Source organism: Tenrec ecaudatus, chromosome X (genome assembly GCF_050624435.1).
Source record: "Tenrec ecaudatus isolate mTenEca1 chromosome X, mTenEca1.hap1, whole genome shotgun sequence".
In the NCBI taxonomy this organism is placed as follows: Eukaryota; Metazoa; Chordata; class Mammalia; order Afrosoricida; family Tenrecidae; genus Tenrec; species Tenrec ecaudatus.
Window position 1 is genome coordinate 147773567 of NC_134548.1, and position 576716 is coordinate 148350282.

The 576716-nt window shown below is 45.3% G+C and overlaps 2 protein-coding genes and 1 pseudogene across 3 annotated transcripts; 1 reads left to right on the forward strand and 2 right to left on the reverse strand.

Annotated features, from left to right (window-relative positions):
• Nucleotides 1–7583: 7583 nt before the first annotated feature.
• Nucleotides 7584–365609, reverse strand: HS6ST2 (heparan sulfate 6-O-sulfotransferase 2). Of its 2 annotated transcripts, XM_075539185.1 has the most exons (5): nt 365182–365609; nt 363909–364427; nt 103480–103512; nt 57178–57258; nt 7584–10593 (listed from the first exon to the last, which is right to left on the reverse strand). In XM_075539185.1, the coding sequence occupies exons 1-5, from the start codon at nt 365607–365609 to the stop codon at nt 9729–9731; spliced, it is 1926 nt and encodes a 641-aa protein (XP_075395300.1). In that variant the 3' UTR covers nt 7584–9728. The 2 variants fall into 2 exon arrangements, with proteins under 2 accessions (XP_075395300.1, XP_075395301.1); XM_075539186.1 differs by lacking the exons at nt 57178–57258; nt 103480–103512.
• Nucleotides 365610–463235: 97626 nt separating this feature from the next.
• Nucleotides 463236–465863, reverse strand: USP26 (ubiquitin specific peptidase 26). Its single transcript, XM_075538473.1, has one exon. The coding sequence runs from the start codon at nt 465861–465863 to the stop codon at nt 463236–463238; it is 2628 nt and encodes an 875-aa protein (XP_075394588.1).
• A 69706-nt stretch (nt 465864–535569) lies between these two features.
• On the forward strand, nt 535570–536218 carry LOC142433779 (general transcription factor 3C polypeptide 6 pseudogene; annotated as a pseudogene).
• Nucleotides 536219–576716: the final 40498 nt, after the last annotated feature.

A 576716-nucleotide genomic window follows, 5' to 3' on the forward strand; every position in this document is an offset into this window, starting at 1 on the left:
GTTGCATGGCCCTGAAGAGGAGGTACTGTGTGACCCGAGCTAGGCGTTAAGACTGCAGTTTCCACGTTTCCAATGTAGACTCTTTCTAGCTTTTGGTGTCAGGTGCCACGTTGGCACTGACTTAGACTGACCCTGTAAGACAGAGTTGAAGTGCCCCATAGGATTTCCAAGGCTGTAACTTTTAGGGAAGCGAATTGAGATGTTTTTTCTCCCATGGATCTGAAGGTGGGTTCAAACCGCTGATCTTCTTGAGCAACTGAAGGCTTACCCATAACTGTTGTGCCGCCACTGGTGACATTGTGCTTATGCATTGGGCTGTGATCAAAAATTATTTCGAAACCACTAGCTATTCCTTGGAAGAAAGATGGACTTTCTACTCCCATAAAGAGTTGACAATGTTGGAAACCCCTAGTGACAGTTCTACCCTGTCCTACAGGGTCCTTCGGAGTCGCCATCAACTTGATGGCAACGAATTTGTGTTATATTGATATTGTTGGTTGTGCCCCAGGATGCCTAACGATACCACCCCCTCTTTCAAGAGTGGGCAGTTCCTCTCAGATCCTCAGAAGTCACGTGAAACCAAATTGAGCCTTTGGAAGTCACAAAAACCGCTGACTTTTTTTTAAGCACCCCGTTAGGTATCATTAAATCTTGCAGGGATTAGTGGAGCCACAACATTTAACCAGGCGTAATATAATAGTATTTATACAGCTTAATGAGGTTTGATTCGGATTATTGAACCTTATCCTGCCCTTAAGGCAATGAGATCGCAATTGAGAAAATTCCAACAAGCTATAAGCCAAACTTTCTGTTTCTGTTTTCATAAATGGAATTTCCCAGTGCTCTCTCTCCCCTTCCCCAGGGGCCCTCCGTGACGGCTAATCTGATAAACGGTGTATTCTCACCATTAATGGGTTTCTCTCCCTCCTCGTTCCGAGGTGGGATATATGTGGTCAAGCTGTTCTCAGGCAAAGACAGAGAGTGTGGGAATTCCAGGCGCCATGCCAGCCCCTTCAGGGAGGCAGCTGGCCTTTGGAGCCCTCTGGGCTCTTTTCTGCACACAGGCTGTGATGATGGAGGCGACGCAGTAGGGACAGGGAGGCGTCTGAGAGTGAGTCATCCCTTCAAAGCATGATCAAGTAGGTCCCAAATCAACCAGGGGCATCAGATTATGCGTTTCAGTGGACTGAAAGAGGATCTGTGACTCATGTGGCATTTTGCAGATGAAATCTCTCCAACTACTCTTGTCACTGGTGATATTTGAAGCTCAGAAATAAACATCCGGAGAGGTGTGATACATTTCCTCAGGGGACATTTGAGATTGACCAAGGGGCTATAAAAAAAAACAAAAGAAAAGAAAAATGCGTGTGGAGGGCAAATGTTATTAGATTCCCAGTCCTTTTTTTTTTTTCATGCGTTTTTTTAAGTTTCCTTGTAGATAAGAATTTGCTGTGATTACTAGAAGTTGGACCCAAGCACTGCCTGCTCCTGCACCATCCTCATCATTGTTGTTGTTTATGCTTATTTTGTTGTTTAAATCATTTTATTGGGGTTTGCACAGTTCTTATCACAATCCATCCATCCATCCATCCATCCATCCATCATCCATCCATTGTATCAAGCACATTTGTACATATGTTGCCATCATCCTTTTTTAGTAATTAACTCATTTTGGGGGGCCATTAAATCCTTTAGAGGAATTTTATTCAAATTATCCACAATAGAATATATACATTGGGGGGGGGGGTTCTTATTTCCTTGCCAGTATGTTCCATTCTTGATCTTACAGACAGTCCTCAGCTGCTGAAGACATGGGCATTCAGTAGTCATTTTGCCTTTGTTCAATGATAACAGTAATGATAAGATTGGTTAACCCATGTAAGGGTTATTCTGTCCCAGGCACTATTCTAAAGGCCATTTACATATTAGCCATTTCATGTTCAGAAACTCCCCACTGAGGTGGGCAGCAGTATTCTCTTTTTTTCTGGTGAGGAAATGGAGGCACAGAGAGGTTCAGTGATTTTCCCAAGGTCACTCAGCTGGCAAGTAGGGAAGCTGGAATTCAAACCCATGGTGTGGATTCAGAATTTGCACTATCAATCTGGAATGGAAGAAGCAGCATTTAAAGAGCTATAGGTAAGTCATCCACTCGCTTCTTATTTTAGCAGGAAAATTACAATACCCTAAAAACTCTAAACACTGCCATTGAGTCAATTCTGACTCACAGTCACCTACAGGACAGGGTAGTACTGCCCCCGTGAGTTTCTGAAATGGTGACTCTTCACAGGATTAGAGAGACTCACACAGAGAGGCTGGTGGTTTTGAACTGCCACCCTTGCAGATCACAGCCCAACACCAAACCCACTACACCACAATACACTGGGGAACTACAGAAGGGTAAAGAAAGGGTCATGGGGAGGAGCTATGCCAGTCAGGAGCAGTGTAGCAACGATGAAACATACAGCTTTCCTCTAGTTCTTAAATGCTCCCACCCCCCACTATCATGATCCCAATTCTACCTTGCAAATCGGGTTAGACCAGAGGATGTACACTGGTACAGATAGGACCAGGGAATACAGGGAATCCAGTGCAGATGATCCCTTCAGGACCAGTGGTGTGAGTGGCAATACTGGGAGGGTAGAGGGAGGGTGGGATGGAAAGGGGGAACCGATCACAAGGATCTACATGTAACCTCCTCCCTGGGGTATGGACAACGGAAAAGTGGGTTAAGAGAGACATTGGACAGTTTAAGATATGACAAAATAATAATTTCTAAATTATCAAGGGTTTATGAGGGAGGGGGAAGCGGGGAGGGAGGGGAGGAAATGAGGAGCTGATACCAAGGGTTCAAGTAGAAAGCAAATGTTTTGAGAATGATGAGGGAAAGAAATGTACAAATGTGCATGACACCGTGGATGTATGTATGGATGGATTGTGATAAGAATTGTATGAGCCCCCAAAAAATGATTTAAAAAAGAATTATCTGCCAATAAAACTGTAAAAAAAAGAAGAGTAGAAAATGACATAACAATCAGAATGCTACTGTTTCAGTTTTGTCATAAAGATTCTATAAGCATGTGTGAAGGGTGTGTGTGTGTGTGTGTGTGTGTTTGCGTGCGTGCATGCTCGCGCGCACTGGAGCACACGAGAAAAGGGAGGATGTTTCAATGTGAATAGGTCAAGAAAGGCTGAAATAAATCCCTTGATTCCAGCCCTTTTTCTTGGGAAATGGGTGCTGTGTCCATATCTTGTTTTGTTTGATATACTTCAATATTGTTTTCATTTTTCACAGATAGATGATTACACACACACACGCCCAGAAATTGACATTGTCTCTAAGATGTCTGAATTGCTCATTGAGATTTTAGCTCCATTTGTTGCCCCTGATTTTGACTCTGATTTCCCCGTTCCCCATGAAAACCCACCCGACTCTTTTGGGCCTCCAGCAGAGGTTCAGTAGGCGTTCTTTTGGGTTATTGGGAAATGGGTTGTTTCAGGAGCAGTTCTAGCTTCGCGCAGATTCCAAGTTATCACTCTTTCGGAAATGTTGGTTAGCTTTCTAGCTCGTAAGTTTACCAACTTTCTCTCTAAAGGGACTTTGGAGACCATCTGGTCTCTGTCACAACTCCTCAGCTCTGCTGCCGTAGTGGGAAAGCAACCGGAGAAAACATGCAGACAAATGGCCATGGCCGTTTGCCAATAAAACTTTATTTATAAAAACAGGCAGCAGACTGGATTTGGCCCGGGTCTGTAGTCTGTCGTCTATGTGTTTCATGTTTGTGGATGAGGTGGGCGTGTTGGGGCGGGCCAGGGGGGGGGGTTTGCATTAAGGAACAGATGATATGCTTTGTTTCCAAGATCTTGTTCTCCTGGTGTCCTGAGGGCTTTACACATTTCACAAAGGCCAGAGTGCTCAGTGCTGTGTGATAAGTTTACTATGGAAAAGTTGGGGTGTCCATCCAATTTCTGGGAGAGTCGCAAGTGCTGGGTCCCATCATTCTTGGACATTTGCCACTGTTGTTCGGTGCTGTGAAGTCGATTTGGACACAGAGTGAGTGCGTGTGGCTGAGCAGGGCGGCCTCTTCCCGTTTTTGAAGCTCTAATCTTTATGGGAAGAGATTGCCAGGCTTTTCAGGGAATAGCTAGCTGGGGTCTGACTAACAACCTTTTAGTTGGCAGCCAAGTGGTCAACTGGTGTACCACCCAAACAAATCCCAACTCATTGCTGCTGAGGTGATTCCAACTCATGGGGACCCTATAGAAATGAAAAGAACTGCCCCCCCCTAGATTTCGGGGACTGTCAATCTTCATGGGGCAGAAAAATCTCGTCTCTTTTCCCCCTATAGATAAATTGGTGGAATTGAACTGCTGACCGTGTGGTTAACAGTCCAACCTGTAACCCCCTATGCCACCAAGGCTCCTTGTTCATAATTAACGAGGCTTGTCTTATTCTATAATCCTAAGAGATTTAGAAGCTCTCATCAGCCTTCTGAACAAGGCATCCAGTTTTTCCTTGCTTGTTTAATTTCATCCCCAGTGAAGGCAAGGGACAAGGAATTCCCAGCCCACTGGGAGTGTTCGTTCAGTTCCATTCCAAAGTCCATCTTCTCAACCTGCATGTGCCCCCAGCAATGTCTTTAGGACAGTGCAAGGGACCCGTGGGCTGCACAGGGTCCACCTTGCTATGTTTTCCTTGTTGACTGTATGCCTTACCCATAACCTGGTATCTCAATGAACTTACAACTGGTCCTAAACCGGCCGTGGTTCTTGAATGCTACTTTTCACTCATTCCCCATCAGGAAGGAAACCTTCCCACCTAATATGCCAGCTTTTTAAGACGCCTACCCTCAGAGGTACCCCTGCTTCTCGACTTGGTTATAGTTCCTACTGAGAATATTACACGACGTTTGGAACTTCTTCTTCACAGCTCATCTCTGGACTACCTCAATCATCCATGTCCTTAGCAGCCAACGCTGACATTGTGTCCTGAAGTTCTGCCTTTCTCTTACTTCCAGGGGTGTGCCCTATGGTCTAAAGCCAAGGAACAGGGTGAAAGGAGTGTTTGTGACACAAAGGTTAACTGCTTGGCTGAGAACCAAAAGATTGGTGGTTGGAACCCAGGGCAAAAAGAGCTGGTGATTTGCTTCTCTAAAATGACAGCCAAGGAAACTCAATGGGGGTAATTCTACTCTATAAGCCATGCACTAGAGTCAGCATCAACTTGGGTGGATTCATGGAGAAGGGAATGTCCCTGGGTGGTGCCAATGGTCAATGTGCTTGGTGGCTAACCAAAAGGTTGGTGGCTCAAGCCCATCCAGAGGTGCCTGGGAAGAAGAAAGGTCTGATCATCTATTTCTGGAAAATTAGCCATTGGAAGTCCCATGATGCAGCCCGTGTTAGCTGAAAATTGTAAATAATAAAACCTAAATCTGAAGGAGGGAATGACATCAGAGCTTACATTGTGAACTCCTGGTTTTCAGACGACTGTGAATGACAGTGGAAGCCCCAAGTCCATTTGCAGGGTCAGCACATGGAAGAAAACTCTCGTGGATCCCCCAGGACCATAGTCGACGGACGTGAACAGCCTTGCTGTCAGGTAGAGAGCATTCTAAAATCGACTATGTGACAGACGTAGTAAGGTCCACATGTAATATCTTATCATTTCATCTTCCTTTTGGCCTATTTTAAAGTTATTCTAGTTGTTAATTTTTTTTTGTTTTGATTGAGGTTTTCTTGTTTTACTTTGTTGCTGTCAGGCTCCCCCCACCCCACTCCCAGTTTTTCTGTCTATGAAATTCAGGAGAGGTAAATCTAGAGAGACAGTAACTGGATTCATGGTTCCTTGAGGGGTCTGGCAGGGGAGATTGGGGGGAAACAAGAGAGCTCATAATGATGAATACAAGAATGAAGAAAATGTTCTGAAACTGATTGTGGTGATGATTGTACAACTCTTCTTAATGTGATTGAACTATTGAATTAGATAACAGGTGAAGTATATGCCTTTAAAAGTGTTCAAAATAGAAAATCCTATGATGCACACTCCTACTCTGCCCCTTTTGGCACTGCTATGAGCAGGAACAAGCTCCACAGCAACTGGTTTTGAAGGCGAGGAAATGCGAACTTTATTTGATAGATACCGTACATACTCGAGTACAAGCCAACCAGAATATCCTGAGGCATGTGATTTTACCACCAAAACTGCATTAAAAATGTACTGAAACAGTCGGCTTATACTCAAGTATATACGGTATTTCAAACGACTCTGAGAACAAATGTGTGCCTGAGTCAAGCCTTGCTATTTTCCTTTGCTTCATAGGCATGTGAAAGTGGGGACTTTGCATAAGGAAGACCAGAGAAGAATGGATGCACTTGCATTGTGGTGCTGGTGATGAATATTGAAAGTACCATGGACTGCTAAAAGGACAAACACATCTGTCTTGGAAGAAGTATGGCCAGAATGCTCCTTAGAGGCAAGGACGGCAAGACTGCCTCTCCTGTACACTGGACATGTGATCAGGAGAGACCACTCCCCGGGGAAAGGTGTCCTCTCCAGGCAACAAACAACAAGCAAACAGGAAGGCCCTCAACAAGATGCACTGGCTGCAACCGTGGGCTCAGGCATAGCAATAATTGTGAGGACGTCTCAGTGTTCCGTCCATTGTGCCTACAGACTCTATGGTCAAAACCAACTCAATGGCACCTGACAACATTTCAAATTCTTGGCCCCTTATTATTTTTCCCAGTTTCTCCTGCTCAGTAACCTGTTGATGGGAAAACTCTCATATGTACAAACAACTCACAGGCCCAGGAGGGAGATTGAATCCCCACTCCCACTGTGATTTCCCTCTCGCTGATCCCTTGGAAAGATAGAAAATGCATGGTGGAGTGTCCTTAAAACTCTGCCTGTCGCATAACGTTAGAGAAAGTTGTGTCGATGAGTTTAAAGCCAGCGCTTGAATGCTTATCTTTACCCTTGATCCAGTGAGTAAGAGGAGATGGATAAGAAAGAACATGGCTTTGTCTTTGTACACGATCCTAGTATCGAATCCATTTTCACTAAAACACACACGTGCATTCACAAAGCAAACTGTGTCTTCCAGGGATAACCTGGTGGTTTGTTTGTTTCCAAAAGAAACAACCTAGACTCCCAGAAGGAAATACCTCAAACTAAGGCCATCCGAAGAACCTTGATGACAGTGATTAAGCTCGAGGCTGCTAGTCAGTAGGTGGCTTCAGGGGAGAGGTCAGCTCCCATGAGTGCCTAGGAAACCTATGGAGAAGTTCTCCAATGCGCTGTAGGCTCAGAGTGAAGCAGCATGCCCTCTCAGGCATGCAACCACCGCCGGGCCATTGTAGTGCGGAGGGTTAGAAGGGCTATCCCACTTCCATGCCTGGAAGCCTTGAGAAAAGAGAAGTGTGTGCTTGTTTGGAGGGTCACAGTGTCTAGTGGCTGTAAATCTTGGACTCATGAAATTACACAGAGCCTGTAATTTAAACTTTATTCCATATCTAGTGTTAAATTACACAAAATTCAGTGAAGGATTTGTAAAGTTACACCATTGGACAGATGTTTACAGTTGAAACCATGATGGTGACAAAAGGTATATTTATAACATCCCTTATATACAATAATCAGTATAGACAGAGAGAATGCACTTAATCTCTGCAAAACCATGCACACCACAGCAATAACACAAAATGCTTTTTGTTGTTTCTGTTTCCTGGAACAAGCGTTTGCACTGGCTCGGGCTTTGTCCTGTTCTCTAATGGTCTCCATCCATTTAAGAACATTTTCACTCGAAACTAAACAAAATTGATATACCATAAGGATATACAGAATCTTTATTTTTTAGAAACACACTGTACACAAAAGATTTCACTCAAAAACACTTGAACTTCAAGGTGTGATTTAAAACAATGATAATTTTAAAAACTTTCTCTTTTAGAATTTCCTTGTAGCTTTTCAACTCTCCAAATTCCCAGGACTGCCGCGCTGTCAGAATCGACATAATTGAGCTAGACTGCTAGCAGCCCCGAGTCCGGGGCGGGGCAGCCCCTTTGCCATCGCCCTGTTCAGTTTCTGGTCTAACTGGTGGCCATCTTCATACAGATGAAACTAGATCATGCGAATGAGCAGACTGTACCATATGTGACTTCATGGTCATACCTCAAAGCATGTGTCTCCTGAGAGCAGAGGTGCTGCTTCCAGCCACCTTGTTTGATTGACCGCTGAGGGGTTGGGGCATCAGTGTAAGTCCTTAACAAAGTGTAGCCAACTCTCCCAAATGGAAATTCCCCAATGCTAGATAGCACAATAATCTACTTTTATTTGATCTTTCTCAAGTCAGAGTTGAGAACATCAAAGCATCTTTCTGCATTGACTTACACTAGCAATCACTCTCCATTCATCTGCTCTTGCTGTGTAACCTCACTCTAGAACATTCTTTCCTTTTGTCCCTCCGGCACACAAAATCTGTTCGAAGGCCTAACACAAAATACTGACATCCAGCTTTTGGTGTTACTGAAGAAGTCCTGGCTGTCCTAATGCATATTCTACCGTTTTGCTCTTGTAATTGTCTACACGAAAAAGATCTATGGGGCTCGAAATAGCCGGCCCAACTGCAAGTCTTACAATAAAGATGTACAAAAGAGAAAAGAACAGGTCCCGTTCAGAGTTAATCAGAATAAACTGAGCAATCCTTTGACACGGTTTCCTGTTCCAGAGTGGCTTGACAAGGACCTCACTACACCAACACTGATAAGACAATTCTATAGAAAGCAAATCCTGACTTTAATCCAGGACTATATACCACCAGAAATTCAGCAACACACCAGTCAGATGATGAAGGACAGGGTCTAGAAATGGGTTAATTTGGAATGAGCACAAATTGGAGAAGCCTTAAAATGAATGAGAAGCAGTGCCCAAAAGATAGCAGAATTGTTTAAATCTACAGTGCCCTGAAAGTGTCCGGAAATTAGATCTAATATTGGTTATTCCAATTGGGGGTGGGGTGGGATAGGTACTTTGTTGAATATGAGATACACCCAGTTTAAAACCTTTGACTAGTAAAGGTTGAAAAAGTTGAAAATGTCAAACATCTCACAATGAACAAGATAGGAGTCCTGTTCTATTGGAAAAGCCAATAAATTTCACATACAGCCACCCGGAAGAGGGAGCGAACTTGTTTTGGGTTTAGTAAAAGTTGCCATCGGCTGTTATCCTGCTTCAATAGATTCCGAGTTTTAAAAACCTCGGAAGCCAAGGAATGCTTTGGCATTCCCTTTCCTGGCTCGCATGCTCCTTTGCTTCCAAGACTGCGTTGGAACAGCATATCCTGAAGCCTTTGCAGTCTAAGCGTCAGTCATCAGTGAAACGGTCACATTTTAAGTTTTACATTTTGTCTCAGAAACTCATTTCAGAGTTGTCTAAAATCGCTAAACAGCAATTTCTGGCAAGTCTGGTTTAGCTTTGAGATTTCCTAAACAGTCCCCGAAACTAAGAGAGTAAAAGGAAAAAAGACAATTTCACTACATACTGAGATTTGTTTTACCCTCGCACAGTATAACATTTAATAGAAAGGCAACTGTAAAGGCAATATCCTAACTTTTTTTTTGGTCACTTCCGAAATGAAGGAAGCAGGATGTGTTTTGGACACTCTCATCTTTTAAGACTTGCCATCTTGTTAGCGGCGCTTTGGGAGCAGTGGAGAGACACCTTGCGGGGCCACTTAACGCCATTTCTCTACACTGCCTAGGTAATCATGGGTGCCGTTGCTGGCGTTGCCCTCGCTGGGCTCAGGGCCCGTGCGCTCCTTCTGGTTCTCCTTCTGACTCGAGTTCTGAGTCAGATTCTGAATCAGATTCTGAGTCAGGTTCTGCTTGGGATGCGGATTGGGGTTCGGATTGGGATTCTGACTCTGATTCTGATTCTGACCCTGACCCTGACGCTGGTAATGGGTCTGCAGGAACCTTCCCTTCAGAAATTTCCGTTGTTCCTGACGCTTCCGCCTGGCCTCCTGATGCTCTTTCTGCCTCATAAATTGATACCTTTGCAGAAAGAGGTCTTTCGCATAGCTGTATAATTCCATATCCAGAAAATTCAGTCCCTCGATACGCTTTTGGATTTCCTCATTGATCTCCACACTTGAGGCCCTTGTGGTGTTATACTGGGTGAAGGGTGAAATGAAGTTCATGTTGAAGGTCTTCTCAAACAGATACTGGGTCTTCCGCTGAAACTCAGTGAGGCCGAAGAACGCCATGTGCTTCAGATTGGATTTGGCGCTTTCCAGCAGGACCTTGTTTCTTTGCTTTTCGGGCATGACAGAGAGGTTGTAGCAGCCAACGAGGGTCAGGTCAGAGAGCATGCGCACCTGACGGTTGTTGGCTAGGTTATAGGGGCAGTCCATGAACTCTTTGAGGGGGCAGCCGGACCAGTCATCGCCAGTGTAGCAGCTGGGAAGCTCCTCCGAGGTCGGGGGCCTTCCATCGCAGACGTGCAGGGAGGCTTTCCACGTCGCCCCTCTCTGGACATGCCTCCACTCACTCAGGTAGCGGGACACGGGGTCTCGGAGGATGGTGATGTAGTGGAAGTTCCTACGGATGAAGCACAAAGACCAACAGTCAGGGATGTGGGGGACCGAGGTGCGATCAGGGAGGTCCACGGCAGATGTGATGGTCACTGGCCACTAGGGGATGAGGGACATCTGTTGAGATGTGTCCCCTCTCTCTGTCCCGATAGGTAGGTGAGACAGCTACTTCATTCACCCCAGGTGCTGATATACAGCTACCACAGGCATGAAAGAGTTAGGCTTTGGGCACAGAGGCCCTGTAGTTCTCCACATCCCCCTGCCTCCACCTTGACCCCCTTCTTCTCCCTTTCCAATCAATGGCAAAATCTTCCCAATGACCTGCCTGGGAACCCAGGCCGCCATTTAATTTCACCCTCCCCGCTTGTGAACTCCTATTGACTGATTACGAAACAGAGACTCAGTGAAAGCAAGTGGTTTACAGCGGTGAGCTGAAGCCTAATGTTTCCTATTAAACATATAAAAGCATTCCCCCCCCAATGTCCATTCGAAATGAGATCATTTATGGAAACAAAGAACAAAACGAAAGATTGGATGAAAGCGCGCCTGCTATGAAGCTATTGATGCTGGCTGCCGGTATAACAACAAAGCTCCTGTGTTATGGCAGTGGAATGTCGGCCTCCAGAAATACACACTGCGCTCAGGAACCGACCGAAATAGACATACGTGGTAGCTGCCAGGGGCATATTTGTAACGTACGACATGGGTTTTCAGCCTCACGGGAGAAGAATCCCAGCACAGGAAAGTTAACTCTGTCGGGTCCACACTGCACCTTTTCTTTGCCACGGAAAGGACAGGTGTTGTTGGCAAAAGGGGCGGCCCGGCTGGGCAGCTCTCTTTCTTTGGAGCTGCAAAGTGCTAAACTGCTGCGTGCCCAACAGCACACTAGCGCACTTCACAACTATGCGCACGCGCACCCGGAAACATTGGGACTGACCGTGTCGTCAGGCACATTCAAGGGGAGCAACAAGTCTGGGGTTGTGTCTTTAAGAAAAATGCATCTCCATAATCACCACCTTTCACTTCCTCTGCAGATGACACTGGAGGCTTTTCGGAACTGTATCCATTGCCATTGTGGCCCCATCACTCAGCCCGAGAGCGGTGCGGAAGTCCTGACCGCTGGTGCTTGTGAATATGAGCTTGCTTGGAAACAGGGTCTTGGAGGACGTTCAGTTAAGTTCATGTGTGGGTACTAAGCCTATATAGTGTCATTATCAAAGAGGAGAACGGCCAGAGAGACAGGGTAAGGACGCTATGTAAACCGTAGCTGTAAGCCAAAGCAAAGTGGGGAGCCACCAAAGCTCTCAGGGGGCGTGGACAGATCTCCATCGGAGCCTCAGAAGGAATCAACGTGGCCAACATATTGATGTCAGACCTGTAGCCCCAGATCTACGAGGCAACAATTTCTGCTCCTTAAAGTCACCCGCTTTGTGGAATTTTGTTTCTGCAGCCCCAGACACCGAAGCCACTATCTGAAGGGGGACAGGCCACTATCTGAAGGGGGACAGGGGGCACTCTAGTTGGCCCCCGAACTGAGATTGGTGGTTGTCTTCTGAAGAAACATTTCTCCCAAGTCTTGGGCTTCCAGGAACCCCAGCATGCTGGGACACACATGCCTCTAGTCTATGCTGACGCTTCCTCGGCCTGGCATGGCCTTCCCTCTTCTTGGACACAGTTTACTCCTCATTCAAATTCTGCTTCAAGTACCACCTTTGTTTTAAGCAGTTTGCCTACGTCATCACTTCTTCCTTCATGTCGCCCCAGCACTGGCACAGTTTCGATATTGAATTGCAATCATTTGTTTGTATTTTCTCTTAAAACTCTAGAGCAGTGGTTCTCAACCTTCCTAATGTCGCAACATTTTAATACCGTTCCTCATGTTGTGGTGATCCCCAACCATTAAATAATTTTTGTTGCTACTTCATCACTGTAATGGGTCATTTGACCCCCAAAGGGGTTGCGACCCACAGGTTGAGAACCGCTGCTCTAGAGCCTCTAACACGGCTCTGTCCATTTCTTCTAGCACTCTCATCCTGACCATTTCACCTTTACACCTGACATAGAGGGCAACCTCGCGCTCTCCTTTAACTGCTTCTTTCATGAACCATCCTGGGTAACTGGGAAAAGGGAGTTGGGGACTAGGAAGGCCATTCCCCATTACATAAAGCTACTTACTCTTACAAATACTTTGAAAAAGAAAAATCACACAAAGTTTCATTGTTGTTATTATTATGGCCTCATACATTTTTTGTGGAATAAACAAGCATTGGGAAAACGAAAAGGATCAGGAAGGAAGGAAGGAAGGAAGCTGTTCCAAGGCTACTTTCCCTTATCTCATCCTTTTCTAGGATTTGACCTTGCTGATTTCACTAGCTTCCATCTCTGTAAAAACCCTTTGTCCAAAGGGAGCAACATTTCTTCCCTGATAGGCTTTAGCAACAAAGATAACTATTAGGCCAATGGACTCCCTCCTTCCACTCCTTGTTTTGGTATTCATTCATTACATATTGATTATGCTTTATACTAGGCCCGAGGCAATACTTTAGAGGCAATTAGTCTGATTATTTAGGAAGAAAAAGTTATTAAGTCTCTAGTGCCACATTGGGATTAATCTTGCAACCAGGGTTCCCAGGCATGCAACATAATGGGGGCTACTGGACCGTTTAAATCACCTTCGCGCAAAACCTAGGGGCCTCACCTAATGCCTCCTCCTGGATTGAGCCAACAGTGACATCTTCTGGTAACAGAGTGCACCAGAGTATACTAAGTCTAAGGCATTTCTTCTAAGAAACCCATCCCTGTCTTTCAGATCAGACAGATCCCAGCGAGCCTGACCAGGGTCAAAGTCTGTGTTTTATAAGCACCACTTTTATAAGGGGGGGAGAGAGAGAGAGAGAGAGAGAGAGAGAGAGAGAGAGAGAGAGAGAGAGAGAGAGAGAGAGAGAGAGAGAGAGAGAGAGAGAGAGAGAAGAGAGAAGAGGACCATCATAGAGTCTCCAGGTTCTAGGATGCATGGATTAGCACACCTTCAACCTTCAACCTGCAGGGCTCCGAAGGCTCCCATCAGGAGGGTGGGCAGCCTCAGACTCTGCACTGTAGGAATTATCAGTGCAACCAAGAAATCGAAGGGGCTTGCACACACATACTCCTGAGTGACACAAATAATCTGCAGTTGATTAAGGGTTGAAGGATCAAGTTAACTTAGTGTTGCCCCTGAGGAAAGGCCTTGTGATCTGCTCCCATAAAGATGACAGAAACAGCAACAACAAAAACAACAACAACAAAGAAAAACAAACACTCTAGGGCACAATTCTACTCTCACACATGGGTTTGCTGAAAGTTGTGTGCACACATGTCCTCACATACATGTGTGTGCACACACATGTCCCGTACACTCACAACCATAATTGCCCTAGATATTAAGACAACAGTTGCTCTGAGGGCTCAGTAATGACCTTCTTCTCCAAGGGAATAGAGACTTAGGGCGCCTCACCATCTTCAAAAGCGTGAGAACAAATGATCCCTTGGATCCAATGGGTCAAGCCCAGAAAGGTTCAGGGAGGCAGAGGGATGGAAATGGGAAGCAGTGGGAGGGAGTGGGAAACAAGGGGAGAGACAGATACAGTGAGAGAATTGGAATCAAGGAGATAAAACAAAATCTGTATTTCTGAATGGGAACCTGACAATCTACCCTGTATCCCTTTCTGTGGCCCGCAGTACAGATGCTGTAAAAAGAAAGGAAGAAAAGATCTCATGAGAGAAAAGGTAGAGCTGGTCGAGGAGCAGACTCTGGAAGTGCCCAGTAACCTCTGCACCTGCGCTGGGCCTCGGCGGCGGGAGGACAAAGAATCTAAGATGTCCATCATTCTGAGGGGACAGTTGGGAGGTATATATCAGAGACACTGTCTTCCCACCCAAGACAACTGAGGCTGTGAAAGCCCACCCTGATGGGAATGTGCCTGGTGGTCCTCTGCCACAGGTGGTCAGTGACTTCAATTCCATGGCCATGGCAGTGTGGCAGTGTAGTGGGTCAGCAATTTGAACCCACCAGCCGTTGTGCAGGAGAAAGACGAGGCTCTCCACCCCCATAGAGATTTACAGCCTTGGAAACCCAAGGGAATGGTTCTCCTCCATCTAAGGCTGGAATTGAGTCAACAGCAGTGGGGCTGTGATCTGATTCTTCGCCTGAAGATACGGGTAGGGGTCCTGGGGCTCTATCTTGAAAAATAAATATTAGACAAGGGGACAGGAAAGGAGTCTGAGGGAGGAGGATGAGCATGAGCATGGGCACATGGGGACAACTACTGGCCTGTGTGGAGGTGGGGAGGCAGGTAGCACACCGCCAAAGTCTGGCTGAGGGGGAGCAGAGCAGTGGCAGGGTTTGAGGGGGTTGGGGAGAGAGGCACGCAGAGTCTGGTCATAGAAGGAGCTCTCTGCTCTATAGAAGAATGCAGTTGATTCCCTAGGCAATGGGGGGTGGGAGCAGGGAGGGGCATGATGTGATCCGCGTCCTGGAAAGATCACTGTATGGCATGGGGAGCTGCCGTGAGGGAGAGAGGTCCAAGGCTACTGAAGCAGGTGAGATGGGAGAAGAGGACGGGTAGGGAAGAGAAATGTTTTTTCAGGAACTTGTCATTGAGTCCATGCGAACTCCTGACGATTCCTGTCTGTCAGAGTCGAATTTGGGTTCCGAGGGCTAGCTTGCTTTTCTTTTCTTTTGTTGTTGAACTTGTAGTTAGGAAATCTACCATCGCCTCAGCAGTTGTGACTTGGACAATGCAGTGTCATTCTTTGAGTTGACATTCGCAGCCTCCTTTTCCCATGAACATTGCTTCCCTGTGCCCGGCTCTTGTCACTTTGATCTCTCCTATAGGTCATTCTTAAAGGAGCATCTTGCTCCGGGCAGTCTTACACACACACACACACACACACACACACACACACACACACACACACACACACACACACACACACACCAACTAGTTAAGTTAAACTACATATTGTTGGCTTGTTAAGATAACCTTGGAAGATCTTTTTGGTTTAAATCTTCAAGATTATCTCAGAGCAAGAATTGTTTTTGTGGTTCCTCCACCCTCCATGGCGCCCCCAAGTCTGGAGTCCGTGACAATCAGAAATTCAGCTGAACCTGCTCTCCAGGTGAATCAGGATCCTTGTCAGAATGCTCAGTCAAGGTAGCTAAGCACCACCAGTCCTCCTGGGCCCCTGGCATGAAGGAAGCAACTAGCCACACATTTCATGTTCTCCTACACCTCTCCTCTGGACTCTCCATAGGGTAAGCAAGGGCTGATTTTTTTTCAAAAGGAGATTACCAGGTCTTTCTTTCAAGATGTTTGTGGGTGGATTCGAACCTGCAATCTTTTGGTTAGCAGCTGAGTGGTTAACGGTTTGCACTGTCCTGAGGTTCCAGAGAAGTATTTAGGAAATAGAAATCACCAAGAAGGAATGCAGCTGGGGAGGAAGGAGAAGGAGCTAAGTATGCCTCCCAGGTTTTGGGAGGAAGGTTTGAGGAGCCCATAGGACATCCCAGTGGAGATGGGCAGATTGAGAATGCAGAGAACCATCTGGCCTTTAGCTAAAGAGGCAGGCGCTGTCAGCAGGAAGTGTAGTTCAAGGCTGTGCAAAGGACGATGGGGTGTATTGTCCCTTCCACGTGCTTCTCACACTTCAGATACAGGCTTCCCCCACTCTCCGAGAGCAGAGAATCACCATGAAACCTCTTGTATGTCAAAATGGCATCAAGCTAAGATGCAACTACCATCCATTTATATGAGGGATGATTCCAGCAGTCCTAGTACTGCCTTCTGCCCCAAGAAAGAACCGACCAAATCTTACCATTTAACACATGCCACCTAAACCACCACCAATGCGCAGGAAAGGCAGGGATGCTTCGGTAACTCTGCGGCCTTTGTAAAGTAGGAACACTGGACATGCAGTGTAGTTTTCAGAACAAGAGCGTGGCCAGCCCACTCTCACTGTTCTCTGGGGCCTGGCTTGGAAACAAACATTGGATGCTGGTGTGGGGGCAGCGAATTATTTATACTGTGGCTCTTGTAAGCCGCAGAAGACTCTACCCCCCCACCAAAAGACCTCTCCCTGCATGTCTGGTGAGAAGGTAGGGGAAGATATTGACAGGATGCACCTGGAATTAATTGCGGACAGGATTCCCTGGAGTGCCATCCTGCTGTGTAGAAAATGAGTCCTCTGGGGAACAGGCGGCAGGAGGAGGGAGCTCCTTACCAGCGAGACTCAGGACTTGAGATCTGGCACAGTAAACCTCCTACATCCAGAAGACAACTATCACCGTCAGAGGAGCAGCGTGAGGGCCAGAGTCAGAGCACAGCACAGAGGGGTGGATTTCTCCCAACCCACGAAGCAAGTTGTGTGCTTTTGTGCTGGAGACTGGCTTGCGGAGTGGGGTGCCTCTGGACACCTAATTGGGAAAATTGGACTTGCTGACCGATGGAAGTAATGCTGAGGGCCTTTGGACTGAGGTTTACTGGCTCCGGGTGCCTCTGGGCACTAGATTCAGGGAGACAGATTTGGTGACCCACAAAGCTTGAGGTAAATGCCTTTGGGTGAAGGTTCATAGCAGAGTGGCATGCACCTATTAGGCATTTATGAGCAGATCTGAAATGTCGTCACATGTCCTAGTCAACAATCACCAGGAGTATTTCTCACTGATATGACAACTTTTTAGTTTCCTTAATAAACCCTTTAATCATGACTTTTGTCTGCCACCTCTGTGTGGCCATGACAATGGATATTTGAACACAGAGATCAAGTAGAATAATCTGTGACAGAACATTCATTAAGGCAGCACAACTGGTTTCACTTACACCTTTTGTTTGGAAAATGGAAATCCTCTGGCTACCTGTCCTGCTACCGCTGCAGGTAGCAGCCCTGATGGTGCTGTGGCAGAAAGTGTTGGACTGCTAACTGCATGGCAAGACTGCTAATGGGGAGGGCAATGATTCAAACCCACCAGCTGCTCTGTGGGCAAAATATCAGGCAGTCTATCCCTTATAGTTAAAGTCTCAGAGAGTCTACAGGGTCACTCTGAGTTGGAAATGACTCAATAGTAATGATAAATTGAGGGGGGGTGTTGGGGTTGCTATGGCCAGGATGCATTTACAGGTACAATAATACCATGCATGGTTTGCTGCCTTCTGCAGTCTAAGCCAATCATTTTCTTGTCGTTCATACGCACTTGTGGAAACAACCACCCCAAGGACAGAATTGCATGTGCAAGAAACTCAAGACCCTAAGGACGGAATTGTACCTGCAAGAAATTCAAGAGTCATCCGACTTCTCTCTCTGTCTCCATGGACATCTACACAGGGCCCAAGTCCTGCTGAGGTGAGCTCTTCTCAGCTCTCCATCCTTTCGACCACTGCCTGAGCCCAGGCCATTGGTCCTTGTATACCTCATCATTGTAGCAGGTCCTCCAGGTTCATGGCCCTTCCACCTTCTCCGTTTAGCACACATCTCACCTGTATTTCTCTAGTAAAGACCTCTTGATGGTTCCCTATCAATTTGGACGCAAAGGTCAAGCATCTCCACCAATGAATACAGCTTTGTGGGGCATGGTACCCACCTTCCTCTCTCCAGCCTCATCTCCACCAGAGGACATGTGGCATTCTTGGGAGATACTTTTGATGGTCACAAGGTGCTACTGGCATCTAATGGGTCCAAGCCAGTATTGCTGTGAAACATCCGACAATCTACAGGGCTGCCCTGGCCAACAAAGGATTTAACCAGTTCCAAATGCCAACAGTGGCAAGAGCGTGACGCCATGCTCTACCGTCTGGGCTCCAGATATTCAAAAGTCCTGTTCCAAATTGGTCCCAAGGTCCCTACCTTTGCAGATGGAATGTTCCCTATTTAGAATGGCTTCTACCTGCCCTTTGCAGGTCACCAGGCAAACTCCTTTACAACTCAACTCAAAGATTGCTTTCTCCATGAACGCTGCCTTGACCTCCCTGGCAGAGTTTAGCACTGCTTTTCTGCTCCCGGTGGAGTGTCCATTGGACTGTTAGCTCTGGGAAGGCCGACTGCTTATTGCTATGAGCCACCCAGGGCATGCAATGGTAGCTGGCAAAGCGAAAACGAGTCATACAAGATTGCTGGGTAAGTATCTACAGTAGACGCAGCTGAGCTTTGGATAAGTTAACAGGAAAACACCTAACAGTCTTCGAGCAAGAAAAGCCACTAGATGTCAGTGTTAGATAACAGATAAACCATCTAATACCTAAAGTGACCCCCTGAAAGGCCATCTAGCTATGCAACGCAATTGTCTGGTTTCCTGTGCCCAGTATTAAAGAGAGCTGGGGTGTATACAGTCATTGAAATAAGTAAATGGCTAAAACACAAGGGCCACACTCTAATCCCCCGTACCTCTCTTTTCCCTTTTTGACTTCAATCCCATACCCGGGGTCATCCAGACAATTCTGACTCATGGTGACCCTATAGGACAAATTACAACTGCCCAAAAAGATTTTTCAAAGCTGTGAGTCTTTACTGGTGGTGTAGCGGTTATGTGTTGGGCTGCTAACTACCATGATGAAACTTTCTACCCCCGGAAAGAATATAGAGGCTTGGAAATTCACAGAGGGCAGTTCTACCCTGTCCTATAGGGTGGCTGGGAGTCAACATTGACTTGATGGCAGGGAGCGATCAAGCGAGTGTGTGAAATCTTTGCAGAAGCAGATTGCCTCTTCTCCCTTGTGCTGCAGTATTTCAGGCCACACCCCAGAGACCGCAGGTGTTTTGGGTTAGCAGCCAAGCACTTTAGCCACTGTGCTTCCAAGGCTCCTTTTGAGTTCAGCAGGCTCTCCTGAAATAAGTGCACTGAGAGCAACATCAAAGACGCCTGGGCCTGTCAGAGCAAGAAGAAACTTTGGAGAGAGCAACTCATCTAGTTCACAGAAGGGGAGACAGAGAGGCTCAGAGAACCAAGGTTGTGTCCACAAGTCCCATCTTGCCAGTGACCCTCAGAAATCAGTCCAAGTGTGGGGAGTGTTGTTGGGCTGCTGGCCATGACTTTCAGGAGACCCTTTGCATTCGGTCACCAGCCCGGGAAGGAGACATGCTCATGCCTGTCCTGAGGATGAAGAGACAGTGGTTCAGAGAGCTGGGACTTAATTCAAGGGTTATGTAGTAAGTAAAGAGGGGTGCTCAGAATTTAATCTGGTTCTTTCTGGTTCCAGAACATAGATTCTTCCCATCCTACTGCTGGGACAGAAGCCTTGACCATTTGGTTCTGTGAACAAACTAAAGTGGCTCTTGAAGTGTGGTCCCTGGAACGAGTACCATCAGCATCACTTAGGATGGCGATTTCCCTGGCCCACTGACTATGGATACCACCGAGAAGAGCAGGAAGTCCAGACCACTTCCTTGTGCTTATGTGAAACTTATACACGGATCATGAGGCAGTTGTGCCAGCAGAACCAGGGGAGACTGCATGGTTCAAAACCAGGACGAGTGTGCTTCAGGGCTGCGTCCTCTCACCGTACCCATTCAACCTGCGTGTGGAGCAACTCATCCGAGAAGCCAGACGCTATGAAGAAGAGTGTGACATCAGGAAGAGAGGAAGATCCGTTAACAACCTGTGATGTGCAGATGACGCCACAACCTTGCTTGCTGAAAGTTGAGGACGTGAAGCACTTGCTGATGAAGATCAAGGACTGCAGCCTTCAGTATAGATTACCACTCAATGTAAAAAAGACAAAACCCCTCACAAGTATACTAATAGGTAACATGATAAATGGAGAAAAGGTTGAAGTTGTCAAGGATTTTGTCTTGCTTGGATCCACAAATCAATGCTCATGGTAGCAGTCGTCAGGAGATCAAATGACGCATTGGGTTGGAAAACTCTGACACAAGACCTCTTTAGAATATTGCAAAGCAAGAAGTTTACTTTGAGGATTACGGTGCGTCTGGCCCGAGCCATACTATCCGGACGCTGACTAAGGAAGAACAAAAAAGAATCTACAAGAATCAAAGAATCTCATATGCATCTGAATGATGGTGCTGGGGAAGGATAGTGACAGCACCATGGACCGCCTAAAGAACCAACACACCTTTCTTGGAAGAAGGACAGCTACAAGGTTCCTTCAAAGCAGAGTTGGCAAGAATTCGTCTTAGGAGCGACCAGTCCCTGGAGAAGGGCATTTGATTTGGTAAAGTCCAGGGACAGCAAAAAAGAGGAGGACCCTCAGCAAGGTGCATGGACACGGCAGCTGCAAGAGTGGGTTCCAAATATGACAATGATGAGGATCATGTGAGACCCAGCTGTATTTCATTCTGCTGTACATAGGGTCTAGCTGAGTCAACAGCACTTAACAACAACATCAATGGAGCCAGAAACTCACAGGTTGGCGTTGGCAGTAAGTGTTGAAAGAAGCCCTTCAAGGAGTTCTGACGTCTGTGAGGTGCTCAAGTTTGAGGACTACTATTCTAAGCAGGTGGTCTCAGAAATCAGAATTTGTCCTGAGAACCCAGGAGGTGTTCAGAGTGTCTGGGCAAGCCACATCATCACTCAGGAGCGGGCCGAGTTCCTCTCTGGGCCCCAGGGAGAAGCTTTGGGGATGCCCACTGCTGTCCAGGGAGCTTTACCTAAACCGAGGTATGAGGTGCATGCGATAAATGTGTACTTTCTTTTGAGGTCACTGGCTCACGAAAGGTCACAAGACGGTTTTTTCTACATTACTCAAAAAAAAAAAAAAAGGAATAAATATCAAAGCCGCTTTTTTTTTCTTTTAAAGAAGGTCAGCTACACTGCACAAGTTAAGGTCATAGCTGTGATCAATAAAAAGTTAATTTAAGAAAGGAAACAAAATCTTAGTCCAGATCAATAGAAGTGAACACTTTATTGCACCTGTAGTTTGGTTTTGGCTTCTTTGCCGTTAAAAATTATTTTTTAAGTTCAGCCTCTGCACATTTTGTTCTTGGAGTCAGGGTAGGGGCTGGAACAATAAAAACTGGGGGTGGGGGTCCTCAGTAAAGCCAGCAATCCATGGTGGTTGGCTGTGACATTGAGTCATGGATGCCGAAGTTCAAGTATCCTTCCTCAATTGCACTTCACACACAAATTGCATGCCAATGATCCAGTCACTGCAGGAAGGAGTGCTTTCAGATCAAACAACATCAATACGTGTGCACAGCAAAAGAGGACTAATTGAATCAAAGGTGGATATGCCCCCAAGGGGATTGGATCACTCAAGTCCTGAAATTGGCATTTTAAATGATTTTGTTGGATGATGCCTCTCCTGGCGGTCCTCAAAGAGGAGTTTCAGAAACACTGTGATCACCAATAGCAGCAGTCTCAGAAAAGAAGTCTGGGGGACACGCATTTAGATGGATTGTGCGACATGACAAGCTGGTGACTTCTCATTTCCCGTGGCCGTGTGCCCTTGAGTGGACTCCCAGCGCACAGGGATCCAACAGAGCAGACGGGAAGCACCCCACAGGGTTTCCAAAGCTGGGTGCCACCTTTCTGGAGGCAGATCACCAGGGCTTTCTCACACAGAGCTGAAGGGTGGGTTCCAAACCCAGTCTCTCCGTTAGCAGACACGGGCTTCATCATTGAGCAACCAAGGCTCCCTGGGCCTTATCGAGGGAAAAGGATGCCTCATCTCATTCCCATTGAGCAGGTTTCAAAGGGCTTCACGGGCTTCACTGGGTGAATCCAGTTAATGCTTTGACTGGGATGACATAAGGATTTATAGGATTGGGTCTACCATGCTGGATGATCCAGTTGGTCCTGTGAGCTAGGCCTCGGCCAGGCTCTCTTGGGCAAACCACAAGAGATGGGGAGTAGGGACAACCCTTGGGAATCGACTGATCAGTAAGACAACCTGTTCCTCACCCCTCACTGAAGGCCTGGTTCTGTGTATGTAAAGTAACATTTTCATTAATACCTTAATTCATTGCTTTTTCATTTCTGGTTAACCAAAACTTAACCTACCTATTTGGTCCAACCACAGAGGCTACTTTAATAGCCCATCCTCCTTATTCCTTTATAAGGCAGGAAATGCTCCCCGCCCTTAGTTGAAAAGGATGAAAAGAAGATTTCCCGATATCTGTAGATTCAGCCCCAGGTGGAATGCTCCACACAGCAAGTTTTGGTGATATTTATGTCCTCTCTCTCTGCTCCCCACTTTTAAAAAAAGAAATCCTACTTTTCTTTCTTCCCGAAGTCCAGTACGTTCCAAAGCACATAAATCTTCGACCTTTTCTTAAACAATGAAAAGTTGAGTTCTAAAGACGAAGCAAAACCCCAGCTTTATGACCAATAGTCGTCATCTTTTCCCCAGAACTCCAACTCACTGCCATCGAGTCAATTCCAGAGGAACAAGAGGAAATTTCACCAAGCCTCCCCTGGGGAGATCATGCTCTTCAGGAGGCCATCGCTAATACTCCTTCTCCTGGGCCTCCAGGGTGCCACTTCTTCAGCCCTTTCTGGGCCGGCCCCTTTACCACCAAGCACTGCAAGCTCAGTTGGAACCAGGATGTAAGAAAACCAGACGTTTTTTAGGAAGTGACTTCAGGAACATGGAAACGCAAGGAGGCGAAGTGTCCTTTCGGCTTTGGAGGCAAACGTGTGCGGCTGCCCCCTTTTATTGCTGTTCGATAGTGGCAACGGTTGTGTGCCTAGTTTTTGTGGTTGGTAAGAAGATCCAGCTAAATGGTGCAATTTAACCTTCCTGCAATCCCAGAAGCACTCACTGTTGGTCACGTCTGTGAGTCCTAGGCTTAGATGTCCCCGCGGCCCAGGAAAATGTCCTGTTCAGTCCCATGTCTGTCTTAACCACCGAGCGTGGTGTCTGCCGCTCGGCCGTGCTGGACTGGACATCCTCTCTCAGGCTTGAGCACAGCCTCAGGACCTGCCAGCCAGGAGCAACGGTGGCCTAACTGGAGTGGCAGGTTTCCAGGGGGAAGCAGTTGGGGCCCAATTCAGAAGCTCAAGGACAAGACCTGAGTAAGTCAGAGCTGGGGGGTGGGGATGCCGCTGCCGACCACTGTGTCAAGTCTAAGTCTCCTGTTCCACAGGTGAGGAGACCTCATAGCCTCACAGCTTCTTCTCTCCAGATGTTGAGATAGCCAGAGACATGGGGAGTCCTTCCTTTCTGTAGGAACCTAGACTGGGCCAAGGAATCAAGTAATGACATTTTCCACCTGGGAGGTACCGACTAAATATGGCTTCTGGCTCATTTAGAGGTCATTGGCAGGTCATCGCCTTGCTTTGAAGGCATCGATAGAGGAAACCCCATCAGAACTCCCTCTTCTCAACAGAGGGACCTTCCTCCCTCTGGAGCCGGGCTCCAGCTCAAAGAGCTCTTATCGATTGTTTGAAGGTTCTGAGAGAGCTGAGGTGACAACTGTGGCTTTTGCAGGGGAGGCAGACCTGGTGAACCCTTCAGAATCTGGAGGGATGGCCTGGTCCTAAGGAGGCCTGGTGGCATAATAGTTATGCATTGGGCTGCTAACAACAAGGTCTGTAGTTCAAAACCACCAGCCACGCCTTCGGAGAAACACGAGGCTTTCTACTCCCAGAAAGAGTTACCATCTCACAAAGCCACACAGGAGCACATCGGTCTGAACCTGTAGGATTACTTTGAGTCAGAATCATCTCTTTGGCAGTGAGGTTGGTTGTGGTTGCTTGGGTGGGGCCATCCCTTCTTTCTCCTGGCAAGATGCTTCTTCAAGTGTTCGGGTGGTAAAAGGCACAATGAGTCACTCCCAGGGCTGTGATGCTGGCGTGTGTAAATATCCGCACCAACGGCCACAGCCTTCTGACTGTCTAATGATCAGCTGGGGAAGGACAAAAATACAGCCATCTCCTACCCCATGGGGCACAGTTCTATTCTGCCACAGAAGGGATTCATCAGTAGGCTCTGGAGCCGACGTGATGGCCTTGAAAAACAGAGTCTGACATCACTCCAAAATGAGGACAGGGAGGGGCACTGAAAGCATAAAGATCCAGCTTAATGTCTTTTTTGGACCCAAAGATTTAGTTCGGCGTTTATGCTTGTGTTGAAGCTTACACAGGTGCTATAAATTCTCTGAATCATCGCTTTCTTGTTCACGTGCTTGAGAAGAGACTGGCCACTCGTGTTTCACCTTTAAGGCAAACGGATGGTCTGCCCTAGAGTCAGAGCGGGAGCGCAGGGGAGCCAGGGAGACAAGTGCCCTCACCGGGGAACATGCCACTGTGATGCTCCCAGTCCCAGAGAAAAGACACTGGCAGCCATCCAACATGTGACAGCATGGGCAAACATATGGTATGTGAAATCAGCGATGTGTGTGTGGGGTGGTGGGGGGATAGAAGTCATGGTTCTATTTGGTTTGGTGGAAACAGAAATAGCCCACACATTTTTTTTAAAGTTTTGGACAGGGGAGAGATTTTTTAAAGTTTTTTTTTTAAAAGGCCATTTACAAGCACCACTGTGTGGAAAACAGGGGTCCTTCTTTGATTGAAAAGGAGCCATGGTGGGTTATAATGTGTCAGGCTGCTAACTGCAAAGCTGGTGTTCAAATCCACCCGAGTCTCCATGGGAGCAAGATGAGACTGTTTGCTCCTGTAAAGACTGACAGTCTCAGACCTCAGACACCCAAAGGGGCAGTTCTACTCTGTTAGTATCTCTGTGGCAGTGGTAGGGCTGGTGATTTGCCCGAAAGGGGGGAGTCCATCTTCTAAGTCCCAGAGGGAAGTGGTTTACTGATGGGGTTTCTGAGAGGGTAGTGTGGTAGGTACATAATCTGGTATCAATTTGAGAGGATTAAGAGGGAAGGGGTGGAATTTAGCCTGTCAATCAGGTCCCAGCTTGATGACCTCATTTGGAGGCGCTAAGGAGTAAAAGCTTGCTGGAGATGAGACACACACTCACTCCCTGTAAGACATTCCTGTGGACAAGACACATGGAGCTACACTAGAGCCCTGGAGCTGAAGGAGCCATGTTGGAGACCCCTGCCAGTGCAGAGATGCCTCTACCGCCGCTGGATTCACAAGACCTTCCACCCACTGGTCTGTGATCATGCTGCATTCAGCGTCATTGCATGTGTTGCGTGAGTCTGAAGAGGAATTTATAGATTGGTATCAGACATATGAGTTAATATTGGACTTATGGACTTGATCTGGGCTGGGCTGGGATGTTTCCTCCATATTTAATTGCCCTTGTTTATAAAGCTCTTTCTTATACACATGAGTGTCCATGAATTTCTTTTTCTAGTCTACCCGGACTCACATAGGCTGCCTACTGCACTCCAGGAATAGACCAAGTTCTCAGCTGCTCTCTCAGTGGGTCAGAGCCATGGCCCATCTGTGGAACCAAACCACCTATTGCAAGGCAAGGCTTCTGTGGAAAGGACTAATGGGGGCCACCTATAGGCTGCGGAAAGTAGACCAAGAAGAGTAGGGCTGGCATGTCCCTCAGAGGTCACCTGGTTCATCTCTGTACCCACACCACCACCAAGGCCTGGCGATGAAGGGTAGAGGCTTGAGGAGGGTCGTAAGGCCAGTTTGTGGCAGAGTCAGATTGGAAATAAAGTCTCTGCTCCATCCACCACCACCCCCCACCCTCAGTTTTCCTTATACGTTCCAGGTGACCCCACCACCTGGAATTAGAGTCAGGAGAAGAGGCTCGGTCTTTGGGAGAAGCTCATTTATTCTCCACTACTCAATTGGGAGCCCATAAGGAAGAACCAAACATCAATACTCTGACTGAGAGAAATGGCTGAGGATGCCTTTCCCACCTGGGGCACATGCGGTGGGGGGAAGGGAGCACCATCCATTAACCACTCACTCTGAAGACAGGCAATGGAAGGTCGGTGTCCCTGGTACACTGAGTCACCGACACAGCCTTTCCTCTGGCTTACCTTACCCCATAGCACTCAAGTTAAGTCTCAGAGCGAATGACTCCCTCAGCGAGTTGGATGTACGGTCACAGGCGGTAACTTGAAATGACATCTGCCTTCTCACAATGGCCGTCTGAAGAGCCACTGCTATTAGGAAAGAAGGAAGGTAGGATGGAAAGCGTAAGGGCGGATTGATCACAATCAGGGACATGAGAGGGGTGCAAATAGTTAATACACTCCACTGCTAACCCAAAGGTTGGTGGTTCAAGTCCATCTGGATGAAAACACTGGGTGTTTCCACTGGGAAAAATTCAGCCTTCTCAAACCTCATGGAGCACAGTGCATCTCGGACACACATGAGGTTGCCGACTTGTGACAACTGTGAGAACGAGACATTTCAAAGGGATTTCACCATCTGTAGGTATTTAGTTCCTCACAGAATTCCATGGGGTAGACTGGACAAGAAACATAATTCTCATTGACAGACACACTGAGCCTTAAAGAAAGAATATGATGACTTGCTCAAGAATACACCGCTAGTCTATTGTGGGTCTAGGACCAGAATCGAGGTTTCCTAACTTTTCTTTTGGGGAGGTTCCTCCCTACGCTGTGGTACACTAAATCCACAATGGGTATCTGAGAAGTCCATTTCTCTTGTCTTGCCACCTAAGCTATAGGCTCCTTGAAGATCAAAACAACTTGGCATCTCTCCGACCAGGGCCCAGCACCTCACTGGAACTCAGACTGATGAGTCAAATATGGACCATCTACTGTGAGGCATTGGAATTACCCAAATGCTTCCTCTTACTGCCAGAATGACCAATCTCTGAACTGTTAAAGCTCCTTGCACCCAAAGGTTGGCATTTCCACAGTCAAGAGAGACTGGTACCCTCAAATTTTAGGCCAGAACACACTTCTCCGCTGAGGCCTGAAATCCCACTCTGGTTCTATCTTTTGTCCTTGATGGTGGACAGATGATCTTGATGGTAGTGCAGTGGTTAAAGGAGTCCTGGCAGTGCTGTTGGATTAGTGTTAGACTGCTAAACCCTAAGGTTGGCAGTTCAAACCCATCAGCTGCCCCAAGGGACAAATTGAGGCTGTCTGCTTCCATAAAGATTTACATCAAAGAACTGTCATAGAAGTAACTTTGAGTCCGCATCGAGTCAATGGCAGTGGGTTGGCTGGGTGGTGGTGATAAATGCATTGCTGCTAACTGCAAGGTTAAAGGTTCACAACTCCACTAGACGCTCCACGGGATAAAGATGTGGCAGTCTGCTACTTCAAAAGGACAACTACCAAAATGTTATGGTAGAATCAATTCCAACTCACAGAGACCTGGTAGGACGGGGCAGAAAGATCCCATAGGGTGGCCAAAGGTGTAACTATTCCTAGACACCGTTGGCCCCACTGTTCTTCCACAGAGTGGCTCTACAATTGAAACCAAACTCACTGCCATCAGGTTGATACTGACTCATAGCGACCTGATAGGATGGGGTAGAACGGCCCCTGTGGGGTTTCCCAGACCTTAACTCTTTATAAAAGTAGAAAGCTTCAGCTTTCTTTCAAGGAGAGGCTGGTGGTTTAGAACTGCTAACCTCACAGATCACAGGCCAATGTTTAAGGACGACACCACCAGGGCTCCCTTGTGGTAGATTAGAAGTGATCCTTTAGAAACCCAGGACTGATGAGTCTCTACAGTGTGTAGAATAAGGGTTTCAGGGGGAGGGGCGTACAGGAGAGAGGGGGAGATGATGGCAAAGAGTCGTGTAGAAAAAGAATATCTATAAAACTGAGGGTGGAAGCAATTGTACAATTCACTTTGACACGACTGAACTATGGAATGATAAGATCAATGTATTTAGAACAAAGTGGAGAGTTCTTTAGGGGAAATAAACAATATAAAGTAGATACAGAATTGCAAAGCAAAAAACAAACAAACAAACAAACGCTCAGTGCCCCATGGGCAGCGAATCCTAAATGCCCCAGTTGACTTTGGAAGGCACAGTGCTCCTACAGGTGGGTTCCAATGGCTGCCTCTCTTTCCAGTAGCACCCGATGACTGGAACCACCGCACCACTAGGTGTCTTACAACAATGGGAAGCCTGTGGGGCAGTTGCACTCTTCTTTCCAGTTGCTATGAATAGGAATGGACTGAAGACAATGGGTTGTCCGGTGACCAGCTAGACTTTGTCTTCTGACCTTCCCCAGGGGTCCTACAGCTGCTCTGATGCACAGCCCTGCCCCACGGCGCTTTCCTGGCTTCGGCTGCTCCAAGTCTCCGCTCTGGGAAGGAAGTCTTCGCAAAGCTCATTTCACCACGGAGTCTGACTGAGCACTACCAGAGGGCCTTGCCTAGAGGCATCTCCTTTTCACTTCTTGGCCACGGTGGGGTAGGAGATGTTGCTCACGCCCGGAAGCCAAGACGCGCAGGTCCCAGGCGGCTGTGCCCAGGGGAAAGGCCATTTCAGGGAAGCCACTTCTTTTTGCTCACACAAAACACAAGCATTTCAAGGGAGGCCGTTTGGGGATCCCTGCAATCAAACATTCCCCCTGGATCAGTCATGGACACACCAAGTGAAAATAAGACTGGATTTCCCCCAGGGGGTAGTGCAGAATGCCTGTTCTTCCCCGACCCCACACAGTCGTGACTCAAGGCGTTACTAGACAGGCATGTGAAGAGCACACGGGCCATCGCCTCCTCAGCAGCTGAGAGACGGTGTGGAAATGTGGGGGAGCACTTGGAGAAGAGGCAAGGCGGGCGGGGAGGAAGGGAGGTTGCTAGGTTTCTGTGTACCAATCTCGGTGGTTTGGGTGACAAGGGGGTCACCTTGGAGGGCTGTCCATCACAAGAAAGAGTTCTGTTTCTCAGTCCATCCCCAGGGTTTAAAGCTCTGTTTCTCAAAGTGGGCGACACCACCCAGGGTGGTGTAGGAACCATGCAGGAGGGTTGAAAAAGGAGATGCCCACACTTGATCTTGGATTGGGGGTCATAATACAAATGGATTTCATTGTTAGGAGAGAGCCGAGTCATGTGCTTTTCACTCCCCTGAAAAGGGGGAGGAAGGCCAAATCCGTTTCAGAATGAACCACTGGTTTAAAGAGCCAAGCTGCCAAACCTCTTTGAAGTTGTAACACCGACCCCACGCTTGCGTCTCTCCTTCAAGAAAGTTCTTCTCTATGGCAAGCAGGTTTTGAGTACACATGTGCCATCTCGTTCTCTCGTCCGGACTGCTCAGAGATGCAAGTAGTAATGCCCAGGGAGAGGAGAGGCAGCACAGCAATCCAGTCCTACCTTCCACCCACTTCTAGGCTCTTCTTGCTACCATGGCTATGCTGCACTTTTCCTGTTACGAAGTAATTGTTGCCTGAAGCACTAGGGAGCTTCACTGCAACACGCTAAATGGGCCAGCGGAAGGGTGGGCAGGGACTAAATGACTTCTAAGATCCTATGTCAGGCAGTGAATTTGGGGCAGGAACCAAAGGGGAAGAGAAGGGAAACTGGGGACATCAAAGGTAACCCTTGGCCACAGCAGAATGCTGCTGGGGCTCAGGGCGTCCGTGTCAAGGAGGCCTGGGGATGCTCAGCTGCTAATGGAAAGGCCAGCATCAGAAAACCACAAGTGATGCCACAGAAGAAACATCCTTGTGACCTGCTCCTGTACACCTAACAGCCCTGGAAGTCCTCTTGGAGCAGTCCTATTGGGTACTCCAGGACCACCGGGAACTGGAATCAACGGGATGGCACACAGCGACACAACCACCAAAGGGCTTGTCAGGACAGACTTTGGGGGCACAAATGGTTTGTTGCTTGGCTCCTAGTCAATGGGTCAGCAATGTGAATCCACTCAGAGGTGCCTCAGCAGAAAGGTCTGGCAATCCACACCCCCAAACCCCTGCTGTTGAAGGCTCTATGGAGTACGGGTCTTTATTTGCTACCAAGGAAGGTGTTTGTAAACACCTGTTGGCCATCTCTGGGTGAAAAGCAAACCCTGGTGCCAACAATATAGAGGAATATAGCAATTTATGAAGATTTTGAAGATATAAAGCACCAGGCTTTGTGGAGAAAAATCAGCAGACGAGTTTGAGGTTGCACAATGCCCCTTTTATCACTAAGTCATTGCTCCCCGCATCGCCTGCATCCTCTCACCACTCCCTACATGGTGACCAAACAAGTTCCTCTCAGGGTCTCACACTATGGCCTCTGCCTGCCCTTATGCTAGGTCCTCCAGTCACAACCTTGCCTCCCCTCTAGAGCTGCCAGCCTACGCCCAGCACTGTCTGCTCAAGGTCTTCTCTCCCCTTTGTGCATCTATAAATGAGTCGTCTAGGCGTCCCTTGAAGCAGTCGTTAGGTGCTCTTGAGTCAACTCTTAACTCATTGTAACCCTAATATGGTAAACAGAAATGCCTCATAATTTTTTTCTGAGGAGCTCTGGTGGTGATGCCTTGGGCTACTAACTGCCAGGTTAGCAGTTTGAAACCACCAGCTGCTTCGCAGGAGAAAGACGAGGCTTTCTACTCCTGTAAACCGTTACCTTGTCGGAGGCTTTCTACTCCTATAAACCATTACCGTGTCAGGAACACTCAGGACACTTGATGACAGTGAGTTTGATAACCTTTATGGGAACAATCAGTAGGCCTATCTCCCATGGAGTTGCTGGGTGGGTTTGAATGGCCCAACGTTTAGGTTACTGACTGTTTAGTCTTTGTGCTACCAAGGTTCCAGAACTTCCTTTAACAGCACCCCCCCCCCACCTCAAACACTTTGTGGTGTCAACTCCAACGCATAATGACAGAGTATAAATGTCCTGCAGGATTCCCCAGGCTGTAATTTGTCACTAAAGAAGACTGCCTCATTTTTCTCCCATGGTGTGGCTGGTGGATTTGAACTGGCAACCTTTCCATTAGCTGCCCAACACTTAACCCACTGTGCCACCCGCATTCCTTGGACTTTCCTCAGAGGACTCTGAATATCCAACTTCTTTGATTTGGGTATTCACATATCAGCTTTTTCTTCCCTTTAAAGCGGCAAGCATCCTCAGATCTTCACTTTCCTCTTCGCATGGCCCTCACTAACCCAGACCCCTGAGAAATAACCACCCCCAAATCAAACTCACTATCTTTCTGACTCATGGAGACCCTACAAGACAGAGTAGAATTACCCTTGTGGGTTTCCAAGACTGTCACTGTGTATCAGAGTGGAAAGCTTCATTTCACCTTTCTCACTCTAACTGCTGTCATCACCGTGCCACCAGGGCGAATACATGCTTTGTAGTCAAGAGCTCACTCCCTGGAGTGAGAAACGTCTGGAAGCCAGCCCTAGTTCTGCCACATCCCAGTAGTGTGCCCTTGGGCAAGTGACTAGACCTCTGCCACTTCTGGTTTCTTCCTCGGTGAGCAGCCACTGCCCAGCAGTGCCCTGTGAGTCTTCCATGAGAGGGCGCCTGCCACGCGCATCCTTTCTGGACTCACTCCTCCCATGGCCTTTTCTCCTAAAGAATTGGGCAGGCCTCTCATGCTCCCTTTATCAATAAACCCCCAAGAGCCATTATCCCAGAAGCAAAGGCAGTTGAGTTAGGAGGCTCTTGGACCAGAGTTTGCTAAAAGCCCAGCCTCACCCCGCATTTATAGTGCTGGTTAACTGGTCAAAATGCCAGCAAAGACGGAAACTGGTTCCACTCGAGTCTGCCATCTCTGTGGCCCCTGTGCTGCCTGCTGCCCAAGCCCCGGCCCACCCCACCCCTCCCCAAGCAGTGGTATGTCAAGATGGAATAGCGGCCGTTTTTCATTTTCCGGAGTCCACTCACCCTTCCCAGAACCTCAATGCCTCATTGATTCATAATACAGTGCATAAAGATTTCATTTTTCCTGCCCACAGTGATACATTATGGAGGCAATCTGTTTTGCCACTGAAAAGTTTGCTTAGTAGAAAAATTTGGAGTTTTGACATTCCGGAAATTACAGTCATCTGTAAAGCACGATTGATATGCCAAAGCTAACATTTTCCCGGCGCTCGAGGAGGCCGCATCACGGTGATAAAATATGTGTTACCCCCCACACAGTTCGGGATCTTTGAAGGGAGCAGCTTGGAGCACCCCCTCCCAGGGCCCCAGGGCTGGAACAGCCACTCGCCTGGCGTGGTTGCCGTTCACAAGGGCACCTCCTCAGGTCAGACTCGCCTCGGCTTTGAAAACAAAGCAATGGCCCATCACTTCTCAAACTAGGTGAAAGTCCTGACAGCGAATGCAGAAAAATGAGTTGGGAGAATTGCACCCCCTTGTGGAAGGGTAGTGGGGAGACGTTCGGCAGGACTGGAAGCTGCTGACTTAGGAAAGGAATTATTTAGGAAAGCACTATTCTGGAGCTGCTGACGAATGTAACCTGTTGTGTGTATTCCGATCCCCCGAGCATGTATTGGTCTCTTTCTGGGTGCTGTTTTCAGAAAGACAGTGGCTGCAGGTACCCAGCCGCTTGACCTTGGACTTCTGGATGAAAAGGAGAGGAATTTAGCTGGGCATGGCGGCTGATGAGCACGGCCAGGCCGCTCGAGCCATGCCCGCAAGGTCTACCTTGGCCAAACCACGGGCGGTTTTCAGGTGGTCTTTATATACTGGGACTGCTGGGGAATCCACGTGTATGTCTGTGTGGTTCCTGGGGTCCCATGGCCCCCATGGAGACACGTGAGTTCGACTGGAGAGGAATGAGTGTGACCCCCACTGGACCCGGGGTCAGCTTCTTCCGGTTCTGAGGAAAACATTCTACACAAACCGTGTGGGGAAGGCTGACTCACATGACTCCGGGGTTTTACAGGTCTCGGAGAAGTCCTACATAGGCACCCAAACTCAAATCCCACATGGCATGAGCTCACTGCCATGTACATGTGTGGTGGCCCCATGGGATTGGCACGGATGAACTCATTCACTGACGTTAACTTACCTTATTTACAAATGCCCAGGGAGACAGGGGCCAGTGTTATCATCCTCACTTTACAGGTGAAGCTGGGGCCCAGAGAGGGCTGGCCAGTGTCCCAAAGTCACACAGCGAATTGGAGATAAACGTAAGGTTCAAACCCCCAACAGAGTCGGGGCTGCAAATCTCATGCTCTTAACGTCTATGCTTCTGCTCTTGACGTCACTGCCTTTCAAACAATTTAGATCCTCTCTTGCCCAACACGCTACCTCAAGTGTCCCTTTCCCATAGGAGGAAGGCGTGCTTTTCTCCACAGTCTCTTGGCAAAAGCTCACTCTCTTTCTGGCTCATGGTACTCTCGTCGCTGAAGTCACTGCCTAACATTGGTCAAGCAGATGCCAGAAGGGCAAGGTGGGAGCTAAAGACCAGGCCCATCCAGACGCGTTCAGGACCTCCAATAGGACAACCAGAAGATAAGTGACTTCTCAAGGGGGTGATGAGACTCCATTTGCTTGCCCCCTCGACCCCGCCCATTCAGCTTTGGGGATATGCCAAGGATTCCATAGCTCTGCTGTGGCCCTTATTTGACACTTAACTGAAGGAAACCAAGAGGCAGAAGCGCCCCCTCTCCCCAAAACAACCAACCTCTCACTACCATGGAATCAATGCAGACTCATAGCAACTCTATCAGACAGGGTAGAAATGGCCCTGTGACTTTCCAAGAGTGTAATTCGGTAGAGGGCGTCAAAAGAGGGTGAAGGTAGTGAGGAAAGAAAAGAGGGGGTGAAGGAAGAATTGCGAAAAGAATAGGGAGAAAGGAGACGGCACAGACAAAAGAACAAGTGTCATCCCAGTGGCCTAAGGTCGGGCTGTGCTGAAGGACGAGGGAGGCAGATGTTCCCTCCCCTCCTTCTGTCCCCAGGGCCTTTCACCCCCTTGGCCTTGACACACCTGCCTCCCGAAGGCCGTGTCTCCTTCTCTGAGCCTCAGGTACACTTCAGTCAGTAGCAGTCTCCTTTTGCTGTGTCCTTCTCGTGTGTGTGTGTGTGTGTGTGTGTGTGTGTGTAAAACTATGGTCTACATTTCTGGGGGCTACTGGTGGACTCCTGCTGCACTGTCCTACCAGGAAATCGTATGAGCATTAGGCAGAGTGACATATTAAGCTACTTTTAATTACCACCCAAATCAAATCAAGCAAAATGCATTGCCATCAAGGCTATGGCAACTGAGAGCGACCCTGTATGTAGTTTCCAAGGTGGTACAAGAGTATCATCTTTCTCCCATGGAGTGGCTGGTGGGTTTGAATCGTCAACCTGGCAGTTAGCAGTCCACTGCTTACCCCACAGTGGCACTCTAATTCAGGCATCCTCAAACTAAGGCCTGCGGGCCACATGCGGCCCTCCGAGGACATTTATCTGGCCCGCCCGGTGTTTTTACCCCATTTGTTTTTTTACTTCAAAATAAGATATGTGCAGTGTGCATTGGAATTTGTTCATAGTTTTTTTTTTTTTAAATTGTAGTCTGGCCCTCCAACAGGTGTAAGGGACAGGGAACTGGCCCCTGTTTAAAAAGTTTGAGGACCCCTGCTCTAATTCACAGGGATTGGTGCTGACTGCGTTCCTTCGCGAATCAGCCAAGCTCCTCGTCGCCGGTGTGGGATCCCTGGGCAGGTAAGCGGTGCTGGGGAGCCAAAGCGCTGCCTTAAGAATACCAAGTCCAGAAATAACCCCCAAGGAAAGGCTGGAGTAAGTGCCCCCAATCCTTCCCTGACTTGCCAACTCCCCCGGAGCGTATCTGTTGTATAATGCTGGAGATCCTGGATAGATTCATGTGGTTACATAAGCACTCTTTCGCTATTTATATGCTACACATGGACTCAACATGGAGAACTCGTTCTTAAATATTCTTAGGCATGAGTAAGAATGCCCTTTTGGAAGTCACCTCAAATCCTTTTTGGAAGTAGGCGTGATATATAGAAAGAAAAAAAAATTCAAGCGAGGCAGAAATAGAAAGCCTTCCCCCTTTGTTTACCTTCAAGATGTCTTACAAATGGCTTTGCAGGGCTTTATTACTCTGTGAGTCACACATTTGGCTTTAGCAAGCTTTGAAATCCCGAATCCATTAAAAGAACCTGACATATTGTGAGACCATTCCAGGGGCCCTCGTGCCTCGCTGCTCCCCAAAGGGCCTGACTGCCTTCTCCTGTCACCCAGGGAACTGAGGGAGCTACTGAGATGCAGGAACTAGCACCATGAGCCTTCTCCAGGACCCTCATCCTCCACAGGGAGGCAGTGACTGTCACCCCCAAGGGACTGATTTCAGGTCAGAATCTTACAACCTCTGTGGGTCTCCAAGTGGGGGAAGGAATGGGGAGTGTGCATACCCTAAGGTGACAGGTCCATGGTCCTTATTGTTGCTATTAGTCCCTATTATCAAAACCCAAACTCAACTGCCATTGAGTCAATTCTGACAAATAGCTACCTATAGGACTGGGTAGAACTGTCTTTGTGAGTTTCCAGGACTGTAACTTGTTACGGGAGTGGAAAGCCCTGTTTTACACCCACAGAGCTGCTGACCGCTTCAAACTGCTGACCTTTCTGTCAACAGCCCAAAGCATAATCACTAGGCCAGTTGCTGTTAAGACGGCCATTAACTCATGCGAGACCCCACATGTGTCGGGATAGAGCTGCTCCATTGAGTTTCCAATGGCTGGGATCTTTCTGAAGCAGATTGCCAGGCTTTTCTTCCAAGGTTCCTGGATGACTTTGAACCACCAACTCTTGGATTACTAGTGCAGCACCTACCTGTTTGTGCCACTCAGGGAAACCCACCCTGAGGCTGCCTAAGTTAAGTCTGGCTTTTGCCAGTCCCTCCTTCCCCAAACCTACACCTACACTGGATCCATTTCATTTAGTAGCTAGCACTCAAGCCCTGCAGAAAGCCAAGCCATTGGGTGGGGCTCTGCAGGTGTCCACCCAGGAACAGAGCTCGGACACAGCTGGCACTCCCAGTAGCATACTGGCTGCTTTTTTTTCATCCCAACCTCCTCCACAAAGGCCTCCAGTTCCATCCCTTCAAACATTACCCACTTAGCAAGTTTCCTCATTTCTGTCTCTAGACAGTTTTTCCCCCACCTCTCCCTATTATTTGGTTCCCTCCATCTCTAGGGTGATCAATGACCCCACAGGCATTTACATTTACAAAGCACTTGCATTTACACAAGCTCCCTCTTATCTACAGCCCAAAGAGGCACAACTATAATACATCCATAACAGAGCGAGGACTTATTCATCACCCACATTCAACACGCCTTTGGTCCAGATAGCCTGTTCTAGGAATCAGTCTGTGATAGGAGAGAGCCCAGTGAAATGCATCACTAAAGGTAACCGATGAGTTCCCCCAGCTCGATGCAGGTGAAAATACAACTCAAAGTGGGGGGGGGGGCATATTTATTGCCGAAACCTTGCGGAATTCCATTTCAGCTATCACCAATGTCATGGGATACAAAGATGATATCATCCGGAGGGTCACAACAATGAAAAATCCCAAGTCTAGTCTTCACCCATCAGGGCGTTTTGGTAATCTCTAGTAATGGCAGGAGATTCTCATTTAATTGAATTGGAAATGCAACATATATTAGCTACAGAAACTTAATCAGTGCGATCAAATTAAGAAGAGTCACTCAGACATCCTGCCCTGATTAAGGCACTTGCAAACACTCCCCAATTATCAGAGATTTGTGGTGTTAATGATTTAGACCCAGGTTTCTTCTCTGGGGATTCAGAGCTTCTTCCTCTTCTCCTTTTTAACCAGACAATTAGAAAACTCTATCCTTCATTTTGAAAGAATGTTGCAACAATATTACTGACACGAATTCTCAGAGAATGCAGTAAATAGCATTGTGCTGGCGAGGTTTTTTTTTTATTATCTTCTTGTCCTTCCTTCTTTTCCTTTGAACAGTTTCTGCCTTCTCCTTGGGATGAGGATCATTAATCTCCAAGCTTTAGCTCTTGGGAGTGGTAATGACATTTGGCAATGGTGAAGTGACCGTTTTTAACTGTAGTAGGGGACAAGACCACTCTTTTGTGTTCTATGAAGCAGTTCTGGGTTCCAGGGAAAGAGGTTCGCTTATGGGCCTAGTGGACTGCACTGGCCTGCTGTCCTGGGTGGAGGACTACAAAATTAGATCATTTATTTTCGATGGGTTCTTAATAGACCATTAGAAACACTAGCTTGGGAGATGGGGTTTCCTTTTTTTCTCCTCTTTTACAACTCCTCTGCCCAGCTTGCCACCCTGACAGTGCGGCAGTAGTAAATTACCTGGAAAGGCTCGCTCGGATTTTTGAGCTCCATTCTTTTTGTGGAGAGTGGGGATGGGGGTTGTCTAGCTGTGGGGGTCCATTTCATCACACATCGAGCCCCCTCATTTAATAGCAGCATCAGCAGAGAGAGAGGTTCAGAGACGCTGGGGGTGTTCTCAAGGTGGCAGAGTGAGCTAGGAGCAGGTCTGGAACTACAAGCCCTGTCTTTTGACTCCCCAGGGGTGGCTTTTGCCCCCACTGGAGACTGACGACCCACCTAGTCACAATGAGGACAAAATCCAAGGCATTAGAATCTGCCTTAGAGGGACAGTCCACTCTTGAATAAACGACTAGGTCCTTTTTGAGTTACAGCTGGTTGGGAGAGAGAGCTCCCTCCCGCTCCTCCATCTTGCTGCCCCCATGTGCTATAGCGCAATCAGTGAGCTTTCTTGGCATTAACCTTCACAGAAACAGATTCCCCGGCCTTTCTTCCATGACGCCACTGGGCAGGTGTGAACTGTGAGGTTAACAGCAGATCATAAAACCACCCAAGGGCTTCTTCCCAAATCACGAACTTGATTCTTTCTTAGCCAGCCCTCTCTAGGGTTTCTGAGACGGTGAATCCTTGTTTCTGGGAAGCTGGAATTGCTAGTGCCTGTGATGGATGCCAGAACCTTCCTGGCTGGGCTCCAGCCCTAGCAGGTTACTGCAGAGCCTTTGGGGAGTCAAACATTGTACCCCATCTCTCACACAAACCTCTCCACCTAGTCATCTGCCCCTCACCCCGTCCCATCTTCCACTGTGCCCATCATTTCCAAGGTGCTGATGGAAGTAAAGGACCACATGAATGAAAGTGCTAAATGGATGTTGATCCAGGGCTCCATCAATGGGATATGAACCCATGCCTAGTGCCTTCGTTATCTAGTGCTCCTGGACCAGGAAAACCACTGGTGTGGGGGTTTAACACCACAATTTATTCTCTTGCACTTGAGGAGGCTAGCAGTCCACATGCAGAGTGCTGGTTCTAGGGCCAGGCTTTCTCTGACTGTCGCCTCTGGGGAAAGGTCTCCTTTCAACATCTGTGGGCTGTGTCCCTTGGAGATCTTCCTGTGTTTTGGAATCAATCTTCCCCTGCGTCTAGGAGGCTCACAGCACAGGGACCCTGCATCCAAAAGATGAAATTCTCTCTCCGCTCTTTACTTCTTACTGGTGGTAGGTCTCTTCTCTGCTCACTGCTTCCTTCTTTTGTGTCTTGCAAGATAACAGATATTTCAGGCCACACCCCAGGGAATCCTCCTTTTAATCAGATCACAGATTTGATGTGCTTAAGGGTGTGACTCCCCACCCTTAATTCCATTATTGGTTTATCATCTCAGATCACATCAGGGGGAATCCTCCTATAACTGCCACATTACATCATTCCATAACTTCCAATACATGGCTAAGCCAAGGGGGCACATATTTGGAGGTGGTGGTGGTGGTGGTGAACAGGCACAATTCAATCAACATCTGTCAAATTCAAAAGTCTGGGCTCTTTCCAAGCAACCTGAATATAGACAGAAACACATAAGGTCACCCTGAGCTAGAATCATGTCAATGGCAACTGACTGGGTTTTGGTGTCATTGAAGGATGGATGTCACTAAAAATAGACCCAAAGGTATGAAACAAAGGACATTTGGAAGACAAGGAGGCCCAGTACAACCCAAGAGGAGAGTAGGGGCTGACAGGGATGCTATATTGTGAGTGAGCAGACTGAATCCATGGGCACACTGTTAAGGATTGAGAGAGCTTGAAGGATGTATCCAAATCATTGGTAGCATTATAGAAAATACCCACAATGAATAAATATTAGAAAGACCCACAGGCCTTCGAATGTTGGCATTTAAATGAACAATGCCAACTTGGATCTAAACACCCACCTGACTATTTTCCAGGAAAGGATAGCTTAAGCCATGAAAATCATCCTCTCCCTGAGCTAATGATCTTTTCTGCCCCTACAGGTTTCATTCCAGCCTAGCACAGAGGCCAGTGGAAGGAAATGGAGTGGAAAAAGTGTGTGCTCATTGAGTCTGTAGAGAAGTCAGTTGGGGAGCATTACTCAAAAGCCATAGCACTGTTTACCCCTTCTCTTCAAGTGTTTCAGGTTCAACTTGGGTGTAGGCTGCTCATGGAAGGGAAGAGTCACCTGTGAGTCTTCTACCTGGCCGTTGCCCCAAGGTGATTTAGCCATATGAAAGGCAGCTCTTCTTGCTTCCCCTCTCTAATTCTATGCACATCTCCCCCCTGAGAGAGCTTGCAGACACGGACAAAAGAGACTGCAAGATGGTCCAAGACCCAGGGTTGTTCTCCCTTGTCAGTGGGATGTGAGGTGGTCTTCACACACAATACACCCAGAGTCTCCTCAGGCTGAGTCTCACACCGGGAAAAACAACAAACAACAACAACAAAACCCTACTGCCATTCAGTTGATTCTACCTCCCAGTGACCCTCTACGACTGAGTAGAACAGCCTATGTAGGTTTCCAAGGCTATCAATGTTTCTGGGAGCACAAAGTGAGTTTGAACCACTGACCTTGGAGTTAGCAGCCCAACTCTCCAGCCCCAAGGACTCCTTCCTTCTGAGCAGTGGCTTCCGAACGAGAGAACGGATGAAAATGGAGCCACTCACCCTTTGGGACGGATGTGAACATGCAGGCATTGGACAGAAGTGGTGGTTATGCAACAGCATGAAGGTCCTTTGTGCCACTGACTTGTACACTGTACAGTGGTTGCATTGGGAAACCGGATGCGACTTTGTAGTACCACTACCCTACTCCAAAATGGAGTTGTTTAGGAAGAGGTGAGACAAGGGCCTAGAACACTGGTTCCCAAGCGGATGTAGCCTACCATCACCTTTTCAGGGAAAAAGGTAAACAAAACTCATAATAATAATTTATAATTTATCAAGGGGTCATGAAAGTGGGAAGGAGGGACAAAAGAGGAGCTGATACGAAGGGCTCAAATAGAAAGTAAATGTTTAGAAAATAATGATGGCAACATATGTACCAATATGCTCAATACAATCGATGTTATAAGAGCTGTAAGAGGCCCCAATAAAATGATCTTATAATTTAAAAAAAAAACAAAGAGCCTCAGTGGCCCCTCCTGGCGGTGAGAAACATTTGTCCTATAGGCCACCATCCAGGCTAACACGTAGGCCTCTGCTATTGCAGCCACCCCTACCCCGGATCATCCCTGTGAGTCCTCTTCTCGCCCCTCCTCCATGTCACTCCCCATCCACAGCCAGGAAGGCGTATCACCCACTTTGGGAAACACTGGCTTAGAACCTCATCCACATGCCACTTTAGGTATCCCATGTTACCCACCTATGGCAGGCCCTGAGGTACTGTCAGAAGTCCCTGGGTGATGCACTTGACAGTTAAGCACTTGATGCTTAACTAAAAGGTTAGCGGTTCAAACCCACCCAGAGGTGCTTGTGTTTGTGACCCTAGAGAACCTGCTTGTACCCTTACAGGGTGAAGGTCTACTGAGTGCTCTTGCCACGCCTCACAACCCAAGGGCTGTACAGAACACAGAGTGTAAACAGCTTGTCTCCTCACGGAATGAACCAGCAGATCTATAGAAGGGATGGGGCACAGTTCTGCTTGCTCATACGAGGTTGCTATGCACACCTGACTCAGTGACATTCAACAACGACCACCTACAGTCTGGCAGGAAGAATATGCGTCTGTGGCCGCCATGATCTGCAAGGCGTAAGAGGATGGGAGGATCTATGAAACAAGTTTCATGACATCTGCGGTCCCACACAGAATAACAAACATTATGTGTCTCCGCATTTCAGAGTTGGAAGAACATCGTCTAATCCATTATCTCATTTACCTTTACTGACAGTCTTATGAGGCAAGAACTATAGCTCTAATTTACACACGAGGAAACTGAGGCTGTAAGAGAAGACACATCTTTCCCAAAGTCACACAGACAGTAAGTAACGGAGCCAGTGCTGAAACCAGAACTCTTTTGACTCAAAATCCCCAATGACTTCCCTACTCCAATAGGCCCAAGAATAGTCCACTTTCAAAAAAGAATCAAATAATATTAGATTACTTGACCAAATCCCCTCTGACCTCCCCAAATCCAGACATGATATACACCAGGTAGGGGTTTTATAGAACTAATTTCCATGAAGGTAGTGGTGATTAAAAAAAAACCCCAAACCGAACTCACTGCCGTCGAGTCAATGCTGACTCTTAGCGACCCCTGGGGGGTTTCCAAGACTGTAAAGAGTTACGGGAGTGGCAAGCCCAGTCTCTCTCCCCAGAAGCTGTTAGCAGTTTTGAACTGCCGACTGTGTGGATCACAGCCCAACTTGTAACCACTACACGAACCAGGGCTCTGGCATGGTGGTTTTTAGGTGCCATCAAACCAGTTCTGACTCATTGTAACTAAATATACAACAGAAAATAAAGATCCGCGGGGCATAGTGGTTATACGCTTCAAGGCCTGCAGTTGGAAACCACCAGCCACTCTGTGGGAGACAGATGGGGCTTTCTATGCCCGTAAAGAGTTTCAGTGTCAGAAACCCACAGGGGCCATTATGCCCTGTATTATAGGGTCGCTATAGGTTGGCATTGACTCAATGGCAGTAAGTTGGGTTTGGGTTCGGTGGTCCTGTGCCATCCTCACAATCCTTGTTCTGTTCTGTTTGAGCCCATGGTTGCAGGTATCCACCCACCTCCTCCAGGGTTTCCACCCTCAGGCTACCAAATAGGAATATCAGAGATTTGAAGATAACCAGAAGTAATATTTGTTATCCATTGCTTATCACGAAACACTATCTGTTCGAAGTGCTTTAAGTGCAACATCTCCTTGATCTAGAAAAGGACTCCTTGGCTTGGGTTCAAGAGTACATAGGCCCGGTCCAGATGCCATGGTCAAAGTTCCCAGCAGGTAGATTTTCATGGGCCTTCAGCAGAGACAGGCAGTTAGTGGGGCGCAGGTCATGGCGCTGAGCCAGGAAGCTGAGCAGTTCCAAGCCTTGGAGTCGAAAGAGTTTGGCTTTTTGACATAGAAGATCACACACGGCAGACCAAAGCACATTGGGCTTTTGTCCCAGTGGCCCTCAAAGGGGCTCCCCTTTCGCATCACGCTTGGCATTGTGTGTTCCTGGGGCTTTAATGAGGGGCTCTTGCCTCAGCCTCTGCGTGTGTACCTCCCTTTCTCCCATGTGCGCCTGTGGAATCGTCCAGGGCGAGGAAGCTATTCTGTGCATACAAAGAGGGCCCCGGGCACCTGATTTGATTCTATCAGAAAATACCATGCTGCCACTCACCCCTTCGCTGCCCTGGACGCCATTCCAGTGTCTGGAGACCCGGCAGCACAGTGTAGAACAGAGCAGCACCTGCGAGTTTCCAAGACTGTCACTCTTGATGGGAGTTGCTCACAAACCAAAAGTCTTTCTCCTTCGGAGCTGGCTGGTGGTTTCAAACTGCTAACCTTTAGGTAGCAGCCCCCAGTGTCACCACTATGCCACCGGGGCTCTCCCCAGCCCCATTTCTCTCCTAGGACTATCCCCCTTTCCTTGTGTGAAATGCAGATAATCATTCTTGCCATTCTGCCTGGCATCACCTGGAGGGCGTGAAAACAAGCAATGTGATGGCTCTAAATACCTTGCAAAACACAAACAAACTAGTCATGTGTGTACCTCTTCAAGGCGTTTTCAGGAACTTGGGGGAACCGTGCATGCGTCTCCATCTGAGTGGACTTGAAAATCTTGACTTTTGCCCTTGCCATCCGCATGCAGACTGGGCTGACTCAGGTTGTCTCTGTTCTCCCACAGGTAATCAGGTCTTTGCCCAGCCATGAGCCTGAGGCTTCGCAAAACATTCATTTCTCCACGGCCTTTCCATAGAAGTCCAGTGGTAGCAGTCTGACCTTCCATGAAAGAGGCCCAGCTTCAGTTCCCAGTTATCATAGCTCCTGCAGAACCACCTCCCCTCCTGCATTTCTGTGATGCTGAACACATTCCAGCAGAGGTTCCAGACTACAGAAACACCAGGAAGAAAGGCCTGATGCTCTACTTCCAAGCCTCAACCAACGGAAACCCTCTGGATTGCAATGGCCTCATCCTGGAGTGCATGAGGTCAGCCTAAGTGGGAGGGGAGGGGGCAGCAGTACCTCAGAACCAAAAAATGAGTGGGATATACACAACTGGGTCCTGGTACACACAGACATCTGGGTGGTTGATTTTATACCTCTGAGTATCTGGGTCTTTATTACCTACTTGGTAGCAAGGAAGTGACAAATGGGCTTTCATTTCCTTCTTTCTGCGTTTGGGACTTCATCTTCCCATTGGTCACGTGATGCCTACAGTGAGCAAGGCCTCTTGTGCTAGGCAGTAGAGATGCCCAGAGGAAAAGTTAATCTACCCTTCTTCCTCCCCTCTGGCTCTGCAAAAACTTCCTGATGGGAATTCTGTGCCAAACATCACTCTCCATTTCCACAGTGGCTTCTAGCAGAAGAGAGACTGAATGAGGTCTAAATCTCACTTCTCAGCCTTTGGGTTAAGATCAAGTGCAAGAGAGGTCTACCGAGCCATGTGGCACGCCCTTCCTCCATGTGGTTGTCCCAGACCCAATCAATCCTCACGCATAGCGACCCTATGCGGTGCTTGTTGTTGGGTATCATGCAGCCAGGTTTGACGCCTACTGACCCTAAACAGGATGCCCCAGTTTGTAGCAGGGTAAGCATTGGGCTGTGAAACCACCAGCCACTGGGAGAAAGATGAGGCTGTCTGTTCCCACAAAAACGCCCCAGCTCAGAAACCCTACCTGCAGGGTCAGCGGTAGTCAGGGTAATCTTTACTGGAGGAGATCACCAGGTCTTGCTCCTGTGTCGCTGCAGGTGGGTTCTAAGCATCTGTCGACATTTTAGTTAGCAGCAAAACACTGAGCCACCTGGGTTCCTTGTCAAACTGCACAGGGTGAGCCAATTGATCATTGTCATTAAATCACCCACTCAATTCAAGCAAGCAATTTTCTCAGTTGTCCCTGTCTCCAACGTAAGCGACCCAAAATATTGGCTCCTGTGACATATAAATCCAGAACTCCCACTGCAGTTGAACTGCTGCCAACTCTTATTGGCACTATAGGGCAGCATAGGGTTTCCAAGGCTGTAGATCTTAATGGAAGAAGGCTGCCTCCTCTTTCTCTTGTGGAGCCTCCATGGGTTCAAACTGTCAACCTTTCAGTTAGCTACTTACTGTGTTACCAGGGCTCATAGCAACACATCCTTCAAATAGCATGATGCTCTTTTCCAACCATCTTCACTGACCACAATCTTTCCAGGCACGCTGGCCACCGTGCACTGATGATTTGTGCTTCAAATGCATGTGACATCTTAATTATCCAGTACAAATGCTACTTCAAGCAAGCACTAACAGATGGTGGCCTGAATTTTATAGCATCGCCAGCGTTTTCTAGGCAAAATTTATAGCGCTCTCATCAGTGAGCTGGGTCCTGCCTCATTTTTCTTCGCTGTCTAAACTTTAGCAAGCAACTATCCGGAAAAGCCAAAGCATCTTTTGTAAGGAAGTAACAGCCAATGACCAATCATACAGCTCTCTTTTGGCCTTCTCCACTCCCCCATCCTCAGATGGCTGGCGTGCCAACGCAACAGAGAGGAACAGAAGCGCTGGTGGTGGGGCTCCAGGAAGACTACCCTTAAGCTCTGATTGACATACTAAAGAGCAGGTGAGACTTCCTGGAGGTCCAGTGGGTATGTGCTTGGCTGAGCACCCAAAGGTCCATGGTTTGAAACCACCAGCTGTTCTGAGGGAGAATGCTGTGGCAGTCTGCTTCAGTTCAACTGACAGCGGTGGACATCCTATGCGGCCTCTCTCTTCTGTTCCGCAGGGTCAATATAACTCGGAATTAACTCCAACACAGTGGTTTTGTTTTTTTTCAAAATATTTTCTTTCCACTTGAGCCCTTGGTATCCGTTCATTTTCCCCCTCCATCACCTTGCTTCGCTCATGAAACCTTGAAAATTTATAAATCATTATTTTTTTTCATGTCTTACACGGATCAATGTCTTCCTTCACCCATGGTTCCTCCGTTTCTCCGTCCCCCCTACCACCTTCCCTTTCCCCTGCTGGTATCGCTACTCTCATTATTGGTCCTGAGGATTTCTTTGTCTTGGATTCTCTGTGTTGCTAGCTCTTATCTGTACCAGTGTACATGCTCTGGTCTAGCCAGATTTGTAAGGTATAATTGGGGGTCATGATAGTGGTGGTGGGGAAGCATTGAAGAACTGGAGGAAAGTTGTATATACCATTGGTGCTATACTGAACCCTGATTGGCTTGTATTTTCCTTGTGACTCTTCTGTAAGGGGATGTTCAATTCTCTACAGATGGGCTTTGGGTCTTCACTCTGTACTCCCCTTCATTCATAATGATATGATATTTTTTTCTGGATCTTTGATGCCTGATACTTGATCCCATTGACACCTCATGATCACACAGGCTGGTGTGCTTCTTCCACGTGGGCTTTATTGCTTCTCAGCTAGATTATCTTTAAGCCTTTAAGTCCCCAGATGCTGTATCTTTTGATAGCCGGGCACCCTCAGCTTTCTTTACCACATTTGCTTATGGACACATTTTGTCTTCAGCAATCATGTTGGGAAGGTGAACATCAAAGAAAGCCAGGTTATTAGAACAAAGTGTTCTTGCATTGAGGGAATACTTTAGTACAGGTCCCATGTACCCTAATACTTAACATACAAATATATGTATATAGATCTATTTTCCTATTGTTATATATTAATGTATTTACATATGTACACGCCTATATTTAGACCTCTAGAAATGTCCTTTACCTCCTAGTTCCTTCCCCTCTTTCCTTTTACTTTCCTCTTGTCTCACTGTCATGTTCAGCCTTCATTCTGGTTTCAGTAATTCCTCTCAATTCCACTGCCTTGGATCAAGTCCAATCGGGCATCCTATACCCTCCTCACCATCTACTTCAGAACACTTGTTGTTCCCTTGTCCCTGGGTTGGTTGACACCTCCCTCCCCCGCACCACTTCCCCCTCTCTCCCTGTCCCCTACCAGAACCATTGGTCCTGCCATTCTCTCCTCTGGATTGTTTATCCCCACTATCTTATCGAGATAGGCATTGAGAGACAATAATAAGCATAAAAACAAGACAGAGCAAAGCAACAAAAGAAAACAGACAAAACAACAACAAAAAGCCAAGGACAGAAAGAGAAAAGCCTGTAAAACGTTCCAGGTAAGTTTGTTGACCTTTAGGAGTGTTTTCCTGTTTAGTCTGATAGGGTGCCACACCCTGCCCTCAACGTCTATTTTTGTTATTCCCTGGTACTTCATTGCTTTGCTTTGCTCCCCATCCTGCTCTGTTGCACACCCTTAATGTTTTGACCCAGTGTAGTGGGGTCAGATTTCACCACCCCCAAATCCCTCTGCAGAACATTCTACTCTTCAATACTATTCCCCTGACTAAGACTTATAAAAGCAGGCTCAGGATCTAATTTTAGATCTCATCACACCAAACCCACTGCCATCGAGTCAATTCTGACTCATAGTGACCCCTTGTGGGTTCCGAAGACTGTAACTGTTTATGGGAGAGGAAAGCCCAGTCTGTATCCCAAGGAGTAACTGGTGGTTGTGAACTGCTGACCATGTGTATCACAACCTAACGTGTACCCACTACACCACCAGGGCTCCTGTTCAATTGCTTTGTCATTACTGGTCAGTGCATGAATGTGAGTAAGAGTCATATTAATTGGCCTTCCTTGTAGGCATGCTACTACACCCCAAGGGGCCCTCAAGATGTCTCCTGAAAGAATGGATGACTAAGTGAATGAACTGAGCCTCAAGAGACAAGGCCTAGGTGGTTGGAGTCACTAAGTGACCTTGAACAAGTTCCATTAGATTCCTGGTCAGTAATAAGGGCTAATCATAATCTTTGCTTTATACTCAAAACGAACCTCACTGTCATCGAGTCAATGTCGGCTCATAGTGACCTTATAAGAAAATGAACTTGTGGCCGCAGAGTCAATGCTGACTCATAGCAACCCCATGGTGGGTTTCTGAGACTGTAAATCTTTATAGGAGTAAACATCCTCCTCTTTCTCCCAAAGAGTGGCTGGTAGTTTTGAACTGGCAACTTTGTGGTTAGCTGCCCAACTCATAACCACGAAGCCACCAGGGCTCCTTGGCAGGCCTATGGTAATGTGTTAAAACAAAAATAGTATGTAATAAGACCTTTTGCTTTAGGACATTGAAAATATCCAATAAGTAGTAGTTCATGAAAGGATTTATTATATATTTGCTGAATGTGAGGGTGCATTCTAGTTGCTTAACATGTATTAATTAACTCATTGAGATATATCAAATAACTCCCTAAATGTGGCTTTTCAATGAAGTCTTCCATATGCACAGCATTGACATTTGAAAAACTCCTGCTCCCCTATATTCCTCTTTCCCCTCTGAATATCACCTCTTGGCATGTTGTTGTTGAAAATATGTACTCTATATTTTTTATTCATTTAATGACTGCCTTCCCCACTAGAATGGGCATAAAGGGCAGGAGATTTTGTCTGTGGAGTTCCCTGCTGTATCTTCAGCGCCTAAAACAGTACCTCAAATAAACCAAACTCACTGCTATAGAATCAATGCCAACTCATAGGGACCCTATAGGACAGCATAGAACTGCCCTGTGAGTGTCCAACAATGTTAACTCTTTTTTTTTGCCCCTACTATAACTCTTGACTGGAGTAGAAAACCCGGTCTTTCTTCTGAGGGGCAGCTGGTGGTTTTGAACTGACAACCTTGAGGCTAGCATCCCAAGACATAAATTCTACACTACCGGGGCTCCTAAAACAGTACTTAGTTCCCTCAAAATAAGTCAATAAAAACTGTGGAATACATGAAGAATTCAATCCTGAAAGTAACCCTACAAAGTAAATAGTTGCTACTCTCTTGATATAGTGAAGGGACTGATAAAGAGGAAGAATAAAGTACCTTTGCTGTGGCGGCCCTGGGATTCTGCAATAGCAATTGTGCTCCGGCGGTACCTTTTTCGAAGCGGGTGGGAGGTGAGATTTATGATTTGGGAGGAGAGAGGGGAATGAAGAGTCCTCTCTGTGTGTTCAGCATCTTTCCTTCGTGTACTCAAATAGGCATTCTTGAGTGGGCAGGCCAGGGTAGCCATTCACCCGGGAGCTGGACAGAACCTTGAGCTGGGCGAGGGCAGTGCCATGCATATGAGATTTGTCAACGTCGTACATCATGGAGGGAAAAAGGAGACGCAGAGGACCCTGGTTCTAGAGAAAAGATCGATGCCTCCATGCCCTTGTGTCACTGATGATAAAGGAGAAACGCCTCCTACTCGCCAGGGCCCCATGATTCTTCACGAAGGCAGGGAGCCTGAGTCACCAGCATCGACAGGTCTGTTTGAGGGCATCTGAGACCTGGCTCCAAGTCTCCTTATGGCAGGCGAGGTAAGCGGAACGATCTTCCTGTCTGGGAGAAGACCTTCACACTCTAGTGGAAAGTGGGCAAGATATGAGAAGGGTATGAGTCTGGACTGATCTCCGGCCCATCAGACCCGTCACAGAGATGGATGTATACGTGCTAGGAGGATGTTTCCATGTCTGGACTGTCTCTTCCCGCATCTGCCACAAGCTTCTTGTTTCATCCAAGTCGTGGGCATTATTCATGGAGTGCCAGTGCTTTTGAAGCTTTTGCTTCCCCATTTCAGGGGCTGGCAAAGCAGAGAGCTGGGCAAGCTGAAGTACCCAGAGCTCTCATTTGGTCAGAGTCATGCTGGCCCAGCCACACTGTCCCCAGCTGCAATATGTCATTGGCTGACATTCAGTGAGCACCTGCCATGTGCCAGACACAATATGAGCTTTCCTTGGATGAGGCCCTTGAATCCATACAACAGCCCAATGAGGGAGGCACAAAGTTGGTTACGTGACAGAGGCAGGCTTCAAATCCAGGTCGAGCTGACTCCAAAGTGGACGGTCTTTCAAATAGACACAAGGCTGCATGATTAAATTATTGAAAGAGATCTTTGAAGAGCCCCGTGCTGCAGCTGGGGAGCACTAGGCTAAACCCAAAAGTATATCAAGCCTGTATTATTTACCCTTTGTGATTGAAAGCCCTTTCCAAATATCCTGGGCTACTTTCCTGCCTTATTCATGAAGGCTCTTGCCTGGGTATATTTGATCATTTGGTTTTGTGTTGTCATGACCCAAGATCGCAGCCCACCTTGGATGGAGAACATGGAAGGAAAAGGCAAGTAGGCCACAAGTGAACAGATTCCAGGCACGTTCTCTTAAGTCGTTTTCGGGAATACACTTTGACATTACTTGCCGTCCTTAGAATGTTGTTTTCCCCCCATAGAAGTGATTGCACATGCCACCCCTACGCCTCCCACTCAGAGCAATGCTTTCATGTATCCCAAGTCTTTATGATGTTGCTGGTGTCATCGTCTGCTCTCTAATTTATGCAATGATAGTCACAAGAGAAGTCCTACTGTGCAGCGCTACACCATCCTGTGACCAGTTGAAGCTAGGACCCCTGTAATCGACAGGCTTATTTTTCATTCAACTTTTCATGGTGATTTGGGTGAAGGCTTATAGAGTAGACCATCTAGTCTACATCTGACAATTCATATACATTTTGTTTGAGCTCCTACATTGCCATCTTCTCAACATATTATCGCCTACCCAACTTCCTCCCTGTGCTTCCTGTTTCCATTCCTGTTTTCTAAGATTTCTCAACTTGGCCTTGGGGAAATGTGGTCCTTTTGATCTGAAATGATGGAGCTGAAGATCCAACTAAACCCAAACCAAATGCACTGCTATTGAGTCAAAGCTAACTCATCACAACCCTATAACAGGGTAGAATTGCCCCATGAGTTTCTAAGACCGTATTGGTTTACAGGAGTAGAATGCCTCATCTTTCCTCCACAGAGCCACTGGTGGTATGGAACTTACCTCCTAATGGAAGTAGAAAACCCTATCTTTCACCTGCCGAGCAGTTGGGGGTTTTGAACTGCTGACCCTGCAGTTTGAAGTGCAATGCATGTAACCACTATGCCAGGAGGGCTCCTTAATTCAGAGGTTGTAATCCATAGGTATTCCTTAGATGGATTCTGGCAGGAGGTCGAAAGGACTTTCTTTCTAGTCTGACTCAATTTGCGAGATCTGCTGAAACGTGTTTAGCATCGGAACAGCATGCCAACCTCCACTGAACAATGTTGGGGGCTACGCTTGAGATGCACTGGCTGGAAATCCAGCCACATAGCCACCAATGTCCGCTGATGACATCAGGACTCGGTAAGACCCTATGGACACCATGCGCACATACAACTCTTGCAACTATTAGAAAATTCAAGTGTTACCTCCCCTTTTGTTGACTGCGATCTTCATGAACAATCCTTTTGAAATGAAAGCACACTCACAGAGGCAACACTGCGGGGTGGGGTGGGGAGGGGAGAGGGAGCTCAGTGATAGTTGCAGCCTATGATCTTAGAAGAATTACCTGGCTCTAAGTTAGAGGAAACAACCCCATCATGGTATCCTAATAGGCAAGCCCTGACTCCAGTGAAGACTATATAAGCAGCGGAATGTGAGTTTCAAACTGGACCATGCCAAGCCGAGACACAAGCCTGGCCTGAAGTCATGTTTGTTTTCTAAAGCAGGAAAGCTTTTCATTTGGTTTTGGCCAACCTTAAGCAAGGGGCTACTGGTGGGTTGAGTTTACTGTGGAGGCCAGGGGCTCCTGATGGTCCCCATCAAGGGACCACTGAACAGATCTGCATGCCTGTTCATGAGGAGGCAACGTTGACAAGGGTGGGCTGGAGCTACCTGGGTGAGCTCCAAGGAGATGGAGACAGCCAGCGAAGTCTGACCTTCTCATTTCACACCCCACTCAGAACTTCCCCTTCTTAGAGACTCCTCCTCCTCCGGCCTGACTTCATTTAAGCCAACACTCATGGTATTGTTTATCAGGCACTGGGCTTGGATGGAGGAGGCCCCGGTGTGTGTGGGGGGAAGTTGTGGTTACACTTTGGACTGTACCCTGTCCTATGGGATCGCTATGTGTTGGCATCGACTCAATGACAGTGAGTTTGGTTTGGGGTTTGGTGTTTGGTTGTCCAGGAGCCCTGAGAGTGTAGAGGGTTAAGTGTAGGAATGCTAACCACAAGACCAGCAGTTTGAAACCACTAGCTGCTCTGCAGGAGAAAGATGAGGCTTTCTATTCCCATGAAGAGTTATAGTCTTAGAAACCCACAGGATCTGGTCTACCCTATCTCCTAGGGTTGCTATGAGTTGGATTCATTTGACGATAGGTTTTGGAGCTTGGGTGTAAGGAATCCTGGTGGCACAGTGATTACAGCACATGGATGCTAACCAAAAGGTTAATAGTTCAAACCCTCCAGCCACTCTTTGGGAGAAAGATGTGGCAGTCTGTTTCCAAAAGGATTTCAGCCTCCTCAACCCCATGGACACTATGGGGTTGCTATGGGTCAGAATCTAATAAGTGGCAATGGGTTTGGTTTTCTTGGTTCTTAGATGTTCTGCTCTAGACCAGTAACATTCATGGCCTTTTCTAGCCCCCCACCCCAGATCCCCTAATTTAGCTTGGTCCTTCTCATTCCTCAGGCGGAACCCATGGGAAGAACACTTTAGGCTGAGAGGAGTGATTGATTTCCAGCATCAACTATAACTGACTGCCATCTAATGTTGAAATGGATGCCCTTTCAGGATGTGTGTGTGTGTGCGTGGTGTATGCATATGTGACTGGCCATGCTGGCTGGCTGGTTGGAAGGAGAATGGCTTCTATGATCTATGACCCATGGTTTCTCTGTATTGCTTCTTTGAGGAAGAGCTGTGTTAGAGAAGAAGCTATGCAATAAGGTTCTGAAAGAGCGACTGCCCGAGCAATGCCAGGGTCAGGTGAGCTGATAGACAGAGCACTCAGCTTGAAATGTATAGGGGTCTTCCTTTCACAACCACCACCGCTACATTGATCTGCCTTCTTCAGAAATGGAAAGATGCACAGTTCTCCAAAGTCCCCCCACCTCCCCTTCTTGCAGGGACTGACAGAAACCAGGCCACAAGTAGCATGGGATGTGGAAGGCAGGGCAACTGGCTGGCCCTCTTGAGACCTCCTGAGGACTTCGATGTCTGGGGAAAGAACTGCAGCTGACAGACACTCTGGAGTCCTGTTTCCCAAAGCAGTTGCTATCACCCCCTAGGGGTCGGAGTACTGAACTATCCGGGGGGGGGGGGGTCTGTAAAAGCAGATGGCTACACTTTGTCCTACATTATGGACCAGAGTACATAAGGTGTAAGTGCCAAGGGGGTACTTAGTCTCTCTCTCTCTCTCTCTCTCTCTCTCTCTCTCTCTCTCTCTCTCTCTCTCCTTCCTTCCTTCCTTCCTTCCTTCCTTCCTTCCTTCCTTCCTTCCTTCCTTCCTTCCTTCCATGTCTGAATCTGTTTGGGATCCTAAGCTGTAAAGCAGGGGTGGGGAACATCCAGCCCTCGGGCCATATACTGTCCACAGGCTGATCCAGAGCAGCGACCATCACATGCCTCACCAAATAGAAGCAGTCCCAGCTATCACATTAGGGGCGAGTTCATGAAACATCTGACCAAATAGAACAGGTTGATTTAAGTTGGCCATTTTGTATGGCCCATGAATGATCTTATAAATATCCTAATGGCTCTTGGCAGCAAAACGGTTCACCACCCCTGGATTAGAGGAAAGGGCAGCTGACAAGGCCAAAGAAGGCAGGGCTGTCAGGTCGACCCGACTGCTACTCACTCACTGTACTGCCTGTGCTTGGGAAAGGGACTTCTCTGCCAAGTCTGAGTGTCCCTATCTGCTAAGCAAAAGACTTGGTGTCATGGAAAGGGTGCATCCAGAGCTGATACCCAACTGAAAACTTAGACTCCTTGTGGCTGGCTATGACGCATGCCCAGTCTGGACAGTTTCCCTGCTTTCCAGGGCCGATCTGATGAGTCTGCAAATGACCTAACTGCAGCCCACTGTGTTGGCCAGAAGAGCAGCAACGCACCACCAAAGGGAATCATACGTGAGGGGCCATGTGATGGCCGACCTTAGTTGGTCAGTGGATCTCAGTGGTATGTCTCAGCACCGATGACTGTTTGTTTGTCCCCTCCCCTCCCACTTCTCCTTTCTGTATTGTCCAATTGCCTCACTGCTGGCATCGAACCTACTGCTCGCTCCTCCCGGCCAGATGTTGCCAGGGCGGTCTGGCTCTGCTGCTCAGACATATCCCACTCCATCTGTTCCTCCCTTAAACCCGAGGGCTGCTCCACTTCAGAGTCAGCCGATGAACAAGAGGAAGCAGAAGGGACTCTAGTCCCCAGCTGCAGGTCCCTAAATGACTAGGCATGCCACACTGCATTTTCGCCGCTTCCCAAATGCACTCAGAGTGGGCAGAGGTGGAAGGCTCCAGCCGATTGTAGCTTTGACTTTATCCAAACTTCCAAGTGTCTCTGACCAAAACAGAGGGGAGTCTGCTCACCCTGCGCTTCCCTCCTCTGACGGCGGGCTCCCCAGCTGGGACGGGCAGTTCCTCAGAGGCAGTTATTACACCTTGAACTTGGGTCAATGGCCCAATGTCGAGCACAATCGATGCTCAAGATCGTCACCTATTATCATTGGTGCTGGTGGCAATGGTGCTCATGTAAGAAGTACAGGCAGAGATCTCCTTAGAGGCAAGGGTGGCAAGGCTTCTGCTCACAGAGTTTGGGCATGTTACCAGAGAGACCAGTCCCTGGAGAAGGACATCGTGTTTGGTAACGTGGAGGGGCAGCGAAAATGAGGAAGACCCTTGAGATGGATCGACTCAGTGGCTGCGACCATGTGCTCAAACTGAAGACCAGTGGTGGGGATGGTGCAAGACAGCACGGTGCTTCATTCTGTTCCTAGGAAGGTTGCTCTCAGTGGGAACCGACACGGTTCACTTGGAAACCCCAAGGAGGCACATGACATCCAAGTGGATCCTCGGGTTCCTCTTGTTTAAAATGGTACAAACTCCGGAGCCAAGCTCACAACTCTGGGCTGGGCAGGGAGTGATGCGACCAAGTGCCTCCTGAGCTCACTCCACACCGCCTGCTGGTTCTCATAGCTAATCCTGAAGTACACTTGAGCAGTTTGCCTTTCATTTTGTTAACAACTCAATTTCTTTTTAGGAGAAAACAAAACGAAAACAGCACTCAGTTTCCAGCCTGTATCCGAGAGGGAAAAGAAAGCAAAAAGCACTGTTCATTCGCAGCCCCTAAGTGACCTGAGCAAAACATCAATTCTCTAGGAGGCCCCTGCCTCCCGTCAGATGACATTAGAAGTAGCAGAATAGCATACATACCCTGCTGGACATATGGAAAGTTCATCGTGGGGGGCAAGTCCTTGAAGGACCACCTACCCAACCACCGCTGCCTCTCCACTCACTCCAAGGAAACAGGTGAGTCCGCAGGAGCTAGCAAGAACGGCGCTTCCCTGAAAGCTCACATGCACTCTCAACACTGGTCAGCAATCGAACGCACCCTTGCGGGCAGGGGTGCCACGCGGATGGACAGACACATCCTGCACAGGATAAAACATGCAGAAAATGAAAGCATCCCCCTGAAAACTGAGGGGGGTGGGACAGGGTTCAGAGGAGCAACCCCATGGAAGGGGACCTGGCACATCCATCCATAAAGTTGATATTTAGAGACCATTATTTCCCCATGAAGAAGCAACAACAACAATTAGAAAGAACTAGCTCAATTTGCCAATCACTATGCATGGCAAAGAAAACAGAGTCCGCGTAGAAAGTGCACGCAGTGGGGAGGCCCTCACTATGGCAGAAGCTGGAGATGCGTCCAAATATAGGAAGTGTGATGCGTGCTCAGGTTGGGCTACTTGAGAATGCATTTATTCCGGCCTCCTACGGTTTCCAACCTGGGTAGAGTATTAGGTATGCATTCTCTCTGCTCTCTTACCACAGAGTTTACCAACCGCTTCTTTTGTGGCTTCACAATTAGAGTCGTCACTCAAGAGGGAAAAGACTGGACTCCTGCTAAGCCTGAGAACCCCAAACAGCCCCCCTTTGAAGAGATGACAGGAAATCACAGCTAGCCACAAGTACACACGTCAGGCTGGGGTCAACAGCGAGTGGGCGCTGCTGTTGGCAGTCCATGCTATTTCTGCATGCAGGGACTTACGTGGGATTGCCCACGCTGGCTTGATCACTTGGAAGTGTGCTCTGATGGTGAATCAGGGCTCATTCTGCTGCTTGGCGTTGTGGGCACCCACCCCTTTGCTTCGTAATTTAGACGGACTTTTTGTGTGTGTGTGTGGTACTCGACAATAAATAACCGAAAGTACTACCAACTTCTCAGGGATTTAGTCTGATATCCTCAACACTGCTTTTTTTATTCTTCAAGATAGCCCACATTCAACTTTTATATGCAAACCTGAAATGGAATTCCAGAGGAGGAACAAGGAGAAGGAAAGGCTGATAGAAAGATAGAGGGCGGGGGGGAAAGCAGCCAATAGATCTTTCACTTGGGGAATTGAATCCCAGATTGTATTCAAAGTGCAGCATGTATGATCCCATGCTGAATCCATAAAATACAGGACCATTACAAAATCACTTTGCATTGCAAAGCCAACGCTCTGGTAGTGACATATCTGATGGGGAGATGAGCGCTATTAACATGAAGAAGACCTTTGTCATCTGCTACAGGTAGGCCAGGAACTCTTGGTGGGCTGTATTGCAGCCTGTCCCCAGACCCCACACCCCCCGTGAAATAGCATACAGGGACCTTAGTCCATCAGCCAAGGGGCTGTAACCATTTGAAGATGAAGTGTCTGCCTCGGGTGGCCATGCTTTGCTGAATCCAAAGGAAGACGTTAGTCAGTGTTGACATCTGGAATAAGCCCAAAGAGGTCAAACTAATATCACAAAGAGTCAGCTAATACAGGTTTGGGTCAATATCATACACGTGTGCTTCCCAGAGGACATGGCGCATGCTACTGCTGAGGAAACGAATACACAGATTGTGGTTTAACCAGGAAAGGAAGTCCAGGGAATAGCTTTCCAGGGTCTTCACACTCAACTTCCAACCCTTAATGTATGGTTTGATGGCAGATGTACATGGGTTGTTGCCAATCGAAAGATGGGTAGCGAGCTCCGCCGCTGCTGCTGCTTCTGCTCAACTCGTTGAAGCCCTTAGTCCCAATCTTGAATTGTCATGTGACACTGGCCTTCTTGAGACAAGGCCACCCCAGTCCTTAGTCCGCCCCCCCCCACGCCATGTAACTGATATATGCCTTACTCCTTTCCAACACCCATGTACAAGCCCAGTGGGAGACACACACAAGGTAACTGGCAAATCAGACTGGAATGATTTGTGAATAAACAAATGAATAACACAAATGAGACGAGAACACTTTGCACTTACTTCCCACTCCTAGATGGGTTCCGGGCCTTTGATGGTGAGTTGACGTCTGGGTTAGTGTTTGGAGAACCCCGTCTATCGTTACTGTACCCACAAAGAGAATCGAAAAACGTACAGCAATAACCACAGAGACAAAAATCAATTAGTCACATCATTGAAACAACTTCAAGGGTTCTCGCTCTCTCTCTCTCTCTCTCTCTCTCTCTCTCTCTCTCTCTCTCTCTCTCTCTCTCTCTCTCTTTCTCTCCCTCCCTTTTCTTCTCCCTCTCCCTCATTTGCCAGTCAAAATGAAGCATGACCTTACTTGTGGTACCCACTAAAGGTGAAGGGACCATTGGCCAGTCACTCCGGATGGCACCACAGTCCAGGCCTTCAGGGATCCTCCAGGGAAAATACATCTTATAAAAACAACTAATCTTTCACATGCAATCTTTTCTTCCCAACCACAAGTTCAGTTCTGAAGCTGCTGACTTTCGGTCAAGTGTGCCAAATGACTTTTAGAAGTCTTTGTCGGATAATATCAGATGAGTTAATAATTTTCACTCATAATGTTAATATGGAAAGACCATGAATTCAGATATTCTTTCCGGAGAAGCACCACCTGCTTCATGAGTAATTGAATTTAAATCTCCACCTTCAATAACTCCACAGCTTATGTCAAACCTTGGAAACAATTACAATATAAATCACAAGGAAGGGTCTGCTTAATTTCATCAGGTTAATAAACGTGGACAAATTAATCACTTGAAGGTAAACAAAACCAAAAAGAGAGAATAATTGATTGGAGCCTTCTTGATTACTTTGTTCTATTTCCTTTATCAAACTATTTTACCATTATCATCAATGCAGCTGCTCTGCCTTGAAATTATTACTTTACTTCATCTTCTGATTTCCATGGAAACAAACGCAAAGTTTTCCTGTCACTTGATGATGTGTGGAATTATTTATCCCGATTTCATCACAGAGAATTTTTTTGGGGGGTGGGAGGTTGGTAAAAACTATGTCAGCATAACCTTTCATGATGAACGAAGGTAGAAGAGAGGAAGAAATGCAGAGTTTGGCTTTTACGGTCTATACAAGAGCCTTTGGGGTGACCAGAATATTGTCTTTGGAAAATTTGAAGTACCTCAGAAATAGGTATTTGCAAGTAGCTGTTCTTTGGGGGTATCGATGGGATAGCAAAAGATATTGTGCCCTGGACCCATCAGCTTCAAATGGCTACAGATATGGGGGCAGAAGTGCATCACGGGTCCTTGTGGATGGTAAAGGTAATGCAGCTGTGTGTGGTCACAGTCAAGGGCTTGTCAGGAAAAGCCAGTCTGGTAGCCTAAATCCTACCAGGTAGGATTCAGTGGGAGCCAGCCACCAAGCTAAGGTAGAGGCTACTTGCCACGTGGGTGGATCTGGACAGAGTGGGCACACACACTATCCTGGAGGTGCCAGATGCCCACTGGAGAAAATCACTAAGACAAGTCTGCATAGACCCACGAGAATGTGGTAAACGGAATAAATGGAGACTCAGGAACTCACCCAGGCGGCCTGTCAAGAACTCCTTAGCCAGACCTGAGGCCATCAAAGCTCTCTTCCTATAACAGAACCGGGCTCTGAAGCTAGGTGGCAACATGAATTCGGAAGAATTCAAACTCTTTAGCTTCTAGAAAGTTAGCACAGCAATCTTGGGGTGTCAGAAGATCCCAGGGGGTCCCTGGGTAACAATGTGGGCTGCTAACCAAAAGGCTAGACAGGTGAGTCCATCCAGATTTGCCTGCAAGGAAAGTCTGGCAACTTATTTTTGAATAAAAGACTTTTCATTCCCACGGCCAAATTCCCATCTCAATGCCCTGGGCCCAAGCGTACTTGTGATGTGCACTATTAGATACAGGACATAAGGCAGCACTTACAGCCAAGAAAGGGGTTCTACTCTCGAACACGGGGCATGGCCACAAGCCAGGATGGAGCCAGCAATAGTTATGGATGGTTTTGGTTGAAGAGAAAGGTTTGTTGAACCTGCCTGAGGAGGTACAGAGTCATGGTTCTCCCTGCCCAAAGATCCGGATTAGTCTGGACAAGATCTCATTCGGGAATCTTGAGAGAGGAACTAGAAAGCAGGGTATCAAAGGGGTCACATGCCCGCGCCATATAAAGAGAACATACTGCCACTGCCGCGGTTAAGAAGACGCAGGTTGGGAGGCCCAAAGATTAAGCCGCTGCCAAGGGCCCCTAACATACTGAGTAATCCCAGGGATGTAAAAAATCAAACTGTACTGGTTCCTTAAATACATCGATAATAATTTGACATACATCAGATTGGAGGGAGAGCTGCCTTAGAGACAGCTCCACGCCTACATATCTGAAATAAGCCTACCCCAGTACAGATCCGGTTGTCATTATTTTGATGTATTTACAGGTCACAGTGTCTGGGTGGTAATAGTGGTTTGGGCTCGACTACTAACCTAAAGGTTCGTGAAGTGACCTCATCTAGCAGCCCTGTGGATGCCAGATTTGTGGTCTGCTTGTGTGAAGCAAAGCCCGGGCGCAATTCTACTCTGCAACCTGTGAAGTCACCATGAGTCAGAATGGACCAGATGGCAATGATTGTTTCTTTTTACTCCTCGAGTTGAAATCCTAAGGCTGTGGCATGAGATCGCATACTTAGGCTTTCTCTATCCCACCAAAGTCTACTCTTCTGAGCAGCTCTCCCTTTCTGCTGAGAGGAGATTCTTTGCTCCCTCCTGTGCCTCCCACTGAGCCAGGTCAAGGCCTGTGAAGACAAGCAGCCATCTAAGTGAGGTAACAGCTAGGTCTACACAGAAGAAGTCCACCAGCCTATGTGATCCAAGAATCATAAATAAGAAAATCCAACACCAGAGGAGGGAACTGTATTAGATTTTAAATTCTGAGCACTGGGTTTGCAGAGGCTATGGATGACTGTGAAAGTCCAAAATTGATTTGCAGGGTCCCTGCATGGATTAACACTCTGGTCACAGTGCAAGGATGGGAATAATCTTGCTATCAAACAAAAAACACTGCGAATTCAATTACGGCTCCTCTAGTTAAGTTAAAGTGTAACGACTTGTCATTTGCTCTCCTTTGGGACTAATTTGAAAGTAGTTTAATTTATTAGTATTTTCTGCTTTATTTTTGATTGAGGTTCTTCTCTGTTTTATTTTTTATTGTTGTTGGATTTGGCAGTGAGGTGAGCTGGGGTATGTCTTGCTTTATATGAAATCCAAGATGGGTAACCCTATAGAGACAGTAACTGGATGAATAGTTTCTTAGGGTTATGGCAGGGTACATTCGTAGGAAATGGGGAGCTAATAATGAGCACAAGAATGTTCTAAAATTGTGTGCAGTTTTTAATATATGTAAGCCCTTGAATTGCATGATAGGTGAATTATATGTACAATAAAACTGTAAAAATAAAAAGTAAAGCCCTGCAGTATTATACAGGTTGTATCCAAGGGGTAAAATGACGACTGACCTGACTCTACAACATGTTTCCAGGGTCTCAGATTGAACATTTGATGCTGAAGCGGCATCTAGTGTCCTTAAACCAAGATGACAATCAGATCTACCCCTACCTGGATTTTTCTCTTAGATCAGAGAGGTACTTGAAGGAGAAGAACTTAGTGCTTTAACATACTCAACCAATTCACTTGGCAAACCGAAACCCCTGTGGCAAACCGAAACCCCTGTCCTTCCTAACCTACTTTTCACAAGTAAGTCATGGCCAATGACAGCTTTATTCCTTGATCTAATTTAGAATCAGTTGGATAGTACTGAGTTTGGATGGGTGGGTATCTATAACACTGAAATTTTAAAATTAATTTTTCTAAGATGCAGCAATTTTTCTCTTCTGATCTAGAGTAAGGAAGAATAATGGAAACCAAAGACTGAAAGAGCTAGATGGTGCCCCGCTACCACTATCAACTGTTCTGATCAGGGACAAAATAGAAGGTCCCAGTCACAATGGGAGAGAACTATAGAGAAAACTCAAATTCACAAAAAAGACCAGACATACTGAACTAGAGAAAGCCCTGAGACTATCAGCTCAAGATATCCTTTATCCTAGAATAGACCAAATAATAAATAATAATAACCTAAACCCAAAACCTCATGGCATCGAGTTTATTTGAACTCACAGTGACCCTTCAAGACAGAAAAGAATGGTCTCTGTAGATTTTCAAGGCTGAAAACCTAGCTAACTTTCCCAACAGGTGACTGAGTGTCCTCTATAACTGCACCAGGTTGTGTGTTGCTGTGATGTTAAAGGCTGTATCATTGGTATTTCAAATACCAGCAGGGTCACTCAAAGTGAATATGTTTCAGCAGAGCTTTCAGACTAAGAACAGAATACGAAGAAGGAACAATGGGCTGTTCACTTCGGGGGAATTAGCCATTTAAAATGCTATAGATAGCATCGAAACATTGTCAGTTGCAGAAAACCTAATGACTAGCAGACCAGTGTCAGAAATAGTGCTGGAAGGTGAGTCCCTCAGGTCTGAAGACACCCAAACTATGATTGAGGAAGGCCTGCCTTCTCAAAGTAGCATCCAGCACACTAATGCGGATGCAGTAAGACCTGTAGGAGTAAAGCCTTCAGGAACTTCATTTGCTGATGGGGCATGCTCAAGATGAAATGAAACAGCTACAACTACCCGTTAATAACTGTAACTTCGAACGTACAAAGTATGAATCTAGGAAAGTTGGGAGTCATTACAATGAAAAAGCACACATAAATATCGATAATCTAGGTATAAGTGAGCTGAAATGGACTATTATTGGCTATTTTGATTTAGAAAATCTTGTGAAAAATCTATGCCGGGAATGACACAATCAAGAGGACTGGTATTACATTGATCACCAAAAAAGACATTTGAGGAGCTGTCTTGAAGTACAATACTGCCCATGATAGGATAATGTCAACGCACATTCAAAGAAATGCAGTTAATACAGTTGTTATTCAAATGCATGTACCAAACACTAACTCTAGATTCAGAAATTGAAGAATGTTACCAACATCTTCAATCTGAAATTGATCAAACTAGATCAAGATGCATTGATAATTACTGGTGATTGGAATGCAAAACTTGTTAACAATGAAAAAGGAACAGTAATTGGAAGATATAGTCTTGGTGACAGAAATGAAGATGGAGATCCCATGATAGAATTCTATAGGACCAACAACTTTTTCATTGCAAATGCCCTTATTCCACAATACATATGACAAATATACACATATATTTCTCCAGATGGACTACACAGAAATAAAATTGAATACATCGGTGGGAAGAGACAATGGAGAAGCTCAATACCAGTAGCTAAAATCAAGTCAGGGACCACCGAATATGGGACAGACCACCACTTGCTCACATGTAAATTCAATGTAAAGCTGAGGAAAATTAACACAAGCTCATGCGAGTACATTCCACTAGAATGTTGAGAAAAAAGAATAGATAAATGAAACACTAATGACAAAAGACCTGATGAGCTGAGGGATGACATCAAGAAACGTATTCTTAATCATACAGTAGCTAAAGCAAATTGAAGAAATGATGAAGTCAAAGAGAAGAACAGAAAATTTCAAAGGGCAACTTGAGAAGACAAAATAAAATATTATAAGGAAATGTGCACGGAACAAGAAAACCAAAAAAGGAAGACCACACTCAGTATGTCTGAAACGGAAAGAACTCAAGAAAAAAAAAATCAACTGCAAGTTATAATATTGAAAGATTCTATGAGCAAATTGTTGAATGAGGCAGCAAGCATCCAAATAAGATGCAAAGAATACACAGAGTCACTGTACCCCAAAGAATCTGTTGACATGGCACCATTTCAAGAGGTACTGAAGGCAGAAAACCTAACTGCGCTGAAAAATGCTCAAAACTCACTGTCAATGGAGTTGATGCTGATTCCTAGTGACCCTGGAGAACAGAGTAGAACTGCCCCAGTGGGTTTCTTAGCCTAACTCTTTACAGGAGTAGAAAGTCACACTTTTCTCACTCAGAGCACCTGCTAACATTCCAGCATTTCAGGAGGTACCATATAAGCAAGGTCCATTGGTTCTGAAGGAAAAAGCCCAAGCAGCACTGAAAGCATTAGCCAAAAACAAGGTTCCAGGAATTGAAACATTTCAATAAGGTGGAAAGAGTCACTCTTTTATGCCATGAAATTTGGAAGACACCTACTTGGCCAACTGACTGAATGAGAGCCATGTTTGTTTGTACCCATTCCAAAGGAAGGGGACCCAACAGAATACTCAAACTATAGAACAATATCCTTGATATCGCATGCCAGTAAAATTTTGCTGAAGATTAATCCAACAACAGTTGAAGAAGTACGTTGACAGGACCAGATTCAAGAAAGGACCTGGAATAAGGACGATCATTGATGCTGTTAGATGGTTCCTGGCTGAAAGCAGAAAATACCAGAAAGATGTTTACTTTTGTTTCATAGACTGTGCAAAGGTATTGAATAATGTGGGTGATAACAAACTATGGGTAGCCTTGAGAAGAATGAGAATTACAGAGCAATTCATTGGCAGTTCTATTGAGAATAGAACAGGGAATACTGTGTGGTTTAAAACCAGGAAAGGTAGATGACAGGGCTGTTTCCTATCACCATACTTGTTCAATCTCTATGGTGAGCAAATCATCAGAGAAGATGGATTATACGAAGAAGAAGGAGGCATCATGATTGGAGGGAGGCTTATTAACAACCTGGGATATGCAGATGACAGAATCTTGCTTGCTGCAAGTGAAGAAGCACTCGCTGATGAAGACCAAGGATCCCAGCCTTCTGTATGGGTTACAACACAATGTAAAGAAAACAAAAGTCCTCAGACCGAGAGGGAGCATCATGATAAATGGAGAAAGATTGGAATTATCAACTAGTTAGTCTTGCTTAGGAGCAGCTGTCAAGAGACCATTGGCTAAACCTGCTGCATAAAATCTCTTTAAAGTGTTGAAAAGAAAGGGTATTACTCTGAGGACTACAAAATGCCTGACCCAAGCCAGAGTATTTTCAATCATCTCAGATGCATGTGACAGTTGGACATTGAATCGGGAAGCCTGAAGAAGAATGAAGGCATTGGAATTGTGGTGAGGGAGAAAATTATTGAAAGCACCATGGACTGCCAAAAGGACATACTGACCTGTCTTGGAAGAAGTACAGCCAGGATGCTTCTTAGCGCCCCAAATTGGAAGATACATTTCACATACTTTGGACATGCTATCAGGGGAGACCGGTCCCCAGAAAAGGACATCATGTTTGGTAAAGTGGAAGGACAGTGAAAAAGCAAGGGAGCCTGGACAAGATGGAAGGACACAGTGGCTGCCACAATGGGCTCAGGCATAGGAAAATTGTGAGGTTGGCTCAGGACCAGATGCTATTTTGTTCTATTGTTCAAAGGGTCACTACAGGTCACAACCTACTGGAAGACACCTAACAAAAACAACAAGTGGTCATCTTGGCAAAGTTTTTTTTTTTTTTAAGTTTGATGGTTCCCCCATGAAGCTAACTATTCTGAAAGCTTTTTGCCTCCCTTCTTTTTAAAAATTTAAAAATTATTATTATTTTAATTGTTTAATTAGGGGCTAATACAACTCTTACCGCAATTCACACATACATCAATTGTTTAAAGCAAATGCCTACATTCGCTCTCCACCTAAGCCCCTGGCAACAGGTCCTCATTTTTCCCCTCCCTCCCCCCTCCTCCCTCCCTCATGAACCCTTGATAATTTATAAATTATTATTTTGTCACATCTTGCCCTGTCTGACGTCTCCCTTCACCCACTTTTCTGTTGTCCATCCCCCAGGGAGGAGGTCACATGTAGATCCTTGTAATTGGTTCCCCCTTTCCAATCCACCCTCCCTCTACGTTCCCAGTATCGCCACTCACACCACTGGTCCTGAAGGGATCATCCTCCCTGGATTCCCTGTGTTTCCAGTTCCTATCGGAACCAGCATACATCCTCTGGTCTAGCCAGACTTGCAAGGTAGAATTGGGATTATGCTAGTGGGGGAGGAGGAAGCATTTAGGAACTAGAGGAAAGTTGTATGTTTCATCTTTGCTACATCCCACCCTGACTGGCTCATCTCCTCCCTGAGACCCTTCTGTAAGGTGATGTACAGTGGCCTACAAATGGGCTTTGGGTCTCCACTCCGTACTGCCTCCCTCATTCATTATGATATGATTTTTGGTTCTGATGATGCCTGCTACCTGATCCCTTCGACACCTCATGATCGCACAGGCTTGTGTGTTTCTTCCATGTGGGCTTTGTTGCTTCTGAGCTAGATGGCCGCTTATTTACCTTCAAGCCTTTAAGACCCCAAACACTATATCTTTTGATAGCCAGGCACCATCAGCTTTCTTTGCCACATTTGCTTATGCACCCATTTGTCTTCAGCTATCGTATCAGAGAGGTGAGCACACAATGGTAGGATTTTTTCTCCTTTGATGCCTAATAAGTGATCCCTTCGGCACCTCGTGATCATGTGTTTCTTTCATGTGGGCTTTGTTGCTTCTGAGCTAGATGGCCGCTTGTTTACCTTCAAGCTTTTAAGACCCCAGACACTATATTTTTTTATAGCCAGACACCATCAGCTTTCTTCACCACATTTATTTATTCAGCTGCTTTGTCTTCAGCGGTTGTGTCGGTAAGGTAAGTATCATAGAATGTCAATCTAATAGAAGAAAGTATTCTTTCATTGAGGGATTACTTGAGTGGAGGCCCAATGTCCATCTGCTACCTTAATACTAAACCTATAAGTATATGCACATAGATCTATTTTCCGATTCTCATATAAATATATTTGCATATGTACATGCCTTTATTTAAACTTCTATAAATGCCCTTTGCCTCTTAGTTTGTATCTCTATTTCCTTTGACATTCCTCTTGTCCCACTATCATGCTCAGGCTTCAATTGGGTTTTAGTAATTCCTCTTGGTTACATTACCCTTGATCACACCCTACCAGGCCTCCTACACCCTCCTCACCACCTACTTGGATCACTGTTTTCCCTTGTCCCTGGGTTTGTGAACACCACTACCTTTCCCCCTACCTTCCCCTCTCCCATGCCCCACCGGAACTGTCGGTCCCATTGTTTTCTTCTCCAGATTGTTCATCCGGCCTATCTTATTTAGACAGTTCTACGGAGATAATAACATGCACAAAAATAAGACACAGCAAAACCAAACAACAATATAAAAAAAACAAACCAATGACCAAAAAATCCCCAACACAAAACACAATAATAAAGCTTGTAGTTAGTTCAAGGACTGATTGCTGGGCTTTAAGAGTGTTTTCCAGTCCAGTCTGTTGGGGCACCATGCCCTGACCCCACAGTTCCCCTCAGCATTCCCTGGGAACCTATCACTGTATTCCTTTGCTGTTCTGTTGCACCCCCTTAGTGTTTTGCCTCGGTGTGGCAGGATCCGATCGGGTGCAATTCCCTCACTGTGTCTCCAGTGTTGTCCCCTGCAAGGCTATGGGTCAGTGAGGAACGTCGTGTCTCATAGTGGGGCTGGCCATGTGGTCCTCTCTGTGGACTAGCTGCTCTAATTGGGAACATTGTCCTCATGGCCTGGTGGGCCAGGTTGGGCTCCACTTTCTTCTCCTCCCCCTTCATCTGCTCCAGTGTGCTCCAATCAGAAAAGTCCCTCTCCCGGAGATGCAGATTCAATGCTGTCTTTTGAAATAAATTCTTCTGGGGTGAGGTTGCCTCCCTTCTATACTGATGTCCTTGCATTTAAGCAGAGGAAGCTTCGTGGTGCCATTTTTGTATCAAACCAGTTTTTGCATGTCCTCAGCCATTTTCTTTTTTTGTCCCCAACTCGTTTCCCTTTCTTATCCCGTGAAGTGTGTTCGTGAGAGTCCATGTTCCTTTATCTGTATTTCCGTTAATTTGCTAGCAAAGAAAGGTCAGATAGTCAATATGTGCTTTCTTTGAGCTCCGCTCCCTGCATTACTTTGGCTCCACTATGGCGAACGACTAAGGTTTGTTTCAGTTAAAGAGTCTGTTAAAGTTGAAGGCCCATCTTCTCAGTGAACATGAAGCCCACTGGAACTACGATCTCTCAGTACTGACCCTGTAATCCAATGCATTTGCTCACATATCCCAAGTTCTCATCCTGGCAGCCAGCAAAGCCTTTACCTTTGTGTCCTCTTCAGATCCTCTTCTGTGAAGCAGGGGGGATGAAAGTGATCAGGTCTACCATTCACTGATAAGCCCCCAGTGGCTTGGTAATTGCGCAGCTCTTAGAAAAGGCAGCCGGGGCACACTTGAGTTAGTTTGCCCTCTCCCCTTCCATTAACTTTTCGCTCCAACAGCTCACCACAGGGCATCCGGGAGTAGAGCAATATGCTCATTGATTCTTGTTGCTATTTTCTTCTCTTAACCTCTTGGTACATGCTGCTTCTGCCCAGGGAGTGGCGGTCACATCCTTGGATGCCTCATTGGAATCAAAGAAGCAAAATGAGTTCGTTCCTCAATTGTCCTATTTTCTCATGTTAGCTGGTTATTCACTTATGACCTGCCTAAGAGCTTGGCCCCAGATGACAAACTAGCAAAGGCCACCAGTGAATGAAATGGTATTTTACACTGATGAATGTGGTTTGGAGCATTTTCAGTTGGGGTGTTGATGGACAGGGTCCAGCAGGTAATTAGAGAGATGGCCCTGGAACTCAAGAAGAAGGGCAGGGTCACATGCACAGTGATGTGTCGAAGGGATACTCAAAGCTATGAGATTAGCAGTGAGGCCTGATGGGACAGCTATCTATTGTGATTAATGAGCATACATTTCAGGGCAGCCAATGCCAGAAACAGGTTTACTTCCATCCAATTTGATGAGAATTTACAATTGTTTTATGGAGTTTTCTATGCCAGAGTTACACAGCAGAAGAGCTAACTAACTCAGTTGTCCAGAGGTCTGTGTTAGGGTGGAAATCAGTGAAAGTATAACGAGTTCCTCGTTTGGGCTGCTCATTACAAGGTAAACAGTTCTCGATATGATCGCTATAGACAAAGCAGGTGCATAAGCAAATGTGGTGAAGAAAGTTGATGGTGCCCGGCTATAAAATGATATAGCATCTGGGGTCTTAAAGGCTTGAACTCAAACAAACAGCCATCTAGCTGAGAATTAACAAAGCCCATGAGGAAGAAGCACACCAGTCTGTCTGATCATGAGGTATCAATATGATCAGGTATCAGGTATCAAAGACCCAGAACCAAAAATCATATTATTGTGAATGACAGGGAGTGTGGAGTAGAGACCCCAAGCCCATCTATAGGCAACTGGACATTCCCTTACAAAAGGGTCACGGGGAGGAGACGAGCCAGTCAGGGTGCAGTATAGTACCGATGATACACACAACTTTCTTCTAGTTCTGTAATGCTGTCTCCCACTACCCCCCACTATCAGGATTCCAATTCTATGATACAAATCTGGCCAGACCAGAGGATCTATACACTGGTTCAGATAAGAATTGGAACCGCAGGCCATCCAGGACAGATAAACACGTCAGGACCAATAGTGAGAGTAGGATACCAGGAGGGGAAGGGGAAGGTGGGGGAGAAAGGGAGAACCAATCACAATGATCTATATACAACCCCCTCTCTGGGGGATGGACAACAGAAAAGTGGGTGAAGGGAGACATCAGTCACTGTAAGACATGACAAAATAATGATAATTTATAAATTATCAAGGGTTCGTGAGGGAGAGAGGATAGGGGAGGGAGGGAAAATGAGGAGCTGATATCAAGGGCTCAAGTAGAAAGAAAATGTTTTGAGAATGATGATGGCAACAAATGTACAAATGTGCTTGACATAATGGATGGATAGATGGATTGTGATAAGAATTATATGAGCCCCCAATAAAATGATTTTTTTAAAAAGAAAATCAATATCTAGAAAATAATGGTGGCACATATGTACAAATGTTCTTGATACAATTCCTGTATGGATTGGTACAAGAACTGTAAGAGCCCTCAAAAATATGGTGAATAAAAGGAAGAAGAAAGAATCCACCAGACATTCTGCAGAAGCCAGATGAAGTTTTCTACTCCTGAAAAGAGTTACAGTCTCTGAACCCCCTAGAGAACTCACAGAAACCCTGTCCGGAGGGTCGCTCTGAGTCGGAATCCACTAACCCTCCAATCCACTCCAGTATTGTCCATACAATTCCCAACCCTTTTCCTGTTCTCAGCCTCTCGTATGTGCTGTACACTAACTCTCCTGTTATGTTGCGGGAGTACAAGGAGGTCCTGGCTAATAACCACCGGCGTGAAGGTAGAGGGCAGACCGTCTGGGAGGAAAGCAAGGGTTTTGTCCTCGAACAGCCAAAGCATCCCATTTCACATCTCTGGGTCTCACGTTCCACACCTGTCATTCTACTCCTTAAGGCCAATATATTTCATTCAAGACACATGCGCACCGGGAGGAAGTAAGATGAGTGAGGTCACATTGAGAGGAGTTCCATGAGTGTATAGAATTGTTGAGTGGAAAACCGACCATCTGCTCCATAAAGCTTCACCCCACGCACAATAAAAATTTATTGAAAATCAAAACAACACGGGCACTGTGGGTTCTTCATGGGCCTTGGGAATACAACGAGGAATGCGATCAGGTTCTTGCCCTCGAGGGACCCCATGTCTAGTGCAGGAGGCTAGTGTGTTCTCTGATGGATACACAGCAGCAGCAGGAGATGAAACAACTGTGAAAAGGGATGAGGGAAATAAAAGCTGGACTCAATGGCAAAGTAAAGCCAAGTTGGGAGGTCGCTTCCGATCCACCATGACCCCGTGTAGACGAGAATGCGACACTGCTCGCTCCCGCGTCATCCTCACAATTGTTCTTATGCTTGTGCCCCCAAACGGTTTATATTGAGGGGACCAGTTCAAGGCTGAAAATGTTTTCATTTCGAACTGCACAGGTAGCACTTAGTTAGGCTTCACGCATTTGTTGGAATGTATGTTACCTCTAAACAAGGTCTCTTTGGCAACTGTTGTCTGATCTATGAGCTAGGTACACTGGCTCCTTTGAATTTTCTTTCTGGAGTGTAATTCGGTGGTCAGCTTTTCTCTTGTGTGTTACAATTAGGGGGAAATGAGCATTACAGTAGTGTGCACTTTCCTGGAGGATTACAATCCTGAGTGAGACACCATGGACGGGATCCAAGCACAAAACACATCGTGTTCCTAGCACTCACTAACCACTGCTCAATGCTAGGATGTGGGTAACTCATAACAACATCCTTTTCCCCGCTTACACGAGTTTTTTAATAACAGTCTAGTCATGTCCAAGACACTTAACTGAGTCAAAGATTGAGGATCGTTACTGCATCTACGCCACCATAGCTAGGGAAAGACTCATGAAAACATGGAGACGGGAGGTCACCTAGAGATAGGACAGTGAGGCACAGAAAAGAGAAAGAATAAGAGCAAGGGGTGTCTCCAAGGATGTACTGTCAAGTTCATGAGAACACTTGACAACTCACTGCCACAGAGTTGATGCCAACTCAGAGCCACCCTACAGGGCAGGGTAGAACTGCCCTCTGTGAACATGCTTCTTTCTCCCGAGGAGCAGATACTGGTTTTGAACTGCTGGTCTTGCTGATTACAGTCAAACAGTGCTGTACATCATCACTATGCCATGAGGACTCCTTCATTGTGTGACTGGCACCCAACAAATTGTATCAGAGTTTCATGGGGTGCAGAGCACAGCAGGGATATGGGAACCAAAGATAAGTCAGTAGCAACACACAGTGGGAGCTTGTGTTAGAGAAAGCAGTAGAAGCAGGATGACCCCCTTTAGGGGGTAGAGGCTGGTGGTTGAAAGGAAATGACAGGCTCAGTGTGGAGTGACCACTGGTCCTGTGGATGCAGATCTTAGCTAGACCTCGAGCTTTCTGTTGAATAATGGCCTCCGGCAGTCTGTGCATCTTCAGTCTCCTGATGGTGGTTGCAAGCCCGAGAGCAGAGATTACCCTAGGAGCCTGTGGAGGATAATAAGAAAATGAAGGACTCACCAAGAGCCAAGAGGAGACAAGGGTGCCACACCAGCCAAACTGGATCCGAGGGCAGGCATATTCCAATCAGAAGATAATCATCGGTTGAATCCAAGACAGTTTAGTGTCGAGGGTCTCCAGCCACTACGAGTTGTTCTCCTTACTGCATTCTTCTGATTAGTTATGGTATGTCATCAGTCATGCGGTCTTTCATAATGCCAAGAACATTCGAGAGAAAAGCAGTCTTCATGATCACATGCAACCTGTTCTCATCAATTCCTGGCCAGAATGCTGTGAAATATGGTGGAGGAAGCATTTTGTGCCAAAGAAATTCATGATTAAAAGCTTGAGATGTATATATATATATATATATATATATATATATTTTTCCCAGCCTGGTCTTATTTATTGCAAGAGAAGCCAATAAAAGCAAGCACTATGTTTTAGTCCCTCAACTAGATACAGCAAGTATACTAAGGGTTATGCAAATATGGTTACAATTTCCCAAAGAAGCAACTCATCTGCTTTTGATTAAGGATCCTGCTGTTTGCTTCCTCTACTGTGTGCAAAAGCAGAACGGGGCCCTACTGCTCTCCCCTTGACTTCAAAACTCCACAAACATCTTGGCTCTGGAATCATTAGAACTCGAGTCAGGCTTATGTCAGGACCCATTAGTTTTGCACTTGGGAAGGTCTAGGCTGCCAGAGAGTCATGATTTCATCTCTGTCACCTCTTTGGCTATTGATTTTGTGCTTTGAAACAACAGCCCTGTGGGTCTTCCTAACCACCAAACGATCAACTTCCTATTTAATAAACACTTCAAAATCTGTAAGAGACCTGGCGGGCGTCCATTTTTCTATGGCAAAAACTGAGATCACAATGCATGATCGCCCTATCTGGGGCAGTTCTGGATCTAGGGGCGCTAGGGAAATGGAGAGGTAGAAAAGCAAAGTGGGTAAAATTGGGGCAATGAGACGTGAAGTGCTTTCTTGCCAAGGTTTAAATGAAGTAAACAACATTGTTCTATGGGAGAAAGTTCTCATTACTGGCCGGGAGCAAATTTTACCGTATACACTCATGTATAAGCTGAGTCTTTCAACGCATTTTTAATGCAGTTTTGTGGTAAAATTAGGTGCCTTGGCTGATATCGGGGCGGCTTATACTCGAGTATATACGGATGCTGGAAAAGGCTTGCCTCATCTTTTGGATGGTCAGCCCTCACCCTTTGTGAGAAAACAGCAGTCTTAGTTTTATGATTGACATTGTCCGTTAAGGGATACCATAAACCATATTAAACCATTACCAGACCCCTCTCAATGGGCAGCTGATGGGGAGCACATGGGTCAAGGCATTTCTGTCATGAGTTATAAACACCAAGTCTATGCACAAGAGGCAAATGACTTTGACTGTAAAGCACTAGCACTTTCACAGAGGCTCAAGAAGTCCATCAGTCAGTCACCGGGCTCTTGGGAATTAGAACAGTGTCAACTCTACTCTAGTTAGAATCTGCTGTGCTACTACATCCTATATCTCAAGTTATATATCACAGTATATTCACAGTGCATTAAGGAACTCAATGGAAATTAGATGTTCTTTATCCCCAGGGAACCCAGCCTTGGAGTCGAGGCATCCAGATAGCTGTCCAAAAGGAATAGAAACAATTCTTTATAATTTGAGGGCAAAGGAAAAGTGATTTTAAAAGCTATCCAGTACTTCACCTGGGATTCTTAGAAGAAAGGATCATGTTACCTCGTCTACACTATGCTAATCATGTTTTTCCACTCACGATTTTTTTCAAAATGGTGTATTAAAATTATTTTTTTTATATTCTCAGCTCATCCAGGTCTTGTGGAGGGTAGTTTAACATCAAGCTTTCAACAACTCAAAATTCAAAACCAGACTCACTGCCAACTCTCAGTGACCCTTGTGGGCTTCTGAGACTGTAATTTTCTTTCTTTTTAAATGGAGAAATTTTTTATTTGACAAAATCAATAAATTAAGTTCCTGTTAAACTCTCCATTCCCCTTACCCACACCCCGTCCCATCCCTTCCCTCTCACTTTTCCCCTCCCCTCCCCATGGCCATCGATGTTTTGTCGGTTGGTGACTAAACTATATTTCTTCTCTTGTGTTTTTATTTAAAACGATGGTGGTATCAAATATGTGTCTTTGTCAGAGTGACTAGTTTACCCAGCATCATGTTCTTTAGTTTTGTCTGTGTCTTGTGGTGTTTCAGAGAGTTGTCATTGGTTTGCCTTGATGGATACAATTCCATGGGATGAATGTACGAGGGCTTATTTATCCATTCCTCTGTAGTTGGGGATTTGGGTGGTTTCCATGTGTTTGCGATCATAGAAATGGCTGCAGTAAACATAGGTGTACGTATGTCTGTTGGTGTTGTGTTCTTAATTTCTTTAGGGCATACACCCGGTCGAGAGATGGCTGAATCGTACGGAATTTGTATTTGCATTTATTCAAGGAAGCACCACACCAATTTCCATTGTGGTTGAACTTCAGTTCCACTGATAATGTAAAAGCACTCCCATCTCTCCACATCCTTTCCAGCATTTATTATTTTCTATGTATTGAATTTTCCCCAAACTGTCATTATGAAGTGGCATCTCATGTAGAAGTCTTCATCTTGCCCCTCCTAGAGGTTTGGAACTTCTGACCTGTGCTTCGCAATCCAACACGTAACCACTATGCCAAGGAGATGATATTTCACGAGGAAATATGGTCCTCTTACACCTAGAAAGTTTGTTGTTATTGTCTCTTTTTAGAAAAACTCCTCTGAGTAGCTCTTGCTCTACTCATCCGCTGAGAGGCCTGGCAGACATTTTATTCATATTAAGGGATCACAATCTTTACTGCCTGCTTGTTAGGATGTCAAATCTCAGCCAGACTTGGTCAAGGCCTATTATCCAACTATCCATGAGTCTAGAGCAGCGGTTCTCAACCTGTGCATCGCAACCCCTTTGGGGGCCGAATGACCCTTTCACAGGGGTCACCTGACACATAACAGTAGCAAAATGACAGTGATGAAGTAGCAACAAAAATAATGTTATGGCTGGGGGGGGGGGTCACCACAACATGAGGAAATGTATGAAAGGGCCACGGCATTAGGAAGGTTGAGAACCACTGGTCTAGAGAAATGTTTTCCAGGGTCTCAGGCAACCAACAGCTCATAGGGCTTGGCCTTGACTCTTCCCATTGGGGATTCTGAGAATAGTACAGAGCCTACAGCTTCCTGGAGAACAACTCTTCCGCAACAGTTTGGCCCCTTCCAAAAATGAGCAGATAGAACAGAGTACATTTTTAAGTCTGTAAAGAAATGGCTACAAGCTGAAAGTAGCAACTCAAACAGTACAACGACCTGTCAAAGCAGCCCTGGTGGCACTGTGGATGAGGCATTGGGCCGTTAACCACAAAGGAGGCTGTCTGCTCCCCAAAAGATATAGGGTTGTTATGAATTGAGAGGAACTCAATGCAGGGGTGGAGGTGGGGTCAGATTTAGGATCAGTGATTAACACAGGTCAGAAATCCTCAAGGTGGAGGGTTCTGGGTTAATGGGAAATGTCGTGTTGGTCAGCATTTTATACAACTGATTCCAGAAATAAGGAAAACCAACCAACAGGCAGGTGAGTCGTGCTCCATGCTCCCACTCCTCCACCCCGGGAAGCTTGTCCTGGCATTAGGAAGCCTCGAAGAAATTATGATTCAAGATGTTTTTAGGAGATAAAAATCCGAAATCTAATCTGAAATTAAAGACTGTATTAACAGAAACTGCATTCAGTCATTCACTCAGTCATTCATTCAGAGGAGCATCAAGTCAGAGCAAATAGGTTGCACTGAGAAAACTCAGGCTGACTGTAGATCGTCCCAAGCTGGACCACAGCAATATGAGGGACTGCACATCACATGTATGGGAAAAAGAGACCGTAACAATAATGGATTTTCCCTCCGAACTTTCTGAAGTCTCCTTGGATATTCACCATTGACACCTCCACATTTGCGGCAACTTAGCTTGAACCTATAGCTTCAGAAATCCCAAGGGGCTGTGGTAGTCTGCCCTGTAAGGTTGCCTTGAGTCAGAACGGGCACGACTACAGTGAATGAATTAGTGTAAAAGCAAACTCCTTAAATGACCCTAAGGGAAAAATAAGTTCAAGAGAAGCATGTTAAGGTGGCAGAGAGACATCTTCAAAATCTTGGGACAGTGACTTCCTGAAAATTGAGTGCGAGGGTCTACTCCAAATCTATTAGCAGCCAAGGCCATAAGGGAAACATGCTGAGCAGCACGCTCCACTCCGGCTCAACAGGAAGGCTACACTTTTGTCAGGAGAGTCAAAGTTGCTGCTTTGCTTTTTGGTAGTGGAGTCTAAGAAGCACAGATTTTGAAGGCAATGTAGGCCCGTTCTCCACCCGACAGTGTCTTCCACCCGACAGTGTCTTCCACCCGACAGTGTCTTCCACCCGACAGTGCCTTTGGGAGTCTTTTTTTTGAAAATCAAGTTGATGGGGGTATAATTTCCATACAATATAATTCACCCTTGTTTCACTTTTAATCACAGCGGAGGCAGCCATAGGAGAAGGGAAGGCAGGGGCAGAATTCTGTAGGCAGCACAGTTCACGTGTGCAGGCACAGACCTGGGCCAGCTCTCACCCGATTCTGGGGAAAGAGGAAAACCCTAGAGGTATGAGCATGAACATGGAGCCTTAGAACAGCGGCTCCCGCAGCATCCACGTACTGGGCACCAGGAGAGATGTTGCCTATGGAGTCGCCAGGGACCGGCAAATGGCAGCTCTCTGAGGCTCCTTAAGGGTAGGAAAGTGTGCCTCCACAGTACAAGTGAAAACCTCTAAAGGAGATTCTTCAGATAGTGGTGATTTCATTTGTTTCTGAAAATATATATATTTAGAGTTCTTTAATAATTATCAAATTGTTGTGAGGGACAGGATTGGCTCTTCTGTCTCAAGAGTTTGCCGATTCCTGTTATAAAGAGATGTTTGTTTGTTTGTTTGTTTTTCCCCTGGCTGGTTCTCTCTCTTGCACAGCGTATTTGATTGGATCCTGCCCAAGTACCTCATCTGGATCTGATGTCTACAGCCTGTGGGAGCTGTAGAGAAGCACCTCTCCCTGGTTCCATTGGCCTCTCTCTAATTCTTTGTTCAGAATGCCCGGGGCTTTGGTGTCTCAGCCAACAGGAACCCCTGTTCTCTTTGTCCCTCATTTCTCCCACTACCTGCAATTCTCCTTTGATGCCTCCCAGTGATTCCTTAGGAAAGTATTCCACCACTGGGACTGCAAAGCCAATGATCCGCTGCTCTCTGAAGACCCTCAGTCCGCTTTGTCTTGCCCACAGGTTACCAAGGAAGAGCATGAGGAAATAGATAACTTTCCCTAGCAGGCACCCTATTGCCATTGAGTCGATTCTGACTCACCGCGACCCTATAGGACAGCAGAGAACTTCCCCTGTGGGTTTCTGAGACTGCAGTGCTGCTTTACAGAGCAGAAAGCCTCACCTTTCTCCCACAGAGTAGCTGGTGGTTTCAAACTGCTGACCTTGGTTGGGTCAGCAGTCCAATGTGTAACCGCTATGCCACCAGGGATTCTCTACCTGTCATCAAAGAGGCCATTGAAAAAGGTACCCAGCCACAAAAAGAGGCTCCCTCTTTCAAGATCCTTGTGGTTTACAACCCAGATTCATGCCCACTTTGGCCCTTGGATTCATTATGAGTTTAGTATGTTGGGGTGATTTTGCATTCCTACCCAGGGTGTCCCCAGTTCAGCAATTCGCTTAGGAATTATTACATCACATCTTTAGCCCCACTTGTCTACAGATTCCAAAAGAGTAACTCCTGACCAAGTGAAAGCTATGAATGAAACTTTCACCAGTGTCCACTCGTGAGAGATGCTCCTTCCATCCAGATTGCTGGAAGGAGGTCCATGTTCAAAGCAACTTAGCAAATGAATAGTCAAGGTAGGAGCGGTGACAGAGTCAGGAAATAAATCAGTAGCCAGCCTATGAGGGCCTAGATGACATGCTGGCCCCCTTAAAAGTGTCACCTGGGGAGGATTTATACAGGTTCTTAGGGTGCTTCCAGTGCCCACATATCCAGAGCTCTTGTCTGGCTACTTCCTTCTCCAAGGGTGATGAGACACATGAGAAATATCACTCATGTCTGTGCAGTCACACCTCGCTTGGGGCTCCAACTGTAACACCCAGTTTGATCAGCCAATTACTTAAGCTCATCACAATTGTCTCCGGATGATATTAAACTGATCCCAGTACTCCAATCCACCGAGTCAAGAGAACCCTCAACAGCTGCCGAATGGCATAACCAAAACAGTGACAAGGACAGGTGGAATACGTTGAAGAAATCCTCTCCCTTTTCCATACACTGGTGCTGCTATTTTTGCTGCTCTGCTACGAAGGAATCCGTTCTATTATCTTCTTCACTCGAGTTCTTTGGACTCACTCGCCCTTTGGTTAGAAAGGAATCCTAGTATCAGTCATTCTCAATAACTCTGGAGGAGTTCTCTAAGTGGGTCAGGGTAAAAGAACCAGGTACTGAACTGAAATGCAACCCCCCCCCTCCAACTACCATCAAGTTTCTCCCAACATATGATCCTCCACTGACTTTTCTAATGGAAATGACTCTGTTGACAGGTTAGGAAATAGATTCATACGACAGTGCCTTCACAGGCCTATTAAACATAACATTATTTAAAAGCACATTAACTGTCTTAACCAGTGTCAGACAACAACCAGGGAAGTGGTGGAGTTTGAAGACTAATGCTGAGGCTCAGGATGCCGAATGCGAATGTAAATCACTACCCTCACTAATTAAAATGTTGGCCCTTTGATTGCTCCTGGATTAAGTTCACTGGGGGTGATTTTTCATCCCTGCCTGGGTTGACACAAGCCCAATAATTCACTCTGGCATTCTGACGTCACTTGCTTGGCTCGGGTTGTCTGTGGAGTCAAAAGAAGTATCTCATTAGGGAGTGAGTGGTATTAATTAGACTTGGGGTGGGGGATGGCACCCGAGAGCGATGCTAGCTCCTGATTCCAACCAGATTGTCGGGTGGGGCACCACATGGAGTGTTGGAAAACTGGAGTATTCTTGCTTTAGGCCACATCGGGCCCTCAACCGATTGGATTGGCTCACTTCACACAAATGGAATCAGGGGCAAAAACAATATGCTCTTGCCACCTGACTTCTCAGATTAATAAGGCTAATAAATGGAAAATGTCAGCGTATACTAATATTAATTATTTGTATAATTAGTATGAGGGAAAAGATTCTGATTTTATGCTTGTTACAGCAGTATAGGCCTGACTGTACAGTTCCCCAATTCTAATCTAGAGTCGTTTCAGCAACAACCCACTTACCACCATCTACAGGCAACACTCTTATGACACCTTGTGCTCCCTGCTCTCAAAGACGAGTCCCTGGGGGATGCACATGGTTACTTCCCTTGGCTGCTAACCATAAGGTTGCTGGTTTGAGTCTACCCAGAGGTGTCAGAGGAGAAAATCTTGGGGACCTACTTCCCCAAAATCAATCACTGAAAGCCCTACAGAGCACAGGTTCACTTTGAAACACATGGGGTATGCGTTTGAACCAACTCTACTGCAACTGGGTTTGGGCGCTCTTAAAAAAGCAACTGAATTATAGGAGCACATCCTACAACACGCAAAGGAGCCCTGGTGGCATGCTGCGTTACATGTTGGACTGCTAACCTTGTCACCAGCTACTCTATGGAAGAAAGCCGCAGCTTTCTAGTCTTGTAAAGGTTTACAGTCTGGGAACCCCCCAGGGTGCAACTCGACCCTGTCCGATAGGGTCGTTATGAGTGAGAAACAAGTCGATGGCAGTGAGTGAGTGAGTGAGTGAGTGAGTGAGGACACTCAAAAGCACCCTGAAGTCCTTGTCCTTGGCTCCAGAAACAATCATGGCATGTTTCACAGAAATAAGATCATCTTTTCACCAACACAGTCCAACATCCCTTACACATCAGTGGAAGTCTTCTTTCCTGCCCAGGATATTCAGGGGCTCCCCGTACTCTGTCTCTCTTGGGCTTCCTGACCTGTTGCCCGAATGTCATCTATCTAATTGTCATCTTCCTCTCTGAGCCATCTGGAATAGGAGTCAAAGACAAGTCTCTTGGAGACCTCGGCAGCAGGGAATGGGGAAAGAGGGGCTGTGATGTACACCCTGACAGATGACATTCTCTCTCCTGGGAAGAGGCAGAGTGATGGAGAAAGAGGCCCCGGGAGCAGGGGGGGGCTCAATGGGATGTACATGTTCTGCTATTTTTGTTAAGGTAGCAGCCTCATTACCTTATAGTCTTGCTTGGCTTAATGAAGGCCCTTGCTGAATAAACAATTGTATCTAGAGGCCATATGAAGGGCACTCATTCGGGTGTTGGGGGATAGGGAGAGATTGCCAATGGAGTGGGATGGCTGCCGAATCGATACTTCCCTGAATGAATTTCATCGTAAGGGACACTCCTTTGGGATAGAGAAGGGCCGACTAAAATCATTCAAGGTTATCAACTAAACGACAGTTTCTAGAGTATTCAGGCGAAACATTTGGAATTGATACCGATGGTCATACAAGGAGCCATGACCAAAGCGACCTGGTCTGAGACTGCCCAAAAAGCAAGCGCCAGTCAACGTTGCAAACGCTTCTCAGACAAATCATCAGTCTAGTCATACCAGAAGAGAGCTCTGTTGTGATTGCTAAGAAGCTGCCAGAATCGCAAAGCCAAGCTGGTTCAGATGATTTGAATAGAGGAGAAAAGCTGGGGGTGGGCGGGCGTGGAGGGACCCTGTCTCCTGCACTTCCTAAAAATCGAAAGCAAAAGAAAGAAGCGATAGAGACCCATGAAAAATGGCATGCATCCCCCAAACAAAACGTAATTGGAAATGGAAGGTCACAACTGTATGAAACTATTGATTAGAAATATAAGCAGCTAATGGGAAAATTACCAAGTAGAGCACTCATTAAAGCAATCTAGCTCAAAGAGGCAGATGGAAATGCAAGGCTGAGAGGCCCTTGGCCCCTTGAGCTAGCAGAATACATCTAAATGAGACACAGAATCCATCTCCCTCTCTGAGATCGAAACTGCAGCTGACACAAGTGCTCAGGAAAGAGGCAGAAAGCAGCAGACTGCCTTAGCTCCATGGACTTAAATGACAGAAAATCAATGTAAACTAAGTCCTGAGATGTCATGAGAGGTGAATGAGAAACGATGAGGGGGACATCTTAATGGGCAAATGAGCCCCTCGTACATTGCAGGGTTCAGGTGTGTTTCTCTCCTAAGCCTCTGTCCCTAACCAGGAGACCACCTTCCTTCATCCTTAGAGACAAGAGCCAGAGCAAAGCTGGGGGTGAACATCTTCCTTGGACGCCATCCTTCCAAACTGCCCCTGGGAAGGCTGGCCTGTTGTGGTATTTGGGTGAGTGATGCCTCAGTCAATTCGTAGGAAACTGGCTAGAAATTAGCACTGGCCAACAATGCCCATGCCTACCACCTGTCCATCAGCAAAGCTGCTGCTGTAGAAATAGAAACATGTACGACATTGTTTAAAGTCAAATTGCTGACTTAAACATTCTGGCTTCACCTACAGCTAATCAATACAAAATGTGTCCTCTAGCAGCTGGCAGCCCCCACATTGCTCGCTGCAGGTTCTAGGAAGCAGGTCGTTGCAAAAGGCAAATGGTCACATTTCCTCCCATTCTCATTTCCAATTAGCGGGAAATGGAATCTCACATTTTGGGAAAATTAAACACCCGCGATACCGCTACAGAATATAATTCATAGTTCAATGATAACCCTAAGGTTCCCCTTTTGCTAATTTGGTTGGAAAGGTCTTTGGGTTCAGAGGGCAGGTTTGCGAAGACTGAACTTGAGAGGAAACCCCCCTTGGGTTAAGAGGTAAGCCAAGAGAACACGTCCAACGCATGAAATCAATAAGCTACTTCCGTTGAAAGCTAGGGCGGGCAACTTTGCTTGTAAAGCAGCAGTTCTCAACCTGTGGGTCGTGACCCCTTCCACTGTTCTCAACTGTAAAGGGTCAGAGTGCAAATATTTTCTGATTTGTCGCCTCTGCTACTGCAGCAGGACATTGTCATGTGCAGGACTTCAGACTTGAGTCTTGGCTGTCATTTTTATGGAAGGAGATGGCCAGGTCTTTCTTCCACAGTACCACACGAAAGCAGCCACCGGTTTAAAAAAAATGTGTAGCTGTGTTCCAACAAAAGGAATTCCTGAGTGGTGCAAATGGTTAGGTGCTCGTTGGTGGTTCGAATTCCCATAAGACTGAGCAGCCTACGTGTGAAAGGTCTCCGTCCCTGAAAACGCACTGCAGTGTAGTTCTCCTTAGAAATCCACAGGGTCACCATGACCCAGACTCCATGGACATGGCATTGGTTTGGGGTTGTGTGCCAATAAAACTTTATTGACAGACACTGAACTTTGAATGTCATAAAGTCGTCAAGTGTCATAAAACTATTTTCCTTCATTTCTGTCAGCTGTTTAAAAAGGTAAAAATCATTTGTAGCTCACCAGCCAGACATTTTTCTGATCCTGAATTTAGAGCACTAAAACCAACCGCTTGCCTGGGCAACAAAGAATCCGACGTTCTCTGACGTACTACCTTCTAGGCAGAAAGTAAAGAATGTTTTGGGGTACCTTATCAGCTGTTTACCTCATAAAGGTATGCCTTAGGGAAAAGGAGACCACCTGTTATCAGTTCCAGCCTCCCAAGGCTTCTCCTTCCTTCTTTGTTTCTCCATAACCTATTCCCTTCACCTTTCTCTCCTCTCTCCTCCACCCCCACCTCTTTGCTTGCCTTTCAATCACCACCGTTTATCAGCATTGGTTCCTAACCTTGAACCCTCCGCGGACTCGTCGCAGAACAGCCCACGTGACCTTAGTTCCCGTTCTAGTTCCCCGCTCACTGTTTCCCGTGCAGACGATTTCAGAGTTTCGATGCCCAAATCCCTCAGGGAATGATGAGAACATAAAATGAACCTGCCTCAGTTCTCTTCAATAATTCAAGCTCTTCTTTAGGGAAGGACCTGAAGCTATAGAGAGCCAAGGCGCGTTGACAAGGCCACCGGTAGAGCCCTAGACAAGAGTGCCAAGGACCGTCAAGATGTTATGCGGGGAGCACTTTGCGAGCTGGCTGCTTTGGAAAGTGAGCATTCGCCGGGGACAGAAGAGAAGAGCCTCAGCAATGAGGACGGGCCTCAAGGAGATGCATGGATGCCGACCGAGGCTGCAAGGATGGCTGCAGACATCGCCAGGAGAGTAGCCTTGGGTGGAGCAGTACCAGAGGTCGCTCTGAGTCAGACTGCACTTGATGGCATCTGGCAGAAAGAGTCAGAGTCAGTTCTTTCCGAGGGGCAAGTGGAAGACAGCTCACAGCTCATCAAGCAGAAACAATTGGCTTCAGATGGGATTGTTTCTTTATCTACTCCCATTTGAGGACTCAACCAGACCAAACTCACTGCCATCGAGGCAGTGCTGACGCACAGTGACTCCTCCCCCCGCCCCACCACAACTGTCCATGGTTGGAGAAAGTCCAGTCTTTCTCCCATGTAGCTGCCGGCGGTTTCGAACTGCCCACCGTGTGGATCACAGCCTACCCACTATGCCGCCAGAGCTCCTTATTGACGATTAGCTGAGGACAAAGGATAAGTCACCTAACTTCTGGGAGCCTTTGTCCTCATGTCTTAAAATGCACTGTTTAAGATGGATCCCCGGGGTGCTTCCATGTTGTGCTCTCTAAGTGTGGGGGACTCTGAATGATGGATGAGAAGAGGGGAACTGCTGAGCAACCACCTGGCGCGACCTCCAAATGTCAGGGAAATGATCAAGCCAGAAACCCTCTCCGGTGGGTGTCCTCTGCTTGGCCTTAGGCAGCAGGGGAGCAAAGTAGGTCGTCGCGGCACTTTTCTTACTCAGTCAGCTGCTTTGCGCCACCATTATTGCCTCGACTGTTGCTGACCGTCTTTCCAAAGTGAAATCCTAGTTCTTCCTTCTAATGTATGACTAGTTATTACACGTCTAGAAAGTTCAGCACAGGACACCCCAGACAAGAGCAAGTCAATAAGTCCTAAGGTTGCTTTCCGGAAGTCCATCTCTCTCTCGACTGTATGGTTTCAATGCCTTTGGCCTCCACTGAAAACCCTTCAACCCAGCTCTCTCTGAGGGGTTTCTTGGCAGTCACTCATCTTGAACTCCAGGCGAGTTCTCCTCAGTTCCGGTAACGGGAACCTTCTTTGCCTCATGTTCAAGTCGCCTATTTTTAACAGATCCATAACTACCTGACTATCTGGCGTCTGACCAACCCCAACGCGAGTGAGCCATATGTGTGAACAAGCAGGTACGGTGGCTGGCAGGCATTGCACTCTGACTTGGGCAAGACTCAAAAGCACCGGTGTTAAAAAAAAAATGGGAAGGAAAAAAGAAAAGAACGGAGGAAGAACATTTGTTTTTGACTTTGTGACTTGGGGTTGGGGAGGCAGAGGGAGCTGGTTGCTCATAAAACAATTTATGGTTGCCATTTCACTGGTTGATTACTGAATCTCTTCATGCAGCTCCTAATGACAGATCAAACCACGGTTCCCAAAGTGAGGTGCTGTGAGGCACCGAGTCTCCTACTGAGCACTCGTGCCTAGGAACAGGCAGCTCTTCCTCATGAAAACCTACCAGGGACCAGGACAGGAGATTGGATTGACGCGACTGAACAAAAACGACATCCTCTTTGCCCACTAACAGTTGTTTACTTCTCAGGGTGCTAAGGGCTAGAGGCTGGCAGTAACCCACACAGTTTCAACCCCTTCCGTCTTACCCTCCACACTTTGCCAGCATTGGGGGTGGGGGTGGGGGGTTACTCACAGACCAAAATGCCAGCTGCCTCTTCATTCTCTCTCTCTCTGGGAGTTACATAATTTCATGTCACCTTGAAGATATATAATCGTGCAGGAGTGGTATTCAACCTGCAAATCAGGGTCATAGCCTGATGGTGACTCTTGGTGGGTGTAGCCTTCTCATAAGGAGGTTCTTGGAAGCCTGTCCTTTCATCTTGCTGTTGGCGAGCCACCCTGAGACCTGCGAAAGCCCTGGAGATGCGTTCACCGCCATTGGATTTACAAGACTGCACATTCTGCCCTGTGATATTCCTGCATTCTGCATCATTGCATGTGACGGTATGAGTCTGAAAAGGGACTGATGGACTAGTATCTGACTTATGGACTTGACCTGGACAGGACTGGGATGTGTTACTGATGCCTAATGACTTCTTGATAGAAAACTCTCTCTTACACATATATGTATGTCACTGAGTGTGCTTCTCTAGTCAACTCGCCCTAACACATTCTCCTATTCAATAACTTTAGATGGCTGCTTTGAAAAACAAAACCGAAACACCAACCGTACCCGTTTGTCATTAAGTCAATTCAGATTCATGGCAACCCCAGGTATTACAGAGTAGAACTGCTCTGAGGAGTTTTCTTGGCTGTCATCTTAGGAAAGATGATTTACAGGTCTTTTTTTTTAACCTTAGTATGATATGTTTGAAGTTTAGCCACAGGGTAGCATGGCTGGATAATATGGCACAAAACACATATAAACAAAAGATATAAAACCATCCCATTACCAATGACGTGATTCCAATTCAAGGTGACGCTTGTCAACTTTAAAGAGGCAGGTTGGCCAGGTCTTTCTTCCACAGTGCTGTTTGGTGACTTCAAAGCCAGCAACCAAGAACTATAACCAATTGGACCACCTAGGGCTTCAAATAACTACTTCTCACTCAAATTCACTGCCATGGAGTCCGTGCTGACTCAGAGCGACCCCTTCAGGGTTCCCGAGACTGTAATTGCTTACTGGAATAGAAAAGCCAGTCTTTCTCCTGCAGAACTGTTGGTGGTTTTGAACTGCTGGCCTTGAGGTCAGCAACCCAACGTGGTTCTGAGCCCAAGGCAAAATCACTACACCTCCAGGGCTCCTCTGATGACTACCAAATTGGGTCTATGCCTCAGCTTGACGCCCAAGACCCTTCACATCCACCCCAGCCTTTCATGTTCTCTGTTGTCACAAAACTATCCTTCGCAAAGAGCGTCTGGGCCTTTACATTGAAGGCTCATTCCTCTGCCTGGATTGTCCACCCCCATCTTGACTTTACAGCAAACTACTGTTCCTTCCAAACCTCCAGTTCCCTTTTCCACCATGTACATTGCTCTTGCAGCCCCAGGCAGCATCACTCCATTCACGTCACTTAATAGTTTGTTCTGACCTGAATCTAGCATATGGAATTAAGGTCTGTCTCTTTTTCCACCTTCTTCAGGGTGCAAACTTTTTGTTTGTTGAGTAAATGGATAAATGTGTCTGGATGGCATTTCACAGTTGAGTATACGTTTGGTTTATGCCTGAACGAGTCACTGAAAAATCCTCTTTCTTAGGCGTATGGAATGTTCACTAAGGGTCACAGACTGGCTTCGTAGGCTCGGCCCCCTCATGTTACTATCTTTCCTCCCGTGGTCCATGGCAGAGCAGGTAGCCCCTGAGGACTGACTTGGGCAACAGGAGACATGTCATGATCACCTTCAGGAAATGGAGTGTTTGAGGTTTACATTTGTGGGAGTTACATAATTTCCTGTCAATTTGAAGATATATAAAAGTGTATGGGGTGGTATTCAACCTGTTGATCAGATCACAGCCTGAGAGTGCCTCCTTTTGGGCATGGCCAAAATGGACTCAGGGACCCTCCACACACACATCCACCCCACCCCTGGACTTCACCTTCCTACTTGCTGACCTGAGAGCAGCTGGAGCCCTGCCATGTTTTCCACCGACCTTGGATCCACACGAATTTGCACACACCAGTCTGGGATCTTCCTGCCTTCTGCATCATTGCATGAGGCTGCATGAGTCTGAAGAGGGACTTAGGGACCAGTATTGGACTTAGGGACTTGAGTTGGATGGGGAATGGGATACTTTCCTGATAAAGCTCTTTCTCACACATATATTTGAGTCACTGGATTTGTTTCTCAAGTCAACCGGGCTAAGTTAACATCTCTGACATTTTTAGGCAGTGCTGGTTTCAGATTGATGCTAGAATGGGAACAGAGTCCTACCCAAATATTCCTAGCCACTGGTTTGGGGAACCCTATAAACTCCTGGTGCCGAAGTTGTCTCCATAAATTCTCAGACAGAGAGGCAAGCAGATTGGCTGCTGGTGTAAACAGTCTGTAGGAATTGAGCTTCAAGGAAGGCCAACCTTTCTAACAGTGGACCAGGGAAAGATCTCAGGCGACAGAGCCTGAGACAAGAGCAGTATGTCAGCAGAAAGGTTCATCGTGTATCTGGGTTTTGAACTCCAGCACCACTGCTCAATTCAGGAAAGAAGATAAAGGAGCTCAAGGTTGAACCCCAGGATACATTCTCAGAAAGCCGCATGAAATGCAAGCTGAGGGCCAACGATCTGACTGTTGGGAACGCCAAAAAGGGTTTGCTTGTCCTCCAGGTAGGCGTTTGAATCCCCAAGACACTTACAGGATCAAAAGAGAGATTTTAAAAGCGATGTGAGCTAGCTGATGCACAAGCAGAGACCGAAGTACATGATGTTCCTAGAAGACCTGAGGTGGCTTCAGCCTCCCCTCTCTCCCAACCAACCCAGTGTGCCTGGAAGCCCTCTCAACCACGTGGTCAGTGCTATGTCACATGCCGGTATTCAGATAATGGGTCTACAAGGAATGCACACTTTCTCTTTTCCAATCAGGCTCAATGGGGAAAGCAGGCAGCCACCAGAACTCTCAGCAAGCTCAATGTCTTTGAATGCAACCAATGACTTGAAACGGAGACTTCTGGATTCATTCCACCAATATCCTCCATGCCAGGATGTTGCTGGAATGATGCAAGGAGGCGGGCAAGCCACAGATGAACCAAAGCAGCACCAGCTTTTCTACCCCATAGGACCAGGCTACCATCAGCCTCCTTGCTGCCTCCCCTGCTTCAATCCTTGGCCCCTACAGTTTGTTCTCCACACCAAGGAGCACGCAGTCTAGGAAGGAGTGACAGTCAACCAGTTTCCATTGGCTTGATTCCAATTCATGGGGACTTCACCTGTCTTCAATGGCTGGCTTTGAGGGAGTAGATTGCCAGGCCTTTCTTGCAAGTTGCCTCTGGGTGGACTTGTGCCTGTAATCTTTTTGATGAGTTGGAAACTTAGCCATGTGCATCACCTGAGCCCTCCAGGAAGGGATACACCCTGGCTTCTTTTCCATTCAATGACTGTGACTCCAGTCACGTCCAGTGACTCCCTTTTCAGGAAGCAGGTTTCTTAGCAATCTTATTCCTATAACATTTGGGGGAAAGACCTGATTGAATTGAATGATTGAGCTTTGCTGATATACATAAGGGAAGAGCTCTTCAGGCACAGAGAAACAAGTGCAAAGGCTGTGAGGGATGAGGTGGCCTAGGGTATCCAAGGAAAGGCAAGGAGACCCTTGTGATTTAAGAAGAACGGATATGGGGTGGAATCACACGATGAGGAATTCAGAGGGAAAAGAGGAGCAAGACTGGTCAGGGCCTTGTCAGTCATGGCAGGTCTCCGTCTTGACAAGATCAGAATTAACATTTTGGGGCTACATTTTTATAATCTTATATTGGAATATGTTGAAGAGTACACAGAGCATAAGCGTATGACTTGATGGAGTATGACCCCAAACTCTACCTCACCTTTCAGTACTCCATCAAAGGAACCCTGGTGGCACAGTGGTTACACATTGGGTTGCTGACCTCAAGGCCAGCAGTTCAAAACCACCCACAGCTCTGAGGGAGAAAAACTGGGCTTTCCACTTTCACAAATAGTTATAGTCTCATAAACCCTCAGGGGCAGCTCTACCCTGTCCTACAGGGTCGCCACACATCAGAACTGACTCGATGGTAGTGCGTTTGAGAAAAGTATTACATCATCTTGTAAAAAATTGATTGGGAATGGTGTGATATGGACTCCATTACCCTGAGAAGTCATCTTTCATTGAGGAAAGGCGCTTGATGATGTCACTCTGCACATGTGCTACCATTTGGGGCATTGGAGGGTGCTTCCATGTCCACACACAACGACTCTTCTGAGTCTGGTTGAGGATCAGAACCTGAATGTCTGGGTGCATTCAACATGCATCCTAGATGGCACAGAATTTCCTCTGGAGATCAGAGCCTAGTCATCTTTGCCTGCAGGGCCTCCTATTACCAGATCCTGTGCCTTTAAGCTAAATGTGTAGGGTATCTTTGTGGAAGGGACCGATAAGTTATATAAGCAGTCAAAGCAAAAAAAATCCCAGTTCTGAGTTTCTGACTCAAACCAATGAAAGTGAAATAAACCAGACACTGAAGCCTGTCTGTGAAACCTCATCTTTGTGCGGCTCTCTGTTCACTGGGTAAATTGTTAGCTCTTTACAAAAGTCACTCTCTGGCTGGGCACTTGACAAGTACTAATTGTTCCCATCAGCTCCCTGACTCTGCAAGAAAAAGACTCACCAAAGTTCAAAAGGGGTGAAGTTGAAAAGCCTGGGATAACAGAGGGTGATCAAAGTTACCCAGAGCAGCACATTACACACACACTTATCCAAACCCAAAGGCATGGTAGGTGATTAGAGTTTCTTTATCTTCAAGTATTAAAAGAATGGGATCCTTCTCCACCCTTCCCTCCAATAGGCAGTTCTGGAAGTCACAAAAAGAAGCACAAAGCCTGAAAGCCAAGCCTCCTATCATCTTGGCCTCTGGAAATCAGGTACAACTACCGGAGGAAAGAGAATCAGCAAACCGGTTAGATAGAGACTCCACATTGGTCCCAGAGACTTGATCAGAAGCCAGACAAAGGAGAGCTGCCAATTCTTGGGTCACCATGGCAGTATCAAAAGGGACGAGGAGGTTTGGGGGATCTGAACTGAGCTCTTTCTGATTCATTGTAGACTGGCCCACCATGATTCTGCTTTTCTATGCGTGTTAAGCTAGCTTGGGGACAGCCTGTTGATCTCTTTGCCTGAAGGCTTGCTTGCCTGCCTATTTTCTACGTACTCACCTGCCTGCCATTGCACATGTTATTCAAATTCACGTTCCACTGAACAAGTCACACAAAGACAGAGGCTATTCTCTAAGGGCTATGGTAAATCTTGTCGTAGGTGCCTTGCCACTTTCGGTTGGCTTTGGGTTGCTATGAGATGTGAAATTGGCTTATGGATAATCTTTCCAGTTTGCTGTCTGTTTTAGACAGCCGTTTTCTGTCTATTTAGGGCCTTTGCAAACAAGGCAAAATCAGTGCTCGCAATATAGCTGGTGTTGCAAAGAGGAGAGGCAGGGAGAGAGGGAAGGAGGAAGGGAACAAAAGGAAAACCAACGCCCACTCCTTACGCAGCTCAGAGGAGACTTACTTTGACCCAGTCTGGTTCTACTCTCAAGGAGAAACTCTAGAATATTCCCTATGAAAGCGACTTTGATGTTTGTTCCACCGCCTTTAGAAACACAAGCGCATGTGAATCAAGCCAGGGAAGTCAAAACCAAAATCAAACCCCTCACTGCCATCGAGTCATTGCCGACTCAGGGTGACCTTATGGGTCCCTGCCCCTGGGAATTTCTCAGATGGTAACCAAGTCCAGTCTTTCTTCCTCAGAGCTGCTGGTAGTTTCAAACTGCTGACCTGGCAGTCAACAGCCCAATTCTTAATCACTAGGCAACCGGGGCAGCCAAGATTTATATATTTGAGGTCAAGGGGAGGAGCCTATCTGCTCCACCACTTGCTGTAGCAACTCAGAAGTCTTGCCTTAGGAGCTTCTGACCCAAGGACCTCAACTTAGTACCTCTTCTCTGAGCCTCCGAGCTTGTCCTTTTAGATCAGCATTCTCTATATTACATAGCAATATATATTTCTGCATGCTCAATTGAGTGCATTTCATAAAAGCACAATCTCTAATTTATTCACCCCTTAAGCCCCTGGTTCCTGACTGTGTCTACCACAGAGTAGTTCCTCAAGTAAATATCCACTGAGTTTCTGAACTAGCTGATGCTTCTGTCAGTGGGGAGCAATTTTAGTCAAGATGGAATGAAATGGCAATCATCAACTTTCTCCCAATTTATAAAAATATGGCTCCCACTTCTCCTTCACTGGGGACACACCATTTCTGCAACAAATGAGAAGCGTTGACTGGAAGCACTTAAGTTGGGGGCAGGATGAGGCACAAAGAGTTTCTTCTGTGATCGCAGCTCCCCTTGTCCATTCATCTTCATAAGAACATGACTGCTGAAACTAGTTTCTCTTGCTAAATACTCAGATCGACTTTATCACATCAAAGTCTGCTCATACATATTTGCAGAATACAATACTTTGATGAGATACCCTCAACTTGATGGGTCAGCTATATAGCAAATAAATCTGCAGATTTACTTGACACAAAATAGCACAAATGAGATTTAATTTCATTTGAAAGGAACAAATTATAAGGATTATATCATCAAACATTGCATATTACAACCATGCTCCATAGTTTATCCTGAAAATCTCATGGCCATTTAGTTGATTCTGACTCTTAGCAATCCTGCATTGGGTTTCCAAAGCTCCACATCTTTACAGGAACAGAAAACCTCAACTTGCTCCTGAGGAGCAGCTGGTGGTTTTGAACCACCGAGCTGCTGGTTGGCAGGTCAACTCTGAGCAGACAGTGCCACTGGGGCTCATTACATAGTTTATAACCTCTAAATATTTGGTTTCTTCCAATCCTATGATCACTGATTTTTTTTCAATACTATGGTATAATTTGGGAGAAAGATGAGGTTTTTTTACTCTCACGACGAGTGACAGTCTCAAGACTCCACAGGGCAAGTTCTACCCCATCCTATAAACCAAACGCACTGCCATTGAATGGATGCCAACTTATAGCAACTTGATAGGGTAGGGGCAGGGTAGAACTGTTCCCATGGGTGCCTAGGATGATAAATCTTTACAGGAGTAGAAAGTCCCATCTTTCTCCTGTGGATCGGTGGTTTCAAACTGCTGATACTGTGGCGAGCAACCCAATACATAAATCGCCATAAACCAGGGCTCCTCTCTCTAAAAGATCATGGGGGACAACATTCCTTTCTTGAGCCCCTTGAATGCATTTAAAATTCCCAAAGTGCATATTGCACATGAGCAATCTATCCTTCACTGACATTCAACAAAATTGACAATGGTAACATTCAACATTCACCTAAGTACAGATCACCGTCATTCAGGGCCCAGAACATTAAGCAATCTGACCCTCATGAGCCCCTGGTCTCTATAGTTTTGGGATGTTTCCAAAAGTCACATCCCCCCACAAAGGATGAAATCTTGGCCCACTAAAGTGATTCTAAAGGGTGTACGTGCTCGCTCCCTTCTTCCTTATTGAAATCTCGGCATCTTTTGTTGCCTGCCTTAAATCAAGACACATCCATCATTAGAATGGAAGTTCCTTGCAAGCAGGAACATAACTCATGGATTCCCACAGTGGTACCCAAGCATTATGCATAATGCCAGGGTCATGGCCGGTGCTGAAGAGATGCAGTTAGAATGGCTGGGTAAAGGAACCAACTAGCCATAACTTCTCTATCACAGTATTGACTGAATGCCACATTAAAGAGCCCCTCTTGGTTTCCCCAAACCTATCCAATGCCACTGCCTATTTCCCCTATGTCTTCCTATGATTCAGTGCCTACCCACCTATGAGAACCAGCTATGAAAAGGACCACATGTCAAATAGGAAGCCCCTCCTCCCTAGGAAAAGTAAATGGGGGACCCCGTGCCTGAGCGTGTTGGAGGCCAGAAGGCGGAGAGAGAGCCCCCCCCCCCCCCAGTTATCCAGCTTTCACTGTTCACTCAGACGGCTCTCCTGCTTCTCCTGCATCAACCATAATTCATGCGGGTCGAATGTGAAGTCTGCCCCCAGAGTTTCATTTTATCAATATTTGACTAGCATGGTCAAAGAGACGGTGAGGATGCTTATCTAGAGAGCAATGGAATGGGGCCTTTGGAGTCTGCTGGAAGGTTTGCAGGACCATCTCTTCGGAGAACCCCCACCCCTCCATTGTGTGGATTCCGCACCATCTTCATCACGGTGCTCCTCTGGGTTCTCAGCGAATTTTCTCATCGGAGATGCCAGCCAGCCTTTATCATGAGAACAAATTCATGGTTCGAGGCTCTTTCTGTTTATTTGACCTCTTCTGAATTTTAGCAAACCTTTATGCCTCCTGGGTGGTCGGAAGTTAATTCTCCTTAATTGGCTGAAAGGCCATTTCAGTGAAAGGATGGCCCTGTGACCAAGCTCCCCTGCACAGGCTCGGAAAGTCGGCTGGCATCTCAAAAGGTGTTTGTGAGTCAGAAAATGGCTGCTGCCTGAAGCACCCCATAATGTTCATCTTTTCCCTGTTGCTTCTTTCCACAACCACGCCCCCACCCTCCTTTGCATGCAAAGAAGCTCTAATGGGTTTGAGAAACCCTTTGTTTTGCCTCATGCATCATCTTTGACACTGTCAACTCAACTCATCTGAAAAAAACGGTGGGGGAGGGGAAGGTGGGGGGAGACATGGCACGGCTGTTCCAAAGGACCCACGTGCATTTACATTTTAATATCGGAACCATCAGGCTAGGCCACTGAAAGGAACATCGCTGCTGCTTTAGCATGGCGCTGACATTGCCCGGCTGTACTCCAGCAGCCTTCTCTTCTGACTGATGAACACGAGTGCCACCAGAGAGAAGGTAAGTGGTGCCCTATGGCGAGCCGAAATCACGCCAGAGAATGTAGATGCTGTGAGAGGGAAGACCAATGTGCCATCAAATGCCTACCCCAGGTGGCTTCCAGCACACCTATGGCCCAAAACATGGACGGGGACACGTTTTCAAATCACACAAGGCCCTTGATGAAGTCCCCTGATAATTCCAGTGTCTAGCCGAAGAGGCAATGCAGCGCCCTCTGGAAAATCAATGGAACAAACTAGACGGTAAGGGAAAGGAGAGCAAGCCCCATGGTGCCACGCTGCCCACCCCCCCCCTCCATACATACATACACTCCATGCCCTGGAGCCTTTTTTGGATTTTGGAGAAGGGCTATTTACTAAGTGGGAAAGGGAACTGGACGAATCTACTCAATTCTAACTTGGGAAAGAGCGTTCTCCATTTGTTGTGTGCATATGATCTACTATGATCTATGGCTGTGCACAAATGCCCTGGACAAGACAGGGAGGCTGGACGAATGGGAAATTTTGCAGGCACAAAAAAATCATTGAAAAGAGTGAAATGGAAAAAGCAGCGGCTACCAATAAGTCCAAAAAAGGACCCAAAACACTGAGGACCAAACCTCAAAGGCATTCAAATCTTTTGACTGAAAACAGGCCACAGCCCTAATTAGGAATGAGTAGTAAAGAGGTGGGTCTATGCATGGGTTTTACGCATTGGGCTGCAAACCACAAGGTCAGCAGTTCAAAACCCCCAGCTACTTTGCTGGAGAAAGATGGCACATTTTCCTCCTGAAAAGAGTTAACTGTCTCGGTAAACCACACAGGCAGTTCTCATATGCCTTGTAGGCTATGCTTCAGAATCAATGGAATGGCGGTGAGTTTGATCTGGTTTGGTCTGGCATGCTTGACTCAGCCATGTCTTGAGGTGTAAGTTGTGTTTCCAATCCAATCTCTGTCTACTCTGTGACCTTGGGCCATCTGCCCAAACCAAACCAAACTCACTGCCATCGAGTCAATTCTGAGTCAGAGTGCCCCTGTAGATGGTTGCTACATCTGTGCAACCTTATAGGAGCAGCCAGACTCATCTTCCTCTAGAGGGGCAGCTGCTGGGTTTGAACCACCAGTGTTGCAGTTAGTAGCTCACCGCCCAAACCACAGCACCTTTGTGCTCTATGTCTGCTATGTCTAATCTGGTGTCATTGAGTCGATTCTGATGCATGAGAAGCACGTACATTTCAGAGTAGAAGTTCATTCGTGGGGAATTTTCAAATGGCTCTGACCATTCAAATGCAGAATGCCAGGTCTTTTTTCCAAGGTACCTCTGAGTGGATTCAAACAGCTAACCTTTCAATCAGGAGCCAAGTGCTGAACTGTTTGTGCTACTCAGCTGGTCCCACATCCTCCCAACCCAAATGCGTGTCATCTATGGGTTAGAATTGGGTGAGTTTGCTTTGGTTTGTTGATGAGGTTCTTTGAGAGTAATGAATACCAAGTGCTATGAACAGAAACTGCACCAGCAAGTAGGAAGCATGTGGCAGCCAAGCGTATCAATTGGGTCAACACAACGCAAGGTACTGTCTGGATTCAGTTGCTTTAGACTCTCGCCTTGGGTCTGCAACTGACTCGCTGGGGGTGCTTAGATATGTCCTTGTCTTGGCAGAGATGTGTTTCCTTACCGGCAAATCCAACCCAACCCAGTGCCATGGTGTCTATTCTGACTTGGAAAGTGGAACTGCCTAGAGGGGTTCCACAGCTGCCATCTTTAGGGAAACTGGTGGTCAGTGGGGTAGCTGAGGAGTTTCAATGGTGACCATTTGGTTAGCAAGCTAAGCACTGGAACACAGCGCCCACAAGGCTCCTGCCAAACATCAGCCCTTTCAAAAGAGAGCCTCTGCCATCTTCCTTGGCTGTTTTCAGATCTTTGTCAAGATCGTCTGTGACTGCAAACCAGAGGGACTTTCTGGAAAGGTCCTAAAGCAGTGGTTCTCAACCTGTGGGTCACGACCCCTTTGGGGGGGCGGTTTCAAACGACCCTTTCTCAGGGGTCGTCCAATTCATCATAGTCGCAAAATGACAGCAATGACATAGCAACGAAAATAATTTGATGGTTGGGGAGTCACCACATCATGAACTGTATTAAAAGGTTGGTGGCATTAGGAAGTTTGAGAACCACTGTCCTATACCCTCTTGGCTCTTCTCCTTCAGAGTTCCCAAACACAGGGCCCGGCTTGGCCCTGGAGTTTTTCAAACAGACTCCCTTCCTAAAACTCTATTCACAGAATTGACTCTTGACATTAGAACTTAGCCACAGGGTTGACGCAGACATGGAAAGAGTGAAGTGACAGCACAGAAATCATAAGAAGAGTGACAGAGATTGGCACCTTTCTTCCTGTCCCATCTTCTCCGACCCCAACCCACCCCCCTGCTTTGTCATCTTCTCCCACGAAGCTCAGCGTGGCAGATGTGGGAAGACATGGGACAAGCTCCTCCCTTAGTTCCTAAGTGGGCTTCCGGTAGGTGTTCACAGAACTCCAAACTAAACTCACTGTCATCGAGTCAATGCTAACTCATACCAACCCTTTTTGGGTTTCCAAGACTGTAACTGTTTATGGGAGTAGGACGCCCAATCTTTCACCTGTGGTGGTTTCTAACTTGTGAGAATGCAGATCGCACGCAACCCAACCCGTAATCACTACACCAGAGAACACGATAATGGGAGCATCCCAAATGGCTTTCTAAGAGTTAACGGTCTTCTCACAGCACCTGAGTGGCAGGCGATACCTGTCCTGTGTCATTTTGAAAGCAACACAGAAGGCCGTGGTGATTTCAGCGGCGTGTGTTTCTTTTTAAAGAGGTCTCCTGGCCAAGCTGAAAAGACAGGAGTGAACTTTCTGATATTCACGCTTAAGAAGCTACCAATTGCCATCTGTGGTGCTGAGTTGTGGTCCTAGCTGGCAGAGGTCAAAACAAGAAGCCATGTTTTAACATCTTGTGACATTTACAAGAAGTGTAAAGCTGGCTTTGGTCAGGAAGATGTACGCTTCATCTAAGCCGTTCTGAAGCACTGCAAAATGATCCCCCGCCCCCCACCACCACTTTCCAAAAGAAAGCAAAAGTGTGAGTATGAAAGTTTTGCCCATGTCTTGGAAAAAAACTAATAGTACCACTTCAGAGCTGCAAAGTTCATTAGTGATCAACTTGTTGAAACACCAGCTCTGTAGACGAAGAAAGAGGGGGAGGCTCACAAAGGGGAAGCATGTGTTTAAAGTCGTGGTTCCAAAGGGCAAGCTCTGTCTTCTCCCCACAATCCACTGCGCGCTCCTTGCTAAAGGTGGGCAAAGCCAAATGCCACCACAATTACTAACCTTTCAAGCTTGCACTTTTCCTGCACCAGGTAATTTGCTTTGAGTAACAAAAATCTTTTCAGTAATCAAGTGGTCTGTCCCGAAGGGACAAGCAGACTCATGTATATTCTTTAACAGGGAAGAGAGGGAACCTGCTGAATTCTAATGAGGAGCAGGAAAAGAAAACTGGAAAACAGAAGTTTCATGAGGGGCTAGGATGCGTGGTGCTTCAGGGTCAACTAAAGTGTGTGGTCCTACTGATGAGAGTGAGCAAAACCAGCACAATCCAAGTTGGCACTGAGTTCTGCCCAGGAAGCGAGAAATAAAAGAAACCAGAGTCTAAATTATTAGTGAAGCCGACACCACCCTAAGTGAAACGCAAACATGACCTCTTCAGAGGGGACTTTATTGCTCCCCTTTGCTCCCTATAGCACTTAACATGCACGCACTGCCACGGAGTCCCTTCCGCCTCATGGAGACCTTACAGGGCTGGGTGGAACTGCCCTGGGGGGTTCCAAGACAGTCACCCTTGATGGCAATAGAAAACCTCATCTTTCTCCCAAGGAATAGTTGGTGGTTTTGAACTGCTGACCTTGCAGTTAGCTCACCGAGTAACCACTACACAACCAGGGCTATTCATTTATTTGTGTTTGTTTAGGTTACAAAAAATGGAGACTTTGTTGTTTTCCTTTTTGTTCGCAGCACCTAGAACAGTGCCTGGAATAAACCAGGTGCTCCACAGACACATACATAGTGAATGAATGAATGAATGCATGCATGAATACGGCTAAAGTAAATAAGGTGCACTAGGGTCAATGCATTCAAGACGATAATGGCAAGCATAGGATAGGATAGGCTATGGTTTCAAAGACATTTTTGATTCTTGCTACTTCTAGTCAGAATAAACCGTGTAACACAATGGTTCATTATTCATCTATGAAAAGTAATGAAGTTCTAATACATGCTGCCACATGGGTGATCCTGGAACACAATATACACAGTAAAATATGTCAGACCCTCAAAGGACAAATATTCTGTGCTCCCATTTACATGTGAAATATTTGAAATAGGTAAGTCCATCAACACAAAAGAAGAGCGGTGGCTAGTCAGGAGGCGGGGGGAGCGGAAGGCGGTAAACTCCATTTGATGCGAATGATTAACCCTCAGCGAACATTAAACAAGGGGTTCAACCCTAAGAACACTGGTGAGGATGGCACACGACCAGGTAGTGTTGCGTTTTGTTGTACATAGGATCGCTAGAAGGCGATGTTGACTTGACAGCACCCAGTAACGACAAAAAGTAAGCAAAGAGAATTCGCACCAATGATTCTAAATTTGGGCTAAAGGATACAGAACAATAGTAGATATGCGCATCATCACGATGAGAGGTGTTATGTCCGAGATGCAGGTTCTGTCATTGGGGAAGGTGCTCACAGGCATCGAGGGAGCTCATCAGGATAACAAATCCAAGGAATCTGAGAGGTGACCGTGATGATTTTGGAATTGTTAGCTGAGATTGAGAACACTTGGGATTATGACTCTCAAGAAGCAACCCGGAATTCCTAAAGGCGAGGACAGGAAGTATGCATGAAATCGAAGAACTCACCCAAATTAGGCCTTTCCAATTGGAGGATAAATGGGTTTTGAAGACTCTGTAAGGTAGTGGCTCAACTGTGAGTGGTTATATTTAATTTGGGGACTAGTGGAGAAGGGGGTCACCCTTCTGCAAAAGAAATGCTGTTCTCTGTGCTAAAGAAAGCAGCCATAGGGCTAGAGTTGTTATGAAAATGCTTTAAAAGACTTCTAGAACTAATACACACCAAGGGCAGGCCAAGATTTGCCTATCCCCTTGCTCAAAGTCAATTTGATGGTCAGACATAATCATTCGCACTCCAGTCTGAAACCCTGACAAGCCAGCTTGAACTGCAAAATCCCAAAGTGATTCTATATTTACTACATTTAATGAATGTAACCTATGCCTGCATTAAATTGCTGTACATATCTCCCCCACTTTTAGCACCGTCTTATTTCCCTAGGGATGCAGCGGTTAAAGCATTTGATGGACAGTGCAAACCCACCAGTCCTTCTGTGGGAGAAAGGTGTCTCAGCCTGTGTCCTTAAAGATGCACAACTTGGCTTGTGACTCTGAAGCAACTCATTCTCAGTGAGTTTGATTTTGAGGGTATTTCCTTTAAGTTACTCTTTGATCATTTAAGACTGTCAGCAAGGTTATAGTCATTGAAGAATTTTTTCACATGCTACCGATGTCTCTAGTCTACTGGAGATTGTGCACCTGCATAAAAGTAAATACGACTATTCTCTATTGACAGCCCCATTGATCCACAAAGAGCCCGGTACGCAGTAAATGTTCTGTAAATATTAGTCATAGGAATTTGTAAAGAGCCCCATTTACACCCTGAGAGAATTACCTGTACATGTTCAAAGTCTCAGGCATACCTGACCCGGAATGTGTGTGTGTGTGTGTGTGTGTGTGTGTGTGTGTGTGCATGCGCTTGCTCTTGAAATTCCATCTGCGTTTGCCCTCGTGATCACCCCTCAGGTTGAATGCATTATCCGTCCCCCTTGACATGTGTGTATGTATAACAAGACCCTGAAACAAGTTTAACTATAATAATTGTCCCAAGCAAGATTATTGTAATTAGCATTTCCTCAAACATGCCAATCTTGCAGCACCTAAACATTGAACTCAATTTTCATTAGGAAAGCGGCTCCCTTCTCCCTAAAAAACACATGCTTTTTAAAGTCTCAATTGCCAATTTAAATGTCCAGTTAGTTCATGGTAACGGAAGTGCATAATTTACCTGTCATGCTTTCCCTGGAAGGCCCATTTCCAATCACTTCCCACACCCCCTTTTCCTTTGCCTTCTGCCCAGACCAATGCTCAGCACTTCCTTCGGTCTGGTTTTCAACTCTCAGAACTTCTGAAGCAAAATTCCTCCATCTGCACTCCTGAGGCTGGAGGACAAAAACCAGACTACATTTGCAGTCTCCTAGGCTAGCCTGCCCTGGAGAGTCTCAGCCAGCAAGTGGAAATTGGAGTTCGCCTGGAGATCCGAAATGAGTTAAGGATTGGAGAGGTCAACTTGGGAGTCGTTAATGCAGAGGTGAAAGGTGAAGCGCTGGGAGGAGATGAAGTCACGCAGGAGCGGAGGTAGCGGGAGAAGAGAAGCAGATCAAGGGCAGGCTCTTGGGAATGCTTCCATTTAAAGGGGCTGAGAAGAGGGGAATGCACGTGTGTGTGAGCACACTCCATGGGATCCCAAGGAAGGAAAAGGAAGGAGTGTGGGGAAGATTGGAGGCAACCCCAGGTAAATTAGGAGTGAGGTGCAAGCCAAGAGAAGAAACCCTTGCAAGCAAGATGTGTAACAGTGCCGGAACCTCCAAAGAGATCAAGAAGACCGAGGCCAATTTCAAATTTTCGTGCTCCAGACCTGCTGGCACCAAGAGGGTTGGAGGAATGCCTGCAACTATTGCCCTGAGATGATCTTTAAACCAAAAACATCCTCTGATGCCTTCTTTAAAACAAACACTAGTTTAGCTTCACCGGTTAAGACCACCTGTCTTGGACATGGTGCCTTTTATGAGCTCCACTTGACAACCTCAACTCAGAAGACTAGAGAGAGACACTAAGGGGCAATCATGCATTTGAGATAAATGAGGGAGCAATGGAATGAAAGGCCATTGCAGTGTACATGTCAACATGGTTGAACTTCTGTATGTCTTGCTGTGTCATGTGCTCAACACAAACGAAATAACTTGTTTAAAAAGGAACTATGCAGGCCAGAGGAGAAGCCATTATTAGATTGTGCCCCATGGAGGTCACAGGCAGTCTTTGGGAAAGCAGTCATCCTGACAACATCCCTGTGTCCTCTGCCTGTCCATGGGTGTATCTGCATACCGCCATCGGGCGAATACAGTTAATGACTGTTTACTAAGTGCCAGGCCCATTCGTGTTATCATCTCCCTTTCATGCTCAACAACGTTGGGCATTTCAGGGAACTGAGGCCACAAAGATGACATAATTTGCCCAAGAGCTATTGCCTGGTTGGTCCTGTCCAGTCCATCCGCTCGGCTCCTGATGGTTCAGGGAGCGGAGCACATGCATCATGCAGAGAGAGTCTCTTGTTGTAAGGTGCTTGGCCTAGAGCACGGACCTTTGCACACATGCTGTTAGCAGCATGGCTATGTTCTGTTCAACCTCCAAACTGGGAAGCAAAAACGAAAAACACATCCACACTCATGGCCATCGGGTCGATTCTGACTCACGGGGCAACCCTACAGGACAGCAGAGCAGAGTCTCAGTGGGTTTCAGAGACGAGGACCAGGGGTTTCAAACTTCTGACCTGGTGGTACCAGTCCAACACCTAACCCTCCATATCAGGAAGGCGTATTTCAAGAATTCTGATTACGTCCGTTGGAAAAGTCATTGAAACGCACCCAGTTAGAATTCACCTGTAAGTATGAAAGTAGCTTCCAATGGTTTGAAGGACAAAAATAAAGGTGTAACGTCATTGATTTGGTGGTAGTGACTGGAGTTCAAATGATGTGCCAATTTAACGCATCTGAAAAAGGAACAGATTTGATAGGATGCTCTTCAAGCGCTCCCCCCACCACCCCAACTAGGCTGGTCTTTCTAGGATTCTCAGATGCAGGACCAGCGCCAATTCTTTTAAAGACTGAGAATATGAAGCAGAATGTAAATGCAGCAGCAGAACTGGTGGGTCTGGAATATCGAGAGGCCTATTGTTCAAGTCATTGGTGGCTAGCTCAAAGGGAAGCTCGGAGAGCCCCTCACAAAATGAGACACTGCAATTTCAACCAAAGTACTTGTTTACAACCCACTGCAGACTTCATGAGACAGCTAGCTATAGGAGAGAGGGAGAGAGAGAGGTGGGACAGACACTCTGACAATTAATGTTCTTGCTGTCTATAGAAAAACAAATGAGGCTCTGGTCCGAAACACTTAGCATCGTTGTTAATTGTGCATGTGCGCAGCAACAATGCTAGGCATTTAGGATGGCTTCCACTGATTGTCCCCTTCTTTTTCTGGATCACAAAAATCCATTCAGACAGCTAAATAATAGCAAGCACTTATGCAAATAGTTAATTATGAGGCAGCGATCATCATAATCTTGTGTCTTTATGAAACAGCTTGGATAATTGGGATCACCAAATGAATTTTTTTATTAGTATTATTTTACCAGTGGTTGAAAAAAAATGTGTTAGCCTGGCAAGTCGTTTTCATACATCATTCAGTCCACCAGAATTCAAACGTGGCCCCTCAGACATTTACTAAAGCGGTTTCTTTTCCACTTCTACCATCTGGATTTTTCTTTTCCCTTCTCCCTAAGACTAAGTCTAAATTGCTTCTATAATAATTTCAGGCCACACTGATCAGCCGCATAATAAAAAGAATGGATGGGATGGTGTCATCTAGCGAGAGTGGTACAGAGAGATGGTGCTAGCATGTGGCAAAATTGAAATTGAAATGATTAACATCGCCCCCATTAAAGGAACCATAGGGTTCATGAAAGCTATAATTAACCAAACCCGCTGCTACTAACGTGATTCGGATTCCTCTTGTTCCTGCTCATACAGAGTAGAACTGTGTTTCCAGGAGTTTGCTTGATGTCCCTGTTCCAGAAACCCGTCACCAAATTTTTCTTCTGTGAAGACATTCATTCGCTCACTGAGTCACTCACTGACTCACCAACTCACTCACTCACTCACTCACTCACTCACTCACTCACTCACTCACTCACTCACTCACTCACTGCCAGTCAGTCAATTCGGACTCATAACAACCTTATAGGACAGGGTAGAACTATCCCTGTGGGATTCTGAGACTACCACTCTTGGCAGGAGGAGAAAGCCTGATCTTTCTCCCTCAGAGGTGCTGGGTGGGTTCAAACTGCTGACTTTTAGGTCAGTAGTCAGGTGTCAACAGTTTACCTTCCCCAGGGGCTGCCTTATAGGGCTGGAATAAACACCTTAAGAATTATCCACTCGGTTTTATTTTACCGATGATGAAACCAGGGCTCATAGCAGAAATGAACTTTATCCAAATCACCGTCCTGGTGAGTAGCGGAATCTCATCCTCTTGCCTTCACCTCACACCCCACCTATGGTCTCTATCATTCATGATTCAGTGTTTATGTCATGTCTATACCATTTATTGCCAAGAATTCAAATCTGTTTATGAAATTAAGCATTGACCTGAATATTTTCAGCTGCCAAATAACGGGAAGCCCAGCTACTGAAAACCAGCTGCGCATCTAAAAGAGATCCATCCCCTCTCTTTTCATGGGAATCTGCCCTCGTGGGGGCATGCCAACGCAACAGCCTTTAATCTCATTTGATCTATTTGACCTGGGAGCACAGGATAAGGTTATGGGGTGGGTAGGAAGAGAAAGAAGAACCACCAGTAAATATTTCTGGAGCCAAGAAGCCTACAGCTGGCCACATACAGTATTGGTGAACATCATGAGCATATAAAACCACGTGCCAAGGCAATGTTCCTGCACCAAGAGCATACCCCAGGAGACCAGGGTTTATGATTCTCACTAGCCTCTTCAGCATGGCACACAGCATGATGGCATGCCTGGTGGCACCAGCCGTTGCCTGCAAGGGCACCATTTTGGAACATTCTTGCCACACACCCCCTTCATGTCCCACAGGGCCCTGTCCTGTAGGATTCCTCTGCTTTGCAAATCCATAGATTTACATACTTGAAAAGCCCTGGTAGTTGCCCGTAATTGACTTCCCATCAAAGAAATGCTGACCTAGTTGTTATCTAAGCCACCACCCTGCAGCCTAGCTTTCCACAAGCGCCGTGAAGTACGCTTGGTCGATGGTGGGGCCTTCGTACCAGGCCGTTCCACTGGGTCACCTCATTTCATCAGAAGGAGAAAACCAAGTGCATGACCTGTGACCCAACTGCCTGGCGGTGCTCGCCCTGAGCACTCACCCCGCTCCTGCACGAGGTCAACACTCAGACCTGACATTCTAGACCTGGAGGGTTCTCAGCAATTTCTGGAAATGATTTGCGCAAGCCCCCATTTGTAACTATTCACTGCATTGAATTGTAGCTGACGGGTAACGGCAGGCCCTTTCTCCTCTAGAGGATTGGTGGTCAATGGAACTAAAAACACATGGTCACTTACCGTGCCGCAGTTAGAATCTGAAAAATCCTCCACCTGTTGAGGGAACAGTGAAACCAGTTGCTAGCAAAAGCTTGGAAGAGAGGAGTCAGAGCAATACAAGTTTTCCATTTGCCTTGGCTACAAGATCTCCCAGATGTGCTTGGCTCCCTGGTTGGTTCCGCTCAAGGCTTCGGGAGTTGGGGAACTTGGGAGGCAGAGGGCGGGGCGGGGCGGGGCAGCACCCAAGGCTGGACTCTGCGTGACTAGAGGCCAGCAGCCAGAGGTTCACCACGGACTCGGGGGAAGTGCCATTCCTTTCACAGACAGCGATGCCAATCTCAGCACAACACAAAAGCCAACCAAACCCCAAAGCAAGCAAACATTGACATGAAACTGCCTGATGGGAAGGAAGGAGGAGGAATTCGCAGGGGTCTCCCTTATGCCAGGACCTTATGAAACGCAAACAACAAAAGGAAACAAATGAACGAAAAGAACAACGAAGATGCTGCTGCAGCTCTTGAAGCACCTGAAAACTCAAAGCTCATACAACTTCGGTCTCTTCCACCTGGGCTCAAGTACGCAGGGTCTTTCCCTTCCAACAACCTGATGTGCTGTTTTCAGTAGTCTGTGTCTCTGGAGTCACAAGGCAAGGATTGAGCTACGGGCGTTGCTGATATTAACAAGGGGCTGTGAAGTGTGTTCATGTGAAGATTCCAGTGGATTCAGTGAGCTTTCAGTTCTGCATGAAGCCAGAGTGAAAGACATGACAAGGGAGTGACACTTTGGTGCTCAGAGCAGCTTATGTGGCCTGTGCATTCTCGTGGGAGAAATGTTTGCTGTGCATCAAAGATGTCTGGAGTGAAGGGAGTCTTTGCATGCCTAGCAGCAGAGCCCTTGCCTCATGCTTTGGGTCACAATAAAAGAAGCTGGCTTCCTGGTTCTCTGATTTGGTCACATTGCTGGGAAAGTAAAGTGTTAGGAGAGACCAAAGTGCTGTCCTTGGGGAGCCCTGATATCAGATGTTAGTGTCCTCCACTAGCAGACTGACCACCTGGGGTCCCTTCTTCCATTCCATCCCAGGAAAGAAGTCATCTAGAGGGTACTGATCTACCCTGTGACTTCACAGTCCCCACAAAGGGAAGGACCCTTTTCACTACCCACATCCTCATGCACACAACAAATAAGGCACCTTTCAAAATGAAAGAAAGCCAGGGGGTGGGGAGACCTAAAGATCCATAGGGAATCTTAGTACCAGACAATTCTCAAGGCCAATATGGAACACTGCTCTAACCTGCCATTTGCATGCTACTGTACTGATGGGAATCCTCAAATAAGGATGGGTATAATTGAGTTCGATGGGGACTGGACCAGACTGAACGTTAATTGGGAGAGCTACTGTCTCTCGAGATGGTTTCTATTTCTATGGAATCCTCTCGGCTGCCTATTCAGGTCCTTGCAAAAGCTGCACTGGGAAGACTTTGGGGAGCTCATTCCTTACCTGGGAGTGCACATTGCCAGAGGTGGATTGTTCAAGGATGACCCGTGCAGATGTTACAGGAGCATCAACCAAAAGAGGTGACGATCATCAGAAGCAGACCGAGGCCATGGGGAAAAGAAAGGGGGCAAAAAGGAGAAGGATATTTATTAGAGACAATAAATTAATTTTAAGTGCCTACTGTATACAATCATACACACGTGTACACAATTTGAGAAGGTTCGGAAATGAGATCTTTTATAAAAGACACTATAATCATGATGTTTTGAATTCAAGAAAGAGTTTACTATTGATGATGTGCCAGGCATTGGTAGAGGTCCTAGGGATTCATACAGTAGTAATAAAACATAACTCCCCCTGCCCTCATATATATTACCATATTCTACAATGGTTTTCAGGCCATCTGCTTATCGCAGAGTTCCACAAAAATACACAGAATGTTATTAACTCTAGGCAAGAGCCCCACCTTCCCAAATCCCGCCTTATTTATGTCTTCATGTATGGCAAATATAATGCCATCAGATTCACCACATTTTTACATCATAACACCAACAAGCACCACCAGTGTGGTGTGAAAAGCATTAGAGACCTGGCCTGGAGATCACCACCCAGGTTTCTCAGCCTGGTGGTAACAATGATTCATTTGTTCTTGGGCAAATTCCCTTGTTCACTCAGACAGAGTCTTGATGGCATCATGGATATGTGATGGGCTGCTCGCCACAAGTTCAGCAGTTCAAACCCACACAGAAGCTCCTCGAGAGCAAGACAAGGCTTCCTACACCCGTAAAGAGTTACAATCTTGGAAACCCACAGGGGCAGTTCTCCTCTGTCGTATAGTGTTGCTGTGAGACACCTGAATGGAAGCGAGTCTGGCTTGGCCTACTCTCTCAGGGAGCTGTAGAAAACGAAGGAATTTGACAAGGTGATTTCTGAAAACCCCTCTAGTCCCATCCCCTAATTGTCACTCGTTTTGGTGCTGGGTTCATTAAAAGCACACAGATTTCTGGTCCTTTTCTCAGAACAACAGGTCATTGGTAGTTACAGAGCCTGGAGCCCCGCCTTCTGAGCTGATGAGGCCAGGAGAACTTGACCCACACCATAAAGACCATGTGGCAAGGGCCACTGGATGGCATCCTGCCCTGGGCAACAATGTTATTTGAAACATAGATTGGGTTGTTCTTTCTGATAGAGAAGTTAACCATGGAAACTTAAGTGAGAGTAATTAGGGGAATCTAATGGATGACTAACTGACCCCAGGTTTCTCTCTTGTCATCTGTTAGGAGCCCGCGATGGCGGTGATGGCTGGTCAGTCAGCAGCTATACTCACCCAGTTACAAGATAGACAAGCTCATCCCCCAATAAAATGATTCTTAATTTAAAAAAGGACAAACAAGTCTGTCTTGGAAAAAGTTTGACCAGAGGGCTTTTTAGAAGCAAGGATGATAAGACATGGTCTTACATGCTTCAAGAATGTTGTCAGGCAAGACCAGCCCCTACAGAAGGACAGAATGGTTGGCAAAGTGTCAGGGCAGTGTAAAGAAGGACATCTCTCTAAGAGGTGGATGGACACAGTGGCTGCAACAATGGGCTCTAGAATAGGAACCAAGGTAAGGATGGTGCAGGACCAGGCAGGGTTTCCTTCCGCTGTGCTTGGGGCTACTGTGGGTCAGAACTGACTCAAACGCTGCCTAACAGCCACAATAATAGTCCACAAGAGGGAGAAAAAAATTCAAAGACTGGGTGAAATGGCAACTATTGGGGGGGGGGGAGAGGTATTGATTAATAAGCCATTTAATACAAGGTTGCTGATCTGAAATGTAAACCCCCCATATTAATTGCAATATAAAATATTGTAAAAAGGAAAAGGGAAAAAAAGAAACAAAACACAGCACCGACAGCTTTTCTATCTAATTCTGCTTGCAAATCTGTGGCAGATCATATACTCCGCAGGAATCCCTTCCCTACCTCTGCTCTGGAGCCGCCAAGCAGATGGCAGCACTCATCCTCCCTGATTCCGGATGCCCAACTGGTTTGTTCCCTCCCTCTCCAACTCCCACACCAAGACGGGTGGTGATTCCTTCGCCTCATCTTCCCTTAGGATGCCCTTTCCCCCATGTCTTGGTCTGTCTGGTCTGGTATCCGGCTGTTCAATTACCCATCCCTCCCTGTAGTATCCTAGGCTGCAGTTCTCATTTGGCCTCTGCAAGGCAAGTGCAGTAACTCCTAAGGAAAGAGCCAACCATTCTTCTTGTTCCATCTGGTCTCCCTCAAGGCAACTGGGATGTGGTGGTGCACTGTTTAAGTGCTCAACTGCTCACCTCAAGGTTAGCGGTTCAAACCCACCCAACAACTCTGTGGGAGAACCATCGGTCATCTGCTCCCATTAAGATGGCAGTCAATAAAACCCTGTGCGGTAATTCAACAAGGTCACTGTGAGTCAGAATCAACTTGACAGTGCGCAATAGTAAAACAAGCCATTCCGCCAACATTGTAGACCAGCGGTTTTCAACCTGTGGGTCGTGACCCCTTTGGACAGGCCGAACAACCCTTTCACAGGGGTCGCCTGATTCATAACAGTTGCAAATGTACAGTTAAAAAGTAGCAACGAAACTTATTTTATGGTTGGGCGGGTCACCAAAACATGAGGAACTGTATGAAAAGGTTGCGGCATGAGGAAGGTTGAGAACCACTGTCCAAGACCAAGGACTCTAGTTCCAACTAGTGGGAGAGAGAGAGAGGAAGAGCCAGACCAAAGCTGCAGGTTGTCTTTCTGGGCAAAGTGGAACAATACTTGGCCTCTAGCTCTTGCCTATATGTCTAAGAACAGAGAGTAGAGATGGTATAAAGAGGGCCCAAGAACGGATGCATTTGAGTGGCGGTGCTGGAGGGGAACAGGGAAAGTACCATGCACTGGATCTATCTTGGAAGAAGTAGGGCTAGAGTGCTCCTTAGGGCAAGGCTGCTGAGCCTTAGTCTTTGGGCATGTTGTCAGGACAGAGCAGTCCCTAGAGAAAGGACGTCATACTTGGTAACCTGGAGGAGCCCGAACAAGAGGAAGACCCTCTACAAGATGAGTTGCTACAGTGGCTGCCACCGTGGGCTCAATTGTAAGGACCATTGTGAGGCTGGTGCATGATGGTCAGTGTTTCCTTCTGTTGTGCATAAAGCCACTATGGGTCGGAGCTGGCTTGAAGGCACCTAAGGAAAAGCCCAGATGTCTCACAGGTCCTTGACATGACAGAGAATCCTGAACTTCCTGGCCTTGATTTCCTCATCCGCAAACCCGACACGAGTAGTGTGTCTACAGTAGGGATGGTCTTCCACGTTTACAACAGTTAACATGGCACAGAGCCCAAACCAGCTGTGGACAATGGGTTTGGACAAGCCAGGGTTGTAGGCTAGCTGAGATCATGCACACAAATCAGGCACAGCAGAATGACATGCCCAGAGTTCTCACTGTGAGTTTCTGAGACTATCATAGTTTATGGGAGTACAAAGCCCAGTCTTTCTTCTGAGGAGCTGCTGATGGTTTTGAACTGCTGACCATGCCCGTCGCAGCCCAACTCAGAACCACTAAGCAACAAGAGCTCCTTTCCCAGAATTAGCACTCCATACGTTGCCTGCATGCTTACTGTTTAACTAGAGAAAAGCGGTAAGAAGGTGAAGGAGGCTATCGCAGGGTGCCTGGACCTCAGCTACTGTACACTCTTGCTACCCTGGGCACAGAACCAGCTACTCAAAGCTAGAACCCAAGTACATCTGCAGGGAAAGCATCTGCTCTACTGACAGAGAGGAAGAGTGTCCCATGTATTACGGTTGGACTGCTCTGCCAAGCCCACCAGAAATCATGTGTGGTACATGAACGGGAGGTCTTCAAGCTCTACCTGAAAATGCCGCAATCCTGAACACCCCTTTCCAATTTTGTTCTTTGAGGAATTATTTTAATCTCCTGAGGACTGGCCCCTGGCAGAGCCCCGAAGTCCCCTGAGTGTGCCCTGACCACCCCTCTCATAGCCTCTGCAAGGTACCGAATTGGGGTTCCAGGGCCATCCTGCAATCCTCCTTTTCCTGCCAAGGGACAGGGAGTTTGAGTTGATCCTTGCCTCAAGGCAAGAGCACCCACAGACAACAGAAGTTTCTAAAACTTGAAGGATTCAGTCTCCCGTCCTATGACATTTCGAAGGGAGACAGTTTGGTAGATGCTTGTCTTCATTAGCTCTCCATTGGTACCACCAAACGGGTACACTACAGAGCAACCGCTCTCAGAACGTCAGCAGTCCTTTGGAGAGCCACTGGTGGCTTAATTCCGGAGTCAGCGAGGGTGGGAGAGAGAGAGGCAGCAGACGGTAATGGAAAGAGGCCTGGATCCACCTGTGCCACACTACCTCGCAAGTCCATTCAAAATGGCAGCATCCAGTTTTCCTAGATAAACACTCAATGGTGTTGGACAAAGTATCCCCCCAAAGGTCCTTCTTTCTGTGGGGCATTTTAAGAGATAATATTGAATTTCACTCAGTCAAAAACCTTTGCTACGGAGCATAGCCTGGGTTAACAAGAACAAAGGCTTCGAGAGAAAGGCTTAGGATTCTGCGGGGCTCACAGAGCCCTGTGGAGCCAAAGGCCATACAGGCAAGTTTGTCTTCTGTGCTTCCTCTTTCCCATGAGGTTCCCAGCCTCCTTCTATCTCCGGAGAGAAACACACAGGGGCAGGCCTGAGAGGTTTGTCCAGTAGCTAAATCTCCCGACAGAAGTCACCATTCTTCGGAATAAAAAACCAATCTAGGGGGAGACAGTCAGAAGTAGAATTCTTATCTCCCATACGGGAGACTCGAGTTCAATAAGCAGGCCACGGGCCACACGCGTAGTCCATCTATCAGTGGAGGCCTGTGGGTTCTAGGCTGCTGACTAGGATTCGGTCGAGTTTTCTAGACCAGGATGGATTGGGAATAAATGATAGGCCATCTCCTTGGGAAAGTCAGCCAATGAAAATTCTATGGATCATAAAGAGGCAGCCCTGCAACCTATCATGAAGAAAGCAGAGGACTAAGCAGCATTTCGTTCTGCGACACATGGGGTCACCAGGCATTGTGGCCAACTTGCTAACAACTGATGGTTTGGTGCGGGAACTCTCTTGGGTCTGGTTTTGTTTGGGCCTTCAATCTGAAGGAGTTAGGTTCATCTCTCTGGGTTGGCAAGTCCCTCAGGTATTGTGTCTCTTGAGTGCACGGAATCACCTTCTAGCCCGACGCGCTTGACATACCCTGTGGGATAGAGGATTCAAGGGGCCACTGTAAGCAAGTGATACTGAAAGCACTTTTTGTTACCATCAGTCAGAGACTCTGAGGGCTGGGAGATGTTTTTAGTGAATTTTGAGAGACCATTTAGGGTCCCTGGTGGCATAATGCAGTGATTCTCAACCATCCTAGTGCTGCGACCCTTTCATACAGTTCCTCATAGGGTGGCCCCCTCAACCACCAAATTATGTTTATTGCTACTTCATCACTGTCATTTTGCTACTGTTATGAAGAGGGAGATCCCTGTGAAAAGGTCATTCGGCCCCCAAAGGGGTCTTGGTCCATAGGTTGAGAGCCACTGGCAAAATGGGTTATGTGTTGTGCTGTGAACTGCAAGGTCAGTTGTTCGAATTGCCAGCAACTTCTCAGGAGAAAGATGAGGCTTTCTACTCCAGTAAACAGTTTCAGTCTAAGAAACCCAGAAACCCATACGGGTAGATTTACCCTAGCCGGTAGGGTTTACCAGGAGTCAGAATCAACTGGATGACAGGGAATTTTATTTGGTTTAGAGACCATTTATTTTCACCTCAGAGTTCTGAGGTTGTGCCAATGGTTAAGGGGCTACACCACTAACTGAAAGGTTTGAAGATCCACCTCCCCAAGAAGGATCTTCGAAGAAAGGCCTGGCAATCTCCGGAGAAATCAGGCATGGAAAACCCTAGGGAGCAGCAGGGTACCCTGACAGCAGGTCACCATGAATGGGAGCTGGTTCAAGGACAACTGATTGGTGTAACTTAATCCTTTTTGTCCCTTGCTGGGCAGGGCTTTGCAGAAGATCACATCAGTGACAGAACCCAGACAAAGACTCAGGTCCCTTGGTCTCTTTCCACAACTGAAGCCTGCCTAGTCTCCCAGGGACAATCATACAATTTGAAGAAACAGGGCTGCAGGAGCCCTCCCCCCCTCCTCCATACACACACTCCCTGCCGTTGAGTCTCTTCTGACTCAGATTGACCCTGGAGGGACAGGATCAAACAGTCTCTGTGGGTTTGCTGCCACCGTAACCCCTCCCAGGAGTAGAAAGCCTCATCTTGTGGGTCGTAGGCCCCATGTCTAAACCACCACACCACCAGGACTCCTTCTAAGAGCCCCAGGGTTTGGAAAGTCTTCTTTTCCAGTAGCTGGAAAACACTTCCTCCTAAACCTTTCTCTCGCTTTCTTTTCTGCCTAAATGCACTTCCCCTCCACCATGTGGTAACGCTCCATGTTGCTCAGATGCCTCTCACCCTGAGAAAGAACACAGACTGCCTAGTGCTTGTGGGCCATGTATTACCGAAACACCCAGCAGGTTTGGGGAACTGAACGGATGAAGACGATTGGGTAAGAGCCCTTTGGAAATGGCACTCGCTTCTCTGTGTGCCAACCAGCCAGCCCGTCCTTACTACAGAGGTCTTCTGGGAGCTGTTCCTCTTGTCTCGCCCACCCCTTAAGGCCCACCATTTTTGAGTCAAGGTCGCCCACGCTGGCATTTTCAGAGTGCCCTCTAGTGCTGATCGAATTAGGCGGCCAGGGACAGAGTTGCCTGCTTCCCCCGAGGAATGGGTTTGACTGTACCTCTTGCTGATCTAGGGCAGGCTTTGTTCTTTCCAAAAGTCTTTCTACAGAATCCACTGGACAATTGAGGTTCTCAGAGAGCAGTGCAAGGGGTGTTTTGTCACCGAACAAAGACGCAAGGCCGAACCAAAATAAGTGTGCCCTCCGTCCAAATCAAGAGCCATAGAAAGACACCTGGCTGAGAAGCACTGACGCTGATGACCCAAAGGGGCCATCTGAACTGTTAAAGGACGGCACCAGGCACAGAGGCAGATTTCATCTTGTGAACGCTGACATCCATTTTCACCTGTGTGTACAGGTCACCAGATGCAAACAGCTGGACCTGGGGGGAAGGTTCCAGCAGCAGGTTTTCTCAATTTGATTTCATATAGAAATAGGAGATACGGGTCTTCAAACGGTTATGGAAAAACTCCATCATCTTTGGAGCCCATGGTTTCCCACGGGCTTTTGGAAGCCCGTTCATACACCGGCATTCCTAAGTATACATATATGTACACACATGCACACTTATATATACATCTTTTGCCTTTGTTTCCTGAGATAACCATTAACAATACCATAGGATTTCTAGGTGGTCCCCGGGTGATGCAAACCCTTTCTAATGGGGAACAAGAAGTCATTGCAGTGTTACCAGTTAAACACCCAGTTGCTAACGAAAAGGTTGATGGTTCAAACCCACAAACAGCTTCACAAGAACAAAGACCTGGCAACCTCCTCCCATAAGTAGTACAGCTTAGAAAAACCCTCTGGAAGTGTCTACACTATCACATGAGCTCCAGATCGACGGAGAGCACCTGACAGCAACAAGGAATTGAGAGGCTGGTGGTGTGAACCTGTTCAAGGGAACCAGGCAAGGAAAGCCTGGCACTCTGTCTCCATAACCTGACCCAAACAACAACAACCCCGCATGGCTGGAGAGCTGATTCCAGCAAATAGGGACCTACAGGGTCCCATGGGGTTTCGAGGATTTTCACCTTTTTGGAAGCCGAATACCACATCCTTTACTCCCGAGGAGGAATTGGGGGGTTCAAAACTCCGCCTTTTGGCTAGTGGCCAAGTGTTTATCCACTGCACAAACATCACTCTTTTCTATAAAATGACAGTTACTGAAACACCATGAAGCCCATGGCTCTTCTGACACACAGGCTGTGAGCTGCAGCAGACTCTGTGGCAAAATGACACTAGGCTGCTAACCGCAAGATCAACAGTTCGAAACCACCAGCGTCTGCAGAGGCGAAATTTGAGGCTTTCTATTTGCATAAGAAGTTGTAGTCCCAGAAATCCAGAGGGCCAGTTCAACCCTGTCCTATGAGGTCATTAGGAGTTGAGAGCGACTCCATGCCAGTGAATTTGGGATTTTGGTTTTATGGCTACAACAGAGATTTCTTATTATCTGTTAATAAGCACCTGAAAAGTTTCATTTAGAATACACATATGGCAGTGAAGTGTGTGTACAGTTTACTTTGTCCCATTTTGCTTCCTTGTTTCAAGTGTTTGGGTCAGGGAGGCCCGCGTGAATGGCGGTTCAACTTGGGCAAGAAGGCTTCCACTGCACCTTTTACAATAGCTTCGCAAGGGACCTCTGCTTTATTAAATCCCAAATATGTTAGGCTGACACAGGCAAATAACCGTCTGTCAGTGTGAGCTCTAACGGCTTCATTCATATTGTACTGTGTGTAAAACATAGAGCATGACACATTTCCTAATAAGCAATGATCTGGGCAGTGTTAATTAAAATAAGGACAGAGATCCTGCTCAAGACATGTTCAGTCAAGTAATGAACAGGGTCAGAGAGCAGTGAATTGTGCGATCATCCCCTCTGGACGGATGTCACCTGCTTTCCTCCAGGAGCACCAGTCCTGCAGAAGTCACAGCATGCCAGGAACCACTGGATGTGGTCTGAAAGGGCCCTCTCAAGCCAGCCCAGTCCAAGAGGGAGAAGATCGGCCAACAAAGAGGCACGATGCCAGAGTGCATGAGCACAGGCTATGACATTGACTGACCTTCTTCTGGTTGCCTCCAACCGGTCCATCTCATTTATCTGAACAAACCTGCAATCTCCAATAATATCCAATTGAGGGTGGGGGTGGGGATGGGGTGGCAGCAACCGGGTTCTCAGTAAAACTTGTTGAATTTAATATAGTAATCAATTTTAATATAAATAAGCCACCCATTCTGCAGATGTTTCCAAAGATGGGAAAGTCAGGAGTCAAGTAAAAGTAACATCTGGATAACAGAGTTCATTGTCAAATACACTGTTGTTCTTTTTCATCTAGATCTTGCTAGTCTCTGTCAAGTATCTGGTTACTATCATTAAAGAAATATGTGTGTGTGTGTGTATTCATTATGACAAATTCAAATGTCCAGGGCTGTGCTTGAGAACAGTAACTACAGAGTTGTTTCTGTTTGGCAGGTGTAAATTGCATAATTGGATTTGTCTAATCCAATGAACAAATCAGCACAAGACACAATTAGACAATTTACCAAAGGCAACATCCAGGAGGCCATATGAGATAATATTCTTGTTCATTAGCAATATGAGAGATATGAATTAAAATAATAGTGCAATATACTCTGACACTGGGACATTCAACAAACTTCAACAAAACAGAGAATGACAAATTCTGAGAAGATGTGGAGACATTGGACTGTTTCTACATCGCTGGCTGGACTACAGAATTGTACAACCACTATGGGAATCTATATGGCAGTTCCTTAAACAAATGCAATTACAAATTCCTTATGATCCAGTAATCTCTCCACTGGGTACACAGCCTAAAGAAATCAAGAACACAACACGAACAGACATATGCACACCTATGTTATTGCAGCAATTTCCATAATAGCAAAAACATGGAAACACTTCCAAACCCCAAATTTACAGGCATGGATAAACACTCTGGTACATTCATAAAATGGAATATTGTGCATCAACAAAAAACAATGGCAACTCTCTTGAACACCGAAAGACATGGACAAAACTAGAGAACATTATGCTTAGTGAAATTCATTAATTTTATGAATGCTTAATGACACCACTATTGTAAGGAAAAAAAAGGAAAAAATTGATTTTTGCACCAAATGACTAGACTTTGAAGAGTATGAGGAGGCCAAGGACAGAGAGGGGGAGGGACAGGAAATTATAGAGGCAGGAGGGTTAGAAGGGGAAAAAGAGAAAATCACATTTATAGGGAGTTTAATGATATATTATTACTGATTTCATTTGTTAGGATGAGCTGTGCAACTATGTAAAATATGCTTCTTTACAAACCATAGGAAACAAATGAATAATAAAAGCATAAACAAATAAGTGAGAGTGATTTCTTACCCCTCAGATCTTAATATTGGTTAGTGTAACTTTAAAAAGGAGGAAAAATAAAATTGAAGTAGACTTGGGGTCTTCAGTGTCATACAAGGTCATTTCAAACATATGAAAAAATGGATTTATCATCTGCTAAAGATAAATATTTCAACTTATCTTGTACTGAAAGAACGAAGAAAAAATGAGGCCTTAGGTTGAAATATTGAAGGTTTCTATGGGTAACGTATTGAATGGTGCAGGAAGCATCAAAGGAAGATGGAGGGAATACAGAGAGGCCCTGCTTCAAAAAGGCATTCGACCATTTCAAGAGGTAACATATGATTAAGAACAGAGGGTACTAAAAGGGGTACCTGTATATAGACCGAGGCAGTCATTCAAGCACAGCAGGGGCATATTGCATGGCTTCAAATCAGGACAGGTGTGTCAGGATTGTATCCTCTAACCATTGTAGCCAATCTGTATGCTGGCAAAGAATCCACAAAGCTGGACACTCTAAAGAATACACCAGGATGTGAAGAACGCTTGGTAACACCGTGCAGATGACACGCCCTTGCTTGCTGGATAACTTGAAGTTATCGTTGATGAAAACAAAAGGCTGCAGCCTTCAGCAGGAATTACAACTCAATGTCAAGAAAACCAATTTTCTCTGAACTGAACCGATAGACAACAGTATGATTAATGGAGAAACATTTAATTTTGTCAAAGGATTTCATCTTGCTGGGATCCCTAATCCATGCTCAAGGAAGCAGCAATCAATAAATCAAAAGAATAACTGCACGGGGCAAAGCTTCTGCACAAGCCCTCTTTAAGGATGTCACTTTGTGACTGAGATGTGTCTGAGCTGAGTGCCTCCTATGCCTTGGAAAGCTGGACAGTGAATAAGGAGGACTGCAGAATAATGGATGGATTTGAATGTGGTGTTGCCTGAAAAATGCATCAATCTTTCATGGAAGAAATACAGACAGAAGGCTCTTTAGAAGCAAGGTTAGCGAAACTTCATCACACTTTGGACACCTTATCAAGAGACACCAGTCCCTGGAGAAGGACATCATGCTGGGTAAAATGGAGGGGCGGCACAAAAGAGGAAGTCCTGCACAAGATGGGCAGCGGTTGCCACAGGGGGCTCAAGCATAAGGACACTTGTTCGGATGGCGCAGGACTGGGCAGTGTTGTGTTCTGTTGCCCACAGGGTCGCTCTGGGTCAGAACCAACTCGGTAGCATGTAACAAAAACAGCAGGGATAGACAAGACGTAGTCTCACGTGCTTTGGACCGGACATCAGTCCTTAAAGAAGGATTTCCTGCTCGGGAAAGTAGAAGGGAGGCAAAAAAGAAGAAGACCCCACCCCCCAGTGAGATGAATTGACCAGTGGTTGCCACAATGGCTCCAAGAAAATATTGTGTGCACCCAGCTGTGCTTCAGTCTGTTATCAAGAGGGTGATTCGGTTATCAATAGGGTTACAATTAGTTGAAACTGCCTAGAGGACACCTAACAACAACCATGATAGACATGCTCTTTTTGAAAACTCAGAAGTTTTGTCAGATTTGGACCTCTTCCATTTAGGGCAAACCCAGGAACTAATATGTCTTCTTTCATTGCAGGCTTTCTAGGTTCATGTCCTATCATGGAGTTTCAAAACCAGATCCTCCAAAAGACCACGTGCCTTTGCCCTAAGAGGACAGAATGCAGTCCAAGATGGCTGGATCCTTCGGAGAAGGACGCAGCCAGCGTACCTTCTAGAACGATGGGTTATTAGATCAAAATGACAAATGAGGATTACCCTGTCACTGTTTTTGTTAGTTGCCATTTAGTTGGCTCCAACTCATGACGGCGTCATGCTCGCTGCTGTGTCCACTGGCGCAGCCACTGTGTCAGTCAATTTCACCGAGGGTCTCCCTCACCAACCTGGAGCCTCTATTTTATCAACCACGATGTTCTTTTTTTTAACCAATTGCATTCTATCATTGTGGTCGTTAGGTACCACAGAGATGGTTCCGACTCCAAGGGACACGAGGTACCATAGAATGGAAGCCTGCCTTGCTCTGTGGCAGCCTCACAATAGTGTCTCTGTTTGAGCCACTATATCACTCTGTCTTGTTAAAGGTCTTGCTCTTTTTCCATGACTGCAAGTGCAGAGGATTATTTGATTTGGTTCTTCTCACCAAAGTCTCTGAGACGGCCACAAAATGATCATTTACTGCATGAGTCTGGGTCTGAAGGTGGGAGAAGACACTCAGGAGATTCACCTGTGAGTAACTGTGAGCAGGATTCAGTTGATTGCCATTCTGGTGGGTATAACATGAGCCCTATGGTTGGCAGTTCAAAACCACCGGCAGCTCCTCGGGAGAAAGACTGGGCTTTCTATTCCTGTAAACCAGTGGTTTCGAACCTTCCTAATGCCGCAACCCAATTATACAGTTCCTTATGTCGTGGTGACACCCCTAACCATAAGATTATTTTCGTTGCTGCTTCATCACTGTCATTTTGCTACTGTTATGAATCCGGCAACCCCTGTGAAAGGGTCATTTGACCCCCAAAGGGGTCGCGACTCACAGGTTGAGAATCACTGCAGTAAACAGTTACTGTCTCAGATACTCATTGGGACTCTCTGTGCGTCAGCATGGGCTCAATGGCAGTGAGTGAGAATTTTTATGCAAAGTACTAGGGGGAATCTCTCTACCAAGAAGAGCCAGGAGAGGAGTGCATCCTCTCTGCACCCTGTGCAGTTCACCCCCTTGATCCAGAAAGCAACTGTTACATCAAAGGAGCAGTAGCAGAACCAGGCACCAGAGCAGGAGACATTTCCAGCCCACAGAGCAGGTAAAGCTGAATACTTTGGGGCAGGAGGCTGGCTTATGGAGGAAGGTGCTTCTGGGCAGTTAATTTGGGGAGCTGGGCTTCCAGGCTCATGAAGGTGGGCCTGCAGGCTGCTGCAGCATTGAAGCTTACAGTGGAGTGGCATGCCCTTTGGGCATGTATTAGCAGCCCTGAAAGAACTTTGTAATGAGTCTTGATGTACAACTTTGTAACGTGTTCAGAAATGTCTCCTGAACATTTCTCACCTGCTTTGCAACCTGGGAATTTCCTAAATGTACCATTTAATCATGAATATTGTAAGTTCCCTGTAGCCATTGCAATGAATGATAGAATCTAGATTTTACAGGTGGAGACTGTGGTGTGAAGGAGAGACACTGACCCCCTACTTTACTAAGAATGATGCCCTTCTCCACAGACTGAACCCTCCTGACAACATGACCAAAGTACATGAGACAAAGTCTTGCCAGCCTCAGTCCTACAGTGCATTCTGGCTGTATGTCTTCCAACACAGTTCTGTTCGTTCTTCTGACAGCCCATGATATATTTCATATTCTGCATCAAAATCATAAGGCAAGGCAATAATTAAGGATGATTAAGGTAATCTTCCTTATTTATTGTCCATAGGAAGCAATTAAAAATATCTAGGTTTGTGTCAGGAACACCTGAGTTTTAACATCTTAGAGAGCTCGTGCACAGCCTATTTGCTATTGCAATAGAACATTGGATTTCCCCACTGCTGCTGCCATGGGCACGGATTGTGGATCCAAATCAAAAGAAGTCTTGGACAATGTCCGTCTTTTCTCCATGGACTGTGATCCTGCTTATTGACTCAATTGGGAGGGTTTGGGTTTCCGTAGTCTCAGAAACTCAAAAGGGCAATTCTACCCTGTCCTATAGGATCGCCGTGGGTCGGCATCCACTCGACGTCAGTGGGCTCTGTTACACCGAAGACATCTTTGATCTTTATCAGTTAGCGCTTCCCTTGAGTCTCTTTACTTTCAGCAAGCAAGGTTGTGTGATCTGTCTAGAGTGGACTGTTCATGGGCCTTCCTCCAATCTGGATGCTGCATCATCGTCGTCTTCTTCCTATGGTCCAGCTTCTCAGATTATTTACTTGACATACAGATGCAATAAACAGGATTAAAGAATACAACCCTGACGTACACTTGTCCTGATTTTTAAACGTCACCGCGCGCCCTTGCTTTGCAGCTCTACTGGCGTCGTGGTTACCCATTGGTCTGCCATCGTCAGGGTCAGCAGTCCAAAAGCATCAGCTGCGTCCCAGGGGGTTGGGAGTGGGTGGGGGTGGGGAGGCTTCTGCTCTTACAATGCTACAACCTCAGACACTCACAGGAGCCTTTCAACCCTCGCCTCTAGGGGCACTAGGAGTCAGTCTGGACTGGATGGCAGTAAGTATGGGTTGGTTTGGAATCCTTGTTCTGCTAGAATGCCTGCCTCTTTGAGCTCATGTTTAATGAGTGTGCCCTGTATACCAAACAGCAGGCTCAGCATTTTACAGGAGTTTCCTCATTTTATCCTGAACCAAACTCTATGCACTGTCTAGCCGAGGAAACGGAGGCTCCGAAGAAATCCCAGGGCAATTGAACGGTGGAAACTGGGTTTCCATTCACAGCTGTGGGATTCCAGCACTCAAGCACAGAAGCCACTGAGTTATTTGGCTCCTAGCTCTTCACCCCACAGCCACCCCGTGAGGTAGGCGGCATTCTTCTCAGTCTGACACATTAGGACGGGCTCAGAAGTTAAGTTGCTTCCGGTCAAACAACAAGTAAAGGAAGGGGCTGAGGTGGAAATGTGTGCTTTTGAGCTCTGAAGGAATCCTGCATCTCTCGCCCTGCGCTGTGTGGCACGTCTCCGTGAGGCTCGTATGCAGGGAGCATCGCTGTACCCCTCCACAGCGCGAAACTGGGTAGGGAAGGCTGGGTATGGTCGCAGGTTGCAGCCTGCTTCTCACACCTCCCACTTCAAGTTCCTCCGGAGACGCTTTTTCCATTTTGAATTCCAGAAGAAACTCACAGGCTAGGAGTGCCAAGCTCCTGAATACACAAGGAACAGAGGGAGTAGCTCATTTGAAGATGAAACCTCGGTATCAATCTTCACCCGGGTGATGCTGCTCCCCTAGGACATAAATCACTTGGCAATGGAAGGACTGTGGACTGGGGGGCTGGAGGCGGGGTCGAGGCTGGTAGTCTGTTTTACTGTATGGATGAAGAGACAGAAGCTCAGAGGTAAGATGACTAAGGACAAGAAGGATGACTGACACCGCCCCACCCCCGTCAACCACCAAAAAACAAGTACACTGCCATTGCATCAATTCCAAGGCATAGAGACCCCGCAGGACAGAACAGAACTTCTGATGCTGCTCATCCCTCTCCCTTGGAGGCGCTCTTGGTCTCAAACGCTGACTTTGAGGCAAGCTGCCCAACTCATCACCCGCGAAGGCCCGTGGAATTACAAGGCTGAGAGGGGGAACTGTTGCCTTGGGGAACAGCGGTCTTAGCCAAATGGTCAAGTCCATGCTCTAGAAAGGTGAGCCAGCTGGTTACTATTTGGCCTTGACCTACTTAAAAAAACAAAAACAACCTATCAAAGTTGGAAAGGATCCCATCAAGTGCATCCTCTCTGCATTTTACATACCAAGAGAAAGGCAATTTGTCCAAGGTCACAGAGTATCTAACAGGGCCAGGTGCTCTCTAGGAAAGTGAGTGGAGCAACCCATGCTGCAAAGGCGGAGATTTTTTAAATTTAACTTTTTTTTTTCATAGCTGGGAGCTAGCAGATGGGATCCAGGTGTAAGGACAAGGTTTTGTGGGTTATGTCTCAATAACTCTGTAGAATATTTTTCTTCCTTTCCTCTTTCACATGTGAAGAGACAGAGGCTAAGAGCTTCAGTGGCTTGCTGGAGGTCATTGCAGCTGACAGGGAGAGCTGGGGAATACAAGTTTGATCTGACTCCAAAGCTTCTGTCCACTTCCCCTAACTATATTTTTAAACAGCCCTGGTGCTATCATGGATTAAGAGTTGAGGTACTAACCGCAAGGTCAGCCCTTTGAGACCAGCAGCCCTTTGGCAGGAGAACGATGCCTATAGATCTGCCCCATGCACCTGATGTGGGAGAGCTGCCCAAGGCACTGGCTGGGAATTGAGGAGATGAGGAAGGAGGTGTAGTACCAGTGCCCGCAAGAAGCTCACATTCTAGTCAATTGCAAAAACTACTATCACTCATTTGCTCCTCCCCGCCCCCCCTCAAAAAAACCTCACAAAAGCAAAACAATACAGACAAACAAACAAACCCATTGCAATGGAGTCCATTGTGGCTCACAGAGACTTGAAGGGGCAGAGCAGAACTACCCAGTGGGGTTTGATTCCAAGGCTATGACTCTTGATGGAAGCCAAGTGCTTTAACCACTGTGTCAGAGCTCAAGGATGAGCAAGCTCTGTGAGGGCAGGCAGCAGAAGACCAGGCATCGGATTGTCCCACAGGATCTACTCCCAAGCTTTGGGAAAGCCCACACTACCACTCAGAAATTGTGCACAGCCCAGGATCAGGCTTCCGAGCCCACAGACACTTAGGAGAAGCACTAGCCCAAGACAGGGCAGCACCAGAAATTCAGCTGTCTTTTTCTTTTCCAGGATTTTTGTGTTGTTTGTTTTGTAAATGGAGGTGAAATCCACCCAATCTAAAGCTAAGCTTGGTAAAGGGTGCAGTTCGATGGCATTTCCTACATTCACAGTGCTACACAACTGCCTTGAGCAAGTTTCAGAGAGTGTAATTCACCCCAGACAGAAACCCTGCAACCATTGATCAATCATTCCCCCCTCAGTCCCTGGCAAGCCTCAGTTGCTTTTGGTCTCTACGGATTTTCCTACTCAGCATATTTCACATGCATGGGATCAAACCATGAATGTCACTTTTTGTGCTGGGCTTCTTTTCCCTTAGCACACTGTGGCTGAGGTTCGTCCACCTGGTAGCATGTGCTTAATGCCTTTCTATGACTGGGTGATAGTCCAGTAAACAAATGCAAGCAGCAACAACAAGAAACCCAGCCCAACTGACGCATAGTAACTCCTGAGTAGAACGGTTGTCCAAAGGGGTTTCTTGACTATGATCTCTATGCAGAAAGATGGCCAGGCCTTTCTTCTGTCGCACCGCTGGGTGGGTTTGAACCACCAGCCTTTTGGTTAGTAGTCAAACACACATTATTTGCGCCCCCCAGGGATACAGCTATATGGATTTCCTCCCTTTTATTCAACTGTTCATCGGTTGATGGACATTAGAGCTATTTCTGCCTTTTGGGTTTTGGGGAATAGGGCTGCTAAGAATAGGTTGTTATGAAAAAAAAATCTGCCGTCAGTTTTTCTGGGCATCTAGCTAGGAGGGCAGTTGCTAGGTCCTATGGCATTTTCATAATGACCTTTGTAGAGAACTTCCACAGTGGCGGGCCATAAAACCAGTGTAGTCTCCGGAGCAATATCTAAGGGTACCAGTTTCTCCCAGGGATGTGGTTTTATTCCTACTCCCAGAGAAGAGGACCATGAAGATGGAGAACCCAATTAGCCCAAATGATGACCTCACATTGGGGGTGGAGGCCCTTCATGCCTACACTGTGGGAAAAGCCCCGAGTTTAGGGACAGACAGGGCTCCTCCTGCCTTCTGGCCTCCACTGTGCTTGGTGCATCTCTACGCATTTTCAAAGCCTCAAGCTGGCAGCCAGCAGGATGGCTGTGGAAGTCTCTCGCCTGCCTTGCATCAGTGAGATTCACAGCATCCGGCCCAGCATTCTCTGCAAAGAGAATCAAGGCCAGCAGGGTCTGAGAAGGGGATTTTCTGAATAGACTGACATTAAATCAATAATGACTCTGGCAGGAAGGGAAAGAACAGCTCAGCCTCCTCCATTACCCAAGAAATTGGAAGAAGTGTCAATGGGTTGGGAGGGCTCAGCGATCCCATGGCATTAGGTACAGTCTCCCATCCCCGAGAATAAAGGTTGGGTATAAACCCTGGAAGTAAGTAATCATGATAGATGTCTTAGCTGGCGCGTCTCTTCCCTCAGTGATCAGAGAGCTCGGCAAACACGGACTCCCCACCTCCTCTAGCCCATATCCATCCCTCGGCAGGGAAGCACTATTTGGAAGTGGCATTAAATCTTTCAAGCCATTCTGATGCCATTTTCCAGAGCTGAGAATGTCACTCTCAAGGTGACAGGCGACTCCTAGGAAAGAGTCAAAGCACATTCCCCTCAAATCCTGAAAGTTTGAGAGCGATAAGGGTCCTTAGGACAAAGGACAAATGGGGAAGGGACCCCAATGAGCTCAATTCACTCCTGAACCCTCAGGTCCTGAGAGATGGATAATTTAGGTGGGTAGAGTTCAAGCACTATCAGAAGCAGCGCTCTCTTTTTTCAAAGGGAACCTTACAAGAACTCTATTACACATTGTAGTTCTTTGTCACTGTGTCTGTTCCGATGCACGGCAACCTTATGGATACCAGGAGGAAAGTTCACCCAGCCCTATGCCATCTTCATGGTCATTGGTAGGTCTGAGTCCACTGCTGAGACCACTGTGTCTATCCATACCTAAAGCAGGGTCTCCCTCGACCAAGCGATATCAATTCCTAGTCCTTGATCTCCCCCGAGGACGTGTCTAAAGTCATCCAGTGCAGGGCCATCCTGGTTGTATTCCTTCTAAGACCAGTGAGCTCGTTCTTTCAGCAGTGTATTAAAGAAAACATCAAGGCTGAGCTGTTCGCAAAGAGGAGGGGTCGAATGAGTGGTGGTGGGTGAAGGCAGAGCTGCTACCCGTGGGTGCACAACTGCAGAAGGGGCCCCACTCACAGAAGGCAGCAGCTCTCCCTCTGAGTGTGGCCTAAAGGCAGTGGGGCTCTTCTGGCTCCACTCAGGGGGTCAATGAGGCTCTGCACTTTCCAACTACATGTCTGGGTGGGGCCAGGCCCCTCAGATATTTCCGTCACAACACGAGTTGAGTGCAGAAGTCGATGTGAAAATCCGAACCTCTTCTATGATACCGGGTGGCCACACACTGGGCAAAACAGAAAACCGTGTGACGCTTCTCCCTGGTGTTGTTTTTGTAAGGGAAAATATAGCTCCTTCATTCGACTGTGTTATTTATGAAGAAGGTTTATTCTTATTTAAATGGAGTTGTACCTATTCAAACAGCCTGTTTACAATTGGAATATGGTGAATATCAACAGACAAGGCGCACATAAAAGCTCTTGTGGGGCTTCGATCATTTTGCACACTGTAACAGGGTCCAAAATGCCTGGGAGCCACTGCCGTGGCCTAGGAATTGAAGCGACATGTGCAGAGCCCTGCAGCTCAGAGTGGCAGATAAGAGGGGTTGAAGCCTGACCGCTTTGCCTCTTCTCTCACCTTGCATGCTCCTGGGAAGCTTCTAGAACCCTGAGGGTCCTAGCTTGACAATTACTGATTGAGCGCAGCTCCCTCATTTGGGGAAATGGGAAAGTAGGGCAGGAACAGGTTATGGATTGGCAAGTCTAGAGCCAAGCTAGGGTGACAAAGTAGGCCTTCAGCCTGCCGCTTTCTACCCCGGGTTGCTAAGAAAATAACAATGTGGGGTGTAAGATTTTGGAGTTGATTCTAACTCATAGCCACCCAAGTGGGTAGAGTAGGATAGCACTGTGGAGTTTTCCAGGCTGGGAAATCTTGGGAGGACCTTGCCACGTCTGTATTCCAAGGCACCTCTGCGTGGGTTCGAACTTGCCAAGCTCCAATTAGAGGGACAAACAAAAACAAACCAAACTCACTGCCATCAAGCCCATTCACACCGAGGAGACGTGTCCCTGTGACTGTCTGGGGCAGGAGGTAGTTCCAACTGGAGATCTTGTGGTCACCAGGCAGCCACCAAGGCTCTTTGTAGTGCTTGTGTTTCCACGTTTGTACACAGACTTCTCCAGCAATGGTTTTCTCCACGCGACCCACTCTCCCTTTTGGCAAATCCAGATTGAGGGATTCCCGGCGCCTCCTTGTTTCCACTGTGCACACACACTTGGTCTACAATGCTCCCTGTTCACTACAGCAAGCAAGAGAGCAAAGCCGGTGAAGGGCTGCCTGCCCTTCTGCCAGCATATTCAGCTTTGAATCAAGCCGGCCCCACCTTACCCGGGGTGGGGGCGGGGGGCAGTGCAAAGAATTCCACCTGGCACCGGCCTTCTCAGCACATCTTGCGAAACAGCATGCAACCCACCTGAGAGGGGATTTTTCAAAAGCCAAGAAGCAATTAATTGAATCAGGCACCTCCATAGCTCAGGAAGAGCCCATAGGAGCGACCACTGGGAAGTTCAGAGCAGTGTCTTGGCAGCTGCCCACGGGGTGCCTCCTGCCTTCCGCACACCTCCCATCCTACAAAAGTCTCCGCCGGGCAGAGGAAGGCTGGAAATACTGCTGGGTCCACCCCTGTGCCCGACGAGGACACGTGCGCAGCCTCCCCCAAGTCTCAGGCCACCACAGGACAACAGTCAGCATCCTGGGATGTTCCAGAAATTGCAGCTGGCCAGCCCTGCCCCAGAGGGTAGTGGGATTCAGTTAGTCAAGGATGGGGCATGTGTAGGCTCTGAATGAGTGTGTACGTGTGTGTGTATATGGTGTGTGTGTATGCACAGGTGTAGGTGGTGTGGGTGGCATGGGCATGTGTGTGATGTTTGTGTTGCGGCACAGGTATAAGGGTATGTATGGTATTTGCAAGTGTGGCACGTGTGTGTGTGCTGCGTACGCTGTGTGTGTGTGGTATGGTATCTGGGTGCGTGGCATGGGGGCGGGGCCAGACAACCGAATTCCCAGAAGACTCTGCAGTGCTCTCCTGATAGGAAACCAATAAGAAGGCAATGACCTCACTTTGCCTCAGAGGCGGCCTGGGGGCGTGGGGGGCGAACACTGGGTATACTGGGTGGCTAACAGAAAGGTTAGATGTTCACGTCTACCCAGAGACCTAGTGAGCTACTTCCAAGCACCAGCCCTGGAAACCCTGTGGCACACAGTCAGAATTGCCTCCGTAGCACCTGGACGTGTGCATGGCATTCGGACTTACTGCTATACCGGGATGCGAATCCAGGTAGCCTCCTCTCTGTGCAGTGTCCTTTCCCTAAGACCAGGATGCGCTGTGCTCACTTGCAGGGGCCGGAGACCGGGGTATACACGTGGATGTGACAGGTGGGGAGGGGCTGGGGCTGGGTATTAAAAAACAAGCAAGCCACACTCATTTGATTCGCGATGGTCATTTCCCACTCTGCTCCTTTTTTTCCCACTTGGTCATTGGGTCTCCAACCTCTCACTTCATAGCTGGGGGATCTGAGGGCAGATTTAGAACCCAGGTCTTTGCCCATTCTTGCCCAGGTTCCTACAACAGTTTGATCCTAAATCCCATGCAGGAGGCGGGGTACATTGCTATAGATGGTATCATTCCATTATTATTCCTCCTACCAAGAGGGAAACATTGTTAGAAGACCGCCTCCTCCTGGGTCTATAGCCCACCTGGTCTTGGGAGCAGCTCAGACTGCCTCTTTCTAATCCAAGCTCATATTTCAGGGTCTCTCTGGAAATATTGGGTCAGCCAGCACAGCTAATAGAGACAAATGATGGCCAGGCCAAAGGGTAGGGGTGCAATGGAATAAATTATTTGCATAGGTAGGACTTCTCTTTTAATTTTACTATTTTAAGGTTACAAATTGTTTTCTGGCCTTTATGTATAATTAAATATAGATATTCTCAGAGCTGAATGTCAGTTTGAATTTCAGCCCTTGGAAAGTAATTTGTTTGCATGTTCAATGAACAAACCATTTCTTATCGGTTTCAAAGACCCAAGCTCATGCATCATGAATCAAGGTTGCTTTTATCAAAGCTAAAAAGGTCAGCTTGAAACTCAGCTTAGCTAGCCGCTAACAAAGAGAAAACAAAATAAAATCAAACTTTGGTTTCTCTTTGTCTTAAGTTCACTGGATCTTTCATTTCATTGGGCGCAGATATGATTAGATAAAGGATTCATCTGTGCCCGCCTGCTCCACAAAGAGGCCGACTAGTTCGTGCTACGCAGGGCATTTGGGATGGAAGGACTAGGATGACTTACCACTTACAATGTATTCGAGTGATGACAAGCCATGCTTACGACAGTCTGGCTGTCCTGCTATCAGGGGATGTGAATCTCAAATGTCTACTTGCAGAAGTTTGAAGATGGGATCTCTAGCAATACTGATAATAAAAGGCAATAAAATGAAAGAAAAAAAGAAGAAAAGGAAGAAGGAGGTGAATGACTGACATCAAAACTGACCTGCAGTGGAGCCTTGAGAGGTGGAAACTCCCCATGTATCCTCTGCTCTTTGAGCCTATTGCCCTTTCGGTACAAGTGTGTCTCTGTCCATCTCACATAGTGAAAAGGTCACTAGACATAAAAGTCTTGTCTCTAGAAGTGATTTGCGTCCCTCGGTGGTGCCAGTGATTACCGTGGAAAGTTGGAGAGGTGCCTCCGTAGAAATGGGTGGCAATTGAATTTCAAAATGCCAACCAAGGAAACCCCTGTGGAGCACAGAACTACTCTGATGCCTATGGGCTTGTCAGGAGTCAGAATCAACTCAATTGATTGAGGCGATTTTACATGAAACAACTTATGGTGCCTGCAGCGCTTTCAGGTACACAATTACAGCAGAGAAGTTAGAGGCCTGGGTGTGCCAGCGAGCTTCTCTCTCTGGCTTTCTTCCCTGTCTTCTCTGCACGCGCAGAAAGATGTCAGCCATCCCAGCCCCTTTCTCTCTGGCTCCAAGCTCATTCCCACTCCTTTCCACACCTCTCTAGTCCCAGAAATCTACTCTCCCCACAGGCATTTTTCCAGTCTCTAAGGGTTCCCCATCCTACAAGAAATTTACCTAGGGCTCAACAGGGAACACAGCTCATTGATACTGCATGGCCAAGGTACATTGTGAATTCAAAGACACAGCTGGCTACTAAACAGTCTCTATAGTATGATCCTATTCTCTCCATGCCCACATGTAAGCTAGTCAGTGCACTCTTGCTACTAAGGGATATGTCAGATTGGTCAGAAAAGCACTGCCTTGGGCCTCTCAAAGTTAACAAAACAGAGTTCTAGAAGTTACCCACAAGCACTTACTAATGGGCGCATCTCTCATCGCCATTTACTCTACCCAGAAAAAATGAACATTTAAAAAAACTCCCTTTTTACAAAATGTGTTGAGATTCTGATTCGATTTGAATTCCTTACATCATTAAGCTAATAGGATTCAGAGCAGGAAAAGGATGCTAAGATCCTCACGTTTCCATATTAGAAAGACTGGAAAATTCTAGAGGAGCATCAGCAGTGTACCCAGAACTAAGGTGATGGACTGCAGCTAATGGTACATGCATTATGGGGTTTTCTCATGTGATTCTAACAACCATACCTCAAGATGAAATCTTAATAGGATCTCCATTTTGGAGATCAGCCACAGAAACTCAAAGTGAAGATTCACTCATTCGCTGCCAACTCAAAGCGATCCTACAGGACAGGGTAGAACAGCCCCATCTTTCCCCCAAGGAGCGGGCTAGTGGTTTCGAACTGCTGATCTTGTAGATTGCAGCTGCAAGAACAACCACCATGCCACAAGGACTCCTTAGGTGAAGGCTAATGAACAGCAAAACATGAGTGGGTATTTGAACCCTTAAGTTTGACCTAAGCTGTCAAGGAGTGTGATGTAAAGGAAGTAGCAACCTTAAAATCTTCAGCTCTGAGTTCTAGTCTCAGCCTTCATACTAACCCCCTACTTGGCCCTGTGAGCTTATGTTTCCTTTGAAGTCTATATTAGATAACCTTTAGGGTTATGGCCAACTCTAAAATCCTTTCATGACCTCCCCACACCCATAGACTCAGCAGACCTTGCAAATTGACTTTCTACTTGGATGGGAGAGTATTGATGGTGGTGATGGAATGATACAAGATGATGCTGAGGCTTCTATTTTGAAAAGAGAAATGGCATATCATTAGCAAAGAGGTTCAGAGGGCAAGGGTGGCTGGTGTCGTTGTTAAAGCACCATTGTGTCCATTCCAACCCATAGTGAGCTATGCACAACAGAGCGAAACACCAGCCAGTCCAGTGCCATCCTCAAATTTTTCTATTTCTTAGCCCATTATTGTAGCCACTGTGTCCATCTAGCTTGTTGAGGGCAGGTAGATGCCTAGAGGAATATTCATGAGATCTCTGAACTTGATCTTGGGAGACAGACTGGAGACATGGAGACTTTTGCTCATCGTAGCAGGAATCCTGCATGAGATTATAAGATGAATGTAGAAAGAAAGAAAGACCACGAGTAGAGGACTGACTTCACAGAGATCTCAGTTAGAGGGCAAAGATGGGAGGACTTAGCAACAATAGAGAATTTTTGAAGTGGAGGGAAAATTGTGTAATGTTCAGCAAAGTAAGCATAGATAGGATTTCAAAATGGGAGGAAGGCAGATTAGGTTAAAAAAAACATGTAAGAGCAAAGTCACTCCCACTTTTGGACTCTGCATCTGTGGAGCACTGATTGTGTAATGGTTACGAGTTGGACTGTGATCTGCTTGGTCACCGGTTCAAAACCACCAGTAGCTCGGCGGGAGAAAGACTGGGATTTATACTCCTGTCAACAGTTATGTTCCCGGAATCCCACTGGGGTGGGGGCTTTTGAGTCAGCATTGGCTCGATAGCAGTGAGTTTGGGTTTTTTTTTTTTTGAGTAGTCATTACCCTTCTCTGTAAACATGTCTTTGACACACATGACTCCCAAAGTCCCACTTTTCTCTAGATGCCACATGCACCCACCAGGCTGACTAGTTTGAATCACCAGCGCCCAAGAGGCCAGGCAATCTCCTTATGAGCAAAGCATCAGGCTTCCAGAAAGACCAAGGTGTAGGAGCAAAAGCAGCTACCACCAGTCAAGGACAATACTGATGAAAAGACTACATCGTTGCTCTTGGTTCTTTCAGCCAAATCTGCAGAAGACCGGAAACCAACGTAGGCTGTATCACCTATGCATGAGAATATAAAGCGCCGCGACTGAAAGACCTTGGAAAATAGGGACTGGAAGCTGAGATCAGCATGGCTACAATGGAGCATGTCTTTTCCCAAGACAAGCTTGGCTGGGAGGTGGAAGAGGAGGTGCAGAAAGAGGTCTGGGGAAAGACAACAACCAGACCTAAATAAATAAAAATGTGAATTCATTATCATTTTTATTTGGGAGACCAAATTGTATTGCTTTCTTGAATTGTCAAACACTCAAAAGATGTAAACACAGGAGCAAAAAAATAATAAGATCTCGTCAATGTCCTGAATCAGCTGTCAACTGAGCCACCTCTGATACATAGCTGTCATCTGGTGCTCTAGATTCCCAGGAAGAAGGCTTGTGCGTGGCCAGAATGGTCATTGTTACACTGGAGGGAGGTGTCATCAAGGTGGCAAAGGGCAGGCTGGGAAGTGGGTTCCCATAGGCAAGACTTCATGTGCATCAGAAATGAGGGCATCGGATCACAGAAGGTCAAGGACATAGAAGGTCAAAGAAGTTATCAATAACATGTAACCACTTCTGGAAGTTTCAAGGAAAAGCGTCATATAAGAAATCAGTCAGGGATGTGGTATTCAGGTAGTTCTGCAGGCCTGGAGGTCTGGCAGTAGGAACGGTCCAAGGAATCAAGCAATCTGGAATACAGCCATGGAAGGCGGGGGTTCCTGGCAGCATGTATCAGAGCTGGAAATGACAGAAGTCTGATTTGGGAATTTCCCACTTGTGCTTTTTAGGAGAAGTCAGGGAGGTGGGCTGTAAATGGGCTTGGGCACAGTGGCGAATGAGCAGCTGTAGCTGGACGAGTGCGGACCTCACAGCTTTCCCTGGTCATTCAGGGTTAGGCACCAAGAATGGCTGCGTTGGAATTATGATGCTGGCAAAGAATATTGAAAGTACAAGGGACAGTCAAAAGAACCAACAAATTGGTCTTGGAAGAAGTATGGCCAGAATGCTCCTTAGAGGCAAGGATAGCGAGATTTTTATCTTGCATACTTTGCACATGTTGTCAGAGGAGATCAACCCTTGGAGAAGGACATCGTGCTCAGTAAAGTAGGTGGGGCAGCAAAAAAGAGGACGGCCCTTCACAAGATGGTTTGGCACAGAGGATTCAAAGATGGGCTCACACATAGGAATAATAGTGAGGCTGGCACAGGACGGGGCTGTGTTTTGTTGTCATGGCACCTAGCAACAACCTTACTTCCATTAGCTGATTTGCCTCTCTCTCTCTCTCTCTCTCTCTCTCTCTCTCTCTCTCTCTCTCTCTCTCTCTCTCTCCATATACACATATAGTCTTTCAAGACGTTTTCTGCTATCATGAAGCCAATCCAGTCTAAGGAGAGTCCTTAAAAATAGAGAAGAACCAGAGACACGTGGGAAGAAGACAGTCGTGTGAAATTGCACCTAGAAGCCGGGAATTTCCAGGGGGTTCCAGAAGCTAGGACAGACAAAAAAGAATATTCCCCTTAGAGACTTTATAGAGAACATTAACATCAGAATTCAGACCACTAGCCTCCAGAACTGTTAGACAATCAATTTCTTGTAAACTATCCACATTGTGGCCCCCAGTGAGTAAGATGAACGTTCAACAAGCGGCTTTAACACAGTGGCTGCAATGAGGGCTTCAAACATAAGAACTGGTAGCACAGTTGACTAACTTCCGATGGGTCAATGGCTGCTCATGGAGATTCTATAGGACAGGATCCTATAGGATACTATAGAACTGTCCCTGTAAGTTCCCTGTTGGAATAGAAAATGCCGCATTTCTCCTGAGAAGTAGGTGGTGGTTTTGAACTGCTGACTTTGTAGACCTCAGCCCAAAGCATAACCGCTACAGCATCAGGGCTTGGGCAATTTGGAGGCCCTACAGTCCAATGGGCTCAAACATAAGAATAATTGTGGCATTGGGTGGTGGTGCATTCTACTGTAAATATGGTCATTATGAGTTGCAGCCAACTTAAAGGTACCTAACAACAATAAGAAATGCTGACAAAAGCGATCTTACTATAGTACATACAACTGAAAGAGTATAACTAATGTCAATGAATGGTTCTATGCATGAAGAAATGATTGACTCATTGTGTGCTTTGTTGTATTATAGAGGATACCTCAAAAAGTCCATGAACAGGATAGAATTAAAATATAATGTTTTTTTTTCCCAGAAACTTCTTGAAGTGCCCTTGAACATTTACACCGCACACACACACACACACACACACACACACACACAAGAATGAGGTATAAAGGAATACAGAAACAAATAAATACTCGATTGTTTTGTGTCCTCTTATGCACCAGACAGCACGGGAACTCTGTTGATATTGTTGAATGAGAGATGAACAAACGAACATATAGAGGAACTAATGACCAAGCAAACCTAAAATGGGAGAATGGTCTGTCTGAGTCTCTGAAGTTTTGAGAAATTTGATTCCTTTTTGTCTTTCCTAAAAGGAAACTTCAATAGAGATGAGTCACGTTGTGAAAGGTACAAAGAGGCTCTCGAGATCCAGACAGGTAAGGAACAAAGCAGATAAAATCGAGTAAAGGAAGAATGAATCTTTGAGACTTCTCAGGGAAACAATTCCACTTCAAGCCAAAGGGAGGCAAACCTAGCCTCACAGAATACATATCTGAGCTATAAATTACCAGTGAACTCATCTCGCCTAACTCTCCATTTATAGCTGGGGATACTGAAAGGTTGGAGGTTCAAATCTACCCTGAGGCACCTCAGAAGAAAGCCCTAAAATTGTGTGAGGGCGCTTTTAAAAAGTTCATGGGAAAAAATCTATGAACTTTCAATTCCATCAAATTTTAGTTCAACTCCATGAATTTTAATTCCACCCCCACCTACCCTACCCCCATGGGAACATTTCTGAAGTGGCCTACTAAAAATCCAGGCACTGAAAAATGTAAGTTTCTATTCTGATTCACATGGGCTTGTCGTGAGTTGGAATCAATTCAACTAGCTTCTCTGTGGGGCGCCAAGCAAAGTGAATCTTCTCCATGATCTCTGGGAACTTGTGTAAACTGAGGGCCACAGTGAAAAATGACAGAAAAAACCAGTCTCTCTATACAAGTTTCTCTGTGGACTGCTAACCACAAGATCACATCTAAGAATCACTTCTTAGAAATGACTTGGTCCCACATCTCCTAGAAAATTGCAGTACCCCTGACAGCTTCCCCAGTAGGGCTGAGGCTAAAGGGTGTGGAGGGCAAGAGTCAACCGTCGGCATACACAAGGCTCTGTGGGTCTCTGTTTTCCACTGGGGTCACACTGCTCCCCTCTAGTCGTTCCCACCTTTGAGAAAGATGGTGGAGAGACTTGGTTGCGGACCTGGCCCTCCAAGCCTATCTCCCTAAATAAATTCAGCCAAAAGACAGGTTCGACTAACTTCGTAATGGAATCAACCAATTATTTTTCTGAATCATTACACTGACTCCCTCATGGCAAGCCTGGGAAACTGTCAAACCAGTGGAGGGGGCAGGGAACAGCTGTCAAGGCATTTCTCTGATAAGGAACATACCGGACTCCCTCCCGAGGGTAAGAGAGAGGGCCCCAGACCCAGGGCAGGGAAACAGCAGCAGGCAGATTAGGAAGGGGAGGGCGTTTGGAGCCTCCTGCTGAGTTCTGAGATGCAGTTCTTGGAAAGGAGGCACCTTGGCAAGGGGCCAGATGCCAGCAGGTTTTGCTCAGAGCTTCGCTGCATTGACTCCTGCTCCCGGTGCCTGTCCTGTTCTCACCACCTTCGACCCCTGCCCCCAGCTGGTTCTGTGCTCCAGCAATCCTTGGGACTAGGGCCAAGTCGAATTTCAACCAAAATTGGCAGCCCTTAGAGAATCCCCCTCTTCCCGGATCTCCAAAGACACAGCGAGAAGCCAGTCTGGGTTGTCTTCTGGCTCTTTCTTCACCGCTTGTATGTTGGTCTTGCCCCTCTCCTAGGCCGGGCACATCACTGTCTCTTCCTTACGCTCCCTCCTATTCTCACAGCCCCTGCACTGGGTTGGGGACCCATTTGTGGACAGAGATGACCCACCATGGACGGAATGACACCTTGAAAGCCAACAGGGATCTGGCACCGTCACAGATACTCAGCCCCGGCAGCGAAAGCTGCTTTGTTGCTACCACTCCAACCTTAGCTTCCAGAATAAAGCCAGTCTGCATGGCAGTTCAACTCATCTTCTGACCGACTCAAGCGACCGCCGGTCAATTATTTGATGGTGACTAGAACAAGGGCTGGCAAACTGGGGCTCACCTGCTATACGAGGCCCCTTTGCTATGTTCACGTGGCTCTGAAGGACAATGGGGAAAAATAAAAGGAAGTACTCAGATAATGGCGATTTCCTTTGTTTGTAAACCTATTTGCTAGCTCTTGAATAATTTTTTAATTGTTCTGAGGGCCAGGATTGGTCCTTCCATCTCTCGAGTTTGCCAACCCCTGGACTAAACCTTCCAGTGGAAGCAGCCACATGCTTTCCGGGGGAGGGACGCAGGCTGGGACGGAGAATGGACTGAGCTGACTGACAGCTTTAAGGATACTGCCACATGTTGATATCGACAGTTCCCCTACTGCGTCACACCTCTTAGGAAATGAAATGAAATGAAATGCAGGAGCTGCTTTGGTACCAGAGTTCTGTGGCAAACAGGATTTTTTTTGAGCACCAAACTATTGCATACTAGCTAATTTATGCGTCATTGAACCAGCCGTTTATGAAAACGACGTTTCATACATCTGGTCTCACAGGTTCCCAAGTGGAGTCTGGCAGGATTTAGAGGAAAGCGAGACTCCTTGGTTTCTTCCTTCTTCCCGCTGAGCTCTTTCCACGTTTGCCCCGCTGAGGGCCGTTGCTAAAAGGGAGCCAGGTGCCCAAGCGCATCTTCCAGGGCCATGATTCAAGCCAGGCAGCGAGATTACTTGTCTTACATCCAGACATTGAACATGGTGGGCGAAGGAAGGGGAAAAGTTGCCTTTAAGACGCAAGTTCCTCCAGCAGAACTTTGGGAGCAAGTGGTTGGTGCTGGACTACTAAATGGTTGGCCGTTGGAACCGTCCGCAGTGGCACCACATAAGAAAGGCCTGCTGACCTGCTTTCCGAAGCATCTGACATCCATGAGTCAGAAATGACTTCTGGGAAATGAGTTTGATTGTGTGTTCTTGCTTGGGGCCTAAGTCAGGGAGGGGATTTGGGTGGCGCCCGGATGGTTAAGACTCTTCCCTGGACACCAAGGGCCTTTTAAGTTTTCATGCTCCGTGAATCAGGAACACACAGGCTCGTTAACCTATTCTGGGCGCTGAAGAGGTGTTTGCATGGTTATCACCCGCCTAGTCCGGTTTTATAACTTTCTAACAGGTTAAACCCCACCCCCCTGCCCCGAAAAATAAAATTAATACCTCCTTCTTGCAGAAAACCTGGAGATGACAGAAAGTATATAGAAGAAAATTCATCAACAATCCTCAGAGATAATCACTGTTTACACAATAAATGCACATGTACAATGGACTTTCTATGACTTTAGTTCTTTTTTCCCAAGTGTAGTATTTTTAGAAAATGAGATGTGTGTGTGAAAGAGTACTTTTGTATCCTGAGAGAATTGTTTAATAATTATGCCATGCACACAATCCTGTAACGTTTAAACCCATAAATAATCACTAAGAACATAATTATGGAGAAATATTTACGGAGGATTCTAGTCTAGGGTTATGCCTTACATTAAGCAGCATCTTGTGCACTTTCCCCCCTATTCTAAGCATCATTTCCATGAAGCCATTTGCACATAAATATTTGTCGGTGAGTATTCCTGGAGGTGAAATTTCTAGTAGTAAATTTACAGGGACAAAGAATATAAACAGTTCTTGAGTTTCACGATCCACCCGGGCGGGCCGAAGCTGTGAGTAATTTCCGACTCCTGCCAGCAGTGTAGCCAACCTTTCCCCAGGTTCTCTTCAACCCTGGGACTTTTGAGTGAATAATTCTCAGCCAATTTTAGATATAAACGTCATTTCTACTGCTGGTTTTCCTTCAGTTTGTTGATTGCTTGCCCAAGTTTTTCTTTTACCTTTGTTTCCTAACTACTTTGTACATAAAAACTCACTGCCATCCAGTTGATTTCGACTCATGGGGACCCTGTAGGTCACAGTACAACTGCCCCACAAGGCCACATGTTGGAACCTTTGGGTCAGTAGCCAAGCACTTTAACCTCTGGATAGCAAGACTTCTATTCCACAGTGAATGGTCCTTCCTTGCAGCTCCTTTTAGGACCCACAGTTTGCACTGCTCTGTGATAATAGTCAGCTAAGGGTCATCTCCACCCAAGGGAAAAGGAGTCTGTGGAATGAGTCCAAACCACCCGGAAGCTTCTAGATTTTATCTCCGACAAACTACTGACATGTCTCCGAGGTAGGTGTGTCCCTGCCTCTGCTCTCCCAGCTCTGCTTCTTGGACAAGGTCAGAAGAGCCTGAAACTAACCAGCGACTAAAAACAAAGGAGGAGGAGAAAGGGCTTGGTTAATCCCTTAACTGAAAATGGGAGGACAGGGTGGGGCTTGTCTTTCGACACAAGGGTGGCTGAGGGGCTGAGGGGGTGTGAAATAGAAGACCTAGAAATTATAAAAGGAAAACAAACAAACGTGCAATTCCCAATATGTGCCACTGGGTGGCAACAGCCCACTGACCAGGCAAAAAAAGTAACCACTTTCCAGGCCAGGAAAACTGAGGAAGTAGCTGCGGAAGGAACCTGAGAGGCAGGCTCAGACAGGCCGCGCACAGTTTAACAAAGGCAGGAACATGGGCCACAGTTTAACAACAGCGTAACAAAGGCAGGAACATGGACCACAGTTTAACAACAGTTTAACAAAGGCAGGAACATGGACCACAGTTTAACAACAGTTTAACAAAGGCAGGAACATGGACCACAGTTTAACAACAGTTTAACAAAGGCAGGAACATGGACCACAGTTTAACAACAGTTTAACAAAGGCAGGAACATGGACCATGGGTGTGCACGGAAATAGAACGCAAGAATTGTGAGTCACAGACCACCAGACTTCATACAATGTCTTTGCACTTTGTCGGTTCCTTGTCTCACTGTGCTTGATGTTGGGTATCCTTGGATTTATATCTTTGCGGGCGACATGGCAAAATCACCGCCTGCTAGTGTCAGTAAATACCGTGCTGCCCTGGAACTGTAGGGGCGGGGATGCTAGTGCCTCGGGCTGTTCTCAGTGTGCGTGGAATCGACAGCCCCGTGCACAGGGCACTGAAATGTGGTCCAGTCCTGCACCATCCCCATTATTGGAAGCAGACTGGGCTGTTGTGATCCATAGTGTGTTCTTTGGCTGATTTCAGGCCAAGATTGCCAGGCTTTTCTTCCTAGTCCATTTAAGTCTGGAAGTTCCACTGAAACCTGTTGAGGATCAGTAATTCGTCAGTCTCCAAGGACAGAACGGTGGTGGCTGGGCATGAGGTGTATAGGCTGCGAACAAAACATGGGTCCCTGGTATAAAAGATGTGAATTCTACCACTGAAACACTGACACCCCCCCCCCACCTCCCACACATAGACCTCAGGTTGAACTCTTGTTTTAAGTGCCATTGAATCGGTTCCGACTCATATCAATACTATGTGAAACAAAAGGAAACACCACTCAGGCCTGCGTCAGGCCCACAATTGTTATATTTGAGCCCATTGGACCGTAGGGCCTCTGAATTCCCCAAGTCTAGTCAACAGTGCTAACTTCAAGGTCAGGAGTTAGAAACCACCAGCTGCTCTGCTGGAGAAAGACAGGCTTTCTACTCCCATAACGATGCAGTCTCAGAACCTACAGGGGTAGGTTCATCCTGTCCTGTCGGGTCACGATGAGTCCGAATCAACTCGCTGGTGGTGAGTTTGGTTTAGTTGAGTCAACTGTGCTAGCGAGGCTGCTCAAGAAAGCAGAGACAACGTGCCTGCGACACGACAGTGAAAATGGAACCCAAAGCCTCTTGGCAACTCCTGCAAACCCTGGAGGCAGTGTGCTAGAAGCACACACACACACACACACACACACACACACACACACACACACACACACACACACACTGAGGGAATCAGATTCAAATTCCAGCATGGCTTCATCGATGAGTCATCCTGAGAAAGACATCTCATCTCTGTAAATGGAGGCCGTATCTACCTCAGCACATGCAACAGACACTCCTATTGTTATTGTTGCTATTTTTATCTTCATTACTTTCTCAACTCCACCAAGGGATGCAAAAAATCCATACATATGCAGAGGTGGGGGGTGGGGTAGACTTAAAAAACACGTGGAAAAAATCCATTATCTTTTCATTCTGTTTTTCCATGAACTTCTTGAAGCTCCTTTGTCGTGGTGGATGGATAGAGGGGAAAATATTGCCTGGCAGAGAGGTCAAGTCCCTAACTTAAGTTAGCACAGCTCAGAAGCAGCAGAGTCAGACTGGGGGTTTCTTCTCTCCTTCCTTAAGAGGAAACTTGGGGGAAAGACTCCTTTATCTTTGTGTTGCCTGGGTGCACTTGATGTCTGTGCTCGATTCTGGTTCCAATGGCGTGAACCAGCTAGACTCCGATGACTGCTAGGCAGAAATTTTCCACCTCAGTTGGTTGCTTCCACCTTCTTGAGTGACTCCATTAGCCTAGTCAATCAACTCGCCCATCAGTCCCTCCGTCACCTGGCTGAAATGTTTTTCACTCCATCGGCCCTGTTCACCGGCACAGACTACATTGACTGGTTGCCTCAGGGCCACGGAAGCATAGCCCCCAGTCCCCACTAGGAACTCCCTGTAAACCCAAACTTTGACAGCTCTGAAGCCAAAGGTGGTTTTCCACTACGTGCCCACCACATATTCGGACCCAAGAGATGCATGCCTGCAGATCACAGCTCCTCTCCATCACTCACATTGTCTGGTTACTTGCACCTTGCCATACTATGCAGGATGCACTGGGGAAGCCTCCCCAAAAGGGCATGTGCAATGCCCGGATGAATGAGGCCAAAGGCTACAGCGTTCATGGTTGGTGGACTTTGGGGAGGGCGGGTGGAGGAGGGGGTGACTGACTGAAGCCAGGCTTCCTACTCTCCCCTCAACCCAGAGCTCCCTGCTGGCTGTCAACTCAGACAAGTGCAGCCTGAAGCACAGCTCCAGGTAAGAGTAGACTGTGTCTCTCTTTCAAAACCCATTGCCTCACGTCATCACGGAGGTAGGGGAAATCCTGACAGCTTGGCTTTTAGAACCCCCTAGAACTCACCCTCTGGAGCTCACACACTTTTCGAAGCCCCTGGAATTGCTTACGGAAAGGCTGGTGGTTTGAAGCCTTGGCATATAGCCACGAACTGTCGGACGTACCCTCAAGCACACACCTGCACGTGCCCGTCTGTGCACGCGCGCGCACACACACACACACACACAGAAGATGAGAGAAACGTGGTGGTGCAAAAGTTAAGCATTTGGCTGCTCGAAGAAAAGGCCGTGGTTTTGATCCCGACGGCAGTGGGTGGCAATGGCTACGTGGGAAAACGGCCTAGGAGTTGGAATCGACTCAGTGGTGCTCAACATTCACCCCCCCACACACACACACCATTTGCCATTTCAACTTTTCTATATGTAAAATTCAGTGACATCAGTACTGCCCCCTCCAAACTTTTCATTGTGAATTAGCTGGGGAGTGGGGTGCATTCAACAGCTGGCATTAAGCACGTTGATCATGTTCTGCAACCTTCGCCGCTGCTCATGTAGTGAAAACGGCCGAAGGTCCAGAGCACTTGAAATAGGAATGGCATTATCAATGCTAGCCTGGCCTCCTAGCTACAAGGTCCTCTGACTTCACAGAACCAACCAACCCCAAGGGCATTTGGTTGAAGAGGCAAATGCAGTTCAACCTGTGGCTCTGCCCCACCCTGTCACCATACACTGTTTGGAAGCTGCTGCTCCCGCTCCGAATGTGTCCGTGCAGGGCAGCAGATTCCAGTCCCAGACCTTTGGCTTTAGCCGAGTCGCCGTCTAGTCAACTCTTCCTCCTCAGGGGGAGCCCGTGTGTCCCTGCCGAACTCTGCTCCAGAGGGTTTGCAATAGCGGATTTTTTACGGGGGGAGGGAGTGGTAGGTCAGCAGACCTGCTTTCTATGGTACCTCAGGGAAGACTTAAACCTTCGACCACCAGAGCACCTCAACCTTCTGTACTGACCCTTAAAAAGAAGCCCAACTCACTGCCACAGAGTCAATGCCAACCCTATAGGGCAGGCTTGAAGTGCTTCTGTTGAGTTGCCGAGTCTGTAATTCTTTATGGGAGTAGAAAGCCTCACCTTCCACCCACAGAAAGGCTAGTGGGTTTGAACTGTTGCCCTTGTGGTTAACAGCTCAACGTGAAACTTACTACACCACTAGGGGTTCCTTACCTACTACCAAGGAGAAAGGCTCCTCAGGGCTTGAACTAGTCAAGCTAGAATGAGCAGAGTCCCTGGAAACATCGAACCCAGCAAGTTATAAAGAGCTCACCTGGGTTTCCTATTCCTCTCCCAGGATGATTGATTTTTAAATTTGTTAAGGAACCGGAATCAACCTTTGTTACCCTGCAAATCTGAGCCTCGATCATTTAAGAAGAACTGATTGTTTGTTCTGGGCCGGCCCCTGGGCTATATGGAGAAGGCGAGGCCTCTGTCCTCAAGGAGGAAGTGGGTTAAGGAGGGAACAAGGACATCCAGTGTGATAAAGGCTACTGGATAGGGGCCTTGGAAATCAGGGGGTGCTTCCTGGAGGAAGTGCTACCTAATGATGCGATTTCTCTTGTGCAATGCACAATGGTGTGTGATTTTTAAATCATTGTTTTTCACTTCATTTTAAAGTTTCTTCCTTTTCTAGCCATGCAGAAGAATATTTCGATCTGATGTGTGATCTGGAGGGCCTCTCCCCACCATGCCACCCCACCCCAACCCCAAACATCTATTTATTTGTTTGTGTTCCTGTTAAACCCTCCATTTTTTGCCCAGTCCACCATCTCTCCCTTGACCTTTTTCCCACCCCCGTTCCTGGCCTCCTACTAGTCATTAAAGCCTTGTCTTTTGGTGCATAAACCACATTTCTTCTTCTTTGTTTTTCTTGTAATAATGGCGATATTAAATATTTCTCTTTGAAAGATGCACTGAGTGGAGGAAGGGTGGCTCGCAGAAACACCGCAGACACATCGTGTTCCGTGATTTCTTACAAGGACACCTGTTGAGGAAAGAGCTTGTTGGGTAATCTCCCATCTCCCTGCAGGTGGCCCTGATTCCCTATTAGCCAAAGCACACATAGCACTCCCAAACGTGCCCCCTGGACTAGTCCTTTAAATGACTAGTCCGTACAGAGAGCATCTTTTCACTCAGGTAAGAGGATTCTCTCCAGTTTCCTCCAATAAACCCGTCGCCCACCATTGAGTCTGCCTCATAGATTTGAACACTGACTTTGCTAAGCATCGTGTACTCTAGTTTCGTCCACGTCTTGCAATATTTAAGAGAGTTATCATTGTTTTTATTTTATTAATTTATTTTTTAATCATTTTTTAATTGATGGATAAAAATCCCCAGTGTGAATGTACAAGAACTTATAGATTCCTCTGTAGTTGGTGTCTCACTTGTTCACATGTTTTTGCTCTTGTGGAAATTGCTACAGGAAACAAAGGCTCTTGTGGAAATTGCTACAGGAAACAAAGGCGTGCCTATGTCCATGCACACTGATGTTTTAAGAAGAAAACCGGTGTCAAAGGGCATCTACGGTCTGTAACATGGCTCTGTCCATCTGAATTGTCCTTTGTAGCGGAACGTGCTCATCGCTTGCTTTTCTGTGTATGGGGCCTCTGGCTAGGACACAGGACAGGCAGCAAGGAGGCAAGCCCCTCTGCTCCCTAATGCTCATTCAAGCATCACTTTGCCCCGAAGACCTGGGTTTTTGTCCCAGCCAGTGCACCTCATGGCCACTCACCACCTGTTGGTCAGTGAGGGCTTATGGGTTGCAGACCCCTCCAAACCAAGAGGGACCATGAAGAAGCTGGCCAGCTGTTTCGGACAGGGCAAGTGCCATCAATAGCCAAGGCCCCCGTGTAACGGATGGCGAGAGTGGCAGCATTTTGTTCTCTGATGCGTGGCGTTCAGCCCTAGGCAGCACAATACCCCCTCCCCACCAAACCTGCCTGCCTATGTGAGAGGAACAGGAGCCTGTGGCTGGTTCAGAGAGGCCCAGAATAATTTCTGACCTCTAATCCTGGCTTTCCTTTAGTGAGCGGTGGGGCCATGAGTCAGTCCCTTCCTCCTTCTCGACCTCGGGTCCCCAAACTATACAAGGATGGGGTCTGCCTCCGTGCTTTGCAAGGCCCCCTCCAGTGCTGACACTCTGGGCATCTTCGAGTGCCCCGGAGTAGCCTGCCAGGCAGGGGTGGAACCACAGAGCCAGACAGTCCAGTCAGCAGGTCAGCACAACCACCTAACAGTTTTCCCTGGAGGCCAGGCATCAGTGGAGGCTGGCTCGGCAGGCAGGCCTAAGGGCTGGGCTTTGGGGGGCTGAGACTGTCTTCTCGCTAGGGTGAGGAAACAGCGAGCATGCAAGGTGTGGAAAGTAAAGGCCCATGACAGGCACACCTTGAGGGACAAAAACCCTACATGATTTTCTCAGGTTAAAAAAAAAAAAAAAAGAACAGAAAGAAAGGAAAGCGGGTTGACAAGTTTCAAAATCAAGCTGCCGCTGCTTCTCTGTCACAATGCAAGGGCCAGTCTGCAAGCCCGCGAATTAGACATCAAATATTTTCTTTCTTCCTCAACATCGCTCTCTCTGTGGGAACAGAGAGTCGGGTATCTATAATAGCATTAAAGGGGAACTACCCCTTCAACAGAGCTAAGCTGCCATTCCAACCTGCCAATCAGGAAAAAAGCGAGTCCAAATCCTATAGCCATTACTGTCTGCCTCTTTTTGTTGGAAGAGCCCTTTGATTTCTTTCTTTTCACGTCCTTTGGTGTTTCCAGCCAACCCCGAGCACTTCGGTGGCACCGAGGGGGTCGTTAGGCGCTTGCCTCTCGTTAAGCCTCCCTCAGCAAAGGATCGCTGGTAATAGGACCAAAATAAACCTTCTCAGATTTACCTCCTCTCCGGTACAAAGCCGCCGTCTTTGGCAGTCATCAGGGTTGGCACCATTTAAGGGAAGGTGACTTACATACCAACCTTTGGCGCCTAAGGAAGATCCGTCCACAATTACACTCACTCATCTATGGTCGTGGCCCAGGACAGGGTTGGGGCCTCCTGCAGCACAGTGGGGAAGCGCCGGCCCATAGCTAGAATGCTCTTTATTGAATCCACTCCCCAGAAAACTTCTGTCCAGGAGGGGCTCCTCAATCTTACCACCACTCAGAACAACCCAAGTCCCCCCCCCCCCCCAATCTACCAACACAGGCATGTCTTTGCTTACTCACTTCTCCCAGCTGGGAATAGCTTCTCCATCAGATCCGGCTCAAATATCACCTCCTCTGAGGAGCCTTTCTGCCCCCGCCTCCCCCAGCAAAATAATCCTTCTCACCTTTGGGTTCTCCTGGCACAGTTTGTTCTCACCGCCATCCTTATATTAGAGCCACTTGGTGACCTGTCAGGAGCCCCTGGGAGAATGTGAGCTTCTTGAGGACAGGGGCACACTTGACTCTGGGCTCAATCCATACAAGTTCTGGCAACTTGAACTGTAGTCTTCAGTAGGGAAGTCATAAAACTTTCTGACACTCCATGGCTCTAACCATGCCGCGTGGCACCGCAGCCACATTTGCTTGCAGCGCTCAGATAGGGACATCCTCTGGCCACAGGAGACAGATCTAGAAATAACAATCCCCAGAACTCAACGTGGAATCCTTGGGTGGCACCAACAGCTAAGCACTCGGCTGTGAAGTGAAAGACTGATGGTTGAAACCTACTCAAAGGCACCTCAGAAAAAAAGGCCTGAGATCCATGTTTGAAACCTCAGAGTTACGGGTGAACTGAAGGGGCACAGTTGTCTTGCGACACGCGTGGGAGCATCGTGAAGTCACAGTGGGCCAGCCGGCAACAGGCAAGCTGGCTAACGAAACTCACCAGATAGTTTGCAATCCTGCTCAAGCCCTCTCTGTGTGAGGCGGACGAGTGTGATGTCCTGGTGTTAGGCAGGTGCCCCTGGCACTGTGAGTGACACGCCTATGGCGACCAGCATGATGGCAGGGGCCAGAGGCTGGGGGAAAGAGCAAACCCACCTGGGCGCGTTTATTTTGCATCAGGAGATTTACTTGTAAAAAAGCAAATTGGATCCCTTGACACTTTCATTCAGCAGTATCAAAGAACTATAGTTGCTCCGGTCTGGATGGGGAGGGGGGCCGGGCACCACTAGTTACAGTTGCTTAGCTGTAAATAAAATGTCCCCTGGAATGAAGTATTTTAACTTGAAGTGATTCTAGTAGAAGCGGCCGACAAACCTTTCAAGGAAACTGGCAGTGTTGAGAGGAAGCTCTATACGAATAGGAAAAGGGCTTTGAAAAGCACTACTAAAGTTTCAGCACACAGCCGCTCCGAACACGAGCTGGGCCCATATGGACACAGGTCAGTGTGTTTCACAAATTAACCAGGGGGTGAGGGGGTGTAGAGTGGGGGTGGGGGTAGGCCTAAGGGGGCCTCACTCCCCCGTTCCCTTCTGGGAGTTTCCTGTGAAACACCAGGAACCAACAGCCTCTTCTCAGCCAGCCTTCCAGCACACTCTGTGGGGGGCTGAGGCTTAACCTCAGGACTGGCAGTGGTCCAATTTGGGCATGTGCATTTGGAATGCTCTCTTCCCATTCCACTGCCTTCAACAGGGCCTTGAACTGGGAAGGTGTGAGATACATGTTGATGGGCATCAATGTCTGGAGGAGGTGTTTTGTCTGGTTTGTTTTCACAAGTGAAAGACGCCCATCCACAGCCACAATCAAAGGAGAAAAAACCACCAGCAACCTTGCAGACCCCTTTGCCGGGTTGGGATCAAACACACCAGGACAAAGGGGCAAAGTGCGAACAAGTAGACCCACGGCCCCAGTCATGGATTTTTAAAGCGGCAACATGATGTGGGCGGTACCGTCAGCCCCTGGCTTTGTTTTCCTCTACAGGCATCTGTTTGGGGTTTCTCTGGCTCCAGGATTTGATTTCTATGGTGTGTGTGTGGGGAGGGGACGGGGTGGTGGTGAAGAATATGGGAACTCAGTAGCATCACGTGCATATATATGTGCAGTTCTCCAGACAATTCTGTCATTAGAAAGAAAGCAATCCCTTGGGATCCCTTTGCTAATTCCCAAGGACAAAGAAAGATCACATGTCAGGAGGTATTGACACTAAAAGGCAATCGTGATGAAAATCAAAATCAAGAGAAAAGAAACAGAGTGAGGGAGGGAGGGAGAGAAAGTACAAAAGAAATGGAGGAAGGGAGGGACCTGGACTCCTGGGAACCAGACAAACCACCTCCTCCTGAATGGAATGCTGTGACTTATCAAGGATTCAGGAAAATCCCTGTCCCCACATCTCCAGCACCTCCCCACCATACCAACCTGCGGCCACTGGTACCTAAAATACCACCATTAACTCACCAAGCCTTTGGCCTAAGTATTCACCCCTAGGCTTTTTGATAGCTTAATCCCTAGTTCTTGCATATATACTCCACGGGGTCCTTAGATTTAGGACAGGGCTCCCTTCCAACCACTCTGCTTTACGGTGATTCTGACATAAGTGAAATACCCCTTCCTTCCTTCTTCCTTCCTTCCTTCCTTCCTTCCTTCCTTCCTTCCTTCCTTCCTTCCTTCCTTCCTTCCTCTTGTGCTTTCTCTCCCTCCATCACTCTGTTTCTTTTCTCTTGATTTTGGTTTTCATCATGATTGCCTTTTACTATCAATATCTTCATACATGTGACCTTTCTTGGTTCTTGAGGAATAATGACATCAGCAAATAACATGATGCAGCCATGTGAGCACTTGGTATTATGAACGAGAAGGGGTACAAAATAGCCCCAGGAACAACAGATGAGTGAGTCTAAGTGTGGTTCGTTAGAACTCGAACCGGTCCTAAGCCAGGGACCACTGGTATGTAATAGGCCACAAACACCAGCTCTCAGTTTCTTGCGAGCTTGGCTGCCAGCCCCATGCAGAGGCCGGGGTAGAGTTAGTGGGCTGATCTGAGATGAGGTCCATGGCAGAGACACGCATGTAAAAGGGGAGAGGAGGCACGTCGCAGATTCGTGGGGCCACGGAGATGGAGAGTTCACAGGCCAAGAATTTGTTTTGGAAACTTTCTACATGGTTTCTTAATCCACAGTCTAGTCACCCACAGCTCAGCCCAACCTCTGGGTACCCAAAGAAAGATCTGGGTAGGAGACAGCTGCTATTCTGGATCCACCCCACCCCAAAGAACCCTTCTGGGCTGGGTGTCCCCCAAGGCGAGGGGAGCTAGTTTCCTGTGGCAACAGCTGCTTCACATCCCCTTCTCCCCCTCACTTTTCAAATGAAGTCATCTTGTCTTCAGCTACAGAATCAGAAAAAGGCAAAGAATAGGCCTCAGGAGTGACTGTGATTGTTATTCAAAGTCCACTCAGGCTGCATCTGCTGAGGACTGCACCGGAGAAGGCAGCTGCATGATGCTGCCAGTTCACAGGGCGACTCTGGCTCCAGGGAGCCTGAGTGCAAAGCCAGACAGGGGCCTGGGCACCTTCCAGATACAATGAATTCAATATGCAACCGCACCCAACACAGGAGAAAGAAGGAGCGAGCCCCTAAAGTTGCTCACTTCTGGAAGCCCGTCGTGGGCTAGCAGGCCCTCCCCTTCTGTCCCGTGGGCCTGGAAGAGGAAAAACAAGAAACCCCAGTCCATTGGGACACCCCATTTTTTCCCAGGTTGTCTCTTCCAGGAGTGTCCCCAGGAGCAACCTCTGCTGCCTAAGCGGTTTCCCATGTCTTAATCGGCTTGAAGGAAACACTCCTGCAAAGCCACCAGGCCACCGGCCACGTGTCTGTCCTGGGTCTGTACTCGAGCAGAAATGCCCTCCACCCTGCTCCAAGTGGCAAGAGTTTCTGGGGTAATGCTTGCCATTCCTGAGGCCCAGCTCCTGTGCCAAACCCTGGGGCTGAGTGAGTGAAGAGCGCTGGCCTCATTGAATGTCACAGCAACTGTGGTAGCACCTGGCTTAGGTCGATGAGGAAAATGAGGTTCTGCTCGGCTAGGCGACTTGCCCTGGTGGCGCAGTGGGCTGCTCCCCTCAAAGTTAGCAGATTGAACTTGCCAGGGGAAAGAGAGAGACAGACAGAGAGAGAGACAGAGAGACAGAAAGACTGAGACTTTTCCTTTAAAGCTTTACAACCTCAGAAGCACGCAGCGGTGGGCAGTCCCACTCTCTCTTGTAGGGTCACCATGAGTCGGCATCGACTAAGAAATGTCCCATCCAAACCCCAGTTGGTCTGAAACTAGAGCCAAGACTCTTGCACAAGAAACCGGATCGAGTGGCTGGCGTTCGCTTTCTAGTACTTCCCCTGCTAAAACTCCAAGTGGCCACACTGGCCAAAGCAGACACCAGACCGAGCAAGCCACTCACGCTGAAGAGAAAGAACCAAGCTCGCTCTGCGAGGGAAGGTGCCTTAGGCCCCGGTTCCCCATCCCAATTCCCCTGAAAGCAAACCCTGAGTCAAGCTGAATGCTGTTCTCTCTTGATGTGGGTTCACCTGAGGCAATAACGTGAACACAGCCTCTCTCCCCAGCTTCCGGCTCCTGGCTGGCAGCCTCTCCATTCCTAAGAACAGGAGCTGGAGAGTGGGGGTGGAGGACAGGGTGACATCTGTGACTTTATACCTTACATGGATACTTGTCCTCTCGGATCAGTATCAATGGGAAGAGAGGGAAGGGAGCCATGGGAGAGCTGACACTGTATGGAACAAAAGCCCATGCTTCCAGAATGCCACCTGGGACATCAGTGCAGCAACACAGGGCTGAGGCTCCCGGTGAGGGTGGCCTGGTTTCAGGAAGCAATCCACTGAGGGAGAAGCTCAAGTGGGCTGGCCATAGAACGTAGACTGATTGATTGGCTTCCAGGTGACTGGGATGTGCATCACACTAGAATGGGATTCCACCAGGGTTTGCAATGATTTATTCCCCCCCCCCATCCCCTGAATCCATGCCAAGCCCGTCTGCCCTTGAGCCTCCGGGTGGACTCAAACCAGCCACCTTTCAGCTGACACGTGAGAGCTTGAGCTGCTACTACCTCGGGACTTCCTTCTGGTGCTGTGGCTCAACTTTCCATGCATTGCCCCTCCCCTTCCCAGGGCTCTCTGGCTATTAACTGTTCCGAAGCCATTTCTTGTCAGAAACCCAGGCATGTCATTGGGCCAGCTCTGTATGGTTTGATGTGTATACAACTAAAGAGAACGTAGGCCACGCATGAAGGCAGTGAGCGCACCAGCGTAATACTCTCCCAGGAAACCATGCTGCCCATTAGAGAGCAGAGCTAGGACTGGGCGAGTGCCTCACTTGATTGGGGTGCAAAATTGCACTTGGTAATCAATATAAATAACGTGTGGGACTGTGGTTGTTTGTCTTTGTTTCTTTAAGTAAACCTGGATTTCTGAATGGTTTTCAAGAGAAATTGTGAGGACACGACAGATTTCCCATCTACCCCTACCCCTAGCGTCTCCTCTGACTGTTCTAATTAGTGCGACAGCGTGGCTAACTGCTAACTTAAAAATTCACTGCAATCCAGCTGCTTCTAACTCATGGGACAGGGTAGAACTTTCCCTAGGGGATTCTGAGACTGTAGCTCTTTACAGGAGTAGAATGCCTCAACTTTCTCCGTTGGAGTAGCTGGTGGTTTCAAACTACGGACTTTGGGTCTGCAGGCCAACCCATAAATACAACACCACCAGAGGCCGTGCTTTCTTCGGTCTCTGAAGTTTTACTGTGTCCTGTTCCAGAATACCCCATAACATTGAGTTGCTAAGTCTTCTTAGGTTCCACTTTGCTGGGAGTTTCTCAGAATCGCCTTCTCTGGGTTTACCTCGCAGTTTTGGGTCGGGTAGACTGGTTATGAGTTAGGCTGATAACCTAAGGCAGGTGATCAAACTGCCCGCCGCTCCACCGGTGAAACTTGAGGCCTTTTGTCCCCATAAAGATGTAGCGCAGCGGTTCTCCACCCTCCTAACGCCGCGACCCTTTCATCCAGTTTCCTCATGTGGTGGTGAGCCCCCCCCCACCAGCCCAGCCATCAGTTTAGTTTCGTTGCTACTTCGTCACCATCATTTTGCTACTGTTATGAATCGGGTTGTTGGACCCCCAAAGGGGTCACGACCCAAGGGTTGAGAACTGATGATAGACAGCCGCCCAAACCTGAAGAAGCAGTTCCACTCTGTCCTTTAGGTGCTAGGAGTACACAGCATCACAATGGCAATGGGTTCATGTGAGTTTGGGTTAGGGATTTGGTAGAGTGTCGTACTTTGTCACTATCTTGTTCTTAATATAATTATCCCACAGCAAACTGGTTGCCAATAAGTCAATTCCGACTCACTGTGGCCCTATATAGGGTTTTCGAGATTGTGACTCGTTTTTGTTTTGTTGTTCTTTTGAGACACAAAAGTAGTAAAGCTGGTCTGTCCTTTATTGTCTATGTTCAAAATATATGCATAGCAACTTTTAATATACAAATTTCATATTACATGTGCACTTAAGACATTTCTGAAACTGAAAGGGATGATAAGCCTTCGCTCTGAAAATCCATATGCTAACATTTGACTTTCTACTCAAAATCAAAAGTCTCAAACCCACGGCCAGAGTGGATGCTGACTCACTGCAACCCTAGAGGGCAGGGTAGAGCGCCTCTTGTTGGTTTACGAGAATTTTTTTTTTTTAAGTCATTTTATTGGGGGCTCTTCCAGCTCATCTAACATTCCATCCATGAGCCTGTGACTCTTTATGGGAGCAGACATCCTCATGTTTTACCTGACGCGTGGCCGGTGGGTTTAATCACCACCAGGACTCCTAATGACACTGGGGTTATGTCCCCTTTGGGAAGAAGTCACAATTCCTAAACCACAAGTATGGATTAGGAGAGATGTTCCACCACCTGGTGGCAGAGTAGCTTGGGTGACTGGATTTGTCTCCCGTATTTCTTTCTTTGTTTATCTCAGCATGGACCCGTGGATATTTATTTTTTACTTTGAGTTGTGACCCAACACTACTTTATTTTCTTGCTCAAATGGTCCCAGACACCCTGTGGCGTACACGCATCAGTGCGGGTTTATGCTTGGTATTTGGCGTTTTAACCTTACCCCTTCCTTACCTTCTGGCATTACAAGACGCTCAAAGCTCCTCTTCTTATATATTTCTTGCCCCAACATGAGAATCAGCCACTGGTCCCTTTTATTGGAAATTACTACGAGGAACCAAGATGGCGGTGCTAAAATAGGTAAATAATATTTTGATACAATTGAAAAATCAGCCCACCTCAGGTTGCAGGCTGCCTGTCTGTTTTTAGAAATAATGTTTTATTAGCACCAAGACCGAGATGGGTATGAGATTAGGCCAAGATTACATGAGGGAGAGTTAGGTCCTGTTTGTTTAAATGTGTGTTCCTTTGTTCACCAAGGAACCTTTACATCCACTTTGGATGTTTAAAAAGTTTGCTTAAAATGCCCTTGCTATTGATGAGTGAATTGTTGGCATCCTTTTGCATTTTTATGCTCAAGGTGAGTGCCTGGCTGCCTTGGTTCATCTTCCTTTGGCCTATATTTGAACGTGATCTGGCTCAGGTCCCCAGGTCTCTCTCTGCTCACTGGAGCTCTTTACTGGCTTTTCCTCCTTACGTCCCACTCCTAAGTGTCCTGTATCTGCACACTTTTCCTCAGTTCCCCCCACCCTCTCAGGCTGTCTGTTTCTCTCCAGATTATTGAAACCTTGCTCTCTTCCTCTCTCTCTCTCTCTCTCTCTCTCTCTCTCTCTCTCTCTCTCTCTCTCTCTCTCTCTCTCTCTCTCTCTGTAGATCCCTCCCTGACAAGCTTGCTGCTCACTTATCCCCTTGTGCACGCTCCCTGTAAGTATGTGTGTGTGTGTAGGGGGGGGGGGTTTGTTCAGAGCCAAAGAGTCATTACCCTAAAAGACACAGAGTATCCTTGAGCAGGCGAAGATCAAGGCCTGCTCTTTCCTTCCTTCCTTCCTTCCTTCCTTCCTTCCTTCCTTCCTTCCTTCCTTCCTTCTTTCTTTCTTTCTTTCTTTCTTTCTTTCTTTCTTTCTTTCTTTCTTTCTTTCTTTCTTTCTTCCCCATCAGTAACAAGGAAAAAAATGCCTTTGGGTTCAGGGCTCTCAAGAGTGATCTTAGAAAGCTGCTTGAAACCCATGGGATTGCCCAGATAGAGCCATGCAATCTAGCATGGTCTGTTCCAGATAAAGCAGGCTGCTGCATTAAAGGCCATAACAATTACCAAGGGGGGAAACTTGCTCCCCACAGAGCATCCCCTGGGAAGCCAAGCAGCTGGGGCTGTTTAGTACTAAGTGTGGAAGCTCTAGGAACAGGAAACCGAGGTCTTAACGCACCTCCATGTGTTACCAGGAAGGGCATTTCCAAGAGCAGACAGGCCCGCATCTCTGGGAAGCAACCAGCAGAGCGGGCCAACTGCGGCGGAAGATTTGAGAAACTGAATCAAGCATGGAGGAGGCTTTGGGCTAGAAAGCCTTTCCTCGGTGGCACCAAGACAGTGGGAGGCTCCCTGTGGCACCTGGGGAGACAGAGGCTGGGTTATGGGGCCTGTGTGGCCCGCAGTGAGACTGAAGAAATAGGTGGGCACCCTGGAGAAGGAGCCCCAGGTAGGGCTCCTCCCTTATAGGCATTCACTCTCTTTTTCCCCCCTGGTTCCTTAAGTACAATCTTAGCTAAAGGTCTAGTTTCCCCAAAAGGCTGACTCAAAGTTAGCAGTTGAGCTCACCTAGAGGCACCTCAGAAGAAAGACCTACTTCAACAAAATCAACCCCCACACACCGCCATGGAGTTGATTCAGACTCATGGCGACCCTGGAGGGTATGCTAGAACTGGTTTGATGGGTTTCCTTTAACGGAGTAGAAATTGCTGCCTTTCTCCCTCAGAGCAGGCTGGTGGTTCCTTCCTGGCAAAAACCAGCCATAGAAAATCCTCTGCATCATTGCTCTGCTCAGATACACACAGGATAACGATGACTCAGAAGCACCTGATTCCATTTGGGGAATTTTTCCTCCTGGTTTGCAACACCTGCTGAAAGTCAGATGATCCCTTCAGGATCAGTGGTGAGAGTGGCGATACTGGGAGGGCAGAGGGAAGGTGGGGTAGAAAAGGGGAACCTATTACAAGGATCTACATATAACCTCCTCCCTGGGACCAGACAACAGAAAAGTGGGTGAAGGGAGACGTCAGACAGTGTAAGACATGACAAAAAATAAAAATTTATAAATTATCAATGGTTCATGAGGAAGGGGGGAGTGGGGAGGGAGGGGGGAAATGAGGAGCTGATACCAAGGGCTCAAGTGAAAGCAAATGTTTTGAGAATGATGAGGGCAACAAATGTACAAATATGCTTGACACACAATGGATGTACGTATGGAGTGTGATAAGAGTTGTGTGAGCCCCCCAATAAAATGATTTTGTAAAAAGAATTGAACCGGAAAAAATACAGGAAGACCACTTAAATATGAATGTGAATTATAGATAAATATTGAACTACTTTTTTTACAAATGTATTCCCAAATACGGCATAGAATACACTAAAATACATAAAGTATAAAAATTTTTAAGTCTTTTTTGTGTGAGAAATACATGCCAGATGCCAAAATAAGACCAGCTGCTAGAGACTTCGTCCCCTTTGTGTAGTATCTTTGTCTTTTAAGCAAGATGTAACCAGTATATTTGGGGGTCATTTCTAAAAATCCATCTAACACAGTGGTTCTCCACCTTCCTAATGCCGCGACCCTTTCATACAGTTCCTCATGTTGTGGTGACCCTCCCCCACCCCCGCAACCATAAAATTATTTTCGTTGCTGCTTCATCACTGTCATTTTGCTACTGTTATGATTCAGGCGACCCCTGTGAAAGGGTCGTTCGACCCCCAAAGGGGTCGTGACCCACAGGTTGAGAACCACCGATCTAACAGAAGTGGTCTACAATCTCATTCCACTTCCCATATGCAGTCTGGTGTTTATCCAACACTTCCCTTCCGGAATCGAAAGGGCCCATTCCGAAGGACCCACCCAATCTACCCTGTGGAGAGGCGGCAAAGTGGATTCTACCTTAGAGAGTCCATGTGGGAGAAAACGCCCTCCCCTGAACATGATTGTTGCAGCTCAAGACCCAAAGACGGGAGATTCGGTTCCCATTGAACTACACAACTCTGCCATCGAGGGGGTTCACCTCCCAGCGACCCCATGAACAACAGAATGAAACACTGCCCAGTCTCGTGCCAGCCTCCCCATTGGTGTTGGGTTTGTACCCACGGTTGCAGCGACTGGGCCAGTCCACCTCTTTAAGGGCCTTTCTCTTTTTTGCCATCCCTCCCCTTTACCAGGCATGATGTCCTTTCCTCCAGAGACCAGCCTCTCCCAACAACATGTCCAAATTACATGAGAGGAATTCTGTCCACCCTTGCGTTGAAAGAGTAGAAAGCCCCATCTTTCTCCTGCAGGGTTGTGTACTGATAGGTTTGAACTGCCGGCCTTACAGTTAGCAGTCCAACGCTTAACTACTATGCCACTTGAGCTCCTGAAGGTGTTGATATAATTCTTCTATATCTGCATCACTAGCTTTAGTGGTTTGGTGCATACCTTTGGATGGTAGTTACATTGATTAGATTTCCTTGTACGCAGATAGACATCATCATCCCACGAAGATCGTTGTACTGCAAGGTATCTTTTCAAATAGCCTTTTGGATGATGAGTGAGAAGCTAGTCCTCTTGATTGCGGCATTCTCAGCACAGTAAAGCCTATGATTTTCTCATGTAGCATGGCCAATACCAGTCCATTGAAGCTTAGTAATGCCCAGAAAATCAGTCTTTATGCATTCCATTTCATTTTTAACAGTTTCCAATTTTCCTAGATTCATGCTTCATACATTCCAAGTTCCAATGATTAATTGATGTTAGCGGCGGTTTCTTCTCTTTTTAAGTTGTGGCCCTTCAGCAAAAGAAAGTCCCGCAGGCTTACTCCTGCCACAGCCACATCAATTTCGGATGAGTCTCTTTTAAGACGGCAGCTCTTCCTCAATCATAATTTGAGTGCCTTCCGACCTGAGGGACTCATCTCCGGGCACTAAAGCTAACTGCGTTCTATTTCTATTCATGGGGTTTTCAGTAACTGACAATGTTCTTACGCTATCCAAATGGTTTTCAGTGGTTTCATCCGTAAAATCCTCTGAACTCTGCCTTTTTCAGAAATTTCTAAGGATGGAGCTCATTGGAAGATAGAGTCACCTTCAACTGCAGGATGGAGTCACCATCATCATTTGCAACTGACTCTTCAGCCCTGCACCCCCACCCCACCCCCACCCCCACCCCCGGAACGACTGTCTGGTACAAAATCACAAAATCCACACCTACTGCCAAGAAGTGCATTTCAACTCACAGAGACCCTAGAGGACAAGCGGAGAAATGTGCTCCAGGGTTTCCAAGGCTGTGAGAATTTCCGGATGCTAGATTGTCATCGCTTTCCCTCTCTGAGCAGCTGGCAGGTTTGAACCTCCAACCTTGAGAGTAGCAGCTGAAGGTTTTCACCAGCTCACCACTGGGGCTTCTCTCCATCTGGCCTATCAATCAACCCCCACCCCAAAGAGCTGGCCACAGAGCTGGGAGTAACACAGCAGGGGCAGAAACAAAACAACCCACATCTTCAAAGGGTCCCATTTTCCCTGAGGGTTATTTGGGAAATGCCTCCAAAAGACAAAAAAACAAAAACTTGCCCCTCTTGGAATGTGGCGGGATGGAAATGAAATGCAAAGGAGCTGACCTGTCAACCTTCCTCCAGGGCTTTTTCATCAGTGGTTTCCAGGGGCTTCAGAAAATGTCTCCCTCAAAGTCACAGGAGGAAGAAATTCATGTGAAATATGGTGGCAAGCAGCAGAGGGGCAATTTCTGTGTTGGCCAGAATGAGAGTTATTATCACTGCTGATTTTTCACTTCAGTCTCTGATAAGGAGGCCCTGCATGCTGTCTCAGTATGTGTCTTTTCTTTAGGAATGCGTTTCGGATTGCCTTTTGGGATGGCTTCACCATCCAGATTGCAGCTTCCTCAGATTTCTGGAATGGACTATGACCCGAAAGAAATCAATTGAAAAGCAAATCCATGGGCTGGGGTCTGGAATGAGGCCTTCGGCTCTAGGGGCACGGGATTTCCTCTGTGGGGGGAGGACAACGGTTGCACAACATCCCAAATGTGCTAGGGGCCATGGACTCGCTCGCTTTCGGAATTGGTTTACTAGGTGAATTTCACTTCTGGAAATTACAAGCAACAACAACAGAAAAAACACCAACCAATTATTTGCTGATGCAGAAGCTGGATTTTAGTGACAAGGAGCAAAGAAAGAGAATGGATAAGATGCAAAATCCTGAGTACCAAAAACAGTGATAACAGCCAGCATCTATTTATTGATTGCTACAGCCCAGGTTAATTTACTTAATGCAGTTAGCAGTCCCCCCCCTCACAAAATGCAGTTAGCCTAAGGTAGTGTACTGACTACTTGGACTCTGTGGAATCTTTATAACTACAGGGCTCAAAAGCCTGAAGGTTGGATGTAGATGTCACTTAAAGGGGCCAGACAATGATGAGGGTCTTCTATTATTTACCTGTTAGTGATTAAAAGCTAGTCCCTGTTATCTATTTAGTCAACAAAGACACCCACCCTGAGACTGGCTTAAGATGTAAGGAACCTTATTGTGCTGTCTTGCTTGCTCATCCTCCACAGTTGTTTCCTCTGATTACCTTGAAACCCGAGTTAATGAAAAACATCTGGAGGCGACTCCCCAAAATGTACATTCCAAGGCCAAAGGTATTTCTTCTCTATACATTCTGCCTTCAGCAAGGACACCGCAAAGATGACCTGTTTGCACGACTGTGGTCTCCTTGCTGGTACACCTGCCAAATAAAAACCTCTCTTTCCTCTTCCAACTTGCAGTGGGTAAATTTGCTGTGAAGTTCCAGAATAAAATACCCGTGTTTTCGGTAACAATTAGTAAGGACTTGAAGCCATGGCATTGTCCATCACATCACACACATAAGAACAATGGAGAATTAATAAGGAAGACCGAAGAATTGACACAATTGAATTATGTTGCTGATGAAGAATATCAAAAGGACTATGGACTGCCACGATGGCAGATATCTTTTTTAAAATCTTTTTTTTGATATAAAATTCACGTATCATACACTTCCCTGATTAGTCGCTTTTAAAAAGAGTTGTACATGCATCATCACAATCTTTTCTAGTACTCCCTCCCACCTCCGACCTTCATTGTTTGCTCCCCAAGTCCCCTCCCTCTCCCCACAATAAGCCATTGCATCAGCTATTGTGTGTCTGCATCCACTCCTGTGATTCATAAACTGGGAAACCTAACTGAAAATAGAAAAACAAAAGGACAGAAAGAAGAGAACAATAATAATCATCTAATGATAAAAATAAAAAGTAAGGGGAGAAAAAGACCACAAGCAACATTAAAAAAGCCGAAGAAATTTCTGTCATGAAACAAGTGAGAACTATTCGAGCCTAAAGCACATTCAGGTTGGTTCAACAGGGAGGTCAACTGACCAAGTATCATATTTTACTGTGGTTCAATCAACCATAATCAAATTTACAATAATCTGTGTCTGATAGTAAAGCAGGTTCAGTCCCTTGCCTGTGGCTAGAGGGGATCTACCAGAGGCTTAATCTGACTAGACACTCTGCAGATGGATTTTGGCTTCCAGCACCTTCTACAAAATGGGTGTTCACAATTTAAACCGCCCCCCCCCCGTACTTTTCCCTCATCATGATTGGATTTTGTGATCTTTAGATCACACAGGCTGGTAGCTTCTTTGATATGGATTTAGCTGACACCTCACTTAGATGGCTGCTTGTTTGAATACAACAAGCCTTTCAGACCCCAGACATCATTCCAATGGATAGCCAGGCACCATCTGCTCTCCACCACACTCTGCAGTAGCACCTCTATCAGTAGTGATGTCTTCAGGAAGGCGAGAATTGAACAGGGTCATGTTTTAAGAACTAAACAGTCTTGGATTGGGGCTAGAATTAAAAGTGGGAGCTCATAATCTGTCTGCTGGGACAAAAACCTTAAAAGAAGTACACTTATACTGCTCCTCAGAAGCAAGGATGGTGATATTTCATCTCTTGTACTTTGGACATGTTCTCAAGCGAGGTCAGACCCTGGAGGCCACCGAGGCTGATAAAGTAAAAGGTCGGTGAAAAAGAGGAAGACTCGCCAGGAGATGGACTGGCACATTGGCTGCCACAATGGGCTCAAACCTAAGAACAAGGTGAGGGTGGTGCCGGACCCAGCGGGGTTTCAATCAGCGGTACACAGGGTCGTGATGAGTGGAATGGACTCCACAGCATCCACAGGCAGAGCAACATGAACTAGGGAAGGAGTCTGGTGGAGCAGTGTGCGAGTGCTTGACTGTGAACCGAAAAGCTGGTGGTTCGAATGTACTAGTTGCTCAGCTGGGGCAATTCTCCTCTGTCCTATAGGGGGTGACCAGTAGGAATGGACTCCCCAGTCATGAATCTGGACTAGGAAGAAAGGCCTGGCAATGACAACTCTATGGATCACAGTGGTCCTATCCCAAAATGATGATGCTCGTTCCATTGTGCATGGGATCTCCAGGTGTCAGACGTAGCTCTATCAACACAACAGTGGACCCGAAAATGTGTCCCGGCTACGTGGCTTCTTTCAGTGGCCCCTCAGGCAACCATCTTCTAAGCTAGGTTCTACTTAGTGTGCACTCAGGCAATGGAGGCTTGGAGAAGATAAGTGATAATGCTCAAGGTAATCCACAGCTAATAAGCAGAGGCGCCGTACGAAGGAACATATGACCAGTCCATGTGCATGCAAGAGGAAAGTAAGTCTGTCTCTAAGAGCTCCATTGCTTAGAGTGAAAAACAAGGCATGGGGCGGTGGGGGTGGGGAGATGCTCTTGGAAATGGCACATAGCAGAAAAGGCAGAAGGAACTGCGGGAGAGACAGAAGAAGCAGTAGCAGCCCCAAAGCCGTCATGTGTGGTGGGTGCTAGGGGGAGGGGCATGGACTCAGAAGCAAGTGGTTAACAAGGGAAATTGGGCGAGAACAAAAAGCACTCATTTTAGAACACAGTCGGGTCTAAGAGCTGGAGGCACAGTCGGCAAAGGCACTCTTATCCTCCCTCAGCACACATACTCGGCCTTGACGCCTGGCCCCTTGCACTGATGTGTGTGCCTGCTTTTGCGTGCCACTGTCCAGTCGATTCGGGCTCCTGGAGAACCCTTGCAACAGTGTAGAACTTCCGATTGAGTTTCCTAGGCTGTCACCTTCATGGGAGCCGAACACAGCCCCTGGCTCGGAAGGAACCACTGGAAGGGTTCAAACCATTAACCTTTGGGTTAGCAGCTGCACGCTTCACCAGGGCACCACAAATACTACTTCTAAGCAAACTTATTGGTGTGAAGAGGGGATTTGAGAGAGGCCCGGGCACTGTGCTTCTTAACAAACGTTTTCCTATGTAAGCCAAGATGGAGAGCGCCAGAAAGCCTCCATCAGTAACAAGACTCACAACTGCTCCATTTGGGGTCGTGGAGATCGTACCTTCAATGAGCTGAAATAAGAAAAGGTCCTTGTTTGCCTGGATGAGGCACCCGGGTGCCAATAGGGGTCACTTTTTTTTTTAACCTAAGACTCTTCCATCTCACACAAGGAGTAAAGAAACGCAGGATGGGGGCCTCTGCTAATTGACCTCTGGAACTCTCAGAAAAGTCGAGGCAAAGTGGCCACATTACCCTTTCTTTACCTGTCTGCGCACAATTCCGCAGCTTTAAGGGCTCCGCAGGGAAAATGCATCTATTCTCCTTGGTGCAGCGCTATCTGCAAACTCCCAGAGTGAAAAGAACTTCTGGATTGAAAGGGGCCCTGGGATATGAGTGCCCCACAGTCAATGGGCCTGCTGCGGGGAAGGCAGACTCAGCCAATGGGATCCTACTGAGCGCGAAACTCCAGGAGCCCACCGTGGCAGGAGGGGCAGGCGCGACTGAGCACCAGGGCATCCTGGGTAGCCAATCCTGGAAGTTGGCATGATGGGCTCTGACCCGGAAAGCCTGGATCTCCGGTCCTGCCATTTCCCAGTGCAATCATCCTCTCGCCAGCATCTCTAGTACTCCGTGAACACAGGCAGATAATGAAGTGCCTGTTCTGGCTCATGCTGCGGCTTTACAAAGGGTTTTTTTTTCTGTAATTGGTCTATGGGAGGAGAGTTATTGCATCTTCGGGTCCGAATGGCAATAGCCAAGTGTAATGGCTGCAGTCACTGCCTTTGGAGAACAGTACATTCACGGCCACGTCCTGCAGAATGACAGCGCAGTCAGAGACAGAAGAGTGATGCATGCGTTGGCCTGAGGAAAGGCGATTCGGAATCCTCGCCACCAACCCCATTAAAGATGTCGTGGCGGTTGTTAGTGCCCGTCGAGTTCATTTCAGCTTATAGAGACCGCACTCCCGGCTGCCAGTGGACAGGTTGGTCATTCACATATGCCCAGTGGCTCCAGAAGAGAGAGGCCTGGCCATCTGCTTCTGATAAAGATCACAGCTTAGCACACCTCCTGTTACACGGGGTCGCTAGGGGCCAATGAAGACCCACCCCAATATATGATGTAGGGGTCCACAGGGCAATTTCCTTCTTGCGTTCACTTTCTCGTCTCTACCATGGAGTAAATATACTCCCCAATGGCCCGTGAAGTCTTACACCAAACACCAGCAAAATAACTACCATGGAGTCCATCCTGCGGCCTGGCGACCCTGGAGGACAGAGTAGAACCGCTCCCTAGGCTTCCCAAGGCTTGAAATCTTCACAGGAGGAGATAGCCTCTTCATGCTCCCTCGAATGGGCTAGTGATTTCAAACTGCTGACCTTGCAGCGAACAACCCAATGCGCAGCCCCTCAGCCCCCAGGGTCCTTTACTAAAGACACCTGCCTTGGGCATGTGCTCATTCATTCAGCTATCTATGGAGGGGATTAGATTAACTACAACCCAAGGGGTTAGCTAGGAAGCTCAGAGGATGGGGAGCTGCTGTCAATGGCACAGGAATAATTCAGGGAAAGGGGGTTGAGAATGGTTTCTTATACAACTGGAAGAAAGTAAGCAAGGTCACTGAGTTATTCTGGGAGAAAGTGTCACGGGAGTGTGTTTGGCGGTGTGTATTGTCAACAGCAACAACAAAAATAAATAATCAAAAAAGGAAAAAAAAAAGATGAAGCCCCGAGGGAGTACAGATCTACCTACTCTTGATAAAAATGCCTCCCCATCACTTTGATGGAACCCGGTATTTGGTGCAGGGGGGGAGTGGGAGAGGACTCTCAGCTCCTTTCCAGGAGGAGATAGCGAACAAATAATCCCTATTCTGAAATCTCTCTCCCCGAAAGGATGCTCCATCGCTCTTCTAGAAAGGAGGGGGATGGTGCTGAAGCTACACCATGGAGTCAACCACTGGAAAAGGGTCTGGGGGAGAGGTGCGAGCAGGAAAGGTCTGAGAGGACCCAGCAAAGGGCCTGTGGCCCTGCTGGCTTAAACTGGCATCCTATGGGCGCCTAAGAGCCCTGTCGAAGACACTGGCTAAAACCAGCCTAAAACCAGCACTTCCTCTTAGGTCCCATAGACCAGGAAAGGAACCCCCCTCCTCTTCTCTTCCCAAGGAGCCCTGGTGGTACACTGGTTCAACGTGAGACTGCTAACCACAAGGGGAGCAGTTTGACCCACCCGCTGCTCTTGGGGAGAAACACAAGGCTCTCTGCTTTCCATGAAGATGTACAGATTCAGAAGCCCCATGAGGTTTCTTTCCTACCTCGGGGTCTCTGCGAGTTACAACACACTTGAGGGCAGCAAGTTGGCTCGGTTACCTTTTGTCTTCTCATGAGCTGAAGGGCCAGGCTAGCTCCACAGTTTAAAAGTGCATTCTGAAAAACCAGACAGGCTGACTTTGAGAGTCTTATCTCTGTCCCTGACTCTCGTGTCACCCCCCACAAGTTTCTCAACGCCTCGGAGCTTCCTTTTCCGGAGTGAAATGAAGATGGCAATTAAAATGATGGCACCACAGGGTTATCGCGACGATTAAATGAGTGTTATGTAACGTGTCTGGCACATCCCAAGAGCTCAGTGCAAGTGAGCTGTTATGATGGCCTGACCCAGAAGCGTTCGCTACAGGCTTGGCTAACCGAGCGACTCCCAACTAACCAAACCAAAGCAAGTCCAGTGCCAGCGAGGCGATTCTGACTCATAGCAACCCTGGAGGACAGAGTAGAACTGCCCCTGTGGGTTTCTGACGCTGTGAATCTTGACTCGCGTAGAAAGTCTCAGTTTTCTTCCTGGAAAATTCTGGTGGTTTCTAATCCTGCTATCAGCAGCACCAAGGCTGCTGAACTGAGCAGCGAAAAAACCCTGGACGGAGAGCTATGGATTCCAGTCTTGGCTCTGCAGTGAGTAGGTGGTGTAGCTAGGTGTCCGAGATGAAAGGATATGTCTGCTCCTTCGTGTGTGACTTGGTCAAAGCAAAGGCTCCAGCCACCTCTTTCCTATGGTTAAAGCTTGAAGACTTAAAACGCCTGAGAAACTCCTTGGTGAATGGTATGCATTTGGGGCAAATGTAAAGAGTATTCGCTCGGGGCACTCCCTCAGACAGGAAAATGAGTTTGTGATAGATAACTCAGAAGTACGTGGGCTATAATCTTTCTGGGCCTTTCTCACCATCCCCTTCTGGGACAGAAAAGCAGCCCACGGTTCAGATCCAAGAAGAGCTCTCTGCAAAGCTGTGCTCTACGTCCTGATCTCTTCGGCTCCCACCCTGTGCGCGAGCTTTTAGATGGGCCTGTCACTCTGAAAGGTTCTCGCCACCAAGTCATCAATTTTAGGCATCACCTTGCAGCTGTGACACGTCCAATCTCACTCACTTTGACCACGACAGTGTGACTGAGGGCTTGGAGCTGCCTGTCACCATGAATGGCTCAGCCCACAAGACTTGCAAGCTGTCCGTGCTACCCGCTGTCCAGTTGGCAGATGGAGTGGCGTGGAGAGTTGTCATCCATCACAAAGAGAAAGCGATCTCTCCTGATGGAGATAAAGCAATCAATACGTGTGGATTGCAATCTGAGAGAATATGTTTCGTTGGAACAGGTCTTAATCAGTGTGTGCCCTGCCAGACAGCATGTTGGTATGGCTTGTGAGTTGTGCAGGGACACGTGTCACTTGGAATACCAAAATAGATTTAATTGGGAAACACACCAGCCTATACCCTTGTCTCCTACCATCTCACAGACGGTGTGAAACCATTCTCGTAGCACGCTTACCTGATTTGTTAGACTTCCAGCATTTCCAGCATGAGGAAAAGAGGGGTTTCTACAGCAATAGAGTAGCCTAGTTCTCTTTGTGGGAGGATCGCCAATATTCAGAGCTAAAAATAACCTGAAGCTCTTTCAACCCTGCCTGCTCCTTTGATGGAAGAAAGTCAGGCCCCAAGAGGGGGAAATGACTTGTCCAAGGGCACACTGGAATCATTTTGGAATGGGGTATACGGCCGGCATTGGTGTGTGTGGCATGCTTCTGTGTCTACATGATTGTTACAATCCCTTCAGCATCAGCAGGCAGTACACTTGTGATAGAACACCACCATCCCGGCCTCTTCCAGGGATGGAGGCCCTGTTGTGTGACGTGCAGAATGTGGAGACACACACCGTCTAGAAACCCTCAAGCAGCCCATTAGCCCATTGCAAAGTAGCAAATTCACCCTGCCTCCCATTGCACGCATCCCGTAGAGAATTGGTCCCTTCCTGCTTGATTGTTGAGCACTCATGTAGGAACTGCCTGGAGGCCAGACTCAGTCCCGCCCCGCCATCCACCAAGTTCTGAGACACCAACTTTGATATGCGTGTTTCTCTACATTTGAGAAACAAAGGTGCCATTTCAGAAAAGCACGTTTTATTAATGATTTTACAAGAAAGCCACACGAATTGGTGGTGGTGCTCTTTCAAATTCCACTCTTTGGGGTGGAGAGGAGGGAGGGTTCTTCTAATTCGAGTGCACCAGATATCAGCTGGAAGAGATCCAACACCTCCCAGTTGGGATTTGTCACACACATCACCGTGACCACCCCCACCCCACCTCCCACCACCCCTGTACAAGCCAGGAAGAGTATGGAATCCTTCTACGGAAATGGCCCATGTCAAGAACTTCAGGCCACTGGAGCAAATGTGGTCCTGAGTATCCAGCCAACAGATTCAACCATTTCTTACCCATGGACTTCAAGTCAACTCAGCTGCATGGCTACCTGAGCCTCTCCACGGCTGTGAACTTTCCGAGGCAGACCTCTCAGCTTTTCTTTACGATCTCTGGGTAGGTTCGGACCGCCACCCTTTCGGGTTCGTTGTTCAGTGCTATCCATTGGCGCCACCCAGGGTTTCCAGTCTTAAACATCACTGAATACTAACTGGGAGGAGCTCTGTTGGCATCGTGGTCCTAGCGTGTGCCTGTTAACGGCGAGGCCAGCAATTCAAAACCACCAGCCCCTCCACAGGAGAAAGACCACGCTTTCTACTCCCATAGAGAGCTAGCTTCTCGGAAACTCCCAGGGGAGGTTCTCCCTATCGTTTGGGTTGCTACGAGTCAGCATCAACTCAATGGCAGTGAGTTTTGCGTTCGAGTCCCAACCCATCACAGTGGAGGAGCTATGGCTAGGGATTGTGGGAAGGGCAAGGGGGTGTCTGCCGTTCCCTGATCCTCAAGAAGCCCCCAAGGTAGTGACAGAGACATGCACACTCCTCACTAGAATGTGCTGCTACAGAAGAGAATGCGTGCCCTGGGAGGCACGGGGCGGGAGAGCTGTGAAAGGAACGATTATTCCAGTTGGGAGGAAAATCAGAAATACCTCAAGGACAAGAGAATGTGAGAGCTAAGCCAGAAATGGTGATTCCATTTATTTGGAGATGCTTGTGCGCTAACGAAGGGAGTCTTTCTTTAATACTAATTGCCATTTACTTATGAGAAAACCACGTCCCGGATTTCTTAAGGATACCGCGGACTCAGCCGTGTGCTTCGTGCATCACTTCAAGTCTCTTGTGGTTTCGTGGGTTGTTAGGTTCCACAATGCCTCTTGTTAAAGCCCAGGAGACCGGGGTGCCCACGAACTGGTAGCGGTTGGTGGTAAAACCTGCAGTGGGTATTAGGTAGTCTGACTATGAAATGAAACCCTTTTCTACAAGGGTGGGTCCCATGTTATGAAGCCTTGGGATCACATGAGGCAGGCGGGGTTGGGGGAGCTTGTTGAATGAGCTGAACTGGAGCTCCAGCCCAAATCCAGTGAACTGAGATTCCTGGGTGTGTGGCCCAGGGAATCTGGAGTTCAAATCACAGTGTCGGGTGAAATGAATTCAGGGTGATCAAAACCACAGAGAGCAGTTGATATGAGTGATGAATTTTTTTCATCCTTAACATATGGAGGCATTTCTGTTTTGCCCTGTTCTGATTAGTGGTGGCAATCAAAGGCTTGCCAGCTGAGATTTAAAAGGGGAGGAAACAAGAAGTGCTAAGTGGATGGCAGACGCAACCGGGCATTGGCTAGGGAGGACACAGTTTGAGACTGGAAGCCTGGGGCCCCAGCAGTCTACTCCCTGCTAAATAGGCTATTTAACACAGAGCCCAGCTTCCCCAGGTCTCATCTATCTCTTGGGAAAGAGGGAAAATATTACGTTGCATATGATGCCAAAAACAACAATTAAAAAACAACAAACAGAGCTCTGTAGGCAACAAATAAGAGTGCTCTAAGAGCTGATAAGTTAAAGATCAGTAGTTCGAAACTGCCAGCTACTCCATAGAAAAGCAGTACAGTCTACTCCCATAAAGAGTTACAGTCTTGGAAACCCACAGGGCCAGTTCTGCCCTATGAGTCATAATTAACTGGATGGCAATGAGTTCGGGTTTTTTGGCAGAGCAATTAGATACTTCACTCCCACTGAGATGGCACTAATCAAAAACAAATGTGGAAAACAACAGGTATTGGTGAGGTGGTGGGACCCTGGAATCCCGTCGGTGAGTATTGTGCAATGGTACCGCCTTGGAAAACAGTTTGGTGGTTCCTCAAAGGATCAAACACATTAGTACCCAGTGACCCAGCAAGCCCAATGCAAGGTCCAGACACAGGCAAGGTAGGAAGGCAATCAGGAACTTGCACACTGAAGTTCATTGCAACACTTGTCACAAGTGTCAAAGGGGACATACTCCCACCATGTCCAAGGGATCAACTGATGAACGAAATAGGGCAAGACACACAATGGAATAACACGCACAAAACTGAAAATGTGCAGCTATGGTTTCTTGGCCTATCTTTCCTCTGGGGCCATCCGTCAAGGTTTATATACACTACACCCCTCTCTCTAAACCCCTCCCTGAAGAATCCTGTGCTCTTCATTTGACACCACATCAAAACGGCATCCTCAGAGGCCTCCACTCATGCACCCACAGAAAGGAAGGCTTCCTATTAGAAAACCCTGGTGAACTGCCTTCCTATGGTAACCCGGGGGGGGGAGGGGGGTGACCACAAATCAGAAGCCACTAGATGGCAAAGGACAGCAAGCAAGAAGGAGCTGCAGCACCCTGTAATCGAGTGGATTCTCCCTTGGAGCAACCGTATCAAGCCCAGTAGAATTGCCCTGGAGAGATTCTGAGGCTGACGCTCTTCATGGGAATTGATTTTAGAAAAATACAACACGAAGTATTTCTTCCTCAGAGTGGTTGAGGGTTTCAAATTGCTGATCTGGTGGTTAGCAACCTACCATGTAACGACTACACCACCAGGGACCCTATCTTAGAAGTCTATTGTCTGGGAATGTTGTTAACTTGCTGGGCTGACTTGGTAGGGCTGAGATGAGGCCTGAAACTTTGCCTTCCTCATTTGGCTCATCAATGGACTACACTGAGCAGCAATAGTTTAATCCATTCGCATCAGCTCCTAAATACAAAGACCTTAATGGAACTTTAAGAAGCTCTTCTTTATCCATACTGGCGGGAAAACGAGCAGTTCGAAGCCGAAGAACATTCTGCGGAGATAAGGTACTCAATTCTAAAATGATACTGCCTTCCATGACATGCTATTTCCACACCTCAGAGGATACCTTGATTGGCTGTGTATCACATTCCAGTGACATAGCTCATTCCATTTCAGTTTCTCAGCAACCCTATGCAGTAAATAAGTACTGGATCACCAGTTGATGTAGGAGAACAATGAGGCTCGCCCTGTATCACGCTATTGGAAAATGACAGAGGCAGCATTGGGACTTTAGGTCTGACCTCAAAGGCTTGATCACAAAGGCCTTCAAAGGTAGTCAGTGTAAGGGCAAAGGTTCCATGCGAGCAGAAAAGGGCCAGGGAGCAGGCCTGCAGCCTCCCCAAAGGGAGAATCAATGGAGCCATTGCTCCAGTTGACCTGAGATGGCCAAGGCCTTCTGTCCTTAACGGGCACTACTGCTACCACTGCTGCAGATGCCACTGTTCCTGACGGGCCCTCCATGAGTCTCTCTGCCATTAGTACTCCATCTCGCTGCAGAACTAGCTCCCTGAAGCAACAGTCAAGAAAGCAAACCATGTGTTGATGGGACATATAGGCAGAAGACTTCGCTAATGTGTCAGAAGTCAAAGGTGTCACTTTGAGGAGTAAGATGAGCCTGATTCAAGGGCTGGTATTTCACAGTGTCGACTTGTCGTGGGAAACTGCCAGATGGATAAAGGAAACTGGAGAAGAATTTAGGATAAAGGAAACTGGAGAAGAATTTAGGAGTTTGAACTATGGAGTCAGAGGAGAATATCGAATACATTATGGACTGCCAGAAGAAGGAACAAACCTGTCGTGCAAAAAATACAGCCATGGTGTTCCTTAGAAGCTAAGATGGTGAGACTTGTCTTCATGGACTTTGGTATAGTATGAACAGGGACTAGGGCCTGGGGCATGCTTGGGAAAGTTCACGGTCCGGTCTGCAAAAAAGTAGAAGCTCATCAAGGCGAAGGATTGACAACAATGGGCTGAAACATGACAGTGGTTGAGGATGGAGAAGGACTGGGTAATCTTTTATTCTCTGGTACCTTGCTATGCTATGAGTTGGGGGCCCTGGTGGCATAATGGTTTATGAGTTGAGCTGTGATCTGAAAGGTCAGCAGTTTGAAACCTCCAGTCATTCGGTGGGAGAAAGGTGGGGCTTTCTACTCCCATAGAGCCTCACACTTTCAGAAACTCAAAGGGGTCATTCTACCATATCCTATAGGGTGCCCATCGACTTTCTGGCAATGAGTTTGAGCAATGCTCAGAGATGGAACTGATGAGAAGAGACAGACAACCAACAGGATCTCCTTTGCCAAAACTGAGCCCAGAGAGGCTAAGCAATTGGCTCAAGTTTGCACAGTTTACAAGCAGGAAAGCTGAAATACTTTCCTGCTTACAAGCAGGAAAGCCGAACACTTACAAAGTTTAAAATGTGGGCTTTTAACCGTGATTGGCTGGTGTTTCTCCTCAACTGGGCAAGACCCGTAGAGATGGCAGATCTTGCCCTCTATCTACAAGGTTCCACTACCTACGAGTCTACCTTCCCGGGGAGTGGAAGCTGCCTGGTAGGACTTACCCAAGACTGTATCAGACCTACCATCTCCATGGATCTTACATTCCAGTGGGCAGAGAGAAAGAATTTAAAACAGTCACACAAACACACACACACACACCATTCAATGCTATATGGAACATAAACACCGAGAAAAACCTCACTATCAAGATCCTCACCAAGACACTAGGAAGCCCTACTGACTAGTCTGAAAAAGGAGGAAAACGAGGCTCAGAGAGTTGATTTGCTTAACAACTACATTCTGCATATGCCCAGTCCTGGAACTTCATCCTCACATACACATGCAATGCATGGAATTAATTAATGAGGCTCTTGTGGTCTTTGGAATTCCCACCAAATGACCCCTTTCCTGATGGGTTTGGGTGAGAGAGATGGGGGAGACAGGAATCAGATTCGCTCAGACTAGCTGGCAGTTTGGAACTGTGGTTAGCAGCTGAACGCGCAACCACGACACCACTTGGGTATAAAATTGGCCCGCTCAAAAGCAGGAGGGCATGTTTTCTAGCAGGAAAAGAGGACGGTCAAGAGTGGCATGCATCTTTTGAACCCTGAGATACCTGTGCATTGAGGTGCTTTGAACCATCAGGTAGTTTCCATGCCAGCTAAGCAGCAGCCAAAGACCCAGGAGCCAGAACATGAGACAGTGGCCTCCCCAGCCCACAAAATCAAGAACCTTGGGTCCTTTGGGAGAGGACACTGGCTCATGGCGTGGAGTGGCTGCAGGTATTGGATTGGGGTTTGCTGACCCATTTGAGCCAGAGCTGAGCGTCTTCAGGCTGAGGCTTATGGTAGAGTGGCAGCCCTTGGGCATTCATTTTCAGCCTCAAAGGGGCTTTGAAACATGGCCCGAGCACGGTAGAGGGTAGCCCAAGAGGATGAGGGCCACCGAGAGGCATGCGGAGACACAGCCAAGAAGAAACGGTCCTGACTGAACAACTGCATCCTGAGCCCTTTCCACCTCACTTGAAAACTGTCCACTTCCCAAGTAACCCCGTCACCATGCGTATTGGCTATGCAAGCTCTATGTGGCCGCTGTCATGAATTTTTGAACCCAGTCAGAAACAGGGAACCAACCTTGAACCGCCTTATCATGTTTCACCTCTCCTCACTCTCCCTTTCATTGGCCTTGCCCATTGGCCTTGTTGTGTTTTTCATAGATCCTTATTCTAGATGTTTCTGTGTTTTCTCTTTTCACACGAAATGTCTGCAAACATCAATCCAAGCCGTTGTGCTCTGTAATATTTTGCTTTTCATCCAGATTTCAGGAAGAAGCAACATTCAAATGTGCTGCTTTTATGTGATATGATTAAAAGGTCTGAACAGGGTCTGTATGAATCATCACCTCTTCTGTAATCACTTTCCCCCTTTGAGTAATGCGCTGATCCTTTGTTTGCATCAGTTCCAAAGGCTGAATTGGAGAGGAAAAATTGGCAGGCAGGAAGGGATTACCAGACACGAATTCTCCTTCCTCAGAGCACGTGCTATAAATGTGTAGCAATAGCTTGGCCATCTTCAGGGGAGTGAGCCTCTGCTGCTGAAATGAAAGCCACCAGACAAAGAATGTCTCTTCCCCGCCACAAATCACCCTGCAATTCACGAGTAACAGGTAAACAAGAAACTTTTGAATAGCGGGAAGACAATCATATTTTCCACTCACCAACGGTTTTATTTCAGGAGGGCCTGCAGCCTTAGTAGTTTGGAAGAACAGTTCATTTGTCCTCATTCTTTTTCAACCTGGGGGCACTGAAATGCACACAGCACCAAAATAGAACAGTTTCCTCCCCTGAACGGGAAAGTGGCTCAAAGGGAGAAATCAGGCTCAACAACTGCAATTCCAGGTGCCCGCGGGCTGCTCTCCAGTCGCTAACTTCCCCTAGCCGACTCTCAGAGCTCTTGGAGGCCCTCTGTGAGTTCAAACTATCTAAGTCATTCTTCAGAGATGGCACAAGAGACAAATAACACCCAGGCCTGAGAGACTTTGGGCTCTGCAGGCAAATCCAGCTCAGGAATAGCCACACCATCACACAGACACACACACACACACACACACACACACACACACACACACTGTGAGTACAAACTATCTAAGTCATTCTTCAGAGATGGCACAAGAGACAAATAACACCCAGGCCTGAGAGACTTTGGGCTCTGCAGGCAAATCCAGCCCAGGAATAGCCACACCATCACACAGACACACACACACACACACACACACACGCGCGCGCGCATGCACGCGCATATCACTGATTGAAGTGAAGGCTAATCAAAGCGACAGCCGAGTTCCTCGAAGGGACAATGGCTTCTTGGTGTCTCCGGCTTTGGAAAGCCAACCCTCTCTTCTGCAGCAATGCCTTCAGTTTCTTGCCCCAGGAACAGGCAGGTACCTTTTGATGGCTCTTTTACAACTAACACAATTCGCCATCAACAGCGTCGCTACCACCTTCATTGCACGGTATCGTAGGACTAAATGTGTTCTGTAGATTACTTCATTTAATCCCCACAAAACTCTTGGAAGTCAGAAACTATATAACCCACTCAGAGAGATCTATCAGTTTCCGGGGGAGGGGGAGTGGAGGTTGAGTGGTAGGTTTCCCTTCCATATAGGGGACAGGAGTTCAACTCTCAGCTAATACTTCAAGCACAACCATCTGTCCACGGAGACTTGTAGATTGCTTACCGTCCAGATGGATGTGGACTAGGAAGAAAGGCCTGGCAATATACTTCTGCAGATCAGTCAGCTCACTGATCAAGGGGAAGATGTGATGAAGCCAATTACATAGCAGCTAGCAACAGCTCTTCACACATCATCTCCTTCCTTGCAGCAACTGTTATTAACCCTGTTTTGCACATAGGGAAACGGAAGACCTGAGAAATGAAGGAACCATAACGTGAATCTAAGCCACAGTATCAGAACTGGGATCCATGTTTTTCAAATTCCAAAGCCCACTGTTTTCCTCACAACTGGTTGTTGAGAGCAAGAACGGGGCTCAGGTAGTCTCTGTCTGGCTCTTGGTGGCTACCTCACACTCTGACAGAGGGTAGAACATCAATACATCTTCCGGTTGCCTTCCTGAGTTGATGTCCACACCATTTCTCCATCAATTAGCGCTTTGCTCTGTAGAGCTAACTAAGGGAAAAAATTAAAGTTGCCCTTAAGTTGATACCAACTCATGGCAACCCCATGTGTGCAGAAGAAAACTCACTGCTCCACAGGGTTTCCACAGCTGTGGCCTCTGGACAACAAACCTGTTATCCAAGCCGGCTCCGCATGTCTTCCAGCTGCCTACTTTTGGGTTAGTCATTGAGCACTTCACCATGCGCACCACTGAGGGCTCGGGGTAATTCACACAAGTGTCACATAGGCACCACTGCCTATTCCTAACTACAAAACACAAAAACACAACACAACCACACAATCCCTGTGCTATGAGATTGAGAGATGTCCCCCTGGAAGTTGTGATTTCTCTGGAACTCACTGGCGTCCATTCTCTGATGGTGAGAGCGTGATTTAAACTCTTCTTGAGGGGCAAAGACTGGCAAAAGAAGTCTTCCAGTTCCCTGGGTCTGCCATTTGTAAGTCCAGTTCAGTGCATTGGTGTACTCTTTCTAGAAAGCACTTTAGCTGAGGTCACCAAAGGCAAACAAGTGACATCCCCAACGATCTCAATGAGAACAAAAGCTATGAAAATATTTTCCATGGCCCATAACAGGAAATGGGTAGTAAATAATGACATTGTGATGTGGAATATTATGCATCCATCAAAATTAGTGGTCGGGGAGCTTATTTGCTGACATGGCAAGAAGTCACGATACGGTGGATGTTTGGTGAATAAAACGGTCTTAGAGTTTAACCTCTAGCAGAGGAGACAGATTTTATACAAACAACTATAATGAACAGAATTACTCTTGAAAGTAGGGTGGAATGTTGGTACAGCATCGATCCTAACACAGCACCTGGTGTTTGCTAGATCGTAGATGTGCAAAATATTTGTTGAATGCATGCATGCATGCATGCAAGCAAAGATTATAAGGAAGGTAGCTAGAGTAGTGCTCTGGGTTGTTTTTTGTTATTGTTGTTGTTATATCTTCATGATGGTTCATTGTTTATGAATAAAGTATATCTTCTTAGTAGTATTTGAAGGGGAAAAAAAGAACAAAAAGATTTTACCAAAGCAGCGGGGGCGGTTATCAGCCAAATATGTTAGTGAAAAGGGGATAAGAAATATAACAATGATCTGGAAGACTAGGAAGTATTTTCCAATTGAGAAGGTGTGTGTGTGTGTTTCTATAGATTGACAAGAAGCAGCTGTTGAAACCCCTTCTTTGTGTAGTTCCTCCCCAAAGAAACAGGAAACAGATCTCACATTAAAAAAAGAAAAGTCTTCTTGACCTTCAAGGAAAGGTCAGATGTCAAAGCATAAACTGGATGCGTGGGCTTGGGCGCCCTAGAGCCTGGTTCACACAAGAAGCCTTTGGCGTGTGAAGCAAGGCCAGCCTCAGGGAAAAGCCTGTCACCCCAAGGCGTCTTTGAGGTTGCTGCTCCAATGAAACGCCAAGGTCTCTCCTTTGCCTCAAAAACAAAGTCCAGGGTTGGTTCACAGTTTGTAATTTATGCGAGCTTCTGGCATATATTTGAGGTCTTCATTTTGATCCCGACTTGGATGTGACGTATAACATGAATCCCTCCCCCCCATCTCATTATTCTTGGATTTGGACAACAGAACCCTTTATTTTCCGAACAGTAATTAGCATGAAATATGACTTATGGCATCCTAAACTATGTGCTCTCCAAATGGTAAATGGTGGTCATTAGTATAAGATGAAAGTCATATATTGGATACATTCTTGTAATTATTATAAAGAAATGGCCTGGTCATGGTCTCAAATCAAATTAAAGAGGCATAAAATTCAATTTCATTTTCTCAAGATCTGTATAAAAGTTGAGCACACACAAAGTGCCGTTGCAAATGCAACACACTGGCACAGGAGTCATTTCTTCATAGACCTTGTAAAATGACATATTTCTAGAATTTTCCAGGACCAATGTAAGAGGGTTTTCTCAAAGCCACCATAGACTGCTCTCAATCACAAAAATGCTAAATTTGGGTTTAACAGATCAGATTAGCCATCCCTAGTTTTCATTTTCTCAATAGGGAAATATAACATTGTCCCAAACAAAAAGATGCAAAAATAATCTTAAACTGGCAAGACCATTTCAGAATCAAAGGACTAGTGACTTAAACTTTTCCAGTTTGTTTCCCACAAGTATCTGTGCCATAGATGTAGAATTCAAAAGTTAGCCTGAACCCACTCTGATTTAAAAGACAGACATTAACAAGTGTTGATGAGGATATAGGACACGAAGTCTTCATGCATTGTTGGTAGGGTATTAAAATGGTGCCCCAGCTTTGAAAAGCAGTCAGTCCTTAAAAGGAAAAGCATTGAATAAACAGATGACCCAGCGATGCCACTGCAATTTTCTCCAGTAGACAGGAAAACACATGTCCATAACAAAAAAGTTATTCGTGAATAATCATGGGGGCATTATGCATTAAGTCTCAAGAACCATTTGGATGCCCACAAACTGAATGCATTCTATTTCTAGGAAGTTCCCAGGATAAGATAGGCCATAGAGAGAGATGAGTAGTGGATGGCATGGCAGGGGTTGGGGACAGAGTGGCAATGGGGAAGGTCTGCTATTGGGTGTGGAGAGTGTTGAAATGTTCTCAACTGAGATGGCGGTGATGGCTGCACATATCTATAAGTATACTTTTACAAACCATTGACTCATATCTATTCAAGTATGACATGTGTGTTGTGTGAATTGTATCTCAATAAAGCTGCCATTTTGAAAACCTCAATATTCAGCAAACAGGCTGAGAAGCAAGGAGACTCTTCCAATAACACCTATGTTTTCAATGAATGGAAAACGCATTCCTGCAGGAGCATATTATTAAAAGGGAGAAAGTTGAGCATCAGCCATGAGAGACACTATTCTTGGAGGCGGGGCTTTCTACTCCTGTGAAGAGTTGCAGTCTCAGAAACTCACAGGGGCTGTTCCACCCTGTCCAATGAGATTACTATGAGTCAGAATCCACTCAAGGGCAGTTGAGTTTGGTTTTGGGGAACACAGGTGCAACATTAAGTTTGGACACACCCCTAGTACACAATATGGGGGGTTGAGAGGAAAACTCCAGCATCTACTTGTTCATGTATAAAAGAATGCTATTTGTGCACTTTCTGTGCTCCAGCCTGTACAATTATTTTAAGTACAGAGCAAATCATCCTGTTTCTAGACCCAATGGTCCCCACAGAGAGTGGCTCACAACGGCAAGGATGCGAGGTCCCAGCTCTTCATACCAGGACACTTTGTCTATTGGGTTCCCTTCAATTAGCAGATCAGCACGAGACAGTGCTAGAAGCATCAGCATAGCTGATTAACCTAAACTTGGTTCGGTTTCACATGCATTTCCCTAGGAAAGTGCCCTTTTTGTCACGGCCCACATCAGCTCTAAGGACAGTGACTGCTGCTCCCGACAGCACTGAGTATCTCTGTGGCGTTCAGAGCATCTTGCTCATTCAAACTCAGCATCCTACTGTAGCCCTAAAGATATGGTTCCTCTGCTCCAGTTGGTTAGGGGCCCAGCCTTTCCCTAAAGATACCATGCAATGTTTTCCCCTCATACTACTGAAAGCACTCACCCCTTCTCAACCGAGTGCTCTTCAAGACCCAGTGTAAGTTCTGTCCTCCAGGAAACTCCCTAGAGCTTTCCAGCCACACAGAGCTCAATGATCCCAACGCAAAGATAGAAACACGGGGGGGGGGGACAGGGGTAGTGTTTTCTCCTCTTTCCTAATACTGAGGATTCCCAGTGGTGTAGTGGTTATATTGCGCTGTTAACCACAAGGTCAGCAGTTCGAAACCAAGAGCAAACTGTGGCTTTCTACTCCCGTAAGGATTTCCAGTTTCAGAAATGCATGGGGGCAGATCTACTCTGCTCTACAGGGGCCAGTATGCATCTGACACAACTAGACAGTGAGTTTCCTAATCCTGAGACCTTCACAGACACACCACGTGCCCAAAGAACACGTCTTCATGCCATTGGCATGATTCCTAGTCCTAAACTATGGGGCTTCAAGCTCTTCCGCCATTTTCCGTTCGTCAACACTAACCATGTTGAGGTGTGTTGTTTTAGAATTCATCTCGGTCGTCTTTCGGCTACTGCGTCAAGTGAATCCCCCACTCTCAAACCTGTACTGCAATGATATTAGCTGCAATATAGGCCTGGCTGTTTGACAGACATTTTGTTTGTTGTACATCCTGACATACGAAGTCCTGCCATCCAGTGAAATCCTGCTGCTGCCCTCCACTTTCATTGACTTGAACTAACCTGCTGGTTACAGAGACATGGCTTGTAAGACTCATCCATGGGATGGGTGGCTAAAATGTAAAGGCTTTATGAACCCTCTGCACAGCATAAAGTGATTAATCTCATGAAAGAGAACAAGCAATATTAAAAATAACAACAAAGGACATATTTACTTCCGGTCTATTGGGCAGTGGTATGGTCGTGGGGCAGGTGGTTAATTAGATTTCAAACAAATAAAAAAAGAAACAAAACCTCACTGCCACTGAGCCCATTCAGCTTCACGGCAACCCCGTGTGGCAGGATAAAATGTCGCTGTGGATTTCCAAGTCTGTAACTCGTGATCAGAACAGATCGCCTCCTCTTTCTCCAGTGCAGTGGTTCTCAACCTGTGGATCGTGACCTCTTTGAGGGTCGAACGACCCTTTCGCAGAGGCTGCCTGATTAATCACAGTTGCAAAATGACGGTGATGAAGTAGCAAAGAAAATAATTTGATGGTTTGGTGGGGTCACCACCACCTGAGGCACTGTATGAAAGGGTGGCAAACGGCACGAGGAAGGTGGAGAACCACTGCTCCAGTAGAGTGGCTGGTGGTTTTGAACTGAGGCCTTTGCAGTTAGCAGCCTAGCAGGTCACCACCACGCAACCCAAACACCAAAGGCAAACTCACAGCCGTCGCGTCCATGCTGACTCACAGCGGCTCGAAAGGACAGGGCAGAACTACCTCTGTGGGGTTCCGAGACTGCAACCCTTGTTTGGAATAGGGAGCCCCATCTTTCTCTTGAGGAGTGACAGGTGATTGCCAACTGCAGCCCACCATGTAGCCATGACTGCCCCAGAACGCCGTGAATTTGACCACATCGTATGACATGATGGGAGGCGAGCTAGTGCAGGCGAAATGGAGGGCACTGTGAAAGACAGATGAGAGGTAAAAGATAGGTGAGAAGAGAAGGGTCTGGAGAATATGGATCGTGGCCCCCAGAGTGAGTGTAACAGACCTAGTGAAGCAGAATAACGCGAGAAAACTAAGCAGTGACTCTCCACGACACCTGCGCAGTGTCTTCAACTTTTTAGCTCCCAAACTCAGAGCTCAAATGCTGACGCGGATGAGCTGTGGTCTTGGGTTCACAGAGCCAAGAGGTCCCTTGGCTGCATGTATAGTTTATACTCTCGACTTCAACTGGACTTCACACTCGCTCTCTCTTTGTCACAGCAAAGGATGAAATGCAGGCCCAGACTTCTTTCTACTCACCCCCCCTTCACCCCATGCCACACGCCACTTCCCAAATACCCCTTGCAGAGCCCATTTCTCTACCGTGAGAACTCTAGTGATTCTGTCCCATTATGCCAACATTCCAGGTTCCCAAATTATCTGAGTAGTCTAATCGTCTTCCAGTATCTGCTGTCTCCTCCACTCCAGCCACAAAGACTTTTTACCACCACAAACCTACCAAACACATTGCTCTCTCACCACCCTTAAAGCACGCACTCTTCTCCACCTGAAATGCTCCATCTTCTTAGCAACATCTTAGCCAACTTTTCAAAGTCCACCTGGCTGCTAACCACAAGGTGGATGGTTCAAACCTACCAGCCCCTCCAACGAACAGAGATGAGGCTATCAGCTCTTATAAATATTTACACTTTCAGAGTTGACTCATGGTGACTTTGAGTCTCTAAAAATCCCAGCCCATTCATTCTAGTGAATCCCCTGCCCCCAGCTGTTGGATTTGACAATCTCAAATATATGATAGATCATTTATCACATCGGTGGTTTGCAACATGAAAACATTTTGTATCCCAGAGGATATGTGAAATGTCTAGAAGGGTTGAGAACTTGAAACCACCCAGTAGCTCCCTGGGAGGAAAGATGGGGCAAATTGCCCCAGAAAGATTTCAGTATAGGAAGCCACCAGGGGAGGGTTTCTTTCATGGTCATCCAGGGTGGTGATGAGTCAGCATCAATTCGATGGCACAGAACAGCAATAACAACCACAACAAAAGAGGCATTTGGGGGTCATCACACCATGAGGGATGTGCTCTCGGCATCTAGTGGGTAGAGACCATTGTAGATGCTAAACAGCCTACAATGCCCAGTGCAGTCCAGTCAGCAAAGCACTTCCTTAGCTCAGAGGTTGAGGAACCCTGGTTTACACATACAAATAAATACCAATGCTGTCTCCACAAGCTCTCAGAGCAGCAACATGACCTGGCCCTGTGGCCAGCCCGGCTCCGGACGCATGTGATAGCAGTCCTCCAGAGATGCAAGGTTTGTTGATTCTGTGTCACCATCTATCAGGTGGAGTGAGAGAAGAAAGAATTTGCTCAAATGATGGGCTTACTTTTATGTTTTCCCTAATGGTTTTTAAATATCACATTTAAAGATTGTCACGCTAGACTAATGGCCAATGTCCTTTCTTCTTAAAGCCTCTAGGAAATGGATGGGTGGCTCCAGGTAAAGAAACAGGGATGGCAAGCAGTTCAGTGATTTGTCCAAAATTGCCAGTTCTGATGGAATGAGAGAGAGCAAATATCTATCTCACTCTTTCACTTCTCACTCACTTGTGGCTGAGCAGCAGAGAGCGAATCAGTTCACCTGTTCAGTAGACAGTGAATGGACTCATATTTGTAGCAGACACTGGGTTAGGCTCTTTTCTTAGGCTTTGGTGCAATGCAGGTTCTGCTGGAAGTCAGATCATGCCAGAAGCCAATGTCACTGGCATAGGGAATATTTTCCATAGAAGCAACACTATACTCGTAGCCAGAGATTAGGCAGCCCCAATGTCAAAGATACACACAGACAGGCATAGGCAAATTGTTATACCAATTTTATAATACATTAACACAGGTCTCTAAATCCTTAAAGGAAAACAATGAACTCCAGATACAATGATGTATGCACACATTCAACATAAAACACACCCCTGACTGCATGACCAAGTCAACTCAAACTTGAGAGATTTGCTCTAAGAAATGGTTATCAGATATAGGGTGGAGAAACAGGAGTGGGCATCCAAAAGTTCATGGAAAAAAACAGATTGAAACCTACCACCGACATTTGTCATCTTCAATTCTAAATAGGCCTTCAAGGGTGGGCTGTGGCTTAGGGCGTGCGCTGGCCCTGTGTTCCCAAGTGGAGGGACTAGTAGGAGGTTGTCTGAAAATACGGCTACCACCCACAGGTAACCCTCATCTTTGTGGTAATCATCCGCAAGTAATTGCCACTAGGTAGCCTGCTTGTGGCTAAGCATGAACCTTCTACTAATTGGAAAGAAGCTGCCACCATGGGCCCAAACATTGGGTGTGAAGAAGGACTCAGTCAGAACGAATTCAACAGCACCCAACAACAACAATTTGGAAGGGAGACGCCTCGGTGGAGCTATCTTGGCTGCGAACTCAAAGGTCAACAGTTTGAAACCCATCCCCAAGGTAATTTGCTGTCATAAAGATCAAAGTTATAGGTTGTTGAGTCAGTCCTGAGACTCCTAGCAACCCTATAGCATTGAGTCCAACTGCTCATTTGGGTTTCTCTTTATGAGAGCAGATTGCCAGGTCTTTCTCTCGCTTCACAAGGTTGATAGGTTCAAACGACTAACTTTTAGGTGAACAGGCAAATGCTTAACCATTGCATTACCAGGACTCCTTCCATAAAGACTGCAGCTTAGAAAATCATACAGGGCAGAGCCATTCTTGTCACTTTGGGTCACTGAGTCGGATTCGACTGGACAACCCCAATGAACAACATTGGGAAGGGCTGGTGACACAGAGCAGAATCAAGCCCTAAATCTTTTTTTTTTTTTTAAAGCGTTGTCTTAAGAATGCTGAAGTTGGTCTCTTCTTTCCCTCCAGGGCCGTTCTTGACACCTGACTGACAGTTATCACAGCACTTCAGCCCTCCAGAAAAGCCATCAAGGCATGGACTGCATCATCCACACTCCGCTGTACAAAAGGAGCTTCGAAACACGGTTGATGGAATGATGACAATTGATCAACGAAAGCATCCAGGAGGAGGACAAGATGCTGTGGGGAGAACTGCTGTGTGAGTGCTCATTAAGTGGGCGCCACCTAGCCCAGCAGCCCAAGGCGAAGCCAAGGGTGCCGAGATGGCCAGCAGGGAAAACAGGCCTGGGTCCAGTCCCAAGGAAAACCAAGGACAAACTCCGGCTGGGATAAGGCCTGTGTGCATCTGACCAGCGGCTGCGATTCTGCAGCAGTTGCGGCCATTTTGAAGGCCGGAGCCTTCATCCTCTCCAATCTGCCTCCTACCTCATTGAGGATACTTTACAGCCCAAGCCCAAGCCCAGGAGGACCATCTAGTAAATGAAGCTGCTCAGAAGTAGATTAAAGGTGTATGCTGTGGCCTGGCAGAGAAGCCCTGTCTTATCTAAGAATTAGCGAAAACTCATCATTTTCACTAGATGCAAATATCACATTGTGATCATTTCAAGTGGGGGTGGGGGGAGAGCCCGAAAGAGTACAGTACACTGTCAGCAGTGGCTCTCTGAGAGGCTAGTTTTAAATTGGATCAAAACCTCAACAGTCTTTTAAAAAGCTCATTAAGATCCGAGCCACAAAATAAACTTGAAAGGAATGAGAGCAAAGCTTCTTTTAATTAATGGAGGCCAATGCAATATTTGCAGAAGTCGATTTGGGGGAAGATTCATTTGAGAGGAAGCCAAGTCCTGTGGTCCCCGCACGAGCCGTGCCCTCTCTGTGAACACTTCATAACAACGATTGCGAGACTTGGCCTCGCTTCAGCTTGCACCACGGGTCTGTTCGGTGCTAAGCGCTTTAGATGCTGAAATCCCCTTATTCCTCCCACTAACCCCATGAAGTTAAATAGCAACAACACATGGACATCAACCCAGAGCCCCCCATGTGGTACACATTACAAAAACAGCACCGTAGGGTTTTCTCAAGGAGCCCTGGTGGAATAAGGGTTACGTGTTGGCTGCTAAATGCAATGTTAGCAGTTCAAAACCGCCAGCCGATCTGGGGCAGAAAGACAAGGCTTTCTCCTCCCATCAAGAGGTACCGTCTTGGAAATGGACAGGGGCAGTTCGACCCTGTCCTATTGCTGTGGGTTGGCATCACCTTGATGGCGTCACTGGGGTTTTTGGATAGGGTTTCCTTGGCTGTCATCTTTACCGAAGCGGCTCCTCAGGCCTTTCTTCACGATTCCACATCGCAAACTCCCTGCCAAGGAGTCGGTTCTGACTCAGTGATCTTATCGGAGGACAGGGTCTAACTGCCCTGGCGGGTTTATGAGGCTATAACGCTTTGATGGGAGTACAAAGCCTCATCTTTCTCCCTTGGAGTGGCAGGTGGTTTCAAGCTGCTGACCTGTGGTTCCCAGCCCAATGCATCACCACTAAGCCACCAGGGCTCCTCTCACAACCCCACAGGGTGGGTTCGAACTCTCAACCTTTAGATAAAGAGTCGAGTGCAAACCATTTCAGTCCTCAGTTCCTGTCTCAGCTCACAGAGAAGGAAGTGGGAAACTCAGAGAAACAGTGGCCATTCCAAACCACCAGCCAGCAAGAGGCAGCATCCCATTCCAATCCAAGCAGTCTTTCACCAGAGGCCCACCCTGTAAGCTCCCCTTCCCATCAGCCTCCCACTTTCACCTGTCTGCCTTCCCCAGATGCTCTCCCACATCCGCCAGCTGCCATTCTCTGAAAGAAGTCGTTGAAACTCCCCGACAGGGAAGTCCCAGAACCATGAAGGTCCTCGTGAACCCATGCCTGAATTGCACAGGTGCCAACTTTGTCCCGCCCTTGCTCATTCTCTTTCTGGCCAGTCCTCCTTTCAGACTGAGCTTTTCAGCCTGGCTGTAATCTCCCTTCCTTTCCATAAGATGGATTGACCTACAGTGGCTTCCAGAAAGGGACAACCTTTTCATAGTCCAGCTAATTTCTGGACTCAAATTCTCTCAAATCTAACCGCCCTCCTCCTTCTCCTCCTCCTCTGCACTGATAATAGCATCTCTGGTCTCAACCCACAACGGTGACCATTTCCAGAATAGTAAGCACAAGTCAGCACCCTGCACAAGCCAAGCACTTGGCCTTCATCCTGTCACTGAAATCTCATAACCGGGCCACAAAGCAGTCACTATTGTTTGTCTTGGTTTACAAGTAAGGAATTTGAGGCTCAGTTCAACTCAGCTCCCTGCCATCGATTTGATGCGGACTCATCGCGACCCTATAGGGCACAGAGCAGAACCGTGGGGGTTTCTGACACTGTAACTTTTGGTGGGATTAGAAAGGCCCGTCATTTTGCCTAGGCAAGGCTGGTGGTTTCAAACTGCTGACTTTTCAGATTGCAGCTCAATGCACAACCATTTCGCCACCAGGCGCTCAGCTCGATTATCTGATTTGCCTAAGGGAGCCTAGCAAGGAAGGGCTGCAGGCAGGTCAGGGCTTGGAGCTGGAATAGGTTGGAAAGGTTGTTTCAGGCTGTTGAACCTCAATACTTCACACATAACAGAAAATCAAAAACCTACTGCCATCCATTGGATTCTGACCCATGGTGGCACTGCCGGGAGAAGTAAAACCGCCTCCTTGGGTTTCCCAGGCTGTCAATCTTTACAGTCTTTCCCTTCTCATCTTTCTCCCATGGAGCTGCTGGTGGGTCTGAACTGCCAGCCTTGCAACTAGCAGCACAACTGGAAATCCGCTGCACCACCCGCTGCACGAGCAGGCTGTGATATGCAACGAGATGACTCATGCAAAGCCTTCACACAGCACCCAAACCAAATAAACATTCAGGGAGGCCTCCGTGGGCAGACCACAAGCCACAGACCTCCAGCGTCAAGAGGATTGGAGCATCCAAAGGAAGAGGCAGGCGAAGCAGCTGGAGCTGAGCTTTTAGCGCTACACCAAGCTGCTCTTATCCACACTATGCCCACGAATCAGCCTATCATGACTCTGTCTAGGAGAAGCACATAAAATGACAGAATGTGGCTGAATTCATTAGCAAGCACACTGGATTGAGATGTGCTTCAAACCATATACAGCCATACAGTATCTCCCTAACATTGTTTTGCCACACACTGCAAGAGCTAAATAAGGATGGAATTCTTTTCAGGTCGAGTCAAGGCTGTGTCTCAATGTGCTGCAGAGAATAAAGATGGTCCTAAAATGAAATGGCATAGCAAATGATCCACTTGGTGGGGGCTCATACAGCTCTTATCATATTCCATACATCCAAGGTTCTATAGATGTAATTTCACGTGTGCTGCATTAAAAAATAAAGAAAAAAATGAAAAGTTGTGCACATGGTTAGTGCATAAGATCAGAGGTTCAAGGCTACCCAGAAGCACCTCGGAAGAAACGCCATGGATCTAGTAAAGTCATTGAAAACTCTGTGAAGCACAGTTAAGCAATGTTATACATAGGATCTCCAGGAGGTGGGGCAGATTGAATAAATTTGTAACTGGTAAGTGTAATAATCAAGATGTATGCCAAGGGGAGCCATTCTCTCTGGGGCAGAATCTGAGAAAGCTGAACAGAGAAGTCAACCGCGCCGGATCTTGAATGAGGTGAGGGTGGGTCAAGGCAGTGAGCAGTGGGGCCTTGCTTTTCACGCCAAAGGAAAGGCAAGCACAAAGCCACAGAGGTATGTGAGGAAGAAGGGTATTCACTGGAATGGGAAATGCAGTTCAAGTTTACAGAAGGATGGTGAGACTGGTAAGCAAGGATCAGATGATGCCATGCCAAGAAAGAGAGGGTGTGTGCTGTACTTGCAACGGGTCCTGCGGAAGAAGGTTAGCGAGGCCTGGTCTTTAACACATGAGTAAGTGGGGGTGATTCCATGATGGAACCTACTGCAGATGCCTAATTGTACCAAGGCAGACATATTTCAAACTGAAGACTCCCCAGAGAAGTAACCATACATTTGAGTCTCCAAGAGAAGAACAATATAGTATGTAAGGTTTTCCAAAGTTATGGGTATATCTCCTGCATGAGACCTATTTAGCGTATAGAAAAGCAAGGATGCTACTTTGAAGACTAAGGTGCCCCTGACCCTAGCGTCATATACATATGAAACTTAGACGCTGAATAAGGAACCCCGAAGAAAGGTCCACGCATCTGCACTGTGGTGCTGAAAGCACCATGGACTGCTGAAAGGCCAAACCCATCTGTCTTTGAAGAAGCACAGCCAGAGTGCTCCTTAGACACAAGGATGGTGAGCCTTCGTCTTTCACACTTTGCCCATGTTGTCAGGGGAGACTAGACCCTGGAGAAGGGCATTCTGCTTGGTAAAGTAGAGGGGCAGCAGAAACAAAGGGAAGCTTCCCGGCCCCAGTCCCAAATACTAAGTGGACACCTGTCTCCCCCAAGAATTTATTTCAAAGGACAGCATTGAATCTGCAGCTCTGGAAGAGGGAAATATCTGATCGGAGCACATGGGAGCAGATGAAGGGGGAGGAGGAGAGAGTGGAGCACACTCTGGCCCACCAGGCCTTGAGGACGATGACCAAATTAGAGCAGCCAGTCCACAGAGAGGACCGCATGGGCAGCCCCACTATGAGACATGATGTCCCTCACTGACCCATAGCTCTACAGAGTACAACACCGGAGATACAGTGTGGGAATTTTACCGGATCTGATCCTGCCACACCGAGGCAAAACACTAAGGGGGTGCAACAGAACAGCAAGGGAATGGAGCGGCGAGGTCCCCAGGGAATGCTGAAGGTAGACTTTGAGGCCACGGCGTGGTGCCCCAACAAACTGGACTGGAAAACACTCCCAAAGGACAACAAATAGCCCTTGAACTAGCTACAAACAAAACAAACAAACATACAAAGGGAAGCCCTTCAGGAGATGGATTGATCCAGTAGCTACCACCATGGGCTCAAGCGCAAGAACCATTGTGAGGCCTATGCAGGACCGCGCAGGGATTTGATCCATCGTGCTGTGGGTCAGAGCTAACTCGATGGCCCCAAACCACCACCACTCCGTCACTTAACACAGTTACTCCACGTTCCCATTTCTCACAAAGAGGGCCATAAAGGTGGGGTGGACTGGAATGCACTTGGGGGAAGGTCAGTTCAGCAAGCTGTTGAAGAGTGTCAACGGGAGATTGTGAGATGCTTATCAGCAGTGTAGAAGACACACCGGTGCGGAAAAGGAGAATCCGAGAGACCGTCTCACATAAATTGAGGTCAGGAGTCCTCAACTAAAGAAGGAGTCTTGGTTTCGCATGGGAGAAAAATAAGTATGTGGTGCCCGCTACCAGAGGGAGCATTTAGATCACGGATTCTAGAGGGAGACAACGTGGAACAGACTGGCAAATGACCATCGACTCTAGACTTGCTAGAGTCATGAAAGCTGGATGAGTCCCCCTAGATGACAAAACTGCTGTCTGGACAGGATGAACATGGAAGAGGCCGAAATTCTTCCCAGGGAGAATTAGAGATGGACAGAGGCCTTCAGAAGTGGACAGACCTAGATGGAAGATACACTGAGAAAAAACAGCATCACACATCCGTATGACTGTTTCATTGAGGTTTCAATGACTCTGTAGTACCGCTTTATTTGCCTACCCTCATATTTCGTGTGGAATATCATAAGGATTAGGGTATTTATTAGGGTAGCACACGGGTGAAGACAGCCTGGCATTTATTAGGGTAGTATATGGTTGAAGACAGCCTGGCATTTATTAGGGTAGTATATGGTTGAAGACAGCCTGGCGTTTTGCAGATAGTAGGTTCTCCACAGGGGTTCCATCTCACTTCCTAATTCAGAGCAATCATGACAGAATGCCTGCCGTGCTTGGCAAATTCCAACTCCTGACCCAGATGTTTGTAGTGGGTGGGGAGGGTGGCAATCTCCCTGGAAAGATGCTCTACTTCAGAAACCTGCAACCTGCACAGACACGTGCTGCCTTTTATAGCTGACGCCCCTGACCTTGTGTGCTTACGCCATTCACCGCCATCAGAGGTAGCCAGAATGTTTCCCTCATCGCCACCCCACACACCCAAGTCTGGGCCTGGGGCCCCTGATTCAGCAAACTTCCTGGACAATAGCTGTCTTTCCCCGAGACTCTGAGTGCACAAGTGCACACTTAGGAGTCATTGCGGTGGGGGGTCTCAGTCTGGAACTTGTTGCTCGCCAGGAACCCTCCCTCCAGCCCCAACAGCTCTGCCATCCCCCAGTCTCTCCAGGAAGCACCAAAGACATGTTGGGAGAGTGAACAGAAGAGAGGAATTCTTTGCTCGGTGTCCCCTGAAAACTTCTCTACCACGGGGCTGGTCACGAGAACGTGCTAACAAAGAAATGCCCTTGAAGGTAGGCTTCAACCAAGAAGGCCAAGGCTAGACACACACTCTCTTGGAAAGCGACAGACTCTCCTGGGAGACTGTTGGGAAAGAGAAGCAAGCTCAGCAACCCAATGCCAGCGTCGGGCATTTAAGGAGCCGGATGCCGTAGCCACTCTTGTCACCGGGAAGAGTGTGTGTGACTGTGCCTCTAAGTTGGAAGAGCATGAATGAGCTGAACAGGAAGTCACCACCCTGAGCCACAACAGCATTCAATGAGACACCTTGTACACCTGGGCTGCCCATTCTCATCACCGGAGAAGCTTAAGAAAAAGAAAGAAAGAAAATGCCAAGGCCTCCTCCTTTGCCCACATGACCCAAATCTGAGGATTTGGGGGCAAAGCACCCCAAAGGGATGCAAATGTACAGGCAAGGTGAAGAACATCATTCAGATGCACCGCAACCACACCCCAGGGCAGGCCCTAGCTCCCATTGGGGGTGGACTCCATCAGTACCTTCTCCCCTCCTTTGCCCTCAGCTCACCCCAGCAGCTTGGTCTGTCAGCATACCCACCAGAAGCCCACAGACTATGAAACCAGGTCCCAAGGAAACACCCAGAGGTGACTGGAAAGCCTGACAGCGTAACCCAGCCGCCCACCTGGCGCTAGACACTCTTGGGACAGCTCTCTCTGGAAGCGGTCCTTTTTCTACCCACTCCTCCCCCTCCCGGATTCAGTTCAAAGAAGAGAACCTCTTGATCCACAGTTCTGGACCTCTTAAACCCCACTAGATTGCAGGCCCCGTGGCAATCGTCACTGCCAAGACATTTGTGTGCTCTCCCTTAGCCTTTCAATATTTGATAGAAACCTCATTCAGTTACACTTTTCAATTTAAAATCTGCATTCGAGTCTCTGCGACTTAATTGAGGTAGAAGAAGATGATTAAATGGTCTTTCAAAGTCTAGTGGCACCTTGTGGCTTTCTACCTAACTCCCAGAGAGCTCTCCACTTGGAGACTCCATCACACACGACTTCAGGCTGAGGCAGGAACCCAACTGTGGCCCTCGGAGGCGTTCACATGACAGAAGTGTGAAGAACCGAAGCATGAAATTGCTTTGAAATGATGAAGCCAGGATGCGTTTTTCTTCCCCAATCAAATCTTCCCTGGAAATCCTGACAGCAGGTTTACCCGACGCCCTTGAAATGTAATCTCCAGCATGGCTTCTCATACCTCGGCCTCCTGTTCAACACCTCACCCTATAATGCAACCCATTTGCCTTTAAATAGCTGCCAAAGGGACACATTAATATCACTGGGCACTTGGCGGATGGCTTAGCACATGACTGTTGGGTTGAACTGAGGAGCAAAAGGACCTTCCCTCAGGTCCAAGCCGTGCACTATTCAAATGATAAGGCCATAAAACGAAGGGCAGGCCTTAGCGCAGTCCGACCTCGGGACGAAGCTAGGTGGTATACTCTCAGAGGACCGTAAGGAGAGAGGAGACGGGAGAGTGAAGAGCTCATTTGCACCCTTGTCATCCCTAAGTGATGATAAGGTCATTTGTTGGTACTTAACAAAAGCAACAGCAGAGTTTGGGGTCGCATAGAAGAGAGGCCACTGCCCTGGACGGCAGCTGACGGGGACTCCCTTGCTGAATGTGACACTAGCCAATTGTACGATCTCGAGAGCCATAAAGCAGGGCAGTGCCACAGCCCAATGATTATGCCCAGTGTCTCTGGAACCCCTTACGAACTGTGTGCCCATGAGCAAATCACTTCCCCTCTCTGGGCCTTCGTTCCTTCAGCTGTTAAGACGGGGATCATATCTATCTCACAGACTTGCTCTGAAGGTTAAATGAATAGATATCCTTTAAATACCTGGAACAAGGACTTGCCCAGGAGCCCTGCTTTAGAAGTGGTAGCTATTAATACTTGCAACTCAGTGAAAAAAATTAATGTGCCTCTCCTAGCCATAGCCTTTGTGACGCCCACCAAACGACCGCCCTTTTCCTGACGATTCAGCTCTGAGTGGCTGTTAACCTAGGTCCCCGTGATTTCAGTCCTGCTGAGGGAAAGAATGAGTCATCTCGGCGGCGGCTTGAAGGGGAGCTCTCATTACTAGGAAAAGAGAAGAGGCAGGAAGGGAGCACATGTCCCTTGGACCCTGAGATCCTTGGGCATTGGATTTCCTTCATCCAGAAGAGCGCTGTGGCTCCAGAGGAGCAGCAGCAGCCGAACCAGGAGCCAGAGCCTAAGACAGGGCACAGTGGACCTCCCCATCCACAGAGCAAGGGGAGCTAAATGCTTGCAGGACAGGGCACTGGCTTGTGAAGTGTGGTGCCTCTGGGCATTAAAACAGGGAGTTGGGTTTTCTGACTCATGGAGCTGGGGCTGCGTCCAGCTGAGCCTTTAGTTGGGGCTTGTAGCAGAGCAGCGTGCTCTTTGGGCATTTACTAGCAGCCGTAATTGAGCGTTGTGACATTGTCTGATCAGGGCAGAGACCAGGCCAAGAGGCTGAGGGCCAGACCGAACAACGGTATCCTGAGCTTTTCTCGCCTGAATTGTTACCCGTTAACCTCCCTAATAAACCCTCTAACCACGAATATCATCCGTGAGTTCTGTGTAGGCAAGGCAATGAATTCTCGAACCCAGTTATGAATGTAGGCAGTGCTTTGGGAGGGATGGTTGGCATCAGAATAGGGTAAAAAGGATGGAGGGTGGAGGCATGCCTGGCCTCTGCCTTGCAGCCATCAGCCTTGTGAGCTGGAGGAGGTCCAATGTGACCCACATGCCATTTCCTCAGTACCGACAACTGATGGGGATGGATTACATAATCCTCAAATTCCCTTCCAGCTCCCTAGCTGAGCTGTTTATCTGACATCTAGATCAGCTGAAGTGGAAGCAGCAGCATGTGCTCGGAATGGCCAGGACGAGCCTGCTTACTTTGCCAGTGCCATCCGGGATAGGTGGCCCAGTTGAAGAATGAGTCATCTTGGCTAAGCAAGCTTTCCAGACGGCAACGGTTTAGCACTTCGAATCTGCATGGGAGTTCCTTAGTTATCCCCCACGAGTCCCCCCTTGTGGTCTGTTCCTGTATTCCTTGGCATTCTCATCTTTCCCTTCTCTGCTTCCTGGACTTAATTAATATTTTGATTACTTTCTTATTCCTCCCCCATCCCACTTCTTTCTTGAACTGATCCACTGCCTCTCTCTCTCAAACCTCTCCTGAGCTTTACCCTCCCATCTCAGTTTAATTATGACACCTCAGGCAAGGGCAGGGGTCTCTGATGTGCGAGGGGGCTTCAAAAAGTTCATGGGAAAAATTCTCTTGTCTTTTCATCCAATTTTTCCATGAACATTTTGAACCTCTCCATCCTCCTGGTATATTCTCATAGCATTTGATTATTTTTCTGATTTTTGAGAACTGTACTGATTTGCTGAATGAATGCATGATAAACATTCCTCTACCTTCTCATTCATTCATTCATTCATTCATTCGTTCACCCCTTCAGTCAGTCCAGACATTCTTCTTTCAGAAAGGAAACTTCCAATCTGAAAAATCCTTGAAGTCTAACTACTGAGCTCCATTTGATCCTGTTCAATAATTCTTTGCAACCAAAGTGTCTGGGAGAGAGTTAAGGCTCTAGCTCTGAAAGCGGCACAAGGAATCCTGGTGGTAGAGTGGTTACACACGGGGCCACTAACCGCAAGGTTAGCCATTTGAAAAGCAACAGCTACTACACGGGAGAAAAATGAAGCCGTTCTACTCTGCTCTGTAGGGTCGCTATGGGACTGAGCCAACTGGATGGCCGTGAGAGTTGAAATACTGCACTGTGTGAGGTACCGGGGACACCAAGAGAGTAGCTGAAGAGAATTACCGTAAGTTACCAATGTATATTCTTGTGTTTGTTGTGAAAGGGTATTGTAAAAATACTCAACAAAATCATCTATTATGAGATGTGCAAGCTCAAAGGAAAGGAATAGGGACCACCACTTCCAGCCACATAGCAAGTTTTTGTTAACATTTTCGGGGAACCACCCGAAGAAGAATGTTTTAAGCTATTGTGACAAGAAACTAAACACCTGATACCATAGTCAATCCTGTGCTGCTGAATAAGTACGTTTTTGATGAGTTACAATCATACTGACTCTCTGCCGCAGGCCTCTTGCATCCTCGAACTACATGCTTACAGATGAGGTTTGAATAAAAGGTATTTCTATTCACTGAAGATGGATTGAAATCACCACCCAATTTACCAAAATCTGTATTTTCTTTTTAGTTGTTAAGATAATACTTCCTTGCTTTGGACTGGTGACTTTTCAAGTAAGAAATTGGAAGCAGTCTGAAGATAGAAGGAGCAAAAACGGTTTTATTTTCCTTTCTTTAATTCTTTCATGGCCCATGGGACATATATTGCCCACTGACACTTTCAGCCTTTCAGGCTTCTTGGGAAGCTGCTATTCCTATTGTGATACATGGTACTGCTTGGCAGTTAAACAAGCAGAAATAGGAGTCAATGAACCACAAACAGTTTTAAGTGTGTCCTGTTAAAAGCAGGTTAAAAATCTACTCCTACTTTTCTTGAAGACTATAATTTCCTATATGAAACATTAAAATTATTCCATAGCAGCTAACTTGGTTAATAGAATTAACTGCACTCTTGTGAAAGGAAAGTATGCAGGCAAGGAAGTCATTTCAGTTTCACAAGAGACTGGTTTCAGCTTGGCCAAGCCCTGAGAAAATCGAATAATCGAGTGGGTGGGGGGGCTCTGAGTGGAATGCCTACCCAATGATGGGTTTATATGGAGGCACAGCAGGAAGCAGCAGGAAGCAGCTTCTCGTCCCCCCTCTGCCACCCTGGCATCAATTTTCTTTCAGGGAGCTTTTCGTTCTGGGCCACAGAAGTGAGCTAGGGAGTAGCAAGCCGGGCCAGGAGGAATCCGGAGGCCCTGATGTCTGGTGAGGGAAAGAGTAAAGGAGGCAAACCATCCACCTAGGCCAGGTGCTGAGCTGAGAGTGCACGACTGAAGTATCTAGGAAAAAAGGTTTCCAGTGCGCTTCGTATCTTCGCACAGTTGTTGTGTATATCACCACAATCAATTTCAGGGTGTTTCCAATGCCCCCCCCATCCCGCCAAAGAAACCTCAGAGCCATTAGAAGTCCCTACTGGTCTACTTTCTGTCTCATTCACTCACTCACTCATTTACTCACTCACTCACTCACTCACTCACTCACTCACTCACTCACTCCCATCGAGTGGATTCTGACTCGTAGAGGCTCTGTAGGACAAAGTCGAGCTACCCCTGTGTGTTTCTGAGCCTGGAGACCTTCCTGGGAGGAGAGAACCTCATCTCGAGGAGTGAACTGCTGCCCTCACTGTTAGCAGCCCCTCTCCGAAGCCACTACACCAACAGGGTTCCAGAGCTCTCTCCCTCCATTTGCCTATATTGAACATTCCCTATCCATGGGTCCCAGACAATATGTGGTCTTCTGGGACTGGCTTCTTTCACTTACCACGACATTTTCCAGGCTCATCCAGTTGTCTTATGTATCGGCAATTCATTCGTTTTTCCTGCTAATACTATGCTCAGTGTAGAGATACTGCTGTCTTTAGCTGGCATGGTGTCAGCCCCAACTCATAGCCGCCGTAAGGATCACAGATATGGCAAACTATTGTCAACCATCCATCATTGGTAGACAGATGGGTTGTTTCCACGTTGGGGCTATTATGAAGAACACTGATATACAAGAGTGTCTGTGGGCATATGCCTTCTTTTCTCGTGGACGGATGCACAGGAGTTCTAAGGCTGAGTCCAATGGTCTATCTCTGTGTGGATAAAGTTGGGAGGAGAGCTTGAGTCTTTTGTAAAGTGGCGGCATTCTTGAACATTCCCTTCTGTAGCCTATGGGGAAACCTGAAGAAATTAGAGACGTCAATGGCCTGTCCCTAGATGTTTAAAATCAAAGTCCTAGGAGAGAATGTTCTGATATGTGTTTATAAGGTATAAACACAGAGTTATCACACTGGACGCAAAATATGATCCCAATCAGCTCCAGGGGAATCGCTGGTAATGTTTCCAGGAGATAAGTTAAAAATCTCCAAATCAACTCTATGTCAGGCAGTATGCTAGACACTGAGGTTACAGACAAGAATGAGCCGAGGTCCCCCACACTGAGCTAGAAAGAATAGTGTACGGAAAGTGAAGAACACCCCCATCCATCATAGCTCCCATCTTCTTTCTTCATCTTGATGGGCAGTTGAGGGAATTGGCCAGAAGTTATATAGTTTATACAGAAACAGTTGGTGTGACCTATATGCCTGATCCTCGGATATTCCATGAGATACAGTACCCTAAGCATGGAGTACAGATGTCCAATCGAGTCCAATTAGAGCCTGGTTGAAAACGTTTGAGGTTTCCCCATTAAACATCGCTCCGTACTAGCAATCAGAGGAGCTACATCCCCCAGGAAGGAGCCCAGGAGAAAACGAAGAAAATGCCATCGAACTCAGACTTGGTGCATGGTAAACTATGCCTTTTGGAATTTCAACGACTTAATTATCATCCTGGAATTGTGTTTGGTTTATTCTTGACGGGACCATATGTGCCCGCGTTGCCAGCTTCGAGTAAAATAGATATTCTGTGCCACGTTTCAACACTCTGCCATTTGTAAAATTAGCAATTTCCAGGAAGCTAAAGGCTACTGGCCGTTTTGCTGGCTCAGCACCTCCTGTGATCTGCTGGCAGACACTGTGAGGAGAATTAAAGAATGCACAAGTTTGTCTCTAGATAAATCAATTTGAATGCAAAAGAGATGCAAAGCTGGGTCTTGAGAGACAGGGTTCATTTACATCTCAAACTCGCTCTCCCATCCCCGTGCAGAGCTTGCACTGGACTGAAGGCTTCCTTCTGCTCTAGCTGGGAATGTGCTTTAAGGACAAAGAGCAGGCCCCAACTTTCTCTCATCTTCAAAATCCACGCCCATCACATTGTTCCTCTTTCCGAAACTGCTCAGCATGTCTATTCAGGAGCTGCTTTGGAGTTTTTTTTGGGAGAACTTTCCCATACATCTCTTTGTTCCATCTTTCCCAGGACCCAGCAGTGCAGAAAGAGGAAGGGTTATGAGTCCCACTGTACAGGGGTGGAAGTTGGAATTCGATGACTTGCCCATAGTCACAGGACTCATGGCAAAGCTGGGCTGGCGCGTAGCGCATCTGCCACCTACCCCAGGTCCTTTTCCCTCGCCTGGGTATGGTGGGAGCCAGCTCAGGAGGGCGTCGGCCTTCTTCATTGAAGCAGAGGAATCAGTCTTGGGCGTGTTCTCCCTCCTCTCCACTTCCACTGAGACTGAGTGGGCAAGGGGTTCTGAGGATGATGATATCTTTCTGGGGTTGTCTTCAAGCCACTCTGAATTCCTCGGGCTCCTCCTTAGCTGTGATCCTGGAGCAGTGGTTCTCAACCTGTGGGTCGCAGCTCCATTAGGAGTCGAAGGACCCTTTCACAGGGGTCGCCTAAGAGCATCGGAAAACACTTATTTCCGATGGTCTTGGGAACTGAGAACCTGATCCTCTATTCATCCCCAGGCGGGTCCACCCATATGCAGATATGCCCAGAAAGAGTACCCGCGTGAAGACTGTTAACCATACTATAAATTTCATTTATTTGTCATTACAAAGAATATTTCACAATCCATAATGACATATTGCTCTAGTGATTCATCACGATGCTTTAAGGATGTTCAATTTGTAACAATGAAAATACATCCTGCCTATCAGATGACGAGTCTTGGCAGTAGCAAAATGACAGTGATGAAGTAGCAACGGAAATAATTTTATGGTTGGGGGTCACCACCACATGAAGAAGTGGATGAAAGGGTTGAGGCATTAGGAAGCTTGAGAACCACTGTACTAGCGGCTTCAAGAAAGTGCAGAGTGGGAGATCTGTGTTCCCTTACTGATGGCAACAGCTGTGTAGGCACGTCCGTCCCGCTAGCGGCACGGGACCCCCAGCCACTCCTGCTTGTGCTCAAAGCGCTTCCCCCGGAGAAGCTGCAGTCCTGTGGTCAAGCTTAGTTGTTTTCCTCTCCTGGTGGGTTTCTCAATCGAAACGTTGTACAATTAAAAGCAAGGACCTCAACCTCTGAGAGACCTGGTATAAAATCTCTGTTCTGAGGCTTCCTACTTGTGTGACCATGATCAAGGTAACTTTTAAGCCTCCTTCTCCTCCCCTCATGATCAACGTGAGGATGGGGGTGGGGTGGGGGTAATTGTGAAGATGATCCTGGGGCAGTGGGAGATGGGGGGGCAGAAGGTTTGGGTCAAGAGTGAAGCACAGTTCTCAGAATCCTTTCCCAGCTTCCCTCCCGTCTGCTGGGCAGACACAGCCTGCCTCTGTCGTAGACAATCTCATCCGACTTGAGTTTGCTTGCCTTAGGAAAGCTCAATAACTACAAACAACTCCCGGCCCGCCTACTGGATTCCTCCTGCATCACTGGACACCATGCTTTCAGACCCTCAGGCCTCCCGTTCTCCTGGATGGCACCAGTACTTGATGACCGCTCTAAATACACACCACAGGCTTTCTACCAAAAGCGACTCGCTGTCCCGTGATTGCGGGCACAGTGATAATCACACCCGGCTTGGTCAATTTAATGGGAGTGTTTTCTGAAAGACTTGTATTTGTACTTTCAGTGCCCATTACATAAAATGTCATGCTCAGATTTGAACAGCAAGAGGGGCTTTGAAATAAACGAAGGTTTACTCATGAAATGGACCATCGCTGAGATACCTTCTGAGGGGTCAGGACAGATGGTCACTATTAAAGTCAATAGGCCTTCCCTGGTAATTGGAGTGGTAGGTCCTAACCACCACCTGCCAAACTCCCCCTATTTTATCAGGGGGGCACAAGTCTCTGCCAAATTTTCTGCTCTTTGTTTTCTTTCTTTCTTTCTTTCTTTCTTTCTTTCTTTCTTTCTTTCTTTCTCTCCTCCTCCTCATCCTTCTCTACATCGAATAGCTAAGAGATTAAAACACACATAAAGTATTAAAATCAAGGAAAGGAAAATGTCAGCCAGAGTGGAAGAGATGGATTTGTACACCGGCTACAATGTGGTTTTTGAAGAACTCGTTAGTGCCCTCGGTGGGTTGTTCCCTAACTATTCGATGCCAGGGATTCAAATGCACCCCGAGTGAATTCAAACTGGCCAAGGAGAAAGGAATGCCATTGAACACATAACTGTGGAAAAGGGCAGCTGTCATTTAGAGACACCGAGTGGAAATGAGGTTGGGCCCAAGTGTCGTGGCTATGCATTGGACTGCTAACCTCAAGGTTAGCAGTTCGAAACTACCAGCCTCTCCATGGGAGAAAGACGAGGCTTTCTACTCCAGTGAACAGATGCAGTCTCAGAAACCTACACAAGCAGTTCTACTCTGTTTATAGGGTCCCTACAAGCCAGCATCGGCTTGATGTAAGGGAGAGGGGTCGTGGTTTAGGTGCACATGTGCATGTACATGTTTGCTCATATGAAACACATATGTGAGCATTCAGAGGGGGAGGGAATGGAGAAGAAGAGACACATTCTCAATTGGTCTTAAGAAAGAAGAGCTGATCCCAGTACAGAAATATGCGTGGCCACCTAGAGGGAAAGTTCTATTCACAACACCCCTCGTATCCCAAGAAACTGGGTCAGTACTTGTGAAGAAGGCCGCAGAAGGCTTTACTGCAGTGTGGCCCTTTCAGAACAATGCCAGTGAAGTTCATGCGTTTAGAAACTTGAAAGCAACTCAAAGATTGATACTCTAATCCAACTCCCCTCAATCCATTCCAAAGACCGGGAAATTGAGGTGCAGAGAGTAGCAAAGAGGTCTCCTGGGCTCCCTCAGCAGAATACCCAGCAGTTGGGCCCACTGTCTTCCTGTCCATAATCACATACCACACCAGAGTACGTCAACCTCTTGGTACTTAAAGTTCTTTAGTATTTTGTGTGCCCTCTCTCTCTCTCAGTGGCTTGTCTATGTATTACTGAGTCAGGCTTCAGGGCACACTGGTGTATTCCAGTATTGTCCTATCTCTGACTCGGGATTCAAAGTGCCCCTTGGAGCATGTCCAAACGTAGTTATTTTAAAGGGGAAAATTTCCAACAAAGAAGTTCAGAAAAGTTCCTAACATTACATCTTTTGAGTTAGAACGCACACACACATGCACATACACGCACACCATTGATGCCATTCAAATAAAATGGCTTTAGAAGAGAGCTGTTTGCCTTTAGGCTGATATCAAGTCCAATGTGAACAAGCCTCTGAACCTTCTGTCCATTCATGATATTCCAAGCACCGCTGGTGCCTTGCTCATGCATTCACTGAGCAGTTTCCAGTGCTCTGCTTACGTCTCTCCTGGCTGATGGCAACTTCAAGGGCAAGGACTTTCTCAGGTTTGTATTTGCAGAGCTTAGCAAGAAAGCCTGACCCCAGGGTAAATATTTGTTGGAGGAATAAATAGAAGAGTATTTTTGTACTTTCTGAAAAAAAAATCATTATCCAAGCACTGGATAATGACCAATACGGGTCCTTGAATCTAACAATCTTTGGTCCTTTCTAAGAGGGACCCTGAGTGGCCTAGTAGGGGACGCCATGGGCTACCAATCACAAGGTCAGCCATTTGACATCAAAGAACAAATAATCATATCATTGTAAATGAGGGAGAGTAAAAATTGGGGATCCAAAGCCCATCTGTAGGCAATTGGACATCGCCTTACAGAAGGGTCGCCGGAAGTTGACGAGACGGTCAGGGTGCACAGTGTTGCAATGATATGTGGTTTTTTGCTCCTGCAAATCCTGTGAAGAGTCCATCTCTGAAACCCACAGGGCCACTTCTATTCCTTCCTCTAGGGTCACTAAGAATCAGCGTGGAGTAAGTGACAGTGAGTGCTTGATCTATAACCCAAAACAAAACAAACTCAGTGCCACGGAGTCGAAGTTGATTCATAGTGACCCCATAGGACAAGGTAGAACTGCCCCTGTGGGTTTATGAGACTGGGATACTTTATGGGTTTAGAAAGCCTAGTCTTTCTTCCTCAGAGCAGCTGGTGGTTTTGAACTGCTGACCTTGTCGATCACAGCCCAACGCATAACCACCAGGGCATCTGGAAATTGATGTTTGGGACCCTTTCAGCGGCACCAGAAAGAAAGGCCTGGTCATCTGCTCTCATGAATCTCACAGTGAAGAAAATCCTTTGGAGCAATTCTATCCGATAACACAGGAGTCGGGACCAACTTGGCAGAAATAGGCTTTGATTTTAGTGGCCATCCGAAAAGCATGGTGCCATCTTGGTTTTTTACCTTTGGACAGTGAGACTCTTCAGGGAAAGCTCACACTGTTAACGAGCGAGGACTGTCTAGGTTCTACAAGTTCCTTCAGAGAAATGGGTCTTCAAAATTTTGGAGAGTTACAATGCTCCCAGAAATGCTCATCTGTTTGAAGACATCACCAATACGACAGTAACTGAGGAGCCTTGGTGGCACAGTGGTTGAAACATTCAGCTTTGAGGCAAAAGATCTGTGGTTTGAACCCACCAGCAACTCCACAAGAGAAAGATGAAGCGGTTTGTTCCCGTAAAGCTGCGCAGCCTGGGAAACCCCATGGGAGCCGTTCTCCACTATCCTTTAGGAATATGAATCAACTCAATGGCGATGGGATTGGTTGTGGGTTTCTCGGACATAGATTACACAGAGGAGGTGTTATGGAGCAGAAAAGTGCTGTGCCCTGTAAGTCCCTAAACCCTGGTAACTCGGTTGTTTTATTTCATCCCAAACAGTTTCCCTGTCAATCTCCTACAACCACCACGTGCTCTCGCTCTCTCTCTTTTTAACTTGCTTATGCCACTGGCTGGTTTTGTAACCTCTTCCAGCCTCACTTTCTCCATCTGTGCTGTGGAGATGATATCATTAGCAGTCACACAGGAGGGGGGGCAGGGAACTAAATGGGACAGTGCGTGTGAGACTGTCCCATGGTAAATTTGGAAAGGTCTCAATGAATTCAAACTATTACTCTGATTCTCTGTTCCATGTCTCACAGGCCGTACGAGACAGGACTTGCATGTCCCCCTTACTGACTCATAAAGATCGAGCCCAAAGGACAGAAGAGATGAGCGGAGGGGGTGTGGTGGGAGACAGAGCTAACTCGGAAGAGTCCAGAATATGCCAGAACTGTGTCTTATGTGCCTGCTTCCGCCAGCTCCTGCACTGACTGCTGTCCCCCAGGCTGCCATCTGGTGCAGGAGAACTCCATCACTTCTGTCTGCAGACCACCTGCCTAAATCTCACTCCCAAAGCATTCATTTCATTCCATCACCATGGAGCCAGGAGCCTCAACAATGCTGGCTGGGCTTAAACCTCTGGTAGATCCTCCCTGCCCACAGGTGAGGGACACGAACAGCTTTACCATCAGATGGAGATTATCCCAAACTTGATGATGGTGATCAAACTACAGTATGATATGGCACTTGGTCACCTGACCTCCCTCTCTTGAAATTTGTTATAGGCTTAAATATTCCTTGCTGGTTCCATGACAGAAATTTCTTCTCTGTTTTTTTTTAATATTGCTTGTGGCCATTTTTTTCTTACCCTATTTTTATCTTGATCATATCATATTATATATCTCTAATTTGTTTTGTATTGTTTCTGTCGTGTTTCCCAGGTTATGAAGCACAGAAGGAGTGGATACATTGAGGGATGGTGGGGTGGGGTGGGTTTGGGGAGAAAGCAATGAATGTGGGAGCGGGGAGGGAGCACCAGAACTGATTTTGATGATGTCTATATAACTCTTTTTAAAAGCGGCTTAACTATGGAAGTGTATGATATGTGGATTTTATATCAATTTTTAAAAAAGAAAAGGAATGCTGGCTATTTTCTCACTCAGTATTGTTCCTGATTCCTGGAGCTGATGTTTCAAGGCATAAACCCAGCAGCCCAGGCCACAGGAATGGGGCTCGCCGATCTGGCAGAAACCAAGGCAAAGGAAGACCATCCCTCCGTTACAAATATTCTATTTTCCTCCGCTGCTCCATTCCATTTGCCGCTTACCAACAAACACCCCCTCGCCCTCCCTTTTCTTGGGCTACATTCATTTTATAGTCTGTGATTAGTTTCACTGCCCTGCAAATGGAATATTGATTGTGAGGTAAAGTACGGAAAGAATGATTAACATTTTTGATTTGAATAGAGGTCTTGGCAGGCTGGTCTTCAGCATAGATTGCACCGTGAATTTCCAACAACCCGTGCCTCCAGGCGAGCAGCTTTTCGGTGCCCCATGGCTGATTCTGTCCCCTTTCTCTGGAGGCCCAGTACAGGAATGGAGCTTTCTGTGGCCAACCGCTCAGGCCCCTTGCTGGCTTTGGGTCACCATTTCCCCCCAGGACTTCTGCAGCCCCTGCCGGAGTGGGCACCATTTGGTAAGCTCACAGCATGGTGGTTGGCAGGGAGTTATTAACCGTGTACCCTCTCAAAGAATTCCAAACTAACGATGCTTCTCAGATGTTCTGTGGGGGGCATCCCGGCAAGCTGAGCGTCCCACTTGTCTTTTGATTATGGCTACCTAAGGGATATTATTCAGCACGTGGCTTTCGTTTTCCTGGACGACAAGAGGGACACATCAGATAAATACAGAAGCTGCTTCCTTCTAGACACGCTCTAGAGTAAATACTTTTCGAGAGGCTTAAGAGGCTTATAGCGTTTACTTGTGAGTGATTTTTCAATGATCCTAAAAACATTGTTTGTAAGATCCCATACCTGCACCACGTGTGATCAGCAGTATTAACTCTTTAAGGAAAGTGGTGTGATGGCAGTGGTACCCACTGCAGCCATACACGAAGTGGGATAAAGCCATCAGATGACTGCCGCTAATGGAAAGCCTAACTGAGCGAGAAGAGTAAAACCTGGAACCTCGGCGATGGCAAAGGAATGGGAGCCACCTCTGCAACCTGCTGACGCTTGGCACCTACATTCCTGATAGCACACAGTGGGCGTGTTCCTCCGCCGGTGGGCGCCCTGCTTACTTCGTTGGCCTTGGTGTTTGTTTGAAAGGGGAAAGTGGGTGGTTTTTCTCTATCCTGCGGTCCAGCCCCAGCTGCCTGCCTCCTCTGCGGTTTCAGAAAGACGAGGCAGAGATCATAAAGTTTTAGCACTTGCTTGGGAAAACAACCCTTCCTTCCAAAAGCAACTTCCAGGTTGGAAAAAAAAAAGTTGACCAGCTGTTTCCCTGTCAGAAGACATGCTACTAACAGGAGAAACCGCCCTCCGATGCCCTGAATCCAGAACAGTGGGCGAGAGGGCACTCGTGGGCTTAGCGTCTGTGCATGCAAATGGGGAAAATGGAAGCGTTGTGGTTTCCCAGTCTCTGTGACACACAAAATGTGGCTTCCTTTAGGACTGAGAAGGGCCAGATTCAGAAGGAGGGCACCTGGGGAGTGGCAGGGCTCAACTCTCAAGATCCCCCAGGAGGATGGTGTCACAAAACTAGCAGCATGGCCCTGCTCCTGACTTCTCTTCCCCAGGAAGGGCATCTGCTGCCTCACACAGGGAAGCTGCTAGGCTGCAGCCAGGAGAACGAATCGGGGTCAAGGGAGCACTGCCCATGTTGGATGCTCTGCTCACCTCTTTCAAGACTCAAGGCTATCTACTTGACGAGCTGAGAAGCCAGCTTCTTTCCTTGTTGTTCCCTTCGGCGACCCTCAGTGAGCTAGGACTTCCTGGACCTTGCTTCCACCTCTGTCTCCAAGTTTCTACTCTGCCAGGCCTTTGAGCTCCTTGCTAATGGCCCCATCTCCAAGAGAAGCGGCCCACAGAGCTTGAGGGGCTTGTTGCAGAAAGGATGGACCGGGAAGTCAGGCAGATCGGCCTCGGAGCCCATGGGTGGTGTACAGCCTCACCCAGGACTGTAAACTCAAAGGTTGGAGAGTCAAGCTTACCTAACCCAGAGGTACCTCAGAAGAAATACTTCCCTCAAAATTGGCCGCTGAACACCTTCAGGCACACAGTTCGGCTCTGACACACACGGGTCACCAGGAGTAAGGGTGACTCAATGGTAACTCAATGGTTTTGGCACCTTGGTTGGTTTTGTAGATCGGCCTTAGCACTCCAGGCATAACCAACTGTGGCATTGGGGCCAATGACTCTCTGGGTCTCTACATTGGATCGAGATGGGTCTTCCCCATCTACATTGCCACCCCCCCACCCACACACATGTGTAGGAATGATCATCTGCAAATAACATGTGCTGGGAAGCCCTAGTGATGAAGCGCTCAGGAGCTTAGCAAAAGATTGGTGGTCCAAACCCACCCAACAACTCTGAGGGCAAAAATGCAGCCAAGACATACACCCTGGGGACAGTTCTACCCTGTCTCCATGGCGGGAAAATCAGCCTGTGTGTGGAAATTCTTTAATTCATAAAATTATCAGACGCGTAAAGTGAGATGGTTATCAATGCTTTATACAGTGTCTGACACATAAGTTGAAAATACAAGATGCAATTGATGTATGGAATGTTGTAAGAGTCCCCAATAAAATGATTGAAAAATCAAACAATCTCAGTCACTGCCATCAGGTCAACTCCCATACATAGCGACCTGATAGTGCAGGGTAGAACTGTCTCTGTGGGCTCCCCAAACTGTCACTCTTTAAATCCCAAACCAAAGTCACTGTTATGGAGTCGATGCTGACTCGAGACCCTATAGGACAGAGTAGAATGGTTGCCTGTGAGTTTTCAAGACTGTTACTCACTACAGAAGTAGAAAGCCTCCTCTTTCTCCTGAAGACCCACTGGTGGTTTTGAACTGCTGACCTGTGGTTAGCAGCCCAACGGGTGACCACTATGCTACCCGGGCTCCTGGGACACCGAGTAAATCGGCCCTAGCGATGGTTTTTATTAGTAAACGGCATGCCTTCAACATATGCTTCCTTGCAGAAAGGGAGAGCCTAAGAGCCAAGAGCTCTCGCCGTCTGACTAACTACAGAGCCATCGTGGCTGGACATAAAACATTCCAGGCTGCTACGCTTCTTATTAAATCAAAACCATATTGATAACTTATATAGGAAAATCCATAGTGAACTAAAATAATTGGGTTTATTTACACCTTGAAGCCCCTGCCTGTTATAAAAGTCTGACTCTAGTGCATAAATGTGGGAAAGGCACTGTTGTCAGGTAGTTTTCTTATCCCAGTGTGTCTCCTCTGAGCTTGGGAGCCTGAGCAATTCAGCGGAAGTTATCGACATGTCAGTTCAATTCAGGGAGAGGAACAGGCTTTCCCTCTACTGTACCCACCCACCCCCGCCCCGCCCTGCCCTGCGGTCAGCCAGTTCCATTGCCATCACCCAGTCTTCAGAAACTTGAGCAAGCAGGCCTGGGGATGCCCGGGCACCACCCACTATCAAGCAAAAGTCATGAGATGCACCAGAAGCTGGAAACCCCAAGCCCTTCTTGGCCTCATCCTGGAGGAAGGGGTGGAGGTCCGCAGGCCTCTCTAGCCGTGCCCACTGCTGCTCTCCCACTGCTGCTCTCCCACGGGATTCCCTCGAAAGACAAAGGTTGTTGCCTTCGAGAGCAGGAGTTTGAATATGCCGAATGGATCCTTTTGCAAGCAGCTTGAGGGGAGAGCCAGATGTCCCTCCTCTAGCCCAACCTCATCAAGAGGGAACGCCGCCATTGGAGTGTGCAAAGAGGAAACTGTGATATAGGTTATTACAGCTGGTTGCTGCCCACAGATGTTCAATGTGCCTCCTATGGGCCAAAAAGGAAGGCAAGAGGAGCCAGGGGGCAAAGGGAGTTGGAACCCGGCCCACAGAAAGGGAGAACGTAGATAGGAGCCCCTAGCTGTGCGTTCTGCAAATGTGAGGACCTTGCAGCGCTATGCAGATTCGCTGGTGTTCTTTGCGTCTTTGTCATCATGGCCAGCTGCTTGTATGAAGGCTCCCGGGAAACCACCAGGCCCAGAAATATGAGTTGGTCCAAAGTGTGGTAAGGGAGAGAATGAGGGAGAAATCAGAAGTTGTCCGATGTCTACACTGTCTGGCCCCACAGTGCCTCTCCTGTGTCTCCGTCTCCCTTCTGATCCCTTGGGGCAGGGCAGACTCCTTTCCTTTCTCCCACCTGGAACCTTCCCAGCCGAGACCCACTCCCTGACCAGAGAAGTTCACACCTTACCTTCCAGGAGGCCAGACCTACAGCTCACATTTGCGTTTTCCCAATCCCAGGAATTGTCCATCCCTAGTGAATATGTGTTTCATTAGGGGTCAGGAGGAGGATGGACTTACGGACGAGAATTCCAGAGTCTCTAGGTCCTAGACTGGAAGCATTCTTAATCTCCCCATCCCCATCATTCAAAATTGGGTATTATGTTCGTGTATCCCTGATAATGCCACATTTTGTAGAGCACATGAAATTTAATATCTTCCAGATATTGAAATCTCATTCGAGTACACAAACACCCACTAAAGGACAGCATGGTTGAATTGACTAGGGCTTGTTCATTATATGATATTTTGCCTTCCAACAGGATATTGTATCAACATCAGTGGCACAATATTAATATGAATATCATCCCTGTAGATCTCCAAAATGCTGCCCATTGTTAATATTCTAAAAACGTCTGCTCCTCAACAGAAATTGTCTTTTTTCGGGATAGAAGGGGATGAGGGTGGTGTGTGTGAAGATGAGATTTTGCCTCTCTGTACCATATTAAGAGCAAGCACCTTAGAATTAAGGTACACCTAGTAACCACCATTCAATCCGGCTTACAAAGGGAAATTAATCATCCATCCTTTCTTTGCAGAGAAGGCTTTGATGGTGGAAAGGAAAATATGAGAAACCATGAGTTCTTCGAACAAAGGCAACCACGACATTGAACTTCTTCCTGCTCTCCCAAAGGTGCAAAGTCAACATGGAGCGGGGGAAGGGGGGTGTCACAAAAGCCTCGTCTCATTTGTCCTGCATGGACCTGCATTATTTCCTCCCTTGTAAATCATTCTCTGCACACTGGGAGTTGCGGAGGGCGGACAGGATTGTCTGTACGTCAGTTCAGGACTGCCCATCCCTGCTCTGTGCCGAAGAGAGCTACGAGTCGGAAAGAAGGTGCTGGGCAAAGGAAAGATTAGACTTCGCAGACCACGTGAACTCTCTCACAAAAACCCCCAACTTGGCTGTTGTAGCACAAAAGCATTCATTGACAAGAAATGAGTGAATGGTTATGATGACATTCCAATACAATTATATCTATGGACGCTGAAATATGAAGGTCACGTAATTTTCTCATGAAATAAATAGTACACTTATTTGGATTCCCACCCCTTTCTCCAACTATTTCAAACCCCAAAAGGCACTCTTAACTTGTAGATGCCAAGTTGAATTTGACCTGCTGGCCATGGTTTGCACCCTTTCATGCTAGAGCACCCATGGGTCAAATCCTCCACTGATCTGACTTGAGGGGTTTCCGAAATCATGATAGTGATTATGGCTGAGCCCAGGATGTGTTCCAGGGACTATGGTAAGCAATTCAGGTAGGGTCTCTTAAGTAGTCTTCATCACTAACCTATGAGGTGACAATGAGCCCTGGTGTGTTGGGCTGCTAACCAGTAGGCCAGCAGTTCAAAGCCCCCAGGGGCTCCTGTTGGAGAAAGATGAGGCAGCTTACTCCCGTAAAGAATTACAGTCTCAGAAACCCGCAGACCCAGTTCCCCTTTGCCCTCTAGGCTGGCTATGAGTCAGCACCGACTCAATGGCAGTGATTGCGGTGTCTTGGACATCTATGAGGAGACGCGGACCCAAGGACGCGGGACGACTCTCCCAAGGTTGCACAGCTACTAAGTAGCAGAGCTAAGTCTGAAACTGCACGTCCACTCCAAGGCTTATACATGGCTCAGCACTACCAAATACCATTTCATAGCATAAGATTTCCAGCCCCACATTATCTAGGGGCCCAGGTGGGGTAGCGATTACACTTTGGGCTGCTAACCGCAAGGCCAGCAGTTCAAAATCACCAGCTGTGCCTCGGAAAGAAGATGAGGCTTTCCACTCCTGTAAAGAGTTACAATCTTGAAACCCATAAGGGCAGTTCAATTCTGCCCTATAGGCGTGCTATGCGTTGGCCTCACCTTGATGGCAGTGAATGTGGGTTTTTGAGTGAAGGACGGAGAAAGAGAAGCCTGTTTACTCCAGTAAGGAGTTGCAATCTTGGAACCCTGCAGGGGCGATTCTACCCCATGCCACAGGGTGGCTATCAGTTGGAATGGACGTGATGCCAGTGAATTGAGGGAGAAAGGGCATGAGCTGAGCACAGCAGAGTGGGAAGGAGGGCGAGCCCAGCAGCCGGACGCATGCTTTGGGCGTTCAGCTTGGTTTTGGCCCAATGTCTGTCACTCTCTATGGAAGCAGGCAAAATGGCAGATGGTAGCAAAAGCACATGTGTTAACACCTCAGAAGTTAGGCCAGATACGATTCAACAGCCAGCAATTCTTTGCTATGAGGAGCAAGTTCCCTAGGAGGAGAGAAGTCACAGGGCATGCATGATCTGGGCAGCGGTGTCAGCAATGCCAACTTGCAATGAGGAGAGGGGCTGGAGGCAGAACAGCACCACAGTCAAGTGGCTCCCCGGGACTGGGAAAAGCCAAGGCCACGGCATAGAGCGCTTTTTGCTGGGAGACTTCACCTCGGTGTTTGGCCATTTTGGCTCCCAGAGGGAAGCCTCCTGAAAGTTCTTCCCGGGAATGCACTCAAAGCTCCCCTGGCTCCAAGATGAGGCAGTGTTTGTGCATGCGCACTTTGGGTCTAGAAGTGGCCCTGCAGCCCGCCCTAGCCTGCCTGGAGGTCTTGCCCTTGTAGAGGTGCAGAGAAAATGGCTTTCCCGAAATCCCTCCTCTTGAAACCAAAGGTCAGACGGGTGAATTACAATCACTAGCGGAATAAGACAGAGAGAAAGAACAACAACAGAAAAAGAAATATGCAGGGAGCTGTCCCACTCAAACCCCCAGCCACTCCCCCCGAAACCTCTTCACATTTCCAAATGTCACATTCCACACTTAAATTAACATGCCTTGCTTCCTGGCAGGGGAGGGGGAAAAAGTGGTCAATTTGTCTTGATATTTCAAAATGTCCCTTGAAAACAAGTTGATTCCTTCAACTGCGGTCATGGGGCAAAGGAAATGATGTTTTCTTGAAATGCTTCCATTCTTAGACCCTCACAATGCCACCCAGGCGCCTGAAAGGGCGATTTCCCTGTAACTCCACCGCCACACATCCTCAAGCTAGCATCAAGGCTTCTGCTCCACTTCCCAATGAACTCCAGAATTTACAGTCTGCAAAGACTCCACTCTCAAAGACACCTGGGAAAGAAAGGCCTTGGGGGTGGTGATTCTGTATTAGGCACTGTGGTTGGTGCCAGAGATTCACCCCACTTGGTACCTGCCTTCACCTAGCTTGGTCATCACCTACTTGGTAGGCAAATATCTTCAAGGGCCTTGCTAATCCCACATGTTGACTAATATGGACTGCAGAACACAAGCCTGATCACATTGGCTAAATAAACCCCTGGCAAGTCTTAGAGCTTCATTTCTATCCTGATAATAGTGTCTTGGCTTAGATTATTATTCTAAGAAAGGTCTTGTCCAAGCAAGAGTCTCAACTTTATGATCCTATCACATGCCCCATAAACCACCTCGATGCTTCATTTCAATTACTACGAGCTTCCCCAGGACAGAAATACATATTATAATGAGCAACACAAAACAAAGCGACAATGTCTTTCCAACCTTCGCTGAAACGGAATACTGTATCAGCTTTAACCCAAAATGCATTGTTCTTTGTCACAAATGAATGACTAGAAAAGATTGTCGGGTAAACAACTCCACTTGAAACTTCCGCCTCAGAGAGGCCAAGGAGCCTGAGAATGAACTATGGACAAAGAAGAGCTGCTCCCCCACTTACAAGCTCCAGCTTCCTGACGGTTCTATGAAGGCAGCGCCAAGAGACACTAGACTAATATTTCATTTAAAATTGTCTGTGAATCACCTGCTTCACAGAATCACTCTGGGATGCTTGTTAAATATGGATACTGAGATTTATTGTAGTAGCTTAATTAGATAGCAATCAAACCAAACTCACTGCCACTCCTTGATTCTACCTCGTAGCAGTCCCAACGAATGGCTTCTCTATAGTCGTGTCTTTGGTCCTGTACTTTGTAGACCATCCTACTCTGAAGCGGACTTACCCTCGACCAGTGGGATGTTAGCAAACTGGTGGCAAGAAGCGACTTGGAGAAACGCATGGCTATCTTCTATGCTGGAACTACCTTGCTTAGACCTGTGCCGTGCTATGGGAACAAGCCCGGGCTAGTTCTTCAGAGGCTGCAACCCACAGCCACCATACTAGAACGAGCAACTCCAGCTGATCCTCTGGATGATGGCAACTAAGAGTCTAGGTGAGATCAGCCACGCCTGGACCAGGTCAACAGAAGCGCCCAGCACGAACAGACTCCTGAGAAATAAGCAACAGTTGCTTGAAGTCAGTAGGTTTGGGCATGCGCTCTTGTGCAGCAACAATTGACCTGCCACACACAGTGACTTCGCTTTGCGGAAGAAGCAGTTGTGTACTTCTGCAGTTGTAGCCGGTTCTGTGAGTGACTGATTTCTGTGCTCATTCAAATTCAATCCTCACTGCACAGCAGTGGGAAAAAGTGATGGGTCTGCTGGCCTAAAGGGATTGCCCAACAAACCAGAAACATAGCTCTGCTGGGAGGCTGCTCTTCTCCCAGGTATAAGGTATAAGAGCTTCTGCTGTGAACCAGTCAGGAGAATCCTACTCCAGGCAAAAGAGCAGCCTCATCTTCTACTGGGTAAAGAACATGGTTTCTTAGACAACTACCCATCCCTGTCCATTTTTTTCCAGTCTAGCACGACTTCATGTATTTCAGAAGAGAACTGCTCCATGGGATTTTCTTGCCTGAAATCACCAGGCCTTAATTCTGCAGTGCTTCCAGACAGGTTCAAATGGCGCAGCTTTAGGTTAGTCGTCAAATGCACACTATTGGCACCGCCCGGGGACCCTCTTAGACAACTTGCTGTTGTTTTCCGGAGCCATGACGTCGGTTCCAGCTCATAGAGTCAACAGAATGAGGAAACACCACCTGGTCCTGAGCCATCTTTACAATTGTTGTGTTTGAGCTCGTTGTTGCAACCACTGTGTCACTCCTTCTGGTCTAGGGTCTCCCTTACACAGTTAGACATTCTGAATTCCAGAGTCATCTTCATCACCATAACCATGAATACAGCGGACTCTATTGAGGGACAGTCTGGTCGTACCTCTGTGCATCCTCTCTGCCTTCATCAGCCCAGAGGAAGGGCTCAAGTCTAACACTAGCCTATCTGAGCTCCAGCTTCTAGGTTTCTCTCATTTCCAACCAACACCTTTCCAATCAACCCCCTCTCAACTTCTCCCTCCCCGTTGTCCTACTCACTCACTACCTAGACTATAGTTCTTTACAGGAGTGGCAAGCCCCACCTTTCTCCTGCAGAGCTGGCTGGTGGTCTTGAACTGCTGACCTTGTGGTTAGCAGCCCACTACAGAACTATTCTGTCCTTAGCTACCTTATTTATTGACTCATTCCTCCCAGCCAAACCATGGGTCCAAGTCTCCCCATTCTGCAGAAAACCTGCCGAGGAACTGTACTGTCTTCAAGATTCTGCTCTCTCCACTCCTAATCAGACGAGGTTCTAAAAACAATTCCTCCTCCCACCCAATATCATCAGCTATTCACCCCTCATCCATTCTCAGACCAGTGTCCCATCATCTACTGGACCTGCTTCCTAGTCCTCAAAAACCAATTCAAGGAATTGATAAACTCAAGAGATGGTTTTCAGTCTTTTCCCTCCCACACAATTCATTTGTCATGCAATTCAATAGTTCAATCACATCTGGAAGAAGTGTTGTACAATCATCCACACAATCAGCACGGACACTGGTTTTAAGCCTTGATCAGACGTGGTCCCTCTGCAGCACGGGGCCCTATGGAGCAGCCCTGGGGCAGGAGCGTGCCTGCCCCATGATGGATGTGCTCTCTTGCACTGGCGCTGGCTACTCGTCCTCCCTCTCCCACTGCTTCCTCTTGCTACATTCCTTTTGGCCAGAACACACATTTAGACATCCCCACGGGTTCTGTGGTTGATCTCCTAGAGCATCAGACCCATATATCCACCGGTGGACTGGCAATTTCCACTTGGAGGAGTCATCAAGAGTTCAACAGGCAAAAAGCTGCTGTCGCTCCCTTCCATGCCGGAGGCCCTGCCTCTGGCCGACCAGCCTTCCCAAGGCAGTAACTAGTATTGTAACCCTCCACGGCGCAGGCTGGAAGATCCCAGCGCTGTCATCAACCCTCCTTTCCATCAGCACTGACCACATACACCGTGTCTAGCTCACCTCTCATCTGGGTCCTATCCTCTCCTGGGTCATGGCCAAGTCCATGTCCTCCCTACCATTGCTCTACCCTGAAAAGCTCATAATGTAGGACATTGTTTTTGCTTCCCCCTCCACAGAAGCAGTCCTTTCTAGTAGGGCCCAGAGACAGCAACAAACTAAATGAATGAAGGAGAATGTTAAATAAGCTACCATAACACTCTGTTTCCTCCATGCTAAAGAACTGGCAAAAGCTTCGCATGGCCCATAATGCTCAGGCCTGTACACATGTGGAAGGGTTGATATAGGGTGTATGGCAGAGAAGAAGATGGCCAGTAGGATCATAGAGAGTGCAGTATGAATTCTAAAGTCGACACCTTGCTGCACAGGACATCGGTCCCTTTATTGCAACTCTCTGCACCTGCTTCCTCAGGCTGCTTGTGACATTGGATGAGTTGTGAAACATGGTCTATTGTTGCCATCGTCATTGTCAGGCTGTTCAGGTGATTCCGACTCATGACGACCCTGTGTGTTACAGACTTGGATTGTTGCATAGGTTTTCTTGGTTGTAGTTCTCATGGAAGCAAATTTCCATGTGTTTCACCCATCTTGCTGCTGGGTGAGTTTGAATCACCCGAGTGTTCAGTGCCCAGTCAAGCACCAAGTGTTTGCAGCACCCAGGTACCTAGTAGCTACTCAGTGAATACCAATTCTCTCTCCTTGTCCTACACAGAACTGCCCTGAAGTGCATCCTCAGGCTTGCCTGGGGAGTCTCCCATAAACCTGTGATCTGAACGCATCCAACCCTTGGCTATTCTGTGACCATGCCACCACGGTTTCTTGCCTCTTCTTCCGCTGTTTATCGTCGCCTCGAATGGCATCCCTCATCCCTCTCAGTCTTATGAAACTGGACTCATTTGAACACTCAGACCAAATTCCCCAGCTTCCACGAAGCTTTTCCAATACCTTCAGGCACCATGGTTACCCCCATTTAGATATTCCCCGTTGCAGGCCTTGATTGACAGTCATATCTCTTTCCTTGCCTTCTTCCCTTGACTGTAAACTCCCCACATGGAGGGGCTATGCCATGAACACCGTTTCTTTTTATTCATCACCGACACTGATGGAGCAGCGCTGGTGGTGTAGTTGAAAATTAGACTGCTCACCAAATGGCCGGCAGTTCAAAACCACCACGTGAAAAGTCAGCAGTTTGACACCAGATGTTTCACTGAAGATAAATGAGGCTTTTTACTCCTGTTACCATCTCAGAAACCCCCAAGGGAAGTTCCATCCTCCCCGATAGGGTTGCTATGAGTCTGCCATTGACTCAGTGGCAGTGGGTTTTGTTTGGTCTAACACTTAACACTCCAAAGTATATATCAGCGAGAACTGAATATCCTATACACAAAGGATAGTGAAGATTTGAAACCTGAAGAAGAAATGTGTAAAGCACATTTGAGGAGCCAATGATATGCCAGTTCCTGGATCCGATAACTAAACCAAAAGGAAACCAAATCCCCTGGCCCGAATCTCTTTCAACTCCTACGGAGCCTACATAGTATTTCTAGGACAGTGAACCTTGCTAGAAGAAGACAGTCTCATCTTTCAATCACTAGGTAATAAAAATCATCATCACGTAAACGTCTACCATTTTTATGTTATACCAAACAGTATTGTAAACACAACATAGATGAACTCATTTCATATTTACAGAATTCTCGTGAGGTCCCCTAGTCAAACCTTTGCGTTTCCAGGACTGCAAAACTGTATGGGTGCAGAGAACCTTCTCTTTCCCATGTTGAGTGGCTGGTGGGTTGAACGCTCTGACCTTATGATCAGCAGCCCCGCACTTCGGATTTTATGATTAGCAGCTCAGTGCATAACACACTACATTACCAAGGCTCCTTTAACAAATGAGGAAACTGAAGGCCAGAAACACCAATGAGATTCCCATAGTCCTAGCTGAAAGGTGATGGTCTGAATGCATGTGGTGGCACTTCAGAAGACTGGCAACCACGGGCATTGAAAACCTTCTGGTGAGTTCTCTGCACACATGGGGTTGCCATCAGTTGGAATTAACTTGAAAGCAATTAGCAACCATGATCACTCTGTCCAAAGTTTCCTTATGTTCAAGATGCCTGTGAACATTGAGCATTGAAGAAGGAAGACTGAAGGAGCATCGATGCATTTGAAGGATGGTGCTGGTGGAGAACCTCCAAAGTACCCTGGAACTACCGAAAGAACAACTGATCGGTCTTACAAGAAGTACATCCAACAGGCTCCTTAGAGGCAAGGATGGCAAGACTATGTCTCGCATACTTTGAACATGTTGTCCAGAGAGGCCAGTCCCAGGAGAAGGGCATCATGCTCGGTAAAGGAGAAGGGCAGCGAAAAGAGGAAGGCCCCGAAGGAGATGGACTGGCACTGTGGCCACAGTCAAGGGCTCAAACATAAGAACCACTGGGAAGATGCCAAAGAACCGAGCAGTTCTGTTGTGCATAGGGTTGCAGTGAGCCAGAACCAACTTGACAGCACCTGAAAATGACGATGACAGATATGTCTATTGGTGCGATTCATATTCTCTTTGGGGGCCGCAGTTTTCCCATTGCTCAAATGAGAACATTACGGCCATTGATGATTTTAGGACCCCTGAGCATCAACATCCTATGATCCTGTTATGGAATTAGGATGTCGCTTTCAATAGCTTGCAACCCCCCCCAAAAGTAAGTCAAGTCCTATGCTTTCATCAAAGCCTTCCTCCATAGTTTTTCCCCCTAGAGCTGGAGGGAAACAGAATTGAGAGTAACAGTAACAGGATACAGGATTTCTTTGGGGGGTGGTGGTGGAAATGTTCTATTGATTGTGGTGATGGATGCACAACTTTGTGAACCTATCAGAAACCACTGAGATATTTCTTTCAAATGAGTGAATTAATTGTGAATTATATCCCAATAGAGCCTGTTGTCCATCTGCCCATACAAAAAGAAGTCTAGTATACAGCCATTGCTCAAGATGTGTGTGTGTGTGTGTGTGTGTGTTTTCTTATCCAATAAAACACTGGACTATGTGACTTTTAGCCTTCAGTTCCTTAGCAGTCTGTTAATGGAATGAGCTGTATAATCACAACGAGTGGGAATCGACTCAATGGTAGTGGGTTTGAACCCCTCCGTGGTCTGCAAGCAGGCCTTTCTTTAAAAAATGTGTTCTCTTGGGCAATTAAAAGACTCCCTCACCAATTTATTTTCTTCTCATCAGTTTATCAAATCCATAGTTTGTGAATTAACAAGAGGTTTCACAAGGGCTTCGCTCAACTCACCTCTCGAGATTCAAAAGTTATTCACTGCTTTGAGAGTATTCAAATGAGAGTCCTCATATGGGCAGGGGGTGGCACTATGGTCATTAGTACTCAAGTTGCAAAAGGCGTTCTTGGAACCAATTTGGTAGGAAGTTGTCAGCAACAGTTTTCCATCTTAAAGGAAATGAACACCACAGATGAATCATTGAGAAAATTGTCTTCACAGTTGGTGCAAGGGTCTCTACTGAAGGGGCCATTTCATTAAAATATTTGCTGGCTTATAATTAGCTCATGGATCTGATTAATTTGGGCAAAAGGGGAAAAACAAAACACAACAGAACCCAGCAACTTTCAAGCCAAATGTTAAGCTACCGTACTTGAGAAAATTCAACTCTGAAGCTGGTAACTTTAGAGTTCACTGCCCGCAGAGAGGAACGAAGCTTCCAGACCCTAGGTAGTCTCCCAGCCAGCTGGGTTCTGTGCCGCAGTACAAAGAGGCCCATCAGGCTGGGATGCAGGCAACAGAACCAGCCTGGACTCGGGGTTCTAATCGGCAGTGATTAGAGAATAAAATGGGAAGGAAAATAAGCTCGCAGCGGGTAAAATTAGGGGAACAGTGGTGGCCACAAAGTTACATCTTGGAACATGTAATCAAGGTGATTAAGAACTCGCACTGCTCCACCTGGTTACTCACCAGCTTGCCAACTCACTAAGCACAATCGCGGCCAATCTCGGGGACTTTCAAGAAGTTTCTCTCCTAGAAACTCAATGACAGGCAGCCCATCTTGGGGCAGGAAAAGCAGAACAAGAAGGAACGTGGACCCCTGGCTTGACACTCCCTGGAGAGAATGGAATTTGAGGCACGCCAACCTGCCAAGGTGGCCTCTGGTGGTGCACATGGAAAGCAGAGGCAGAGCACTATAAGGTCACCACACTGTAGGATCAAGGAGCACCCACGCATAGCCTGTCATTGCCTCCCCACCCACCCTGACTACCCCATCCCATTCAAGGCTTAGGGGAAGAGCTGACCACCCAGAACACTGTATCACCAAGACCTGGGAGGGGCAGTTCGCAGAGAGCTCACAATCAGTGCAGTTACTCCAGGCCCGCCTCACTGACAACTGCCCCCTGCAACCTTCCCACTGCCACGAGTCAATTTGGACTCCTAATGACCCTATAGTGCAGGCAGACGTACTCTTATGAGTTTCTGAGACTGCAACTCTTTCCGGAAGTAGAAAGCTTTGACTTTCTCCCGAGGGGAGGTTGGTGGAAGCCACAAGGTTAGCAGCTCAACACATAATCATGACAATACCAGAGCTTCTCCCCACCCCCACCCCCACACCCACTTTACACAGTATAAATGCCCTTGCTTCCCTGGGTGTGGGGAGGCACGAGGATATGGAGCAAATTGAGACCCCATCAGTCGCCCACAGGCTAACGTCTCTCCGCAAGTACTGCATCTGTACTGCATATCTGTACGTAACTGTCCCGTAAACCCTGAACTCCAAGAGAGCCCATGTCTGCCCAAGTGACGCCCGGTCTGGTTTTCAGACTCTAGGCACCTAGTGAACTGGGAAGGACAGTCCGTGTTCAGGTTGCCACCTTGCATATGTAGCTGAATGAAAGCTGCTACGTCACCTTCTAGCCACTTCAAGCCATCTAGGCAAGCAAATGGGCCTGGAACCTGGGGAAATAGCCTTCTGGGGAGTCCTGGTTGGAAGCTAGGTGCTTATGCTTTGCCAAGCCACCTGTCCTGAGAAACTCTGATCAATGATCTTGTTGCCCATGCTGAATCACTTGATACTCCAGCCAGGACGTATGGTGTCCGTCCCTACCACATGCCTCATTCGACGATTCCGAAGACAGAATCTATACAGAGCAGGCAGGGTACAAATGCATGCACGCCAAGCCAGCAAGTGTCAAGGAACACCCACTTTGGGCCAGACACTGTGCAGGTGGAGATGCGAAGGGCAAATTGCAGTCCCGATTCAGGAGAGATGCTACTATAAAGGAGCCTCAGAGACTAGCCACAAATCCCAGTGCTTCCTGGTTTCCTGACCACGGGTCTCAGTCTTCTCCTCTGGCCATGCTCATAAGAGCCAAAGTCCATTGCGTTTAACCACTAACCTAAAGGTGGCTGGTGTGGACTCATCGGCGGCACTGTGGTAAAAAGGCCTGGCCATCTGCTTCCATAAAGATGCCAGCCCTGCCCCCCCTCAAAAAAACAAACCAAAACCACCTACAGAGTAGCGGTTCTCTACCCCCAAAGGGGGTTGAACGATCCTTCCACAGGGGTTACCTGATTCATAGCAGTAGCAAACTGACTGTGGTGAAGTAGCAACGACAATAATTTGATGGTTGGGAGTCACCACCACATGAGGAACTGGATGAAAGGGTCGCGACATGAGGAGTGTTGAGAACCACTGCTGCAGAGCATCCTACTCTGTCATGTGCACAATTGCAATGAGTCCGACTAGATTCAACAGCAATGAGTTTGGTCTGTTTTTACAGGGCTCTGGTTTAACTTGTCCTACTGCAAAGAAAACATTATTTGCCTGGCCCACAGCAGGTGCCATCCATAACTGTAGGCAGATGCGAAAGTCATTCCCCGTCTTTGTGTCATTAACTTCTTCAAGCATCGGACAGAAATTCTGGCCCATATCCCCAGACTATACAGAGATAACACAGCATCTTTCAGTGATGAACCTCCAATTTTGGGGAGACATAGACACAAAAGCAACTCGAGTGTGTGCACACACAGACTCAGGCTAAGCATTTGACTAGAGGTGTGTGTTCAACAGATAACGGTGCCCACGGCAAAGCAATGAATTCTGTGTAAACGGCTGCGGGGGGGGGGGGGCAGCAGGAAGAGACAATGAGCAGATGACAATCGAGCTTGATCCAGTGGGTTTAAGATCTCCCACTGGATTCTGCTTCTGCCACGGCCCAAGCTCACTGCCATTGAGGAAGTTCTGACTCGGAGTGATCCGATCAGGCAGAGTACAACTGCCCTCTGAAGGTGGCCCCAAGCGGTACATCTTTACTGAGCAAACAAGTCTCATCTTCTTTCAACGAGTGGCTGGTGGCTTCGAACTGCTGACCTTATGGCACGGGCAGCCCAACATGTAAAACACCCCACCACCACGGCGCTTTCATAGGGTAGGGCTAACTAATGGCACAGGCTGACAATTCAAACCCACTGAGAAGCAGTTACAGGAGACCTGGTGCTCTGCTGGCTGTGGTGTCTGGGGTCACCATGAGTAAGAAATGAAATAACTTGGTGGAGACCGGTCTGTGTGGGTTTAGGAGGTTTCCTAGTCCCTACCCACAATGGCTCATGTCTTGCTCGGAGTGCCCAGTGCTCTACAGGATGGTTTGGAGACTTCTAGAAGACAAAGCTGCTTTCACTACAGTGTGAGGAAATCTCGCGAGTGTGAGTAGTATTCAGAATGCAAGGTCCCAGTGTGGGGTTCTGTTAACTCAGTACAATCGGACTCAATCTGAGGTTTACAGCTCCAGCAGCTTTCTATCTCTAGCTTTCTCCCTCGCCTTTGGAGGGGGCAGCATTCTCACATGGATCTCCTAGGGCTGCTGTGAGGGGCTGAGGATATAAGCATAAGAAAATGCAGGCTGCGTTGCAAGCTGCGTTGCCGCCAGGGCATTCTGGTCCTCTGAGAGGATCCCTGCATGATTGTGTAACTGAGGACCCACAAGGGCCAAACAGCTCATTTTCTGTGGCCCCTAGCACCAAACCTAATGACTGCTTTGTGGCTTGGCTTTTGGGTTTGTTTGGTTGCTTGCTTGGTTTTAGTTTTTCTCCTTCTTCTTCTTTCACCTTTTTGATCCAAACTCCAAAAACATCGAATTCATTGCCATTCAGTCAATTCTGAGATGCTGACATTTAAAATTGCATTTAGGATGCTGAATTAAAAGAAGATGGTGCGAATCTCTTGCGTTGAGGCCTGCTTGCCTACCATCACCACCACCAAACATCACAAAAGGTGAGTGGGAAAGGTGCTGCAATTATCACCCCTTCTGGCTCCCAGGAGAGAGAATACAAAACAGTGGCTAGAATATGAACCACTGCTGCCTGGTGTTGTAAAAATGTGACAAGCCCAATCAACAATTGATCTCTATTCACCCGAGAAAGCAAAGGAAGGAGACCTTGGATCTTGGTAGTAAATGGACTGAAGTTTCCTTGTCTCCATAAACAACTACCTCCACTGCTTGGAGACCAGAACTAGATGGTGCCCAGCAACCACATTGAATGTTTTGATCACTAATCTAACAGATGGGCCCTAAACAAAAGGAGGTAAAGTATGAAACAGAATTTTAAATTCATGGCGACACCAGTCTTATTGGATCTGTAGAACCTGGGAACCTCTTCAGTGTTTCCCAAAGAGGGTGATAACGCACACCCCCTGGGGTCACTGGAAGAGCCCAGGGGTGGAGTGCTGCAAAAGCAGATCCCTATACTTTCTCCTGGATGGTGGATTATAGTACAAGCGTTTATTATTGCCAGAGGGGTCACTGATTAATTTCTTTTTCTGAAAAGGAAGCAGTAATCCATATCAATTTGGGAACCTATGCTCTAAATATAATGCCCAGAAATAATCTTTAAGCCTGGAACCAAAACTATCCCAGGAAGCCATTGTTAAGCGAAACAACACTTTAACCCTGTTAATATGACCCACCCCCATCTACATCTTTATTTTCTCCACCATAGCACTCTTATAAAGACTCATCTGTATGGAACTGTGTAAAGTGACGATAGTCCATCGAAACCACAGATGAGAAAGCTGCATCCACGAGGATGAAACACTATGGTTAGCGACAGTGACACAATGTGAAGTACGCGTGCCATGGAACACTTCATGTCGAATTTATGAGTCTTTGTGTACGTATGAGACCTGGTGCCGTAATGGTTATGCATTGGACTGCTAACCACAAGGTCATACCATTTGAAACCACCAGCCCCTGTGTGGGAGAAAAATGAGGTTTGTCTATTCTCCTAAAGAGTTACAGTCTTGGAAACCTATAGAGACAATTCTACCCTGTTCTCCACAGTTGCGATGAGTTGGCATCGATTCCATGGCAATGAGTGTGGTTTTGGGTATGTAGATTTTCAAAGAGAAATCACATATTTAATAATAATTTTAAAACTAGGAGATAGACAGAGGGCCTCTAGATTCCCAGCCTGAATCCCTGACTTACTGGTTGTGTGACTCCAAGCAGGCTACTTCACTCTTCTGAGCATCAACTACCTCATGTACTAAGAATACAAAGTATCTGCCAACTGCCCCATGTGCAAAGAATACAAAGTATCTGCCCCCCCCCCCATAAGCTCCTAGTTGAATGGTCCAGGTATCCTACCAACCCAGTTCCTCTGTACTCTCAGCAGGAATATTCCAAGTATCTTCCCCACCATGCTGGTGGGAGGGAGGATGTAGTGATACTTTGGTTCCTGACTTCATGAATGTCATGAATACCAATCATATCCCCTAGGGTGGGGGAAGAACTCCCACCCAAACCGATAAAGACGGTTAGCGAACAACTGCTCTGCATTAGGATGAGCATGGGCACCTGTCTTTTCTCATGATCATTCCGAGCTTTGAAGTTCCCCACCTCCATCTAAACCTCTATTCATCTGTGGTGGAAACGGAGGCGAAATGCATTGAGGGCTCCGTGGGGAAGAGCAAAGGCAAGAGGATGCTAGTGTCCACCAACTTTTGGAATAAATAACTGGATCCTACGATTTGTATTGGCGCCCTGGTGGCACAGTGGTTATGAGTTGGGGCTGCGATCCGTAAGATCGGCAGTTGGAAACCACCAGGTGCTCGTCAGGAGAAAGATGAGGCTTTCTACTCCCATAAAGAATTACAGTCTCAGAAATCCACAGGGCCTATTCTACCTTTTCCTATAGGGTCACTATGAATCAGCATCAAGTTGATGGCAGTGTGTTCTGTTTTGTTTTGTTTTAGTTCGGTATGTTTTGTATTTTCAGAGTACGTGCAACAAACCTAGAGAAATAGGTACGTGCGAGAATCAGGAGTTTCTTTCCATTCCACCAGACTGTTGAATATCTCACCACATTCTGTGTCACCCAAATCAGAAGTGAAAGGCACTGTCAGCCACCTCCCAGGCGCATTCAGCAGATAGGTTGCTTAATTAAATATGCCACTGAATGGGCTTTAGAATTCTATTGCTTATTCTGACAGGTGAAAGACAGAAGGGACAATTTCCCGGGCTTTTATTTAAGATGTATTTTCAATGTATCCTCCACAAAGGGTGTCCCGGCTTGCATTAATTTTTATAAGATTTTTTCCCTGAAGCCCAACTCTATACATAATGAGCTAGTTAATGAAAACAAGTCTAAAGTCAGTAATGCTTCCATTGTGCCCATGCTGAGAACCGATGTGCAATGGGTGGATTAGGCCATTCTGAACAATTCAGATGGAGTGGCGAAGCGGTGCTAGAAAATAGCCTCTCTTCCCATCATTCTCAGTGGTAACGCCTTTGGTCTCGGAGACGGGAAACTTTCCCCAGGATCAATTGGTGGGGTGGCATTTGTACACAGCAGACAGGACTAATAGGTGCCAAACATGCTGAATCTAGGGGTTGAGTGAATATTGTTAAATGAATGCTTGCTTAACCTGGTATTCACCGAGTTTGGAAAAGCAAATGTTGGAGACTAAAGACAAAAGCACAAAGCTATACCACACTCTAGCTGAGAGTCCAGAGGGAGTGGATTTGTAGGATTTCTGCAACATTCAGTTGGAGCTTACCAGGGCCAGCTGGGGAACAGGGCCCATAAGTAGCACCAATTGCATGTGATAGATGCAAAACACAGGGTTTAGACTAGAGAGTGCGGCTCCCATGTCTTCAAGAGTCAATGTTTCAGAAACAAATGGAAAAGCCAAGCAAGGCCTCAACTGATCATTGTCTTTGGGCTTGTCAGAAACGTAGCAGGAAAATGTGGATTCGCCCTCCCATTTTCCCACCTGGAGACAGAACTCTAGTTGACATGCTCCAAGTCACCTGTATTTCCATAGGCAAGCCCTTGACCCAACAAGGCACTGAACTTACAAAAGAGCCCTCTCCAGTCCCCGCCCCCAACCCACTTTCCCTCCTTTCTTTAGTTTAAGCTGCTGAATATGTGATAGCACAAGTTCTTAATGCTGGGATGGCAACCAAAAGACTCTGATAGAGTCCCCCCAGTAACTTAGCAACTCTCTCTGTGTCTTCAGGCTCCCTTTTTGAAGCCGAGACAAGAGAGGCAGAGCTTTGTCAAAGTGACTGTCACACCGCATTTCTTCTTCCCACTTTGCAGGGTGGAGTGAGGGATGCAGGGCTTGGCCAAATGTTAATTGTGAGCTGTGAACCCTTTCATTCCGAGACCCAAGGGAGACAGATAAGAGGCAGCCAGAGGAGGCTCTTCTCTTCCTGAGGAGGCACTGAGCATAGGGGCCGCCCCAAAAGGCACTTTGAGCCTCCCAGCTTGTGGTCTATTAAAGATAAGGCACAAAGGTGCCTCTTTATGTGAAGCAGGTTTTTTTTAAAAGGAGGATGAAGGAGTCCATTCCTATCAATTTGAAGCTTCCCCCTTGAGCCCGCCACTCCCCCCCCTGCTCTCTTGTTACTAGCTTTATAGAAAACAAACAGATGAAAGACTTCAAAAGACAGGGCCCCACATCACACTTACCTGAAAGTCCAGGATGTCTATACTACATAGGTCTAAAGTTAGGGCCTGGAGTTGGGAAGGAGCAGGCACAGGATCAGGGAGTGAGCCTTAGAGGTTCCAGAAGCCAGGAAGACCTCCTTTCCTCATAGAAGTCTGAGGAGGACATGGTAAAGGAGTGTGTGAGAAAGTAGAACGGAGCCATGGCAAAAGATCAAACCAAAAGATGAGTAATGTTGGGGCCAACCAAGGGCATGCAGGGAAGGGAAGGTTTCAGATAGCTGCTGCCTAGACTCCCTGTAAAATCTACGAAGTGGGGTCAAAGGGCTAAACTAGTGGCCTCTCATCAGCCTAAATTTGAACAAAGCCTTAACCACTCTTGCATTTCAGTAGAACAAAGCAGCCATTAGGCAGCAGGTAGGGTGGACAAAACGAGATGAGGAAGAGAAGCCTGGGGATCTCCTTCCCCCAAAGCAGTCAATGAAAATGCCATAGATCACACATATCTGTCCTGCAAGGGCAGTGGGGTAGTGTAGGCATAGGTCAAAATCAAGGGACAAAAGGAGGCCTGTGAGTCCACCCCCACTCAGACCCTCCCCCAAGAGCTGGGTTCTCAGAATCCAAAAGTGGGGCTGGAGAAAGCCATGATGAAGTGGTCACAGGAGTCGGTTTGTAATGACTATGCCAACTCTTACTGTTTATTGATGAGGGAACTGAGCCACAGAGAGTTTAAATGACTTGCCCAAGGTCCCAATGTTAATAAATGGTAAAATTTTGTATATCAACATTTCAGCTCCCATGTCAGAGTCCTTTCCCACTATGACGTCACATCTCAGAGGAGCCGATTCAGTCCATCAAGCCCCAATGAGTTCTGTCTCCTTACCCTCTGCCAGTCCAGAGTTGTCCTTGGTCTCATACTATTGTGGGTCTCCGAGGGGACACCCTTACTGGCGTCAGGCGGCATCCTTCTCAACACTTCATGAGCTGAAGAGAAGGGTTCCTGCCAGCTCCCCAGCTCTGCCGGGGCTCCTGATCTGTGCTCTATCACTTTCAAATACATCCAGATTATTACCCCAATACTTCACCTGAACCGTCCTAATGAAATATGAGTGGATATTAACTAAGCTGTAAAATCCATAAAAATGCTGCTTTACAAGAGACATTTACCTATGAATCAGCAGTTGGGTTAATTCATTATTTAGTAGGCTTGATATTTATAGCATATTACAGCTTGGTAAATTATTTATATGTGCTTGTTTCTGTGCCTGAGTTTCCCTCAAGAGAAGGAAAATGTTTATCAACCACACGCAGGGAGGCTGCTTCAGGCACAGGCCTGTTAAAATAGCCTGGGCTACCTTCTCTCTTTACTACTGGCTCCACGGTCTCATCCGCGAGGCCTGTGACCAAATCAGGCATTTGGCCTTTGTGGGGGTGGGGGGTGGGGGGTTTGATAATCACAGTAGGGCAGTGGTGCCCACTGTGTGTTTGGCCAGGGTACTAGGTCTGTGGGATCTGGGCTTAGAAAGAACTGTTCTGTGGGCCCACCCATTCGATAAGTACAGGTAACCCTCACTTTATTGCCTTTTGCTTTGTGTCACTTTTCCGCTGGGACTGCCTTTTGTCCCAATTTGAAGTGTGCGGACATCCTGCCTCGTCTACCGTGCCATTTTTTGCTGCAGTGCTGTGTTCATGTTCATTCTCACAGTATGTCAGGCTTCTCGTAGCCGTGGTTTCATGTTCATGAGATGAACGTTAAAGGAGGGCCACCAGAGCCAAACTTTGATGTTGAGGAGCTCCCACACGAAGACTAAACCCAACACATGGAATACGAATGAGGGAAGACATGAAACCCAATGGCGGGAGGGAAGCGCAGGGAAAATGAGGGCTGTCTCCACGAACTGCCTGCTAAACGAAATTGGCTGGTCATGCCACCCATAACAGGGTCCCTTTGGAAGGAGCGTTAGTGGTGTAGTGGTTCCATGTTGGGCTGCAATCCACGCGGTTGGCAGTTTGAAACCACCAGCAGCTCTGAGGGGGAAAGGCTGGGCTTTCTACTCCCATCAGCAATCACAGTCTTGGAAACCCACAGGTGGTCGCTAGGAGCCAGCATTTTGGTTGGTCTTTTCTCCGGTTTTGAAAGTTCTAGGCACACATTAGAAGTCCATGGGAAGAGACCTATACAAGGCTTGGATATGGTCCCCTAAAGGACCCAAAGCTTGGAAATGCAAAGAGAAAAGCCGCCTGGGCATGCTCACTGGAAAGCAGCAGCATAATGACTCACATACACACATAAGCACACCCATTACAAATCCACCGATACCCACAACCCTGACTTCCGAAGGAGGGTGGGAAGGGAAAAAAAATCAGAAGCAGTTCTCAGCTCTTCCACCTTTGGTTCTATGGCCCCTCACCTCTAGGCATCCCACATGACTTTCCTTGCTCCCCAGAAGGGGCCCATTTGGGGTCTCAGCCATACATTACATCCAGAGACCACATGCACCATCAGAGACTGTACTAGCGGAACCTTCCATGAGCTCATAAACGTTTACTTGGAGTTAACAGCCGTGCTTCTGCCGCGTGAATTCTTGCAGCATAGAGAAGCAAGAAGCGGAGAAAACAATCCCCAAATCTAGCAACAATCAAGAACATCACACAGAAAGACAGCAAAAGGTCACTTAACAGCAAGAAAAGACAGAGGTGGGCCACAAAAGAGACTCTGAAACTTGCTGTTAATAGTAGAGTAGCTAAGGCAAATGCAAGAAATGCTGAAGTCAAAGAGCTGTACAGAAAAATCTCAAGGAGCAGGTTGAGAAGACAAATGAGATTTTATAAGGAAGAGCATGCCCAGCATAGCTGAACCTGAAATAACTGAAGAAAAAAATCAAGACTTTTTGGAAATATTGAAGGATTCCCTGGGCAGAATGTTGATTTGATGTAGGAAGTATCAAAAGAGGATAGAAAGAATATGCAGACAGAGCAACTGTACAAAAGGAACTAGCCCCCACCCTGAAGAATTCACTTCAGAGGACAGCACTGCAGCTACAGCTCAAGAAGAGGGACTTGCCTGATCAGAGCACACAGGAGCAAACGAGGGGGGAAAGGGGGCAAAAAAAGAGTGAAATACATCCTGGCTCACCAAACCCTGAGGACAATGTTCCTGCTCAGAACAGCAATGCCCAGATATGACCACAGGGCTGGCTTCACCATGGCACACAAGGTTCCTCATTGACCCATAGCACCATTGGGGACAACACTAGAGACACCCGGTGGGAATTGTGCCTTCCCTGAGTTCAATACGCCGAAGCCAGCCTCTGTGGGCATGCAGCAGAGCAGCAGGGGGAGCAGAGCAATGAAGTCCCCAGGGATAGATGTGGGGCCAGGGCATGGCACTCCATCAGACTCGGCTGGAAAGCACTCGTGAAGGGCAACAAATAGACCCGGAACTATTTATAGGGTTTTTTGTGTGTTGTTGTTGTTATAGCTATTGTTTCACTTTCTATTGCTGTTTCATAGTACTCCGTCTTGTGATGGTACATAGCATCTCTACCTGGAAGGGATATGCGGGATAAACAAGCCAGAAGAGAGAACAACGGGATAACAGTTCTTGGGGGACATGGGAATAGGGGAGGTGGGGGAAAGGAAGTGGGTATTAACAAACCCAGGTACAAGGGAACAACAAGTGATCCAAAATCAGTGGCAAGGAGGGTGTAAGAGGTCTGGCAGGGCTGGATCAAGGGCAATATAACCGAGAAGAATTCCTATAACCCAATTGAAGGCTGAACATGATAGTGGGACAAGAGGAAAGTACAAAGAAATAGAAGAAATAACTAGGAGGCAAAGGGTACTCATAGAGATTTAAATACAGACATATACAGATGATGTAAATATATTTATATTCGAGGGGGGAATAGATCTCTGAACATATATTTATAGGTTCAAAATTAAGAAAACAGATGGACAGTGAGCCCCTGCTCAAGTAATCCCTCAACATAAGAACACTTTGTTCTAACAAATCGGCAGTCTGAGATGCTCACCTTCCTGGCACGATCGCTGAAGACAATGAGTGCACAAGCAAATGTGGTGAAGAAAGCTGAGGGTGCCCAGCTACCAAAAGATATAGCAACTGAAGTCTTAAAGACCTGAAGATAAACAAGCAGCCATATAGTTGAGAAACAACAAAACCCACATGGGTTAGCCTGTGCTAACTCGATCACTAAGGACAAAAGTGGTGAAGAAAGCTGATGGTCCCCGGCTATCAAAAGATATAGCTTCTGAGGTCTTAATAGCTTGAAGATAAACAGTGGCCATCTAGCTAGGAAACAATAAAGCCCACATGGAAGAAGCACACCAGTCTACCCTGACATGATCGCTGAACACAAAGTGGGTGCATAAGCAAATGTGGTGAAGAAAGCTGATGGTGCTTGGCTGTCAGAAGCTATAGAACCTGGGGTCCTATAGGCTGGAAGATAAGCAAGGGGCCATCTACCTGAGAAACAACAAAGCCCACATGGAAGAAGCACACACAGCCTGTGAAATCACAAGGCATCGAAAGGATCAGGTATCAGGCATCAAAGAAAAAAATATATAGCATTGTGAATGAGGGGGAGTGCGGAGTGGGGACCCAGGGCCCATCTGTGGGAAATTGGACCTCCCCTTGCAGAAGGGCTGTGGGGAGGAGATGAGCCAGTTAGGGTGCAGTGTAGCAAGGGTGAAATATAACATTCTCCTCTAGTTCTTGAATGCTTCCTCCCCCAATATCGTGATCCCAATTCTACCTTACAAATCTGGTTGGACCAGAGGATGTACACTGGCACAGATAGGAACTGGAAATACAGGGAATCCAGGACAAATGAACCCTCAGGACCAGTGGTAAGAGCGGCCATACCAGGAGTGTGAAGTGAAGGTAAGGGAGGAAGGGGGAACCGATTACAAGGTCTGCATATAGCTTCGTCCCTGGGGGGGGGGGGCGGACAGCAGAGAAGTGGATGAAGTGAGACGTCGGATGGTGTAAAATAATAAAAATTTATAAATGATCAAGGGTTCATGGGAGAGATGGAGGGGGAGTGGAGAGGGAGGGGGAAAACGAGGAGCTCAAGGGTTCAAGTAGAAAGCACATGTTTTGAGAATGATGATGGCAACATATGTACAAATGCGCATGACACAATGGATGGATGAATTGTGATAAGAGTTGTATGAGCCCCCAATAAAATGAACAAAAAAATAAAAAGGAACTAGTCTACATGCCACCGTTTCAGGAGGTAGCATATGATTAATAACTGATGGTGCTGAGGGAAGATGTTCAAACTGTCCTGAAGACATTAGCCTAAAACAAGGCTCCAGGTATTGATGGAGCACTGGAAAGAGCCAGTAATCCATGCCAGGAAATTTGGAAGACAACTACCTTGACAACCAACTGGAAGAGATCCCTATTTGTGCCCATTCCAAAGAAAAACGACCCACCAAAATACACAAATTATAAACAATATCATTACTATCACATATAAGTAAATGTTTTGCTGAAGATCATTCAAAACCAGTTGCAGCAGTACATTAATAGGGAGCTGCAGAGGATGGGGAACAGGGGATATGATGGATCTGGACAGAAAGAAGGAAATGCTAGAAAGAGGTTTCCTGGCATTTTATTGACTATGCCACGGCATTCAAATGTGTGGACTATAACAAACTATGGAAAATATTATGGACAAGAATTACAGAATGCTTATTGTGTACATATGGAGCCTTGTACATGGACCAAGAGGCAGACAGCCCATCAGAACATCTTAATACTGAGTGATTTAAAATCAAGAAACATACATATTCTGTATTCTTTCACAATCAATATGCTGGATAGCTAATGAAAAGTTTAATGATATGAAGAACACAGCATCAGGATTAAAAGAAGGCTTATCAACAATCTGTGATATATGGATCACCCAACATTGTGTGCTGAAAATAAAGAGGAGCTGAAATACTTGCTGATGAAAATCAAAGATGGCAGCAGCCATCAGTATGAATTAAAACTCAATGTTAAGAATGCCAAACCCTCACACCTGGATCAGTAGATAACATCACGATTAACAGAGAAATGTCGAGCATTCCATCTTGCTTGGATCCATAATCAAGGACCATGGAAGCAGCAGTCAAGAAATTAAACAACGCATTTCACTGGACAACTCTGAAAATGACCTCTTTAAAGTACTGAACAGGAAGATGTCACTTTGAAGACTAAAGTGTGCCCAATGCAAGCAATGGTAGTTGTGTTAGTCTGGGTAGACTAGAGAAACAAATTCAGGGAGACTCATATGTGTATAGGCAAGAGCTTTATGTACAAGAGCAATTGAATATTGAGAAAACATCCCAGCCCAGTCCAGATCAAATCCATAAGTCTGATATTAGCCCATATGTCTGATACCAGTCTATAAAGTCCTCTTCAAACTCATAAAACACATGCAATGATGCCAAATGCAGGAAGATCCCAGGCCAGTGGGTGGAAAGTCTTGTGGATCTAGTGGCGGTATAAGCATCTCAGTGCTAGCAGCGGTCTCTATGTGGTTCCTCCAGTTCAGGGCTCTGGTATAGTTCCATGTGTCTTGTCAGCTGCAATGTATCCCAGAGTAAGGAGAGAGAGAGAGAGAGAGAGAGAGAGAGAGAGAGAGAGAGAGAGAGAGAGAGAGAGAGAGAGAGAGTCTCCTGCCACCAAGGAGGAATACAGAAGTTCCCAGAATCCTCAGGAGAATGCCATGTCCACACAGAGGCCTTATTGGCTTTGACCTGATTGACAGGCTAGACTCCACCCCTTCAGTCATATTCCTCTCAAATTGATAAACAATTATATAATGACCACAGTAGTGTTCAATTGCCTCATGTGTATGTGAAAGTTAGACATTGAATAAAGAAGACAGAAAAACAATTGATGTATTTGACCTCTAGTGTTAAGAGAATATTGAAAGTACCCTTGGCTGCCAGAAGAATAAATCTGCATTGGAAGAAGGATGGCTAGAATGCTCCTTAGTAGGAACGCTAGCTAGTGAGACGACTTCATCTCCCATACTTTGAGCATGTTATCAGAAGAGGCCTGGAAAAGGATGTCATTCTCGGTAAAGTGGAGGGTCATTGAAAAAGAGGAAGACCCTCAAAAAAGAGGGATTTGCACAATGGCCACAACCATGGACTCAAACACATCAGCAATTGTGAGAGTGGGTGGAACCGGGCAGTGTCTCATTCTGTTGTGCATTAGATTGCTCTGAGTTGGAACTGATGTCAGGGCACCTAACAACATTGCAACTTTCAGTAGAGTGTCAATATAACTTTTACAGTCACTGGGAAACCAGAAAATTAGTGCAACACACTTTCTTGTGATAGTCACTTTATTGTGGTGGTTGTGGTAGTTACATAATCTGGTATCAATCTGAGGATGAAGAATGTAGGGGTGGAGTCTAGCCTGTCAATCCAGAGAGAGCCAATGAGATCTCTGTGTGGGCATGGCATTCTGAGAATTCTGGGAACTGCTGTATTTTCCTCCTTGGAGACGGGAGACACTTCTCACTCTGCTCACTCCCTTGGAGATGGTCCACTGACAAAACTAACTTCCTGTGATACATCCCTGAGGAGAAGCCACATGTACCTACCCTGATGCAGCCCTGAGAATTGGAGAAGCCATGTAGAGTCCTTCCAGAACTGAAATTCTTACAAGGCCACTGGATCCAGAAGACTTTCAACCCACTGGCCTGTGATCTTCCTATATTCGGCCTCATTGCATGTGTTTTGTGAGTCTAAAGGTGACTTTATAGATAGATATCAGACAGATGAGCTAATATCAGGCATATGGACTTGATTTGGACTAGGTTGGGATGCTTGCTTAATGTCCAACTGCCCTTTATATAAAACTTGCTCTTATACACATATGTGTCTCTATGAATTTGTTTCTCTAGTCTATCTGGACTAACACAGTGGTCTAGAACAGAACCTGCCACAGCTCCAAGGTAGACCTCTATCGGGTGAAAGTCAAAAGTGTCCAAGCTGTGGGGTTTTAGAAAACCCTTCGTCCTCATTCTCACTCTTACTGAGAGTGTAACTCTCTATGGGAGTAAGGAAAAAGCCTCCTCTTTCTCCCACATGACAGCTGGTGAGTTCAAACAGCCGGCCTTGCCATTGGCCGCCCAGTCTGGAACCCACTCCACCACCAGGACTCCTCGCGTGTCTGCCCACATGACATGTCTCTCAAGTTGCCACGAGGGGGAATCCAGAATCAATTGGAATTTTGGGTTGCAGTTGAAAATATACTTAACAGAACATGCTCCACTCAATAATAACACACAGATGTTTCCGCAGCCTTGATCACTTGCTTCCTGTTATACAACCCTGTCTTGCTCTCCATATCCAATGGGTGCACTGGGCATTGCCGTTCTCTGAAGGCACAAAATCTGACGGCGCTGGGAAGCACTGGAAGAACACGCCTCTAAGGAAAAGCATTCTTTGTGTTTGTGTTAGTTAGTCTGGGTACATCAGAGAAACAAATACACAGAAACAGAGAGTTTTCTATAAAGGGTAAGTGTACATTAAGAAATCATCCCAACCCAGTGCTGCCCAAGCCCACAAGTCCAACATTAGCCCATATGTCTGACACCAATCCACAAAGTCCTCCTCCATCTCACAAAACACATACTATGACACCAACTGCAGGAGGAAAGCTGAATTAGTGAATGTGTCAGCATCTCAGCGCTGGCAGGGGTCTCCACACGGCTGCTCCAGCACCCAGGGCTGCATCGGGGGAGGTCCATCTGGCTTCTCCTCAGGGATATCTTGCAGAAAGCGAGCCTTGCCCACTGAAGCAGGGAACTGGCTAAGGCAGCTGCACCCTGATCTGACCATCAGAAAGCAAGAGACCCGAGAACTAGAAAGGCGAGGCTCACCAAGCCATTTATCTCTCTGCCCTTTAATTAACCCCACGTGTTTATCAGCCAGGTTGGCACAATAAACTTTATCTCACGGTTTGACAGGGTTTTCCACTGGGTGAGTTGGACATCCTGATATCCACCACCTTGTCCCTCTGAGAAATGTCGACATGACAGGATCGACCTGGACCAATCTCTCAGTGGAAGGCAGCAGCCCTTTCCTTCAGGATACCGTCCCGCACCTTCTTCCATTCTTTTACCTCAGGTAGTAATTTCATGTTTTTAAGTCTTCCCTGCTGAAGTGACTGCTTCCTTGTGACAGGGACTGGCTCTTGCCTGTCTTGGTCTCTCTGTGCACTCCCCGAGCGCATGATGAATACTAGGTCCCAACAGACGGGAGGAGAAGCAGCCAATCTGAAAGCAGCAGCCAGCTATTTCAGACCTTGCCTTTCTAGGCTGTTATTTTTTTTTCCTACGAAGGAAAGTAGAAAAACAGTATATTGCTGGGTAAAGAAATCTGGAGCAAAGTCGTTAAGATAAATGATGGCAGAAGTCAGAAGAAAAAGGGTAAAAAACTTAGACATGTTGGGAGCCTTTGACACCAGACTTTGAGGGCCTCACTGCCCTGTGGTATTAACAGTTTTCCAGATTGAAAATGGGGCGGGGGGTTAAACCCCTGTGAGCTTGGCTAGCCTCCATTCCACTGATGTTTGGTTTTTATTTTGTTTGCCGATGATTTGTTCTCCCACTGGAAGTGTATAAAGAGCAAGGGGGACTGGTAGGGGTTTAATCTTAAGAAGTCATTTTTCTTTGTGAATTGACATGATTTGCTGTGTCCACAGGTGCAACTTTATAACATTTAGGCAGGTCAGTGAGGTTATTTGTTTTTTGTTCATGTCCCCCTGGCCCCCACCATCTGAAGGACATCTTGTTTGGCCAACACCCGTAAGAGCATCAAGGCCACATAGTAACAGACACGCGTTTGCCAGCAATCTCTGCCAAAACCCATCTCTGAACTGAGGGCTACCTATCAGCGATAGTTTCACTTCACACTTGTTAAAGAACCTTGGACAACTGAAATGATGACTCCGAGTCACCAAGATACACATCCCGACGTGAAAATGGTGCTTCTTCTTGAGAAGGCCCTCGGGAAGTGGTTGCATGGCTCTCAGAGCCCAAAGAAGCCCAATGTCGTCCCCGGCCTGGCCATTTTGTAAGCTCTATGTTGACTCTAGGCAACGCCCTCCCTTCCTGAGCCTCGGTTTCCTTTGCTGTTGGACCAGAGCATTAGACTAAATGGTCTTTTAGATCTCTTCTGCATGAATCTGTGACAGATGAGTAGAAAGAAGGGAGGAGACCAACGAGTGGAACACTAGATTGCAAAGACTTGGGGTGAGTATCCTCTGGCAACTCTCGTGGCACCATACTCACCAGGAAGATCTCGTCAGCAGAGACTGCAGATACTCCTTGGCCTGCAGAGTGTAGGAGTCAGCTTCAAAAAATCCGTGAGGAAATGGAATGAAAGAGAGAGTGCATTTGTTTCCCATGAGCTGTTCGACAGTAAGGAGGTCAGCATCACTGTGACATCTTTGTAAACAGGAGTGGGCGTATTCTATAACCCAAAGCAACCCAGAGCACTGGTCTGAACAGCCTCTGCTAATGGTAACAGGTCATTGTTCTGGTCTCAGGCAGATATGGATTCAAAATGTACTTCTGCCAGCCTTCTAGATGTGTAACCTGGGGCAAGTCATTCAAAGGACTCTTCAGAGATTGAAGTTGTTCTAACTGCTTTGCCACCTAGACCCCTTCTCAAGTTCTCCGTCTGCCGAAACCGCTCCCCCCATCTCAAGAAGACATTATGCTTGGTCCGGAGTCCCTTGTCCTCCATAAAATATCCCTGACCACCTAAACTAGCAAGGATTAGTGTGTCCTCTAAACTCACAGTCCTTTACTGCCTGAATCACTTGCTTGCGAATTAATCACAAGAACCGCCTTGTGGGTGGACACATTATAAATTATAGCCAGAATGCTTTCCCTTTTCAGGTCTGCCCTCTTTGATGGAAAAGGCTATACCACATTCATCTGTCTACCCCTTCAGCACCTAGCACAGAGTGAAGGTCGACTAAACCTAACTCTGTCTTTAGAGGAAAAGTTCCATTGGAGATTTCCTTGGAGCAAGGCTTAGACCCCTTTTGAAACAGTGCAGTCATGGCCAACGGAAACAAGGGCAGTGTACGCACTGTGCAGTCACTGAATCCCTTGAGCATCTGATTTTGACTTGAGTGTGAAACAGGCAGCTGAGTCCCACTCACAGGTGTTGGCTGGTTTGGACAGAGGTTCCAAGTAGCCTGGTCAGCCGCCATCTCAGAGCCAGGTATGTTTCCTACCCAGGTCAAAATCCAAAACACAAGAGACTTGGTGGCTAGGTAGCAAGAATGATGTCCTTTTACCTGCGACCAGGACTGAACCATTTCAAACGGGTTCAAAGCCCTGCTTTGAACCTGTATCATTCAATAGGGTAGCCAGAAGCCACAAATGGTTTACTGAGCACTTGAAATAAGGGCGCTCCAAAACAAGATAGTAGTACTGTAAGTGTAAATTACATCATGATACCCCTCCAAAACGAAAAAGATCACATTAGTCTCTTTTAGAGTAATCATATGGTGAAATAGTAGTATTTGAGATAGACCCAAAATTCACTGCCATTGTGTCACTTCAAACTCCTGGCAACTTGATAGGAGAGAGTAGAATTGGCCCTTTGGGCTTTCCAAATCTTTAAATCTTCACAGCTCTAGAAGGCCTCATCTCTCTCCTACAAAGTGGTCAGTGGTTTTGAACCGGTGACCTTGCTGTTAGCAGCCAAATGCATAACCCATGATGTCACCAGGACTCCATTAATATGGATACTAAGTCAGGGGTTCTCAAAATTTTTAAACAGGGGGCCAAGACTTGGGCCAGGCAAACCTTAATACTCAAAGTAAATCCTGGCTCTGAGACACCTTAGAGCAATTGTGTACAGCAAATTTTCTCACTGCAAAAATCATTTGATCTCTGGACTGCTGTTTCTATAAGCACTGATTGTGGATTCAAGTAAAATGAAATCTTTGACACCGTCAATCTTCTCTCTGTTTATGATGATATTGTCTATTGGCCCAGTTGCGAAGATTTTGGTTGTCTTATAGTGAGGGGTAATTCATAATGAAGACCGCACTCTTTGATCTTCATCAAGAGAGTAGAACCCCCAGAAGGATTCTAAGACTGGAGATCTTTACGGAAGTCGAGTCGACTGCCATATCTTTCTCACAAGGAGCAGCAGGGGATCTTGAACCCACAGACCTTTTGGTTAGCAGCCAAACACTTAACCACTGCACTGTCAGGGCTCCTCATCGGTTCTGAGAAGCTACAAAAAGATGCAAGAGAATGCCAACATGCAAGGATCATATAACTTTCCTAATGCCCAATGTCAGGGAAGGCTTCCTGGGGGCAGCTGGACTGGAGCTGGGCTGAAGAGAATCACACTGGACAAGATGCAGATGTCTGTGATTCAGGATATTCTAGCATAGGAAGAGAAGAAGGGCCACGGGATGGAGATGCGCACCGTGGAAAGTATCAATAGCTGGAAAACGGGGAAAAGTGGGTGGGAAAAAAGGAATATAGCTGTGAGGCCTTGGGCCTGTTTCCATTTCCTCCTCTGAAAAGTGGGATAATCTCACCCTCACAGTCCCGTTGGGACTGGTAGTCAGTTAGAGTTCATGCACAGAAGAGCGCTTCGCTTGGTCATTGCTCAGTCCTTTCCTCTTGCCTTCCATCTGCCATCGTGGGCGGAGAGCTCCTGGTTCCTGCGATCTCTGCAAAGCCGTCACATCTTGCCCCCTGAGGGGTCTAACCTTGACAGTGGTCTTGAGTTTACTACTGGAGAGGTTCCTATCTCCATAAGGGTAAAGGCAAGAAGGGTTAGCTCCAGCTCCAGCACATGGAAAATTTGGAGCCAAGATTTTCATCAACACCAACAGCCAAATGCCCATTTGGTCTCAGCAAGGGAGTAATCACTGTCTGACCCCAAATGTGGGGCTGCCTTGCCCAACACACAGAGAACATTTCATCTGCCCAATCCTCTTCACCCTGGGAGCTCTGCTTTCAATCGACTTCCTAAGGCCTGCAGCACAAAGTGTGAGTCTGCCCTGGCAGAGCCTAGCAAGATGTGCAAATCAAGCACTTCACACCCTCTGTTTTAACTCGTCTACAGAATGAAAAGAGCCAGCAGCATTGGGGGAGAATCGGCATCATTCGTGCTTTACTTCAGTAGCACAACTTCCTCACCACCCTTACCCGCTACCACACAGGGTTCAGAACAGATGGTCGTGGGTTTGTTCATTCACAGGGCCAGGAGTGGGAAAGTAGTGGATAGGTTCATCACCATCGCAAAGTGATATCAAGACAACCTGGGCCCAGGAGAAACTACGCTAGTACAGGTCTGTGGGCAATAACCCCCCCAAACACCCACCAAATCAATTGAGTCAATGCCAACTCATAGCAACCCTATAGGACAGGGTAGAACTGCCCCTGTGTGTTTCTAAGACTGTACCCATTGACGGGAGCAGAAAGCCCCATCTGTCCCTTGAGGAGCAGCTGGTTGTTTCGAACTGCTGACTTTGCAATTAGCAGGCTGACATGTAACCACTATGCAGCCTGGAAATAAAAGCTGGGCAGATCTGCTCAGGCCTGAAAAACCAGGGAGGTGTTCTCTCAGCGAGTCCCTGCAAACCAGTCAGACAACAGGAAAACCGTTCAGAAATCAATTATGAATGAGGACATTTCAGACACCGACTGGGGCATTAGGAAACCTGTATTTTAATTTGGGTACAGTTTACATGAGTGTAGATACTTGAATGGAAGAGGAGTCGCTGGGTGGATTGATTTGACTGCTAATCCGAAGGTTAGAGATTTGAGCCCACCTAAATGAACCTCAATGGAATATCTGGTCACCTTCTCCTCAAAGTCAGGCAGTGAAACCCTGTGGAGCACCCCTCTACACTGCCATTCCTGAGCCCACCGGGAAACAGAGAAGTTGCCGGCAAGAGTTCATATGCCACGATATCTGGGCACTTTACTATATGTACAGAAAGGCATTTAAGAAAGAAAGAAAGAAAGAAAGAAAGAAAGAAAGAAAGAAAGAAAGAAAGAAAGAAAGAAAGAAAGAAAGAAAGAAAAAGTTTTGCAAGGATCCTTCTATGTGCAGGTTCAGAGGAAGCGTCAACACTGTGCTCCTGCCAGCCGTGTCAACTGCCACAGTCCTTTGGGAATCAACGTGCCACCATGTATCAAGGACCTTAAAATAGATTTGGAATCTTTGAGTCAGTAATCCCATTTCCGGGTGTCTATCCTAAGGAAACATGTCATCTGAAACCTGAGCAAAACCCCGTGGTGCACGACGGCCAGTACGCATCGTGCCAAACCAAACAAATGCTTGCTTGTGACTCGGTTATGCTCTGTGAATACTTTAGGTTACAACCAGGAGGCCCCAGCCACTAGTTTGGGCAGACTTGTCATTATCAAACATGAAGAAACAAACAAAAAACCACAGCATCAAAAAAAGAAGGCTAGAGAGGCCCGCAAGATCATGAAGCACGGTCACTGTGACACAGATGAGCTTCTCAGTGATTTCTTTTATGAGGCACTGTCCTGAGTTTGTTCAGAGGCCCCTTCTGGTCTGTGCTCCACATACTCACGGCCTATGCTTTCTGGATGAAGGAGTGCTATTCGGGAAAATCGACAGCGGTGCTTTGAAGGTTCCGGTTCATACATGCGTGGGGCTTACTCCATCAGAAACGTGCTTAACCCCATCACTGGGATGGCTGCAGACATGCTCTCTCTGCAAGACACTGGCTGGCATCTCTCTAGTTGTCTCACAAAAAGGATTAATTATGGAGACTGACTCTGAAAGAATCACCTTTCATAGGGCTGCCATTAAGGCTTAGAAACGAAAAATCCACCAACCGGGTTCACTGCCACCTAGTCACTTGACTCACAGGGACCTCAGAGAAGACTTCTGTGAGGGTAAATCTTCAGGAAAGCAGGCAGCCTCATGTTTCTCACAAGGAGTGACTGAGGGCTTTGAACTGCTGACTATTCAGTTAGCAAACCAATACGTCACTCAGTACGTTGCCAACTCTTTCTAATTAAGATCCAAGGCAAAAAAATCCTATGGAACAAACAGGTCTACTCCATAAAGCGTGGAGTCCCCATGATCTTGGCGACCACGGCTGGGTTTGGTCCGTTTGCTCTCTGTCATTCCCTTAGGAAATGGGGTCCACTCACTGCTGCTGCAGCTTGCGTGCCACCGGGTCTTCATTTATTCTTCTCAGGGACTCCTCCAGAAGCACACGAGTTAAGCTCGGGTTGGGTTGCGTTGGTTTTCTGGGACTATCATACAGGTAACCATTTGTCAAATGTTTCTCATCATCCTCTGCAACGGATCCCTCTTCTTCCAATCCCCAAATATGAAATTCCTGTCACTTCTGAGAATTCTGGAGATTTTCGCCTTCCCACCTGTGCAAAGTTGGCGGACGATTTCACTTTCCCCCTCTGGGTTTTCCATTAGCTAAAGCCATTAGAAAGCGCCTGGACCTTGTCTTTATGAGACCTCCTCCAAAGGGGGCTGTCACTGAGGTTGATGGTCCGGTTACAAGATTGAAAACCTGGCCTCTGTAAAGAACTGCTCTTGAAAAGCCATTAGTGAGGTTCCCCGGGCCCACATTTTGTACACACAACGCAGGGCATCTCAAGGCATTTCCTCCTTAAGTGAAAGCCCTCAGTGAATACATGAATTCCATGAATCCTGGTTGCCCTTCTTCCTACTGCATGGCAATGGTTCCGGGACCAAGGAAGAGGCAGTAGGGAGCCAAGCTGGATGGTTGAGGATTGTTTTTATTTATTTGTTTGTTTGTTAGTTTCATTCTAAAAGACTATGCTTTAAGAAGTTGTCTCAGGACTTTTCTTGTTCTAGCTAGAACTTTCTCTCAAGATACCCTAAAGATTCTATGAACGACAATCTGCTCGCCTTGAGAAGCTAAATTTACCTCTACTTTCAAACAAAAGCAAAATGTACAAGCCAACTGCCACGGAGGAATTTCTAACTCACCGAAGCCCTATCATAGGCTGCACAGCTTTTCAGCTAGCCTCTTCTTTCTCCCATGGAGCAGCTGATGGAATTGAACCGCCACCCCCTTGGTGCCAGCAGGGCTCCTTTATCGTTTCAATTGGTTAGGTTTAAACACAAAAACAAAAATTGCACTGACACCCACTTGATTACAATTCGTTGCCAAGAATATACCCAATTTTGGCTGTAATCTTGACAGAAGCAGATGGGCAAGCCAAGTACTGCTGGGTAGATTCAAACCGCCAGCCTCAAGGTTGGTCCAGCAGAAACCACCTGCACTTGACACCCAGGGGCCCTTTTGTGCTTTGGTAGGGCATAAATAATGGACAGGAGGTGAAAGACCTTTTCCACAAATGTGAGAAAAAGAGGCCAGAAAAGAGCTCTCTTGTTCTACAGGCAGGGTAAAATGCCACCCCCAAACCCTGGGGACACAGGCCTTAAGCACCCAGCTGCTAGCTGAAAGGTCAGCAGTTGGAAGTGCCCAGTCACTCCACGGGAGAAAGAGGAGGCAGTCAATTTTCTAAAGGATTACAGCCTGCACAACCCTCTGAGGAATTCACTCTGAATCAGAATCAACTCGATGACAATGTGGGTCCATCTGTAAAATGGGGAGGGGAGTTGTCACAAAGCGGCCTTCCAGTTGTCACCTGGATGTCTCTGTTTCTCTGTGTGGGGAGGGGGTGTAGGGGGGTAAATGGGGGGTGTGCTACGGTGCCTAGAGTGCATACTGCTGCTCCTCTGCAGTCCTCAGCCACTCACACACATTCCACAGTGCACCGGCCTTGTCAAAGGACATTTTGTGCACTGCCCGGTAGTTCTCCGAGCAGAGATGCTTAGGAAATGGTTCTCATCTACTAAAATGTACCAACAGCTGTACTTAATGAGGGCTGGGAGGGACGTACATGCTCTGTTTCAGGAGCAAACAAAGGGGTCAGGCCCAAGGCAACAATGCTTCCCTTCACCGAGAGCGTTCCCACCTGTCAACAGATGCTTAAAGTCACAGGATGAATAGGAAACAGCTGAGTTGGACACCAAAGTAGAGCAAGGCAGCTGTCCCTTGCCTTTTGGTATAAAGAAGCATGGCAGTCATGCGGAAAAGGGTCTACTAGTGCATCAATATGTTCACAGTTAGCACCGTCTCGTCTCTCCACAGCTTGAAGGGCTAGAGTTGGTGAACTGGTGACATTCTAGAGCTATAGGTGGGCTGCACACGAGAAAAGGATAGCAAACGAAGGTTAATAATAAGAGTGATCATGGACTCTGGGGCCACAGCATGGTAGCCCATTGGACCTGGCTGAAGGACACCCCTGGAGATCAAAAATCAGACCTTGATCTATTTACAGGTTTTTATTTCTTTTTAAAAATTTTTTCTTTTAATTAATTTATTCTTCTATGGGCAATTGGTTTCCGTTTTTGTTGTCATCACTGTGTTCTCACTCATTGTCTCTCTTGCTATGGCTTGATTTTTGGTGCATATTATTATCTCTACAGATCTATCTAGATAAGGTAGACTGGATGTATAATCAGGAAGAAAAAACAATGGGACCAATGGTTCCAGGGTACACGGGAGAAGGGCAGGCCGGGGTAAGGAGGTGGTTCTGACCAACCCAGGGACAGGGGAGCAGCAAGTGATCCAAAAGCAGTGGCAAGGAGGGTGTGAAAAGTCTGGTAGGGATTCAGCAAGAACAATGTAACCAAGAGAAATTACTGAAACCCAAATGAAGGCTGAACATGATAGTGGGACAAGGGGAAAGTAAAAGGAAATAGAGGAAAGAATTAGGTGAAAAGGGTATTTATAGAGATCTAAAGACTGGAATGTACATATGTAAATATATTTATATAAGAGTGTGGGGAAACAGATCTACATGCATATATTTATAGATTTAGTATTAAGGCATAAAATGGACATTTGGCCTCCACTCAAGCACTTGCTCAATGCAAGAGCACATTATTCTATTAAATTGGCATTCCAGGATTCACACCTTCCTGACACAATTGCTGAAGAAAAATGTGTGCATAAGCAAATATGGTGAAGACAGCTGATGGTGCCCAGCTATCAAAAGTCTGGGGTCTTAAAGACTTGAAGATAAACAAGCGGGTATCTAGCTGAGAAGCATCAAAACCCACATGGAAGATGCACACCAGCCTGCCTGATCACAAGGTGTAGAAGGGACCCGTTATCAAACATCAAAGAACTAAAAATCATATCAGTTGGTGCCCACCTTCCTGATAGGATCGCTGAAGACAAACGTGGGCATAAGCAAATGTGGTGAAGAAAGCTAATAGTGCCCGGCTATCAACAGATATAGCATCTGGGGTCTTAAAGGCTCAATGATAAACAAGTCACCATCTAGTTCAGAAGCAAAGCATGGAAGAAGCACACCAGCCTGTGTGACCATGAGCTGTGGAAGGGATCAGGTATCAAGCATCAAAGAACAAATAATCTCATCATTGTAAATGTGCGTGAGTGCAGAGTGGAGACTCAAAGCCCATTGGTAGGCAACTGGACACCCCCTTACCGAAGGGTTGTGGGGAGGAGACGAGCCAGTCAAGGTGCAGGGTAGCAACAATGAAACATACTACTTTCCTCTAGTTCTTAAATGCTCCCCCCCCCACTATCATGATTCATGATCCCAATTCTACCTTACAATTCTGGCTAGACCAAAAAAATAGCAACTGCAAACACTGGGAATCCAGGACAGATGACTCCTTCAGGACCAGTGGCGAGAGTGGCAATGCCTGGAGGGTGGAGGGAATGTGAGGTAGAAAGGGGGAACTGATTACAGGAATCTACATATAGCCTCCTCTCTGGGGGGTGGACAGCAGAGAAGAGGGTGGGGGGAGATGTCGGGCAGTGTGACATATGACAAAACAATAATAATTTATGAATTATGAAGGGTTCATGAGGTAGGGGATAGTGGGGAGGGAGGGGAAAAATTAACAGCCAATATTAAGGGCTCAAGCAGAAGGCAAATGTTTTGAGAATGATGATGGCAACAAATGTACATATGTGTTTGACACAGTGGAGGTATGTATGGATTGTGATAAGAATTGTGTGAGCCACCAATAAAATTATTTTTAAAAATTAGAATTAAAAAATACTAGTTAGAGTGATCCTGGTGGAGAAAAACAGCGAGGAAGTCATTAGCTTCAGAATTAAGCTTCAATGGAAAGATTAAGATTTTCATCCTTTTTTTCCCAAATTAGTCACTTGAAAAAATCCCTCTCCCATCAGTACTTAAAAGTCCTAATGGTGTGAGGATCACTTTTCTCAGTGTTTTCATGAAAGCTAATATAATCACGGATTAAATATTATTAAAAGGGACTTAAGGGCCAGACAGGTCCATTTGGGAGGCATTACAAAGGAGAGTCCTGGTGTGAAGTGTTAAGCATCCAGCTGCTAATAGGCCAGCTGTTCGAATCCACCAACAGCTCCTTGAGAGAAAGAGATTACAGTGTAGGAAACCCTATGGGACAGTTTTCCTTTGCCAAGTTAGGGTCACTCACTCCCAGGAAACTGAACAACCCACCATGAAAACAGTACCAAGGTTTACAAAGAGGTCTTTTGTGCCCTTTTAAATTTTAAAAGGGAACGGTCTGGAACTTTCCAAAGCATAAATTTAAGCCATGATGGATCTTAATTCTGAGGAGGGAAATGACTTGTCATTGATTTTCTTCCATTTTCAATATTTATGTCTTGTGTTTTATGTCTACCATTATGTGTTGGAGAACTTTATTAAAAGCTAAAATGTTAATGAGAAATTTCAGTAGTAATGCTTACTCAGAATAGGCCAGGGCCACACATTTTATGCTAGATATTCACAGAGTGTAAAAATTAGTTTTATTTCCTCTATTTTTATGATTTATATGTTAAATCATCTGAACTGAAAATGTTTTACTAATGTCTGTTTCTTAGCCTTTAAAAATTATTCATTATCAAATTAAAGTGTACTATGCTATCATTAGGAGAAAATGGAGGAAAATATATAGCGGAAAATGAGTTGTAATTCATCACTAAATTATAATGCACTATTACTATACTCGCAAATTCTGTTCCATTCTTTTCTGTTATCAAGTTTGTTGGTGGGATTGTTGTCATTTGTTTGTTTGGCTTTGGTAATAGCTTTATTGATATATAATTTACCTACCCTATAATTCATCACGTACAAGCATGCAAGTCAGTGACCTTTAGTTTAGTCACAAAATCATGTGTTAATCATCACTATCGAATTTCAGAACATTTTCATCACCCCAGATAGGAAGCCCAGGCCCATTAGCCACTCCCCATTTCTCTTCTACCCATACCCTTGCAACCGACGCTCACTTGTTCTCTCTCTATACATTTACCTATTGTTCTAAGTTTCTCATTATTGTATAAACTTTCATCCTTTCTCAGGAAACATTATACCTATTTTTTCTAGTGTTAATGAAAATATAATGACTTTGTGATTATGTCATCAAGTGTATTTACAGCGATATATTTAACTGCTGGTGAGTTGAAATTCAGTTCTCTTCCATCTTGCCCATAATGGTAGTTACATAATCTGGTGTCAATTTGTAGTCATTAAGAGTGAAGGGGCGGAGTCTAGTCTGTCAATCTGGCTGCAGCTTGATGACCTCATTTGGAGGCTCTATGGAGATAAATAGCTTTCCCTATGAGGTATTCCTGATGACAAGCCACATGGAGACCCCTGACAGCACTGCGATGCTTCCACTGCTACTGGATCCACAAGACTTCCCACCCACTGGACTGTGATCTTCCTGCAATCAGCATCATTGCATGTGCTGCGTGAGTCTGAAGAGGACTTTATAGACTGGCATCAGACATATGGGCTAATATCTGACTTATGGACTTGATCTGGACTGGGCTAGGATGTTTTCTTAATATACAGTTGCTCTTTAATACAGAGCTCTTTCTCACACACATATGAGTGTCTACAAATTTGTTTCTCTAATCAACCCAGACTAACACACCCATCTACTGGTCCATTAAAGCACATGGGCTCTGGTACAAAGACAACTGATGAAAGACTCCTTTATATGAATGTAGGTACCAGCTCTGCCATTAGGGACATGCCTAGTCTACATTTCTCCCTCTTAGTCAGAGTGTAAAGGAGTCCTGTGGCCTCTTGTAAGGCAGGCATTAGGCTGCTAACCATAAGGCCGATGGTTCAAACCCACTGGCCACTCCTAGAGATAAAGATTGACAGTGATTCCATGGTAGTGGATTTGAACTTTTTTTGTTGTTGGTGGTGATGGGGGTGGGGGGTTAAAATCCTTAGTGGTGTAGTAAGAAACCCTTGTGAGGTAGTAGGCTACTAACCACTGCAAACTGCAAGGTTAGGGGTTCAAATCCACCAGCCACTCTGCAAGAGAAAGACGAGGCTGTCTACTCCCATGCAGCTTTACAGTCTGGGAAACCAGATGAAGTAGTTCCACTCTGTCTTACAGGAATCTGCTCAATAGCAGTGGGTTTGCATTTGGGGATGGGGGAGCATGAAGGGCTTGCTGCTCAACTAAAATTCTGCCTATGCAATCCTTCCTATGGAGTGGTTAACCTTGTCAAAGGGAAACCGGGGCGCAAAAGCAACCCATGGAACCCGCCCTCAGATGCTGGATGCCTAGTGTCCTCATCTTCCTCATCCAAACATTGTTCCTCCCTCCAGCGCGGCACTCTGATGCCCACCGGTTGCTGCCAGAGGAACACGGGCAGTCAGGAAACCTGGGAGATTCGAGGCCCCACTGGGGAATTGCACAATCCTCCCTTCTCGATTTGGAGAAGCGATGGACCCAGATGGAGCAAGTCCAGAAGGGACGTACGTTCCCAGGTCAATGTCTGCCTGACAAAGATGAGGCTCTCTACTCCTGAAAGAGTTACCATCTCAGAAACCCTCAGGAGCAGTTTCACCCTATCCTGTTATAGTGTCACTATGAGTCCGAAATCACTGCGTGGCAGTGAGCTTGAGGGCATTTTTCTTTGGTTTTGTTGATCATTTTATCGGGGGCTCCGACAACTCTTATAACAATCCATATAGAAATAGTATCCGGCATATTTGTATATATGTTGCCATCGCTCTTTTCTAGACAATTACATTCTATTGAGCCCTTGGTATCAGCGCCTCGTATCCCCCCCCCCTCTTATGGCCCCTTGACAGATTATAAATTAATATTATTTTATCTGCTGTATCTCAAGCTGATGACGACAACGATGAAGAGCATAACGATAACAACTGTCAGCAAGGTTCATTGGTCCCCAGGTGCCGCAGAGGGTGACCTTGCTTAGCTACTGACAGAAAGTGTGGAGATTCCAGTCCATTCCAGGGTACGTGGGAAGAAAAGTCTGGTGATTGACCTCTGGCAACCCAGCCAGTGAACACTCCAGGGAGCACCTTTCTACTCTGGGCTTTCCATGAGCTGGAATCGATGGAACGGTTGCAGGACCTGAGACCTGGGACCATTTGATGATCATTTACATCGTGCCTGACCTGAGGCTGAGCGCTTCATATGTAAGAACTCATTTAATGCTCAGCACCCACACGCAAAGGCACCCATTTCTAGGGTCTCTTCCTTTGGGCAGATAAAGAAAACCAAGTCACCGCAGCAGAATCATCTCTCTAGTCAAGATCATCCAAGGCCCAGTGGCCAAAGGTTGAAAGCCAAGTCAAGCTACAGGTCAAGCACTTGGATGCAGTGACAGGCTGCCCCCTGGCTCTAAAAGAAGAGGAAAGAAGTAGTGTGACACATTGACTAATACATTTTCCTAGAACACCTGCCAGGCGCCAAGGCCTGGGGTAAGATTCCTCCTACATGACTTTCCAACGCACATGGCTCCTCACGGGCTTCCAGGTTCTCTCCCTTTGACAGGGAAACGCGCTGAGACTCTGAAAGGGTTAAATGCTCCATCTGTCCAAGGCTATTAAGTCACCCAGTTGAGATTAAACCCCTGCCTCCACCTCAACGATCTCCTCATTACAGCCACCCTTACAGCAAAGTGTTTTTGCTTCCGGGCCCCTGAGCAGCGCCACTCTTTGAAGACCCTATGGCCCTGTTAAAGAGAAGTAGGTTAAACCCATCTCAGAGGGCCATGCCCTTGGGTTCCTGTACCTGGTTTCCGCATGTAAGACAAACTCAATGGGAAAGATATAATTTTCTTCACGATTTGAGAATTGCACATCGCCCCTAAATGTACGCTTTGTCAGAGCTTTGTAGCGCGCCTTTACGCTTAATAGACCTCTTGGGAAGCAGAAAAATATGACAATTATGCAAATCGCAGCATTGAGCCAATTACGTGGGAAAGTGGGTGTACTTAAGGGGAAAGGAAAAGGTTGGGCAAAACTTAAGCTTCCCGTCCTAACAATGAAGAGTTTCAATTCCAAGACATTTTTGGCAAACAGGAGGGTATAGGTGGCTCTCATCTTTCTCGCTCAGTGTCATTAGCGCCAGAGGGCTCCTTGTCCTTTGTTTGCAGCTTTTAATAACCCAACCGCTTTCTAATGGTATTTTAAGTGAGCTGCTAAAGTGTGGGGGATTCGTTCCCCCTGTGCTGAGCTCCACAGAGATGATGCTCAGTGAGCAAATAAAAATAAGCATTCAATAGATTTCTTCTCTCATCAAATGGTGAGGAAATCCATTCCTCTTTGCCGGGCTCCATGCTGGAAAAGGTTAGTGTGGCCTTTGGAAAATACCAGGCTGTGCATTCGGTACCCGTTTAATGATTCCCGGGATGTGCTGACACTTTGGAGTACATCTTAACCTTTTTAAAACGGGGCCTCCATTGTCCTACCTTAATAAGCAGTTTGTTCGCCTTATATCTTACAAAGGCCGCCGGGGTAGAAAATACAGATGAGTTGGAAAGTGGCAGGGATGAGCTGCGTAAGGAAGGGGGAAGAAGGAGCAGCGGTTTGCTCTGCAGAATCCCTCCAGCCCCACTTCGGCCACTAACCCATAATGACAGCTGCTCCTCCTTAAACAATACCCAATGATTGCGACTTGCCTCAGCATCTTCCTGGACGTCCTCCTCTAACCGAAGCGGTAGGAATTTAATTCGCAAACACAGATGGTGTTCTTGGCAGTCACCAAAATGCAGGCTGAGTGGCCCGTGTGGTTCAAAGAAGACTGGGTGTGACCTGGCTATGACGTTTTTATGGGGTCCATATCAGAATTCTAGTATTTCATGCAAGGAACCCACACGCCTTTCCTAGGGAAAGTTGCACCTGATATGCAACTACAACCTGTCAGTCCATGGAGGCTTATGTGTTACTATGATGTTAACTGGGTTTTGGACAGACAAAGGAGAAAGGCCTGGCGATCTGCTTCTGAAAAGTAGACCGTGAAAACGCTTTGGAGTCACAATCCATCATAAGGAAGGCGCAGGATCAGGCAACATTTCTTTCCATTGTACCTGGGGTAGTTTTGCTGGCGTGGGGTTATTTCATGTAATGGTTAGGCTTTGGGCTGTTCACCGATGGAAGAAAGATGAGCCTTTCTAATCCCATAAAGAATGACAGTCTCGGGAACCTACGGGGGGGGGAGTTCCATCCTGTCCTATAGAGTTGCTGTGAGTCAGCATTGACTCGATGGCAGCGGGGTGGGTTTGGCTGGTTTGGGAGGGGGAAAGAGCCCTGAGCTATGCAAAGCGTTCTTCCAGATTCAACATCGTTTTCAGCCCACACGTGCTTCAGTACAACTGTGGAGTTCCCTGCCTGGAGCTAGCTGTCCTTGCTTCCAGATTCTCAAAAGCCTTCTTCTACTTTCAGTCTTTCATTTTTGGTCCAGAACTTGGAAAATTTTTATGAGCATCAAGCCTGCTCAACCCTGTGCATGAGTGACCTAGGCTTTGGCCTCACGGGGCCCAAGATCAAGCTGGCAGTCCTTTTGTGGAGTCACTGTGAAGTCAAGACCGGTGACACGGAGATTCTTGTTTTGAGCCACTTCCAAATGTTCCCTTAAAAATGCCTGACCTGAGTGAGGGGCCTGCTGAAGGAGAGGGTGTGGGTCTGTGACACATCTGAAGAGGGGGCTCAGGAAGAATGAAGGTAGCCACGATGAAGGGACTATGGTCTCTCCCCACAGTTACTTCCCACACACTTGAACCGAGTCAACAGTGTCTACTCGCCTAGCTGTCCTGCCCAAAGATTTACAAACTGCTTGTGGGAACCAGCTGGGTATATTCTTCTCCACATCCCCTCTAGCAGGTTACACGGTGCCTGGCCCAATCTAAGTCCACATGAAGAAGCAAATAGAGCCAGTTTCGTCTTCAAGTCCAATCTGCCGGATGGTGACCTTATGTGTAACAGAAGAGAACGCTGCCTTGATTATATGGCTAAGGAATTCTAACTGGTCTGTACCCTTTAAAAATGTTCTTAAGAGCAGTCAGAAGAAAGCAAGCCTCCACAAGGAAATGGACATCCATTTGTGTTCCTATAGAATTAAAAATGAGATATTCAAAGACCCCATTGGCCAATCTGTTTGTGGGCAATGAGGAACCATTTAGGATTCATCAGAGCAAAGAGGTTGACTTGAGCCTTGAGGTGGAGAGAAATGGTATTATAAATCCTTTTTAAAAAGAAAAGCCCAAACCGCCTAGGAAGCATTTTGCACTACAAGGGAAAAGCAATTTACTTGTTACTGCTTCAATTTCTTAAATCATCCAGCTTCATAGATCAACACTAACGCTCTTTAAATCTAACAAATGAAACTCCTTCCAGTGACTTATTACCCAGGGATTTGTGCTTCCAGGAGTTCGTCCAGGAAATGCGGGAAAACTGATTGTCCAGCCACACAACAGCGCTCGACAGGTGTGTAAACACTCGCCCTTCATGCGCCTACCTGGTTTGTCTCCACAGGGTCCAGAATTGGAAAGGCTAATCAAGAGTAGCCCTGGGATTCCTAGGCCAGGCGTTTCTAACTGCATGGTGACGATCCGCCACGGAGAGACCAACGCGGCCCCACTGGCCAACAGTCTGCCATGCAGCTAACAAAATGTCCAACCTTTGACTTCCCTCTAATTGAGTTCGGGCAGTGGCCCTAAGTCCCTGCCTCACGCACAGCCCCTTAGGGGCAAGCACACCTGCGATAGGTCTTTGTTGTTGCCCTCCATAAGAAGCCCCCCCTTCCCTGCTGCCCCGCACCAAACTCAGATCCAACCTCTCCGTCCACCGGTGTCTAGAACTGTCAGTGCAAGAGCCAAAGGGTGTCCCGAGACTTCCTGGAATGAACCCATTTCCTGGCATCGTCCCTCATCCCACAGACGGCTTGCTACACTGTGCATTTTGGATCCCAACCCCTCTAGTAAAGCTGCATTGTTTAATGAGTGGCTGTGCAGTGCACAATTCACATGAGTATGCAAAGAAGTATCATGTTGGCCCCAACTCCGTTGTTTCTCACTTAAACTCCTCACACATGTGCTGGTTTCTTCACGGCCTGGGTACAGGTGCCGACATTGGTCTAGTGCAACACAATTTGCAGTCATTTTGGTTTTATGGATGTACTCGGCCACACTTATATGGCTACATCATTTTCATTACCATCAATTCTTTAACCATCTGACTCTTTCTCCAACAGGAGCTTGCCCCCACTTCCCCAGAATCTGTAGCAGAACATCCTTGCTTCCCTCCCCACTTCTCCCCTGCCCACCCCACCCTTGCAATGCCAGGGAGAGTTATCGGTTCTGTCCTCCAAAGTGGCACTCATCCGGTCAGATCTGAAGACCTATCCCTTGGTTGCTGCTTTTCCAGAAGCAAGTAGGTCATTAGCTGTGTATCTCGGTTCCACCAGCTCGCACCAGATGGTGTTTACAGAGAAGGGAGCTAGGAGATCTCCAAGCGATAGGCCTGGATTAAAGGGGTGGTCTAAGGGGATTCAGGCTCCCAGGATCTTGAATTCTAAATGATCAGATGAACCAAAATCCGACTCTGCTTGGCAACACTGATTCTCCTGATGCAGCCTTTACTTCTGGGGTTTTAGTTGCTTATGTGATGCCAAAATTCCTAAACGACACGAATTACTTCCAGATAAACACAGGAGGATTCTTTTTTCCCCTCGTTTAGTTTGGCTTGGTGTGTGTGTGTGTGTGTGTGTGTGTGTGTGTGTGTGTGTGTGTGTGTGTGTGTTTCTAAAATACATTTGGATGTGGAAAGAGTGGTTCTGGATTTCCACAGCAGGAGCTCTGGTGGCCTAGTACTTACGTGTTGGGCTGCAAGCCATAAGGTCCACAGTTCAAAAACACAAGCTGCTCCGAGGAGGAAACATGGGCCTTTCTATTCCTGTAAGCAGTTCCAGTTTTGGAAACTCACTTGGGCAGTTCGACCTTGTTCTAGAGAGTCGCTATGAGACAGCATGAACTCACGGCAGTCTGGGAGTAAGAGCTACCAGCTGTAGTTTGGGTGGCAAGTCAAGAACAAGTCGCACCCCACCTCCTGCTGCCACGGGCAAGCAAGAACGCTTCAGGAAGATATTGCGCTGGCTCCAGGATACAAGGGGGAAAGGAGGCGCCCAACTAGAACGTACAGGACAGAGCCTCCGCAAGGCTAATAAGCAGCTGAAGAGCTGTGAACAGACTGTTAATCAAGGCTTTTTCTAGTTCTTATGGGGTCACGAGGAGTTGTTATTGACTTGGTGGCAGTGTGTTTGGTTTCTACCTTTTATTCTGCAGTATGCAGGCTTCGTGAGAGCCGGGGGAGGGACTCAGACTAATGGGGACTCATACCTAATGGGACTTCGTGAGGGCCAGGGGAGGGACTCAGACTAATGAAATTACTGCAGGTTCCTAAAGTCACCTTCAACCATGATGCAATGAGGCAGTCTTTATGCCTCCCCCCGCCTTTTTCTCCTCTTTCTACTTCATTATATCTGCAGTGATTGTCTCCTTTCCTGGCCATAACAGGAACTCAAGTCATACTGATATCTACATGTAGATACACACACACACACACACACACACAAAAGAGAGAGAATAAAATACCACCACCACCACCAACTCAATGCCAAGGAGCTGATTCCAACTCATAGAAACCCTGTAGAACTGGCCCTGGGAGTTTCTGAGACAGCTAACTTTCATGAAAGTAGAAAGCCTCATCCTTCTCCCAAGGAGTGGCTAGCTGGTGAGTTCAAACTCCTGACCTTGTGGTTATCAGTCCATTATGTCACCACTACACCAGGAAGGCCCCATCTAAATGTAGACACAGAAATGCATACGTGTTAGCACTTTAGGGTTGGCAGGTTGTGGTCCCTTAAATCAAGCTGTGTGCTTCCTTGTCCTTCATTTCCTAAGTGTTCGGGTTGAACAGTTTCTTCATCTCCCATCTATCATGTACATACCGTGTTTTTGTGCTTTTGATTTTTTTTGTTTTTTATGAACTTCACAGGAATGGCTCATCAAGATCCCAAAGCAATCGTAAAACTGCAGTGGGTCAGGAGAAAGGGCTAGACTGACAGCACTAAAAGATGTTTTGTCTGGTTTTGTTTTAAAGAGCAACACAATTGTTCTCGGCTTCTTGTGCTACATGGTGAAGAACAGGGCTAACAAATGAGAGGGGCAGCGGAGTGAAATCACAGGCTTTCAGGTGAACACACACCAAAGTTCATCGAGTGATAGTCTTCCCAGATCTCAGTTCTTTGTCTGAGAAATAATGACCAGGTACTCTTATGAAGTGCAGGTGGCAGGCGTGGGGGAGGCTTTCTGAGGTCAGTACATTGCTCAGAGCTTCCAAAATCACCAATGGAAGTGCTTCCCTCTCTGCTGTTGTTGTTCTGGAGTGTCTGACTCACAGGGGCCTGTGTCATCTGCCCATCTTCCCCAGGTTGGAGCCAACCCAGTCCATTTGGCGCGAGTCTATTTTTTACCTCAAACACAGCAGTCACGAAAGCATCTGCAAAGTTGGAGATGATCTTTTCTCATGAACTTTTCAAAGTTCCCTCGTAGTGTGTGAACCTTCTCTCTCTCTCTCTCTCTCTCTCTCTCTCTCTCTCTCTCTCTCTCTCTCTCTCTCTCTCTCTCTCTCTCACACACACACACACACACACACACACACACACACACACACACACACACTCTTCATCTGTGAAACACTCTGAGTATCCAGGAACTGTCCCTAAGGGGAATCAAACTGGGTCACACTGGGATCATGGCTACAGAGTTACAGAGCTAAGAGGAATGGAGGTTTTCTGGCAATAGAGCTCATTGTCAAACTGGGCAAAGATACTGCTTGCTGGAGATGAGGCCCCCAATAAGACTAAGAGGAGACTGAAGGGGTGCTGCCTACAGCAGTCAGCTTGGAATCTTCTATATAAGATAGAGAGCTCCTCTATGTAGACAATGCTAAAAAAAAAAAACCCGAAAAACACCCTGTGTAAATTTCACTTGGTACTCGGATCTTTATAGGCACAGGTAGCCCGGCCTTTCTTCCACAGCACTGCTGGATGCGTTCAAACTCCCACCTTTAGGTTAGTGGACGAGCAGTATCTAGTTTGCAGCTCCATGCCCCCACCCCAGACCTCCCTTCACAGTCTGTGCTGCAGCTGTTGCAGGCCTGAGTGGGACTCAGAGATTCCCCCGCGGCAGAGCAGAATGGCCGCAGAGGGTTTTCTTGACTGCAGCAGCCTCTATGCAAGCATGCCCGGGTGGCGCAATGGTTTCCTTGATGCACCGCTCACCTCCAGGTCACTGCTTCCAGCCCGCCAGGCACTCTGCTGAAGAGAGATGGAGCTCCCTGTTCCTACAAAAGGTCTGTAGTCTGGGACACACCAAGGATCCATTCGACCCTGGGCTGTCGGGTGCCCTGAGTTGGAATCAACTCCCTGGCAATGGGTTTTGATTATGATTTCATCTCTGTGATCATTTTCTCCCACAGAACCACATGTGGGGGTGTACCAGCACCCTTCCAATTCATAGCGAGCTCTTAACCCTTGCACCCCAGGACTCCTTTGCTCATCCACAGGGCCACCGTGATAGGTTCGAGTTATTCCTGGAAAGAGGTCCGTGAGGACTCCGGATACAGCTGCCACTCCCATCAGAGGATGAACGAGGAGGAGAGGCAGTCATCTGATCTCTTACAGTCTGGAGTTTGAAGATGAGATGTAGTTGGGTAAGGAGCAAACACACACTGAAGACAAAAGACCAGACCCAAGTGATTGAAGGTTTGAAACATTCTACCCACTGAATGGGGAGGATCGGCCTATGTAGAGGCACTCCAGTGGTTCGGTGCTATGAGCAGTGTGCTGCTAACTACAAAGTAAGTGGTTCAAACCCACCAGCCACTCCACAAGAGTAAGATGTAGCCCGCAGCTTCCTTAAAGACAGACAGTCTGGGAAACCCTCTGAGGCAACTCTACTCTGCGCTACAGCATCGTTGTGAGTTAGAATCGACTCCCCGCCCTCCGTGGGTTTTATCTATAGACAAGGTCAGAGGGACCGAACAATTGACCAACTGTCTGCTCCTACTTTGCAGAGGTCAGCTCGGTTCAGAGTGGTGTGCAGAGTCCCAGCCTCACTCCGGCCGGCAAGTGTTCCCCTGACCGGGTTTGTCTACCTCTCCGTGGGACCATCTCGGCAGGATCTTGGTTTCCCAGTAGGTCCACGCAGCCTGACTTCAGCACATTCACGTCCACACAGCAGTCTTTGCTTAGTTAATCATTTCTCACACTCACTGGATCAGACCCTCGTCACCAAACACCTTTGTGAGCAAGCCCCACAGACATTGTGCTCTTCTGAGCTTTTCTGATGGCCACTGCTAATCAAATGTTTTTACTGAATTCTCAGGTCAAAGCTTTCCCTTTAATTTCCCCTTTTGAATTCCTAGAAAAATCCCAAGAGAGGAGAGCAGCGAGAATAAGAGCTCAGAGGCCAGTCTGCCTTCCTCATCCTCTCACTCCACCTTGCTCTGGGGAGACCACGGTTTCTCTGTGGGTGAGGGCAGGGGCTTCCTTGTATGCACAATGCAGAATATTCTCACGAGGACTCAGTGCATACAAGGGGAAATGCTTCTGCAGGATGCGGGTCCTGGAGCCACTGTGACCAGGTCAGGGTCCTGTCACACCTGGAAGGCGTAATGCTGGCCAATGCTCACCTGTAATTCTTCGTAGGCTTGGGACTAGAAAGAGATATCTAGCTCCATTACAAAGATCTGGATCTATAAGTACTGATTTCATAGCATTGTTTATTTTACAAATGCCACCAGGAAACCATTCCATTTCTCCAAGGTCTGGGGCCACCACACATTTACACGAAGACACTCCTGCTCTTTGCTTAGAGGTCTTTGGATAGTCACTCCACACAAAGTGCCTCTCTTCAGTTTCTGGGGCAAACTCTGATGGTAGTCACCTTTTTTGGGGGGCCCACAGGTTCAAGACCACCAGCTGCTCCGAGGTAGTCTGCTCCAGCCAAGGTCGACAGTCTTGGAAAGCCTACGTACGGTGGCACTGCGTTGGAAACAAGTCAAACGCAGTGGGTGTGCAAGAGGAAGGGTGTCCTGACAGGGCAATGGTTTCAGTGTTTGGCTGTCAACCTGAAGGCAATTGGTTCAAACCCACCAGCCGCTCTGATGAAAGTTCTAGTCTCAGAAATCCAATGTAGCAGTTCAGTGGTACTCTGTCCTTCGGGGTCAGAATCAATTTAGCCAGAGTGGTCCGGGGTTTCTACAGAAGGCCTCTCCACTTCCTACTTGGTTCACGCTACCTTCTTCCTCTTCTAAATGACAAAGGACCATTTCCTGCTGTAAATAAATTATTTATAATTATTATACCTGTGAAACATCCGGATGCTCCCTGAATTAACGCTTTCCACTTGATTTACAGACCAGGCCAAACCCATGGCTGTCAAATGAATTACAGCTCATAGCGACCCCATGAGCAAATGGCTATAATCTTGACAAGAGCAGAATGCCCAGCTTGTCTTCTGCGGCACTGCTAGTTGGGTTCAGATCGTCAACCTAATTAGATCAGTCAACTCACCTCTCAACTCCCTGCCATGGAGTTGATAATGACTCATAGTGACCCTCACCTTGGAGTGGCTGATGGATTGTGACCACTACACCATCAGAGTTCCTAGAGACCAGAAGTCAAGCACCAACAAACTCCAGCACCCAGGGATCGACCACCCATACTTTTCAAATAAAACTGCTAAAAATTCTTCCCAAAGCAAGTAATTGATTAGCTAAGAAAGAATTTTTTTGTGTGTCTTTTGCTCTCTGAGCATGATATCAGTGGTAGTTATATTATCTGGTGTCATTTTGAGGATTCAGAGTGAAGGGGCACAGCTTGAGGACTTTATTTGGAGGTGTTAAGGAGATAAATAACTCGCTGGAGGCAGGACCCATGCTCACTCCCTGGAAGACATTGCAGTTGACAAGACACATGGAACCAAGCTAGTGCTCTGCGCTGGAGGAGTCACGTGGAGACCTGGCAGTGCTGAGATGCTTACAATGCCACTGGATCCACAAGACTTCCCACTGTTTCGTTTTGTAAGTCGGAAGAGGACTTTATAGATGGGCACCAGACATATGGGCTAATAGCAGACTTATGGACTTGATCTAGACTGGGCTGGGATGTTTTCTCAATACTCAACTGCTCTTGTATATAAAGCTCTTTCTTATACTCATATCATTGTCTATGAATTTGTTTTTCTAGTCAACATAGACTAACACAGCATTATACTGCTAACCAACAGGTGGGTGGTTCTAATGCACCAGCCACTCCATGGTAGAATGATGTGGGGATAGGATTTCAGAAAGGGTTTTTGAGGCTTGGAAAGCTTTTAGGACTCTATTCTGTCCTCTAGGGTTTTAGGAGTCTGGCCCACAGTGGGTTTAGGTGTGTCCTCATTCTAGGTCCCTGAGTGGTATAAACGGTTTGCACTTAACTTCTAGGCTACAGGTTGGTAGTTTGATCCCATTCAGTGGCACAACAGAAGAAAGGCCTGGCAATCAGCTTCGGTAAGATGCCAGCCAGGAAAACTCTAGGAAGTAATTCCACTCCGTACCACATGGAGTCGCCGTACCTTGGAAGCTACTCAATAGTCACAGGTGTGGATTCTTTCTAGAAAATAATGGAAACTTTGAAACCTACCTTTAGAAAGCTATGTAAGGACAAAAGTTTTTCAGGGAATCCACAGGCTAGCCCAGGTTAAGAATGTTTACTCCAGAAGGAGTGAAAGAGAGGGTCGCTAACATTTCAAGGACGACTATGAGTTGGTTTGGAATTGATGGTCATGAGATTGGTTCTCGATAAAGTGATGACTGAAAAGTTGGTGGTTTCTTTCCATCCAGGGGCCCTTGAAAGACAAGCCTGGCAGTGTACTTGAAAACAAACTAGCTATGGAAAACTGACACACACGGGGTCGCTAGGAGTTATTAACTCAATAGCAACTGAGCCTGGTGGCCTAGTGGTTACAAGTTGCCCTGCTAACGGGAAGCTCAGCAGTTGGAAACCACCAGCTTCTTCTCTAGAGAAAGATGAGGCTTTCTACTCTTGTCAACAGTTACAGTCTCAGAAATCCCCACAGGCACTCCCCCCCCCCCAACCTATAGGGTCACCTTAGTGGCAGTGAGCTTTTAACATCTATTCCACCATGGAACTTCCATGAGTTCCTTTGTCCTCTAGGATCTGGATCCATGGGAACCAATGAGAACAACCTTTCTCATCATCCTAAGTATGCATGTTCTGAACTCGAACTTGAGATTTGAGCAATGTCTGCTTTCCCTAGCTCATTCCTCCCTTTCTCTTCCTCCCTTACCATTGCCTTTGGCATCATCACCCCTGTCTCTACCTTCAGCTCCACATCCAAATGGACTGCAAAGCCAGGGCCCCTGTCAGAGGGGATGACTCCCTTGGCCCCCTGCTGATCCTGCAGGTGCTCATTAGAGGAATCAACACCCCCTCCCTGATGCGGAGTGAGCATAAACCTGCCCTTGGTGGTGTTTTTGAGATTGTAGAGAAATATTTAAAAGATAAGTCTCAAACACTGATTCATCTCATCCTCGGGATCAATATTATAGAGATGAAGAAAGTATAAGGTTATTTGTTCAATTTAATGCAATTTAGTTCAAATGCATAAGCACCTAACACAGTGGTTCTCAACCTGTGGGTCACGACCTGTTTGTGGGTTGAAAGACCCTTTCACAGGGATCGCCCAATTCATAACAGTAGCAAAATTGCAGTTATGAATTAGAAGCGAAAATAATTGTATTGTTGGGGTGGGGGGTCACCACAACATGAGGAACGGTATGAAAGGGCCGCAGCATTAGGAAGGTTGAGAGCCATTGACCTAACAGCTATCTACGAAGTGCTACACACCGCAATTGATGCTGGGGATACAAAGCATAAATCAGTTTTGGCATTGTGTACAAACTCACCAGTATAATGTTCCTGGTGTTAGCATTGTCTCTTTAGGGTTCACACCCAAGGTTCTAGGCCAAACTGGCAACAAATATTTCAGAGAAATATACATGCAATTTTACGTAAGTGACTATGTCAAGGGAGCTCCATATGGGAGGAGCACTGGTACTACGACGATTAAGCATCCAGCCACTAACCCAAGCGAAGATGACAGCCCACCTTGGAAACCCTCTGAGGCCGTCTCCTCTGTCCTACAGGATGTCAATGAGCAGGATCGACTCGATAGCACCCCACACCAGCAACACACTGACACCAGGGGCCTTCACAAAGTTCCTGGGAAAAACGGAATTGAAAGACACCAGAATTCCCACCCTCAAACTCTTAGATGCCGTCTCATATATGTACTGTGCAATTGTGTGTGTGTGCACACATTTGCGCACACACGCATGCAGCTGACCTTTTAAACTCTGCTTTCTCACATTCCGACGTCTGTGAAAAGGTCATAAGTCAAAGCAGAGCAACATAATTTCACATCAGGTTGGTAGCAAGGAAATTCAGGAAGAAGCCCCCTTAAATTCCACACATAGCAAAAGGTCAGGGAAAGCTCTCCACACTTCCAGCCCTGTCTGGCACCGAGGAGGAGCGCCATAATTCTTCTGCGTTAATAAGCCCAGTTCCCGTACAGACCTCAGGTCTGCCCTGAAAGGGGTGGAGACGCCTGAACAAAGCCCAGGGATGTGAGAAGGGACTGCACAGCTCCAGACGGAGACTCTGTGCGATCTGCACACAAAGAGCCCAGACACCCCAGCCTGGCACCTTCAGTGAGCATCTTGACATATTCCTTCCAGCTCCAAGTCAGATTTTATATTTAGAAAAAGACCGCCTTATTTAGCAGTTGTGCACTGCCTCCCGCAAGTCCACACGCAGATACCAAGACTCCCCCATTCAACATGTTATTAAGAAGAAATTTCATTCCCCAGCCCCAGCAATGCCGTGGAGTTGATTCCAACGCATAGGCTTTCTGAGGTGACCAATCTTTAGCGCAGCCAGATGGCTGAGATCAGAAGTCACCAAATAAAAGAGCTCCTCCACCGAAATTATACAGGGCTCGGCACCCGGGTTCACTTGGTCTGCACAAGGTCAGATAGTAAATATTGAATAAAAAGGGGGAAAGAGGGCCCTTGTGATGAGTTGCCGTTCAGTGAATTCCAATTCATGACAATCCCATAGGTCCGTAGTAGACATCCCTGTGCCATAGGGGTTGCAAGGTAGACCACTAACCTGTGTTCAAACTGCCATTTGTGTCACTTGATAGATAGCACCGACTGTCGCTTTCGTGTGCCACAGGTCGTGGGCACAACTACTTGAGTCTGCCTTTAGACGGAGAAACCAGCGACAGATAGCACTGACCCAGATAAGGGTGGCTGTGCTCCAATAGCTCGTTCTTTTTTTACTCGGAAATGGGAATTTCCCATCATTTTCACGTATCACAGAAGTGTCTCTTTTTGAGTGCTGTCAGCCATTTAAAAACATGCAAAAACCACACGCCATAGAACAAGGTAAACTCTGCTGGCAGGCTGGCATCTGCTGAGCCCTGCTCTGATCCTTGGGATCAGAACTTGCGCACCTGGCCAATAGAAGCAAAACATTTCCGTTATTTGGTAATTCCATCCAAGTAGGAGATCTTGTTCTTGAGTGCTGTCCAAGAAGAAGGACATCAGAAGTGCCTTAGCAGGAACCTTAGACCCAGCTCAGTTCATGTGATCTGTCTGCAGGATACAATTTTTCCGTGAGAGCTGAAACGGGAGCTGCTGATGATCCTGGCCAATGTGGTCATTGAGCTAGCAAATGGGGCATTGCTTGGGCCTGATGCCGCAATCGGCATCGAAGGCAGAAAGTGCCCCTTCAAAGAGATCACATTAAAGGCAGTCGGAGCAGCCAGCCATTAGCAGTGCTTCTGCATCGCTGGCTAGGCACATGGAACGAATAACACTGGGATAGTGCTGGCAGCGAAAGGATTTTGCCAAATAGCAATCTAGAATCATCTTTGGTTTTTCTTCCCTCAGGCTCTAAGGGGGTCAATGCTTTTCCCTCTGCTGATGTGGCTTTTGGAGATTCCATTTGCAGAGCAGTGGTGCTTGGCCAAACTCTCTCTTGCTAATCTGATTGGGGGCAGGGGGAGGGCGGATACAAATTCCACTGTAGATCTCACCAGCTGCCGTTTCAAGAAGTCTGGGGGGACCTAAGGGTCCCAGGTGGTAAAGTGTGTATTCAGCTACTAGCCAAAAAGGTTGGTGGTTGGAGCTCAGTGCTGTGGAAGAAAGGCCTGGTGACCTGCTTCTGTAAGATGACAGCCGAGAAAACCCCTGGAGCTCAACTCAACTCTGTAACACATGGAGTCTGCATGAGTGAAATCCACTCCACAGCACTGGGTAAGGTGGGATTTGTTTGAGGGTCCCTAAAAGGTAAGAATGAAAATTTTAAAGAGATCAAGCATAGCCCTTCCTAAGGATCATGACCGCAGCCCGCAAAAAATCCAATTTGTCTGCTTTGGGTAAGAGGAAAGCCTTTGGATTTGGTAAGACCTATCCATCAGAGGCAAAAACACAACAAAACACAACTCACCGTCATCAAGTCCATCTTGACTCGCATTGACCCTATGAGACAGGGTAGAAATGCCCCTGTGAGTATTGGAGACTGTAAATCTTTGCGGGAGTCGAAAACCCCACCTTTCTCCCATGGAGTAGTCGGTGATTTAGAACTACTGATTGTGCGGATAACAGCCCAATGAATAACCCAATATGGACTGCCCCTTTGGCAAAGAAATATAATGGAAGTTTCATACTTGAGCCACATATTTAAGGAAATTCAAAATGTGAAAAGAAACAGGTGACATTAAATTTAATATTATCTTTAGGAAGCATTATATACATATGCTAGTATTACTTTATCATGCAAGCTAATTAATATGACCAGCTACAGAGGATAGAGGTGCAGAACATGTCCTGGCTGATGATGCTGGTCAATCTGGCCAAACAGGCCAATTCTCAAAATGTTATAGTGATGCTATTTGTAATACATGAAAGTGAACAGGAAGGGATGTAAGATCCTATACTTGGGTCAACAAGCTACCACCACAATTACAAAGAAGTAATTTCAAAGGAATATGGGTACATGTCTCACCCTTAGAGCTGTTGGGATTGAGGGTGGGGCAATGCTTTGTTGTGAGGACCGTCCTGTGCATTAGAAGCTGCTTAACCTTGGCCTCTACTCACAAGCTGCCAAGAAGCACCCTGTCCCCAGTTGTGATGGGCAAAAATGTGCCCTGACAACTCCCTCCATTGAGGGTCTTCCTACTGCCCTGAGATAAGGTTTAAATCTTAAACCAAAATCTATCCCCTGAAGTCTTCTTAAAACCGAGCAATAGTTTTGCTTAACTACAAAAACAAGTCTGCCTTGAACACTGGGTTCTGAACTGTCTATGGGGGATCTAAGAAGTGATGGTAAGAACTCCAAAGATGAAATAAGAACCCCCGGGGACATTGAGTTTATGTGAATGGCAGGGCAACGGCTCAGAAAAAGGGGGTGACAATGGTTACCCAAGTCAAAAGAACGTCATCAACCTCACTGAATTGCACATGGAGAAGCTAGCGAACCGGGGTATTGAGGCTGTGGGCACTCTCAACAGCCACAATGAAATACAAACTAAGATGGGGGGTGGAGTGTATGGGGTGCGGGTATGGAAGTGGGGGGGTAGTCTCCAGACACTAACCATTGGCCCCGAGGACAGGAGCAAAATTGCCCCAGATGGAGAGCCACTGACCTAGAGGAAGCACAAGCCACCATTTTTAGGACTTTGGTCAATTGCAAGCTAACTAGCCAGGTCCAGTGTGGGGAGGCTGCTGGCAGAACCGACCTGGGGCTGCACTGTGGACTAGAGGGTCAACAGCAAGGAGCTCATCGGCCATAAGGAGGCCATAGCTTTTGATCTTGAAGAGAACTATGGATGAACCGATGCCCATTTCTGTATGAGTGGATGAAATGGAGAGGAAGACTCAAGAACACATGACTAGAGACCACAACTCCACACTCCTGACCACCACCACTGCCCTACCCCTCCCAAAACAGCCACCACAAACAAAACAGTTGTTACGGAGTCAGTTCCAACTCATGGCAATCCTAGGTGTTTGCTCCGGTAGAATTATTCCCCAGAAGGTTTTCAATGATTGTGATCTCTCAGCAGTAGATCACCAGGTCTTTCTTTGGAGGGTGCTCAGGGTGGGTTTGAACTATCAGCCTGTCAGTAGCCAAGTACTTAACCAAGTGCATCCCACAAGGAGTCTTCCAATTCGTTGGCCCAAATCTTCTCTTGTCTGAGCTCACCGTCTGCACGGAGAAGAAAGACCTCTCTGCAAATAGGGCAAAGGCAGCCCTCTTCCAGGGGTTGCTTCATCTCTCCTGCTATATTAGAGAAAGAGACTAGGAAGCAGGTTGGGAGCAGGGCGGCCCCACAGCTCCGAAGGGCTGGCATGGGGAAGCACTATTAGATTGTTCCGTGCGCTGCCAAGAAGCCAAGCTAGCACCCACAAGATGAGAGCCAGAGGGAAATTGCTTTCCACTTGCTCGATGGAATCCGTTCCGAGGTCCCTGTCCCTGAAAGCCTTAAGCACAAGCAGGGAGGACAATTTGGTTGTAGAAGCAGCTGGTGCGTCAGATGGAGGGTGGGGAGAAGGAGTACATGGCTTTTAAGAGCGCTGCCCATCGATAATTCAAAGAGGCTGAGGCCAGCACTGTCCCTTTTTTTTCTTCTTCAGATTTTCTCCAGTCCCGTGTGTCTAAGAGGGCATCGCCAAGATCACCTGTTCGCACTTCACTATCCGAAGTTATTGTCAAGTGGATTATGGTGGATGGAACTCCACTACCATGTGATACTTGGTCAGTTGACTTTCCTCTTGACTCAATCTGAATTTGCTCTAGGCTTCAATATTTCTGGTTTGTTCCATGAAAGCAATTTTTTCTCTGGCTTTTCAGTTTGCTGGTGTCTTTTCTTTCAACTTCCTATCTCTATAGGATTCTTTGTTTCTTCTTCCTGTTCTGTTTTCTGTGGTTTCCGTTAGCGTGTCCGTTTAGGAAGCACAGGAGGAGAGGCTGCCAAGGGACCAGAGCTGAGACAATGGTTGATCTAAGGGGGTGGGGAAGGTGAGGGGAATTGGGGAGATCGTGAACGCAGGAGGGGGGAGGGAGCACTAGAACCGACTGTGATGATGTGTACACAACTCTTTTTACAAACGACTTAACTATGGAAGTGTGTGATACGTGACTATTATACCAATTAAAATATTTTTAAAAAGCACCTGTTCTCAAGGTACCATTGAAAGGGAATGTCTGACCATTGAATCAGGAAGTGCCTGAACCTCCTAGCTGCTATCCGTGGCCGCAGCCGTGAGGTGTGACCCTCCGAGGTACCTTGATGGTGGTGTACCTGACGTGGGATGCTGTCTCCCATCAGCACCCAGCCTGCCAGCACCTAGTCAAATGGAGACATAAAGAAAAGTGCTTCCCACAAAAAAAATGCCAAATCCTTTCTGGTAAAAAGAGTGGAAGCCTCCTTTCTCGGGCTTCGGCAAGGTGGGGACCATGCTTTCCCGGTGCTTGGCCTCATGGATTCTCCATATGCATTCACCAGACTACTGTTGGGCCAGTTTTATAGACGGGTGCCCTGGACTTAGGGGCAGCTAAAAGGGAGGGCTCTTCACTCCCACACACAGGGGACAAGTGCAGCTTGTACTCACGTGGGGCTGCCCAAAAATTCTATGCAGATCCCAAAAGTATTATCTGTCCTGAAACCTGTCACTGAGTGCCCCCAGCATTCTAGTAGGAACAAGGGAATACCCGACTCTCAAAACAGCATTCTCCCTTAAACGCCAGCCTCCCAAAGCCAGCCAAATCAGCTCTGAGCCAAGGGATCCAAGGGCCAAGGGTGATTAGAACGGTGCCTGTGCACTGACTCCCCGATGCTTTCTAAATAATTCAGACAGATGTAGCTGAATGCTCACACACTCAAATGTGCCCAAAGTTCCACGTAGCACGTCTCAAAAGGGAGCCGGGGGTGGGGGGCGGGGGGTGGGGAGAGAAACTGTCTTGTCCTTGAGCCAGGCAGGTTACAAAGAAAGCGAGTGGAGGGAATCGTGGTAAGCAGAGAATATTCAAACACACTGGTTTAGAGAGGTCTTTTTCCTTCCTCATTAAAGACATCAAGCTCAGCCAGTCGCTGGGACAAAAAAAAAAGGCAATCCATGCTAAAAATCTCTTTTTAGCGTCTGCTTTTCTCACCATTATAATTTGCAATAAATTCCTTCTGGTGAATCTTGATTGCAAAAATAATTTGGGCTTTTATTCCTGAAGGCAACACAGCCTATGAACTCCCCAGTCCTCTCCCTGACAATGCGAAGACACTGTGAAACCCAAGGCGCAGTAAGCGAAAGGTATTCAGGTTATACAGCCCATACTGCAGGGCTTCCAGGGAAGCAAACAAAGAGCTGGAAATGGGCTGGGGGGGAGGGAGGGGGGTTATGTAGAGAGCTTGCCAGCCAAACACAACTGACTTTTCAAATCAAAATCATAATTACAGAAGCCTACATTAGATTATAGGGGTTATGCTAACAATATCCGACAATCACTCCTACCTGTGGGAACCTTACTGTACTCCAAATATTAGCACAAGGGAGAGGGGAAAAAATCAATACTTCCTAGCATTCACCCTGAGCAGAACCCAGTATTCAATAAAGCATAGCATCTGGGAAAGGCGGATGTGTCGGTGGGGCACACCGACTTTACCAAGAAGTCACATGGTGGCATCGCCGGTGTCAAAGGATCTGCAGGACCTAGTACACAAACCTCCCATTGACCAAGATTATGGTACTATCTATCGAATGAACTTTGTGTACAAAGCTGCCTCTCATAAATCAGGAACCTTGGGGCGGGGGTCTGTACAGAAGCCTGAAAGCAGTAGTAGTAAACCGTCTGAGTACTAGAAAACCCTAAGCCACGTGTTTTCCTACTTCCACAGCCTCAGAGAACTGGGAGGAATGTCAGACAGCGGGTAGTTCAACCTTATCTTACCAAAAAGACCATCAAAGTCCAAAGAGGTGGTTCGACATCATCAAAGCTCTCCCCAGCCCTCAGTTGACCTGGGTTCTAACAGTTTCTTCCAAGTCTTGACTCTAAACCAGCGGTTTTCCACCTTTCTAATGCCGCAAACCTTTCAGGTTGTGGTGATCCCCTCAACCATAAAATGATTTCCGTTGCTACTTCATCACTGTCATTTTTTGCAGCTGGTATGAATCGTCATGTAAATATCTGATAGGCAGGATGTATTTTCATGGTTACAAATTGAACATCATTAAAGCGTAGTGAGTCATCACAAAACAATAGGTCATTATGTATTGTGAACTATTTCTTTCTAATGACAAATAAATGACATTTTGTATTGAATCATGGTGCGGCGTGAGTAAGTCTTCACACCGGGTACTCGTAGGTAGGTGTATCAGCATGTGGGTGGACCCGCTTGGAGACGGATAAAGGAGCGGTATCTCAGTTCCCAAGACGATCAGAAATATTTATTTTCCGATGGTTTTAGGCGACCCCTGTGAAAGTGTCGTTTGACCGCCCCCCCCAAAGGGGTCGCAACCCACAGGTTGAGAACTGCTGCTCTAGGACACCTTCTCAATGATTACCAGAAGACAGATTGGTTTGGGGTCACCTGGGTTACCTGGTGCTGCTGTAAGAGCAGGTAGCTTTAACAAACAGAAATTTATTCTCTCACTGTTTAGGAGGCTCAAAGCCCAAGTTCAGAGCACCAGTTCTAGGGGAACGTATTCTCTCTGTTTAAGTTCTAGAGGGAGGTCCTTGTCTCCTTTCAGTCTCTGTGAGCCCAGCATTCATGGGGGGACTCCACGATTCTTGACATCAGTATTAACCCATGTCTAGGAGGTTCTTGGCACAAAGACAGGGGTCCCCAGGATCTGCTACATCACCAGCTCCTCTTTCTTGGTGGTTTTAAGATCCTCATTTTCTGCTCCTTTCCCCTCTTATCGCTTGTCAGAGGAAAGGTAATAAAGGCCACAGCCCAAGGAAACTCCCCTTACTTGGGGAACCAGGGCAGTGACTTGAGTAAGGGTGTCTGATGGACTGATGGAATCAGTTCACATCATTGGAGATAATGACATTATTACATAACTGTCACAGAACTGATAATGGTGGCCCAGCCAAGTTGGCACTTACAAGGGGGTACCCCTCTAAAACATAGAAAAAAACTCCACTGTGCAGAGCTTTCGTAGTATGCCTTTTTCCTGCTAGGCAAACCTCAAGCAACTTGTTCTGAGTGAGTGTACCCAGTGGCGTCGCCTGGGAAGGTTCTCTCTGGCTACAGTGAAATTTTTTGTAAAAGCAGTTTAGCTTGGCCCTCATTTTTTGTGATGACCGATTTAAGAAAACAGGGTGGGACTGTGAAATTTTGTTTCCTGCTTGGGAAAAATGCAGAAGAAACTGTTGTTGTGCTGTTGAACACAGCTTACAAGGACAGAGCTACGGAAACAATTCCAGTGTACAAGTGGTTTTCTAATTTCAAAAAAAGTGACATGTCAATTGAAGACAAAACTCATTCTGGATGTCCATCAACTTCCTGAATGGAAAAAAAAATGTTGACTTACAGTGCATTTGGAGTCTGTTCCACCAGGTCAGACTGTTAAGCAAGGTTTGTACTTAGAGGTTCTGTAAAGATTGTGTAATGGTGTACAACAACAACAACAAAGCCTGATGGGAGACTGGTTTTGCCACCACGACAATGCACCTGCTCAAGCAGCAATCTCAGTGTACCAGTTTTTGGCCCAAAACAACATGCTTCTCTTGCCTTATGCACCTGACTCACCTGACCTCCCTCCATGTGACTTTTGTTTGTTTCCACAAATGAAGAGGGACAAAAAAGACAGAGATTTGATGATGTAAAAGAGGTGAGGGAAAAAAATAAGGGAGATGCTGTCAGTCATCCAAACAGATGACTTTGAAAAATCTTTCCAAGGATGGAATCTCACTTTTGACAAATGTATTAAGAGTAATGGAGATTACTTTGAAGACTATGAGGCTGTTCTGAAAAAAACAATGCATTGCTTTGAAAAAATCTGGTTTTGGGGGGGTACTCCCCTGAATTTTTGGAGCACAGAACTCAATCCTCTGTGACAGTATCCAAGAAGACACATGTCAAATTTCAGTGAGTTTGTGATTGGGTAAAAGGATAGTTAGTGTGTGCTTTTACAAGGCTCTGTCTTAACAGTTTCTTGTTTAAGTACTTCACAAGAAAGCTCTGCATTTTTACCTTATTCTACTTTGTACTTTGAGTCCATTTCCTAGCCAAGGAATGGTATGCTCTGATCAGCCAACTTTCCCCCACTTTTTATTCCCTTTAAAGCTTACTCTTGGTCCAGAAGTGGTCTCAAGCCACCAGACAAAGTTGCCAACAGAGTCTCCCATTCTCTCTCTCAGAATCAAAGAGCCAGGAACAATGATGACAGATGGACCATGTGGCACACTAGTTCAAGTCAGGCAATCTGTTCCAGTGTGTGTGAGGTCTACGAACCTCCACATCATCTCTAAAATGAAAAACACAAAGTCAAATGAGGGCAGTTACCAACTCCTGAGAGGCCAGGGATGCCTAATGCAGTTTCTTTGTACCAGTTGAGGAGAGAAGAGAGAAGAGGATGTGAAAGAGCAAATGTCTGTTACAGCAAATGTCTGTTAGAGCACAGATGGGAATTGTAAACAGGCATGGCCTTTGTGTGGTCAGACTTTTTACATCCATACACACTCATGCGCACGTATGTGTGGTCAGTCTTTGTACATCCATATGCACACACGCACATGCAAGTAGGCACACATGCAAGCACTTCACACCATGCTAGGGTGGACGGCAGCCTGATGGATTCTCATCTTGGCTGGTGCTGACATGCAAGTCCATCTCAGGCACTGCATGTTTAAATTGCCTTATCCGTCCCTTCCCCCGTTCACTTGCCTCACGATCATCCGCTGCCATCTATCATCCTTTGCAAGCCCTGCTGGGGAAATTTATCTTGGGGGAAATTTAGAGTTGTGAATCTAGGTAAAGATTAGTTATGTTTGGCCCTTGTTAACCTTAGGGAATTGGCTCCAGGACCCTCAGCAGGTACCAAAAATTCATGGATATTCAAATCCCTCCCATAAAACGCCGTAGTACTTGCTTGTAGCCCTTACACGGCCTCTTGCATACTTAACATCATCTGTCCATTACTGATAACGCCTAGTACAATGGAAACACTGTATAACCGAGCATGAACGCACCTTCTCAGCCTTGGAAGGATTGCTTTGAACATTTATTTGTTTTTGCAAATATTTCCCTCTGAGATTGTCAGAAGCCACAAAGGCAGAACGTGTGGACACACAGGGTCAGCTACACGTGCTCTGTAAAGTCTATGTGAAGAATTCATATTATCAGCCTTACCCATTGTGTTATCCACTGTATAAATATTATCAAGCAGCAACGATGATTTCCATATGCTACTAAAGCATACACCCAGAGCCCTGGTGGTGTACTGGGTTACACATTGAGCTTCAAACCTCAAGGTCAGCAGTTCGAAACCACCACGCACTCCACAGGAGAAATCTGAGGCTTTCTACTCCCATAAGAGTTACAGTTTTGGAGACCCACAGGGGCAGTTCTACCCTGTCCTCTATGGTCCTTATGAGTCAGAGTTGATTCAATGATATGGAGCTGAGTATTGAAAAATACACTCCAATTCAGAGAAAGTTGAGAGTGAGTGAGTTGAGGAACTCAGAGAAATTAGTTCTAATCACATTTCTCTTTTTTTGTATTCCACTCAAAAAGTCACCGTTACCAAGTCAATTACAACTCATAGTGGCCCTACAGGACAAAGTACAATGGCCCTGTGGCTTTCTGAGTCTGTAAATATTTACAGGAGCAGAAAGCCTCCTCTTTCTCTCACAGAACCCCTGGTGGTTTAGAACTGCTAACCTTGTGGTTAACAGCCCAACTTGTAACCCATTATACCAGTAGAGCTCCTATTTTACCCAAGGGTGGCCAAACTGTAATCCAGAAAATGTAAAAAAAAAACTGTTAGAAAGAAACCTCCACCTTTAAATCTCTCCTATAAAGGCACAACGTCTAAAGCCCCTTTAAGAAGAATAACAAGACTTGATCGTGGTGGTGGGTGCACAACTCTTTTAAATATGCTTAAACTATTGAATTGTATTACGTATGCATTATATCTCTACAAAACTGTCAAGTTGTGTTTGTTTGTTTATTTTTAAAAAGTGAGTGTTAGAAATCGCATAGGCTCATTGGCCATAAAGACCTGGGTTCTAGCTTCGGTGAGCCACAGCATGAGTTTGGGGAGTCACGTACCCTCCCAACTTAAGAGTGGCTGTGTTAAATGGCGAGATAGGTGTTAACTAGACCCATTTTCACCTTGCTTCATGAGTTTCCTGATTTCACAATTCTGAATCATGAGTTTCTACACGGGCGACATCACTCACACAGGCCTGAAAACTGGGTGGGAAAGAGGGTGGAAAACAATGGTCGGCATTACAGTAGTTTGCAGCCCTCCAGAGTCCAATGCAGCCCCCATATCATAGCCCTTAAGTGTTGCATTTGCTTGTGAAGGAGCAATGAAGTTTCCTCCGCTCCATGCAGGGACACCAGAAGCAAACCCAAAGCCACTGCCAGTGTGTCCGTTCCAACTCAGGGCGGTGGCCCCTATAAAGCATTTCTGAGACTGTCAGTCTTTCAGGCGCAAACAGCCTCCGCTTTCCCCCACAGCTCCGCTGGGTGAGAACAGGGAAGCTAGAGACAGGAGGGAAAAAGGTGTGAGAATCTCTACCCTCTGCCTGATTAAAAAAAATACCCTCTTGGAAGCTTTCACATATTTGACACGATACCCGCCCCCCCCCCAAAAAAAACAACCCTCCAGGGGTGTCGTCAGCAGGAAAAGGTAGGAGTAACCAAAGAGAAGTTTTAACCAGTGAAATACTAATATGCTGTAGAAACATGGAACTTTGTCCTTGTTTTTAAAGTGATAGAAACTGGCATTCATTGGGGTGGTGGGGGGTTAGGGGGCTAACTTAATCAATCATTGCATGTTGCCAGCTTCGGATTTGCAATCCGTTTTGGAAGGACACCAGCAATATCTTCCCTCAAGCCTCCCTTCTCAGACAGGAGCTGGGCCTGCGGGCAGTCCAGCTCCAAACGTCTTGGAGCAGATGCAGATTACATCTAAAGCTTCTTGGAGCAGGCATATTTGCATTACTATCTACCCATAGAAATTCATCACACTTTCAAGGGTGACCTCCTTGGTATAAATCCATCCAGCTGTCTCTAATGAACCTGTAGGTGTCAAAGTCATCTCCTATTCTGTCATCAATTAATGAGCCATGGGACCCATTTCAGTCTGGGGTTCAGATTATGGCCCTGTTGTTGCCTCCCTCTAGCCATTCTGTAAAATGGATAAATGGGGACCACAGCCAATTTGGTCCCTTGAGTGTCAGGGCTCTGATTAAAGTGGGAGATGGGTTCTAAATGGGAAGCTCCCACACAGCTGATGGCCCCAGGCTCTGCCACCTGTGTATGCTCCTCTCTGCAGTACACAGACTCAAGGTAACTTCAAGTGGAGATTGATTTGGGCTTTCATTTAGAACCAGCTGCCCATAGTGCGTGCTCCTGGGTGACAGCATGGAGCATGGATAATTGAAATCCCCAATCTCCCAACGTACATAGCCCCTTCCTCATTTAGCTGTCCCACGTGTGGGAGATAAAAGGTAAAACAGATTCCATGCAGGTGCCCACCCCTGCCCTGCCCTTCCAATCTGGCCTAATACGACAAAGGTCAAGTTCAAAGAGGCCAAATGCTCTCCAGCACAAATAATCAGACTCTATGGAATCAAGAGTTCGACCCATGGCTCCCCAGACACAGTATCTCCCTTTTTTCAAAAAGTCATTTTATTGGGGCCTCATCCAACTCTTATCACAATCCATATATCCATCCATTGTGTCAAGCTCATTTGTCATTTGTTGCCATCATCCTCTTCAAAACATTTACTTTCTACTTCAGTCCTTGGCATCAGCTCCTCTTTTGTTTCCCTCCTCTCCCCCTTCCCCCTTCCCTCATGAACCTTTCATAATTTAAAAATTATTATTATTTTGTCATGTCTTACATTGCCCGCCGTCGGTCTCCCTCCAATCCCCTTTTCTGTTGTCCATCCCAAGGGGAGGAGGTGGGGGAGAGGGGAACTGATCGCAAGGGTCTACAGATAAGCAGTGTCCCCTTCTTACCAGCTGCCTTGCGATTGCACACCCACTGCGTCCCGTGAGGGAAGGCCGGCAGCACGGGCTGCAGGGCCATTAGGGGGCTGCTGCACATCAACAGCACAAGCGCTGCACATCGTTGCATTTCCAAAGGCCCTCAGCAGACCCGGCCGTAGCAGCCTTGTGGAGTTGATGGGCTGCTCCCCATTGCTACTCACGTTGTCCTTGGAGGGGTTTCCCCCACCCCGCCCCCAGCACCCCTATCTCCACTGACCTGCAAACATCCCTCTCTTGAGATGGTTCTCCGTTTGAGAAGATGCCATGGTCATCGCTTCCCATCTGTCTTAAAGGAGATGAGTTGGTTCACTGCGACATGAGGGGGAAGAACACAGAGTCGGTGGCCGGGACCCAGGGCTATGGGCTATGGGCTGAGACTAGCTGTGCTTCTAGTTCGGGCTTCCGGACTGTGTGAACTTGGCTAGGCTAGGGCACCGCACCTCAACATGTTCATCTAAGAGCCCTGGTCTGCTGTCAGAATAAAATGAGATCGTGAGGGCAAGAGGAGATGACTTCTTGAGGGACCCCTGAATATGGAAGTCAACAGTCAGTCCCTTCCAGTCTAGGATGCTCTGGTCAGAAATAAAAACACTCTTAATGGACACAGCAGGACTCTCATTTGATAAAACAGTTGCAAATCTGGTTCCTTTGCAGAACGTGTTAAAAAAGACATACCTAAAAAGTGCTCATGCTTGAAAAGAAAAATAGTAATCACGTTGCTTCCCTATGGCCTTTACAAACCTTTACCATTTATTCTAGCTTCAGCGGGCTGAAATTAACAGAATCGTTCTGACGTAGTCTAATGCAGATGAACAGATTTCAAATCATTCAACCTCACCTATTCTCTCCCTCACTCCTGGAAGCTGAGAAGTGAATCGCTCGTTCCGTCTGGCCTTTTTGATAATTTCCCAAATGCTAGAGGAAACAGCTATCTTTAAAGTCCCCCTGGTTAGCTCCAGAAATGCCACACTTAATGTACTTTGCTGTGTCATTCAAACGTATTCGGATGTTCTAAAAATGCCTACCCAGGAAATGTTGAACCCTTGTAGCCTGTTCCCTTCCAAGCTTCTTACCCGCTGAATTGATTCCCTGGGCAAAAAGCTGCTTCACCCACCAGGATTGGAGCTCTGCAGGACTTGTGTTGATTGTAAGAGCTATTGTGTACTGAAGTTTTACCATGTTCTGGGTCTCAAAATTCACGCTAGTCTCATTTCATTTTAATAGCAATCCTTTAAGGTAGGTGTTTTATGCTCATCTTAAGATGATAAAATGGAGGCTCAGAGAGTGAAATTAACTTGCTAGACTGTAAATTTCATGAGAGCCGGGATCATGTCTGTTTTCATCAGTAACAAAATAGTAGGCATACCATAAATAGAGTTTTAACGGCCAATTGAATCAAATGGCATGATAAGAAAATGTCTGTTTCGACGAACAAAAACCCAGTGGGGACTAGAGGACCGAAGAATCAATGATAGATTCAAGGGGGAAATTAGATTTTTAAAAATAATATCAATCATGGTAAACTGTTGCCAGCCATTTGTGCACTAGAAATTTGTATGGTTGTTGGGCTGACTTCAAGCTACTATCCCAGGCTCAGAGAAATAACATGGCCCAAATCGTGAGGCCCACCCACTCCAGCTGCTATTTCGAATTCGGTAGGAATTGTCTAAAAGGAGTCTATTTTTTTTTTCTCATGGAGAGAAGTGACCTTCTGAAACGCAACCTTGCTTTCCATGCTAACCAACCCATGTGTGGCTGCCTGCGACGGTCAGTGGTTTCTCTAATGCTAATTATAATGCTCACAGTCGCTGGAAAGCAACAGGCAAGGACAGGCCATTATTACAGTGTCTTCATGTAAGCTCAAACTTGACATGGGTGGAATTATGGATTGAAAATAGAACCTTCACCTCCCTAGGCCACCCTATTTAATAATTAAGCCTGAGTTTATATGCATTCCTAAAAGAACACATTGAGTTCCCTTACATAGACAATATCATATTCTCAAGGTTAGCTTAAAATCCTTAAAGTAAAATCAAAATAAGAGTAGAATAGTCACAGGATGGCAAATATGTCAAAAAACCATACAGGACTGAAAAACAGAAACCATACATGAGGAAGTCCATCATTTTGTCTTAAAAGGTAGATTATTTTATTTTAAAGAGATCACCTTTTCGGAAAGCCTGTTATCAGTCTTTTCCCAGTAAAGACTCAGCGCAAGTGCCAACAAAGAAGTTGTTGAGAGCTAATTCCCCTCGATAAACTAATATTCTGCTCAGAAAGCAAACCATGAGCCTGCTGGTAGCCAGGCAAAGAGAAGATGTAAAAACAGCTATTGTGGGAAACTCATTAGAAAAGAAAAACGACCTCCCAAAATAAACACCCAAGCTGCATCAAATCAGATACCAAATTGTTTGGAAATGAAATTATCTTCAAGAGGATATTTACTACTAGCAGTCAAGATTTAAACAAATAAAATTATAGGAGAAAAAAAAGACCCAATTTTCTCGTGAGGATTTATCGTGGTTAAACACACCAGCATCCCTGGCTATCGCCCGGCTCTTTGAGCTGCACACAGGACAGATGACTACAGGAAATAAGCAGAACAGGGCCGATGTCCTAATGGGAGGAAAACCTCAACGGCTGCTTGAAAAACTGAAGAAAAGCTCATTGTGAACTGGGCGCTCAAGGTGGAGATAAAACCGGCAGTGCCTTTTGGCTCAATGAGCTCATAATAGAGAAGGAAGAAGCAGAAGAATGAGCAGGACATACAGAGACACAGATGACTAAATAGGAGCCATTAAGCAAAGAGACAGCCTGGTTTTCCCGGCAGCGCTCAGTATTTCGAGACATAGGGAAATCATGAGGTGATCACAACAAAGGTGGAATGGAGAACTGAAACAAACCAACACAAAACACGGGAACATTGAAAATGGGAAAACATTTGGGAACCTGTCAGTGTACCCTTAGTCCCAGACACAGGGGGGACCTAGTTGAGACTGTGCTCAGCTAGTGGCAGATATGGACAAGAGTCATAAGGGACTTTCATCTATTTTGGTCATGAAAAAGATACATGAATAGATGGATGGGTGCGTGAGTGTATGGATGGGGGAGCAAGTGGGTTGGGGGGCAGAGTGGGTGCATGGGTAGGTGGGTATTTCGCTGGCTGGCTGGATAGATGGAAAGCAAGCTAATCAACAATATTGCTATTGTCATTTATTTGTTGTTGTGTTGATTCCAGTTTGTGGCAGCGCCCGGTGTGCAAAGTGGAACTGCTCCATCGGCTTTTCAAGTCTGTGACCTTTCTGAAGCAGGGGACTAGCCTTATGTCCAACGTGCCTCTGGGTAGGTTTGAACTGCCAACTTTTGGGTTAGTCACTGAGCCCTTAACCATGGGGAACACCTAGGGATCCATAAATACATACACGAATGAACGAAAGAATGAGAGAATAAATGAACAGTTGGTGAAGGGAGAAAGGGAAGAAGAGAACAGAGAAGGGCCACTTCGATTCCATTCAAAAACCATACATGGCACACTGCCCTGTGGGAAATTCCAGACGATTCCAAGAAGGCATGGTATCTTAGCCCAGGTGTTCACAAGACTGCTTGGTGAAAATAAGGTGCACTCAGGAAGGGATAACAATCTACCACATAATACCTGCCGAGAGCCAAAAAAAATTGATATGGATGTCTACCACGCATGGATTTTGATGCACAGAAACTCAGCTGGGAGTTGCAGTGGTCAGGGGCCTTCTGGTGGCCAAACGAGAAGCATTCAAGTGGCTTACAAGAAAGGTCTGGGAACCTCAATGGAGCAAACTTGTATGGAGTCACCATGAGGCAAACATTAATTCGATAGCAATCGGTTTGGGTTTGTTTGCTTGTTCTCATGTTTAGTGAACGCCCCAATAGAGCTGGCGTTCGGAGCCTCTTGGTAACCCAGTGAAACTGGATCTACTAATATTGATGATGATCCTTCGTCACAATCTTCAAAGGGCTTATACTTCCTCCCAAAACCCGACGTGATAACTGTGAATGGGAATCCTGATGTCCTCGAAAAAGATAAGGAGACACATTTTCTGATGACCAACTCGACAAAGCATAATACACAGGACGCTATCCATGCCCACATTACTTCGCTTGGCATTTCTCACACTGTGGTGGCTAGTTTGTGTGTTCCCGTGATGCTGGAAACCATGCCAGTAGCAGTTCAAACACCAGCAGGGTCACCTAAAGTGAGCAGGTTTCAGCAGAGCTTCCCGACTAAGGCAGAAGGACCTGGAAGTCTACTTGAAAAAAAGTCGTGCAGTGAAAACCTTCGGAAGAACAGCAGAACATTGATCCAGTGCCTGAACGCGAGTGCCCCACATACTGGAAAGCAGCCTCGTCAAAGGAAAGCTGACCTAATAACAAGGACAGAGCAAAGCTTTCAGGGCCTTCATTTGCTGAAGGGACACAATTCAAAATGAAAAGAAGCAGCTACAAACATCCATGAATAAATGGAACATGGACGACGGGACTAAATATGAATCTAGGGGAAATAATAGAATGGCTAAAGATCAATAGCCTAGCCCCCCCCCCCAGGGCCCTGAGATAATAGCTAGTTGGAAGCAGACAGTCATATGGACTCCTATGTCAGGAATGCCAAATCGTAGGGGATGGCGTTGTGCTCATTGTCAAAAACAAACAAACAAAAAACACTTCGCAATCTATCCTGAAGTACAATGATATTAGTAATAGGATAATATTCCTATACCGACAAGGAAGACCAGGCAGTATGACAATTATTCAAATTAATCCACCAATTACTAAGGTCAAAGATGTAGAAACTGAAGTTGTTTTCTTACCAAATTCTACAGTCTGAAACTGACCAAACATACAATTAAGATGTGCTGATTTATTGTTGGTGATAGGAATGTGAAAATAGGAAAAAGAGAATGACCAGTAGTTAGAATGTATGGCCTTAGATATAGAGCATTGAGACTATTGCTAGATCAATGACTTGTTCAGAATACCATGAGAGAAACACACACTTTGCATTTCTTCAGTTGCAATAATGAAGGGCACTCTATGAGTAAAAAATGACCAATAAGAGAAATGCAGAAAAATGGAAAAAGTACACAGTCAGTGTACCGAAGTAAATTGTTGGATTTCAAACCCTTCCAGGAGGTAGCATATGATCAATAACTGGTGTTACTGATGGAAGAAATATAAGTGGCACTTAAAGGCATTAGTGAAAAACAATGGACTAGAAAGTGGCATAATACTGATTGAGATGTTTCATCAATACAACAAAGATCGTGACAAGTCTAGAAGTGCCCCCTGATCTATGCCAAGAAATTTGGAAGGCAGCTTACCTGGCCAACCAACTGGAAGAGAGTTAGCTGCACCTGCGCGCAATCCAAAGAAAGGCCATGCCACCCAAACACCGAGCTCACACTCAATGGCTCATAGCAACCCTGTAAGACAGGCTGAATTGCTCCAGTGGGTTGCCAAGGCCTCTTCTTCCTCCTGAGGTGTGGCTGTTGGTTTCCAACTACCGCCCTTATGATTAGCAGCCCAACTCATAAGCCAGTACATCGCCATGAGGAACAGTATCAGGAACATTATGCGGAAGTAAAATCCCGCTGAGGATAAAGTTAAGACATCTGCAGTGGTACAACCACAGGGAGCTGCCAGAAATTGAAGACGGGAACAGTTCTGCTCTGATATGCACGGTGGTGCTGTAAGTTAAAGGCGACTCAGAGGCAACTGGTTCCTGATGCGGATTGTAAATCCCCTCTCATTAGTCCTTTGTCCATGGTAGTGGGGATGGAGAAATCCCTTTGCGCAGCAACAGCCCTTCCAACACAGACAATCCCTTTTGAGCTGTGAGATGCCTTTAAGGAGATTTTTATTCTGACCCCACATGACAGAGTAGAATTTCCCCGTGGGGCTTTCTAAGAATCTTATGGGAACAGATCCCCATGGCTGTCTCCTTTAGAGCCTATGGGTGGGTTCAAACTGCCAACTTCTTGGTTAAGAGCCAAATATGTGAAACACTGCGCCATTAGGGCTTACTCCCTGATTATCCTCAGTCAAGCCACCAGAGGTAGGCCTCCCTTTGGGAAGAAAACCAAACCAGCCCCCAAGGCACAGCAGACCTTTGCCAATAAAAGCACATTTGGAGCTGAGCTGTCTTCTAAACACAAACAAAGCAACCCACTGCCACTGAGTGGCTTTTGACTTAAAATGACCCTACAGGGCAGGGTAGAACTGCGCCGGAGGCTTCTCAGGTTCTACATCTATAGGGGAGCCGAAAGTCTCCTCTTTCTCCCACCAGAGAACTTGCTGGGTTCAAACTACTAAGGTTTGCCGTTGGCAGTTCACTGTGTATCCCGTATGCCTTGAGCTGCCCAGGATCATGACAAATTTTCCAACACTGCGAGAAGCAGTCTAAGCAGAGAAGGTGCAGACAACAACATATGCAATGGCGAGATCCAGAGTCAGAATACAGAGGAAATAAGAAACGCCGAAAGGAAATTAGGCAGCAAGGAGATACAAGTGATAGGAATCCTGGTGGCCTCTGGGTTATGCGTTAGACTGCTAACTACCAAGTCAGCAGTTCAAACCCACCAGCCACGCCAAAGGAGAAAGATAAGCTTTCCGTTCCGGACAGACTTACAGTCCCGAAACCCTAGCGAGCAGATCTCCTCCATCCTGTCGGGTTGCTAGGACTTGGAACCTAGTCAACAGCCATGGTTTGCTGCACATGCAAATGAGCCCTGGCAGCACCATTGTTCAAAAATCTCAATGCTAAGCAAAAGGTCTGCCATGGGAATCCACCAGCTACTCTGTAGGGGAAAGATGGGGCAGTCTGCCTCCATAAGGATGCCCAACCTGGGAAGTGCGGCAAATCCATGGCCGTGGGTTTGGGTTGGGCTGGGCTGAGTAGTGAAATTAATGAGCCCCCGGGGCTAAGCCTGTGGCTGTCCAAAAGGTTCAAATTGACCATCTGCTCCATGGGAGAAAGGGGTGGCAGTCAGCTTCCATAAAGATAACAGCCTTGGAGACCCTATAGGGGAGTCCTACTGTGTTCTGAGTCACAATCAACTGCACAGTTTAAATTATGTATTCCAGAGAAGCAGACTAAGCTAGGATAAGAGTATGTATGGAGTTCTTCAGGGAAAAGGGAAGAAATGGGAGCGAAGAGCAGTACTTTCCACCATATGAAGGTCTCCTTGTGTGGTTTGGGATCAGAGTTCCCCAATGACTGTGTTTCTAGAACAACCAGCTCCTCCTTCCTGTGCATTACGCACTGACTTCACTGCATTTCCCATACTCACTGCAAAAGAAGCTGTGGCAGAGGCTGCTGGTTTTCGTGCGTGTCTGTGTCATGGGGAGTTTATTTTCTCCCCCCGAAGGGAAATCCAGCTCAAACATGGTCTGCAAAACCGGGCTTGGCTCACGGTCTCCCGGGTCATGGGCAAATCTGAGCTTAGGGGCGGCATATTGTCAGTCTGTAGTTGATTTGCTTCCTAGTTCTTTAGATGGACCGTGTCCAAGCCCAGTGCATTTGGATTTTCTTCTGATATTTCATGTTCATAATGCGCACTTGGATTTGCTGCTGCACAATCTACCAGATGGACTGCTCTTGGGGTCCCACTCCCTCTGCCCACGCAGTCGCCCTGCACCCCTCGGCTGCCAACCAGCGCACATCAAGCACTACTTCTGCTGTCGAGGGCTGACCTGACGCTGAGTAGGGCCATTGTTTGTTTCCAATAAATTCCGGGAGGGATTCTTGGGGGCAAGGGGCGAGGAGTGGTCACTGGCCAACAAGAAAACCTGTTTTCATGAAAAGAAATCATTTCTGTGACTGCTGGTTCATGTTTTCATTTCTCATTCTTATTTATTGCCAAAATGGAACGACAGTAAATAAATAGAAAAGTAAATCTCTCCCACTCCCAGGACCCTAATAAACCAACTGTTTTCCTTTTCCTATGCTCCCGTCAAGTCGGGCCTCTCAGTTGAGGGGGCTGGGACTGTCGACCGGCTACACTTTTGTTTCCATTCTTCATAATGACCATTTTCCATGATGCTACAGAGTCGATCTAGTTATTATTTTAACAGGTGTATGATACTCCACAGCGGATATGTACCAAAGGAAGCCCTGGTGGCATTGTGGGTTAATTGAGCTGCTAACCGCAGGGTCAGCAGTTCAAAGCCTCTGGCCGCGCCCTGGGTGGAAGACAGAGCTTTTTATTCCCGTAGCAAGAACTGTTACTTTATTAATTTCATAAAGCTCATTCTACTTTGGATGAAAAAAAAAGTGAGGCCTGGAGGTCCACACTTTTGGTTCTTTGGTAAGTTTGCTCAAATAAATCCCACTTGGTTTCCTCAAAAAAAAAAGGGGGGGGAACAGTCTCAGAAGCCCATGGGGCTAGTTCTACACTGTCCTATAGGGTCACTATGGGTTGGAATCAACTCATTGGATTTTGTGGGTTTTGTCTACGTATGACTGGGTATTCTCTATTGGTGTGCTCAGTGGCTGACCCAAAGTGGGCAGTTTCAGGCCTCCAGAGGTTTCCTGGGAAGAAAGGCCTGGAAAGCAACTTCCAGAAAACCCGCTCTTGAAAACCCTCTGGTGACCAGTCCCACTCCCACTCAACAGCGGCTGGTTTGGAGCGTGAGGTGTCCCTAATAGGGCTAAACCTATCAATGAAAGTCTTTGCGGTTGTGGCATATATGGTTTGGGTTCCCTGCACCCTTCCCCCCCCCCCCCGTTTAAACCTTTAGTGGTGGGAAGAGGTGATTTTTTTCCCTAGAAGTTTATCTTTCAAATAAAATTTCACAAAGGAAGTATTAGGAAATGAACAGTTTTATGGTTGTGGATTCCTTCATTGAACTTCCTTTCTAAATCAAAGAAATTTCAGCTGCCACAAGCAGCATATAAATCCACCAACAGAAGGAATTCTTATATCCTGGAATTTCTGCTAATTCAAAAGGTACAGCATGTTTTATTGGCCTCCCTCAATGTGTCCCTACTTGACCATCCCAATTTCAACAGGCCCCCGCACGTGCAGTCACTGTCCTTCGTGGTCTTTCCCATTAACCTATAGGAGGAGGTGCCCTTAAGATTTTCCTTTTTGGTAATGTAAGGATTATCCTTGATCTATCTTATTTCTTACAAATAGTCTCCACATCTGTTCTCCTTGTTAAACTAAGTGTAGTCTGTGGCTCGTAAATCTTTCTTTCGTGTAGGGACCAAGTGGCAAGAGAGGGGAAACGACTCTCAAGGTAACACAGCCAATTAGTGGCAGAATTCCTAGTGTCCATGCTCCTTCGTTTCCAGAGAAGTGCCTCTGGGGGTGGGGCGGGGGGTGGGGCGGACAGTGCTTTGATGGCATTTTGCACACATGTCACAGAAAAGATTGCTTTACTGTGACCATAACACTCTGCTGGTTGGCCTAGCTAACACATTGTCACAAGCACACTCTTACGCGGATGCTCCCTGTCCCTTTGGGATGGTAAGACTCTGCTAAGATTGCTGTGACTTTAAAATTGAGGGGGTGGGTAGATGCGAATGTGAAATCACCTCAGAATTATATTTCATGAAGTCTTTAGAATAGAGATCATTTTCACATAAAAAGGCAGCCATGATCAATCAATGGAAAGCGCTCTTCCTAGACAAGCTGGTCAGAGCTCTGGGAAGGCCCGCAGCTGCCTTCCACAAGCCATGGAAAGTGAAGGCAGTGAACTGGGCCACATGGATGGCAAGCCATTTTCCACCCCAGTACATAAGTTCCCCAAACTGCATTCCGAGTAATGAAAATTCCAGGGATTTAAAAAACAAAAACAAGCAAAGAAACAAAAACCACTGTGTTTTTATTTTTATGTTTGTTTCAGTTAAAAAAAATGGAATGGGACATCTCTGGGTAGTTTGTGATGAGGCTGCTTGGTCACAAGCCTATTAACAAAATGAAGCCACATCCATCACCCTGGAGTCGAACTCAATTCATAGCAGCCCCTTGTGTCTCAGAGTAGCTCTCTGCTCCAAAGCGTTTTCAGTGACTATAATTGAATCCAAAGAGATCACCAGGCCTTTCTTCCAGGCACTGCTGGATGGATTCCAACTGCCAGCCTTTCAGTTAATTGCTGGACCTGCCACGTACAAACCGTTGGTATTAGCTAGGGATGTTGGGTACCAATTCCTCTGTTTGGCAATTGTGAAAACTTCACCCCCGTTCATTCCGTCCCCACTCATCCCCTTTGCTTTCTCCCAGGGAAGACAGGAAGCTAATTTCATCTCTGGGTGACAAGGCCAGACGCTGGGTTCTGGACTGGTGACTCCATCTCAATATCGTGCAAGTACCAAACTCCCGTCCCCAGCAACTGTACCTTGCTCTCAGACCTCTGATTATGAAAAGATATTAAAATGCCAACATCTGACCTGAGAAGTGGAAGCCTTGGTGGCAAATTTCATTAAACTGCCTTTGCCTGAAGCATCCCTTCTCATGTCCGGAAACTGTATATCCATCCCTGTGCATGCATAAATGAAATAGGCACTCCGTGATCTTAAGCAGCTCCCCAAATCTAGTATATGCATGCGGTTATTTATCACTCACTCCCCCGTTTAGACTTACTTTGTTCACACTGTTGAGTGAACGAACAACCAAGAAGCCAAAACCCACTGCCGTCAAGTCGATTCTGAGTCACTGTGGCCCTTTCCAGGGTTACTGATGCTGTCAATCTTTATGGGGCCAGAAAACCTTACCTTTCTCCCTTGGAGTATCTGCTGGGTTTCAACCACTGACCTTACGGATATAAGTCCAACGCTTTCACGGTAGCTCGAACAAGCCAGTGAGTAAATAAAAAGATACCTTGAATGAGAGGAGTCCCAAACAAACAAAGGAACAGGGTAATATCCAGTTGACCAGACGCTTCTGTACAGAGTAGAACCCCACTCTCTAGGGTTTTCAGTGGCTGAGATCTTTCAGAATGAGAATGCCAGGACTTTCTTCCTAGGCACCTCGCAGTAGATTCAAATAACTAGCCTTTCGTTAGTAGTTGAGTACTTAACCGCTTACCACCCACACTGTTATCGAGTCAATGCTGACTCATCGTGACCCCCTTTGGGTTCCTGAGTTGGCAAATGTTAACTGAAGAAGAAAGCCCAGTCTTTCTCCTATGGAGCGATTAGGGGTTTCAAACTGCCCACCATGAGGATCCCAGCCCAACCAACTCTTAAGCACAACACCACCCAGGGGCTGGCTTCATCAGTCTTTAAAAATGGAAGCAAAGGTATAATCTACTGAATGCTCTGGAAGAAGAACTGGGTATAGGATCCAAATAGGCGGGGGCTGACCAGGGCCCATGTTGAAACTGGAAACAGCCCTCAGTGCAGACTCCTGAGCAATGAAGGCGCAGCTTCCCCGTCCTACCAGCAGAGAAATTGTCCCCTCGTGTGGTGATGACACATCTCTGTGCTGCCTTGGACAGCCTTCTACAACTCCCTAATCCATCCTGAGGGTGGCCCACCCACACCACATGGCCAGAGGCTTTGCACACTGCCCACTGCCCGGCCTACTGATAATCCTGAAGCGCAGATGTGCTCTAAAGCCATGCGAGTGGCCATGGCACTCCTGCTCGGGCCTTGAGAATTGACTGCGTGAACTTTAAGACGAGCTAGTGATCCACAACAACTTGCCAGAAGTTCTCCTTAAGTCATCCCTGCAACAAGGAAGCCTTTGAATCAATAGGCGGATCCAACACCACAACTGTGCTTCCATTTTGTAATACCTTTCTGCAGGCACAAAAGAGGCAAAAGAAGAGACCTCCTAGCCGTGATCCTGGCGCACCCACACACAGCCCAGGATGCCCGTTGACAGCTAAACTCTGAGATGCTGCTGTGAACTGGCTAAACGTTAAAGCCAAGTCCTTCTCCCAAGTGCTCCTAAAGAGTGGGCAACTTTTCCATTTCAGAGTCCTCCGAACCCCACGCATACTTCCACCTCCTCCAACCGGCTATGTGAGAATGGAAAGGCCAACACCATCTCCGGGTCAAGGTGATTGCCAAAGGCCCCCTGGACTTGGCTGGCTCCTCGAGCGCTCCACACCCTGCCCTCCAGAAGGGAGGCCCATGGAAGAGCGCCAGGCAACAAAGAGCCAAGGAGCGTCTCTGTGCCTCTGCCAGCTCCCAAAGGGCACAGATCCCAGGGCAGCAAGAAGAGAGGAAACTTGCTTGCTCCATGGCGGGAAAGCCAGCTGCCAGTCTAACAAGGAGGAAGCATGAATCACAGGCAAAGGCTTGAGGCTGCAGAAAGTGAAAAAGCCCAGAAGAGGGTGGGGATTGGGGAGTGCAAACCCAGGGCTGGGGCTGGGGATCAGAGGAGGAGTTCCGTTTGGGTGGCATGCTCAAATGGCATCTATGGGTAATGCTCCTGTCATAGCAGGACCACGGGGTGCTAATGTAGCCCTGGGGGAAGAAAGGATGGGGGTTCAAAGTGATTTTGAACATCAGATTTCACAATGAACATTCTCTCTAGTTCGAGGTTCAAGCTCAAGTGTGAAAGGGGGTGGAGGACCCTAGATGAGAGGCTGGCTATTGGGGAATATGCCCTGGAATCTAGAGCAGTCTTCACAGTCCCTACACACTGGCCACACTAAACAAGGCCCAAATCTTCAGTCAAACGCCTCTCAAAATGCAAGAGGCATCCGTTGGCTAGGGATGGCTGAGGGCCAGCTTCATTGGTTGTGGATCAGCAGACAGTAGTAGGCTGGAGTGGCAGGGGCGGGGGTGGGAGGGGGGAAGGGTACAGGAACCCAGCCAACTGATTCTATTATTACTCCCCATCTGCACCAGCAGCCCCCAGGATACCTTTGCTTTCTGGTTAGGGAGTACACAGCGCAGGCTTTTCTCGAAAGTTCCTCTTGGGGCCCCATGTTCCAGCCCTTGATGAATGACAAATGAGAGCATGAATGAATTCATTTTCTTGAGCTGATAGAAACTGGAGGATGTAACACCTCTGTAGAAAAACACATTCACGGCCAAAGTCTCCTGGCTAAAAAGTGGAGTTGAAGGAGATATTTCAAATCCAGCACACTTCCAAGATCACAAAAACTTTCCATGGGGGTGGGGAGACTGGAGGGACACTTGCTTTTCCACAGACGCTCCGTTTTCTGTTAGCCCAAGAAAATATTACCTCTGGGTGTCCAAAAGGATGTGAAATAAAAATCCAAAGACAGAGTCATTAAAAGAAAATAAAGAAAATGCTAAGCCTCTTTGGCGAAGATGTAATGACTGAAAGTTCAGGCCTGTGGGTCATTTCTATGTAGGGGATTTAAAAGTAGCGGCAGCCCCACAATGAGGGGCTTCGGTAATGAGAAACCCTGGCATAGCCCACTTCTACACCCCCAAAGAGTGGTGGTCCCTCCAGGGTCCCTATGAATTGGAATCAACCCCAAGGCAGTGAGTTTGGGATTTTGGAATCCTACCCAAGACAAACAAGGACTTGCTGGTGTGTTCCCCAGTATCCCTTGGCCCTTTGTAGTGAAAAGGGGAGCAGAAGGGGCCTGCAGGATGGGTTCACCTAAACAGCTGCCACCCTAGTCAAAGGTCAATAACCTTTGAGACACTGGACTCCACTCACTCAAGTGCTGCCTTCAGGTGGTAAGCTGAATCCCCCCTTTCCTTTCTCAGGCAATCTTTCTTCCAGTGGTTCAGCGTCCTGTGAGGAGATTTGGGGGATGTAGAGACAGAATGACAGCTTAATTTCAAGTCATTGACCCGGGGTGGTGGTGGTGAGGGGCTTTTACATTAGGATTACCTTTCCCTGGCAAGTTTTCCTTTGAGGTTTAATGGCCTCTGGCCCCAGGAAAGAATGCTCAGTTTTGGGTTTTCTGTGTGAGTGAGCAAATGAGGGAGGAAGGGAAACAGGCAGGGAAGGGGGGACAGAGGGGAAGGAGAGAGGAAGGGAGGGGCTGCAGAGTCCTGAAAACCTACTCCTTGAAGGTGGGTGGGAAGGGAGAGAGAGCCCAAGGGCACAGGAGTGAAAGGCGGAAGCTCCTAGAAAGGTCCTCACCCCAGTTCTGGAGCTAGGGCAGGGTTACCCTTTCATTTTAACTCTTGGTGTCCCGGAGCAAAGCATACTCAGGCTCCTGGGCCAGCAGCTGCTATTGCGGTTTCAATCCAGGCAGTCCCTGCTGACAGAAACGAGATCCCTTGCTCAGTGTGTCTTTACATCGAATTTGTAGGTTGAGTTGGAACAGGTGCCTAGGTTTTTATTTTACCTTACTGCAGCGTAAGGGGGACCTTGGTAGTGCTGAGGGTTAGGTGTTAGGCTGCTTTCCACCAGGTCAGCCGTTCAAAATCAGCAGCTCCTCATTGAGAGAAACCTGACGCTGTCTGCTCCCAGAGAGATTCAGCGTCTCAGAAACCCTATCATAGAGCGGCTGTGCGTTGAACCTGACTCGATGTCAGTGGGTTTGAGTTTGGACTTCTAGTGCAAGGAGGAGCCCCAGTGGGACAGTGGTTAAAGCACTTGACTGGTAAATGAGAGGCTGGCAGTTTGAAGGAACCCAGCAGTTCTGTGCAAGAAGGATGTGGCAGCCAGCTTCCTAAGGTGACAGCCGCTGAAACCCCACGGGGCAGTTCTGTTCTGTCCTACAGCAGCACGAGTCGGAATGAACAAGAAACAGCTCTGCGTCTTTTCGGTGATTTAACAGGCAGCAAATGAATGTGGCTGTGAAGATGGATTTGCTGGAAGTAGGGGTTGGTTCAGTCATTTCCAAAGTGAGGTCAAGCCACCTAACATTGAAGGCATACAGACATTGGTAACTGGGGAAGGCCCGCATAGACAACACCTTCAAGTGGGAAAATCAGAAGGGAAACCATTTTCTGAGTTTTCGCCACACAATCCAAGGTGGGAATATTTCTAGGAAAATACGATATTTTCTCCACATCAAGGATATAAATGCAAAAAGGATAACATTTTACCTTTTTTTGGCTGCAACTCAAACACAAACCTGGAAATATTGACTAGAAGGTTTAATTACTTTGCGTTTTATCGCTAGGAAGCTGGAACTAGCAAGGCTTACAAAAACGTTGCAGGTATAAGCATTTGGCATCAACATACATTTCCCCAGGGCTAGGAAGGTCCTATGACAAAATAGCCCACAGGGAAGAGTTTCTATTCAGGCAGCATTTATTGAACAACGACTATTTGTCAAGTACGCCCATGTTTGGTACGCTATTCAAACGTCGCCAGAATCCAGTCATGAGAAAGGCGAAACTCAAACCTGTGGCCTCAATTCCAACTCACGGAGGCCTCATGCCTTACAGAGGAGAGCCTTAGGGTTTGGGTGCAGGAATCTTGACGGAAATAGGTTCCCAGGCCTTTATTCCACAGTGCTATTGAGTTGGTTTGAACCATCCATCTTTGGGTTAGTAGATGAGAGCAAACTATTTGTTTCACCGACAGACCTTTTCTTCCACACACGTCATGGTACTCAATCCTCATAAGAACCCAACGAAGAAAAGAAGGTGTTCACAGCTGTGGGCTAGGAAATCAGGTGCTCCAAAGACCAGCGTGTGTTTGCAGTGGCAGTGTCTACAGGACTTGCACAAACATCCACTCTTTAAATCCTCATAACACCTTTGCAAATGATGGAAATCCACTCTTAGCAACTCGTAAAAGATTTAAAATGAAGAACCCGGGGTACAGGGAAGTGAAGGAACTGAACGGCCTAGTCCAGCCTCTCTGTTCGGCCCACTTGGTGGTCAGAAACAATTTCACAGCAGCCATTTCACTCAATCAATCCTCCCCAAGAAGATCAGCTCAACAGCCTAAAGAACCTGGGAAACTCAGAGAAAGTGATGTAGTCCTGCCACGCTGCGCATTGCAAGAAGGGATACAGAGCAAGATCTATCACGGATTGGGAGAGGAAGCTGGCTGAAAAGAGCAAACAGGTTGGGATGGGGTGGACAGGCCCTAGCGGCTGCACCAGCACTCTGTGGTGATCTGGAGACAAAGACAGCAACAATTCCTGGTGTGAAGCACAGACGGCACCTCCTGGCATTCCCAACAACACAGAGCCACGCGCTAGACAAACCTAAGGTGCAATAAGATCCTGACTGCTGCCTGCAACCAGCACACCCTCGGCACCCAGTGACCAGAGGAGTATCACCCACTGCCACCTCACATCCTCCGGTGGCTAGTGAACAGCCCCCACCCTCATCTCTGCAGCCCTAGTCAACCAGGGCAAAGGCTGGTCCAGCTCCATCTTCCTCCACAACTGAACCTCCCCCCACCCCAAGTAGCAGCAGACCACTTTGGCTTGATGCTTGATGTTTGCCCCACTATTTGAGAGGCTCAAAGAATCCCAAATGTGATAGACATCCCCCCAAAAGAAAGAGAAAATCACTAAGATATATCTTAATCCAATTTCCCAAGATCAGACAAAGAACGAATCCTTAAAGTGGTTCTGAAAAAATGAATTGTTATCTTGAAAGGGGAACCCATAAGACTAAGCTCTGGTGTCTTGGCAGAATTGTATGAGATGTGGATTATGAGCCAATAAAACTGGTCATGGAAACAATCACATTTCTGAGACCAAAGAGTCATTATTTGAGAAAAAGTGCGACTATGTGGAGGCAAGGAAGCTAGATTAATGGACATGGAAAGAATGACAATGGCCATTCATTAGGGAGAATGTAATGAATGTCACCGAATGACTTGTATAGACATTGTTGGATAAGAAAACACAAGGAAATCTTTTTGGGAAAATTTTAAAAATTAACATGTAAAAAGGAACTTGGAATGAAACATATCAAAACCGGAAAGAAAAATAGATCAACGAAGAATTATATATCCAGGGACACCGTCCCTCAAATATGATGACAAAAATAGGACATATCCAAAATAATCAAATTAAGAGAATTTATGAAAACCAGACCAAAAAGAACAAAGCCAAACGCACTGCCCTTGAGTCGATGCCGACTTATAGCGGTCCTGTAGGACAGGGTAGGACTGCCCTTCTGAGTTTCTGAGGCTGTTTTCGGGAGAAGAAAGGCCTGTCTTGCTCCCTCAAAAACCAAACATCCTGTATTAAACGTGATTAAAGGGGGTCCTACAGGCCAAGAACCTACGATGACAAATGAGAACCTAAGATTAAGATAGCCATATCATTGTAAATGTGGGTGAGTGCAGAGTGGAGACTCAAAGCCCATTGGTAGGTAACTGGACACTCCCTTACTGAAGGCTTGTGGGGAGGAGATGAGCCAGTCAGGGTGCAGGGTAGCAATGATGAAACATAACTTTCCTCTAGTTCTTAAATGCTGCCTCCCCACCACTATCATGATCCCCATTGTACCTTACAAATCTGGCTAGACCAGAGGATGTACATAGGTACAGATAGCAACTGGAAACACAGGGAATCCAGGACAGATGATCCCTTCAGGACCAGTAGTGAGAGTGGCGATGCCTGGAGGGTGGAGGGGATGTGGGGTAGAAAGGGGGAACCAATTACAAGAATTTACATATAACCTCCTCCCTGGAGGATGGACAACAGAAAAATGGCTGAAGGGAGACATTGGACAGTGTAAGATATGACAAAATAATAATAAGTTATGAATTCCGAAGGGTTCATGAGGCAGGGGAAAATGGGAGGGAGAAGGAAATGAGGAGCCGATATTAAGGGCTCAAGTAGAAGACAAATGTTTTGAGAATGATGATGGCAACAAATGTACATATGTGCTTGACACACAATGGCTGTATATATGGATTGTGATAAGAATTGTATGCGCCCCCAATAAAATGATTTAAAATATAAAATATCACACAGAAATCAACCTGAATGAAATCCTTTTACAAAGAAAATAAATCTACAAGACTAAAAACAGGGAAATGGCGGCATCTGACTGTACATAAAAACTTCAAAACAAAATGAGAGAATAAATAGTGCAATCATACCCCTTCCCCATGAAGAGGGAGTCAAGGTGATACCCGAAAAATGACATCGTTTTACACTTAAGAAAATAAAAGTAAATTTCAGGGTGATCACCAATAATAAACCTCACCAAAGTTAAAAGAGGAAGAAATTCATAAAGACTCAGTAAACACAAAATCAAAAGCAATGAAGGAAATGAAATGAAAATGTATCAACACTAATTACTGAGTACAGAGAAGTGTAAGGACTTTTATCCCCACAAAAAGCACAACAAAGTGACAGCAGGAAATTTATACCTATTGCTAATTACATTGCAAATAAATGAGTTGAATACACCAATCATGAGACAGGTGCCAGAATGGATAATGAAACATGAGATATCTGTATGCTACCTTCAGGAGACACAGTTTAGACACAAAGCTAAAAATATATGTCAAACAAACAGCAACCAAAAAAAGAGCAGGAACAGCACTATCAAGCTCTGATTAAATAGATTTTATAGCAAAAAAAACAAACAGCGCAAGAAACAAGGAAGGGCTTTCTCAATTGATAAAGGGTTAATCCCACAAGAAGACATAGCCATAATAATATCTATGCACCCAATAAAAGAGCGTCCAAATGCCTGAAACACATTTTAAAGAACAGACAAGAGAAAGAGACAACTCCACAATGATAATAGGAAACTTTGACACAACACTTTTAATATAGTACCGAACAACTCGAAAGAAACTCAAGGACACAAAAGAACTTCAAACTTGACTTCATATATATATACAGTGCATTCTATAACAGTACACTATACATTCTTTTCCAGCACACGTGGATCATTCGTCAGATTAGACCATGCAAGGAGCTTCAAAGGGTTGGTGGAAATATTCCATTATATATGTCAATTGCCTTTTTCACTAAACGTTTTGATACTTCCTCACATGTTAAGCCATAAGTAATATTAAATTTTAAAACTTCAAAATCCTACAAAGCATCTTCTTGGATAACAGAACATTACAATTATAAATCAATAACAGGAAGAGCCAGGGGGCAGGAAGAATCAAATTCATAAAAAGTAGGTAAGCTCTGCTTAAGAAACAGTGAATAATATAAGAAAAAATAATACCCTACAACCAAATGAGAATAAAAACAAATACCAAAGCCATGCAAAAACGTACTGCTATCCAGTGGATTATAATTCATAGTAATGCTATAATAGGATAGAATACAACTGTCCCTGTGGGTTTCTGAGACTGTCACTCTTTATGGGAGTAGAAAACCTCATCATTCTCCCTGAGGCTGGTGGTTTTGAATTGCTGACCTTGCAGTTACAACTATGCCACCAGAATTCCTTACCAAGGCTTTTAGGATGTGGCAAAAGCAGTGCTCAGAGGGCAATTTGTAGCAATAAATGCACACCTAAATTGGAAGAGTCTTTAAAACCAATATCTTAACCCTACAACTCCAACAAATACAAAAAGAGCAACAACAACAAAAACAACAAACCTCTGCAGTCTCCCAAAGTAAATAATAAAGATCAGAGCCTAAATAAATGAAAAAGACAAGAATAAACAAGAGTAGAGTAGAAGTTGCTTCTTTGAAAGTATCAATAAAATCGACAAACTGGTCAAATGAAGAAAGTAAAAAAAAGATGCAAGTGACATAATTAAGAGGTTACATGGTAGGTGTTACAAACAACAGAACCAAATGGGATAAAAAAGATAAGAGAATACTATGAAGAAATATTCTCCAACAAATGTGAAGGGCTAGAAGAAATGGACAAATTTCCAGAAACATACTACTTATCTAAATTAATACAAAGTGATGTAGAAGTTTTAAAAAGACTCACAATAAAAGAAATATATGAGGTTATAAAGAGACTACCAATAACAGATGGCTTCAACATTCAACAAAACATTCAACACTAATTCTACTCAAACTACTCCAGAACCTAAAAAATAAAATTATTCTCCTGAATCCATTCTCCGAAATAACCCTAATACCAAATACAGACAAAGACACCACTAAAAGATACAAACAGGCCAATGTCCTGCTTGAATACAGATGAAAAATCCTCACCTATGGAATTCAACACCTTATCAAATATAACTATCTTACAACCAAGTAGGATTCATATAAGGTAAGCAAGGAAGGTTGGACATTAAAAAGTCAATCAGAGGAACCCACCTGATGTAAAGCCCTGGTGGTGTCGTGGTTACCTGTTGGGCTGTAATCCACATGGTCGGCAGTTCGAAATCACCAACAGCTCCCTGGGAGAGAGATTGCACTTTCTACTCCTGTAAACAGTTACAGTCTCAGAAATTCATAGCGTCAACATTGACTGAATGGCAGTGAGTGAGTATAATTCACTTCATAAAGGTAAAAAAAATAACAATTTATGCAGACAATGCATTTTATAAAATCAAATTATTTCCTGATTAAAAAATTCTCAACAAAATAGAGAGAGAAGACAATTCCTTCACCAAAATGAAAGGCACATACACAATAAACCCAGCAGTCAACCTTATTCTCAGTTGAGAGTGCATAAAAGCATTTCTCCTTGCGAATGAGAATCAGAGAAGAATGTCCTTATTACCACCCTGATTCAATGTTGTACTGGAAGTCCTAACTAGGAAAAATAAAGCAAGAATGGGAAATGCAAGGCATCCAAATTGGTCAAAAACAAAACCAAACGCCCTGACATCAAGTTAATTCTGACCCATAATGAACAGGGCATGGTAGAATTGACCCTATAAGTTTCCCAGACTAACTCTACAGCAGAGGAAGCATCATCTTTTTCCCTCAGAATAGCTGGTGGTTTCAAACTGCTGACCTGTGCTTTTCAACACAATACATAACCACTACACCATCAGGGCTCAGATTGGTAAGGACAAAGTAAAACTGTCCCGAAATGCAGATGATATGATACTATACATCGAAAATTCCAGAGATTCTACAAGAGAGCTATTTGGAAGGATTCATCAAAGTGGCAGGGTGCATGATCAACATACAAAAATTGAATGGATCCCTCCACATTAAAAAGAAGTGTCTGAAAAGACAATCAAGGAAACAATAACATTTATAATAGTGACCAAAAAGATGAAGTACTTAGCAATCTATCCAGCGATGTAAAAGAGATATACAAAAGTTAGAAATAGAGATATCCTATGATCCACCAGTCCCATGAGTATGGAAATTATATATGCACACCCATGGTCATTGATACATTATTCACAGAATGGTAAGGGATGGAAATAATCTAAGGATGAATTGATAAAAAAACAAAAGTATATCTACACAATGACATAATATGCAATGTCTAAATATGAGAATCAGCTTATGAACCATCCCTTCGGGAAGTAAATCCCAGGACTTAAAAGATTATGACCATAGTCTTGAGAGGGATATAGGTTCATCAACACAACACAGTCCACAAAGACAATGTTCTACAACTACTTAGGGGAGTAGTAACTGGGTCTGAAAAGCTTATGATCAGCGATACAACCATTGGTCTCTTCCCACTCAGAACAAAGAGGCGTAAAGAAAATCAAAGACTAAAGGAAACAATTCATTTAAAAGACTAATGGACCAACAGGTAAGCATGATAAACAGAGAAAAAGAATGAAATTGTCAAGAAATCCATGTTGCTTGGATCCACAAGCAATGTTCAAGGAAGCAGCAGTCAAGAGATCAAAAGACACTTTACAATGGGTAAATCTGCAGCAGAAGACCTCTTTAAAGTGTTGAAAAGCCAGGAGGTTACTTTGAGGTCTAAGACAGCCTGACCCCAAGCCATCTGCATGTGAAAGTTGGACAGTGAACAAGGAAGATCGAAGAAGAATGGGTGCATTTACATTATGGTGCTGGTGAAGAAGGTTGAAAGTATCATGGAATGCCAAAAGAGCAAAGCAATCTGTCCTGGAAGAAGTTCAGTTAAGAATGCTCTGTAGAGGCCATGTTATCAGGAGAGACTAGTACCTGGAAATGGGCATTATGCTTGGTAGAGGGGCAGAGAAACAAAGGCCTGTCATGAGATAGATTGACATGGTGGTTATAACATTGGATTCAAGCATCGGAACAATTGTGTGGATTACACAGAACCAGGCAGTGTTTTGTTGTACATAGGGCCTCTATGAGTCAGAACTTACTCAATGGCACTTGACAATAATGTACCAAGAAAATTAGATCCCTCATAAGACTTGATTGGAAAACATTCAGAAAAGTCAACAGAGAAACCTGGAACTAATTATATATTGGCTTTTTTCCATGTCTATCTACATAAGATAGGCAGGATAAATAATCCAGAGGAGAAAACAATGGGACCAACAGTTCTGGGGGGACATGTGAGGGGGTGGTGAGGGTAAAGGAAGAGGGAGCCAACAAACCCAGGAACAAGGGAAAAACAAGTGATCTAAAATCGATGGTGAGTAGTGCATAGAATGCCTGGTGGGGTTTGATCAAGTGTAATATAGCCAAGAGGAATTACTGAGAGCAAATGAAGGTCAAACACGATAGTGGGACAGGAGAGAAGTAAAAGGAAATAGAGGAGAGATCTAGGAGGCAAAGGACATATAAATATATATACATAGACCAATTCCCTATCATTATATATAAATATATTACATATGTATGTACCTATAAATACATGCATGTACATATATTTATATATAATGATAAGGATATAGGTCTATGTAAATTTATTTATAGGTTAAGTAATAAGGCAGCAAATGGGCATTTGGCATGTACTCAAGTACTCCCTCAAAGCAAGAACACTTTGTTCTGATAACCTGGCATTCTGAGATGCTCATCTTCCAGAGCTATCGCTGAAGACAGAATGGGTACATGGGCAGGTGTGGTGAAGAAAGTTGATGGTGTCTAGCTATTGAAAGGTATAGAGTCTGGGGTCTTAAAAGCTTGAGAATAAATAAATGGTCATCTAGCTGGGAAGCAGCAAAGCCCACATGGAGGAAGCACACCAGCCTGTGTGAGCACAGGGTGTCCACAGGATCAAGTATTAGGCAACAGATGACCCCAAATTAACAATCATACAGATGTGAAGAAAGTCCATCTGTGGATAATTGTCATCCCCTCTCAGAGGGGTCACAAGGAAGGGACAAGCCAGCCGGGTGCAGTACAGCACCAAGGAAATATACAACATTCCTCTAGTTCTTTAATGCTCCCCTTCCCTGCCCACTATCATGATTCCAGCTCTACCTTACAAATCTGGCTAGACCATAGCGTGTACACTGGTACAGTTAAGAGCTCTCAACATATGGAATCGAGGACAGATAAGCCCCTCAGGAACAATAATGGGAGTAGTGACACCATGAGGGTAGGGGGAAGGTGGGGGAAAAAAGGGGGAACCAATCACAATTATCGACATATAACCCCTCCTTCCCAGGGTGACAGAAAACAGAAACATGCTTGAAGGGAGGTAGATGGCTATCCGTGTAAGATATAAAAATAATAATAATGTATAAATTACCAATGGCTTATGAAGGTGGGAGGGTGGAGGAGGGAGGGAAAAAAATGAGCTGATACCAAGGGCTCAAGCAGAAAGAAAATGTTTTGAAAAGGATGATGGCATCATATGTACAAATGTGCTTGACACAATGGGTATATGTATTGTTATAAGAGCTGTAAGAGCTCCCAATAAAATGATTTATTAAAATTTTAAAAACCTACAGCATTCACTTGCTATAGAGCAGAAAAACGAGATGGTGCCCAGCTATCCTACCACGCCTCTGATCAGGTGTATCATAATAGAAAGTTCTAGATAAAGTGAGGGAACTCATTATTACTCTTTAACAATGCATAGTATTTCTCTGTATGTTCCATAGTTTATCCATTCATCTTTCAGATCTGGAGCTGAAAAGATCACTTTGCAGCTAAACCATCGGCCTCTAAAGTAACCAATAACACCATGTGGGATAATGCTCCTCTGGGGAAAAAAGGAAGTATTTGCTCAAGCACAACATTCGGGAGGCAGGACGGGCCCGGAAAGATGCGCAAAAGGAAATGCTAAACCCAGGGAACAAATGGGAAGAGTGCTGTTCTCTGAGGGGATCAAAGCTAACATCAGGAAACATGTGTCTAAATGGTTGAATGCAAAACTCATGTGGTGCTCTGTATACTTCTGCCCAAATCACAACTAGATGCAGAGAGAGAGAGAGAGAGAGAGAGAGAGAGAGAGAGAGAGAGAGAGAGAGAGAGAGAGAGAGAGAGAGAGAGAGAGAGAGAGAGAGAGAGAGAGAGAGAGAGAGAGAGAGAGAGAGAGAGATCCACCTGTAGGCAAAAAGCCTGAGAGAGGCATGGTGGCATGTTGTGCTGTGTGTTCAACTGCTAACCAGCAGTTCAACACTACCAGCTCCTCGGCAGGAGAAAGAGGAGGCTTTCTGCTCCCATGCAGAGTTGTCTGAAAAACTCACAGGGCCAGTTCTACTCCGACCAACTAAATGCCAATAAGTGTGTTTGTTTATTTTTTGTTTTGTTTTTTAAATAGTATGGCAAAGCCAGTCATTCCAAAAGTTGGGGGGAGGCAGTGTTAGAGAGATTCATGGAAGAGGTGGCTCACAATCAAGTCCAAGTTGAATGACTTCACTACAAAAGGCAGGAACCACAGGATTACAAATATTTACAAGGAAAAGCATGGTCATACAAGGAAGCAGGAATGAAATATCTATCACGCTGTGTTCCTTCGAATAACGAGCAGGTGTAAAATGACTGCTGTTGCCAGGGCTCCGGTTCACAGTGGATTCTAAACAAGAAGAGACATATACTACACCAACAGTGGGCTTTTTGTAATGCTTAACGATGGTGAATGATGGCAAGGGCCAATGAAATGCTTCCAGATGACACCAGAAAGCAAAATAGAATCTCAAAGTTCGCACAAATTATTAATTTAAAGAAAATAAGGTCACTTGGAATATAAATCACAGCCACTAAACCAATCACATGGTCAAAATCCGGGACATTTTCAATAAGGTACCACTTCCTAGACCACACATACCATCAGACAATTTTCTTGGATATTACAACTTTAATACAAAGCACCACAAAATGCTTCCCGGGCACCCTGAGTCAGTCCCAGTCCTGAAATAAAACACAGCAAATCAGTAATGCAGTCTGGGAAAGCAATATTTGCAAACCCCATTTCCAAGATGAAGAATGTCATAAAAAGAAATTAAATAAACTTCACCAAAGTCAGCAATGCCCCAGTTGCTTCAAGTTCCCCAGGCAGATTGCTTGACAAAAACCGATGCAGATCACGAATTGCGAATTACAAGCATTTAAGGAACTAACATCTATGTTTAATTAGCAAGTCAGAAAGCAAAACTGACACTTGCAAGGGCCCTCAACATCCTCTCCCTGTGCTGAATAATGAGTTCTATGGTTTTGGTTTGAAGCACATGCAAAGTGCTTGTGGTTTAGTGGTTCCAAGCTGGGCTACACACCAGCAGGTCAGTGTTTGAAATCAGCCGCACTCCTTAGGAGAAAGCCCCGACTTTCTACTCCTGCGTCTTGATCATGAAGAGCGGGAATCAACTTGATGGCAGTGGGTTTGCTTTTGGTTGGTGGGTTTTTTGTTTTTTTTTTTTTGTGTTTGTTAACCTCAAGAGGGATTCTGCCTTGTATTTCTAGAGACTTGGTAGCTATGATCTGAAATGCTCTGGCCCCTGCTTCCCAGTGTGTCCAGGAAAAAACTCTGTTCATCATAAAGGAAGATGTTTGTTGGAACAGGCACATATTTTCAGACCATGGGCTGTGCAGAAAGTGGGGCTGGATTCTCAACTCCCAGAAATGTATTCTTTGGGGCTTGTTTGAAATCCTATCACATCCTGGGAAGTACAACAGGAAACTGACACCCTCCCAGGACGTGAATGAAAACCTAGCCTAGTCAACCACAAAGCAGTACTTAAAACAAAGGGAGTTCAGGGTTTCCCTTGGGGAGGCTTCGGTAGAGCTGTCATGGTTGAAATGAGAGAAAGCCCAGTTTTCCGGTTAAAAGGAAGCTTAGAGATCGCAATTGAACTCAGTCTTCAATTCAACTTATTATGACCTATTGCTGACCGATTTAACATCTTCTACATACAGGGTTGCATCCTGGCCACTGGAAATACAAGTTGTAGATTCACATCCTGTGTTCTACGCTGCTCTTTGGATGACAAGGAGACAAGACAAGGTAGCAGATGAAGGCCTAGGGCCGTGAAGTCCCTTATCCTTCTGTAGTTGAGCAACTACAAGGTTGGCCACAGCTCCCCCAGCACTTCACCAATGCTGCTTTATGCCCATTAGAACACTCCACTCCACATGGTACACTGAACTCAGTGTCAGAGCATTTAACTACAATTCAGCACCAAACACAAATTTTTCAAAATGAAAATGAAATGGCAAGTCCAAGAGCCTCTGTAGAGCAACCCCAAGTGTGACCGAAACATCTCCCAAATTTACCTCTACACCCAACCAAGGTTCTGGGAAAATATTTCTTTCCTGGCACTTTTTCTTTTCTATCTAGGGTACCTCATGCCTTCTTCTGCATCATTCCACCTCCCTCCATCGCCCCATATTAAAATCAAGGTGGTAAAAATATCTGAGACGACATGTTGACAATTCAAGTTGGCTACCATTGAAACCAACAATGTTTTAGAGTAATGGTTATGCATTGGGCTGCTAACTGCAAGGGCAGCAGTTGGAAACCACCAGCCACTTCTTAGGAGAAAGATGAGGCTTTCTGCTCTGGTAAAGAGTTACAATCTTAGAAACCCATAGGAGCAGTTCTAGTCTGACCTACAGGCTGGCTATGAGTCAGGATTAACTTGATGGCAGTGAGTACTGGGCTATTAACCGCATAGTCAGCAGTTGAAAACCACCAGCCTCTCCCCAGGAAAAATTGAGGTTTGCTACTCTCATAAACACTGACAACCTTAGAACCCATAGGGATGTTCTATTCAGAGTTTACTTTTGATTTTTGAGAACACACGAAAACAGGAGAACGATGAAGCTTTCTGCTCCTTGGAGATTTCCAGCCTCAGGAAAACCCAAAAGGAACTGTTCTACGCTTTCCTATGCATTAGAATCAACTCTATGGCAGGGAGTTTGTTCTTTGAGTTTGACACGTGTAAAACATGTAACTAGGAATCACTTTTATAGTCGAAGTTGATAATGATAGCGGGAAAGAGTGACAGAGGAAAGAAAGAGTTAAAAGAGACCGGGAGGAAGAGAGAGGAATGGAAGGAAGTCATTGACTGAGAAATCTAGGGGAGGAGTCAGAAAGACTCCCACATGGTACTGGAATGAAGGAGTGGGGTGCAAAATAAATCTCAAAACTAGAATCAGCCATATATGGAAACACACGAGATGAAGAAACGATAGGAAGGAGTTATGATTAAATCTGAAGGTCGGGGATCAAGAGACATCACATCACGTTTGTAGAGAACAGCAAGCCAGGGGAGATGAAAATGTCTGTAGGAAGTGAAAAACTACTGGAGCGAGGTCTGGAACAGAGAATGGGATTACGGGTCATTGTTTTTCACGGAGCGGAAGGGGATTCTACAGCAATCAGAAGTGAAATGGATGAGTGGAAGAATCATAACATACAAAGTAGTAGGTATCTACTCAAGAGATTAGAAAACTATATGTAATTTTTCAAATGTATAGATAGGTTCGCAGAGCATTTGTCACAATCATAAAAAAATGAAAATAACTCCCACTGATGAGTGGGTAAATGAGATATGTGGTTATACTGTTCTGCAATAAAAAGGAAAGATTTTCTGATTCATGCTACAACATGTGATTGCCAGAGGCTGGTGGGAAGGGTCAACGAGAAGAACTGCTCCTGGGTATGGGGGTTCTATTTGGGGTTAGATAGTGGCAGGGGTGGGATTCAGCTGGTTCGCACCAGTTTGACAGAACCAATACTCCCTTTTAATGCTCACTGGCATAAGGGTGTATTCTAAGCACCCGTAGTAATGTTCATTGAGTCTATAGGTATAACACATTAGAGAGAATGAGCCTTGTAATGTTCATTCATTTCCTAGAGATTTTTATACTGTTCATGAAATGCTCCATGTTTATTCCCTTGCATTTGTGACTTCAGTAAATAAATATACAACGTCAAGAGAAAACGTGTCAAGCAACCAGAGGGTGACACACTGTCATTCGTTTCAGCTTTATGTGAGGCCCCAAAATCACAGGAGATACTAGGAGTGAATTCTGAAATTCCTAGAAGTGTTCAATGAGCTAAAATTATTGTCCGTTTAGCAAAAGTGGAAAAGAGTCTTTCAAAGATGAACATAATATGTGGGGAGTCACCAAGAGAAGTCACCTGTTTCAACTATCCAACACAATGACTATTGTCTAAATGGTCTACTTCTAAAGGAATGGGATCCTACTCCTACAGTGAAAAGATGGTTATGGATAAAGCACACAGCCGTTGATGCTCAGATAAAAGCGAGGACTATTTCAAGTGAGGATGCCAGTCAAGAAGCAATAAGGAAATATGTTAAATGATAATTTTATTGTTTTGACAGGTATTATTTAATAAGACAATCTAGTTTGTGCATCTCTTTTGTCGTTCTTTAAGTATTAATGATATGAAGCAAACTATCTTTGGTTTTTCATACTTAAAACCATCATTATGGCAGCCAATGGATTGTTAAATGATTTGAATCCCATCACTGGATAGTGGGGATGGTTGCTCAACTCTGTAAACATGCTGAAAAGCAGACAAGTGCATACTGTAAAAGGATGGGTTTGATATTACATGAATTATATCTCAATCAAAATAGGCACAAGGTGGAACTTCGCAGGCATTGGTGTTGCGTATCCGGCATCTTTTCGGAAATGAGGAGAGTCCGCGGCTAAGACTGAAGAAGCTGACAACGAGCTTCTGCCTGTGGAATCCTGCAGTGCCTTCACTTGAGACTTGGACTTTTTCTTCTGTTCTTTCTCTTTGAGAACAAGTCTGTTTGACCCTAGTATATACTTCAAAATGACTAGATAGATAGATAGATAGATAGATAGATAGATAGATAGATAGATAGATAGATAGATAGATAGATAGATAGATAGATAGACAGATAGATAGGATAGATAGACAGACAGACAGAACTTACTGGCACTGTAGGTGCTACTCACGGTCTTCAGTGCTTTCCAAATAGGATCTGAATCAGTCTCCACAAATAACCCTTTGAAATGAGTACTGCCATCACTCCTAATTAAAGCTGAAAAAATCTGAAGTTAGATGAGTCCCCTGAGGTAAACTTAAAAAAAATGCAAAGGGGGCATTGGGAAAAAGTTACCGTATACAAACATTCCTGGGGTGAGGACCAGGTAGTATGGCAGGGGCCAGACCAAATCCAGGGATACATATGGTAACCAACAAAAAAGGATGGGGAAAAGGAAAAATAAATTAATGAGTAGCAGGGACACAGAGCAGTAACCCACCCATGGGGAGGGTATTGTTTACATCTCCACAAGGAAAGAGGGACCAGACTTCAACCCAGTGCTCCAAGATATGAATGCAAAAGGCTGGCATAGAGTAGGAAACCAGTGGAGAGGTCTGGGGGGCCGGCCCCTATCCCAACTATGTGGACACCTGCCCCTCCCCCAAGAAGAATTTATTTCAGAGGAAAGCTCTGATGCTGCAGTTCCGGGAGAGGGACATGTCTGATCAGAACACACACGAGCAGATGAAGGGGGAGGAAGAGAGAGTAGAACACATTGTGGCCCACCAAGCCTTGAGGATGATATTCCCACTCAGAGCAGCCAATCCACAGATAAGACAACATGGCCGGTCCCACTATGAGACACTACATCCCTCACTGACCCATATCCCAACAGGGGACAACACTAGAGACACCGTGCGGGAATTGCACCCAATCTGAATCCACCACACAGAGGCAAAATACTAAGGGAATGCAACAGAACAGCAAGGGGAGCAGAGCAACAAAGTCCCTGGGGGATACCAAAAATAGACTTTGGGGCCAGAGCATGATGCCCCATCGGACTCGACTGGAAAACACTCCTAAAGGCCAACAAACAGTCCTTGAATTAACTACAAGCTTTTCTTTCTTGTTGTTGTGTTTTATTTTTGTAATTGGCTTGTTGTTGTTATTGTTGTTGTTTTATTGTATATTGTCACTTGGTTTAGCTCTGTCTTGTTTTTGTGCATGTTAGTATCTCCATAGGTCTGTCTAAATAAGATAGGCTGGATGAACAATCTGGAGGAGAAAACAACGGGACCGACAGTTCGAGGGGGACATGGGAGAGGGGGAGGTGGGGGGAAATTAAGTGGTGTTAACAAACCCAGGGACAGTGGAACAACAAGTGATCCAAATTGGTGGTGAGGAGGGTGTAGGAGGCCTGGTAGGATGTGATCAAGGGTAAGGTAAGCAAGAGGAATTACTGAAACCCAAATGAAGACTGAACATGATAGTGAGAAAAGAGGAAAGTCAAAGGAAATAGAGGAAAGAGCTAGGAGGCAAAGGGCACTTATAGAGGTTTAAATAAAGGCATGTACATATGTAAATATATATGAGGATGTGGAAATATATCAATGTGTCTATATATATGTGTATAGATATAGATATAGATTTAATATTAAGGTAGCAGATGGACATTGGGCCTCCACTCAAGTATTCCCTAAACGCAAGAATACTTGGTTCTATTAAACTGGTATTGCATGATGCTCACCTTCCCGACTTGATCACTGAAGACAAATCGGTGCATAAGCGAATGTTGCGAAGAAAGCTGATGGTGCCCAGCTTTCAAAAGATATAGCGTCTGGGGTCGTAAAGGCTTGAAGGTGAATAAGCGGCCATCTAGCTCAGAAGCAACACAGCCCACATGGAAGAAGCACATCAGTCTGTGCGATCACCCCGTGTGGAAGGGATCAGGTATCAGGCATCATCAAAACAAAAAAATCATATCATTGTGAATGAGGGGGAGTGCGGAGTGGAGACCCAAAGCCCATGTGTAGGTAATTGGACATCCCCCTTACAGAAGGGTGGCGGGTCGGAGACGAGCCAGTGAGGGTGTATTGTAGCAACGTTGAAACATACAACTTTCCTCTAGTTCCTCAATGCTTACTCCCTGCCCCTCCCCCCCGACTATCATGATCCCAATTCTACCTTACAAATATGGCTAGACCAGAGGATGTAAAGTGGTACAAATAGGAACTAGAAACACAAGGAATCCAGGGCGGATGATTCCTTCAGGACCAGTGGTGTGAGTGGTGATACCAGGAGGGTGGAGGGGAGGAGTAACCCCACTGTGGGTTTACCAGGCTGTAACTGCTTTTGGAAGTACAAAGCCTGTCTTTCTCCCAAGGAGTGGCTGATGATTGCGAATTGATTGTCTTGAGGATCCCAGCCCAATGAGTAACAATGCCACAAGGCCTCCTCAGAGCAGGGAAAACAGTCAAGAATGACAAGAGAGTAGTAGGGTGGTCAGGGATTTTTAGGTAATGAGTCATCTGTTGACATGGCAGATACTTGGGGCACCAAGAGAGAGAGAGTTTGAATCCATGGGACTTCAGGTTGGCTTCAATGTTGGGCCAATATCAAGAACCACACGCACAACCCTCGAGTCAATTTTAATTTGAAGCTACTCTACAGGACAGAGTAGAAATGCCTCCGTGGGTTCCCAAAACTATATCTCTTTACTGGAGTAGACAGTCAAATCTTCCTCCCAAGGCGTTTTTATCCTTTTGAATTTTTATTTCTTTTTGCTAAATTATTTTATTGGGGGCTCATTCAACTCTTATCACAATCCATACATCCATGTATTGTGTCAAGCACGTTTGTACATATGTTGACATTATCATTCTCAAAACATTTGCTTTCTACTTGAGCCCTTGGTATCAGCTCCTCATTTTGCCCCTCCCTCCCCGCTCCCCCTCTCCCATGAACCTTGGTAATTTATAAATTATTATTATTTTGTCATATCTTACACCATCCAACATCTCCCTTCACCCACTTCCCCGCTGTCGGTCCCCTAGGGAGGAGGTTATTAGTAGATCCTTGTAATCTGTTCCCCTGTTCTCCCTTACCTTCCCTCCACCCTCCGGGTATCGCCACTCTCACCACTGGTCCTGAGGGGTTCATCTGTCCTGGATTCCCTGTGTTTCCAGTTCTTATCTGTAACACTGTACATCCTCCGGTCCAGCTAGATTTGTGAGGCAAAATTGGGATCATGATAGTGAGGAAAAGGAAGCATTGCAGAACTAGAGGAAAATTGTATGTTTCATCATTGCTATGTTGCACCCTAATTGTCCAATTTCCCACAGATGGGCTCTGCTATCAGTTTCTTTGATTGTGAACAGCTTCATCTGTTGTTTATTTATCGTCAGCAAAATTTACCTGTGTGTTCCCAGCCTGCGTGATCATGAGGTGCCAAAGGGATCAGTTATCAGGCATCAAAGAACAAAAAATCATATCATCGTGTGCTCACCTTCCCCAAAAGATCGCTAAAGACAAATGGGTGCACAAGCAAATGTGGTGAAGAAAGCTGATGGTGCCCGCCTGTCAAAAGATATAGAATCTGGGATCTTAAAGGATGGAAGATAAACAAGGGGCCATCTAACTGGAAAACAACAAAGCCCACATGGAAGAAGCACAGCAGCCTATGAGATCACAAGGCGTTGAGGAGATCAGGTATCAGGCATCAAAGACAAAAAAAAGTATAGCAATGTGAATGAAGGGGAGTGCAGAGTGAAGATCCAAGGCCCATCTGTGGGAAATTGGACATCCCTGTAAGGGATAGGCAGGATAAATAAGCTGGAAGAGAGAACAACGGGATGACATTTCTGGGACATGGGAGAAGGGGAGGCAGGGGAAAGGAAGTGGGTGTTAACAAACCCAGGGACAAGGGAACAACAAGTGATCCAAAATCAGTGGCAAGGAAGGTATAAGAGGTCTGGCAGGGCTGGATCAAGGGCAATGTAACCTAGAGGAATTCCAAAAACCCAAATGAAGGTTGAACATGATAGTGGAACAAGAGGAAAGTACAAAGAAATAGAGGAAATAACTAGGAGGCGAAGGGTAGTTATAGAGATCTAAATAAAGGCATATACAGATGTAAATATATTTGTATACGAGGGGGAAATAGATCTCTGTACATATATTTATAGGTTTAGTATTAAGGAAACAGATGGACTGTGGGCCCCTGCTCAAATACGCCCTCAACACAAGAACACTTTTTCTAACATTTCGGCAGTCTGAGATGTTCACCTACCAGGCACGATCGCTGAAAACAATGGGTGCACCAGCTAATGTGGTGAAGAAAGCTGATGGCTCCTGGCTATCAAAAGTTATAGCATCTGGTGTCCTAAGACTTGAACACAAACAAGTGGCCATCTAGCTGAGAAGCGACAAAGCCCACATGAAAGAAGTACACCAGCCTATGTGACCATGAGGTGTCAAAGGAATCAGGTATCAGGCATGAAAGACCCAGAACAAAAAATCATATCAATGTGAATGAGGGGAAGCATGGAGTGGAGACCCAAAGCCCATCTGTAGACAATTAGACATCCCTTTACAGAAAGGTCACAAGGAAGAGATGAACCAGTTAGGATGCAGTACAGCACCAATGAAACATACAACTTTACTCTAGTTCCTTAATGCTTCCTTCCCCCTACTATCATGACCCCAATTCTGCCTTACAAATCTAGCTAGACAAGAGCATGTACACAGGTACAGATAAGAAGTGGAAACACAAGGAATCTAGGACATATAAACCCCTCAGGATCACTATTGAGAGTAGCTATACCAGGAGGGGAAGGGGAAGGTGAGGGGAGAAAGGGGGAACCAATTACACGGATCTACATATAACCCCCTCCTAGGGGGATGGACAACAGAAAAGTGGATGAAGAGAAACATCAGTGTAAGACATGAAAAATAATAATAATTTATAAATTATCAAGGATTCGCCAGGGAAGGAGGATGGGGGAGGGAAAAGAATGAGGCTCTGATACCAAAAGCTCAAGTAGAAAGAAAATGTTTTCAAAATGATGATGGTAACAAATGTACAAATGTGCTTAACACAATGGATGAGTGAATGGATTGTGATAAGAGTACTTAATAAAAAAATTGTAATCATTTTGACAAAGTCAAGGCTTACCTAAACCTCTGATTTCATAGTTTCTTAAAATCTGACACAGTTATAAGCAGTTTTAAGCACTGGATATCATCTGTCTTCTCTTTTAGTATTTATTGTGTGATTAAAGGATCATATTGATGTTTCCAATGTGGCATGCATAAAAAGAAAAAAAATGTTTTTTTAATAAGCCCCCAATAAAAGGATTTTTTAAAAAGCAGATTACTGCAGATGCAGTTAGGTTAAAATTTAATACCTTATCATTTGATCTTTTGGACCCATTTTTGAGTTGTTCTAGCTTTTAACATTTTTTACTTTCTTTTCGATGGATGTTTTTCTCTGTTTTACTTTGTAATTGTTTTTAGTTTTTTTCCTGCTTTTCTCGTGTATGAAATCCAGGATAGGCAAATCTATAGAGACAGTAATTGGATTAATGGTTTATTGGGGTTTATCAGTGGAGGTGTGGGGAAGTGGGGAGGTAATAACAATGAGTACAAAGACAAAGAAAATGTTCTAAAATTGATTGTGGTGATGATTATACAAATCGTGTTGATATGATTGAACTACTGAATTTTATGATATGTGGATTTTTTGCCAATAAAACTTTTTTAAAAGTGACACAATTTCTATCCATCAGTGATGTATAAAACAAAAAAGTCATAGTAGTAGTAGTAGAGAAAGAGGGAGTTAGATGTGGCCAGTGATACATGTGTCAGAAATTGAGGTTTTAGTAGTAGAATCACATACAAAAGTTTAAGATAAAATGTGGGACCCTGCTAGTGAGTAGGTGAGGGGAGTTTAATGGAGTCAAATGCAAATAATTAATCTAGTAAGGCAGCCAAAGGGCAGTAGACAGGTCATCAGTGTGGAAGAACGCAGGTGATAGCTTGAATGACAGATTATTTTAAGGAATACAATGCTTTTTCTAATTATCCCCTATAGTTCAGATTCATAAGCAGCAATCTACTGCCCCCGTTAAAGATGACATATTGTTTTGCCAAGAGAGTAACAATAACAGCTAGCTTTTTTTACAGTAACAGGTCAATGTTTAACTGCTTCTCTTGGCTGCTAACCACCAGGGTTTCATGGTCATGAGGATTGGAGCTATTTATTACCATGTTGAATCATCAGGCTCATATATAGAAACGAATTATCACTTTTGATTATACCTCCTCCTTGCTTATAAACTATCCCCTGATTCAACTTTTTACACTTAAGACCATAGGAAAAAACTCCTGTCCAACTATTTGTTACCTTCACGATGTCTTTCTGGCCATAACTAACAACAAGGTTTGAAGTAAGAGTAACTCTCCCTGTGATTTTTAGGGTTCTGTGTCAATTTGGCTGGGCCCTGATTCTCAGTGGCTTGGAAGTTACATGGTGGTGTCGATTTGGCAGTTATCTGATAAGGAAATTCAATAGCTATGCAATGGTGTAATTCGGCAACGGTCTCCAATGAGGAGGACATCCTGCATTTTTTGATCTGCTGTGGCCCCTTCCTATGTGGCACAACACCAATCTTCATGTGACAACCTGGTCTTTGGAATCTACCCATGTGGATTTATGATGAGTGTATTTTAATTCTGTACTCTTTGCCTGTTGACTAATAATTATATATTTTTATTCATCTTTTGTTATTTATTTATTTTGTCTTTCATTTATGATCTGCTTGACTGATTAACTATTACATTTATTTGAGATGAACGTCTTCGACACTAACGACTCCAAGTCTATTTCTATTTTACTTTTCTTCCTTTTCCTTAAGACACTCTAACCACTATTTCAGGTGAGGGAACAGGAATTTGGAGAGATTGTTGTTTGTTTACATGATTTGAAAGAAGCATACTATATGTATTTAAACAGCTCATCTCAAGACATGAAATCAACAACAATCTCCTATTAAATCCTCCATATATGTGGTTTCTATTATCATGACGGGAATTATTATAATAATTAATGAAATGCAGGAATAGTCATTAAATATTGGTCAAGCTCATTTGGGGATTGCAGATGTTGAAAGTACAGAGACCTGACCCAGGGTATCCTGAGTACTCTCCTGCACACCCTTAAGTACAATCACCAGGGCCAAGGAGGGACACTGAAGGTCACAGGCTTTCGATTCTTAAGAAATCAGAGTGCTTCTCCTGGGGCCTTGGCTGACAGTCATCAGGAAAGTTATCTAACGGGTCTAGTGTATTTATGCTTACCTAATTATAGCTATCAACTAGTATTTTCAAAGGGCTTCAATTATGTAGTCAGCAGCCCGGGAAACTCACGGCACCTGATATAAATAAATTGCATCTATTCCTCCTATGTATCTTCTGGCCACGTCTTCAGGAAGCCAGAAAGTCCAGAGCCACGGGAAGGAGCTCCCAATTCTGTCGCAGCAGTTCTTCGTTGCCTATTTTGGTTCATAGCTCCAAGGGCGATGATGAAGCACCATTCCCAAACCTTCCCTCAGAACATGCATGTAAGCATGTACATGAATAATTTGGTAAGTACGAGGGGGTGTGTGCGTCAAAAAGCTCATGGAAGAATCCCATTCTCTTTCAGTGGTCCATGAATTTTCCCATGAATTTCAGTTTACTACTCACTCGTACAGTAATCCCACCATCAATGGTCAGAGATCATGTCTCTCTCCTTCCTCCCTCCAAACTTTTATATCCATTCCGACCCCAACTGTCCCTCTACGGCCCTCTATTTCCCTGCTAGTCCTGGTCGTTGGTTGCAATGGCCACACAGGACTCAATGACACCGAGGAGGATGTGTGAAGTTTATTAGAAAAATAATAGATCACAAATCAAGATCCGAAATTTAGTTCTTCTAACGGGACAGTATTTTTTCTCAGTCATAACACAGGCAACACTTCTCCCCACCCCCGCCTGCCACGCCCTTGAGCAAGTATCAGGAAACTTTAAAAAATTATGCCAATCACTGCTCAAAGGCACTGCACTCCTCCAAAGGCACGCAGCCCTCTCCTCTTACCCATGCAGTCGGCCACTCTGTCGCATGCCAGCTCTGCTGCCTCCGCGGCTGCTGTTTCCCTGTCACAGCTTCTCTCGGTTTCTCACCGTCTCTGGTGTCCCCTTGCTCGGTGTCCTGGATCTCAGGATGGTAATGAGACGTCCAGCCCTCCACCCACCACCTGCCCACCCCATCCTGCCAACTTCTGGGATGGCTCCTTTTCAAGCCTAGAGGGATGGCAACGTGGACCAATCCCTATGCCAGAGCTCCATATGCCTTATTTGCATGCCCCCCCTTACAAGGGGGCCGCGTCCCTCATTACATGATTAGTAAGCTATGGGGTCCCAGTTGGACAGCTGAAAGGTCAGCTGCTCCGGGGGAGAGATAGGGCTGTCTGTTTCCATGAAGACTGATAGTCTTGGAAACCCAGAGGGGCAGTTCTCCTCGGTCCTATAGGGTTGAGAGGAGTCTGAAAGGACTCCAGGCCGTGATTATCCAATCCTTTGAATGGATCACAAACATCTCACATATGCCTCGTCCTAATTCAATAATTTGATGAGTCAAACAGAAACTGTAGCTTGAGGGACCACAGGAAGCAATTCACAGCACCACAGGGAGTATATGTAACACGTAACCAAATATTTACCCTTTCATCTTTTTTGCATGTAGAATTCTGTGGCATCAATTATATTCATTATGTTGATCAACCATTAACATTATCTGTTTCCAAATTTGTCACTACGCTTCCAGAGGAGCGTTGGTGGCTTAGTGATTACACGATGGGTCACAGTTCAAATCCACCAGGGGCTCCTTGGGAGAAATTGAGACTTTCTAGTCCCATAAAAGGTTAGTCTCTTAACCCACCAGGGCACTATGAGTCAGTAGCAACTTGATGGCAGTGAGGTTGAAATTTTTTTGTTTGTTTCGGTTGACATAAGAAACTCGGTGTCAAAGGTGTATTTTCAAATTTCACATCAAGTGAAGACAACTTTATTTTAACTATGCAACCCAAACTCCTTCCTTCCTTCCTTTTATTATTCCATTTAAATTCCATCACTGATCCCTTGGGTTTCACGACTCCAAAAACTAGGAAACGCACATTTTCCTCCTAGAACTTGCTGTATCACTTAATGGAGCCGAGGGAACCGGCCACCAACGAAGACCGTAGCAATGGCAGTGTTTCACTCTAAAGTCTGTTTGTTAATCTGACCTTGTAGAAGGAAGAAATGCTTATGTCATGAAATGCAATGGCTCTTCATCTGTATGGCCTCGTTGGAGGATGCAGTGGTTTCTTGATAACTTGAGTAGTTCCCAAGGAGCTCTAATGAGTTTCAAATTCAAACAACTTCCCTGCAAATCATTCTAAAATGTGTTGAATACTTTTCTGACTTCTTTAAAAATATCATGGCTATAACTTCTCCTTTTCATATGTGTGCATGTGTGTGTGTGTGCATGCACATGTACACAAAAGCTGTACTTGTGTCAGAGATTTCGTAAGGATTTGACATACAGATGGTCTCAGGGGCATTATGAAGATCGATTAATGTTCCTTGGTTTTAGCTCTAGTTGCCACTAAGTTGATTTCAGCTCATGGGGACTGCATAGGTGTCAGCACAGACCTAAGCACTCCATGCAGTTTGCAAAGGGTTTCGTTTTTTTTGTTTGTTCGTTTTTCCAGAAGGCGATCACCAGCCCTTTTTGCCAAGCCACTTCTGGGGGGACCCAAAACACTAACCTCTTACTTTACACCACCCAGTCACTCCAGTTTGAGATTAGAAAACTCCAGAGCCTGTAGAGTGCTGGACCCTGAAGAGCTGGAGCTAAGCACTAGACTGTGTCCTTTCTGACTAGAGACCATGGATAACTATGAGGAATCACAACCAACTGAATACATCAATCTATACTACAGTATATAATATGTAGCACATAGTATATGCTATATAATATATATGGTTAGTATGAGTCAGAATTGACCCAATAGCAGTGAGTTTGGGGAATATATAATGAGGTCTTCTGCCTAAGCGAATCCTGATCTAATTAGGTCAAAACTCACTGCCATTGAGTCACTTCTGACTCATGACAGCCACAGGGCAGGGTAGAACAGCCCCGATGGGTTTTCAAGACTGTGACTCTAAAGTGTTGCCTTTCTCCTGTTAAGTCATATACATCTTTAAAAGAATGTTGATCAAAACACAGCTACTACTCACTGGTCTCAAACCAGGGGGATTCCAGGACTCTGATGCCTGAGGCTGTTCCAATTGAGGTTGCACAGGAAGAGACGTTTTCCACCTGTGAACTCTGCTTCAATTTGCTTTAGTGCATGACCCAGGGGCTACAGATGGGTGTCTTCGCCAAAGCTAACACGGAATTAACAGTGTGACGGCGCACTGCAAGGTTAAGTGCAAAGAAGTCGCCAAACACAACGTCTTTCCTAAGAACTGTGGATAGGAACTTAAAAAAAAAAAGACACCGAATGTGGTAGCCAATCTTTGGCTGGCAAACTACACTGATGAACCTAGACTGGTTGTATGCAGTTGAGGAAGGGAGAGAAGAGCGGTACATTCTGAAGTCATTCCTCAGTCCATAATATAAATTGTCAGCTGGGGTTTAGTGCATAACTCAGATGGTCCACTGAGCAATGATTTTACGTTTCCAATATCTTCTTTGGGGGGTGGGCACTGTATTTCACTTGACAATGGTTTTCATATCCTGGTTTCCCTCCAACCACTTTTCACCAGCAAAAACATGTACATAACTTCATGCTGTGGCTTAATCTTGGTACATGGAACATTACTTCAACAGTGACGAGTTCTTGTAACCACCTCTGTCGCGTAGCGAGGTCCTTGGGGAGGTAGTATTTCATGCCCCCTCATGTCACCGCCATCACTGCGCTATCTTCAGAGGTGGGAGTTGATAAGGACATCAGATACGGCCACCACACTGCTCAAACTCCATCTTTAACTGGCTCAAACATAAGCTCCAAACTTACTCAAATGCACCCTTGTGAATAGGAAAGCCTTCAAATTTGGTTCTGGGTTTTCTAAGCAATTTGCTCTCTCCCTTTTCACCTGTGTGAAATCTGAGGGCTCTACATCTTGATCGTCACCAACAGTTCGAGGGCTATCAGTTACAGACTACGTGATCTCTGAGCAAATCTCAGGCTCATACTTTAGGGAAATGTTTTCTCTTTTGTAGCAGGAGCAAATCATCACTCATTTCACATGGTCAACACTGAATCTCAAAGGAGGTACCCTGGAAAAACACTCACTGCCATCGAGGTCATTCTGGCTCATAGCGAGCCACTAGGACAGGGTAGGACTGCCCCATGTGAATTCCCCAGATTGTAACTCTTTTCCAGGGGAGAACGCCTCGGCTTTCTCCCGCAGAGTGGGTGGTGGTTTCAAACTGCTGACCTTGTGGTTAGCAGCCCAACTCCTAACGACAATGTCACCAGAGCTCCATGAAGGAAAAAAAAATCAAAAGGAGGAGTAAGCAGGGAATCTACGATCTGGGCTCCGTGCTCTATTCTGAGTGGTGGTCTTTGGAAGAATCACGACAACAAACACCTTGATTATCAGTACTATTGAGCTTTGGATTTGGTTAATGGCTTCAGCTGAAATAAAAATCGTGTTTGAAGGAGAGACAGTTTACACACATTACACATACACAACGCAGGCAAGGAAGACTTTTAGAATCAAAGGCTAGTAAGTCAGTTCAAGATCGGGAGGCAAGGCCTTGCCTTAGATCACCTTACCCCACAGCATGGACTCCACAGGGATAGATTGGTTTCCAGCTGCTTCTGTAACCACCTCTGATGAACGCCAGGAAGACTTCTAGGCTTCCTTTAGCCTGGTGCACATGGTTACTGTTTTACTGGACACTTGACCTCAAGGCCATTTCAAAGGCCGTTTGTAAATCCTTCCTTTCTCACTATTCCTGGCCCCCTTTAGGCTCCAATGATGCACCCTGCTATTACTAAAAACTCAGCAGGCAGACATACTTGACTCCCTTTTTTAAAATTGCTCTAAAGAGCACATCATACAATCCAACCATTCAAGCATATGAGGAAGGGGGGTGTCATCATTGCCGCAATCAACTCCGGAAACTTGTTCCTTCTATACACTGAGTTTGACTCCCCATTTCCCTGGCCTCCCTTTCCAGGCCCCCAATCAAGCAACTGTCTTAGTCTTTCCAATGATCCCAGTTTTCCTATGCATATCCATACACAAAACTCGGGCAAGCGACTAAGAAGGATCCATCAGCAACAAACCCACAAATTCTCTGAGAGTGCCCAATGAATCACGACCCCGGACCACCATGCATTTGCTTTTTCTCAGGTGCTCTCTGCCTTGATGCGACAAGTATTAGTCTCTCAGACAGGGTTCTGCCCTCATAAATAAGTATGGCCATATCTCCAACCTTCACAATATGTGTAACCTGTATCCACTTATCTGTTTCTTAGAGATAGCCATATAATGGTATATGAAAGGCCCTTCACATGTATGACATCTTATGCTCATCTGTGCTTTCCCATTGTCTTGAGGTGCCCAACCAGCAAAGTAAAACATGCCTATTGGAGAGATCTAAGCTGCAACATTCCAGTTAAAAAACTACCTCTGCAAAGAGCTTAAGCCAAGATTTCATCAACAGTATCTAAGGAGCATCAACCACAGGGTCTTGGCAATTGCCGTTCCCTCAGCCAGACCTGCCCCCAGCTTTACAATACCTATTTCATTCCCAAGGAGTGCCTGGATGGCACCCATGGTTAACCTGCTGGCGACTAGTCCAAAGATTGGCAGTTCTAATCAACGCACGGGTGCCTCAAAAGAAACGCCTGGCAATCATCATCCTAGAGGTCACAGCCTTGATCATCCTATGAAGCAGTTCTACTCAGCTTGAGGGCGATTAACAATAGCAAGCTCCTTCCCATTGTCCCTCAGATCTCAAACCTAACATCCTTAGAGGATCCCTTGCTGAATATCCCCTTTAAAAGAGTCATCTCCTCCACCTACCATGAACCCCACATCCCTGCTACTGTGGTTCTGGCCATAGCCTCTAAGCCAGCGGTTCTCAACCTGTGGGTCATGACCCCTTTGGGGAGGTCGAATGATCCTTTCACAGGGGGTGCCCGATTCATAGTAGTAGCAAAAATACAGTGATGAAGTAGCAGTGAAAATAATGTTATGGTTGGGGGATCACCACAACTTGAGGAACTGTGTGAAAGGGTCACGGTATTAGGAAGGTTGAGAACCACTGCCCTAAGTGGAGACAGGCCAGTTCTGAATCCTAGCTCTTCCCACTCAGCAGTGTGGCCATGGGCAAGTTACACATCAGGCAGTTTAAAGTGGGGACAGACACTAGATCAATTAGGAAGCTGACTCTCTACTGACCCAGTGGGAACCTTCAGCAAGTTCTTTTCCCTGATGGTGACTCAGTTTCACCATCTGTTTAAATGGCAGGACTGGAGTCAATGAGGTCTATGGGCCACGGGCTCTGCCTCAGGGCAGCCTACATTTTTACATTCCCAAACAAAGTTGAAAACTACCCGATGCTGGACCCGGGTGGTGGGGCGGGGAAATAAATTTCAGAGACTGCTCAAAACCGCCACGCCCTCTCTGTCACACCGCTCAACAGAATGCAGGTTTAATAAATGCAGGTTCCGGGAGAGCTCTAGTCTGCTTCTCTTTCCCTCTCTCTGCCTGCCTTTCCTGTGTGGCCCGTCAATTTTCATTACCTTAGGCAACACCCTCCAAGCTCTTGCCACACGATCAGCCAGTGTGATGCCAACCCTATGCATCACTATGAACACAGTCCATTCTTGATTTGAGGATATAGTAATGCAAAGTACTCAGTAGATTCTGATTTGCCATTGGAATTATGTTACCTACACAAAACCTGTGGTGGGTTCAACAGTTAAGCAATGGACTCCTGGCCGAAAGATTAGTCCTTTTGGCCCATTCAGCAGCTCCACGCAAGAAAGGCCTGGCAATCTGCTTCTTTAAAGATTATAGTCTAGAAACCTCTAGAGAAGTTCTATTTTGTCTTATGGGGTTTCTGTGCATCAGATTCAACTCAATGCCACCTAACACCAGCACCACCCAAATCAATCATGGTTAGATGCTCTTCTGGCAAAGCAAAGCAAACCAAACAAACACTGCCATCAAGTCACTTCTGACCCAAAGCAACTCGATAGGACAGGGTAGAACTACCACTGTGAGTTTCTGAGACTGTAACTCTTGATGGAGCAGAGAGCCCTGTCTTGCTCCTGCAGAGAAACGGATAGTTTCCAACTGCTGTCCTTGTCGTTAGCAGCCCGACTCATAACAACTTGCCCCGTGATTGAATAGCCCCTCTCTCTGGTCAACCACCTCCCTCCGGTCTCCCATTGCCTGCTCTGAAATGGTGTCCCTGTACCCACGCTTTTGAATTCTGGCTTATTGGGTCACCGCAGAATTATTTCACAGAATAATCAATTCATAAAAATATGCACCGACTAAGCATCTTAATTTGAACAAAGTGTGATTTTTCTTCTTTCTTTTGTTCTTTTTCCTTCACAAACACAAGCAGTCCTATATATTTTCTCCAATCTGCTTTCCCAAGAGGAGACGACGATGAAATTTTGGCATTTTGACATAGTGACATCTATGAGCGGGCTTTTAAAAAAAGTCCAAGGAAAAATGGAACTGAAAGATAATGGCATTGACCCGAGAACTATGGAAGCCACTGGCAAGGAATGCCCGGGTAATCTACCAGTGAGCAGGGAGAAAAGAGGCAGCACACTGTGCCACTGCCAGCTCAGAAATCGGTCTGTGATTGGAGCTGGGAGAAAGCACAGCCTGCAAAATTGCGGTCCAACCATTCAAAGCAACTTAGCACCTGAAGCTTGTGTGCAAAGTGGTTTCCACCCAATAGGGTTGGGCTTTCCCCCACTTCCCCCCACCTCACTTAAACTAAATGGAATTAACATGGCAGCACTAGTGAGCTCTGCAGATAGAAACCTTTTACTTATTCACAAGAAAAGAAACCCAGGAGAGTGGCAGGACGGCAGGGTCCGTAGGCAGCATGGAGAGAGTCCAATCTCGTTGTATGACCAAGTCTTTGCCTTCTGAACCTCAATGGACTGCCAAAGGCCAGCGCAGCTGGGCTTAATCTCCCACGCACAGCTGGCGCCGACTCCATAGGAATAATAGACAAAGGATGGAGCAGTTGAAATACTCACCAAAAGATGAAATGGATAAACAAAATCAAGTGCATGTATGGACACAATATAAAGCGCTTTGGTGCCATGGTGGTTTACGATGTGGGCAGATCGAATTTACCAGCCACTCCACAGGAGGAAATGAGGCTTTCTGCTCCTGTAAAGATATGCTGTCTTACAAACCCACAGGGCGGGCTGTACTCTGTCCTATAGGGTAGCTATGTGTCAGATTTGACTTGATCACAGTGAATCTGTTGTTGTTGTTGTTGCTTTCATTGTTTTCTATGTGCAATGAAATATTGCTCAACCACAAAGAACAATGGAGTTCTGGTGTAAGACACTCCATGAATAAATCTAGAAAATATGCTAAACAAAGTTAGACCACCACAACAGGATAACTACTACATGATCTCATTTATATAAACTAAATGAAAATATATAAAAACCAAAGATTATATCAGTGATCACCCAGTGTGGACAAGAGGGGAGAAGAGGAAATTTATACTTGTCGTTAAGTACCAGGAGTCGTTTCCGACTCAGAGTGACCTTATATACAACAGAACAGAATATTCTCACATAGTTGCAAGCCATTGGGTCTAGTCACCTTGTCAAGGGCCTTCTTTTTCGCTGGCCCTCTACTTTATCAAGTTTGAGGTCCTTTACCAAGGGACTGGTATCTCCTGAAAACCTGTGCAAAGCACTTGAGACACAGTCTCACTAGCCTTGCCTCTAAGGGGCATCTGGCCATCCTTCTTCCAAAACTGATTTTATAAGTTTTTTTTTTCTTTTGGAAGTGCATGGTATTTTCAATTTTCCTTTCCAAAACCACAATTCTCATCCACAGACGCCCCTTTAGTCTTCCTTATTCATTGTCCTACTTTCAGGTGCACATGAGGCAAGTGACCATACCAAGATTGCAGTCAGGTTCACCTTAGTCCTTAACGTAACCCCTTCTCTTTTCAGTATTTTAGAGAGGTCTTGTGAAGCTGATTTACCTAATGCAGTGAGTCTTTTGATATCTTGACTGCTGCTTCCATGAGAATTGCTTATGGATCTAAGCAAGCCAAGATCCTTAACAGCTTCAACCTTTGCGCCATTTATCATGACAGTACCAATTGTGAAGATTTAGGTTTCTGTTACATTGAGTTGAAAGCCACACTGAAGGCTGCAGTCCTTGATCTCCATCAGCCAGTGCTTCAAGTCCTCCTCCCTTTCAGCAAGCATCTTTCAGGCTGCTATTATTTTTAGGTGGCATTAATGTTTCCGTAGAATTGCTAAGAATGGGGATTCCAGAAAACTTTCTGGGAGTGTGCTCATATGGGCCTTGTATGTGGACGTTTTCTGGAGTGTCCAGTTCTTAGAAAAGTGAAGGGTCCACAAGAGGCTGTCCACTAAATAGGACGAGAGGATACTGCTGGGTACAAATCCAGCACAAGCGTATATTGGAATTACAGCCTTTCACCATCCTTCTTCAATCTACACGCAGAACTCATAATCTAAGCAGCTGGACTCGGTGAAGAATGTCATACCCAACAACAACCTGCAACTCGCAGAGGAAGCATCCTTGTTTGCTGGAAGCCAGGAGATCTTGGGGAACTTAGTGAGGAATAGCAAAGAACACAGCCTTCTGGATCACAATCCAGTGTGGAAGGAAGCAAAACTCTTCACACAACTGGGCAGACTGTTAACATCTTTTCCCCCCTTACTTTTATTGTGGGTTCTTATATTTCTTATCACAATCCATACATTCCACATTTGCCGCCACCATCATTTTCAAAGCAATCTCTTCACACTTGAGCCCCTGATAGCAGCTCCCCATTTCTGCCTCCTCCCTCACCCACCTTCCCTCCTTCACGAGCCCTTGATAAGTTGTAGATTATTATTTTCATACCTTACATTGTCCTCCATCGCCCCTGACTCACTTTTCTGTTATTCTTCCCCCTGGGAGGGGTTATATGTTGATCCTTGTGATCGATTCCCTTTCTCTACCCACCCTCCCCTAATCCTCCTGGTATCTATTCTCTTGATGGCCCTGAGGGGGTTTATATATCCTGGATTCTTTGTGATGTGGGACCTTATCTGTAACAGTCTGCATGTTCTGGTCTAATCTGATTTGTAAAGCAGAATTGAGGTCATGATAGTGGGGGGAAGGAAGCACCAAAGAACTAGAGGAAAGTTGTGCATTTCATCGGTATTATACCGCGCCCCGACTGGCTCATCTTTTCCCTGTGACGCCCCAGTGAGGGGCTGTCCAACTGTCTACAGATGGGCATTGGGTCTCCACTCCATGCCCCCCCTATTCACCTCGGGTATGATTTTGTTCTGGGTCTTAGATGCCTGATACCTCATCCCTTCGTCCCCTCGTGGTCACACAGCCTGGTGTGCTTCTTCCATGTGGGCTTTGTTGCTTCTCTGCCAGATGGCCCCTTGTTTGTTCATATCTGTATGTTAAGAATTAATGTTGCAGATGGATATTGGGCCTCCACTCAAAGCCTCCCTTAACACAAGAACACTTTGTTCTGATAACCTGGCATTCGTTGATACTCACCTTCCCTTCGCCGAAGACAAAATGGGTATATAAGCAAATGTGGTGAAGAGAGTCTATGGTGTCCAGCTATCAAGAGATATAGCGTCTGGGGTCTTAAAAGCTTGAAGATAACATCTTGATAAATGAAGAAAAGGTTGAAGTTGGCAAGGATTTTATTTGACTTGAATCCACAAACAACATTGACAGAAGCAGCAGTTAGGAAATCCAAAGACATATACTGCACTGGGGAAAGGGGTCACTTCATGTACTAAGATGCACCTTACCCAAACTACGGTATTGTTATCGCTCACATGTATGTGAAAGCTGGACAATGAATAAGGAATGCCAGAGAAGAACTGATTACTTTGAATCAAGCTGTTGGTGAAGAATATTAAATATGCCATGGATTTACAAGACAGCTTCTGAGAAGCAAGGATGGGAGTCTTCATCCTAGAGACCTTGGGCAATGCCATCCCTAGAGAAGTAAAGGATTCAAGAAAGGAGCAGACCCTCCACTATGGATCGACCTGGGGAGAGTGCAGCAGTGAGCTCAAACACAACAACAATGCCCATGGCTCAGGGCCGGGCAGTGTTTTGTCCTGTTGTACAAGGGCAAGTCAAAACATATTGCGATACAAGAACAGAAACCTTTACTTTTAAGGGAGCTTCAAAGGGTTCCTAAAAATGAAATGAAGAGCTAATGAGATTTTCCATGAATTTTTTGAAGCCCACGTGTATTAAAGATATCAAAATGTGAGACTACTGCTGCTTGACCTATCTTCCCTACGAGCCTCCGCATTTCTGAAGGAACTGTTCCCGTCACTCTAACCCTTCACTGGAAGAATTCTGCTCATGTTCATTTACATCATGTCCAAAAGGCGGTTTTCAAATCATGTTTCTTTGAAATGCTCTTTAAGTTTGGAAAACACAAAGAATTAAGAAGGGGCAAGATAAGGTCAATAGGGTGGGTGGGGTGAAATTTCCCATCAAATTTCTCATAGGACAGTCATTGAAGCACTTGTAATCAGAACAGGGACATTTTCGTGATAAGGAGGGAAAAAAATCTTCAGTAAAAATTTTCTGAACTTTTTCTTACTGCTGTAGCCATATATTTTCTTAAAACTTTTTCTTAATAAGCCCCCATGTTCATCCTGTGTCCCCTGAGTACAGGTAATAAGGTTACCCATTGGAAGCCCCCCAAAACAGTGTCCATCACCTTTGGAGCGAACTTCTCTGCTTTGAAATTAAATGACCCAGCAGATCCCGTTGGAGGCCGCTGTGTCCTGCGACCTTTGTGTGAAGGCGTCTTACTGAAAGCACTTGCCTGCAGCCATCCATCGTTCACCAAGACATGTTCAACATAAAGGTTTTATTTGGAATAAACCCTTACTAGGAGTGACAATTTTTTTACTCCTTCATCTATAGGGTCTAGCATTGAGGGTCTGACATGAGTTGAAGTGACTCAATGGAGAGGGAGTTTGCCTTCTGCAGATTGGGGTAAACAGGGTAGCTATAGCTGGAACGGACTCAATGGCACCTAACAACAAGAAGTTTATATTAATGTGATTTGGAAGAAGAGGGTCCAAGGGGGGGGCACAGCTTGAGAAATGTGATCAATGTCATTGAATTATACATAGATAAACTATTGAAATGTTATTTCTATTGTCATTTATATGGTCACCAATGTAAAAGAGACTAAAAAAAGTGACTTCAGCAAACAAATATGAAAACAAGTAAACAGGGGTTTTATTATTTCCCATTGCTAATGTCGAAGTGTTGATGTTTCTATTGACTCACCATTTCAAATTCTGAAAGGCCATATTGTCTTATGAAATCTATGAAGGGAAAAGAATCCCTTTTTTGTTTCAAAAGTGGGAAAGTGCTGTAGAGTCACCAAGTCAAGGGAGTCCTTGAGCCATGCCAGTAACCGGGCTGACCTGGAGAGGATTCACCTAAAACGACAGCTCAGCCACACAGTAGCCACCGGGCTGTCCTCCACCGGCCTTTGGAGGCCAAACCCGGCAACCTCTTGGTTTTGCCCTCTCCCTGGGGCTCTAGGAAGCAGTGCCGCTGGCCTGTAGCTCAGGGTTGGGCTTGAGCTGTCCCTGTTACTGTAAACACCAGAAGCTCCGTGCAATCCTGTCCTCCAGACTCATCTGCACCCAGGGGAGTTCATTCGCCAAGATCCTAGAAACCTCCAGTCACTGGGTCATCTCACCTAAACGTTCAACCTCCCTGCTGGAGATGAAAGGAGGAGACCTGGTGTCGTGGTGATCAACCTTACAGTGAGTAGCCTGAAACCACCAGCTGCTCCCTGGAAAGCTTTCTACTCCCATAAATGATTACAGTCTCAGAAACCCACAGGGGCCATTCGACCCTTTCCTATAGGGTTGCTATCAGTCACAGTCGCAATGGCAGAGAGTGAGTGTGTGTGTGAGGCGGGGGGAGGGTAATAGATGAGCTGGCCTCAATGGTCCAGTGGTGTTCCTTCAAGCATTTTCTTTTCTCCAGACTTATTTGTAGATTTCTATTTTCTTTGATGTGTCAAATCAGTGACTAAGTTAGGACTCAGGGACAGTTGTTCTAATGAAACCACTCCCTCTATGAATGGTCTTGATCCACTGACTTATCCTGGCTGAGTCTTGCTTTTCTGCTCCGTGGGGTGGAGACAATCATAAAGACAAGGTGTGGTACAGGTGGGAGGAGAGGGTTATGGGAAAGATCTCAGTAACTTGCATTTAAATGCACTTCCTGAAGATGAGCTAAGACTATGGACTAGAGGCCCTAGGACAATGCAAAGAGAGCTCACCAAGAGGCCAACGTTCTAACTCCACCCTTGCAGCTAACTAACCACATGAGCTCCTCAGCAGAAGGAATGAGTGGGATGAAGTGAATCTTTGAGGTCTCAAAATAAATAGATAGATAGATAAGTCGAACTCACTACTATCCAGCAAGACTGACTCATAGTGCTTCCACAGGACAGGGTAGAACTGTCCCTGTGAACTGCTGAGACTTTTAACTCTATGGGAGTGGAAAACTTACGGGAGTAGAAAACCTCATCTTTTTCCCTTCGGAGTTCCCTGGTGGTTTTGAACTGCCGATGTTGAGGATTATAGTCCAACGCATAACCACTACGCCACCAGGACGAAAAAAAGTCTACAAAGTCTTCAAAGTCGAGAAGAACATAAATAGGCCACATACAACTATAGACATCAGCCCAACACAATCAGAACAAAGAAATAATGTCCTCTTATAACTGTGGTAACTTTCACTGTGTCATGGGGAAAAAGAAGAGACATTTCCTGGTGTTTAGGACTGGCTGTATTTCTTCATAATTTGCACCTAAAATAAGGCTGATTTTTAGAATGATGCATGCATCCTTTTAATACTCCTGAAGTGGTGACAATAAGTCGGTGGCGTGTACTACAGCTAATGGCATGGTTTGGTGCCTATAATGAATGGGGCTTTCTCGTCTTCTACACCTAGATGTCTCTTCTTTAGGCAACTAGGTTGTGGGGAAACACAGGTGGAAAAAGCATTGGCCTAGAAGATTCTATGGGCCTCTTGGGATGTGTCATTCCATGGTTTGAAAGGCTGCCAAGATTCTGTCCAAGCACATTCAATGAGGGACCAGATGGGAAGATGTCCCTCATGGAGCTAAAAAGGCCGCTTTCGGGGCCCTTTGCCAGGAGCCATTCACCAGAGATTAGCTCCGCCTCCTTATGGTTGACAGTGCCAGGCACCCCCAAGGGAACTTCCACAGAGGCGCCCGCGCCACTTGGGCTATTGGGGCCTCAGTGGAGCCAGGTCCATGTGTGCTACAGAATGGGGCATGCGCTTCAGCATCATGTTCAGAAAAGCTTTAGCAAAGTTATGGCCCTCAAACCAAAATCAAACACTGCCCTCCAGTTGATTGTGACACATATGTGACAGAGTACAACCACCCCTGTGGCTTTCCCGGACCGTAACTCTTTACAGGAGTAGGAAGCCTCATTTTTTTCTCCTGTGAAATGACTGGTGGTTTTGAACTGCTGACCTTGCAGGTAGCATCCCCACTATGCCACCTCGGTCTGTGTGGTAGATATATAGTCATTTGTCGATTTGAGGATTAAGAGTGTAGGGATGAAAAAAAAAGAGTGTAGGGGTGGAGTCTAGCTTGTCAATCAGACCATAGCCAATGAAGCCTCTGTGTGGGCATGGCCTCCTGAGAATTCTGGGAAATCCGCTAATTTCTCCTTGGAGGTGGGAGACTCTCTGCTCACACCCTGGGAGACATAGCAGCTGACAAAACACATGGACCCACCCTGATGCAGAGACCCCTGACAGCCTGAGATGTTTCCAATGCCACTGGATCCAAAGATTTTCGACCCACTGGCCTGTGATCTTCTATATTTGGCGTCATTGCATGTGTTTCGAGAGTCTGAAGAGGACTCTATAGATTGCCATTGGACATATGGGCTAATATTGGACTATGGACTTGATCTGGACTGGGCAAGGATGTTTTCTCGGTGTTCAATTGCTCTTTTATATAAATCTCTTTCTTATACACATATGTGTGTCCATGGATTTGTTTCTCTAGACTATCCAGACTAACATAGTCTGATTGTCCCTGGAAAAATAAGGAAGATAGAGCCCAGTTGGAGTCACTGGATTGGCTACTAACCCAAAGGTTGGAGATTTGAATCTCTGCAGAGGTGCACAAGAGAAAGGTTTGATGATCTCCATCCAAAACCTCAACCTTGGAAAACCCTATGGAGCACCTCCTACTCTGACACATGTGTTGGAATCAACCTGACAGCTGCCGGTTGGGTTATGTTCCTGCCCAGTCCACTCCAGTGTGGCAGATTGTGCACCAAACACTCTTAGGCCCATGAGCTGCTCTAATGCCTCAACATTAGCCCAGGAGGATGGAGAAGGCCGCGAGTCCTTCTCCCATTTCAGAGATGAAGAAATCAAGGACAATGCAAATGAAACCCAAGGAGAAAGGGCAAAGCTAGGAATCATACTGTTCCATCTGGAAGTGGGAGTCCACAACGTTTTCCACCCCACCTGCCTGCCCTGGCAACTTGAAGCCTCCAAGCAACCATGGTCCTGGATGGGGCAGGCTCACTGTCACGGGGGCCTTGTTGGAGGCAAACTATCCACACCACTCTTCCTCTCTGCCATGTGAGGACTGAATTCCTCTGGTCTGCATGTGCCCTTGGACATCAACAGACGCTCTAAGACCCTCCAGGCTGGAAGAGACAGCTACAGACACTGCTCTGGCTCTGGCAATGTGATTCTCCAAGTGTCTCTCTGGTGGCCGCAGGTGGACCTCTGGCTGAACTCAGCTGTGCTTCTTCCAGCACATGAAGAGGCACCCGTTTTGAGAGAAAGGCTGTTTCTCCCAGCCCTTCTTTTCCCCCAAAGAAAGCCTTCAGAAGTGCAGTTCAGTTGGTGCCCTTTAGCTATCTTCTTAGAGTGTGGGTGGTCAGGCAAGATATGGGCTCTCTTATTGCTCTTCAGTGGTACCCACTGATGGCGTTGTGTCCTCTGGAAAGAGACCCACAGCTCACCGGCAGGTAAACAGCCCCCCTCAGCTTAAGGGTTTCTGTTCTAGATGCAGATAGTAGAATAGCCCAGAAAAATGACCAGCCCAGATTTTGGCTCACATTGTCAAAATGACCCTAGTCACCACTGCTCCCACCACCACACACACCATACTTTTTAAATCAAGTCTTTGATGTTGAATGTAGAATGTTTATTGGTTAATGTAATGTAATGTTAATGTAATGGGTACGCATTGGGCTGCTAACCACAAGGTTGGCAGTTCAGACCCACCAGCTTTCTACCCTTGTAAAAAGTTGCAGTCTCAAAAGCGCACAGAGGCAGTTCTACCCTGGCCTATAGGGTTGCTCTCTCTCAGAAGCAAGTCAATGGGCGTGAGTTTGTGTTTTAGTTTTGGGTACCGTTTCCTAATCGTGGAGGGGAACAATATCCCGGATTCTTCTGAAAAGGAGATAATGAAAAGACAATTCATTGTGGAGAATAATGGAATGTGTTGGGTGATGTTTCGAAATCACCTTCCCAATGACGTTTGTTCAGAATATTATTGAACTGAGTTGCTGTTCCCCTAAAAGTACCCACCCACCTGTCTGGGTGGCCTTCAGGTTGCTGCGCTGCTGAAAGCTGCGCTACTTCTATTTCCAGCATCAGCAGAGTCACCCATGGTAGACAGGTTTCAGAGACTAAGACAGACTAGGAAAAGAAGCCTGGTGATATATCGACTTCCAAAAAATAGCCAACAAAAATCTTATGGCTCGCAATAGGGCACTGTCCACTACGGTGTTGGAAGATGAGCTCTTGGTTGGTGGTCACTCCAAATACACACTGACCACAACAATGGGCTCAAGAATACAAACCATCTTCAGATGGTGCATGGATGCCTCTGACCAATCCCCTATCTCACTCACTGTCATTGTGTCACTTCAGACTCATAGCGACCCTATAGGACAGGCTAGAACAGCCCCTGTGGGTTTCCCACACTGTAACTCTTGACGGAAATAGAAAATCCTGCCTTTCTCCTGAGGGGTGGTTGGTGGTTTCGAACTGCTGACTTTGCAGCTGGCAGTCTAATGCGTAACCACTGCACAGTTGAGTGCAAACTGATTTGATCTTCATAGAACTAGTCACAAGATGACCAAATGTCACTGTTTGCTAAAGCTATGCCTTGCCACTCAATGCAAGTGACTAAAAATATCGACTGCATCTAAGAAGCACAACCATAATTTAATATTATAATATTATGAAACTAAAGGATGAGATATCGTTTTCACATTGGCTACATTGTAAGTCATGCCAGCTCTCTGCCATGAATGAGTCTGTTTCGCAAGGAGGGATTTTGAAGACAGACATGGCCGTGGTGAGTTTACCTTCTAGAGCAGGACTTTGAACGGTTCTTCCTAGTGAATCGACCACAGAAACACAACCAGAAGGAACTCTGAATTTGTAAAAGGTGGTTGGTCATAATGGAACAATAGTCATAAGAGCAAAATGTATGGACTAGAAACTTAATGTCATGCTCAGGAAACAAGACAAGTCTGTGCACTGCGTAGCAACCAAAGCCCTTAACCAGCAGAGGCAGAAAAAATGGTGTCTGGTTCAAAGATGGCAGCCAACTAAGCCACAGTGAACCTGCCTGGCTCTCCACAGCCCTGTGAATAATCTAGTCTCCCACACATCACACTTCTGAAAAGCCTCACTACACCTCTTCCACATCTCCCATTCAAAGTTTTCGACACATGAATTTTTCCATTCCGGCTAGCAGGCTGCTACACTCCCATTAGACAAATGTGGATCTGTTTGGCTCTCCCTGCATTGGCCATGACAGAACTGGTTGGGGGAAACCCCTGCTTTGCAGTTTTTCTTGAAATGAAACAGAGGTTTCATGTTAGTTCTTTCTTGAACTACTTCTAGAAGCTGAAACCTAAAGGAAATATATGTAGCTTCCCTTTTCTTCCCTTCCCACCCCAAAGCTCTCCAAGACTACCAAAAGCCCCCAAGAAGTGTGTGGGGAAAAGGAGTGAAAATATAATGGGATTTTCCCACACACTGTTGGAAGGCCCTGCGTTCGCGGGAAATGTGCAGCTCCGACACCTTTGATCTTCCATTAGCAAACCCCATCTAGTCAGATGCATCCTCTCCCTGGCCCCGCCCCTGCCTCGCCTCACTCGTGCCAGGCAGGCGCAGAACAGCCAGCAGAGGTGGGACTGTGCCGCTCTATGGCATGGATGCATTCCCATGGGCAAAACTCCATCTTTGACAGCATTTCTTCCTACCTGACCCGAGCTGAGGCTGCCGGGACACATGTAAAAGGCCTGCTTTCCCATTTACATTCGCTTTTGAGTGCTCTTCCCTGCACTTCTCTCTAGAGTCAACTGTTAAGCATTCATCAACATATGGAAAACCCTAGAAAGATGAACAGCAAACAAGCCTTGCAATGAGCTACCAGATTAAAGGAGGCAAGCAAAAGAACTCCCCCAACTGTCAACAGAGAGCAGTATTCATCCCCACCCCCGAATGAGGCCACACTCCACTAGTGGGGGGGTCTGGGGCAGGGTGGGGGTGGCAGGCTGGCTGTAGATTGGAAAGCAGCAACGAGAAAAATCATCCACCCCCTCTAGCCACCCAAAGACCTGCTCTGTCCTCCTACAGGCTGGTCATCCCAAATACAAAAAGAGTGCCATCAAGTCACTTCTGACTCATAGCAACCCTAGAAGACAGAATAGAAGTGCCCTTCGGGTCTCCAAGGCTATAAACCTTTACAGGAGCCGAAAGCCTCAGCTTTCTCCCAAGGAGCAGCTGGTGAGCTTGAACTGCTGACTTTGTGGTGAGCATCCAAGCTATAACCCATCAAGTCTTTCATTCAAGCCAACACACCAGTCTGAGAAGCATGTCCATTTGCTGCAACAGGGATCGCTCCAGACACTGCTGCAGGACCGGCTCCATGCTATTCCATCTCAGTGAGGTTTTACACCTCCGTGAGAAGGTACCCACACTACCCATCAATCAAACTCCGGCTGGAAGCCCAGGAAGAGAAAGCGGAAAGGAAAATGAAGCGGCAAAATGACTTTTCTTATGAATGGGATTTGTTACAAGCTGATGTTCAAAGGACACTGAACGTCTCAGTAACTCAAATGAAAAAAGAAGTGAGAGTAAAGGGTTTGGGATCAATTGAGCTGAGCTGAGCCAATACTATCATTAGAGAATAGTGAGACATCTTCCTGGCAGAGAATCAGAAAGAATGGGTGTCGGCTTATTTGGGGTTTTACCAGAAATGACATGCAAAGGCTTTTTTGAGTGCCAGGTACAAGAGCTAAGGATGTTGAATAGCTGACCAGGTGGCTTACGATGTGGATTGACAAACCGATGGATAAGTAGATGGGTGGACGCAAAGGATGGATAGACAAGTAGAGTAGTGGAAGGGTGAGTAGGGGAGTAGGTGGATAGAAGGAAGTGTTGACAGTGAGCTAGAAAGAAATGTAGATGGAGCGACATCTTGAAGCAACCCTTTTAGCATGAGTTGGCCCCTATTGGTCCACCACCACTCAAAGTGCCTAGGTCCGCTGGACAAACATTGTTTTGTGCCTGCTTGTGGTCTCACGCAACAGCCCAACAGAAAGACAATCTGGCCACAAGGAGGCAATTGCTTTATGCCACACATTGAAGGCCGCTGTCTGGCTTGACCAGAGTTATATTTGAGAAAGGTCTCATTGGGTGTTTGTAGAGAACAGAATGGACTGGAAATAGCTAAGGAGATTAGATCAGAGGCTGTTGCAATAATCCATGCAAGAAAAGAGTAAAGTTGTAACTGAAATAGTAGCAGCTGAAAGGGAAGTGTGCTTACAGTTGGGATAGAGGAGATAAGAGTTGCCAACATTGTGTGATGGATTGGAATTTAGCACTGAGCCAGAGAAGAGGGTCTGACACCCTTACTATTCAGAGTAGAGTCCACAGAGCAGCCACAACAGCCTGGGAGCTTGTTTTAAAATGCAGACTCATAACAGGCGTCCTGAATCATTGTAACAAGTCTTCATTGTAACAAGAAGCCCCAGGCATGTGTACATGAAAGTGTGTTACGTGCTTGTGTTGAGACTATTGAGATCCCTAGAAAGCTGACCATGGCCAGATAGGGCACTGAGTTTGATTCTGATGGGTTGGTTAAAATGAATGATGCTTGGAAGATATTATTTTACCTACTCAACCAACATGAATGGACAAAAGCATGAGAAGACAGGCATGAAAGACACAGTTCCTGGCCTTCCAGAGGTTACATTTGGTCAAAACAAACATTGAAGACTACTACGTTGTCATGTGGCAAGCACCAAGTTTGGGATGTTCACAGACTCCACGTTTGGCCCATTACCAAAAGACTGTTCACTTTCCAGCTGTCACCTGGGGTCAAGAGTTAGCCCAGAAGTGATTGTGGTGATGACGGTTTAGCTCTTCTTATATGACTGAACAATTGAATTATACGATGGTTTAAATATAGATCAATACATCACACCTGGGCCCACCAAGCTCAGAGGATGATAGCCCGGCCCAATGTACAGACAGGACCATATAGCCAGCCCTACAGCGAGATGCAACATCCTGCACTGACCCATGGCCCTACATGGGACAGCACCTGAGATACAGTGGGAGACGTGCGACTGAGCTGACCCCACCAAACTGAGGCAAAACACTGGGGACGTGCAATGGAGTAGCAGGGGAAGCAGAGCAAGGAGGTCCCGAGGGAGTATAAAGGATGGAATTTGGGGCCAGGACGTGGCACCCCATCAGACTCCTCCAGAAAACACTCCTAAAGGTCAACAAACAGACCTTGAACTACTAACAGGATTTTTTTTTGCTGTATTTTTGTTTTTTCTGTTTTCCTCTTCTTTTACATTTTGTATGTTAGTGGCTTTTTTTGTTTGTTATCTTGTCAGTGTTGCTGCCGTCGACTCCATGTTCCTATGTGCCACTTTGGTGCTGTCAAAGCCATCCGCATTTTATGCACATATTACCATATCTGCAGGTCCACCTGGATAAGATAGGCTGGACAAACAATGTGAGAAGAAAATAATGGGACCAACGGTCTCAGAGGGACATGAGAGTGTGGGAGGTAGGGGAAGGGAGGAGATCTTGGCCAATCCAGGAACAAGGGGAAAATGAGTGGTTCAAAACCAGAGGAGGGAGGGAATGGGAAGACTGGTAGGGGATGACCAAGGACAAGGTAACTGAGAGGAATTACTAATGAAGGCCGAATGAAGGCCGAATATGATAGTGGGACAGGAGGAAAGCGTAAGGAAATAGAGGAAAGGAGTAGGAGGCAACGGGCATACATAGAAGCCTAAATACAGACATGTACATATGTAAATATTTTTATGATTATGGGGGGAATAGACTTATGTGCACATATTTATAGGTTTAGTAGTAGGGTAGCAGGCAGACATTGGGCCTCCTCAAGCACATTCCCTCAATACAAGAGCACCTTGCTCAGCTAAACGGTCATTTCATGATACCCACCTTCCCGACATGATGGTTGAAGACAGACATGTGCATAAGCAAACATGGTGAAGAAAGCTGATGGTGCCCAGCTGTCAAAAGATATAGCATCTGGGGTCTTAAAGGCTTGAAGACAAACAAGTGGGCATTCAGCTCAGAAGCAACAAAGCCCACAGAGAAGAAGCACAAAAGCCTAAGTGAACACGGGGTGTTGAAGGGATCAGGTAGCAGACACTAAAGAACAAAAACCATCATTGTGTGATCACCTTCCCCACATAAACACTGAAGACGAATGTGTGCATAAGTAAGTGTGGTGAAGAAGGCTGATGGTGCCCGGCTATTGAGAGATATAGCATCTGGGGATTTAAAGGCTTGAAAGTAAACAAGCAGCCATCTAGCCCAGAAGCAACAAAGTCCACATGGAAGCAGCACATCAACATGTGTGACCATGAAGGGCCGAGGGGTCCAGGTTTCAAGCAACAAAGGTGGGGGGGGGGGAAGCATATCATCGTGAATGAGGGGAGCGCATGATGGGGACCCAATACACATCTGTTGACAACTGGACATCCCTTGCAGAGGGGTACTGGAGAGGAAATGAGTCACTTGGGGTTCAGTATAGCAATAATCAAACTCACAACCTTCCTCCAGTTCTTAAACACTTCCTCCCCCCAACTATCATGATCCCAATTCTACTTTGCAAACCTGGTTAGACCAGAGGATGCACAGTGGTACAGATGGGATCTGGAAACACAGGGAATCTAGGACAGATGAACCCCTCAGGACTAAGGTTAAGAAAGTGGGTGTAGAAAGGGGGAACCGATCTCGGGGATCTACAAATAACCTCCTCTCTGGGGGATGGGCAACAGGAAAGTGGGTGAAGGGAGACGCTGGGCAGTGTAAGAAAAGATAAAATAATAATTTATAAATTATTAAGGGTTCATGAGGGGGGGGGAGTGGCAAGGGAGGGGGAGGACAAAAAGGAAAATGAAATGATTCCAGGAACCCAAGCAGAAGGTGAATTTTGAAAATGATGAGGGCAACAAATGTATAAGTGTGCTTGACACAATTGATGTATGTACGGATTGTCATAAGAGTTTTATGAGCCCCAATAAAATGATTTAAAATGTATATATATAGCTCAAACAACTAAATTTTTTAAACATTTTATTACGGGCTCATACAACTGTTATCACAATCCATACATATACCTACATCAATTGTATAAAGCACATCCGTACATTCCTTGCCCTAATCATTTTCAAAGCATTTGCTCTCCACTTAAGCCCTTTGCATCAGGTCCTCTTTTTTTCCCCCTCCCTCCCTGCTCCCCCCTCCCTCATGAGCCCTTGATAATTTATAGATTGTTATTTTGTCATATCTTGCCCTATCTGGAGCCTCCCTTCCCCCCCCCCTTCTCTGCCATCCATTTCCCAGCGAGGAGGTCACATGTGGATCCTTGTAATCAGTTCCCCCTTTCCAACCCACTCACCCTCCACTCTCCCAGCATCGTCCCTCACACCCTTGGTCCTGAAGGTATCATCCACCCTGGATTCCCTGTACCTCCAGCCCTCATATGCACCAGTGTACAACCTCTGCCCTATCCAGTCCTGCAAGGTAAAATTCGGATCATGGTAGTTGGGGGGAGGAAGCATCCAGGATCTGGGGGAAAGCTGTGTTCTTCATGGGTACTACATCACACCCTGACTGACCCATCTCCTCTCCTAAACCCCTCTATGAGGGGATCTCCAATGGCCGACACATGGGCCTTGGGTCTCCACTCTGCACTTCCCCCTTCATTCACTACGGTATATATATATAGTATGATGCCTTATGCCTGGTCCCTTTGGCTCCTTGTGATCGCACAGGCTGGTGTGCTTCTTCCATGTGGGCTTTTTTGCTTCTGAGCTAGATGGCCGCTTGTTCACTTTCAAGCCTTTAAGACCCCAGACACTATCTCTTTTGATAGCCGGGCACCATCAGCTTTCTTCGCCACATTTGCTTATGCACACGTTTGTCTTCAGCGATCGTATCATGGAGGTGTGCAGCCAATGATATGATTTTTTGTTCTTTGATGCCTGATAACTGATCCCTTTGGGACCACACGATCACACAGGCTGGTGTGTTCTTCCATGTGGGCTTTAAACACGTAAATTTTTATGTTTTCTAGTACATAAGAGCTAAATAAAGACATAGAAATGTGGATTTTAAAAAAAGAATCAGGCTCATGCTGAATATGGATCACCTCACTGGAAGCTGCTCAATCCGTGTGAAGTCAGAAAGTTGTATACAGAAAGTGACACCGTTGTTGAAGCAAGCACTGTTTAAAGCTAACAAACAAACAAAAACTTCAGTAGGCCGATATTAGAGAAGCAACCTGGCTTCACCAAAAGGGTTTTTCTGTTTCGCGCCATTTCTTCCACCCCTTCAATTCCAAGTCCTGGACAAAAACGAAGCAAAACTCATTGGAGTCACAAGGCCATGGCCCTTGTCTAAAGCTGTCGCGCTCCCATCCCCACCCATAACAGGGGCTCCCTTCTATTAGCAGAGAAATACCTTCCTCTCCATTTTCGTTAAGGTTCTATTCTATCTCTGTTCACTGTTACTAGGCCAGTGGGATTTGCTCCCACAGGGACTCTGTTGAGAGCAATATATTCATACCTGCAAAAATATACTCTACTGAATTTCATAATCATGTGTCTCTTGACAGAGCTCAAAATGCTTTCAAGACATGATCTAATCATCAGTCCAGAATGCCCACAAGTTCTGGGATGGGATGTACTCATTGCCATTTCACAATTAAGGATAAGCAAAGAGCAATGTATGGGCTTTGTCCAGACTCAATGGGCAGAGCTTACAGTGGAACCTGGGGACTCTTGCTCAAAGTTCCTTTACATTCCCATGGGCCATAGAAGGCCTGAAATCTCATCAATGCCAGCCACTATCACACCCCTCACCAAACTGAAGCAGTTCCAGCCAACACATTAGGGGTGACTTAATTAAACAGGTGACCAAATATAGCAGGCTAATTTTTGGGTTAATCATTTTGTAGGGTCTGTGAATGATGTTAGAAACACCCAAATGGCCCTTGGCAGAAAAAAAATGTTGCCCACTCCTCTTCTAAGAGCTAGGATCATCTACCACAGGCCCTGCTCAGATGGAAGAGTACTTGTAAAGAGATCACTTGGGGACACACACACACACACAAATCATCAGGTATCAGGAATTGTTGACAGCACTCCATACAATATTTTCAGTGCTGGGATTTCTGCAGAAATGTTCAACTCTCCCTTTTGCACCTGACACTAGATGGATTATCATGGAAAGATGACAAGAGTCCTTATAATAACTATTCCCTGGTTAAAGTCTATCATTGGGTAATGATTTGTCCTTCAGATGTCCCACATCATCAAAGGAATGCTACACTACCTAAGATCCTGTGATGAAGGCAATTTGGCTCTGCTTTGCATCTTCCAAATAAATCCTTCTCAGGGTAGAAAACAGAGATATTTATGGGATTAATTGAGAACACGAATAATACCAAGCTTTGGCTAATTTATTCAGAAATCTGGTAATATAAATGTTGTGAGACCATTAAAATATTTCAAGCTAAAAAAGAAGAGCAACAAGAGCTATTAAATCTCTGCAGTTGACACATTTCCAGTTTTGTACACACATATTTGAAATAGTGGGTGAGTCATCAATCAAGTGTGTACCTATAAGCCCGAGGCATAAAATTGGAATAGAATCCATTACAGGGTAGCTTTAAAATTTAAAAATTGCAATACATAAACTTTATTCTTCAAACACAAACTCCCTAGACTGACCCAAGAATAAATAGTAAATGTCAACAAGCCCGTAACAAATGAAGAGATTGAAGCAGTAATCAAAAAGGTCCCAAGAACTAAATAGCTCTGGACCAGATGTCTTCTCGAGAGACTTTTACTCAAACATTTATAGAATTGACTTCAATCCTACTAAACCTTTCCAAATAATTTAAGAGAATGCAACATTTCCTAATTCATCCTATGGGGCAAGAATTACACTGATACCAAAGCCAAAGACACTACAAGAAAAGAAAATTACAGATCAATACCGTTGGTGAACATGGTTGCAAAAATATTCTTTCAAATACTAGCAAATTGATTTAACAATATATCAGAAGATTATAATAGACCATGCTCAAGTGGAATTTATCCCAGGAATGCAAGGGTGGTTCAACATTAGAACATCATGTGGCATAATACACACTACTAGAATAAAGGTAAAGATTATATTATCATCTCAACTAATGCAGATGATTTTTCATATAAGTCAACTCGCTTTCTGGATGAAAAAGACCAATAATAAGATTAGAAGATAAATTTCTCAATACAATTAAGAGAATATATGAAGAACCCACAGATAACATCATACTCAATGAAGCAAGACTTGAGAGTTTTCCCTTTAAGAACATAGCAAGACAAGGATGTTCATTGTCACCACTGCTATTCAATATTGTTCTGGAACTTCTATCCACAGCAATCCGGCAAGGAAAAAAATGTACTTGAATCATGAAGGAGGAAGTATAACTCGTTCCTAACAGATGATGTGATTCTATATAAAGGAAATCCCAAAGAATCTGCAAAAAAGATAGTACAATCTAGGGATGTGAATTGACAGAGAGTTTTGTAGAGATGATTAGGTTAGATATAGTTAGGTTAAAATGTAACATCTTATCATTTTGTATTAGTCTTTTTTTAAGTGAAGGGGAAATAATGAGTGAATTAAAGCTCTGGTGAGTCCCCCCTGACCATGGACTAGGGGTGTGAGTAGCCTTGCTATCACGCAGGTTAGAATTTAATATCTTATCATTTTGTCTCCCTTTGAACTCTTTTTACAGTTATTCTAGTTTTTAATATTTTCTGCTTTCTTCTCAACTGAGGTGTTTCTCTATTTTATTTTGTTATTGTTGCTAGCTCTTTGTTTTTTTCCTATTTTGCTTTTGTATGTGTTTTGGTGTACAAAGTCCAGGATGAGTGAATCCATTGAGAGAGTAGCAGGATTAATGGTTTCTTGGGGATGTGGCAAGGGAAGTTGGAGAAGAAATATGGAGCTAATAACCATAAGTATAATATTCTAAAATTGATTGTGATAATGATTGCACAACTCTTCTCGATAGGGTTGAACTATTGAATTGTATGATATGCAGATTAGGTCACAATAAAGTGTTCAAATAAAAATTATGTTTTTAAAAAAGAAAGCTATCAGAGTAAATTAATTCAGCAAAGAGGCAGTATAAAATCAACATATAAAGAGCGCGCCTCGCTTGTCAAACATGGCTGAAGTGCTGCCGCTGCCGCGACGGCCGCCGCAGGGAAAATGCTGAGCCCTCCCGGGCCCGGTGGGCGGCGGCGGCGAGGGCGGCGAGGGGGACCCGCTTCCCGGGCGCGGCGGCGGCGGCCATGGCCCGGCTGGCCGACTACTTCATCGTGGTAGGCTACGACCACGAGAAGCCAGGATCAGGAGAAGGCCTGGGGAAAATAATCCAGAGATTTCCACAGAAGGACTGGGATGACACGCCTTTTCCACAGGGAATTGAATTGTTTTGTCAGCCTGGTGGGTGGCAGCTGTCCAGAGAGAGGAAACAGCCAACATTTTTTGTGGTGGTCCTGACAGACATTGACTCAGATCGCCACTACTGCTCGTGCCTAACCTTCTATGAGGCCGACATCAATCTCCAGGGAACCAAGAAAGAAGAACTTGAAGGCGAAGAGGAAGTGTCTGGTTTAATTCAGCCCGCAGAAGTGTTTGCTCCAAAAAGCCTGGTATTGGTATCCAGATTAGACTATCCAGAAATCTTTAGGGCATGCTTAGGTTTGATCTACACTGTATATGTGGACAGTCTGAATGTCTCCTTAGAAAGTCTCATTGCAAACCTGTGTGCGTGCCTTGTCCCTGCAGCTGGTGGGTCTCAGGTAAATAGAGATGGAGAAAGGCTATTTTCCTTCCTCAGCCCCAGCCTATTTCATGTGTGAAAAAAGGAAAAGAAAGAATCCTTTAAATATTTTGTATGAACAAGAATTCTAGGTAAGTATTGTCCCTATGGGCCACCCTCTAGAGACCCAAGATGCCATAACTTTTCTAGGTCACCAGATTAATTTTAGTACAGGGATCGCCTTTCATATAGCATAATTAGAAGTCATAGTTTCTGTAACTTGAACTGTAGTTTACACTTTTTTTTGAAATAAATTTTTTTTAAAACAAAAAAAAAAAAAATCAACATATAAAAATCAGTTGGTTTTCTATACATCAGCAATGACCAAGATAAAAGGAAACTAAGGACACATTAGCATTTACAATATTCATTATGACAAAAAGATTAAAATAATTATGAATAAACTTAACAAGAAAGGGGAAAGTCTTGTCCACAGTAAACGATAAAATGTTTTAAAAGAAAAATTTTAAAACACCTAAATAAATGGAAAGACATATAAGGTTTACAGATAAAGAAACTTAGTATAGTAAAAATGTTCACACTACCCCTAAAGCAATCTATAAACTCACTGTACTCCTCACCAAAATTCTAATAGCTTTAATTGCATAATTTTTTTAAATCGTATCCTCAAATTTCCCTAGAAGAGCAAATGACCCCAAATAGCTAAAACAGACTAGAAGAGTTAGAATAAGTTTCATTGTTCACACTTCCTCATTCCAAAACATACTGTAAAGTTACACTAATGAAAGCAACTTGAAACTGGTATAATAATAGATATATATAGATCAGTCGAATAGAACAGAGAGTAGAGAAATAAATCCCTACACTTATAGTCAACTGATTTTCAACAAGGGTTCAATGTCCATGTAATGGGAAAGGAAGTGTCTCTTCAACAAATGAGGCTGAGAAAAGTGGACTTCCGTATGCAGAGGAATGGATCAGTATCCATGCTTCACATCATAGATTTTTAAAACCAATTAAAAGTGGATCACAGAGTTCAAGTGAAAACATTTACTCTCAAATCCTTAACTGAGGAGCTGGAGGCCATCCTGGGGGACTTAGTTTTAAGGAGTTACTATCACATATGACAATAAAAGCAGGAGGAGCAAAAGACAATCTCTACAGAAACCTACTGTCACATCTTTCTGCCAAGATGTAGTTGGAGGATTCTAATTACCAACCTTCTGCTTAGCAGCTGAGCACTTTAACCAACAGGACTCCTTATGAGCCATCAAAATCCAAATTCACTGCCATCCAATTGATTCGGACTAGTGAGGACTCTAGACATGGGCTCCGAGGATGTAAATCTGTACCAGATCAGGTAGCTTCAGCTTTGTCCTTTGGAGCAGCTGGTGGGTTTGAATCATCAACCTGTGGTTAGTAGACCAACACTTACCTGAAAGGACCAGCAAGGCTTCTTCGATGCAAATCAATACTAAACTGAGATATCATATCTATTATTCATTCACATTTGAATGGCAGTATTAAAAAAAACAACCCAGGAAACACGTAGGTGTTCGTAAGGTTGTCTAGAAAGTTGAACTGTCACATACTGCTGGAAGGAATGTAAAATATTTCAGCTACTATGCAAAACAGTTGGGCAAGTCTTCAAAAATTGGAACATAAGTATGTACTAAAAGGTTCAAAAGCAGCTGAAAGAGTGAAAACCACCGAAACGCCCAACAAGGGATGAAAGGAAAAACCAAACGTGATATGCACATGGAATGGAATACTACTTTAGCCAGAAAAGTAAAACACAAAGTCCGGATGTATTACTCAACATAGATGAGACTTGAAAACATCATGCTGAACCAACTGAGTCGCAAAAGCACAAGTATTACATGAGCTCACTCACATGAACTAAACAACAAAAGCATTGCAATCAAGTTAATTCCAACCATTAGCTATCCTATAAATAGAATAAAACAGCCCCATAGAGTTGTCAGGGGTATAATCTTTATGAGAGCAAAGTGCCACATCTTTGTCCCACAGAATGGCTAGTGGGTTTGAACCATCAACTTTTGGGTTAGCAGCTGAGTACTTTAACTACCACTCCTTCAGTGGTTAACAGGGAGGGATAGGAGGGAGAGGGCAGAGGTAGTTTATGCTTAAGGGACAGTGAGGTTATGTTAAAAGTAGTAGAAAAAATATTGGAAAAGAAAAGTGACAATGGGTAGGCAATCACTGACAAAATCAAGGAATGCTATTGTACATGCAGAAAATTGCTTAGAGAGGATCAACTGTAATTCTTTACAATTGCAATGGACATGCCAAAAGATGAATTTTACAAAATTCCATTTTCAATAGTTTTAAAAATAATAGAAAACTAAGCAAAAAAAATTTAACAAACAAAATTCAGGATTTCGACACTGAAAACTACAAATGCCATTGAAACTACCAATATCCTGAAATAACTGGAAGGCCACCACGTGATGTTCTTGGATCAAAAGACTTACTATTGTAAAATGGCAACAATTCCCCCAAACTGATCTACAGATTCAATGTAAGCTCTAACAAAATCCTGGTTTGTTTGTTTGAATTGATAAGCCGATTTGAGAATTCACAAAGAAATGGCAGGGATGCAGAATAGCCAAAACATGCTTTTTTTAAGTTAGAAGACGGATATTTCTTGTTATCAAATTAATGAAGGTGTCCTCCAAAATGTGTTGTCAATTCTAACTTCTCTACCCATGCATATAATCCCATTTTGGAATGCGCTTTCTTATTATGTGAAGCATAGTATATAATGAGGCAACATGAGTGTAGGCTATGCCTTGAATCAATTTTTTCTGAGATATAAAAGGAATAGATAAAGAGAGAGATGGGGGTCAGGTAGTTGCCATGCCACCTGAAGATCACTAAGAAGCCAAAGACCCAACCACAAGAGTCTTTCCTTTTGAATTTTCCCCTAGGTTGATTGATGCCTTCAAATTGGACTTCAAGTCTTTGGGAATATTAGAAAAGAAATGCCTGTTAAACGCACTCACTTGTAGTATGTTTACATATATATCAGCACTAGGTAACTAAGACATTTCTTTATTCTAAAACATAATGAAATGTACAGTAATCAAGACTGCTTAGCACTTACCTAAGGATAGCACGTAGATCAATGAGAAAGAAATGAGAAGCCAAAAACATTCACATTCATGATGGGTTCATCTTGGCAATTCAATGGGGAAAACAATCATCTTTCCAACTAAAGAACCTGGGACAACCAGATCACCACCACCTGCACAAAACCATGAACTTAGGTCCCTACCTCAAACTATGTGCAAAATTTACTCAAAATGCATCAATAGTCTAAAAGTTAAAGCTGAAACTTTTTTAAGTTTGGAAGAAAACAGGAGTAAATCATTGTGACCTTGAATTAGGTAATGATTTCTTAATTTAAGACAACAAAGGCACTAACAACCAAATTGCAAAAATTGATAAAATGAATGTGATCAAAATGTATCCATTGAACTTAAAATGATATCATCAAGGGAGAGAAAAGACAACCCAGCTAATGCGTAGGAATGTTAATAAATTATATGTCTGAGAAAAATCTGGTATGCCCAATATAGAAAAATTCATTTCAACTCAAAACAAAAAAGACAATCACTCCATTAAAAGTGTGCAGCTGATAGATAAAGGATAATTTTTTAGAAAAGATACACTATGACCCATAGCACATGGAAAGATGTTCAACCTCTTCAGTCACAAATCAAATCACAGTGAGTTGTCATTTCACACCCACTAGAATGATTAAAAACAAAATAAAAACTTTTTTCGTAAGGATGCACAAAAACTGGAATTCTCATAAACTACTGATGAGAATGAGAAATGACGCAGTTGTTTTGCAAGCACTTTGGCAGTTCCTCAAAAAGTTAACCAGAATTACCATATGGCCCAGCAATTCCACTCCTAGGTATACCCAAAAGAATCTAAACAGATGTTCAAACAAAATTTGCACTCAAATATTCATAACAGCACTGTTCATAATAGGCAAAAGCAGTGACACATCTAAATGCTGACATACTGATGATTGGATAAACAAATGCACATTCACACAAAGACATATTTGACAACAAAAGGGATGTGGTACTGATGTCTGCAACAACTTGTAAAACATTGCGCTAAGTGAAAGAAGTCACACATAAAAGGCCACATATTGTGTGGCTGGCTTTACAGAAATAGTCCAGGATAGGCAAATCCACTGAGCCAGAAAGTCACGTTCTGATTGCCAGAGATTGGGGAAGGATCCCTGGTGGCACGGCAGTTTAAACACTTCACCGCTAGCAGAAAGGTCAGCAGTTTGACCCAATAAGCCATTTGGCTGGAGAAAGATGTGACAGTCAGGTTCCAGAAAGATTTGTAGTCTTAGAAACCATATGGAGGCATACTCTATCCCCCAGGGTCCTCGAGGGTCGCATGAGTTGGAATTTACTCAACAGCAATGGGGTTAGGGGTCTGGGGCGAGTGATGGACAGTGACTATAAGTGAGTACGGGCCATTTGGTGGAGTGTTGTAAACGTTCTGGAATTTCATAGTGCTGATGGTTGTAACATTTTGTGAATAGATCTTTAAAAACCCACTAAATTCACTTTTTAAAGGTGGATATTATGACATATGGATTGTATTTCAGGAAAAATAAATGGAAAAGGGATCACAGAATTAAATGCAAAACTCCAAAGTATAAAACTTTTATTAAAAATATGCAATGATATATGTATTAACTCCCAATTTTTTAAAAAAAGAATATAGATGAGAATGAGTAGAAAACATCTTGATAAGCACAATGAATATTGAGGAAAAAACAGGAGAAGGAAAGACAATACATATGAAGGTTGAGATCAGCACGAAATGCTCAAGACACCGGAAGGAAGCACAGGAGTCAAGGGCAACAGAAGTAAATCCAACTACATATAGGCTGAGCTGAACAGATGTGGTCAATGGGACTACATACGCCAACAAATATAGGTCAGACAGAGGATATTTCTACAAATGTACATTCGTTTCTCTATGGTGAAAATATGTAGAGCCTGCGGAGTACTGCTGCAGTGTTCCTTAGAAGCCAGGATGGCGAAGTTTTGTCTCACATATGTTGTACACATTGTCGGGCGAGAAGAGGCCCTGATGAGGAACATTATGCTTGGTGAAGTGAACGAGAGGAAGGCACTGGATAAGGTGGACGCACACCGTGACTGCAACTGTGGGCTCAAGCACGGGGACCATTGTGAGGCTGGCTCAGGACTGAGCGATGTTTCATTCGGTTGTGCACAGGGTCGCTCTGGGTCTGAACCTAATCGGTGGCAACCATCAGCAACAATAATCAAACACCTTGGGGGCATGAGTCACAAGGCCTGAGGTCTCAGAACCAGAGTCTTCAGGGACTAAGTCTGAAAGTTCAATGAACATAGTCCACAAAGAATACATTGTACATGTTACTTTGATGAACAGTGACTAGCCTTCAGGGCTTGTGAGTGCACATCTAAGGTGCCAGTCTGGGTTTGTTCCCCTCCAGAGCACAGAAGCAAGAAACGAATCAATGACACAGGGAAACAATTTGTCCAAAGAGATAATGGACCACACAAACATCAGCACCATTGACCCTGAGCCCAGAAGAACTATATGCTGCCCAGCTGGAAATGCTGACTGCCCTAAAAGGGTCACAGTAGGAGACTCAGGATAGAATGGGGGGTGGGGTGGGGGTGGAAACAAAGCTTAAAACTATTTTAAAAATCAAAACCCAAAAAACCGAGATATAGTCTTTGAATAGAGACTAGACGAATCCCTTAGTCATGCTACTGGCCTAGAAAGTGAAAGCATCCCCACGGCCCCATGTTCCGCCAAACCACAGAAAGGTATATAGAGTATATAAGTATATAGGGGGCAGAGTAACGCTGGTGAGGTGTGCACATCTTCGACTTATCACCATTGGAGATCTAAAGAGCGTTACTTTTGCCCAGAGATAAATCTCGGGAGACAAAAAGGAAGAGCAAAGAAGGACACATGGAAACGTGAAACCCAGGGAGGCAGAAGTGGGTAGAGTTCTGTTACAGTGTGAAGACGACCATCAATGCCATGAAACAAAATGCGCAGGAATTGTTGAGTGGAAAACTAATGTACTCTGCAAACTTTCACCCAAATCACTTAAAGACACACACACACACACACACACACTCACACAGAAAAAATCTTCAAGATCAAGGGCTTCATAACGAATTCTTTTTTTAAAAAATCATTTTATTGGGGGCTCATACAACACTTATCACAATCCATACATACATCCATTGTGTCAAGCACATTTGTACATTCATTGCCCTCATCATTCTCAAAACATTTGCTCTCCACTTAAGCCCTTGGCGTCAGCTCACTTTCCCCCTCCCTCCCTGCCCCCCCACTCCCTCAGGAAGTCTTGATAATTTATAAGTTATTATTATTTTGTCATGTCCTACACTGTCTAACGTCTCCCTTCCTTCACCCACTTTTCCATTTTCCATCCCCCAGGGAGGAGGGTATATGTAGATCCTTAAAATCGGTTCCACCTTTCTACCCAACCTTCCCTCCACCCTCCAGTATCACCACTCTCACCACTGGTCCTGAAGGGATCATCTGTCCTGGATTCCCTGTGTTTACAGTTCCTATCTGTACCAGTGTACATTTTCTGCTCTAGCTCTATTTGTAAGGTAGAATTGAGATCGTGATAGTGGCGGGGGCGGGGTGGGAGGAGAGGAAGCATTTAAGAATTAGAGGAAAGTTGTATGTTTCATTGTTGCTACACTGCACTCTGACTGTCTAGTCTCCTCCATGCGACCCTTCTGTAAGAAGATGTCTAGTTACCTATAGATATCTGATCTCTTGGACAGTTCATGACCACACAGGCTGGTGTGCTTCTTCCATGTAGGCTTTGTTGCTTCTGAGCTAGGTGGCCACTTGTTTCAAAAAGAAATCTTAGACAAAACCCAAAGCATGATTTCTAAAAGGATACATTGATAACTGAATCGCATCCAAATTAACAACATTTTCTTTGTCAAATGAGTAGAAAACAGGAAAGGACAAGCTTCAGACCGAGAAAAAAATAGTCACAAACTTCCTATCTGACAAGGAACAAATATTGAGAATATACAAAGAACTCTCACAATTGGGGGAGGGGGTGGAAACAGATTGAAATCAGGAAATGAACAAACTCTTTTCCAGGGCAGTTGCACAATTTGTCATTCCTATGCGCCGCCTGTGAACGATCCATTTCACCTGCATCCTTTCCAGCATTGGAGGTTGTCACACTTTTTCTGTTGTAGTTATTTCAGTAAGAGTGCAGTGATACTGCATATTGGTTTCCACCGACTATTCCCTGATGGTTGCAGATGTTGAAAACCTCTTTCAGGTACTTTTTGGTCATCTGTCTACCTTCTTTGGGGAAAATCATAGTAACACAGTAAGTAAGTACTCAGCTACTAACCAAAAGGTTGGCAGCTCAAATCTGCCAGCTTCTTCAAGGGAGAAAAGGTGGCAGTCTCCTCCTGTAAGGATTTATCACCTTGGAGACCCCCCCCCCCCAGGTGAGGCAGTTCTACCCTTTCCTATAGGGTTGCTATGAGCTAAAATGTACTCCGTGGCAGAGGGTTTTGCTTTAACAAACCTATTCAGTGAGATATGTTTATGCACTTCTACATTCCTTCTAGCAGTATATGAGGGTTCAAGTTTCCCTACAATCTTTCCAACACCTAATTGTTTCCTGTTTTTTATTGTTGTTTTATAACACTGCCGTTCTACTGTGAGTAATGAGGTGGCATCTCAGTTTAGCTTTGATTTGCATCTAAGGGGCCCTGGTGGCACTGTCGGGTAAGTGTTGAGCTACTAACTACAGGTTGATGTATCTTCACTAACACTAAACCTGCAACCTCCCGAAGGCCCAGCAATTGTGTTCTTGGGAATTTATTTCAGAGCAAGTAAAGCTTAATGTCATACAAAAGCTTGTACAAGAATGTTTATCAGAGGATTATTCATAATAAGGCGCCCCAGTGGCAGAGTTGGGCTGCTAAGTGCAAGGTCAGCAGATCAGCCGCTCTTACGCTACATATAAGACTCTACAGCTTGCCCTTAATCGTGGAGTAACTAAACCAAATGGAAGAAAGGATGAAGTCAAAGAACTGAATAGAAAGTTCTAAAGGGCAGCTTGAGAAGACAGAGCCAAATAATATAATGAAATGTGCAAGGACCTAGAATCAGAAAACCTAACAGAAAGGACATGCTCAGCATATCGCAAAGTGCAAGAACTGAAAACAGATTCAATCCTCAAGTTGGAATTTGGAAAGGCTCTATAGGGAAAATATTGAATCATGCAGGGAGTGTCAAGAAGATGGGCAGAACATACACAGACACTGTACCAAAATGACGTAGTTGATAGTCTACCCTTTCAGGAGGTAGCATATGCACAAGAACCAATCAGGTTAAAGGAAGACGTTCAGATGGCAGTGAATGCATTAGCCTAAAACAAGGTTACAGGAAGTGATGGGATATCCAATGAAGTGCTTTAGAAAGCTGAAGAAGCACTGAAAGCACTCCCTTGTCTCTGCCAGGACACTTGGAAGGCAGCTCCCTGGCCAGCTGACTGGGAGAGATCCATGTTTGTTCCTATTCCAAAGAAAGGGGACCCAACACAATGCTCAAACTATAGAACTAAATCATTAATAACACACTCATGTAAAATGCTACTTAAAATCAACTGCCATAAGGTTTGGCCAGGTTCAGAAGAATATATCGACCAAGGGACATCATTGTTGATCAGATGGATCTTGACTCAAAACTGAAAAAATTAGAAAAATGTTTACTTGCGTGTCATTGACTATGCAAAGGTATTTGACCATGTGGACCATGACAAACTGAAGATAACCTTGTGAATAATGGGAATTCTAGAACACTTCATTGTGCTTATTCTGTCCTTGTACATGGGTCTTGTATACACATACAGCAGTTGTGTGAGCAAAACAAGAAAATATTGCATGGTTAAAAATCAGGAAAGGTGTGGGTCAGGGGTGTACAGTCTCGGTACGCTTGTTCAATCTGTATGCTGAGCAAATCAGCAGAGAAGCCGGATTATCTGAAGAACAATGAGGCATCAGGAGTGGAGGAAGGCTTACTAACAGCTTATGGTATACAGATGACATAACCTTGCTTGCTGAAAGTGAGGACCTGCAACACTTGTGGATGAAGATCAAGGATTGTAGCCTTCAGTATGGAGCACAGGTCAATGTAAGGAAGACCCAAATCCTCACAACCAAGCCAATAGGTGACATCAGGATAAATGGAGAAAAGGCTGAAGTTGTCCAGGATTTTGTCTTGCTTGGACCCACAATCAATGCCCATGGAAGCAGCACTCAAGTGATCAAAAGACATACTGCATTAGGTAAATCTTCTGCGCAAGATGTGTTTAGCGTATTGAAAAGCAAGGATATAACTTTGAGGACTAAGGTGTGTCTGACCCAATTGTGGAGTTCTTTATTGCACCATCTGCATGTGAACGTTGGACACTGAATAAGGAAGACTGTAGGAGAATCAGTGGATTTGAATTGTGGTGCTGGAGAAGAATATTGAAAGTACCGTGGACTGGAAAACGACACACCAGCCTGATTTGGAAGAAGACCAGAGTGCTCCTTCAAGGCACGGATGGTAAGACTTCATCTGACATACTTTAGACATGTTGTCAGGAGAGGCCAGTCCCTGGAGAAGGTCCTCAATAGGATGGATGACACAGTGGCTCCATCCATGGGCTCAGGCATAGGAGAAATGATTGTGAGGATGGCACAGGTCTGTGCAGTGTGCAGTTCTGTTGTGCACAGGGTCACTGTGGGCTGGAGCCGACTTGATGGCACTAACAACAACAGCAGCTGCCCTAAGGGAGAAGGAGAGGGCCTTCTACTCCCATAAAGAGGTGCAGTCTAGGGAACTCCCAGCGGCAGTTCCACCTGCCCGGCACAGTCACTATGAGTTATTGCACAATCCACGGCAGTGACGTTTTTTTTTAAATAATTAAATCATTTTATTGGGGCTCATACAACTCTTATCACAAGCCACACATACATCCATTGTGTTAAGCACTTTTGTACCTTTGTTTCCCTCATCATTCTCAAAACATTTGCTTCTAATTGAGCCCTTGGTATCAGCTCATTTTCCCCTCCCTCTTCTCTCCCTCCTCCCCCATGAAGCCTTGAAAATTTATAAATTATTACTATTTTGTCATATATTACACCATCTGACATCTCCTTTCACCCACTTCTCTGCTGTCAATCCCCCAGGAGGAGGTTATATGTAGATACTTGTAATCGTTTCCCCCTTTCTACCCCACCTTCCATCCACCCTCCTGGTATCGCCACTGTCACCACTGGTCCTGAGATCACTGAAGAAAAAGCATAAGCAAATGTGCTGAAAAAAAGCTATCGGCGCCTGGCTATCAAAAGATATAGCGTTGGGGGTCTTAAAGGCTTGAAGATAAACAGGCAGCCATCTAGCTGCGAAACAACAAATCCCACACGGCGGGGAAACCTACCCCATAGGGTTTTCCAAGACTGGAATCTGTCCATCAGAGCACCTAGTGGATGCGAACCACCAACCTTTTGGTTCGCAGCTGAGTGAACTGACCATTTTGCCACCAGATCTCCTCCATGGAACACATTGCTCATCACCTAAAAAAGGACGGACTCGGCAGCTTCCATAAATCTTGAGGAAAATGTGCAGAATAACAGGGGGCATTTCAAATCCGCTCTCACTGCCTCCACCGCGCCTGACCCTTGAGTGACCCAACCATCCCATCTGAAAGCCTGAGACCTGGAGTTCTCACCACGAAAGCTGTCCCCGTTGGCTCGAACCCAGTGACTCCTCTAGATTCTTAGAAGGGGCTTGGGGGCCCAGCTGCTAACTTCAGATTGAGAGGTTTGACGCCGTGCCACGGTTCCCATAAAGATCACACACTGACTGTTCACTGCTATGGGGTCGATGTGGACACACAGCAACCCTGCAGGACAGGGCGCACTTGCTCCTGTGAGTTTCCCAGAGTGTGGAATGGAAAATTTCATCTTTCTCCCGCGGCACCGCCGGTGGTCGTGAATGGCTGACCCAAGGCTCCTGTCACACGGATGGTCCTGAGATCTTCAACCAGGGCGAATCCAATGCCGTCTCCTGTGTCAGGGCAGGGAGAGCAGGGGCAGCGCTTCATCTGGGCCACAATGAGTCTTTTGGTGATTGCTCCTTGAAGTTGAATCACGTCCGCCCACGGCTTCCCCATCGGCATTCAGATGGTGACTGACCATCTTAGTACGTATTTCTACTTGCTAGAGGTTTTGAGTAACTGTTACGTCCTTCCTGCCAGGAATCATGTGCTACACTGAGGTTAGAAACTACCAAGAACGAACCATAGAAATGTTGGTGAAGGGAGACAGCGGGAGGTGTGAGATATGAAAATAATCAGATTTTCTCAATTATAAGGGGTCCACGAGGGTGGGGGGGAGGGAGGAGAAAAAAGAGGAGCTGATATCAAGGGCTCGGGCAGAAAGAAAATGTTTTGAAAACAATGACGGCAGCAGCTGTTCAAATGTGCTTGATACAATTAGTGTATGGCTCATTAGACGAGCGGTAAGAGCCCCCGTTAAATGTTTGTTTGTTTGTTTTAAAAAAGAGAAAAAAACAAGTTGCAGATGAACAAAGAAAGAAAGAAACCATCAAACAATATAACCAAGGGCCAATGGGTACACACCCTGGGCTTGTGGCATGTGCATAGCACACAAGAGCCCATCCATGAATAAGAAAAGTGCTGAGCCCTGCAGGCAGGCAGACCCCAACACAGCAGAAGTTGTGGGGCCAGGCTTGTTTGCCTGGCCTCTGTGATCCTCTCTAGGGAAGACATCCTCAGCCAAAGGTCAAACCTGCAGACCCCGGCCGGCCCAGTCTCTGGCCCCTGAAACCCTAACCTCCCTGGTTGCATCATTAGACTTTAAAAGTGAAGAAATCCCCTGACATTCAGTGGGATGTGTTGTGAGCCTGCTCACATACATCCAGCCCTATTTTTGAAAGGAGAATTGTTAACTTCCATGCACACCAGCCCTGGGTGCAGAGAGGATGAGCTCCTGCAATCATTCACTTAGCATTCAGCTGAACTTTGGAAGTGAGCAGGCATTTTCCTCCAGGGGGGTCAGGCAAGGGGCCTGCAACACAGGACCCCCTCATGGAGCAGAGCTTCGACAGTTCCATTAAACAGTCTAGCTCCCACCACGTTAAAAGCAGACCCCCGCCCCCACCCTGCTCAATTCCCCATCCACGATACAGGAGAGGCTGCTGGAAATCAAGCCTCTTCCTAATGGAGTGCTTGACATCCAGGTCTCCAGGCCCCTCACTAATAATTTGTCAAGGCCATCTGGAATAAATAGAAGTTTCACTCAAAGCTGCAGATATGCAAATGCTGGCACCTTAAATGGATTCTATCCTTAAGTGCATACACCAAAAAGCATGGGAGCAATTGGATTAGCCAAGCAAGGACTGTTTCCTTGCCTCCTCTAATTGCCATTACTCACCAAACACTGTCAGACACTCCTGTGTACATCTTTATAACATCACTAATATAAAAATGAGAGGGAGATTTCATGTACACCCAGGCGGCCATAAACACAGAAGCTGCCGGGAGATTGGAGACTGCTATGCTAACGTGAAAGTACCATGAGGATAGGAGTCTGAAATCATGCCACCCAACCCACAAACTTTTCTCTGGGTTTTTTTTTGGCTTTGGATTTGCTTCCAAGCCATTCGTGACAAAGTGCAGAGGCCTGGAGGTGCTCAGAATGAATCCTCATGCCAGCTCTCCACCGAGGCAACATCAGTATTAGTATTTTTTTAATCGCATAACTTCAACTCAATCGCCTCGCACTCGTCCCCTTTTCTTTCATTAATCTTCTAAGAGGTTTATGGGTGGAATCATTTCTATGAATCCATTTAGAATTGTCTGGAAGCAATGATCCCTCAATGACTATCAGACATCTGTCACCCCGAAATGCTTCCTTTCGCTTTTGCTTGGGTGACCCGGAGCGGGCCTTGTATGCCTCACTGTGCCATTTGGCCTCTTAGTGTGTCTTGGCAAATTGGCTCAGAAAGGGCTGTCAGTCTTCCAGGTGCATTGGCTAGTCACTTATGTGCTTGGAAAAGTGTTACAGAGTGGACCTGTTCCATCGAGCTTTTTTGGATGTAATCACTACAGAAACAGATCACCAGACCTTTCTTTCGAGGTGTCACTGGGCTGGTCCAACTGACAAATGTAAAGTAAGTATGTAGCCACTGTGCCACCCAGCGACCCAGTGGATAGCAATGGTGCCAAATGAGGTCTCTGGATACATCAGGGATTGCTAGGGATGGAATCCTTCTAGCATCCTGAGCCTTGTGCTTATAAATGCAATCCAAACTGGAAATAGGAATTCTTTGTTACTATAAGGAGGCTTTTTCAATGTAGGGTGTGTTACAGACTTAATCACCTCTGAGGCATGGCGGGTAATACGTAGGGTTGCTAACGGCAAGATCCGCAATTCAAACACCAGTCCCTCAGCAGGAGAAAGACAAGGCGTTCTACTCTGGTCAAAAAATCGTTTCAGAAACCAACCAGAGCAGTTCTACCGTGTCCCATAGGGCCACTCTGAACAGGAATGGATTTACTGGCAGTGAGTCATACATACAAAAGAAGCCCTGGTGGCCCTGTGGAGCAGACATTGGACAACTAACTTCATGGTCCACAACTCAAACCAACTAGCTGCTATGGTAAAGACTGGCCGTTTTGGATTTCCTCTGGGGTGCGATGTGTCAGAATCAACTCAATGGCAGTGGGTTTGGTTTGGTTGTGGACTCAGCCAAAGGAGTCCCTGGGTGGCACAGACTGTTTAAGCACTTGACTACTACTAGCAGGGAAGGTTGGTGGTGCAAACCCACCCCGAAGTGACAAGGAAGACAAGTCTGGCCATCTGATTCTGAAACGTGGTCTTCTTGAAAAACCCATGAAGCATCACTATTCTGTGCACACACAAAGTCCCCATGAGTCAGAATCCACTCAACAGACACAAACAAACAACAACAAAGACAGAGCAACCAGTGAGCACATGCAGAAAGAGAACAAATGTTAGCTGATGCTGAGAAAGCAAAGGAAGCTACAAGTCCAGGGGCCCCAGGGTTCGCTGACTACGTGCACATTGGGCTGAAACCACCAGCCATCCTGCAGGAGAATGAATCGGGGTTTGGGTTCAGAGGCTGAAATATACCAGGAAGAACCTTCCTCTACAACCACACTCTGAGCTCAGGGTTTTAGCCCCCGAACTGTGAGAAAATAAATTTCTGTTCTTTGAAGCAGCCACTTGTATTTTCGTTACACCACCACTAGGGAACTGAGAAAGGTGGTGAGTGTGTGTGTGTGTGTGTGTGTGTGTTGGTGTCTGTGCTGTGATTCTTCCAAGCCCTTAACCTACTTTCTTCCTTCCTGATGAAGTTTGCCAGACAGGTAGGCCCATGTTCATTTGCATATGCTAATAACCCTTTTCTAAAGCTGTCTCTTCCCAAGGAGAGAGAGAATGGCCACCCCCATGGGAATTTGCTACCCTCATTTGGCTGTTTCAGTAACTAAATGTACCTTTAGGATGGTCTTGATGAGGCCCTGGGATAAGAGGATTCTCAAAAGAGGGATTTGTTTTCTCGGAGCTTCCTTGCTTGGTTTTGAGAGCAGCTCTTTATTCCCTGGCTCCTTGGCACTCAGTGTGTGCTGTGTTCGCAGAGACCAAAGGCAGAGACAAACAAGCCCTTTAGCTAAGAAAACAGGCCACGACAGACCAAAGCAATACGGCCGACGCAGTCCATGTGGCTATCTGCAAAATGCCAGAAGCAAGATCGCCACCCCCTCACAAGTCGGTTAGTGTGTGCACAATATTTTCTGTTCAAAAGGCAAAAAAATAAAAGCAATTAAGCCTACGGTCCCTCTATTCAATATTCCCTCTAAGCGTTGAAGTCTAATATTTACATATTTTTCTCTTCTCTTGTAGTTTCTCCTAAAACATCATTCTTCATCTTAAATATGGACTGGGTTGGTAGTGTGGGAAATAGATGGCTATCGAAAGCTGTACTGAAAACCCAAATCCAAACTTTCACTGATTTGACGCCAACTCATGGGGACCCTTTAGGGCAGGACCTCTCCCCCCACCCCGTGGGTTTCCAAGACTGTAACTGTTAGCGGGAATAGAAAGCCTCCTCTTTCTCCCTAGGAATGGCTGGTGGTGCCGAGCTGCTGACCTTTTGGTTAGCAACCCAATTTTTAACTCACTGCACCACCAGGGCTCTATAAATAAATTAAAGAGGTGATGGAAGAGCTATAGAGTTCGCTCTACAGAGTGCATTGTGTTTAACTTTTTTCACTTAAGGTGCTTTTTAAAAATTAGTTATGTTGCATCCTGATAGTCACTTTTAGTCTGGCATAACACACACACACACAGAGAGGGGAGGGAGGAGGGAAGGAGGAGAAGGAGGAGAGAGAGAGAAAAAAGAAAGAGAGGATGAGAGAGAGAGAGAGAGATTTGAGAAGAGTTGTTTTGAGAATTTAGTGACAGGGAAAATGGCCTGATTAGTGGCAAATCGATTATGAACTACCTGGATAGCTTTGGGCAGGTTATATATTTTCTCCAATACTCTGTTTTCTCATCTTTAAATGACTTTTGAGAACATATACCTCAGAGAGTTGTTTTGAGGATTAAATGGGAAAATCCGTGTTACCTCCCTAGCATCATGCATGATTCACACACACATATGTATGGGTGTCTATTACATAGCAAACATAAACCCATGTCCACTGAGTCAATTCCAGCTCATAGCAATCCGAGAGGACAGAGGAGAACTGCTCTATAAGGTTTCCAAGGCTGTAACCTTGGCAACGTAGCAACAATGGAGAAGCTAGCACAAGACCAGGTAGCATTTTGTTCTCTTGTACATCGGCCGCTATAAGTGGGCACGGACTCGACGCATCGAACCCAAACCAGAGCAATCTGAACAGACATGAGCTGCCATATTTATCTTGTCTGGCGCAGCCAGTGACTGAGAAGCAGTAACTTTAGTGTGCGGCCCCAGCGTAACCACTGCATCACCGGGCTCCTTTGAACAGAAGCAGGGAAATGGGAAGCTACGGTTCCTCTTTGTATCTTCCATCTGGGTCTGTACATCGTACACGGTTCCTGGGAGTATTCTGTGAGCCTTGATGTTCACCACATCACACTGGCAGCTTTAGCACCTTGGGGGACTCTAACGGTGTTCCTTTACTGTGATCTTGGAGTCAGAGGGGTAGGGTGAAGGCGTTTAGGTTTCCCTATGAAACTCTTGCAGGCCAGCCCTGGCCGCCCTCAATGTTCTAACAGGTGCATTGAGGTGATGGTTGCGGTGGTGGTGGTGGAATTCAGTGCAACTTTCCTGGCTTTTTCTCACCAGCGCAATTTTAAATTTCCTGACAGCGGCTTTCTAATAAGGCCCACATGATCATCCTCATCTGGTGTCCAAGAATACCTATGAGGATGATCCCTTTGGAGTCCCAGAAAACAGTTATCATAAATTGAACTTGCTCAGCAGATCCCTTAGAAGCCAATGTTTTCATGAGGCCTTGCTATTGAAAGCATCTAAGTGGAGCGGTTTTGTGCAGATGACGTGGGCAGCAATCCACTGATGGCAGAGACATGTTTACATATATTTTCCTTGGAAGATACTTGCACATATATGAACTCGAACCCCTGCAGCAATCCTTCCCCCCAGCCTCCTGTAACCTATCCTCATTGACTGCATGTTTTATCACTGCACAGTGGTCCTGTGTATCCCTAACAATGTTTTTTTTTTTTTTTTTGCCTTAGAATCTATTTTGTCTGGTGTTCATTTACCCACATCACTTTCTCTCTGATTCATGTTTGTGTAGTATACCCACTATCCTTTCTGGGTCCTTAGGTTTCAGTTTCTTCTCTGATACACAGCTTATAGCTGGGGTTTGTATTTTGATGCGTTGGGCTGCTAACCATAAGGTCAGCAGTTCAAACCCATCCGCTAGATGAGGCTTTCTACTCCCGTACAGAGTGGCAGTCTGAGAAACTCACAGGAGCAAGTTCTACTCCGTCTTACAGGGTCCCTCTGAGTCCGCATTAGCTCTCTCAGCGAGTGACAATCTCTACCCTTGTGCTGGTGAGTGCGGTCCACTCCTATCTCCATCAGTTAGCTCCCGGGACAAAGAGCCTTTAATCAGTTTCTCTCGCTTGCCTGGCTCTAACCTGGCCACCGGAATCAATTTCTGAACACTCTTGGCATGCATTCGCTCTCCGTAGGATGTTCGCAAAAGGCCAATGAACTCCATGGAGAGCTGATAATACACTGAAGATTTGTCCCTGGTAGTCCAGTTATGGAAGGAAGTCACTTCGTGCCAGGAATGGCGCTCACAGGCCTAATCGATGTGCTGGAAATCAGTGCAATGCACACCGCCATTGCGCGGCGCGCCTTCAGAGAAGTGCGTGGAAGAGATCGATCCGCACCAACCTCTTCACAAGCGCCAATGCCATTCCCTTAGGCAGCTGCACGGGGGCAGCTCTGCTAGTGACGTTTACAAAGCAATCAAACTGGATCAGAAGTCCTTTCTGCAGACACTGACATCGGGGAAGAACAGGAGTCTTGACAATTCAGAGTAAATGAAGGGCAAATTATTCTCTTATAATACAGTCCAGAATTGACGTTTAAATTGTGACTGAAATAGAGCCCACAGTTTAATCAGAAGAAATACATTTATTGGCAATTCCCAGGAGGTCATATTTGATATATTTATATCGGAGTCTAACAAGTTCACAACTATTGCTAAGTTATAAATATGGAATTTAGGCAGAATGTGCATGTAGTGAATTGTATTTTGAATCTGCATGTGGGCCTATATTTGAATATTTATATTATTCTAGGAAAAGCACGGGGGAATGTGCAAGACAGATTTATTTAGTGTATAAATGTGTCAGAGTCTTCAACACTGTTCTGAGAGGCAAAATGGCAGAAATAACTAATGGCAGGCAATGAGACCAACTGACTCATCTGCAAAGTCCATTGCCTAGTAACATCACAAACGCTATTTGCCAATAACTACTTCACTGCCGTTTTGACAAATATTTTTCTAGGCACTGTTTTGGATCGGACCTACATTAAGAGTATTATGCATTCTGATTTAAAGGATGTGTGTGAGGCGGGACCCATTCATACTAGTTTTTTTTTCCCTAAACTGAATGACTCATGTCCCCACGGTCTTTGTCAGGGTCGCTCGAGGTTTGACTTTTTTTTTTTTTTAACTTGCCAAATGTGCTCTTTATACGATCAAAGCACCTTGAACTTACAGTGTCGTTCCCATGGCAAACAGAATCTATGGGGAAGTGAACTGTTCAGATGAACTGCTGTTTTAAGGTTAACTGCAAGTAATGCAAGGGAGCCCTGGTGGTGGAGTGAGTGACACATTGGGCTGCTAACATCAAGGTCGGCAATTCGAACCCACCAGCAGCTCGTGGAGGGAGGGGTGGGGGTACAAGGCATTCTGCTTCTATAAAGATTTACGACCTTGAAAGGAGAAAAAGAAAAATATAGAAGACCCGGAAAGCCCTGAGAAGAAGTTCTACTTTGCCTTACAGGGTTATCACTAGGGGTCAGTAGGTTGGAGTTGGGTTTTGGTTTTGGAAGGCAGTGCTCTGCCTAAAATGAAGGCAGGCCACATGCTAACTGACCCCAGCTCTCAGAGATGCTTGCAGCTTGGGCCCTTAGCCAACCCGAGGCCTCACGACTGTAGCCACACACACCATTGCTCTAGCATCTCTCTCGCATTTACAACTCATTCCTGCACCTGCTAAATCCCGGCTGTCTTGGGTGCCCTGCTGAGAAAAATAAGTCAGGAGAGGGGGAAGCCTCAGCTACCAAAATTTCATGCAAAAAGTAAATCTCGAATGGACTTTGGCTAGGTCCACTGCCACCATGTGGATTCTCACTCAGAGCAGTGACCCCATAGGGCCCAGTAGAACATCTTCTGAGGGTTCTGGAGGCTAGCACTCTTTACAGGAGTCCAAAAGCCGTATCTTTCACCCGCAGAGTGGCTGGTGAGGTCAAATTGGTATTTTGGGGGTTAACAGCCCATCCTTTAGACCACGGAGCCACCAAAGCTCTGCCAGAAAACTCCTCGCGTACAAAACATCCTTCTGTCCATAGATCACCCCCTAATGTTTCTGGTGCTGCCGACTTTTCCCCCTGACAGCTTCAGAGAAGAAGGCATAACTCTGTGGGACCAGGGGGAAGTGGTGGGGTTGGGGGTCGGGAAGGGTCTAGGTAAGAAAAACTTCACATCAGGCCAATTGCTTGGGAGTCGTAGCTGCCCAGAGGCTGAGCCAAGCAGGATACTGTTATAATGGGTGCCATCATTTGGGAGAACCCCTTTACATTTCATAGCTAGTGTCGTAATTTGACAAAAATTGAGATACACTACACAAACAAAAAGAGTCTTAAAAGCCATACTATATTTACATCAAATATACACAAAAGGCTTCTCCACTTACTTTTTGTTTGGTCCACTCATTCATTCTGAGGACATTTCAGACTTAAAGTCGACCTGGGAAATTAAGACTTCGGAACAAGTTCTAGTTTGCCCCCCTATGGAGAATTGACATTTCTACCCCAGATACAGTGAATCTACATTTTAACAAGGTCCACAGGTGATTCTTACATTCACACCTGGGGATCTATAAGAATCACCCAGGGACCTTTTTAAAATGCAGATCATGGGCTAGGAGCCCTGGTGGAGCGATGGATAATAGACCTGCTGTGAGAGAAAGATGGGCAGTGTCTTCCACAAAGATTTCCAATCTCAGAAATCCTCAGGGGCAGTACCACTCTGTCCTACAGGGTCCATCTGAGTCGGAATCAATCTAAGGGCAGTGGGCTTGGTTAGCAGGGTTTGGGATTCCATATGCCTGGGGTAGAAAGGCAAATTTTCAGCCGGAGTCAAACCAGAATGTACCTGCTGGATTTCCCATGTGAAAGCAAACTTAGCCATTGCTTTCTTTGTCTCTGGCGCAACTTATCATAGTGCAAAAATGTGCCATAGCTTTAGCTGCGTGCACCACACATACACAAGAACATCGGTGGCACAGTGGCCACGGTCCAAACAGCTGCCTGGACATTAGGCACAGTAATCAGGCTGATGGCCCGGTTGGTCCAGTCCTCTTAACAGAGAATTCTGATCGCCGTTACATTTGGGCTGTGAGTAGCTGTTAACATGTAAATGGTCACTTCCAAGCAGAGAAACAGAGTAGCCAGTTGAATTAGGACCCAGCGGAGGGCAGAGAGGGCACAGGAACCGAGCACCCCTGCATTTGACTCCTATGTAGTTGTTAGTTGTGCAGAATTTTCCAGACTCTCCAGGGTCCATGTCCTCTCCGTGGAAATGAACAAACCAATCACAAGGGCGGGTGCAACAGAAAAATCAAGATTTCCGACAAAAACACGTCGCGAGTCTTCCCCACGCCCTCCTTTAAATCTTCCTGGACAATCCAAGATAATAAAAAGCCAAGGTTGACAAGACTGAAGAGAAGTAGGTATGTCTGTGTTGCCGATCGCATTGTGAGTCTGCACTGGTGCCAAAGCACACCTTGTAAATGTATTGTTCAAGGCTACCATCCCACTTCTGGGAATATATCACAATTAAAAAAATAAAAACTCAAAATGAAAAATCATTAAGCGATTTGTACCAAGCAGCATATAACGGCAACCATTGTTAGGTGTCATTGAGCCAATTCTGACTCATAGCAGCCCTACGTATGAGACAAGGAAGCCCTGCCCCGTCAGTTACCTTGCCCACAATGGTTGTTATGCTTGAGTTCCATTGTAGCCATGGTCTGAATCCACTAAAGCTCTTCCTCTTTTCCCTTGACCTTCAACCAAGCACAATACCCTTCTTTGGGACTGGCTGTTCCTGATGGCATGTCCAAAGAAGCAACTCAATATCTAACAGTCAACGGATGATGAAATCAACCCAAATTAATCAATCAGCAAGAACATTATGTAGCCACTGCAATTACAAATGTGATATAACCAAGTCACAGAACAGCATCTCACTGCCCTTGGATCAATTCTGATGCACTGTGTGACACTTTAGAATAGGGTAGAACTGCCCCAGGCAGGTTTCTGAGAGTGAAAGCCTCATCTTTCTCCTAAGGAGTGGCTAGTGGTTTCTAACTACCAACCTTTCTAGCAGCCCAAAGCCTAACAGCACCATCAGGACCCCTCACATAACAGCATAGGCAAGGTGATCCTAATTTTAAAAAGAACACCAAACGCCACCTTCACATTGACTCCAACTACCAGGAATTATCATAGCAATCATCTACACTTATTGATAAGATCCAAAAAGAACACCGAACTAAAATTCGTTCTTTGAGGGCAAAAGAGTTCAACCACTCAAGAACATAGGAATGGAAGGAAAATTCCTCAATATAATACAAGTTATATATGAAAACGCCAACAGCCAACGTGGTAGCCAATGGGGAAAAGACGAAAACATTCCCACAGTAAAAGGGGACCAGACAAGGATGCCCCTTGCCCCCACTCTTATTTAACATCGTACTAGAAGTCCTATCTAACAGTATAAGGCAAAAGGAAAGACATCAAAGGCATCTGGAGAAGGAAGAGGTGAAACTATCATTATCCACAAATGATATGATTTTATATATGGAAAACCCCCAAAGCTCCACAAGAGGAGTATTGGAAGTGGTAGAGGAATATGGCAGAGTGGCAGGATATAAGATCAACAAACAGAAATATATAGGACTGCTTTATACGTCGGACAAGACCACAGAAGAGAGGGTCAAAAAGGTGGTACCCTTCACAATAGCCAAGCACAAATTGAAATATCTAGGGGAATACCTGACTGAAAGAAAAAAAAAAAAAGACTTGCATGAGAACAACTACAGAACACTACTACAAGAAATCAAGAGTGACCTCCACTAATGGAAGAATATCTCATGCTCATGGATCAGAAGACTCAATATAGTAAAGATGTCTGTTCTGCCCAAAGCACTTTATATGTTTAACGCTATCCCGATAAAAATACCATCATCTTTCTTCAAAGATTTGGAAAAACTATCAACTTCACATGGAGAGGGAAGAACCCCAGAATTAGCAGAGAACTCCTCAAGACTATATACAGACACAGTTGTCAAAGCCGCATGGTACTGGTAAATGACAGATATTCAGACCAACGGAAAAAAAACTGAAAACCCAGACATAAAATCAGCATAGCGACAACTATCTTTGATAAGGGCCCCCAAAATATCCCATGGGAAGCAGGTGCCCTCTTCAACAAGTGGTGCTAAACAAAATGGATAAATGAAGCAAGACCTTTATCTCACTCCATGCACAAGATTAAATTCAAGGTGAATCACAGACCTCAAGGTAAAACTCCAAACGATTAGGGGCATCAATGAGGGAATTGGGATAAATCTAAGAGCTTTGTTGTAGGGAATACATAGGCTATCAGAAATAGTGAAGGACACAACACAGAGGAAGCACAAATTGATAAGTTGGATATACTGAAGATAAAACACCTGTGTACATCCAAAGACTTTGCCAAGAGATTAATAACAGAGCCAACAGGCTGGGAAAACATCTTTAGCAATGACACATCAGACAAAAGCCTTATATACTAAAATCAACAATATTCTACTAGCCAACAATAAGAAAAAAATAATCCATTGAGGAGATGAACAAAAGACCTGAATCAGTGGTTCTCAACCTTCCTAATGCCACGACCCTTTAATACAGTTCCTCATGTTGTGGAGGACCCCCAACCATAAAATTTTTTCATTGCTACTTCATAATTGCCATTTGGCTACTGTTATGAATCTGACAACCCCTGTGAAATAGTCTTCGACCCCCAAAGAGGTCGCAACTTACAGGTTGAGAACTGCTGACCTGAATAGAAGTTTCATACAGGAGGAAATCCAAATGGCCAACAAACATGAGAAAATGTTCCAGATCATTAGTCATAAGGGAAATGCAAATTAGAACAACAATGAGATACCACCTAAGACCCTCAAAGACAGCCCAATTTTAAAAAAAAACAGATAGCAACAGTGTTGGAGGGACTGTGGTAGGAGCTTTTGTCCACTGCTGATGGATCTGTAGGTATGTACAGCCATTATGGAAATCGATATGGCGATACCTACAACACATGGAAATCGAGCTACCATGTGACCCAGCAATCCCCCTACTAGACATATACCCAGAAGAATTAAGAAAAAGACCACAAGCACACATCTGCGCTCCAATGCCCATCGCAACGCAGTTCACAATTGCAAAGTATTGGAAATAACCTAAATTTCCATCGACCAACAATTCAATGAAAAACTCTGGTATATACATACAATGGAGTATTATGCAGCCCTAAAAAGTTCATAAGTATGCATGCATGAAGCACATCATCATATGGGAAGAAGTGGAGGAAATTATGCTAAGCAATGTAAGCCAAGCACAGAAGGACAAGTCCAACATGAGTCCACTGAGGTAAGCTTAAAAGGCACAAAAGGCATAAGGGAAAAGCCACCAAATGCATAAATTCCGGCGGCGAGGTCCAGTCACTCTGGCAGGGGTCAGATGCAACCCAGGGACGCACTTGGCAGCCAACTAAAAAGGAGGGAAAAGGTGCGGGGAAAGGAGGATGTGGATTGTGGGGAAACAGGACACTAACCCACACACAGGGAGGGTATAGTTCTTGCTAGAAACTAGCCACTCCTCAGGTGTATGATGAGGCTTTCACTCTCAGAAACTCACATGAGGCAGTTCTACCCTATACTAAAAGGTCACACTGTGCATTAGAATGGACCTGGTGGCAGTGAGAAGTTACTTGGAAAGAGTGTGAGTGGACCACACCCTGGCCCACCAAGCCTCAAGGATGACATCCTTGCTGGAGCAGCCAGTGCACAGAAAAAACCATGGGGCTGGCCCTACCAAAAGACTTGACGTCCCTTCACTAACCCACAGTGCTACGGGGGAGAGCACTGGAGACACAGTGCAGATATTATGCTCAGTCTGACACCCTCCCCCCACCCACACACACCGGAGTGAAACACAAAGGGATCACAATGGAGCAGCAAAGGGAGCAAAGCCTTGAAGTCCCCATGGAATCCTGAAAATAGACTTTAGAATTGGTGGGCAGGGCTTGGCACTTCATCAGATCCAATTAGAAAACATTCATAAGGCATAAGGGTCAGCAGACAGAGCTGGATCTATTTATAGGCTTTTTTCTTTCATGTCTATCCATAGAAGATAGGCAGGATAACCAAACCCGAGGAGAAAACAAGTAACAGAGCCTATGGTTCCAGGATAGCATGGGAGAGGAGGTGGGATAAAGGTAGTGGGGAGCCAACAAACCCAGGGACAAGGGAAAAATAAGAGATCTAAATTCAATGGTGGGGGGGCATGAAATGCCTGGTGGAAATAAAGGAAAGAACTAATAGGCCTAAGATATTTATAGAGGTATAAATATGGGCATGCACATATGTAAATACAGTAATATATAATGATAGGGATATAGGTGTATGTCCATATATTTAAATGTTAAGTGTTAAGGTAGCAGACAGACACTAGGCCTCTACTCAAATCCTCCCTCAATGTAAGAACCCTTTGTTCTAATAACCTGGCATTCTGTGATGTTCACCTTCCCAACAGGATCCCTGAAGTCAAAGTAAGCAACTGTGGTGAAGAAAGCTGATGGTACCCGGCTATTAAAATATATAGTGTCTGGGCTCTTAAAGGCTTGAAGTTAAACAAGTGGCCATCTAGCAGGGAAGCAGCATAGCACAGACAGAAAACACAACATTCCTCTAGTTCTTTTATGCTTCCTCCCCTCCCTACTATCAGGACCCCAGTTGTACCCTACAAATCCTGCTAGACTGGAGCATGTGCACCGGTAGAGATAAGAGTTCTCAACAAAGGGAATTCAGGACACGTAACTCCCCCAAGAACAGTAATGGGAGTAACAATACCATGAGGGTAGGATGAAGGTATGGGAGAAGCGAACGGACTACAATGATGGACAAATAATTCGCCCAGCTCCAGATCCCAAGTCAGGAATAAATAACCTTCTGCGATGAGCCAGTCCTGTGACCATCCACGCCCACCACCACTAAAAGCAAATCAAAGAGAAACCGAAAATAGGAAGCTGTTGGGAGTCAATTGTTTTCAGGCCTGCCCAGGTCTGTGAAGGCCACCCGTTTGCTCCTTTCCAGTGACTATTTTGCTATACAGCTGGTGCAGTCAATTGCTCTCTGAGCCCAGAGGGAGAGTCAGGTTTCATGGGACAGGTTTCCCCACCCTTTTATTTCCAACTGGGCCCCACACTTAATTTCGTATTCCATTTAATTGTTAAACAGAGAAGCAACACTAATAATCCATCCCGGTATCCCTGTACAGTACTGATTTGAGCAGGGTCAGATGACCCACATGGGAAATTATCCCACTCCATTAAACACAAGGAAGCCCAGGCTGACTGCAGATTCTGTCCCTGTCCCACGTGCCCAAACCCATGGCCATCGTGTCAAGTCCACCTCCTTGCAACCCTATCCAGGGTCTCTGAGCTGGTGAATCTTTACAGGGACAGTCTCATCCTTGTCTTGAGGAGCACGGTTGGTGGGTCTGACCCCCTGATCTTGCGGCTAACAACCCAATCACAGTGCCATCTGGGATTGTAATATGGCAAGAGGCTTTGTTACTACAGGAAGGGGGTAGGAGAGAGACCAATAGTCAGCCAGATCTAGTAGTAGAATTATGGATGTGGTGAAAAACTGTGCAGTTCTTTATTACAGATTTGTAAGGAAACCTGTGCTTACCTTGCCAACTGGCTTGTCCAACACTGGGTGTTCAAGAGCTCCACGGCTTTGGTCACAAACTATTCTCTGAAAAATCTACTGGCCACATCTGACATTGTCACCTTTGCCATTCCATGTGAGGGCTTATCTGTCTGGTGCTGCTTTCCTCATTAATGGCTCCCAGGGTAACGAGAAGCTAATGACGTAACCAGCCACGCTCTTCAGTAACCAATAATAAAATCAAGTGTAATTTTGCAGAGCTACACTCGAGCATCATGTTTGTGTTTGTTATGAAAAGTATACGAACCCAGAAAAGAAAACCAAAACCTCCAGAAAAGGAGAAGAACTCGATACTTACCGTAGTCTGTGGGTGGCATCAATGGTTTTGCACTCAACTGCCAGCCTAAAGCTTGGGGGTGCCAGCTTATTCAGAGGAACCACAGAAGAAAGATCTGGCAATCTGCTTCTGAAAAGATTACAACCAAGGAAACCCTCTGGCATAGTTCTACGCCATGGAGTCACTATGAGTCAAAACTGACTTGATGGCAATGAGGTGGGTTTTTGTTTTTCTTTGGGGTTAAACGATCTATTTATAACCTGGTATTTCACCTTCCATTTTTTTTTTGTAAATGATTCTGTGGGGAATGGGGACTGAACATTTTCTCTCTGTGTGTCTATCATTCTGACAACAGTGGTCAGTCATAGCAGCTTTAAATCATTAGCAATTCTCCATATTCTATATTCTGTAAAAGAAGAATCTTGATGACATTGTGGATTAGGCTTTAACCTCAAGGTTGACAGGTCGAGCCCACCAGCTGCTCTGCATGAGAAAGCTGTGCAGTCTGCCCCCAGAAAGATTTGTAGCCTCAGAAACCCTAGGGAACAGTTCTACTCTGTCATAATAGAGTCGTTATGAATCAAAGGTGGTGGGTCGTATCCACCTTAGCAAATTTATTTCCAGAAAGGTCTTTCAAGTATATTTCTGACTGCTTCATTATATTCAACATTATCTTACATTTGCCAGCTGTGGGCACTATCCTTTTTTGTGTGGTGGTGGCGGTGTGTGTCTTTGTTAGATAGGCAGGCGGCCTTTTTCCTTACTGTTTGAGCATGTTTACTACTCAAGTGACGCAATGGTTGGGACGGTTTTTCCCTGTCTGTAGACTAGCTTTGTTTCCCTGTGTTAAACTGTTTTCTCGTGTTCTTTGATCTCCTAAGCAATTCGCAGGCACTCTTTATATAGGACAGGTGTCAGCTTTTGTCTGGTGAATTTGTTGTGGATATTTCTGCCAGTTTGACGTATGTCTTTTCATTTTGGCTACTTATTTTTCAACAAGCATTTATCATTTGTGGGTAATCAAAACAGTCTCTCTTTTCCTTTAGTCCCACAATGAGCTGCCAGCCTCAGTTCAATAAGAAGAGCAACCTGTGAATGCAGATGAAGCAAGTTCATGGATTTCTACATAGGCAACTAAGCCTTGATCTGCCCCTGAGTGCCCAGTCCCCACCACCTTCTGGGTCCAGACAGTGTGGACAAGTCACAACTCTTAAGTCTCCAGGCCAAATTAGATGCCCTTGATCTCTCCATTTTGTCAGTTGTATCACCTCCACTCCAGACTAGACATCTGGAGGGGCCTTTAAACGGACTCCAGTCTTCCCTTCCTCTCACTGTCCTTCCATCCAAGGGTGCTCATACTCACTGGTGTTCACCACTTCCAGTCTTCTCCAACTGCACTCCATCCCAGCTACCGCCCCGACTCTTCCCTGCTTAAGCAGAACCTTCTCAATTCTGGTCAGACCAGGCAAGGAGCAGCTGTGGGATCACACAATGCCATCAGCGTCTCCTGTTCATCCTCAGTGCCCTCTTTCTTCTAGAACCCATCTATTCCCGGAGACCTTCTCAAATATGGCTCACTGTTTTCTGACTGTGTGTCACACTTTAGAAAGAGGCTAAGAAAGCATGCCATCTAAATCTCCCATTTGACCTAATTGGACACTTCGTGCCAGAAAGAGGAGGGAGTTGTTCAAAGCGCACCCTACGTAGCTCGCTCTCTATTCCACACTCAAATTTTTACTGACTTGAGAGGCTAAGATGGCAATCTGGGTTTGGGGGCTTTGTCTTGGCTCGAATTTCTCCCAACTGCTGGGTTGGGGTATAATAGGAATGCTACCAAGCTTGCTGATTAGAACAAAATGCAACATAAACAGATGCACCCTTTCAAAGCTAGTTTTCGGTGTGACATTTTAATGACATTATCCTTGTCTGAATTGTGTCTGAACAAGATGCTTCCTTTTTTATTACCCAGCCCCAAACCCACTGTCATGGAATCAATGACGACCCATAGTGATCTTATTATACATCTTTATAGGAGCAGGTGATCTCATTTTCTCCCTGGGACCACGGGTTGGTTTGAACCACCGACGTAGTGGTTAGCAGTCCAATGCTTACCCGCCAGCACCACCACTAAATTATTTTATTCTACTCTAAGCTCCCATGAGGGAGCCCTGGTGGTGCTGTGATTTTGCATTGGGTTGCTGACCACAGGTCAGCAGTTCAAATCCACTAGTCACTTAGCAAGAGAAAGACAAGCCTTTTTGCTCCAAGAAGATACGTATAGTCTCAGGAACAGAGAGAGGCTGTTCTACTCGATCCTATGAGGTCGCTGTAAATTGGAATCAACTTGATGGCAGGGAGTTTTTAGTTTTTAATTGTTTGTTTATTTTTAAATGCCTATACAGCTCTAGAACTGTGACCACCTCCATTCCCCATCCCACTCTGTCAGCCACCAAAAATAAAGACACCAAATTCACTGCCATCCAGTCTTTATTTTCCTTGTACTCATTGTTATTAGTATATTTTTTTAATCGTGGAAAAAATGTACACAACAAAACACTCTCCAACTTAACAACTATAATTTTTTATGGCAGTAGAAAGCCCAGGGTCTTTCTCCCTCAGAGCAGCTGGGGTTTCGAACTGCTGAATTTGCAACCCAATGAATAACCAATCCACCATCAGGGCTCCTGTGGAAAAGTTCCAGCTAGTGTATTTCCTCGGGCCCAGGTCTAAACTCCCCCCAGATGCACCATAGATTTTGTGAATGAAAATTTGGCCTGAGAAAAGTCCACTGAATTTGGAATTTGAACAGCTGGTGAGCAACCATGTTTTCATACGTTTTCCAAAACTGGACTTAAAAATTGTAAAATGAACAGGGCCCTGCCCTGATTCTCCCACTACCACATTGGCAGACGGACACATGCAATACAATAATTTTTAAATCTTATAAAGAACTACTAATGCTCATCGACAACTGAGCCCTTTGTCCTCACACACTCTCTTTGTCCTTGCTAGGAAGCATGCTCCCCTGCATTTCTTCTCGGCAGTTCCCACTCACCCCACACAACCGTCAGCCTAGGCAGGGCAGCAGCTCAAAGGCAGCTCTGGGAGAAGTCAGGAGTTGGCTGGTTGCCTTGATGGCCTGTCATGCCCCCTCCCCAAATGTGAATGGGTGGCCGTGAGTCAGAGGTGGCCAGAGTCACTGCTCAGGGCTTTCCCTGCCTTTATCCACCAGGCTTTGCCGGGATTTCTAACCTGGTACTAAGAGACAGCTTTGCAACTTAGCTACGGGGCCTGCTCATGGTGAGCAGAAAGCCTACAGGGTCTAGGAAAGCTCTGATCTGGAACAAGCCCCGTCACACTTCCCATGTGTACAATGACTAATGATGGCGATGACGTAGGCGATAACAGGATGCACTCACATGTATCGAGGGGTTGCTTTGTGATAATGCACTAGCATGTATTACCTCATTGTGTTTTCACAAAAACCCTGGGCCCTCAAGGAGCAGCCAACAGGGCCCAGGGTGTCACGTGCAGACATGCCTGCAGTGGAGTTCTTGCGGTGCTTCTTTCTTAAGAGCTCTCTGACCTTGGGAGAGCCCTTCAGGCCCTTAGAGCCTCACTCTCATCTGACAAATGGGGATGTTTAGGTCCACCTTGTGTGACTCCCAAGCACAGGGCCAGTTTACAGAGAAATGCTCACCGAATAAGGGATGCAAAGACTCTTCACAAACTGGAAAGCACCCTCCCGCCAGGCTCCGCGCCAAGGTCACACAGCTGGCCTAGAACCAGGGTCCAGGTGTCTGGACTCCCTAGCCAAGCAGATGGAGCTGCTAGTCCCCTTAGTTCAGTGGAGCACAGAGACCACCAGCTGGCATGTCGATTCTACTTCACACCAAGGACTCTCTCATCTCCTGAGACCAGCCCCTCGCCCTCACGCATCACTGCCAAAACAGCTGCCTGTATTCCTGAATGTTCTCGCTCTGGGTCTCTCTCTCTCTCTCTCTCTCTCTCTCTCTCTCTCTCTCTCTCTCTCTCTCTCTCTCTCTCTCTCTCTCTCTCTCTCTCACACACACACACACACACACACACACACACACACACACTCGCTACTCTTTCAAACACACATGTGCACACCTTAGGTGATCAGAAACCACAGAACTGGTCCAGCAAGCACGGGCATGTCAACCTTCGGGAACACTCGGTCTATCACTATTCTTCCAGCCGAAGGAAGCTTTCTGGAAGGTGGACAGATACTCATCAAAAGATGACTTCGGGGTATAGCTGTGTGAGCAAATGTGATTTCTCTTTTGCAAACACTCGGTGACTTCGACAGTTTTCAGTTTTCGTTGTCTTCTTTTAAGCGTTTCTTTTCTGACTAGACTAGATGGCACTGTGGAATCACCCTTTTTGTGACCAAGGAAATCCGATTTATTTCCTATTATTTTGGGTCTCACTGGGACATTGCAGGAGGCGAACTCTCCACTTTGAGGGGGCCTTGTGGAGCCCGAGACACAATAACGACTTCCGTGGGGCCCTAAACCTCTCTTTCTACTCCCCTGCTACAGTCCTGACTGTGAAGCCCTATTTTTGTCCGGAGGATTTTTCCCTTTCCCTATCATCACCTCTCACTACCTCTAAGCTCAGCCATCAAGAGATTCTAGCTCCAATATTGCCACAAGCCACTAAAAGAGCCAAACCTTATAGTGACAATGACTCACAGTGGATTGAAGTGATCACTATCCTGGGGCCAAGATTCACTTAGGATGGAGGAAAAGCAGGGACAGGGCCAGAGATATTGCAGCTGGGGGAGGGGGGGAGGAACGGAAGTAGAACCAAGTCTGCTAGAAACGCGCCATTGGTTGGGTGTGATAATACTCCCAATCAAGCCCACTGCTGTGGAGTAGAGTTCGACTCAAAGTGACCCTGCAGAACTGGGTAAAAGTGTCGCGCAGGGTTTTCAAGGTGGTACATCTTTAGGGAAGCAGACTACCCTGACTTTCACCCATGGAGCAGTCTGGCAGGTTCAAACCACTGACCTTTTTTTGGTTAGCAGCTAAGCTCTTATTTATGAAATCGCAAAGACTGATCTGAGAGTCACTAGCTGGAGGTTGCCAAGTCTGGGCACAGAGTCCCCCAATGCAGGCAGCAGGGGATGTCAGTGTGCAGTCAGGGCAGCAGCCACTGAAGTCTCCCCAACTGGAAACGGGGGAGCACAGCCCTGTCCACTCAGAAGTCCCATCTCCATGGTTCCCTGACCATGGGACTCACTGCTCGCACTCCCAGGACGCCATGTGCTGTAGCGAGATGGAGAGACTGGAGTCAGGCCTAAGTCACTGCATCCAAACAGGGCTGCAGGTGCCCACTCCTCCTTTCCCACACCTGAAGCAGAGGGGCAGTGGGACGGAGGGGAGGAACATCTCCCTTCAAAAGCCTCAGGCTACCATCTCATCTTGGCATAAATCAGCCCTTCCCACAAAAGCCTGGGTTCCCTGCCTGTGTTGCTCTGCTCTCAGGGGGCAGACTTCCTGAAATCAAGCGAGGTTTCCCAGGACAGAGGCCCAAATGGGGTCTGAGGCGGCGGCGCCCCAGACACACAAGCAGTCTGAGTCTGTTCAGCCCGTTCCTGGATCCAAGGGCTGCCTATCAGTCCCTTGGCCACGCATGGCAGAGGAACTTCGCCCAGCCCAGCGTGATAGGTGCCTGGCTGGCACCAAGGACTCTGCCCAGGGGCCTCCAGCCAGCAGCAGCGGGGCACCCACTCACCCTGGGAGAGTTGCGCCAGAGAGGACAAAAGGGAAAGAGCCAGAAGGCCAGCAGGAGAGGGGCAGGGAGGAGGAGAGGGACACCCCCTTAGATCTGAGAATCTCAAGAGAAGGGGGAGGTGGGGGCGGGGGAGTGTTGAGAAGAGGCCAGAGAAGTCCAGAGGGAAAAGGACCAAGCTGAGAGGAGCACCGCAGAGGGAAAGGGAGTAAGAGTGGGAAAGTGAGTGGCCAGGACCCGTGAGATTCACAGCGCCAGAAGGAATGGGAACACGCGATAAGGAGTGGAGCGTTTGCAAGCGCGGGAAGGAGACATCCCTGCTGGGCTGCAAGGGACAGAGGTGACACTCCGGGCCTCAGCACAGAGAGCGTTGCTGACCCCATGTGTACATGGTGCTTGGGTGCGCACTCTCACCAGAGCTAGCCAGCCGGTCTGGACCGCAGCTGCCAGTGCGCCCAGTCCCGCTGCGCCAGCGGTGGCGGCGGCGGCCAGCCGCGCCCCCCAGCCCCCTGGCACGGGAGCACACTCACCTGGCCGGTCTCAGCTTGGCGTCCCGCTTGCCGTCCACCACTGCGGGCACGCAGCTCGTGAGCTCGGTCCAGTCGGCGTGCAGCCCGCAGCTCCAGCCAGTGGAGAAGCGGGAGAAGAGCCAGGTCTCCCGCTTCCCCGGCCGGTGGCAAGTGCATTTCTTCTGGCCCACGCGGCACTCGCAGGGCTGCTCCAGCTGGATGTTGCGCACCAGGTGGCGGCCGAAAGTGGTGCCCCCGGTCTTCTGGATGTGCAGGAACACGATCAGGTCATCGCCCTTGATGTCGAAATCTACCTTGCGCAGGAGGTCGCCGCGGCTGAAATTGTAACGGGGCACGAACCTGGCGGAGCTCTCATCCTCCGAGCGGTACGGGTCCGGCACCGGGGAGCTGAACGCCTGCAGGCGGAGGAGCTGGCATTCTGTGCCGGGGCACACGTACTGGAGCACGATCACCGCAAAGAGGAAGAGCATCACCAAAGCCAGCAGCAGCTTGTTGGATTTCTCATCCATGTTCCCGACGCTGGGGGAAACCCAAGCTCCTTACGTCAGTCCCGCAGCTCGACCCGCGCCGCCGCCGCGCACATGCACCGCCCCCGCCCCCGGCGCCGCCGGCGCGCCCCTCTCCCACCCCCACCCCTCCGCGCTGAGGACCTCAGCGGCGGTGGCCGGCCCGCTTCCCTCCTTCCCGGCAAGCTCAGCGCTGTGGCTCCTGCCGCACCCCCCCGCCCCGCACACACCCCGCCACTCACACTCTTGTCCGCGGGCCGCGGGCCCCTCCCCCATCCGCCTGCCCCCCCGAGCCGTGGCGTGGGGTTTGGGACTCCGCGGAACCCCGCCATCACCCGCCGCCACCCCGCTTCCCATCTCGCGCTCCGAGGCCGGGCTTCTGCGCCCATCTCACCTCCTTCCCGCCAGCCCGCTGGCCCCCAAGCCCATCCCGCTGGCCCACGGGGCTCGGTCCCTAGCCCGGGACGCGCGCCGCCGCCAGCCCGCCTCACCGGCACACTCCCCACGCGCCCGCGAGTCCGGCTCTGGTCCGCGCCCCGTGGTCCACCCTGGAGAGCGCGCCGCTTCGGGTGGCGCTAGTCCCCCGGGAAGGAGCCCTCCCGCAGGCCAAGGAGACAGTACCGCCCCGCAGCCCGAGCCCAAGCCCGGTGACCGCGGGTCGCCGGAACTTTGCGCCCTGCCCTCCTCTGACCACCGCCGCCTCGCCCCGCGCGGTCTCTGCGCTCCCCGGCCCCGGCTCGCCAACCCCGCGCTCACGGGGGACCCACCTGGCCAGGGGGCCAAAGATCTTGGAGAAGATCGCACCGAGCACGTGCTTCAGCGAGTGGCCCAGGGCGGCCAGGCCCCGAGTGAGCAGGGCCCGGCAGAGGTAGCCCAGGTCCCAGCGTCGCCTGAGGTCGTGCATCCGCCTGCGGCGGCCTCGGGGCAGCAGCGCGAAGAGCGGGGCGCGCTCGGCTCCCGCCTGGGAGGAAGACGCCTTTCGGGGCTCCTCCTGGAGCAGCCAGGAGTTGAATCCGTGAGACACACCCCTAGGAGGGCCCTGGCGGACAGAGGCGGCGGCCGAGCTGGGCTGGCTTCCTGCCAACTCGGCCTCCACTCTGGAATGCCGGCGGGGACAGGTGGTGCAGGCGGGAGCTCCTCGTTCTGGTTGCCGCGGCGGCCACAGCGCCGGGGCTGCACAAGCAGGCAGTGCCATTCCCCCCTTCAGGCAACTCAGGGTACTAAGGATCAGGAACGAGCCTGAATTTATGTAATAATGCCTTGCGACCCAGAGCCAGAATCACTTCGCAGGCGAGGACTTGGCGTGCTTGCTCAGGTCTTGGCGATCTGGGGTCACTCCAAGGAGTGCACCACTCCACTTGGGCTTGGCTTCTCACCCTCCTCTAAATAGCAAGGTGCAAACTAGACCTCTCTGGACTCCCTCGCGCCCCCTTTGCCTCTGTCTATTCTCCAATGGAAGCAGGGAGGGATTCTGAAAAGGTAAGTCAATAAGGAGAAAACATGCCCCCACCCCAGTTTTTTTAAAAAAACAAAATGTGAGTGTAATCTTTTTCAGAGCGGACTGGGCTCTTCCACCTCTTCTTGCTAATCCCGTGCAGCTTGCCCCGTACTTGAAAATGGCCCTTAATCACGTTTGTTTTTTTTTTCGTGAAAGAGTGAAGACATCCCAATGGAGCCACCTACTGCAGAGTGGAGAGACAAAAGGGAGGATACGAGGCCCAGAGAGGGAAAGGGAGATGCCCAGGTCACACAGCAGAGACCCTGCATTACAACCCTAGAACCCAGGTCCCATACTGCCCCCCCTTTCCTGATATTTAACACCTCCTCTTCGAAGAAAGAGATGCAAATGATGCTTCCACCCCACCTGGGTCCATGAGTTTGCTGCAGGACCAGGAATGTGGGGATAAAACAGGAAGGGCTGGCTCTCCCCCTGGCAATCCAGAACTCAGCTAGCCCTCTGCTAATGGGCCAGGCAGAGTACTCTGTGATAGAACATGAGTTTTCAGCAAAAGGGGTTTCATGGTCACTCCCTTCAAAGACAGACTCTCCCAGAATGCTCCCATGAGCACTTGCAGCTCTTCATGAGCCTCCCCACTGCCATTCCCTTCTCCTTTCTTTCTGTGATGAAGCAGCAAGCCCTGGCTCAGGAGTGCTGAGAAATCTGCTGCTTCCTTGCTGGGTAGCCCTTGGAAAATTGTTAACCCCCTGCAGAACCTCACTTTCTTTTTCTATGAAATAAAACTATGAATGTCTGTCCTGATGATCAGGATCACTATAAGGATGAAATGTGGAAAACTCCAAATGGAAGGTTGTGTTTACTTTCCAGGTCTAGCTCTGATGTACCAGCTGGGCCATAGGCCAAGCTGGGCCCTTAGCCTTACTGTCCCCGCATCGCCCCAGCCCTGGCTGGGCTTCGTGTGCCCCAATTTTCCCAGGGACCAGCTGCAGCTGTCAAGGACAGCGGATTTCTTAGGGATCCTATTTTTTAGGCACTCCAGGTATTACCTAGGTGTAGTTCTGTGCTGGGGCCGTTATCTGCAAGGTTAGCAGTTTGAAACCAATAGCCACTCCTGGGGAGGGACATGGGGCTTTCTACTCCCGCAAAGAATTACAGTCTCAGAAATTCACAGGGCCATTCTCTTATAGGGTCACTATGAGTCGGCATTGATTCAATGGCAGTGAGAGGTTGAGGCACTACGTGTCCCAGGCTCCATACAGCGGTTCTCTACCTGTGGGTCGTGACCCCTTTGGGGGTCACTAGCAATATTACAGTGATGAAGTAGCAACAAAAATAATTTTATGGTATGTGGGGGGGGGGTCAACACAACATGAGGAAATGTATTAAAGGGTCGTGGCATTAGGCAGATTGAGAACTGCTCCAGAGGGAAATGTTGAAAAAGGAACTGGGCCCAGGAAGCCAAAAGCAGCCATTTACAGGTGCTACAGGTTCCCAGAGAGTTTGCCCGGAGCCACCAGACTTGCAGGGCAAGGCCTGTTTCCCTGGAGGACAACTGAGGGAGGAGTTGTAGGGACGGAAGCCCTGGGCTGACTCCAGAGCTCCAAGAGTGCTGTCCCTGCCTTCTCCTCGGCCACCAGCACAGTTGGCCTCTTTAGTCAGCCCAATGGGTGGCTGTTTTGATTTTGTCGTTCAGATTTCAGAGCTCACTGCCGTCATACCGCCATTCTGCTGGTATTTGGTGGGTCTCTTGGAAAATAATTTTGGAACTGGTGAGTCACACAGTCAAGCCCCCAGCAACTCACTCTGGAGTTTCTGTGCTAAAAGAATTGGAAGAAGTACAAGAAGTACAAGAGCTGGGGGTGGGGGTTATACAAAATCTGTGGGGGTGGGGAGGGAATCAGGATGTAATCATTTAGATACTGAATAGGAACGCACATGTACACACACACACACATAAACACACAGACTGCAACTTTCAGAGAAAGGGGTAGTCATCCTGGTTGCTGCCCAGGAAAAGAGGGGGCAGTTAATTCCCGTGTCTGAGAGCTGGAATATCCCCAGTGCTCTAGAATGGATATGTGCAGCAGCTCTCTGGAGGACGCCTGCATTTCAAAGCCCTGTGCACCCCCTCCTCATGCTGTCTAGCACAAAGAAATAACTCTCTCATGGTGGCGTTCATTTATCAGGGGTTCTTGGATGGGGTGAGAAGTTATCTTTGAGGTAAATGGGGCTCCCCCAAGTCTCAAAGAACCCCTCCTGAAGTGAAGAGGCTCTCTGCCTAGAAGCAGGGGACTCTTCCTATGTGTGACCAAGGGCCTTGTTCGCGTACAAAACCTGAGCTTTGGCTGACTCTTCAGAAGGCCCGGTTCTCAGGATCTGGGTCTTCCCAGGAATGGATCCACAAAGGTCCTGTTGCTACAGAATGTGGCTCTGGGGTGGGGGCGGGGGGCACGGGAGCAGGGTACACTGAGGGAAGAGAACTGGCTGAATGGTCAGGTCTGAGACTAGCCTGTTGATTTGGGATTTGGAACTTAGAAGGTGAAGAGGCTTCTGCCTGGCTCCAAAGTGGGCTGATTTCCATCATTCTTCCAGTAGTTTCCACAAAAGGTTGATCCTGGGAGCATCCAAGGCAGCCTGGCTTGCCTAGGAAGCAGGGAATTTATAGATGCCCAGTTGGCTGCTGTTTTCTCGGGAGGACAGCGGGAGGTCGTTGCAAGAGAGCTGGCCTGGGGTAGCATGGAGGGCAGAGATCTGGGGTCTGGCTTGGCTTAGGCACTCAGGAAAACACTCTATGATTTCGTAACCCCAAGGCTCAGGCTTCCTACTGGTAAATATGGGAAAGTCTATACCATCATCCAATGGGCATGTTCCTGCTCTAACATACTAAGCCAGTCACTTTGTGACAAGGCATTCCTTTGGGGTCAAGATGCTGGCAAGCCCTCAGAGCCTCACCTCAAGTCTATACGACACGCACACCATTTGATCCAGCCAGCCAATCAGCACTTGGTCTTGTTCTGGGTCGACAACAAAAACCAAAAGGAAAAGGGGAAGAAAAAGCAAACAAAACTCCGGAGTTGATTCCAACTCCTGGCAATCCCTTTTGTTAGAGTAGAACCGCTCTTGTGTGTGTGTTGTGGGGGTGGGGGCACGTTCTAGGCTGGCAGCTATCTTGGGAGAAAAACAACCAAAATACTCCTTCGAAGTAAGGATGGAAAAACTTCTCCTGTACTTTGGACATGTTGCCAGGAAAGAAGAGTCCCCGGAGAAAGATATGACACTAGGCAGAGGCACATCGAAAAGGAGGAAGACCTTGGACAAACTGGATGGACGCAGTGGTTGCAACGTAAGAACCACTGTGAGCATGGCACGGGCCGGCAGTGGTCCTGCGGCGTCAGCACTGACTCAGTGGCACCCAACAATGCCATCTTGGCACAAGCAGCCCCCCAGAGTCCCCCCCAGTGGCAGGGCTGGGTGGTTTGAGCATTCGCTACGGCCCTGTCTTTCTTGTTGTCTCCAATTTTCTTGCTGTTAAAAACGCCCAGACTGTCAATAAGAACAATAAGAAACAGTTTTGTGATGAAGTATGAAGGCATGAGAACTGTTGCGTCAATCTGTTCCTGTGTTCCTGTTTCGCTCTCCTTTGAATGACCACGCAGTTCTGAAATTCAGGCTTTAACCTTCTAAACAGGTGGCTCCTGTGATATACAGCACTCACGACCGTCATCTACCTGCTTTCTCCCACCCCACCACAGCGCATGCGCGCGCGCGTACACACACACACACACACACACACACACACACACACACACCCACCCCACACACACACAGCATTGAGTCTTATTTGTCTAGCCTTTCAAAACATATATATTCATGGGCCTTCACAAATTCAAAGAAGAAGATAACGCTAAGGTATATGCTAAACACATGGGTGCTGCAGAGGCAAAATACGCCAGAATGGGGTTTTTAGTAAACCTCTCACCCTGTACATGTAGAACAATGATACCCTTCAGATGAAGGTTGCCCCGACCCCCACCCCCACCCAACAGGGAAAGTCCTCCTGCTCACTGGCAATGAATGGAAATGTCAGTTTCGGCAGGGTTTTTTAAAGTGACAAGGCTTGGCCACTATAAGCCAGACTGTTTCTTCTCATCTCTGAGCTTCAGCTTCGCTTATAAAACAGCCTGATTAGGCAGCCCCCCCCCCCCAAGAAAGCTGATGTAGGGGCTTAGAAAAGAGGAATTCAAGCACAAGAGCAGAAACTAAAGGTTTGGGGAGCAGGTCATTCTGGGTTTTTACCCAGGCCTTGATGTACTCGTCCATAGCCCCAGTTTTCTTATCCATGAAAATGGGGCTAATGATCATGGCCTCTCTGAGTGGTCCTGTGAGCTTAGTAAGATCATCTATCTGTAGCCTCGTTCCTAGAAAAGGAGACCTTCAGTCAAGTTCTTTATCTTCATTTACCACCGAGACGGTCTTTGGTTTGAGATCTCTGTTATATGTCCCAGAGTGATATACACAGACTTAATGACAGGTGGCTGGCCATGGGCCTCCTTGTGACCTAGGCTGCCTTTGGCACCCATCCCATGCCTTTGCTCTTTTTGCCTCACTCTCCCTCCGAGCCACGCTGTCATTCTCCTGGCTTGTGTCCAGAGCAAGTGGCAAACTTTGGATCTGATCAGTCACTTTGAGCAGTGGAGCATGTAGGCATGGCCCCTCCCGAGGGGCACCAACAAGACAAGAGCAAGAGGGTAATGCTAAACCCTCATGAAGGAGCCCATCAATGGGACCCTGAAACACCAGCAACAAAACACTGGGGACGATGCTTGAGGGAGCTGGAGTCCGGGTGGGGGCTGGGGTGGGGGTGGGCGCTTCCAGGGCCAACCCTTCCCTGAACTCTTTGCACTGATTTTCAGCTCCATTCACTTCAAAAGTTAATGGTTGATCTGGCCAGAGGGGTTTTGAGTGGAGCAGTTGGCCGAGCCACACCAGTCCGACCGCAAACAAGGTCAGTTTCTCATTCACGTGTAGGAGCTGGAGCTGGCCAGCCCCTTCCACCAGCTGAGCCCTGGCTGGTGCGGCCAGCGCTCAGGGGCACAATCAAAAGAGCGCCAAGCTGGGTGCTCACGCCCCAGGTCTGAGTCCCTGCTCTGCCCTGGCTGACTGTGTGATGCTAGGCTGTGTGAGCCTGCCATTTTCTGGGATTTACTTTGTGACCATGGTCAAACGGTCAACTGCATGAGATGAGGCAGAAGGCCCCAGCTGGCAGGTGCTTTCTGTGGTATCAGCTACTGGAAGCTAATGAGAAGCAGCGGAACACTCCTATCCTTGTGTCAACAGAGGGAGAAAACCACAAAAACACAAAACAAACTAACTAACAAAACCCTGCTACTACCAAAAATGACTCTGCTAGAGTAGCTGAGTCCGAAAAGCGGAAGGACTTAAATGGGGAAGCGTGAAATTGCTCCGATCCTGTGGATAAGACCGAAACTTGAAAATCAGCCTTATGGGCTTCTCCTACCTTGGATGATGAAGTCTAACTTGAATTATCTGGAGTAAAGTCAGATGGAGAGCTAGCCTCCAGCTGGCACAAAAGCCTGAGCTAGGATTTAATAATAATAATATTAATAATAATACCAAGACTGGCCTTGTCTGGTCCTCAGCCTCACATTTGTTTTCTTTTTCCAGGAGCGTATCACCTGACTGCTCTCCCTGGTTCTTAGCTTTGAATAATAAAATCTAAGAGCAGCAACGAAATATCTCAGAGCCATGGGAGGGATTTACAGGAAGCCGGCCCCAGGGGCAAGCGTGGACTCAGGGAAAGGATTTCTTTGTCAGGCAACAGGTTTGAAGCAGGCACGCATGCTCTGTCTTATAGGAAGAACTGAGGAAAAGAGAAAATTAGTTTACAGAAACCGTACATGACACAGACTAAATGAAAACTAATTTTTAATAACAGCAAGCCAGACTAAAGGCAACTAGAGCACTGAACTGGGCTTGATAGCAAAACCTGGGAAAAGATTTGTTTTGGGGGGGTACATGTGTCCCAAGTCCACATTTCACCAAAGGCCTTACCATGCAGAACGCTACCACATTACAGCAGTGGAGAGAAATGAACTTGGTAAAAGGCACTTTGAACATTCATCTTCTGTACTAAAGAAAGTCACCTTAATGGCTATCTTGTAGGAGACTGAGCTGAAGCAGAAGATGATAATGAAAGCATCTATGAGAAGAGACAAAATGCGGGGTCAGTTGGGGGTCGGGGGACTTGACATGTTGTCAAGGTGACAGCCCCACCGAGCTGCTCAGCACTCAGGGATGGCAGGCAGCGGTGAAGCCTGAGCGAATGATGCCAATAACAGTTCCTCCACTCAACAGCTGTTAGGTTCAGGCACTTTTCTAAATAACTTAGCAAGCACCGTCCTCCACCAGGGCTGCAAGCAATGCAAGCAATCCAGGGAGGGTGGGTTAGGGCCTTCCACTGTCCCGATTTTACAGAGGGCTACACTGAGTTTCAGAGTTACAGCCATTCAACTAGGAAGTACAACAGACGTTGGACCACAGAGCTGTTGAACTCTGAGGCTTCCAGGGCATTTTCTTCCAGCTCCAGGATACCTGGGCACACACTGGAGAGGATACACCCTCCTATCTTCAGACCAAGTACCAAGAGACTCAGTCCTCCTTCTAGGCAAGAGAGCAGGACAGAGAGTGATTGTGGGGTGAGTAGGTGGGTGGGTGGGTGGGTGAGTTGGTGGACATGCATGTGTGCAAATGTTTGCAAAAACACTTGAGGGGATTGTGGGCAAGAGTCCAAAGTCTTTGTTTTATTAGAGGGAAGCCAGAGATACAGATAGCAACTTTGCTCAGTCTACTGACATTGGAAGACTCGGGTCTTGGCCTCCTTGTTTTTAACATGCCTCATGGTGTCCCTACAGCAATAATATTTAGTCTAATGTTTCACAACTTGCCTCAACCTTTCATAGACCCTGACTGGACTTTCATAACAGTTCTGGGAGCCAGCTGATATGGTCTTCGCATCGTCTGTCTGGCACCATAGGGCTGAAAGAACCTGACCAAGCGTGCCCAGTTTGCGTGGAGATGCCACGGATAACTGCCCCACAAAGCACATAGAAGTTATCAGGTGATGCCCAAGGGACCCGATGAAAATCATCACACAGAGTAGATGCCCCGAAGATGTTACTGTTCCCGTTCCTGGATTATGATCAAAATGTTGTTTTCCTTCATTAACTGCATCATGATGGGTGCCACGATATGTTTACCAAAGCCTGGCGCACATTCTCCAAGATCACTGAAGGATAGGAATATAGAGAACGTGCACGAACTTGGGGACCGTGGGTGACTCCTCTGTGACGCCGACTCTTTAATGCAGTAAAACCACAGAGGACCATCCCCAGAGGTCCACCCCTTCGTCTTTTGGGTTCCAGGAAAGGCACCATGTCTTGAAAGACACTGCTGATGGCCTTTCCTGGTTGTGCTCAGTGCCTTGTCCTTGAGGTGGTTGAAATAATAGCTTTGCTCTCTGACACCCTCCGTCCATAGTGCTGACAATAGGACATTGTGGGTTCTTCCCTCAAGAAAGACACATCGTGTCAACATCCACATCCCAGTTGAAAACAAATCATTTTGTGTTTTTTTTTAAGAGCAAATCAATTCGCTGCTTTTCACAGGGAGATGCAGGGACATTGAAGTGAAATACAAGACACCTGGAAAGTTTCCACAGTTCTAGATCTTGCCAACCATTTGGTAGCAAATCAGAGCCAAAATTGACATGTGCTGTTCCAGAGGCTTCTAGAAGAGGGCTCAATTATGAATTACCAAACAAATGGCTTCTGGCTCTCTTATCAAGGACACATCTTTGGCCAACTGAAGTGCTAAGAGGCAATGGCAGTAGCAAACTAACAACAACAAGAACAACATCACAGTTGTAGTTCAGGTATAGAATAGAGGTCAGGCTGGTCTCTTTGCTGGCTAGAATATGGAAGCCTGACTAGCTATGCATTCCATCCACAGTAGACATGCATCCCATGGTACCCTAAAGGGGGATATGTTCTTCTTGGTATAGACCAAAGCCATTTGAGGTTTTTTTAAGGCAGCATTATACCCAAGAATCGAGTTCAGAGGGTGAGGGACACAGGAAACAGGGTGAGGAAGTGGAAGACATGAGACAAAATGTGTGTGAATTGTTGAATGTGAAGCTGATCATAGGCCTCCATGAACCTTCGCCAAACTAAAGGTAAAAAAAAAAAATGTTGATCTTAGACAGAACCAGATTGCACCAAACCACGAGGGAGAATTAACTTGGTCTAAACAATTCCCAATAAAGACCTCCTTTCCATCTCCAAATCTGCTTTGTGCTCTAACATACACTAGAGTTGGTAAACTGCTACAGGAAGAATGAACTACAGGTAAGAGATTCAGGCTAGATTGTCTCTCCCTTAGATCAGCTCCCCAAACTAGTCTAAAATGATAAAGACCAGTTTTCACATAAGGGAACGTAGAACCCCAAACCAACCCCACTGGGATCGGGTCAATTTTGACTCATAGAGACCCTATAGAGTGTATCTGAGCTGTAACTCTTTACAAGAACTGACAGCCTCATCTTTCTCCCATACAGCGGCTAGTGGATTTGAACCACTAACCAATACTTACCTAATACCATCACCAGGGTTCCTGTAAAGAAACAAGAATTCCTCAGTGAATCTTTTGATGAGGGACTTTGGAGCTTGATCAAAGAGAGGGAAAATGTGGAGTAGGACTTCAAATTCTCACAGGAAACCAGACATGGTGGATCCATTAAGACTGAGGAACCCCCATATCAATCACTTGGAAATATTTGTTAATCCTTGAACCCAAATCATCTCATCAGATCATTTCGGAACAAAAATTGGTTAAACAAAAGCACCCAACAATCTAGGCTGACCCTGTGGCTGTAACAGTGGGCTCTAGTATACGATCCATCGTGAGGACGACACAGCAATGAGTAGTATGTGGTCCTGTTGTGCATAAGGTCGCTATGGGTTGGAACCCACTCGATGCTACCTAACAGCAGCAACAACAACAACAAGAAACAAATGGCTTGCTTGCAGTGTTGCACTCTCTTAAAGACACATCTAAATGAGATGAAATGGACAACAGGAACTCGAAAACGCAGATGAGATCTTTAAGGGCTGAGAGTCTAAATCATACGGGGGGGGGGGGGAGAGAGAGAGAGAGAGAGAGAGAGAGAGAGAGAGAGAGAGAGAGAGAGAGAGAGAGAGAGAGAGAGAGAGAGAGAGAGAGAGAATGGTGACTGTGTGAAGTATGTGGCCCACTGTCAATGAATCATACTCAGGAGCTCCAGAAAGATCATGGGGGACATTCCCAGGATCTTTTCATTTCATTTTGAAGCCTCCTCAGTGCTCTTAGCAGGACTTCTCCCCCTCCTCCTAGTTTCTGGAGGTGGCTGCACAGGACACAGGTCCTTGCTCCCCTCCCCTCCTTCTATAACCTCAAGTGTCTTTGCAAAGCAGGCGGCAGGTCAGGGAGCACTCCCAGTATTCAGTGAATTCAGAGTCAGGTTCAGGCTCGAGTTGGCTGCCTCTATTATAAGTCTTTTGCAACTCGATGGATGGCTTGCCCCTTCACTCTTGAGGACTGAAATCTCCTGGGCAGAGATTGGATTTCATTTTCCATGTCTACAGTGCTTGAACCAAGGTTATTAATATAGTCTACTTCGGGGGCGGGAGGAAGAATCATTTTGAGAGCCAGCTGAGTCCACACGATAAAGCCAGAGTACTCATATCATCAGCTCCCATAGCAAGAAATATTGCTATCTCCCCAAAGCTTCCCTTGTGCCTCTTGTCAGTTAATAAACCCCCAACAGTGACCACTATGCTGACTTACATCGGCGGAGATTAGTTTTGTCTGATTGTGCACTTCAAATAAATGAAATCATACAGTGTGTGGGCTGGATAACATACGCCCACAAGCTCCACAGTTGAAATCAACATCAATTCATTGTCTCAAAGGTTCTATCGGGCAAATACCCAGGCCCAGCCACACCACGTCCCCAGCCCTCTCCACATCGTGTCCCCTTCTCAGAGTCTAACAAGGTTCTAATCAAGGCGTCGGCCAGCAGTGTGATCTCACCTGGGCTCGGAGTCCTCCCCAAGCACACTGGTTGTTGGCACAATTCATTGTCTTGTGACTATGGGACGAAGAACCCTGTTGTCTGGCTGGCTGTTGACCGAGGATCACTCTCAGCTTTGAGAGTCGTGCTCACATTCCTGGCCACGTGGTTTCCTCCACCTTCAGGCCAGGCCAACAGAACCTCTTGCATGGAAAATCGGCTTGTGCTTCCACTCGCCGACTTCATCTCCTGCAATGAGCCAAGAGGAGGGTTTTCGAAATTTAAATGGGGGTGGGGAGCTTCATTATGCACTATACCTATTGAGGCTCCTTTGTGATGCTTCGCCTACCCCATTCCCCACCTCCCTTTATTGTTATGGTGTGCAGGTGATCTTTGACTGGTAGCAAGCCAGTGTGACATAGTAGAACTGTCCCCAGAGGGCTTTCTTGGTGGGAGCAGATTGCCAGGACTTTCCCCCTGAAAGCCACTGGGACAGTGGGCAGGTTCCAAATGAGTGCACAAACCTGGAGTCCTTGCATTGGATTTCACATGATTGTATTAACACCTTTTCACAACAAACAAACAAACCAAACTCCTCCCTGCCATCAGTCAATTTTGACTCCTAGTGCCTCTCAAGGACAGACCAAAGCTGTCTAGCTGTCTCCTTTGGCTTCTCAAGACGATAGCTCATTCTTGGAGTAGAGAGGTTCATCTTGCTCCCACAGAAGAGCTGGTGGGTTTGAACTATTGACCTTGTGATTAGCAGTCCAATGCATAACCCACCGTGCCACCAGGGGTCCTTTAGAAATTTGTTGTTGTTGTTGTTGTTGGGTACCATTGAGTCGGTTCTTACTCAGAGTAACCCCTATGTACAACACAGGAAACACCGCCTGGTCCTGCGCCGTCGTCCTGAGTGTTGTTATATTTGAGCCCCTTGTTGCAGCCACCGTGTCAATCCAGCTTGTAGAGGGCCCTCTTCCCCCGCGCCCCCAGCCCCTCTATTTACCAAGCATGAGGTCTTTCTCCAGGAACTGGTCTCCCCTGACAACAGGCCCAAAGTAGCTTAGACCAGGTCTCACCATCCTTGCCTCTAAGGAGCATTCTGGCCATGAGATCGGATTGGCCTGTTGGAAGTCCATGGAACGTTCAGTATGCTTCTCCTGAACCACAATTCAAAGGCATCGGTTCTTCTTCGGTCTTCTTTATTCACTATCCAACTTTCATCTGCATCTTTAACAGACATCGCTGAGGATTCATGAAATTCTTTCTAGATAGTCATCTAAAATGGGGAGTACTGCAGGGACACTTATTCTAGCACATTCTCTCTCCTGAAATGGCTTCCCTTCACCCTGCCGATTAGCACAGTCCCCTTCCTTCACAACTGGGGCCGAGTTGAGCTCTTGAGCAATGTTTTCCCATGAAGTATTGTGCGGCGATGGAATTATTCTTTATGGGCACTTTCCAATATGATAGGCATGTGCCTCTGGAATGCTTGAAATGAAATGTGCTTACTGTGATTGAGGAACGGAATTTTAATTCAATTTCCTTATAAATAGTTTTCCCTTCGAATCATTGACATGGAAATAGTCCCATGTGGCTGGTGGCTACTGCATTGGACAGCACATCTCCAGAAGGGCTGTGAATTGTGGGATCACTTTGGTCTTTCGGCAGTGACACTCAGGGGACACCTAGAGGTGAAGGGGCAGGTGCATCACCCTTTCTTCGCCATCCCTTCCCGCCAGCAAGGAAGGCGAAGGGTCAATGTGCTTGCATAAGCTCTCCTCGGGGAGGGGCATGGCTTTGGACAGGTTCATCCAGCATCCTTGCAGTCATTGTTCGTTCCATCATCCGGCCATTACCTTCTGTTGTACCTGCATGGCTCCCACTGACTCAGTGGAGACAAGTGGAGACTCAAGTTGGATTTTTTCTTGGTTTGTTATTGTACACCTACATCTACTGTAGTACAAATCTTGTAAAATATCCATCGAAAACCCTTTTAAGGGTATATGTCAATGGCACCAATGGCATTCACCATGTTATGAAACGGTCACCACCATTTTCCGAACTATTTTTATCCCCAAACAAAAAGTCTGTCCCCATGAATCCATCACGTTCTCATTTCTGCCTTCTCGCAACTGGTATCTCGAGTGCATTTTATGTGCCTGTTTGGGGGGCTCCGACTTAGGAACGATTGGGAGGCTAGCACAAGGACTGGGCAGCCTTTCCTTCGGGTAGTCTCATAGGTTGCTATGAGGGAGAGCCAATTGAACGGGCCCTAACAACCGCAGCAACCACCACAGGCTAGCCATGTTAGATGAACGAGTCCTTTTGGCAGAGTGGCCGTGGGCTCAGCTGCTTGCCCACCAAGCAAAGCCACCAGCTGCTCCATGAGAGAAGGGCCTGGCCATCTGCTTTTGTGCAGATGACCGCCAAGAATATGCTATGGCCTAGTTCGACGCTCACGTGTGTTTGCTAGGAGTCAAAGCTGACATGGCTATGCCTAGCAAGGACAGATATTTTCAATGAGTGCGATCATTCATTAAAACGTATCCTGCTATGTTCAGCTGCTTTCACCCCAGATGTTTTCAAGATTTCCCAGGCTGCAGCAGGGACGGTTGCTTTATTCCTTTTTAAAGCCTAAACAATATTCCTAGCCAGGGGTCAGCCACGTGATCAGCTGCCACCCAGCAACTGATGAACATTTGACTTGTTTCCCATTTTGTCTACTGTGATAGCTGCTCCTATTCATGTACATATTTAGTATCTTAACAATATGTGGCTTCCCTTCTCTCGGGTATATCAAAAAAGTCGACACGACTATAGGAAATCTCTCTGGAGCTTCGTGATGACCCCTCACACAGGGTTCTGCAGACAGCGGCACCTTTGTACATTCTCACCAGCCACACACGAGGGCTTCCATTTCTCTCCATCCTGTCCTACACCTGTACTTTACCATCTTTGGGGACCATAACCATCTGCTTGGAGGTGAAGTGGTATCTCCTGGTGGTTCTAATTTGCATTTCCCAAATTGCGAATGCTGTCGAACACCTTCCCATGTGCTTCCAGGCTACTTGAACAGACACGCAGGGACTTCGAATGGGAACTCTGGAGATCACATCTTACACACAGTGCTCCTGCTCATACTATGCGGCATGTAGCTCACCCAGGGGCATGGGCAGAAAGGCATTCAATCTATCTGGCGGGAGGATTGGACATTGCAGAGGAGGTAGTAATTACTGAAGCAGGTAATGGATCAAAAGGAAGTAAAGTCTAGCTAGGTTACCCAATAAATAAAATAACCAGGCCTGGGGTTTCCAAAGAGCAAAGTAAAAGAATATTACCTACTTTGAGATACTTCTCGGAGCAGAGAATAGCTGGCTGTACTGCACCGTTATAAAATTAATTTGAAGTTGAGAAACTGTAATATATTACAGCTATCAGTCTCTCTGGACGGTTTTACAATCAACATGTAGGATATGAAAAAAGAAAGATGCCAATAACATATTAATATGGCATTCGGTGTTCAATCTTCTTCAGGCAGCAGAATATTACAGCGGAGCCAAAAATGATCAAAAGTCGCTTCTCTTTGAAAGAAACAGAAGAAGGAAACATGGACTTCATCCTTTACTGTGGCTTGCCATTGGTGGAGGATTGCTCATTAAGATGGATTCTGATCTAGAGTATCGGTTTGATCTGTTGGGCTTTCCGGAAGGAGATGGTTTTCAGTTGCCATGGTTTTCTTTCACTTTTGCTTCCTAGTTGGTAGCTGCCCAGGAGGGTAGGAAGGAAGGGTGGCTAATAGGTTGGAAGGCATTACCTGTTCTTTAAAAGACAGACAAATAAACGTTTTTATTGGTTGTGATGAAAATATACATAAAGAAATGTACACCAATCACTACTTTCAATACGTGGAATTCAGGGACCTGATTTACATTCTTCAAGTTGTGAAACCATTCTCACCGTCCTTTTTCAAATTATTTCATCACCTACAGATCAGAGCTGGAAGCACAGGGAATCCAGGACAGATAAACTCCTCAGGACCAATATTAAGAGGAGTCATACCAGGAGGGGAAGGGGAAGATGGGGGGAGACAGGAGGAACCGATCACAATGACCTACTTATAACCCCCTTCCAGGGGATGGACAACAGACAAGGGGATAAAGGGAGATATCGGACAGTGCAAGACATGAAAAAATAATATTTGAAAATTATCAAGGGTTCACGAGGGAGGGAGAGGGAGGGAGTGGAAAATGAGGAACTTATATCAAGGGCTCAAGTCAAAAGAAAATTCTTTGAAAACAATGATGGCAAAATATGTACAAAAGTACTTGAGGCAATGGATATATGTATGGACAAGAGTTGTATGTGCCCCCACTAAAATGATTTAAAAAATTTTTCACCACCATTCACATACATGAGATTTAAAACATTTATTGACTAATCATTCACAATACCATATACATTAATAGTTCAGTCATATCAGAAAGGGTTGTATCATCATCACCAGTCAGTTCCAGAACTGTTTTTCCTTCCTTTACTCATAGCTATCAGCTCCCCATTTTTCTCCAGCCTCCCCTCCCCTGCCTCCCCAAAACCATTCATCCAGTTACTGTCTATAAATTTACCTATCCTGGATTTCATACACTGGAAGACATACAAGTAACGAAACACCAGCCGCAATAACAAAATTAACCAGAGAAAACCCTCCGTTGAAAAGAAAGTAGGAAATATCAAAAATCGGAGCACATGTAAAAGGAGTCAAAAGAGCGATCAGACGATAGATAAGATGTTAGAGTTTAACACAATTGGTTCTACAACAATCCACTTCCCACTGCATTCCGCCCGATAACAAAGTTATACACTTCCCTGAGCCAGGCTCAAGGGAAATTCACCAGAGACTCAATCCACTGTGCCTCCCCTTCGCTTTTTTGTAAATATGAAACAACTTTAAAATGAGTCAAAGAAGCGATAAATTATTACATTTTAAGCTTATGACATCTGCCACACTTGAATTTACAATGCTCTCTGTCTGGTCGCAAGGTGATCCACATCCTTTACAAGAGTCAGAGGGGGTGTCCTGGAGGTCATGCAAGTGGATGCTGGGCTCCATAGCCTTCTGCAAACCGAGCGCTCACAATGGAACCTCTGATGCCATGTCCTCCTTCGGATTTGGATCTTAGTATTTATAATCCCTGGCTGCAACAATGGGCTTAGGTATAGGAACAATAGTGAGGGCAGCCCAGAACAAATAGTGTTTCCAGGGTCACTCTGGGTGTGAACTGACTCACTGGCACCTAACAACAACCACCACAACAATTCTTGGCTCATACAGCCTGGTGTGCTTCTTCCCTGTGGGCTTGGGAAAGCCTTCACACAGATGGCTACTTGTTTGAAAATAAGCCTTTAAGACCCAGACACTATTCTTTCTGAAAGCTTCCTTCTCCCATCTGCTTTCTTCACCACAATTTGCAGGAGGGCAAGCAACGAGCAGGACCATGTCCTAAGAACTAATTGCTCTCAGTTGGGGTTAGAATTAAGTGCAAGTCCCAAACCATGCATGCATCTTCACATACCTTGCTTTGCCTTTTATTTTGAATTCCTTGGGAAATATATGCATCCACTTCTCATTTCCTGACTATCTTGTTATCAGACATTTTGCAGAAATAGTTTTTCAAAAAATTGATTCCAACTACTGAGCACATTCGCAATTATATCCAGCAATGACACAGTCCACGAGTGAGGTGAGAGGAACACTGGTTGTAGTCAAGGTTATGTGTCAACTAGGCTAGACCATTATTCTCAGTGGTTTGGCAGTGAGCTGATGATGCGGTTTGGCAGTTAGCTAATGATATCGTCATCCTCTTTTGAATAACACCAACTTTCACAAAACAGCCTGGTCTTTGGACTCTTACTCTGTTGATAACTCAGGCATGGGGAGAGATAAACCAGCCAAACCCATTGCACTTCAGTCACCTCCAACTGATGGCATCCCCATATGTTACTGAGCAGAACGAGTCCACTGGGTTTTCTTGGCTGTAATTTTTCTGGAAGCTGATTGCCAGAACTTTCTTCTGTGGCACCTCAGAGTGAGTTCAAACCGCCAACTTGTAGGCTAGTACCCAAGTGTAAACCATGTGCATCTCCCCGGGACCTTGGAAATATATATATCTCTATATCTCTATCTATATATACCTGCATGTTGACACCTAACATTTACTTACAGATATGCTCAAGTAAAGACTGGTTTCTTTCTCCTCCCTTTACGATGCCATGGTTTTATAGGAATGGTGTGTACCTTCCCTCTGACAGAAGACAACACAAATTAAGCTCTCCCATATGCTAGCTGTGGCATCTTGGAAGAATCGTATACCCTGATTCTCAGATTTAGCAGCTGTTGAAAGGAGCCTTGGTGATGCAGTAGTTATGAGTTGGACTGCTAACCAGCAGGTCAGCAGTTCAAACCCAACAGCCACTCCATGGGAGAAACATGAAGCTTTCTACTCCCATAAAGAATTAAGATCTCAGATACCCACAGGGACAGCTCTACTCTGTCCTATAGGGTCACCACGAGTTGGAATCCACTCAATGACAGTGAGTCTGATTGGAGAAAGGAAGATGGCTTAATGAGCTTGCACAATGATTTTTGTCAGGCTTTCAATGATCTCAAGGAGCCCCGGCAATGGTTAAGTGCTCAGTTCCTAACAGAAAGGTCTGCGGTTCAAGCCCACCAGCCACAGTGACGGAGAAAGACAGGACAATCTGCTCCCCTAATAGGTTGATATGAGTGAGGATCCACTCGACAGCGTGTGCTTTGTTCTGCTCCAAAACTCCCATCTTCGACTCAGTGGCTTGTTTCAACCCCTTCAGGAATGAATTCTGGTGTGATGAGGACGTTCCTGGTAGCTGGGTGCTCAGTAAAGGTGAGATGACCCTCCTTTCCTTCAGTTCTCACCAAAGCAGGGTAAACAGCTGCCCCAGGTCCTTCCTCCTGCTTGTTATGTCTTGGGGTGATGCAAAGGGCCAGAGCAGGGAGTGCTTCCGAAACGATTGCAGCATGCTCACAGCTCGACCACCCAGGGCCAGATGGACCCTGGGCAAGAACGGATAGTCAGAATGGACCTTCTGTTGTCCACCCAGCCCCTTTCACGTGGATCTACTCCCCTACTGCCCGTACTTGTCCATTTCTAGCCTCCTTTTCCCTTCCGCGGGCTACCACAGGCCACCCTCAAGCCATTGTCAGTTCTACAGACTCATCCTCCTTGGTACATTTGTGCAGGGGTCAGCGCCTTTAGTTAAAATAGATTGCTCTCTGAGTGTAAAATCTCAAGCATCAAGCAGAGATAGGAGAATGTCCTCCATTTCAAAGTGGGTTTTTTTTCTCCTGGAGTCCCTGACAGAAAGTCTTGTAATTGTAAGCCCACAGGGGTGAACCAACACCACAAAGCCTTCTCAGACCTCAGGCCTGGCTACTCCTATTTTCCTGAGGAGATCTCACAAGTAATTTTGTACTCTGAGGCCCTTGACAGTTTGACCAAGTGGGGGCAGCAGAGAGCAACCGGCCAGGGCCATAGGGACAGAACAAGCTCAGATGGATGAAATTCTAGAAACCATTTAAAGAGAGGCTTGTGAGAAGGTGAGGTTCGGGGAAATGAGAGCCAAGCTGATGCCAAGACTCTAGGGACTGTGTTCAGGATTAGAGGTTGAACTGAACGCACGGAGAGTGAGGCGATCATTCATGAAGGGATCTGTGTCTCCAAACAAGGTCTCTAGGGAGCAAACAAATGATTCTTCTAGAATAGTCCTTCTGAACCGTCTGTGGGTTGTAGAAGGACCTGGGTTTGCTAATCTGATGAAAGCCCCAGGCTTCCTCTGGAGAAAACTTACCACACACAGCACACTTTAAAATCAGACTCATGGGGTTTCAAGCCCCGAACCCCATACCATCCACAATGAACACAGGTTCTCAGAGACAGCAAGAGTGATGCTATCCTTCATGGAGGCAGCTTGCTCGTGACGGGGTGTAGATTTTCAAATGGCTTCTCACTCAGGAAGTTTCCTGGACTTGCCTCAGAAGATTCCGCTCTGTATGGGTTCTAAGCAATTCCAAAGTAGTAATGTCATTAAGAAATAGAGCCCACATGGAAGAAGCACATCAGCCTGTGCATTCATGAGGTGTTGATGGGATCAGGTATCAGGCATCAAAGACCCAAAACAAAACAAAAATAGTATCGATGTGAATGAGGGGGAGGGCAGAGTGGAGCCCCAAAGCCCAAAAGTAATCAGTTGGACATCCCCTGTCAGAAGGGTCACAAGGAAGAGAAGAGCCAGTCAGGGTGCAGTATAGCACCGATGAAACATACAACTTTCCTCTAGGCCCTTAATGCTCCCCACTCCCCCACTATCATGACCCCAATTCTACCTTATATAACAGGCTAGATCAGAGCATGGACATTGGTACAGATAAGAGCTCACAACACAGGGGATCTAGGACAGATAAACCCCTCAGGACTAATACTGAGAATAGCGATACTAGGAGGGTAAGGAGAAGGTGGGGAGAGTGAGGAACCGATCACAATGATTGACATATAGCCCCCTCCTAGGGGGACAGACAACAGGAAAGTGGGTGAAGGAAGACAGTAATCAGTGTAAAACATGAAAAATTATAATAATCTATAGATTATCAAGGGCTTATTGGGAAGGGGTGTGGTGGAGGGAGGGGAAAAATAAGAAGCTAAAACCAAGGGCTCAAGTAGAAAGAAAATGCTTTGAAAATGATGATGGCAACGTATGTACAAATGTGCTTGACACAATGGATATATGTATGGATTGTGATAAGAGCTGTATGAGGCCCCCAATAAAATGTTTCAAAAAAAATAAGATCCAGAAATATTGATCTTGGAGGCCTCAGAGTCACTTTAAACCACCTTGCCAGAGCCAACATATTCCTAAGTGGTAAAGACTTGGCACACATTCACATGAGAATTAATAGATGCTCACAACACTAAGTAGGTACCTATATCATTCCCACTTGACACACATCTAAAGTGAGGTAAAGGAAACCAAAGTCCTCACAGCTGGCCCACGAGGTACCATCAGGATCAATGGAGAAGAGGTTGAAGTTGTCAAGGTCTTCGTTTTGCGCGGGTCCACATCAGTGCTCTTGGAAACAGCGGGCACGAGATCAAATGAAGCATTGCACTGCGTCCATCTGCTGCCCAAGACTTCTGTAGCGTATTGGAAAGCAAGGTTACTTTGAGAACTAATGTGCCCTTGACCCAAGCCATGGTATTTTTCTTCACCTTATATGTATGTGAAAGTTGGACATTGAATAAAGAAGACCAAAGAAGAATCTATGAGTTTAAATTACGGTGCTGGCGAAGAATTTTGAAAATCCCACAGATGGGCCAAGTGGACAAACGAGCCTGTCTTGGAGCAGGTATGGCCAGAGTGCTCTTTATAGGCAGAGATGGCGATCCTGCAGTTGACATATTTGCCGCACGTTGTCAGGACCTCATGCTCAGTAAAGGACAGGAGGAAGACCTTCCGTGAGATGGATCAACATGGTGACTGCAACAGTGGGCTCAGGCATAAGAACAATTGTGAGGATGGTGCAGGACCGGGCAGGGTTTCATTCTGTTGTGCAGCTAACAATAACAACATCAGTGAGGCGAAACCCTATGCTCAGTATCAGAGAGCCGGTGAGTCCCAGAGCTGACCTGGACACCGGTGCTCCATGCTCCAAGTCTTGGGTACTCACTCTATACTGCACGACACTGCTTCTCAGACCCAGCCCGGCTTCAGAGCTTCAGAACAATAACAGCTCCTGGCTCTAGGGAGGAATGTGGTCCCCCAGGTCCGCTTTGACGCTGTGCTTTTGCTGGGCGATGGCGAGCTTACCCTGATGCGGTGTGTGCTTGCGCAGTATTGGGTTAGGCAAGGGAAGCACCGCGGGGAAGACAGGGAAGGAGGGCGGGGACTGTGCTGCTCACTTTCTCTCTCCCCTCAGTTAACCCACAGCTTCCTTAAACACATGGCTCCCAGATGGCTGCGAAGCGTGATTTGGTTTGCAAATGCAGAAACATTGCTGCGACTGAAATTAGTCACCGACTTGTTGAACTTCGTTAGAGATAGGATGTTTGCTTCTTTTACCTTGGTTTGTTCTCTCAAATTTTAGTGGCTGATGTCGTCTCTGTTTTTGCCACAAACAAATGAGAAAAACAGTTTGACGGGTCCTCAAAAGATTGGCCATAAAATAAGAGTTGTATGAGCCCCTAATAAAATGTTTTTTTTTAAAAACTACCCAGAGCACCTGCCTGCTTGCAATGTTCCAGTGGCCGGGCCCATGGGTGCAGCCAGGGGCCCTCCATCTCCTCGAGGGGCTCCTTCTTTGTCACTGCCCCCCACTTTCCCAAGCACGATGTCCTTCTCCAGGGATTGCTCTCTCCTGACAACAGGTCCAAACTATGGGAGAGCAAGTCTTGCCATCCTTGCCTCTAAGAGTCACTCTGGTCTAGCTTCTTCTGAGACAGATGGGCTTGTCCTCTGAGCAGTCCGTGGGACTTTCCGTCTCCTTCTCCAGCACCACATTGAAAAATATTATCCTGGGTGCAAGTGGTTACAAAAGCGGACCAATGCGATCTAAGTGCACTTTTATGAAATAAGCAGATATGTAGACACCAAAGATGGTGCGGGAGGGTGGCCGTGAGGGAAGAATGGAGGGGTATGGTTAGAGGGCCCTGAGTTTACGCTAATGCTGGTGGAATGATGGAAGACAGGATGCCTCAAATGCCTGTCCACCAGGAAGAATCCAAGCAAGGTCGCCGAATAGTACGAAGAGAACATACCGCACTAGGAGCAGTTTTGCTGCATATCTTCAGACCACAATCACAAATGCTATGCAGGAAGTAACAATGTTTTTGCCGGGGGTGGGGTATAGTAGAGTCCCAGCGGTATGCTGCTCGGTAGTTTGATAATCTCTGGTAGCTGATCTGAAAAAAAGGAAATAATTATTCAAACCATCGTTCAAAACACCACATGCTAAGGGACTGTTAGAACAACCTCGCCGAATAGAAAGCAGCTGTGATCCCCACTACCAGGCATTTTACAAAAAGAAGGCAGCCAGGTACTGCATAAATAACAGATTCCCATGGGCTCTTTTGACTTGGCTTTGTACACAAAAGTCAGCTACCTCCCTTCCCTATTGTTCAAGCTGCTGTCATTTGAGATAGATGAGGCTCTTTGGCTCAATGAAATGAAGATGACGAAAACATTGATATATGTGTTCCTCAGATCTCCTGCAATCACTTGGGATCGTGGCCAATGGTCATGAACTCTCCAGTGTGTTGGGTTTTCTCTATGATAGGGATCGACTAGTGTGTCCCCCAACAGATGTGCTGGAATGCTAATCCAATACCCGAAGTAAATATTACTGTTTGGAAATAAGACTGCCGCCACGTAGCAGAGTTCAAACCACAGTCGGATGGATCCTAAACCTAATCACTTCTGAGTTATAAAAAGAAGAGAAAAATGAACAGAGAAACACATACAAGGGGGTGGGCAGGAGGTGTTCTTCAAAAAGGTTGTTGGGGGAAAAATGAAAGGAAAAGAGAATGACATTTTCCCACATGCCTTTTGAAGCCCTTACACGAGGGGAAGATGGCACATGAGGACAGACACGCAATGGCAGATTCAGTACGAGCTCGGGATCATTAGGGAGTGCTGGCAGCTACTGGAGGTTACAGCGGATGAGGAAGACCAACCCCTAGTCCCACTCAAATTCCCACTTCTGACCTCCTGCTCCTTTCAAAGGCACCCATGGGTGGTGTTTCTGTGAAATCAGCACCAGGACAGGGAGACACAGTATTTCTCACAGAAAGGCAAGTTTACAAGACGCGTCTTTCTTTCTTACGTTGCCCGGGTTATTAAGAGCATGTAGCTATCCACTCTGAGATTTTAGCCCTGTGCTATACTTTTCCTAGCAGGAGCAGAAGGTGTGATTCCGTGAATCCCTCACATGTTCCCGAAGGGTGGTCGCTCCCGATGCTGTTGTCTCAGAGTGCAAGAGGGGCCAGCTTCTTCCCTGCATAGCAGGGCTCAGGGTCCTTGAGGGGAGAAGACGAGAGGAGGAGGGAAGGAAAGAGAGGAGCAAGAAAGGGCAGAGGAGGAGAGAGTGAATGATGAAGATAGAACAAGAGAAGGCCCTAGGGAAAGGAGGAGGAGAAATAAAAAGGGGCGGGGAAGGCAGAGAGCAATCTTGAGAGTGGAGAGCAGCGCTGATAGGAATAGTGGACTTTGAATGGACTGAGCTGAAATCATGATGCCATCAATTACCCAGATGAGAGATTAAGTTTTAAACCAGGAGAGACTGAGTCCTCATGAAGGGGCATCATTTTGTCCTTTCGGTGGAAATGAGGGTTGATGAGAAGGTAGCTAGCTACTCATTTATATAGAAATCAAGTTCCATTTCAGCACAGCTAAATGACTGGACATGACAAATCGTTTAGAACACCGCTTCTCAACCTGTGGGTCCAGACCCCTTTGGGGGTTAAATGACCCTTTCACCCCTTTGGGGGTTAAATGACCCAATTCATAACAGTAGCAAAATGACAGTGATGAAGTAGCAACGAAAATAATTTTATGGTTGGGGAGGTCACCACAACCTGAGGAACCGTATGAAAGGGTCGCGGCATTAGGAAGGTGGAGAATCACTGGTTTAGACGGAACCAGGGTCCGCAAACAATGCCAAATGGTGGAACATAGCCTGCATGTCCTTCGGGCAGTTCCTCTTTTAAGAGTTGAACTCTAGAACAGTAGGTGTGCAATCCCTTGGCAGCTAGTCCATGAGAGAAAGTCCTCTATGGTTAAACAAGCACAGGAAACGGGAGCAAAATGAAAGAGCCCAGTTTTGTAATTGTAGGACTTCTTCGTTTGGGGTGCTCATGAGCCTTGCACAAAGGCTGGTCAACACAGTATTGCTACAGATTGTAGAAGCTTTTAAGTAAAAGTGCCAAACTATGAACTTCTTATTTCTTGATCACTGTCATGGAGGACATGCTGACTCAAAGAGACCCCCCCCCCCGCCCAGGTGGGTTTCTGAAACTGTAAATGTTTATGGGAGTAGAAAGCCTGCTTCTAGTGGTTTCAAACTACCTTGCTCATCACCACGATACCACCAGGGCTCCTAGTAGTACTTGACAGAGCCTCCATTTGGGTCTATAGACGTCTTTCCATCTCGCTCTCCCTTTCATTGAAGAAATCTAGGTTTTTCCATCTGGACCACGTCAAAACAACACTGTGGGCCTCTTCAAGGGACTCGGTCTTTTAAGTGTGGGCAACAGAAAGAAGCTTGATCAAGATCAAGGCTGTAGGATGGGTGGGGTTTGGTTTCTCATGCTCCCCTCCACAACTGAGCAGATGCCTTCTATGTCACTTTCCTGGTCTCTTTCTCATCAGTTGCCAATTTTATGAAAACTCCTTCTAATAAATAGCCATGATCATCCATTCAGTGTCCATAAGAATTGATCAAGATGGTGCCTTTGGAGTACCCCCCAAAAACAGTGACCACAAACTTCTGAGCTAAAGTCTCTCTTGGAAAATTTTTTTGGTAATCATTTTATTTGGGGCTTGTACAACTCTATCACAATCCATTCATCCATTGTGTCAAGCACATTTGTACGTTTGTTGCCATCATCATTCTCAAAACATTTTCTTTCTACTTGAGCCCTTAGTATTAGCTTCTCCTTCCCCCCCTCCCTTCCCCACCCTCCCTCCCTCATGAACCCTTGATAATTTATAAATTACTGTTTTTTCCTGTCTTACACTGACCGATGCCTCCCTTCACCCACTTTTCTGTTGTCCATACCCCTGGGAGGGGGTTATATTTAATCATTGTGATTGGTTCCCTCTTTCTCGCCTCCCACTTCCCCTTCCCCTCCTGGAATCCTACTCTCATTATTGGTCTTGAGGTGTTCATCTGTTCTGGATTCCCTGTGTTTCCAACTCTTAGCTGTACCAGTGTACAGATCCTCTGATCTAGCCAGATTTGTATGATAGAATTTGGGGCAGGATAATGCGGGCAGTGGGAGGGCAGGAAACATTAAAGAACTAGAGGAAAGTTGTATGTTTTGTCGGTGCTATACTGCACCCTGACTGGCTCATCTGATCACCACGACCCTTTTGTAAGGGGATTTCCAGTTTCTACAGATGGGTTTGGGGTCTCCACTCCGCATTCCCTGTCATTCACAGTGATAGGATTTTTTGTTCTGGGTCTTTGATACCTGATATCTGATACTATCGACACCTCATGATCATACAGGCTGGTGTGCTTCTTCCACATGGGCTTTGTTGGATCTCAGCTAGATGGCCATTTGTATATCTTCAAGCCTTTAAGACCCCAGATACTATATCTTTTGATAGTCGGACACCGTCAGCTTTCTTTACCACATTTGCTTATGCACTTTGTCTTCTGTGATCGTGTCTGGAAGGTGAACATCATGGAATGCCAGGTTAATAACAATGAGTTTTTGCGTTGAGGGAGTACTTGAGTAGAGGCCCAATGTCCATCTGCTACATTAATACTAAACCTATAAATATATGTACATAGATCTATATCCCCATTGTCATATGTGCAAGGAATACATAGGCTATCAGAAATAGGGTAGGACACAAATACAGATGACTTGCTAATTGACAAGTGTGATATACTGAAGCTAAAACACCTGTGTACATTGAAAGAATTCACCAAGAGAGTAATAAGAGAGCCCACGGAGTGGGAAAATATCATTAGCAATGACACATCAGACAAAGGCCTTATTACTAAAATCTACAGTACTCTGACAGCTTCCAAAAAGAAACAAATAAACAACTAATTGTCCACTAAGGAGGTGGACAAAGTGCCTGAACAGATGTTTCATAAGGACAGAGATCTGAATGGCCAATAAACATATGAGAAGATGTTCCCGATCATTAACCATCAGAGAAAGGCAAATTGAAACAACTGTGAGATACCACCTACCACCCTCAAAGGTAGCCCAATTCAAAAAACCAGAAAGCAACAAGTGTTGGAGGGGCTGTGGTGAGATAGGTATGTACAGACATTATGGAAATGGATTTGGTGATATCTAAAACAATTGGAAATTGAGCTACCATATGATCCAGCAATTCCCCTCTTGGACATATACCCAGAAGAGGCAAGGAACAAACCACGGCCAGACATCTGTGCTCCAATATTCATCGTGGCACAGTTCACAATTGCAAGGAGTTGGAAACAACCCAAATTTCCATCAACGGATGAATGGATTAAAAAATTGGGGCTCATACATACAGTGGAGTACTACATATCCATAAAAAGCAGGGATGAATGCGTGAAGCACATTGCCGCATCTGAGACCTGGAGGAAATCATGCTAAGTGAAGTAAGCCAAGCACAGAAGTACAAGTACATGAGTCCACTGAGGTAAGCGCTGTCAGAAATTTAACTGACCCCCAGATCCTCTAGGAAGCTACTGTTTTATTTTTTTAATTCTTTTAACAGTTCTATTGCACTTCACCCACATATCATATAAGTTAATAATTCAATCACATCAAAAAGAGTTTTAAAAAATGTGTTTAATACAATTGATGTATGGATTGTTATAAGAGCTGTAAGAGCCTCAAAAGAGATTTATTAATAAAAAAGAGTTGTACAATCATCACCATAATTGATGTTAGAACATTTTCTTCTTCCTTGCACTCATGATGTTTTTTGCACACTATGTATTTTTTCACTCTGGAAAAAACTGCACAACAAAACATTCTCTAATTGCACAACTTCTTCATGTGTAATTCAATGCCATTAATGATACGCTTTGTGTTGCAAAAATATCCTTATTGTTATCCTTTCCCAAATTATTCCACCACTATTAACATACACTCTGTGCCCACATAAGCAAACCCTCTTCCTCCTTGACTCATGGTAAGCATTCATCAATTTTGGTTTCTTCTTCTTCTTCTTCATCTTCCTCCTCCTCCTCCTCTTCCTCCTCCTTCTCCTCCTCCCCTCCCCCAACCACCACCACAACCACCATTTCCTCCTCCTCTAGTTTTCTTGATATAAAATTCACAAATCATACATTTCAGAAGAAGCCATTGGTTTCATTGGAAAGGGACACTAAGAAGATTAAGACAAGTGTATTATTGAGAGTGCTTGTCTGAGACATGGTGAAACACATTTTGTTTAGAATAAACCTGTGTGTGTATGAACCTGGACTCCTGATAGCAATACCTTGTTGACTTACGTTTGTACATCTCTCTTTAGAGGGATGTGGCACTGTGTAAAGATTTACCTGAACCTGTGCTGCTCACAAACAGCTATGAATCTCCCATATATCTGCTATTCCTTAAAAGAATTTGGGAAGTATGGCCACATCACTTAAGGTGATAAGGTAAAGTATCAATGCTTAGGGCACAGAGAGAAAATGGTGGGGTCCCTAAAGAATGGGGAGAAGGACGACTGGATGGTGCTGGACTAAGCATGAGCTGAACCCCCGTCTTGGGTTTTTCTGAGAGTAACATCACTTTTCTCTTTCAAAGCTCCCTGGCCTTGTCTAAACTGTGAACAGAGATTATTCTGGGTCTTATTCCCTTAAAAAAATGAATCCACAGGTCTAGCAACCTGGATATTACAAGCCAGCAAGAAATGCCAGTCATTTACATGATGCCCAAGGCTGCAGGCTAAAGTTAGCATAGCTCCTATGCCTTTCACCTATCATCAGTAAGCAATGATAGGTGAGATTGCGGAGGATCTGAGGGGAAATTGGATCCAGTGAAAATAGCCAAGAATGGAATTGCCCACTATGCATATAATCCCTGGCTTATTTCATTTTGTGATTTGATTTTTACCTTGCCAGTGATGCCCAGGTTGAAGGATTTCAACATACAGTATTAGGTTCTGGGTGAGAAATTAAACAACAACAACCAGAAGAACACTATCATTTCACCCTTCCATGGCCATAACTCTTAAACGGGTTGAAAATCAAGTGTGTTAGTCGGGGTACTTTAGAGAAACAAATCCACAGAAACTCATGTATAAGATAGCTTTATGTAAAGGTTAAGTGCTCATCATAAAAACATCCCAACCCAGTGCTGCCCAAGCCCACAAGTCCAACATCATTAACCCATATGTCCAACATCAGTCCACAAAGTCCTCCTCCATCTCACAAAACACACGCAATGATGCTGACTGCAGGAGGAAAACCAAGACAGTGAATGTGTAAGCATCTCAGCGCTGGCAGGGGTCTCCATACCCAAGGCTACATCGGGGTAAGTCCATGTGCCTTCTCCTCAGGGATGTCTGATAGGAAGTGAGCCATGCAATCTAAAGCAGGGAACTGGCTAAGGCAGCTGCACCCTGGTCCAACCATCAGAAAGCAAGAGACCTGAGAACTAGAAAGGTGAGACTCACCAAGCCATTTATCCCTCCACCCTTCAATTAACGCCACATGTGTTTATCGGCCAAGTTGGCACAATAAACTAACTACCTCAGCAAGGATGTTATTTTGAGGACCAAAGTGAGCCTAATCCAAGCCACGGTATTTTGTATCATTTCATATTCATATGCATGTGAAAGTTGGACATTGAATAAAGCATATCAAAGAAAAATTGATGCATTTGCATTGTGGTGCTGAAGAAAAATATGCAAAGTGCCATGGACTGCGAGAAGGACGAATGAATCTGTCTCAGAAGTACAGCCAGAGTGTGCCTTAGAGGCAAGCATGAGAAGGCTTATGCTAGATCTTTTGGGCCTATTGTCAGGAGAGATGAGTCTCTGGAGAAGGACATCATGCTTGGAAATGTGGAGGGGCACCAAAAAAGAGGCAGACTCTCCGTGAGATGGACTGACCACAATGGGCTCACTCATAGGAACAATGGTGAAGACGGCCCAGAACCAGGCGGTATTTGGTTACTAATGAATGAGTTGGCCTGACTTGACAGCATGTAACGATGACAACGACATGGTCTTCGATCGTCCCCATGGGATTTGGAAAGCCTATTTCATTGTACCTTGTCATGAACATGCAATGTCATGCTTTCCTGAATTCAGTCAAAACTCCCAAAGATGGGAAATGTCTTCATAGAGTGGTGGGCCGGTAGGAAGGAATCTTCCTGTCCTCCTTCTGAACTGCTCTAGTGCTTCCCGCATAACTGTCTTTGACATTTAATTAAAACCCCACTTTTTTCACTAGGCAACCCAGTTGAGGCCGGGTGGTCCCTGAAGACGCATTTCACTGCCATTAGGCACTCAGCCAAAGTCAAACTTATGTAATGGATGAATGGCTGAGCTCTGTCTGTTGTAGCCTCTATTGATCTTGTGGTTCTTGGGGGGAAGTAGCGTCTTATTCACATTTACAATTTCTTTCTTATCGTGATTTCATTGCTGTGAAATCAATTATAACTTCAAGAGTGCTCACATTGTACCATATTTGTAAAAAGAAAATTGAAAAATTATTACCTGATGGATGAGAAATGATTTTGACATTTAAAAACAGAAAATTATTCACATCTCTTGCAAATGACGTCTGCTGTTGACATTCACACTGATGTAATTCATCCAGTTGTGGGAACCATTATGTATGAATTCTTAATAGCAGTAAAGCCTGTTACAGTGAATGGGAAATGAGATTGCTTCAAACCCTTCACTTCAGTGTTCTTGTTGCAAGCCCATCATCTGAACTTCATAAGAATTAACTTCTTTTGATGAATGGTGCTGCTGCAAACCAGTACTGAGGGGCCTAAAATGAAAGGTGAACTGGATGGACAGTAGATCTTAGTCCCCAAACCAGGAAAGTGTGGGGTGGGGGGGGCGCGGTGGCGGTGGTTCATCAAGACAGGGCCCTGATCATTCTTCAAGGCCAGCCCTTGTCCTACGAAAACTTCACTGGAAAATCTTACCTTTCCCACCCTACAGACCTGATCCGACCCCTTCAGGAACAATGCATTTTGTTCCTTACACTCAAAGGCCATTTAAAGAAACACCATTTGAGTCGCCAGAGCATGCCAACAATGTCGTTTTGTTGTGGTGTAAATGGCAGACTGCAGACCTCCTCAGGGAGGGGTGAGAGAGATGGACGCACCACCTTCAGAAGTGCATTACAAACCAACAAAACCCCAGAAGTGTATTGGCCTAGATGGAGAAGACATCATGAAACAACAGCTTCACATTTTACTAGCTCTTGTTCATAATGGTTTCTAGGATTTGGGAGCAGTATGTGTTTTGCTTACCCTGGTACAATGACCCTGAGCATAACATGGATTAATCTACAGGCACTACACGCTCACCCTGTTGTTTTTGTTGCTGCCAGTGCTTTTAGTGGGTTTATTATTATTAAAAATTTTCCAAAGAATTTTATTGGCGCATAATTTACATACCATATAATTGAGTAGTTCAATCGTTCAACCATATCAAGGGGAATTGTACAATCACCACCATATCTATTTTAGAGAATTCCCTCCCCCCACAGTTCTAGTGTTCTAGAATCAGTTCTAGTGTTCCCTCCCGCCTCCTGCCTTCATTATTTACTCCCGAAATTCCCTTCCCTCCCTGTTGCCCATCCCTCCCCCTGCATTCCCTATAACCTCCAATATCAGTTATTATCATTAGACATCCATTCCTCCTGTGCTTCACAGCTGGGAAACCCCACAGAAAACAATGAAAAACAAATTGCACTAATTTGGTAATGATTAGGATCCTATTAATATAAAGACAAAAATAAAAATAATGTGTCCATGGTAGAAAACCCCCATCAACATTCAAAATGACGGTGAAGAAATTGCTGTCCTGGAACGATTATGAGCTTCTTGCATCCAGTATAAATTCAGGTCATGTCCATAGGGAGTTTAACTGGCCAAGTATTGATCCAGCATAATCAAGATGACAATGGTCTCTGTCTTCTAGTAGGGCTGTTCTGGACTTTTGCCTTTGGCTTTAGTGAATCTGCCAGCATCTAAGTCCGACTAGATACTCTGCAGATGGGTTTGGGGCTCCCACTCCTCCATAGCCTTCTACAAATTTGGTATTCTTGATTTTAGCTCTGATACTTTTTTCTCCATCATATTTGATTTTTGTAATAGTCATCTTTGGATCACACAAGCTGGTGTGCTTCTCCTGTGTGGACTTAGCTCCTCGCTTAGATGGCTGCTTGTCTGAATACCAGCCTTTAAGACCTCAGACATGATTTCGAATATAGCTGTGCACCATCTATTTTTCTTTACTACACTTTCTGTAGCACCCTCATCTTCAGTGATTTTTCTGGTGTGTCAGTGTCAGTATGATTAAACCTAGTCTTTGTACACCTATGTCAATAACTTTTCTGCAAATGAAGTGATAGTTAAAGAAAATTAAGAGAAAAGTAAAAGAGGCTCAGCTCAGTTATTAATAATATTGCAACCCAATGTAGAAAGATTATAAATAATAATATTGCTATTGCAATTCCTTCAATCCAACAAATACACACCTAAACTATTTACACATCCTTTTATTCTCTGATGAAATTTTATATAAACATTGCTAAAGCATTTGACTGTGTGGACTATAAAAAACTATAACACTGGACAAAACTGCTGCATGAGACCTCTTCAAAGCATTGATCAACAAGGATGCCACTTTGAGGACTAAGGTGGGCCTGGCCCAACCATGGCATTTTTGTTCACCTCATAGGTATGTGAAAGTTGGACACTGAATAGGGAAGATCGGAGAAGAAATCGTGCATTTGAATTATGGTGCAGGTGAAGAATATTGAAGTACCATGAACTACCAAAAGAGCCAATAAATCTGTCCTGGAAATACAGCCAGGGTTCTGGCTTTCGGCTCAGAGGCAGGTTCGGTGCAACTTTCTTCGGTTGTTCCTCATCTGGGTTCATCAAATAACAGCAGCCTCCAACATGCTGCTCAAGTTCAACGTCAGCAAGATCAAGTCATATTGTTCAGTTGCAACTATGGGGGAAGTCGGGGCCATCTCTGAGCTGTTCCCAAGATCAACCCCCTGGGTTTGTCTCCAAAGAAGACTGGTGATGACATTGTCAAGGTGATTAGAAGAGGTTAGGGAGTACTGTGAAACTGACCATTACTGTGAAACAACAGACAAGCCCAGATTGACATGGTGCCATCTGCCCCTGCCCTGATCATCAAAGTCCTCAAGGAACCACCCCGGGACAGAAAGAAGCAGGAAAACATTCATCACAGTGGCAACATCACTTTTGATGAGATCACCAGTATTGCCTGTCAAATGAGACACCGATCTTTGGTCAGAGAACTGTCCAGAACTATCACAGAGACCCTGGGGCCTGCCCCGCATGTGGCCACCATCCTCATGACATCAACAGTGGTGTTGTGGAATCCCCACCAAGTTAAGAACTGCAAACAAAAACACTCAATAAAGAAGCATTTAATAACAACCACACCAAGCAGTATGCCCAGAATGTGCTTTGAAATCAAGGATGATGAGAGTTTGTCTCACGTACTTTGGCCATGTTATGGCAGCCCCTGGTAAATGGTACCATGCTTTGTGGAGGGACAGGGAAAAAGAGGATGGTCCTGGGTGAGATGGACCAACACAGTGCGTGCAACAATGAGCTCAAACAGAAATGATTGTGACGGTGGTACCGGACTAGGTGATGTTTCATTTTGTCGTGCATAGGGCCCCTATGATTCAGAGCTGACTTGAGGGTTCCTGCCAAAGATATGGATGGCATGGCAAAATGGAAATGGCACTATACTTAAATGTGCCCATGCAGAACCTATACATAGACCAAGAAGCAGTCCTTGGAACACAATGAAGGGATATTGTGTGATTTACAAATAAAAATGTAAGGAGTGCATAAGGTTTGTATCCTTTTATCATACACATTCAATTTGTGTACTGAGCAAATTATCTGAGAAGATGGACTATCTGAAGATGAATGAGGCATTAGGATTGGGGAAAGACTCATTAAGGATGCGTGATATGCTAATAACAAAGCCTAGCTTGTCAGAAGGGAAGAGTATTTGAAGCACTTGCTGTTGAAAATCAAAGAAACATCCTTCAATATGGATTACACTTCAGTATATCAAAAAACCCAAATCCTCATAACCAGGCAAAAAGCAACCTCACAAGAAGCAGAGCGAAGAAGGAAGTTATCATCGGCTTTATTTTAATTGGCCATGGATGTAGCAGTCAGAAAACCAAGTGACCCATTGCACTGGGGCTATCTTCTGTGCCAGATGTCTTTATTCGAAAAAACATCTTGAGTTTAGACGGGGTTTCAGCAAAATAACTTTTAGGGTGGTGAAGACAAGAAGCAATGGAGGGAAAAAGACTACGAGATGCCTTTCTTTTATGAGGGATTCTGATTTATCAGTAGAGTGAAAACGAATCTCAATCCAGTCGCCACGAAGTCCATTTCACCTCACTGATCCCATATGTTGCGGGACAGATCAGTACAGAGTTCAAAAACTACCACCCCGTCCTCCTCCTCGGTGCTCCCATTGCACCATGTAATTGTCTTCCTCCTGACATTTAGTGTGATCTACCAAATGCACTGTTCGCAACCACCAGTTACGCCACAAGGGAAAGATAAGACTTTCTACTCCTGTAAAGAGTTACAGCCTGGGAAACCCACAGGGGCAGTTCTACCCTGTCCGGTGGGGTCGCTCTGAGCTGGCATGGACATCATGGCAGCGAGTGAGAGCAAATACACGGGTGTATATCTCCACCTCTCCACCGAGGATGTGCCATCAACTCCAGAGCAGCAAATGTGTTCTGTGAATTGCTAGAAACTGACTGGTGAACAGTAGGAATTTCATTTTTTTTAATTAAAGAAACTGCTAAATTGCTATTCTGCTTTCTGCCAATGACAGGGTTACTGTGGTTTTCAGGTGCCACCGAGTCAGCCTCGACCCACAGGGACCCTCTGCACAACAGAAAGAAACACTGCCCTGTCCTGTGCCAGCCTCACCACTGTTCCACTGTTCCTCTGCCTGAGCCCGTTGATGCAGCCACGGTGTCAATCCATCTCATGGAAGGCCTTGCTCTCTGTCACTGCCCCTCCACTTCACCCAGCATGATGTCTTTTTCCAGGGACTGGTCTCTCGTGACAGCATGTCCAGAATATGTAAGATGAAGTCTTGTCACCCTTGCCTGTAAGGAGCACTCGTGGATGCATAGCTCCAAAGAGCTGTCAGATGATAGACCAGAGCAGGCTGCAAATCTGACTCTGCTCTGGAGCCCGCTGTTGCAGTAGTGAAAACCTTGGGTGTGAACTGAATGGCCTATGGTTCTGAGGGAGAAAGATCTGGCGAGCTGCTTCTATAACAAGGACAGATAGGAAATGCTGTGAAACAGTTCTGCTCTGTCTGATGGGGTCCTCACGAGTCAGAAGTGACGGCAGAGAACACACCAACACAGAACTCCACAGTGGCGTTAACCCTTTCGTCTTGAGCACACTGGGAGGTTATCCCACGTGCTACTCACAGCCATTGATTTCCATTCCATTGAGATGGTACAAAACCTACTAAGAGTGACTTATGTTTATTATTTGTTTACAGTACATTACAGCTAATGCTTTGGTGTTCAAACCCCACTGTCCTTCTGCCTCATTACGTTCTAAAAGAAATGTAAGGGGACATTCATTTCCCTTTAAGTAATGGACACAGTAAACCAACAAAAAGACATTTAAGGAGCAAGTGCACTCACTTTTCATCAGCCTTAGATAAAAATTACATGTTTTCCCTCCATTAGCTCATAAAAGTACATGATTTATGAAAGAAATTGTAGCAAGTATCATTAGACGTGATTACTGTAAGTGAATAGTGAGGTTGGGGGGTATACAATTGTGATAAGGATGGGAGAAAATGTAATCTAATGATCAGTGGGATAATGCAATTTTGCCAAGTGAAAGACTAAAAGCAGAGGCCCTGGGTAAAATTGTGCCCATTGACCTGAAGCAGGGCCCAGGTGGACAGAGCCTTTTTCTGCCCCCGTTTCACTCCCCACTCCTGATAGAGTTCGCTCTGCCCCAGATCTCCTGACCATTCTAGCCCATCTGTCTCATGCAGATACTGGTAGAGCAAAGGGGTCCCCCAAACAAGGGACAGACATGATAATTCAAGGATGAACAGCCCCACTTGTAGCATCTTTCCACAAATTCCCCCATCGCCAACTGGAGGAACGACTTGCCTTTGCCCTTGCTGTCCCATCTGCTCTGGGTCCTTGCTGCATCCACAGCCGCCACTCTCTCAACAGCACATCCTCCACCTGTGAGAGCCTCTAGAGCCTCAAAGCTTCCTCTGAATTGCATGGTCGTTCCTCTCTCCTTACATCCTTAAGCAAATGTCTGGGAGCTGTGCCCTGGACATGCCCCCTCTCCTTTATCAGTCTTCTCTGACTCCTGGATCATCTGAGTTTTCAACTGACACCTCCTTTATGCCGACTGGCCTCCGTTCAATTGACAGAAACATCCCGGTATTAAACATCACTGTTATCATCTCAATATGTCATCCCTGATCTCTCTGGTGCATTTGATGATTTCGGGAAATTCTTTCTTCCCTTGATGTTCCCAGGAACAGATTGCCCGATGAGCAAGATGAGCACGTGCTTAGGGCAGAAACAAAACAGGAGCACCAATGGCCCAAAGCAAAAATAATCTCGATGCCAAGCAGACAGAAAACAAAGGAAAGCAAGCACCACAGTGGAAGGGCACCAGCAGGGTTTTCAATGGAATCGCGACCAGTTGCAGTGCATGGGAATGTGTGTGAGCCAGCTTGAAATAAAGTTCATGTCGGGTCACGGGGACACCGACACCTAAGACTGCGGTCCCTTCATGAGGAGAGCGCTGTCTCCCACAGTCTGTGCTGCTATAACTGAATCTCTTTAGTTGCATGGTTCTCTTGGGAGCATACTACTTCTTTTAAATAAACCAGAGGTAGAAGTAGACGATCAAGTCTGCCTCTTGCTACATTCACCTAATTTGCCACTGGATTCCAAATGAGCAGGTACTGGGTAAAACAGATTGCATTAATCGATAAGCGGCCTCTGGTCTGTTTGGAGAGAATCATCCTGTGGTTCCATACCTGCTGACCCAGCAAGAACCGCCTGGAGGGCCAGCAGGGACACAAGCACGACCCCAGTCAGCAGCCAATAGGAACTCGTTTCAGAGCACACGCAGGCAAGTGAGGAACTCAAGCCGGTTCCTCTTTCATGGAGTGGCATTTACGTACAGAATTATGGGCTAAGTTTTATGGACAAGAAAATTTAAATTTTCCCATTTAAAATATGGGTGGCTAACACCAGGACACAATCTACACAAAACAAAACAAACACCAGCTTTGCCCTCAAGTCAATTTTGACACATAGTAGCACTTAGGTTTCTGAGGCTATACATCTTTATGGGAGCAGAAAGCCTCATCTTTATCCCGTGGAGGGACTGGTGGGTTCAAACTACTGACCTAGTGGCTAGCAGTCCAGCGCATAAGCCAGTATGATGCCATGGCCCGGTACACAAGCTAGTGTCTAGTTAATAGAAAATTAACATGGAAAATAGTTTAAGAATACCAGCTGAGCAAACAAAAATACAGACAAAATTAATGCTTATCTAACATGAGAAGTTTTAATGTATGCATCGAGTGAATTTCATTTTTAAAATTGTGTATGTGCACGTTGTTTGACATTACTTTCTGTTTGCTAATAAATGAGGCATTAGGTACATTAAGAGGAGGCAAAATTCAATATTTATTTATCATGCAAAATGTTTCTGTTTTGCAACAATGAGCGTGTTTCTAAATTTATCTTCCAAGAAAGCAACAAAGGTCATTGATCAGAACATTACATTTATACTTGATCAGAGTATTTATGTATCTCTGTGAAAGGAATTGAGAAATGTCTCAAGGAAATAAATGAATATTTAGATGACAAAAATGTATAAATGTATTTCATTTTCTAGGCCCTTTCCAACTGATTTTCTTTTAAGAAATGGCTTGATATCATGATGATTCATAAAACAAATGTGCTGATTCAGAAATGGTGCAATCAATTATGTACATATCTCCAAATATGGGAGTTGAAGAAGACCACAAAGGAATCAAATACACCTTTTCTAACTTCTGTCTGTGTGACCACTGAGCGACTAATCATAAGGTAAGTGGCCTGAGTAAAAACACTCTCAGAAATCCAAAGAGGCTTGTAGGGTCACCATGAGCTGGAATTGATTCGATGCCAGTGAATTTTTGAGAATGCATAAGGGCCGTTTAGCCAACATCTCACTTCACATACATATGTGGTCACTCTATCTATCTATCTATCTATCTATCTATCTATCTATCTATCTATCTATCTATCTATCTATCTATCTTTGTGTCTATGTATCTACCTATCTATCTACCAGACAGCAGCTCTCCTTTTATTTTCCTTGAATAGTTTTTAAAGACTGTACCCACCCACCCCCACCCTATGAATGTAAGGCTTCAGGTGCATCCCAACGCCCTGAGAGTCTCAGTCTCCTGGCTTCATTCACCTGTCCAGCAGCTGCACACTCCTGGCAGGAAGGGCACTGGCTGGACCCAGGAAGTTCTTGTGCTGCGCAAAATCAGAAAGCCTCATCACCAAAGGGGGAGTGGCAGGTGTGGACACCATTGCCAGCTTCGTTCCCACCACTCTCATAGGCTTTAGGGAGATTTAACTAGAGTGCCTGAGGATAGAGGGAAAGCCTGTTTAAAATGTGATGTTCACACAGTGATCAAAATACACAATTTCCTATTCTGCAGTACATATTTGTGGCCATGAAGTGATGTATCCCTGTATATTTTTCTTTTCATTTCAGACCGATATTGTAGAGCATCTCATTTGATTTTCTCTCACTGACCACACAAGAACCCACCAGTGGCACTACAGTCATAGGACTGGTGACATATCTGATCCTGTCCTGTGCAAAGGGAATCAAAATGTGCCTCCAAATTGAGCAGACCCTTGCGATTGCTCTCACATCTGTCAGGTATCAGCAGCAGCCCCATGAATTTGAAGACAAAGCACGACTGGACAAAAATTGAGTGCACATGCTTTATGTTTTTTGTTGTAAATTGAACAATTTTCTTGACTTGTGACGATGTTAGGTTGGGTTTGCTAGAGAAGCAAAATAAACCACTAATGTTTATATGCATTTGTAGATAGAAAGAGATTTATATCAGGCAATGGCTTACACAGTTGTAGACAGAGGTGAAGTCCAGTCTGGTTCAAGTCAGGCTTCTCCTGATTCATGGAAGCTGATGAACAGGAAGCAGGATGATGACATAGAGACAGCAGAGGGCACAGGCTGGTGTATTCAGAGGTCCAAAGTTGGCCGAAAGGACTCCACCATAGATAATCCACTGACAGTCCCTGGGATCATCAGGAGACATGCTAGGGGATCAAGGAACCGGACCCAAGATCCAGGTCCATCAGAAGGTGAAGGGCCAAAGAGAAGCTGACTCTGCTCAGTCTCTCTCTTTTACACAAAAAGGCTCATGACACTACGGAGGGATCATCAGGCTGCAACACGGTTGATAGGTGGACCTCCCCCACTACCCTTACCCAGGAGTGCCTCGTTGACATAATCCCTAACTGTCACATATGCCATTTTAATTTGGTGTAAACATATTAAAAGAGCTGTGCAATAATTATGGCAATCATTTGTAGACTATTTTCTTCATTCTATACTAATTACTATTAGCTCCCCCTTTCCTCCAAGCTCCCCTGCCATAACCATTAGAAACTATTAATTCAGTTACCATCCCTATAGATTTGTGGAGTGCACAAGTTTTTGAGTACAACTTCAACATGAGAAACAGCAATAAATATCTGTGACGGGCCCACTAATATCATATGACAAAGGCATGAAATTATTTCCAACTGTCAGTGGAGCCCTGGTGGCGCCGTGGGTTAGGTGTTTAACTGCTAACTGCAAGGTTGGTGGTTCAAATCCACCAGCCACTCAATGGAAGGAAGATGAGGCTAGCTGCTCCTGTAAAGAGTTACTGTTTCAGAAGTCCTGTATAGGGTCCCTATGCATCAGCATAAGTCTGAATTGATTTGATGGCAGTAACTATACATCAGAATCGACTCGATGGACAGTGGGTTTAGTTTTTTGTGTTGTACTAATTATTTGAATAATCTCAGACCCGAAGAACAAAATTACATGTTTCAAACCAATTCTTTTACTTACTACCTTTCAGCAATACATTTTTGTGATAGCATCTTAATTCTCATATAAACTCCACTTTATGAATTTTACTGGTTTTGTACATTTTATTTACTTTCAGGTATTCCAATTTATTTGCTATGCTAGAACCAACTTTTAAAAGGGACATAATTTTTTATCCAGGTAAAATGATGCAACAATTAAGTAGAGTGTCAAAATGAAAGATCACAAAATTTAAAAAGATTTGTGAATCCCTAAAAACAATTCCAAAGGTAACTTCCTTTTGAAACCATAATGCATCAAAAGAGACTTCTTCAATTGAACCTCCAAGTTTAATGGGTGTAACCAGTGGACTAGTACCAAACCACAACTGAACTCACTGCAATCACATCTGTCTACTCCGACTCTTAGTGGCCCTATAGGATGGAGTAGAAATGCCCGTGGGTTTTGGAGGCGGTATATCTTTATGGGGGCCCAAAGCCTCATCTTGCTCTCTCAGAGTAGCTTGTGAGTTAAAACGTTGCTGATGTTGTGGTAAGAAGTCTAATGTGTAACCTATAATGCCACTAGTACCCAAATCATCAATGGCAATGCGAATATAATTCCTTCTTGTAGTAAAAACATTACTGATACTATATAAAGTGAAACTATTTTAGAAACTGAAATAGTTGTATCTGAATAATGGAAATACAGATCCCCATGAATAACAGAGCTACAGATCGTGCTTTACAGAATAATTTTTTTCAATGATGAAAATTACTAGGTCAAAAGAGGGCCACGTGATTTGTTACCATTACAGTGATTTGTCATTATCACTCTATCACCATTTGAACGTTGGTTCTGAAAATTAGTGGATGATAAACAAATAGAGTTCTGTAGTCAGAATATATTTCCAGGGTACAAAGGTAACGGTGAGAATTTTAAGGGGGAGAATTTTAAGGTTATTGCATTCTCCACTAGCTGACTTTGTACATGGTTTTATTTGCAAATTATTTACTCATAGGTTACTTAACTCTCAATTTGCTAGACATGGGTTTAGTAAGTAGCAAAACTCAGATGTTATTAATAAACATGAAAACACGTCAAGGCACAGAGATTGCTTGTAATTGTTTTTAAACTAAACACATGGTTTTGGGTTAACTCATGAATGAGAAACACCAATTAATAAGGAACATCAGTATGGGAAAGATATGTTGCAATGCTTTTGTTGCTGACATTATAATAATTCCTGAAAGTGTACTGTTTCCTGGCCATAAATGAAATATTCAGCTCTCCACAAGATGGAATTTTGAGGGTTTGCTTGAACTTGTTTATCAGTTAAATCCACTTTATCAGTTCCCATCTCATAACATGATGACACCGGAATAGGCAGTCATACACACACACCAAAATGTGAAGGATTAATAAATTTAATAAATGATAAAATATGCTCGACCATTTTCAGTGATGACCAAGTGTCTGTCAGTTTGTGGTAACCATGGTGACCTGTGTGTTGCCGTTCCTCTGCTAGTATGTCACTGGTATTTCAAATACCAGCAGGGTCACCCAAGGTGAACAGGTGTCAGTGGAGCCTCCTCACTACGAGTAGACAACGAAGAAGGAATAAGCTGTCCACTTCTGGGGATTAGTCACTGTAAAACTCATGAATATCGTCAGGAGATTGTGAGATATAGACCAGAAAGATGATCCTCTGAAAATGTAACTCAGGAAGAGCTGTCTCCTTAAAGTAAAGTTAACCACAATGACATAATTGGAACAAGACACTCTGGACTTTGATTTGCTGATAGTGCACCACTTAAAATGAGAAGACACTGGTGAAAACATCCATTGACAATTGGGCTATGAATGCACAATGTTTGAATCTAGGAAAATTGGAAATCATCAAAAATCAAGTGAAACACACAAAGATCAATATCCTAGGCATTAGTGAGCTGGAATGGACTGGAATTGGCCATTATGAATCAGACGGTCATATGGTTTACTATACCTGGAGTGGAAAATTGAAGAGGAATGACATTCATCGTCAAAAAGAACATTTCAAGATCGATCTTGAAGTACAGCGCTGTCCACGATCTGCAAGGTCAGTAGTTCAAAACCACCATGGGAGAAAGATGGGGCTTTCTGTTTCTGTAAAGAGACACAATCTCAGAAACTCGGAGGAGCAGTTCTACCCAGTCCTACAGGGTCGCTGTGAGTCAGCATGGATTCCATGGCACAGTTTGGTTTTGTTGAACAAGGAAATCCAGTTTAAACCGGTTATTATTCAAATAACTGCATGGACCACTAAAGCTAGTGATGAAGAAATAAAAGAATTTTTTCAACTTCTTCAGTCTGAATTTAAACATGCGCACAGTCAGGGTGCATTGTTAATTATTGGCAACTACATAGCCAAAAAATGGAAGTAAAGAAGAACGAGTAGTATTTGGAAAATATGAGCTTGATGATAGGCATGGTCCTTGAGATTGTATGATGGAATTTCACAAGGCCAACAACACTTTTGTTGTAAATACCTTTTCTCCAACAACATAAATGCCAAGTTTACATGTGGACCTTACCAGACCAAATACACAGGAATCACGTTGAGTCCATCTTTGGAACAGGTGTTGGAGAAGCGCAATATCAAGTGGGGAGCAGACCATCTATTACTCATTGATAAGTTCACGTTGAAGCTGAAAAGGATGAAAACAAATCCATAAGAGACAAAATAGGAGCTTGTGTCTATCCCACCTGAATTTCAAGACCAACTCAACACCCAATTGTATATATTGAACACTAATGGCTGAAGACTTGACAAGCAGTGGGATGATGTCATGAACAGCATGCATGAAGAAAGGTAAAGGTCAATAAGAAAAGATCAAAGTAGATGTCTGAAGAGACTCGGGAACCTGTTCTTGAATGTAGAGTAGCTAAAGCACATGGAAGACATGATTAATGTAAAGAGCTGAAAGGAACAATTTAAAAAGCACTTTGAGAACACAAAATATTATAAGGAAATGGGCAAAGACCTGGAGTTACAAAGCCACAAGGAAGAATATGCTCAGTTCAAGTGGAAAGAACTGGAGAAAAATTCTAGCCATGAGTTGCAATATTGAAGTACCCCATAGACAAAATATTGGGTGATGCGGAAAGCAGTAAAAGAAGATGAAAGAAATTCACAGTGAGTTACTGGGTCCAAAAGAACTAGTTGACATTCAACCATTACAAGAGGTGGCATATAATCAAGAGTCGATGATACCGAAGGAAGAAGTCCAAGCTGCACTGAAAGCGTTATTGACAAACAAGGCTCCAGCCATCTCCAGAATACCAATTGAAATGCTTCAACAAGCTGATGAAACAATTGCTTATCTACACAAAGAAATTTGAAAGACAGCCACCTGGCCAACCATCCCAAAGAAAGGTAACCCAATAGGAGTTGGAAATTATTGCGCATTATCATTGATATCACATGCAAGTAAGATGATGCTCATGATCATTCAACAGCAGCTGCACTAAAGGAGCTGCCAGAAATTCAAGCTGGATTTAGAAGGAGGGACAAGGAGTGTCCTAGCTCAACCTGTGGGTTGTGACCCCTTTGGGGGGTCGAACAACCCGTTCACAGGGAAGCCTGATTCATCACAGTAGCAAAAGGACAGTGATGAAGTAGCAACAAAAATAATTTTATGGTTTGGGGGACGGGTGGAATCACCACAACATGAGGAACTGTATGAAAGAGTCACAGCATTAGGGAGGTTGAGAACCACTGGGTTAGCTAATGTCACATGGATCTCAGCTGAAAATAGAGAATACCAGAACGATGTTTCCTTGCGTTTTCATTGACTATGTGCAAAGGCATTTTATTCAGTGTCCATATTTTATGGACAACATTGAGAAGAATGAGAATTCCAGAACACTTCATTGTGATCACTTGGAACCTGTATATTGAACATCAGGCCGTCGTTCCAACAGAACAAGGAAATACTGCATGGTTTAAAATCAAGAAAGGCATATGTTAAGGCTTCCATCACACGAATGCAATCTGTGTGCTGAGCAAAGCATCTGAGAAGCTGGGCTATATGCAGAAGAATGCGGCATCAGGACTGGAGGCAGGCTTAGGAACCTGTGATGAGCAGCTTGCTGAAAGCAAGAAGGACTTAAAGAATTCGCTGATGAAGATCAACTGTCTAGCTTTCTGCATGCATTACAACTCAGTGTGAAGAAAACCAGGATCCTCACAACTGCACCAATCGACAGTACCACAATAAACGGGGGCACGATTGAAGTTGGCAAGGGTCTCATTTTATTAGGCTTCATAACCAATGCTCATGGAAGTAAAAGTCCGAAGATGAAATGACTGGCTGTACTGGGCATACTGGCTGTTAAGTTCTGTAGGGCAAGGAGATCACCTTGAGGGCTGTCTCTAGAATACTTCGAAAGGCGTGCCTGACCCAAGCCGGGGTCTTTACACTCACTTCACATGCATGTGAACGTTGGGGAATGAACACCAAAGACCAAAGGAAAACCGGTGCATTTGACTCGTGGCGCAGGTATGGACTGCCAGAAAAGGAAATAAATCTCTTTTGGGAAAAGTCGAGCCAGAATGCTCCTTAGAAGTGAGGATGGCAAAACGTCATGCATACCCTTTGGACATGGTATCAAGAAGGATCAGTTCAGAAAAGGACAACATTCTTGGTAAAGTAGGAGGTCACCTGAAGACAGAAAGACCCCCACTGAGATGGCTTCACACAGGGGCAGTAACAATGGGCTTCAAAATATCAATGATTGTGAGGACCTTGCAGGATTGGGCCATGTTTCGTTCTGTCGTACATGGGATTGCCATGAATGGGAACCCACTCAGCTGCACCTACCAGCAGCAAAATTTTCATTGCAATATATATAGCTCAATATTTCAGTTTATCTGTCAATTCCACGCCTTATCTTTCTCATCCATATCAGCTAAGCCTTGTTTTGAGATACGTGTCTCCAACACACGAAAAAGCTGTCCAGTGATTTCTCACATTTAAGATCTTACGATGCCATGCCGATGAGGAAATGCAAACCACATACTTTATTATCTGCATGAAACTTGCTACATTTTTTTTCTAAGTGCAGGGGCCAGTCTCATGACAATGCGACCACGATGCCAGGGCATGATAAAGTCACACAAGAGAAATTTTTCTAATGCAATGAATATACCAGTTTTCTTACCAAGTGCTTACATGTACCTAATCTCGTAGGATATAGCCCAGTAGACTGTCTCCCAGAAACAGTTGGGTTTTGTTCTACCGCTCTGTTATTCTACGCATTTTTTGTCGCCCCCCACTCAGCAAGGAGAAGGCCTCAAAACTTATTTGTGCTATGATCCAGTGATAAAATGCCTTGGGACGCACAGGCATAGCAACCAGTGCAATCTTGGAATGGTTTCAGATGCCTTCAAAAATGTTGTGGAAGAGCAGACAATCAAAAGAAGACACTGAACGAGAAGTAGAAAACAGTGCATGCCAAATGCCAATATCAGAGTATGTTGGTTACGTGGAATACTATATTACATTATTTTCATCAGACATTCAAGGTCTCCAAGATTCCTAAGGAAATGTAAAGAAAGGAACAGATCTCTACCAGTCCATAAGAGGGCATTTACAAAATGTAGGAGGACATTTTGAAAAGACAACAAGATAAATCCTGCCAAATACTGATCTTCAAGCAGGCCATCATGACAGAAGCATTAGAAAGGGACAAGTACACAAGAAAGCTGCTGCGATTTTCCTTGACCTCACACTGCCCATCATGGACGCCCTGGGATCGGACACGAACAGTGTACGTGGTTCTTCTTCAGAGATGTTCCTTTATAATGATGCTCCCTGATGAAGAATGCATGAAGGCATCCAAGCAAGAGTGCAGGTTTATGACCCATGACTTTAAAACAACTTTTTAGGGAGCACAGCAATTTCATTTTCACATGAGAACTAAGTTCACAGAATCAAATGAGACCAAGTTTATTCCTGAAGGCATGTGTGATTCCATACTGGGAGATAAAATACAATGAGCGTTGCCCAATGTTGAAATTGCTTTATGCATTTTCACAGCCTTAACGATCACAAACTACACAACAGAACGTTCATTTTCATCCCTAATGACACTCAAAAGCCCTCAACACACCACAATGATTCAAGAAAGATTCAATCATCCTTATAATGTATGTCTGGAGATAATGTTTGGACGCTAAATTGTAATGAAATCATCGAAGAGTTTGTAAGGGGAAAGAATAGGAAGACATGTTCTTAATTATAACATCTTAGAGATGAGAGGGCTATCTAAAAACAAAATATCGTCATTTATTTCAATATTTATTTTCTGACCACTAAATTCTCTCTCATGACATCTTTTCATTTATATTTATAGCATTTATTATGAAATAAGAATTTAAACTGAAATATGAGCTCTTTAAAGCAAAATTGGTGAAAGTTCATTTTTCAGTGTGAGAGATCAACCGAATTTTATATCGATGGTGAAATAACCAATTTCATGGACTGATTTTCCTTCTTGTAAAAATATGTCGGGAAATCTCTGTGTAGAAAATGTGGCATATTGTAAAAATCTGAGTACTCTGGATCCACTAAAAAGTTTATAATCCAGTTCATCTCATTCCACTAAAATGGCATACGTGAGTTTTGCCTTCCATCATTAACATTATTGCTGCATTGAAAAAGAAATAGCTCCATGGCTAGTTCCCCCTCGCCCAACACACACATACAGATATGAGGAGACCAAAAGGTTTGTGGAAGAATGGAATTAAGAGATAAGGAATCTTTCCATCATGTTCTAAAGGCCCCCTTTGGTGCAGTGAATTATTGAAAATGGACCTTCTAACCTTTCAAATTATTTAATGTGCCCTTTCCTCCATTTTGTGTTGTGTCATAAATCCTTGCCTATATGCCTGTGGGGATCTACGGGAGACAGATGGGGCTATCTACTCCCAGAAAGAGTGACAGTCTCAGAAACTCACAGGGGGCAGTTCTACCCTGTCCTATAGGATCATTATAAGTCAGCATTGACTTGGTGGGGGGGGGGGAGAGATAGGAAGAGAAGAGGGAAGGGGAGAGGAGAGGGGGAGAGAGATAGAGGAGAGAGAAAGAGAAGAGAGAGGAGACGGGGAAGAGAGAGGAGAAGAGAGAGAGAGAGAGAGAGAGAGAGAGAGAGAGAGAGAGAGAGAGAGAGAGAGAGAGAGAGAGAGAGAGAGATTTGTGGTTGGGTCACTAACTGCCTAACTGCAAGAGCAGCAGTTCAAAGCCAGCAGCCATTCTGTGGACGAAAGATGAAGTTTTCTTCTCCTGTGAAGAAACCAGAGAGTTCTTTGTTCTATAGGGTCACTGTGACTAGGATTTGACTTGATGGCAGTGAATGAGAGGCCTTTGCTTATTGTCCCACTTTGGAATGAGTTGTCTGTTATGTTAATGAGACAGGATTACAGTGGGATGTAGTTTGAGTTCCTACCTTAATAGACTCAAGTCGTTACCTCTAGTTTCTTTGGGGATATGGAATGCATCAAATATATAAGAATGCTTTTACTATTTGGGTTAAAACTAGAACTAAATTCCTTTGCACAACAGTGTTTCACCATTGATTATAATAATGGACTCATAGCCACTCTATAGAGCAGCGTAGAACTGGCCTCTGGTAGTTTCTGAGACTGTAACTACAGGAGGAGAAAGTCTTTCTCCTGATGAGCAGCTGGTGATTTCAACCTGCCAACCTAGCGGATCACAGCCGAACACATAGCCACTAGCCACCAGATCACTATGAGTTGGCATGGACATGATGGCAGTGAGTTTGGGGTTTTTGATAACAATAGAAAACAACTACTCAGTCAACTGACTGGAAGAGATAGATCCATATTTGTACCCATTTCCAAGAAAGGTGACCCAACAGAATGCTCAAATTATAGAACAATATCATTGATATCACATAGAATTAAAATGTTCTGAAGATTATTCAACAATGGTTGTAGCAATACTTTGCCAAGGAGTTGCCAGAAGTTCAGGCTGGATTCAGAAGAGGGCATGGGAAAAAGGATGTCAGTGCTGATGGCAGGTGGCTTTTGGCTCAAAGCAGAGAATGCCAGGTGTATGTTCACTTGTGTTTTATTGATGATGCCAAGACATTCAACTATGTGGATTACACCAAACTATACAAGGGGGTACACGCCCCCAAACAAAGTTAATTTTTTTATGTGAGGGGGATAGTGCATTTGGATTTCATTCCACCAGGTCAGATTGTTAATCAAGTTTTCTATTTAGAGGTTCTGAAAGGATTATGTAACACTATGTGACCAAAAGGCCTGATTTGTGGCAGACGGCGACTGGTTTTGCCACCATGACAATCCACCTGCTCGCACAGGTATCTCACTGCACCAGTTTTTGGCAAAAAGAACCAGCTTTCTTCTCTTTCCCCATGCACCTGACTCACCTGACCTTTCTTCGTGCAACTTCTTGTTTCCCCAAATAAAACGGACTTGAAAGGACGGCGATTTGACGATACAGATGAGGTGAAGAAAAGAACAATGGAGGTGCTGTCAGCCATCCAAACAGACGAGTTTGAAAAATGCTTCCATGAATGGATCGCAGAACTGACAAATGTATTAAGTGTGATAAAGAGTACTTTGTGATAAGACTGTTTTGTAAAAATACATACATACATATATACACTCATACATACATAGCTTGGAAAAACAAAATCCGGTTTGGTGGGGGGTGTACCACCTCGTAGATAACCTTGAGAAGAATGGAAATTCTAGAACACTTCCTTGTGTTCATGGGGAACCTGTACCTGGGTAAAGAGGCCACTGTGCGAACAGAACAAGGGCACACTGCATGGTTTAAAATCAGGAAATGTGTGCATCGGCGTAGTATGTCCTCAATCAATCCACATGCTGAGGAAATAAATCAGAGGAACTGGATTATATGAAGAATGTGGCATCAGAATTGGACAAAGACGCATTAACTATCAGAGATACACAGATGATATAACTGTTATTGCAGAAAGAGAGGAGGAATTGAAGCACATGCAAACAAAGAGCAAGGATTAGCCCCTTCAGTATGGAGTACAACAGTGTAAGAAGACCAGCATCCTCACAACTGAGCCAATTGGTAATAACAAGATAAGTGATTGAAGTTGTCAAGGCTTTTGCCTTGCTTGGATTCAGAATCAATGCTCATTGAAGCAGCAGACGTGAAAGTTTTTTTTAAAAAACGAGTTGCATTAGGAAAATCTGTTGCACAAGATCCCTTTAGAATATTGAAAAGCAAGAGTGTCAATTTGAGGACTAGGATAGGCCTGACCAAAGCCATGGTATTTCCAATCGCCTCATACACATGTGAAAGTTGGACACTGAATAGGGAAGACTGTTAAAGAATCAATATATTTGAAATGCGGTGCTAGAGAAGAATCTTTAAATTAGTATGGACTGCTGAAAGGCCAAACTGATTTGTTTTGGAAGACATTTGGCCAAAGTGCTCCTTAGAGGCAATGATGGTGAAACCTCATCTTACATTCTTTGAACTTGTTGTGAGGAGAGAACAGTGCCTGGAAAAGACATCATGCTTGGTAAAGTGGGAGGGTAGCGAGGAAGAGGATTCTCAAGACAATGCATTGATACAGCGGCTACAACATAGGAGCAATTGTGAGGATGGCGCAGTGTTTCATTATGTTATGCACACGGTCGCTATGGGTTGGAACGGACTTGATGGCTCCTAGCAGCAAAAACAGCAACAACAATATTGGTTATACTGTTACTGTCAATATAATTACCTTAGCCTCATAAGGACAATCTATGATGTACTACCACAAAAATTTAAAGAAGTCTTCAAAGTGAACCAGGCACTTACAGAAACTATAGTTACATGAATGGATTTTGAACCCTCACATGATTGTAGCCCTAATATAACACCAATTAGCTCTTGTGACAAGACCTTGCCCAGTACATGCCCTCAAGAGGGGACCGTTGGAGAGGTGAATGCCATAGCAAGGTGTGTTGAAGAAATTGAATGGTGCCTGGCTATTGGGGAAAATAACATGTGAGGTCTTAAAGGCTTGTCTTAAAACAAGCAGCCATCTATTGGAGAAATTAGCTAGGTCCACACAGAAGAACCATACCAGCCTGTGTGACTCAAAGATTGCAAACAACAAGATCCAAACCTGGACGAGGAAATAGTACCAGTGCCGACGTTCTGAATACTTGGCTTATAAAACACTATGGATGGTAGTGCAAGTGCAAGCTCATTGACAGGGTCCCTACATGGACTGAGTCCACAGCGAATGCCAACTTTTCAAAGACTAGGAATATGAACAATCTAATAACAGACAAGGAGCACTGTAAAGTAGTTATTAGCTGCTGTACTTAGACTGAAATGGAACACCTTGTCATTAGATCTCCCTTTAGACCAGCTTTCAATTTAATTCTAAACTGTTAATATCCTCTGCGTTTTCTTATATTTTGGTCTTTATTTTATAAGATCATCATTGCTGGGTCCTTTTGTTGTTGTTGTCCTTGTTTTGCATCCTTTTCTGTGCAGAGAAGCCAGGATGGGTGGATTTATGAAGACAGTAAGTGAAATAACAATTTCCTCAGGACACAGAAAGGGAGGGTGGGAGAAATGGGGAGCCAGACCCAATAGGGACAAGAAGGAAGAAAATGTTCCAAAGTTGATTGTGGTGGTGTTTGCACAGCCCTTGACAGGACTGGATTATTGAACTTTATGATGTACTCATTATAGCTCAATAAAACTGATATTAAAAAAGATCAAAAGGTTAGCCTTTATCCAAGAACCAAGTGCATAAAAGTTAAGAAAGCGACATGTTTAAAGAAAACCCAGGGAAGGTGTGGAATCCATTGACAGGACTGCACAGGATGAAATGAAACACAATGTATATGAACTGGTGAACACAAAACCCACTATCAATCTGGTCTGTAAACTTGCACCTAATCCACAATATTCAATTTATAAAAATGAAAAAAAAGAATGAATTTCCTCTTTTCAATGGTTTCTGTATCCGGTACCCCGCACCTTCATTCTTGATTAAGACCAACAAGAAGCTGGGGTCGCAGAGCTGGCTGAGACCAGATCTGGCCTGTCTAGCATGTGTAATGATAACCAACATTCCCCCAACCCAACCATTTGACATCAGGAGGCTGAAAACATCCCTCCATCAATACCACAGAATTGGACCATATGCCATCTTTGTGACTCCCTGCTTCCTGACTGAGTCCAGGTGTGCTTGGCCAATCAAGTGAGCTTTTTTTCGCTTCCCCCTTTTTGAGTCCTTGTAGATAAGCCGAGTGCGACTTGGGAGACCACGGGTATCTGGCTCTTCTTCTCTTAGTGCTTGAGCCCGAGACCTACCATTTGATCAGATTTTCTCGTTTCCGCATTCAGGCTTGTGAGGCAGCAGCACGTCGTCTGAACTGCTGATTTGATTTGTCAGCCCCTGCCAGCACCTGAGTAAGGAGAATCTTCCAGAATGATGTCGGGACCACAGATTGGGAACCTGCCGGCCTTCAAACTGCATGCACTTTTCCTTTGATGGTTCATAAGTTCTGTGAGACCACGCCTTACAGAACTCTAGGACCTGATGGAGAATCATGAGGAGAGGTGTAGCAGTTGGTATTAGAGAAGATGGAGCGGTACAGCATTTGGAAAATGCAGGAGATCTGGGACATCTTTAACCTCCACCTCATAGGGAACAGTCTTGCGATTATCTTTCTAAAAGAAATAATTCAGGCAACCGTGTGTATGTATGTATGTATGTGTATATACACACATACACATCCCATTTGAATGCTTGAGTTCGCAGATGAGAGGCACCACACATTATCCATGTTCAAGGACATGACATGCCTTAACAAAACCATGAGTCTCTATTTATCTCACCTAGCCACACTTACACACTTATACTCGTGTGTAAGCCGAGTTTTCTCAGCACATTTTAATGCAGTTTTGTGGTAAAATTAGGTGTTTTGATTGATACTCGGATCGGCTTATACTCGAGTATATATGGTACCTCTGTAAAACCCCCCTTCTTGATCTCTTGTCACTTCCATAGGGGTCTCTTCAGAATTCCATGGGGGTCTCATCAGCTTTCCCCTTCTCTCCATCTCTTTCCAAGGACTGAAAGGCTTACCTCTCTGTGGTTGCCTCTCAAATTTATGAAAGCCAATCCACCATGCTGCCTGCCTCTTACTCCTTCCTTCCACAGACATGGAGACACGGACATGGAGACAACTTTCCCTTGTGGGCCCTTCGCCCTCTACTTCTGTGACAGGGTTCGCTAGCGTGCTAAGGATTTTATCAGTGTAGTTCAAGGTTAGATCACCAAATAGAACCCAAGTCCAAGATCCAACTCGGCCACATACCTGTTGTGTGACCTTGGGCAAGTTGCTTAACTGAGTCATCTGTAGGATCAAAAATAATAACTGATCGTGATCCCATGTTGGTATTGTGAGAATTCATGCAGACAACTTGACCTTCTGAGACCCTTTGCATCCGACAGCATGGAAAGCTGGTACCTCCTCCAGGTAGGTCCAGCCAGCATCATGACACTGATTAACCTGCAGAAAATAGTATTTCCTTTTTAAAAAACTTTTTGCTGTTGCAGATTGAATATAAGTAATACAATTGTCTCTCAGATGAAGCTGTTTATCCACTTAAGCCTACTGTATCCATCCTCCATTATGAGTGATCCCAGTTCTTGTTAATTATTTAAGTGAAAAACAATTACCTCAAAGAAAATTATACAAACAAAATGTGCTATCAAAGGAGAAAATCCCCATTTGATCCTCCTTAAAATCGAGCTCTTTTCTCCTCCATTACTCAGCAAGGTTATCTTCTGGGAGTTCACAGGCTTTTGCTCCTAAGAAATTTTCTCACACGCCAAAAAAATCAAGCAGTGAGAAGAATAAACTTTATCCGTCTTGACAGAGCTACCATCAGAAGGCTCCTTAGAATTGAGGCTAGGGAGACTCTGTCTTGTTTACTTTGGACTCCTCAACAGCAAAGACCGATTCATAGGAAAGTATATGGTATTTGGTAGAGAGGCTTAGCAAACCTGAGGGGGATCTCCTTGACGTGGATTGACAATTGCCTCAACCGTGGGAGCATGGGATGGGGATGGCGTAGGAATGGGCAACCTTTGTGTTTCTTTGTACATAAGGTTGCTGCGACTCAGAGCAGCAGCAAGGAATCCGGACTTGGTTTGCCAATTTGTCTTTGAGGCATTAACTACTCTGGTTTGTTTCTAGATAGGACTTTTCTCTTTTCACAAACAAATTCCTCTTTTTTTATTTTTTGGATGGAATTTTCCTAGGAATAATCTTTTTTTATGTTTTTTTTAAACATTAGGGGCTCATACAACTCTTATCACAATCCATACATATATCAATTGTGTAAAGCACATCTGTACATTCTTTGCCCTCATCATTTTCAAAGCATTTGCTCTCCGCGATACTGGGGCCTTTTCTTGGCAGTGCTGCTCCATGGGCAGATTAGGAGTTGGGGGTGGTGCTTTTCGATCCCAGGGACTTGCATACCCTTCACCCAGCTCAGCCTAGTGTTAACGAACAACTCACGTAAGCATGACCTTGTTGTCAAAACGAAGAAAACTAAGTACACTACTATTAACCGAACTATAGACATTGTTAAGGCATCATCGTTTTGTTTTGCTTTTTTTACTAATACCTATTTTCTTTCCAGATCCAATGCAGGATACCACACTGCATCCTGTCATCTTAAAACAGCTCCAGTGATAGTGAATAATGCCAACTCACGACTGCTCTCCACCCCAGAGGTGCACAGGTAGTCCCTGACTCGTGACTTATGTGAGCTACGACGAACTTTCCTTAAATACTTTTTGTGTTCATATTTTTATTAATAATATGAACTACATAAATTTCTGCAAACATGATTTACCGATGTTAGCATACTCAGTTGTTCACTGACACTCACAGATGTTCACTTTTATGATTTAATGTTCAAAACACTGGCATATAGATTTTGTTTCCTAAACTGAATAAGAGGATTCAGGGGCTTGAAAGCATGCACAGAAACACTGCTCGCTAAGTCAATAGATAGATTCAAGAAGCAGCGAGATGTTACAGTAACACATGTGACGAAAAGAAAAAGAAATGTCATATAGACTGCTCTCACTAGTTTTCTGACTAGAAACACCAATCCCATTCCCAGGTATAATCCAGCTGATCCAGAACTTTCCATAAGTGGAGTTATTACCACAATGATAAAATGTCAATGCCATCCAAGTCGTCTTCATTGTTGGAGTAAATTGTTATGATTTGTATATTTTTATTCTGTCTGTATTAAAACAAACCTATAAGCTTCGATCCCAAAGACAGCTAAAGATCAGGTGTATAAAGATATTGACAGAGACAATACGAATGAAAACAAAAAAATTAGATCGGAACCAACTTATGGATCAACTTCCTAATTTACAGAACCTCCTTGGAAATCAGGGACTATCTATTAAGAAATATGTGAAATTCAAAATAGAGTGGGGAAATCAGACCCAAATAAAGTTAGGCCAGCCATGCAGATGAACGCAATTGATGCGATTGGAGTGAATTGCTACACACCACGATGGTTGTTCCATCGACCCTATCCCCACCTTTCTTTCCTGTTGCTCCTGGAAGACTGGGGCTCTTGCTGAACTTCCAGACTCATGGTAGTACTACTTGAAAGAGTATAAATATGAACTGATGCCTAGACTTTCTTTCTTTTAAATGTAATGGATGTGCTCTTGCTGAGAATGGAGACAGTGGAACATACATGTACATGACACAGACTTCATTTTGTGACTTGTGGAACTGTTCTTAGTTTCCTTTTCCAAATTATTCCTCCTCCATTGGCATGAAGTCAATTCTTCCCTGCTGCCTAAAAGTTCCCAGGGTTGTCCAGCCTGCAATCTATATAGAAGCTGATCACCAGATTTCTCTCCTACCATGCCATTGGGTGGGATCAAGCTGTCAGCCTCTAATTTAGTGTGCTTGTTATTCTTGTTAGGGGCCTTCCAGTCAATTCTGACTCAATAACACCATGAACAATACCAAGCATGAAACACTGCCCGATATTAGACCTTTCTCACAATCCTTGCTGTTTGAGCCTATTGTTGCAGTCACTATTTCAATCATCTCATTGAGGGCATCCCTCTTTTTGAGTGACCCTCTACTTTGCAAAAAGTCTGTCCTTCTCCAGGGACTGGTCCCTCCTGGTAACATGTCCACATCACATGAGACAATGTCTTACCACCCTCTTACATTCACAGACCATTCTGAAAGTACTTCTTCCAGTGCAGATTTCATTGTTCTTCTGAGAGTGTGTGATACTTTTAATATTTGCCAGCATCACAATTCAAATTCATCATTTCTTCTGTTTTTCCTTATTCCTTGTCCAGCTTTCACATGCAAATGACACCATTAAAAGTATCGTGGCTGAAGCCAGGCGCACCTTGACCCTCAAACTATATAGTCAACCTGAATGGAGTGAAGGTAACAAAGCTTTTGGAATATTCATTTGATGAGGTGCTCTAACTCCAAGGAGATGAAACAGCTGCAAACACCACCGTTAGCAGTCAGATTTTGGAAGGTACAAAGCATGAATATAGAAAAATTGGGAGAGCACAAAATTTAGATGGAATGCATAGAGATCAATACCCTAGGCATTAGTGAACTGGAACCAATTGGTACTGGCCATTTTGCATCAGTTAATCATATGGTCTTCTATGCTGAAAATGACCAATTGAAGATAAAACTCCTCATGAAAAAGAACATCTCATTAGCTATCCTGAAGTATTCTGATGTGAATGATAGAATAATATACACACACCTACAAAGAAGGCCAGTTAATATGATCATAATTCAAATTTACACACCAATCAGTAAGGTTAAAGATGAGAAAATGAAAGATTTTACCCAATATCTACAGCCTGAAATGGAACAAATATGCAATCAAGCTGCATTGACAATTACTGGTGACTGGAACAAAGAAGATTGAGACAAAGAAGGAGAATCCATAGTTGGAAAACCTGGCCTTGGTGATAGAAATAATGCCTATATGATACAATTGTGATAGATATGTGAAAATTTTCTAAGACCAGTAACTCATTCCTTAAAAATACCTTGTTTCTCCCTCCAGATTCCTTAGCCCTCAAACCTAAACAGTGGTCTGAGTGGCTTAAAGAAAAAAGGAGGAAAGTGAAACTGAAGTGGACTTGGAGTCTTGTGACAAACAAGTTCACTTCAAACAATACCACACACACAAAAAACATAAAGCAAAAAATACCTTGTTTCAACAACATAAACAGGGTCATTACATGTGGACCTGTCCAGATGTGCTGCACAGGAATCCCTGGCATCACTGGCGTAGTAGTTGTTATTGAGTCCTGCTGAGTCCATTCCAATTAATGGTGACTGTGTCCAATAGAACCTAACCCTAACCCTGCCCTGCATCGTTCTCCCAATTATGGTGCTTGAGCCCATTGCTATAGCCATGTGTCTTCCTCTGTTTCACTGACACTCTACTTTAAGACAGCATGATGTCCTTCTCCAAGGACTAATCTCTCCTGATAACATGGCCAAAGAAGGGGAGATGCAGGCTTACCGGTCTGGCTTTTCAGGAGCATTCTGCTTGTAGACTTGTTTGTTCTTCTGGCAGTTCATGCTACTTTCTTTCTTTCACATTTGTTGTATTTTTTCCCTTTTTAAAGTAAATAATTTTATTGAGGGATCTTATAGCAATCCATATGTCCATTGTATCAAACACATTTGTACATATGTTGCCATCATCATTTCCAGAGCATTTTCTTTCTGCTTGAACCCTTGGTATCAACTCCTCTTCCCGCACCCCCCCTCTACCATCCTCCACCCTCATGAATCCTTGGTTAATTATAAATTATTATCATTATTTTCATATATTATACTGTCTGCTGCCTCCCTTCACCCACATTTTTGTTGTTGGTCCCCCTCAGAGGCGGGGGCAGGTTATACGTTGATCTTTGCAATTGGTTCCCCTTCTCTCTCCACCGTTCCCCTACCTTCATGGTATCACTACTCCCATTACAGTTTCTGAGGGGTTTACCTACTTTCATTAATATTTGTCAACACCATATTTCAAATGCGTCAATTCATCCCTGGTCTTCCTCATCCACTGTCCAGCCTTTGCATGCATATGGAGAGGATGAAAGTATTAATACTTTGGGTCAGGTTGCACCTTGGTCTGCAAAGTGACAACTTGGTTCTTTAATTCTTTAAAGAAGTTTTTGGTGTGGATTTGTCTAATGCTAACTTGATTTTGGGGGTGCTGCTTCCATGAGTGTTGATTGTGGATCCTTGGAGAATGGGAAAAAAAGGAAAGTTACAAAAAAGAATTTTTTTGTTTTGTTTTAGATTAGCAATAGAGGACAATCCTACGACCATACCCATCATCAGAAGCAAGATAAAGCATTGTGCCAGCCTTCATTGAAAGCACATCTGTGTGACATTGAACAAGGTCCCTTCAGATTCTCTTGATCTCACTTTCCCCATTTGCAAAATGTGTGGTCTGTCAGTGACTGCAGGGTCCAGATCCTTGGTCCTGTCCATCAGAATCACCCATAGCGCTGTGCTGCTGCTGTTGTTGTTGTTGTTTTTAGGTCCCACCTCCCATGTGGGGAGCCTTGGTAGTATAGTGGGTTACACATAGGATTTTTAAATTCAAGGTCAGCAGTTTGAACCCATCAGCCACTGTCTGGAAGAAATAAGGTTCCTACTCCTGTAAAAATGTAGTCTTAGAAACCCACCGGGCCAGCTCTACTCTGTCCTATGGGGTTGTGATGAGTCAGAATCAACTCAATGGCACTGGGTTTGGACCCACATGTAACTATTTTGGCAGTTGGGCCTAGGGATCTGTATTTTTACACACACACACTCAACCCAGGTCATTGGAAGACATGGCTAGTTTTGGGACTCCCGGGATTACACAATCTCCCTGCTTCGTTCGGTTTGAGGGATAAAAGGCTTTAGGATGTGCTCTTTAATAGGAAAAGGGAAGCAACTCTGGTGCTGGCCGGGGTTACGCAGACTCTTTTCCAACCACTTCCTACTTCCCAGGTCTCCTGCACTTTCCCTGGGCATTCCACAGGTAAGGCATATTTACCATACACACTCAACGAATTGGCTCTCTGTGCATTCTATTTAAATTGGTTTTATGAAAGGTAGCTTCAGAGGACAAGTGAGATAGATGGAAGTTTTACAAAGACAAAGGAATTTGAGTAAATGACAACTAATCTTAGTTATATTTGAAGTTTTCCAACCAACTGCTTTTCACTCTCTACTGGAGAGTGCAGAGAAATGAAAAGGAAATGATGTCAAATGACACAGTAAGCTAATCCACTTATGACACCCCCTCTGCCTTTTAAGGAAGTCCTTGTAAGCAGATTCTGATAGCCAAAACATAATAGGGAAATAGTAGCAAGTTGATTTTGACTCTGGTTTTTCCAGTGTTCCTTCATTTTAATTCCCAGAACCTACGAGCTTAAAAAAAAAAAACACAAGGAGTCTTTGTGGCACATCCATTACATGCTTGGCTAAGAACTGAAATGTTGGGGCTGGACCCCATCAGAGGGTCCATGGGGGAAAGACCTGGTGATATGCTCATAAAGATTACAACCTAGGAAACCCAACGGGGCGGCTCACCTCTTCTACAAGATCGTTCAGAGTTGAAACTGACTTAATGGCATAGAGATGACATCATTAAAAGAGTTTCCAGATCAAATCCAGAGCTTGCTTTGATAGCTTTACTGGCAGAGTGTAGAGTTGCAGCCCTGATGATGTCCTGGCTTATGTGCTGTGCTGCAGTTCAAAGCCACCAGCTACTCTGAGGAAGAAAGATGAGGCTTTCCACTCCCATCAAGAGTTACAGCTTTGGCAACCTACAGGGAAGTTCTGCTCTGTCCTATGGAGTCAGTATGAGTTGGAACTACCTTAATGGCACTGAGTTTGTTTGTTTGTTTGTATCAAGCAAATGATTCTATTAAATGGAACGAACTGAACATCTCAAAATGCTGACAAAGGGTAATGCCATTGTTTAACATTTTGACAAAACTGACTGGGAGTTAATTCAAAGCTAAAGTTTCTCAAAACTCACTGTCATTGGGTTTAGTCCACCACCGCTCGATGAGGTTGAGGTCCCCATGATTTCTACATTGGATACATGGAGGAATGCAGATCACATCGAGCTGGTAAGGGGAACAAGAGTTCAGTCCAGGTCTGGGAGCCACAGCAGCCTCCACAGCCGCAAAGGGTGTTGCCATCCCATCCTTTACATCTGCTTGGTACACTATTTAGGACGAAGTTATGAACATGTTGCGGATAGAGACAAGCATCCTTACACTCTGCACGTAGAAAAATTAATGGATCTAAATATTCCTGAAATCAATTGAGCAGCATGCATAGAGCATCTTCAAAGTTCTTGCTCTTTGACTCCCAGCTGACCTTCTAGGGACTTATTTTAATGTAATGTTATTCATTGAATTGCTCCAACCCTGTTTACCCCACCCCCAAAGTTCTAACTCCAACTCCTTGTGAACATGGCCCTTGTTTGGAGGTAGGTTATTTAAAGATTTTTATCAGTAAAGTTAGCTAAGATCATACCCAAGTCGGTTGGGTCCTAATCCAGTCTGAGTGTTGGACACTAAGAGGAGAGGCCGAGAGCAGAAGGCCATGTGAAGATGCATCTAGAAGCCAAGGAATAACTAGGGCTGCCAGCTGCGGAAGGCAAGACTTCAGAGAGAACATGGCCCTACCAACACCTTGCATTCGGACTACTTGCCTCCAGCGCTGCCAGGCCCAAATGTCTGTTGTGTGAAGTCACTCGCCTTGCAGGACACTGTTACGGCCACCTTAGTAAATGAATATGGTAATAGCCAGCAACCTGGGCTAAGGCTCTTTCGACACGTGCCAAGAGCTGCTCCGACATGGATGAGCCTTGCAAACATTATGCTGAATGAAAGCAGCCAGTCACCAAAAAAGGGCAGCTATTGTCAGATTCACTTCTATGAAAGATGATCCCTTCCGGACCAGTGGTATGAGTGGCGATACTGGGAGGGTGGAGGGAGGATGGGTTGGAAAGGAGGAACCGATTACAAGGATGTACATGTGGCCTCCTCCCTGGGGGACAGACAACAGAAAAGTGGATGAAGGGAGACATTGGACAGGGCAAGATATGACGAAATAATAATTTATAAATTATCAAGGGTTCATGAGGGAGGCGGGAGCTAGGAGAAAGGGGAAAAATGAGGAGCTGATGCCAGGAGCTTAAGTGGAGAACAAATGTTTTGGGAATGATGAGGGCAATGAATGCAGAAATGTGCTTTACACAATTGGTGTATGTATGGATTGTGATAAGAGTTGTATGAGCCCCTAATAAAACAATTAAAAGAAGAAGAAGGGAAACAAAAGAAACCATAGTTTATTAGGGGGAAACCAATGCAGGCAAAAGGATAACATGCTGGGGAAAATGGAAGGTTCATGAAAAGGAAGAAGCCCCTTGACAAGACTGAGGGATACAGTGACTGTAACAGTGGCTGAATTATGGGAACGACTGTGAGGAGGGTGAAGAGCCTAGCAGAGTTTCATTTGGTTGTACACACCATCACTTGGCATCAAGGTGAGACTTGTCAGCACCGGACCACAGCAGCAACAAGGGACAAGCAGAAGGGAGAGTCCTTGTTTATGGGTCGAGAGTCATTGTTGATGGGACAATGTGCTTCTGTTCAGAGTAACGGAAATATTGGAGAACGGGTAATGACTGATGGGTTAGGCCAGCTTGATTAGAGGAACAAATCCAGTGACTCTCATATATGTGGGTAACTAAGATCTGTATATCCAAGCCCAGTCTAACTCAAGTCTGTAATCCCAATACCAGTCCATAAGTCCCTTTTCAGACTCACACAGCCACATGCAATCATGCAGAAGGCAGGAAGATCCCAGGCTGGTGTGTGCAGCATCGTGTGGATCCAAGGTCAGTGGAAAACATGGGAGGGCTCCAGCAACTCTCGGGGTTGTCAGCAAGTAGGAAGGTTAAGGGAAGAGAGCGAGAGAGAGCGAGAGAGAGAGAGAGAGAGAGAGAGAGAGAGAGAGAGAGAGAGAGAGAGAGAGAGAGAGAGAGAGAGAGACTGGCCTCCAGAGAGAGAGATACTACCTTGCACCTCCAAGGGAGGTTATCAGGCTGCTGTGACCTGATTGACAGGCTAAACTGCATCCATATCTTCTTATAAGGGCCACGATGGCCTCCCCCCAGAATACCTTAATTGTCACAGTGATGTTAAATAACATAATAAAGATAGCTAATGTCACTGAAGAATACCGATATGACAAATCATTTTTTACATACAAAAGGACTTCAAAAGTCCATGGAAAAAGTCCATTGCTTTTCTATTCTTTTTTTCCACAAACTTTTTGAAGCCCTATTGTGATGGTTTAGGAGCCCCGGTGACGTAAGTGGTTAGGAATGGGGCTGTTATCTGCAAGGTCAGCAGTTTGAAACCACCATCTGCTCCCTGGGAGAAAGGCCTGGGTCTTTCTGCTCCCATAAACAGTTACAGTCTTGGAAACTCACAGGGCAGTTCTACCCTCTCTATTAGGCATTAACGAGGTGGTAGTGAATTTGGCTTTTGATTTTTGTGATGGTTCGATTTTATGACAACTTGATGGTACCTGTGCAGAGGTAGGGGTGGAGTTCAACCTCTCAATCCAGTCATAGCATGAGGGTGTGTCTTTGGGAAGTGTGTGTGTGGTGGGCGAGGGGGTGGATCTTTATAAGAGAGTCACTTGGAACCTCTCTTGCTCTTGTGCCTCTTAGCTTCCTACTTGTTTGGGCTGTCCACCCGGCTCTGGGGTTGGCAGTCCCCTGGAACTGTAATGCCCTGCCATGTTCCTGTGGACCTTGCATCCAAGCAACTGCAGTCGCCGGCCTGTGATCTCCTAGCTTCCTGATTTGTCTTCCTGCTTCATTTCCCAGAAGGGGCGTGAGTCTGAAGTGGACACCAGTAAGCATCAGACCTGTGGACTTGAGTTGGACCAGACTGGGGTGAGCTCTTGATGTAGAGACATCAGTCTTGACGGGAACGTCCTTTCTTATACATAGGTGAGTGTCACTGGTGTTCTTCTTTATGGGAAAAGGGCAAGGCGTTCTCTTCCCGCCAGGAGGTACACAGTCTGAGAAACTTAAAAGAGCCATTCCACGCTGTCCCAGAGGGCCACTCTCAGTAGGCCTCCAGTCGATGGCAGTGAGTTGGGTTTCCGTTTCATGTGTTTCTCTGGAACACTCAGCCTAACCCACCCTTCTATGTGTTGACCACAGTGAAACCGTGTTTTGATGATGTGGGCAAATGCTTATGCTATTTTGTATGAGAAAAAGCATGATCAAAATATCTATCACGATTATCCGTAGTCTGTCGGCAACTATGTGCATGTATAGGGAACAAGACTGAAAGGAACTGTCTCAACATGTTCCTAAAGTGCCCAGAAAGGAAAACAAAAGCCTGGTTGGGGAGGCGAGGGTTAATGCTTTACTCTCTTTTTTTCTCTGCTTTCTGAAATCCGAGTTCTCAAAAGGAAACAGACCATTTTTAAAAGCAGAAAGAACACAGTGTTATTTTTTTTTAAATGAAAAAAGAGGATTATAAAATGAAGTAATAACATATGGAACACTGATATGTTGAGTAAGAAAAATCCCAGAAAACAAATCATACACACTGTAGCATTTGAATATATAGATGCATGCATATACACATATATACACGCCCATTTAAATATCACTTTGCAAATATACTGAAAGAAAATATGCAAAAAGAGTAAAGGTGCTTGGATTTAGGTGGCAAAAAATCAGGTTGATTTTTCATCATTTAAAAAATTCTGATTAATTAATAGGATAAGAATAACCATAATGTTGGGGGTTTTTTTAGATAAAAAAAATTTCTTCATTTCCACAAAGGAGTCCTGGTGACAGAACAATTTATGTGTTCGGCTGCTAATCATAAGGTCAGCAGTTCAAAAACACCATAGAACCCAGCAATTTCACTCCTAGGTAAACACCCACGTCACCAGAAAGCAAGGACTCAACCAGGCATATGCACAGCAGGACTCATCATGGCACTGTTCCCGGTAGCCAAAACGATGAAAACAGCTCAGCTACCCAGCAAGAGATGAATAAAGGGTGGTCCATTCACACAGGAAATATTCAGCCATAAGGAGCAATGAAGTCTTGATATCTGTAACAACATGGATGCATCTTGGAAATGTCATGTCTCAAAAGGACAACTGCTGTGTGATTTTACTTATATGAGTAAGGAACACCAGGCAAGAACGGATGCATGTGAATTAGGGTGTTGGCAAGGAATCCTGGAAGTGGTCTAGAGTACCCGAAGTAAGAAAATCCATCTGTGTCAGAGCACTACAGCCAGCATGCTCCTTCGAAGTGAGGGTGCCAAGTCTTTGTCCCGAGTCTGTCAGCCACATTTTCAGCAGGGACTAGTCCCCTGAGGACACCATGTGCGATAAAGCAGAGGGTAAGGGAAAAAGAAAGCGCTCAATGAGATGAATTGACACAGTGGCTCCAACCACAGGCTTGAAAAAAACTGTGATGGTGGAGCTGGAGCAGCGCTGGGCGGTGTCTGGTGCTGTTGTGCATACAAATCCAAACTGACTCAAAGGCATCCAACAACAACAAGAACAACAACATCAACAACTTATGTGCACTAGCCAGAATAGGCAACATCAACAGACCAGCTTGTTCATCACTACCAGGAGAAGGAGGGACAGGGGAAAGGAGCATGGTTGCTTATGGGACCCTGAGCTTCCATTTCTGGTGATGAAAAATGTGCAGTGATTCGTGGTGATGATTTCACTACATTGATTATTGTCACGGACATTATGAAATTGAATGTGTGAGAAAATAATGACATGGCAAAGTTATGTCATAGATAGAGACATCTTTAATACATCTTTAATACAATATTAAGGGTGCCAAAATGTCCTTCACCCGCTCTTGTCAAACCCCCCATGCTATGGTGGCTAAATGAGCACAGATTACAGAATGAGACACACTTCCCATTGAATCTTGGCTCCATAATTTTCTGGCTGTTTGTCCTCGGTCAAGTTTCTTAACTGCTCTGACACAGACAGATAGTACCTTTCTCCGTAGATTACCATGAACACGAAGCAACATGATGAATGCCCCAGGCTTAGCTCATGGCCCAGCCAAGATGGAAACAAACTCTGTGAACATTAAAAGAGAGTTTGAGGAGGTTGGGACTTTCCTGAGCAAAGGAAGCCTGAGTCTATGGTTTGGGCACCGGGCCGCTAAGCACAACGAGGGTCATTCAAACCTAGGGAACACATCATGGGAGAAAGATGCAGCTGGCTGCTTCCACAAAGACTGGCAGGCAGAACCCCTACAGAGGATCAGTGAGAGGCAGCCTCCACTCGAGGGCTATGGGGGTGTATGTATACATCTGGAGCTGAACCCATCCCACTTGTGCCAGATGCCAGACAGGTGAAGGTAACGTTGGCAGGTATTCTGGACCCTACATGTAGCGTGAAGAACAGATAGGTATACAGGGCTTGCCATCTTGAGGTCTTCTGTGAAATAGGAGATTTGGTAGCTTGGCCATTGTGAAAATACCCTAGGACAAGCTTGGTGGGGGCCCACTCGTGGTAGTACACAAAGCTGCTGCTGCTGACATTGTTGATGATGTTGGAGCTGCTGGCAGGGGCCAGAGGCGTGGGGGGCGGCGGCCGTGGGCTGCTGAGAGGGACTGGCAGGAGCGAAGCAAGCAGAAGCAAACAGGGAGGGAATGGCTCATGGACTACCCTGCCTGCAGTTCTGAGAAGCAGAAGACCACCGGCTCAGTCTCTGCCACCCACGCTCGCCAGCTCGCCTTCCGGAGCCCACCAGCCTGAATCCCATTGTGGTCCAGTGTGGTAAGACTTTGGGTTATCGATTGGAAACCATTAACATAATACTAAAAAGAGAACTGCGTTTCTTTACTGGAAACCAGGATCAAAACAAAACAGTATGTGACCACGGTGGATGTAGCTGGCGAACCCAGAAAAAAATGTATCCTTCCTAAGCCCTCAAATAGTCTCATCCACACAGGTTGGCTGCATCCTTGGTAGACCCTGCCCAGTCCAAACACTAGTGAATTCCCACTTTGGCCAGTGTGTTTAACGGCCAAGTTATTCGATTTCTTCAACCTAAGCTTGTGTCTCTGATCAACATCTGCTTTTATGCTGAATATTCAATATGCTTTTGAAGAATGGTGGTGGCTTGTGGGATCCAAAGATGACATTTGCAAAATATGAATATGGTGAGGAGAAAAGTGTCAGAGCTAAAATTATGAACACCCAATTTGTGGAAGGCTATGGGAGCGGGACGGTGGGAGCCCAAAACCCACCTGCAGAGTATCTAGTCTGATACTCAGCTGCTGGGAAATCTGCTTTCACCACACACAAGAGTCTCCAACAGCCTTGCTATCAGGCAGAGACTATGGTATTCTTGATAATGCTGGATCGAATGCAACACTTGGTCAGTTGGTCCCCTTATAGATGGGACCTGCAATTGCTCTGGGTGCCAGTCTCTCTTACTGGTTCCAGGACAGAAATTTCTTCCCTGACTGTTTGAACGTTGGTGGCGGTCTTTTCCTGCTTATGCAGGATCTGTAATTTGTCGTTGCACTGCTCTGATTCTATTCTTCCCACCTTAGGGCAATTTTGTTTGTTATTGTTTTCTATTGGGTCTCCCAGCTGTGAAGCACTGAGGAGTGGGTGCATAATGAGAATAACTGATACAAGGGCTTACAGGGTGGCGGGTGGGTGATAGGGGGGAAAAGGGGACCTCAGGAGTAAATAATGAATCTGGGAGGGGGAAGAGAGCACTAGAATGCATTGCGGTTGCATAACTCATTTTAAAGGCGACATAACCAAGGGGGGACAGGGGAGGGAATGCTCTAAAATTGATGTGGTAATGATTGTACAGTTCTCCTTGATATGATTGAACTATTGATTTGTATGATATGTAAATTACATACCAATAAAGTGGCTGGGGGGGGAAAGACTGATTGGGGTGGGTGCTCAACTAAGATAGAGGTGCACACAGGGGTGAGCACAACGGGATGGCGAACAAGCCCTCCCTGCTGCCGAGAAGGCCATCATGAAAGTAAGGCCTTTGGGTGAAATCTATCTTCTCCTGAAGGAGTCCTGGTGGCATAGTGGTTGTACGGCGATCTGTGACCTGCCACGTCAGTAGTTTGAAACCACCAGCCACTCCTGGGGAGAAAGACAAGACTTTCTACTCCCGCTAACAGCTACGTTCTCCAAAACACAGAGGGCGGTTCTCGCCTGTCCTATAGGGTCACTATAAGTTGGCATTGACTTCATGGCAGTGAGCATGTGCTTCTGAAAGGTATACCTCTCTCTATTATATGCAATCACAGGTCAGTGTCACTCGTTTATTGGGGTCTCCCTCTGATAAGGTAGAAGCCCTAATGGTACTATGGTTACTTGCTTGACTGCTAATTGAAAGGTTGGTGGTTCCAACCTACCCAGTGTTCAGCAGGAGAAAGTCCTGGTGATCTAATTCTGTAAAGATTATCACCAAGAAAACTATATTGGGTAATTATTCTACTCTGACACAAAGATAGCACCCAGATTAGCGGGCATCTCCCCTGTCACATGGGAGAGGGTCCTCCAGGGGGTGGCAATGACCTTCCGGCTGCCGTGGGGAAGAGGAGCTGAGGCCCTTTGTGTTCTGCATGCAGACCAGCCCCTCGGACAGGAGGGAGATGAGACACCCCAGATGCCCTTCTAGACTAAAGGGCAAGAATCAAGGTGTCGGTCACCTACAGCCCAGGTTCTCTATGAATTCCCAGGTAGGGAGCCCCGACCCCAAGCACCCTGCCTGGTATGGCTCTGAGCAGGACAGACTGCAACGGACTTATGGTGTTATCCTGTGGGGACAAAGTTAATGAATACAATGATATTGGATGAAATGTGTAAGCCACAATAAGCTGTGCAGAGGCCATTTAATTTTAGTTCATTGAGCATTTTATAGCATCACTGGGAATAATATTAACTTTGTAGTTATTTTTTATTTAAAAAATCAAAAATAATTTTTGTAATTATTGAGCAAGAAATTTGAAGCATATAGATTGCTTAGAAACTATTGGTTTTCTTTCTTTCTTTTTATAAATCATTTAGATTTATTAGGGGCTTATACAACTCTCATCACAATCCATCCATACATCCATGGTGTAAAGCTCATTTGTATATTCATTGTCCTCATCACTCTCAAAACATTTGCTCTCCACTTAAGCCCCTGGCATCTGCTCCTCATTTTCCCCCTCCCTCCCCGCTCCCCATCCCTCATGAAGCCTTGATAATTTATAAATTATTATTTGGTCATATCGTGCACTGTCTGACATTTCCCTTCAGCCACTTTTCTGTTGTCCATCCCCTAGGGAGGAGGTCACAGGTAGATCCTTGTAGATGGTTCCCCCTATCCACTCCACCCTTCCTCCACCCTCCCGGTATTGCCACTCTCACCACTGGTCATGAAGGGATCATCTGCCCTGGATTCTCTGTGTTTCCAGTTCCTATATATACCAGTGTACATCCTCTTGTCTGGCCAGATTTGTAAGGTAGAATAGGGATTATGATAGTGTGTGTGTGTGGAGGGAAGCATTTAGGAAGTAGAGGAAAGTCGTATGTTTCATCATTGCTTCACTGCACCCTGACTGGCTCGTCTCCTCCCCGCCACCCTTCTGTAAGGGGATGTCCAATTGCCTACAGATGGGCTTTGAGTCTCCAGCCCGCACTCCCCCTCATTCACATTGATATGATTTTTTGTTCTGATGATGCCTGATACCTGATCCCTTTGACACCTTGTAATCGCACAGGCTGATGTGCTTCTTATATGTGGGCTTTGTTGCTTCTGAGCTAGATGGCTGATTGTTTACCTTCAAGCCTTTAAGACCCCAGATGCTGTATCTTTTGATAGCCAGGCACCATCAGCTTTCTTCACCACATTTGCTTATGCACCCTTTTGTCTTCAGTGATTGTATCAGGGAGGTGAGCACACAATATGATTTTTTGTTCTTTGATGCCTGTTGACACAGGATGGTGTGCTTCCTCCATGTGGGCTTTTTTGCTTCTGAACTAGATGGCCACTTGCTTACCTTCAAGCCTTTAAGACCCCAGATGCTATATCTTTTGATAGCCAGACACCATCAGCTTTCTTCACCACATTTGCTTATGCACCTGCTTTGTCTCGAGCGATTGTGTCGTGAAAGTTGAGCATCATGGAATGCCAGTTTAATAGAACCAAGTACTCTTGCATTTTGGGAGTACTTTGAGTGGAGGCCCAATGTCCTTCTGCTACCTTAATACTAAATCTATACATATATGCACATAGATCTATTTCCACATCCTAATATATAAATATATGTACATGCCTTTTCTTAGACCTCTATAAATGTACTTTGCCCCCTAGGTCTTAACTCTATTTACTTTCCTCTTGTCCCACTATCATGTTCAGCCTTCATCAGGGTTTCAGTAATTCCTTTCTGTTACATTGTCCTTGGTCACGCCCTACCAGGCCTCCTACACCCTGTTCACCACCGATTTGAATGAATATTAACTTTTAAGGCACAAACCGTACCCAAAGTTTCCACTGACTTCTTTGGGTTCTGATCTTGTAAAGCCTTCATAAGACTGTGTAGGATGGCGTCGGGCATAGTGCTTTGGCCTCTAAGGACCAAGATTCTACTGCAGACGAAATAATAGCTCTGCCTTGTGCTTCCAGGGACACTCCTTATGACTGATCTGCAGGAACAGGTTGGTGGCCCTTTCTCTGCTTTCCCCTTAGCAGTGTCCAAAGCCCCCCCCCCCCATCATCTCCATGAGGATCGGCTATCTATTTGTGCTCTTTATGCAGTGGCCAAAAGGATTCATTAAGTCATGGGATACCCACTCCACTTTGCCACGTCAACAAAAGGAAAGATTTCCATTCTAGCCTAGACACCCTACAGGCCTGCTGCCAAGGCCTTGTCTCCGGTGGCTGCACCCTATAACTCAGAGCTCTGCCCTAACCTGCGTGATGGCGTACTTGGAAGAAGCACAGGCTACTTTAAACAGCTAGTTTTCTTCACTGTGAACGATACAGATCTGCACTGGGGAGCTTCCACAACACTAAAATAAGCAGGAGAACATAGTACTTTACAAAATCCAGGAAACCAAAATATCAGCTAGATAGGCTTCACAGGCGCCGAAAGAAGGATAACTCCGGAGAACAAAACAGTAGGTGTTGTGAATAACGTTCTCTGTAATGAAAGGGCATTCATGAGGCCGAGCATAGAATCTCACCGTCTTGGAATCGAGTCCCAAACTTTACAACTAATATAAAGTACACTGAGATTCGTTCAACCAGGATGAAGGGCCAAGCAGCTGGACCAGGGGACATAGGAGCACCACAAATAGGAGGGTGTGTGTGCACAGCGCAGCTCCCAAACAAGAGGTGCCTGCTGCCCAGACCAATCAGCCCTTGACTATGACTTTCTACCCTGAGGCACACAAATACCGTACATCCACATACTGGCATCTCCCTATATGCAAAAGCGTGGTGTAAGTGACCATGTACAAACTGAAAAAACAAAGCAACCCAAAATAAAACTGAAGGCCAAGCCCCAAGCCAATCCTATCAACTGCTAAAAAATGTGATGTCAAAGGCCCAGTGCTTGAGTCACAGTTCACCAGGTGAAGGTCATAGTCTGTACATAACCACTGTCATGCTTCGAGATTCTGAATTCTAGGAACTGAAGTTCAACCATAAACAGCACCAACGACATGTAAGCTATACAAATAGATCTATGAAGGCAGAGCAATTATAGAGATGCTGTCAAAAGGGAAGATCCATTTCCCTTGGCAGATGTGCTCTTATGATGGAGTGCAAAAATCTTTGTAAGCACGCGTTGGAAAACTTATGGGGTGTAGACATAAGGTGCTCATCTATAACGATGGGAATACCTCTGCTTAACTGTAACCCCAGTTTCTCAAATACAGCCATTCTAGTTTGTGGAATAGACACACGGAAGCTAGTCATGGCGATGAATCCATGTTCTGAATCCTGTCGCACAGTTTCTGACGGTTCAGGTGTTCTTATAGATAGGCCTTCCAGCATTCCATGAGCTGAGGCTGAGCCACGGGCAGATTGACGGCATCAACAAATCCCATTGCATAGCAGTCCGCTGTTGCTCTTTTGTCAAACTGATAAGGAGAGGGGCTGAACATTGTGAATGAGAAGAAGCAAGGGGAGCTCAGAACACCAACTGTTATCCAAAAATTGAGTGCTCTGTCCATAACCTTTGAGTATAGATCCCCAGGTATTGAGAATAGAGATGGAAACATATCTGCCTACCCATGCTCACTGCAGCATTCATCAAAATAAAAAGAAGATGGAAAAAATCCAATTGTCCAGCAATAGATGATGAGAGAAACAAATTACGGTGCATTTATGCAGTGGACTAGTATTCAACCATAAAAGAAATGAAGTTCTGATAGAAGCTACATCAAGGATGAAACTTGAAAATATTATGGTAAGTGATAAAAGTCAATCTCCAAAGACAACCTACTGTATAATTCCTTTTATATAGAATATACAGAATAGGGAAGTGCACAGAGACCAAATGCTGATTGATTGCTGGTTGCCAGAAGCTGGAAGAGTGATGTGTGGACCCTATTGCTTATGGGGTACTGAATTTCTATTCGATTTATCAGAAATTTTTGAAGTATATAGCGGTGATGGTTTCACAATATAGCCAATGACCCTAAATTATACACAAAAACATGGTTCAAATGACAAAAGAAGAATCTTCAAAAAGTTTGTGGAAATTTTCTGTTATCGTTTTTAAAACATCAATTAAAACACACAACCTTCCTCTAGTTCTTTAATGCCCCCCCCACACACACACACTATCATGACCCCAATCCTACCTTACAAACTGACTAGACCAGACCATGTATACTGGTACAGGTAAGAGCTCACCACACAGGGAATCCAGGATAGATAAACCCCTCAGAACCAATAAGGAGAATAGTGCTACTAGAAGGGTAAGGGAAGTGGGGGAGGAGTCAGGGGGAACCAATCACAGTGATCGACATATGGCCCCTCTCCCAGGGGGATGGACAACAGAAAAGTGGGTGAAGGAAGACAGTGGGTGGTGTAAGACAAAAAAAAATAAGAATAATTTATAAATTATCAAGGGTTCATGGGGAAAGGAGGAGGGGAGAGAGGGAGAAATATGAGGAGCTGATACCAAGGGCTCAAGTAAAAAGAAAATGTTTGAAAAAGATGATGATAACATGTACAGATGTTTGACACAATGGATATATGTATGGATTGTGATAAGAGTGATAAGAGGCCTCAATAAAATAAATTTTAAAAGAATCACTTAATTCTTGATTTTTAAAACCTTTATTGGTATGTAATCCACAAATCATACAATTCAATAGATCATAACAAGAGGAGATGTACAATCATTACCACAATCCGTTTTATAACCTTTTCTTCTATCTTATACTATTTGTTATTAGCTCCCCATTTTCCCCAAGCCTCCTCTGCCATTCTCCCAAAGAAACCATTAACTAATTTACTGCCTCTATAGATTCATCCATACTGGATTTCATATAAAAAACAAAACCAAAAAAAGCGACTAACAACAATCAGAAAGTAAAACAGGAAAACCTCAATTGAAAAGAAAGTAGAAAATATTAAAAGCTAGAACAACTTAAAAAGGAGTCCAAAAGGAGAGCAAATGATCAGGTGTTGAATTGTAACCTCGCCATGTCTATGATAACCAACATTCTGCTGCAAGGTTACTCACAGTCCTGGTCAAGGGTCAGAGGGGATTCACTGGAGACTTAATCCACATATGTTTCTCCTTCACTTAAAACACACACACAACCAGAAACAACTTTTAGATGGGTCCAAAAGGAGAGCAAATAAGATGCTGCACTTTAACCTCAGCGTGTCTAGCATAATCATCTTTACCATGTTCTCTGTCTGATAACAAGGGTATTCACATCCACCGGCTATGGTCAGAAGGGGTTCAGGGGAGGCTTCATCCATGTGTGGACCCTGCAAATGGATCTTGGGCTTCCACTGTCGTCCCATAGTCTTCTGCAAACGGGTTGTTCATAATTTGAGCTCTCTCCTTTGGATTTGGATTTTATTATTTACAATCCTTGGATCACACAGGCTGGTGTGCTTGAAGCGCTTGATATTTTACAGAAAAATAATAATAGAGTCCCCATGACTTTCACTTTCCCCCCTGCTCCCTGGGTTAGCAAAGAAAGATGAGGTTTTGATTAATGCAGTCGCTTATTTGTTTCCATTATGCCTTCGATTATATTAGTTGTCAGATAAGAAAAAATATGAAATATGTTTGGAGGGACTTTCATCCAGCTGAGAGGTTCTAAGTGTGCTTTGAGTCTTATACCATGTGTCAGTCATATATATGCAAAAAGAAATGTCAACTGCCCAAATGAACAAATTCAGATAAGAGCATATACTGGGGGGCTTCAAATGCAAGGAAAAATGGAATTAAAAGGTAAAGAAATATTTTCCTTGAATGTTTTGAAAATTCATAGGAAACTCCAGAGTAAGAATCCATGATCTAGAGATTATATACTAAATCAAGTTCCGTAGTCCTCAATGTCATGGATTCCAGAAATCATGTGCAATGCACTTGCCCTCCAAAAAAAGAAAGGAAAGGAAACAACACAAAAACTAAAGGTGACAATTTGCTAACATCGTTCAATAAGCTACATTGCAAGCAGTGAATCATCTGTCCAAATACTTCTGCATGGATAAACTACTACATGAAAACTTCCCAAATTTTTCATTCCATGTAACTATACATTCTGGCCACGAACAATAGGAAAGACTGCTTAGGGGGCAGATGTTTTGTTTTGAATGAACAATAAAGCCTTCATCTTAAGGGAAGGTGACTGATATACATTTCTCCACATACACATTAAGATCATCAAATAAATATAGTCACATGTTTTGACCAATTTCCATTTTGAATTTCCTAGTCCCTTCCCCCAAACAATGCTTTGCATGGAATGTTGTAGCTAAGCGCCCTTGAGTCGGTTGGATGGACAGCAACTGTGACACAGCAGGACGGAAGTTGGCAAGGTCCTGCAGCATCCTCACTATTGGTCTGGTTGAGCCCATGGTTGCAGCCATGGGGTCAATCTAGCTCATTGAGGGCCTTCCTGTTTTTTTGATGACCCTCTACTTTCTCAAGAATGATGTCCTCCTGCAGAGACGACTTCCTCTTGATAATATGTCCATGTCTCGCTCTTGATAATAGGAGACAGGTCCCATCATCCTCCCTTCTAAGGAACATTCTGGCTGTAGTTCTTCCAAGACAGATTAGTTCCTTCTTCTGGCCACCTAGGGTATATTCAATATTCTTTGCCAATGACACAATATCTTCTGTTGGACAAGACATTCCTTAGTCCTCAAAATGACATTTGTGCTCTTTAACGTTCAGAGGGTTTTGTTTGGGGGGAAGTTTTGGAGGGGTGTTTGTTTGTTTGTTTTTTGCAGCAGATGTATCTAATGTGATAGCTCATTTCATTCATTTCTTGACTGCTGTGGAAATGAGTATTGATTGTGGCTCGAAGTAAAGTCTAATTGCTAATTTCAGTCTTTTCTTAGTTTATCATGATGTGGCTTTCTGGTCCCATTGTGAGGATTTGGGCTTCCTTTACATTGAGGGATAATCTGTACTAAAGGCTGTAGTTGTTGCTCTTTGATAAGGAAGAGCTTCAAATCCTCATCACTTTCAACAAGCAAGGTTGTGTCTGGAAGCTCTGCTGAAACCTGACCACCTTGGGTGACCCTGTTGGTGTTTGAAATATCCATGGCATAGTTTCTAGCAACACAGAAGAAGCCACCGCAGTACAGAAAACTAACAAAAAGAGTCGTGGAATAAATTCCCCAAAGTTCATCTGGTGAGTTCAAAAGAAAGAAGTAAAGAAAATTAAATTTTCGAGCTCATCTTCATTCACACATTTTATCCAGTAGTTAAAATTCTTCAATACTTTTCAATATTAAGGATCTTCCGTAGTCTCAAGCGGATTTCCAAACATACTAACATGACTTCGCAATGGTTAACCAAAGTCAAGTTATTACAAAATGAAGGGAGGACGTGAAGGACTCCTAGAAGTGACTACGGGTCTGCTGGTGGTGCGCACTTCCAGACCGTCCTGCATAGATGGGGGTGTTTCAAAGGGTTCATGGAAAAATGAAACTTTTGGAAGCCTCCTAGTTCGTATATACTCACTTGTTATTAAGACGAGACCTTGCCAGGATCACTATTCTGCAACTTCCCATTGTTCCTTGATATTGCTTATATGTTTCCCAGCATCGAGAGTTATAAATGTATGGCTGCGAAGTGTGACCCTCTGCTCTCTGAAAGCCAGCACATTGGTTATTGTAAAAGCCAAGTCAGTTATGTGGCTGAAGGTAATCAAAGGACTCTGCCAGTTAAAAATGGCCACCGACGTCTCTACAGCCCTGGTTGTCACCTTCTCTTTCTTACCCTTCTGATGTTTTCAAAACCTAAATTACTATGTTCCTATCATCCGTGCCTCCGTTCGCCTTTCCCCATAAATCTCAATTATCCCCTCACTCTGAAGTGCTTCACTGGACATGCCAAACACCCTGAATTGAAAGAGACACGGTCAGTTTCTTGTGAGGAAAGCACTGGACTTTTTTTTTCTGTTGTCCTTTTTATCCTCATATTGAAAAGGAAAAAAATGTTTCTTCCTAATCCTATTGCCGACTCATTCCTGTCTCCCCTTCTAAATGTACTTACGTTGGGAGTAAAGCTTTGAAACACACTAGTTCCATACGCCTAGGCCCAGCTTTCTCTTCACCTTATTAAGTCAGAGAAATTTGGGGGATATTTTCTAAGACATGCCTGGGGCGTCCCGATGCTCAGCCTAATTTCTCTTGCTCTGATTTGACTAGCAATTCTAGATATTAATGACCCGAAGTCCACACTCCAACTACTTAAAAACCAAACTCCTTGCCACTGAGTCACCTCTGACTCATCATGACCCTATAAGACAGAGTGGAACTGCCCCATGGGTTTCCCAGGCTGTTATCCTTACAGAAGCAATCTGCCCCGAATTTCTCCCGCAGAGCAGCTAATGGATTCAAAGCATCAGCCTTTGGCTTTGCAGCTGGATTCTTAGCCATTGCACTGCCGGGGTACTACCACCTCAACTAGTTTGCTCATATTTTCACCGTGGACACACTGCCCCGCTGCCTAATTTTTGATCTGGATTTCAGCCCCAATAGATATCTCCACACTGACAATCATCTCATCCCAGGTACCAACCCCACATCCCATGACCCAATCTGGGGCAGCTGGCATCTCAAGTTTCTGCTTGTTCTCAAGTGCAGTTAGGACATCATGTACCATATACAAAATATCATTTTCATACTACCTGCTAATGCATTCACTCTCTGACTTTGTTGTAGTATTTGGCTTTGTTTTCTCAAGCTGTCCTTTGAAGTTTTCCAGTCACCTCTTTGACTTCATCATTTCTTCCATTTGCCTGTGCTATTCTACGAGTCGTGGGAAGTTTCAGGGCCTCTTCTGAGTTTTTTCTTTCCTGTCTTTATAATGATGTTGTTAATGTCCTACCGCCGCTCATCAGGTCTTCTCTCTTTGGTGTTCAATGCGCCAAATCTGTGCTTGAAATGTGTTCCAGATTCAGGTGGGACAGACTCAAGTTCGTATTTTCTCTCTTGTGGACTTGTTTTAATTTTCTTCATCTTCAACCTGAACTTACATATTAGCAGTTGTTGGTCTGTTCCACTGTCCGCTCCTGGCCTGGTTTTAACTACTGATTTTGAACTTCTCCATTATCTGTTCCCAAAGATGTAGTCATTTTGATTTCTGCATATTCCATTTGGAGAAATCCATGTGCATAATTGCCGTTTGTGTTGAAGAAGGGTACTTGCCATGGAAAATTCTATCTTGTGGCCGTCAGCTTTATTTCCAAGACCACAGTTTGCAACCACTCTTCCTTCCTCTGTTTCCAACTTTTGCATTCCTATAGTCAATAATTATCAATTCATTTTTATTGCGTGTTTGATCGATTTTGGGCTGAAAAAATGGTAGAATGCTTCAATTTCTGCATCACTAGCCTTGTGGTTGGTGCATAGCATTGAGCGGTGGTTTGATTAGCTGGATTTCCTTGTATGTGGGCAGATAGTGTCCTCAATGTCATTACTCTTGATTGTATCATTCTTGCCATAGTAAAACATGAATTTCTCATTGAAAATGTCCATTTCAGCTCACTAGCACCTAGAATCTCAATCTTTAATGCATACATTTTTGATCTCTGCTCACAGATTGGATGAATATGGTGAAGGAGAACTTTCCTTATTTTCAGTCATGCAGTGGCCCCTTGTTCTATTTGAAAGACTGTTCCCTGGTCTTTGTACAATTTCCACAGGAATGCAATTGAAGTGTTCTGATATTCCCACTATTTGGAATGTGAGCCATACTTTGGGGTGATGAGCTACACAGTCAAATACCTTGGCATAGTCAATAAAACATAGGTAAACATCTTTCTGGTAGTCTCAGCTTTCAGACACCCTTGAGCTGATTTTTTTTTACTTACAGCACCCCCATGTAACAGAAGACAGCAGCCTCCTTGGGATCTCTAATACATTAACCTTTACCTGAGCAGATTGCTGGGTCTTTTTTCCAGTGGAGCTGCTGGGTGGCTTCAAACACCCAAACATTCCATTCATATCCAAGCACTTAATCTTTGCACCCCTGGGCTCCCTATGTGTTCACCCCTTGTCTTTCTAAACACTGTTCGTTTCCAAGCTTCAGTCTCAGAAAAGAGATTGCCACTCAGGGGACCTTATTTATAATTCTTACTCTGTTGTCGCTCCCTTTATTAGACTCTCCCAGGTCCTAGTATCTGGTAGTAAGTTGTTTTCTTTATGAAGAAAAAAAATCAATACGTTGTTAACAGTGTTTTTCCAGATAAAATGAACGGATTACATCAGCTTTTACCTTATTACAAAGTTTATTTTGGAGCAATAAATGAGGGTCACAAGACCCCAAGAACTGGGTGTCTTTGGGAGAAAATGGAATGACATGCTTTGCTTTAGATTAAAATACTTTGGTCACAGTTGCTCCGGTCTCTCTGACCTCATATGGAACTGGCGGCTGTGCTGATGACGTGTAGCATTTGCCTCCCTTCCAGGCAGCTTGTGATAAAGGAGGCTAATAGTAAAGTAAAGCAGCTGCTGCTGTTGAGCCGTAGCAGCGTTCTTCATATTTTACAAAGGGCTTTTTCATTATTTATTCCTCACAATCTACATATGAGATCTGCTGGCTGTCTGATCTCCCAGATTATGGCTGAAATATGACTAACCCATGTTCATAAATGTTTCAGGAAGCTGAAATGAATATAGGTGCTTGCTGACATACTAACTCCGGCATTCAAAATGGCCAGCTTATCCTGCCCTTGGGAATGAGGACAGAGTAGTCCGAGAGCGTGGGAAAGATGTCCACGTTCCTGGCAAGGCCATGCTTTCTGATTCAAGGCCAACAGATCATTCAAATTTGCCTAATACTATTTTGGGGTCTAGGGCTAAAGGCAATTTCACTGATGTCTGTGTAAATCAATCAATGGTGCGCTTTTGTTTGGATTTCAGCTAGCGTCCATACAGTGGCTTCTGTGTTCTGGTTGGAGCACAAGGCACTTTGCAGCCCTTGAGTGATGCAAAGGGTTCCAAGCCACTGAGAGGTCCGTCTAGCACCTCTGACACACCAACACCACTCTGACATCAAATCCAGCGCACTTTCCCTGCGAAATGCTACCTCTCAAAAAATCACTTTAGCATGTATCATCACGACAGCACCATTGGGAGCAAATAGCAATTCAACGTTCCCTCTCACTCCACTCTGATGCACAGGGTGTCATCCTGAGTCTGAATCATCTCTACTCTACAGTAGCTGTTCTTGTTTTGCATGTAATAATGTACTTTTTACAAAATTAAAGCCGTGGCATCATTTACGGATAGCACTGCCCACGCAATGGAAGGGCATCGTGCTACATCTGCAGCATGCACGCATGCGTGGGAGTGCCACCTGGTTGGGAGTAACGCCTTTCTCCATTTTTCTGAAACTTAACAGATTCCAATACTTAATCTCATTCTCTTCAAAAGGGATTTCCAGTCTAGGAACAACCTGATGTGGTGGCCCTGAGAGAAGTAGGTGGCCTCTGCCTTCCTTGTCCATGATGGCCTGGGTTATCGTGAATGGAAAATGGAGTTTCATGGACAGCCTGTTTGGGTTTGGTGTGGAGTCAGTTGACATCTCAGTAGGGCCAAGCTGCCATGGTTCCAAGCTCCTGTGTGTGCAATGGATTCCTTCCTTCAGTCCAGCAGTTCCTGCTTCCAGATGAGCACTAGGAAAGCGAAACTTTAAGCTCAAGCAAAGATGATAGATAGACATCTATCGACACTGTACGTGTGTATATGTGTGCACCATATATATAATGTGTATATATATATATATAATGTTTATACAAATAGAAAGAGCCATGGTGGTGTAGTGTTTAAGTGCCTGACTGTGAACTGAAAGGTCAAGGCTTTGAACCTACTGTGGGAGAAAGATGTGACAGCCTACTTCCATAAATATTCCAGCTTTGGAAACTTTATCCTATAGGACATATAACATTCTATGAATGGGACAAAAGTTGATATCCCTATGTTCTATGACAAAGATTTCCTTTTTTTATGAATCAACTGTGACGCATAGCTGATGATGCTATCCAGATGATACATACTTTATGAATTTTTTTTGAGAGGCAGAATTTTGCAGGGAAAATGTCCTAGTTTTGGGGTGGTTTTTTGGTCAGGACTCTCTGCAACTCCATGCAGATTGAGTTGGGTCCTTCTGGGTCTGTTTCTTCATATTTCAAATAGTGTGTCTTTGGCACATTAAGACTTTCTCTCTCTCTCTCTCTCTCTCTCTCTCTCTCTCTCTCTCTCTCTCCTTATACTTCACATATCATGCAAGTTAATCATTCAATCATATTAAGAATAGTTGTGCACTCATCACCACAATCAATTTCAGAACATTTTCTTCTCGTGCTCATTGTAGTTAGGTCCCTATTTCCCCCCATCCATCCCTACCATGTCCCTAGGTGATGCTTAATCCAGGTACAAAGTCAGACACTGCAACAAAATCTGCAAAGACTGAGAATTAGAAAACCAAAAGGGAAGAACATGTTCAGTATGTCTTCAACCAAAAGAAGTCAAGAAAAAAGCAAGCTTTGAGTTGAAATCTTGAAAGATTCTAAGGGCAAAACATTAAGCATTCTTCTGATCATAATCCAAGGATGTGAGTAGCCTTGCTATCAGACAGAGAGCATTGTAAAGGTGAATATGACAGAGGAAGTGTAAAATGTAGCACCTCATCATTTGATCTCCCTTCCAACCCATCTTAATTTTCTTCCAGTTTTTAATATGTTCTGTTTTCTATTCTATTTAGGTTTTTCTGTTTTATTTTGTCATTGTTGTTGCTTTTGTTTGTTTGTTCATGGTTTTTGTTTCTTCCACTTTTCTGTTCATGAATTATAAGATAGATAGATTTATAGTGACAGTAACTTTACTAACAATTACCTAGGGATGTGGCAGGGGAGGCTGGTGGGAAATAGACCGCTAATAACAATGACTACAAGACAGAAAGAATATTCCAAATTAGATTGTGGTGATGACTGTACAACTCTTCTTAATATGATTGATTTATTGAATTGTCTGATCTGTGTATTATTTTTAATGAAGATGGAAAGATACACAGAGTCACTGTACCAAAAAGAACTAGTCCATATCCAACCATTTCAAGAGGTAGCATACGATTGCTGAAGATAAAGTGGTTGCATAAGCAAATGTGGTGAAGAAAGCTGACGGTGCCTGGCTATCTGGGATCTTAAAGGTTGAAGATAAACAAGCGGCCATCTAGCTGAGAAGCAACAAAGCACACATGGGAGAAGCACACCAGCTTGTGTGATCATGAGGTGTCGATGGGACCAGGTATCAGGCATCAAAGACCCAGAACAAAATCATGCCCAATGTGAATGGAGGTTGGGGGAAATCAACTCAGTATTCACTGCCATTGAGTCGACTTATACAGACCAGAGTTTGCTGATGGGCTTTGGGTCTCTATTGCACCCTGACCAGCTGTATGATAATTGATCTCAGACCAAGGGGTGTAGAACCTCAAAAGAATGCTTTCCTAATCCTCAGGTCTATACTCCTTGGTCTGAGATCAATTATCATACAGTGAATGCCTTTAAGTGCTATATTGCCACAAAACAGAACTCAGTATTCACTGCCATGAGGCCTGCTAACCACTTCACCACCAGGGCGAGAAGGACTCAAATAATGGCATCCATTCTGTTTCAAGTTTTTGCTTGTGCTGACTCTGAAGCTTACTGACATGGGGAAGGGACAAAGAACCACAAGGGGGTGGGGAATGAGGCCCCAGAATGGTTCCCCCACAATAGTATCCCAAGCATTTTCTCTCTTGGTTTTTTTTCTATCCCAGAGGCTGACAAACTAAATGGGCACTTCTCCAGGGTATCTGCCATGCCTAGGTAGCCCTATGACCCAGTTCTTTGCTGAAGGTGCAATCAGAGAGTACAGTACTTAGGCTACAGGGCGGGAACGCCATGCCAGCACAGTAAGGTAGGAGGGACTGAGCCACCGTGGAAGTCTGGCTCCTCCCTGGACAATCTCCAGGAAAACTTGCCAAGAGGTGGGGGCCTTGACATCATTGTGGAGTTGACCATGTGGGCAGCCAAATTTGCTCCCACCAGGTTTAGGATTGGAAAGTATGTCCCTCTCCACAGATGCCAAGTGTAAAGGGAGATGTGTAGTGGCTTGCCAAGAAATGGGGAACCATCATATCCCTAAGAAGAAAAGACTCCCTGTGTAGTGTTTGCCAGTCTCTAAGAATTCCCACCATGGCCAATGCTGGGCTCCCCACAGAGGTCGCTGAATGTGAGTGCAGGCGGGAATTGGCACACCTGGCTCTGACACACCACTGGGAGCGTCCCAGGAAGGAATCAGTGGACTCTTACACCTTCCTTAAACCAGGCAGACATGGCATCAGGGCCACAGCGAAGAGGGATGGGAAGGAGAGAAATGGGAAGAGCATGTGCTGGGGGGAGTTGCTCTTGACTTACTAAACTGGTAAATGTTAACTTGGCACCTGCATTTTCCCAAGGATCAGGAGCTTTAGAATTCAGAGATAACAACTGGGGAAGGAAGGGTTTTGTAACCATTTCATCTGCCTCTGAAACTTGGTTACATAATTATTATGGGAGCCTGTGCTCCCCCATCCCCCCCTCCCACTCCTACCATGGCCCCATTTCATACTTAAGAGTTCAAGTGGCCTTTTCCCACAAGTTAACTCATTTAATTGCTCCAATCACATAGGGGTTAATATATATAGTGTGTTTCACAAATTAAGAAACAGAGGTTCTGAATTCACGGAAGGGCAGCTTCACAACCTGTCCCTCATGAAAGTGAAAATTTTCCCTGACTCATCTTCCTGCGACCCCCAAAGGGCATAGGATCAAGCCACAGACACAAGAAAGGGTATGCTCCATGCCTATCAGTCCCCGCCTTCTTAAGCAGAAACAGGTGATGTTTTATAATGAAACAAGCACCATGTACATCTATGCAAGTATTAAAGTAGCAGGTGGACATTACCTTTACTGAAGTACTCCCCCAACTCAAGAACACTTTGTGCTAATAACCTGGCATTCCGTGATGCTCACCTTCCAACATGATCGCTGAAGATGAAATGGGTGCATAAGCAAATGTGGTGAAGAAATCTCATGGTTCCCGGCTATCAAAAGATATACCATCTGGGGTCATAAAGACTTAAAGATAAACAAGCGGCCATCTAGCTGAGAAGCAACAAAGCCCACATGGAAGAAGCACACCAGCCTGTGTGATCATGAGGTATCCATGTGATCAGGTATCAGACATCAAAACCCAGAGCAAAAAAGTATTGATGTGAATGCAGGGGAGTGCAGAGCGGAGACCCAAAGCCCATCTGTAGACATTTGGACACCCCCTTACAGAAGGGTCACAAGGAAGAGACGAGCCAGTCAGGGTACAATATAGCACCAAAGAAACACACAACTTTTCTCTAGCGCTTTAATGCTTCCCCCCACCCCATCCCCACTATCATGACTTCAATTCTACCTTAGAAATCCCGCTTTACCCAAGCATGTACACAGGTACAGATAAGAGCCCACAACACTGGGAATCCTGGATAGATAAACCTCTCTCGTGACAATTGAGATACTAGGAGGTTAAAGGGAAGGTGGGGGGAGAAAGAGGGAATAAATCACAACGATCAACTTATAATCCCCTCCCAGAAGGATGAACAACAGAAAAGTGGGTGAAGGGCGACAGAGGACAATGTAAGATATGAAAATAATAATCTATAACTTATAAAGTGTTCATGAGGGAGGAAAAGAGGGGGATAGAGGTGGGAAAAGAGGAACTATATCAAGGGTTCAAATAGAAAATGTTTTGGAAATGATGGCAGCATATGTGCTTTACACAATGGGTGTATGCATGGGTTGTGATGCGAGCTGTAAGAGGCCCCTTTAAAATGACTTTAAAAAACCACCATGGCTTGCTTTTCTCATTCACCCTGTCCACAACAAAACAAAAACAAAACGCTGGCAGGAGAGCAGGTGAAAGGTGTTAGGGTGGCTCAAGCATGCGCCTTTGTCTTTGGAGCTCTCAAGCTGAAGATGAACAGCTCAGAGCCCAGCGCTCCAGGGGCACTTGCAGATAATTGCTTGTAAAATGAACAGGGCACAAAGAGAACCAGAAGCTTCTAAAGGAAGAGACTGAAAATTCTATAGGAAGATCCCTGTGTTCCATAATGATCTCGATTCCACCCCAGCCAGGCGAAGCCCTGTGGAACACACTTTGCATTTCCTACTGGGGGCTCTCTCTGCCGAGCACCCACATCTCCCTCACGCTAACTGCCATGATCGCAGATGGAAACATGAACTGAACGCTCCGTGCATTCGCGCAAAACCCAAGTGGCCAATATGACTAAATGAACAATACCTTATTCCTTCCAGAAGCAGGAGCGATTTTAGAACCAATCCCCAACCTCTCCACCACAAGACCCCAAATACCACCAGTGAAGGGGGTAGGGGGCAGCGCTTTACAAAGTAAGGGTTCACCCTGAAAAGCCAATTGCTTGCATCCTCATACTTGGCGACAAATGGCTTCCTGAGGTGGCGGGGGAGGAAGGGACATTTTTATGTGCTGTAAAAGGCAGATATGAGGAGAGAGATGCAAAGAGAGGAAGAAGCCTTTTGAGAATGTGATATGTGGAGCAAAGGCAGTTATAGGGGTGCTGTTAAATTGAGGAGGATGCTAATAACTGGAGAGGCTTTGGAGACCGAATGAGGTAAAAAGCAAACAAAAAGTAGGGTATGAAAGAAAGAAGGAGTTCACCCACAAGAAAGGGGCCTCTTGCTAATGATACCCAGGAGCCAGACCGCTGCACACAGACGGGCTGAAGAACAAGGAGCTGGCATTTCTCATCAAGCAGAGTAAAAATCGACCTTCTTCCAAACCATTCAGAATCTAGAGGATGAGTCTTCCACTTGAAAACCCATGGCATTGAAAAGAGCAATTAAAACCAACCATGCTTCAGTCTCGACAACCTTGTCAGACAGACAGTTACACCGAATCAGCGAACACTTTAAGATACAACAAGCTGGTTGTCTGCGGGTGAACTGCATGTGACAGCCAGCTACTCTCCCATTCTTCAGCCAATACCGTGTGTGTGTGTGTGTGTGTGTGTGTGTGTGTCGGCGGAACCAGCACAATTTCCAGTGTAGCAAGTAATTCTATCAAGCCAGTTGTTGGCACTTTCATGATCATGGGCCCTTCCTTCCTAATACCAATTAGCCAACCTTCTCTACACCATAAAGCCTAGAAGGAGAGTGGGAGAGGATGTTAGTATAAAGCCCCCTAATGTCTTTGATTCTCAGTAGAACCGTGAAACCTTAGGCTCGCAGAGGAGCCATGTAAATCATGTAATCCATGTAAATCCATGTAGAATGAAGGGAAACCTTGTTTTTAAATTTCGAAATCAAGTGTTCTATGAGGAGGGAAAAAAAACGAATCAAGGATTTTAGGGAAAATTCTGAGGGAATAATTAACCAAGTATTTGGAAAATATGTTTCTGAAAACATTCCAATTTAAAGTTGTAGTATCGTATATTACTTAATATGGCTCTTCTAGTCAGAGTCTCTGTGACTGGGTGGGATTATGCAAACAACTTGCTTGTGGCCTGGGGATTGGACAGATTGCTGCTATTGCAAATATGGTGTCAAGAACCTGCGATGGTTAAGGTCACACAATAACATGACTGAGTCCTGGTTTTCAGTGGTTTGCCAATTATGTCATTTGGCAGTTATAGAATGATGCAATTATCCTCCATTTTTTTAGGTGTTTCCAATGCCTGTAGTCATAGCCGTATTTTGGAAGTGTGTTAGCTATTTTGTTAACAAGGCAGGATCAGGAAGAGATGTATCTGGAGTCGCCCTCTGACTAGAGCAAACGTCCTCAAACTACGGCCCGTGGGCCACATGCAGCCCGCCGAAGACATTTATCTGGACCCCCGGGTGTTTTTGCCTAGTTTTTATTTTCACTTCAAAATATGATATGTGCAGTGTGCGTAGGAATTTGTTCATAATTTTTTTAAAACTATAGTCCAGCCCTCCAACAGGTCTGAGGGACAGTGAACTGGCCCTCTGTTTAAAAAGTCTGAGGACCCCTGGACTAGAGGATGTGACTCAAGTTCCACTCTGACTCCAGTTCCCACCTTTCACACCCTAACACCACCTTGCTCAAGAAAGGGAAGTGGATATCACCTACATGTAATAGATGTGAACGTGCAGGCAACGCTTTCTCTCTTGCTCTGAATCCTGCATCTGGATCATCATCTGACTTTTGGTTCTTAACACTTGAGCCAGGAATCTATCATCTGACCTGTTTCACAACATTCCATTAACTTGTAAGCCAGAGGCCGGTTGTACGACCTGCCAGTGTGGGTTTCTCTAGCCCTGCAACTACAAGTCCTGAGATTCTCAAAGACTGATGCCTAACTCATGGATTTGAGAATTCCCAGCCTCCATAAATGCACACCAATCCCTAAGATGGAGATGAAGACATGGGAAATTGCTACCAACTTCGTTATTCTGCAATTGACCAGCATGCCCTCTGAAGGTATTGATAACTACTGGTAACTGGAATGCCAACGTTGGAAACAAAGAAGAAAGATCAGTAGTGAGAAATATGACTTTGGCTTCAGAAAGCAAGCTGGAGATCCAGTGATACATTTTGCAAGACCAATGAGATCTTCATGGCAAATAGTTCCGGGGTTTTTTTTTTCAATCAACAACATAAATGGCAGCTATTTATGTGGACTTCACCAAATTGACTAGGGAACCTGATGGACTAGTAGTTATCCATTGGGCAGCAATGTCTGGTCAACAGTTTGAAATCACCATAAACAGTCTTACAAGCTGACAGGAGGTCTCTGAGTCAGCATTGACTTGAAGGCAGTGAATTTGTTTTGTTGTGTCATGTCACTAGATGAGAGACAGAAATCAAATTGACTATGTCTGTGGTGGAGAAGCTCAAAAGTGGCAGCTAAAACCAAGGTCAGGGATAGACTGTGGAACAGACCATCAATTGCTCAGATGTAAGCTCAGGTTGGAGCTGAAGAAAAGCAAACTAAATCCACAAGAGCCAAAATATGACATTGAGTTTAGAGGCCATCTCAAGAACGGATATGGTGCATTGAAAACTAATGAATAAAGACAATGTCAACTGTGGATGACATCAAGAACAGCATGCAGGAAGAAAGCAAAAGACCATTAAAAGAAAATGAAAGAGAGAAAAGAAAAAGTGAATGTCAGAAGAGGCATTCAAAGTTAAAAGGAAAGTAACCCTGAAATTGGAACATGAATGGAAGAAATAATGAAGGTTAAAAGCTGAACAGAAAGTTTCACAAGGCAGCTCACAAAGACATTAAATATTATAAGGAAATGTGCAGAGAAGTGGAGTTAGAAATCCAAAAGGGGAGAATATGCTCAATATTTCTTAAGCTGAAATAGCTGAATAAAGAAAAAATTAAGCTTTGAGTTGAAATTGTCAAGGATTCCAGGGGCAACACTCACATAATAGCCATGGAAATGTTTCAACAAACTGATGCACTGTTGCAAGCACTCACTAGCGCATGCCACGAAATTCAGAAAACAGCCACCTGGCCAACTTTCCAGGAAAGATCCATGTGTGCGCCCACTGCAAAGAAAAGTGACCCACCTGGAGGAGGGAACTACCCAACAGTATCATTTATGTCACAGGCAAGTAAAATTTTGCTGAAGATAATTGAAAAGCAGATGCAGCAGGTACCACAATACAGAGCTTCTAGAAATCCAAGCTGGATTGAGGAACAGGTGTGGAAGGAGGGATATATCATTGTTGGCATACTTACTGCCATCAAGTCAATGCTGATTCATCTCTGCCTCCTCAGGTAATGTAGAACTTGTTCCTTGTGAGTTTCTGAGACGAGAACTTTATGGGAGTAGAAAGCCGCATCTTGTTCTTGCGTAGCTGCTGATGGTTTCAAACTGCGTGCAGACTGCAGTCCAACATGTGACCACTATACCACCAGGCTCCTTTATTACAACTGCATAGTTTGAAAATCAAGGTGAGTGACAGGGTTGTATCCTTTTAACATACTTCTTCAGTTGTACACTGAACTAATCATTTGAGAAGCGGGATTGTATGAAGAAGAATGCCGCACCAGGACTGAAGGAAGATTCCTTAACAACCTTTGGTACACAGATGACACAACCTTGCTTGCTGAGAGTAATAGAACTTGAAACTCAGAGGCCACAGGCTGCATCGCAACTAGACCAATAAACAACATCATGATAGATGGAGAAAATATTGTGATTGTCAAGGACTTATTTTACCTTTTACATTGGTTTCCATAACCAATGCCCATGGACATAGCAGTCAAGAAATCAAAGGAAAATACTGCATGCGGGTAAATCTACTGTACAGTGTTTTTAAAAATCATTTTATTGGGGGCTCATACAACTCTTCTCACAATCCATACATACATCAATTGTATAAAGCACATTTGTACATTCGTTACCCCCATTATTCTCAAAACATTTGCTTTCAATGTAAGCCCCTGGCATCAGCTCCTCATTTCCCCCCCTCCCTCCCCTCTGTTCCCTCCCTCATGAACCCTTGATAATTTATAAATTATTATTTTGTCATATCTTTTCCCCCCAAAATTAAGATCATATCTATTTTTATTATTTGGGACAACGTTTTTTTTTAAGCAAAGACGACAGTTTAAGTATTAAGGTATGCTTGACCCCAAGCTGTAATATTTTCGATCACCTCCTTTGCATGGAAACCTGGACAGTGAATAAGGAAGATCAAAGAAGAATTGAGGACCTTAAGTTATAGTGTTGGTGAAGTACACTGAATATACTACGGACTTTCAGAAGAAAGCACCAATCTGCCTTGGAAGAAGTATAGCCAGAATGTTGTTCCTTAACACCAAGGATGGTAAGACTTCATCTCGTGCACTTCAGACATGTTCTTAGGAGGAATCAATCCCTGAAGAAGGACACCACACTTGGTAGAGGATTAGTGGGAAAAGGGCAGACTCTCAATGAGATGGCTTGGCACAGTGACCCCAACAATGGGCCCATTATGAGGAATGGGACAGGACAAGGCAGCGTTCATTCTGTTGTACATACGGTCACTAGGAGATGGGATTGAAATCCACTCAACAATGCCCAACTACATCTGTGTGAGCAATTTCTTGACAGCTCATGAGTTCTGTGAGCCATTGCAGTGAATTAAGGAACCCAAAGAGGGAGGCAGAGTGAAGAGGGAGTCCATGAGGTTACAGATAATGGAGTGAATGCAGAGAAGTTTGGAAAAGTCGGACATTTGGAACATACTTAACTCCATGTCCTAAAAACCAGCTTTGTGCTGACCTTTCGAAACGATGTTCGTGCAGAAGCCCTTCACATTGCAGGTATGTTCAGGGCTGGGAATACTTTCCAGGGGTCAGCAAACGGAGAGAATGTGACTACCCTAACTGTGACAGAGTATTTAACTAAACAAGCAGAATCTTGATGATGTTAAAGCATTGAGGCAAGTTGGGCCCCTTAACAATTTGAAGCCTCTTTTTTCCCAACAATTTTTTTGTTTTGGTGTGTGTGTGTGTGTGTGTGTGTGTGATCTAAGTGAGTTTTTATAAAGGAGAGAAATTTCAGGTGTTACAGTTAACTGAAAACAGGACTGCACCCCCCACACGTGGCCATCTGAGGCAGGAGAAGGAGAAAGTAGGGAGTGGGGAAGAGAAGGAGGGAGGGAGGGAGGGAAGGACGGAGAGACAGAGAGAGAGAGAGAGAGAGAGAGAGAGAAAGAGAGAGAGAGAGACCAAAGCACGGCCAAGCAGAAAGCAGAGGAGCTGAGGGCTCCCAACAGTTTTATTGACATATAGTTCACATCTCATACAATTCAATGGTTTGATCACATCTAGAAGAATTGTACAATCATCACCACAATCAGTTTTACATTTTCTTCTTTCTTGTACTCATTCTTATTCGCTCTCCATTTCTCCACAATGCCCCCTGCCATACCGCCAAGGAACCATTAATCCAGTCTTATAGATTTACTATAGTGGATTTCATAGACACATACACATTTTTAAAAACTAAATAATAACGGGGTAAAATATATAAAACCTCAATAAAAAAAGAAAGCAGAAAATATTTTTAAGTAGAACAATTTTTAATGGATCATAAGGGTGTTAAGATGATAGAGTGCTAAATTTTAATCTAAACACATCTGCAACAATCCACTTTCCAATGTGTACCAGGTTGTTCACATCCCTGGTCCGTGGTCAGAGGGGATTCACCTGGGCTTAATCCACGTGTATTTCCTTCCCCCTACCCTTAAATAAAACTGAAACACCTTTAAAATGGGTCAAAGGGGAGATCAAGTGATTTTAACCTAACACGTCTGCCATGCTCAACTTGACAGTGCTGTCTGATAACAGGGCTATTCACATCCCTCAACTATGGTCAGAGGGGATTCACCCGAGGCTTGATTCATGTGTGGAGCCTTCTGACCTCCAAATGCATTGATCAATCTGTGCTCTCCAAATAATTAATTCAGTTCTCTTTTAAATTTTTAGTATATATTTTATTGGGGTCTTTACATCTCTTCTCACAATTCATACATTCATCCATCATGTCAACCACACTCATATACATGCTGCCATCATCACCTTCAAGCATTCTCCTTCTACTAGAGCCCTTGATATCAGCTCCTCATTTTTTTCTCCTCCCTCCCCCACCTTTCCTCCCTCATGAGTCCTTGATAAGTCATAGATTATTATTTTCATATCTTACATCATCCACTGTCACTTTTCACCCACCCTTCGGTTGTTCGTCCCCATGGGAGGGGGTTATATGTCGATCCTTGTGATTGATTCCCCTTTTCTGCCCCTACCTTCCCCTAATCATCCTCCTGGTATGTCTATTCTCATTGTTGGCCCTGAGGGGTTAATCTATCCTGGATTCCCCATGTTGCAGGCTCTTATCTGTAGCAGTGAGCGTCTTCTGGTCTAATCTGATTTTTAAGGTAGAATGAGGTCATGAAAAAAAAAAGAGAACCTGATGCTAAGGGCTTAAGTGGAGAGCAAATGCTTTGAAAATGATGAGGGCAATGAATGTATAGATGTGCTTTACACAACTGATGTATGTATGGATTGTGATAAGAGTTGGATAAAACCCTAATAAAACGTTTTTTAAAAGTTTTTTTAAAAACTTGAGGAAAGTTGAGTGTTTCATTGGTGCTATACTGCACCCTGACTGGCTCATCTCTTTCCTGTGACCCTTCTGTGAGGGGATGTCCAATTGTCTCCAGATGGACTTTGGGTCTCCACTCCACACCCCGCCCCCCCCCCCCCTTGAGGGCCTGGTAGCTTCTAACTGATGACCTTACGGTTAGCATCCCAGCTAATTACCACTACACCACACAGATGAATTAGAGGTGGCAAACTGCAGTTCGGTTCATAAGATACAGAATGGCAGTTTGGAAGATCTGTGACTTAGAGATCCCTGGTGGTGCTGTGGGTTAGTCTTTGGGCTGCTCACCACAAACTTAACGGTTCAAATCCATGAGCCATTCTGTGGGAAAAATGGAAGAAAGATGAGGCTTTTTGCTCCCAGAAAGACTTCCAGTCCCTGAAATCTTATAGAGGGCCATCGGTATGAGTCTTAATCGATTTGATTTCAGTGGGGGTCCTTAAGGTTTGTTTTTCGGTTTGATTTCATGTTGTCATAGATCCACAAAGGAGTTATCCACAGCCTTACCTAAGTGGTGTGAGGAAGTGCAATCCGTTACAGTAAGCTGGATCATAGAACGCAAAGCAATAGGGAATTTGTTGGTCATCAGTTATTTCTAAGAGCACCGATCTAAGGTGAAGCTCGAGACAGGCCCTCTGGGACCCAGGAGATTCTCAGCAGTGCCTCGGAGTCCTCCCATGCTATATCTGTTTCCTGTGGCTTTTATAACAAATGACTAAATTAAGTGGCTTAACACAGCTCAAATTCATTATCTTACAATTCTGGAAGTCAGAGGTCTGAAATGGGTTCAAGTCCAAGGTGGTAGGCATGAATACAGTATATCAGGGAAGAATGGTGTAGCTAAGTATTGTATGTAAACCGAGCAGTGGCTTTCATTTGGAGTCATTTCCATAAAAATATAGCCAAAGAAAGATTTCTCTAAGACTTAGCTGCCATATTTATTCTGAAGATTATTCCATGGTGTATGGTACAGACTTGGAAAGCAAATAAGAAATTCATTATAGCACTTTCATTTATTTAAAATGCCACACGTGTGGATGAACTGTGAAACTTCTCAACATTGTCTAAATGTGGCCACAGCTGCCACCTTGATTTTGTCAGAGTTGACTGCCTTCACGAGGATGCTATTTTGGGTGCTATGTGAATGAAGGATCACTAGATATACTCTTTGTGTCTCTGTCTCTCTGTCCCTGTCTTTCTCTCTTATGTAATCATTAGCATGAGTAATAGCACCTCTGATACAAGAGCCCATTAACCAGCACATCCTCTCTCTGTTATTAAATGTAAGTGCAGGGTGAACACATAGGCTCCACGAGTTCTTTAGCTTGGCTCCAAGTTTAATCTGCTGTTCTGGATAATCCAGCTCATCGGTAGGATGCAAGGTTTGGGATGCTGCATTAGTGCCACTTTCAGTTTCATTTACAAGAATCGGGCATCCCAGGTAAGGCCATGTGGCAGAAGCACGCCTGCCTGTGTGATCCAATTATCACAATTGACGAAACCCGAGGCTGGAGGAACAAACTCTGAGCACCTAGTTTGCACAAGGTGATGGATGACAGTGAAAGCCCAACATCCGCTTGCAGAGTTCCCACATGGATTAAGCCTCGGGAGCATTTCCTCTGGCCATTGACCCAGGAGACCAATACCCTTGCCATTGGACAGAGTTTATTGGGAAGTTGTTTAATGCAGATGCAGTTAGATTAAAAACCAACACCGAATGATTTATTCTCCCTTTTGACCCATTTTAAGTTTGTTCCAATTTCATTTTCTGCTTTCTTTTGGATTGAGGTTTTCCCTCTATTTTATTTTGTTATTGTTGTTAGGCTGTTTTTGAGGGGTTTGGTAGTTTTTTAAATATGAAATCTAGAATTGGTAGGGTTTTTTTAAATATGACATCTAGAATTAATCCAATAACTGGATGAATCGCTCCTTAGGGTTATCAGAGGGGAAGTTAGCGGGGAGGGGGTGAGGGGTGGGGTGAGGGGCGGGGAGGGGGAAGTTGGCGGGGAGGGGGTGAGGGGTGGGGGATATAAGTGATGGCAAGGAGAAAATGTTCTAAAGGTGATTGTGGTGGTCATTGCCCTTCTTATCTTTGAAACTGTGCTTAAACCATTGAATTGTATGGCATGTGAATGATAGCAATAAAAACTAAATTTTGGAAAGATTAGAAGTTTTAGAAAAAATCAGGCCTTCCTTATGGGCCAGTCCTTTCACTTGTGGGGTCTCCTTTTCTACATTGCTGAGTATGGCATCCCTTTCCTGGCTCACCTCAGTTGCCATGTTTGTCTTTCAGCTTTCCCTAATCAACTGAGGGCAGAGCAATCTCCCTTCTTTGAAAAATGTTCCATTTAATGTCTGTTGCTCTCGTTGTCACTGTACGGTGTCATCAGTTATATTTTCATATATACATCAGAGACACCAAGGATTATTAGTTGACTGATTTGATGGATTACAGTCTAGTCTACGCTGGAAGAACTGGGAATGAATGAAAAGGAAAAGACAGATGATTGATTGGATATGCGGAGGTTGAGGGAGAAGGTGGAGTTAGAGTTGATGCTATTATTTCAAGGTTGGTAGCCCCACTGACAGAAATAGATCATGTTCTCAGCTCTCATCTAGATGATCCACTTTTTGTCTGCTAGTATAGATGAAGTACTCAATTAATCCTTGTTGGGATTAATTGCATTCACTTCAACTGGAACCTTTTATCTTTTGGGGACTTGTCGAAAATCTCAGAGTAGTACCCTCCATGCTAGTTCCCATGTTCCCGACTGTCCTTGCCAGACGGTGCAGGGAATGGGACCCTTACAAGTCAGCCACCTAATATGCTCAATTCTGCCCACACAAGCACACACTCCCTTACTGTCAGCACTACATGCCCCACCTTCCTCTGTTCCTCTCCCAGGTCACTGTCATCATTGCTACGGCAGGCCTACTTTGAGGGAGAAACGCAATGGCAGTGACTTCAGTTTTATTTCTTTATTGTTGTTGGGTTGGGTTGTTTTGTTTTTTGTAGGCTTTTCTTTATGTGAAACCTAGAATTAATCCAGTAGCTGGATTAATAGTTTCTTAGAGTATGGTGGGGGAAGTTGGGAGGAAATGGGGAACTATTATTAATGGAGACAAGACAGAAGAAAATGTTCTAAATTGGAGTGTGGTAGTGATTGCCCTTATCTTTTAAATGATGCTTAAACCATTGAATTTTGTCTCGTTGTCTGAAGGAGGGTGTTGAAGGAGATCAGGAGACTTGGGAGCAGGTCACTGTCGGTTCCAGGAGGGACGAAGTGACTGAGAAGGCAGACTTGACTGAGAAGCCGCAAGAGCCTGCCATAGATAAAGACCAAACAGACACAGTGGGAAAGCAACCCATCACAATCTCCTGTGGCAGAACTCACTTACAAAGGATTATGGAAAAGGACAAGGTCAGATGGCCTCATCCGTGTTCTTCTCACGATAGCACCCTTGTTGCCCAGTCCCCATTGTCTTGCAAAGTAAGACAATGTCTTTCACTTCCAGATGGGGAAGATGTTGCAAAAGGTACAATCTGTTGTGAACAGAATTTTTTTAATGACCAGAGCCAAGAAGTGAGCAGTAGTCAGTCAGTATGGGAAAAATAAGAAAGATAAACACCCACCACGAGAGAGTGAGGAGGTCCTGGAGAGCTCTGCTCCTTCAGGTGCCACCTCTTGCTCACAAAGTGCTAACAACCTTCAAGGACCTGGTGTGGCCTCGGAGGAGGCGCAGGAGAAACCCTGAATGATACCCTGAATGATAGAGACATGAGATGTGACACTCAGAGAATATACTGATGAGTGGTTTGTGGTTTAAATAAATTGCACAGGTAGGAAGAGGAGATGCATGTGTCTGTGGGTCCCTTGGCGATGTGAGGGAGGGGAGGAAGAGGTTTCAAACACTGCCTTGGGCTTTTTTCCCCACATGTCTTATACAGGCAGCTGTCTCATTTCACCCACTTTTCTGCTGTCTGCCGCCCTGGGAGGGGGGCCATAAGTCGGTCATTGTGATCGGTTCCCCCTTACTCCCCACCTACCCTAAACCCCCTAGTATCAGTGCTCCCCTTATTGGTCCTGAGCAGTTACCTGTTCTGGATTCCCTGTGATTTGAGCTCTTATTTATAAATTATCAAGGGGCATGGGGGAGGGAGGGGGCAAGGGGGAGGGGGAAAACACGGAGGTGATGCCAGGGGTTCAAATAGAAATAAAATGTTTGACAAAGATGACAACGTATGTACAGATGTGTTTGAAAAAATGGATATATGTATGGATTATGCTAAGAGCCCCCAATAAAATAAACAGCAACAAAACACTGACGGCTCTGGTATGAATAAAATCAAGTAGCTAGCTCAGTGACAAGTTTACTAAGTAGCCTGAGCAACTATTTCTCCAGAAATTGGGTTTTTATTGTTCTTGCCCTTAATATGGTCTCTCTGCGATTTGCTTCTCAGGATTCCTTGATCTTGTATTAATTTAAGGTAACACAGAATAGTGTTTTGTACGCGGGTAATTTGTGGGCAGCTTTGTTTCTCAGGAAGTGTTTGCTGGATTCCCTGACTGACCACATTAGCCTGGCCAGGATGCTGGCAGAAGCACTGGAAAGAGCATGGGTGTGCTGGGGGGATGATCCCTGCAAGTAAATGCGTCCTCTCTTATATGCAACCCCCAGGTGTCTTTCGGGAGGAAAATCCACTCCACCAGGCCAGAGAAGCTAAGGGTGCCCTTTGGAAATGGTTGTGCTGAGTGGGGTCGGCATGGGGACTAGAAGTGGAATGAGGTTTGTTAGAGGGCGGGCTGAGGCACTAGAGCAGTGGTTCTCAACCTTCCTAATGCTGCGATCCTTTAATGTGGTTCATTTTGTGGTGACCCCCAACCATTAAATTATTCTCATTGCTACTTCTTCACTGCCATTTTGCTACTCTTATGAATCGGGCGACCCCTATGAAAGGGTCATTCCACCCTCAAAGGCGTCGCAACCCCCAGGTTGAGAACCGCTGCACTATCGTGTGATATCATGGACCAGAGAGCCTGTCTGAACTGAAATCTCCCCACAAAACCACCTCATTATCCTGCACAGAAAAGGTGCTAACGAAATGTACCAGCAACTAGAGTACGATGCTTGGTATGATTAGTGTGCTGCTTTATGCCCCAAATCAAGACAAAATTAAATCATACCTTATCTTCTCACATGAAGGCCTTGGGATTTAATTGGAGTGTTGTAACTAGAATCCTGCAGCAGCTCAGCCTTTATGACAGCGTAGGCCTAGTCAGGACATAGAATCATTTAACTAGTGGAATACTCAGACTCATGGCAACCCTGTGAGACAGGTTTGGGTGGTGTAAGGGTTATGTACTAAGTTTTTTACCACCAAGGTCAGCAGTTCGAAACCAGTAGCAGCTCCTCAGGAGAAAGGCTGTCTATTGCCATACAGTTAGTCTCAAATACTCACAGAGCCAGTTCTACCCTGCTATATGGTCGCTATGAGTCACGATTGACTTGGTGGCAGTGAGAACCAGGGGAATGGGGCATTAAGAAAATGGTATATTGTACATTTGGGGGAGAGTACCCAAGGAAGAACACTCAAAAAGGGCCCACCTCATAGGCTCAAACCTTGTTACGCAGCTGTCACATCAATAGCACAGGTGACTGGTTTGCTAGTCAGATCTTGCCAGCAATCACTGAGTAAGCAGGAAGCGCCCTTCTGGCAGTTATGGTGAAAGCAGGGTATGGTCTTGGGAGTGGGGCACCCCCTGGTGACCCTCTAGCACACAGGTAGGGTACACAGATGAGCCACAACCAACTGCCAGGTCCATGACGCAAGCCAATGGACTGGGGCAGTAGCACTTATGTGCAGGTCAGGACTAGTCACCAGGATGATAGGATATAAATCAGGAATGATTGGATAGAGTTGGGATCTGGGCATAGCGTCCATATTTCAATGGCAGCAGAAAAAAAAATGATCACTTGCGGAGCAAAGAAGCTCCCCAACGACCTCAAGGACCAGATACTCAGAGCTCGAGCTGGAGTATCACCACCAGGTTATCTTCGTACCAACACTGACACTCCCCTCTGCACCTGCTGGAATCCCCCATCCATGGAGTGTCTTTCTGACACCAGCTACTTCAGAAGTGTATAATGGATACATGAATACATACAGGGTGTCTATTCCTTATTGCAGAGCATGTTTGGGAGACTGAATTAATAACTGGCACGAGGTCTATCCTTTTCTATTATTCCGCTGCCCACATGCACCTTAACACACCTGAGGCACTGCACAGCAATGTAATGCTCTATGTCCCCATAAGGGACAGGTCAGCATCCGCCAACAGCCATTACTTATAATACCTCAGTACTAAATTGTAAAGTTAACCTAAAAGACCATGTGCATAAAACAAAATAGGAAGCAGAGAGAATAGGCTAAATTCCAGTAAGCATGTCAATTAAGCAGAGAGAACACCTGTAAAGCTGTTTGGCAAGTTGGTCATAAAGTAGACACTCAATAACCAATGGCATCTTTCCTCCCAGGCAAAGTCTGCGATGACTGAAAACTTGAGTTAACTTGGTAGAGCGGCAGTAGCTATTATTCCCCAAAAGGACGTTTGTTAATGCCCTATGTATGAAGTTTCCCCTCTGATCCTTTATTAGGTGTGTGTGGTAAGCAGAATGATGCCCCTTCACATCTTTCCCCTCCCCAGAAGATACCCTGATGCTAATCCTTAAAACCCCAGGAAACTAATTGCCACGGAGTTGAATCTGACAGACCTTGAGGCTGTAAATCTTTAAAGGAAAGCTGCAACTTCCTCCCAAGGACCAGCTGGAGGGTCAGAACTCCCAATCTTGTGGTTAGTAGCTCCTTAGAATCTGTGAGCATTGTTCTTACAAAACAAAGGGGATTTAAAGATAAAAAGAATATTGCTACTCAGTGACCTTAAAATAAATTCCTAGATAAGTATTATTAGATAGGCCCAATGTAATCACAAAAGTCCTTTGTCCTTTAAAGGATGTGGGGGGTGCAGGAAGGGGGGACAGGGGAAGGGCTGAGAAAAGAGAAGATGGCTATGTAAGGACTTGGCCTGACAATTCTGGCTTTGAAGATAGGGCTAGGAGCCAGTGCATGGGAGTGATCTATCGAGGACAGGCAAAAAAACGGGAACCTTTTTTTATGCCAAAAGGCCAGCCACCCGCCCCACCCCCTGCCTTCCAGGAACACAATCCTGTCAACACTTTATTTTAGCCCAGTGACCTCTATTTTTAACTTTTGACATCCCAAACTGTAAGATAATTTCTTATTTTAAGCCACTAAATGTGTGCTAATTTGTTACAGCCAAGGTGGTAAATTAATACATTGAGTATTAAAAAAAAATTGACCACAGGTCACCTGGAAACCTGACACATAAATTAAGAGACTCAATTTACATCCAGAATAGTTACACACACTGAAAATGTTGAATTACCTTTTATTTGGAAAAAATTACATAACATGCCAAATTCATTAATAACTAAAGAGCATCAAGTTCATGGATTAATACAATCATACTAACATCACATTTCTTAAAACTAGTTCATTGAAATCGATGAAAAGATGTACATGCAGAAACAAAATTCTAATTTTTCTATTTTTTCAAAACCCTTTTGCATTTTAAAAAAATTCCATTTTGTCATTTTTTCCACTTGATTTTTCCAAAAATGTTTCTCCACGTTTACAAAATTGTGACTATAGTTCTTTCAAATTTATTATATAAAATTTATTATATAAAACACTTAATTTTTAAAAAAACATTTCATTTAAACAATTTTTCTTTTATCTTCCAAAACTATTTTTCTAAATTATCTTATGCTCTTAAAATCAATGTTTTTCCAATTTTATCCTTTTTAATTTTCCTTCCAAAATGTTTCTAATAAACATTTATTTTTCCAAAATTCCTTCCATTTAAAAAATTGATTTACAAAATACTTTTATTGTCCATTTTCCAAGTTTTTTTTCCAAACTTTAATTCATTTTTAAAATTTTCAACAACTTTTTTAACATTTTCATTTGATTTTCCCAAAACAAAATTTCTTCCCATGTGTAAGAACTTTGGTTTTCAAAAATATTTTTTTCTTATTTAACTTTCTTTTCATTTGGCATTCCCCCCGTCCAGCCAAAAAAGCACCCCCAAAAAATTTCCTTCCAGGTTGCAAAACCTTTTGAAAAATTATTTAACACATCAAACATTTTCACTTTTCAAAGTGGTCCGGAACTTTGTTTTTCCAGTATCTTCTTTTCCCTTCTTTTTAAAACGTATTGTACATTTTATCCACCCACCACCGCAAATTTTTTTCATCCCAGAACACTTTCCTTCACTTCAGAATGAAAGGCAAGGTGAGGATGGACTCCGTGCTGCGAAAGCAGGCCATCTGGATGTGAAGAGAAGGCACGTGCTAAAGCGGACTCAGTCTTTGACCCTGGAACACCTTTCCTCTCTGCAGGGTTTTGTAAGCAGTATTACCAAGTTAAGACAGGTTTTATTCCTTGAAGGACTAAGTTCACTGTGCTACAAGGTCCAGAGGTAGAAAATCTGGAATTCCGAAGATTGTCATAGGGTTCTACATAAAGTTCCAGTAAACCATGCTATTTAAGATCATGCAAGTACTCCATTAAGAAAAAAGAGAAAGAAAAAGGGGCTGAAATCACTAACAGCCAATGTCTTTCTACCAGGTAACCGGAGAAAAGAACCATTTTCTTGTGGGCCCTTTTGCATTGAAGTGAAAGGAAAGTCATTTAACATCTTCAGTCTGGTCCTTGGGCAGGGGGTCAGCCCATTACTACTAAATGGCCAAGAGGCTGCCAGATTTACTTGCCTCATTTACTCTTCTTGTTTAGTCAAGCAAATTGGAGTAATGAATAGCCAAGTTTCCTACTCCTTCTGAGAGGCATCCCCAGCTGCCTCTGTGCCACAACTCCCGGAATCCTCTGCCCGTTTCTGGAGCTCTTCAAAAACCTCCTTGTGCATATAGAAGAAGATGTACCCACCAAGGGGTCTAATCACTACCTTCTTTGGATCCTCAGCCAACATCGAAACTTTCAGGTCACTGTAGGTGAACCACTCCTTCTTCTCAAAGTCGTAGGCATCGTTGACATAATGGCCTGATTGCAGGTTATCCCCCACATGGCTGATCATGCCAAAGAGCTGATAGGCAAAAGGACCACTGACCTGCTTCTCTCTTTCAGCATTAATGTCTTCATCTTCGCTGGCTGAAGTATCTTGCTTTCCAATCCTCTGACTAGAACATGATTTACACTGGGATTCCACTTTAGCCATCTGGCAACTTACTTCCACGGGTCTGGTAAGATCCTCGGTGTGCCCTTGAGCATCTGGCTTCGCAAGATGTGGCGACGATGTTTCCTGAGGCCACGAGTACCTTGTCTCCTCTGAATCTCTGGGCGACACCACACACACATTGTGGGGTTCTTCTGTTTTCTTCCCATTTCCAGACTGTGTTGGTGGAAACATTTCCATATATTTCACAGGATTGTATGCCTGCTGGAGATGGGCCCATACATTACTTTTACTGCTGCATTTCTGATGCTTGCCTGAGCGACCTTTTGGCAGCTGCTCTTTACTGGCTGCCTCTAATCTTGAGCTTCCCTTTTCTGGGTCTGTTATACCTGGCTGAGGACCCTTTGCTAAACCTTCACCCTGCTGTTTTCTTGCCCCTTCCTCCTTGGCGCTCTGAGCTCTTAGCGCCTCTATCTGCTTGGGTGACACAAGGTACTTAAACAAGGAATCAAAGTCGGAGGACGAGTTGACTGATGGTTTGGGTGGCTCAGACACACCTTTTGTCACAACTTCAGAGAGTACTTCAGCTTCCGAATCCCAAATATGGACAGAGTTTCCCAAGGGAATAGGTGGCTGGGTGCTTTCATCACAGTGAGAAGCTAAATCTATGTATTTGGGAATAAGAACAAGCTGCTGATCCTTGCTTAAGAACCAATGATCACAATAGTTATAGCGTTTCAGATGAACAATGAGAACCCTGGGAAGCTTCTTAAAGGCATATGTGGCAATTGACCCTATGTGATTACACCTCTCACATCTATAGTCGATTTCTTCTGGTTCAAAGAAAAAATCTAAACTGGACTGAATGCAAAATTCTTTTTTACCCTTTTTTCGGGGAAGGTGGATCGAGAGGTAATTGTTCACTTCCGGTTTGATAACAACGTGAGCACAACCCTGACAAATGAATGAGTATTGCAGCTCAAACTCAAAATTTGTGGTGATTGGACACACCAGCGCTTCTGGCACAGCACGCTGAGGCACGCTGCCTGTCTCCACTTCACAACTGGCCTCCAACACCACTTGCACTTTGCTCAAACTCTCTTTCATGTGTTGGAAACAGTGGCCTAAAAACTCATGGGCATCATTCTGGATGTTCGTAGAGAAAGTACTGGTGATGGTTGAAATGATTCTCTTAATGTTTTCAAGTATTTTGTCCTTAATGTTGATGTTGCATACATTTCGCAACAGAAGCAGCTGAGCACAACATAAAGTCAGATCATTAAAGGGAACTTGACCCCACTGGAGGCTCTGGCTCAGTAAATCATCACAAAACGAAGGGATAGAAAAGAGGGATTGCAGGACAGCGTTCATATAGCAAGTGTTGCCGGTATTGGGGAAGCCTTGCCACTGTTTATCAGGACAAAAGGCAAAGCACAACTCAGCTTCCTCCCACGATTCTAGGCCATCCTGTTGATAGGGCGGCTCAAAGAGATGGCTCAAAAGGTTTGAGAAAGAGACTGCTCGCATTTGTTGAGTCTTATCTAGGGCAGAGCTTTCACCAGAACTGGGATCAAACTGAGCTGCAAATTTCAATTTCGCATTCTGTCTAAATCCTTTGAAAGCCAATGGTTTCTCAAGATGGAGGGTGACATATCTCACAGGATGTACACTGAGTTTCTTGATTAGGAGGTACCTATACGTTTTCGCCTCCTTGATGCGACGGGAGGATTTCTTCTTGCTTTTCCCACGTCCACGTTCTGATGACACTGTGTGGGCATCGAGTAAGCAAGCTGCTAACAATGAGGACAACTCCCTTTCCAGTGCTGCTGCCAGTGACCCACTCTGGGAGTTCCCCCCTCTCCGTTGAGCTGAGGCTAGGGCCCCTTCCTGTGCTGTTGTGCTGGAAGAACTACCTATATCTTGAGGAGATCCCGCGGATGGTGGATCTTCTTTTTTCTGAACCCTATCCAGAATGCTCTTCAACTGTACAGCATCACTGTAGGCCAACTGGCCAATATACAGGAAGCTATTATTTTGGAAAGTGATATGGAGGTGATTTTGCCCTTCTTCATCCAATCTATAGACGATCTCTCTCACATTATTAGTTAGCGGGAAATCTTTTATACTGTCTTCAGTGCTGAAATGGATCACCATTCTAACCTTCTCATCCTCTTCCACGATCTCAATATATGCACCTTTTGACTTACTCAACCCATTCTTCTTGGTCCATATTTGGACAGAACCAGGTACCAGCAGAGTGGTCATCTTGCCGCAGTTGCAAAGCAAGCACCCACACGCACAGCCTAGATTATTGACAATCTTTACGTCCCGATTTGTTTTGCCTAGTCCAATTCTGGAGACAATGCTGCAGAAATAGTTCTCTAGTCCCGTATCTTAAAGGATCGGTGGATTACGTTCAGATTCTGGATAGCCAGCTCCTTTGGTGGCGAGACCAATGCCTTTAGAAAGCTGCTCAGCGACACGAGGGGACAGAGCTTGAATCCCAAGGAAAGGCACTACTGGGGGGGGGGGAAATCAAGGAAAACAAAACAAAACCAAAGATTAGGTTATATGAGAAATGCTTACATAAACTTAAAACTGTATTTCCATAAATACAATCTCCTTTCCACCAGAATACTCAACTCTATTCTGACTTAAGTTCTTGACTTTAATCGCAAGCATGAAACTCTTGAAAGACTTTCAATACCCAGCTGAAAAGCTTACTGAACAGCAAGGCCACAAGTGGCTGCAGAGGAAATAATCCTCCTGGTACCAGAATGCCCTGCTAAGCACAGTAAGTTCCAAGTAGTTCTCAACCCCCCCCAGATAAATATCCCTTGAAGCACATAAGTCTACAACACTTGAAGCATGGTCCACTCCAAATTTTAAAAGTCCCTTTTTAATACAGTTGGGTTTTTCCCCCTTTATTTTGGCAACAATGAAAGTCCACATTCATTCACAGCAAACTCCCAAACAAACCTGTGTCTATGGTGGACTATTGCCCACTGGTGCCGACAACATTTTCTAGGATATCGTCTTTACAGAAGGCAGCTCACTCCTGGAATTTGGGAAAGTTCAAATTCTCAACCTTTGAAAAGGTGGCAGATTGCAAGCCGTTGGTGTGAATCTGTCCTCCTGGCGGTTAGAAAGAGCTACTTCCACGTGCTCCTCTAATTTGTGCCACTTGACAATGACCATGAAGCACATGATTTTTCCCTTCCACGCCAGGCCTTTTGCCTTCTAAACCACCAATGAGACAAGGGTTGGGAATCTCTGTCGAGAATTGCACAGGCATCCATTCTGAACTTCAGTTCAAGGATTCCTCAAACAAATGCTGAGGTCCTTTAAAGTCTAAGCGAAAGGCCATTGAGTTGATTCAGGTGACCTCAGGAGTGTCAGAGAAGACAGGGCTCTGTTGGGCGCTTCATTGCATGTGCTTCATTGGTGGCGGATGGGTTCAGCACTCTATTACCATACAAGTCTTACAAGGTGCTAGTGGGTAGCCAGGAGCCTACCACCTTTCCTTTAGCAGATTTGCAACACACAAGGTTTCAGAAGGTTATTTCTGCATGTTTTGGTTAATCTCACAAGGGATAAATCTGCAATTCCAATTCTTTACATAGAATAATCTTAAGGTAAATTCTGCTAGCTTTTAGGTTGAACCACCAATACACAATCCCCACAACAATAAAAGCAACTGGCTCTTCACACAAAAGGCCAGAAGGCTTAGAACCCCACCCTGCAGTTCAGGTTATGCACACTTAATCATAATAATTTAGTGAGAACTTAGACTGCTTTGGGAATATTTGTCCCTTGAAACCCTACCGTTCTGTCTCCCACCATTCCTGCTTTCATTATTCCAGGAGCAAGGAAAACCTGACAATAATTAAGTGAGTATACACCTTTCAAAGTGAACATTCATTTCTTACTACCAATGCACCCATTAAAGAAGAGTAATAAAACAAGACGAAAGCTCAATTAAAGACTTATTTTCTTTCAAGGGTTATAGTTCAATGGATGATGTTTCAAGGGGAAAAAAGTAACGATTTGTTTTCACAGGGGTTACAGAGAGTTAAAGTCCAGAGTCAATTTCCCATCACTGCTGGGGGTCTTTCCAAGAATGCCCAGAAGAGCTCTGAAAAGCAAATCAGCCTCAAATCCCATTCGTTTGGAATGAAACACCGCTTAGTGATCTTGAACAAACCAATTCCACTCTTACAGCTCATCAAGTGATCTGGAAAATGATCTTATGTGTGGCATTTTTCTTTCTATGCACCTATGATCCTGTGCTGTCTTTACCTGCTATCAAGCTGGCCTCCAAGTTCCAGAGACCACCCCATCCTGAGATCAGACCTTTGTGCCCTACAGACTGGTCACTGGCTGGTTTCGGAAAGAGGTGAGGGGGGCCTTCCTTTATAGTCTACTGGAAGTCCCCCAAATTCCTGTGAAGCCTCTTCAGTAGCACAGCAACACGCTAATGTCCATTGGCAGGTTCCTGAGGGCTGTACTTGAGGAGTGTGGTAGTGACATCATCTGGTGTCAATTTGGGGCTTGAGAGGAATAAGAGTGAAGGGTTGGAGTCATCTGTCAATTGGGTCATAGCCAATGAGGCCTCTGTGTGGGCATGGCCTTCCCCTGATGATTCTGGGAATTGCCTCTTTGGAGGCAGGAGAAATTCTCACTACTAACTCCCTGAGAGACACTACTGACAAGACGCATGGCACTCTGCTGATAAGACCCCATGCCCTGGAAACTGGAGGAGCCACGTGGAGACCCTTGTCAGTGCTGAGATGCTTCTACCACCACAGGATCCACAAGACTTTGCACCTACTGTCCTATAATCTTCCTGCATTTGGTGTTACTGCATGTGTTTCGTGAGTCAGAAGAAGACTTTATAGGTTGTTGCCATATAGGCTAATATTGGACTTATGGACTTGATCTGGACTGGGCTGGGATGTTTTCTCAATATTCAACTTCTCTTGTACATAAAGCTCTTTCTTATACATAGATGCATGTCGATCAATTTGTTTCTCTTGTCTACCCAGACTAGTACAAAGAGGGTACTTTAGCCAGGAAATGAACCCAAGTGGCCCCCAGGGAAGACAAGAAATACCAAGTATGTAATAAGCACCCTAGATTTCCCAGTACAGTCCAAATACAAAAAAAAGAGTTTTCTCCAATAACTGTAAGACCCACAATGAACATAGAAATGGACACAATATTCAACAATGGAGGGGCATCTAAGAAGATAAATATACTTCATTTATCAAATGAGACGGAATTCTCTTTAAAAAAAACTAGAGTCGTGGTATGCTGACTTATGTGGACAGTGTGGAGCAGCCCTGCTGGTGTAGTGGCTCTGTATTGAGCTGCGATGTGCCCAACCACCAGCCTTGGGATAAAGACAGGGATTTCCACTCCCTGTCGTGAACAATTCCAGTCTCAGAAACCCACAGGGGATCACTAAGAGTCAGCATTGAATTGATGGCAGTGAGTTGAGAGAGTAGGGTCCTAGTGTAGAGGTATCCCCCCACTATGCAAACCAGAACATTCCTGTTAAAATGTTCTAGGCAGCAATGACTATTAATTATACAGGAAACTTTTTTGTAGCATTCGCAGGCCCCCCAAAATGACCTGCCAGATCACATGTAACAAAAATCATACTAACCCATAGTATTCACAGACACAGGTCAAAGCAATAGTACCTTTAGGTCAGATGTTGAGCATCCTTCCTGGAGAAGGAGCAACCTTGGCTTTTCACCATCCATCTCCCATAAAAGTGAGGATTCTCTTGGATTCTCTCAGTGAACAAAGCCAGGTACTAATAGAGATCTTTCATGGAAATGAAATGGCATGAAGTGAACTTCTGAACAGGATGGGCTACCCATTTCTGGGTACACGGGGTTCTGGGGATTCCTAGGGAGGCCGATCCTATGCTCTTTCATCAAACTTTCTGTCTTGCAGCAGAGTGGAAAACAGACTCACCTAAGCTCAAAGAGCAGGATGCCTGCTTCCCCGATGCAGGTGGACAGGGAGGGCCTGCCTGATCCTGAGAGGTCACTGCGTCAAAGCCTGGAAGAAAACACAGAAGCGAAGATCAAAATGCTTAGTGCCCCAGGAGAGAAGAGTTCATCTGAACAAACCTTGAGGCTGGAAGAGTGTTTGGCATATGAAAACCAGAAAGGAGGTCAGAATAGGTGGAGGCTAGTGAACAGGCTAGAGGAGAAGACAGGAAATTATTCCTATAAGCAGACCAATTGAGTGGAATCATCTGGAAGAGCATTGCCAGAATGGTGGGGCAACTGGCAGAATGTCGTCAATGTGACCAACCTGGACATGCAGAAATTGATGTAATAACGGTGTATTTTTGTTATATAGATTTCCACAAAACAACAAAAGAGCAGATGAGTGAAAAGTGGACTAACAGTGCAGCATCAATAGGCCACTTAAGGCTCACGGACATGAGTTTACAAAGAGACTAACCAGCACGCACCCACTCCTCACTGATTGACTGTATCTTACGATCCGCTATTTCATACTTAGAAGAGTTTTTGAAAAACCAACTACCATCAGGCTAATTTGTACATTACAGACAGATGCCTGTCAAGTTCCCAGGTGAAGTAAGGCTGATTATAATGCCTCAGGTCATGATTCAACCTGGCTGAGCCATTATTCTCCCTTTTGTGATCCCACAAGGTCTATTTCTGCATCACATGTATGTACACATAATGACCTGACCTTTGGAACGTAACGCTATTGGTAAGTGAGGAGTGGTTTTCTCCAGCCAGGCTCAGCTGGACATTGAATAAGGAAGACTGAAGAAGAATCAACGCATTGAATGGTCGTGCTGACGAATATTTATAGTATCACAGACTGCTAAAGGGCCAACCAATCTGTGTTGGAAGAAGTATGGCCACAGTGCTCCTTAGAAGCAAGGCTGGCAATGGCAAGGCTTGATCTTTACATACTTTGGACATTGTCAGGAGAGATTGGTGCCTGGAGAAGGACACAGCAGGTCCAGTAAAGCGGAGGGCAGCGAAAAAGAGGTAGCCCTTCAGTGAGCTGGTGGGACACAGTGGCAGCAACACGGAGTTCGATAATAGGAACCATTGTGAGGAGGGTGCCGGCACAGGCAGTGTTCTGTTCTGTTGTACACAGGGTTGCTATGGGTCAGAAGGGACTCGATGGCACCTAACAACAACAAACAGGCTCAGCTGCCAGCTTCTGTGGTGTTACATGTATATTATGCAGAGCCTTACATTTAACTGGCTGGCCATTTTGCCATTTATAAATAACCAAAGAAAGGAGGCAATGGTAGCTGAAGGTGTAGAGAAGGGAGTGATTACAAATGAGCCCAGAATGAGTGAAATGGGTGGCATAAGTCTGAGAGACATAGAAAGATCTACAGCTCATAAAACATGGAGGGCATGGTAGAACATCAGGGGAGGTCTCATTTTTATTATAACTCTACCCACTGCTTCCAAGCGCTTGTCAGTTGCAGACTTCCTTTTCCAAGCCTACTAGGGACAATCTGGTGGGCAGTGTGAGAGAGAGGTAAGTTCTGATGCTGGGTGGGACCTTCTTCCTCCTCCCAAATCTACGATGACAGTCAACACACCAAGAGGAACACTGCATTAGTAATTAAATCATACCATTATGTTTGTTAGGGATCCCTGGTGGCATAGTGGTTACAACTTGGGGTGCGATCCACATGGTTGGCAGTTCAAAACCACCAGCCGCTTTGAGTGAGAAAAACTGGGCTTTGCGCTCCCTCCCATACAGTCTTAGAAACCCACAGGGGGTTCTCTATGAGTCAGCATTGATTTGAGGGAAGTGAAATTGAATTTATTATTATTATGCTTAACAGGGCTTTACAAAAGGACTGGATCTAGGCAGACTTTTGGCTCCTTTGAGGGGGCTAAAAGTGCAAGGCTGTACTCAGCAAATGCTCGAGTCATCGGATAGTATAGAAATGCCAAAACTCCATAGAAGGCCCTGACTGAAATGGGAAATAGTCTCTGGACTAGCAGATTATTCCCATGAAATATTTATTTATTGAAGCTTTGAATCTTTGCTCAAAGACAATTTGGAAGGTTTTCTCCCCTCTTTTTAATGACTGTGCTGTAGTGCAAGAAAGGTGGAACTGATTACAAGGTTCTACATATAACCTCCTCTCTGTGGGACGGACAACAGAAAAGTGGGTGAAGGGAGACATTGGACAGGGCAAGCTATGACAAAATAATAATTTATAAATTATCAAGGGTTCAGGAGGGAGGGGAATCAGGGAGTGAGGGGAAAAAATGATCAGCTGATGCCAGGGGCTTAGGTGGAGAGCAAATGTTTTGAGAATGATAAGGGCAATGAACATACAAATGTGCTTTACACAGTTGATGTATGTGTGGATTGTGATAAGAGTTGTATGAGTCCTTAATAAAATGATAAAAGAATAAAGTAAAAAAATAACAAATAAATATATTTAAACAGTTATAGAACTAATAAATTTTAAGAGTAAAACCCTGAAAAAAACAATAATTAATGAAAATCAAATGACAAAATATTCTTTTATGATATTCCTGTATGTAAATGTATCTATTACACATATTAGATTGTGTAAGATATGTCAATAAAACTGTTATAAAAATAACGATAATAAATTCAAAAAAGGAATATAGAATGCATAGGTTACTTTCCAAAATGTAAATATTATTTCGTGAAGTGTTGTTATGAAATCATGTAACTTTTAAACCATGATCAATGAGGACCTTCCTGGAAATTAGTTTTCTCTTATTTCAGCTGTCCTAATATTCTAAAGTCCTTTCTACTAAATTAAGAGGCCCTGGTGGTAAAGAGGTTACATATTGGGCTGCGGACCCACAAGGCCTGCAGTTGGAAACCATCAGCAGCTCCTCGGAAGACAGGGCTCTCTACTCCCACAAAGAGTTCCAGTCTCAAACTCACAGTGGCAGTTCTACCCCATCTACAGGATTGCTATGGGTTGGCCCCAACTCCCTTACATTGGGTTTGGTTTTTCTACTAAATAACTACATACATTCATTTATCCACTTATGCGTTAAAATGCTAGTTGGTACCTAATCAACGAGTCTTTCTCCTGCAGAGCTGTTACAAACACTGCCATCAAGTTCATTCCTAGTCTTAGTGACACTGCGAGAGTAGAACTGCTCCTTCGGGTTTCCTGGGCAATAAATCTTTATACAAAATTATATAGACAGCCTCAGCTTTCACCTGATGAGCAGCTGATGTGTTTAAACTGCCCACCTTAAGGTTAGCAGCTCAATACTTAATCCACAATGCCGCCAGGGCTCCTTGCAGGAGGACTAGGTGGGTTCAAATTGCCAACCTTTCCATTAGCAGTTGAGGGCTTAAATCATTACACTATCATGGTGACTACTTTGATTTGTTATATTTACATCGAATCCATGTTTGTTCTGTTATCTTAGTTTCGTGTGCCATTTTCTCTACTAATCATAAGGAGACGCTCTCTCACACACTGCCATGAGTTGATTCCCAATTCATAGTGACTCTGGGGGGCAGGGTAAAACTGCTCCTCTGAGTTTCTTTAGGAGAGTGGAAAGCCTTGTCTTTCTTCTGTGGGGCAGTCTGGTGGTTTTCAAGTGCTGATCTTAAGATTGTCATCCCAACACATAACCATTACACCACCAGGGCTACAAGTCACAAGGGAATCGGTAATAATAGTTACTTCTTGCATTGATTTATTTTTCCCATCACTGTTGGAACATCATCCAGAGAACATCCATGCCACCTGTACATGTATAATGACTAAATCCCTTCAGTGTATCTAGAGTCGGCAGGAACCCCCGGAAATTTGATTACGCACTGCCAAGTTTTATGCAGAAATGTTCTAGGAAGTTGGAAAAAGCAAGACCTTGCTTGCTCCAAGTTCTGAGTAGCGGATAGTCTCACTTTACAGCAACCTAAATATGATGGAGGCATCTTTTGGCATGGTTGTGCAATATTCCCTAAGTGCTTGACCTTATAGTAATGTCTTAGTACTCACCCCCCCCCCCCAAAAAAAAAATAAAAGCCTCCAGGAGATACTTTTAGGATGGCTACTAATGGAGAGTCTGCAGTTGAGGGTGTTTTTGACCCCACATAACACAAGGGGGAGCTGTAGCATTTTTCTTTCTTGCATAAAGAGGGCAGTTATTCCTCAGCTCATCTTGCGCTTCTTTAAGGTTACATGTGACACCTAGGGCATCCTTTTGAGCAGAGGGAACTTTATCAAGCCACTTCTTTAGAAAATGAATTTAATAACCTATTAAATGCCACAAGTGCTGAAATGCAAATCCCTCAGAATGCCTCCAAGGCTCCAATCCATCTTCTCTAAAAGGTTCAGCTCCCTGAAGAGGAGGAAAGCACACTTGCCCTAATTTGTTCAATTAAAAGCAACAACATATTCTCCCAAAATGTGCCCTAAAGATTGGGGGTTCCTTGACCTTCAACTGCATCCCTATGCCCTGAAACAGTGATTCACATTCGTCTCCCTACTTCAATAGTCCATCATTCTACACAGATCTTATACCTCCTTGTGGGCATAACAACCAAAACCAAAACGTTGGTGTGTGAAGGACAGAGAAAAAGTGGGGCGAGGAAAAGCGAAGCAAAAAGGAAGGAAAGAGTGCTCAAACAAAATCAGTCAGCCAAGGCTTCCACCTCCAATGATATTTTCAATCCCATAGATATGGACAGCTTGGCGGACCTTGGCTCCCAGTGTCTCTAACCCACTGCTTAAACACGGGGTTCTGCTCTAAGGGTGCTGTCATCTCAGGACAAAAAGGAACCTATAAACCTGAGATAAGAAAAAGAGCAGCTGTTGTGGACCTGCAGCCCTGGACAGTGTGCCAAAGAGTTCAACAAATCACCTCCACCCTGGCCTGTCCCTAATACTGAAGTGACCTTTAACATGGGGAGCATAGAGCCTGTCCTCATTTAAGGAGGTAAATGGCTGCTAATCATTTAGCTCTACCCAAAATTCTGTCCTTCATGTAGAAAAGGAAGAAAATGCCATTATTGTTGCAGAAGACAATTTTCCCGCGATCATTAAAAATTTAAGGTACCAAATCTCACTCAATGACTCGGCTTCCATTTTCCTTCCCCTAAACTACGGCAAAATAGTCGTCTTGATTTGCCTGAACAACCCCTAAGGAAGAAACCACAACCAGTCAATCCATAGTAGCTTTTAGCAGGCAACAGTAGGCTAGCAACTCCACCATCTAAAAATTACTCACTGGTCAGATACTTGAGATGTCCACCACTCTCCCAGTATACTGCCCATCCCCCCCTTTCTACAATTTTTGTCTCTTACACTGTGAACTTTAAAATAGAAACTTCTGGGGAGCAGCAGAACCAAAAGCCCCAGTACATGAGTGCTCAAGAGTCCAAACCAGAGTTTACTGCCTATGCTACCATGATTGGCTATTCCACTTTTTTTCCATAAGACTTTAGTGTTCCAGGCTACTATTGTTCAGGCAGTGAAAAGATACAAAAATATGCGTGATGTTTGTTCAAGCAGCTCATCTGTAGAAGGCATGAACCGACAGTTTGTTAGCCTCACATAAAATGTTTAAATTTGTCAGTCGCACCAGTTCTAAAGATACAATCGAAGTCTTCACCCATTTGTAACCCAGACAGTCTCCACCACCCCAGTTCCTTGTATCATGAGACCTCCCCCTTTCTTTCCCCTAAGGCAACAGGCTCTTTCTAAGGGAAGGTCTGGCTTCCTCAAGAGGTCAACAATGAACTCAGCGTTGTCCTGGGGCAACAGATTGTTCACTGGATCTTCTGGGAAGTCAGCATTCCACATAGTTTCAAGTGAGTGTAACATAAATGGATTCATGAAGTCAAAGGAGAAGAGCGGTTTCAATTGGACAGACATCTTGTCTCCTTCCCTGTCTCCAGGATGTGCTTAATGACACCTTTAACTGCTCCACAGGGCTGAGTAGGCGCCCTGGGCTGCTATGAGTTGCCATCAACTCAATGGAAGTGAGTTCTTATTGTCTGTCAAGCCTTTGAGTGGACACCTGAAAAGGAGTCATGTGCTAGAATAAGCTTACCCTACTCCTAAAACCAAACCTACTGCCCGCTAGTTCACGCTGCCCAGAGCAACCTGATACGGGGGTTTCTCAGACTACAAATGTGGATGGGAAGTGGATGAGCTCAACTGTTTTCTTCAGATAAGTTAGTGGCTTTGAACCCCCAACTTCACAGTGAGGAACCCAATGATTATCCCACAGTACACAAGGGCTCCGTAAAGCATACCCAAGATGGGTGCTAGCCGACAGCCAACTCTCTTCCTGGAATAGGAGTTTCCTTTTTGTTTCTAAGGGGCCATTGGTTTCTGCTTAACAAGCAAAATACAAGGGGGTGTCAGAAATTGTGTGGTAAAATGCAATTGAAAATGGAATTTTTAACTAAGTGGACAGTCCCCTCCCCCCCCCCCCCAAAGAATTTACTTCAGAGGACAGCACTGAAGCTACAGCTCAAGGAGAGGGACGTATCTGATCAGAGCACACAGGAGCAAACGAGGGGTGAGGAAAAAAGAGTGAAGCACATCCTGGCCCACCAAGCCCTGAGGAAGATATTTCTGCTCAGAGCAGCCAATGCAGAGAGAGAGGACCATAGGTCCAGCCCCACCACGAGACATGACGTTCCCCCACTGACCCATAGCACCATGGGGGACAACACTGGAGACACACAGGCAAGATGCTGGGCGTGTGCAACAGAGCAGCAAGGGAGTAGAGCAATGAAGTCCCCAGGGAACACCAAAAATAGACTGGGGCCAGGGCCCAGTGTCCCATCAGACTTGACTGGAAAATACTCATAAAGGAAAACAAATAGACCTAATTATTCATAGGCTTTTTGTGTTGTTGCCGCTACTGTTTTATTTTTCATTGTTGCTTTGTTGTGTTTGTGCATATTGTTGTCGCTGCATGTCTATCTGGAAAGGATAGGTGGGATTAACAAGCTGGAAGAGAAAATGACAGGGGGGCAGTTCCAGGGGGAATATGGGAGAGGGGGAGGTGAGGGGAACAGAAGTAGGTGTTAACAAACCCAGGGACAAGGGAACAACAGTGTCTGAAAATTGATGGCAAAGAGGGTGTAGGAGGTCTAGTAGGGCGTGATCAAGGGCAATGTAACTGAGAATTACTGAAACCCAAATGAAGGCTGAGCATGATAGTGGGACAGGAGGAAAGTAAAAGGAAATAGAGGAAGGAACTAGGAGGCAAAGAGCATTTATAGAGATCTAAATACAGGCATGTACATATGTAAATATATTTATATTTCTATGGTATCAAAAACAAGGCCAATATCACAGAATGTTAAGGGCAGGCATCTCTGGGTAGTTTGTTTTCTCCTGTCACCAGGAAAAGGGCCAGGACAGATGAAGAGCCAAGAGTCCAAGAAGCAGACAGAAACACAGCCCCATGTGTGACGGATTGCCACCATGGGCTTTCTTCCGAATGAACCACAGATCTTATGCCTTGCTTCAATGCTCCCCTGGATTGCATTTTTTGGCTGGCTTCAATGGAAAGTGATCCTCATATGACAAGCGGGCCTCAAAAACTTGTGGGACATTTCCATGATCTTTTAATCCCCTGCTTTCCCAGGAACTTCTTGAAGCCACCCTCATATACCATGTGACATATCTGCTAGCCGAAGACAAAATGAAAAATTACTCTGAAGAAAAAAATGAGATGACAAAGGGTCAAGAAAAGTGGTCCCGGAACCACCAGCGTGTGTGAATGAAGACTTATGATGCATTGTGGAAAATGCAACCAAGATCACGGAATAGTTTATATAGAAAGTATTCAATGGGAACTTGGTTTGCTTGTAAGCTTGCATCTTAAGCACAATAAATGCTTTTTAAACCCAAAGAAATATAGTTGCTACACAAAGTTTATGACAAGAGTATAATATTAAAAAATCGGGTTATTAACTATGACTATGGTATGTGCTCCTTTCTTTTCCTAAAAAAACAACTGGATGGAGAAAGTGTCTAAAATGAAAATACAATTCCAAATCCTTTGCCATGGAGTCAGAGAGCAGTCCTATGGGACAGCAGAGACGTGTCCCACAGGGATTCTAAGCCCTTCATCTTTTCAGAAGCAGGCTGCCTCTTCCATTTCCTTGGAAGCAGGCTGGTGGGTTCCACCTGAACCTTTCTTAGTGCCTCAGTGCTTCACCATGACACACTGCCAGCGCAAATTGGAGAAAACAGTGTAGAGGACTCATATTTCCTACTGCTGACTTAATGCAGATTTCTACTACTCAAGACAAGCAAAGAGTAAGGGGGATTGATTGTTAATGTAAAATTCAGAAGCGTCGTCTTCGGTGCTTTTCTCTGGATGTAAGTAATTCCAGTGGTCCCTCCCAACAGCAGGGATCACTCGGAAGTTGCTAAAACCGTAGAATCAACAACTCCTAATGCTCATTCATGGCCCTCTAGGCCAGAACATTCATGGCACTCTAGCCCAGTGTTTCCCAATGTGGGTGAAACTATCCCTTGGGGAGGCACTGGAATGATCCAGGGGTTGGGGGAAGGGGCTGCGCAAGCAGAGACCTACACTTTATCCTAGATTATGGATTATAATATAAAAGTGTCTATGTACCAGGGGTGGGGTGCTGATAGTATTTTTCCTCAAAAGGGGGCAGGGTAAGCCAAATATGTTTGGGAATCTATGTTCTAGTCTGACAGTCACACAAGATATTCAGATCCTGTAAGCCACTGTGCCGTGCATTCTTTACACATCTATGGGGCTTCCGGGGTGGGAATGTCCTTGGTCTCAAAGCTCCAAGGAATTCTTTTCACCTTCCTCTTTTCCATACCTTGTGCGTTCCCTCCCACCTCCTTCTGAGTTTTCATGATGCAGACAGCACAGGGACTCCATCATCTTCCATACTGAAACCGAAAGGACTCAGACTTGTTTCCCAGCGCCCTGCATTCAAGTCACAATTGCCATCTGCTTCGCCTGGCTCTGCCTTAATGGCCACCAGAAAATGCTCTGAGACCTTTATAGGGAAGCAGAGGACTTCTTAACATAATAATAGCATCTAACAATTCACTGGAATGCATTATGGGCTGAGCTGGTTTTAAGATTCTCTTCTCTTCCAAGTTACTGGTGCACTTTTTTTTCTCCTCACTGACCATAATGAAACTTCATTCTCTTAATTTTATCTCTCAGGCACTGAAAATCCAAGGGACTTGAAAATGGAAGAAAGCAACCATTTGGATAAATGATTGGACATAATAATGGCTAATGACACAACCTAAGGGACTTTATGAACCCTTGCCCTCGCAATCCCAGCCCCACGTTCGATTACCCCATGTGACTATCAATCCTGCCTAACTCACAGAAATAAGCGCTTCGCAGGTACTGGCATTGAACTGCAGGGTTGACAGTAAAATTACAGGTACTATTTATCAGTGAAAACATCTGTTACCGACCTAGAAGATAGTCACAGTGATGGCTGCTGCTTCCATACAGATGGCTGTAATTGCAGTTTCAAAGACCATCCTCAAGTACTATTAGTTCGTTAGGAGGGAGCTCAGCTGCTAACGGCCTCCTCTGAAGAATGTGTGTGCAATCTTCAACTGAAATATACTCATGAATACGTGAAACAAACGCCCAGAGAAAGGAAAAAGAAAAAAACCTAATGTTTCACTGACTGCGTTACCAACACTGACTCAAAGAGGGGCATGGGAAAGACACTACTTTTCCTGAACTGTCAAAGGAGGAATCTGCAGCTGCCGGTGAGGTTGGGAGTACAGATGCCATCAGGTATGCTCAGCCTTCGTTTTGCTGATGACAGTGGAGACCTCAACACTCCTGTCAGTGACGTACTGGAGCAGGACGCTCACAGCAATGGCCCACACAGAAGTCACGCTAACAGGTCGTGGGCGACGTAAAGTCACGAGCAAGGGATGCAAACCCTCAGCTGCAGCGCCAGATTCGAGGCAGCAAGGGCACGGAAATATTGAGAGAAGCCCTTCTACTCTTCAAAATACTTAGAGAAACAGCATTTCTTCATCTGAGCTTGAAGTGCAGGCAATGCTCTACGGCTCTTACCATCACCACCACCCCCGAATCGCCATGAGTAGATAAAGACGGCTGGAAGTGATGCCCGAGGAGGCTGCGAGCCCTGTGACTTTTTTCCGCTCAGCTCTCATACGTGAGAAAGCTCTCCAAGGTTCAGTGATGCAGAGCAGCTTCTTAGTTTATACTCCAAATTTGATAGCAATTGAAAACAAACAAACATCCTTTTTAAGAGTCGAGACCAGTAATTTTGGCAGTTAAAGAAAGAATGCAGGAGCCATCCAACTATGAACACTTGGATCTTCCCTCTCAAATACCTAGGGTGCATCTATTTTCTATCTGCTCTCTCCCACAGTCCTTTGCTTCCAATAACAAAAGACAAGATAATCGGTTTGGGCCCTTGACTTCCTCCTGCAGGAACCCCTGGACCTCACAAAAGCTAAGGTCTTCATTAACTGAAGATATGTCAAAACCATCCAAGAGACCAGACTTACTGATCAGATAGAGGCTGGGGGTATCCCCAAGATGAGGGTCTTTCAGGTATGGACCTGAACTCACTCCCAGTTGAGACAAATCAACCACTGAAGACCGAAAGGGCAGCATTTGTCCCAGGACAGATGATTCAAAGAGGAGGAGCAACGGAGACAGGCACCACAAGGACATAGGATGCGCAATGGTAGGGACATTGAGGGGAATGAAATGGAGGAGGTGAAACAAAGTGCATATAAACTGGTCGATGTAAAATTCACGATTTGCTCTATAAACCTTACCTTGAATCACAATAGTTTTTTTCCCGGGTTTTCTTTTTTTTTTTATTAAGAAGCAGATTCTTAAGAAACAAATGTAAAAGGATTTAAATTTGCCAAAAGATGGGTGGGTGCCTTCGTGCTTTAAGTATTTGGCTGCTAACTAAAAAGTTGGTGTTTCCAACTCAACAGCCCTTCTGTGGGAGAAAACCGAGCTCGGCAGCCTGCTTCCCAAGACATTTCGTGCCCTGGCCATCCCATGGGGCAGGTCAGTCCTGGCCTATAAGATTGTCTGGCTTCAAACTTGATTTGACAGCAACACGTTGCTTTTGCTGTTTGGGGCGTGTTCATTTTACAGTTAGTTCGTGTGTTCCCATCTTCTAACTTCCTGTCTTAGCACCATCAGTTTTATTTAGAAAAATTCAATGCCCCCTCCCCCACTAGCATTTATGATTCACATTTCAGCCACTCTTAAGCTGCCAAACAAAAACAAAAACCAAACTTACTGTCATCGAGGCCAAGCCTACCTTCAAATCATCAGATGGCTTTACAGGTATTATGGATACCTTGCAAGAAAGTTTTCCCAACTCCCTCTCTCTTCTACTATTTCGGTCATTCATTTCACTTATCTGCATGCTACAATCACCCCCCACACATTGATACTATTAGGATTTGAACAAACTATTACCTATTTAGTGTAGTGGTTACGTGTTGGGCTGCAATCCATGTGGTGAGCAGTTCTAAAGCACCAGCAGCTCCTTGGGAGAATAACTGGGCTCAAACCGTTAGTCTTGGAAACCCACAGGGGCTCTCTAGGAGCCAGCAGCAACATGATGGCAGTGACTGGTCACATAGTAGGATCAATTAAGACTAATTAAAGATTTATGTTACCTTTAATCTTTTGCCAACACTCCTCCTTGTTGAATGTAGATATAGATGTGTATGTTTTTCACTTCAATTGTTTTTCTTCTCCCTGAAGAACTTCTAAGTAATCCTTGTAGGGCAGGTCTGCTGCAAATATAAGAGGAGGACTTCGTCAGACACGAGCGTGTCCCTCGCAGTCATTTCATTGTGGGAGCTGCCCTACCACAGTTAAGGTAATCTGGTCTAGAGTCCACATGCTTGACTGTGAAAGCAAGTCCATCGGGTGAGCAAGAACCGAAGCACTTGGAAAGCCTTGCTCGCTTTCTCCCGTATGCAAGAATTAGTACTACCTCATTACTTGGTGGTGAGAATGTAATGCACTTTTGTTGGCTCTCAACAAAGACTAAGTTTTGTTGACTGGTAGTCCCAATCACAAAACCAAATCTAGCCACAAAGTTGACAATAAAAGCAAATCAATAAATCAGGATTTGGCCTTTGGAGGTTTCCTATGCTCCGGGGGCAAATGGAATACCATCCACTATGATAGTTCCAATCACTTTTTACTGAAAGAAAAAACTGTCCCTGGATGCCCCAGGAATGGGTCAGGGGCCTCACTGAGGCTAGGTCCCAACAAGAAGTACTGGCCTGTCCACTTGATTATGGTGCACTGAGCTTTGCTTCTTCCATCAAACCTGGCTAAAAACCACCAAGAGAATTTTTGTTTGTAAAGCATACACTAATCCAAGATATGATAAAGAAAACAGACTTTTGGTGGAACAAACCAAGCCAAACCAAACTCACTGAAATGAGTTGGTGCTGACTCATAGCGACCCTGTGGGACAAGGCAGACCTGCCTTTGAGACTATACCTCTTTATAGCAGTAGAAAGCATCACCTTTCTCCCTAGGGAGTGGTGGGTAGTTTGGAACTGCTAACCTTGTGGTTACCAGCCCAATACATAAGCTGCTACACCACCAGGGCTCCAAATAATTCTTAACAACTTAGCTAACCTAGCACTCCACTCTGATGAAACCGATTGAGGCCACTTAAGCCTACTCCATCATCAACCCAGTATTCCACAAGCCCCAGATGTTCCAGGCATGCTCAACAGCAGGATCCAGTGATGTACGATCGATTGACCCCAAATTGTAGGGATGCCACAGGGCAGAGCAGAACTGTCACATCAGGTTCTCTCTCCAATGGAGTGGCTGGGCTGGTGGGTTTGAACTAGGGATCAACTATTCAGTAAATGTTCCAGTGCCGTAATGGCTTTGCCACCTGGACTCCTAATGCTACATGGAAGCAAGAAATTCTCAAGCAAGAGCTGGGCATATGGGATATGTTGTCTATTTCAAGAAGTAGAGGGTAGAGCTGAAGTTAGTGATTCACAGGGACGGAAAACCTATTGGATTCTGCAGGCTAGACATTGGAGGCGTTCCGTGCATTAAGAATGGGATAATTAACAATTCAGATGAAGAGCCTGCTTACTGGAGATGTTTAAGGTCATAATTTTCTGGATGGGGAGACTCCTGCACAAGGAACTTCCCCCTTTTCAAGATGTATTCCTTCAGAGACACTTTATAAAAATGGCTCATTTGATGGCGGACCTGGTGCTATTTTTATTTACCCAGATTCCAGGGGAAGTGGCCTCATAATCAGCTGTGGCAGAAGTGCACAATATAAATTCTATTCAATAACTCCAGTCTGGCATCACGAACAGCAGCTGTCGTGATGTTTTGACAAAGAGGAAAGTCTGTAATTGGTGTCTTCTGCTACCTAAGGACACACTGAGGGAAGGACAAGGTGAATCCTCAAGAGAAATTATGGGGATGGACAGAGAAGGCAGGGGAGCTAACAGTTGCTATTTCTCAGAAAATCAATCTGAAGACTGCCAACAATGACATCTGTACCTACACACCCATCACTGGAGCCACACTTCTGTGTGAACAGCTGAGAAGGGCCCCTACAGAATAATGACCTTGAGGCAGCCAGGGCGGCAAGGGAGGAGGTGGGGGAAGATGGTAGAAGTCCACGATAGTTTACAATAGGGTGGGGGTCCAGGAAACATGAGGATTACCATCTTGAGGATTCCCCCACTACAGAATGTGAAGCAAAAAGTCCTACCCAGGTGCAGAGAGGAGTATAAATATTGATGAGAATCAATCCCACCACCCAACTAATAAAAGATCCCAGAAGATGGAAGAAAATCCAGGACAGTAAATAACCAACTTGAGCTCACGGTCACTTGCCTCGAATCCTGTACTAAATATCAATCAACTGTGAGGTCAGAATACATTTTCAAATAGTCCTTAGTTCCAAAACTTTGCCTTCTCAGGAGACAATTAAATGATTGTCCCAGTGAAGCAAAGGCGAAGACAAAAAGTGTAAAGGCAGGTAACCTGACCAGGCAGACTGTGTGAGTGAGCAGTTCAGCAATGATATTGTGATGCTCTTAGCTGACATTTCACATTGGGATCATTGGACCCTTGTGAACTACAGTGTTTTCATTGCTTGGTCTTCTAGAGCAGATCACCGGACCTTTCATACTAGCCTTAGTCTGGAAAGTTCTGCTAAAAGCTGTTCCGCATCAGAGACACACACAAGCCTTCACGCACAAATAGGTGGTGGCTGTGCAGAAAGCACACTATCCAGGACACCCACCTGCGCGTCCCTCACCTAAGGCAAGAATGTTATCCTAACAGAACCACCAATGTGTTTAAAAAAAAAAAAAGGATGGATGTGCCGCAGAAATGTCCTTGATCAGCAGGGAGGAGTCCTGCTGCCACAGACACAGTCCGTGGCTGAAGGAGAAATGGCCAGAATAACTCAGAGCAGAAACACAGCGAGATGGGAGGCAAAGAAAAACATGGGGAAAGCTGTGGCATCACATATCCATCGTGTGGTTTGTACGGTGGCTCTTTTTCTATTAAAATTCCCTCAATTTAAATAATAAAAAAGACTAAGATGAATTGTATGTGAACTGTGTTCACATCTCTGCTGTGCTGGCTTCTTCCAGGCCAGCCATGCTCCAGCTACAAGCCTGAAAATCTTAGCACCTCTGCTAAGAACTCCAGGGCACTTACACACTTCATCACACAGTCTGGCCTGGTTGGTCTGCCATTTCCCTCAGGGATTGAGGACACGGCCTTGGTCACTTTCCTGGCTTGCCAAGTCGTTGTCTTGCTCTTTTGCCTAGATTACTTCCCCTTATAGCATTTCATCCGTTAATTTTCCAGTTGATCTGATGTGTTTAATGTGAGCTCTATCAATTTCTCCTATAAGTGATTGAATACGGATGGTCTGATTTATCTTTGAGACATATGAAACCAGCTAATTTTCTCACCTTGGAAAATTGGGAGTGTTTGGGTGGCATTTGATTATTACTGGCTGACATGTTTAAGCTCTAGGGTGAGTATCAAGATATAGCTTTAATTTAATAGGTTTAAGATGTCATTATTCCATGCTGATGATTTTTTACTTGTTAGAGAAAAATCACACAGAATTAATGAACTTATTTGGGTGTCCTGGTAGAAATTTGAAGGCTCCATTATGTAAGCCTTGACTATAAAATTAAATCAGATTGGATAGAAACTAAGACGCACCCCCTAAATGGACCAAAGGAGTTATCTGAAGGCTGAATAAATACAGACTCAAGCAGCCTAGGGACATGTTTACTAAGAGCCTTTGAAATGTTTTCAGTGGAGCCTGTAATAACATAAACATATTAAATCTGACTTACTTGAAAGGATTTGAGTAAAATTCCACTCATAGTTTGCTCACAAACAGTACTACCTCCCAACTCCCTCAATCTAACAACAGCAATTCAATCCATTCAAACATGGAAACTTTGTTATTCCTTAACAAATAAAAGGAGTTTAAAAGCGACCAAAGTCAAATAACCTCGCCAGGGTCCCAAAGGATGAACAAGATTGAAGTATTCTTCTGGTAGAAAAGACTACCAAGTGTTTCATAGAACCCTTGGCATAGGGAGACATCTGGGCTTCCAATTCCTTATGTTCGCTTTCCTTTGTGTTTGCGCTGGGTTCTAGTCGTTATACCTCATTGGCTGCTTGCACTGTTCACTCCCTTCTGTGCCTAGGACAGGGCTGAGTACACAGAGCACTATGAGGGCTCGAACGATCACCTCATGAAAACACTCTATTACAGGAAACTGGAAAATCCACACAAAGAAATGGATGGGCTTAAAGTCACTGAGCTGGTTATTTGCGAAATGACCAAAGATGTGCAGAGGTTGGCACCAGACTTAACCTAAAGACTAGTGGTTCAAACCAACCCACAAGTGCCACAGGAGCAACACAGATTGGTTACAAGTTCAAATGATGGCACAGAAGAAGTTAAATGCTATTATTTCCAATTGGACGATAATGGACAATGGCTTCCAATGGACAGACAGGTTAAGCTGTGCTCTGTTGACAAGATTGCTGGCCCCTCAGCTCTATGAAAAACAAAATAAAACAACAGCAAAAAACCCATTAAATGACATTTGCAGAAGGTTTTCTTCTTATACAGCAATAATGGAAGAATTCACAGAATCATGTATTAATGAGCTGCAAGACACCGTCCAGATCATCTGTGGGATGATCTCCCCACCACCTTCTGGAAACCCTGCAAGAACATTTTTTGAGAGCTTGTGAACGGACTGGCCTGAGTTAACTCATCCGTCAGCAAAATGGACAACTGATTTGGTTTTTTATTGTTTTCACACTGTTTTAGAAAATTGATTCGGAATAAATATCATCTGATGAGAAAATACTCAAGGATTTATTACACTGTTGATTTGCATGGAACCCCTTCCAACCTGGAAGGAGTCATGCAAATGGAAAGATTGTCAACAAAATTGCAATTAATGAGGGTGCTATTTCACTGCGAGCAGTATGGCAATCAGTGTAAGACAACATTCACACTAATTGTAGCTTTTAGTGAGAAAGCCAAGATTGGAAATTATTTCTAAATAGGAAATGGAGAGCTGGTCCACAGAGCTGACACTGGCTGTGGACGGAGCCTCATTACTCATTTCAACACATCTGCTAAACAATGGGCTCTTAAATGCCCCCAGGCCATTCTATTAATAAATAGAAGCCTATACTTTTCATTGAGTTAATCAAGGAAGGAAAGATGGTTGTCCTAAGCTACCCATAGGTTCTGAATATAGATGTATACTTTTCTCCAAAGGCATCTAATGATTCAATTTTATTTCCATCTTGCCCAATGGGTCCTCCAACTTCACAGAAAACACGAGCCTCAGACTTCCTTGTATCTCTGCCTTACCTTCTGAGGGGCCAACAGAAAGCAATAGATTCCAATCTAGATCTCACCGCTTTCTTCCTTGTAATTATAAGCTTCTAAAGCAAGCTTATTACATGCTCAAAGCTCCTGGAAGGCTAAACCCTATTAAACTGTGTACACGCTTTTACATTCCTCCTCCCCGCTTCCCAGACTGTATGCCTCTAACTCTAATCTAAGTCAGGACAGCAGGCAGATAAGACATCCTATGAAACTTTGGATTCCAAAAAGATGGCCAACCTTCCTAATGGCTGAATGTCCATGGGATACATGTCAGTCCACGTCACGAGAATTAAGAGGCCCCCAATAACATGTTTCTTCCTGAACAATGATCACACCACCTAGAGTATGGGGACTCTGGGGACAAATCATTTAAGGTCATTGTGATTCCTTCCACCCCTCCATTGCTTTCCAGGAGAGGTAAGTTTTGAGTTCTGCAAAAGAGAACAGCATGCTCAACCCTGCCACCTTCCTCTCATTCCACATCCATTCTTTCCCTTAAACAGTGAAGAGTCATCCCCATAGCTCAGCCAGGGAACTCACTTAGGGAAGAGCATTCAAAGAGTCCTGAATGTGACCTAGCTAATCGTAGCACTCATTCAGTAGGAGAAAATTGTAAGTGGTCCCAGTAGCAGCCCTGAGGTCTTTTTGCCCCATGAATACCTTCTTAACATTGACTCTCACGGCCATGGAGTCAATGCTGACTCAAAGCAATCCCCACTGTGGTTTCTGAGACTGTAGCTGGTGTTTTTGCATGATTAGGAAGGGCACCCCTGGCACCTAACAGCTAATCCACTTCTGACTTGGCTAAATAACTACTTTATAATCCCAGGTGAATATGAGCACACATGTAGGTTGCTAACATGGTTTAAAGGACACTAACATGCTCTGAGCCAATATTGCTCTCTCGCTTCCTCTGGGGACAGATAGCAGCAAAGTTTAATTCAGCTCAAGCTCCCAACAAAGTATTTCTAAACAACTCTAGAAATATAGGTCATCAAACAGAATTATTCCCCTGTTCTCTTCCTTCTTGTCCACATGCGAAGAAATTAATTTTCTGGTCATAATTTCAGTATTTCTGGTACCTTCTCAGGACAGGGGTAAAAATAGAACATCATTATATTGTCAGGTCCTGTGGCTGAGTGTGACTAATAACTAGAGTGTCACAAGTGTAAGAATGCAATAAAACCTCTGCCCACTCAGGGCCAAGACGCAGCACAGCTGGAAAAGGTGCAAGTTTGGTGCCAAGCAGCAAATCTCAATGAGTAATTCCGATTGCAGGAGCCCTGGGGGCATAGCGAGTCACGCATGGGGCTGCTAACCACAAGGTCAGCAGTTCAAAAGCTCCAGCTGCTCCTTGGGAGAAATATGGAACTTTTGACTCCTGTGAAACTTTAGTCTTAGAAATCCAAAGGGCAGTTCTACACTGTCCTATAGAGTTGGCAGTGAGTCAGAATCAAGTGGCTGGCAGCCAAGTGAGAGTTCACATTGCAGACCTACCTATGTACCCCAATTCCCTTTTGTCTCCCTCACCCCTTTCCCTTCTCCCTAGTCCTCCTCTTTATGCATGTTTTCTCTTGCTCAAGCCTTTGAAATGTGCCCTGTTGTCATTGTGGGTGAGGTTTTGGACAGTTAACCAAAAAGAGGTTCAAGCCCACCAGCTGTTCCATTGGCGCAAGATGAATCTGTCTGCTCCTAAAGAGATTTACAACCTTGGAAATCCTTGAGAACAGTTCTACTCTGTCCTGAAAGGTCACGAGCCAGAATTGGCTCCCTGGTTAATTTTTGTTGTTGGTATCCTTTGAAAATCAGCAAAAGTCACAACCCTGCTCCATTTGAGTTCCTAGAAGTCTCTATTTAAATTGGAATGCTTCCTTGCCCTCAATTCATTCTCACTGCTTCTAGCTGATTCCGACTCAAAGTGACCTTAGAGGACAGGGCAGAATTGACCCTGTGAGTTTCCAAGACTATAAGCCTTTCCAGAAGTAGAGCACCTCATCTTTATCTCTAAGGGGCTGCTGGCAGCTTCAAACTGCTGTCCTAAATGATCACAAGTTAGCTTTGCCTAACAATATAAGGTTCTTGGGGGGGAGGATGTTATTCCTTTGTCATGTTTTGTGGTTTGTTTGTTTTCTATTTTCTTTTCTTCAATTCCCTGCAATGCCTGAGCTTATTTGCAGTGTGGGAAACACTATTTGTGTGCGGAGTAAATCTCTTCCCCTCTCCAAACAAAACTGCTGCCACTGAGCTGATGTCAACTCATTGCCACGCTACAAGAGATAGCTGCCCCTGTGGGTTTCTGAAACTGTTAGCGCTTAATGAGAGTAAAAATCCTCCTCTATTTCCTGTGTAGCTGGTGGTTTAGAACTGACCTTAAAGTTAGCAGGCCAAGTAGTAATCCAGAACACTACTAGAGGATTCCTTGAGACAGAATAAACCAGAAACACTCCTTGCCACTGAGATGATGCTCATAGTGACCCCAAAAGACAGGGTAGAACTACCCCGTGTGAGTTCACAAGCCCTGTCTTTATCCGGATCAGCAGCTGATGACTTTGAACTGCTGATCTTGGGGTCAGCAACCCAATGCGCAACCATTCCACCCCCAGGACTCCTCTTGGGAGGCAAGCAGCAGGGCTTCAGAACAGGCACAGGCAGCAGTGACACTGAAGCAATACCGTTATCCACAGCCCTGCAGCTATCAGAGAAAAGATAAGGAGACAATTCTGCAGTGGATGGTGATCTTAAAAGTAAAATAAAAAACAAAACAAAAAAACGATGAAAGGCCATCTGGATCATTTCCTAAGTAGACCTTCATACATGCCACTCCGCCACCCCACCCCACCCACTTTTTTGTTTAGTTCTATTGAGGGGGCTCTAGTGGCACAATGGATTAAGTGTTGGGTTGATAACCTCAAGGCCAGTGATTCAAACCCACGACTTGTTGCACAGAAGAAAGATGTGGCAGTGTGCTCCTAGAAAGACAGTCTCAGAAATGCCATGGGACAAGTTCTACTCTGTCCTATAGGGTCGCTATGAGTTGCCATCGACCTGACTGGTCATTGAATCTTCTGAAATCACAAGGCTGAGTTAAAAAAAAAGCCATTGAATCATTTCTGATGTGTGCCAGAGTAGAACTGTGCTCCACAGGTTCCAATGGCTGATTTCTATGCAACAGCCCTCCAGGCCTTTCCTCTGAGACACCTCTGGGTAGACTCTGGGTGCTATGAGTTGACATCAACCTGATTGGTGATTGATTCCTCGGAAACCAGAGGCAGAAGTAAAAATAATAATAAAAGTTGCCACTGACTCATTTGATCAGTAGCTCCCCGTGTGGCAGAGGAGAACTGCGCCACAGAGTTTTCAAAGGCTGATTTTAGGTGGTACACTGCCAGGACCTTTGGAGGTATTAAGGAACCCTGGTGGTATAGGGATTACGTTTTGTACTGCGAGCCACATGGTTGGCTAGACTTTCTACTCCTGTGAGCAGGTGCAGCCTCAGAACCCCACAGGAGGGTGGCTAGGAGTTTGCACTGACTCAATGAGACGGTTGGTTGTTTTTTGTGTGTGGTTGGTTGGTTGGTTCGGTTTCTTAGGTATGAATGGGCTACTCCTTGGGAATACTTGTTGTTGGAGGTGCCGAGAGCTCAGTTCAACTCAACCCCATATACAACAGGAAAAATACGATGGGTTCAAATGCTTTCTGTAGTTTTATGAGTGAAACACTTATTGGGGCTCACAAAGACGTGGGCTCACAATACAAGAAATATGATGGCTGCTGTCACTTTAGGAACCAGCCAAGAGGAAATGCTAAGAGCAAGGAGTCACCAGCACTTTGTTTAAATAGACGACAGACTCGATGCACATAAAAATGAAGCATTCAAAGCCACGGATGTCTCTTACACTGTAAGAGTTCAATTTGAAGTATTTAGGCTTTATTACTCATTAGTTGAATGCAACCTTGAGATAGATGGGGAGGCTCCGTGGGAAGTGGAAAAAGAACCCCTGCGACCACAGTAATAGACACGTCTTTGAAAAGCCTATAGATGGAAGCTGAGCCCTTGAGGGACAAGGATCCTGTGGAAGTGGGACCCCTTTACTTGTTGCTGTATGCCTTTCCATTTTTTATGGCTACACGTAAGCCCAGGGTAATGGAACTACCAGTCTGGGGATGCCCACTAGGTTGTCTGTCACTTTGGGGAGATGTGGAAGCCCAGCAAGAAGTGGAGACTAAAAGACACCCTTGAACTCACAATGCCCATCATGTTTTCCACACCAACGGCCTGGTCCTCCCCAACTCTGCATTAGAAGCACTGTTCACACCACCCTCTTCCAAGCTCAAAGTAAGAGGCTCCTTTATGACACTCTCAACCTCTATACTCCTACTTTTGCAAGTACAGACAGAGGATAGATAACCATACCTTGAATTCTTTTCATTGTCTCTTTCTTTGTAAGCATTTTAGCCACCGGCTATTTCTATGATTGCAAAATCACATGGTGTTGCTCTAGCTAACCGTGATAAGAAATGGAAAGGAATGCTTATTGATTGGGAAACTGGTTTTAGGCATAAATCTCATGCAACTAGTTGTTTCTGTAAATTCCATATATGCATTAGCTTGATAAAACTGCAAGCCAGTCTACTTCCTGGCTGGTTTGCAAGCCCCGTGAGCAGCCAACTCATCTTAATCCTGAAAAGTCCAGCTTGGAAGGACCTCAAAGACAAGAGTGAGTATCAATCATATGGGCAGTCTGACAGTGGCCAAAGGACAGTCTTTTCAGGACCCCTTTTGTTTCATGAGAAAGGAGCCCAAAAAAAGCCTGTGTGATGGAAGAGCTTGTAGAAGTGTGTATATACATTGGCATATGAGCCATTTCACATCTCTCTTACTGCTGGCATGAAGGGGGAATACGCTTTTCTGGGTCAGGGTGGTATTTATATCCTTAAGATGCAGCAAGTTACCTTCTACTCTGGGTACATGTGTAATGAATCTAGTCAAACCACCAACGCTAGGAAATTGGACAAATTGATTCCTAGAATCCAGCAAAAGTTCAAGGTGGGGCAGGGGAGCAGACAAGATGGAAAAGAAGTCATTACCAGCTCCTCTGTAATACCAATCAATCAGTATTGTGAGCATGTCCTTACATGGAATTTAATAAGCATCTAGAGGTCCCTTGACAATTTCACCTAACTACATGTGTGCATGCAAGGTAGGTTTATGGACTAGCACAAAAACATGTGTATGCTGTGTGGGTGTTATTTAGTTTGATAGATGAACAGAGTTCTATTGGGCTTAAGTACTCAAGTTATCTTTACTTTTTACAAAATGTGTCTCATCCAAATGAATCTAACAACACAGATGGTTTGCTGGGTGTGGGCTTTCCTGAGGGTTCGGGGCCAGGCATGGCTTTACTTGCTAAAGCCCACTTCTTTAAGGTAGATATTTAAATAGGCCCCTCTCACAGCCAAGGCTTCTTAACTGCTTCCAATTAACACTCACAAGAACCCTCACCCGTAGGCGTCTGGGTTTGTTTTATACCTCAAAATGATGGTTTTTGAAAAGGCTTCTCATACTGGATTACCTTACCTCCACAAGGATCCTCAGCGAGGCAGGCACTGTGGGTCCTCAGTGGAAACAGGGAAAGCCGTCCGTTGGATCTGTTGGGTAGAGATCACATTTAGCCAAGTTATGCTCGGAGCAGCACCTTACCACACAGCCCTTTGTATTCTGAGCAGGGTCCTACTTCCTACTTGACTCCTCTCCCACCTTGGTTCCAACCCCAGATCTCTTCACGTCTAGTGAAGCCCTTTTCCAGGCGTCTATCGCTACAACACAGATTTAAGGAGGAGCATAGTGATGCCTGGGGACAGTTTTGATCCGGGCAAAAGTTTTTCAAGAATGCTCATAGGTCTGCTCTTGGGTTATGTAGCAGTCACAAGGCTATGTAGTGGAGTCCAGGCACATCCAGAAGCCTTAGGCAATAGCTCAGAAGCCCTATCTGGAAACTCTACCTGGTCCTCATCAGCAGAGCTGGTTGAATATGTTTATAGGGACAATAAGCAGCACAGCTTCTTGCCCCTTTAGACACCTCCCTTGGGCAGAGGTCCTTCACAAGGGGAAATTCACTCCTAGAGCCAATTCCAGACTCTGAGGATTGTCAATAGGAACCGGTTGGAGATATGCCCTTCTCTCACTTTGGTTCACTTCCTCATGCACACGTAGAGTCTGTGTGGGGCACCTGAAGGAAGGGACTGCGAATCCTGTCAGATCACTGGAAACATTGCCTAGAGTCCATTTCTAAATGAAAAATACAAATTCACTCACTAACCAACCAGCCACGTGTCCAAAGCGACATTGTGGGGCGGCTGTCGTAAGTCTGATGCATAGCAAGGCCACAAGGCAGAGTAGAACTGTCCTGTAGGGTTTCCAAGGCTGGACATCTTGAAAGAAGTGAACCCCCACCACACACACACCCCGCCCCTTGGGAGGGAAGCTGGTGGATTTGAACCATGACTGGTTTGGTTAGCAGGCAAGCACTGTAATCTCTGTACCACTTTTCAAGAAAAACTGAGTCTCACTGAATATCATAATGTGGATTGACCCTGAAAGCATTACACTGTGCAAATTATGTCAGTCAATACAGTAAAAGCACTCCACGATCTCACTTGGATGAAAGGAAACATAGAACGTGTTACACCCTTAGCTGCCGGGTGATTACAACTCACAGTGAGCCGACAGGGCAGAGTCACACTGCCCTACAGGGCTTGCAAGGCTATAATCTTTGTAAGAAAGCAAAATGCCACATTTTGCTCCATAGGGCAGCTGGTGGGTTCAAGCAGCTTCCCTTAGAGTTGTCAGCTAAGTACTTACGCACTGTGCCATCAGGGCTCCTTAAGCAAGCAAGAGAAGCCATAAAGGATTAGTGGTTACCGGAGAAAGAAGGGAGGGAGGAGGGTAGGGGTAGTTTGTGTTAATGGGAATTGAATAATTTGGAGAAAAACAGTGAGATAGATTGCAAGACTCGAAAAAATGTAATCAACATCATTGAATTGTACATGTAGAATTTTTTTAAAAAATCAAAAGCAATATGAACATCATCATAGCAAATGTATTTACAGAAAGTCCAAAATGTTAACGGTGGTCATAACTAAATACAAAGGTGCCTCCAAAAGTTCATGAAAAAATTCCAGGGTCCTTTCATTTCATTTTCCCATGAGCATTTTGAATACCACACCCGCCCCCCCCCGAGTGTATTAGTACTGACTTTAAAATCCATTTAATTTTGTGCAGAAGCTGACTTTTGAGTTAACAGTGAGCATCTTTTCCCAAGTTTGCATTCAACAATATCACAAGAATGAACTTGCTTTTGACCATGGTGGGAATATGTGCACCTTGTAAAGAAGCAAAGGAAACAAATCAGGCTTGTTGGTGTTGTTTTGTTTTCTCTTTTGAAGATTCGTTTGGTAAACCGGTATTAGTCTTCTTTATCATCTCTCGCCTTTCTTTACCAGCACATACAATTAATTTGAAAAGTTATTTTTAAAGAAAATGAAAAAACATATTAACCTTTGTGTATCCAGTGCTTTTTAATCAAATCGACTTTATTTCCTATGCAGGGGGATGGGGCGTTGGCAAACAAAAGCATAATACTTACCAATCAAGCCTTGTTCTCTGGTTGTTATATTGAACATAGACTATAATCTAAACAGGAAAGGGGAGCATTTATTATAGAGTATTCAAAATAAACGAGCTTTTTTTGGGGGGGGAGGGTAATGGTCAATTCACCCAAATAAATCCATTCATTCCACAGTACTTTTCTGAAACCAGATGGGAAGCAAAAGGCTTTTTTAATCATTTCTTTTTAGCTATAGCATGCAAGTCCCAAACCTCTACCCCCAACTTCCAACACCTGAATTCACCGACAAATGTTACCATGGCTCAAAGGGTTGAAATATAAAGAAGCCAGCGGACTCAAGTGTCTTTCAGATTCTAAACCTGGAGACTCATTAAATTCTAAAGGGGTGGTCAATTCCAATGATTTCTGCAAAAATAAGGGCATGTCCACAGATGTATGGAAGGATAAAGATTTGAAGGCAAATATACCTAAATCATTTTACTAAATGGTCTGTGCAATCAGGTTCTACACTCAACTCCCTACTCCACCTTCTTTGGGGGCAGACTACCAGCTCCCCACCCTCTATTTGGTCCCATCATTCTGTTTCATAGACAGACTTGTCTTGAACATTACCTTCACCTCCAGTTGTTCAACCCTGAATCAAAGGAACCTGGGCAGCTCTGCCACTCCACCCGCTGCGGACTCCTGATATTGTCTAGAATCCAGGCCAGTTCATCCAGTGCTACAGCAAGATTTTCTGAAAACAGAAAATCAAAACGATACTGTTGAATAATCATGTTTATTTGAAATCAAAACATTCAGATCATGTCTATAGTCTCTGAAACAGTGACTCTCATACAACATGAGCACCAGGCACATGTAAGACAATGAAAAAATGTGTAGTGAGAGGAACCAGCTGCAATATGAAGTCAGCAAAGGAGGGAGGATTGCTGCCACTGTTGGTAGTACTATTAGCGATGGAGGGAAGGAGCTGCAACATCATCTTTAATGACAGCACAGAGGACAAAGAAGGGCCGCCCTAAGCCAAACACCAGTCACTTCACACAACGTAAAGATGTCCTTTATTGCCTAGTCCCTAAAATGCCTTAGTTCCACTCTCATCACATGTCAAGTTAAATACAGGCCCAAACAAACACAAAACCCCACTGAACTCACTGCAATCAAGTGGATTCCAACTTATCGGGACCGTATCCGACAGAGTAGAACTGCCACCATAGGTTTCTGAGACTGTGAGTATTTACAGGGGCTTTTTCCATCACAGGTCCTAAAGGAGAGGGTCATGGTAAAAAGGTAAGGGGGGGATGGCTCAGGAATCACTGCAGGAAAATGGTAGACACTTGGTAGGGGAGCTTCCAAACAAGTCCATTTCCATTGTACTTGTCCCTTAAAAAAAAATCTCCTCAGACGAATATTTAGATCTGAGGGATAAGGAATCTTGAGGGATTAGAAAAAAAATTTTAAGCACACAATATCTACTCAGCTCATCTCAAATTACCACATTTAGAGTAATGTCTTAAAAACTTGCAAACATTAAATAGTACAACCAACAGGCAATAAGACAAATAAGGAGAGAAATTTGAAAGTGGATAGATAGTACAATTTTGTTGATTGTTAAATATTAACTCTTAAGTGGTATCACTCTGTAATTCTACAGGCAATTGGGAATGTCTACAATGTACTTTTAAGGCTCAGGTCTGTCTAAATGTCAGTTTAAAATTGTTCTTGATAACTCAAAAATTGTGAAAGTCATACACATGGTTAAAATCTGAATCCTAAAGCCTTGGAACTGGTTAAAAGAAAAGACAGGCACATATTAACTTGAGGGAAACGGTAAGCAACCAGTCAAATGCTATTGGCTGTTAAAAAAAAAACATGGCACCTGTTAATAAGCAAGAAAATTGCATTTTTTTCATTTGGGTAGCAGCAACCCATCTTGTGGAAATTTAAGTGAAATGAAGGAATAGTAAAACACCTATGTGCTATCCAAAAAGCTACCAATGAATTATTTAGAACTGAAACTCCATACTTAATCCAAATCTTTATATAAATATATATAACCAGACAATGGGGGAACCAATTAATTAGAACTGAGAAAGCAGAAATACAATCAAGCACCCATAGACAGTTAATTTGTGATAAAGGACGAAAACATACAAAAATGCTCATGAAGATCATCAAGGGAAAAATTGGGGCAAGAAGAGGAAGAGATCCAAAAAGAAAGGATAGGGAGCAGTGAAGAAGGGGAGGGAGGGAGAACCACATCTAAAGAGGGTTTTCATTCGTTGAGATGGGCTGTGTATTTCTTTAAAATCAATCAATCAATCCCCCTCCAGATTCCTTACCCCTATTGGTCTGAGCAGCCAAAAAAAAAAAAAAAAGAACAGGAAAAAAGGCAACGCTGTAACACACTTAAGAGTCTTTAGTTACAAACAAGTTCATTTCAAATATATTGAAAAAAAATGAACTGGACAAAAAAATTGAAGAAGCACCCCTAAAAGCAATAAGTATTTGCATTTTAACACACAAAAAAGGTTCAGAGTTATCAGACTACTCTGTTATCAGGATGACGCAATAAATTTTCTTAAATGGAATTCTCTTGTCTCCAATTAGACTTCACAAAATGGCGGCAAGCCCATCAGGTTTGACACTGGGTGGCAAGCCTCGTGGCCTGGCAAAATGGCTGCCACATCTGCCCTCTTACAAAACGGCCCCAAGCTGATGTTTCTGACAAAATGGCGACCAGTGTACAAAATAGACTCACAATACGCATGCACATAACGGACCACAGGGTACACGAGGGCGGGAGGGCAGAGGCCAGGAGGCGAGGGGAGGGGGAAACGAGGAGCGGATACCAAGGGCTCAAGTAGAAAGAGAATGTTTTCAGAATGATGATGGCAACATCTGTACAAAGGGTGCTTAATACTGTTGAAGGATATATTGAAAAACCGTGAATAATTAAAATACTAATAAATTAATAAACACCACGTAGCCAAGGGGGCAGGGCCACTAAAAACCAGGAAGCAAAAGAGCGGGGAGGAGCGGGGTGGGGGGTGGGGGGCGGAGAAGTGGGGGCGGCATGTTCTAGCCTTTTCTGTCCTATCAGCCCTTATTAGGAAGACGCCAAGCTCTACATCCCGGCAATCCTAACGATTACTCATCAAAACTAGCAGACACCCACATTTTCTGTGGAAGAAATACCAAAAACCTGAAAAGTAAGACCGAAGCCAAGACTCGAAGAATAAAGTATGACGCAGTGATTAAAAGGAAAATTCAAAATGGCGCCGAACTTCCTGGGGTCCTGTACTGACTTGACTGAACGTACAAAGCACGCACATTTTTTAAAACCGGGAAAAACAGTCGAAGTCTCTAGTTGGAGGTGAGGTTCTCTCTGAGTCCTCGGGGACTTACATGAGCCAAGGGTTCGCCGTCCCTTAGCTGAGTCTCACTGAGAGTTCTTTGAAGGAGAACCCCTAATTCCGTATTTTTTTTTGAAATGTACATGAGGGAAACCTCTCTGCTCTAAGCTTAAGGACCTGGGTCTACGCTGACTAATGCCCCAAGTAGCTACCACACACAAACTGCTTCGCCCTAAAATCAAATGACGCAACAAGACTCCTCTTGGCTGGGGAGAGCAGATAAAGAACTTTTAAAAGGCTGGTAGAGATAAAATCAACCTTTAAAAAAAAAAAAGCAAACCTCAGAAAAATGCTGGGAGCGGGCTTCCTGGAATGGAAAGATTTTTACATGCTGGTGACCCAGATCATCCATTCCATCGATTTAAAAATACCAGGATCACTTTTTTTCCCTTGTTAATGCGTAAACAGAGCCTCACTGCAAAACTTCCACTTGAGGTAAAAGAAAATAGAAAATATGAAAAAAATATGCTCAAGGGAAAGTAATGTTCATTAACAGTGCTCCTCCACAAACCTCCCGTGATTTTTTTTCCCCTTTTCGAAACGAAATGACCACAAACCAAGAACTTAGACCAAGTTTGACGACGTACACGCCGATTAGAGGCACAAGTAAATGAGTCTAGAGGCAAAACCAAATAAGCTCCGTATTATTTGCCACCTGCGTGGCACCTGCAGCGACCATTTCCTAGTTTTTAGTCAAAACGCCACAAAATCTTCACAACACTTACGAACCAAGGACAATATTTCAGTCAGCGAAACCAGACAAAAGAGCCATCACGTAAAACTACATTCCAATAGCCAGACAACCAACGCCGCCACCCCAAACCACCCCCAAACGGCTCGCAAAGTTCTCCACATTCCATCTAAGAACCCATTAAACACCACACCACAACTAACGAAGTAGTAAGGAGAAGTAAGAAGTAAACTTACACTTCGGTGATGGCACCAGCGAAGCCGCTCCCTCATGGAAGTCCGGCCAGAAACCCTTCCACAAACCCTTCCACGCTCTCCGATCTGATATCCCTCCACTCGCCCCAGACAAATGAGCCGGGGAGTAAGGCAAGGACTACTTTTAAACCCCTTGATAAGGGCTTGATTGGCCCGGTCTAAAATGATGAACAGATTCCCTGCCTAATCCCCTCGACCCTGCTGAAGGAAAGCCAACCCGGGTCACGAACGCTTGCTCCGGACTGACCTGGAAGTGGCGGGAGCCTACGGTTTTGCACTCGAGGTGCGGTCTTTACAGAAATTGTCCTCGAGCGTTGCGTCAACCGACACCAAAGCTCCTCACGTCACGTACCCGGAAGGGTTCTACCTATGAATTCAAACAACGCCAACCGCCCTTTTCAGGCGGGGTTTTTTTTTTTTTTTTTCGTACCAGGACTTCACCCTACAAAGTGGTTGCCTACCATTTCTGCCTTTTAGACCAGTGGTTCTCCACCTTCCTCATACTGCAACCCTTTCATACAGTTCCTCACGCTGTGGTGACCACCCCCAACCATAAATTTAGTTTCATTGCTACTTCATAACTTTCATTTTACTACTGATAGGAATCGGGCAACCCCTGTGGAAGGGTCATTGGACTTCCAAAGGAATCACAACCCACAGGTTGCAAACCGCTGCTTTAGACAAACTGGTTGGAGCAGAGAATGCGACGCTCCCCGCCCGACACACCCTCCAGCAATTCCGGGAGGGATGAATACAGATAAGGTCAGGGCAGCGTTCTGGAGAGGAAAGTGCCCCCAAAGCCCCCCCCCCCGAACATCTGCACATGTGCACTGGGGGACAGTGGTCGCTGAAAACCAGAAGGACAGCATGAAGAGCCATCTAATGGTACGTGTGCAATTAGAAGGCTGTGGAATGTGGAGAAGGCGGCCGGGCGCCGGACTGAGCATGTAAGACAGGACTGAGGAATGGGTTCAAGGCTAGAACTGGAAAGTGACCAAACCAGATTTTGAAGCCATGCCCTTCCACGACAATGGCGCGGGGGACAGGGGGTGGGGAGCTTAAACCTGTATGCTGTGGCAATCATCCAGTTGTCCCATTCTGGAAACTTCTTTCCCCTCCACGCTGACCACCCACAGGACACAGCTCAAATGCGTCTGTCCTGCTTCCAGAAGCCCACCCGATTGATTTCTATTCCCACGTAAACAGCTATGGTGCGCTCTCCCGCTGCTTTGTGGTGGCAAGTGGGGTCAACTTCAGCGCTGGGGTGCAGGAGAATGTTGGGGGCGCGGGGGCAATCGGCACTGGGCTACATTAGGTGGAAGTTTTACACATGGGCGGGGCGGGGAGAAGGGCAGGCAGAAATTCTGGAAAGGCACCCTTAACTATAACAGTGTAGCTTTTACCTGGCTCCTGATTGACCAGAGCAGACTAAACACGAATTGCAATTTGAAAGAAAACTTGGCAAGCATTGGTTAAACCCAGAAATGCAGACAACATGGCAACTCTCTCTTTGAGGGGGTGGGGGTGGGGGGGAAGAGACTAACTAGGCAGTGAGCTAGGGGGGTGCATGGAGATGACGTGAATCAGGCACCTGCACGTGTGCCATAAAGAGGTGGGCGGAGACGGTAGTCGGTCATCTTTCCGTTGTCTCAGAGAACTTGAATCACAAGAGCAAACGCATTCCTTAGGTCCTTGTCCCTTGAAGACTCATGTTATATGAATAAGATTGCCCCAAGTATAATGAGCTCCCCTTCTACTCCCACTAGGAGGTGCATGATCCAAAAAAACTACAGGGCAATGCTGTAGAGAAATTAGAATCTTCAGACATCGCCCGGGGTTCTTTTTTTTTCCAGTTGCGTTTGCCCACGAACTTTTCCAATACCCCTGGTATAGAATGATGCAGCCTCTGTAGCAAATAGGATGGCAAACCATTTGGAGGTCCAACAAAAAGTTCAATTGCAGCTACTATATGACCTAGGCATTTCCCTCATAGCTAAAAACCCAAGTAATTGACAGCTGGCATGGAAATGGCAAGATTTTTTTCATTTCAGCACTATCTACAATAACCAAAATCTCCATCAACAGCTGCAGGGGGTGGGGAAGGGGAATCAAAATTGCTGTCATCCTACTCATAAAGTAGGATATGACCCAGTAACAAAGAGTACCAAAGAACTGATAAGCTTGCCAGTCTACATAAACCTTGAGCACAGTGTGCTAAGTGAAAAAAACCAGTGACACGAGGACAGATATTCTAGGAGCCCAGTAACAGGAGAGATATAGACTAGGCAATGGTACCGAGATCAGTGTCGAATGGTCTGCAGGGGTCAGGGGAAGGGAGAGCGAGTAATCACTTAGACGTCACTGGCTTTCTGGAAGGAGCCCGGGGATGTAATAATTCCCTGTTTGGCTGCTAATTGTAACGTCAGTGGTTAAAACCACCAGCTGCTCTCCAGGAGAAAGACTTGGCTTGATACTTCCATAGAGCAACAGTCTCAGAAGCCCACAGGGGCAGTTCTACCCTGTCCTATCGGATCACTATGAGTCAACATTGACTCTATGGCAAGGAGTTTGGTTTGGTTCAATTTGGAGCTTCTGTTAGGGATGATGGAAGATTTTAGGTATCAGTAAGGGTGACGGTTGCACAAGATGATGGACATAATTTCTTGGGATGGTACACATAAGAGATGGCAACATTGAAAATACCTTTTAATCACATTTTAAAAAAATAACTGCCTATCCCAAATGTTAGTCTCTACATCCCATGCATTCAAATAGCTTAAAGGAGGCTTCTTTGCCTTTTTCAATTGGGATGGAACTCAGAGAATGATGTGGAGCTCTGCGTCAATGACATTTCGTACATTGCCAAACTTGTCCAGCCAGGATCCCTACCTCATTTCAAAATATCTTCATCACCAGTTAGGCAGTTGCTTCCCATCCCCCTCACCAAACTCAGGGAAGGATAATAGAGAATTGGTGCAAGAAGAAATAACTGTTATACCTTTCATGCTAAATTCATTAATAAAACATTGCTATTGTTAGGCACCATCAAGTTGAGTCCAACTCCCATCAACCCTTTGAGGAAAACAACCATCAGCACAATCATTGCTCTGTCTGCACCCCTTGTAGCAGTCCAGGGATCGGTCCATTTCTGGAGGACCTTCTTTTTCGCTGCACCTCTGCTTTACCAAGTGTGACGTCCTTCCCTCGGAACTGGTCTCAAAGTACATGAGATTCAGCCTCGCCACACTCAATTCTAAGGAGCATTCCAGCTGTCCCTCTTCTAAGACAGGTCTCTGTGCTACTGTCAGTTCATGGTATTTTCAATATTGTTCGCTAACATCATAATTTAAAGGCATCAACTTTTCTCAAGCTGAAAGAGCCAAACTAAACACTAGCAAATCAAATCCATCATTCTATTAACCACGTAGAATTTATCCTATTTATGCATACTTCATCCTTGTAAATGCTAACATAATCTACTTCATAAGGACATTGAGCTACATAGGCAGCATTTGACCACCCCAGCTATTCTCAACTCTCAGTCTGGTTCTATAACCTGGAGAGCCATGCTCTTTAGACTAATGCTGTCTGTTCTAGAAACAGCACGATGACACCACCACCCCCTCACCCTGCAATTTTATGTCTCTGTGGTAGCAATGATTTCCAAGAGTTGCTACAGGAAACTAACCAACAAAAAAATCAATTGCCTTCAATTTGATTCTGATTCATGTGTTACAAGACACAACAATTCTCAGAGGGTTTTCTTGCCTGTAATCTTTATGCAAGCAGATTGCCAGGCCTTTCTTCTGCATCATCTCTTGGTGACATGGAACCAAAAGCCGCTCGGCTGAATGAAGAATGTAACCTGTGCTTTATATCATTCCTTTTGGAGTCCTTCAACTTGACCCATGTTTTGGAATGCAATCCCTTCTTAAGCACTTTATCATTAACCTTTTGGAGATGGTATCTGATACTCCCCAAAACACTGGTTGATACAGAAATTAATGAATAAAAATACTCTGGTCTACCAATATATGCTAAATAATGTCAACCCATGCATATATTTAAAAAGCCTTAGCCAGCAAGCAATAAATACTCACTTCCTCAAAGCGATGAGGGATATTTAGTAAATCCTTTGAGGTCGTCACTGATTAACAAAAATGTATGCACAATATCACCCAGAACAGGAATGACATAAAGATAACTGCTGTGAGTGCTAATATTCAACATTATCTTGGAGATCCTAGTTAGGGAATTGATTAAAACCAACAAACACACCAAAAACCAAGAATTGGAAATGAGGACGCAATTTTGTCATTAATTGAATTTAGACACCATGATTGTATAGAAAAAGAAACAAGATAATCTTGATTCAATCTATTTTTAATGGTAAGGGTGCTGAAGTTTTGGGTAAGATAAGCGACACAGAGTAAGCAAAACTAACTTGTATTTCTCTACAGTAAACATAGCCAGCCAGAAAATGCAATGCAAACAAATAGCAAAAAGATCCTGCGGATTATGCTTTTTATGTGCTGAAAGCAGGGTCCAATAATGTCCAAGTAAGCTTTGAACAGACCACATTTCTCACAGATAACAAATATGCATTCTTCCCATCATGCAAAAATAAGAACTAGCTTAGAAGCTCTAGAAGCTAAGCCAAACCCATTGCCCTCATGCGATGGCCTCCAGGTGGGTGACATAGAACTGCTCCGAAGGGTGTCTGTGACTAGATTTTGTGGAAGCAGTTTGCCAGACTTTTCTTCTGCAGTATTATGAGGTGAGTTTGACCCACCAACTGTGAGATTAAGTAGATCGCATTATCCAAGGAAGCCTTTTAAAAGCTCTGAAAAACAAACTCACTGCCACCCAGTCAATTCTGAATAAAAGCAACCCAATAGGGCAGAGCAGAACTGTCCCTGTGGGTCACCTAGGCAGCACCTGCTACCCAACCAGGGCTTCTTTTAAAAACTCTAAGCTTTAGAGAGCTGAAATTGCTCTATGGCAGAGAGTGAGTGAGTGAGTGAGTGAGTGAGTGAGTGAGTGAGTGAGTGAGTGAGTGAATGAGTGAGTTATTAAGGTGCCCTTGCAGTATATGCATTGCGAATTGGGCTGCTAATTGCAAAGTGCGCAGTTTACAATCACCAGCCACCCCATGCTCCATAGGAGAAAGACCAGGCTTTCCACTCCCATAAAGAGGTCCTTACTACAAAACTAGACTCTGGCATCAGTCAATGCTGACTCCTGACTCATAGGAAGCCTCTGTGGGTTTCCTACTACCCCCAAAGAGTTACAGTTCTCAGAAACACCCCGAAGGCACTTCTGCCTTGTATTATAGGGGTCGCTTTGCATCAAAATTAACTCGATGGCCGTGAGAGAGAGCCAGTCAAAAGGTGAATGTTTTTCGGGACACTGACATTTATAGGAAGAAAATAAAGTTGTATGACTTTCTTAGTTAAAAAAAAAAAAATTTAACCTGGAAGGCATGAGTCTCACCACTCAAGGTGACCAAAAACTCAGATTGACATTTGCAATCCAAGTGAATACAGGGATTAGTCAATCCGGTATCAGGGATTAGAATTTCAGGCAACCACAGCAGTTTAAAAATGGAGAGCTAATTCTGAAGGAGGGGGAGATAAGAGGCAAACCATCAGTATGTCCCTTGGAGAAAGAGACTCTATTAGGCTGGGTTGACTAGAGAAACTAATCCAGTGACACTCATACGTGTAAGATAGAACTTTATATCAAGAAGTAATTGTATATCAATTGTATATAAAGAAAAGCTCCTATCCCAGCCCAACTGGAGTCCCTAAATCCAATACTACTAGTCCATAAATCCCTCTTAAGACTCACACAGTCACATGCAATACTGCAGAATGCAGGAAGATCATAGGACGGTACGTGCAAAGTCGTGTGGATCCAATGGCAGTGGCAGCATTGCAGGGCTCCAACAGATATCAGAGTCGCCGGCAAGCAGAAAGGTAAAGGCAGAGAGAGAAGTCAGCCTTCAGAGAACTACATATCTCAGTTGCAACTCCAAGTGCGGTAATCAGGCTGAGACCTGATTGAGAGGCGAAACTCCACCCAGACACTTTTATATATTTTTCAAGTCGACAAGAAGTTATCTAACTACCAGAGGCCTTGTTATCTGAAAATTTCCCACAGAAAAACTCCAGACCCAACTAATTTCATTCGAGGATTCTATCAAACATTTAAGAAAGAACACGAGTCTTAAATACACTGATTCCTTAAAGACAGGAAGAGAAAAGTTTCTAAGGAACTTGGTTTATAAGGATACCACTACTCTAATGAAAAAACCTGACCAAGAATAGATGATTATGAAAAAATGAGGAGCTGATACCAAGGGCTCATGTAGAAAGCAAATGTTTTAAGAATGGTGATGGCAACAAATGTACAAATGTGCTTGACACAGTGGATGGATGTATGGATTGTGATAAGAGTTGTATGAGGCCCCAATAAGATGAGTAAAAACCAGAATAGATGATTAGAGAGTAATAACTTGTCTTTGTATGTTATGTATAAGGAAATACACACAATGTAGAAAACATGCATGCATGTATTATGCATAAGATATACACGTGTTATACCCATACTGCATACATATTAAATATATGCATGTGCACTATATTGCATGCATAAAACATATACAAACAGGAGAAGTCTTCATGGAAAAGGAATTTGAAAGAATAGAATTTTTCCACTAACATTTCGAAGCCCTCTAATATCACAGACAGCCTCACACATTACATACATATGTATGCATATATAAGGATTCTGGGGGTACAGTAGTTAAACACTCTGTTGCTAACCAAAAGAGTAAAGGTTCCCACATGGAAAAAAGCACACCAGCGCGTGTGATCGTGAGGTGTCGAGACTGGGCAACAGGCATCAGAAGATTCACAACAAACAGTAAACAAACAAACAAGAATGCATTGGTGAGAATGGAAGGGGGTTGGAGCGGAGACCCAAGGTCCATCTATAGACAATGCAACATCCCCCCACAGAGGGGTGGCGGGGAGGGAGTGAGTCTGTCGGGGTGCAATAGAGCACTAATGGGTCACTCAATATGCTTCTTATGCCTGGAGGCCTCACCCCCCACTACCACGACCTCAGTGTGGTTTGCCAATCTACACTAGAGGGGAGCATGTACTTAGGTGTAGGCAAGAGATAGAACTCACAACACATGAAACCCAGGAACAGGAATGAGAACAGAGATACCAAAAGGGTAGGGGGAAGAGGGGTAGAAGTAGGGAGGGAGGGGCACTGATCTATCGCAATGAATAGCACATAACCACACAAACCAGAGAGGAAGGGAGACGGCGATCATAGTGAGATTTGAAAATAATGAACAATCTACGAGGGAGCCATGAGGGTTGGGGGTGGGGAGGAGGAGCTTATCCCAAGGGCTGAGTGGAAAGTAAATGTCTAGAAAAGAACGATGGAATATATGTACGAATATGTCAGATAAAATTGATGTATGGTTTATAACAAGAGTAGTAAGAGCCCCCAATAAAATGAGAAAAAAAGAAAGAAAGAAACCTATGCATATATTTAAAAAAGCCATTAAGGGTTCAAACTCACCCACCGGCTCTGAAGGAAAAACACTGCTCGCTTAGAGATTACAGTGTACAGAATCTTATGTGGCAGTTAACTCTAGCATGGAAAGTCACTGGGAGTCAAAATTAACTTGAAGGGACCCCACAACACATACCAACAAATATGGATAGATGTAGATAGATAGATAGATAGATAGATAGATAGATAGATAGATAGATAGATAGATAGATAGTGATATAGCCCATTGGATCTTTCAATTTGCAATTCAAGGCTTGATTTTTTTCTTGAGGATTTTTCGTTTCAGATCTGCTGAGCACTTTCTTCCTCTTTGGTTTTCTAACTAGGTCTTTGCATATTTCATTATAATATTTTACTTTGTGTTCTTGAATTGCACTTTGAACTTTTCTATGCAACTCTTTGCCTTCATCCTTTCTTACAAGTGCTTTATCCACTCTATGACTAAAAGCAAGCTTCAGAGTTTCTTCTGACATCCACTTTGATCTTTGCTCTTTCCTGTCTTTCAAATGACCTTTAGCCTTCTTCCTGGATGGTGCTATTGATGCCATCCCACAGCTCATCAGGACTTTATTCATTAATGTTCGTGAGATGTTCTCCAAATTCAGGTGGGATAGACTCCAGGTTACCTTTTGATTTTCACAGACTTGTTTTCATTTTCTTCAGCTTTAACCTGACCTTATACATGAGCAGTTAATGGTCTGCTCCACAGTCAGTCCTTGGCCTGGTTTTAGCTGCTGATATTGAACTTCTCCATCATCTCTTCCCACAGATGTAGTCAATTTGATTTCTGTAGAGAAGTTCATGTGTGTAGTTGTCGTTTGTATTGTTGAAAAAAAGGTATTTACTATGAACTAATTGTTGGTCTTTCAAAATTCTGTCATGCTATCTCCAGCTTCACTTCAATCACCAAGTCCTCAAAGAGATGGATTGACACAGTGGCTACAACAATGGGGTCAACCTAACAATGGTGAGGATGGCACAGGACGAGGCAGTGTTTCCTTCTGTTGTGCATAGGGTTGCTATGGGTCAGAGCCGACTTGATGACACCTAAGATAGTATCAACAACTACACACACACACACACACACACACACACACACACAAACACACACCAAACCAAACGGAAACCTAACTCACAGCCATTGAGTCAATGCTAACTCACAGCAACTCCCCGGGGATTTCTGAGACTGTAACTGTTTATGGGAGTAGAAAGGCCAGTCTTTCGTCTGTGGAGCTGCTGGTAGTTTTGAACTACCGACCATGCAGATTGCAGCCCATTTCATAACTACTACACCACCAGGGTTCCTAACTATATATATAGTTCTGTAGCAACTATGTATAAATATATATGTGTATACATATATGTATATATGTGTATCTATAAACAGTGTGTTGAAGCTTTTTACTGTAAAGATATGCCGCCTTGGCACCCCACGGGGGACTTTCTACTTTGCATTACAGGGTCACTATGAGTAAAATTGACTCGATGACAGTGAGTGACATTAAATCACTTCTGAGGTACTGTGACCCTGTGTCCGAGGAGAATTTTGCTCGACAGGCTGATTTGGGGGAAGTGAATAGCTTGGCCCTTTTGTCATAGGCACATCTTTATGTATTCACACTTCCAACCTTTCAGTAAGCAGGTTTGCACTACCTGACACATATGTCAGACATGCATGTGTGTGCCCTGGTCACACAATGGTTAAAGTGATCGTTTGCCACCTAAAAGGCGAAGAGTTAAAATCCATGAGCCACTCCACAGGAGAAAGGTTGGGTAATCTGGCTGTGAATCACAGAGATTTGCAGCTGCAGAAATCCCTGCGGCAGCTCTAGTCTCCCTTTCCGTGAACCCCTGGGTGTCAGAGGGGACTGCACAGCAGAGGGTTTTCAGGGACAGCTTTCCCAGAAGTAGAGGTCCCCATCCTTTATTCCCAGGTGACTGCATGGTTTTGAAATGCCAACCTTTCAAATAGCAGGCTGGTCCTTTCTATCACTCTGGAGCAAAGGAGGAGGCTTCAAGTTTTCATGGGAAAAATGGGATTGAATGATAGTGTAATTTTCCCATAAACTTTTTGTAACACTGTGTGTATACCTACATTCTAAAAAAATACACATCTTCTTTTACATACCTTTAACAACATATTAAGAAAATGAACTTTTAACATTTAGAAATCAAGCACAGAAATTCATAACGGGAACAGAATTTTAAAATATATATATAGTTATTTAAATTGATGCAGACAAACATGACAAAATTTAATTCCCATTCATTAAAAATTCTTTAAAAAGTTAGGAATAGAAAATGATTTCTTTAATTTGACAAAACATCATAATTTATTGGCAGGTATTGCGTGCTTCTCCCTCCTGCCCACATTAGAAAGTATATGAGGATGCCCATTCTCACCACATTTATGAAAAATGTTATGGTGGCCCCAAACAGACCAGTGAGACAGGGAGGCATTCAAACCAGTAATCAAGAACATGATCACATACCTGGGAAGTATTAAGGTATCAAAAACAAAGAAAAGTCTAAACAGAGGGCACTGGAGAGATGAGGATAGAAAATCAAAGGCATGAATCTGACATGAACAGTGAAAGCTTTGTCAGTTGAACCCCTCTCTGATGCGTGCTGGACCTGATCTGGCGTTGACCATTGTCTGTGTGTTTGCTTTGTTTCATTCATATTAGGATGGAGATCAGAGGTATCATGTCATTGGACGACAATCTCTTACAATTGTGTTATATGCTTTTCTGCTTTTCAGTACATGACACTCAGGATTGATGAATCTATAGAGTCAATAAGTAGAATAGGGGTTTGAGATGGGGGTACAGTAGGAGCAGGGTGGGCTGTGGTAAAAGGGAGATGAGATTAAGGAGTCCAGGAAGAAAAAAGAATGTTTGGAACCCTATTTTGGTAGCAATTATACAATTGTTTGATGTGGTTAAACTATGGAGCGATAATATTATATATGTATTAACTCCCAAATAATGATACATTTAAAAATGAGCAACAGAAGTGGCAATTTCCACCAATAAATGAAGTGAGGACACATTTAAGATACAAGCACTATATTAAAATTGTATTTCTATATACCAGTAAGGAGAAATTAGAAAATGAAATGTACAAATCAATTTCAGTCACAAGAACATCATCATATTACTTAGATGTAAACTTTTTTAAAGATGAAGATCTCTCCATCGTAAAGAGAGGAACAAAGAAAAAAAAACATGGTTCAGAAAAATGGAAATAGACTTAATTAGAGAGAGATACTCATTCCATTGCTTGAAAAACTCAATCTTTTAAAATTCTAAAAGTCCCCGAGTTACCAATTAAAATCCCACCTAGATTTGGGGGGGGGAGAAATAGACATAATGATTATAAATTTGTTTGAGGATGCTAAGGACTTAGCAGAGCTAAAGCAGTTTTGGAAAAGAAGAGCAATTGGAAAGTTTACAAGACTTGATGGCAAGACTTGCCTTAATCTTAGAGTAATCAAGATATTGTGATATTGGCATGATGATATATCAATGGGACAGGAAAGACAATCCTGAAATAGAGCCACATTATAAAGTCAATCAATTTTTTAAAAACATAGATGTCAAGATAATTAAATGAGGAAAGAATAGACTTTATGACATATATGATACTGTAATAAGTAGATTTCCATAGGGGGGTATAGGTACGTTTCATAGAAAAATTCATAGAAAAGCATAAAAATCATGAACTATAAAAGGAAATAATGATTTTATCAAACTTAGAAAAAGTTTTGCTCCTTGAAAGACAGCATAACAACATAAAAATAAACCTCCAGACGAAGAGGAAAAAGCTCTGAAAAGAGGGCTTCAGAAGTATGTGGGGGGAAATGAAATTGAGAGAAAATGGGAATTTTTTTTCCATGATGGTTTTGAAGGTTCATCATGTTGCTGACCAAGCACATTCATCCAGAGGATATAAACAACTTTAAAAACTCACATGATAAAAAGACGACAGTTGGAACAACTCCAGAAGTGATAGTGATGATGATTGCACAATATGAAGGATATAGCCAGTGTCGGTGAATTTTACAGGTAAAAATTGTTTGAGTGGCTAAGGTTTAGTGTGTCTATTTTACAGAAATTAAAAGCAAACGAAAGCAACTCAGCCATAAATGGACAACTGTAATACACAAAAGAAGATAGATGAAATGGGGAGTAAGCACTTGAAAAAAACCCACGTAATTAATTACCAGGAAAACGATTATTAAAACCATGATGACAAAAGATTACATAACCACCAGAACGACTCAAATTAAGATTCATTAAATTGTCAGGTTAAATACTTTTTCTCTACTTGTATATGACAAAATATCACAATGAACATGGAAGTTGTGTGCTCGCAAATCCTCTGTAAAATCTTTAGAAGTCTTCACTGAGGACAGAAGCACCAGATCTCTGCGCTGCCCGCTAGCCCTCCCAGCATTCCCGCCTGGAGCCTTCTGTTCAGGCCCCTGGGCTCTTTACTGTTGCGACCGGTTCATTCAGGTCTGTCACTGTTGAGATTCCCCTCTTTACTGTTGCGACAGGCTTCTCCTCTTTCTCAGTCTCGGAGTGCTGGCAGCCTGTCCAGATGCCCTGCAGGAAAAGGAGGGGAATCTCAGCAGTGACAATTCAGGGAAGCCTGCAAACCAAGCAAAGGGGGGAATGAAGAGCAGCCATAGACCTGGAAGCAGCCAGAAGCCACTGGCACTCCAGGAGACAAGAAAACGTTCGGAAAGGAGGGAAAAGAAGGGTAAAGGCAGGCAAGGACATGCCAAAGGATAAGGGAAAGGCTGAGGGTGCGGGGAAGCCCAAGGAAGAAAAGTCGGCGAGTGAAACCAGGGCTGCAGCCAAGCACCCAGCTCAGGAAGATGCACCCAGAAAAGCAAAAATGACAAACCAACAAAGGTCTCTTTGAGCTCGCAAGGAGTATGAGGAAGGCATCCAGGAGGAGACCCATTTGAGCATTGAGGAGCTACTAAGAGGCTGCTGAGATGGTGAGGGTGGAGGACCAGGCGAAGACAATCCAGAGAGAAATTGGGGGATTTTTTGTGGGTGCTAAGAAGCTTTGAAGCATCCCTTCCACCCTAGGGGTCCAAGGGAACGTCGGGGTGGCTGTAGGGCCCAACAGAGAGGCTGTGAAGACATTCTTTGTGTGTAGTGCCTTTGAGCGTTCCTTCATGTTGTAACTGATGGTTCTCAACCTTCCTCATGCCGCGACCCTTTCATACAGTTCCTCGTGTTGTGGTGACCCCCAAATCATCAAATTATTTTCGTTGCTACTTCATAGCAATCATTTGGCTTCTGTTATGAATCCGGCGACCCCTGTGAAAGGGTTGTTCGACCCTCAAAGGGGTTGCGACCCACAGGTTGAGAACCGCTGGATTCGAACATGATCAACCCTGCTCTCTTCTTTCTTGAGTTTCCCTGGCAGACATTGGCCAGGCTCGGTGCTTTCACCTTTTGCTGATACTTGGCTTTTGCTGATACTTGGCTTTAAACCCAGCCCTCGGTGTTTCATAGTACATTTTCACCCATTATATAAAATAAAAAATGTTTATGGTATATTCTAAAATTAAACAGTTTTCAGAACCATAAAAAATATCCTACAGTCTTTGAAACCTTTATCTGACTTGCAAATATTTGCTTCTAGGATATCACTGCTAAAAAGTATGCATGGAAACCAAAATAAAACTATCGATTGTAAAAATAATTAATAAATGATTCCCTCATAATATATCAACTCTGAATGATAACTATGTTTTACAATATTTTTGAGCTCTGTGAATCATCATCTGAAATACATTTATGATAGTTGGAACTTGCTTTTGTTTGGGTCAAAATTCTATGAAAATAATTTTTACTTTGAGGTTACAATAGAAGATTTTAAAAGTGATTTCAAACAGCTTCTTATTTTCTTGCTCAGGTTCATATTTAATAGTTTCTGAATTTTCAAGATCTTCTTTCCCCCCACACAGTTCAAAGGAAACTTACTGTAGTCTCTTCCAAACACATGCACACACACAAAAGAACATGCCCTTGAGTTAAATCCAACTCCTAGCCACTCTATAGGACAGGGTAGAATTGCCTCTGTGGGTTTGGGAGACTCTTTGTAGGAGTAGAGAACCTCCCAGAGGAGCTGGCAATTTCCACCTGCTGCCCTTGGGGTCAGTCCGCAGTATTATCCTTAAGCCACAAAGAGGTCCAACCTCTTTAAATGCTAACGCCCAAGTTACCAGACTTGGGGCAAAGGTAGTGGAAGAAACTGGCAGGACTCCCACCCTGAGTCCAGGAGGAACTCTGTCCTGTGTGAAAGGAGGTGGGTGGCGCCTGGCCCTTTTAAGAAGGCGTGGAGCCCAACCCACGACTAAGACACAGGGTCTCATCCTTGGGGATTTTCCAGAAGCACCAAGTCCACTTTTCCACCCTCTTTCCGTGCACTGGGGCTCAGAGACTTCCAGGGACCCTAGTTTCTCAACAAACACTGGGGACAGTCATCCTGGGAAGGTAGTGGGCAAGGGCACGTCAAAAGGCCTTCTGCCAGCGGCTCCAGGGGCTCTGGCTTGCTTGCATGGGCCCCAAGGAAGATTTCTTTAGTTAACTCTGATTTTGATGGTAATACAGTTCTAATGATGTGAATGTAAGAGGCCTACTGATTTTTCTGTCACTGTGATATTTGGCTTTTCTAGCCAAACTTATAGCTGCCTCTTAAAAATTTCATCCCATTCCCCATTCATGTTTCTTCTTTTCCTGAACATTACAATATTTGACTCTTTATAATTTGATATTTATTCCTATAGATGACCCATGTTCTGTGTCTGCCTGTGTGTGTTTATTTTCCCTCTTTAACACTGTAGGATTTCTCCCCTGGATTTATATGAAAATAATCAAGATGGATTTTGACAATTGCTTCAGTTACTAATAAGTTCACTATACAGCTCTGCAGGGCAAAACAAGAAAAGACACCTTTTAATGGCAATTGTGAGTGTATGACTTTAAAAATATCTTATGCGCAATAGGCAAGTTACATACATTATATTTATTAGTAATACTTTACATACATGAAATTTGATCAATTTTAAACATGTTCTGAAAGATCATTTTTATTTATTTATTTTGATAAAACTTTTCATTGTGAATTGGGTGAAGGTTTACAAAGCAGATGATCAATTTAACATTCAATAATTCCCACACTTTTTGTTTGAACTTATCCATTGCAGTCCCCTCCGTGTCCCTTTAGTTATCCAACTTCCTCTCTGTACTGTTTCATTCCATTTCTCCTTCCTTTCTAAACCTTTGAAATTTTCCTTAAGTGAACGCTACCCTTTTGATCTTAAAGGCTGCTCATTCTGTGCAGGTGAGGCGTGAGTTCAGTTCCACATTTGAAGGGTGACTCAGGGTCACAGTCTTGGAGGTTCCACCAGTGTCCATCTCAGAAGTAAGCCTAGTCTCTTTTATCATGTTGGTTTTTCTTCCACATATTTTATCCCACTCCATCCAGAAACTTCTAATATGATCATTTTCAGAGCAGTTGTTAGTGATAAGTGGGCACCATCTAGTTCTTCTGGTCTCAGGATCATGGTTCCTTAGTCCATTGAATTAGTTGTTTCTATGAGTCTTTCACTGTTCATCATGCTTCTTTCCTGCCGACACTGAGAGACCAATAAATGCACTTTAAATGATTGCTTATGAGCTTTTACGACCCCTATCTCTACTTACTAAAGTAGGAAGTAAAACATTGTTTTGTGAACTATATTATGCCAATTGCCCTTGGTGTTACTTCAGACAATAGTCCTAGTCCCACAGGCCCAGTGACTCATTTCCTCAAAGTGTTCGCTTCTATCTAAGAAGTTTGCATACTTTCCCCCGTGTGCTGTACTACATTCATGTATATATGTTTGCAGCAAAGAGAAATACACATGTACACATATCCTTTGTAAAATTTGTTTATATTCATGAGTGTATTCCCATACTCCTGCTCATACCTGTTTAGCCTACTTGTCGATCCAAGCATCTGTTTATAGATGACCAGTATTACAGGTTTGTGCGTATGACATTGTGTTCCTTGTTTGCCTTTGATGCTTGCAAACCTCCCAGGGTCTTCCCCTGCTCCATCATTCTTTGCCCATGATTTCCCTTCCTTTCCCTTTCTCCCACTTTGGGTAGCCATCAAAGCATGTTTCTTTTTGAGTGAAAACCTTTACCTTGGCTTTATAGTGGCTTCATACAATATTTGACCTTCTGTGATTGACTAATTCCACTCACCATAATTCAGTTCATCCATGTTATAAAGTGTTTTTCAGATTCATTGTTATTCTTTAACAGTATGTGATATCCCATGTGTATATGTACCGTAGTTTATTTATCCATTCTGACATTATTGGGCATTTAGGTGGTTACCTTTTTTTTTCCAAATGTGAACAGCACTGCTCTTGTGTCAGGCGGATATGTACAAAGTAGAGGGATTATTGTGTTGTATGGAATTTCTATTCCTAAATATCTTTACCAAATTTTTCTCAAAAACTGCTAAATAATTTCCTGCTATCAGAAACAAAAAATGTATATATAAAATATGCACATTTGTTAAATATAACCAATACAAATTATATTAATTGATTACACTTATCAAATATCATATTTCATTTAACTTTCTTTGAGTCACACAAGCAAATTCCAATAAGCTACTGAACTAAAGGTTGGTAGTTTGAACCCATGCAGCAGTGCTATGGAAGAAAGGCCTGGTGATATGCTATCTTAAAGACTGCAACCAGGACAACTCCATGGAATACATAGAATCCTGACACGGGGTGTCATCCTGAATTAGAATCAAGCAGTTTAACAGGTTTATGTATATTTTGTTATCACAATCCATACATTCACCCAGTATGTCAAGCACATTTGCACATATGCTGTCATCATCATTTTCAAAGCATTCTCTTCCCACTTGAGCCCCTGATATCAGCTCCCTATTTCTTCCCCTCCCTCCCCCATCTGCCCTCCCTCATGAGTGACATACAAAGGGACTTCCAAGTTTGTAGCAAAATTCCATTAGCTTTTGCTTCCATTTGTCCCTGAACTTTTAGAAACCCCATTGTATTTGGGGGGCAAACAACCCCAAACCCTTCCTGGCCTGATGAGCCAGGTAAAGAAACCACTGCTTAATGATGAGTGATGAGGAGAATAAAAGGACTGTGAAATAAAGACATTTTCAGGTGAAATAAGACCTAAACAGAAAATCTTCTCAACCAAAGTTACAAAGCAAATTTCTACGGATCAAGAGCAGTGATAAAGGAGGGTAACTGTCTGAATTGAAATGAAAGAATTTTCTTTCTCTAAGGTAGCTTTTTTTTTTCTTCCAAATCCTCTAAGTGCATAAGGCAACAAGTAGCCCACTGTCCAGCAGTGTTTTTAATTTATGTAGATGTAATACATTTGACATCTATAACATTAAAAACAGAGACTCCCATTTAGGATGTAGAAAACAGGAAATAGCATCATTCCCACACTACCAACAAGAAAATGCTGGATAATCTACAAAATCCTAACTGTTCTTGAATGCATCAGATCGCTGGCAGGTAGCCTAGATCTAAGTAGAAACAGGCATATCCAAATAAAGTTTGGATGGTGAGCACTTGCTTTTCTGGGGGCTGAGCATGGGGAAAAAAGAGATGCCAGGTGTCTTACAAGCTGGTAATAAGAATGCCGCCTACAATGTTTGGTGGATTGTGAAAGGGCGGGTGTGTGGAGGAGCATAGGAATGTAGAATCCCTGGAAGCTACGTATGCAGGATAAATACTCACACACTGTTAGACTCTTCTGGGAGTTCTAGTTCAGAGGTGACTAATTACTCAGTCGCTGACCAAAGAACCAACGATCCTACCCATCGCTCTGCAGGAGAAGGATGTGGCAGTCAGCTCCTGTAAACGCTGCAGCCCTGGAAGCCCTGGGGAGCAGTTCTACTCTGCTTGCATCAGATGCTATGCCTTTGAATTAGGGTGCTGGTGAAGAATATTGAAAGTGCTATAGAGTTCCAGAAAAACAAAGAAATCTGACCGGGAGGAAGTACAGTCTGATTACTCCTCAGAAGCGATGATGTTGAGAATTCATTTGACATACTTTGGCCATGGTGTCAGGAGAGAGCAGTCCCCGGGGGTGGGCCATGATGCTTGGCAAAGTGGAGGAGCAGCGAAAGGACGCGTGAGGGCCCTGGACAAGCTGGACTGACACAGTGCATACAACAGTAGGCTCCCACATAAGGACAATTGCGAGGATGGTGCAGGATCGGGCCTTGCTTTGTTCAGTTGAATCTTGATAGGGTCACTATGAGACTGAATGGAATCTACGGCACCTAACAACAACATTGTGTTAGTCTGGATTAACTAGAGAAACAAATTCATAGACACTCATATGTATATAAGAAAGAGGTTTATAAACAAGAGCAATCAAATATGGAGAAAACATCCCAGCCCAATTCAGATCAAGTCCATAAGTTTTATATTAGCTCATATGTCCGATAACAATCTATAAAGTTCTCTTCAGACTCACAAAACATATGCAATGATGTCGAATGCAGGAGGAACACACACCAGTAGGTTGGCAGTCTTGTGGATCCAGTAGTGTTGTAAGCATCTCAGAGCTGGCAAGGGTCTGCATGTGGCATCAGGGTAGGTCCATGTGGCTTCATCAGCTCTCCGTGCCATGTGTCTTGTCAGTAGAGTGTCTTTCAGGGAGTGAGTCCTGAGTCTTGTCAGTAACAAGTCTCCGAGGGAGTGAGAAGAGAAAGAAAAGTGTCTCCCGCCTCCAAGGAAGAAAAGAAAGGAATCTTTGAATTCTCAGGAGGATGCCATGCTCACACAGAGGCCTCATTGGCTATGACCCGATTGACAGACTAAACTCCACCCCTTCACTCTTAATCCTCTCAAGTCCCAAAATGATACCAGATTATGTAACTACCACAAACATATATTAGAAATTACTCCACATCAACTGATAATAGGTCCTTGCCCGATAATCACTATAAACCTTGAGGACAAACTGAGCAATCCAAGAATGATTCTGTCTTTGTGCACTCCTTTCCGGGGTGGAGAAGGCATGAAAGTTTGGATTGAGTCCTCCTCGGCTATATTTCCTACAGAACAAAGCCCTAGGGCAGGGGGTACAGGCAGCATATCCTGTGTCTTCCTCATATAGGCCCATGGTTGCTCGTTGCTGAGAACAAAAGGGAAAACTACCCACAGGCAATGGGTAAGAAGCTATTCAGGGCCTTGACCCCTTTCTGTGACAAGTCTCCTTCCTGTGAGAGAGGACCCCTGGTAGTTCAGTGGTTTATCGTTCAACTAGTAACCCAAATGTCTGTGGTTTAAACCCACCAGTGGCCTCACATGAGAAAAGACATGGTGATCTGTTTCCCTAAAGAAGACAACCTTGGAAACCCCGTGGGGCAGGTCGCCTCTGTCCTATAGGGTTGCTGTGAGTGGGATGTGGTGTCACAGCACACAACCATTACCCCCTTGGGAGAAAGGCAGACCATTGGCTATCCAGAAATGTAGGCATGTAAGGCTAACGTGGACAAGGACACAAAAAGGGCTCCTGTACCCTTACCATTAGGCTAAGAATTGCTGAGCATCTAGTTACAGTGGTCTACTGCTGAGCAAGGGACAAGATAGCAGTTCTACAACCTCTCTGACGTATAAATTCATACATCTGAGGATGGAACCCAAGTCATAAGGGAAACCCTGTAGCAACCTAACTTCCAAACAACGCAAGAGATAATACAAGAGCAGTTTGATGCTGTGGTCCATTGAGGGTACCAACACTAGATGGATCTGGATGGGGTTGACTCCCTTTTCCACACTAAAGTCGTAGCAGAAAAAGGATGGTGAGGAAGACCTAGGATGGAGTCTTCGTCAGACGTCCCAGGCCATCCCTTCATAACACAGACCCAATAAGCCACCTCAAAAACAGATGTGGATGATAATCCTGGGACTCTGGGCATCAAGGGAAAGGAAAAATACCGCAGTCCAACACTGAGAGGAAGAAGAAATGGAACAAAAACAGGGAATGAGAAGAGATATGGAGTGGCCGTGCCTTGCCACTCAGCCCAGTGCAGTCTGGTCACCTTAAGCCAAAGTAGGCAATGCTTTTGAGGAAGGAGCTTAAGAAGGCCACTTCGCAGAACCCTCCATAGGAAACAGTTACAGAATGTAGACGAATCTGACATGAAGCAAGGCCTCTGACACAAACCAGATTGAAGAAAGGAAGAGCAGCAAGGCAGGTGAGAGCTCCCGGGATACAGGTGATCACAGAACAGGGGTGGAGCAGGAACCAGGAAGAGAACTACTCACCAGCACTGGTCACAAAGGGGGACATGCATGGCTTGGCAGTTTGAGACACAGGACTCCTACCTCTCTTTGGGTTGTGGCAGGCCCCTAATCATGGACAGCAATTGCTAAGTAGCACGCCGGCAGCCATGTTAGTGACCAGAGGAGGACACTCTCCCACTTGTACTCCCTAGACTCCTGGTCACCAGAGATATGGCCCCAATCTCTTTAACCAATGACAGCCCCCTCACAATTTGCTATTTTGCTGAGAGTTTTACTCAGGAAAGTGTGCTTGCATTTGCCAAATGCCTTTTCTGTATTAATTGAGCTGTGTGTGTTTTTTCCCTTTGTTTTATTTATGTGGTGGATTATGTTAATTGATTTTCTAATGTGGAACTATCCATGTATCCCTGGAATGCATCTCACTTCATCATGATTTTTTGTATTGTTTTATTTTTGTTGTTTATGAGCTGTAGAATTCTATTGGCTAACATTTGGTTTAGGATACTGTGTTAGACAAGGTTCTATAGAGAAACAAAACCAGGACATATATGGTTTTATGTATATATAAGGATAGATTTATATAGCTCGGAGGAATATAACAGCTAATTAATTCACACAGCAGTTCAGAGTGCTCAGTTCAACTCACTTCAGTGAAACCGTTAATATACTGGGAGTTCTTCAGCTCACGAGGGCTGCTCAGTCCAAGGTCGAGGAAGTGTAGTGTAGCTCGCAAGCTGAGGCAGAGAACTAGCTAAGGCAGCTGCACACTGGTCCAAGCACCAGAGAGTGAGAGCGAGAGAGGCTGGGCTCACTGAGTCATTTATCTCTTTGCCCTCCAATTAAACTGTGACCTTATTAATCCCACATGTTCTTATTGGCCAGGTTGGCACAATAAACCTACCTATCACAGATACTTTTGTCAATATTCATTAGGGATATTGATCTATAATTTTTACTTAGTGGTGTCTTTGCCTGAAGTTAATATGAGGGTTATGGATGTATTGGGGAGGTGTCCTTCATTTTCTATGTGCTGTAATAATTTGAGAATTGGTGTCAGCTCTTGTCTGAGTGTTTGGTAGAATTTTCCAATGAAGCTAGCTATGTGGGCCATTGCTTTTTGTTGTTGTTCTTGGGAATTTTTAAAAAATGAAATCTTCTCTTTCTGCTTTTGTTATGGACATGTTCATTCTTTCCACTTCAATGTGTATTGGTTTAGGTAGGTAGTGTGGTTATAGAAATGTTGCCCATTTCTTTTAGGTGTTTTCATTTGTTGGGCTATAGGTTTGCATAACATTCTGAAATGTTTGGTTTTTTCAACTCATTTGACTGTTTTAAGATCACCCATCTCATTTTCTATTTTAGTTGTGATAAGAGCTGTATGAGCCCCAATAAAAAGATTTATTAATTTTTAAAAAGAAAAAATTTTAAAAAACATTTTGCTAGTTAAAAACTCTCCACGAAATACAAGTAAAAGGGGAAATCCTTAACAATAATTAAAGGCATATACATAAAACCAACAGCCAGCATTATTCTCAATGGAATGTGTTTCCTCTGAGATCAGAAATTAGACAAAGATGCCACTCCTCAGGAGAAAGATGGGATTTTTTCCTCTCGTAAAGGATTACAGTCCAGGAAACCCAGAGGGGAAGTTCTACTCTATCCTATAAGTTATGAGTCTTGACGCCAGTGAGTTTGGTTTTGGTTTTTTTTATTGTGACTATATGAAAAAAAGACATTTCACAAGAAAGTTATTGAAATCAATAAATAGATGCAGCAAAGTCACGGGGAAAAGATCAACAAATAGTGTTCGTAAAACCAGATATCAATTTGTATTCAAAGGATACAGAACCCATAATTCATACATACACAGAAACTAACTCAAAATGGATCAAAGTTTGAAATCATAAACCAAAAACTATAAAATTCATGGAAAAAATAGGGACTAACCTAGGTGGCTAGTCCATGGCACAAGGAGAACATAAAACATAACTAAAATATAAAAATAAAGGAAATACCTCAACAACAACAAAACAATCCAATTAAAAAGTGGACAAAGACATGAACAGACACTTCACCAAAAACGACATTCAGGAAGTCAACAAACACATGATGCGACGCTTGTGACCATTAGCCATAAAACACACTTTCTTTGAGCTGATTCCAATTCACATAGAGAATTTTTGAGACTATAAATCTTTATGAAAGCAGATAGCTTTATCTTTTCCTGGTGATTGGCTGGTGGAATTGAACTGCCGACCTGTAGTTATCAGCTCATTGAGGTCTCACCTTACTCCAGCAAGGATGACACACTGATCAAAAAAAAAAAAAAAAGGTAAAACAGCAAATGATGGTGAGTTTTGGGGAAGACTGGATTTCTCATATGGTGCTGGTGAGACTACAATGGTAAACAGAATGACTCTTCCTGAAAACCCTACACATAGAAATGCCATATAATTCAGCAACCCCACTCCTTGATATATATAGTAGAGAAATAAGAGCTGTTACATGAACATACATAGGTACATTGTTCATTGCAACCTTATCCACAATAGTAAAAACATGGAAAAAAACATGAAATTACTCACAATATGGACAATTCTGGAGGATGTTATGCTGAGTGAAATAAGTTGATCATAAGTGGATATTATATGAGATCATTATTACAAAACATCGAGAAAAGGATTGAACGTAGAGAGAAACATCCTTTGATGATTACCAGAGATAGTAGGGTGAGGAAAGGAGAAGCGCTGATCGGATGGGGTTTCTCTCTCTTTCTCTCCAGCCCCTCCCCCACCATCCAGTTGATTCCAACTCATAGCATACCTATAGAATAGGCTAGACCTGCCCCTGTGAATTTCTAAGATTCTAACTCTTTACAAAAACAGAAAACCTCATCTTTCACCCACTGAGCGGCTGGTGGTTTCAAACTGCTGACCTTGAGGTTACCAGCCTAATGCACAACCACTATGCTACTCAATAGAGCTCCTTTATTGGATAGTAGACATGAGTTAAATCAGGTGAAGGACAGGCAATACAGCACATGGGGAAAGTCAGCATAACCTGACCGTGACAAACAAGGACACTGCCAGGTCTACAAGAACAACTATAGTAAATATCATAACATATAAAATCCTGCAACAACAGTAAGAAATAATTTTTGAAGACTTAAAAAAGTCTGTGGAAACATTTCCTTCTTTTAGTGCCATTTTTCATTGTATTTTTTGAAGTCCATCTGTATGTTAATAGTGGTGATAGATCATTGTGGTTTTTTTCTACATATATATTTGTATGTGATACATGCATGTTCATATATGTATCATACAAGGGAGTACCCCCATACACAAAACAAATGGAATTTCACTGGATGGAACCGAACTTTCATAGTACACATTTTTCCTGCTAGTGAGCATCCAGCAACTTGCTCTGAGGTTGTACACCCAGTGGTGTCTCCTGAGAAGGTTCTCTCTGTTCACAGTGAATTTTTTCATAAAAGCAGTTTTGCTCAAATCTTGTTTTTTGTGATGGCTGATTTAAGAGAACAGCATCCAGCTATGAAATTTTCTTTCCTGCTCAGATAAACATGCCACAGACACTTGTGATATTGAGCACAGCTTACAAGGACAGTGATACGGGAAAAACTCAAGTATATTAGTGGTTTTCTCATTTCCAAAAAAAGGTGAAGTGGTGATTGATGGCAAACCTCATTGTGGATATCAACTCCATGAATGGGCGAAAATGTCGACTTGTAGTACACTTGGAGTTTGTTCCACCAGGTCAGGCTGTTAATCAAATTTTCTATTTAGAGGTTCTAAAGAGATTGCGTAACAGGGTGGGACAATAAAAGGCCTGATTTGTTGCACATGGGGGACTGGTTTTGCCACCACAACAATTCACCTGCTCACTCAGTCATTTCAGCGTGCCAGTTTTTGGCAAAAAACAATATGCCTCTCTTGCCCCGTGCACCTTACTTACCTGACCCCACTCCATGCATCTTCATTTTGCTTCTGTAAATGAAGAGGGACAGGAAAGAAAAGTGATTTGATGATATAGAAGAGGTGAAGAGGGAGGTGGTGTCAGCCATCCAAACAGATGACTTTGAGAAATGTTTCCAAGAATGTAATTCCAGATTTGATAAATGTAGTAAGTGGACTGGAGGGTGCTTTGAAGGTGATAAGGTTGTTTTTAAAAAATTAGACACATAGCTTTGAAAAAATCCTTTTGGGGGGTATCTCCTCATAGAGTATATAGAGAACACAGCTATGAAATTATCATAGATAACCAACCACCTTACAGGACAGCGATATTGGGTCTAAAAGCTAAGAACAATGTCATTGTGAATAGCCAGATCAATTGGCACATCATAGTTCATAAACACACTATTCCACATCCTAGCTTGGTGAGTTGCTTCCGGAGTCTTACACGCTTTTCAGTATCCATCTAAGATACACAATTTATCTCTTCCTACCTAGGGCAAAGAGGAGTGAAGAAAACCAAAGACTCAAGGAAACCGTTGGTTTAAAAGACTTATGTCCCACATGAACCCCAGCCTCCTCTAGCCTGAAATCAGAAGAACTAGATGGTGCCTCGCTACCACTACAGAACCCTCTGACCAGGGACACGACAAAAAGTCAAGGTTAGAATGGGAGAAAAATGTAGAACAAAATTCAAATTCATAAAAAAGGACAAGACTTACTAGAGACTGGTGAACCCCCTGAGACTATTACCCTTTTACCTGGAAATGAATCCACTCCCAGAGGCCACACCTCAATAAAATAATAGACTGGTTTATAAAATAAGTAGTAACGCCCACGAGGAATATTTTCCTTAGAAAGATTAACTCGATGAGACCACAAGGGCAACATTTGCCCCAAAACAAATATGTGAAGGCAGGAAGTGGGAGAGAAACCAAACATGAAAACGGGGAACGCGGCATGGAAATGAGGACATGGTGCAGAAAATTGCAACCAATGCCATTGAAGGATTTGTGTCTGAATTAAGAAAATTAATTTGCTGTGTAAAGTTTCACCTAAAGTACAATAAAGTGTCCCCACTAAAAAATGATATGCATAATTATGATTCTTTTTGTTTGAGATAAACTTGTTTCACAGTAAAGGTTCTTAGTCTCTGTCAACTTTATATTGCCTTCCCCCTTTTTATGAACAGTCATTTAAACCACTGTTTAGGCTTGAGAGATAAGAAAGCTGCAGGGTCTTTTCTTTCATTTTGTTTTTAAAGAAAGAGAGATAGATGATATATAGATAGATAGATAGATAGATAGATAGATAGATAGATAGATAGATAGATAGTATAGCCTGTCTCCAGAAATGAAATCAACATCAATACCCTGTTAAACCCTCTTTTTCTTTTCTTTTTGATTTTTTATTTGCCTCAGTCTCACCTACTTAAGAAAAGATTTCTGGCTCATAACCACAATTAGCAAGTCAAAAAGAAACAAACACCACCACAACACACTATCAAGAACACACTATCAACACACTATCAACAGACTCAGATATTAACCAAATGTTAAAACTATCAGAAAGGTATATAAAATAGCAATGATTAATATCTTAAAGCTTCTAGTTGAAAAGGTGCACAATATACACGAGCACATGGTGAATATTCAGTGACATAGGTATCATGACAACAAAACATGAAAAAGGGAACCTAGGACTGGGGTATGATGGGGGTGGGGGTGGGAGGGTGAGGAAGCCTCAAAGAAACAGAGAAGTATGATGTGCTTCATTGGTGCTATACCGCACCCTGGTTGACTCATCCCTTGCCTGTGCCCCTTCTGTGAGGGGAGTCCTATTTTCTACAGATAGGTTTCACATGCCTGCTCCTATCCCTCTCATTCTCGACAATATGGTTTTTGTTTGTTTTGAGTCTTCTGATGCCTGTCACCTGATCCCATCGACACCTCATGATCACACAGGCTGGTGTGTTTCTTCCATGTGGACTTGTTGGTTCTCTGTTTAGATGGCCCCTTGTTTGACTTCAAGCCTTTACAACCCCAGATGCTATATCTTTTAATAGCCAAGCACCATCAGCTTTATTCACCACATTTGCTATGCACCTGCTTTGTCTTGAGTGATCATGTCAGGATGGTAAACATCACAGAATGCCCAGTTGTTAGAACAAAGTGTAATTGCGTTGAGGTAGGGCTTGAGCAGAGGCCCAAAATCCAAACAGTTCCTCAATGTATTGCCATATAAATAAATATATGTAGGCCAATACCTCTACTTTTATTAATTAATGTATTAACATATGCACACACCTATGTTCATACCTCTATCCATAGCTTTGCTTACTAGATCTTTCCTCTGCCTCCTTTTATCTTCCTCCTGCCATACCATACATTTGCCCTTCTTCTGTGTCGTAGTAATTGGTCTGAGCTAGATTGCTAATGCTCCATGTGTTAGTCTGGGTACTTTAAAGAAACAAATCCACAGAAACTCATGTATAAGAGAGAGTTTTAAATAAAGGTTAAGTGCACAACAAGAAAACATCCCAACCCAGTTCTGCCCAAGCCCACAAGTCCAAAATTAGCCCATTTGTCTGGCACCAATCCACAAAGTCCTCCTCCATCTCACAAAACACACGCAATGACGCCGACTGAAGGAGGAAAGCCGAGTCAGTGAACGTGTAAGTATCTCAGCGCTGGCAAGGGTCTCCACACGGCTGCTCCAGCACCCAGGGCTGCATCGGGGTAGGTCCATGTGGCTTCTCCTTGGAGATGTTTAGCAGGAAGTGAGCATTGCCAGCTGAACTAGGGAACTGGCTAAGGGCTGCACCCTGGTCCGACCATCACAAAGCAAAAGACCCAAGAACTAGAGAGGCGAGGCTCACCGAGCTATTTATTCTTCTGCCCTTCAATTAACCCCACATGTGTTTATCAGCCAGGTTGGCACAATAAACTAACTACCTCATTCCAACACCACCAGGATCTCTACATCCTCCTTGTTGTTGACTTTAATTCCCTAGTTGTTTCCCTGTCTGTGGGTTGTTTGCTCGCCACTCCCTTCCTCTGCTTCCTCCTCCTCCCAAGTCTCTCCAGAACCATTGGTCCAGTTGCTTTCTCGTCAGACTTCCTTCCCATGCCTATCTTATACTGGTAGGAGCATGTACACTGGTACAGATAAGAGCCCAAGAGCTCGTGACACGCGGAATCCAGTACAGATAAACCCCTCAGAAACAGAAATGGGAGTAGTGATACCAGGAGGATAAGGGGAAGGTTGGGGGAGAAGGGGTAGAAAGAGGAACCAATCCCAACAGTCAACACATAATTCACCTTCTCCTCCTGAGGGAGATGAACAACAAAAATGTGGGTGAAAGGAGACAGCAGTCGGGGTAAGATATGAAAATAATAATAATTTATAATTTATCAAGGTTTCGTGAGAGTGGGAGAAAAAGGGAAAAAGAGGAGCTGATACCAAGGGTTCAAGTAGAAAGTAAATATTTAAAAATGATGAAGGCAACATATGTACAAATATAACTGATGCAATTGACATATGAATTGTTATAAGAGCTATAAGAGCCCCCAATAAAATTATCTTCACAAGGTGGGGTTAGGGCAAGCATGCACCACTTAATATGTATAACTTCTGTACAATCAGATGTTATGTGATTTGGACATTGTGCAAAGACCGTATCATAGTCTGGTCCTGCATCTTTAGCAAGCTTCATACCTTAACAGTGATTGTCAGCAAGCTGGGAGGGATTCCATTTTTATTCGGTCCCCGCTTACATCATTAACAATTTCTCTATATCTGATATAGTTCCCGCTACACTGTCATCAGGGAGCCCTTGTGGTGTACTGGTGATGAGTTGAGCTGTAATTCCCATGGCCTGCAGCTCCAAACCACCAACTGCTCTGCAGGAGAAAGAGCGGGCTTTCTACTCCTGCTAGCAGTTACCAGTCTCAGAAACCCACAGTGGTTGCTATGCGTCAGCATGGACCCTAAAGCAGGGAGACCATTTTCATTTTCCTTGTAGCGTGCAGTGGAACGGATCCTGTAGCAGTTGGGAGATTTTTTTTCTTTGTTTTTGAGGATCACGGTTGTTGAATGCTTCATGCCTGAATAGTGAGCAATAGGAAGCACTGATTTTGCATCTTTGTATTGTTAATACGTTTGTATTTCACTTCCAAGTCAATACTTCTTCTCCTTTGCCTCTTGCTGATGCTAGCTCAAGCTACATTTGGAGGCCATGGTATACTTCATGTTAATAGGCCCCAAATAACATTAAATTGAGAGGCGATGCTGCAACCCTCAAGAGACACGTGCCACAGGAGAGTGGATCGTGGTGCCTACAAGTCTGAACAGCGGACTGTGAATTAGGAAGACGGGAGAAGAATTGATCCATGTACATTTTGGTGTTGGTGAAGAGCATTGAAAGTACTGTGGACTATCAAAAGCAAACCAATTTCTCTTGGGGAAAATAATGTCAGAATATTCCTGACCTCCCCTCACGTACTTTGGACAGGCTGTCAGAAGAGTGTAGCCCTTGGAGCAGGCAGCCGTGGGTAAAGAGGCAGGGAAAAAGAGGGAGGCCCAGGACCCCATGGACTGACACAGTGGCTGCCACAAGGGGCTCAGACGTCACAACACTGGTGAGAAGGCTCCTGGCGTTTGCTGGAAGAGGCGATGCCATCACACCTAGCACAGGCTTGGTACTGCGGTCACTCTGTCTTAAAGAGACACGGGATCCAGCAGATTTCTGACCTCCAGTCTAACGTTATTGGTCCACAGGTGAATATGTGGTCTGATGTTGCCCGAACCGGTGTACCCGACTGGCATGGAAATCATGGTACAAGAATGCCTTTCACTGGTTCATCAGTAAACTCGATATAGCGAAGGAAATAATCATTTTAATGGAAAGATAAGCCCATAAAAGCCGATACAAACTGAAGTGCAAAGAGACAAAGTTGTGGAAACAAAACAAAATTGAGCAGTCAAGAGATATTAAGAGAAATCAGCACTGTATGGCCGCTGAGTATTTATGCTTTCAGGAACAGGCAATGCACAGCTCTGTCAGTAGGGGCTGGGGAGTGACATGGCAGAAGGAAAAATTCCTTAGTGTTCTTTCTCTTTTTTTTCTCTCTGCCTTCCCCTCCCCCACCCACTCACCCACTGTCTGTCTCTTCTGCTATTCCCCTCCCCCACCCACTCACCCAGCATATCTCTCTTCTGCTCTTGCTGAACAATCAGCAGTAGGGTGTGGAAACCTCAAGGGTGATCTGTCCCAGAGGTGATCTGATCCAGGACAAGAAGTCACTGCAGCCCTGGTCTGGGAACCCATAACCATGGATGTGAATCTCTACTAGTCTCAGCACCATGTGCTCCAGGCTTCGCACCCACAGAGGCACCCCAGCTTTGTGTGCCTGCCCGCTGATCGCCTGAACCATTGGAAGTTCTGCCTGCAGCCCTTTCTACATGGCTACAGTGTGCTCCGGGTCTTATGCCTCCAGCAGTACCTCAGTTTGCTCTGTGTGTGTGTGTGCGTGCGTGCATGTGTGTGTGTGTGTTCTGTGCCCGGAGGAGCTCTTTCCTGCTTGCCTGAGGACCCTGGACCAGCCCTCACACAAGCATCCCAAGTGAACTTTCTCACTGTTCAGTGGGTTTTGAGCACATTTTCCCCAGTGAAGTCTGAACCTCAGATAGGGAGATGGAGTCCCCTTTCCTATTTTGTCCTTTGTGTGTTTTTCTTCAGTTCTAGGTTTGATGTTTGGAGTCCTCTTCCATGCTCATGTGATTTGGAGGCCAGAATTCATTTTCTTGCAGTCTCTGGATTTATGGAAACTTGCTTCCTTAAAGTCAGCAGGAGAAGCACTCTGGTGCTTAAATTTCAAGGAAAGTCTGGACTCGTTTAAGGAGTTCATTTAATTGCTTGGTCAAATACACTCTGCATAACTTCCCTTTTTATTATCTGAAATTCAACTGATTAGGGACCTTAATTACAGTTGCAGAATCTCTTCATTTTTGACAGATTGTAGGGGCTAGAACCAGGTCATGACTTTCACCCACATACAAGGAGGATGGCCTTGGTGGTGCTCTCTGGTAAGCATTGGATTGCTAACCACAAGGTCAGCAGTTTAAATCCACCAGCCACTCCTTGGGAGAAAAATGAAGGCCTTTGAAACATTCTGAGGCAGTGGTTCTCAACCTGCCTAATGCTGACCCTGTAAAACAGTTCCCATGTTGTGGTGACCCCCAACCATACAATTATTTTCATTGCTACTTCTTAACTGTAATTGTGCTACTGTTATGAATCTGATATGCAGGATGTGTTTTCATTATTACAAATTGAATATAATTAAAGCATAGTGATTAATCACAAAAACAATATGTCATTATAGATTGTGAAATGTTTCTTTCTAAACATAAATAAGTGAAATTTGGCCTTGAAGCATGGTGTAGCAGGGGTAACAGTCTTCATGCTGGGTACTTGTGTGTGAGTGTATCTGCATGTTGGCAGACCCACCTGAAGATGAGTAGAGGAGGAGTGGTGACCCCTGTGAAAGGGTCGATCAACCCCCAAAGGGGTTGCGACCCAAGTGCTGAGAACCACTGCTCTTAAGGTTGGGTATGAACTAGAATTGATGGCAGTGGTTATGGATACCAGAAAGCAGAAAGAAGCGGTTAGAAAAAAAAACATGGAGTTCTTGGATGGTGCAAATGACTAATACTCAGTTGATAACACAAAGGTTGGTGGTTTGATTCTACCCAGCGGTACTTCAAGGGAAGGTTTAGCAATCAACCTCCAAAAATGTGGTCATTGAAAATCTTAGGGAGCACAGTTCTACTTTAACACGGATTATATCACAGCGAGTCAAGTCTACAGGAACTTGTATTCAAGAAAACAGAGAATTCTCTATGACGTTGGATTTGGCAGCAGTCAGGTAACGAAAGGAAAAACACAGAATAGTAAAGTGGGTGTCATCACAATTTAAAACGTTGTGCATCAAAAGACATAGCAAATTAAATAGGAAAATAAATAGGAAATTAAACGAGATCCTACAAAACCAGACATTTGTAAGTGATATACATGAGAAGGTTATCCATAGTGCATATATATAAAGAACTCTTAGAAGTAAAAATTAAAATGAAAAAAAAACAAATAAATGTTGTTAAGTGCCTTCACGTTAACTCTGACTCGCAGTAATCCGATATATAGCAAAATGAAACGCCGCCTGGTTCTGTGCCATCCTCACCATTGTTCCTGTGTGTGAGTCCATCAGCGCAGCTGCAGTGTCAATCCATTGAGGGCTGGTTTTCCTCTTTTTCACTGCCCCTCCACTTTACCTAGCATGATGTCCACCTCCAGGGACCAGTCTCTCCTGGTAGCATTTCCAGAATATGTGAGACAGCGTCTCACCCTCCTCCAAACCACAATGAGATGCCACGTCACCCCATGTAGGATAGCCAGATTAAAAAAGCAGACAATAACAAGTGTTGACAAAGACGTGAAGAAATTGGAAACCTAACCCACTTCTGGAGAGAGTGTTAAATGATGCAGCTACATGAAAAAAAGTTTGGTAGTTCCTTAAAATATTAAACATATGATCCCCAGATTCCTCTCTTACGTAAATATCAAATACCATTAAAATATGTTCTCTTAGAGGACAGCTAAGATACTTTACATAATAGAGTGGGGGGCGGGGAAGTAATGAACTCATTGCCACCGAGTCGGTTCTGACCCTGTAGGACAGGCAGAAAGGACTCCGTGGGTTTCTGAGACTATAATTCATTATGGGAATAGAAAACCTCATCCTCCGATGGAGCGGCTGGCAACAAGGGCAAGACTCCATTTTACATACTTAGGACATGTTGTCAAGAGAGACCAGCCTCTGGAGAAGGAGATCATGTTTGGTAAAACAAAGGGACAGCCAAAAAAATTAGAAGGCCCTGGGTGACATGAATTGACACAGAGACTGCCACAACAAGTTCAAGTATAGGAAGAATTGTGAGGATGGCGCAGGACTGGGCGAGGTTTGTGTTCTGTGCGTGCATGGGGTCACGATGGGCCAGAAACAACCTGATGGCACCTCCCAACCACAAAGGTCTGCTGTGTTCCTCAATGGGCTGCACGGCGGTGGGCTTCTGTGGCTCTGCTTTTATGAGAGGGAATACAGATTTGATGTCAAGAAGTGTTTTCTCATAAGGCTCCAAGGCCCAGGAAAGCACCTTGACATTTCCATGCTGAACAATCTCGAGAAGAAATCTTTGCTTCCTCTTCCAAAGCCGGGGGATGTCAGGAGGATGCACAAATAAAGACTGGTATGACCTCAGGAAATTTGAACCTAGCGCTTCTCCATGGCTGAAACCCATCCAAAGTCACCAAACTCCAACTGAACAATGTAGACAATGAACTTACTCTTTAATGAGGGCTGAGAGAAAGAACTTCCCCGGGCAGGAACAGAGGAGGGTTTTGGAGGCACAGGTGTCTGGGGACCAAATAGGTCTGAGGCTCCAGGATCTGGGTCTGCAGCTCTAGGGCAACGTGCTTGCAGTCAGGAAAAGTGCCCACAGTGCCCAGAGCCAAGTAGCCAATGACCACCAGTGAATAAGCAGGCAATGGATGCAGGGTCAGAGCAGTTCCAGATTCAGGTGTGTCCCAGGAGTTTGAGTCCCCATAGCCACTGCCTTAGCTTTGCCATGGTCCCCACTTTCAGATCACTTAACCTCAGCCTTGCTCCTCTGTGGTTCCTGCTGCCCTGGCCCTGTCCACTCAGCTCTCAATTTACACGTCCATAGGGTTTCTGGTGACTGATTTATCAGAAATTTGCTTCCAGGCTTGCAACCCTTCAGGAAGGAACTCGAACCGCCAATCTTGATATTGAAACTAAGCATGTTAACCCATTTGTACCACACACACACACACACACACACACACACACACACCACCACCACCACCACCACCACCAACACCACCACCACCTACTGCCATCGAGTCATTTAGAGACCCTGCGTAGGGCTTCCAAGGCTATAAATCTTACTGGGAGTTTCCTCCAACCAGCTGGTGGTTTTGAACCAGAAACGTTGTAGTTAGCTGTTAAATACTCACCCAACAATGCCACCAGGATGCCTTATGTTTATATATATGCATGTGTGTAATTATATAGAATACTAAATTATATACATTAAAATATAAATTACATATTTTACAATCTATAATGTATGATCCTAAATATAGAATAACACACTCTCACACACATAGGAGTGGACTTCAAAGTTCATGGAAAAATGGAATTAAAAGATAATGAGATTTCCCTACACATTTTTGAAGCCCATAAACCTATACATATAGGACTCAAGCTCACTGCCATGGAATTGGTGTCGACTCGTAGCAGACCCTGTAGACCAGGATAGAACTTTCCCTTTGAGTTTCTGAGACTGTAACCCTTTACGCGAGTAGAAAGCCCCATCTGACTTCAAAAAGTCTGTAGAAAAGTTTCATTGTGTTCTTATTCCACGGTCCACAAACTTAGAAAAATCGACACTTATTTCTTTAAATCATTTCAACCAATGTTCTGTTCCTTTTACAGCTCCTCTCTAGCAGTGCCTCCATTTCTTTCTTCGAAATCAGCTGTTCTAAACCTGGGGGTCACGACCCCTTTGGGAGGTCGAACAACCCTTTCACAGGGGTCGCCTAAGACCATATTTCTGATGGTCTTAGGAACCAAGATAGGGCTCCTCTATCCGTCTCCACGTGGGTCCACCCACATGCAGATATACCCACATGCTGGGGTCACCACAACGTGAGGAACTGTAATGAAAGGGTCGCGGCATGAGGAAGGTGGAGAACCACTGCTCTAAATGCTGAAGTGCTCAGGACTCAGTCCTTGAGCCTCTTCTGTCCCTACTGGAGGTCTCATCTGCTCTCCAGGCTCAGGTTGGTTCCATGCACTTAGAATTTCCCTCCCTGCTACATTGCTCCTGGATTGCCTACATTTCTCTCAGGAACGCCCCACATTACCTCCCCATCTCAGCTCATTCATGAATCGGGCATATACTTCTTTGGGCTGAGAAGTGGATACTGGCCTCAACACATGCTCCATGATCAGCCCTTTGCTGCCCCCATCTGGCCCAATGAAGGGTCGGTAACACTTGATGAGGGGACCCTGGCCGCAGTAGCTGAGTTTTCACAAGCATTTCCCAGAATTACTTCCCTGGAGAATCCAGGCTTCTCTGGGAGATAGGGCTGGACTAGATGGCCCGCACAATTGGAGAGCAATAAAGGAGAACTCTATACTGTTTCACAGTAGTCTGTCTTCAGGTCGACTCATGGCTGTGTCAGCAATGTGGGAGGGAGGCAAAAATTAAATTAGGGTACTCCTGGGGTAAAGGAGCTCTTAGTTTTACCCCAAGTAGGGTGGTTTTTGTCCTTGGTTACTAAGATACAACCATTGGAGAAAACAAGCTGTCTTCATCTGGGCCTTCTGGGCCACACCTGGGAATTAGTCCTGGGGAGTACATGCTGGTCAGATCAGGAAAAAAGTCACGTGGGAGAATTTCAGGTTGAAGAGCACATCTGCTCTCATGAGGGGAGAGTGTCGCTTGAGACATGGAATCTTCGAGTTGGGAACCCTCTCAGACCTTGCTTTAAGATGTCTCATCAAAAAAAAAAAGACGTCTCATCGTGGTATCCTTTAGGGCAACCATAAAACTATTGTTGTATGCTGCATCACTCCTGTGTTGTTGGGGGTGAACTCACAGACCCAAAGAGGTTGGTTGGGCAGAGTGGGCAGGTAGATTCATTTTTTCCTTTTTCTTTATCATTCTATTGGGGGTTCATACTGCTCTTATCACAATCCATCCATCCATCCATTGTGTCAAGCACATTTGTACACATGTTGCCATCATCCCTTTCAAAACATTTTCTTTCTACTTGAGCCCTTGGTATCACCTCCTTATTTTTCCCTCCCTCCCCCACCTTCCCACCCTCATGAATCATGGAAAATTTATAAATTATTATTATTTCCTAGTGTCTCACACCAAAAGTTGTCTTTCTTCACCCACTTGTCTGTGGTCTGTCCCCCTGGGAGGGGTTATATGTTGATCATTGTGATCGGTTTCCCCTTTCTTTTACCCACCTGGCATCCCTACTCTCATTGTTGGGCCTGAGGGGCTTATCTGTCCTGGATTCCCTGTTTCCAGCTCTTATCTGTACCAGTGTATATGCTCTGGTCTAGCTGAATTTGTAAGGTAGAATTGAGGTCATGATAGTGGGGGGGGGGGCATTAAAGAACTAGAGGAATGTTGTATGTTTCATCGGTGCTATACTGCACCCTGACTGGCTCATATCTTCCTTGTGACCATTCTATAAAGGGATGTCCAATTGTCTACAGATGGGATTGGGGTTCTCCACTCTGCACTCCCTGTCATTCACATTGATACAATTTTTTGTTCTAGGTCTTTGATGCCTGATACCTGATCCCATTGATACCTCATGATCACACGGGCTGGCGAGCTTCTTCCATGTGGACTTTGTTGCTTCTCGGCTAGATGGCCACTTGTTTATCTTCAAGCCTTAGCTGGGAAAGAACAGTTTTCTTCACCACATTTAATTTTTATTGTTTTATTAATCATTTTATTTGAGGCTCATACAATTCTTATCACAATCCATACATATATCAATTGTATAAAGCACATTTGTACATTTGTTACCCTCATCATTCTCAAAACATTTTTCTCCACATAAGCCCCTGGCATCAGGTCTATATTTTACCCCCTCCCTCTCTGCTGCCCCCTCCCTCGTGAACCTTTGATAATTTATAAATTATTATGTCATATCTTACATTTTCCGGTCTCCCGTCACACAATTTTCCATTGTCCGTCCCCCAGGGAGGAGGTTATAGGTAGATCCTTCTAATCAGTTCCCCCTTTCTACCCCACCCTCCCTTTACCCTCCTAGTATCGCCACTCTCACCATTGGTCCGGAAGGGATCATCCGTCCTGGATTCCCTGTTTCCAGTTCCTATCTGTACTAGTGTACATTATCTGGAGTAGCCAGATTTGTAAGGTAGAATTGGGATAATGATAGTGGGGTGGGGCGGGGGAGGAGGAAGCATTTAGGAACTAGAGAAAAGTTGTATGTTTCATCGTTGATACACAGCACCCTGACTGGCTCATCTCTTACCCACAACCCTTCTGTAAGGGGATGTCCAGTTGCCTACAGATGGGCTTTGGATCCCCACTCCACACACCCCCACATTCACAATGATATGATTTCTCATTCTTTGCTACCTGATAACTGATCCCCTTTGGCGCCTCATGATCACACAGGTAGGTGTGATTCTTCTATGTGGGCTTTGTTGCTTCGGAGCTATATATCCGCTTTTTACCTTCAAGTCTTTAAGACCCTAGATGCTATATCTTTTGATAGCCGGACTCCATCAGCTTTCTTCACATTTGCTTACGCACCCGCTTTGTCTTCAGCAATTGTGTCAGGAAGGTGAATATCATGGAATGCCAGTTTAATAGGACAAAGTATTCTGCATTGAGGGAGTACTTGAGTGGAGGCCCAATGTCCACCTGCTACCTTAACACTAAACCTATAAATATATGCACATAAATCTATTTCCCCATCTTCACACATGAATATATTTACATATGTACTTGCCTGTATTTAGACCTTTATAAATTCCCTTAGCCGCCTAGCTCTTTACTCTATTTCATTTTACTTTCCTGTTGTCCCACTATCATGCTCAGCCTTCATTTGGGTTTCAGTAATTTCTCTCAGTTATAGTACCTTTGATTAAGCCCCACTAGGCCTCCTACACCCTCCTCACCACCGATTTGGATCACTTGTTGTTCTCTTGTCCCTGGGTTTGTTAACACCACTTCCTTTCCCCCAACCTCTCCGTCCCCAAGGTCCCCCCCAGAACTGTTGCTCCCGTTGTTTTCTCCCCCAGATTGTTCATCCAGCCTATCTTATTTAGACAGATCTGCAGGGATAATAATATGCACAAAAACAAGACAGAGCAAAACCAAGCAACAAAAGAAAACAACAAGCCAACGACAAAACAAAAAAACACCCAACAGGGGTCGCACCTCCGATTATGGCGACTAAGGAGAGTTGGGGCTACGAGGAGTGGGAAGAGGAAGCGCAGTTGGTTTTGGTGGAATTGTCAGGAATTATTGATTCAGACTTTCTCTCAAAATGTGAAAATAAATGCAAGATTTTGGGGATTGACACTGAGAAGCCTATCATGCAGGTGGACAATTATGTCTTTTCTGGGGAGTATGAAGACACACTTGGGACCTGTGTTATATTTGAAGAAGATGGGGAGGAACATGTGGATGGCGATGGCAATAATAAAACAATGTTAAAATACAAATGCCATACAATGAAGAAGCTCAACATGACAAGAACTCTTCTGACAGAAAAAAAGGAAGGAGAAGAAAATATAGGGTGGTGTGGAATGGCTGCGTATCAGTGATGGTGATTCCTCCAATAGACCCAGCATGATTTGTAGCTTTCTACATGAAGACAAAGACATGGTTGCTTCAGCTCCACACAAATCTCTAGAGTTGAAGGAGCAAGATATTCAAATGAAAGATAATTCAGATCTGAGTTACGAACAGGAGAAACCACTGCACTTAGATATAGAGGATTCGAGTCCTCTTATCGAGATGCCTTCTTTTGATACAGAAGGTTTTGTTTTTATGGATTCTCAAGATGGTGCGTTGGAAGCCACTCCTCGATGAAATGTTCCTCCTAATACCGCTTATCTTGAACTTGGTAGTTTTTACAACTGTAGGTTCCATTTGTTCATCTATTTTATTCTTTTCGTTGGCTTTCTAATGACAGCAAAACCTAATATAACAGTCATTCCAAGACCAAGCATGAATTGAATTAAAAACCAAACTCCAAACTGGCTAAATTAATCCTAGACTCATCTCTGATGAATCCTTTAAATTCGGTTGTTTTACTAAGGTAAGTATATCAGTTTTCAATTACAAATACCATAAATTACCATAAACTCGAATTTTTGGCTACCATGGAGTCACAGCTAATGGTGGGTGACCCCAGGTACAATGGGATTGGGAGGACAGAGTGAAGATTCCTCTGGCTGAAAAGCTTGATGCTACTGTGCATCAGACTGCATCTCCTGCTCTGTAAACCACACAGTTACGTGAGCCTGGTGCCAGAGTAGATCTGACAAAGCTTACTGGATCCTGTGAGTGTGGACGTCATGCCAGTCCTGTGACTGCCGCTGCTGCTGCTGAGGCGGAGAGTGCCTTGCCACCGCTGACCTCGCCGCCTTTTGTATGGGAGAGAAAGAGACTTCTCTTGGTTCCGTCACTCTGGAACAGCCAAACTTACTCCTAATGGATACATTATACATTTTTAAAACAAAAAAATTCTAGAGAAGTATCAAGAAATAGAGTGGAAGATTCTTGAGATTGTTAAACCTACAAAGGAAATTGATCTAGACCAGGGGTCCTGAAACTACGCCCGTGGGCCACATGCGGTCTGCTGAGGACATTATCCGGCTTGCCGGGTGTTTTTGCCCCCCTTTTTTAGCTTCAAAATAAGATATGTGCAGTGTGCTTAGGAATTTGTTCATAGTTTTTTTTTGTAAACTATAGTCTGGCCCTCCAATGGCATGAGGGACAGTGAACTGGCCCCTGTTTAAAAACTTTGGCCCCTGTTTAAAAACACACAACAGAACAATAACAAAAAAAAGAAAAGCTTGTAGTTAGTTCAAGGACTGTTTGTTGGCTTTAGGAGTGTTTTCCGGTCATGCCTGATGGGGTGCTAAGCCCTGGCCCCAAAGTCTATTTTTGGTATTCCCTGGGGACTTCATTGCTCTGTTCCCCTTTCTGCTCTGTTGCACGTCCTTAGTGTTTTTGCCTTGGTGTGGTGGGATCAGATCGGGCGCAATTCCCACACTGTGTCTCCAGTGTTGTCCCCTGTAGGGCTATGGGTCAGTGAAGGATGTCGTGTCTCATAGTGGGGCCGGCCATATGGTCTTCTCTGTGGATTGGCTACTCTGAGAGGGAATATCGTCCTCAGGACTTGATGGGCCAGGATGTGATTCACTCTCTCTTCCTCCCCCTTCATTTGCTCCCATGTGCTCTGATCAGTCATGTCCCTCTCCCTGGACTGCAGCTTCAGTTCTATCCTCTGAAATAAATTATTCTGGGGGGGGGGGAGGGACGGCTGTCCACGTAGTTGGGATTGGGGCTGGCCCCTCAGACCTCTCCACTGGTTCCCTACTCCACGCCGGTATGTTGCATTCGCATCTGGGAGCACCGGGTTGAAGTCTGGTCCCTCTTTCCCTGTGAAGATAGTGTGTTAGTGCCCTGTTCCCCCGCTACCCATTTTTTTCCTTCCGCCCTCCTTTTTAATTGACTGCCATATGTATCCCTGTATTTGGTCTGGCCCCTACCATACTACCTGGACCTCACCCCAGGAATGTTTGTATACAGTAGCTTTTTCCCTATGCCCCCTTTGCATTTTTTAAGCTTACCTCAGTGGACTCATGTTCTTTTGTGCTTGACTTACTTTACTTAGTATGATTTCCTCCAGTTATTCCCATGAGGCAACGTGCTTCATGCGTTCATCACTGCTTTTCAGCAATGCGTAGTACTCCACTGTATGTATGTACCACAGTTTTTTAATCCACTCATCAGTTGATGGAAATTTGGGTTGTTTCCAACTCCTTGCAATTGTGAACTGTCCCGTGATGAACATTGGAACACCGATGTCTGGCCTTGGTTTGTTTCTTGCCTCGTGTGGGTGTATGCCCAGTAGGGGGATTGCTGGGTCATATGATTTCCATCTGTTTTAGATATCACCAGATTGATTTCCATACTGGCTGTACATGCCTACAGGTTCACCAGCTGTGGACGAGAGTTCCTATCTCCCCACAGCCCCTCCAACACTTGTTGCTTTATGATTTTTTTAATTGGGCTACCTTTGAGGGTGTTAGGTGGTACCTCACTGTTGTTTTAATTTGCATTTCTATTATGGCTAAAGATCGGTAACATTTTCTCATACGTTTATTGGCCATTCGCATTTCTGCCGTGAAACTTCTGTTCAGGTCCTTTGCCTACCTCCTCAGTGGGCAATTAGGTTTTTTTTTCCCCCTTTTTGGAAGCTAGCAGAGTACTGTAGATTTTAGTAATAAGGCCTTTATCTGATGTGTCATTGCTAAAGATGTTTTCCCAGTCCGTGGATTCTCTTATTACACTCCTGGTGAATTATTGTGATGTGCACAGGTGTTTTATCTTCAGTATATCCCACTTGTCGATTTGTGCCTCCTCTGTGTTTGTGTCCTTCCCTATTTCTGATAACCTATGTATTCCCTATGCCAAAGTTCCCAAGTTGGTCCCAATTCTCTCACTGATGGCCTTAATAATGTGGGGGTTTACTTCAAGGTCTGTGATCCACATTGAGTTTATTCTTGTGCATGGAGTGAGATAATGGTCCTGCTTCATTTTTTACAGATAGATATCCATTTTTCCCAGTATCACTTGTTGAAGAGGGCATCCAAATGTCCTCTCCCTCCTAGTTCTTTCTTCTATTTCCTTTTACTTTCCTCTTGTCCCACTATCATGTTTAGACTTTACTTGGGTTTTAGTAATTCCTCTCGGCTGCATTGCTCTTGATCAAGCCCCACCAGACATACTATACCAATCAATTTTAGATCATTTGTTCCCTTGTCCCTGGGTTGGTTGACACACCCTTCCTTTCCCTCACCTCCTCATCTCCCGTGTTTCTCCAGAATTATCCATCCAGTTATTTTCTCCTCTGGACTGTTTATCCATGTGTAGATTCTTAAGCTTGTCCTTGGCAGCCTGAAGGGAGAGTTAAAAACTAGCTCCACATTGGTGGCCAGTAGTAGGCCAGGAGGTTGGCATATCCTGTGGATTCCTCAACCTTGTAGCTGGTGCTGGCCATCTGAAGGACTGTGCCCCTCTAACCTGTGAACTCTGACCTAGCTCCAAGTGACTTGGGTCAGTGAGATAGTTAAGGTTTATTGTGCCAACCTGGCTGATAAACACATGTGGGATTAATTGAAGGGCGGAAGGATAAATGGCTCAGTGAGCCTCGCCTTTCTAGTTCTCAGGTCTATTGCTTTGTGATGGTCGCACCACTGTGCAGCTGCCTTCGCAAGTTCCCTGCTTCAGCTGGCAAGGCTCACTTCCTGCGAGACATCCCTGAGGAGAAGCCACATGGACCCTTCCTGATGCCGCCTTGGGTGCTGGAGCACCCATGTGGAGACCCCTGCCAGGGCTGAGAAAGTTATACCTTCACTGATTTGGCTTTCCTCGTGCAGTCGGCATCATTGCGTGTGTTTTGTGAGATGGAGGAGGACTTTGTAGATTGGTGTCGGATATATGGGCTAATGTTGGACTTGTGGGTTTGGAAAACACTGGGTTGGGATGTTTTCTTAATGTGCACTTACCCTTTATATAGAACTCTCTTATATACATATGATTTTCTGTGGATTTGTTTATCTAATGCACCCAGACTGACAGAGTCAGAGAGAGGGAGGAAGCGCCATGGGCTGGAATGTGAGGAGTGCATCTGTTCAGTCCATATTTGGGGGACTGGAAAGGTGTTGATCCTTACAGCGCCTATGAGCACAGTTCAGCTCTAGCCCTGTTAAGTGCTGAGCCCTACCTAAACCATAACTGGGACATTCAACCCACTTCTCGTTTCTGGGATCACGTGTTATTCGAAAGCAACAGGTAGGCAGGGAGTGAGTACATGGTCCAGGTAATTTTACAGTATGTTACCTGTGAGGCCCACAAGAACTGCCTAAGAAAAGTCATTTCTTTTGGAGGCAGATAGCCTGAATCATCTCCCTCAACACCTGTTCAAAGACCAAGTGTCAGTGGCTCATGGGCAAATGATGACATCTAATCTTTTGACCCAGAAATCACTTCACATCTTAAAATTTCAATGACTTAATGATCACAAAGCCTGCAAGGGAAATCCTATTCTGCACGAGCATTAAAATGCAGGATCTGACCTTTTCAAAGTAACAACTGAGCTTGCTTTTACATAATAAATGTGATATCTGGAGACCTAAACATATGTCTTTTTAATTAATTGACTAGAAACAGATTTATAAAAAGGAGCTGGAAACCCCAACTGGTAGGTAATCTGCCTCCCGGATGGCATAGTAATTCCTTTATTTACCTCAACTCCTGACGCCAGTAGGAAATCTTTGGTTTCTCCTCCAAGATTGCATCTATTAGTGCCCTGTCACCCTCCTTGGCGCTCTGAGACAATGAGCTGTCGGTGAAGAGCATGGGCAGAAAGGTTCAAAGACCTTAGCTTGAGTTCCAGCCTCGTGACTTTGACTTTAGTCCCCTGCTTGTACACTGAAGGAGTTAGATGACAAATGTCGGCAGCCTATTTGGAGGTCAAAGTTTCCATAATATGAAAGCTAGTCAAAAAGTATCCCTACCAAATAATAGAAACATGTATTAAACAAAAATAAGGCAAGGTGAAGGTAGTATTTCACAATGTAGTCTCCAGCTAGGTCGGGGGTCAGCCAACTGCAGCTCGAGCACCATATGCAGCTCTTTCAGCACATCCATGTGTGACTCGGCAGTCAAACTGAAAATGTAAATAAAACCCTCATAGTTTCATTGATGGGATATTATTCCAACAATGGTGATTTCATTTGCTTGTAATGATTGTCCTCTGTCCTTCAAGGAATTTATCAAGCTAGTTGTTCCCTTTGAAATCCTAAACCACGGTTCCCATGACCTTCTGAGCTGACTTCTCTGCTTTGAGTTTCGCTGGCCCAGCAGATCCCCGCAGAAGCCGCTGTTTAGAATGGACTTGCTTGAAGGTCCCTTAGCAACACTAAGACAAGTGCATGGCTGACAGAACTTGTCTGCAGCCATCCACTGCTCTCAGAGACATGTGTAAACACTTTCTGAGTGTCCGAAATCTGGGCAGAGATGACTTGCAACCCTGGCAGCAGTCATAATGTGCTTGAACCTTGAGCTAATATTCGCTAAGCACCATTCTGCTCTCTTTCCCTTGCATTGAAGAGGTCTTTGGGAGAGCCACGGTGGGTCTGCCAACTTACTGAGCATCTTCTAGTCCTATCCACTCTGGTTTTCCACGGCTCCCACATTCACACGGCTGCGTGTTTAGGGCTTTGTGCAGGTCCCTGCTTCTCCCTTATTTCTAAATATTAAAACACCCAAGGCTTAGGTCTTGGGTCTCCTTTCCAGGTCCCTCTATTTCTATAGTGATCTCATCTACTCTCATGACTCAAATACCATCTACAGCATGATGCTGTCCCTGGGTGGTGCCTAGGATTAAGCACTTGACTACTAGGCTAAAGGCTGATGATTCAAACTCACCTGGCAAGGTGTTTCCAGAATGTCCCAGTCTCGAAAAATCCAATGAACAATTCTACCCTGTACACGTGGGGTTGACATGGGCTAGAATCAATACGATGGCAATTAGAAACTCTAACATAAAATAATGACTCCATAACTCATAGTGTCAGCCTCAAGCATTGTTCTATAGCCATTTATATAAAATCAACTTTATACTAGACATCTCTTCTTGGAATTGCAATAAGCATTCTCTAAATTAACACGTCAAAAAATAAGAAAAAGAAATCCCTGCTCCTTTTACCAAAAAAAAAGGAGTTGGACTAGCTTACCCAACAGAAATGAGGAAACTGTCAAACAATAGTATCAATATCACTTGTAAATGCTATTTTGCTGAAGATCATACAGCAATGGTTGCAGCAGTACATTGATGGGAAACTTCCAGAAATCTAAGCTGGATTCAGCAGATGGGGAATGCAGGATGAGTGTTGATATCAGGTAGGTCTTGGCTGAAAGCAAAGAATCCCAGAAAGATGTTTGCTGTGTTTCATTGACTATGCAAAGGCATTCGACTGTGTGGTTGAAAACCAACGATGGATGACCTTGAGAAGAATGGGAATTCCAGAACACCTCATTGTTTTGTTCCTTGTTAACACACATGGAACCTGTACATTGCACAAGAGGTAGTTGAACAGGACAAGGGAATATTACATGGTTTAAAATCAGGAAAGGTGTGCGCCAGGTTTGTATCCTTTCACTATACATATTCATTGTGTATGTCGAGTAGATAATCAGAGAAGTTGGAATATATGAAATAGAATGCAGCATCAGGATTGGAGGAAGGCTTACTAACAACCTGCGATATGCAGCTGACACAGTCTTGCTTGCTGATACAATCACGGGGTTACTACAATCAAAGAGTGAAGCCTTCGGTATGGTAAAGAAGACCAAAATCCTCACAACTGGACTACTAGGCAAAAGGCATGATAAATGGAGAAAAGATTAAAGTGTCAAGGATTTCATCTCGCTTGGATTTATAATCGATGTTCATGGAAACAGCAGTCAAGAGATCAAGTGATGCACTGCAAATCTCCTCCACAAGACCTCTTTAAAGTGTTAAGAGCAAGGATGCTACTTTGAAGACTAAGGTGTGCTCAACCCGAGCGATGGTTTTTTCAGTGGCATAATATGCACGTGAAAGTTCAACATCGAATAAGGAAGAACGAAGAAGAATTTATGTACCATACAGCCTCTTGTATAAGCCTGGTTATTTAGCACATTTTTAATGCAGATTTTGTAGTAAAATTAGGTGCCTCAGCTGATATTCGGGTTGGTTATACTCCAGTATATACGGTATTTGCATTATGGTGCTATTGCAGAATATTGAGACTACGATAGATTCCCAAAAGAACAAACAAATTTATCTTGCAGGTAGTGCATCCATGTTTCTTAGAAGCAAGGAATTGAGAGCCTTAGTTTCACATATTTTGGACGTGTTATAAGGAGAGACCAGTCACTGGAGAAGGAGGTTTTGCTTGGTAGAGAAGAAGGGCTGCGAAAAAGAGAGAGAGGTTCTCTCAGAGCAGAGTTGACACAGCAGCTGCCAACAATGGGCTCCCACACAGGAACACTTGTGAGGATGGCACAAGACCGAGCAGTGTTTGGTTCTGTGTTACTTCGGGTCCTGAATGAGCAGAATGAACCTGACAGCACCTGACAATAGCAACAATAATCTCAGTACATTGAAACTCCATACTTCCAATTGATCAAACCCAAATCTTGGAATCACTCTTAACTCCTCTTTCCCTCACACTCTCCAACCAGTCTGGTTGAAAATTCCACTGGTTCTACAATAAAATAAAATCAACCCTCCCTCCCCCGCCCCCCGCCAGTTTCTCACTGTGCTGACTGCTATCAGCACCATGATCTCTGACTTAGGTTATTGCTTTCTCCTTCCCTGCCATGAAGTGGATTCTGAGAGTGACACTAGAGGACTGGGTAAAAGTTCCCTGTGAGTTTGAGACTGTAACTCTTTGTTTTAAAAATCATTTTATTGGAGGCTCGTACAATTCTTATCACAATCCATACATCCATCCATTGTGTCAATCCACACATCCATCCATTGTGTACGTTTGTTGCAATCATCATTCTCAAAACATTTGCTTTCTACTTAACCCCTTAATATCAGCTCCTCATTACCCCACTCCCTGCTCCCCCTCCATCATGAACCCTTCATAATTAATAAATTATTATTATTTTGTCATATCCCACACTGCCCGACGTCTCCCTTCACCCACTTTTCTGTTGTCCATCCCCCAAGGAGGGGGTTATAGGTAGATCCTTGTAATCGGGTCCCTCTTTCTACCCCACCTTCTCTCCACCCTCCGATATCGCCACTCTCACCACTGATCCTGAAGGGGTCATCTGGCCTGAATTCTCTGTGTTTTCAGTTCCTCTCTGTACCAGTGTACATCCTCTGGTCTAGCCAGATTTGCAAGGTAGAATTGGGATCATGATAATGGGGGTGGAAACATTTAAGAACTAGAGGAAAGTTGTATGTTTCATCGTTGCTACCCTGAACCCTGACTGGCTCATATCCTCCCAGCAACCCTTCAGTAAGGGGGTGTCCAGTTGCCTATATATAGACTTTGGTCTCCAGTCTGCACTCACCCTCATTTACAATGATATGATTTTTTTTTCTTTAATGTCTGATACCTGGTCCCTTCTACACCTCATGGTCACACAGGCTGGTGTGCTTCTTCCATGTCCAAGACTGTAACTCTTATGGAAGTAGAGAGTCTCATCTTAGTCCCATGGAACAGCTGGTGGTTTTGAACTGCTGACTTACCTCTTCATTCTTCTTCCTGAATCTAGCCTTCCTCCCGTGTGCTGTTGCCTCTCCTTCTTAATACAGCAAATTGAGTGATTCTTTTCAAATACAGGATTCTATCAGTTATTCTTCGCTTGAATCCTCTGTGGCTCTCCTTCTCACTCATGATAAAAGACTGCATCCTGTACCACAGCCTGTAAGAACCTACAGGATACCCTGTATCCACTTCTCCATCTCCTCTTTCTCTATCTCATTCCACTCCAGAAACACACAGCATCTTTGCTGTCCCTCAAACACACCCAGACACACTCCTACCCCAGGGACTTTGCATTGTGTTTGCCCTGAATGCTCTTTTCTCAGGTATCCACATGACTGCCCCCTCCCTCCTTTAGATCTTTGCTCAAATCCTGTCTTATTGGTGAAGTATTCTGAAATACCCTATTCAAAATAGCACCTTTTCTCCTTTCTTAGTTTTCTCTTTCTTGACAGCACTTGATACCTTCTTATGTACCCAGTATTTTACTTCCTGGTTTGTTTATTGCCTGTCTCCCCTCACTACCACACACCACCTGAAGGAGGATGGGGATTCTTGTTTGTTGCCTCCATCCAGAAAGAAATGCCTGCCCTATAGTTGATGCTTATTTCCTTGTCAAAGAAATAAATGAACTGGTCCCATTGACCGGATGCCTCTGAAATCCCTTGTTAGAGAATGATAAAATGACCTTCCAGAGTGAATTAGACTGTGAACAATCCGTGTAAAATAGTGTGGAGATTCACAAATGATAATTTCATTATCTGGTCAATGTACAAGCGACACATACAAATTGTTCTAATCCCAGAGTGGTGAAAAGAGTAATGAACAATGGTTTCTTAAATAAGCACAGGAAGAAAATAATGAATTGTAGTTGAAATGAAATCAGGATGCAATGGCCTGCATCAAGAGGCTTGCTTTCTCCATTCTTCGAGTACTGGGGGGAGGGGGATGTTCTTTAGAGAGACTAGAAGTGGATCAGAGAGGCAGGCTCACTAAAGAAATAGTGGAGCATGAATTTTCATTCAGTCAGTATTTAAACGCCTCTTCATTACAGCTCCTTTCCTTCCCAGACATACTCTTCTAATATTTATTTGCAGAACTCTATCTTACAAACATTCAGATGCCTTTACCACAAACGATCTCTCTCTTAAAAAACAAAACAAATGATCTCTTATTTGCCTTAGAAATAGCTGGTTCAGCGTTGTTCAACATCACTTGAAAAAAACATCTGACCACGTCTGATTGGATACCCATCCCATTCAAATACGGTGAGACAGACAAGAATGAAGTATTAGGAATGCTGTTTTCCAAGACAGGCTTTTATTCAGGGTCTGAAATACTATTTTCCTTTCCCTTTGTGCAGCTCAGTGGCTGGGAATTAAAGCGTTAGAAAGGTACAAAGCTCAGGTGGTCACAGTGTCAGGGACACGTGATAATTTCTAGTTAGGCATACAAGGGAGGTATGGTGGTACAATGGTTACACATTCAGTGGTTAAGCAAGAATTTGAATCCACTCATCTCTGAAGGAGAAAGACCTGGGAACTGTGCCCATAAACATTTCAGCCTAGAAAACTGTATGGAGCAGGCAGTTCTACTAGAGTCTTTAGGAGATGCAAATTGACTCAATATCACCTACTAACAATAGCAGTTGAGCGTAAAGATGATGGTTTGAGAGGCGGATTACATTTGTACAGCTGTATGTTCTAAACAATGCATCTACGCATTGAGGTCTCCCGCAATGGTGGAGCACAAAAGAAATCTCCTCTTTTAATACCCACCCACTGCCTTTGAGTCACCTATGGGAGAGGGTAGAGTGACTCCATGGGGTTACCGAGGGTGTAAATCTTTAGGGACATAGCCAGCCTCAGCTTTCTCCAGTAGAGCAGCTAAATATTTGAATTGCTGACCTTGGGGTTAGCAGCTCAAGGCATAGTCCCACTGCACCACTGGAGCTCCTTATTCTCACAACAGTCTGAGGACATTAAAAAATGGAATGATGATAGGGAACTAGATTTCTGTACATATATTGATATGTTAAGTGTTAAGGTAGCAAAATGGATGTTGGACTTCTACTCAAGTAATCCCTCAATGCAAGGACACTTTGCTCTAATAACCTGGTATTCCATGTTGCTCACCTTCCCTGACACGATAGCTGAAGACAATATGGGTACATAAGCAAATGTGGTGAATAGAGCTGATGGTGCCTGGCCTTCAAAATATATTGCATCTGGGGTCTTCAAGGTTTGAAGATAAACAAGTGGCCGTCTAGCTGAGAAGCAACAAGGCCCACCTGGAAGAAGAACATCAGCCAGTGTGATCATGAGGTGTCAATGGGATCAGGTTATCAGGCATCAAAGAACAAAAAATCCTATCACTGTGAATGAGGGGGCGTGCAGAGTGGAGACCCAATGCCTATCTGTAGACAATTGGACATCCCCTGACAGAAGAGTCACAAGGAAGAGACGAGGCAGTCAGTTTGCAGTATAGCACCGATGAAACACACTTTTCTCTAGTTCTTTAATGTTTCCCACCCTCACCCCCTATCATGACCCCAATTCTACCTTACAAATCCAGCTGGACCAGAGCATGTACACAGGTACAGGTAAAAGCTGGAAACACAGGGAATACAGGACAGATAAACCCCTCAGGACCAATAATGAAAGTAACACTACCAGGAGGGAAAGGGGAAGGTGGGGGGAAAAAGGGGGAACTGATCACAAGGATCTACATATAAACCCCTGCCAGGGGGACGGACAACAGAAAAGTGAGTGAAGGGAGACATCGGTCGGTGTAACACATGAAAAAAAATTCAAAATTATCAAGGGTTCAAGAGGCAGGTAGGGTTGAGGGGATGAGCTGATATCAAAGGTTCAAGTAGAAAGAAAATGTTTTGAAAAGGATAATGGCAACATATGTACAAATGTGCTTGACACCATGGATGTATGCATGGACGGTGATAAGAGTTGTAAGAGCTCCCAATAAAATTATTTTTAATGGCATTTTCCATGCTGAATGAGCACTGATTCCCTGAGAAAGCAGAAATCATTGGACATTTAAAGCAAGTTCCTGGTACCTGTAAGAGGCAATAACTTTTTTTTTGCTTTGTTTTGTTTTAAATAGGAGTGAAATTCAAATTGTTCACAGAAAAATTGTTATCATTCCATTTGACGTTTCCACAAACGTTTTGAAACCCCCCTCATATACACTTTCTCCTAACTCATGGACTTTCATGTTATCTGACACCTTGCATTTATGACAATAGTAAAAAAAAAAATCTCTGTCCAACTCTTTTGTGCCCATGAAGGATGGGCATCTGGCAGGAAGGAACATCAAAATGCAAGGCAAGAGGAACACTGGTCATGCTAGTGAAGGTTATATGTCAACTTGCCTGAGCCACAATCCTCAGTGTTTTGGCAGTTCTGCAATGATGTAGTCATCCTCCATTTTGCAATCCGATGTGGTCATCTTTGAATTTTGCATGGTGTAATTTGCCAGTTATGTGATTTTCCAGTCCAGTGGTCATCATCAAGTTTTGCAGGGCGACCTGGAGCTTAAAACATGACCATGTCACTAAATAAGGAGAGGGTGTGATATTGTATTTCTTTTTAGTGGCAATCTACATAACCAAGCATACAGCAACCCATTCAGTGAGATTCAGTTACACGCTTAACACTGAGTCAGCACCCTGTGTCTGCCCAGAGTGTTTCACCACCATGATTTTAGGCTCCTTCTCTGCCCCATAATATTCTCATCTCTGATTTAGATGAACCATTGTGCGTTTATATTCCTAGAGATGATTCTTCATTAGAGCACTACACTCAAGGCACACATGGAAGACAATAACTTTTGCATGAATAAATGAAGAATTTCACCTTGCACATGCCATCCACATTAGGATTCATAAGGGTACATTCCTTTGACAGAGCTCATGTTTCCTCCCATACACAAAACATGGACCAGAAAACATTTTGGTGCAAAATAAAGGGGATGAATTATAGCACACATAAATCTTCCTTTGTGAAGTCATAGTAAGTAATACACAGAACATCAGATTTTCCATCGGTTACATCTAGGACATTCACAATGTCATACAACCACCATCACGCTTAATTCTAGAGCATTCTCGTCATTTCAGAAGGACACCCATGCGGAATAAGCAGCCAGTCTATGTTTGGATATTCCATGTGAAGAATATCATACAATATGGGGCATTCTGTGGAATTCTTACTTTGATCACCTCATTTATTTTTCAGAAGACTTAATAGAGTGGTTCTGCATTAGGCTGCTAACAGTCCAAAACCACCAGCTGATCCTCAGGAGACAGAGGAGAGACTTCAGTAAAGAAGTCTCGGAGACAGTCTCAGAAACCCAGAGTTTCTATGAGAGACACCCCTCCGCCCGCCCTATAGGGGCCTTTTGAGTTGGAATTGACTTGATGGAGTGAGTTTGGGGGTTTGTTTGTTTGTTTGTTTGTTTGGTTGGTTGGTTGTTTGGTTGGTTGGTTGGTTGGTTGGTTTAGTGGACAACACTAATCAAAAGGCCCCTGGTTCAAATCCATCAGGCACTTATCAAGAGGGAAACAAAGCCTGGCCTTCCACTTACTATGTTTTCACACAATATATTGGCCCCACAGAGGCCAAAGAAAATGTTGAACTGAAATGATGTGCTTGAGTTTGCCATTTACTGCTCCTATACCAGCTTCACCAATTCCCGGAGCTTGGAGGATACCAAACAGATGAGGAATAGCTTCATGCTGTCTGTCTCTGTCAACCCATGACACCCCCTTGGTGATGCCAGTCTTGAGTAGTGACATCCTGTACCCCATCTTAACTATTTGCTACAGGCCTGGCCTTTGGCTGCTGTCTTGGGGTGTCCCTGGGTGAAGTGGTCTCAGGGCTCTCGGCTGAATGGAGGGAACCTGGTGCCTTCTCTGGGCTCCCATCTGCTAAGAGGCAAGAAGACTATCCTAGGTCTACATCAGTGCCCTCCTCGTGTACCCTGCCTGCAGCCAATGGAAATGTGGCCCATGTTTCTGGGAACCTCCATTTCTTTTCTTGTTGAAATAAATTAATAATAAAGGTGGGTTTTTTTTTTTAACTCTAACCCACCTCTGTTAAAAAAATAAATAAAAGAAGCTATCTGCTCCCATAAGATTTACAGCATTGGAAAACCTAGAGCCGAGCAGCTCTATTCTGACCTATGTGGATAATCTGAGCCAGAATTGCTTCATTAGTAGTGGATGAAATATGTTTTATTGTGTCTATTCTCCAGAAGATGGAACTGAAGTCCAGGAACTGAAGTCCAGGAAGATTAATTTTCCCAAGCACTCACTGTTCTTAAGTATTCACAGGTATTAAACAAGTGGATCAAGTTGGTAAATTCAGGTATGTCCAATGTCTAAACCCCTTCTATGTCCACTATTATCCCTGGTCAGGAGCCCTGGTGGTGTAGTGGGTAGCTTATGCATTGGTCGACTGTTCACAAGTTCAAAAGTTTGAAACCACCAGCTGTTCCAAGGGAGAAAGATGAAGCTCTCTACTCCTCTAAAGAATTACAGTCTTAGAAATCCACAGGACAGTTCTACCCTGACCTATAGGTTTGCTAGAAGTTGGAATTTACTCAATGTTGGTGAGCATCTCCTTGGCTACTGTGTTAAACAGGGTTGACTGGAGCAACACACCCAGTGGCACTCGTGTACAAGAAAGGGCTTTTTATCAAGAAGTAATTCTATATCAGGAAGGGATCCCAGCTCAAATCAATTCCATAAATCTGATGATAATCCACAAATCCTTCTTCAGACTCACGTAGCCACATACTGGTGATGCAGAAAGGTGAACTGGAATGCAGGAGGATCAAAGGCCAGTGGGCACAGTCAGTCACATGGCGCCAAGTTTAAGGGCGCAGTCAGTCACCTGGCTCCAAGGTTAAGGGGAACACAGCAGGGCACCGGCAGCTCTCGGGGTAGAGTAGGTCACATGGAGCCACTCCTCACGACAAAGTTCCAGCAGGAAGAAAGTCACAGGGGGTGGGAGTGTGGGGTAGTGATTCCCAGAGTCCCCCACTCTTGTACAAAACATTACACCCCCAAAGAGGTGTCATAAGCTTCCCACCTGAGTAACAAGTTTGACTCTCCCCCTAGCTAGGAGGATCCAGTTGACGTGAAATCATCCAGCTACCACAGCTACTCTCAAGCAGTGTCCACAGGCATCTAGCAACAGCACTGCCTGGGGGGCTTCTGAGAAATTCAGAAACTCAGGCCTGACCCTGGACCGACTGCATCAAAACCTACATTTTTAACAAAGTCACCAGGCAATTCACTTGCACATTCAAGTTTGAGAAGCACTGCATAACACTATGCTAACTGCTCGTGGGTCAGACCATTGCTCACAGCAGGTCTGCCCCTTACATCTTCCAGGCCTGGAGGAAATGCAGAAAGAGAAATGTCCAGCTTCAGCCTCTATCCCCTTCCCAGGTTTCTTCTCATCCACCTTTAGAGCCCTTGTAAACGAACCTGAAGACACCTTTACCGACATATGAAAACCTGGCAAAAAGCTGCCCCCAGACTGGATGGTGCCCCACACATAACTCATCCTATGGCCTACCCTTAGTTAGATGAGCCCAGAGATACAGTTCATGTGGGACTTCCCATAGGGTTCAAGACCACACACCACGTTCTGGGTATTCAGAACCTAATCTAGGATAAGAGTATGGGCCCCGACAGGTACATTCACTTGACCCCACCAAATCCTTGTCCTGTTGGGAGATTAGCCTGAGGGGAGCCAGAGAAAAGTCCACGGAGACACAGGGGCCCAGGTGGGGCTCCAATGGTGGGGTGTTGAAAATCATTAAAGCTGTGTCTCATAGTCATGAGGTTGACGGTTCACATCAATCTGGAAATGTCTTCGCCAACAGATGTGGTTATTTGCTTTCCACCGCCACTGCAACACACAGAGGAGCCGTGAGTCAGAATTGACTCAGCTAAAACAGCTTTGGGTTCTGTTTTTTTGGAATGGGCAGTAGTGGGACCCCCACAGTTGGCTGTTAACCAAAAGGTGGGCTGTTCAAACCCAGGAGCAGAAAGATGCAGCATGGAAACCCCACCTGGCAGTTCTGCTTTGTCCTATGAATCAGAATGAACTCGAAAAAATTCATCGTGGGGAAGACATTCATATGGGAACTTGGTGTGGGGTGAAGCCCCTCAGGTTCTACAGGATACTGCAAGCTAACCGAATCTAGAAAGAACTATTATGAGCCGGCCACTGCTTCGGGTCACACTGCTGCTAACTGAAAGGTCAGTGATTCCCACCCACCGGCTCCTCTGCAGACCCTATGAGTCAAAATTGCCCAGTGACAACGGATTAATGCTTGCCGAGGGCCAGGCCCTATTTGGAGCATTTGACAAATATGAACTCTTTTCATTCCTCTACAACAAAACTCTCTGGATGTAGCTTCTGTTATTTTCGTCATTGTGCAGAAGAGAAAATTGAGGCACAGAAAAGTCACATGACTTACCCAGGATCACACAGCTTGTGACAGGGACCCAATACTTTTGAACCCAAGCCAGTCTGGCTGGAGAGGCCATGTTCCCAAACCATTGTGGTATTTTATATCAAGATAGAAGGCTGCATTTTCTGACATCATTAAAAGTTTGGAGCGCTCGGGTGCTTTTCTCAAAGGAACCACATCCAGCATTTTCAAAAATTTTCCTTCCAAGATCCCAAGGAACCTATTTTATGAGTCATCCAAACAAAAGGACTCTCCTTTCCCCCATTACATTTAAGTATTAGCGAGGGAGTTTGAGGGGAGAAGCCAAAGCAGGCAGTATATTCCAAAATGCTGCAACAATGGGCCTCCTTCAATTAACACGCTCAGGTGCCACTGCTGAGTACACAGAGGCGGGCCCAGCATCTCAGACTCCCCCCCAACCAACCCCCCCCCCCATCTCAGGATGGTGCCTGAATGCATTTCCAGCCCACACAACCCCTTGGGTGTCTTTCAGGCTGGGTCAAGGAGGTTGACAGAATTTTCAATCTCTCCAAGGTGATCATTAGGAAATACATTTTTATTTCTCGCTGTTAAATTGTTGATTCCGTTCCATAAACGCTAAATTGTAGTCTCCAAGGGGGGGTGGCTGCCATGGTCCTGACTTTCTATTTCATGTAGACAGGGCCTGAGAGATCACACTTCCTGACAGAACACTCTCCCTCTGCGCCTGAAACCACCAAGGCCAGGAAAGGCATCCAAAGTCAGAAGGCATCTTGCTCATTGATGGTGGCTTCTGTGTCACAGAGATAGAAAAGGGTGGCCTCGAGAGCCCACAGTCGGGGCCAGGTCCCAGAAGGAAGACCTTGGACCTAGTCTTTTCTGTCAGGGGGTTGATCATGAAATGGACAAGAAGCCTGCCATTCTTGGGTAGGTTCGGCTTTCCTGCCTTTCCAACTCAACCTCCTCCCAACATCCTCAGCAAGCACCAGTCCAAAGGGGCCTCATCCAGCAGGCACAAGGGAGCCAGAGCCAGACAGTCACGGCTCAGGCAGAGAGGGCGGGGCCTCCACGTGGAGTCCTCTGTCTCCCTGTATGCTCGAGCCCCATCCCTCACACACATGCGCGCCTTCTTGCTGGCTCTGCTCAGCTTCCAATTAACCAGCATCCCCTTTCCTCCTCTGGCACTCGGGAAACTTGCCTGGTCTTCCTTTCTGCAGATTCACGGAGCGTAAGCCCTTACATGCCAAGCTTGCAAGAAAAAGAACTCATTAAAGTAACCAGCCAACCCTTGACAATCCATGTCCCCACCTTTTGCTCCCCCTTCCACTGCTGCCCTTTAGAGAGACAGTGCTACACAGAGGTTAGTCGCGGGGTGTCCATTGCCCAGCCATCCACGGTGGGAAGAACAGATGTGGCCCAGGGGGGTGTTGTCAGAAACATGCTAAAATGTCTATGTTTCTGCCTGGCACGCAGAGAGTGCTATGTGTGCACTGGCACGGGGTACGTCCTGAGGAAGTCAGGGATAAATGAAAATCGAAGAAGCAGACACGCTAAAGTCTCCAGAGGGTAAAGCTGGAAGGGATCTGAGCTGTGAGTTGGCTTCTGCCGCCCTTTTTATGGATAAAGAAATTGAGACCCTTCTATGCTCTTTCCTCATTGGTCTATCTTTGGTTTATTTATTCTCCCAGCCAATATCTACTGAGCACCTAATAACCAAACCCAAACCAAACTCATCTCCATCGAGTCCATGTTGACTCCTCGCGACCCTATCAGACAGGGCAGAACTGCCCCTGTGTGTTTCCAAGACTGTAACTGTACGGGAGTAGAAAGCCCGGTCTTTCTCCCTCAGAGAGGCTGGTGGTTTCCAACCGCTGACCGGGAGGGTAGCAGCCCGGCTCATAATCATTCTGCCACCAGGGCTCCTTGAGCACTTAATATATGCCCCCCTCCAAAAACCCAAGCACACTGCCACCAAGTAGATTCAAGCTCATAGTAATCCAATATACAGTTGCCAAGATGGTAAAACTTTACTGGTGAGGGGTCTGCACTGTTGGCCTTGTGACTCAGTCCATTGGCAGAACGTACAACTTGTTGGAATGTCTGCAATGTGGTAGGTACTAACTGGGTTGCTTTGGGCCCCTCAGTCAATTTTGACTCCTAGCAAGCCCGTGTGATGGAGCAGAAAACCATATGGGTTTCTGGATTTTCATTTTCCCGGGAACAGATCGGCAGGCCTTTCTCTCATAGAGAAGCTGGTGAGTTGGAGCCACCTATCTGTCAGTTCGCAGCCACGGACTGAACCATTAGCTCCCCGGGGCTCTAGCTCTGAGTGGTGAGTGGTGCAATCCTGAGGCTTACAGGCTTGGTGTTGCCTTCCAGGATCCCCATCTCTTTAAATACTAGTAGGCCCTCTGGCTTGCTGGCTTTGAAGAAGCCAGCTGCCATTTAGTGTGTGAGCTACTTTGGGGAGGATCCTCTTATGACAGCCAGCAGGAAACACTGCTCTCCCGCCCATCAAAAGAAGGGAAGGTGGAAACACAAACAGAAACCTGCCCACCAGGGTTCCCTGCAGCTCCTTTCACAATAGCCCCAAATGGAAACCATCAGCGTGCCGCTCAACAGATGCAGGCGTACTCAGCCAGCCAGAGAAAGGAACCTTGTTGTTGTTGTTGTTGTTGTTGTTGTTGTTGTTAGGTGCCATTAAGTCAGTTCTGGTCCATGACCACCCCATGGACAACAGTCGGAAACACTGTTCAGTCCTGTGCCATCCTCACAAATATTCCCATGCCTGCGCCCATTGTTGCAGAAATTGTCGATCCAGCTTGTGGAGGACCTTCCCCTTTGTCTGCTGCCCTTCGAATGCACTTCATGCGATGTCCTTCTCCACGGACTGGTCTCTCCTGACAGTATGTCCTAAGTATGTAAGCCTCAGCCTTGCCATCCTCGCCTCTAAGGAGCACTCTGGTCGTGCTTCTTCCAAGACAGGTCAGTTTGTCCTTTTAGCAGTCCATGGTACTTTCAGTATTCTTCGTCAGCACCACCATTCAAAGGCATGGGTTCTTCTTCCGTCATCTGTATTCAATGTTCAACTTTCACATATATATGAGGCAACAGAGACTGTTATGGTTGGGGCCAGGCGTAACCTCTTTGCTCTTCAGTACTCTAAAGAGGTCCTGTGCAGCAGATTGACTTAATGCAACGTGTCTTCTGATCTCTTGCCTGCTGCTTCATTAGCAAGAGTGTTTTTGCCCAGGAGGCATTAAGTTTATATTAACAGTGGCTGGATGATTTGGAAAAAGATAGCTAAACTGGCTACCCAACTGGAAGAGTGGTACTTGATTGTATCAGCAGAAATAGTTGAACTTGGCCCAACAGGAGGCTTCACAGAGGTAGTGGAAAAAATCCCATGATCTTTTCATAACATTTTCTCATGAGTCTTTTCAGTGCCCCTCATATGTAAATCTGATTTTTGGTGGGTTGGGGGGACACCAAACAAAAATACTGAGGCAACTTGACACTAGTGAAACTGCCTTGTAAGGAAATATGAAAAGAGAAATGTTCAAAAAGAAGGAAAATGTGGTATGTAGGAGGGATGGCAGAGTGAAAAAGAAAGAAATGATAGCTCTTTCTGGCAAAAATGTGTCGTGGTTCAGCAGAAGGCCGAGGAATCAAGTTGGAAATAGACACTGTAAACTGGTAGAGGAGTACATCACGTTCTTCTCCGTGGAAATGACAGAGAACATAGGGTACCAATTTTGTTTGGTCACCTGTACATGCTCTGATCAGGAGTCAAACAATGAAGTCATTGGATGACTTGTTGGTTTTAGAGTTCATGGCAGCCTGCAAAATGCTTATGCAATGAAGGTAGAAACTTACCATCGGCGGGCTTTTCTTTGTGGGTGGAAGTTTCCTGAAACTATTTCAAGATAGCTGTCCGCCATGGTGTCCAGATTTGCTTTTTCCAGAGACCAATTTTTGTTGTTGTCCGGCGCCTCTTTGTTGTTGTTGTTGGTTCTGACTCATCACCACCCGGTGCACAACAGAGGCAAATACTGCCCGGTCCTGTGCCATCCTCACACGCATTCTTCTGTTGGACCTCACAGAGAGCTCGAGTGAGTCCTTCTTTCTGAACCTAAAACCGAAATGCAGCCCAACGTAGATGACTTGTTCTGAAGACACCAATGTCAGGGACAACTTACTGTACTTAGAATTCACACCTGCCTTCGGGCCAAGAATTCCAGTATGGGTGCCCTGGCTAGCAGACTGCTCAGTAAACAAAGCTTCATCACACACAGGGTCCCTGACAGGGCTGTAGATTGGTGTTTCTTCACTCATCAGAGCCAGAGCATTGTGACAGCTTTGCTCATTAGCACACAGCTACCGCTGGAGTCTAACACTGCAACAGAACAAAAAGTGTGAGGTTGGAAACTTTTTCCTTCTTGGTTCTTTCTGCCCACCCCTGCTCTCTCTTATTGTTTCCTCTCTGCCTGGCTTTTCCTTCCCCCTTCTGTGGGTTAGAAGTCTGCTGCTCTCCTGCTATTTTTATCATGCTTCTAGGGAGAAAGGTGGTATAATTAAAATAACTCATATTTAGTGTCCAGAACCTCAGGATTTGCTACCTGGGATATGAAAGCCAGCTAAATATCAGACTCAAGACTTAATTGTAAGAGTTGCAGATTTCTAGAGAATGTTAAATCCTCATTTCCAGCTGGTCTCATATACTGAAGTTGAGGCCCCGATTAGAAAGGGGTGGGAAAAAAATTTAAATTTTTTAAAAGAAAGGGGTGGGAACCAATAGACTTTGAATAGGGGCATGTAGATTAATTCACTAAAAAAAATTGACTCCTCAGATTCCTTTCAACCCATAAGGCTGCAAATGTGGTCTAATCTGCCACATTTGAAAAACTAACAGACCCCACCTCCCTTACTTGAAAATGAAGAAAAGGTCTTTACCTTATAAGTTAAAATGCACTATTAAAGCTACTTTCTACTTCTTAGGTTAGATGGTAAAATAATATAATATGACATGATATGTAGGGATGAATTCTAGAAATCACCGACACTCTTAAATGACATAGAGGTGGTTGTCCCCATAACATTCCTGCTTAATTCGCCCAGTGGATCCACGGTCATCAAGTTGATTCCTATTCATACAGAACTTTTAGAAAAGGATAGAAATGCTCCCTAGCATTTCCAAGACTATAGTTCCGTGTGGGAGCAGACCACATTTTCCTTTTCATACGAAGTGGCTAGTGGGTTGAAACCACCGACCTGAGGGTTAGCAGTTCTGTGTGTAAACCACCACATCACCAGGGCTCTTTTGAAAATGACTAGACTGAGTGCAAGCTCAACCAAACAGTTGCCCTTATTGTTGGCAAGGAACCCTGGTGACGTTAGTGGTTATGCATTCAGCTGTGGTCCACAAGGCCAACAGTTCGAAACCACCAGCCAGCTGCTTCTTGGGAGACAGACTGAACTTTCTACTCCAGTAAATAGTTATATTCCTAGAATCCCACTGGGGCAGTCCTACCTTATCCTATATGGGTCGCTCTGTGTCAGCATTGATTCGAGGGCAGTGAGTACAGTGTGCAGATTGTTCGTGCTGCTCTACAGTCATGTTATAGGTCTTGCACCGAAGCTATATTAACTTTCCACCCTTCTATCTCAATAGTGTAAAGGTACCTAGACCACCTGGAAAGTCCTCCAAATATCACATTGGTCCGTTACAGTGATGACATCATGGTAGTTGGGTCACATAAACCAAAATTGGCAAGTGCATTGGGAACCCTCACAAGACACATGGAGGGTAGAAGGTACACGGAAAGCATAGGAATTAGGTGGAAAGAAATCTCCCAGTATTTCTACAACCATGAGTGCTTTTAATCTACTTGATTTCCAAAATTTTTTTATAGCATTAGGTGCCATACAGTCAGTTCTGTTGGTCTTACTTACAACAGAACCAAGCACTGCCTGGCTGGGCTCCATCCTCACAGTCATTGCCGGGTTGGAACCCACTGCTCCAGTTACTTTGTCAAGACAGCTGGCTGGTGCTATTCCGTTCCCCTCCACTGACTCTCTACTTTGTCATCCATGCTGTCCTTCTCCATGGACTCGTCCCTCTTGCTATGGCCAAAGTATGTGACATAAAGTCGAACCAAGCTCACTTCTAAAGAGCATTCTGGTTGTACTTCAACCCAAACAGGTTTGTTCCTTCTAGTGGTCATCCAAGATACAGGCAATATTCTTCATCTCCGTTACTCAAAGGCATCCTTATGTCTTCTTTAATAATTTTCTAGATTTCACATGCCTACAAGGCTGTTGAACACACAAGGGCTCAGGTACCTCAGAGTGACATCTCTGCTTTTGAACCTTTCAAAGAGGACGTTTGCAGCAGGCTTGCCCCTGTGGTGCACCATTTGGTTTCTTGACTGCTGCTTCCAAAGGGCTTTGATTTTGGATCTAAAGAAAATGGACTCTTTGACATCAACCTTTTCTTTGTTTGTTATGAAATATCTTGTCATCCTAGTTGTGAAGAGTTCTGTTTTCTTTACACTGAGGTGCAGCCCACACTAAAGGCTGTGGTCTTTGATTTCCATCAGCAAGTGCTTCCAGTCAGCCTCCCACACAGGAAGCAGTGTTGTGCCAAATGTGTATCGCAGGTTGTTAAGGCACCTCTCATCCTGATGCTGTGCTCCTCTTCAGACAGGAAAGCTTCCACAGACAGCTTGAGAAATGTCAGGTGTGTTCCTCCCTCTTGGTTTCCTCCAGGTTGTGCACATTGCATACGGCTGGCTTTACCTTCTCAAGCTGCTCTTTGAAATTGTCTGTTCACCTCATTACTTCATGGCTTCCATTCTCTTTACTGATGCTACATTCAAAAGCATGTCTGTGGTGATAGACACCGGGCACTCTAGGAACCACGTAGCATAAGATGATGTCCTGAAAACCCATGATCAGGGCTTCTGCTGAGGAGATAGCCTCGTCTGGGCATTGGTGTGTATGCTTTTAAGCACTGCATTACAAACATCACGGTCAGGGGTTCAAACCCATGAGTTGCTCCATGGGAGTAAGACGAGATTACCCGTGCCGGTAAAGATGGATCACCTTGGAAGCCCTATGGAGGGTCTCTATGTGTCAAAATCTACTGGAGGGCAGTGGGTTTGTTTTATTGGGGGGGGGTTATGTACTTGGGAGAACAAGGAGGAATCAGAACCTCCTCTCACAAACCACTGGCATATTTTAACGCACCTTGCTAGACTCTTGGCCCACCAAACAAGCAGGCTGTAACATTGCCCTCCTACTAATGTCAGGGAGTCAGCCTTGCGGGCTTCTTGCTATTTTCTCTACATTCCTCCAAATCCATGGAGGACAGTGCACGGACTGTGGTTGGCTGGGTGTCACGCACTGATGAGGCACAGTTCCAGCATCCAACTGCAGCCAGATGGACAGTTGTGAAACACTGAAGAGAAAATCTCTCAGAATAGTTCCCTTTCCCCAACTTGCTTCCTTCTCCCAAAGGGATGAGAAGTAAGCAGGCGTGTGCAATGAGGCAAGTCCGCCTGTCAGCTAAACTCACAATGGAAATGCAGACGGGGACCACAACGCTGCAGGTCTGAGAGGAGAGAGAGAGAGAGAGAGAGAGAGAGAGAGAGAGAGAGAGAGAGAGAGAGAGAGAGGCAGGCTAAGGCAGACTTTCAGAAGCAGAGAGCAAGAGTTGCTGCTGTTGTGTTGTGCCTTCCAGTCAATTCCGACTTGCCGCGACCCCATGTGACAGAATAGAACCTCTTACAAAAGTAGAGTGCCAGGTCTTTCTCCAATTAAATCAGGGGGTGGGTTTGAACCACCGCTTGTGACTATCCGTGGAGTGCTTAACTATCTGCACCACCAGGGATCCTGGAGAGCAGGAGATCTACTTCCAATCTTGGAAAATAGCAAAAGGAGGAAATCATTAGAGCAGCTAGGGAAAAACAAGCAATCACATAGAAAGGTTCCCAAATAAGAATTTGCTCAGACCTATCACCAGAAACTATGAAGAAGAGGCGAGAGTGGAGTAACATATTCCAAAAATTGAAGGAAAACAATGCAAACCCAAGAATATTCTACCCAGCCAATTATCCGATCAACATGGGTGGAGAAATAAGAGTCTTCCCAGACAAGGAAAAACTCAAAGAATACGTTAGAATAAACCCATACAAATTATCCCTGCCAACACAGTATGGACAGAAGAACAACACTCACCAAGCATAAATAAGAGACCACCACATACAACAACCTCACCCAGAGGGCAAAAAAGAGAAAAAAGATCTCAAGATGGCATTGACTTACAGATGGAAAGAATTCAAAGTCTGCTGGGGTCAGCTTTTAAAAAAAAAAAGAAAAGAAAGGGCAAAAGGGGCATAGGGAAAAAGCTATGGTATATAACCATTCCTGGGGTGAAGACCAGGTAATATGGCAGGGACCTGACCAAATACAGAGATACACATGGTAGATAACTAAAAAGGAGGTGGGGAAAGGAAAAAAATAATAATAAAAAAGAAAAGGGTGGGGGGGGGCACAGGGCACTAATCCACACAAGAGGAGAGTATTGTTTGTGTCTCCACAGGGAAAGAGGGATGAGACTTCAACCTGGTGCTCCAAGATATGAATGCAACATGCCAGCGTGGCGTAGGGAACCTGTGGAGGGGTCTGGGGGGCTGGCTTAACCCCAACTACTAAGTGGACACCTGCCCCTCCCCTAAGAAGAAGTTATTTCAAAGGACGGCACTGGATTACAGCTACAGAAGAGGGACATATGTGATTAGAGCACACGGGAACAGATGAAGGGGGAGGAGGAGAGAGTGGAGCACATCATGGCCCACCAGGCCATGGGGTCGATGTTCCCAATTAGAGCAGCCAGTCGACAGAGAGGACCACATGGCCGGCCCCACTATGAGATATGATGCCCCTCACTGACCCATAGCCCTATAGGGGACAACACCAGAGACACAGTGAGGGAATTGCACCTGATCAGCTCCCACCACAACAAGGCAAAACATTAAGGGGGTGCAACAGAACAGCAAGGGAATGGAGTGACAAGGTCCCCAGGGAATGCTGAAGGTGGACTTTGGGGCCAGGGCGTGGTGCCCCAACAACTAGACTGGAAAACGCTCCTTAAGGCCAACAAACAATCCTTGAACTAACTACAAGCTTTTCTTTCTTGTGTTTTGTTTTGGGTTTTTTTTTCATAATTGGCTTGTTGTTGTTGCATATTGTTACTTGGTTTTGCTCTGTCTTATTTTTGTGCATGTTATTATCTCCGCAGGTCTGTCTTAATAAGATAGGCTGGACGAACAATTGGAGGAGAAAACAACAGGACCGACAGTTCTGCAGGGACATGGGAGAGGGGGAGGTGGGGGAAAGGTAGTGGTGTTAATAAACCCAGGGGCAAGGGAACAAGTGATCCAAATCGGTGGTAAGGAGGGTGTGGGAGGCCTGGTTGGGCATGATCAAGGGTAATGTAACTAAGAGGAATTGCAGAAACCCTGGTGGGGCCTGAGCATGATAGTGGGACAGGAGGGAAGGCAAAGGAAACAGAGGAAAGAGCTATGAGGCAGAGGGCATTTATAGAGGTCTAGATAAATACATGTACATATGCAAATATATTTATACATGAGGATGGGGAAATAGATCTATGTGCATATATTTATAGGTTTAGTATTAAGGTAGCAGAAGGACATTGGGCCTCCACTCAAGTACTCCCTCAATGCAAGAATACTTTCTTCTATTAAATTGGCATTCTATGATGCTCACCTTCCTGACACAATTGCTAAAGACAAAGAGGGTGAACAACCAAATGTGGTGAAGAAAGCTGATGGTGGCCGGCTGTCAAAAGATATAGCATATAGAAGAAGCACACCAGCCTGTGTGACCACGAGATGCTGAAGGGATCAGTTATGAGGCATCAAAGAACAAAAACTCATATCATTGTGTGCTCATCTCCCTGATATGACTGCTGAAGACAAATGGGTGCATAAGCAAACGTGGCGAAGAAAGTTGATGGTGCCCAGCTATCAAAAGATATAGTGTATGAGGTCTTAAAGGCTTGAAGGTAAACAAGCGGCCATCTAGCTCAGAAGCAACAAAGCCCACATGGAAGAAGCACACTATCCTGTGCGATCACAAGGTGTCAAAGGGATCAGGTACTGGTATCATCAGAACAAACAAAAAAAATCCTACCATAGTGAATGAGGGGGGAAGTGCAGAGTGGAGACCCAAAGCCCATTTGTAGGCCACTGGCCATACCCTTACAGACGGGTCTTGGGGAGGAGATGAGCCAGTCGGTGCAATGTAGCAACAATGAAAAATACATCTTTCCTCTAGTTCCTAAGTGCTTCCTCCCCCACTACACACACACACACACACACACACACACACACCGTCATAATCTTAATCCCACCTTGCAAGTCTGGCTAGACCAGAGGATGTACACTAGTACAGATGGGAACTGGAAACACAGGGAATCCAGGGCGATGATCTTCTCAGGATCAGTGGTGTGAGTGGTGATACTGGGTGGGTGTAGGGAGGGTGGGTTGGAAAGGGGGAATAGATTACAAGGATCTACATATAGCCTCCTTCCTGGGGGACAATAAACAGGAAAGTGGGTGAAGGGAGACATGGGACAGAGCAAGATATGACAAAATAATAATTTATAAATTATCAAGGGCTCATGAGGGAGGGGGAAACGGGGAGGGAGGGGAAAAATGAGGACCTGATGCCAGGGACTTGGGTGGAGAACAAATGTTTTGAGAATGATGAGCGAAACGAATGTACAAATGTGCTTTACACAATTTATGTATGTATGAATTGTGATGAGAGTTGTATGGGCCCCTAATAAAATGATTTAAAAAAAGAATTTGTTAAATTATATTTCACAGATAAAATGGCTTTCAAAGTCTCAACACTTAATTGTGATTTTTCTGATATCCACACTTTATTTACCATAGAAAAAACCATGTTCAGTCACAGCATTAATTCCTGGTAAGGACAGTGCGTATTCCACAAGTTTTAGTGCATTATTGTATGCAATATGGTTTGTTTCAAAGTGATGAAATATTTCTAACCATTTGTTCTCTATTGTGATTTTTGCTCAGGCCCAGGATTTAACCTTTTCCTTAACAATATATTTTTAATAATGATACCTCATTAAAGAGATCATTTTCAGAAATAAAAATATATATATTGTAATTATATATTGTGAAATATTTCTTTCTAATGACAAATAAATGAAAGTTTGTCTGGAAGCATAGTGTAGCATGGGTAACAGTCGTCATGCCGGGTACTCGTAGGTGGGCATATCTGCATGTGGGCGAACCCGCCTGGAGACGGATAGAGGAGTAGTGTCTCGGTTCTTAAGACCATCAAAAATAGGTGTTTTCTGATGGTCTTAGACATTCCCTGTGAAAGGATAGTTCGACCCCCAAAGGGGTTGCAACCCACAGGTTGAGAACCACTGTCTTAGAGTTTCCTAATCTGTTCTTCTGCCAATGGACATTGTCATCCCCTTCTTGCTCTTGTGAACAGTGCTATGAGGAACAAGAATGTGCCTGAGTCTGTTTGCATTACGACTCTGACTTCTTTAGTGTATGTGTATGTATATACATATACATATACACACCCGTCACGGAAAAAGCCATGATGAGGCTGAAAGCACCTCATGACAGGGATGGACCTGGAAAACATTGTGAAATTAGCCCATCACCCAAAGGTGACTAGGATAGGAGACGACTGACATAAGAGAAATAAGGAACGAGATCACGACTCTCTTCCCAACTGTGAATAGACTTTGGAGGTTGGCAAGGGTGGAGAGGGGGGCGTGAGCTGGGCTGCTGACAGGGGGAGACTTAGGTGAAATGGAGACTAGTGGTCCATAGGGAGTGTGGGGGTCAAAGTGTTAGACTGGATTGTAGAGAGAAACACATCCGGTAACATCTCTGTATAAGGAAAAGCTTTCTATCAAGAAGTAATGATTACAAGGATCTACATATAACCTCCTCCCTGGGGGATAGATAACAGAAAAGTGGGTGAACGGAGACGTCGGACAATGTAAGATAAGACAAAATAATAGTTTATAAATGATCAAGGGTTCGTGAGGGAGGGGGGAGGGAGAGGAAAAATGAGGAGCTGATACCAAGGGCTCAAGGAGAAAGCAAATGTTTTCAGAATGATGATGGCAACAAATGTACAAATGTGCTTGACACAATGGATGGATGTATGGATTGTGATAAGAGTTGTATGAGCCCCCAAATAAAATGATTTTTAAAAACAGAAGTAACGATATATCAAGAAATGATCCTAGCTCAGTCCAACTCAAGTTCGTAAGTCTGATGTTAGTCCATACGTCCCTCTTCAGATTCATATACCAGCAGGCCAGCGACACAGAAAAATAAAGCAGGAAACAGGAGGACCACAGGCCCATGGTGCAGAATCCCTTGAATCTAAGTTCATTGGGAGTGTGGCAGAACACTGACAACTTTCAGAGACACAAAGCCCACGTGGGACCACCCCTAGAGACAGACACAGTGTCCTAGTGAAGACCCAGAAGGAGGGAGGTGAAGTGTCAAGAAGCAGTTTTCAAAGTCCTTAACTCTCATACCAGAGGCCACATCTTCCTGGAGATGTCAGTAAGCTAGCACTTGATTGATAGGTTTGGCTCCACCCCTAGCCAGGAGTGTCTAGTTGACATAAAATCATTCAACCACCACATTGGGGGAGCAGGTGTGGGGTGGGCTACTGGAGGGGTTCATTTGTAATTCTCACTGTTGAATGCAAAGTTGATTATATAAAAGGTAAGCCTCCATTATTGAGGGGTGACAGAGGATGATGTAAGACATGGACATAATAATCTATAATTTATCAAGGGTTCATGAGGGAGGGCAGGTGGGGGGAGGGGGGAGAAATTGGGGCCTAATAGCAGGGGCTCAAGTGGGAAGACAATGCTTTGAAAATGATGATGGCAGCATATGTGCAAATGTATGACACATTGGAGGAATGTATGGATTGTGAGAAGAGCCCCAATAAGAGTATTTTCTTAAAAGGTAAACCTCCACCTAATTCAAAATTTTAAAAAAAAGTAAGGTATTTCCCTATATTGTGTTTCTTTCCCTTTTGTGACAATATTTAGAAAAACTAGGCCTTTTGCATTCCAACTACATGGCTCCTACCTATCATCATCTTTAAAGGAAAGAATGAGAGACAGAGACAGGGACAGAGACAGAGAGACAGAGACAGGGACAGGAAGAAAGAAGACGGAGAGATTGAGACTGATGCTGCAGTCTTTGTTGTAGAGACAAAGGGAGAAGGGTGACATCTGAAACCATGTCTCTAGTCCTGCTCCATGGCAAAAGGAACCCAAACGGTAGAGTGGTTCCATGTGGGACTGAGATGCTCAAGGTTGGCCATTTGAATCCACTGGCAGCTTCCAGGGAGAATGATGAGGCTTTCTACTCCCCTAAATAGTGACAGTCTCTTGAGGGGAGGGGAGGGGAGGGAGGGCTGACCCAAAAGTGTGAGCAGGAGAGACTGAGGATGCTTTGGGGAACATTAAGTGGGGAGGGTCTTTAGTGGTGTGCAGTGGGTGGACAGAATGTATCTGGGGTGTCTGGGGGTGTCCCAGGAACCCAGGTTGGGTGCCACGGAACACTGCAACACTGAATCTTGGATCTCCAGGTCACATGGCAGTCTCCCGAGGCTGCATTGGTGAGACTCCATACAGGAACCCCACTGGGCGAACTGGAGGCTTCCTCAGACACACCTATAACCTGAGAACTTAAGGCAATACATGGTATCCAAGGAAGCAGAAGACAGCTGTACTGAGAGTGGTGGACAAACAAGATCTGACTATATCAACATCCTGTATGCTCTATTAAGCTGTTTATCATTCCGGCAATCCTGCGACAACTATTCTGTTATATTATGCTTCTGCATGTTTATGTTAGGATATGTCTCAGAGGTGTACCGCCCGCTATTGGGAGTCACCCAATTGAAGCTGTGTTACTGCTTCCCCTGTCTTTTGGTAAATGAAACCCAGGGATGTTGAGCCTATTGGGAAAGAAAATATAACAATGGATGTGGGGGAGGGGCAATTTAAGGGTTAGGGAGGTGGGGGAAATAAGGAGATCATGTCAAAAAGTCCAGGAAAGAAAAGTTTGTTTGGAAACTGATTATAAAAGTAATTGTACAATCATGTTTGACATGATTGAATTATGGAATGATATGGCATATGTATTAACTCCCAAGTTAGAGCAAAATTTTTAAAAGGAGATGTGGGGGCATAGACCCACAAATGGGTTTGGGCTCCCACTAAATCCTAGCTCTAACTTAAGAAAAATTAGTTCTTACACCATGGCCTGCTGGATACTTACCCTCATGAAATGATCACTGATGATAAGGGTGCTACAGCAAAGTGTGGTGAAGAAAGTAGATGGTGCCCAACTATCAATCAGAATAATGCCCGGGGTCTTAAAACCTTGTACTCAAACAAGCAGCCATCTAAGAAGGGAGTCAACAAAGTCCAGAACCACACCAGCTGTGTGACCCAACAATGATAATTACAATATTCGTGTGTAGTGAAGAGAAATGTATCAGAACTAAATTACGATCACACAATTTGTAGAAGGCTATGGAGGACAACGGGAGCGCAAAACCCATCTGCACAGTGTCTAGTTAGACTGAGCCATTCTAGCCAAAGGCAAGCATCTCAAACAACGTTACTATCAGGCAGAGAACCTTGTAATCTTGCTCATGTTGGATTGAACTCAATACATGGGCAGTTGATGCCCCTACAACCACAAACTGAATTTGTACTGAGGGCAAGTATCTCTTATCGGTTCTGTGTGACAGAAATTTCTTCCCTGGCTTTTTGAATGTTGATGGGAGTCTTTTCCTTCGTATGCATTATTTGTATTTTTGTCTGTATACTATTATGATTTTAGCCTTACCACTTTAGTGGGATTTATTTTCATTGTTTTGTGTTGGTTTTCCCAGCTGTGAAGCACAGGAGTGGATGCATAACGAGAATAACTGCTACAGGGGATATAAGGAAGACGGGGGTGCGAGTGGGTGATAGGGAGGGAAAGGGGATTTGGGGAGTAAATAATGAAGGTGGGAGGGGGTATGGAGCACCAAAACGGATTGTGATTGCACAAACCATTTTAAAGCCAATTGAACCATGGGTGCCAAGGGTGGGGGTGGGGAGGGGTGATGCTCTATGATTGATGTGGTGGTGACTATACAATACCCCTTGATATGATTGAATGACTGAACTACTAAATTGTATAATATGTTAATTATGTGCCAATAAAACTGTTGGGGAAAAAAGAGTTACAATCTCAGAAACCGACAGGGACAGTTCTACCCTGTCCTATATGGTTGCTATGAGTCAGTATTGACTCAATGGCAGTGAGTTTGTGATTTCGTTCTATGGGGAAAAGCTGAGACTCTGAAAGCCTCTAAGTTTTGTGGGAGTGCTTAGGACAAAGCGAAGTAGATACCAGGGGTGGGGGCCTCGAGGTAGGCAGAGGTGGGAGAGAGAAAGGTTTAAAAGCGAGAGGGTCTGTGTCTTTTTATGAAATCCAGTTGTGTAGGACTTCGTTTAATCTTTGTTCCCACCCAGGCAAAAAAAATAGTTGAACATTCATTATCTGCCAGGCATTTCACCAAGTGCTGACAATATGAAGGGGCTTCAAAATTTTTATGGAAAAATCCCCTTATCTTTGTATTTCATTTTCCATGAACTTTTTGAAGCCCCCTTGTAAAGTGGTGAGCTAACAGGCAGTACCCTTCCTCTTATGAAGCACACAGTTTTTTCCTTTTTGCCTTAATTTGTCTTCGTTGAGTTCACAGTGAGACCATCTCTTCTCCCAGTCAGTACAAAAGAACAGTGAAGTCATTACTGTGATCTCTTGACCCTCATCCTTCAATATTGGACTTCACTTGGTTGGAGAGAAGATTGGAAAATGAAAGTTTACTTCAGACTTACCTGAAGGACAGGATGAAGGGTTGACCGGAAGAGGTCTGAGCTGTATGTGCTCACCAAATGAACACACACCGAGGGCGTAACAGCTGGAGAAATGACAGCTGAAGAAATGACACAGCTGATGAAATGGCAGCTGAAGAAATGGCAGCTGAAGAAATGACAGCTGAAGAAATGACACAGCTGAAGAAATGACACATCTGAAGAAATGACAGCTGAAGAAATGATAGCTGAAGAAATGACAGATCTGAAGAAATGACAGCTGAAGAAATGACACATCTGTGACAGGTACAGATATAGAAAAAAAACCATGAGTCAAGATTTTAAGATCTATGGTGCTATAAGTCAGCATTATGACTTCTCACAAAACCTAATGCAGCAGCCCCGAACCTCAATCATCCTTAAGTAGTCGGTCAACAGGGAGTACAAATGGTTAAAAAAACTAGAGATCCGAATCCACCCAGAGTGGACTGGAGAGAAAGGCTAGAGGTCCTACTTCCAATGAACCAGCCACCAAAAGCTCCATAGCCCACAGCTCTATGAACACGCGGTTGGTCACCATGAGTTGGAACAGACTCCATGGCCAATGACTTGGTTTGGTTTTTTATTTCATAGATCCTGTGGTGGTGAACGTGAAAATGCAAGTTGAACAAAAGAGCTTCCCAATTGCCCTGTGGATATAAGGGAAGGGGCTCCCCTGTTCTTTCTGAACTCACATCAGTGACCTTGCCATTGCCAACACTGCCTTTGTGCCTTTGCAAAGACTGTGAACTTAAGAGGTCTCTTCAAAGATCGGGGAGCTCCCTTTCTGAAATACAACTTTAAGTGATCCTCCTCCAATGCCCTGTTTTCCGTAATGGGATTAGCATAACCTCGGCTCTTCTGCCATCAAGATATTTGAACATTGCTGGTTAAATGCCATCGAGTTGGTTGTGACTCGTAAAAACCCGATGAACAACAGAAGGAAACACTGCCCGGTCCTGTGCCATGCTCGTCATGGTGCTTAGGTTTGAGCCCATTGCTGCTGCCAAAGGCCTCCTTCTCTTTCGCTACCCATCAGCATTACCAAGCATGCTGTTGTCCTACTCCAGGGATTGATCTCTCCTGACAACATAGCCAACGTACCAGAGGCCAAGTCTTGCTCTCCTGGCCTCTAAGGATCATTCTATCTGTACTTCTTCTGAGATAGATTTGTTTGTTCTTTTGGCAATCCATGGTACTTTCAAGATTCTTCCACAGCACCACAATTCAATGGCAACAATTATTCTTCAGTCTTCCTTATTCGAGGTCCCGCTTTCTCATGCACATGAGGTGATTGGAAATACTATGGCTTGAGTTAGGTACTTCTTAGTCCTCCAAGTCACCTTTGTGCTTTTCAGTACTCTAAAGAGGTCTTGTGCGGCAGATGTGCCCAACTTCTGCTTCCCTGAGCATTGATTGTGGATGCAAGCAAGACGAAATCCTGGACAACTTCAATCTCTTGACTTCAAACATGAAGATGTAGGTTGTATCCACTTGGCAATACACAGGGTCAGTGGCCTTCCTATGTTTGCACGATCTTAGCTTGTGGCCTGTGACACTCTGGTTAAATGCACACTCAGCACTCCAACACTTCCTTCACTTCTATTTTTACGGACAGCTTTTCTGGTTTGGGAGGACGTATTGATGTTAATCACTTTTGCCCCAAATTCAAGATGTGGTCTTATATGCCTTACAGTGCAGATTAACTGCTCTTTAAAAGTCCCCTACTTGCACCTCAGACAGCTCATTTGTCATTGTCCCTTTAAGATGATTGCATCAGATCTAGCATCCCACAATTTTAGAGCTGGAAGGGACATTACAGACATCCACAAAGATATCATTGAAATAAAGTTCAGTACTATTATTTACTCTCTTTTTAAAAAAAACAGTTGTTTCCAGAAGGCTGTGAACATCAGCCTTAACGCCAAAGCACACGCCCTTGTTCGCCTGCTTTACAATATTCTAAATACATGGGGTTCTTGGCTTCGTGCCTAAGATCTTGTGTTTTAGGATAGAAGTGTAGGATAAATGACACTTCCAATTACAATTTCTCCCTGCAAAGGTCCTCTCTAGCTCACTTCAATAATAGAGTAGCTACCTGGGGCAGGCAGCCTGGGGATTTCACAAAGGGCTTTTAAGAGCTGAAAATGCGCGGCGCTGATAATTAAAGTCTTCCTCCGTCTGACCTAAATCTCTCTTTGGCCTTTATGAGAGTTCGTCAGTACAGGTAGAATCCTATTTTAACAAGCTTGACGAGACACCAAAATTGCTAGTTTTATCTGAAACCCCCCAAGAGGGAAGCCTACTGTTACACGGCACACAGGGGAGCCACGATTTGTGAGTTTGCTTTTCTTTTCTTTTTTTTCACTTGATGCAAAGCAAGTATTGGGTATTGTACTTTACTGGCAAAGAGTCCCAGTGTATGGCGTCGGTGCTAGGGCAGAGGCAGGCAGACACGTGGCTATGTTTTGCCTGCCCCACAGCAGAAGCATTTGACAAAGAATATGCCGACTTAGCAGTCCTCTGTACAACTTCCACAGGAGACCCCTGCCGCCTTTAGGAATCTCTAAGTCCCCAGATACCATGATTTTCCTCAGAAAGCCTGAGTTCTAGAAACATCTAGAGCCAGCATTGCCTTCATAGATTCCCTTCCTTTCTGCTCACTTCCATTGCTATCTCTAGCAGTTGGCGGGTCCCTTCCTCCACCCGCCCCCCAGGGACTTTAGTACACTTAGGGCATGAGTTTGGAGACTGTCTTCATTTCCCAGGCGTTGCTGCTCTGTGAGCTGTGCAGCTGAGTGGCTGGGGAGGCCCAGTGTGGTAGGTCAGAGAGCATCTCATTTTACACAAGAGCCTGAGTTCAAATTCATGCCTCAGCAAACTGCAAACCACTGCATGGCATTCTGAGGACATTCCCAATCTCCTCTCGAGGTAGAAGAGCTCAAGTGTTAAACTTATGAACACCAAGGACATACTGATTTGAAAATATGTAAATATCTTCCAAATACTGGATGGAAGTATGGGGGATGTTGAGAAAAAACAAACAAACAGAAATCACCAAAGGCACTTTTGGGGGGAGGTTAGGTAAGTCTCATGCATCTGAAAAACAAAGCAAGCAGATCTTAGGGAGACATGATAAGAAGTGGTGAGGATAGGGAAGATGTCAAGGACATTGAACATGACATTGCCCGAACGCATGCCTAGTTAGTATTCAGATAGGCAGTACCTCAAGTTAGATGAGTTCACCTAAATATGAGGGTTAGGATTCCAATGCATTTGCGGGGGTGGAGTAAAATTCATTCTATAACACATACCTTCTCTTTCTTTATCAGGCATGCTATTGGTTCTCTCCACTGTCATTCTCAGATGATTGATCACCTTGTCTCCTCTTCCACTGCAAAAATAAAAGCAGTCAGAGCGATCTTCTGCATGGTGCCACTGCCACCAAATATATAAACCCAAACCAGCCCTCTGCCTGCAGCTGTACTCATATTCTCTGCCTTCCCTCCTGCTACTATGGAGACGCTGTCGGTGTTCTGAAAAGCACTCAGATGTGCTAGCGTACTTGTACACCAGATCCCCTCCCATCTCAATGACATCAGGTCAGTGACACTAGGCATTCTTTCCAGCAGCAGCATTTTCCCAGCTCTAACATTAGACAAGGAACCCTGATGACGTAGTGGGTTACGTGTTGGGCTCCTAACTTCAAGGTCAGCAGTTCGAAACCTCCTGCCACCACTCGGGAGAAAGATGAGGATATTGACTCCTGTAAAATTTAAGGGCTTCAGAAACCCACAGGGGTCATTCTGCCCTGCCCTATAGAGTCACTAGACAGAATTGGCCTGATGGAGGTGAGTTTTTTGGTTTGGAATTAAAGTTAAACTAAAAAACAAAACAACAACAAATTCACTGTCATCAGTTGCTTCTGACTCATAGCGATCATATAGGACAAGGTACAACTGCCCTGTGGGTGTGCAAGACTAACTTTCTATGGAATAGAAAGCCCTGTGTTTCTCCTGGGGAGCAGCTGGTGGTTTTGAACTGCTGTGGAAGTCAGCCCAAGGCAGAACCACTACGCCACCAGGGCTCCTCAGAGTCATTAGACAAGAAACAAGAAAGACAAATTAGTATACTTTAATTATGTCCTGGTGAGTAGTATTAACTATACTATGGACTGCCAGAAGAATGAACAATCAGTCTTGGAAGAAATTACAATCAGAACATTCCTTAGAAGTGAGGATGGCCAGATGTTGTCTTGTTTACTTTCAACCTATCATGACGAAAGACCAAAGGGGTCAGGGGGAAAAAGGGACATCTTCTCTGAGATGGATTGACACCATAGGTGCAACAGTGGACTGGGGCCTGCCACTGATCACGAAATTGGGGCAAAATCAGGCACCTCTGTGTGGTGGTGTCCATGAAGTGGAGCTGGCTCGATAGCAGCTGTAACAAGAAAGTCATTCCTATTAAAGTACAACCAGGCTCTTGCTTTTCCCATGTAAAGGGCTAACCAGTGCCAGGAGATAGATGGATAGATGAGGAAGAGAGATGAGAGGCCAAGATTTACTTTTAAGATGCAGCTGTATAATTGGGATGAGAGATCAGATGAGAGATGAGTTGGAAGCAAGCAGTACATGGTGATGATGAATGTTGGAGTCCTTTCATTCACAGAATAAGGAACCCTTGTGGTGCTGTGCGTTAGCTGGTGAGCTGCAAACCGCAAGCTATGAGGTTCAAATCCACCAGCTGCTTTGAGGGAGAAAGATGAGGCTATTTTCTCCCGTAAAGATTTAGTCCGAGAAACCATGTTTAGGTTGCAACCGACTTGATGGCGGTGATTTTTTTTTTTTTTCAGTAACAGAATAGACAGCGCCCATTGTTCTTGTTGTGTTGGGTACCATCGAGTGACTCCATGTGACAGCGTACAATTGGCCCAAAGGCCGGAATCTTTATGAGAGCCAATCACCAGATCTTTTCTTCCCTGAAGCTTCTGAGTGAGTTCAAACGCCAGCTTTCCATTAGCAGCCAAGTGCTTAACCATTGCTCCTCCAGGGCTCCTGGGGGGGGGGGCGGGGAACTGCCCCATTATATGGTGGTAAGTACCTGTTTGTCATCTTGGTGTCCTCCCTCTAGTTCTCTTCTCCCTCCATGTCGCTGGCACTTAACCAAAAGGGGATGTGATGCCCCTGACTACAAACTAGGCCAATTTGGGCTGAGGCATTTGTCGGCCAGCCAGTTGACATATACTCTAGCAGGTGGGTTGGGGATAGAGGCGAGAGGCTTCCCTATAATAAAGAATAAAATCAGGTGCTCCAGAAAATAACAATAGAAGAGAAACAGGCCAAAGACGGAACCTCTAAGAATGTTTGCGTGGCCTTCGGAGATAAAGCACTAGGATGAAGCCATTTTAATGGGGTGCCCAGGGCCAGCCAGTATGTGAAGCAGATGGAATATGGATTAGCCTTGACTTCTAGAAGTAATTGTACATTTCAATAGCTTCCACTCAAGTCCCTTCTCGGCCATCTCTGGGTCTGTTATTTCCACCCAGCTATGAAGCTACGGCAGCACTATTTCTCTCTCTTCTCTCTCGGTAATATCCCACCCGATGCCTGAATAGGGCTATATTCCCAAATTGGTTTGGTTCTATTTAGAGAGCACATTATGCAGCTACCCAAGAAATTCTGGCAGCACCATTTGAATAGCACCTGCGGATTAATGTTCTTGACACACACATATGCACAGACACAGAGACCTGCTTACAGTGCCCCCATACAATCCCTAAAGAGGCCCTGAAAGCTGTGTGCCCTTTGCAAATGTCCCTGACAAATGGCCCTGTGTTTGTCTCCAGTGAGTCCACTGCAGGGCTCAGAGATCTGCAGAGTTTGGGGGCAGAAAGCGGTTTTCCCCTCAGCATTCTATTCATTCCATTTAATAAATATGTGTTCAGCCACATGGTGCTTTATGATCATTTTACCTGGGCTGCCACTCAGTGGCCATTTAGAGAAATACCCATAAGAGTCAGTGCTGTGAACTTAAAAGGGACCGCATGCAAATCCACCTGAAGCAGAAATAGTCTTCAATAGTGGGATGATATTGCTGTCTAATTCATTGACCTATTTATTTACATTCTTAACGTGTCTATTTTCCAGAGATGCATACAAAGCTTCAAAGATTCTTCCACAAGTGTGCTTTTGAACGCGAACCCAGCACCCACTCCCTGAGAAACCATTCCCCCCTCTGCCCTTGCCTGCCACACACAGGTTTTTCTGAATGTGCACTGTCGTGCAGTGTAAAGAGTATTCAAATCAGGAATAAGTCATAATAATAAGAAAGGCTGAGGTACAGAAGGTATGCTTCTTAAATAATGACCTTAATAAAAGAAAAAAGGGGTGGCAGGAAACTTACAGTTTTAACTTTGTGGGGAAAACATTTTTTTCCAAGTAACTCTCCCTGGCTTAATGCAAAATTGGTTTTTAAAATACTGGTTTTATTTAGATGACTACAGATTTATGCCAAAATAAACAAACTCACTCCAACCAAGTGAATTCTTACTCATGGAGACTCTATCAGACAGGGTAGAACTGTGTCTACTCCTTACGGGAGCAGAAAGCTTCATGTTTCTTCCTGAGAGGGGTTGACAGTTTCAAACTGCTGACCTTTTGGTTCATAACCCAATAAGCAACCCACTAAGCCACCAAGGTTCCTTATAGAGATCTATACATATATATCATTTGAATTCTTGGGAACTTGAGTTGTGCTATCAATATTGGGAAAATATCCCAGTTGTACTATGTTGAGTTGGCATTGTACAAAACTTAAATTGGTCCAGAAACATTTGTAGAGGGGTAATATGCTGTATTAAATATGTAAGGTCTTGTCTACATGGGTTTGATTATAGAAACTCATAAAGCATGCTCTAAATACTAACAAAAAAATCAAGTACATGTTATTGTTTATGTGGGAAGTGGTTGTTTGATTCATTTGAGAACATTTCCCCAAAAGTCTGAGTACAGCCTGCATCTGTGATCTTATTGTTTCCAGTGGTCTCTTGTGTCAGAGGAAAAGCAAGACCATTTGGTATCATTTGCAAGCTGTAAGCGTCTATCCAGTCTGCCCTTCTGTTACCTATCCGCCCTCACTTCCTGTCACTGTCCCTCCCACTCCGCTCTAGCCTCACGAACCAACCAGAACTTTCTTATCCCTAGAGCCTCATGGCTGGCCACTAACTTCCGAACTCCAAATGTTCCCACCCAGCAAAGGCCATGCCTTGCCACGCTGTGTAGATGTGAACTAAGTCGGGGGTGGGAGAGGGAGTTCGCTTCTGGCGCATAGTGTCCCTACAGGACGAAGTAGCACTGGCCCCGTGGGTTTCTGAGACTGTAATTCTGTTTTTGATAAAACGCCATGTTTTCTCCCAAAGAGTGGCTGGTGGTTTTGAGCTGCTGGTCCTGCGCATAGCAGTCTGCCTCACACCCGATATCCCTTTAGTAGCTCATTTTTCCCCAGAGAGCTTATGTTCTCCTGTATTATTTTACTCATCCCTTTAGTGTATAATTTTTCTCTATCAAATCAAAGATAAAGCTCCAGGAAGGCAGGAGTTTCTGGGGGTTGGGGGTGTGTGTCTGTGTCTCTGTGTGTGCGTTTTCAGAGATGTGTGTGTTTCCAGGACTGTTGTATTACATGCGGCTTTTGGTGGTAGTGGGTGCTATCATTGAGCAGAGTTGGCTCGGAGCAATCCTAGAGTATAGAGCTGCCCCCATCGAGTTTCCAAGATTGTAATCTTGACAAGAGCAGACCGCTACGCCCTTCTCCCGCGGAGCATCTAGTGGGTTCGAACAGCCAACCCAGAAAGGTGAGCACCAGGGCTCCTTAGAACCGTGCATGTATTCCCAGGAAATATGAAATGAATGAATGAGTGAATGAGCGTAACATTAGTTCAGCAAAATTCATTAACTTATTTTCCTTGCGTAAGGAATCGTTTGTCTTATGCGTGTGTGTGCGCGCGCACACGGGTAAATAACAAAATGGTCTGATCTCAATAAGTTGACGAGTCCCCTCTTACTCACCCTGCAACACCAAGCCTGTCATATGCTTCCCGAGTGAGTCACACCGTCATCTGGGATCCCGCAGAACATTCTGATGCGTGGATTTTCACAGTTACCACATGACAACCCTGCCAAAACAGAAAGAATAGCAGTAATTAATAGTTGTATTGTGAGTTTTCCTAGTGGTGCTATTAACTGCCTTCCATGTGAGGCACCTCTGGAACAGAAGCTGTCTGATTTATCTGGGCTGGCTGTAAGTCTAGTGTAATACCTGGAACACCGACACAGAAGGCGTGTGAATAAATATTTGGAAAGTGAAGGAATCACTGAATTGCTAAATTCATGAATCAACGAGCAAAGGAAGGATGGAACCTGGTTAGTGCTTGGTTCCTCTGCTTGCCAGAATTTCATCAATATTCAAAGGCTATCCCCTTAGCTGCTGCCCCACCAGGCTGATAAAGACC

Bases quoted from the DNA above. Each gene is read 5' to 3' on its own strand.
- HS6ST2 (XM_075539185.1), bottom strand. From the start codon at position 365,609: ATGGCACTGCCTGCTTGTGCAGCCCCGGCGCTGTGGCCGCCGCGGCAA. The intron at 364,428-365,181 runs GTGGGTCCCCCG...GGTTTCCCCCAG, and splicing joins ATCTTTGGCCCCCTGGCCAG to CGTCGGGAACATGGATGAGA. The intron at 103,513-363,908 runs GTGAGTGTGCTC...TTCCCTCAACAG, and splicing joins GCCAAGCTGAGACCGGCCAG to GTGGAGGATTTTTCAGATTC.
- USP26 (XM_075538473.1), bottom strand. From the start codon at position 465,863: ATGACCACTCTGCTGGTACCTGGTTCTGTCCAAATATGGACCAAGAAG.